The sequence below is a fragment of the Lytechinus variegatus genome, chromosome 2 (genome assembly GCF_018143015.1).
Source record: "Lytechinus variegatus isolate NC3 chromosome 2, Lvar_3.0, whole genome shotgun sequence".
Lineage (NCBI taxonomy): Eukaryota > Metazoa > Echinodermata > Echinoidea > Temnopleuroida > Toxopneustidae > Lytechinus > Lytechinus variegatus.
Genome location: NC_054741.1, coordinates 63,258,888 through 63,676,914, shown reverse-complemented (window position 1 = coordinate 63,676,914; position 418,027 = coordinate 63,258,888). Strand labels below are relative to the sequence as shown.

General features: G+C 36.6%; 16 protein-coding genes, 2 long non-coding RNA genes and 1 other non-coding gene across 29 annotated transcripts; 8 read left to right on the top strand and 11 right to left on the bottom strand.

The window, feature by feature from the left end:
• The first annotated feature begins 41,424 nt into the window (after positions 1-41,424).
• LOC121408611 (melatonin receptor type 1B-B-like) lies at positions 41,425-43,236 on the top strand. Its single transcript, XM_041600139.1, has 2 exons — positions 41,425-42,359; positions 42,787-43,236. Exons 1-2 carry the CDS (start codon positions 41,588-41,590, stop codon positions 43,212-43,214), a joined length of 1,200 nt encoding a protein of 399 aa, XP_041456073.1. The 5' UTR covers positions 41,425-41,587; the 3' UTR covers positions 43,215-43,236.
• A 13,000-nt stretch (positions 43,237-56,236) lies between these two features.
• Positions 56,237-102,296, bottom strand: LOC121408610 (synaptic vesicle 2-related protein-like). The gene is made up of 16 exons (XM_041600138.1): positions 102,154-102,296; positions 83,788-84,020; positions 83,375-83,460; positions 82,759-82,929; positions 81,292-81,416; positions 79,801-79,864; positions 76,738-76,863; positions 75,297-75,428; positions 73,532-73,605; positions 66,947-67,023; positions 66,472-66,579; positions 64,786-64,897; positions 63,274-63,355; positions 62,120-62,209; positions 60,855-60,968; positions 56,237-59,111 (listed from the first exon to the last, which is right to left on the bottom strand). Exons 2-16 carry the CDS (start codon positions 83,996-83,998, stop codon positions 59,097-59,099), a joined length of 1,587 nt encoding a protein of 528 aa, XP_041456072.1. The 5' UTR covers positions 83,999-84,020; positions 102,154-102,296; the 3' UTR covers positions 56,237-59,096.
• A 3,767-nt stretch (positions 102,297-106,063) lies between these two features.
• Positions 106,064-130,140, top strand: LOC121408609 (leucine-rich repeat-containing protein 74B-like). Of its 4 annotated transcripts, none has more exons than XM_041600135.1 (15): positions 106,064-106,343; positions 107,344-107,491; positions 108,940-108,963; positions 112,369-112,541; positions 113,727-113,834; positions 114,624-114,717; positions 115,365-115,414; positions 116,588-116,755; positions 118,099-118,214; positions 119,383-119,461; positions 120,077-120,172; positions 120,826-121,068; positions 122,079-122,164; positions 123,762-123,835; positions 128,788-128,867. In XM_041600135.1, exons 1-14 carry the CDS (start codon positions 106,191-106,193, stop codon positions 123,799-123,801), a joined length of 1,578 nt encoding a protein of 525 aa, XP_041456069.1. In that variant the 5' UTR covers positions 106,064-106,190; the 3' UTR covers positions 123,802-123,835; positions 128,788-128,867. The 4 variants fall into 4 exon arrangements, with proteins under 4 accessions (XP_041456069.1, XP_041456067.1, XP_041456068.1 ...); XM_041600136.1 differs by lacking the exon at positions 123,762-123,835 and adding an exon at positions 126,626-126,665 and having other exon boundaries at positions 106,065-106,343; positions 128,788-130,140; XM_041600133.1 differs by lacking the exon at positions 123,762-123,835 and having other exon boundaries at positions 128,788-130,140.
• Positions 130,141-131,653: 1,513 nt separating this feature from the next.
• On the bottom strand, positions 131,654-138,068 carry LOC121406914 (coagulation factor V-like). Its single transcript, XM_041597788.1, has 3 exons — positions 138,061-138,068; positions 136,646-137,406; positions 131,654-134,590 (listed from the first exon to the last, which is right to left on the bottom strand). Exons 1-3 carry the CDS (start codon positions 138,066-138,068, stop codon positions 134,418-134,420), a joined length of 942 nt encoding a protein of 313 aa, XP_041453722.1. The 3' UTR covers positions 131,654-134,417.
• Positions 137,308-146,835, bottom strand: LOC121408607 (nudix hydrolase 8-like). The gene is made up of 7 exons (XM_041600132.1): positions 146,763-146,835; positions 144,725-144,890; positions 142,689-142,780; positions 141,153-141,258; positions 140,150-140,254; positions 139,420-139,622; positions 137,308-138,550 (listed from the first exon to the last, which is right to left on the bottom strand). Exons 2-7 carry the CDS (start codon positions 144,843-144,845, stop codon positions 138,308-138,310), a joined length of 870 nt encoding a protein of 289 aa, XP_041456066.1. The 5' UTR covers positions 144,846-144,890; positions 146,763-146,835; the 3' UTR covers positions 137,308-138,307.
• Positions 146,836-151,789: 4,954 nt separating this feature from the next.
• LOC121408606 (RPA-interacting protein B-like) lies at positions 151,790-162,436 on the top strand. Its single transcript, XM_041600131.1, has 9 exons — positions 151,790-151,877; positions 151,964-152,154; positions 152,787-152,859; positions 156,006-156,200; positions 157,839-157,896; positions 158,310-158,421; positions 159,532-159,595; positions 160,713-160,850; positions 162,167-162,436. Exons 2-9 carry the CDS (start codon positions 152,138-152,140, stop codon positions 162,194-162,196), a joined length of 687 nt encoding a protein of 228 aa, XP_041456065.1. The 5' UTR covers positions 151,790-151,877; positions 151,964-152,137; the 3' UTR covers positions 162,197-162,436.
• Positions 162,437-175,173: 12,737 nt separating this feature from the next.
• LOC121408605 (TBC1 domain family member 10B-like) lies at positions 175,174-234,121 on the bottom strand. Its single transcript, XM_041600130.1, has 9 exons — positions 234,021-234,121; positions 226,879-227,397; positions 218,985-219,084; positions 215,999-216,106; positions 205,547-205,768; positions 189,201-189,341; positions 185,843-185,957; positions 177,430-177,584; positions 175,174-176,732 (listed from the first exon to the last, which is right to left on the bottom strand). The coding sequence occupies exons 2-9, from the start codon at positions 227,163-227,165 to the stop codon at positions 175,185-175,187; spliced, it is 2,676 nt and encodes an 891-aa protein (XP_041456064.1). The 5' UTR covers positions 227,166-227,397; positions 234,021-234,121; the 3' UTR covers positions 175,174-175,184.
• Positions 234,122-243,142: 9,021 nt separating this feature from the next.
• On the top strand, positions 243,143-275,661 carry LOC121408602 (ataxin-2-like). 4 transcript variants are annotated; one of them, XM_041600128.1, is made up of 21 exons: positions 243,143-243,463; positions 245,856-245,922; positions 253,606-253,662; positions 255,083-255,154; positions 255,924-256,080; positions 257,329-257,468; positions 259,636-259,724; positions 260,975-261,208; positions 261,849-262,175; positions 263,517-263,683; positions 264,502-264,621; positions 265,726-265,769; positions 266,385-266,782; positions 267,630-267,696; positions 268,127-268,304; positions 268,738-268,976; positions 269,332-269,452; positions 270,266-270,585; positions 271,562-271,994; positions 272,396-272,477; positions 272,906-275,661. In XM_041600128.1, exons 1-20 carry the CDS (start codon positions 243,396-243,398, stop codon positions 272,440-272,442), a joined length of 3,345 nt encoding a protein of 1,114 aa, XP_041456062.1. In that variant the 5' UTR covers positions 243,143-243,395; the 3' UTR covers positions 272,443-272,477; positions 272,906-275,661. The 4 variants fall into 4 exon arrangements, with proteins under 4 accessions (XP_041456062.1, XP_041456063.1, XP_041456061.1 ...); XM_041600129.1 differs by having other exon boundaries at positions 261,846-262,175; positions 268,130-268,304; XM_041600127.1 differs by having other exon boundaries at positions 261,846-262,175; positions 271,565-271,994.
• On the top strand, positions 246,115-250,506 carry LOC121408603. The gene is made up of 2 exons (XR_005969063.1): positions 246,115-246,948; positions 248,619-250,506. It is a non-coding gene; the product is annotated as an uncharacterized LOC121408603 (long non-coding RNA).
• On the bottom strand, positions 248,624-250,939 carry LOC121408604. The gene is made up of 2 exons (XR_005969064.1): positions 249,413-250,939; positions 248,624-248,802 (listed from the first exon to the last, which is right to left on the bottom strand). It is a non-coding gene; the product is annotated as an uncharacterized LOC121408604 (long non-coding RNA).
• Positions 275,662-278,842: 3,181 nt separating the features above from the next.
• Positions 278,843-278,914, bottom strand: TRNAE-CUC. The gene has a single exon. It is a non-coding gene; the product is annotated as a tRNA-Glu (tRNA).
• Positions 278,915-279,191: 277 nt separating this feature from the next.
• LOC121408599 (probable E3 ubiquitin-protein ligase HECTD4) lies at positions 279,192-355,054 on the top strand. 4 transcript variants are annotated; one of them, XM_041600121.1, is made up of 64 exons: positions 279,192-280,075; positions 280,765-280,988; positions 281,457-281,565; positions 283,879-284,017; positions 284,491-284,652; positions 285,349-285,535; positions 285,985-286,143; positions 286,689-286,802; positions 288,480-288,629; positions 291,661-291,814; positions 292,062-292,137; positions 293,007-293,074; positions 293,490-293,573; positions 294,518-294,682; positions 295,136-295,253; positions 295,970-296,161; positions 296,768-296,980; positions 297,670-297,779; positions 298,280-298,472; positions 299,844-299,963; positions 313,446-313,550; positions 314,177-314,340; positions 316,349-316,516; positions 317,063-317,258; positions 317,952-318,053; positions 318,964-319,052; positions 319,789-319,976; positions 320,951-321,068; positions 321,319-321,439; positions 322,733-322,899; positions 324,307-324,453; positions 324,922-325,069; positions 325,668-325,861; positions 326,383-326,669; positions 327,403-327,565; positions 327,722-327,800; positions 328,540-328,730; positions 329,857-329,992; positions 330,220-330,408; positions 331,134-331,289; positions 331,767-331,942; positions 332,621-332,736; positions 333,278-333,381; positions 333,917-334,078; positions 334,983-335,137; positions 335,958-336,201; positions 336,586-336,853; positions 337,765-338,034; positions 338,883-339,154; positions 339,288-339,454; positions 339,905-340,352; positions 341,132-341,259; positions 341,808-343,861; positions 344,498-344,600; positions 345,361-345,594; positions 346,251-346,441; positions 347,191-347,457; positions 348,246-348,398; positions 349,149-349,324; positions 349,865-350,017; positions 350,909-351,093; positions 351,336-351,531; positions 352,600-352,822; positions 353,599-355,054. In XM_041600121.1, the coding sequence occupies exons 1-64, from the start codon at positions 279,348-279,350 to the stop codon at positions 353,733-353,735; spliced, it is 13,155 nt and encodes a 4,384-aa protein (XP_041456055.1). In that variant the 5' UTR covers positions 279,192-279,347; the 3' UTR covers positions 353,736-355,054. The 4 variants fall into 4 exon arrangements, with proteins under 4 accessions (XP_041456055.1, XP_041456056.1, XP_041456057.1 ...); XM_041600122.1 differs by lacking the exon at positions 292,062-292,137 and having other exon boundaries at positions 291,661-291,890; positions 319,795-319,976; XM_041600123.1 differs by lacking the exon at positions 292,062-292,137 and having other exon boundaries at positions 291,661-291,890; positions 319,789-319,964.
• On the bottom strand, positions 304,002-308,534 carry LOC121408601 (mu-type opioid receptor-like). Its single transcript, XM_041600124.1, has one exon. The coding sequence runs from the start codon at positions 308,153-308,155 to the stop codon at positions 307,130-307,132; it is 1,026 nt and encodes a 341-aa protein (XP_041456058.1). The 5' UTR covers positions 308,156-308,534; the 3' UTR covers positions 304,002-307,129.
• Positions 355,055-365,027: 9,973 nt separating the features above from the next.
• On the bottom strand, positions 365,028-374,091 carry LOC121408598 (E3 ubiquitin-protein ligase RNF185-like). Its single transcript, XM_041600119.1, has 6 exons — positions 374,005-374,091; positions 370,174-370,613; positions 369,595-369,726; positions 369,242-369,296; positions 368,052-368,172; positions 365,028-366,777 (listed from the first exon to the last, which is right to left on the bottom strand). Exons 2-6 carry the CDS (start codon positions 370,329-370,331, stop codon positions 366,680-366,682), a joined length of 564 nt encoding a protein of 187 aa, XP_041456053.1. The 5' UTR covers positions 370,332-370,613; positions 374,005-374,091; the 3' UTR covers positions 365,028-366,679.
• Positions 374,092-377,878: 3,787 nt separating this feature from the next.
• On the top strand, positions 377,879-382,474 carry LOC121409576 (4-galactosyl-N-acetylglucosaminide 3-alpha-L-fucosyltransferase 9-like). Its single transcript, XM_041601489.1, has 2 exons — positions 377,879-378,101; positions 381,074-382,474. Exon 2 carries the CDS (start codon positions 381,148-381,150, stop codon positions 382,309-382,311), a length of 1,164 nt encoding a protein of 387 aa, XP_041457423.1. The 5' UTR covers positions 377,879-378,101; positions 381,074-381,147; the 3' UTR covers positions 382,312-382,474.
• Positions 382,475-385,665: 3,191 nt separating this feature from the next.
• LOC121408597 lies at positions 385,666-395,277 on the bottom strand. 2 transcript variants are annotated; one of them, XM_041600117.1, is made up of 7 exons: positions 395,182-395,277; positions 392,074-393,947; positions 391,164-391,304; positions 390,638-390,787; positions 390,085-390,234; positions 389,533-389,686; positions 385,666-387,478 (listed from the first exon to the last, which is right to left on the bottom strand). In XM_041600117.1, the coding sequence occupies exons 2-7, from the start codon at positions 393,908-393,910 to the stop codon at positions 387,331-387,333; spliced, it is 2,580 nt and encodes an 859-aa protein (XP_041456051.1). In that variant the 5' UTR covers positions 393,911-393,947; positions 395,182-395,277; the 3' UTR covers positions 385,666-387,330. The 2 variants fall into 2 exon arrangements, with proteins under 2 accessions (XP_041456051.1, XP_041456052.1); XM_041600118.1 differs by lacking the exon at positions 390,085-390,234.
• Positions 395,278-398,582: 3,305 nt separating this feature from the next.
• LOC121409575 lies at positions 398,583-401,844 on the bottom strand. Its single transcript, XM_041601488.1, has 4 exons — positions 401,747-401,844; positions 400,958-401,015; positions 400,380-400,613; positions 398,583-399,212 (listed from the first exon to the last, which is right to left on the bottom strand). Exons 1-4 carry the CDS (start codon positions 401,756-401,758, stop codon positions 399,145-399,147), a joined length of 372 nt encoding a protein of 123 aa, XP_041457422.1. The 5' UTR covers positions 401,759-401,844; the 3' UTR covers positions 398,583-399,144.
• A 2,953-nt stretch (positions 401,845-404,797) lies between these two features.
• LOC121409574 lies at positions 404,798-406,777 on the top strand. Its single transcript, XM_041601487.1, has 3 exons — positions 404,798-404,850; positions 405,425-405,658; positions 406,656-406,777. The coding sequence occupies exons 1-3, from the start codon at positions 404,838-404,840 to the stop codon at positions 406,721-406,723; spliced, it is 315 nt and encodes a 104-aa protein (XP_041457421.1). The 5' UTR covers positions 404,798-404,837; the 3' UTR covers positions 406,724-406,777.
• Positions 406,778-411,181: 4,404 nt separating this feature from the next.
• Positions 411,182-413,008, bottom strand: LOC121409573. Its single transcript, XM_041601486.1, has 4 exons — positions 412,940-413,008; positions 412,426-412,483; positions 411,788-412,021; positions 411,182-411,422 (listed from the first exon to the last, which is right to left on the bottom strand). Exons 1-4 carry the CDS (start codon positions 412,949-412,951, stop codon positions 411,355-411,357), a joined length of 372 nt encoding a protein of 123 aa, XP_041457420.1. The 5' UTR covers positions 412,952-413,008; the 3' UTR covers positions 411,182-411,354.
• Between the last annotated feature and the right edge of the window lie 5,019 nt (positions 413,009-418,027).

Here is a 418,027-nt window from a genome sequence, read left to right as displayed (position 1 = left end):
TGCTTATATACGTTCGCATGAGTGGATTGGTGAGATTTGCCTGCTTTTCATGAATTTCTAAAATCAGTCCTTAAAATTTCCCTTTTTCTAAATAAGTTAAACCTGAATATAATTTTTTAGCTCGCACTTTGCGCTCGCATCATTCGGTTAGTGAAAAACGTATGGTCTTAGTGAATTCCTACAAACAAGCCTTAGAATGCCCCTCTTCAGGTCCGAATTTCCTTAATATTCAGCTTACGCTTCGCGCTCGCAATATTTAATTAGTGAGATGCGTATGATAATCATGATTAGGACTATAAAAAGTGCTTCGAGTGTTTAGATGTAAGTTTAACAAAATCAGCAAGCGCTTGACACTCGCATTAGATGACTATGGAGCTATGTATACTCTTAATGGATTCCTTAAAAAATAGTCAAAATAGTTGGGGTCAAAATATACACAGATTTCAGCTCGCGCTTCGCGCTCGCATTGTTTGTTTAGCGAGAAAGGTACGTATCATGACTAAAAAAAAATGCTTATAATGTCCCTTTTTGGGTCTGAATATCAAAAATTTCAGCTCGCGCTTTGCGCTCGCATTATTTGATCAGTGACATACATATCCGTTTAATGCACTGTATATACTTAAAATGTCTCTATTAGGTTAGTATACCTAGCAACTGAGCGCGCTTCACGCGCTCACTAAGTGACTCAAAATTTTTGCTGGTGCCCCCCAATGCCGTGGCCCATGGTACGCCACTGATTAGCTTGTTGGATTTTTCTCTTTTTATTCAAATCTACCTTTCGTTGGGGAGGACTTGTCCTTTAAGTAGCTTGTCAAAATAATAATCAGGCTTCCCCTTTTCTGAGCTTCGATCAGCGAACAAAACCAATGTTACGTGCAGCGCTTTAAACAACCCTTTAGGGAACATGGATATTTTCATGCTGGCGTACCAATGAGCCAGGTTACATTATAAAAGAATAAAGAGTTACCGAATGCATTTAGATCACGCAAGAGAAAGCCACAGAATTATTTCCCAATCAATCAATAAATTTAATTTTGCGAAGTCGTCACTATTCGATATATTCGCCGTACTGATGAATTCACTTCCTCCTACATAATACTACTAATAATATAGCATTTTTTCATGAGGCGCCAATTATCTAATTCCCTATTCAATGGCGCACGATATATTTCCCCCGGCTTTAGTTTCAGACGTAATCTCATTGTAACTTATCAGTTTACTGGACTGGTAAAATCTGGGTGTTCGCTGAATATTATTCATCTATGTTCCCTTTCTTTTTATTCAACTGAATTAAAAATATAATGAATGTGAATATAAAACATTAACATGGTTAACAAAGAAGGAAGCATTTCAGCAGCATTTTCTTCTGACAAGCTGTCAGATCTGAAAACTTTCATTGATTTTGATTGGCTGAGGAGTACAGATGTCTGACCTTTACTATGGTAACTGTTATATACCAGGCTCTGTCAGACAAAGTCCTTTCATGAAACACACCCAGATCTTGTATGTGTCAATGTAATCAAAGTCCCCTATAAACCATAATATACATTTTTTGCGGTAATAATTGATACTATAGATATACAGTGTGTTTCAGAAAAAAAGTTAATCCAAATCTAGAGGGCCGATATTTGGATCATATATTTAATTTTCTGAAATTATTCTGCATGGATATGAAAGAGAAACTCGTCAGCTTTCCATTGATACCCTATTTGTATCATTTGCGTCACGCATGACCGAATTGATTGACGGATGTCGAAGACAACAGATGCAGGTACCACTTTTTCCAAGTTTTGGTAAAGTGGGTAAAATGTGTGCTTGATAGAATAAAATGTGAGCAAGTAATTTTTGAAACGAAGAGGCAAGGCATTCCTCTGAAATGATGTTTGAAAGGTTAATGTCTTATTCACCCACACCTTCAACATGTCTTCTCCTTTCCACACAAAACCGGCAGCACGGAGGAATTAAGGATATCTTGGACAGCTCGTCTTACCATTGCCGGATCATTGCACAAAAAGCATCCACCTCATGTCGAATTCGCCCCTCCAAATCATCAAGATCTTGAGGAATTATAAATACCTTATCTTAAGTGTCCCCAAAGGAAATAATCACAGGGCGCGAGTTCAGGGGATCTACGTCATGGTTAATTGAGGGCACAACATGATAGCTAAAGAATTCTTTGAGGCTGTCTCGAACGACGTTGTATCTAAGGATAGGAATGATAGTCCTGAATCCACCAAAGATGCAGGTACACTCCTCGAACCTGCCTCTCAAATGTTAGTCCATCGACTGTGGCACGATCTCCTCGTTAATCATTTCCAAGTACATTCACCCACTTACACATATTGGAAGAAAAGGGTCAAATCAAGATTCTTTGCCAACCCAGGCATCAATGAAAGTATTCACATCGTCATCTTTCCTTTCATCAAGAGTTTGAAAACTTTGAATAAGTGGTACCTGCACCTGTTGTCTTCAACATCACTTAATTCGGTCATGCGTGGCACAAAATGGTGGGTATCAATGGAAAGCTGATGAGGTTTTCTTTCACATCCATGCAAAATAATGTCACAAAATGAAATATAATTTGAATACAAACCCTCTAGATTTCGGTTACCCTTTTTTCTGAAACGCACTGTGTAATTGGGGGTGTTTTGTTGTTAATAATAATAATAACATAGGGTATTTATATTGCTCACATATCCACCTTGTTAGGTGCTCAAGGCGCTCCTATATTACCCGGCTAAGCTAGGCGTTCATAGCGCACACAGCTTTTTAAGGAATTACTTCCTACCGGTACCCATTTACCTCACCTGGGTTGAGTGCAGCACAGTGTGGATCAGTTTCTTGCTGGAGAAAATAATGTTCAGTACATGATAATTTCCCAAAATAGTTATACTATATTGGGCTCCTGACCAGACCATCTCCGTTTACTCATTTTGTGTGTAATCTACCGTATCTTATGATCACAATCCAAATGGGAACAAATTATTGCGATATGCAGTTACCATTGGCAGCATCACCCATCAACAACTGCCCTCGAGAAGACGTAGAAGTCAAACTGATTATCGTCAAACATAAACGACCTATCGACAATCATACTTTCATTTTCTTCCCCGCACTCTCGATTCAAGCTCGAATCAGTGTTCGCGAAGAGTAATTTTGATAGATCGCTATTAATGATAATCAGAACAGTGCGCGCGATTTTTCGTCTTCCGTACGCCATCCGGGAAATGTTGAAGAAGTGATCATTCATTCATTCAATGATGCAACGCGCTACAAAGGAACTTAAACCACTTACCAACGGACGGAGACCGTGATTCTGATTATAAGTGGTAAGTTTTTTGTTTGTGGATTCCCTCCATTCTTTTATTAAGTAAAACTATCATCGGAATTCGGTCTTGGCTGTTCTAATTTTCCCCTTTCCATCATGATATGTCTATTTGAACGAGATCGTTGTACATCACTTTCATTTTCTTGTAGTATACTTTTTTTTAAATACACATATTTTTTTTTTAAGAAATCAAGTATAAATTCTTTTGATATTATCCTGGTTTACAGGTTATTTACAAAACGCAAAAAGAAAAGATAGTTTACCAACTGTGTCTCATTTGACTTTCATCACCAAAATTGCTAGCAGATTCAAAGCGAGCGTCTCATAAAATATTTTGTTGCGTTGGCGAAATGATTGATCGAACATTGTTTGCTTAAGAACTACTAAAATCTGCACACATTCACAAATTTCCTTTTGTTATCACTAACCCAGGTTTATCTAATAATTGATTTTAATGAAGAAGTGTTTTTTTAAAGAACGGAAGGGGTCGTTCATAATCATTGCTTTGTTTCCAGAAAACATATCCAGTGGCTAATCAAGGGGGAGGGGCACATCCGACCCGTGCCACCCCCCCCCCTTGAGAGGCACCAGACTATTTTTTATTGGAATATGTAATTCATAAGCAACCCTTTTTTATTTTTATTTTTTTGCTTATCAAATTGTTCACAGAACAAAATATCATCGATTTGGTAGTGTGGACCTTGGGGGGGGGGGGGGGGGCTTGTCAAATTGTTCATGGAAGAAAATTTCATCTTTTGGTTTTGGTAGTGAGGAGCTTTTTCTCTTTTTCTTTTGCTTGTCAAATTGTTCATGGAACAAAAAAATAATGACATCGACTAGCTAGTAAAAACTGTTTTGTTGTTGTCTACTTCCTATACTAAACGTGCACCCCCCTCCCCCCTTGGAAAATCCTGGATTCACCCCTGAACATATCTGTAATAATTTGAGTTGATGTGACTGTGAGTACATGGTTATTGAGAGGCTCATTGGCGACGGAAGCCAAAAAATTTAGGGGAGCCCACCTGAAATTTTGGGATGGAAACAGGTAAAAAGATTGACAAGCTAAAAAAAAAAAAAAAAAAAAAACGTCATAAAGGCCCCCCCCCTTCCGCCGCCTATGGGCATGATATACCAACAAGGTGAATCTAAATAAACCTAAAATATAACAGAAAAGGACGTTATATACTTGAAAAGGAAAGTCACGTTGTACAGAAATACAAGGTGGAGTGTGCCCCTGTTCCTTCAAGGTCCGCTCATGTCTTCCGTAACATTATATTCGAGGTTAAGATTTTTTCTTCGGTATGCCTGTATTTATATTTTTTCTAAATGCAAACGTATGATCCTTACATAAAACCCTTAAACAGTCAATAAATTGAACTGCTTATAATCGAGCTTCACTCGTGGCATTTGTTTTAAACATTCGCTAAAAGCTGGTCTAAATAGTGCTAAAGTTGTTAGAAATAAATATTTTGGTAACTTTAAAAAAAGAAAAGGCTAAGAATCCACTGAGAAGGGTTTTCAGTGCGAGGTATATACCTTCTCTGTTATATGATCATATCAAAAAGAACTTTTTTACTACCGTTGCGTATCCTTTAAAAAAAACTATTACCATGACAGGAGCGACTTCAACTTCTGACATAAGGATCAATTTTTTGTACCCGCAATTTTACGACAGCACGTATTGTATTTCTTATTTCGAACATAAATCATATGACGTATTGCGAGTAACTACTCACTATAATGTGTCTATTTTTGTTGGTCTTTGAATAAGATGTTTTCTAACTTTGTAATTTTCAGTTGCAATTGTTGATAGATGAAGACTCTCGAAATTGAATTGAAATTAAATTAATCAATCTAGGAGACGTTTCTTGGTTCGAAATTGGAATTGTAGTACCAGAATACGGATCCCGGATACGGATTCCATGGAATTTTCAAGTTACGAATGGATGATGAAATTCACCTTATAATCTGATATTTCTATGCTACTGGAAGCAGAACGATTAGATAAATATCACTGTCGTCTACTCATTTTTTCCGTGTTTCATTCGTCTCTTTTGGAAATGATTGGTTATTCACATCACAGAGGAAACGAATTTGGTTATTTCCGGATAGAAGTTAAAAACGATTTCGCATCAGAATTGTTCTTGCAACTGTTTAACGATCACTATACAAGCTTGAAACACCCTTGAACTTTAAGGGGTAATCAAGTTGTGCAGGAAATGAACCTTTGATTTTGGTAGAGTATAATAGCAGCACTTTTTAATGGGTGCTATGATGCTACACCTGTAATGGTGCAGTTTGTTATATCAAGCACCCTATATAAAATGCAAATATGAACCATGTATAAAATAAAGTGTCAAATTTGAAACTTTTTTTCATTTTCGAGTATTATGCACCTTAAAAGATGAAAAGTCGCATCTTTTATGGTGCAAACGAGCATTTCTTGGTGCAAATAATAATAAAAGGTGCATATTTGCACCTTTTTCCACTTAGTGTGTAAGATTACACCCAAAAGGTTGATACAAGTGTTTCATTTAGCATGTTTAGGATGGATTGGTCTTCTGACTTTGAAACAGAGGGTCGTGGGTTCGAATCCCAGCCATGGCGTAATTTCCTTCAGCAAGAAATTTATCCACATTGTGTTGCACTAAACCCAGGTGAGGTGAAAGGGTACCCGACAGGATTAATTCCTTGAATGCATGAGCGCTGAAAGGCAGCTTGAGCAAAAGCTGGGGTAATAATAATGATAATAACATCGCGCCTCGGAATAGAATATTTCTAGATAGATGGCGCTATATAAATGCCTATTATTACCATTAAACCATTAGGGTTAACATTTTCTAGTGTCTTGTAGTGCTCCATGTGCCTGTTTAGGTGCATATACTGCTATCATTTAGTGGCTGCTATTCTCTCAAGCATTTTGCTTCCGATAGCTGCAATAGCTGGCCACAGCATTTTGTTTATTTGTTACTGCTGATAAACTATGTAAATTATTATTCTACTATTGTAATTGTCACAATTTGTAATTCTATCATTTATCTTTGTATTTGTTTATATGCATTATGATTACTGTGATTCATTCAAAAATCAAAGTATCAATAAATGCAGAAACACCTCTTAAAAAGATAATGGTTTTTAGCGGCGACATTAGGTGTGTTTTTTTAGTAAGGGTTAAAATATCCTACTGCATGGAAGCTTTCTCCCCTATGCCAGACTTCGAAATGATAAAACCTATTTTTCGTATCGTTTATGCGTAGGTGCTTAGCGACCAAGCAAACACATTTACTATCTTACTGTTAACAAACACTCCAAGTAAAAAAAATCAAAATGATCTATACACCCAATCTTAAAGATTTCGAATGGAAATGATCATGTATTGTCAAAAAAATAGGAAACCCTCTGTGCTAATTTGTATTCCTTTCATTCTAAAAAATCAAGCATATAAAATTATGGAAAAGTTCCTCACCATAAGGAAAGTCGTACATGACACCTTTATTTGTCAGACGATAGATGATTCCAACTGCTCTCGTATTAAAAGACAATTGTAGCAAAACCTTGAAAGGAATGGCATGAATGAAGTGCCACAGTTATGTTAGCCTACCACTTTTTATTTATGTACTATACCTTAATCAATCATCTGGTGTTGAAATTACCTCAAGATTTGGAGTAGTTTCCTCCTCATTATAGCAACCCTTTATATCAGGGAAATCATTTAAATAAGGACAGATGGGCAATACGTGAACTGTCATTACATTTTAAATGACAGGAAAGAGGAAAATAGAGGGGGAAACCGGAAGTTAGGAACTGTACATTATATGAATCTGGAAGTGATTTTTCAACAGAGCAAGGTGTTCATTACGACTGTTTATTTCATCTAAAACCGTGCTACAGCCGGAAAATATATAGACACAGCATAGTGTTAGTGCTATACAGTATAACGACTGCATTGGCATTTTAATATTATATTTAACTAAATATAAAATATTCAGTCGACCCATTCTTGGATAGAACCCCGTTCACTGCTTCATGAAACAATGCAACATTTTAGAATGCTGTAACTTTTTGTGTGGTCCGATGTAGATTCCAGGTTCATTTATTTCCGATTTAACTCATCATTAATTTTTATTCCAAGCAATGCAACCTCATATAGTCGAAAAATAAAGGCTTATCCAGTCCTTGAAACCTTTACGCCGCTAATGGACCTCATTCGAGGCGCGATAGCTCAGTCGGTAGAGCGGGGGATTCGTATTCCGGTGACCCGGGTTCGATGCCCACTTGGTGCGCTAGTGCCCTTTGGTAAGGCATTAATCCTCAGTACCAGGTCCTTCGGAGGGGACCTTAAGCCGTCGGTCCTCTGGTTGCTTGTTTACAAGCATTCATGCTTTCTCAGCAATCAGGTAAAAATATCACCAAATTTATTTAAGGGTCATTACTAGGAATCTCTTTACTCGAAGCTTACAGCATTCATCCAATTATAATCAATGGTGATAATTATTTATTTATACTGAATCGAGTTGAAATAAGAAAGTACTTGACACTCAACATTTGGAGCAATGCTTGTATTACAATTAGATCCATTATGATTCTTCAATCTCAATGAGTCTTCCTCATTGAGGTGAAATTGAAAGTTTACAAAGACAGCCTATAGTAACAGGATAATTATTTACTTTTTATTGTCGTAGTACCATCTGAGATTTAAATAATCTTTCCATCTTAATTCACCTCATTATCTGCATTAAAAAGTGCATTCTCAGGGGCGGATCCAGTATTTTTCCCAAAGGAGGGGCACATTTCCCAAAGAAAACTCGACAAGCCAAAAACAAAAAAAATGGGTTTCACCCCAAAAGGGGTGGTACGCTAATGTACATTAGAAATTTTGACCATGGCTCTCAAAAGGTGCACTAGCCGGATGTGCCCCCCTGGATCCGCCACTATACATTCTTGTGATTTTGAGCTACCTTATTTTGTCAATGTCGCATGAATTAACACTTCATTTCCTTACTATTTTCAATGATGAAAATATATGTATCCAGGGACGGCAATCCTTGGACCGGGGGCACAGTACCCCCCCCCCCCTACTTTTTGAAGCACTGAAAAAGTGTCCTTTTTTACCCAAGAAAATATCTCCCCTCTCGAATGTGTTATGTGCCCCTTTCACCCGAGAAGGACCCATTTTACGTGTTAAAGAGTGCCTCTTTAAAACAAGTAGACAATATTCTCATTTTTATATGTTTCTACAAAACAAGGATAATCCTACGTGCCTTAAGCTTCTGGAGCCATGTGAGTGTGGTAGATAAGCAGAGGCGTACAGATGGGGGCTCTTGTCTCTCCCCAATTTTTCACGACCAACAAAAAAGACAAAAAGGGAAAGAGAACAGGGTAAAATATGATACTATTGTTTTTAATATTAGTTGTCAAAATCTATCACGAAATTGAATTTTCGCTCTAAAAATGTTAGAATTTTTGCTTGCTCGCTTCGCTCGCAGCTTCTTATAAATTTACGTAATACGACATATCTATCCCCCTCAAAATTTTTGCCCCATAACGCCATTGTGGATAAGTAATTTTTTCTTTGTTTTAAGATAGTGCCCTTTTCAAAAGAAAATGTGCCCCTTTTCCCTGCGCCCACTTTCAACTTCGATCCGCCGCCCCTGTATGGATCTAGTCAAGCAATAACAGACCAGTGCTCAAAAAAGGAATGGGTCTATATATATATGTACTTATACATCTAAGATAATCGCTCTAAGGATTTGGTAGGGTTCAACGATGAACATTAAGTTGAATTATTATCTGAACACTAAACTTACAAAATGGTAGTGACTGTTTTATCAATTATATCGACTTATTCTCAACATGTTCAATGAAAATAAAAGAGAACTCATCTTATGAACTTATTGATAAGATATCAATATGCTAGAGGTAAAGATAATAACCTGAAATTGCCGTCCGATTCGATGAATGGGAATTGATTGTTTAACCCAAAAACAGAATTGCTTTATTTTAATCATTATTTATTTTTGTTAGTCGGGGACCTGAACGTAATGGAATTCGACAAAGCAGTTTTCGGCGGCATAAACGCCATGAACGGTACAATTTACATAGGAAACTTTTTACTTCTAAGTTAATCAGTCAGAGTGGCAGACGTACTTTGAAAATGACAGAGATTGGGCTACTCTCGGGCATTTTTGGTTAAAGTGGAGATGATGTCCCCCCAAGTTGGGATTCAAACTTACGACCTTTAAATCACGAGTCCAATGCTCTAACCTCTAGACCTCTCGAACCTTCGACAACACGTTGTCTTCAGCTTCTCATCCATATAACACTCTTGTTGAATGAAATTATAACTGCAAAATTAATATTATTTCAAGCTGATTACATTCACAAGTAATAAAATAAGCATACAATCGAAGGTCAGTCTGCTCAGTTGAATGAACCAACTTTTTTGTTGTTAAGCTAGAAAGATATTCCTACCTTAATGTTGATTATTCACGAATTGGGTTTAATTAATGTAGTTTTGATGTTTTCCGATGGGTGGCGAGTAGACTTATTCATTTTGCACATTTTCAAACAGGATCTCTGTAATGAAATTTTCATTATCTCGACGCCTATCGGGAATTAATATTTTACAATTCGCTTATTTGCAGAGGTGAAGTAATGGGGTTTCTATTATTCGGATTAATAGTGACGTATTGAATCACCTGATTATAGCAAGTTTACATATGAGAATTCGAGTCAACAACTTTCGAATTACATGACTGTATTGGACAAATCATTTTTTTATTATCATGGAGATAATTATATCCGATAGTATTGTGGATATAGGACATACCTTGTGTTATATCAGGATATATTATTTGCGTATATATTTTAGCGTTCCGTTCTGTTTTACTTGATTTTCTTATTTTTAACAGGACTACCTTAAAAAGCTGCAATTATAAATGGATGATCAAAAATATGATAATCGAGCACACAAAACGAGCAGCATCATAAATTTTTCAACTTTTCTACAAAATCTGAATCGATGGTCAAATAAAAACTTACACTCGCACATGAAATATAATGTTCAAAATAATCTTCAGTTGAAAAACTTGAAATACATTATTCCACACACCAGATAAAGATAGATTATATAATTTCAAAGAAGTTGCTGAAAAGATCAAGGAATACTATGGCACGTTCAGTTTTATTCAACCGGGTAAAACAAGAAACCAATCGAATCATCAAAGCTGTTTTTCATCATTGTCCTGTCAACTCATATACATATATGAAAAAACAATTTCCAATTATCATATGTCAGGTAAATTTTAGTATAGTTAATAGATTTTGGCGTGTATGCACCAGAATCCGTGATGAAATTGAAAAATAAAGTATTGTGGTTTACAAAAATGATTTTATTGTTATAAGCAGTAAATTCAATATTGCTTTTTGTTGTATTAGCACGAACCTTTTAATTTCATTCCTTATTATTTTGGGGTATAATCCGCATTTGATAGATAAATATGATGTGAATAGGACTTAGAATAAAAGCTATAATTAGAATTTAATTCTCATAATGGAAACAATATAAAAGCGACCTCATGAGTTGATTCATTGTAACTTGTTCACGTGGTATATGTATCTAATTATTGCTGTTTATTATTGATTAATAAATACACTTTTGAAATGCTCACACATTTCACAAACCATATAAAGTGCATGTTGCATGGACGCATTGCCATGGGAACATGTTAACGTCAGGTCATTTCGTCTAAATTGCGACCTGTTTTTAATTTCACAAATTGGAAGGGCGCCTTATCCAAAGCATTATGCCTTCATCCTAACACAAACAACATTTTTCTCAATGCCTAAATGGTATACGTCATTTTTTATCATGTCTATACCTGCTTTAAGCGATCAATCACCGTTTTCCTGCTTCATTGGTAGTTTTCATCTTCTTGTTTGTTTATATAAATTGATAATTCCTACTTTTGTACTTATTGCATTGTGCTTCCGACTTTCAACGAATAGATGTTGATGATTTTAGAGTTGTTCTGCCATCTCAAACGACAATCTACCCTTCACAATGGACTATCATCTTTACTTTGATCTACACACTTCAAAAATTACTCTCTTTAGCAGGGGTAGTGTATAAAGACATTCTGCAAAAGAAAATTATAAGGTAATCAATGAAGAAGCGATTGTCCCCTCCCCCAAATAAATGAATGAATGAATGAATGAATAAATAAATGAATAATAAAAAAAATACATATAGATAAATGGATAAATGAATAAATAAATAAATAAATGACAAGTTCAAATGGATCGGTGAGGATCTGGATCGGCCCTTATCTTTACCTCTCTCATGCTTTTGACACTACTAAATTTGATTACTTTGAACATCAAGCCGTTGTAACCATGCACTGTGAAAGTCGTGACCCCCTTTTCGAACTCTTCTTACCAACATGCAGACTCCAATCCCTCCCCACACAGTTCTTTGATATCAACGACGTCAATACACGAACATTGTTTTATAATATTCTTCTTGTGTAAATACGAAATCGGTGCATTTGCCCCACTTAAGTCGGGGTAATAATAGTCGCGCGTTGTTTCCTCTGAAAACGGAAGCTAAATGTTTTTCATCATTATTATTAGTTCAGTTTTATTTTGCTGGATCTCATATTCAACTTTTAGCGGAGGTCCCCTAATTTTCTTTGAAAACGCTGAGCCTCCCCCCCCCCCCGCACACACACACCCTCACACATACAATTCATGATTAACGTACCTCAAAATCGATGAAATACCTCGACACCATAGAGCGATGCTATTTTTAGTCAAAACTTCTTATTAATCGTTTTCATGTTACAGACGCTGAGTCCCCTATATCAGAGACAGAAAAGCACACGTAGATAATGAGAAGGGGTGAGTCTCAAGTCATAAAGAAGAGGAATACGACGCTAACATCAAATCGTGATACACTCCTGTATACACGGTAAATTCATGGCATCATCCATAAAATAAATATTAGGCTGCATCTTGTGAGAATGTTTAGTTTCGTGCCACATTCCAGATGAGGTAAAAATAGTATTATTTGATATTATCCTAAATTACTTCCAGACACGTCTCATCGATTGATCTTAACATGATACAAATACTGTCTGGTGGCCTACAGTCTTACGATAACAAAATTGACACTTAAAGTGGGAATATCGGGTACACTCTTAAGATGTTGGGCAACATAGTATTACTGTTCACAAGTTAAAACATTAATCCAACTCTGGGTAGTTTTCAACCAATACTGTGTAGTTTTCACCTAAAGCACACATTAAAACTACCCAGAACTGGTTAAAAGTTTTAACCATTTGTTGTGTTGACAGTTCGTTGCCCAACATTTTTAAGAGTGTTATAGATATTACACAGCGGGCGAAATTAATTCGGTTTTGACCTTTAGGAGGTAGGAAAGGAATTTTAAAATGTGCCTCAAACATCAACAGAGAACGATATAGCATCAACACCCACTAAGCGATGTAGCCGGATTCAACAGAGAGATATTGGCTCAGTCGAACCAAAGTTCGTGGGTTCGAGTCCATGCCGGGCGGATGACTGAAGCCTGTGATATGTGTAAACGCCTCTCCCCTGTTCCATAGATGCAAGCTATATTACAGTGGAAAATTAACACTCCGTCCCTCGGATATGACGTTAAATATAGGCCCCGTGTGGAGGTGAGTCACCATCTTTGCACCCACCTGCACTCTCCCCCCCCCCATCAGTTATATCGGGAGGAGAGACCTGCGGGTCACAGTGATTCAGTTCGCTTTTCGCCTCCCCAGGCACAGGTGACGCCAAACAAATTATAACAATAACAACACAATAATTGATTTTTTGTTGATCAACTTAAGTTTGCTTGCACTTTGTAGTAGCGAATAAAAAAGGATTCCTAAAAATCGCAATTGTCACATGAAACTAAAAATTACATTTAAAGAATGATAAGGGGTGAAGGAAATCTGAAATGATATAAAATGAATGATGTATAATGGATATGTTAACATCTAACGTAGATGATGGCTTTATGTACACGAAATGTTGAAGGGCTCTGACTTTCATAAAGCTACCGTTGTAAAGTTACGTGGAATCTATAATGGAAAGTGTGGGGCTTAATAGCATTACCCATAATTGACACAATATAGATTCTGATCAACATATTATTTTACCGTTAAAACACATTTAAAGGATAAAAGAATAGGACCTACCTTTCCGTACAAATTCAAGGGCCGCAAAACCGTGTACAAAAACGTACAAAATCCATCTGATTTAGTTTGTGGGGGGCATGGTCAGCACCCCCCCCCCCCCTCTTTCAAAACCGTTCCATGGCCCCTGAAATAAATAACTGTTATTCAAAAAAAGTTTTTAATGTATACGAATGAGTTTGGTACTTAATAGTCAAGTCGTACCCCCCCTTCAGAAATTTACAGAATTACGAAAATAAAAATGGACATGATGGATGGAGAGAGAGAAAGAGCAACATTGAAGGATAATTACTAATAGGCTATGACTTGGCGAACCGAGGACCCAGCGTCACATTCATTAGGATAATTGATTATGTTGCTTGTGTTTTTAACGGTATAATTAAAGTTATGAAGGTCTAATGAAAATAACATTGGGCATGTTGGGGGGGAAATCGAGGCTAATATAAAACGATAACATCTCCAAACCTCCCTTAAGAAGCCACAACAACAAAGGTGCTCATTTACTGACAGTAACTCCTATTGCTAAATTCTAATTGCAGCTGCGTCATCGTCAGCAACTACCACACTGTAAAAACTGCGGTGTTAAAACTGACACCAATTGGTGTTAATAGAGGACCACACCCTGGGGTGTCGAAATTACACCCTAGAGATTAAACATAACACCAAAGAGTGTAAATTTAACAACAAAATGTGTTGTAATAACACCTATAGGTGTAAAACTAGCACCACCAATTTAACACCGGTGTAAAATAACTGGTGTGGTCCTCTATGTACACTGGTTAACACCACAGTTTTTGCTGTGTGGCGTATATACAGTGCGTATCAAAAAAAAGTTTACACTTTGAAAAAGCTCTGGAAATTAAAAAATATACAACTCATGGGTATTTTTTTCACAAATAATCTTAGGTTTTGTTCTCATCTATCCAACGAAAGTAAAAGTTTTGACAGAATGTTACACTTGAGTGAGCACTGTCCATTTTTGTAAAGCTCGCAGAAATCTGTTTGCGCAGAAATGCATGTTTTCATGCAGTGTCAAGGGGAAAGGGCGAAATCAAACTTACCCTGCGATACATTCTTCCTACATTTCCCTTGCACTTTTAGTCAATTTAGATAAAACAGATATATTCAAGCATTTTAAAACAAATTTGCCGCCCAAATTGAAATTTCAACACTTAGTAAGCACAACTTTTACCCTTTTTGTGCCAGCTGGATCTGAGGATATAACTGAATCTGAACAATACTTTACATCAGACATCTCCAGCACTTTCATCACTTCACCTGCGAAGCAGAGTGAGACTATAGGCGCCGCTTTTCCGACGGCGGCGGCGGCGGCGACGGCGGCGGCGGCGGCGGCGGCGGCGTCAACATCAAATCTTAACCTGAGGTTAAGTTTTTGAAATGACATCATAACTTAGAAAGTATATGGACCTAGTTCATGAAACTTGGCCATAAGGTTAATCAAGTATTACTGAACATCCTATTAAAGTTTCATGTCACATGACCAAGGTCAAAGGTCATTTAGGGTCAATGAACTTAGACCATGTTGGAGGAATCAGCATCGAAATCTTAACCTGAGGTTAAGTTTTTGAAATGTCATCATAACTTAGAAAATATATGGACCTAGTTCATGAAACTTGGACATAAGGTTAATCAAGTATCACTGAACATCCTGCATGAGTTTCACGTCACATGACCAAGGTCAAAGGTCATTTAGGGTCAATGAACTTTGGCCGAATTGGGGATATCTGTTGAATTCCCATCATAACTTTGAAAGTTTATGGATCTGATTCATGAAACTTGGACATAATAGTAATCAAGCATCACTAAATATTTTGTGCGAGTTTCAGGCCTAATGATTAAGGTCAAAGGTCATTTAGGGTCAATGAACTTTGGCCGAATCGGGGGTATCTGTTGAATTACCATCATAACTTTGAAAGTTTATTAGTTTAGTTCATTAAACTTGGACATATGAGTAATCAGATATCACTGAACATCCTGTGCGCGTTTCAGGTCACATGACCAAGGTCAAAGGTCAATGAACTTTGGCTGAATTGGGTGTATCAGTTGAATTACCATCAAAACTTTGGAAGTTTATGGATCTGATTCATGAAACTTGGACATAAGAGTAATCAAGTATCACTGAACATCCTGTGCGAGTTTCAGGTCACATGATCAAGGTCAAAGGTCATGTAAGGTCAATGAACTTTGGCCATGTTGGGGTTTTTTGTTGAATAACCATCATATCTCTGTAAGTTTATTGGTCTAGTTCATAAAAAGTGGACATAAGAGTAACCATGTATCACTGAACATCTTGTGCGAGTTAGAGTAGTATTCAAAGTCAGCACTGCTGCTATATTGAACCGCGTGATGCAGGTGAGACGGCCAGAGGCATTCCACTTGTTATTATTTAAAGTGGGTTGACATTTAATTTTTCATTTAATACTTGTTTCTCCACACTTTTCCCAAGCTTGACAATGATTAACAAAATGAAAATCAGGCCTAATTCATTTTATGTAAATCACAGCTCAGTGTAAATCAAATATCGTCTTGATGGCCTTGGTGTGTGGGGGAGTGGGGCGGGGCGCAATGCACTCTTCGAAGTGTATTGGGCAAGGAAACAAGTTAAAAGAGGTCAAAGGTATCTTCAAATCAACTTTACTAGCTAAAATCTACGTGTTCTTCATGATAAAGGTTTACTTTTATTCGCATAGCTATTTCAAAATTCTGCGCAAATCATTTTTTACTAACTTTACAAAAGTAATTGGTGCTAACTCAAGCGGAAATATTTTTTGATAGTTATATCGTCATTTGCTTAAATGGATCTGTACCAATGTTAAAATGAAGAAAAATCTTCAGGATATTATACAAATGTATAATTTCACAGGATTTGTTCAAAGTGTAAACTTTTTTTTGATACGCACTGTATAGATGAGAGGACAAATGAAACCAAAGTATTAAGAAACCATTATCTTTATCGCTTTTATTATATACTGATTTACAACCACAAAAAACCTATGTCTATAATAGTTCTAAGAATTAAGTAACCATTGTGATCATCAAGTAACGATCTAGGAAATTCGAAGCTTCCGGGAATTATGTATAGACGAATTTGATGTTTCGGCTCAATAAATCATTTTCAAAGTGTCTGATGGTGAAATGCAATACACTTCAAAATGAAGGAATATGAAATTAAACATCAGAACAAAAAGGTCATGAATGTGAGCAGTATGCCCTACTATTTTTATGAAATAATCAAATAATAGTATGACGTTTCTGTACCCATGTGCCTTCGTACGTGCATCCATGCATCGTGTCCATTAGCACTTAAAATGTGCTGGTATGATGCAGATCAATTCAACCACACAGCCAGAAACATTTCAAAATTTTCCTTATTTTAAAGGTCAAGTCCACCCCAAAAAAGCTTGATTTAAGTAAATAGAAAAAAAAACAGACAAGCATAATGCTGCAAATTTCATTCGAATCGGATTTGAAATAAGAAAGTTATGATATTATTATTTTTCACAAAACAAATATAATTATGCACAACTCAGTGAGAGGGTCAATGATGTAACCCTTTCTTCTGTTTTTTATTCTTTGAATTAATTTAATATGTCAATTTTTACAGATTTGACAATAAGGACCAGCTTGACTGAATCATAAAATGTTGAAAATTATGTATGTATATATATATATCTATCTATCTATATATATATATATATATACACAGTGCGTCCCACAAAAAACGAAACTGAGATTTATCGATGACTTATCATAACTTAACCTCAGAAAAATAGACAAATGACCTACCATTGCAAAGCTTTGCTCTTTCATCTGAAATTATTTAGATTATTTCTCATTCACGCATGAGTGAAAAAAAAATTGAAGAGGGGATACAAAAAAGTCACTTGGCGTGCTGTATTTGAGTTTCAAAGAGAAAACCACATTTAAAAAAATCAATATCTGCTCTTTAATATGATACCTCAATTACAGAAAATGGTCCATAAATAACAAAGTTCTGGTTATTTGAAATAAGGCTCGATTTCCAATAATTTCATAAAATGGAGAGGTTTTACAGGCTAGCGTTCAGCCTCACTCGACACTCCGTTTTGTTGTCTTTCATTAACCGTGCGATAGCTCCTGTGGGAAACCGGTGAAAACACGTTTATTTAATGAAATTATGGAAATACAAGCATTGTTTCGAGGGAACATTTTTTTTACTTCTTGATCATTTTCTGTGATTAAGGTATCAAATAAAAGAGCAGATACTGAACTTTTCAGGCATGTGGTTTTCTTTTTGAAATAATTCAGATACCCCCTGCCAAATGAGTGTTTGGTATCCTTTCTTCAAATTTTTTTGCTCACTCATGCGCGACTGTCTATTTTATTTGTGATTAAGTTATTTAGTTTTTTCTGCATGGGACGCACTGCATATATCACGCAAGGTACAAATGATGGTTAGATGACAAAAACAAACTCATTAAAATGTAATCTTATCATTTTTCGCAGCAATAAGATATTCAGATCTATACTTCACCTTAATGAAAGAAAGAAGGGAATGAAGATTGGGCTTTTCTTTTCTTAACTTACATCGATAAATATAAAAACGAGTAAAGAGAGGGGGAAAATATACACAAATAATTGTGTTGGTCCTTGCTACATCCAAACATTATTTGAAAAGTCTACAATTGCACTACCATTCATTATAAAATACTTTTGTTTCTTCGAGCTCATGCATTTCAAATAGGGGCAACGATTGCACACTCAACCATAAAATGTTCGATAGATTCAGACGACTGATTGCAAAAGCTACATAAATCATTGTCTAATTTCTTAATCCTGTACAAAAAAAAATCATTGGTGGCTATAGCCTTGTGAAATGTCTTGAAATAAACGGCGTCAACGTTGTGTCTCAATTGTACTCTTGAAATTATTCTTGTGGATATTCTTCAATACTTACATCTATATTAGAAATGTCGTTCCATTTCTGCATCTCTCATAAGGTAAAATGATACAATAAACACAGAATAAGCAAGTTTTGAAAAGTTGCTAGTACTTACTGATTTTTCCTTCTATAAATCATATTTCTTCTATATATCATCGTTTGACCACATTCTATAATAATGATATGGAGCTTTTATATAGCGCTTATTACAAAACAGTTTCTAAGCTCTTTCAATTTAAACAGAACGTGAATAAAACAAATACAATATAATCAATTTAAATAGAAACAAAGTATGAATATAAGTATACAGTTTTAAGAGGTAATTAATGTCAATCATATTAACAACAAATCAATAAATGAAACAGAAAGAAAATTACAGATAACTGGTAATCAATCAATAAGTGTAAAACATAAAGAGGTAATACAAGGGGATTGCCCTTATCAAATACTTCCTCTTATCTCGAATTTTAATGTCGAACTCTAGAACCAATTCAAAAAATTCTTTGAAATGGCTACCATCATCATAAATCATATCCTTAACCGTTTTGATACCCTTTTCATACCAAACTGAGTAGAAGAAAAAAGTTTTTTTTAACATATGTTCCTGTTATACCACAAAGAGTCCTGTTTGTGCATTTCCACAAGGTTCATATTCTTTAACATTCTTGACTTAAACCAAGTTCTCAAAGTTTCTGTAAGTTGAATTCTAAGAATGTTGTCAGGAGCATGTGCTCGAAATAAAAATGTGAAATCTTCATGAAAATCACTTAGATCAAAACCATCATCTAAAATATATTTCACTAATTTTTTTGAGCATGGTCAAATTCCCTGACATCAACCATTTTCAGACCACACTGGATTTTATCGTTACGCATTAATTGACGCTTTTCTCTATCACCCCCCTGACCAAATAAATTTATAAAACAAATTTATCCAACCTTTTGAAAAAGTTCTCAGGTATAGTTATACAGAATGTCGTAAAAAGAAACAACAGTTTTGGCGGTATCAAAGTTTGAACTACAGTAATGTTGCCGAAAGGGACAGGCACCTCGAATGCCAGCAGATTCCCATCAGTCTTTTATCAAAATAGTAAACTTAAATCCAGGGATAAATCAATACCCAAACGTGAAAACTTTGAATCCTTCCAAGTTAATTCCTTTTCATTTATTGGATTTTCTGTAGATTTTTTTAAAGGATCATAGTCAAAAACCTCCACTTTTACTTGAATTTACCTTACAACCAGAATATGCACCAAACTTGTCCAAAGTAACAAATAAATTCGTAATAGATATCATAATATTCTCCATTTAAAAAGCAAGATGTTTCATCTGCATACATACTTAGCTTCTGCTCCATGTCCCCAATTTGAATTCCTTTGACAAGTGAATTACTTCTTACAGATATACCCCAAATTGCTATCGCTAAAAGGAACAAATAAGGCGATATTGGACAACCCTGCATATTCCTCTATTCATATTGTCAATGGGTGGCATATATCCATTACTCAAAACATAGCCATTTATTTCATTATGTAAACAACTTTCATTCAAAAAAATATTCACAAAAAAAACAGGTTGTAAAGTCATGACCCACATCAAAACTTTCCATTACTCAGTACATATTTTCATGTTCCACCCTGCAGAAAGCTTTCTCTTTATCGAGAAGTATAGCCCACCTGCATGGACATCGTGTGTGTTAGTATAATCAATCAAATCAATAATCGATCTTATATTGTGAGCAATATTTCTACCTTTCATCAATCCGGATTGATTGTTAGGAATTACATCCACCTAAAGTACTTTCAATCTTTGTGCAAAACACCTAGCAATGAATTTGTAATCCACAGTCAACAGTGAAATTGGTCTAAAATTTTTAACACACATTTGATCCTAAACCATCAAGACCTGGGCATTTATTTGATGGCGTTGAAACCACGAAAATAAATGTTATCCACGTGATGCCATTTTCTATAATAATTATTCGAATAAATCCTACTCAGTGACGAAATGAGGCAATAATTTTGAGGGGGCGAAATATTGCGTTATCGGGGCAAAATTCATCAAAAGTTGCGGCGGGCAAAGCGAGCGAGCAAAATTTTCAACACTTTCGTACAAAAATTAAAATTTTGACATAATATGCAGAAAATAATATAATATTTTACCCTTCTCTTTTTCCTTTTCTCTTTTTTTTCTTGATTGTGATTTTCTGACACAATATGTCCTCCGAATACATCTTGATGAGTTCTCAGTGTACTCAGCGAATTTTGAAAAAAAAAAACATTTCGCTTTAATTTTAATTAATCTATGGTTGATTTACGGTCACATTACAATTTTGCAGCACTGAAAAGGAGAAAAAGTCAGCGTTTATCAACGATTTTTCATCATTCATTTACCAAATTAACTGCCTTGCCAGATGGCCGCTTAAAACTAAAATCATGTTCAGATGACCTTTTGGAAAAAAAAAGAACGTCGAAAGATGTCAATAGCACAGTCTGCATAGATATACAGTGCATGCGTCCCCCCAAAAATATACACTTTTGAAATGGCTGCCAAATGGAAAATATATCACTTTTTGGGAAAACACTTACATAAGGGAAGCCAATGAAGTCAACTTTCAATTGACACCAAAAAAATGGGAAAACTATTCATACTTGAGTGAGCACTGTCCACTGAAACAAGGGCATGAAAATTAGGCTGGGCCGGAATTAGCCTTCCAATTTCTGTCAGTTTTTGAAAGGCAAATCCTATGGAACTTGCAAAGTTGAGGGTGTTGTGATAAAGTAATGATCAACCGTGACCAGTTTTGGTTGTTTAAAAAAAAAGATGAATTATCAAATTTAATTTTAATGCATGAGTGAACACAAATTACACTTTTTTGGTCAGCATTTCAACTTTATCATGAGGATCTCAGCAATGTGCTCATGGGAGTTGGGAGAATAGGGGATGAGACTTTAAGTGGGAGAAGTTGGTTGATGGAATAAGGGTCAACAGAACATTTAGCCCCCCCCCCCCCTTCCTTTCTCCCGACCTCCCCTCCTGTTGAGAGACTGATTGCTATTGTCATGTACGCGTAAAGTCCAGAGCAGAATGTTGATTTAATGATAAATTCTGAATTGGGGCATCAACTTATTTCCTATCAATCATTTTAATCAGCAATGCATCAATAAATCAACTCATTCAATGGTCAATGTGATCAATCAAGTATTCATTCTTTTCAATAAATTATTGCATAAATCAACATAATCAGTCAATTCCTTGGTAATCATTCAATGAAAGAAAACAGACCATCAGCCACCGGTTACTTTGCAGTTTAGTTTTGAATAGGCTACAATCCAGGAAGTGAGACAGAGAAAGAGAGAGAGGAGCCGAGGGAATAGAGGTGGAGGGGGGGGGGATACATATGACTTTTAACTTGTAAAAGGACACAAAGAAGATGAATGCCCTTTTAACCATGTCTTGCCATACCTCTTGCTTGTAACGGAACATCACATTACTCTGACTCTCAAGAACACGCTGCCGAGGTCCACAAGATGAATATGCTACACTAAAATTATATTTCCTGTTTACTCATGCATTAAGTTTTAATTTAGTAACTCATGAAAATTGCCTAAGAAGCCAAAACTTATTTCACTCATTAATTTAGCATAACACCATTAGCTTTGCAAGTTCCAAAGGACTAAACTGTATGCCCAACCTAGCCAGGCTGAGTCTCTCAGGAGGAGAGAAGTGGGGGAGGGGTAGAGATGGAGGGAGGGGTTGCTTATTGTTCTGTTGACCATTATCCCATCAAAGTACTTCACCTACTTAAGTCCTATCTTACCCCCTATTCTCCTGATTCTCATGAACACATTATGAGATCCACATGATAAAGTCAAAATGCTGCACTAAAAAAAAATGAAATTCATGATCACTCATGCATTAAATTTCAATTCAATAACTAAAGAAAAAATTCTCGAACAACAAACTGATCACAATTGATTATTAATTCATCACAAATCCCTCAACTTTACAAGTTCCAAACAAAAAACCCTGGAAAGAATTGAAAGGCTAATTCTAGCCCACCCTAATTCACATACCTTTTGTTTCAGTGGGCAGTGCTCGCTCAAGCATGAATATATAGTTTTGCAACTTTTTGGTGTCATTTGAAAGTTGACTTTATTTGCTTTCCATATATATAAATCTGTCTCCCAAAAGGGATATATTTTTTTTATTTGGCAGCCATTTCAAAAGTATATTGTTTTTTGGGGGACGCACTGTAGAATTAATTCAGTGAAAGTGTCTCATTTAAGCTTGGTCATCTTAAATTAATTAGTCTATTTCATTGAAGCGAATATCAGTTGATGGGTCTATACTATTCTAATTATCGTGATCAAACAAAATTCAACCGCCCATCATTGGTCCATATTTTATTATTGGACATAGATGGCCTAGTTCGTGTAGATTTTGCAAATTGCTGGTACATGTAGCTGTCAAAATGATGTATCACAGTGCGTGATAAAATAGAGATTTAAAGAGAGAGAGGTGAAGAGGGGAGACGGTTGGTGGGATGAAAGAGAGATTCGATAAAACTTGTGTGATGGAACGTTAAAGGCCAAGTACTCCAAAACAACATGTTAATTTGAATTAATAGCGAAAAGCCAAAGAAGCATCAATTTCCATCAAAATTTTGATGTAAAATGATAAAGTTATGACATTCCAAATAAGGATTGCCCTTCAAGGAGGTGCAGTGCAAATCAGTCTCGAAACAAATACCTCTTTTGACAAAAGATTTGAGAATAAAATCTGACTTTAAATTATGTTTTTAGAGGATAACAAGAATTTAACGAGATATTTAATGACCCCGTTGTTGAATTGCACCATTGATGTATTATTGCTCTTGTACTGGGAGCTACATCTCACAAGTTTGTACAAACCTTTTAGTAGTTTCCGTTTTTCTCTTATACATGTCATTTTCATTCTTGTATTTTATATTGTTATTTTATCTTGGTGAGAAAATATATAAAATGAACTGAACTTAATGTTGCAAAGAGTTAAAGTTGCTATAGATTTATCGTCATTGTATGTGATAAGGCTACCATATATACATTATAAGACTATATTGTGATACTGATAAAGCAAACAAACATCCTCGGGTTACCGAATAGTCAGGCACCAGGGTGCTTTCCAGCTAATCAAAACCGATGATGTCGGATCTAACAAACAAGTTCCTTGAATTAACTTCCTTTTTATTAAAGGTTTTTATTACTCTAATTGGGGAAAGGGTGAAACCTTGCATTTCAGGGGTAGATAATCACACATCATTTTGTAAAAATCAACGTAGTAATAATACTTCGAGACATTTTACCAAACAAACATGGGTAATTTCCTTTTGGAGAGTTTTCATAATTCATTCAAATCACTTACATTATAACGTGCGTATCTGGTAAATTGTCATGCAGGAGCAAGTTTACTTATTCATTCTTTATTTTGATCAGTAAACGGACACCTTGTATAATAATTCTACCAGTATATCACTGGGTGTCGCTTTATAGAGGGCATAAATAGAGATCCGGGTGTGTTATGACCCTACGTGATAAATCACCCGTGTCAGGGGGGGGGGCACTTCGAGAACTTAAGATAATGCATCTTGTAAAGAAACAAAAATGCGGATAATACTTAGAAGATATGTCAGGTACATCTTAACACTTCTTTCATTCTTTATTTCGTTCATTGAAAAAAGGAGTTGCATTACTGTCTTCATGTCATGTTATCAAGCATTGAATTCAGAATCGGTTTTGCATACGTGACAAATCACACATTCTTATTATATTTGTATTCTTATTATGTTATTATTGTTATTATTCCTATTATTATTCTTATTATTTTATGATGTTAGAAAGTAAAATTCGAGGTGTATAGGGGTTGCATTTACTCTTATTCCTATCTCATTCTGTTTCTTACTGAAAATCTTCACGACTCCCTCTGGATCTCTGTCGGAGAAGTATTTCCCATAACCAACAAAATTTTAGAACATATAGTATACATTTTTAAGTGCAAAAAAACCCCTCAAAAGCCATACATTATGAACTGTGAAATGCTGAAATTAACACCTTTGTGCTAAGTTCGGTTGCTATTCCACATACTCCTGCTTACTGGAAAAGAATCAATGCAAACAAGAATATTTTCCTGCATATTTTCCTTTAATATTATTTTAATCGGTTGTAGATGATTTGATTTCAATACAACACGCATATTTCATAGACGCAAACACCAGTTACCACGTTCTTAATCTTAATACCTAGTACCCATCACTGTCACGATTCGCATCATGATTCAAGCGTCGTGGGGGTAATCGTAGTGATCATATCAGATCGTAACAGATCATATCATATCAGTCTTGACAATCGTATTGATAGTAGACAATTTTTGAATTGTTCACACATTTCCGCGATCTGTTGCGAGTCGTGGCTTTCGTAAAGGATCGTAGGACAGTGCGAACGTAACAGATTAAAGTGAAAGTATCACGATTGCAATCAACATCAATATCATTCGATCTTTGTATATTAAGATACCTGCACGATTGACCAATCGAGAAACATCCTGCTTCCGTTTCCTTATATCGATTCACCAAAACAAATTAAAAGATCTGGGGGGTGTAGGCATATTTTGACTCCCTATATCAGTGTCTGTGCATGGCCAAAGGTGTTACTATCTTTGAAAATCGTTTCGTTCGTAGTAAGATTATTTTTTTATGAGCATGATGAGGGGGGTGATGCTTTTTCAATACACAAAAGCATTCAGTTTTTGGACTTAGAACTCCCCCCCCCCCCTCTTTTTTTTGCTTCCATGGTGCGGACCGACAGATGGGGGGATGTGGGCGCACCTTAAAAAAATTGAAAATGTCTTCTTTTTATTTCACTTTTCTTAATTTCTATTATTTTTGCTTGTCAAATCCGCAACCGTTAACTGTCCAAATCGGGATCAGCGCCTGCCCCACCCCCGATCAAAACAAAACCTTACTAAGCCTCCACAATTATTTTAAAAAAATGATCCATCCCTGATTTGATCATGCTATTGTGCACTTTCATGTTATAAAGATTGCATTATGATATCAATGGCATTTCTCTTTTATCAATCTTTGATCCAATGATAAAAAGGGAGAAAATAAAGAAAGAGAGAAAGAGAGAGAGAGAGAAAGAGTAATAAGTGAGAAATGAGTAGAAGACTATCCTGTCAAAAAGAGGGGTATGGGTCACACAGGTCCCCTGTTATTTCTTTAGAGTATTATGACGTCATCTTTGGATCGGCTTTAATTGCCTCTGATCTACCTCTGGATACAAACCTTTTGAAAAAAAAGTACTTAGGGCCTATAATTATAAACATGAAATTATATTCTCACGACCTACATGCCTTGTGAAAACAATTATGAAGCTTTAGTAATACTGCATCCCTGGATCATCAAGTGCTCTGGCTCTTGACCAAAATCTCTAGATGTCTTGTTTTAAATTATGTATACGATAGAATTTCATACTTCCTGAATAAGCCTGTTCACGGTTGTAAACTGCGCTCGAGCAGAAAAAGGTCATTTGAGATAAACCATGAAGGTGGCTTTCAAATTCACTGACATAGGCATTTGCGATTTGATGATTATTCATGACTGACTGACTGTATTCCTTTCAAAATATTCATTTTATCACATCCAAGCTGAAGAGTAATAAGTAGAGCCTTTATAGTCACTGGTAATTGACAGAAGCTTAAATAATAGTCAAATGTGCCAAAGGCAGACAATAAAACAGAATAGTACATCCCTGACGTACTATTCTAGTCACCTGGTCTGTACAATGCATATTGTTCTTAAAATTTGAATACTCTACCGGTAAAGCTTACGCAACATCTACATTTGAAAATGATAGTGCTTATCCTAATGAAAAATCACAAAGGTCATTTGAGAAAAGTTTATCATGAGCTAACCGTGAACTGGCTTATAGAATCGATATAATGCTGAATATTATCAGACCATAATTGCGACATTACGAACATAATATGATACACCATGTTCTGAGGTTTAAGTTCTCTTTGAATTAGCGAATGCTCGCAAGGGCTGTACTCCCTCATTTTTTACCCAAGAAAATAATCGACTAACAACCGTTTCTTCTGACGGATAGTCGCTGCTAGTGGCTTCCTGATTATTTTCATTGAAGAGTAGAAAGTTTTAAAATGCATTTTTCAGTTATTCTATTTCTACAAATAATAATACTTGACAGTGCAACCTACAGTTTTCAATGGGGGGAACAGACGGGCATCAAAACAGATATATCATCATTTGGATAATCAAAATCATTACTTTAATTATTTCAGCAAGATTGATGATAAATCCACAAAGCAGCAGGGATGTCCTTCTTATTCACTCCTGAGATCTCATTATAATTCGATCTGATCATTTTCATTGAGAAATATAAATGTCAACATCGGGCAACGGCAAAATTGTGTGAACTACAATTTTTTTACAGCAATTTATGTACTGCATGGCGCCATGATCAGTATTGTCAATGTAATTTCCCTCTTTCTCATCCCTGCACCGTTGATTTTAGAAGGAGAAGAGGAGAGACCTAAAACACACACGTACCGTGTCGGAAAGAAGAATTAGATGTGAGAATGACTTTAAGTTTAAATAGGCCTCAGTGATTAAGTCGTGCTTCGACTTCCATCCGCTTCCATCCCGACAACGTCCCATCACCGTGTTTTCGTTGTCCACAAGAGAGTCTCTAAACCAAATTGACACCCCTTCGACATAGAGTAAGAAGCTGAGTAAACGCCACGGCGGCTATACTCCCGCCTAAACCGCCCCTGTAGTCACGTATCGCTCTGTTTGCTTGACCAACACTGCTGGAGTTTGGGGAGGGAGAAATGACAAGAGGAGGTGGTAAATGGAATAGAATTATCATGAATGAAAATCGTTACGAATTGTTATCTAAATTGATTAGGACATGCGTACCTTGGTACAGATTTTAATTTACAAGAGTGTAGTGGCTAATGAGGAAATGCCATGCTCGGGGGGGGGGGGGGTACTACCAGTATGTTGATAAAAAAATGGGCGGGGTATCGTTTTTAAGATTGAGAACATGTAATATTAGGCCTATAGAACCAATAGACAAGACCCATAAACCAATGGGAAAATTTAAGTTCCAGAAACATTTGAGGGGTAAAAGTTGGAAACCGGTCTATTTCACACCCTTTCAATGTGCTGAATCTGATAAGACAGGTTCCTATTTCTCATATTATTTGCAACAACAACCAAAAAAAGCTGCCAATTTCACCATTCAGAATCTTATTTCTACAATATTCTTTTATAATATCCGCTTTCACAGACATGGATACTGCAAAATGCTGTATACATAACGTGAACCGTTCGGGAAAATTGGTTAGTTCTGTTTGCAGTTAATAATTAACTATGCAAATTTAGCCATATTTTGTAGTATTAGAGAGCGAAGTTGGCTCAGTCGCTAAAGCGTCTGCCCGTCGAACCAAAGACCGGGACCAAAGATCGTGGGGAAACCCCGGTGTAGTGGTCCCCGAGCGGTCCGCCTGCATTCCCCAACCAGTTATCGGGAGGAGAGACCTGCGGGTTACAGTTCTGTGTGCGCGCCCTTCTTTTCGACCCAGATTGGCTGGCTCCTCCAATGCGCCTTTGAATTTCTTTGACAGATATATGGCGCTATATAAATGCTGTGCATCATTATATCCTATTTCAACTCAAACGTTCATTATTTTTTAAACAAATAGCATGTGCATCATTACGAATAATTTCAAGGCCCTTAAATATTACAAAACAGTCAATTCTAAATTATTTTATTGAACTTTGATTTTTTTTCTTCATAAACATACCATGTTTTGTACATGTTTGTTACGAAATCTTTCAAAAGCTACAATGGCAGACAAATACCAAGCTTCATTGATTAAATTATTTGATAAAACTTTTTTTTAACCACAACTGTTGATTGTACTTTGGAACAAACACACAAATTCACCCACAACCACACCCACATCTGTATATGCTTATACAAGGAACATTAGACATGCCCAATATAAAAGCACATTGAACCCGTAATTAAAGAGTTTGTGAATTGATAACGTGTAATCATGTCGAAATTAGATTTTTTGAATTTGAAATACTAGCAGCAATTACCTGTGGCAGCACATGGGGTAGGAGACATTTTTCTTTATCAAGGTGTGTGTGTTGAGGGAGGGGGTGACATTCTTGTATGTACAGCTATAGACTGCCTATTTACACTGAAAGCCAAGCAGTTCACTGATGAAATATATTTAAACAACTGATTCATAGCAGACTTCTCTTTTAATATAAATAGGAGGTTCAATTAAGTTAAGCATCTTGGGTTGAACTGAAGGATGAACTTCAATAATCATTACAGAGTGAAATCCAAATCTTAACTATAAAATGAAAAAAATGTATTAGAACACGGTGTATTCAGTAAGCAGTCAAGAGGCAATTATTGTGATATATAAATGTCATCATTACACGTATTGGGTCAGAAAGTTTATGTAAGTACATTGCACATGTACCTTACAATGTACATTAGACTGCGGTTGTTTGTACTTTTTAAACTAAAGGTTGCTCAATCATAATTTATATAAGTACAGCGGGATGTCGAAAAGAAGTGAGAGTGAGAGAAAGGGGTGATAAAATAAGTGAGACAGAAATAGCGGTGGGAAAAATGAGTCAGACAGACTGCATTGAGGAAAATGAGAGACAAAGGGAAAAATGAAAGAGACCCACACGGGGAAATGAAGAATAGAGAGAGGCAGACAGTGGGAAAAATGAATGTGAGAGAGAGTGGGAAAAATGAGAGAGACATTGGGAAATGAATGTGAGAGACGGTGAGAAAATCAGAGAGATGGAGAGAGAAATTATAAAGAATACAAAAGAGCGAGAGAGAGAAAGAGGGGGGATAGAGAGAGAGGTTTTAGATGTTAATTGTGAAAAAAACATAAGATTTGTATGTCTTCCAGGGGCTTTTAAATTATCTTTCTAAGGTTTAAGAGATCTTCTTCTCTTTTGGGTGGGTCAAATAGTTATGCATTGAAATAGTTGATAAAAATCTTAGAAAGTACACTGTATATGTATATCTTATGGAATTCTTGTGTCTTTCAAAGTTAATGTATATGGGCATCTTCACTGATTAGAATACAATATTTCATTTCATTCACATAAATAACAATATTGATACGTGTATGTTAGAATAAAGTCTTTTTTAATAGAAATGTGAAACACAATGTATAAAATATAATCATGTTATTTAAAGGAAAGATATGCTACAACAGTATACACATGAAAAGATCATAATATTTCAGATGGCATGTTATAATGCATAAAAAAGGGTCCCTGTATGTCTGTTATAGATATACGGTATTGGCTTACGGTATTGGCTGTTAAAGCGATAAAACATTTTTTTCTCTGTTATATTCTTTAATAAACATTTACATGTAAAACAGAGTTTGTAAAATAAATGTCAACCAAAATATAAACATGTAAATTGAAGGTAAAATACCGTTACAGATAGGATCAGATTATTATGAGATAGCATGTTATGTCAAAATAAAGGACTGAATGATAAACCATTTTTTACTCAGTATGTTCACATCTGCTTTGACATCGCAAAAACTATCTACATGTAATTATTATGTACAACAGAATGTTAGACTAAATTGTCTTAAAACGGTAAAACTTGTTTTGTACAAAAACTATCGAAACTTTGGTAGATACATTGCAATGGTTGTTTGAGCGATAAAGCATTTTACTCTGTCATATTCATGTCTACATCTACAATGTGTTCCAGGTAGCCGAATCTGTTACGACATAGGATTAAGTATAAACGATGTGTTAATGAAACTGGGCATGTAGAATATTGGATTGACCTAATTATCAAGAAAAGGTAACATTCTCAAAGATTCATCATGAAGGTTTTATCTCCTGATGTCACTGATGTTGACATAGATTCTAGGCCTACAATAATATTCTCATTTGATCGGCAAGCAGGTGACAGTGAAGTGAGAATGTTGTTTGTATGTCAGCGGGGTCTAGATACCACACGCGTGTGGCTGTACACTGCCTATATAACATACTGCAAAAACTTTCTTACCACTTATGACCAGCATTTGATTGTTACAGTAGGGCTAGGCTATAGATTTCTAGATCTAGAGTCTTTTAATTAACGTTAAGTTCTTTCGGCCTAGAGTCTACTCGATCTAGGCTAGATCTATAATCTAAGTTAGATCTAGACTAATTATTGTTAACTGTTAACTGAGAGGACATCGGCCTATTATATACGGAATTCATAACCCCCCTAAAATGTTTTTTTTTTGCTTCTCATTTTTTGGGGTAGCGAAACGCGTGAAGTTTGTGGTGAAGACCTTTTATTTTTTTGGGGGGGTTGTCAACATTTCATTCAGCTTGAACCCCCCCCCCTTAAAAAATAATGCCCCCTAAAAATAATAAAACTGGCAGATATTAGTAATATAATCAATATTACTAATAATCAATCATTATAATTTATCAATCAGATTTATCAATTCCTCTATCTATTCCTTAAAAGATACTTTGTCAAACGATTCTGAATATAGAATAGGAAATGTTAGAAACATGGAGTTAAAACAAAAACAGATTAGCACCATATTATAAAAACATCGGCAAGGGCAAACAGGTTTCCAGCGCGGTAAACGCGGGAGCACACTGCCTGATTGAAAAGTACAAGGGATATATGCAATGGACTGACTGTTGTTAGCGATACGTTTAATAAACAGTCACTGCTCATTACAGGGGCCGCAGAACGGTTTTCAAAGTGGCGGAGGGGGGGGGGGCTGACCATGCAAAAATCACAAGCATCATTATGGTAATTTTTACGCTTTTGTACACGGTTTTGGAAAAAAAAGTGGGGGGCTGAAGCCCTCCACCTTCGCTTCCGCGGCCCCTGCTGAACATGCTCACATCCTACGGGCCCCACTAGCGTACCTATGGGGGGCAGACTGCCCCCCCCCCTCCCTAACGAGTCACAACCCATGCAAGGGACGTATCCCTGCCCCCCCCCCCCCCCGCGACGAGTCACATCCCTGACGGCCACCAGTGGCCCCCTCCTGTGAAGGTGAAGACCTTTTTTTTGCTTGTCAAAATTTTTGACGGACGATTTTGCCCCCCCCCCTTGGAAAATCCTAGGTACGCCACTGACGGTCCCCCGTAAACTATGCTCACTATACCATCAGTACAATCTTTGACAGTCCCTGGTGTTTTGTAATAACGGAGGACTGGTTTTGGTGACTGGTTTGAGATACTAACAGAAGTGCGTCAAGGTTGCATTCTTTCACCAATTTGTTTTGTCATGAGCAATCAATTTGGTTATGAAGACGGTAATTGTAAAGAAAGGGATCTCCTGACTGTACAATCGAATAAATTTCCGACCTAGACTTTGGTGATGATATTTCAGACTCGCATGCAGCCTATATTAGAGCTAGGGGTGTTGTTGGGATGAATGCATGACAAAAGAAGTGGGTTGATACTCACCCATAGGGACACCAAACATGAAGTCACTGCAGTATTGGAAAGTACACTCCGAGCATTTTAACACCTAAACAAAATCTGTTCAGACAGCAGATTTTGGGGCAGATTCTCTGTCAAGACTAAAACTAATAGGTTTTCTCTACGGATCTGTGACATGAGAATCATACTCTCAATAACACAGACACGATGAATTCGATGCGAACTGCCGCAGAATACTTTGTTCTAAATTGAATCTTTAAAAAAAAACAAGTAAAGATGACTTTTATCTACCTGCCCTACATGTATAGTTGAACCCCCGATCGAGGAAAACTGACAGTGATCATTCAAGACCCAGAAGATAATAATGAGATAATATAATATGATGCTGACTGGCTTCCATGAGGCAGTCCTCGTGCAGTACTGCATTGGTAAAGATACTATGTAGAGATTCACATGCAATCCGTTAAGGAAATCCAATTATCAAAATTTGTTATTAGAAGTACATGAAGTATTGTCCGTTGTGTAACTTTAGAACATCACAGTCTGGCCTTTAAATGAAAAATTAGATGGTTTTGACTATTTGGGTCAATTTGACCAGCATAATGGAGAAACACACAGAAAATATCATTTTCAGCAGATTGTTTTCACTTCATATCGCAAGAGAAAAACACAATAAATGTGTGTATATCAGATTGTGTTGGACCGGGAGCATAACTATACACCTAAGGATATTAAATGTAACTGATTAGGTAAAACAATTAATAAAAGCAATAAAGGAATTGAGAATTAGACAGAGGGGACTTAAGTTCACCCTGAAGAAAAGTTTGTTGTAAAAATTACAAAATAATAATACTAAATATTGGCGAAGGTTTGAGTAAAGTCCGTAAAAGATTAAGAAAGTTAGTAGAATTTTAATTTTTTGATTTGTGATGTCATAAACGAGCAGCTGTCCCACATGTTGTGTAATATAGAATGCATACATTTTCACATTTTTAATGATTCGTAATATCTTATGTTTGTTTTCTTTTAAGGAACAGTTGTGTCATGATTTGTCTATTGATGTATTGAAGGTATAGTAAAAACTTATATTTTGAATTTTCTGAGAAAATTACATTTCATTGATATTGTTTTTACCATAGTTACGATATGTAGGAAAGTTGCTCATATATGACGTCACAGGTCAATTAAAGTTCTAATATTTTTTTTATTCTTTGATGGAATTTTCTCAAAGGGAGAACTTTCCTTTTAATCATCTAAAATTCTTAATATGAATGAACACTCATTAATCTCATAATTCAAGAAATCATTTTATAAACTGAAATTGAAGCAATCAATAAACACCTTCGCTTTGAATACAAACATGCTTATGAAATTCCTTGGATCACCAATGAAAATATGCAACAAAGAGTACGTCTTGAAAATTTCGGGCGTTGTGTAGAGCATTGTAATCAACAATGTTAGTATAGGCCTAACTGAATATTTTTTCCATTAACTAGGCTGTGATACCTAATCCGACTCATATCCGAGCAATCCTTGTGATTGAGTTGTATGCTCTGAAATAAATGATTTTGAAGAATATATATGTGATAATGACTCTTTTGATATCTCTTGACCAGTACTTCTTCAGGAAAGAAAGTAACGTTCTACTAATTATTGCACTCCTTCCAGACATCAATTACATCTAATGAAGCAATTTTCTGTCTTGTGCTATACCCCATATATCACATCAATCATCATCAGCTTTTATTCACCGTATACTTGTTTTAAAATCTCCAGTGTTTAACAAAATTCACCGATTATAGGTGACCTCTGGATAATTGGTTCTGATGCATTTATGTCCCGTTCCCCAGGGTCGTTGTATCTTACCATTATTATTCAGAATTACTTTATTTGTAATGGGATACGTATCAATATTATTTGATCGCAGGTGGTAATACTACATTTTGCTCGCTAAATCATCACCATAATGAATCTATTCAGCAGTCCCAATGGAGAATACTGATACTGGAAATCGCCAATTAAATGTATCTCTAAACTAACACCCCTTTCACACCAAGGTACGGTTGCCGAGACCGTACCCAGCGACCAATCGGATGTGCTGTCTCACCGCCATCAAAATTTGGTCAGGCCCAGAGCACTGATCTCTCCACTAATTAGTGGCCCAGAGCGGTCGGTCGTTGTAGTCACTGATCTCTCCCTTTACTGGATATGCTGGGAGGGTCCTTTGTTTGAAGCCCGCGAGTTCTATTGTCCGCCATACCAGTTCCCCCAAAAGGGAACGCGATCGCTCCATTAGCATGTGCATTGTGAGCGATACGCTATAGCTGTCTGCACACTGAAGCACTCATTGCTTTTTATACAAACTTCATATATTTAAGGTGCCAGAATTCGCAATTTTCTTGAAACCATGGTACTTTCCCAGTATACAATTCGGAAACATAATTTTGAAGGGGTTGGTGTTTTTCTCACCTACGGAAGAATGGATGAAATCCTTGACTTGTATATAGGGGTATTTTGGAGGTTTTCCAAATAACCATCTTAGGATCGATATGGCGAGGACTTTCTAGGTTATGAAGGCTTATAACACTGGGCTTGAACCCCCCCTTTAATTTAAGTCTACCCCACCCCCCCAAAAAAAAAAAAATCAAACAAGTGTAACACCGAAAAATTCATCGTTTTCAAACGTTGAAAATGTAACTTTCATATTTTATTTCTGATTTTGATTAAATTTTGAGCATTATTGTGTGTTTTTCTCTCTATTCAAATAATCATTTTCATGAGGTGGACTCGCCCTTTAAAGAACAAGTCCACACCCAACAAAAACTTGATTTGAATAAAAAGAAAAAAAATTCAACAAGCATAACCCTGAAAATTTCATCAAAATCGGATGTAATATGAAAGTTATGGCAGTTTAAAGTTTCGCTTCATTTCACAAAACAGTTATATGCACATCTCGGTTGGTATTCCATTATTTTAACATTTTGTGCTTCCGGCAAGGAGGTCCTAAACGTCAAATTCGTAAAAATTGAAATATTGTATAATTCAAACTATAAAACACAAAAGAAATAGTGAGTAAAATCATCGACTCTCTCATTTGGATGTAACTGGCTCGTTCATATCACTATTTTTTTTTAATAAGCGAAACTTTGAAATGTCATAACTTTTTATTTTACATCAGATTTTAATGAAATTTTCAGCATTGTGCTTGTCTGATTTTTCTCTTTTGATTCAAATCAACATTTTTCTGAGGTGGACTTGACCTTCTCTCTCTCTCTTTCCTTCTGTCACATCGATCGACCCTCTTCAATTATCCTCTACCCAGTTTGTTCATATACACTGTAGGCAGCGGAAGCGGGGGGGGGGGGTCCTGTACCCCTAAATTTTAGGTGGGGGACAGACCCCCCAAAATTTATGTTGACAACTTTTTTTTTGTTCTTTTTGCTTGTCAATTTTTTTCCTGCATCCCCTTTAAATTCAGGTGGACCCCCTAAAATCGTTGTGGTCCGCCCTGAAATTCTGGTTGATAACCCTTTTTTGATGCTTGTCAGATTATTTCTTTTGTTTTGCATCCCTTCCTAAATTTTGGGTCGATAACCTTTTTTTGCTTGTCAGATTATTTTTATTGCGTCACCCCCTAAATTTCTGGTTGATAACCCCCCCCCCTTTTTTTTGCTCCACCGAGACATTGAACATTCGGCATCTCAAAATAAGTTCTGTGAAATTTCTGAAGTCTGTTAATCCGTCTCTGTAGCTTAATGTCTTTTTTACGTACTTAAAAAAAGAGTTCTTGGAAAAAATAATTCTATCTATTGTTGACAGAGAAATATCACAAATTCACACGCCACAAGTTACGTAAGCCCCCTAAAGTCCTAGTCATATACCGTACATGTACCTATAGCTTGTAATTTTCACAAATAAAAGATAAATAATTTTCAGAATACCTTGTAGATCCAGTCCTTGTCCCAAAAATCAGTCTATTTCGGTCAGGATCTATGCTTGCAAAAAATATTTTTTTAACTCCTCCGAAACGGCAGATTTTCAGTCTTAACTTAAGTTTCACAATACATGCTATACACGGTCAGTATTTTCGTGTCTCAGTCGTGATATTCTTCTGTCCAAACATGGTTGATAAACTCATAAAACTTGGTGACATTTGTGAATATTAATAAACTGAATATTCATTTGAATCATGGTTTGAATTCATCACGCTTCCAGAAAAATCACAACAATCGATAACCCCCCCCCCCCCGGAGTTTTAAAGTTTTGGAAACTTGCTCTGGTAATTTAGAATTACCACACATGTATTTGAGCACATGGGACTACATAAAGTCTACAACTATGCAGTTCACCAGCTTGTCTTATCTGTGAAAAGTAATCCCATTTTCTCTGTTTCCACGGTCGTCACAATAAGTGCAATTATACGTGGCACAGGACGACATCTTAAACTTTGTATCAGGTATAAATTCACATTGAAAAGTGCTGTTATAAGAGTTGATTTGGTAAGTATAATTAAGAATTGACACTATTGCCGTGTACCAGACTCTACTCCGATTTTGGCTTTTTGGGGGAACTCGGCATGCGGAGGTACCAACCACTGATCTCTCCCCTACCTGGATGGGAACAATAACGCTGATTGGCCTATTCCGTGTTGAAGCACCGGAAGTTGGTACCTCCGCACGCCGAGTTCCCCCAAAAAAGCCAAAATCGGAGTAGAGTCTGGTACACGGCAATAGTGTCAATTCTTAATTATACTTACCAAATCAACTCTTATAACAGCACTTTTCAATGTGAATTTATACCTGATACAAAGTTTAAGATGTCGTCCTGTGCCACGTATAATTGCACTTATTGTGACGACCGTGGAAACAGAGAAAATGGGATTACTTTTCACAGATAAGACAAGCTGGTGAACTGCATAGTTGTAGACTTTATGTAGTCCCATGTGCTCAAATACATGTGTGGTAATTCTATATTACCAGAGCAAGTTTCCAAAACTTTAAAACTCCGGGGGGGGGGGGGTTATCGATTGTTGTGATTTCTCTGGAAGCGTGATGAATTCAAACCATGATTCAAATGAATATTCAGTTTATTAATATTCACAAATGTCACCAAGTTTTGAGTTTATCAATCATGTTTGGACAGAAGAATATCACGACTGAGACACGAAAATACTGACCGTGTATATCATGTATTGTGAAACTTAAGTTAAGACTGAAAATCTGCCGTTTCGGAGGAGTTAAAAAAAAATTTTGCAAGCATAGATCCTGACCGAAATAGACTGATTTTTGGGACAAGGACTGGATCTACAAGGTATTCTGAAAATTATTTATCTTTTATTTGTGAAAGGACAATAAAATTTACAAGCTATAGGTACATGTACGGTATAGGACTAGGACTTTAGGGGGCTTAGGTAACTTGTGGCATGTGAATTTGTGATATTTCTCTGTCAACAATAGATCGAATTATTTTTTCCAAGAACTCTTTTTTTTAAGTACGTAAAAAAGACATTAAGCTACAGAGACGGATTAACAGCAGAAATTTCACAGAACTTATTTTGAGATGCCGAATGTCTTCAAAGAAAAAATGTCTCGGTGGAGCAAAAAAAAAGGGGGGGGGGGGTTATCAACCAGAAATTTAGGGGGTGACGCAATAAAAATAATCTGACAAGCAAAAAAAGGTTATCAACCCAAAATTTAGGAAGGGATGCAAAACAAAAGAAATAATCTGACAAGCATCAAAAAAGGGTTATCAACCAGAATTTCAGGGCGGACCACAACGATTTTAGGGGGGTCCACCTGAATTTAGGGGGGATGCAGGAAAAAAATTGACAAGCAAAAAGAACAAAAAAAAAGTTGTCAACATAAATTTTGGGGGGTCTGTCCCGGCCGGCGCCCCACCTAAAATTTAGGGGTACAGGACCCCCCCCCCCCCGCTTCCGCTGCCTACAGTGTATATGAACAAACTGGGTTGAGGATAATTGAAGAGGGTCGATCGATGTGACAGAAGGAAAGAGAGAGAGAAGGTCAAGTCCACCTCAGAAAAATGTTGATTTGAATCAATAGAGAAAAATCAGACAAGCACAATGCTGAAAATTTCATTAAAATCTGATGTAAAATAAAAAGTTATGACATTTCAAAGTTTCGCTTATTAAAAAAAAATAGTGATATGAACGAGCCAGTTACATCCAAATGAGAGAGTCAATGATTTTACTCACTATTTCTTTTGTGTTTTATAGTTTGAATTATACAATATTTCAATTTTTATGAATTTGACGTTTAGGACCTCCTTGCCGGAAGCACAAAATGTTAGAATAATTGAATACCAACCGAGATGTGCATATAACTGTTTTGTGAAATGAAGCGAAACTTTAAACTGCCATAACTTTCATATTACATCCGATTTTGATGAAATTTTCAGGGTTATGCTTGTTGAATTTTTTCTTTTTATTCAAATCAAGTTTTTGTTGGGTGGACTTGTTCTTTAAAGGGCGAGTCCACCTCATGAAAATGATTATTTGAATAGAGAGAAAAACACACAATAATGCTCAAAATTTAATCAAAATCAGAAATAAAATATGAAAGTTATATTTTCAACGTTTGAAAGCGATGAATTTTTGGGTGTTCCACTTGTTTGATTTTTTTGGGGGGGTGGGGTATACTTAAATTAAAGGGGGGGGGTTCAAGCCCAGTGTTATAAGCCTTCATAACCTAGAAAGTCCTCGCCATATCGATCCTAAGATGGTTATTTGGAAAACCTCCAAAATACCCCTAGACAAGTCAAGGATTTCATCCATTCTTCCGTAGGTGAGAAAAACACCAACCCCTTCAAAATTATGTTTCCGAATTGTATACTGGGAAAGTACCATGGTTTCAAGAAAATTGCAAATTCTGGCGCCTTAATTAAATATATGAAGTTTTGTATAAAAAGCAATGAGTGCTTCAGTGTGCAGACAGCTAGCGTATCGCTCACAATGCCTGCTAATGGAGCGAACGCGTTCCTTTTGGGGGAACTGGTATGGCGGACAATAGAACTCGCGGGCTTCAAACAAAGGACCCTCCCCGCATATCCAGTTAGGGGAGAGATCAGTGGTACCAACTTCCGGTGCTTCAACACGGAATAGGCCAATCAGCGTTATTGTTCCCATCCAGGTAGGGGAGAGATCAGTGGTTGTAGTACCCGGAAGCCGGGCGTAGAGATATAGGCGTAGGGGGCGTATGTAGCATTCCGATCGGTCGCTGAGTACGATGTGCTTTCACATCACGACAGAATCGGTCGCGATCGGTCTGAAGTACCTCTCAAGTCGGACTCAGTGACCGATTGTTTTTTCTTTATCAAAACGATCGGTCGCTGAGTAAGGCAAAATGTGTTAATACCATGGTATCATCGGTCGACCGTACCTTGGTGTGAACGCATTTAAGATTCAATCGTCATAATTTATAATAGGTTATAGAGTAAAATGTTCTTATATAGGGGTGTATAGGGAGAGAGTAAAGTGATTGCGAAGATAACCAAACACGATGACATCGATCATTTTTAACAGCATTTTGAATCTCGATTGGCTCTCTTATTTTTTCCCAAAAAGCTGTACATAATAAAATTATGAATATCATAAATTTATTGCGATATTTTAGATCAGCAGCTGTCAAATTTCGCTTTAGACATGCTGTGAAAATAGATATCACCAACAAGTAGAATTAATACTTGCATATTATTGGTCATGCCAATAATGAGAATATCAGGGCACAATGTTAGTGATCATAGCATTGAAAATGAAAGTCCATTAGTTTGTGGTTTCATCTGCGGTTTCTTAAGTGTTCTTGGCATTGACGTACCTTGAAAACCATATCAGAGATTAACCCTAAAAGGACTGGGTTATTACAGATGTATTGAGGACCCCAACACAACCCGAGGGGGGAGGCATGATGCCCCTCTTCTGCTCTCGGCCACCGTTTACTCGTTTATTTGCACATTTAACACCCAATTTCAGTTCAAATTTGATTTATTTTCCAGATGTCATCTTTGTAATCTTATTTAAAGGTTTCCACAAAGAAAAATTGTGAAAGCCCAATTTTCCTTGTTTTTATCGTTTGTTTTTCATTGTATTTTTCAATGGAAATTAATACAGACCATTTAAAAAGTGAATTAAACCCGAAATTAAATAAGCAGACCAATTAGAATTTTGTGAAGTATAGAAATGAGCCATTTCCGGCATGACAAAGGTCAGTGGCGTCGCGATTCTATACCAGTACACCACAAATTTGGTCTCAAAAGTTGTGCGAGACTTTAAGGAAAATTTTAATAAGATTTTGCGGCGCTTTCTTATTGCGTTTTGGAAATATCGCGCGACTCTGAGCGTTGAGGGGGCACGGCCCCCAGTCCTTTAAGGGTTAATGGGAGGGGCAGCGACCCCCTCTCTACTATTTGCCCTCCCTTCTATCTTGATCTGTATGAAGGAGTTTGTCTTTTTAATCTCGGGTTCACTTCACTCCCTTTTCTCTCTCTCTCTTTATATCTAGGCTCCCACAGGCCTCATTATCTTTATCACCTTCTATTCATTATACGGCTCATCAGGAGTTCTTATTATTTTTTATGGGGATGTCTGCATTTTTCACTTTTTTGATATTTTTATAACTGTCATATTTTCGAAGATTATTTCATCAACCATGTATGCATCATTATCATGCATTCATTCCTTTTCTCACGGCCTTCGTTTTTATGAGAAACATAGCTTTCAACGAATAATGAAAAGTACACGGAGCGGTTTATGGACGACAACTGTACTGTGTATATCCTTTAAGTACAGTATAATCTTTTCAATGAGTGCTGCATTATTTCCTCATATTACGATTTTCTAGTGAATAGGTCATCGTATTTCATTTTAAAATGACAATGCTTTGTCGCATGGTGGATTGGAGAGAAGTTACATGTTGGTCAGGTTCATCTATTAACGCTAGAATGCTCAATCATGAAATGGATCTAAATAACCGTCTAACATGTCTAAAGAAGCGTATGTCCGCATGGGTATTAGAATAGACCTTGTAGGTCCACGTCAGTGAAACTTTGAAGTGATTGAGAAATACACTTACATTTCAGGTTTTATTGCTAACAAGACTCAACTAATATCCTTCTCTATTTTTTTCCTCAAACTTGTCACATTATAGGTGTATATCCGCCGAGGCCAAGACTTGGAAGATGCCAATGATTATGTTCTTCTCAAATCTCAATATATGACACCATCAACTAAAAACTGCACCTTATACCACAGGAGTTAGATCATGACCTTAAAACGATGTCACCAGCTCTCAAAAGAAAATTAATCTAAGGTGGTATGAGGTATTCCTCGATGATTTTTTTATTCTCTCCTTCAAAAAGGGGATTTTGATTATTTCGTTCTTTAATCAATGAAATGACCCATTTAAACACCGCGTTATAAAGCGAATATACCAAAGTCCATAAAAAGGGGGTGAAGGTGAAGTAAAGAACAAAAAACATCAAGTCCATCGTAAAACTGTTATTGACGCCATTCAGAATTTTGTTTTGATGACATAATAATTGTTTAACGGAAAGATGGAGAATAATTATACAGAGGAAGTGAGTACGGATATTATGATAAACCTCGTCACGATGACAGGTATACCGATGTCGACAATGAACTCGACTGCGACACCGGAAGGTGGGGGTCAAGGATGGGGCGTGGGCAGGATCGAAAACAACATCGCAGTGCGCACCGTCTACGGAATCATCGCGATGACTGGAATCCTAGGAAACTTCCTCGTCTGCTTCGCGCTCTTCAGGAACGCAACACTGCGCACGCGTACCAGTTACTTCATCATCCATCTCGCCTTCACTGACCTTTTGACCTCTACCTGGACCATTCCATTTCACTTGTTTCCCGATCCTCCGGGAGTGGCTGACAACACGAACGGCGAGATCGTTTGTAGGCTATACATCTCCAAATTCCCGCTGTGGTGCACCATTTTCGCCTCCGTATACAGCCTCGTGAACGTCACCCTCGAGCGATACTTCGCGGTCGTTCACCCAGTCAAGTACAAGATCCTATTCTCTAGGAAGTGGAGTGCTTTGATGATGTCTGCGACGTGGGTCATCGGTTTTCTCTCCAACATCTACTTCTTCTGGTTGTACGATGCTAAAGAAGGGTCTTGTGACTTCGTTGGTTATCCATCGGTGCCGGCTCAACGCATCGTGGGAGTCTATACCTTTGCCGTTGTGTATGTCATACCAATTGTGGCTACCTTGTTCTGCCATCATAAAATGATCGCATCGCTCAAGAAACAACTGGAAACTCTGAGACAAGAAAGACGAGAGAAAAGAGCAACAGGTATCGTACGCAGCAATATATTTGGTTTGAAATTTTAGGCTTTTACTTATTACACCCTCCCCCTCCCCTTCCAAAAAAAAGTCTTACCCCAAAGCTCTTATGAACTATAGATCAGTTTGTCGGCTATTCTAATTGGATTCATTATCATTCGTAACTACATATATCTGACCAATAATGAATAAATTTCCAAAATAAACCAAAGAAATATTATGTTTCTTATAATCGTGATGTACGCCACTGCGCCGCCTTCAAATCAATTTGGAAGAAACAGCTAGTATCATATTAACGCAGGAAGGTCTTTGCAAATGTGCATGTTCTAATAACGTCGAACATAACTTTCTAAAGCTTGAAACTTATAAAATCACAGGTGTATATGTCGAAGACACTATAATGTTCCAGCTTTATGTTTCTTTCTTATCATTGATAGGTCAAAAGCCAAAGAAGGATGCTAACGCTTGGCAACTCAAAGCTGCACACGAGATCCAGAAGACACTCTTGGTCGTCATCATCACCTACATGATCTGCTGGGCTCCCAATCAATTCATCTTCTTCGCCTTCAATATGGGTGCTCCGGTGGACTTCACCCAACCGTACTATCACGTTTCAGTTGTCTTTGCGCTCTTCAATTCCTGCCTCAATCCATTCATCTACGTCTACAAAAACAAATATTTCAGAAGAGGGTTGTTGGAGTCGTTAGGTTGTCCCGAAGGAATGCTAACCTTCCTAAACCGGATTGGACCAGCCAGTACCGGCACAGCAGAAGGGGAGACGCCTACCAATACCCTGGAAAACACCGCTGGTGCTGGCGTAAGTGGTAGAGCCTCGGGACACAGTACCAACGATTCCTTGGTTTGAACCGAATGACAATAATTAGGCCTAGGAGGCCTAGGAGTATGGTCGACGCGCGTGTGCCGGCCAATTAGGGGCGGCGCTTCTATTTTCTTAAATGAGAAGATGAACATAATCCGTTGTTCATGACATTGATGTTGATGGTAGGCGCTGCAAGAAAAGGCAATTCAGTTTCGTTTTGGCAAAAACCCCGACTTGCCCAATCGAATGGCCATTCGGTGAAGGAAGTCATGCTACTGCACTCCTCATGAATGATTTTTTATGACATTATATTCTGAAAAAATATTGTTGAACTGCTGAATCTGCGGTATTATTGATGTTGTTGATACGGTATTTTTGGCTTCTTGGATGCTCTATTCATTCCAATATTCTCAGATCCGTTGCCTAAAGATCTATATCCTATTTTCAAGTATTTTTTTTTTTACTAATCCTTCATTTTGCTTCGTTCTTTTCATGCGCACAATGAACGTGACGTTTGAAATTAAATTATGATATGGTTTCACACTTTTCTGTAGAAATATATGGTAATAATACTATCACAGGGATCCGATCAGCCAAATCTTATTGGTGACATTCATTGTTAATTTCTGTTATCTGAGAGATTAACCCAAATATGAAAATTATTTTTTAGCTTAGGGATTTGACCATCGCCACTTTTATAGTAACGTACATCAGCAGGTGTTTGCCGTTGTTAATTTGTACTCATTAATTTGGGGGCGTCGTGGTCTAGTGGTTAAGTGGTCTTTTCATTGGAGGGACGTTGGTTCGATTACCAGCCATGGCATGTTTTCCTTCAGCAAGAAATTCACCCACATTGTGATGCACTCAGCCCAGGTGAGGTGAATGGGTATCCTGCAGGATTAATTCCTTGAATGCACCAAGCGCCTTTAGTATAGCTAAAGCCGGGGTAATATATAGCGCGCCATTGAATAGTCAACTAATAGATAATCAGTGCCTCAAAAATGCCGTATAATTATTATTACTACAGACAAATATATTATCAAGAATTTCTTGAAAAAGCTGTTACCGAGAAATAAAGTACCAATGGAAGAAGCGCAAATTGTTAGGAAGGCATGTCACTTTGGTATGTTCATAAATGTCACTTTGAACTTGAATAATCCGATTGTCAGTTTCGAAATTCCACATCTCGGGCTTAAATTTTGAACACCTCTATGAACCTTGAATTTAAATCGGCTTTTTAGAAGGGATGTCCCAAGATATCTCTGATTACAGTAACTGCAAAATAGTTTACTGGATATCCATTTATCAAAGTTGTTATCTGACGGATATATCATATTTTAATCACGTGGGGCGGAAGAATGACAAAAAAGCAGACATGCAGGTACGTGCGTCTCAGCAAACCTCGAAAACAAAATAAAGAAGAAAATTGTCTATCTTGGTCCCGGATTGTTTGTGTTTATGAAGGACGTTCTTGAAAGTATGATTCAACCAACATAGTCTCATGATGTACGAACATTTCTGTAATTAAACAGTGGTAATTTGGGTAAAATGTACAGCTGTTTACCGGTACGTTTCTTCAGATGTATAGAAAGATTAATTAGAGTTTAAAACTCTTTTTTTTTAATGTAATGAGGATAAATGCAAAGACATACACGCATACTTTCATTGTTATATTTTCTCTTGTTTTCGTTCTGTTCCTTTTCTTCATATTTTTCATCTTCGTTTATCCTTCTTTTTCTTATTCCTTACACTCTAAAAACACTGAGTAAAATTTTACCCACCATTGAGTAGAAAGGAAACATTGCATGTTTGCTGGGTATTTTATTTTACCCCATATTGGGCAAAATGCGTGGTTAAGGGTAAATTTTAACGCAACATTGCGTAAAAATTACAAAATATTTGGTATCTTTTTACCTAAAGGCGCTGTCACACCTTGGCGTTTTAGACAGCGTATGCCCGACGTATCAAAATTTCTCTAAAACGTCGGCATACGCTGAACTTTGTTGTTGTTTTTTTCAACTCTGGGCGTATACTTAGCGTATTCATAACGAGTTGGACGTACACATAACGTATTAGTAACTTATATCGAACGCTTCGTTAACTTATAAGTAACGTATTCCAACGAATGCTTAGCGTATCGCTGACGAACACGTGTCGTAGCATATAAAAAGGCTGCCGCTCGACCATTCAAATCATAACCGCACGATACATCACCGTATCAACACCACCGCCATGCCGAAGAAAACTCCTGTGAACCCCACCTTTATATACCAATTCCTATAAACGTTGTCAATACGCCATTATACGGTAGCTGTAAGTTATAAACACGTTCAGTAAGTTTTGTGGTCGTCCGGAGCACGTCTTCATACGTCAATATACGTTGGAGTTAAGTTACACATACGTTCAAAGCACGTTACTCATAGGTAAGAAGTAAGTTTTAGGGTACGCTGGACATTATCTCGACGTACATCGACTTATGAGTAACTTACGAGTAACGTGTGTCAACGATCGCGTAACTTGCCTACAACTTATGGCCCGCGTATGCGGGACGTATGAGCCATACGCTGGCATACGTCGAAAAATTTTGTGCTTGCACAAAATTTTTCGACGACCTCGCCGTATGACGACGTATACCAGCGTGTTTTAGCGTACTCTTAACGTATGCAAAACTTACCCGTAACGTATTCGACGTACGCCAGCGTATTCGCCAAATTCCTCATACGTCGGGCATACGCTGTCTAAAACGCCAAGGTGTGACAGCGCCTTAAGTTAGGCTATCGTAGGGCATAAGTTGTGTACGCCAGCAATACGCTAAGCATTCGTTGGAATACGTTACTTATAAGTTAACGAAGCGTTCGATATAAGTTACTAATACGTTATGTATACGTCCAACTCGTTATGAATACGCTAAGTATACGCCCAGAGTTGAAAAAAAATCAAAGTTCAGCGTATGCCGACGTTTTAGAGAAATTTTGATACGTCGGGCATACGCTGTCTAAAACGCCAAGGTGTGACACCACCTTAACCAACATGCATGTTCCAATTTTACCCAATATTGGGTAAACATTTTTTTTAGAGTGTATCTTTCATTTTATTTTTACTGTTACAATTCAAAAATACTGGTGTAGTCGCTTGGTGACAGTTGTTGCATAGCTTGGTGACAGTTGTTTCATGATGAGCCTCGGCAATGTATCGCTATGCACTGTTAATTAACAACCATCGTTATGTCACCCCCGGTTGATATACAATACGTTTTCTGCGAAATGAATATTGCAAAGATGTTCACTCATGTAGGTCACTGTTCTACAAAATGAATTGACAACAGTTTTTGTGCAATGCCATGTGTACAGTACCTCAACGTTATGGTTATATGTATTTTGAATGTTTCTTGTACTGTTAAATAACATAATCATATATTAAGGGTCGTCAGGGATTTGTTTTTAATAAGTCAGCTGTATGTACCTTCGTCGGAAAAAAATCGCTTGTATTTTGATGTTATTAACATCTACAGGAGAAAATGTTTTCCTCATTAACGAAAGGGAGTGCGGTCCATTATCTGTTTTGGAACAATAATTATGAAAGAATTATAATTAGTTTGGGGCGTAATTGTTGTCAATAAATGTTATTACTGATTTTAAGATGCACATTGTTATTGGTTGAATAAATATTTTTATTTTAAAAACAAGATCGAATGTTTTATCGTTTTCTTTTTTTCAGTCAATAAAGAGTAGAATCACAAGACATTAACAATCAAAAACCTAATTCATACTGGTTGGATATGTAGGAACCAAGCTTGGTAGGAACAATGGTGTCGGGTGCCTTATCAATTGCTAAAAGTATGAGGGTTCCACATTGAACTCTTAAAACTAAAAACATGGCTGAGCTTCTTGTTTTACCTTTATTTCTCTCGTTAAATACAATTCATTTCTTGGAGGGATATCCTTTCAAAACCTTACAGAAGGCCTATAATGCAGGGCATGTTTTCTGTAATTACTAATGTAATGTAAACCTGAACAATTTTAGTAACCATATTTTCTTAATAGATCAATGATGATAGATGCAGGGAAGTGGGGGGGGGGTCTCTCTGCTGGAAGATACAACCCCAGTGGTTAGAGCATTGGACTCATAATCGTAAGGTTATGAGTTCGAATCCCCACTCTACCATTGTCTACCCTTTGATAAAAAGGCCCAGGCATATCTGTCTTCTATACATAGGATCAACCACTCTGACTGATTAACCCAGACTGGAAACGCTCCTCGTTGAGTGCACATAATATAGGCACTGTGAACATGGTGAAATGTAATATTGTCACAAATCGCCAGGGACGTGGACTCGGCCCAAGAGCCTCATGACTCGAAACTACCTGCCTCAAATTACATAATTGTTACTTCACAAAATGAGTTCAATAATTCCGTGATAAAAAAGGGTGTTTTACACTTCATTATTTTTTTATGGTCGATTTCTTAAGGTGTTTGGTCAATGACTTCCGAAATTGGCGGAATGAATTCACTCTTTATTTGTCCGAAATAATTTAGATATGATATCAACTGAAGTAAATAATCTCGGATACAGGATATCTGAGATGATGATGCGTAAAACATCCAGAACAACACGGAACGGCAGTTTTTCACACGGAATTTAACAACAGAGCGGAAAACACAGCCAAGTTGAAGCAATTCGACAAGCCTAACCTTTCAGCTGTATCAGAAAGTGGCTTTGGGAAATCCAAATGACCTTAAAAGATTTTTTTTTTTTATACAGGGGGAATATGGATGACTTTAACCTTGCATCCCCAGTTACAAAAATGAAAAGAAGACGATGCCTCACAGGGGCGGATCCAGGATTTTCCAAAGGGAAGGGTGGCAAATTTGAAAAAAAATAAACGGTTAACCACAAATAAAGCATATTTCGTACACAAAAAAAAGTTTTTTGATTTCAAGAGGGGGAACACCTCATGGCATTTTTACATTATTTTTTTTTTATTTTTCTTCTCAAAAGGGGGGCACGTGCCCCCTGTGCCCCCTGTGCCCCCCCCCCTGGATCCGCGCCTGCCTAAATACATAGTGCAGTTTTTGTTTTTACAAACGCTGTGTATCAATCATGTTTATTAAAAAGGAGTTTTCGTTATAAAAATTGGGGCGGTGGATGCCTCTAATTTATACAGTGCATATATCAGTAAAAAGTTTACACTTTGAAAAGGCCATGGGAATTGAAAAATAGAAAGCATAATTTTTCACATATATTCTTGGATTTTAGTATCATCTATCAATTTAAAGTAAAAATTTCGAAGGAATATTACACTTGAGTGAGCACTGTCCATTTTTGTAAAGCACGCAGAAATGCTCATTTTCACGCTGTGTTAAGGAAAAAAGGCGAAAATAAACTGACTGTACGGTACATTTCTCATACAACTTTGCATGACATAAAACAGATACATTTAAACATTTTGTAACAACTTCGCCACCCAAATTAACCTAGGTAAGCACACCCTATGCCTTTTTTGTGCCAGCTGGACCTTTGAACATATACTGAATGTAAACAAAAGTTTATTTTATTCATCTCTTGCATTTTTCGCCAATTTTTAACATTCAAAGTGGGTTCAAATTTCATATTTCATTTAAGACTTGTTTGTTTACACTTTTCCAAAACTTGACAATGATTAACAGAAGGAAAATCAAACCTAAGTCATTTCATGTGAATCACAGCTCCATGTAAAGCAGATACGGTGTTTGTGTGGGGGGGCGCAGTGGTACTCTATGAAGTGTTTTGGGCAAGAAAACACATTAAAAAGATAAATATATCTTAAAATCAATCTTCCTAGCTAAAGTCCATGCTTCTTCATGATTAACGTCTACTTTTATTAATTTAAATATTTCTTCGCAAATCATTTTTTACTAATTTTTCAAAAGTAAGTGGTGCTCACTCAAGCGGAAATATTTTTTGACAGTTATATCGTCATTTGCTTAAAGAGATCATGTTGAAATGTGGAAAAAGATTCAGGATATTACAAATATATGACTTTACAGGATTATTTCTAAGCATAAACTTTTTTTGATACGCACTGTATATACCAGTCACACGATCGGGAACGATAGTATACCGCCGATTGTTTAAAGTCTGTTAAGTGAATTATAGTTTGAATTTTAGAACGGCAATGGCCTACTAAAAGTATAGCCGTATCATGTGACCAATTTGACCACCGAGGGCCAATGCCAACGAAACCTCAGATTTGAAGCATGCGTAGTTAATTAATTAATAGTTAATTAAAAGTTAATTAACAAATAGTTGATTTCAGTAGCATGGTAAATCCATCAAGCATAATTCCAACAAAATCAAATGTAAAATAAGAAAGTTTTGTGATTTCAAAGTTTCGCTTAAAGGGGAAGTTCACCCTGAAGAAAAGTAAGTTGTGAAAAAAGCCAGAAAAAAAGAAATGTTGGTGAAGGTTTGAGGAAAATTCAAAATCACTTTCACAATATCATCTTAAGCTGGCGCTAATCAACTACGGTAAACTGAACAGTTAATTCTGACTCAGACCCAATTCAGAACGTTTTTGTTCCGCCGCCAAAATGTTGATGTGAAAGAATTTGGGCCGGGCATTTTGTTCGTGGTTTATGGGGTGAGTTAACTCTGGTGAGAAAGGGTTCTTTAGCTGGCCCAAATTTAAGGTAAAAATAACCCTCGATATTATTGACTGATTTTTGTATAAAAAAAAAAATCAGCGCAGAGTTTCTCCATTTTTGCCCAGTCCACCACAACATCAAGAAAGTGCTTTGAGAAAGAAGAGAAAAAAAATAACTGAACCACGTACATCAAAATCAGATTTGGAATAAGTTACAGCACTTCAAAGTTTTGTTCATTAACGTACAAAACCACAGTGATATACATATCCACCCTGGTAATTATGTGGGAGCCAACGATATCACCCACTCAACTTTTTTTTATTTTTAATATATTTGAAATCTATTCACATTTTCGAAGTTTTGATAATAGAGGAGCTCCTCACTAAATCACAATAAATTGTATTAACGATGACTTTATATCTCCCATAGGGAATCAAACCATTTTTACATTACTGGTCAGATTAAATTAAGTATTTAACAATTCAAATGACAAAATACAAAAGATAATAATGAGTGACAACGGTGTCGTTGTATGCCGACCAGGATGTTTGTAAAAGAGAGATTAAATGTAAATGTAATAATTTTGGGAATTTTACATTAGATTTTTTGTAATTTTCAGTTGTATGCTTGTTTCAATGTTATAAATTCGGTCAAGCGAACTTTTCAGTTTGGGTAGACTTGACATTAGACCATTATGAAAAGGATGGGTAATTGGGTATCTTCCTACATTAATAATGCGAGCGCGTAGCGAACAGATTTTTTTAATATTCTGATCTGAAACTTAATAATTTAAGCATATCTTAAATAAAGAACTAGCTGCATATCGCAATCAACACTCGTACGCGTGTTTATTAGATTTATATCTAAAAATCTAAAAAAAATCTTGGCATTTTTTATCATGAAAATGAAGCGTAGGCTGAAAATATTTGTATTCCAATCTGAAATCTGAATCAATTTAAGCATCATTTCAAGCCCTATTTATGAAAAATCTGATTATGTACCGCCCTAAATAAACGATGGGAGCGCGAAGCGTGAGCTTATGTTTTTATAATTTTCATTTTGACCTAGAAACGGGACAATTTAAGGATTTGTCATTCTATGAAAATGATGACTAAATATCTTCCTATTTTACTTTCTAAGCGCGAAATAAACCTTGTCGATATTCTTTTGTGAAAAAAGGGACATTTTGATTATTAAGAATTCATGAAAATGTTATTATCTTAATCTAATAACCATAAATGAGAGTGCGAAACTGGACATTTTAAGCACTTTTGTAATTATGAATATAGGGTGCATGGGTAGATATATTTTTAAACAATTAATGCGAGCGCAAATCGCGAGCCGAAAATTTTTCATAAAACGTCAGTAAAATGGAATTTTAAGTAGTTATAGAAATACATTAGAGGTATAGGCCTACATTACTAACCAATCAAAATGCGAGCGCGCAGCGCTAGCTGATTGGTGTTGACAATCATACCTGAACTTTATGGATCACACGAAGAGAATAGGTACTTGACAAATCAAATAATGCGAGCGCACAGCGCGGGCTGAAAATTCTGTTACTCAGATTTAAAAAAGGACATTTTACAGAGCAATTTTTGAAAATCAATTTGTAAATCAAACAAAATGCTGAAAGCTCGATGTCTGAACTGAAATATGTTTTGTATATTGACTTCAATACTTGATATTTTTAGCTCCATATCAGCCTATTGAGCAAGATATGTATCTCATTGGACATGCAATGCGAACGCGAAGCGCGAGTGAATTTTTTTGTAGTGACTTTTGTAAATGTAGTAACATGAAAGATTTTCCCCCCCCAAGTCTTCCCTTCATTTTATTTTATTCACTCGTCTTCCTCCACTTTTTCCCCCTCTTCTTTTTTTTTCCTCCTCTCATTTCCCTTTTTTTTATTGGGGGTGGGGGAATCCTCAGGGGAGCGCTCACACCCATAGCCCCCCCTTGATCCGCGCCTGCTTTCGGTAAGAAAGCAATAATAATACACGTTCTTGGAGAAAAAAAATGAATATGATTTACAAGGGTTTCTTGCTAAATAAACAATAACAATGTTTTGCACTTTCACTTATTGCAATATGTGTCAGAGTGAAGACTTATCAAAGTGACCGAAGCTGAAGTTGTATGAATACACCCTCTTAAATTTCAACATTGCTCTAACTGATCTAGCTGAATCTTAAAGAGGAATGAAATCTTTGGAACTAGTAGGCTTCTGTCGAAAAAAAAAAAAAAAAAAAAGAACAAAGAAAGTTTGAGAAAAATCGGAGAAATAATGAGAAAGTGCATGAGCATTAGAATATTGCAATCACTAATGCCACGGAGATTCTCCCATTGGCAATGCCACAAGGATGTGTGATGTCACATGTGAACAACTTTCCCTTTGATGGACTATGAAATACCCCCCAAATGTCTCTTTTTGCTTTTTCTTATGGTGATACAAACCCTTTATCCATGGTGTATTCTTTAAACATCTGTATTAAATGCCCTCCTCTAGAAAGAATACATGATCTACTGATAGATGTAGCAAAAGAGGCAGTTGAAGAGAAAAATATACCAAATGGGGAGAGTTGTTCACAAGCGACATTACACATGTTTGTCGCATTGCCAATGTGAAGATCTCTATAGCATTAGTGATCGCAATATTCAAATGCTCATAACTTTCTCATTATTTGTCCGACTTTTCTCAAACTTTCATTGATCTGTTTCTTTGATTTTTCTGTTTTCACACAAATAGACGGCGGAAACGGGGGGGGGGGGGGGGACGGGGGGACCTATCCCCCCCAAAAAAAATCGAGGTGGGGGGTGGTCCCACCCCCCTAAAATTTAGGTTGATGACCTTTTTTTTTTACCTGTGTCCATCCCAAAATTTCTGGTGGACCCCTCTAAATTTTTTGGCTTCCGCCGCCAATGTTCACACAAGCTATCTTGCTCCAAAGGCTTCATTCTCCATTAACACTCACTGACTCTCAAAAATCATTCAGTCACACACCGAACATTTAAATTAAACCAGCAAACTTCTAGACATATTTTACATTTCTATAATAAGTACTTTATTACAAATATAATAAATATACCACCAAAGTGTATATGAACGCATTTCCATAGACATACCTGATCAGTCTACACATTAACACCAAAATATTGTCATACACAGTGGAACTCAGCAAGAGACATGGGATGTTGAAAATTTGAGTACATTATATAATGCAATCTTTAATATGTGTTGTGTATAATTATGATGATGCAACACTTTGGTGCTCCATGCTTACTGCCTGTCATGCAGTGTGACACCACGATACTTCTAATTCAGTTTGATTTCACAAAGTGAATTATGATACTAAATTTAATATCATTTACAACATATTTCTCGCAAACCAAAAATACAAAGTACAACATCTAAATTAGACTTGATCTAAGTATTGCATCGAATACCAGCCCTGTACACACACAAATATTTTCCTTTATAAAAATACCTACAATTAACCAAATACCATCCTAAGTTTTACTTTACTTCAGTATGTAATTTAGGCTATAAGAAAAACACAGATAATTTATGATATTAATACGTTTCAAACAATTTTGAAGCCATTCTGTAGATATACTTCTTCAGGGGTTTACATAAATCATGCTTCATATCCCTTTGAATAATATTCTCATATTAAATCCTCTGTTTGGAGCTAATTAGTCACACTTTTCCCCTTGACACATAAATCCTCCAGGCTTTAAATACACAAACACTTTTCACTTCCAATAAAATACAACAATTATCCTATTAATAAATACTACTTTTTAAGCTGCTTAACTATTATAAAGGGTTTTAGTTTAAATAATGGTTTATGCTCAGCTGAAAATCTGTTTATTTTATGTTAACATCCCAGAACCTTATCTACATTACAAAATAAATCAACCAAATATTTACTTTCTCTCTACGAATTAGACAACTTCAAAATAGACCATTAATCATAATATTGCACGAGCCATACACCAAACTATACCCTGTAAATACATTTTCCCATGGACATACTTATTAAAAATTCATTATACATTTGATAGAAAAGAATAAAAGCAATGTTAAAGATTTCTGTACGTGCTTCTAAATATGAGAACCTAAAAAATTGTAAATTAGTTACTTCAGCTTTGATTATAATCAGCTTGACTCATTGATTTAGAATCTTGGGAATTAACATTGATAAACAAAATAATGCACATCAAGTAAAGATTTACAGGTACTTTTGCCTTTATAGTCAAACCTTTTGGATTCACAGAAATCTGGTTGCCTGGGAAGAGATTTGACTCAAAACCGAATTCTCCCTAATTGGAGTGATTCTGCCCGAATATAGCCTGATTCGGATGGATTCAGAACCTATTCGTCTCTGATTTGGGGAGTTAGAATAGGTCCCAAATCAGTGCAGAATCGCCAAGAATTGACCGCCCAGAACACCCGAACGCCCCCCAGAATCCAACCGAATTCCATCAGAATACATCCCGAATGAAATTTGTTGTGGCCACAATTTGGGAGTATATGGGAGGGCATTCAGCTGGTTTTGAACATTTCAAAACGAGATGAATCCCTCCCGATTACGTGTTTTTGGATACATTCGCAGCTGATTGGGTTCCAGTGTAATCCAATCTAATGTTAGCAGTATAAACCCTTGTTATTTTATAAATCTCCATCATTACACACTGACCATTTTATATAATACTCATATTTCATAATAATATATCAGTACTGTTAACTTACAGGTTGGCAAAATAAAAACATGTTAATGTGTGCAATTTACCCATCACAACATTTGATTAGGATTTATATTGTAATATCATAATGCAATACACAAACAATCTTTTGTTATATTCTGTATTATGCTATAACCTTCATAAAATCTACACTTATCATGAAACGTAATTGGTCGAATCCAAGACCAACATTTCAATAACCCTCAAAATCAATGTAATATGATCAGTTTCGATAGTTCCACGTGTACGATAAGGTTGGATAATATCTTAGACCACCTCAATTGATTTGGATAGATTTGAAGTACATCCAATATTTCCCTCACATTGTGAAAAGTCAAGATAAACATGCTCTGATAAGTAGGTGAAGACAAATAAAAACTTTCAATATGTGAAATGCTGATGGGCTGCTGTCACGAGTGTCCTCGGGCCTACTGCTACATGTACCAAAGATACCACAAGGTGAAGATCGGACAATACATAGAGCACACAATGAAATGCTTGGGAAGAGCGCCCCACAACTTTGGGTACTAAAGTAACAACCTTATTTTTACCTCTGCATATCGCGATATGAATGTGTACAAAACATATGAGAGAAATGGTGAAGGGGTGAAGGAATAGACAGTTTATACATTTAAACATCTTTTTATTCCAATTTTTATTTTCTTGAATTCAAGATGAATATATTTCAGAGGTTTCTGGGTAATAGAAGGTGGAATTATTCCCATGCACTGCCCTGGCCCTTGAGTCCTCTCCAAAATCCCTCTCTCATTTTCCCCATATGTTTTATACACTTCGCATGCCGATGTGTTATGGTTTACTTACTCATCGCTAGTGGGTGCCCTTACCCATGAGCATTTATCGAGCGTTTAAAAAATTACCGATCTTCCCTTTGTAGCATCTTTGCGTGTACTTAATTGGCAGGTTCTTTGGAAGAGTATTATTCACCTTTCAAAACTATTTTTGCATAGTGTGTAACTTTCTTCCTTTAAAAAAAATGTATTCACATAAGTTCCAATTCATCCTAATGGATGATACATGCATTAAAGTGAGTACAAAGCAGGGATTCAATAGGTAAGTGAGATAAAAAGAAGTTCTTGAGACTGTAATATAAAATACAGGATGATAAGCCACATGATAGAATATTTCTCATTAGCAAGACTTGGTCTTGCCATTCTGCAGTTTTTATATGGTGATGAATTTTTGTTTTAAAGATACAATGACAATTTATACATGCTATTCTGTATAAAAAGCCCTACAGGTCAAGGCAACTATTAAGTACATGTAAGTTCCCATGCATAGGAAAGTCAAAAGTGTGTATGAACAGGATGCCTGCACAGCATGTAATTTTTGTGACATAAAAAATGAATAATCTTTCACATAAACTCTGACAGATACCCTCTAAAACGATTTGCAAAGCTTCCACAGGCAGTTCATAATCTCCTATAACAAACAGCATATGGGCAATTCCACAGGTTGGTCCAAATCATGTAACATGAGTAACCGACACATTCCAAAGATTTGCCAGGAGCATAATAGAATTTCCCAAGTTTTGTTTTTATTCAAAGGATAGTCAGACTGTGTACTTTGTTGTGATAAGGAGATGTTTAGTTCCTATCAATAATAATGGAGTTACAGCTCCAAGTATGAGTCAAGGTGTCTCCAAATGTAACGTGAGTAACCGTGGAATAGCCCATATGATGAAGTAAAAGGTACCATAAAATGGTCATTCATTGAAATTATCTTGTGAATGATACCAGAGGCCTTATCCAGTTTCAGGTCATGCCTCTCTGATGCCAGGAGCAAGCATCAGATCAATGCACATCTCAACATCTGAAGCTGGAGGATAGCTCTCAAAACTGCTCCTTCAAATTTTGACTCCAGTAGCCTATTTGGCTCCTACTTATCCCCATATTTTTATTCTTTTACCCATAAAAGTAGAATGCGTCTACTTGGCCTGCAAGCTATGACACTGCTATTAAAGCGGCCTGTCATTGACAAATCATGGGGAAATCGAATCAATATGAAATTTGCAAAGGGCCAATTGATTTGCATAACATGATCCGTCCGTCATGAACCTGTCGGACTGATGCGATAAAAGTTCGGACAGCACAAATTTGTTCCGAACTCGTGATCGTTATTTACTTTGGGTCGTCGCAGTTCTAGTTTCCAACAATCCCAATTCCTAGACTCTTAGCAGGTCTCTTGATTGCTAAACAAAAATAAATAACTTCTGTGAAGTTACATGTTTCATAGTGCAAACACGCAGTTTATTTCTGGTTGGTTATTCTACTAACTATTGCTCTCCTATATTAGACCTCCCAGATATGCCGGCGTCTATTACATAACACCCCCAGGCATGCAGCCGACTGAGAGGCTTAAATCCCTTCTCTGTTCTGAGAGTAGCCTTGGCCTTGATTTCCCAATGATTTGTCAATGGAAGGTCGCTTTAAAGCTCAATAGTTGTCAATACACAGTAGCATATCTTGGCTACCCATGACAAAGAATAACAGCCCAGTTTGTCATATAAACAACTTTTGATTACATTCATATATTTTTGGTAATACATATAAGCAAAACATAGATCTCATAATTCTCATTTATTGTATAAACATAGACCATTTGGTGCTAAAATATACATACTAGATCCACATACTATCAAAACACACACCGAACATTAGTACTACTAGAAACACCATTCTACTGAAAGCTCACCATTCACTAACATACATTTACATATTATTGCCTTTTCTTGCTTTGGATAAATACATTCAAGTGTGTGAAATGTGTCAAATGAATCATGCTTAATTAACATACTCTTTATATCAATTTGAAATCGTATATGTTGATCTGTAATAATTCATTTTTCATTTCTATGAGACAAAATATATTTTTTCATGAGTATTTCAATAATATTTGAATTGATCTAAAGTACATTTACAGCTAACATTCAGTACCTATTTTCTTTTCTTTTTCACTTGATAAGTGAAAATAAAATTCAGATATGGAGACATACAAATAACCCTCTGTTCAACTTCAGCATTCTTTTTCAAGAGGAAGATCTTTTAATTTGGTTATAATACTAGCGCTACCCTGGACTTATTGACAAATCCATTTTCATTATCTGAATTCCCCAAATATATCAAATCTTGCAGCCTCTCATTACATGCAGTCAATGTGTATTTCAGTATTTTCCTTACTGATGTAAAGTTGCCAAACTTAATTCATGAATACCATTACAATTCAAAGAATACAAGATATTCATTTTCATTTCACCCTATGGCAGTTACACATAAAATTGAAAAAGTTAAATTGCATATGGTACATGTGTGACCTATAGTACAGAGCATCACATCCCCTTTTCAATTTGCAAACATGAAATAAAAACACATACAAGTATCTAACTGAGAATAGCTTTGGAAAAATACAAATAATGGTAGTGAGAAGGAAAATTGCCATACAAAAATCTTTTGTTTTCATCCTTCCCTCCATCACCATTTCTCTCCCTTCTCTTTCCCTCTCTCTCTCTGTCACTCGTTCTCTTGCAAATGACATTAAAAGAAAGATTATGATTAAATTCATAATCTACCAAAACTGGCAATACTCAATGAAATTTGACAGGGGCAAGTGGCTTTTTGCAGTTAATAAAGGAAATCACTGTTAGACAGCTACATTGTTGCCTTCCCACACAAAGGCTTCGCCTTCCTGCACAAAGGCCGTTAGCACGCACTGCACGTCGCCTTCCTGCGAAAGGACCTTTATCGTGCAGTTAACAGTATGCGCAAATGGCTTTTGTGCGGGAAGGCGATGTGCACATTTTTCTAGGACCTTCCACAACAACATTTGGAATTAAATATCATGTTTTTGAACACACAGCTTTAAGCACTTGACCATAGGCTGATTTGAACACTTGATTGTACTGATTTCCATGCACATTCAAGCATACAAATCAATTTTACAATCAATCTCTAACCTTTGTGTACTGTTACAGGCCCCTGGAATGTCGGGTGCTGAGCAGTACTGAAAACATATTTTTGTGATATCAGAAGTGGAATGTTTTAATAGCTCTCTATGATAAAAATGGCTGTTTGATTTGTTTTTTTTTTATCAAAGCAAGCATGACATTGTTGCATACTGCCTAATTCAGTTGTACTTATAGAGTAGACTCTGGACAGTCAAGTCACAACTTGTAGTCTGATTTCTTTAGTTTCTATTTAAGATCACTGGCGAAGGCTTTACCTTTAGTACAGTGGGGATGTGATTAACTGTCTTATCCACCAACCTAAACAGCATGATGTCAAATGTCTACACCAATGTTATATCATTTGAAGTTGCTTTCTCTTTATTCTTGCGGTTGACTCAGATAATAGCATCAAGAACAGATTCAATTTGTTTATTTTCTATGCTATTGTGATGTATTTTACCTTCTCAGATCCAGTTTGCCTCTGATTATGTTAGGAGGTGCTTTAACAGAGAGGTTTGTGATGGTGAATTTCTTTCTAACATAGAATCCATGAAGATCGTCTTCCAAGAGTGATGCTTCATCAGGATTCTGACTGGTTATTGGTTGGATGACTGAAACAAGATAAACAAATAAAACCATAAGAACATACAAACTCCAGACATCTTTCAAATAGGGTGAATAGCCGATTGGTCTACACCCACCTCATCTACTTACCATTTGGTCTCATCTCACACGGTCTATTCTTATTTTGTCTTCAACCGTTTCATCTCCTAACCATATCATTTTGAAAATGAGCCCCTTTACCACTTACCATTTAGGTTAGGGTATACACATTTCGTCTGATATCCATCTGGTCTACCTTAGGGGGTGTTGCAAGAAAACACTTGAAATCAATTGCGATTTTCAAATTAAGAGATCAATTCTAGCTGAAAAAATCAGACTGCACTCCATGTTGCAAGGAGCAGAAAGGCAATCAATCACAACTTTACAATTGATTGCAAGAAAAAAGAATGATTTAGGGACCAAAAATAGACTTCCAATTAATCGCAAGTTTCTTGCTGTAGACAAAGTGGAAATTTGAACTGGATATTAGACTAAAATGAGAATTAGACTAAATGGATATAAGACTGAGTGTAGTGCAGACCAAATGGCAATAAGAATAAATTGACAATAGAACAGAGTAAAGCTTTCATGGTATTAGAATATCTGATAAGTAGTACTGCTTTTGAATTGAAAATAAACCATCAAAATGGTCCTCCATCTCCCACCAACACTCCCAAGAATTTTAACATGTACACTTTCTCGTATTTTTTCTTCAAATTGTAATAGATTTTTATTCTAGTCCATTTAAACATCATGTTCAATTTCAAGGGATGTTTCACTGAGTACGGCAGATCTTCCCGCCTCACACCATCCGCAAATACAATCACTTCCATGCAAAATGTCAGGAAATATTGTAGGCATTTATTTGACCATGAATCCTTTAAAAACATCTTTTGAAATCACCACATGATAATTCCACCATACATACATGCAAACCCTGTTGTTACGTTTGCTCATTATAATTTGGAATGCTCTCAAATGATCATGACTTCTGATGCTTCATGAAGAGAAGAATGGTGAATTATTTTATGGAATAAGCCTGTTCACGATTGTAAACTGCGCACGAGCAGAAAAGGGTCATTTGAGATGAAGGTGGCTTTCAAATTCACTGACATAGGCATTTGTGATTTGATGATTATTCAAGTATTCCTTTCAAAATATTCATTTTATCACATCCAAGCTGAAGAGTAATAAATAGAGCCTTCGTAATCACTGGTATTTGACAGAAGCCTAAACAATAGTCAAATGTGCAAAAGGCAGACATTAAAACAGATTTCCAAACTTTATCCCTGATGTACTATTCTAGTCACCTGGTCTATACAATACCTTTTGTTCTTAGAATTTGAATAAGTACTTGGTGTCCTACCGGTAAAGCTTACCATGGTCACATTTGTTCTACGGCGGCCGTACGGCGAGTCGAAAACAGCCGTTTTATCAATTTTGATTCAAACCACCTATATGTAGTTGGACAACAAATTTTAAAACGGCTGTTTTCGACTCGCCGTACGGCCGCCGTAGAACAAATGTGACCATGGCATTAGGCTTACACAACATCTACATTTGAAAATGATAGTGCTTATCCTAATGAAAAATCACAAAGGTCATTTGAGAAAAGTTGATCATGAGCTAACCGTGAACTGGCTTATTGGTGTGTATTTAGCTCCTACACATAGGACCACCAGTCCTTTATTTACGGATAGCTTTAAGAAACACCCTTGGAAATTCTGAATATTTCTTTTTTCTTTGCTTACCTGCATAGCTCTGCCTTTAGTCTCTATGGGAAGAAAAAGACATGCTATTCCACCAAAGACACACACGGTCCCATACACACCTACAGTCAAGTTCTTTGAGACTGGAAGAAGTACCTATCAAAATATGAAGATAAAAAGATAAATTAGCAACCGCCATAAGGGATTTTATTATTTTTCTTAATAAAGTAACTTCAGACACTTAATCTTATCAAATTCTGTGATAGTATGTCAGAGAGTTTACATCATTTGTATTAATTTATGTTAACAAAAAAAATGTAGAAATTTGTGAAATGGAAGAAAATAATTGTTTATTTGAATTGAATATGAAGAATGTATTCCAAAATTTTAGTGAAAATCCATAGTTAAGAAGAGGTTTCATAACAAAAAGAAACAAAAAAATCTGCATATTTTGCTGATCCAACATTCTTGATTTACAATAACATTTTGAATAACCAAAAAATTAATGTAGGCTTTACAGAGGAAAACAAGTGTGAAAAGAAAAAAAGGATTTGAGAAGTAAAACTCAGATACGGCACATAAAGCTGCAGTTAAAACAGTGCCATCTCAATACCTTACATGTAACTACCTCATGGCATCAATGCACCTTTAACCTGTGTGCAAAATGATGATTTTTTTTCTAATATCTACAACATTCATACAACACTTTTTTGCTATTAAAGAAATAATAGATTTTTAATAAGGTTCTAGACACTCCTTTTTTTAATAGAGTTAAATGAACATTGTGTTTTCAAAGCAAAATTCACAATATATTTCTGCTAGTTTGATGAAAGGGTATATTGAACTTATCCTAATGTACATAGCCCTAAGGCAAGAGATTCCCCATGTTCGGAGTTAAGTGCAGTTTGGAGACCTTTTAAACAGGGTTCCCAACTTTACAAGAGAACAAAATTCCCTGATTTTTCCCTGATGAAGTTTAAAAAGATGCTACTCTAAAGGCATGGGGCGCTACTCCCTTTTGGCTTTTTAGTGTACATAATCATGTTTAAAGTTAGAGGCCTTATTTAGGTCATGTGCTACAGCTACCAGTACTTGTATTGTAGTCAAACTATCATAACCAGTCATTCAATGGAGGTTGTTTTGATATTCAACAAAATATAACAGAGTCTGACTGACTACCATGCTTTCGACTTTTGGGCCTTCCCTAATTTTTTCTGACTGGAAAAAAGTAAAATAATTTTCCCTGATTTCCCTGATGGGCTGGGAGCCCTGTTAAAGTGCTCATCAAGTATGAGGTCACAACCTACCTGTGCCACAAATGGGGTAATGATAGCACCTATTCTTGCAGCAGCACTGCAACTACCAAGACCTACTGCTCTAGTGGTGGTTGGATAGACCTGTAGTACAGGAATACAAATCATTAATACTACAAATACACTCTTAATTTATAAATAGAACTATTATTGGGATACATTTGAGACCCTTTTGAAGGGCATTTTCCACTACAGAAGAGCTGTTCTAATATTATGGAAAGTTCAAATCCTTTCTAAATATTAAGTAAACAAAACAAAAACAAATACGAAAAAATCAATACTGTATGAAAATATTGGGTGTTCTAAGCTGAATGGTCATCTTATCTATTTTTTTTCTTCTTATACCAAATGCCTGAAAGTTTTAATATACATAACGTTATATCAATCAAAATGGCTTTATCTATTAAAAACAGGTATGATGTAAAACAAGATGGTCTGCGAACCACAAGTCTCATCTGATTTTGTTATCAATGAAATATGCAATATGATCTTTTGACCCCTAAATGACCTTTGACCTTATCATCCTCATAAACATACACATGGTTCTACTGAATGATAATTTTTACTAAGTTTAAACTCAATCAATGCAGAAATAAAGAAATGAGAGCAAGTTGAATAAAAACTTGACCTTCTGACCTTTAGATGACCTACGACGCCATCATCCTCAACAACACACCTGTGGTATTACCCGAGAATCATTTCAACTAAGTGTGATCAACATTGATGCAGAAATAAAGAAATCAGTGCAAGTTGAACAAAGACTTTTAAAAGAATGGACATTAACTCATATTATTTGACATTTTCTATGTAGGCACCAGTCAATGTGAAGAACCTCTTAACAGAATTTTCATTTTTTTTAGGTGATCTCCAGGCATTGGCTGGTGCTCAAGTTATATTTCTCTTGTAATGAATCTATTGTATCTGTCATGGTTGTTAAAATCTTGCCTGGAATGAATGAATGAGTAAATAAAAAAATAAAAAAAATATAAATAAATAAATAAATGATGGAAAAAATACATGTGTACATAAATAAATAAATAAATATACAAAAAAAAATAAATACATAAATAAATAAAAGAAATTGTGGAATATATGATGCATGGGAGGATAAGGGTAAAGCATGGTTATACATATGTTCACATTCTCACCTCTGGGGTATATACATAGGCTGCCTGGAAACACCCTGAGATAAATGCTCTTGCAGCAAAGAGAAAAATAGTCAACACCGTTCTGAAAAAAATAGGAGAATATATACTTTGTTTGCAAGCTTATAAAGCACCCTATGAATGTACTATTAGATTGGATATATACAAGTAAATTAATATTATATACAGTAAACATAATTCAATGCTAATTGAAATTTATAAATCATCTTTAAAAAAATACAGTAGTTATCTTTTTCATAATCAAGTACACAATTGACACAAATAATTCAAGATTTCATCGCCTATTCAGAGGAAAGCTGGCCATGAAAGAGGGTCTTTAATTATACCATGTGAGTAAAAAAAAACTTGACACCTCACAAATTCATAATTTAAGGGAAAAGTATGTCATGAACACATAATTATAATATATGGCCTAAAAGAGAACGTTCTCCCAAATAATTTGATACCATATTTATGTGGTATGTGTTAACGCTTGGATGATTTAGAGGTATTCTTTTGCAGCAATGTAAATTTTGATTTGTGCCAAAGTAAGGCACAACTACAATTAATGAATTCTGGGCCCCATCATACAAAGAGTTACATTTGATCCAATCAACCACAACTACGGAAAGCCAGCAACGTCAACATCTGAAATACATGGTCATTCAAAATATTTTCTACACATGATGAATATTCATACATTCATTGTTTCTTGACAATTCAGTATGCTTCTTTTTGTTTTCAAAGGACATTGTGCAAATTTCCTTAGGAAAAAATCGATTGCTTTGATGGATTTGATTGATTGAACATTGATGGATTTCCATATACTTAAGGTTGATTGGATCAATCATAACTCTTTGTAAGACGGGGCCCAGATGGGGCCAAGGGTTGCATTAAAATCCATTTCAAAAGAACCTTTTCAGTAATTATACATTACTTTATATTATACATTACATTATAATTGTTTAAAAAACACTTTTTTGGTATCAATTCTTAAGTTAATTTCATTGAAAAAGAATTTGCGGATATGTTTAACACCTCATGTAGGATTATGATATCATTGGCATCGGGGTTCATTCACTGCAGTCATGCCTTTACTTTGGCCCAAATCAAAATTTACATCACTGCAAGGAATACCTACTGACCATCCAAGCGTGAAGACATACAACATAAATATTGTATCAAATATTTGGGAGAAGATGCTCTTTCCAGCCAAAAATTATGTGTTCATGACATATTTTTCTTAGATTGGGGATTGTGTGGTGTCAAGATTTTTTTTTCTCCCATGGTATAATACAAAGAATCTGTAAAGTAGTAAATAGAAAGACTCTGGGGTAGCCGGTTACTTGCATTTAACAGAAATTTTGTTTTATTGCTTTAAGAGCTATAGAAATACATATCATTACATAATCCTTATTGTCATTATAATCATTGTTATGATCATTTAGTACTCTATATATACGAATGCTAAAAACATAGAATTTTCCCATAAGTTTGACAAATGAGCAATCTTACCTTGATGTACACATGAATATGAGGAATGTGAAGAGAGAAAAACAGAGGAATTCCACAGCCATGGTCTTCTTACGTCCAAGTAACTCAATGATCAGGAATGTTATCACAAGTCCTGCAAATCAAAGATATGAGAGATACAAAGGAATGTTGGTAGAGAGAAGAACCAAGGGGCTAATAAAGACAGATTCATATGAAACATGAAACCTATATATCATATATAAGACTAGAAATTTAATGTGTCCATAGGACAACATTCTTTACTTCATCATTCTGAAATGAAGATAAATCCATCCAATATCATAAAGATAGCAATTTGAATATATGATGACCTGTGACTTTAAACCTGACTCTGAATTCCATCTTACTTACAAGTATCTTATTCTTACAAAAAAGAAGGTTAAGATTGTGATCTCATTTCACACTGCATGCAAGCCAAAAATATCTTTACATCCATTATTTGATATTGCTTCATCAAACAGAGACTGAGCATCATAGCTAGACATAGGCTTGCAATTACTGTGCACTTTAGAAAACAAAAAGTAACAAGTGGAATGCCTCTGGCCGTCTCACCTGCATCACGCGATTCAATATAGCAGCAGTGCTGACTTTGAAAACTACTCTAACTCGCACAAGATGTTCAGTGATACATGGTTACTCTTATGTCCACTTTTTATGAACTAGACCAATAAAATTACAGAGATATGATGGTTATTCAACAAAAAACCCCAACATGGCCAAAGTTCATTGACCTTACATGACCTTTGACCTTGATCATGTGACCTGAAACTCGCACAGGATGTTCAGTGATACTTGATTACTCTTATGTACAAGTTTCATGAATTAGATCCATAAACTTTCAAAGTTATAATAGTAATTCAACAGATACACCCAATTCGGCCAAAGTTCATTGACCTTTGACCTTGGTCATGTGACCTGAAATGCGCACAGGATGTTCAGTGATACTTGATTACTCTAATGTCCAAGTTTAACGAACTAGACCAATAAACTTTCAAAGTTATGATGGTAATTCAACAGATACCCCCGATTTGGCCAAAGTTCATTGACCCTAAATGACCTTTGACCTTAATGAGACCTGAAACTTGCACAAAATGTTCAGTGATGCTTGATTACTATTATGTCCAAGTTTCAGGAATCAGATCCATAAACTTTCAAAGTTATGATGGGAATTCAACAGATACCCCCAATTCGGCCAAAGTTCATTGACCCTAAATGACCTTTGACCTTGGTCATGTGACGTGAAACTCATGCAAGATGTTCAGTGATACTTGATTAACCTTATGTCCAAGTTTCACGAACTAGGTCCATATATTTTCTAAGTTATGATGACATTTCAAAAACTTAACCTCAGGTTAAGATTTTGATGTCGATTCCTCCAACATGGTCTAAGTTCATTGACCCTAAATGACCTTTGACCTTGGTCATGTGACATGAAACTCTAATAGGATGTTCAGTAATACTTGATTAACCTTATGGCCAAGTTTCATGAACTAGGTCCATATACTTTCTAAGTTATGATGTCATTTCAAAAACTTAACCTCAGGTTAAGATTTGATGTTGACGCCGCCGCCGTCGTCGGAAAAGCGGCGCCTATAGTCTCACTCTGCTATGCAGGTGAGACAAAAATCATTGCACAAGAATAATGAACTGTTGTAGTTTGCAGCTTACCGGGTAATTCAGCCAGCGTAGTCCAGAGGAGAGAAACGTAATCGGCCGTAGTGAGTGTTTTACATTCATCAAAGCATCCCATGTCATCAGTCGCTGTCTTTCCTGCACCTGAAAAAGGAAGTTTGGGTTCATTTCATTCTCACGCATCATTCTCACATGAAGATGTACAAAAGTGAACAAATTGAATATCATACATCCAAACAAAAGCAAATGGTAAAGATAGAGACAAGATGAATTAAAAAAATTGAAAAGTCTTCATGCAAGATTTCAACCCTAACATTTTTATGTTTATATCATATTGTTAAAATGAAAACATAATTATAATCTAATGAAAAAGAAAGTCAGATTTAAAACCCCCCTCACATTCATTAAGAAGAAATATAACCAATATAGAAATATCCTAACTATTCCATCATCTTAACCCATTTCCTAATTCAGAAGTATTTTTCATCCCCAGTAGATATTAGACCCTTACCTGAGCAAGAATCTCCATAAGCAAACAGTTCTGTACTGAGCAGAACCAGACCATAGTATGAGAATGCATTGGCAAACCTAGAAAGAAAAAGAAAAGTAGAAAAATCTGATTATATGGTATTCTTATAGAATGGCTGCAACCATATACCTACATTTTGGGTAATTTGTTATCACTAGCTTGAATATAACACGGCCGTGATCTGGCAGAACTACGTAAGTCATTTTTTGGCGTTTTTTAGTTTTTTAGTCTTATAATATTGAATACGCTCTTTCATCTGTCAAAATTTCAAATTCTAACTCCAATTATTTTGGGAGATTCGAAACCCAGTTTTTGTAAAATTCTCTAAAAAATCACTAAATTTAAAAGGCAGAACTATGTAAGTCGACTTACAAAAGTAGTTTTTCAAGCTTTGACGAGAATTAAAAGGCAAAACTATGTAAGTCTACTTACGTAGTTTTGCCAGAACAATAGCCGCAAAAGAAGAAGGTGATTTATCAGGCAAAACTACGTATCTCCCATGCATTTTACCGGTCGCTTTTTTAAAACATACGCACTTTTGCCTGATAAAATCGATGACACACTCCGAGCTTTTTATCAGGCAAAACTACGTATGTTCTAACTTATCAGGCAAAACTACGTATGTCACAAGGTACGCGGCCGCGTGGCAAATGTTTATCAGGCCTACGTATGTCCTCCGCATGGCAAAGTTTTATCAGGCAAAACTACGTATCTCTAACTTTGCCATGCGGAGGACATATGTAGGCCTGATAAACATTTGCCACGCGGCCGCGTACCTTGTGACATACGTAGTTTTGCCTGATAAACATTTGCCACGCGGCCGCGTACCTTGTGACATACGTAGTTTTGCCTGATAAGTTAGAACATACGTAGTTTTGCCTGATAAAAAGCTTGGAGTGTGTCATCGATTTTATCAGGCAAAAGTGCGTATGTTTTAAAAAAAGTGGAAAATTAGAAGATTAAATGAGTAAATCAACTAGTTTTTGGTGCCAATAGCTTTTATAAGTTCCGCAGATCAAAGGAAAACAAAAAAAATCGATATACCATTTTCCACTTTTCCAAGAAAAGCAAAAGAAGCAATGTAAAATATTCAAGCTCGAATATCTCGGAATGGCAAAAAAGGAGATACGTAGTTTTGCCAGATCACGGCCAAACAGCATGGTGATACATTTCACTCACCCCTTCATATAATTACTTCAATCCATACACTATTTCATAAAATGGGCAGGTATGTTTTCATTGTTGAAGAATTTGCCATTCATTATATCTGTCTGGCAATGATTAAAGATGTGCACAGGCCTCGAATATCGCCAGTTTTAGGGAAGGCAATTTTGGGGTTTGGGAGGCACTTTCTCTCGATATCTTTTCAAGGGCAAGTTAGAAGGACATCAAGGAAAAATCCAAAGAATTATGAAAGGGCATTAAAACTTTTATTTTTCGGTATTGGATTTATAATACCAGTATTAATATTACATTAAATCAACTAAAAATTACTTTTATTTTTTACGAAGGCTATTTTTAGATTTTCCCCCTGAAAATAGTCACCCTTAATGTACTTTGTGGTGGCTATTTTGAAGGTCATAAGGGCTCTTTTTTAAAGGTTGTATTTCTGTTCCATGATTTGAACTTACTTAAATTTTAAGCAAAGTCAAACATAATATAGTCTACATGTAGAATATTGCAGACATTCTGCATTTCAGACACACATGATTCATTCACTATCACTTATTTATGTAACTAATACTAAAAAAATGCAGGCATGAAAAGAGTTTAAAAAAAAACACATTTTTTTGTACATTTTTTTGTACATTTTTTTGTATAGTCTCAGCGAAAAAGCGGAGCGACATGACCAAGCGGGGTAGAGAGTGTAGGAAATATGAAAGGAAGAAAACTTGAAGGAATACGAAAGGAGAGAAAGAAAGAAATTATGACAGAAAAAGGAGGAATGAAAGAAAGAAAGGAGAAAAGAAAAAAGAAAGAAAAAAAAGGAATAAACAAATGAAGGTAAGAAAGAAAAATTAAAACAAAAGAAAAAAAGAAAGGAAAAAACTAAAGAAAGAGGAAGGAATGTATGGGACAAAAAAGAAAAGAATAGAAAAAAGGAAGGAAAGAAATGAAGAAAGAAGAAAAGAAAAAGGAAAGAAATAAAATAAAGAATGAAGGAATGAAGGAAAGAAAAAAGGAATGAAAAGAAAGTAGGGGAGAAAATATAGGGGGGGGAGGAAAGAAGAAAAAGAAAGAAGATAAAGAAGAAAGAAAATAAAGAAAGAATGAAGGAAAGAAAGAAGGAAAATAATCAAGAATGTAGAAAAGAAAAGAAAAAGGAAGAAATGAAAGAGTGAATGAGGGAAGAAAAATGAAAGATTGAAAGAAAGAAAGAACAAGGCAAACGCCAAGCGTTGTCTCGCCTGCATATTGCAGTCATGAAGAGAATGTATGTCAAAACTATGCTATATGACTTCCGAGGCTGTCAGCAGTTTAGGGGGTGAATTGTGGTTCTGACAGTTTACATATGCAATAATGCTATAGGCCTACTTTATCCCTAGGAAATGAGATAACACTAAGAATGCTGTTAATACTATGAAGCTATAATGATTTCCATGGAAGTAAGGAAATGAATGTTAGTGAAAAAGAATGTAATTCATAATAATGTGAGTGAAATAGTAAAATTGAATTAATTATTAAGGTGTTATGGCAAACTTATTGTCATGGAAAGTTCATTGACCTTTGACCTTAATCAAATTCAACTCACATTCGAACTTGACCTGCACCTTCAAAAGATGGACCTCTTGTATGAATTTGGCAATCCTACCTCGAAGCTGTAGAAAGTTATTGGGTGTACAACACAGCACAGTGCCAGTCATGGAAAGTTCATTGACCTTTGACCTTTAACCTTATTCAAATTCGACTCATATTCGAACTTGACCTGTGCCTTCAGGAGATGGACCTCTGGTATGAATTTGGCGATCCCATCTCGAAGCTATAGAAAGTTATAGGGTGTACAACACAGCACAGTGCCAGTCATGGAAAGTTCATTGACCTTTGACCTTATTCAAATTCGACTCATATTCGAACTTGACCTGTGCCTTCAGGAGATGGACCTCTGGTATGAATTTGGTGATCCCACCTCGAAGCTATAGAAAGTTATTGGGTGTACAACACAGCACAGTGCCAGTCATGAAAAGTTCATTGACCTTTGACCTTATTCAAATTCGACTCATATTCAAACTTGACCAGTGCCTTCAGGAGATGGACCTCTGGTATGAATTTGGTGATCCTACCTCGAAGCTGTAGAAAGTTATTGGATGTACAGCACAGCACAGTGCCAGTCATGGAAAGTTCATTGACCTTTGACCTTATTCAAATTCAACTCATATTCGAACTTGACCTGTGCTTTCAGGAGATGGACCTCTGGTATGAATTTGGTGATCCCACCTCAAAGCTGTAGAAAGTTATTGGGTGTACAACACAATTGTTGACGACGCCGCCGATGACGACGCTGCCGACACTGGAAATAGTGATACCCATGTCTTGCCCCGCTACGCATGCGAGACAAAAACAAAGAAATTGTCGGATACATTTTCGCTCAAAAAGATAGGCCTATAGTTCCTATAGTTTAGAACAACCAAGTTTATCAAAACACACAAATGCATATGTGGGACTGTAATGTACTTTGGACTCTACTTTTACAACAAGATCCAGAATATTATCTCGAGTCTTCAAGAGGTCTCCTGTCATTCCTCCGATATTGATGGAGAAACAACGTCCAGTAGACTTTCCATCTTCGAACCTGTTACGGTTTCTGAAGTTCAGAAGGAGATTCACAAAAGCCCTTCGAAATCATGTCTACTAGATCCTATCCCAACGTATCTTGTGAAGGACTGCATCAAAGAGCTTGCTCCATTCATAACCAGACTTATAAATCACTCTTTGTCTTCCGGAGAAGTACCGGCAGCATTCAAACAATCGCATGTCTTTCCTCTCCTGAAAAAAACATCACTGGATCGCAATGACTTCAATCATTACCGTCCCATTGCGAACTTGCCTTTTATCGGTAAGGTCCTTGAGAGGATTGTTGCTGCCCGAATGAGGTCACATCTTGACGATAATAGCCTATTTCCTGCAATGCAGTCCGCTTACCGCCCATGCCACTCCACTGAAACAGCCCTCCTAAAAGTCACTAATGATCTGCTGCTAGCTATAGATAAAGGACATGAGGCTGTTCTGATTCTGTTGGACTTCTCTGCAGCATTCGACACGATCGACCACACCACAATGCTACAGCGCTTCCATTGCAGATACGGTTTTGACGGAATGGTCCTGCAGTGGCTCAGTTCTTACCTAGAAGATCGAACGCAGGTTGTAGCTATCAACAATGTGCAGTCGAACCCATTTCCCCTTCCATGTGGAGTACCGCAAGGGTCCGTCATGGGACCACTCGACTTCATATTGTACACCGGACCTCTGACTGATGTCATCAATGCTCACCAAGACATTCAGCACATCATGTACGCTGATGATACACAGTTATATGTCATCTTAAAGTCTAGTGAGGTTGCAAGTGGGATGTTAAAACTAGAAGAGTGTATATCTTCTGTGAAATCCTGGGCTACTAGAAATCATCTGAAGTTCAATGGTACCAAGACTGAACTTATCCATGTCACATCTTCATTCCGCAGGTCATCAGAGCTCCCAAAGTTTGAAGTTGATGGGGCTGTAGTCAAGCCATCTGAATGCTCTAAGGACCTTGGGGTTATAGTGGACGGTAAACTCTGCATGAAGCAACATATCCAGAAGATCTGCAGAGCTGCTTCATTCGGCATCCATAGAATAGGGAAACTCCGAAAGTACCTTGACAAGAATTCCACTGAGAGACTGGTCAATGCATTTGTTACTTCGCAGATTGACTATTGTAATAGTCTCTTGATCAACTTGCCTGCATCTCACTTGTCTAAACTCCAGCACATCCAGAACACAGCCGCACGTCTAATCACACGCACAAGAAAGCACGAGCACATTACTCCTATTCTTCGTTCACTTCACTGGCTTCCTATTCCACAACGTATTCAGTTCAAGGTTCTTCTTCTAACATACAAGGCTTTCAATGGACTCGCACCATCATACATCAAAGAACTCATCCAGCCCAAGACTCAGACCACTTCCATCCGGCTCCGTTCATCAACATCAATTCACCTGCAGCTAGCACCAGGTCCACGCACTAAGACACGCTACGGTGACCGTGCTTTCTGTGTGTGTGCCCCCAAGCTTTGGAACGATCTCCCAGTGATAATCCGTGATTCTCCTTCTGTAGACACCTTCAAGATCAGACTCAAAACATATCTATTCAATGGACTGTAGTTCGATTCACTAATTCCATGTCACCCATCTGTTTTCTTTGTTTATTATAATTTCTTGCAATGTAATCTAACGTAATGTAATTTAATGTAATATTATGCAACGTAATGTGATATAATTCATTTATAATCCTTATACTTGTATTGCTTTAAGATATAAATGTTAAGCGCTTAGAAACTATTGTAATATGCGCTATATAAATGTACATTATTATTATTATTTTATTTATTTAATGTGTGTGGATACAGACGATATCACACCAATCATGATCCTTTTGAGCTATAACAGAAACGTGATACTATTTCCTTTCAATGCTAGCAAATGACAGAGTTACACCAATTTTTAGGCAATATGGACATCAGAAGATCATTTTATATGTGTGAAATGTGAATTTTGACTGTTTTGTGGAAGATCCACAGGGCCAAACTTTTGAGAAGCGCACTCAGTTTTGAGGTTCTGCGTATATACCGTGTGTTAATGATACACAAAGGCATGCCATATACTGATTGTACAATGATGAGTTAGGGGGAGGCCATGGGTACTTGAATTATAATATGATACCTGTCAAAAATAGGGGGCCTCTGGAACTAAATCTTGGACTCAAAACAAGGGTCTCCAGAACAGCTCTTGGATCAACGATTGCTAAAAATGCAATGCTCTGGAATTGACCACATAAAAAATAGGGGTCTCCTGAACTCAAAAGATCGTAGGTATAATTTGTAGCGGCTACCTAAAAAAACATGTGCGTGTCTTGCTAGCTAGATTCATATCGGGCTAGCACAAACTAGTTGCTGGTGCACGGGGATCTTCGGGGGCTCGCCGCTATGGCTCTGCGCCAATCGAGCTCGCCACAGACAGGCTCAGTAGTTCACGATGGGCATGCATTGGAACGAAAAATCACAAATTTGTGGGTCTCCAGAAGGGGAAAAAAATAGGAATATCTATGGCTTTCTGAATTGGTGATGCTTTCAGATGAAATTGAGTCTCAACTGCAGCACATCATGGCAAACTGAAAAGGGATGGCAACAAGCTGCCGTAAGCATCGTAATTTTGATATTGACATCGTGGCAAGTTGGGTGGGCATTGCAGCAAATTGCCTTTTGCCGGCCGGTAAATTCGAGCCCTAAGTGTATAAAACTTGGTAGAAACCATGGAAACCAAGAAAATTAAATCTGATAAAGTAAATATCTAACTTAAAAATGAGAATCTTACCATATGAAGAGTAAAAGTCCTGTTGTTATTCCTAACTCTCTAGTTCTGAACAGATCTCTGTATGATCCACGTTTCTATTAAAATTAAACAAGAAATTAAGTCATTGTATTACCTTTCTATATCAAAGATTTTTTATTTCACTCATGCATCTTTTTTGAATATCCATTCATAGTGTGAATGGATACATGAATGAATAATATTCAATTACAGGAGAGTTATACACTGGGCTCACTTTATTCATCGGCCAGTACAGCTTCCTGTATGAGCTGCCAAATGGATCAGCATATCAAGTATCAAGTCTCTCCCAACCTTTCCAACAAGAACAAGTGGAGTGCCTCTGGCAGTCTCTTCTGCATTATGCGATTCAATAAAGCAGTGGCAATGACTTTGAAAACGACTATAGAATAATCATTCACAAAAAATGTTCATTGACCCTAAATGATATTTGATCAGGTGACCAAAGACTTGTGCAAGGTTACCCTCATGTCCACATTTCATGAACTAGATCCATAAACTACCCCCAACACGGCCAAAGTTCCTTGACCTTGGTCATGTGACCTGAAACTCATGCAGGATGTTCAATAATGCTTGACTACTCTTATGTCCAGTTTTCATTAACTAGATCCATATACTTTAAGAGTTATTATATTTAAAAAAAATGAACCTCGGGTTATGATTTCATTTTGATTCCACAAAAAAAATATACATTCATTGACCCTAAATGACATTTGACCTTGGTCATGTGACCTGAAACTCACACAGGATGTTCAGTAATACTTGATTACTCTTATGTCTGAGTATCATGAACCAGATCCATAAACTTTCAAAGTTATGATTAAAATCAACAAATACCACCAACATGGCCAAAGTTCATTGACCCTAAATGACCTTTGGCCTTGGTCATGTGACGTGAAAGTCAGGCAGGATGTTCAGTAATACTTGATTACCCTTATGTTAAAAAATTTTATGAACTAGGTCCATAAACTTTCAAGGTTATGATGACATTTCAAAACTTGACCTTTGGTTAAGATTTTTATTTTGATTCCCCATACATGGTCTAAGTCATTGACCCAAAATGACCTTTGACCTTGGTCATGTGACCTCAAACTCTGGTGGGATTATACAAAATGATGACATTGCAAAAACTTAAGCTTTCGTTAAGATTTGATGTTGATCATGATACTGTCACCGCCGCTACCGTCGGAAAAGCGGCGCCTATAGTCTCGCTCTGCTAAGCAGGCGAGACAAAAATAATATTGTTCTAAAATAGGAATGAAACCAGATTTCTCACAGTAGTGTATTTATATCTATCAAGGAAAACAAAATGAAGACAAATTTTATCAAAAACAAGAGAGAAGGAAAATTGCAACATAAAGAAGCTAAAAACAAATCAAATTCGGGTATTTTAACCCCTCTAAATTCAGACTGGTAGGAGGTATTGTAGAAAGACTTGCGATCAATTGTAACATGATATCCAACCAATCAGAAACAAGCACGTACTTGGGACTTGAATTGCATTCAAGTACAATTCTCTCTCTAATGGACAACAGGTGGGTGTTTCATAAAGCTGTTCATAAGATACGAGCAACTTTATGGGCGACTTATGACCCTTTCTTAGGAACTACATGTAAATAAAGCACAAGAAAGGATCACTAGTCACTCGCAAAGTCATTCATAACTAACGTACAGCTTTATGAAACACCCAACTGGATATGTTGATCTTGTGTTTTCTCCCAATAGATGAAATACAAAATATACCACTGACCTCCGCATCTCCGCATCGTAGTCTTCCCAGAGGCATGGGTTTGTTGTTTGCCAAAGCAACATTCTTGAGGATTTCATGTGCTTTTTGCTGATTACCACATGCAACCTGGTATCTTGCACTCTCTGGTAACCACTGAAAATAAATAATGATAAATAATAATAATGATACTGTTATATTCACCCGTGGTAGCCACTTTAATTAGGAAACTACTCTACTAGTGGGCCCTGTATAACATAATATGTTATGGGTATATGAAAGGGTACAATAAATTACATTAAGATATTATTCATACAATTAAGCTCTGCTTGTGAATCTAAATAACAGAGGAAAATATCTCAAGGTGATAGTGAAAGGCTATTTACAGTGCACGTAAGTACTTGTGTCTGCAGTAAAAAAAAAGGATTTAAATCACCAAAATGAGAGCAAATTAAATCAATTTTTCTGAAGGTCTTCTGAAGGTCACATAGACTGCACACAGATAAGCATGTACAGGACTACATACAGGTAATTGGTCTCACCGGTTCAGCTGTTATTTGTTTTATCTTAAACGTGAGGGAATTCAGGAGAAATTCTTTGTAGTGGACTATTTTACTCTGATATTCTTTGTTAACCACAGAAAGAATTTAAGAGTTCACAATTATTATTTTCACTACTATGTCCCACAAATTTTATTAGTCTTTAAATTCTAAGTAAACTTACCAAAGAGATTACAGTCAGGGAATGTTCCACAAAGACTGGCATCAAAGTGATGACAGCTCAATATCTTTCATTTTAGCACTTCATCATTTTTTTAAACATATATATCACATCTTGGAATAACATGTCGAAAAACATCTACGAGGAATACATTCAACTGGGCCCAAAATATGACCACACGAATATGCAATTAGCCCCATTAGAGTCAATGTAGTATGGTTCTATATATCTAAAATCAGGTCAATAATGAATTGACTTCAATATTTGTCATGAGAACATATAATTATCTCATACATTCGTAATTCCGAAGCTTCGTTATTCCGAAGGTTCGTAAGTCCAAAAACGATTTGAGGTTCGTAATTCCGAAGGTTCATTAGTCAGAAAACAAAGTGAGGTTCATAATTCCGAAGGTTGGTTAATCCGAAAAACGAAATGAGGTTCGTAATTCCGAAGGTTCGTTAGTCCCAAAACGTAACAATTAACGAACCTTATTTCGTTTTCGGACTAACGAACCTTCGGAACAACGAACCTTTTTTCGTTTTCGGATTAACGAACCTTCAGAACAACAAACCTTATTTTGTTTTGGGACTAACGAACCTTCGGAATAATGCCAAAAATATTCAGATTAACGAACCCTTTTACGTTTTCGGATTAATGAACATCGAGGTGTAAGCAATTTACGTGTTTCGGAATTACGAACCTACATTGTTTCGGAATTACGAAGTGTAACCATAATTATACTAACCTTGCATAATAAGATGAAGATGAGCATAGGGATTGATGAGAATAAGAGAAGATATTTCCATCCAAGAGAGGGCATGACTATAAGAGCCAAGCACACCTCAAAGATTGTACCAATAGCCCAAAACAACTGTGTAACAAATGTGAAACAAAATAGGTGAATAAAAATATCCTTTCAGCAAATTAAATAAACAAAGCAAAAACAAATCTAATTCTAAATACTGTAAAATGTACTATGGAGTACGTGTGGAAGAGCCGTGGTGTAGTGGTTCTGACTCTCGCCTTGTAAACAGAGGGTCGAGTGTTCGAATCCCAGCGCGGTCTAGCGTCCTTTGGCAAGGCGTTAATCCACACTTTGCCACTCTTGACCCAGGTGCTAAATGGGTACCCGGTAGGATGCCAAAGATATTGTATGTTTGATTTTGCCAGCGCCATAATGAGGCTGCGAATGCTCCCCAGGGAGTGGAAATTGTAAACTTTTCGTGCGGGATTGAAATTAATCCAATGACTGGGGTAATAATATGCTGTAACGCGCTTTGAGCCATTCTGGGAAAAGTGATTTTATAAAAATTGGTTATTACTTTATTATTACTATATGAAAGCCTACATTTACTTTTTTAATTGTAAAAGAGTACACACCATGTAATTTGATGAAATAATAATTGATTTAACGTCAGAGGCTCATCAAGATTCATAGGGAATTCAACACCGATATGATTATTACCTGTAACTGTAAACTACAATGCAGGAGCAGGAGTTGTCAATTACCCATAATGTAATCAATAATAATAAGTACTCAAACTGCCCTGATGTGTAACAAGCTACAAATACCATATGAAAATGTATAAAGTATAAATTGATTTTGCTACCTGCAATAAAAATAATTCATCTCAAATGAGACAAAGTGCATGAAGTAACATACCCTGGTATGCATATAGTACAAATGAGTATATTACATATCGTTTCATTGATGTAAGGTCAGAAACTACAATTATCTCTATATTGCAATTTGCAATTTTCAAGAGATCTGTTTGTATTGGTTTTCAGCTGTTCTGTAATCATTATTGTTTGGTTGATATCGCTAAAACCTGAATGGTGTTTTATAAAGATGTTTGTCTGTTAACACAGATGACTTCCCACACAAGTGGCATCTCTTTCTTGGGTGCTAGCTAAATCAGATTTTCAATCATTATTAGTCCCATCTGTTTTGCAGATAATTTTTTATGTGTGTTCATTTTTTAACAATAATCTGAATGGGTCGTGTGGTCCAGTGGTTAGAGCATTGGACTCATAATCGCAAGGTTTTGAGTTCGAATCCCAACTCTGCCATTGTCTCCACTTTGATAAAAAGGCCCGAGAGTGGTATCTGTCGTCTATAACGTCAGACAGTATGACTGATTAACCTAGACGTAAAACGTTTCATAGGTAATTGGTTATATGCCAGCTTGGCGTTTACCAGCAAAAAATGCTGTCCTGCCGAGTTCCTACGGGAGTTACCACAAACAGAAACAGAATGAAAATGTCAATATCCTTTCAAAATTTGACCAGGGTTATAGAAACGCACTCCAATTATGTTACCACTTGACACATACAGTTTGGGTATCAAACTTACAGAAAAAAGGGTAACCAGTCAGGCATGACTTTACAAAAAGGATCATGAAACAGCCCCCTGAAAGAGTGCTCAGCAAGAAACATCCATTAATTCAATTCAATATTACTGTCCAGTTGAAAGTTTTCTCTACTCATACTAATAACAATACACCCGGTGAAAATAAATCTTTGAGCACAAGTTGCATCCAATATGTGATTGTGGCATTGTGATATTCAACCAACAAGCTCTGTCCCCATGTCGTTTTGTCTCAGTCATTATTTCCTTGTCTCGGGGCAGAAACGCCCTAATGTGTGCTGCTATGGGCATTTTTGCACGCATGCGATGCGCGAGAGTGTGGTGTTAACAGCATTCTTCCATCACACTAAGATTTTGAAGACACTACAAGATATCATTATTAGTACTTTCTGTACATTTCATGTTTTATACAGGTACTTTGTTTGCACTTTACATGTCTATGGAAATCTAAGTTCTTTTTATTAAGTGATTGCTTGTAAATTCAGTTGTCAATGTATAAAAACGTGAACTTTAGATACATGTATAAATGAAACCTTAAACATTCACGTCAATCTACAGAATTGATTATGAGAGATTGATCAACAACACTGTACTAAACACCTTGTACTAATCAGTGCTTCTCTCCTATTCTCAGTTAAACATTAGAGGAGGATTTCATCAACAATTTTTGTCCAACAAGTTAAGTCAGATCTGGCAACTTTGCTTGCTTGTGATTGGTTGAGAAGAGTCATTACCATGGTAACTGTTAACTTGTTGGATATCATGTCTGACAAGTCCTAAAGTGAAACACTCCCTATGTTTTCTAGAATCTTAATGAAATTCCATAATTTATTGTTCCAAATAGACATGAAATGAAATACTTCGAAAATTTGCTTTGCCCAATTGATCGTGGGCCCGGCAGCCGCTGTGCAGCGCCAGATTGATGAGGCTCTTTCCAGTTCATCGTTGAATGCCAAAAAGGGTAGCAGCAACTCCCATCTTTTAACGTCTTTTGGTCTGACACGGTAGGGGTTTGAACCCCCGACCTCCCGGTTGTGAGACGGATGCTCTACCAACTGAGCCAACACATCGGTTCTACTGATGAATCCTTACTGTTCCCTGTGTTTGTGATTCATGGTTCGGTTTAAAAACATTTCTTTCTTTAAATCCTTGCTTGTAGCAAAAAAATTTGACTCTCATAATAATGAATATTAATGGTTAGTACTATTAATGGTGCATGTATTGTGAAATGTTCAAATTGCATATACAATGTATGTACATATCATACAATTAAATAAAAAAATATTTTAGAATGATGATCATGATGGGATTTGATATGATAGCAAAGACTCACGTAAAGTGAAATTTGAATGTTCGAGGGAAAATGGAGGTTCATGGACATTTTAAGAAATACATTACTGGAGATAAAGATGAAATATACCTGAAAAACACATAACGTACCTCAATAAATGTAACACACAATCCTCTGACTTTGGATGGTAGAAATTCAGAATATAGAGTGACCCTAATAAAAAAAAAATAAACAAACAAAATACAATCAATACTAATAATTGATTAACATCCATAATCAAAGTTCAGTGATTTATTATCATGACCATATCATTAACAAGAATAGTTCAGAAATAAAAAGTAACCCCTTATGGAATAAAATCCTGAACACATCAGTTAATACTTGTATTATCATTAAAAAATCATCAGTAAGAGTTGAAAAGCGGTGCCTATAGTCTCACTCTGCTATGCAGGTGACACAATAAAATCAGTAGGGTCTATGACCTCAAACTAAAGAATTAAAAATTGACATTTTTCCCCCTTTTTGTTATAAATCCACATGTCTGATGGAATAGGACAGAAATTGCACTATTGCAGGATATTATTTTTGTAGGTTTTGATAAACAGTCAAGTGATATGTATAATAAAATTTAAAGGGTCTGTATTCATTAAAAAAAAAACAAGTGGAATGCCTCTGGCGGTCTCACCTTCATCACGCGATTCAACATACATGTAGCAGCACTGCTGACTTTGAAAACTACTATAACGTGCACAAGATGTTCAGTGATACTTGGTTACTCTTATTTGCACGTTTTATGAACTAGACCAATGCACTTACAGAGATGTGATGGTAATTCAACAAATACCCCCAATGTGGCCAAAGTTCATTGACCTTACATGACCTTTAACCTTGATCATGTGACCTGAAACTCGAACAGGATGTTCAGTGATACTTGATTACTCTTATGTACAAGTTTCATGAATCAGATCCATAAACTTTCAAAGTTATGATGGTAATTCAACAGATACACCCAATTCGGCCAAAGTTCATTGACCTTTGACCTTGGTCATGTGACCTGAAACGCGCACAGGATGTTCAGTGATACTTGATTACTCTAATGTCCAAGTTTAATGAACTAGACCAATAAACTTTCAAAGTTATGATGGTAATTCAACAGATACCCCCAATTCGGCCAAAGTTCATTGACCCTAAATGACCTTTGACCTTGGTCATGTGACGTGAAACTCATGCAGGATGTTCAGTGATACTTGATTAACCTTATGTCCAAGTTTCATGAACTAGGTCCATATATTTTCTAAGTTATGATGTCATTTCAAAAACTTAACCTCAGGTTAAGATTTCATGTTGACGCCGCCGTCGTCCGAAAAGCGGCGCCTATAGTCTCACTCTGCTATGCAGGTGATACAAAAATGAGGCAAGGGTGCTACATGTGATTGATGTAAACATTCAAATTTTCTCAAAGAAATAGTCAATGAAAGTGATGTAACAGTCACTAATCTATTCATGAAGAAAGAATTGGTAGAATACTATGTCAATATATAGTTGACATCACCAAACCTTAATCGAATATTACACAGGCTCTGAATTAAACTGAACTTCAGACTTGCCAGCAATTGGCTATAGTATTGAAATAAACTTACGATTGGGGGACTCCTCCAACACCGACTCCAACTAAGCCTCGCATAACAAGAATCCAACCGAACGTAGGGGCAAAACTGCTCACTACTCCAAAATAGAAGATCCAGGCGCTGGCAATGATGAGACCCTAAATATACAATATCAACATCATCATTTTAGTATTCATTTTTCATATTAAAACACAACGTACAATACAACAGATATAAATTAAGTGAATAATCAATGAGCATGCATCTCAGGAAAGAGACAGAATAATGATGGAAATAATATTTGACTTTCAATAGCGCTAACAAAATGGGGACGTCATCACTTTGCTTTACCGATAGCACTATCCCGACCATCGGATACTCCCTTGCTTCCACAAAATGCATTTATTCTTTTTTCTCCCTCGGGTAACAAATGATAAGCATCTGTGCAGGAAGCTTAGAATGGGAAATCATTTTAACAGTTATTACTGCAATTTAACACTTTCCATAGACGATGCATAGGAACCACCTGGTTCCAGTAGGCAATGAATGGCAAACTATTAAATAACATCTTGCAAAAGGATTTGTGTGTGTACATTGTAAGCTTCAGATCAACAACAACTTTATCCTTTTTGCTTCCTATATCATCCATATCCATTTTGGGGGATCATTATAAGCAAACAAATAATTATGAGCTGCAATTTGAACACGGAAGTCAAATGTGCAATGAGAAACCTTTCAACTTTTATCATTTTGTATACCATTATACTCAAAGATTATCAAATATGTTTATATATTGAAGTATCTTTTAGGGCATCAATTCTTTTTAATGATTTGCATGAATGTAAAATCTTGGTTTTTGCTAACATTCAAAATACTTTGGCATATAGTAGTAAACTTAAAGAACATTTTTTCCAAGCTCACCAGCATGGTGGCTGGGCTAATTCATCATCATCACTTCAATCATCATTGCTAAAATCATCATCACTGTCATCATCATCTTTAGCACTATCATCATCACACGATCATCCAATATGGAAAAGTCACTTCTAAAAATCTTTTAGCCGTCTAAAAAATTTCCAATATATAAATTCAACTATATCCAATCTGATTTGAAAAAAAAAATTGGAACCCTCTACAGGGGCAGATTCAGGATTTCCCAAAAGAGGGGGGGCACATTTTGCTGATAAAAATTTGACAAGCAAAAAAAAAAAGGAAAAAGAAAAAAAAAGTTTTCACCTAAAATTGAAAGCCATTTCATCCGCAAAAAAACTGACAAGCAAGAAAAAAAAAGGTTCTCACATTCAAAAGGGGTTACAAATTTTGATTATACATGTAGCTCTCAAAAGGGGGGGCACTGGCCAGCTGTGCCCCCCCCCCCTCCTGGATCTGCCACTGATCTTCTATATTTGGGCAATCTGCAAAACAGAGAAAGTGAAGCGTGTAATAGTACTAGGGAGAAAGGGGGAGAGAGAGGGGGGGAAGTACAGACAGTCTACTCACCGATCTTCTCCCAAATTTGTCACAGATCATACCCCAGATGGTGGAGCTGATGAACATACCAATGAATACAACGGTTGTGATAAGGGCTTCCTGCCATGAACTTAATCTCCATTCACATCTCAAAATAGGTGACAGGATAGATAATATCATCATCTCCATCGCATCAGCCATCTAGTATAAGGAACAAAATAACCAGGATGGAGTTTCATCAGGTATGATTGTCGACTGGTCTACACCCATGCCATCTAATTTCTATTTGGTCTCATCCTTACAGTATAATTCTACTGCTAAACCAGTTTGCAGGCTAATCATTTGTTCTAAATTGCCAATTAGCCCATTTACCATTTTTCCAATATACAATTCAATAGGCAATACTTTTTTCCTTATATCTACTTGGTGTAATACCACTGAGTCTATGTGTGGAACTGCTTATTACCCAAATTTTCATTAAAAAAAAATGAGTAGATAGAAGTGGAAGTTTAACCGACTGGGAATTACACTAAGATACTAAGAAATTTACGGCATGAAAGAAAAAAATACATCACAACAGAGACAAACAAAAAAGGGGGTAACAGAAAAAGACTGATCTGAAATATTTTATTATCAAAGGACTTACCCAACAGAATCCTGTCAGAGCTGATATCCTAATTTGATACCATCCAAATCCTATAGCTTCAACAGCTTGCTCTACTGTGAATTCATCTGTAATGGTATTAAACATACAGAATAAAATCAAAAGTACAAATTATAAAAAAAAGTATGCATGTCCAAACTACAAAGAAAAAATCTGTACATGAACAGATTACAAAAAATGAAGTACAAAGTCAACAGATAATGGAGAGTTTAAAGAAAGGAAAAGGACCCTCGAAAAGGGTGAACCACTGTTATCTTGCACAATAGCTTGTCCCTCAAGTGCTTTATAAGAGCAAAAATTCTGGTACAAATGATGACATTCATCATCTGTAGGCTTTTGTATTGTCTTTTTATCATCCAAAATTATGAACATTGAATGATACTTTTAAACCTCACCTTCACATTCTCCTCTAGCCGAAGCTTCAGCTTGCCCGTCAAAGGACCCAAAGCCTTTCCCAAGCGGACCATCACGGGAAAGGGATCCTAGACCTCCACCCCAGCCCAAGTCTACTTCATCCATACTGTTTCCTCCAATGCTGCCCCTGGAGGGGGAGTCATTCTCGGTGGTTCCTGCGTCTGTTGCGCCGCCTTTGCGAAATTTTACCATTGTCCACTAAATCTTCAGAGATCTATAGCGAGTTGTAAGAATAAATGAAAATAACATTCTTGTTAATATAAAAATGGTTTAGATCACACATGAACATCACAAGTAAAGTTTATGATAATAATAACTCAATATAATTCAATGCATTCTCTTATTTTCATCCACACTTCGTACATGTAGCATAAAAATGTTCAATTTAATTTAACAAAAATGTTTTTTAACTCTGCTCTCTTTATGCGCCTTGAGCACTCTACAGAGGAGATTTGGCGCTTTATTAGTCACATTATTATTATCACATGTAATTTCACACAGAATACAAATTTCACATTTAATGGATACTAAATATTTCCAAGATATAAATACATCATTCACATTTACATGTATAGGTCTACATATAAGTGCACATTGAACATATTGAAATTATCAAAAATCATGGCAGGAGCTCTAATATGATACAAGCAAGATGTCCATGTATTAAGAGCAAAAGAGAAGACGATGACAATAAAAATTTCGAGTATGATTTCATAAAGGAGACTGCTTCGTGAATATTGAAGTAGGATAAAATATCCAAACCTTGAAATCATCAGATGACAAAGTGGACAAAGAAGATGCCCCACACATAGAGGTCTAGCAGTCTAAACAAAGGATTCAGGGACAACTACGACCACGGGCCAAGTTGTCCCACCTGTTTTGTGATTTTTTGTTCACCAATATGTGTCTAATTTTTTGTCATTTCGACATTTCTTTTTAACAATTTTCTTGGGATATGGTCTGATGGTAATATTCTTTACTTTCTATAACTTTGTTTTCATTGAAATATTAAAAAAGTGTTATTTTATGCATTTTTCCTACAGCTCACAATCTTGATGAAAAGTATGATTCATGATAATTACCGGCCGAAGCAAGTATTTTTTTAAATCTAAGTTGTCACTGCTCATATTGTCTTCCTCTATACATGTCTTGCAGCTACATGTAGGCTACGGTAATAAAGACGGCAAGATGGCGACAATAACAGACTGTGAGTAAACGCTCCTCTACTTTCAATATTTTCCATTTTTTTATAATGTCATCATCATCAACATCATCATCTGGTACAGGATGAAGGCACGAGCCTGTAACTCCTGGTCACTTCTTGTAGGATTAATATTGCTGAAAACTACTACTTCATCAGCTTGACTGTGAGTGCAACTAAAATAGTTAGTGGGTCTCGCGTGCTGCGACGCCACTATTTCTGGCGTCCACAACCAGGGTGACCAGACGTCCTGTATTTCCTGGGATCGTCCCATACTTTGCCCCTTTGTCCTGGCGTCCCATTAAACCCTTCTCAGGACGCCTATTTGTCCTGTATTTCAGAATATTAACAAATTATAATTAATGTATAGATAAGTGAAGAATTTTTATCAAATAACCAACAGATGATGAAACAGAGATAACTATAAAATCAATAACTGTTAACTTTTGCAACTTCTGCTGTGATTTTTTTTATATTTGTATGTTTTATCATATCATAAATTCATAATCAAGGTAAAATTACAATATTTACAACTTATCAAAACAGATTATTGTAACAAAAGGCAATAAGAACAAAAAATAAAGTTTAACGAACAAAACAATAACAAAATACAAGGGAAACACACTAACAACATAGCATTACACAGTTGCTACTTGCTGTACATGCTGTATGTATAGGTTAAAAAGACTAGAAATATCGAGCTGTATAAGCATATTCATAAATAACAGGGTTACATCTCAAATTTCCATTTTTTGAAGTGGATGGAAAGCTTATTTCTTTTTGGCTAAGGAGTATTCCAAATATTTCTGATTTTAACAAACAACTTAAAGGCCTCAATGTTTGGTAAAACATCTTTGAATTTACAGATAATATTTAGCCAGTAAAAAATAAATACATGTAGGACAAAAACTTATCACTAGATACTCAAATAGTTTTTCAAAATTGGTCATGGTAACATAGTCATTCATTCATGGAAGAACAGTGGTATCTTATTGATACTGCTGAAATGGGCCATCCTCCATCTGTATGTTATTTTAAATTGATCATGTATATATTTTATCTTTTATATGGAAATGAATACAAACAAACAAACATCATGCTTATGTAATATATTTGTATGTACAGTATTGCTCGGAATAAAGTTGACACCCTCCCGAGGGGTCACGCACCTACCCCGAGACAGGCATGAACCAAAAAATTACCGCCAGCCGATTTCACGTGTGAAATTCCCGTGGTAATTCCCGCAGGCCGCTGGCTGAAGAGAGGCCAAATTATCACGTCAAACACGAGATTTTAGTCAGATCTGGGGGCGTTTCATCAATATTTTCGTCCGACAAGTTGTCAGATCTGACAACTTTCCTGGATTCTGATTGGTTGAGAAGCAATGTTACTATAGCAACTGTCGGATAAAACAGGACTTGTCGGAAAAAACGTCTGACAAGTCCTTTCATGAAACGCTCCCCTGATCACCGTTTGTCCATGTACTTTTCGCCTCAACACTAGACACTTTTTGGTAAAAACACGACGCAATCTCAAGCAATCCCGTCAGTTTACTGACGGATGTTCTATTGTCACTTGGTCTATTTATCAGATGGGCTAACAACATTATGGCTAAACCCACTTCGTTCAATTCTCTTTTAATCTACTATCCAGTCATTTGCACTTCAAGATATCAACCCGATAGACAGTGGGTTGAAAAACTGCCTCGAGCGCGCGCATCAGAAAAATTCCCGCTAAAAATCCATGTGCCCAGTTCCTGACCGAGTGACCCAGTTATAGTGACATCTTTGGCTTAAAGGACGAGTAGATTCTCTTTCCACTGTTTATTTATGAAGCCAGCTAAAGGTTTATTTTTCAGTTTATATGTTATCAATGACGTCTTCCGTTTAAAAGGAGAAGTATTATTATTATTATTTATATACTGCGCTTTTCCCAGAATGGCCCAAAGCGCTTACAAGAAGAAAAGGAGATTATTACAACTATACAAATGAAAACGTACAATCCTAAAAATCTGGATTGGAAAAAAGAAAGGTTTTAAGTCCCTTTTTAAATGAAGGAACAGATGGTGATTGTCTAAGAGTAAAAGGTAAGCGATTCCAATATTTTGAAGCGGTTATGGTAAAAGTCCTATCTCCAGCCAGTTTCTTAGTGATTTTATATGTGAGACGGAATGGGTCACTGGAGGCTCGTACATTCCTGCGAGGGGTGTATAGGGTCAAACAATCACGCAGATATAAAGGTGCCTGCTTATTGAGAGACTTAAAAACTAACAAAAGTAACTTAAAAACTATACGATGTCGTATGGGAAGCCAGTGTAACGATTCAAGGAGTGGTTTAGAGAAGTGAAATCTTGTTACTTGATAAATTATTCGAGCTGCCCAATTTTGAAGCCTTTGAATGCGATCTACTTGAGTAACAGGAATGTTAGAGAGAAGACCATTGCAGTAATCTAAACGGGACAGAACTAGAGAACGAATTGCATTGTTACAGGCAGATTGAGTAATATATCTTCTAATTCGAGAAATATTCCTTAAATGAAAAGTTACAGTAGTGCATATTTGAGAAACACGGTCAACCATTGACATTTCTCTATCAAAAATTACACCAAGATTTTTAACAGTAACTGAAGGGCTTATGGATATATCGCCGACTGTTAACTTCAGATCTGGCAGATTGCGTAGACTGTGTGGAGAGGCCGCTATGAAGAATTCTGTTTTTGAGTCATTCAACTTCAATTTATTAACTGTCATCCAGTTTCTAATATCTGAGATACAGTTCTGAAGTCGAAACAGAGCGACAACTAAATCTCCTGGGATTTTCGGATTAAATGAAATATACAATTGGGTGTCATCGGCATAAAGATGGTAGTTGATACAATGATGTGTAATAATATTACCAACTGGTAGGGTGTATATAGAATACCCGATAGGGCCTGCTACCGAACCTTGCGGAAGACCAAAATCAAGGTTAGTGGGTTTGGATAGTTTACCAGTAATGTTAACTCTGGAGGACCATCCTGTGAGGTACGACTCAAACCATGACAGAGCTGTAGATCTCACACCTATTCTGCTGTAAAGACGAGGATAATCATTTTTGTCTTTTATTTTTATCTCCTGTTCTTCAATTCTGTAATTTTAATCAGGTACGTATTTCATTCAAAGAACGAATATTTTCATCATTTTTCTATTCATCATTCAAAGAAGAAGATTCGCTTCCCATCATATAGGCGGCGGATTAAGCCAACAAAAATAGGAGGGGTCCACCTGAAATTTTGTGATGGACACAGGTAAAAAATTTGACAAGAAAAACAAAAGGTTATCAACTAAAATTTTAGAGGGAAACCATCCCCCACCTCAAATTAAGGGGGATCTGTCCCCCCCCCCGCTTCCGCCGCCTATGCTTCTCATCATTTTCTGTTCATTGTTTTTTTTTATATTTTTAATCAGTAATACGTCGTTAATGTAAAGGACGAGTAGATTTGCTAACCATCATTTTCTGTTTATCAATTCTGTGTTTTTTTGTTTTTAATTTCATCACTTATTCAAAGAAGATTCGCTTTCCATCATTTTTCTGTTCATGAATTCTGTATTTTTATTTTTCTGTTACGTCGTTCATTTAAAGGACGAGTAGATTTTATTACCATCATTTTTCTGTTCATTGATTGACCTTTTTTCATTTAATCGTTACGAAGTCAATTCAAAGGACGAGTTTAATTCAGATCTGAGTTTTATTATGAAGTTATGAAATAGAGATTTAGAATTAAGTTAGAATAATCATACATTTAAATAAACAAAACACAACCTATGAGATATGAGATCCACTCAGAATGGAACAGAGATTACTAGATTTGCTAACCATCATTTTCTGTTCATCAATTCTGTGTTTTTTGTTTTTAATTTCATCACTTATTCAAAGAAGATTCGCTTTCCATCATTTTTCTGTTCATGAATTCTGTATTTTTATTTTTCTGTTACGTCGTTCATTTAAAGGACGAGTAGATTTTATTACCATCATTTTTCTGTTCATTGATTGACTTTTTTTTCATTTAATCGTTACGAAGTCAATTCAAAGGACGAGTTTAATTCAGATTTGAGTTTTATTATGAAGTTATGAAATAGAGATTTAGAATTAAGTTAGAATAATCATACATTTAAATAAAAAAACACAACCTATGAGATCCACTCAGAATGGAACAGAGATTACTAGATTTGCTAACCATCATTTTCTGTTCATCAATATTTTTGTGTTTTTCCATCACTGACGACTTTTATTCAAAGAAGATTCGATTTCAATCATTTTTCTGTTCATGAATTCTGTATTTTTATTTTTCTGTTACGTCGTTCATTTAAAGGACGAGTAGATTTTATTACCATCATTTTTCTGTTCATTGATTGACCTTTTTTCATTTAATCGTTACGAAGTCAATTCAAAGGACGAGTTTAATTCAGATTTGAGTTTTATTATGAAGTTATGAAATAGAGATTTAGAATTAAGTTAGAATAATCATACATTTAAATAAACAAAACACAACCTATGAGATATGAGATCCACTCAGAATGGAACAGAGATTACTAGATTTGCTAACCATCATTTTCTGTTCATCAATTCTGTGTTTTTTGTTTTTAATTTCATCACTTATTCAAAGAAGATTCGCTTTCCATCATTTTTCTGTTCATGAATTCTGTATTTTTATTTTTCTGTTACGTCGTTCATTTAAAGGACGAGTAGATTTTATTACCATCATTTTTCTGTTCATTGATTGACTTTTTTTTCATTTAATCGTTACGAAGTCAATTCAAAGGACGAGTTTAATTCAGATTTGAGTTTTATTATGAAGTTGAAATAGAGATTTAGAATTAAGTTAGAATAATCATACATTTAAATAAAAAAAAACACAACCTATGAGATATGAGATCCACTCAGAATGGAACAGAGATTACTAGATTTGCTAACCATCATTTTCTGTTCATCAATATTTTTGTGTTTTTCCATCACTGACGACTTTTATTCAAAGAAGATTCGATTTCAATCATTTTTCTGTTCATGAATTCTGTATTTTTATTTTTCTGTTTCGTCGTTCATTTAAAGGACGAGTAAATTTTATTACCATCATTTTTCTGTTCATTGATTGATTTTTTTTCCATTTAATCGTTACGAAGTCAATTCAAAGGACGAGTTTAATTCAGATTTGAGTTTTATTATGAAGTTATGAAATAGAGATTTAGAATTAAGTTAGAATAATCATACATTTAAATAAACAAAACACAACCTATGAGATATGAGATCCACTCAGAATGGAACAGAGATTACTAGATTTGCTAACCATCATTTTCTGTTCATCAATATTTTTGTGTTTTTCCATCACTGACGACTTTTATTCAAAGAAGATTCGATTTCAATCATTTTTCTGTTCATGAATTCTGTATTTTTATTTTTCTGTTTCGTCGTTCATTTAAAGGACGAGTAAATTTTATTACCATCATTTTTCTGTTCATTGATTGACTTTTTTTTCATTTAATCGTTACGAAGTCAATTCAAAGGACGAGTTTAATTCAGATTTGAGTTTTATTATGAAGTTATGAAATAGAGATTTAGAATTAAGTTAGAATAATCATACATTTAAATAAAAAAAAATAATACATGTTCTATTCAAACAGTTACACAAAAGATTAGATGTGCGACACCTCGGAACATGTTCCGTTTATCAAAATGTTATGTTCTATTCTTTATTTTTGTCTTCAATTTGGTATCGTGCCGTTCTTTTGGAAGTATCATAATTGATAGTGAATAAAATAGGGGATAGACATAGACAAGATATTCAACAAAAATTAAGAGCGATAGAAGAGGACAGGAACTATTGATATTGAGCAATAAAATAAAGGGATTGACTTAATTGGCTTAATACTTAATACATGTTCTATTCAAACAGTTACACAAAAGATCATTGTGTAACTTACAGCCTTCTCATTGTTAGCTGTTCTATAATCTTCACACCTCTATTCATTGTCCACAAAATGCGCGAGACGGTGTAATTAATTGACCCCAGTTAAGTTCACATACAGCTAGGGTTGTTCAATTCAACCACGTTTCAAGACACGTACGAGGACATCATTCCTGATCTTATCTATATAAATAATGTACACGTTAGATAGGGAAGATTGATACTGAAGAAATAAAACAATGTATGAGTCTTGTACCGTCATATTATAAACCCCTCAAAAAAGTTCCGCAACTCAAGTTTGAGTGCTAATAAATTTCTTAAACCATGGTCACATTTGTTCTACGGCGGCCGTACGGCGAGTCGAAAACAGCCGTTTTATCAATTTTGATTCAAACCACCTATATGTAGTTGGACAATTTTTTTTTTAAAACGGCTGTTTTCAACTCGCCGTACGGCCGCCGTAGAACAAATGTGACCATGGCATAAGTGTGCCATCATCATATGTAAAAGTGGTATCATTGGAAAGTATGATTATACCTCTTTACGATCATGTGTCATTTGTAATGCTAGTGATATCATGAAATACACAGACATGATAAATATGCAGCAATGTAAAAAATGAAATATTGCAAAATTCGTTGCCATGTCATGTTTGAGTTCTGCAACTCATACTGCAAGTTTTAGTGCTAATAAATTTCTTAATGTGCCATCATCATGTGTAAAAGTGATATCTTTAGAAAGCATGATTATTCTTCTTTACAATCATGTGTCATCTGTCATGCTAGTGTTATCATGAAATACACAGACATGATAATACGCAGCAATGTTAGACATGAAATGTTGCAAAATGCGTCGTTTGCAATAGCGAATTTCCAATTGTTTCGAGGATGGACCGAGTGCATTCACTGTCACCTGCATGGTGGAAATTCTATAGAAATGGAGACTCTTGTTGGAAATCAATGCATTTTGCAACATTTCACTTCTGACTTTTCTCGATGTTCAGGGTGACTTCATATTCCAGGATTACATAATCACAGCAAATGGCATGTCATTGTAAATAAGAATAATTCAGCTTTCCAAAGATACCAGTTTCATCTTTTATACTTCATTAACCAAAAAGATATCATCCCCCAAAACTGAGTTGCAAAACTTTTTTGAGGGGTTTATATGTGTGACTGATGGAAACATTGAAGTTAAACAGAAGAAAAGGCGAGATCAGAAAGGAAAGAATGATCTGAATAAATAAAATACTTAAAGGTACAGGCCTATAGACTTGAAAGAGATTGAACAAGAGCGGTAGACGAATACAAGATAAGACAATAACATTTGATAGTGAATAAAATAAAGGGAGAGACATAGACGTACAAAATATTCAACAAAAATTAAGAGCGATAGAAGAGGACAGGAACTATTGATATTGAGGAATAAAATAAAGGGATTGACTTAATAGAGATTAAGAGAAATTAAGATATAGATATAGCAGGCGTATGTGTACGTGTAGTTACAAGAGAGGTTGATACTGACTAATGAAATCAAATGATGGATAAATTGGAACAACTGATAATGATTGAAGAAATAGAAATAACCCACCCCTCACCCATGCTGATGCCAGGCCGTCCTCGACTATACCCGATGTTCAAACTATAACTATGTTGTGCATTAGATTAATAAGGTAAGTTTATCTTTCCACATTTCTAGCTGATTGTTTTATTTTAATTATTTTTTTCATTCTTACACATTCATGAAAAACGTACTGCGAAATTTAATGTCACTTCATTGGATATATTTCTTTATTTAATTTATGTATACTGTTCATACTGCCACTTCCTGACTTATTGTTTCCATTATTGTTTTATTGCTTGGTTTTCCGTCAATCATTTTAATCACAGCATCACTATTGAAGTTTAGGGGTGGATCCAACTTTTTCAACGGGGGGGGGGGGGGGTATGCTTATTCAGTAAAATCTTACAAGTTGAAAAAAATGTGTTTCACTCCCAAATGAAGGTAATATATGCCACGAAAAATCTGAACAGAAAAGCAAAAAGACACCCAAACGAAAAAAAGGTCAGTTCATGGCCGTATGCGGCGGGGGGGGGGGGGGGAGATGTTGAAAATGCTTTTACATACTTCTTTTTACACAAAATTCACCAAAGGCATGCAAGAAATGCTTCAATTTCCCTTAACAGAATGGAAACACGCAATGACAAGCTCGGTCGCTTTTCTCACTTATCAATTTTTTTTATTTTATGCATATATCTTGCCCCCCACCCCGAAAAAAATTCTGCATATGACCAAGGGTCAGTTCACTTACGTATGTCCGATATTTTGCCACAATAAATGTTTTAATGGTTCTCGATGGAGAGGGTGCTAACCCCCCCCCCCCCCCCCGTTCCTCTACAGCTCAAATTCACATTTTTTTTTAATCTCGAAGTTTGTTTCGATTTCAAATGGGATTTTCAATTTCAGAAACATTTTCCTTAGTAATTGTTCCCATCCTTTATATTAAAAGTTCCCGTTATGCCTCTTAGAACTTTTTTTTGTAGTATTTCTCAGTGATATTAGGCATAATCTATTCATCATACCATAATTAAAAGAAAAAAACCCATCTCGTGCGAGTACACGTTAGCGCTTTTGCAGATACCGTACCATACCAGCAATGCACGAGCTCGAAAGAAAATCAGACTGCTCGAACTAAGTTACAACAAAATCACCAATAGAAAGTATTTCGTGCTTTTGTGCTATCCCAGTGATTGTTACTGAACCTAAACTCATTTTCTTCAGTAAAATGATACAGGTAGGGGAAGGCGGGGTAAGTTGTGACAGTTTTTGCTTTTTGCATGTTAGAATTGATATGATTAATAATCTTGTCGAAATAAGTACCTTGCCTTGAAATTTAATTCTGAAATATTTTCCACCTATATATAACTTTCTATCCCCACACTGAAAGTCATTGTGACCTTTGAAAAAAATGATGTCAAATGGCTCAACTTGCCCCATATATGGGGTAAGTTTGAGCCACCTTCTGGGGTAAGTTGAGCCACAAAAACTATGTACAAAATGTATGAGGGGAGAACAAGCATGTCAATTTTTTGTTTAAAGTCTTTTCACTTGCTAATTTTCTATAAATACTAACATCCTTTAAAAGGAAAAGAGCAGTCATGTAAATTTGCTCCTTTCAGCCAGCATTTCAATCGATTTTTATGGTTTGTTTGTTTTTTAAGATACATTACCATAGGAATTACCATGGCTCAACTTGCCCCATGCTGTTTGGCTCAACTTACCCCAGTCCGAACTTAGTGCAATAATTTTGTATCCACACATTTATTATGCATCCATCATATAAAAGACTATGACAAGAATGAAGATCCATACCTGGACTAATAATGTTGTTATCATGTCTTTATTATATTTAAAGACATGTGTGTTTATAAAGCACTTATCTATTTCACACTCTTTTTTACTTTTTTGGCTGAAATTCATATTTTTCCCTCTAAAAAACTACTTTTTGTTTCAAAGTTGAAAACAATGTGGTGGGGTTAGGGGTTATGTTATGGGTCATCAATACATGACACCACCACAATGTCTGACTCATTCATTATTGGCCTGGGGCTGGTGGCTCAACTTGCCCCTATGCTCAACTTACCCCGCCTTCCCCTACTGTATTTTTTAATGATGGACGTCCATTTTAGAGACAAAATCGGAATATGCACCGTCACTGTCTTCTCGGCCTCTGCTCACAATGTACGGTAACCGGTAGTAGCTAGCTAACTAAACTCGTACTAGTGGTTTGACGTAGTGACAGTGATTGTAGCTAGCTACATGTAGTTACTTAGTACCGGTACTAGCCTTGTACAGTTCTTCAAAAGACTTCACTAAATTAGGCCTAACGTTGATCGTGTACCCATATACAGTCGTCCTCAAAATTATTCATACCCTTGTTGATATTTGTGATTTTTCATGTTTGTGATGAAATAGATGCATTTGATCAAGTTTCTCTATGATTTATGTGTGACCAACTAGTGAAAGAATAACAACAATGCACAATTCAAGAAATTTCTCTTTTCAGGGGTATTTTATTCATAGATATTCAAACAATGTCATGTTCAAAATTATTCATACCCTAGGTTTTCTGAGTCCAATGTCTTTCATTAATAGTCAATAGCATAGCCTTTGTTCTTTACGACTGCTTCTAGACGATTCCTGTAAGTGTCCACAAGCTTCCTGCACGTCTCCTGCGGGATGTTGGCCCATTCTTCCTTGGCGTAGGCCTCAAGCTGTGTCAGGTTGGTCGGGTTCCTAGCCATCACTCTGACTTTCAGGTCTCGTCACAAGTTCTCGATCGGATTCAGGTCAGGACTCTGACTTGGCCATTCTAGGACGTTGACATCATGGTCCTTGAACCATTTCTTCACCAGCTTGGCGGTATGCTTTGGGTCATTGTCTTGTTGGTACTTCCAGTTGGGGCCAAGCTGGAGTTTTTCGGCAGATTCCTTCAAGTTCTCATCAAGGATCTGGATGTAATCCTCCTTTTTCATGATTCCTTTGACTCTTATGAGGTTCCCTTTGCCACTGGAAGAGAAACATCCCCATAGCATTATGTGCCCACCACCATGCTTGACAGTTGGCACAGTGTTCTTTGGATTGTATGCTTCCCCTTTCTTCCTCCAGACGTATTCAACATCCATATGGCCAAATAACTCCAACTTCGTCTCATCAGACCACAGGATGGTTGACCAAAAGCTTGGATTTTGCTTCAGATGACCTCTAGCAAAGGCCAGTCGAGCCTTCAGGTGTTTCTTCCTGAGCAACGGTGTCTTCCGAGGCCTGCGTCCATGGAGACCTCCTTTGTGCAAGACTCGCTCGATGGTGGACCGGGACACCTTCGTCCCTGACCGGTCAAGCGTTTCAAGTAGGGCCTTGGTTGTGGTCCGGGGGTTGTTGTTGACCTCTCTGCAGATTTTCCTGGCAAGTTTAGGGGACACCTTGCACTTCCTACCACGCCCACTATGGTTCTTCACAGTGCTGTACCTCTTGTGCTTCTTGATTACGCTCTGGACTGTTGCCACAGGGACGTCATACTGCTTTGAAATGGCCTTGTAACCTTTTCCCTCAATGTGGGCATTCACAAGACGTTGCCGTAGGTCCTCACTGAGCTCCTTCTACTTGGCCATGATTATCAGAGACTGAGAATAACCAGAATGCTTTCCTCTATTTATACCCTTTTAGAAAGATGCTATTTTCCATCATTGTTCAATGGCTTGTTTAACAAAGAGGGTATTTAATTCATTGGAACATCTTGAAATAACTATAGAACAAAGAATAGCACATTCCCAGACAGTGAAAATAATGCGCATTGTCATAAAAGGACATTTTTGTTGAGGTATTGGCAAGGGTATGAATAATTCTGAACAAGTGCAAAAAATAACTTTCGACCCTATCTATTATTATGCTAATGAAGACTTGCCAGCTCATATGTCAAATCATGCATAGCAACAAGCAGACAAAAGATACAAAGAAAGTTATATCATAATAGCTTTTACAAGTAAAGAATCTACCGAATAATGTTTTTCCACAAGGGGTATGAATAATTTTGAGGACAACTGTATGCTTACTTTGTCTTTGTCGCAATGCAGATATCGACGAGTGAGGGATAAGCACAAACAAGCCTTCACAAGGCACAAGCAAATTTTGATTCCACTATATAACTGAAGACATTTATACTTACAGTTAATTGTCATGATGTTAATCAGGACAATTTAATCCATTGTCTGACTTCAGTGGTTCATCTTTGTGCCTTCAGGCTCATATGATCCACCGTTGGGTCTTAGTTAAGACCAAATCTTTACTTATTGACAAATATACATCTTTATTCGTTTATTAGAACATATTCATTCAGGTACAAAAGATCAGCATAAAATTGTTTTTCATCAATGACCTAAGGAAAACATAAAGAACAACTATAAATCATATAATACATGAAAATATAGTCAAAATCTAAGTCAAAGATCGCAATACTTGGTAACAGACGGTAAATAAATAGTATGATTATACGAATCAAGCTAAAATATCTATATATCAAATTAAATACATGTATCTATACAATAAGGTAAGGGAAAAAGTGAGTGGAGCAAGCATTAGTCTACAAATGTAGACCCACATCTGCAGTGTGTGTACCTCAGCTGATTCAACGAGTCTGCATAGCAGACTATGTCTACTGAGGCTGCAGAAGCTTCGCTCGCCCTTTCAGGCTGGTTTGCTTTGCAAACCAGCACCTCACGAGCCATTCAGAGTCTGCATAGCAGACTAAGCAAGCATTGGCGTACCTACGGCGGGGGGGGGAGGAGGTCAGATGGGAGAGAGTGCCCCCCCCCCGACGAGCGACACACGGATGCAGCCATCCGTGTGTCGCTCGTCGGGGGGGGGGCACTCTCTCCCATCTGACCTCCTCCCCCCCCCGCCGTAGGTACGCCAATGCTTGCTTAGTCTGCTATGCAGACTCTGAATGGCTCGTGAGGTGCTGGTTTGCAAAGCAAACCAGCCTGAAAGGGCGAGCGAAGCTTCTGCAGCCTCAGTAGACATAGTCTGCTATGCAGACTCGTTGAATCAGCTGAGGTACACACACTGCAGATGTACTTTGGTCTTGAATATTATTTTTTTTGCTTGTAAATTTTTTTCTGATACGAAATCCTTTATTTGTATTTGAAGACTTTTTTTTTGGCTGGCCAAAATTTTTCCTGGCCAAAATTTTTCCTGGTACGAAATCCTTTATTTGTTCTTGTAGACTTTTTTTTTTGCTTGCTTGTCAATTTTTTTGGCGGACGAATTTGCCCCCCTCCCTGCTGGAAAATCTGAGGTACGCCCCTGCGAGCAAGAGAGATGACAGCAGACAATGGCAGAGGTGACGTGATTCAGTGAGAGGAGAGAATACAAAAACAATTCTGAAAACTATCATTCAAACAATGAAAGATTAATTAAACTTGAAAAAGATATGCATATTATGACGATCCGGTGACAATAAATTGACACTTAAAAATATTTTATCTTTGTTCATCCATTAACACCAGCTTGAACGTCGGATAATATTGAATATAGTGCTTTGCAATATTACACACAAAAAAGTCAAAAGGATTAAAGAGTGGAGGAGAAAAAAAGATAGGGATCGAGGGAGAAGTGAGCTGAGATATTGATTCAGTAAAAATTTAATGAGTGAGACATGGGTCAAATGGAAATACATGTATATCAACATCAAAAACGATAAAAAATAGAATATGAGGAAACAAGGGAAAAACAACACTGATTGTAATTAAGTATGAGTAATCAATTCGTGGTGCAATCATGCCTTGTACGTGCTGTGTTTTTGTGACTTGATCGAGTGGTGGGAGAAACAAAGTAGTTTATCATTCCTTATATCATAATAACGGCAGGAGGAATGTTGGGCAATAATGCACTGAAAATATTAAAATTAAATAATTCTAGTTGCGAACAAGTGAGAGAATGACGATAAAGGAATGTAAGAAATTAAAGGAAATAGACGATAGGTCTGTTTTTTCCAGCCTCGGTGTCTCTTGCTCAATCTAGCCACCCCGCCCCCACGCCCTCTCTATCCATTATCTAATGCTCTCTCTCCCTCTCTCTTGATCATTCCCCCGTCTCTCGTATCTGTCGCTCTCTCCTCTTGCTCGACTCTGTCCCTCCGTTATTGGGTGCTCCCTTTTTCTTGTAACTATTTACTACTTATCCCAGAAAGTACATGATCTCATCTCGACCCGACTTTCGTCGAAAGATGACAATTTGAGGGCGATGACACGAGCGTGCATTAAAATTGTGCACTGGCGCAAAGCTAAACATCAAGCCATGACATTTTTGTTTGGGTTTCGAGGAGATCGAGACGGCATCTTACGGCAATAAGTTGCTGTATCGTAATTTCGAGAGAGACATCGCGGCAAGTCAGGAGGGCTAATTCTAACCATGTGAGTTGTCTAAATGGCGACATTTTATTATCAACATAAGATCGTCCCTCCTTCTGCGGTATTACCGCGGTAATACACGAGATTTTCATAAAAAAATCTCGTGGTAATTACCGCGGTAATTTCTCTAGGCAAGCGACTCCCGCCGATTGGAATTTGCTGGTGGGAATCGCGCGGTACCCGATCTCTCATCGACTTACGCGGTACAGCGCGGTAATGTGTCAACTTTATTCCAAGCAATACTGTAGTACTATGTTGCTAAATGGAGAGAACTACTTCTGCGGTGATTTTGTTGCTATCCAATTCATAGCAAACGGACTGGCCTCCTGCCTGTGTGTGGCAGGCGGCTAGATAGGCATGTAGGATCGTAGCTGATTCTCAGTGGTGCAAACAATCTTACATAATAAACATTTTTCACCAAAATAATCCCCAAATCAGCAGAAATTTTTTGTGCTTATATTATGGATTCTCATAGGACTGATTTGGTGATGCAATCGGAGGAGACAGTTATTGAGTTTCCATAACTAGATCTAGTTGTTTCAGCTTTCGTTTTGAGTCTTGTTCTGATCGGTGCGAACTTGTAATGGGATGAGAGATGCCCGTGTGTGATGCTGTGAAATTTGACAATGTTTCATTTTATTCATTTCTAAAACATTTCAGTTTTTTTCTATTTTTTAAACATATAAAAAAACCAAATATCATTATAAATTTTTGTTAAAATGATTGGATTTTTTGGTTTGCTTGAAGTTCAAATTCTTTCTTTTTTCATTTTTCTTTATATCTTTCTTCATCTTTCTATCCTTCCTGCTTGCCTTTTTTTGTTCCATGATTAATTCCTATCTTTCTTTTTTTTATCCTTTCATTCTCACTGTTAATTTTTCTTTCTTTCCTTCTTTCTGCTACTTTCCTTTTTAATATTTCCTCTTTTATTTCCTTCATTCTTTCTGTCCTTACACTTTTCTTTGCTTCCTTCTTCGCCTTCCTCTCCTTTTTCTTTTCGTTTGTTCTTTCTGTCCTTCAACTATTTTCTTTTTTTTGCATTCACTCACCCCTCATTCTTTCCTCCCTTTAATTCATCCTTACTTTCTTTCATTCTTTATTTTACTTTTTTGCTTCCAATTCTTCTCCCTTTTTCTTTCTTTCCTTCCTCCCATCCTATTTTCTTCTTTCTTTTATTAATCTTTCTTTCAAAGAATGAAGGAATTGAAATTGAAATGGTGTATTAAGAAAACTTCATCGCAGCCGAAGGCTGAATTGCAAAATTCTGTACAAAGTAAAATACAAAATATATACAAAAACAATGACTATATGACATGTAAAAGTAATAAAAACATTTTTCTTTCCTTCACTCTTTTATTCTTCCTTCCTCCTTTTTTTCTTTCTTTCTTTTTCTTTCTTCATTCATTTTAAAGAATGACGAAAACTGTTTTCCTTTATTCTTTCTTTCATCCTGAAGAATGGAAGGAAGAGGAGAATAAATGAAAGGAAAATAATAAAAATGAAGAAATGGAAAGGAAAAAGAATATGTATATGCATGTGTGTTTATATATATATGTAGGTTATTTACTAATTCCACGTCCACCTAACTTACAACCTTGATTTAACAATGCACCATTTCATTTATTAAAGCCCTCATTTTGGATGCCCCCATAAATTTCGAATCATCTGAACCTCCCCATATCAAATTTTATCACTTTTTATACAAAACAAAACAGACATACATGTATTTGATTGGTATATGCGAGATCATTTCAGGGGAAAAGACTATATAACAGTTTATATTTCTATTTCTTTTTCGAGTTTCAAGAGTATGGAGTATCCCAAAGGGAGCCCCCAGTCTACACCGGAGAGACGGTGTCTGGACGGTGTCATTAGCTTAGAAAGGACGGGATCATGCGGTAACCTGTAAGATACGATAGTCTTTATGATAATAATTTTTAAAAAAAAAGGAAAGGAACGATTTTTTCCCGGTGGGGTCACTCAATATGACTTGGGGACCGCATGACCGTTACCAAAATCGCGGGAAAAGGGGTCAATTTCACGGAACGTCCGCGGACAGAACACTCCTCGAAGTAGTGAAAATAGGGGTGCTCACCGTCCTCGATCTGATGGAAATAGGGGTCAGGAAAAAGGGGAGAACGATTACGGGAAGTAAAATCCGTCGCCGAGTCACCAGCCGCAGAGGGCACGCGCATCATGCTCTGTATCTTTATATGGACAACTCTACATTTATTTTTACAAAGAATTCTACTTTTCTTATTTTTCAAGAAAAGTAAAGTTCTTTTGGATTATTGTATCAGTATGACATGGCTCTTGGTCATCTTTAAGGACTGAGCACTCTGACGCCTGTGTTGCAATTTCCTCTAATGAGGAAAGGGTGTAAATGCCCTGTCCTTGAAATACGGTAAATAGGGGTAAATTTGCGAAATGGGCAAAAGTGTCCTTACAATCTTATAATTAGGGGTGTTTCAAGGTACCATTTTACCGCAATTTTGTCCTTGTTTTGTGTGAAAATAGGGGGGTAAATTTCACAAAATGTCCTTGAAATTGACTGCAAAAGGGGGTCACTTGCATTTGTGGTAACGGTCATACGTGTCCCCTCTGCGGCTGAGTGACCCCACCGGGGATTTTTTAAAGACACGTCGAAGAAAAAAGAAAAAAATAGTTGGCCTAACGAGTTGGCAGTAATATAGTCAAATATGACTGGTCGCCATCAATTTTCAACAAACAACAACAAACTTCTCTTATTCTAACTTTCTTTCTTTTAATTTTTTCTTGGTTCCTTCATCTTCTTACTTCATTTCCCCTTCATTTTTCTTTCTTTCCTCTCAATTAATATCTTTTCTTTCTCTCCTTCATTCTTTCCTTCACCCACCCTTTGTTTTCGTTATATTTTTTGGCAGGTCTAACACTGTGTAACCTTATTTTGTTGATTTTTTTTTATTAAGACCTGGCTCTGTTGATTGTCCGGTATTTCATTTTGTGAAATCTGGTCACCCTGTCCACAACACACGACTTCTAACGTTTAAATGGCTTGATTTTTCTGTGCGCGGTGGCATGTAATGAACCCTTGCTGAGTGAGTGAGGGTTTTCGCCCAGAGCGCCAGGCTTCGCCGTGCGCTCATCTGGGTCACAGCCGGGCAAGCTCACGGCGCGGTTCGGAGCTATCACCGTGACTAGAGTAGTGAACAAGATCAAACTTACCGACAATTCAATAACTTACGGTAGATTTACTTACGAGTGATAATAGATTTTGATTTTTCCAAAGATATTCTGCTCCACTCCTCCAGCTCCAGGACATATAAACACCCTTCTTCTGAAGCCGACGTCGTTGTGGGTGTTTACTTAAATCGACGTCGAAAAGCGGTACCGGTACGTACTGAAAATGATTTAACGTTGCCAAATTGCGGTTGCTTAATTTAATGATTGTATCTTTTTGTTCATGGAATTAAAGTAGCGATCTCGTCATCTCGATCTACGAAGCCGGGGGCGCGTTTCCGTAGCCGGGGGGGGGGGATATTAAAAAAGGAATCTATTATATAGCTGATGAATGAATGCGCTGAATGAATGAATGAATGAATGAATGAACGAATGAATGAATGAAAAAATAAGTAAATGAACAATTATATTTTTCAATTGATTACACCCTCATAGCAAAAAACAAACAAACCAATAAACGTCAACCCCATATGCACGACCCCCTCCCCCCCAAAAAAAAGGGGTAAACATGAGCGAGAAAATTAAACTGGCAGAGGATATCGACGTATAAGGAACAATTCATAGGAACGTACGTCGGATCTTCCGCACTTCTGGGGGGGCCGGGGTAGTCCACTCAGACCTGCACTCCCCCCCCCCCCAAAAAAAAAAAAACGTGCTTCTCGTGCTCACTACAGCCCCCTAAACTGAAATCCTAGTTATGCTACTAATTCTAGACGGAATTACTGGGAAATATATTGCTCTGCCCCCTCCCCGGCCCCTCTAGCTGACGCACGCCGCAACGATCATGCGCCTTAAACCACCCGACCCCTGCACCCGATCACGGGGGGGGGGGCAGTCTGCCCCCTCGGACGAGTCACAACCCATGCAAAGGACGTATCCCTGCCCCCCCCCCCCTGACGAGTTTGAAACACCTTTTTGCCCCCCTGACGAACTCGAATGCCTATATCCCCCCCCCCCCGACGAGCTTGAAGACCTTTTTTTTGCTTGTCACTTTTTTTCTGCTTCTGTTTCTTTTTGTGGTAACTCCCGTAGGAACTCGGCAGGACAGCATTTTTTGCTGGTAAACGCCAAGCTGGTATATAACCAATTACCTTGGAAACTTTTTTTGTTAATCAGTCACAGTGGCTGACGTAATAGACGACAGATATCACTCTTGGGCCTTTTTATCAAAGTGGAGACAATGGCAGAGTTGGGATTCGAACTCACAACCTTGCGATTATGAGTCCAATGCTCGAACCACTGGACCACACGACCACAAGGTACCATTCTGGTACAATATCCTTTAATTCTGATTAAAAACCCTTTTTTTGCTTGTCAAATTTTTTGGCGGACGGTTTTGCCCCCTGTGGAAAATCCTAGGTATGCCACTGCACCCGATGAAGGGGAAAAAGTCGGTCCGTGGGCCTCGCGGGCTGTCACCTTAAATCATTTCATATCCCATCAACGCATGCATATTTATAGATTCCAAGTATTGGGTAAACAATAAGTTGAAGACCTTAAAGGGATGGTCCGGGCTAAAAATATTTATATCTTAATACAAAGAAAAGAATTCACTGAGCAAAATGCAGAAAATTTCATCAAAATCGGATAACAGATAATAAAGTTATTGAAGTTTAAAGTTTAGCAATATTTTGTGAAACAGTCGTCGTGAATATTTATTAGGTGGGCTGATGATGCCACATCTCCACTTTCCGTTTCCTTATGATTACATAAAATCATAATCTTTTTCATTATTTCATACTTGTGTAAATTATGTCTCCCTTATAATGAAATAAGTTGCAGCAATAAATACCTCATGCAATAAATTAGTTGTCAATCCAATTTGTCTAGTTCTTGGAGGAAAAACATTGAATAAACCTAATTTCAAAATAAAATACAAAAAACAAGTGGAGATGTGACATCATCAGCCAACCTAATGAATATTCATGACGACTGTTTTCACAAAATATTGCTTAAAAAAATATTTGCCCCTCCACCCCTGGTTCCGCGCCTGATATTATATAGATCTTGTGTCACCTATCAATTTTTTTTTATTCTGTTCATGAGTTTTATGTCAAAATCAGAAAATGGGTTTGGATAGGGGCAATACACCGGTGTGTTGGCTCAGTTGGTATAGAGCGTCCGTCTCACAACCGGGAGGTCGGGGGTTCAAACACCGGCCGCGACAGACCAAAAGACGTTAATAGATGGGAGTTGCTTCTACCCTGTGGCGTTCAACAATAAGGGATAGAGCCTTGTCGATCTGGAGCTGCACGGTGGCTGCCTGGCCCACGATCAATTGGGCAAAGCAAATTTTCGGAGTATTTCATTTCATGTCTATTTCGAACAATAAATTATGGATTTTCATTTTCATTTTCAATGGGAACAGCAGTAATATTGCAGATCGAGTACAGAGCATTAATTTAAACTGAACGAACGGGGGTATGGTCCTCAGAGTTGATTCGTTGGTATGGTCTCTTTATCCAGGGGCGGTATTCTGAAAACGTTCTTATCTTAATTTTGTTCTTATCTACGTCACGTTCTCAAATTGGTATTCTGAAAACGTTCTTATCTTTTTCTTATCTTTTGTTCTTATCTTTGTTCTTATCTTGCTTTCCATCCAATGCTGAGCGCGTAAATTTATAATTCGCGCAGATGATACAAAAGCCTCCTTCCAGTAAAGTGGCGTACCTAGGATTTTCCACGGGGGGGGGGGCAAAACCGTCCGCCAAAAAAATTTGACAAGCAAATAAAAAAAAGTATTCAAGCTCGTACGTCGGGTGGGGGGGGGGGGGCGCGCAATAAAGGTGGTCGGGGGGGGGGGCAAAAAGGGTCTTAAGCTCGTCAGGTGGGGGGAGGGATACGTCCTTTGCATGGGTTGTGACTCGTCAGGGGGGCCGGGGGGCCCGGGGCAGACTGCCCCCCCTCCCCCCATAGGTACGCTTGTGCCTCCTTCTGTTTCTTTCCCCGTCTCTCGATCCATATTCCCTATCCTATCCCCACGAAATGCTGTTGAAAGCACGCCATTCCCTCATTTTTATTTTGTTTTAATATTTTGTCTTTGATTTCACATCCGTGTATTTAATTTAGAGGAATGCCTGATTTATACCGCTTTAAGTCTTCTGATTTCAAATAGCATTTAGTATTATGTATACTTTTGAAATATATGAAATAAATTCAAATCAACTATATATATATATATATATAAACTTAAAAATGTCCATCAAGTATACCCAGTTGTTGTGTGTCCGGACAGGTTGCATGTTGCAAAAACCAATAAATGAAAATGAAATGAAATGTCCGGACGATCAATTACCAATTTTAGAAAGTAATTCGGAAAAATTTACAAGCGAAGTTTCATCAATTTTTAGTACAAAATGTTCTGAAATATTATAGAGAACAAAATATAAGATGATTACTTCCATTGAATGCACATTTTTAGTGTAATCAAAAGACAAAAAAGAAGGCTTCAAAAATATAAAGTGTCTGGACACCCGACCCCCCATCCTATATTGTATTTAAATGCAATTCGCCCGATAATTTTATTGGCTTAGAGAATCGCTTTAAAATCGTTCCGGCCCCTGATAACATTCCCCCTTGTTTATTAACTTTAAACAAGAATTTAGACTGTGTGTTTTGTCTGTGGAATATAAATGTTATGGGTTACTAATTAATTTTCTTAAGTAAATGAAATTGAGGAAAAATAAAAGACCCCAGGCAGCAATCCAGTCCCAAGGCCGTCCATAAGCCCTTAAGAAAATCAAATCTTGTGGGATACTCCTTCCATCTTAACACTATCTCCCATTAAATTAAAATTATAACTCAGACTTAGGCCTATTTTATTACATCATGAGAAAAAAGTTTTGATACAGCGTTTCTTCGTCTTGCTTGCTTGGTCATCATCTTTTTCCTGCCTTTTCTTGTTTCAAGATAAGACTAGAGATGGCGCCACATCAATAATATTTTGTTTCTGCATTGCATCGAATTTCGGCGTGCGTAGCAACCGGCCAAGTCTCGAAAAAGACTCCTAAAAGTGTACTAACGTTACTTTTTATTCACTTGCAATAATAAATTAGTATGTCTATGGAGGTAGACATTACTGTAGAAGATGAAGGTAACAATGAGGAGACAGAAATGGACAAGGAAAACAACGAGAAAAACTTGCTTCGTACCGGGAGCAGAGCACCGAGTCGAGCGAAGAGCCGCGGCAGCATCGGGGACCAGAGAAAGGTGCGTTACGATGGCCGAGGCGCTTACAAATACAAACTACAAAAATGTTGCATGCCACTCATTCAATGAACAATGACAATATTATGAATATGATACACGTATAACCTTGTTCTTTGTTTGTTACTGCTCTCTGTTTGGGAAATGAGATTGGCCATGTTTGGCATATTTTCTCTTGTTCTTGGGGAAAAATGCATGATTTTTTACACAGCGAGTCGGGTTTCTAAAATTAGAGGCGCTGGTGAGAAAATCAATTGAGATCGTCAGCCAAAGGCTACAGGGACTGTCTCAAAGTTTTTTTTTCCACACAAGAAAAATAGGAAAGTTCATTTCCCTGTTACATGTACGTGCTGACACCAATCAAGTGCGCTAGTAGATGTAAACAAATATATCGGGTTTCATAACATTAACATTTTTTATTAGATTTAGAAGACAGCAAGTCGTGAAATATAGACGATGAAGTGGGGCAAGGGGGGAATTGAGGTCACTGTCACTGATTGACTGAATCTGTATTTAGCATAGCCTGGAGGCTCCTGGAGAGTAAAAATCAGTCTATTGTACGTAGGCTTACTGTCCATGGAGCTAGCTGGTTCAGGTAGCCATTGTTCTACACACACCGTAGGTTTTCCCACGGTGAAACTAGACCTAAATCACACATTTTGCATAGGGTTTTGAGTCCAAAACAATATTAACCCCCCAAATTTTATATGGTTCTATATATTAATTCAATAAATAGTAAATTTGAAAAATAATTAAAGAGCATAAGCGTTTACTTACCCAGTCTGTTTTGGTCGCCATCTTGATGTCTTTGTTATCGATACCTAGAATCTAGATACTACACACGTGTATAGCTGCCAATTTAGATGTAAAAAATACTTACATCGGCCGATAAATATCATGAATCGTAAAATACATATATACTTACATCGGTCGATAAATGTCATCAAGATCGCTTTATAATATTTATCTTGATTTATTTTGTGCTTTATACAAAACTTTTCAGACGATAAGTCGGACAGGAAGCCGATCAGCATCTCGACCCGATAGTCATCTTTCTGTCAATGATGAGGAGGATGAAAGCAGGGCAGCATCTCAACGTTCCCTCTCTAGTGAGACCACTTGTGGTTTTGATACAGACCTAGAAATTGAAGGTATAACAAACCATTTCCTGTCCTAAAAAATTGTTTCATATTACAAGAGGTAAAACTTGAAAGAGATGTTGTTGTCAGCTGTCATGTTAATGTTATAATTTGCTGAGTTCGAAAATGTAAGAATAACTGGGAGAAATATAGGAAGTAGTAGGAAATAGGAAGTACAATAAAAACTAATAATATAAAATTAGAGAGCCGGCAACTGAATGTCCAAGGAAAAAGACATATTATTCTTCATTTCTGCCTCCGGAACTTTCTGCAAAATAGACTGAGACGATGGCTGTACTATTAGGCAAAGGGTGGATCAAACGGTGAATTACATGATGATACTGGGTAGGTAACTATTCAAATGATAGCAAATTTCCCATGGAAAAGTTATAACAATCTTGCTTTGAATAGTGTAGTAGGTTTCATGGTACACCATGTATCTTTCTTGGGCAAATGTTTGTCCTGAAAAGGACCACCCATCTCTCCTGAAAAGGACCACCCAATCTCAGAGATTGGGTGGTCCTTTTCAGGACCAAAATTTGCCCAAGAAAGATACATGGTGTACCGTGAAACCTATTACACTATACTTATTTTTCGCCATGGAAACCTTCAGAAGTTATTGCTTTGATTCTTTTTTTTTTTGATGTGTGAATGAAAATTGCTGTTTCTTTATAGTCTTACTGTATTAAAATTGATATCAAATTGCTAACTTTAGATGCAGTGCTAAAATATATATTTATTGGTTTGGCATGATAGTAGTGATTTTTAAAGGAGTAATTAAGGTGAGTTAATTTTTTTTTAATTGTGGTCACATATTATGCTTGTGCAATTGTGTAGATCTTTTTAGAGATGAAATCATAGCTGAATAAGTACTACAAGGATGTTACATGTAAATTTGAAAAGAGTAAGTGTAAAAAGATTGGTAATTGTACTTTCCCCATCATCTAAAAATGGAGTCACGCACTGTCGGTGACATCTACAACTCTTGTGACTATAACTACTAAATTAGCTTAGTTAAAACGTGGACAGAATCACACACAAAAAAGAGGTAGGGTCCCAGGTATTTTGAATAATAATATTAATGATAATAACAAATATGTTTGCTTGTTATATATTCATTTCTTTCTTCATAATTGTTAATCTAATCACATTTGTCTTCAATTTTAGTTTCATAATATTGGAAAGGGAGATTCTTGGGCTATGGTGATTTGATAATCTTTTTCTTTTTGTTGCATCCATTTGACTCTCCTTTATCTTATTGCTTGTGTGTGTTTTTTTTTACATTTTTATGTTTGTTGATTACATATCAAATAGATAAATAAAAGTATGTTTGTATTCAAAGTTCCTCATGTGATGAGGTGACTGCTTTTTTTTTTTAACTTGGATGTGTTTTTGAGCATATAAGTTAGGAAATTACCAATACCCCTTACTTGCATTGATGTTTTATCATGTTTTTGCAGCTACAATAATGGATATGAGAAGGAGTAAGGAAATTGAAATGATTTACTTTCTTTTAACATTTTTACTCATCCTAACAAAGAGAACTAAATATTGTGTATATTTTACGCATACTAACAGCCAAACATAGCATGGTGTGTAATTTTTAAAGAAATATTAATTAAACAGCATATTTTATACCCATCAATTAAGTAATATGGCTATGATATTTTACCGATAACATTCTAACTGTTTTAACAAAGTTCATACACAATGAAACACCTATCTGTAATGTATGTTGTGAATTATTATTTAGGAGAGAACACTTGAATATTATATTTATTGATACCGCTAAGAAAAACTAAATACTGAGCATCTTGTTTATTGTATGGATGATATATGCATCAGCAGCAATGTCAGATCCAGGACTGACCAGTACATGTCGGGGTTCTCCATGGTTTATTTAAAATGAATTCTGACATTAGGTCAAAGGTAACCCACATTTTCAATTTTCCCGTCAGTATTTTTTTTTTTTACTTTGTAAGTAAAAAAAAGTCACACTTCTCCAATCGCACACTCCTTGATAAACAGAAAATGAGGGTGGGGATAAAAAAGTTCTAAATACTTTTCTTTTGTTTACCCTCCCCCCATCTTCCTCAATCCACCTCTGTACAACAGTAATTTTATGATTTGGTTCATATATAGTTTGAATGTCAACAAGTAAATTTCAGTTCAATTAGAAAATTTAAATCTGTATTTCCCATCACTGAATAAAAAAATAATCTTCTAAATCTTAAAATGGAGACAAAAGATATTTGAAGGGTAAAGAAAAGTAAAATAAAGGGGGGGGGGCAAATGAATGTTGCTTACGTTTTAGAGTTTTAATTCAATTAATGATAATTTCTTTTTTCCAGCATTAAATAGGTACAGGTACTGGGTATAAATGTAGCATTCTGACCATTTGAAATGAAGATCGACTTTAAAAAAATATATTTTTATCCCATTCTCCTAATTCATCATTGTGCATTATTTACTAACAAACTGAATGATAATTTAACTTGACTTTGTGTATGTGTGGCTGTATCGTCCGCTGCTGATCATCTTTTATTTTGGTATTAAGTGAAAACTAATTGCCTAATTGGACTACAGTAGTTTTGATGTGAACTCTAAATGCATGATATCATTCTTTGTTTGAATAAAAGCTAAATGACAATGTGTGGCATAGATGCAGATATTTAATTTTCTACACTTTTGCTCTTGGGAGGCTTTAAGTGTCGTAGACAATGAAACCTAAACCAGAAATGTAGGTTAAAAGGAGAAAATATTACTTTTTACAATGTCTACACATTATTGCAAGAAATGAAATAAACTATTCCAATGAAAATTGCTTCCTATGTAGTATGCACTAGTTTGGTAAACCAAATAAACATTGAAACAAAGAAAATGAGAGTAGAAATGGAATGTTTGAATGTCAAACTTGTTGTTCTAAGGTTCAGAAAGTTCTTTACAAAAAATAAGTTTTATTAGTGCCAGTAGTTAAATCCAGATGTTGTCATTAATCCTCCCAGGAAACTTTAATGAGATGCTAGGAAGATTAACTTCTTATTTTATCTTTCTAGTTTTTTTTTACAAGTACAGTATATTCCCTCTGTAATCTCAGATTTTCCCAGCTGATCTTGTTTTTATATATACTTTTTCAGTCTTAGCCTATGGAATACCTATTTTATTAATTCTTTGAAATAATAATGTCAATCCAATCGGTACTTACAATAAATAGAAAATATAATAAATTCATTTACAGAACATATTATAACTGACTGAAATTAAAAAGAATTACATATTCATGTTATTTTACTCTAGAGAATATCAAGACTATTTAACACTCGTTTTTGCTATTATCTGAGATATGGTAGCAAACATAGATCCTAAATGCTTCCATGTATTCGTAGTTTTAACAACTTCATAATTGATCTCCTGATTGTGATCGTCATGGTGCATCAAATATCATCAAAAGTAACTCGTATGGATAGTATTTTTCCATGAAATACATGTATTTTGTTATTGGCTGTTGGACAATGGTTTTTACCATAGCAGTTTGATTATTAATCGCCAAGTTGCCACTGATGGGAAGTACAGGTTGCCTGATATCTAAATTTAGAAATACAGTAGTTTCTTGGAACTTCTGGTAAATATTTAAATAGAAATTATAAGTTTGTCAGATAAGTGAAAGATCACATACCATGATAAAGAACAGGTGGGTGTTTCATAAATCTAAATTTTCATTATTTTTATATTAAGACTGTTAATTAACCTGCTTACAGAGAGATTTTAAATTGCATCTTTCACACCAGGGGGCGTTTCATAAAGCTGATCGTAAGTTAAGAGCGACTTTTAACGACCGGTGGACCTTTCTGACGCTCTAAATAATCACCAATGAACATTTAATGGTCAATATCATTTACCTCAAGAAAGGTCACCAGTCGTTCTTAAAGGTAAATGCTAGTTTTGGTAACAATATCAAAATGAGTTCATACAGAATCCAATGAAATGACCACCAAAGTGTCTGTTTGTATAAATAAAATGCATGTGCCAAAGGATTCTGGAAGAAATTGTGTAATTGCTGAGAAATCAGCAAATAAGCACAGGATTCGGGTAGAGCATCGGGCCCGACGCTCTAAGCAATAATTATACATTGTCCCACGTGCGCTTATCTGTGTTGGGGATCTTCGGTGTAAACATTTTTCAGTGTAGAATTCAAGATTTCACAAAGTTCAGTTAATGTAACTGTACCAGATCTAGATCCTCGATGATATACTGACAATTAGGCCTTGTTTTACAGACTTTCTCATGAAATCAGTGTTTACTGCAACTACTGGAATTTCTTTTTAAAAGTCGCTCTTAACTTACGATCAGCTTTATGAAACGCCCCCAGGTGTAATAGATGCAATTTAAAATCTCTATGTAAGCAGGTGAATTAACAGTTTGAATATAAAAAGTAATTAAGATTTATTTTTAGATATCTTGAATATTTTATATTTTAAATCAGTGTAAAGGGAATGAGATGAAAATTTCAGGATACAATATTCTGCTCTAAGATTTGTATTCTGAGTTCCCCTAATGGTGTAGGCCTATATATAAACTTAACTGTAGATGGGGCACTGAATTTTATTCATAGGCTAAATTCAAATATGTTCACAAAGAATCTTTTGAATAATAAAAAAATCTCATAGCACATTTTAAAGATATATTTTATTCATAGGCTAAATTCAAATATGTTCACAAAGAATCTTTTGAATAATAAAAAAAATCTCATAGCACATTTTAAAGATATAAACATTAGGAGTCCTATACACTTCACATCATTGAATCTATTTTTGAGCTTTTGGCTACGTTTTGATGATTTATCCTTGCCTTTTACATTAAAAGCTTTCCCTATTCTTTGATCTATTTAGAGGCTCGTGAGGATTACGATCCCTCTGGGCGCACCACGTACAAGGAGGCGTGTCGTATCAATGGAGTGATTCCCGTCTCATACTTCCTTCGTCACATTGGAGATACAGAGCTTGTTATGAAGCACCATGGGTTAGGTCCAGGGGGCGCAAAGGCCATTGCTATTGCCCTGGTCGTAAGTAGCTCTCTTGTCATTTTTCCTGCATATATCATTTTAATGTCGCGGGTGTACTGAAGCACCAAGAGTTGTATGTCCAGGGAGCAAAAAAAAGTCATTGATATACCCCTGGCCACAATTTCATGTGGCTATGTTGTCATTTTCATGCATGGAAGTGGAAAGTGGAGGATCCAGGGGAGGGGTCATTTCTCATTCTAACCTGTACAATGGATATCAATTTCTTCCAAGGTTAAAGGTAATTTAGGGTCAATGAACTTTGGCCATGTTGGGGGTATTTGTTGAATTCCATCTAATAACTTTGAATGTTTATGGATCTGATTTATGGAACTTGGACATACATGTAAGAGTACCGGGTAATCAAATATCACTGAGCATCTTTTGTGAGCTTCGGGTCACATGACCAAGGTTAAAGGTCATTAGCGTTAACCAAGGTTAAGCGTTTGAAATGTCATAACTTTGATAGTATATGAATCTAGTTCATGAAACTTGTAGTAATCAAGCATCAGTGAACACCCTGCATGAGTTGCCGGTCACATGACCAAGGTCAATGAACTTTGGCTGTGTTGGGGGTATTTGTTGAATTGAGATCAAAACTTTGAAAGTTTTTGGATCTAGTTCATGAAATGTGGACATAAGGGTAATCTTGTATCAATGATCGTCTTGCAATAGTCTTCGGTCACATGATCAAGTTCAACTGTCATTTAGGGTCAATGAACATACATGTAGTAGTTTACTATCATATGAATGATGTCTTTGTGAACAATTATTCTGTAGTTGTTTTCAAAGTCTATTCTGCTGCTTTATTGAATCGCGTAAAGCTGGCAAGACTGCCAGAATGCGCTCCACTAGTTACTAATTACAATAAAATGAACAAAAAAGATAATGTCATATTGATGAAAACACTGTATTATTTTCCTCGCTTTGTTCCTACTCTGTATCTTTAACAAGGTAACACTATATTCTGTCAATTTATTTTTGTTATGCATGGTGAAAAGTAAAACAAACAAACTTTATGAACAAAAGATTAGAGAGAGTTGCATTACTTAGTTAACTTTGCTTGAGTTTTAGAGAGAAGTGACCCTATAATTATATTGTTCTGGTATAATGCTTTATTGAGATTGTATTTTGAATACTTTTAATAATTGATTTGATTTCTGTATGTGATCAATTGATTTATTTTAGACCAACACAACAATTGTAAAGCTGAATATAAGTGATAATTGGTTGGATCCAGAAGGTGGAATTGCAATATCAGATATGCTGAAAGAAAACTGCTATATTGCTGAATTAGTAAGTATCCAAATCAGATATGTTTGTTTTGTTTGTATTTGTCTCATTGTTTTTCAGCTATTGGATGTGCCACATTCCTCAGAACACACCGAAATTTGACATGCATTAAATATTGAATATTATAGAAATAAATAAGGGTTTTTATTGATATATCAAAAACAATCCTTCCAGCCAAAAGCTGAATTACAAATGCTCGTACAAAGTAAAAGATTATAGAAAATTGACAAAATTGTAAACAAACAAAGTACATGTGGATTTAAAAAAAAACCAGGCAGTCAAAGTCAATACACAGTAAAGAATGAACTTCATTTGACCTTTCAAAGGTTACCAGAAAAACAAAATGAAATGTGAGTGGCGGTATAAAGGCATTAGTCTGATTAACCAGCTTGAGACGACAATATGTTTGTAACACATGTGGGAACAGACAAAGTAAAGACAAATGAGATAAAACTAACCGTAGGGGATTGTGGAATTATAAGGAGTGCAATATAATGGTATAAAGAAAAAAATGTTTGCAAAGTCAAATTTTTCTCATTTAAATTGAAAAGATTTTGTGTTTATCAAAGGGGCATCCAGGTTTCAGAGATCATTGGGTTAAAATGTCATTGCAAAGTAGCATGCTGATTAATGACAAATTATACAATATATTTTATATGAAAATTTGAGGTTTTCTAAGAATAATTATTCAACATTTATATAGCAATTAATGTAATGCTGTTTCTTTAGAGTGCAATAGATCATTAAAATCTTAGATTTTTCTAACCCTTCTACTTGAAACTTGTTTTCTAGGATCTATCAGAAAACCGACTAGGAAGTGTTGGTGCTTCTGCTGTCTCAGAAATGCTTCTACAGAATAGTACATTAACCCATGTTACGCTATCAGGTATGTGTTTTGTCGCTTCCCAACAAACTCGAGATGATTTCAGAATTTTTAAAAAAGTTTTCAGGACATTCAGACTACCTTGTTAATTTTTTTCATAACTTTAAGATGTTTTCTAGACAGTTTTTAATTTTCTTAAAATATTGTGTGCTTGCTGTGTTGGGCGTTGTGTGCTATCATTTTTTTCTTCAAATTACAAGATGTAAGCAACTGCAATAAGCTATTTATGAAATCCTATAATTCGATTTGCTAAGAACAAATGTATCATAGATTTCTAGTATTTAAAATTTACACTATATCATGATCTATGAAAATAATGTCACTGGATACACAAATTTTCTTTAAGAAAGTTTTTCTCTCATTTTTGCAGGTTTGTTACTTATGAAATGCTTAAAGAAAACTACTACATTATGTTTTTGGGGGATTTGGCCCTCATCAACCTGTTATGCAGTTTTCCTCTCACTTCTATGGATAACACTGTGTATGGCAAATTTACCACTTAATTGTAATTGTGCAGTTAGGCCATGGCTTTAATAAATGAAGTTGATAATAATGAAGATTACCTACTTTATATTTTGTATTGGAATAGAATATTTATATGCAGCTGGTGCTTTATATTAACGCCTATTATCACCATTTCTCCTTTCTAGGAAATGGCTTTGAGGATAAGACAGCCGATGCCTTTGCCGATGTCATACTTGTAAGTATTCTGTTCGTCAATATGTTGATAACTCACTGAGCTGAAAGTTCGGGTGAAATAAGTTTTCCCTTTATGTCCAGTTGGTTTTGGATGGAAGCAGAACAATAAGATACACATAAATTGCTGTTTGGTAAAATCCACCACAGGCATTTTTTTTTGGGGGGGGGATGCAAAATAGATGCCCCCCCCCATGAAGAAAGCATAATCCTTTGTGCTGACACCCATGAAATCCACAAAAGAATAGTTATGAGCAACTCCTCTACTAATTACATGTCTTTTAATACAAATACCATGAGGTGCTCCACTTGTTTTTATTCCCTGTTCCTCTCTCTATTACTAAATGATTTTATTTGAGTTGTAAAACAATATATGAGAATAAAATGATTGACTACTGAAATTGTCCCATTGATTTTATATTCATATCCATATTGAAGAAAAAAGGGAAAATGTTTATGTGTATGGATAGATTTCTTTAACTTATTGTATCATCAAATTTTTCAGTTCAGTTGGTTTGAGAGAGAAGTAGGTCAAACTACTTGGGTGTTGTAGTTTGATGAACAGGTAGTTTATTTCACAGGAAATGCTTGTGTGAAATTAACACAAGCTTGTATGAAATTCACTTTGAGCAGGTGTGTAATATACCTTCACTGGTATGTTGAAAAACAAGTAGCTTGTAGATTACAGGAGATAAGAAATCTACTAGAAACAACCAGCAAGTTGATTTCAGAGTAATTTAATTTGTAAACAGGTAATAATGTAAGTTTCGTCAATGATGGTGTGATACAGGAAATTAAGATTTAAAGGTCAGCTCACTATGAAGTTGTTTTTTTTTTGTTTTTTTTTAGATAGTGTATGGTCTTGTGAAAATTATGGCTTGCCAATTGCAATCTGATATAATTTGGGTTTATTGCTTCAGGGGATGTAAATTGCTTGAAGCTTTTATTAGTAAACATTCAGGATATTGCTTTGAATAAAAAAGTATTGATTATTGAAAATAATTCTCTATAGGAAAACAATTTATTTTAAAAAAGAAATATAGTAAAGTTGACAATTATTGTATTCAATTCTACATTATATTAGTTTTACATCATTGCTCTGCTAGCATGAGGGCATGATATTTCAATTAACTATGCTGATGCTTGATTTTCTCTTCTCCGTATTTTGATTCTTTAGAATAACAAGAAGTTAGAATATTTGAATCTAAGCCATAATGATTTTGGTGAGATGGCAGGAGCCATTCTTGGACCAGCAATAGAAGAAAATATCACCCTTAGACATCTAGATCTTAGCTGGAATCATATCAGAAGGAGAGGGGCATTAGCTATCACCAAGGGTATTATGGTAAGTATGAGGCCCCAGTCATATTTTCTGCCTGCAATTCGTTGGATTCACAATATGGTGCGCTATCTATCGGTTGCAGCGTACATGTCAATTTCTAAATTTGGAGTCGACATCCCGCACGCAGGCACAGGCAGCGCACAGTGCAGTGTACTGCAAAGTGACTGTGATGCTTCAAAAATGAAAAACATATATATGGCAAAATCCGAGGAAGAATTTACTGAAGACGGTCTAAATTTTGCAAAGAAATACGCGGCAAATTTCTCTCCCACCTTCCGGACCATGGTAAACGGCATAATATTATGCAAGCTTGCCGAGTCACTTTGGCCAGCACAGCATAATGGCATGCATACACTATAGCACGTTCAACAGTCACTTTGACTTTTTCCCATGAGGCAATGGGAATTAAGGCCGGTCTGCTGCAGCCGATGGATGGCGCATGGTAACGTGAATCCACCAATTTGTCTGACAGAGATCATTCAACTAGTGAATGTAATTAGAGTGCCATCTCAGGGAGAGGAGTGAATAATCATAATAGCTAATGATATACTTCTAGAATGAATAATTTGAAGAAATACTGTCAAATTAAGAATGCAAATAAAAGTAAATACATAAACAAATGAAGAAAAAGTGAAGAAAATATTGAAAATGAATGAGTTAAAACTAAATATATGCTTTGTTAATTTTTAAAATAAGTTAATATATATCATTTATTGAATAGATAGACATATAAACTCCTCAAAAAAAGTTTGGAAATCTGACTTTGATCGATTATCCCTCCTCGGTTTTATTGGATATTAATGTGCTATTGATACCAATAAATAGATCATTTAATTCTCTTTAAAATGATACCCTACATGATATGACTATGGTTCACATGGAGGTGCAGTGCCTTCAAATGTGGGGCAAGGTCAAAATTCAAAAGTTGTAGAATGACACAATATCAAGCATGGTATCGTTTCAAAGAGAATTAAATGATCTTTTGAATGTTGTCAAATAGGCATTGTATAAAATTGGGAGTTGGGAGAAATTAATGGCCAAACTCAGATTTCCAAATTTTTTTGAGGGGTTTAGATTAGTATTAATTAATCAAGATATTGATTATAATAAATGATTACTAAATTAATGACAACATAAAACAGTAAAATCAGTAAAATATAGGGAATAAATGAATTGATATAAAAACAGGAAATCAATAGAGGGATGTGGATTATACCACACAAAAACCTTGGTCAAATATCTCAAGTAAATTAATGAATAAAATATATATATATCAGTTTTTACAAGATCGATGCTTGATCAAGTCTGTAATATTGCATTTAATTTATATTCCCTTTCTTCATCAGAATAACATAGGACTGAGGAAAATCAACTTATCTTGGAATGGTTTCAGTATAGATGGTGCCCAAGCATTAGGAGAAGCCCTTAAATCTAATACCAATTTGGAAGAATTAGATATCACGTAAGTATTACAATCCATCCAGGTTATCAACTATAGGGGAAGGCAGGGTAAGTTGAGCATAGGGGCAAGTTGAGCCACCAGCCCCAGGCCAATAATGAATGAGTCAGACATTGTGGTGGTGTCATGTATTGATGACCCATAGCATAACCCCTAACCCCACCATATTGTTTTCAACTTTGAAACAAAAAGTAGTTTTTTAGAGGGAAAAATATGAATTTCAGCCAAAAAAGTAAAAAAGAGTGTGAAATAGATAAGTGCTTCATAAACACATACGTCTTTAAATATAATAAAGACATGATAACAACATTATTAGTCCAGGTATGGATCTTCATTCTTGTCATAGTCTTTTATATGATGGATGCATAATAAATGTATGGATACAAAATTATCGCACTAAGTTCGGACTGGGGTAAGTTGAGCCAAACAGCATGGGGCAAGTTGAGCCATGGTAATTCCTATGGTAATGTATCTTAAAAACAAACACACCATAAAAATCGATTGAAATGCTGGCTGAAAGGAGCAAATTTACATGACTGCTCTTTTCCTTTTAAAGGATGTTATTATTCATAGAGAATTAGCAAGTGAAAAGACTTTAAACAAAAAATTGACATGCTGGTTCTCCCCTCATACATTTTGTACATAGTTTTTGTGGCTCAGCTTACCCCAGAAGGTGGCTCAAACTTACCCCATATATGGGGCAAGTTGAGCCATTTGACATCGTTTTTTTCAAACGACTTTCAGTGTGGGGATAGAAAGTTATATATAGGTGGAAAATATTTCAGAAGAATTAAATTTCAAGGCAAGGTACTTATTTCGACAAGATTATTAATCATATCAATTCTAACATGCAAAAAGCAAAAACTGTCACAACTTACCCCGCCTTCCCCTACTTGCAAAATAGACATTTTTTTCAAATAATGAATGCATTCAAGGAATTACCTCCTGTGATATGTCAAGTGTATTAAATAAAAAGAGGAGGAAGGGTAAAAAGAGAAATGGGTCATTAATACAATATCTGCACTTATCATTTACAATGCAAAATTCCCCTATACCATCCTTATATTGAAACCCCTGGTACCACTTATGTGTATATGACTTAATCTTAAACTTACAAGATTTAGGTTGATATTGTATTTTTTCTTTCTGTTGTTTTTTTGCACGGCTTCAGGAATAATCGTATTTCAGCAGAGGGTGCTGTTCTTCTTGGTAAAGGCCTGACAGTCAATGAAAGTCTGAAGGTGCTAAGAGTAAGTCGGCTCCAACTGTTTGAATACTTCTGTTAGACCTAACCCATCTTCATCATTGTTAAGCATCTATTTGTCCCACTATTCAGTAGTGTTATGTCTTTTTTCTGGCCTCATGTTCAAACCATCGAAGTCCTTCTGTCCTCCTAACCAAACTTTGAAAACTTGCAATTTTTTCACTTTATTTGTATGATCATGATCAATGACGGATTCAGCGAGGTTAGTTACAATCACAGGCAATATTTTTTACATACACTGGGAGGCCCATCCTAAATACTGTTCCTGATCTAGTTAGATCCAGCATTGGTCATAATAATTTACTCTTATAGTGACAAAGGACCAAAGAAGAAGATAAGATAGTCATAGGAGAAGGAGAAGAAGATAAAGAAGATTGAGAAAGAAAATATATATGACAGGAAGGTCAAGAAAAATATACTATTAATTCAGCTTGATATTGATGACGTTTCTAATACTATAGCTGGTGTATTTTTGTTACTCGTTTATGATTATACTTGCTTATATATCGGTTCTTTATCGGAAGTCTCTAAGTGCTCTGAATAATTGCAGCATTATTACTTCACATAACTAATTCTTTGAAAATTCATTTTTTCTCTCCAGATGGGCAAGAACCCGATGCAGTCTGCTGGTTGTTATGGTATCGTTAAGGCAATCAAAGAAAATGCAAACTCACCGATGGAAGAACTAGATTTCTCAGTAAGCTAATTTACCAGGATGTTGTTTCATAATACTATTAATACATTACCATACACACCACTTTATGCAAAATGGTGACATTTTTTTGGTTGCAATGGTAGCACTCTCATTTTGAGTACTACATATAGCTAAAGTAACACTCCAAACTTTGTAGATTAAAATTCCTCTTGTGCTTCTGAATGCAGATTTTCACAAATTTTATTGGGGTTATATAGAAAAGCCACTACCACTACATTCAAAGCTATAGGACTAATCAAGGGTAGCTCCGTTTGCACAAGAACAGTTCACCACTTGTGCACAAAGATATGTTATGTATTCATTGAGCAAGTGAGATATGAATGGAAATGATGCAATGCATTTTCTGCTATTTAGTACAAACACAATATTTGCATCTAGTGTACAATGGAAATATTTTATTATTTTTTGGGGGGTGTTTAGAGCTTAGAATGTTTTGAGTTTTTTCCAAGTTGATCATAGATTGTCTGATATTTCTGTAATGTGATGGCAACTTAGGAATAAAAAGTGTGAAAAACCCTATTCAAAATCTAACCATAATGATGTGTTAATAGCAGACTCTGAGAAGCAATGCAGGAGCAGGAGCATATGCCAGGTCCCATAAAAACCATCTCTCTCTGAACTTTGACCTTTCTCAGAGTATCCAAGTCAATAAGGACTTTGAGGCGCTCCAGAACGAGATGAAGGAGCTCAAACCGAACCTAAAGATTAAGCACGGCGGTATGCAGGTCGAGGTCAAGCCAAAACGGAGGGTCAACCCAATGGTCAAGCTTCAACGTTTCATCCAGAAGAATAACCTCCGACTTGTGGACTTCTTCAATAAGTTTGACAAGGATGGAAGCATGAGTGTAACCTATGACGAGTTTGAAGAAGGATTGAAGGTATGATTCATCCAGGGGACTGTTTCATAAAGTCATTCATTAAGTTACTTATGATTTTATGAACTACTATATTTATGAAGTGGCAGGAAGTCAGGGGGGGGGAAGCGCCATAGTGTTGTGGTTCTGAATCTCGGCTTCAATCACAAAGTTATGGGTTCAAATCCTATTTAGTATTACCATTATTTACTTATTCATTTCGTTATTGCAAGAAGCATTTATTATTTGTCTTGTTTTATGGTACATGGTGAAATATGAGCAATTATGTAAAACAAAATATGTGCATCGGTTTTATACCCTTCCTAGGTTAAAGAGAAATTCCAGTAGTTGCAGTAAACACTGATTTCATGAGAAAGTCTGTAAAACCAGGCTTAATTGTCAGTATATCATCGAGGATGAAGATCTGGTACAGTTACATAAACTGAACTTTGTGAAATCTTGAAATCTACGCTGAAAAACGTTCACACTGAAGATCACCAACACAGATAGGCACACGTGGGACAGTGTATTATTATTGCTGGAATAAAGATCCGACGGACGTGACCGAATCCGCGCTTATTTCTCAGCAATTACACAGTTTCTCCCAGAATCCTTTAGCACATATTTTTTATTCATACAAACAGACACTTGGGTGGTCATTATATTAGATTCTGTAAAAAGTCATTTTGAGATCGTTACCAAAACTGGAATTTATCTTTAAACCTGTTTTTGTATATTTAAGCCAAAAGGTTCATCTTGTCATGCAGACTTAGTTTTTTGCTTTTGGTTTTTGTTTGTTTTCATGTGGGTTATCTTACTTACCTCACTTTGCATCATTAGGGTCGAAGATCAAAGTTTTAGTCTACACACAAAGAGTCAGTCTGACCGTTTCAGTGGTTCTGTATGACACTATGAATGTAAAGGCATTTGAAGATAGCTTACAATGATTTCAAATTCGATCTTTCCCATGATTGGAATATCACTCTAAGCAAATTCTCATCTTATTTCTATTTCTCTTTTCTTCTTTATTTTAGGAGAGTGGCATAGATCTCACTGATGAAGACATTGCCTATCTGATTGCAGAATTAGACAAAGACGGAGACGGTGAAATTAACTACAGGTATGGTGCTTAAACTGTCAGAACGTTCTTGAAAGTATATATATGTTTGCATTCATTTGTCAACACAAGCATATACATATGTATATTTTCATATGAAGAGCTTGGTGCCTGGGGAGCATTGCATGAAAATTTTTATCAGTCTTTTTTCACTAACAGATGTTATAAGCTACTGAAGATCCTTGCTTCTGATTGGCAATGAGAAAATTAGTCAGTGAATATTACTTCCAAAACATTCAATGAAAATGCTTCACAGAAGGTTTCACATCTATCTCTGAGAGGTATAGATATGCCATTCACATATGCCCGCTCTTTGAAAAAAAAATATCCACAGATGTGACAGCTCTTTCATGGATGTCCTGTTAATCCTGTGATTGAATGGGGTTAGATGATTTATTAGTTTATTTTGCTTCCTTTTGAACATTTTTAATGATATGTTACAGGTAAGGCCCAAGAAAAAAAACACTGCAATATTACCTAGGATAATATTACTGCAGTATAACCAAATATATACTCCTACCCTCTTCATATTTGTCATACTGCAATTGTTGCGACAGCTTTCTTGTTGATAAGCAGTAGGCACTTATTTTCATGTGCGATCATTTCATGGTTACAGGATCATTAAATTTGTGACGTAGATCAATGATTTTTAAGATGAAAAGCATTTTGACCGAGACCTATTCCTCAGTCGAAATACAGCGATATTGCAGTATTCTAAGGTGTTATAATGAACAGGGTTTAGGGAAAGTGCTTTAATACCAATGTGCAGTATTGACATATGTGAACGTGGTAAGAGAAAAATGCACTTGTTAATTATATTTGTACAGGAATCTCTGGGATTTTAGAAAGTGTGCTTACTGGTAGCTGTAAAAAAAATTGTATGACAGATACCTATGTAAACAATAGCATGATTATCCATAACTAAACTGAATGTTCTTGGTGATGTAAAACCCTTTTGGAACCAAGCTCTTCATATGTGATGCATTGCCCCATTCCTATGTGCATAAAATATAACACAGTTCTCTACCTCGCATCATTCCTTTACCATGCTGCTTCTGCTCATTGTGGTTGTTGTCCAGAGGCATGTATTCTTTTGGTGCTGGTCTTGGCTATATCCAATGCAACATTTTCGTTATGAACAGAAATGCATAAAAAAGAGGATAATCTTGTGTATAAAACGTTCCCACCTAGGTTCTTAAATATTGCTTTATTGTCCATGTATGCCATGCCCAAATGCAAAATAATGAGATAATATTTTTAATGATTAATCCACCAATTATTGTTAAATAGTACATGTGTATATTTTTTTCAAAAAGAAAGAAAGCAAGCCGTGCATTTTCATCACATTAAAACATACTTAGATCTATGTACACATAAATGTATCTCAATGTTTTGATTTGATAAGAGAATTAATGAACCTGTGATAGCATGTTTGTAACATTTCGGTTGAATATTGAGTAAAGTGATTGCAAGAATGTAGTTTAATCCCGTGAAACACATTTAAGAGACAAAGCATTCACTAAATTTGTAGTAATCATATGTGTATGTGCATGAATGTTGTTTACGTCCACGCAATGTCCTTCCATGTAACCCCATACAGCAACCTCCTTGTTTATATGCAATTCCTCCGAGCTACGTGATTACCCCACCCTTGTTTTTTGTTTGTTACCTGTGGTAAGTCATTTGTTTTATGTGCATGCCCTTCCCCTCCCCTTCCCCACCCCAGGGGACTAGAAGTAGTGGCATGGCAGAGTTATTAATTCCTGTCTTGTAGATGCAGATGCCATTTAGCATTCTTTCTCTGTTTCTAAGAAAACTTTAATGATACTCATATCTAGATTGCATGCTGAATAGGAGAATCCCCATGAGTGACATCATCATCATCCTAATATATTGATAACACATTGCATGTTTAGTCAAATGTTTTTGCAAAGGAACAAAGGTTATGCCAAACTATAGCAAAAGTTATTCGTAACGCCAGTGGCACTGGTATTTTCTGAGTAGACAAAGCTTTGTGGGTGAAGCATTTTATTAACATACACCATCCATAACCTTTGTTGTGCCACAAGTTCCCAGGCCACTGGAAAAGGCAAAAATTGAACTTAATTATTCAGGTGCATTTATTTGCAGATTTTGTCAGAGAAACTTGAAAACTACAGCAGTCAGCATACCTGCTGCGGAGACACCAACTCTCCCAGCGGATTTTTGCGAAATTTCCCGTTCTCCCGCTTGAGATTTAATATTTCCTGCCCAGGCCGCGTGTCTCCTGCTTAAAACAATCTTTCTCCCGCCCAAACACCTTTTTAAAAACTGGAATTAAGTTTCATATCCAAGTTAATATAGAGTGTCAACGTTGCACGCGATTTTGTAAATTTAGTGTGCGCGAGCTAGCCATCCCTCCTTGGCCCTCCTACGTTGCATACCTAACGTGACTGTTTTGCCTCGGCAATTTTGACTAATATTTATTAATAGAATTGGTCCTGGTAAAATATTTTTGAACCATTACTTGTTTTCAGTTAATTTATAGGGTTTATACGGTTTTTATTGCATGTTTACATGTAGGATAAAAGCAGATTTATCTATAGATGAATTGAAATCATGTGTTGTATTATGTAAAACGAAAGTTACTTTGATTTTTTTTTGTAGTTGTATCTCATTGCATTTCAACAACACTATAAAAGAAACTAATTTCATAACATTTTGATTGCATGGATTTACAGATGCTTAATCAATATAACAATAGAATGCTCTCTGGGTCTGGGAGGATAAAACACAATGTCAAATAAGGCATGAAGGGTAGACATACAAGTATATTCTTGCTGGACAAATTCTAATGCATAATTTAGGTGATGCATATATAAAGATGATGTTTAGTTCCTAAAGTATCAATATTGACATGTTTAAGAGAGTATATGCCTAGTCAAATGAATCACTAAATCTGCTATTGAAACTCATTTTATTTGTAACATTGAAGCTTAATATCCTTTTATATTGAACATTTAGAATTAACAGTTTCCTTTGCATTTTGATTTTTAAACTGGTTCATCACTAAGTCATTTGGTAAGAAGCTGTTCTGTAATTGCTCTTATGCAAGAATTAGCAAATTTGTTTTTCTTTAATCGCCTAGATTACTATGTATTTCCTTTTTACTCTTTTTAATGTTATTCTGATTCTGAAATAGTCTTGGCATGTAAAAAAAAGTCTGCTAGAAACTTACAATTAAATCAGTTTTAGCATCTAAATCATTTTTAAGTCTTGCTAATAAATTGTTTTGATTGCAACTAAATTTTGATTATTTGCCAATGTAAGTTGCAATTGATTCTTTGTCTGCTTCATGCAAAGGACTACTTGTCCGCTTCTTGCAACAAAATTTGCTGTAGTTGAAATTGATCGAACTTAAGAAAATTTGCAATTGATACTTTGATTTACAATCAATTAGACATGTATCTCTTCAAATGTTAGTCTAAAGTAGCATTGTAGAAGTACAGGGAGACTTACATTTGTTTGTTCCTCCATTCCTACTCTACCCAGAGACTTCCAGCACCATTGCTGACCGAAAATCCCAACATGACACTTGACATTATCACAGCATTCAAGATCTACTTTACAGATTGGTTGAGTTTATCAAAATAATATTTTATTGACATAGAGTGTTGGAACATGCATGGAATCAGGGGCATAAAAGTGACTTAACAATGGCAGAGATGTTTTCGAGTTCTACAAATAATTTACTTTCCTTGATTTTCATTTTGCCAACTCTTTTTAAAAATGAGATCCCTGTATTGTTCGTAGTGAATGGCAGCTTTCTATTGGAGATAACCACTTTATTGGGTTTTTTTTTCTTGATATTATTATTTTATTACATGATGTTTGTGCTCGTTTGAACTCTTGATGTTCCCTTTATTGTGCCTCACAATGCACATAAATCTGATAAAGATTCAATTTCTGTCACATAAGTTTAAGTCAAAGTGATCTGACACCTGAGGCACTTTGATTTTAATTTCTAATCCTATCTAATCCTACCTATTTAATTTTTTCTTGAGGGATGAATTGTGAAAAGGGTCATTTTGAATCTTGATACAACCTCCCACCTCCTTCCCCCTCCATTGATCTTGGTTGTGACACTGTTTCCTGTAAAGCTAAAAAAGGTTTATTTTCCCCCATTTAAATGAAATTATTGTGAAACATGTATAGTTCTATCATGACGAGGAAAGTGTGTATCTTCTCAGTCAGAACAGTATGTTTTCACAATTATTTTCATAAAAAGGAGAATACAAAATTCTTAATTTTCGTGCAGCATGGTATTTAACAGTGTGCACTACCACCAGACCTGCCTTGCTCTAGTCATTCCAAATATATCTATTTATCACATATTTGCTGTTTTCTCATGCTTTAATTTCCCAAATTCATTTATTTTTGCATGCTTTTCCCTGGCACTGTCTTACTTCGTTTGCATTCATTTAGCGAGCTTTATCTTGGTTATGCCAAGATGTAGGTTGCTGAGGTATGTATATAACCATATTCAATGCTAATTCTCTGTAAAGTACAGAGTATAAGTTTTTATATCCAATCTTACATGGTATGGAATAGCAGATATTATAAACCTATAAGTGTATGGCGAATTTGCGGTGCTCTAATAATGAAATCTCTCTTAACTTCTAATTCTATTTCATAAAATCATAATTCTCTTACTGTCAAAAGTTAATACTTCTACTGTGACATTTTCTTAATTTTAATTCTTTATTTATCAATCTTTCTTTATATTCATTCTGAAAAAAACTATCCTTTCAGTTTTCTGTGAAGGTGCTTCCTACATAGTCTATGGTATTAATGAAGAATTTTTTTTTTTTAAGTTGTTTTTAATATGAGGGATAAATGGATAAAGAGCTGGTGATTTTCAATTTTGAAAATATCAGTAACTTCTCAGCAGATTCCTTTTAATATCTTATTTGTTTGAAGATGATCACTTTAATAGAAGTTGAATCATACCCCATATATATATATATATATATATATACATATATTTTTTTTTTTTTCTTCTTCTTTTTTTTATTCAAAAAAGAAAAGAAAAAGTATTCTTGCCCATTTCAGAAGCTTTACAATCTGCCACCTTTTAAAAGTGAAAATAAAAGTGTGTTAAACAAAAGACCTTTGAATATAAAGCAAACTTCAGCTTATGATCATTAGATTTTTTGGGGTCAACTCTGAAAAAGCATTAATTAACATCAACTCGTGTGTGTTAAAAAGCACTGCGATTGCTTATGGGATTAAGGTGTGGTAGCTATGTATTTATTTTGCACCAAGTATTTTATGTGTTATCACTTTGCACCAGATGTGTCACATTCTGTGTTTTTCTAATATTCACTTCATATTCATATATCATTGCAATTAATGCGGGTCAATCTCAAATTTAGGTGGTATTATTCTGATAATTAAACCCAGATTTTAACCCAAGAAAAAGGCAAGAATATTGATTCCTACTTCCATGGAATGCCAGTGTTACTCTTTAAATACATGTTTATCCTTGACAAATATAATGTACCAATTACCAAATAAATTATTAGAATGTTTTGTGTCCTTTTTATCCAGTTACATATCATAAATAATTTTGGGCAATTTTTCACGCAAGGATTAACGAAGTAGCTTTTGCTCAGGGAATAAGGTGGCAACTGCATGCAGCACTCCACAAAATTATGGTTAATGTTAACTCTGGATGTAAACAAAACCATATTTTTTAGAATAACACCCGATGTCTGTTAAAAAGAGTTGTGATTTAATCAGATCAATTTCACCTGAAGATAAATCTTCATTCATTCAATCACAACTCTTTATTAGATGAGGCTGGCTACTAGATTCGTTGATAATCTTTTTATAATCTAAATAATTTAGTCATCAACTTTTTATATTATGATACCAATTGGTTTATTCATGATATTTCTTTCTTTGTTTTTTTAAATCCTATCTTTCACAAGAGATTATCTTTTCATTTTCAGAATCTTTTATATTTCTACAATCTATTTACAATGCTTGATATACTTTACCAGTTCCAAACATTTTTAGAAACCTATTAGAAGCATGTTTATTCTAACTTTAAACTTTGTATTGTTTCCGATTGAGATAGATGGTAGAAGAGAAAAGTGGTAAGCTGACTTTTGATTAGTCAAAAAGAAATGTGAACAAATATTGGTTTCGGGGTATACTCCTTTGTTGGAAAGAATAAAACTTCTTTCAAGAAAACATATATGAAACGGTGAGAAAAAAGTAGTATGAAAGTATATGATCAAATGTTGTACTTGCACGAGTATCAATTCCATTCTTGGATGGTTTGTGGTGTATTCCATTATTTTTTTTAATAATACAAACAATATTACTGATTGTAAAAAAAAAAAGAAGATATGATGCAGCTCAAAATTTGATATCTATGGATTTCTGTGTCAGCATTGTTTTATAGACAATATAGCCAGTTGATGAAAGCTTTTTTTGCATGTTTACCAGTCCTATATCGGGTATGTGAGAGTTATTTTCCACAAAATATTGATTTTTGTTAATTATCTTGATTTCAGTAAGGCCTAGTTTTGTTCTTGATCTCTCCCTTATCATCTCATTTCTTCTCAATTTGGTTTCAGTGAGCTTTACTTCGGAACCAAAGAGAAGGAGGATAAAGGAAAGAAGATGGCCGAGGCAATTATGCACTTCAAAGAGGAGGGTGGAGTCTAATAAGGTCACACATTGGGGTCACATCTTATAACAATGCCAAGGTCATGCAAGAGGTCTTAAAAGGATAAACAAATATTAAATTCTCTAAGGCCACAATGAGTATTAAGGTTTTTCACATTTTTTTTGTTTAATGGTTGTTCAGTTCAATCTAGTGTTTTACCCTTTAAGAAGCATAATATCCATACATTATCTACATGTATCTGTGTTGTGTGAAAACGCAGCATTGTTTTTTTTTCTCCTTCACATAGTTTCATAAAACAAGAAATCAAGATACATTCCTACATTTTTGGTTGATGTGAACATGATTTTTGCAATTGACCTAATTACTGAGTTATTCATATTTATCCATATTTTTCTTCGTGGAAGCTAGTGATGAGGTTCTTTTCACCCTCTAGTACTGAATGAATTACAATACTTGAATCCTGTTCAATGATCATTTGTTGCTATGTCTGGCCAGCCTCTGGCAACCTTTCAGGTATCACAAGCACTCTTTGAAAAATGTGCATGTATAACTTGAATGTACAATAATGTAGGTTCTACATTAGGTGACCTTTCATAAATCAAATAATCGTCTTAACTTGAAGCATTGTTAATAATAACATCTAAGTCAATTTTCATCTAAGTCAAACAGATTTCTGTCAACCCAAGTGATTTGACTGAGGCAGAGTCATATTTGTTAGCATTTGGGTCATATTGTTGAAGTGCATGTACCTTGTATTTAGGGGTGGTCAAACTATTATTTTTGTGCCTTTATCATGATTATGCAAAAGCTATACCTTGAGTGATATGTATTCCTTTTATTTTTGTTCTCTGTTGAGCTCATCTGTTTTGCCAAAATTTGGAGGGCCATCTCTTCTGTTGCTCTCCTTTCATTTTCTTGCATGTCATTATTGTTCTATGTCAATATGCAGCTTTGCTTGTAAATATTAAGAACTTTGTAATATCTTAAGTTTTCTTATGATGTTGCATTTTTCATTCAAATTCTTGCACTGAAAGTTGTAAATATATAATGTATATACATGTATATACATATATGATTTTTTCAACTTGTATACATGTAAATATTTGATGTCTTTTACTCTGGTAAGATGAAATATTTTCGTAGATGGGAAATTGACAAAAGGCTGACCATTGAAGCAATTTTTATACAGGTAATTTTTATGCACTGGCTTCAGTTTAAAGTATATATTTTCCTTCAGATTTAGGATGTAAAAACTGGAATATAATGTCTTTCATATTCCAGGAATATATTACAACAGTAACGATATAGTTACAATATTATACAATTACTACGACAGAGTTCTTCATGTTGAAGCTTTCCTGCGGAATGTTTTAAGATCAGCTTCTAGCACGAATAATTTCTTACTAGTTTTCTTAATCACTTCTTTCCCTTGCATGGGACTTTAAATCAATGACATATTTACTTAATTATGTATTTATGATCATGGTACATACATGTAAATGTTATAGAGTAAAGAAACTAATTCCTGAAGTTTTAAAACCAAATATATGAAAAAGCTATGGCGAAACATGGTGCAGCCTATAGAGAATGCCAAAGAATACATCCAAGGAATGTTTCTATTTTTGTATAATGTGTTGCCAGCATTAAATTGACAGATGAAAAAAAAAGAAACGTGTGTGTATTTTATCCAGTATAATGATGGCTGATGTCAACTAGTGTGTGTCCTTTGTATTCATAAACTATCAACCTGTAAATATTCAATAAGATAAAGTTCTTTGATACTGGCTATAGCTATATAAAAAAGAAAAATCAGATTTTTAATCCAAGATCTAAATTTTCGGAGTGCGAAGTCATTGATTAAATCATAGTTTTAATCTATTTTCTCATGATTTAACAGGGTTATTTTGTAAAACATATAGTTGAAGGCTTCCTTCAAATGTCATAATGTCAAATATCAAAGAATAACTTGTATTTTTTTGTCTTCTCGGGCACCAGGCTTTTTGATTCAACACTAGTTGAAATAAATATCTTTTGTATTTGGTGCTTTCAAGTTTGGTGTTGATGTTGGTGTTGCGAGCACAATTAAGATTGCCATTCCTTTCTCCAACACGTAACCCGAGTGTTAAAAAATGGTCCATTGAATCATAAAATTGATCGTTTTAACACCTGGTAATGTTTAATCCCAGGACCAACTTCATTGTGAGTTTGATGCTGTGCCAACAAATCAACCCAACACTAAAACCAAAAAGTCAACACCATACTTGGAATCACGAACTATATCTGATATATTTCAAATGATATTAAGTAACCCGATTCAGGCAGTGCTTAAATACAGGACAGGTGTCACACTGGTTTATATGTGCATGTGGTACTTATTTTCAGTTCAATTTGTGCACGAAATATTAAGTCTGCTGAATGAACACCTTGCAAATGTTTCAAATTATATTGATCATAGTTATGATGCCTTTAAATTTCTTGATTTGATATGTTCTTTGTACTTGTAATTATTTTATCAATTTACCAAATTATTTATTCTCTCATTCTCTAAGATCTTTCTTTCCCAGTCTCTCTACCTTGTATTCTCCAATGTTCGTTCAACTTCTCAATATCTCACAAAATATGTTTTATTTACTAAAATTATCTTTCAATGTATCTCTCGTCTCAGTCTTCATTCTCTCTCTCTATCTCTCTTTCTCTCTTGGCAATAATCTCATCTATGGTAATTTGAAATATACTCAATATCATTCTATATTTTGATGGAAGTCCTAAAAATCAAATGCACAGAACTGTACACCATTACATCGGAATTAAACTTCTTGTAAAAAGAAATCTATTGTTTTATCACACTGTATATCATATTATCATAAATAACTTGTATATTAATACATTTATATTTGAAATACACATAATACACAAATACAAAGTTTCTTATATTTTCTATTAATAACAATGGAGTATGATATAATATACTGTATTTTAGATTCACAAAACACACTGCGAAGATAAGCCATGCTTGTAATACCTCACCTATAAAACTATGACAATCTTTGGGTGTAATAATACATACTTGTATCTCATTTTCCTTTTATTTTGCATTTGTCATCCACAATGTAAAAATTCACACAAGAATTAAATTCTACTGCATTTAACTTTATTTTGGATTAACTGTCTGTATCATGAAGTGAACATGGTGTCATATGCATAAAAAGTAGCAATTGCTTTTGCTAGGCTTGGTTCAAGCTCAAGCAATTGCTAATTGCCTGGTAGCATTTACTTGATGATTAAGTTGTTGCTAAAAAGTGTTTGCATAAAGCGAACATTTAGCATGTTCTTTTAAGCATGCTTCAGTTTTTTCAAGCTCCGTCAGAGCAGCTTCAGCGTTTGATTGATCGTTCGCATTTTAAAATCATGTTCATGTACCTGAGAGAGAACTCCAAGGTGTACAGTAGCCTACATGAACATGTTTTCTTCCTAGAAAGTGCAAAACCAAATGCAAACTATATGAATTTATTAATTGGAAACAAGTTAAAGGAACAGTTTTACACCACGTCTAAGGAAAAGATGTTACAGGAGAGAAGCGGTATTTTGTACTGCACACCTCTGCATTCGAGTGCAGTCTTTGTTCTGTGGGTCATGTTTGCACCAGCATGACGTCGCTATTGATCAAACCTCTAGCAATTGCTTTCTGAGTACAAGAAAAGTGTTCAAGCACAAGCAAAGGGTTATGCATATAAAATAAAGCAATTGCTCAGACCTGATCTTTTGCTTGGCTAGCAATTTCTTGTGCTTGAAGCAATTGCTATCCAGCAATTGAACTTTTTATGCATCTGACCCAATGTTGTGGTTGTACAATATTTAAAAAATACATTAAGCCTTCACAGTATGTGAAATTAATGCAGAACCCTGAATAGTAAGTACAATACAAATTCTATGAAACCTTTTTAATCAACAGAGCGCTAATGCCATGGCTCGTTTTCAAGAAATAGAAAAGTCCCTGAAGATGTGAGGCTAAATCTATAAAATCCATCAAAAATAGTGCATTCATATGGCTCTGATATTAAGGTCATCATATGACCTTGAGAGGGAACATTATTTAGTAGCAACATCCATTTAATTTGTCCCAGTGGGTGTTTCATAATGCTGTGCAAGTTACAAGTTGCAATTTCATAATTTTCACATCATAGACAATCGAGTGTCGCTATTCAGGCGAGCACATAATGCACCCGCCTGTCACATGGAAAATGGTGTTATTGGTCAAGCAAGAAAAGTGGAAGGTGGCGACTTCACCTTTGACATTCTGACCTCAAAATCAATTATATGAGCCTAGGTTAAGTTAAACTGAAGTTATTGTGTTTACAAAGACTTCAGAAGAGCAAGATGAAAACATGTCAGTGCGACCTTGACATTTTGACCTCAAAATCAATAGGCTTTCTGGGATCCATATGAGTATCATACACACCAAATTAAATGAGCCTAGGATAAGATACAATAAAGTTATCGCGTTTACAAGGACTTCAGAAGGGTAAGATGAAAACACATCTATGACCTTGACCTTTCGACTTCAAAATCAATAGGCTTCCTTGATCCACACTAGTATCAAACACACCAAATTATTTGAGCCTAGCTTAAATTAAACTGAAGTTATCACGTTTACAAGGAAAAGTTAATGGACAGACAGACAGATGGACACTGAGCGTGATACCATAATACGTTCCGTCGCCGGGCGGGCGTACAAGAAGCCCGTCTGTTGTTTCATAAAGCTGTTTCTAAAAAGGTACAGTAGGATTACTTACAAACAAACGGTCCTTCTTTCAAGAAATGAGATTTTTTGGATCAACTTTCCTATAACCCAAATCAGATCCTTTCATAATACTATGCAAATTTGCATTGAAATGTTTAACAAGAAACCTTGTTTACGTAAAATGATCATATTTCAACTTTGCAGATAAAAATGACTGAGAATATGTACCGATCATTCATATTAAACTCATGCATGTCTTATGAACAACTTTATAAAGCACACTACTGACTGAATGAATGAATTGGGAAATTAATCTTTCAAAGTTTTTGTTTGAACCTGCTTTGAATTTAATCTAGTACCACTAGTACTGGTATGTCAATTATTCTATTGACATTACTTACACCCTCTTACCATGTATTAGCTTCTTTGGTGTAAAGGTCAAGAGTAACAAACCGATTTCAAAAGATAACTTCAATTTAAATGTGCAATTTGTGATTTTCGAGAACAAAGCTTTCATGTGATTTTGCTCGTACTCATATTTCCCAAGTTTACCTTGCATAACAAACCCCATTACTCTAACGTTTGGATCTAAAATACAATTGTAGTTACACCAACTTCATTTTCTTTTAATTGTCTCGACTTTATGAATTAAATATCATGAAAACCTTAATATGTACATAAATTAACAAGAAAAGACTGTATTCAGGAGCATTTACTATTAAAGGCAGTTAGTAACTCTGTCCGGGAATAATCACTGATTCAGCTGCTAGTTTAATCATAATTACCATCCTTAAAGATGTCCCAAGCTTAGTAAGCCAAGACAAGAGATCAATTCTTCACCAAGACACCTGGGATTTCGTGATAAAGGTACCGCAATACAGTGAAGGTGATAGGGTACCACCAGACTGTGTAGGTGATAGGGTACCACCATACAGTGAAGGTGATAGGGTACCACCACACAGTGAAGGTGATAGGGTACCACCATACAGTGAAGGTGATAGGGTACCACCATACAGAGAAGGTGATAGGGTACCACCATACAGTGAAGAATTCTTCTGACAGGCATATTCTATATGTGTATTGTATACAGCTGCACTGGGTCACCCACATTGTCTATCTGCTGATTGCACTTTGACATGTGCATAGTGAACTTTCATGATCTTTTCTTAGGAAATAAATCACAAAATATGTTGTATGTACTGGAATTATCTTTCAATGTAACTCTGTATAGGTCTCCATTCTCTCTCTCTTCCTTGGCAAGAATCATTAAAAATTATAATTTGAAATATACTCAATATCATCCTTATTTTTGATAGAAGTCCTAGAAATCAGATGCACAGAACTGTACACCATTACATCCAGATTTGATTAAGGAATTAAAATTCTTGTAAAAATCTTTTGTTTGATCATACTGTACAACATATTACCGGGTATTATAAATATATTATATATTTGAAATATACATAAAACACAAACAAACAGTTTCTAATATTTTCTATTAATACTAACATCAATGGAGTATGATATAATCTACTGTATATTAGATTCACAAAACACACTAGGAAGATAAGCCATGCTTCTACATGTAATACCTCATTTTCAATTTGACCCTCACCTATAATACTATGACAATCTTTGGGTGTAATAATACATGCATGTATCTCATTTTCCTTCTTTTATTTTGCATTTGTAATCCACAATGTAAAAATTCACACAAGAATTAAATTTTATTGCATTTAACTTTACTTTGGAATGATAAACGGTATCAGGAAGTGAAAATTGTTATGGTTGTACAATATTAAAACAAATACATTCAGCATTCACAGTACAGTCCAAACTCTTATCCGGACAAGTTGGGACCAGCACCAATATGGGTAAGCGATTTATAAGGATCTGGCAGACCCAATATGAAATACACGCAGCTGCCTCCCGAATACACGTAATCTATTGTAGTGGGCGTACCGGTACACAGACAGTATTCACTGCAGTGTCGGTACAATTTTTTTTTTACAGAAATTATATCGACTGGTTACCAAAACTCTTGGATAATTTACCTGCCGAAATGATTGAGGAATACATCGAGCATATCTTGAGAGAAAAAGAATTACTTAAAACTAAGTTAGAAAATTGGATCATCGCAGCGGGCATTGCAGCTTCGCAAAGTCAGCCATTGTTATACTGACTGTGGTTCAAACATGATAGATGGCGCTGTCCATAATGCAAGATGAGCCTAGCTAGCAAGACGTGTTGTTTTTTTCTCTGAAAAACAAGAGAACGTGACAAATGATTGCGCTGTGCCCTGATTTACTGGAAAATTATTCTGTCCAAGTTTTTTTTGTAATTTGCACAAGATATTTTCATAAAAAATAATGTAGTTGTAGGAAGACTTTATTGGAAAATGTATGCAATAAAAGTGAGTTAGCATAGGAATTTTGATTTTTAGATTGAAATCTCATTTCCCCACATGTATACTAGATTGAAAAAAAAAATCTCTTTAAGTGTGCATCTGGATAATAGATCCGGTTAAGGGGAGGCTGAATAAGAGAGGTCGGACTGTACGTGAAATTCATGCAGAACCCTGAATAGTACCCGGCAAATTCTATGAAACCTTTTTACTCAACAGAGCAGTAATGCCTTTGCTCGTTTTCAAGAAATAGAAAAGTCCCTGAAGAAGTGAGGCTAAATCTGTAAAATCCATCAAAAATACTGCATTCATATGGCTCTGATATTGAAGTCATCCTATGACCTTGGGAGGGAATATCATTTAGTAGCAACATCCAATTAATTTGTCCCAGTGGGTGATTACCATAAGATGTACCAACCTTAGTAAGCCAAGGAAAGAAATTTAATTATTTACCAAGACATCTGAGATTTTGTGACACAGTGAAGGTGATAGGGTACCACGATACAGTGAGGTGATAAGGTACCACCATACAGTGAAGGTGATAGGGTACCACGATACAGTGAGGTGATAAGGTACCACCATACAGTGAAGGTGATAGGGTACCACCATACAGTGAAGGTGATAGGGTACCACCATACAGTGAAGGTGATAGGGTACCACCACACAGTGAAGGTGATAGGGTACCACCATACAGTGAAGGTGATAGGGTACCACCATACAGTGAAGGTGATAGGGTACCACCATACAGTGAAGGTGATAGGGTACCACCATACAGTGAAGGTGATAGGGTACCACCATACAGTGAAGGTGATAATGTACCACCATGCAGTGAAGGTGATAGGGTACCACCACATGGTGAAGGTGATAGGGTACCACCATACAGTGAAGGTGATAGGGTACCACCACACAGTGAAGGTGATAGGGTACCACCATGCAGTGAAGGTGATAGGGTACCACCATACAGTGAAGGTGATAGGGTACCACCATACAGTGAAGGTGATAATGTACCACCATGCAGTGAAGGTGATAGGGTACCACCACATGGTGAAGGTGATAGGGTACCACCATACAGTGAAGGTGATAGGGTACCACCACACAGTGAAGGTGATAGGGTACCACCACATGGTGAAGGTGATAGGGTTCCACCATACAGTGAAGGTGATAGGGTACCACCACACAGTGAAGGTGATAGGGTACCACCATACAGTGAAGGTGATAGGGTACCACCACACAGTGAAGGTGATAGGGTACCACCACACAGTGAAGGTGATAATGTACCACCATACAGTGAAGGTGATAGGGTACCACCATACAGTGAAGGTGATAGGGTTCCACCATACTGTGAAGGTGATAAGGCACCACCATACTGTAAAGAATTCTTCTGACAGGCACATTCTATGTGTGTATTGCCTACAGTTGCACTGGGCTATTATGATCTGCCGCTGATTTCATGATTTGCTGCTTTGTTAGAAACTTAAAGGCTTTCATTACGTCAAGAAAGATAGGTATTGTTAATTACACAAATAAGAGTTATAGTAGATCTCGCATTTGATCACAATCAAATTTCCTACCTTTGTTGATGTTCACAATCCCTCTAAATTCCAAATTTGGTTTGCCAAAGACCTTGAATACAAGTTTTTATTTTTGAACTAGTCAATATAAAGGCAAAGGGAAATCTTCCATAAGCATGACAGATAAACGAGGCAAAGTAAGTAGTCCTTTGGTCAAACATTTGAATCCCGGTTATGTGTTCATTCTTTCCCCAAAACTACATATCCCTGAGATTATATGATTAAAAGTTAGGGCCAATTAGGGATAAAAAAAATGTATTGCACTATCTTGGTTGGGTTTAAAAAAAACTGACTGTTATTTGGGAAAAAATTCCTTGCACTAATTGCAGAAACAAAATGAGAAAATATGGGAGTAATATCAGATCTCAGACTGCAAATGTACCTTTGTATGCAAAGCAAACATTTTCATTATATAGCTTTTATCAGAGATAAATATTCATATTGGTATTTGGGCTTAGATGGGCTTAAAGGCCCACGTGTTGAAGGTTGCTATTTTCACATTACCTGAGCATTCTTTACAAACCAGATTAGAAAGTACTTGATAGACAAAATGCCAAAGTGCACTTTTATTTGCCCTGGTCAGTTGTTCAGTTGGAAAGACAATGAAATATGAAATTAAAAAAAAAAAGGATTTTTGATTGGTAATATGAATCAAATGTCTCATAGGAATGGGTATATTTTTACATACATGTAGATAAATACAGAAAACTATAATGATCATTTTTACATATCCTTTGAATTGTGGCAATCATCAACTCTTTCCCAGCGACAATTTCTCCATGCTGTCACTCACGCTTTCTCTGTGTTCATCCTCGGTGGAAGAGGTTTCTGGTGTACTAGCCACAGATTTGGGAAGGATGGAGTATACAAGCACCTTGTTGTTTTTCTCTGGACGAAAATTCACCTTACAGTCTTTAGATAGAACAGCTAGACATTGCCTGGCAAAGTACCTGTTGGCTTCACTGACATCAGGATGCTCCAGGTATTCCTTGATCTGGTGAAAAAGAGGGACAATGAAAGACTTCAGTAAAGGGATGGTCACACCTGGGCCCGGTTGCATGAAAATTGCTATCATGCTAACTTTGCCATCCAATGGTAACTAAGATAGAAATAGGGCCCAACAGCCAATCAAAATCCAGGATTCCATGAAAGACCCAATGGGATGATAAAATTACACTAAAAGTAACTTCAATGCAACAGGGCCGGGGACTGTTCCGGCAGAGTATGCTTAGTCAATGCGTGCTAAAGCATTTTATCATTAAATCCTATTTCCTTACATCACAAATTCCATTCTTTGTATCACAGATTGCTTAATTCAAAAATTATAGTATCATATAAAAACTAACAAATTACTTTCAAATGACTCTTGATATCAAGAATTGAATTCCTGGTCTAAAAAATAGTATAATTTAAACTTACTGAACTGAAAGATACATGGCACATTCCAATTTGGTAGTGTACCAAAGTGGATTGTAAAGGGGAAGGGGGGGGGGGCTTTGCCCTTAGTAACCCAAATTATGGTATAACTGCTTGCCCTACATATATCAGCATATCCCTATATGTAAAGATAAATTTAAGTAGTGATAGTAACAGGATACTTTGGCATGAAGCTGATTTTAATCGGTCTCCTATCGCCCTAAATATATGAAAAATCCATGAATTGCAAGAGGCTATCTGATATTCCCCTCAATAGTCCAATGATCACACAATGAACAGTACTCCTCCACCCGTTGGGATCTGCCAAAGTGTTGTGTAATTTATGAACAGTTTTATGAAACACCATCCTTTTGGCTTGCGTACTTGAGAAGTTTTAATTTCGTTATCTCTGATAAAACTGGTTAATTGAGAGATGAGACAACTTACGGGCATCCATGTGCATGCTGCTATTTCTTTGGGGTCCATCTTGATCTCGGAGGTCAGAGGTTGCAGATGGCACACAAAGTAGATGTCAGATCTGCCAAAGCGAAATTGATGCAAGTGCCGAAAACAGCAGATGGACTTGAACTCTGCAGATACCCCCGTCTCTTCAAGGACTTCACGCCTAACAGCATCTGGTATATCTTCCCCTAGAAGAATATAAAGTGAGAAGATATGTTTTTCATATCTATATCAATAGAAACCAATTTTAGCTTTGTTGTAACTGGATGAAGGACATTGGATTAGCTCGCATAATGGTTGGATATGTTTACGATCACATCACTTCATCCAAAGGCAAAGTTATATAGCTTTTAAAGATTGAATGACATGGTTTGATGTATAATCATTCGATTCCACCTGAGATCAATCCACTAGCTAGTGCCGATTGGTGTTTCTATTGAAACCATGTACTAAGATAATAATAATAAGTTTGGAATATTGATTAGTTGTTATCCCACAATTAAAATGTAAGAAATAACAATTGGTATGTTGTCATAAAGTATTATACATGTATGCAATAGAAAGAGAAATAATGATTCTTCCACAATGGCTTGAATGACTTATATTACCAAGTGTTTTTTTTAGCCATTTAGTTATTAATTATCAAAGAGTTAGTATTAGAAAACCACTTGTAGCTGTAAAAAAAAATACATTTTTAATCAAGATATATACTTACTTGGGTCTGCGGCTCCTCCTGGTAGTTTCCATTGCCGTTTGTTTGCATACAACTCTTGAATAACTAACAGCTCATTCTTTTCATTCAAAACAAAGCCACCGACACCTGTAACAGATGAATGAAATATTTTAATTAAAATCATTGTCTCGCAGTTACAAACTGAAATGAACATGAATTACAAATAACAAGAATCACAAGACATCAATCAATATGACATTGAATGTAAAGAAATCAGTTTCATAATGCTCCCAAAATTCAATCTAAAAATTATATCCACCTGTCCAGCTATACACCACCCACGAAAAATAAAGAACGTGAACTGAACCCATGAGCCGCTGCTATGCTGGGTATGCTTATTAATATGCAGCCTGCGATTTTCCTACCATGGCACAAAGATCTCCAAAATATGAATGCAATACAAACACTATATCCAGACACTCCATAAGCACCGACTTTGATACATTTATCCAAATTGCACTACAAAAATGACCAATTTTACATTATGCACATGAAACACTAAGCAAATATTGAGAGATAAAATGGTCTTCATTCACAGTATTTGGCAGAAAAGTACCAACCACTGTCATAAATGAACAGTTGGAATCTAAAGCAGGATATAAACCCACTTCCACCTGGGGGTGTTTCACAAAGATTTCAGTATGACTCAGTATGTCTGTTTGCGTGCGGTATAAAAGACATCACCGCATTGGCTAGGTCTTACCACGAGGATGCGCACTACTGCGTATTGATCAATAAGATTGCGCGTTGCATATCATGTACATGTCGGCATTTAAGTGCGACTCTACTGATCTCTTTGTGAAACACTCACCTGATTATAAAAGCTCTATTGCGTGGGCAAAATGAAGGATGCTACAGTCACATCAACAATAGCGAGTCCAAACTGACCAATCGTATTTCATTGACAGTACTAACATTACAGTTTCTTTCAGTCTGCGGTTTGTTTCGTAGGTGTAACTGTAGCATTAGAATAGAGTGCATTTACCAATGTAATGTGTAGCAAAGCCTGGCAGCATATTGGGTTCATCTTCAGGAAGCCATCTTGTCATCATCACATAATTTGGTTGAGCATGGTGGAACACAAAACCAAGCTGGGGTACGTGAAAGAAAGGGCAAAGCAAGCGAGGAAATAAACGTGTCAGTGCAGGTCAAAATGGATGATCAAATTTTGATAGCAGGCAACAGGAAGTTACGTGTGGAACATAACTTGATGTTCCCGATCATATTTCAACTAATAATATTATATTATTAGGGTGGCTACTTATATAGAGCACAGGCCCACATTTAGGTGCTCATGGCACTACAAGAAAAATACATATACACATAAACAACAATTGAAATTAAATATTAAAAGAAAAGGGATAGAAATGTGCTAGAATGTGATGTAATAGAAATATTACAGCAGTAAGCTATAAATACAACCCAAATAAATAAATAACAGATATATGACTAAACACATTCCATGTACATGAATGAACATTTGGATAAATAAATGAATAACTGAAATTTGAACAACCTCAAAGTAAGATTTTCATTGTATCTAGCAAAAGTGTTAAATTGAAATTTGACATTTGAAATACTGCAAGTGCATGACAGGTATTATAAGCATAGTAAAAAATATGGTGTAAGAAGATACAGAGACATTGACAGCAAAGGCAGATACCCTCATACATGTAAAGAACAATGCAACATTACACAGAACAATACTCTCATCATAAGAATGCCACATACATAAACCAGAATCTGCGATCAATTTAAAAATGAGAAGTTGGCAGAAGGAAATGTGTACTAAAACCCCCATTTTTATACTTCTTTGAGTGCATCTTCAGCATAGTTTCTCTGCTGTTCTAGAAGATATGACCAATGGATTTTGAATACTTAGGAGAGTGATTTTTCATTCATCTGTACCAAGATCACCAGGCTTTTGTTTTGGGGTTTTCTTTTTAGGGATAGAAGAGATAAATGCTTAAAATGTGAGGTTATTGAATTATTGAATTATATTATGAAACAATGCCACACAAAATTAGAAGGGAATACAACATTCCCCCACCCCCACTATATCTCATGTCTTTCTCTGAAAATTTCGGGTTTTGACTTTGATTTGATTTGCTGTTGTTCAGAATGATACGAGCTATGGGACTGAAATTGGGATTAGAGTAACCTTTGAGGTCTTGGGTTTTCATATTTGTGAAAAGTTACGTTTCATAAAATTACTGTTGCGGTAACTTTACAATCCAGTGATAAATTCTAAGAAATCTTGTATTTTGATTGGTTGTTGACCACTGTCACCATGGCAGTTAAGTTTTATGCAACAGGGTCCCGTTGCATGAAAGTTACTTTGACATCCGATGGTAACGACCATGGTAACGCTGATCAACAGCCAATCAAAGTCAAGGATTTCAGAAAAGCTACCCTTGACGGTCAGAGTTACCATAATGGTAACTTTTATGCAACGGGACCCAGGGCCCTGATCTACCGTGGGAGCAGTTGCTGAAGGAACAAAGAGGTGTCAAGGCATCACCTTAGCAACAATGCCAACAAGGTCAGCCTGGTGTATGGGTATTTTGATCCAGATACCTCTCTTGCCAGTCGCCTTCCAGTGATCAAGTGAATCTAAGAAACAAAATAGCAACAACAACAAAAAATCAGGACATATCTGTACTCGACAATCATTTCATGTAGTTTTGCAATCAAGAATGCACTAAATGTGTAATAAGAAAATTTCAAGTCTTGCAGCATTTGCAGAGTGCATTCTGAAACAGATTGATGTCAATGGTAATTCCAGTACATCACCATTTCTTTTGTGTGTATACTGTACTTTTCTGTCTGACCCAAAAGTTTCAAAGTTAGTTATTAAAGTAGATTGTGACAAGAATGGCCAGGAAACACAAAAATTTGTGAAGGATGGTAAAATTTGATGGTCAGTGATTTGAACAAAGTGCACATCCAAAATTGATCTTATTTGGCCCTTGCAAATGTAGTGATCGATATAAAAACTAGGAAGATCATATTATTCAAATTAGGAACATCTAGAATTTGGGCATTTGCTGGAAAACTGACATCCCTGCATGATGTATCATACTTCGCCAAGAACAATTTGCATTGTTTTTACCCAATGCTTCATTTTATGGAACAGTCAATTTTTATACCTCGGTTAGCCTACAGCTAAATTGAAAATCTTTCAATATTTTTTTTTCTAAGAGAGAATTTGCAGGTAACATTTCTAAATTTCCATCAATAGTGTACCTCACACAATTATGCTCAAAATTAGTTTGTTAGCTCTTTGGTAAATAAAAAAATCCCCAAGATTATAACAAAAACAGATCATACATACCATATTAAAATGGAATGAAGTATTTTTTGGTCGTGATATTTTTTAATGAGTTAGTTTTTTTGAGCATATTACCTGTTGCATAGACTCAACACAGACAGGACGGTTGTAGACTGCAAGTGACAATCACAAATGATTTTCAGCAATATCCATCACGAGTGATGGCATTGGGTCAGACGCGTAAAAAGTAGCAATTGCTTTTGCTAGGCTTTTGCTTAGTTCCGTATGCACAAATATGACCTAGCAAATGCTTTTGCTTGTAAGCTCAAGCAATTATGCATTTAAGCATTTGCTTGGGTTTTTTCAAGCTCCGTCAGAGCAGCTGAGTGTTTGCTTGATCATGGTGTTCGCATTTTATAATTGGCTTTATGCACCTGAGAGAGAACTCCAACGTGTACAGTAGCCTACATGAACACATTTTTTTTCCTACTAAATTCAAGGAATAATTTGACACCACCGTCACGTCTTAGGATAAGATGTTACATGAGAGTAGCGGAAGCTTGCACGGCCACATCTCTGCGTTCGAGTCCAGCCTTTGTTCTGTGAGTCGTGTTTACACCAGCATGATGTCGCTATTGTTCAAACTGCTAGCAATTGATTTCTGATGGCAAGAAAAGGGTTTACGCACGGGCAAAGGGTTATGCATACAAAATTTAGCAAAATAAGGAATGATCATTCATTTTGCAAACAATTGCTTGTGCTTGAAGCAAATGCTACTTTTTATGCATCTGGCCCAATGTCCAAAACCACCCATTGTAAGCCTAACCTAATAAAAAAATTAATGGCTTCACATGCAATTTATAAATTCTAAGACGTGATGGCTTATTTGGGGCAAGTGTGAATTACTGAAATTGAACAATGCAGCCTAGCTCAGTCGGTTAGAGCGCATGTTTCAGGTAAGATCGTAGATCTCAACGTGAGGGGTTTGAGTCCCGCTCATGCAGAAACGTGTCTGACAAAAAATCTGATGCTATAGCGTTGTGTGTTAGTGTGCCTCACCACTGTATACAGTGCAGGTGTGAATGCAGTTGGAAAAGACTCCATCCATCGGAAAGGACGCAAATGTTGGTCCCGTGTATAGGAGAGTCACAACCTATGCACATTAAAACCAATACACTATTCGTCAAAGAGTAGGGTGTTCACCCGGTGTATTGCACCTGCCGGTCTCGGCAAAATTCAGGTCATGTCAATCTTGATGTTCATATGCAATCTGCATTTTACATTACCTGTCAGTATTGTTTTAAATTCATCCAATGTGTTCCAGTTCTGTGACTCTGTTTCTACTGTGATTCCACAAAATACATCAGACGAGCCAGTAAAGACCTTTGGACCATTTTCTTCTTCCATTTCCGATGGTGCCTGGGTTGCTCAGAAAATCATGACAATGTCAAACTGAAAAGTAGAGACAAGTAATCAAAGTAAAAATACATGTATCTGGGGCGATTCCAAGCAAAAGCGGACATTTTCGACAAAAATATATTAGCTACATTTAAAACAAGTGGAATGCCTCTGGCCGTCTCACCTGCATCATGCGATTCAACATAGCAGCAGTGCTGACTTAGAAAACTACTATAACTAGCACAAGATGTTCAGTGATACTTGGTTACTCTTATTTCCACGTTTTATGAACTAGACTAATAAACTTTAGAGAGATAGGATGGTAATTCAACAAATACAACCAATGTGGCCAAAGTTCATTGACCTCACATGACCTTTGACCTTGATCATGTGACCTGAATCTTGCACAGGATATTCAGTGATACTTGATTACTCTTATGTCCAAGTTTCAAAAGTCAGATCAATAAACTTGCAAAGTTATGATGGTAATTCAACAAATACCCCCAATTCGGCCAAAGTTCATTGACCCTAAATGACCTTTGACCTTGATCATGTGACCTGAAACTTGCACAAGATGTTCAGTGATACTTGATTACTATTATGTCCAAGTTTCATGAATCAGATCCAAAAACTTTTAAAGTTTTGATTGTAATTCAACAGATACCCCCAAATCGGCCAAAGTTCATTGACCCTAAATGACCTTTGACCTTGGTCATGTGACATGAAACTCATGCAGGATGTTTGGTGATACTTGATTAACCTTATGTCCAAATTTAATGAACTAGGTCCATATATTTTCTAAGTTATGATGACATTTCTCAGGTTAAGATTTTGATGTTGATTCCCCCAACATGGTCTAAGTTCATTGACCCTAAATGACCTTTGACCTTGGTCATGTGACATGAAACTCTACTAGGATGTTCAGTAATACTTGATTAACCTTATGGCCAAGTTTCATGAACTAGGTCCATATACTTTCTAAGTTATGATGTCATTTCAAAAACTTAACCTTAGGTTAAGATTTGATGTTGACGCCGCCACCGTCGGAAAAGCGGCGCCTATAGTCTCATTCTGCTATGCAGGTGAGACAAAAAACGCGTACCGTTGGCGAAGAACAATAGGAAACAAGATGGCGGCGTAAACATAGGCAAGTCTCTTCCGTCTTTTCATAAAACTTTTAATCAGGGATTTTTAATAAATCTTTTTTGATGAATTCTTGTTAAAAAATAAAATCGATAGCATTGAAATGTCGGAAATGAAGTTGTATCCCATGTACATGATTTAGGGCTAGATTTAATAGAAGGAAAGTAGAAATCTTGGGGACGAATGTTTCCGGTTTTGGGGCCCTTCGTGCAGATGAATGGGAATGAATGAATACCTGGCTTCATTGGAGTAAGCGTACGTTAGTAATACTAATAGTAAATCAATTTTACTCTCTAAAAGCCTCCTGGTTAAGTCCACCTTGGATTTAAGTTGGAATTGGAAGGAGTCAAGGACAAGGACCCTTTCGATGTTTCGTGCATTCGGCCCCTGGCCTGGGAGTTGTTGTTGTTGTTTGTTGAGTGGGGAGCTACTACGAGACTGAGGTTAGGCTCTGCCCCAATATGCATTGCGCCAAGTTGATTAGCCAAGCTCCCAGTCCATGCAGTCCCAGCCATGGTTAGCCACAAGCACCGACCAGTGCGGCAGGCGGAGCAACAACCAGCGGCCAGTGCCAAGGGGCTGGGGGCGCGGGCCACACTGCAGCTGCACCGCACTGCAATCCAATCACCAGTGCAGTCGCAGTGCGAATGAGCAGGAATTGCCATGATCTGCTCAGTAGTTAGGAAAGGACCTGACGAAGTTATGTTAATACAATATCAATCGCAACTAATCTAGATCAGCGTAGTTGGACAATGATAGAAAAAAATAAAACATCTGACTTACTACGAAAATAAGAGAAAATCAGTAACGTTGATCAACAATCCAATCTGTTGCAAAATAAAAAGAGCCTCCGTCTATAGTCTCATTCAAGCTCTGACTAGACTTAACTTGGAAGGATAAGGTCGGATCGTCAATTTACTGGTCTAAAGGCTAAAACAGTAGGTCTAATATAGTAATGATTTTAAATTCTACGTACAATTTTATATCGATTTAAAGTATAAATTGTTCAATTTTACAATCAGAATATTTTTAATTGATTAAAGCAAGTTGATTATTTCAGACACATTCCACAACACCTTGAAAGTAGACTGTGAAATATTTCAGAAACTGTTTCAAGATCTTCCGTAGATAGATACTAGTAGTAGATAAAGACCACAATACCCCGGACAATTATCCCGGACAATTATACCCCAGAGGCCCAGACATTATAATGCTTGAACATGATCCATGCCCATGAGGGCATGAAAATATACAAAATCATATACTATTAATGCATTTCAAGAAATTTGGTAATGAACAAATGTAGAAAGGTGTAAGCCTATAGACAAAGGTACAGGCCTGCAAAAAAATATATACCTCCAAATCTTTCTTCAAATCCATAAAAAGAAAATTCATAATGATTATCATAAGCAATTATAGTGCTACAGGGGCGGATCCAGGTCCCGCCAATAACGGGGGGGGGAGGGTCATATATTCCCCGATCGGCCGCTCATAGTTGATTTTGTTTGTTTCTTTTGAGTTGCGAAAAGCGCTAAAAAATTTTTTTGGGGGGCGGGCCACAGCCTATTGTGCAAAATTAATAAGAAGTTGCAAGAGAGCGAAGCAAGCGAGTAAAAATTTTGACATTTTTATCACAAAAATCAAAGTTTGTGATAGATTTTTACAAAGCACTTGGAAACAAATAGGCCCATATTTCCTTCTTATCCATTTCCTTTTCTCTTTTTTTTTCTTGTTCGTGAAAAATGGGGGGGGGGCAAAACGCCCATGTCCTAACAGTCATTTCTTAGCTTTATTCTTATAAAGCAACATAAAAGTGTAATAATCTCATAAGCCCTATTTAGATATTGCAAGCGCACAACGCGAGCTAAACATTTTTGGAATTTCATATATAAGGTCCTGAAAATTGAACACTGGGCAAACATTGTAAACCTGAACACGATGTATACTTTAACTATTAAATAATGCGAGCGCGAGCGGAAAAAGGGAGATTTCAGACCTAAAAATGGGACACCCTCTTCGTGTTTTGTAAATTATAAAAAAGGATGAGTAATTTTTTAATTTGGTATCTTATTAATACATTAATGATGCGAGCGCAAAGCACGAGCATAAAATTTTTGATGTTCTAATCTGAAACTGGATATTTTTAGCACGTTTTGAAGAAACATGTGTGCGCGTGTCTTATAGAGTTAAAAACAATCTGGGTATTCTGAATACATTTATTTTTTTATCATGAAAATAAACAATGCGAGCGCGATATGAAAAGGATGAATTTAAGCACTATCTTAAGCACTCACATGTGTATATGAAGCCGGGATATGAAGTGGATGTGGACAGCACTCAATAAATGATGCGAGTGCAAAGCGTGAGCTAATATTCTTATTATCATTTTGACCTATAGGCATAAGGACATATGAAGATGATGACTATCTTCCTATTCCTTTTCCTAAGAGCGATTGAACTCGTCGATATTCCTTTCTGAAAAAGGTACAATTTAGTTATTAGGAATTCATGAAAATTTGTTATCATACTTTTAAGCCTAATGAGTGAGTGAAATTTGTTGACATTGAGGCCCGAAAACTGAATATTTTAAGCACATTATTTTGTAAATATGAATAGGAGTTGATATTTTTGTCAAAATTAATGCGAGCGCGAATGGCGAGACGAATTTTTTGATTAAACTGTCATAAAAAGGGGGATTTTAACTAGTTTGTTATATAATGTATACATAAAGAATCTTATGGAATAAACAAAGACAATATGTAGGCGTAGGCCTATACTTAATTGGCAAATCAAATAATGCAAGCGCACAGCGCAAAAAAACTGCAAATGATATTCACAACATAAAAACGGACATTTTACAGAGCACTTAAAAAAAAACAATTTGTAAATCAAACAAAATATGAAAGCTCGATGTCCGAGCTGAAATATGATTGCATATTAACTTCTAAATTGATATTTTAAGCTACTTATCAGCCTATTGAGCAAGATGTGTATCTCATCGAACATAATGCGGGACCGAAAATTTAATATAGTGACATTAGACATTTTTAAAAGTCATTTTCGAAGACTTCCCCTGACCTTATTTTGTTCACTCGTCTCCCTCCTCTTATTTGTTCCTCTTCGTTTTCCCTCCTTTCTTTCCCCTTCTTTTTCTTTTTTTTTATTTCTTTCCCTTTTTTCTCATTTTTTTTGCTCCGCCAATAGGGCGCGGGGGGGGGGGGCGCCCCCCTATTTCAAAACATTGTTTGATAATCGGTTGCATCATTCCCACATATAACATACATCTAACTTCAAACTTCTAATTTGGATTCCGTAAAAACCAGAGTACTTCCCATGCAATTTGTCATTTATTAATAAAGTCACCACTTCAATCGATAATATAGTTGTCATACTGTCGGCATTTTCTTGGACTTCTCCAAGGCCTTCGACACTAAATTCTCCTTCATTAACTACGTCATTATATGGAGTGAGAGGGAAAGCCTTGGAGTGCATTGATCTGGAGCTACATCACTGATAGGACCCGATTTGTATCAGTAAATAATAGCGCTTCGACTATTTCAATTACTTGTGGTGTTCCCCAGGGTATCCTATAAGGCCCGCTTCTTTTCATCACTTATATCAATGATATGAAAAATACATCAAATCTACTTTCATTAATTTAAAAGTATAACGGAGGGTCTTGCCTAAAAAAAAGCAAAGCTTGTACAAAAGGCAAGCTCCTAACTTAGTTTCTTACAAAATTACAACAAAGAAATATTGGGTAGTAATTATAGAACCTTTGTTTAAAAATGAATACGTGTGAGAAAATATTATGTTGTAGTATTAGAGAGGGGGGAGAGACAAAGAAAAATAGTGTACACTACGTAGAAAGAAGGCGAGCAGCAGGAGCAGGACCTTTGGCTACCGGTAATTGCAATTTTAAGAAGAAAATGATAATAATAATAATAAGAAAAGATATACATGTACATGTATATGAATATGTATATAAGATGAGTGCATATACACATGATACACAAAAGCCTAAGTATAATTAATTCGATTCGATATGAAGCTTTCACATTATTGTCAACCCAGGACCAAAATCCAGTTGAAAATGATTAGAGCAAAACCAATTGAAACCAGTTGGCCAACTGGTTTCAAAAGGGAAATTGGAACAACTGGTTCCATTTGAAAACCAGTTGCCAACTGGTTCCAGTTAAAACCAATTGGGCAACTGGAACCAGTTGGCTATTGGTTTCAATTGGTTTTCAATTGGTTCCAGTTGTTCCAATTTCCCTATTAAAACCAGTTGAATCCAAGTGGAGGCAACTGGTTTCAATCGGTTCCAGTTGAAACCAATTGGAGGCAACTGGTTTTCAACTGGAACCAGTTGAAACCAATTGGTTTCCAACTGGATCCAATTGGAACTTCCAGTTGGAATGAACTTAATTAGTTACAAATTAATTAGCATTTGCACTAAATATTGCTCATGCCAACACAGAAGCAGTGTTATTTGTCTATTAATACCAATGTATAGGGCATTGATAAAATACAGACTTTCATAGGTATATATTCATATTGGAGTTCTTCAAATATATGTATTATTATTTGATGTAATTTGGTAACAGTTAGTGGTGTACTAATTATCTTTGAATCTGTTTTAATTATATTATGAACATGGTTTTCACTGCTAAGTATTGGAAACACTTATCTGAAAAAAGTGTGGAACTTCAAATTGAAAAAAATTAAATAGATACATTGTAAATTGTGATGAATCTCATAAAACATTAATCTGTGCACACTGGCAGAAAATATGCAAATTAACTGGTTTCAATTGGATCCAGTTGGGTAACTGGAAAATTTCCAATTGGAAACCAATTGGAAATCATTTCCAGTTACCCAACTGGATCCAGTTAGGATTTCCAGTTACCCAACTGGTTCCAATTAGAATTCAGTTACCCATCTTTCCAGTTAGAAGTCATCTCCAGTTACCCAACTGGTTCCAGTTAGAAATCATTTCCAGTTGGAAGTCATTTCCAGTTACCCAACTGGTTCCAGTTAGGATTTCCAGTTACCCAACTGGTTCCAGTTAGAAATCATTTCCAGTTGGAAGTCATTTCCAGTTACCCAACTGGTTCCTGATTTCCAGTTACCCAACTGGTTCCAGTTACTAAGGATTTCCAGTTACCCAACTGGTTCCAGTTAGAAATCATTTCCAGTTGGAAGTCATTTCCAGTTACCCAACTGGTTCCAGTTAGAAATCATTTCCAGTTGGAAGTCATTTCCAGTTACCCAACTGGTTCCAGTTAGGATTTCCAGTTGCCCAACTGGTTCCAGTTAGGATTTCCAGTTACCCAACTGGTTCCAGTTAGAAATCATTTCCAGTTGGAAGTCATATCCATTTACCCAACTGGTTCCAGTTAGGATTTCCAGTTGCCCAACTGGTTTCAATTGGTTTCAACTGGAAATTGTTAAATTCCAGTTAAAACCAATTGAAACCAATTGAAACCAGTTGGAAATCCAACTGGTTTCAATTGGATTTTGGTCCTGGGAATAAGGACACACAAGAATCTGGTAGTGTAAACATTATTAATAACGAAATTATCAAAGAAAATAATGCCTGGTAGAGTATTGATTTTATTACTCAAAAGCATGTAGTTTGTCTTCTGGTGATTAGGAGAAAGTTTGTTGGACTTGATCCAATCTGTAACGTTTGTTTGTTCAAAATTTACGTTTATTTGAACTGCAGGATTAAAGAGCACTGTCGATAGTTTTTTAGTTTTTTTTTAAATGATAGTCTACTCTGGACATCATGAAGAGCGCCATCTCTTGTCCGGAAAAGGAAAGCACATTGACGTCGATCTTGTTCAAAATAGAAATCCGCGTCTGCGATGTTTTTGTCAAGTGGGATTCTTTCCGGTGAGATTCTTATTGGTAGAGTGATTTGTTAGTGTTTGAACTGATGAAGTTTTAGTTTCATTTATGTTGTGCTTTACATTTGTTAGCTTATTTCCGTATACAGTGCGATGCAGGACGGAGGTACCACATTCACGAAGTCAAACTCAAAGTCAGTCAAAGACAAAGACGTTTCGTCAGCTTCAATTTGAAGTCTTAACTTAGTTAACCACACAAGTGAAACTTGAACTTGAAGAACAGGGCTGAGCTCAGTCAAACAAATAATGGCAGATCTTTCCTGTATGGTGAGACTACCACATATCGACCACCTCTTTTGAAACCGACCACCTTGCGCGCGTTAAAATTATTGCGTATTGCAAACGATACGCGCGGGAGAGTAGGCGCAGTGTCCATAGAAACGGTAAGAATCGAATTTACGAGAGAAAAAAGAAGCAACAAAAAGTTAAAATTTAGTAGAATTAATCAAAATTGTATTGACCAGACGAAACCCCGCTGAAAAACCAAGAAATCAGATAGGAAACGGCTTTAGAACAAATATCCGTCGTCAATCGTCGAATCATGCGCCGGAGCTCGCAATGGAAGTAGTGAGACGATCATTTAGCATGTTGACATCATAGAACTGATTTGGAAGAGTCAAAATATTTCGCCACCGCGACAAGAATCGGCCGTAAACTTAGTGTATCGCGGGTGGTCGGTTTCAAAAGATAGGTGCAAATGAGCAAATGTAAAATCGTCGTATTCGTTGTTCGTCGATATATACGCGGATTGAATCGGAGTCGCCGTGCGAAACATGGGAATCTGATCTGCTTAATTTTCTGCACAAATGAGACGAAAACTGGGTAAAATTGATGAATATTTTCGCAGATACGATGCTTAGAAGATTAGGTGGTCGATAAGGGGTAGTTCCAACCATACACCATGTGCTAAGCGTCGTCGAGATATGTACAAGAAGACAACTCCATCATGGAAAGATGCTTACAGAAAGGTAGATCTATCATTTTTTTTTCAGGAAGAGTTCCTGTTCCTTGCGACAGCCACATGATTACAGATTAGGAAATTAGGGTGGCCAAATCATGGTTTCGGGAACCACTTGTTGATTTATATGGTAGTGGATCGTATTACCGAACACTTTTCATGAATTTGATCATATCAAACACATTATTCCAATAAAATTCACCAAACTTTCACCATAAATACACAAATACCTACAAAATATAAACATGCAGAAATTTTGCCGAAATTGTTTTTCATTTTTACGACATCAGCTTCCAATCGGACCCCTCTTTGCAAGTGAAATATTTTGGTCACTTGAAAAGGTATCGTATTACCGAACGTGTGTTTTCTATGGGAAAAGTTGGGAAAACAACAAAGTCACTGATGAGCTATTTTGACCATATTTTATTGTTTTGAGGATATAAAGACTTTGAAATTGTGTTTTTGATAATTTTTCATCATTTTTCTATTTAAGTTCCCTTTGGAAGGAAGTTGCAAAGGTTTGAGCGTATTTGATTATTTTCTGACGCATATGATGCGCGCGTTCGGTAATACACATGATACAAGGCCGGTCGGTAATACAATCACTCACTATACACGCAAACTTGTCTATGAATTGAATGGAGGTGGAAATGGGGAATCAGTAAAGCGCTGCTGTGAGTGAACAGTGGTTCCCAATTCCCTGAATAATGCCTTAACTGATTCTAATTATTGTACATGTTGTACCAGTCACAATTCTTTGACTAGGCCTACCTGTTTTACCTGTTTCACCGGAGTCAGAGAACAATAGATTTCAGTGGAACAAATCTATTCTCTGGTGAAACAGGTAAACAAGTAGGCCCTACTGGAAGTCAAACAATATTGTGACTGGTATAGTGAGTGATTGTATTACCGACCGGCCTTGTATTACCGAACGCGCGCATCAGATGCGTCAGAAAATAATCAAATATGCTCAAACCTTTGCAACTTCCTTCCAAAGGGAACTTAAATAGAAAAATGATGAAAAATTATCAAAAACACAATTTCGAAGTCTTTATATCCTCAAAACAATTAAATGTGGTCAAAATAGCTCATCAGTGACTTTGATGTTTTCCCAACTTTTCCCATAGAAAACACGTTTGGTAATACGATACCTTTTCAAGTGACCAAAATACTTCACTTGCGAAGAGGGGTCCGATTGGAAGCTGATGTCCTAAAAATGAAAAACAATTTCGGCAGAATTTCTGCATGTTTATATTTTGTAGGTATTTGTGTGTTTATGGTGAAAGTTTGGTGAATTTTATTGGAATAATGTGTTTGATATGATCAAATATATGAAAAGTGTTCGGTAATACGATCCACTACCATACTAATGTAGGCTTTAGGTTTTATGGTTTGTGTCGGGATTTTGGGTGGGTATTGCAAATGGAACTCTTTCTTTCTTTTTTCCTTGCTTTAAGTCTTAGGCCTATAGTTATACGATACAAGAATTAACAAAAACCACTGATTAGTATAAGTAGGATCTCTCTGCTGATCTCCGAAGGTAACGGAGGAGGAAGAAGAATATAATTAGCTAAGTTACCACCTAAGTTGCGAGATATATGCTGGAATTTGGAAAACCAAAATTTGATGCCTAACACACAGCCACAGGGACAGGGCTAGATAGGAATAATCATCGTTTCTGGGGATTTATTTAAAAATTTCTGATATTTTAGAGAGACCAACGTAGTTCAGCATAACTATGAAATAAGCTTTTGGTGTACATGTATAACATTAGGTCAGGCCAGTTTCTTTGATCGTTGTCATGTTTCTTGCAGCTTGAGCATACAAAAACACTAGCCAATCACGTTTTTGTTACCATTTTCAGAATCTGTATCGAAACAAAGCCTGGCCTGGGGCAAAATCTGTTAAGATTTTTAAATACTTTTATTACAAACTCAAGAAAATCAAATGGGATTGGGTACCAGCCATGATGATTTGACATGGATTAACCAATAGTGGTATGGATTTAAAGTGCATACACACTGCCCAAGGAGGCCCATGGCCCACTGAAAAGCTTGTCAATAGGGGGGGGGGGGTAGTATTACATGTAAGCTTTGTTTAAAAACAATCATTAAATAGATCTAGATCTATATGACATTTTCAATATTTTGACAAATTGTAAACGTATTTGGACAGGTCCAAATCTTTCCTATTGATATGGATTCTTTGACAGACTATGTAGGTGCTACTACAGGCTGAAAATTACTTGATTTGAACAGATAACGAAAAATCAGACAAACAAAACACTGAAGATATCATCAGTATCAGACAAGGAATAACAAAATTATCACATTTTAAACTTTATATTATCTTGGTGAATCAGCAATGTAGGTCTTCATGAATATTCAGTGAGCAAGCTATGATGTCGTAACCTCTTATTCTTTTGTATTTTATTATGTGAAATCATATTAATTCACATTTTGTCCACCGAAGAATGAAAAACAAAATGGAATGGACTCTTGATTTTTAATGGGTAGGATAATCATTGCTACTTGTTATATTGTTACAAGCCAAACCTAATCATGCACCCAATCCCTTGCATGAATCGGTGATTTATTTATGATTTCATGTATATAAGAAAAAGGAAAGTGGGGAGGTGAAATCATGAACCTAATCATGACTGCATATAGCCTGTTGTCACAAAGTAATGCTTAACTTTAAAATTCAATTAAGTTGTTATTTGTTATCAAATTTTGATGAAATTTTCAGTGTTGAGCTTGATGAATTTAATCTTTTCATTCAGATATTATATTTTCAACCCGAAGAACCCCTTCACGATCAACAGGGAAATGTTCTTCAGAACAGTCAAACTTGTGAAATCTGTTGAAAACCATTTTAACCTTAAGGGCGATTCCATAAAATATGTATGTTGGACCCGCCATACATGTACATGTATGTGGACCTTCATGAAATTTTGTCTCTGATTTCTTTTTCTTTTGACAGTCTGTAATGTTATCAAAGGACCATCAGTTTATAAAGCAAAGTAAGACTTGAGAAAAATGGGGTTCAGACATACAAAAAGGTTGCTCATTTTATGGAATTTCCCTCAAGCATTTGTAGAACATGTTTGATTTATTTAAAAGGGATAACCAGTTCCCGTCTCTTTTCCTTCTCCAGAGGTGCTTTGACAGGCTACGTGGGAGCCGGGAGACGCTCCTTCAGAGGTTCCGAGGAACTTCACCATGTTCTTCACCGTCTTCCTTGAGCCCATGCTCCAGGATCAGTAGCAGCCCGGGAAGTCCCAGTCTCATGGTTGCAAGGGTCATGGAGGAGGAATGGCGGCAACTGAGAATGGACGATCCTTCTTTTGGGGTAGGTGCTTTAAAATGGCTACCAGGTAGTTTTGAGCATGCGCCTGAAGGGAAAGAGGACAGTATGCTCTGGATGAAACTGAACGTACATGATCAGACATTAGGAGAATTAGGATGGAGTATGTAGTGTGTGTGTGTATTTCAGTTTTGTCAGAAGTGTATCAATCAGGTATGATTATTAAGTCTGGGGCTGACCTTTAACGTCATCATCCGAAAGACGTGATCAGGGCTTGAACCTCTGCATCAATTTTTAACTTCCCCACAGCTTGGATTACAGGCGCACGCCACAACGCCCAGTTCAGCATGTAGTCCCTACAATATTGAGTGATTTCAAGTTCAGTGTTCACCTATGTGTGTTGGTGTTAGGTCAATATTTACACGAGTATAACACTAAACATTAAATGAAGATGGTCCTGAAAAGTCACTCACTAGTTTTTGAGATGTCATGTCAATAACATGATCTGGATCAGTTTTACAAACTCAGAATAGATTTTGGAGCTAGGGGAATCAGTCCAAATTTCAACACCAATGCCAACACCGGACTTGAAATCACCCCTTGATTTATAAGGATCTCCCATCCCTTTTATCAAGTCAGTTATTAAACTTCCTGCAAATTATTGTGAATTGCAAAACACTGTGAGACAGACACTTTTACATTGTATTTGAAAATTAATTGTAAAACAAGTAAAGTAGGGATAATGCTGAGAATCTAATATTCAGAATAATCTTTAGGAAGATCCAAGTTACTGAATGAAGTAACATTAGCAACTCTTTCAGGTGTTTCTGGTTATTATGTTTTGGTTAGTTTGTAAATTTGCACTCTAATTATGGTATTTTAGACTGTGATATCTTCAAAAGGAAAGAAAGACTGAGGGTGAATCTAAATCTGGGTTACCTTATACCATTGGCATCACAATCACTTTACAATGTCTCAAGCCATGATTTATACTTAAGTCATGACGTATATTTCAAATGATTTTGCATCATGTTCTTGTAAATGAAAAATATGAAGTAGATCTACAATAAATGATAAAAAGGTAATTAATGAAATCATATTTATTCAGGCTTTCTGGTGCAACACTAGAAATATTAACATCTGAAACTGTTCAAAGCTAACATCTCAGTCACATTTGCTCTACGGCAACCATATGGCGAGTCAAAAACAGCAGTTTTATTAATGTTTATTCAAACCACCTATAGTTAGCTGGTATAAACAAATGTTAAAACGGCTGTTTTTGACTCGCCGTACGGCCACCGTAGAGCAAATGTGACTGGGGTATTAGCTATCACCTAGCTGGCAGGAAGGTGACAGGATGCATGTATGCAGCAATTTTCATTTCTTTTGTGGCTAATGGCAATGGCTCAAGCGCATGTTTTATGAAATGTGCATTGGTCACTTGTCACAAATATTAATGCCCTTCTGACTGACTGACATGCATGGAAATTGATGTATACATCCTATCCTTAGCAAACTCCCCTCTGTCATCAAGGCAACAAAGTGGTCAAGTGTTTTTGCAGTCCTGGGCAAGCACATCATTGCTCAGAGAAAAATGATACCACTTGGAAGCAATTGAAATTTGTAATCTACATTGAAACTGATATTGCAATATAACTTTGTATTCTATTCTAAATTGTGCAGCTCATAGAGGAAGAACTAGACTTGAGAGAGGAGCTTGAGGAAGAACTCATAAAAGAAGGTAAGAATTGTCAAATCTTAATGAATTGAATTTAGAGAGAGAGAGAGAGCAATAGAAAGAAAGAAAAGTGTGTGTGGGGGAGGGGGAACTGCTGCATTGTCTGGAGGTGCTGTTGTGGAATGGTTTTAAGCAACTGATTGGTCACATAAAAGTCTTTTCTCCGGCCACAGCACCTACCTGTATATCCTTGAGCAAGGCATTCAATCAACTGCGCTATGCCTATGTTATAAACAGAAATAAATGGAAATGCTATACATGTATAAGCTTTGTCGGTAACATTGTGTGCCTGTTTTGATAAAAAAAGTTGTTATCTTATTACATAGTAATTTTCCGCTGTATCTCATTTTCCAATGAATTGCTGGTAATGAATGTTTTCTATTGAGGTGAGGTGACCATTATATTCATTCTTTCAGAGATGAGCATGATAGCCGAGTATGAAGCAAGTCTGAGACTGGAGGAAGAGCAGTTACAAGCTACTGTAAATCATTTTACCGAAGGATCTGTTGTCTGCCCCCTCTGCCAAAGGTTTGTGATGTCTTGAAAGTTTTGAAAATATAGAAAACTTAACAACTTCACTTAAATATGATACATGTAGATACAGTCAGAGGTGCAGAGATTTCTTGTCATGCCAAGAGTCGAGGGTGGGGTGCCTAGATGTATATGATGATGCATTCACATCAGTTGCTATATAAATGAAGTTGTGCCACCCCCCCCCTCCCCCTTATACGGCTCACTGCCCTGTGGTTTGGTTGAAGTAAACCCAGCCAATTGTAAGATTACCGGTAATTAGTTGGCCCTTTGAAATTGTGCAAGTTATTTGGAATGAGAATGTGACTAACGTATACATCACTGTTGGGTCCAAAACATATGAGACAGAGATCAGGACAATGATCCCCAAGAAAAAGACAGAAAAGAGACATGACGAGTCACACTATTATTGTGTAGAGACATTTCTGAGTCTCGAGAACAAGGCATGTTTCAGTACATCTAACACTGCCAGATTGAAAAACAATGGCCCGAATTCACAAAGGTGGTTTTGAAAACCCACAGTTTAATCCATGGTTTATGTAGATTTCCTGTATAAAAAATGCTTAATTTAGCTCGTATCGGGCGTGTGTATAATAATTCCAGTGCTGATGTGGGCTTTTGTCACAGTGGACCAATATGATGCCTGTTGCCATGGTTATCTAAGCTATTTTATTTGTGAGTCCACTGTTTTTGAATTGATGAGTCCACTCTTCAAACAGTGGATTCATGAATACTACAGCATATCTAACCATGGTAACAGGCGTCAAATTGGCGCACTGTGACAAAAGCGCGCATCAGCATTGGACATTTTTTATACATGCACCCGACACGCGCTAAATTAAGTGTAATTTTTAAACCATGGATTAAACCGTGGTTTTCTTGGCTTCAGAGTCACAAGACATTGCAGACACGACCAAGATCTGACATGAGACACACAATAGACCGCTCATATCTTAAGACACCCTTCGCTACTTAAATTACCATCGATGAACATCACTTACCATATTACTACATGTTTACTGACCTGTCCCTATTGCTGGCTTTTCTTAATCAATGTTTGATTTATAATTATTAATCTTGACATTGTTTTTCTCTTGTTCCTTACAGAAACTGGTTGTTGATGAACCAAGGCATCGTATTTTGTTCCTGTGGGTTAAGAATTGACACGGCTGTAAGTTGCTTTCCATAAATTATTTAAAGGTCAAGTCCACCTCAGAAAAATGTTGATTTGAATCAATAGAGAAAAATCAGACAAGCACAATGCTGAAAATTTCATCAAAATCGGATGTAAAATAGGAAAGTTATGACATTTCAAAGTTTCTCTTATTTTTAACAAAATAGTTATATGAACGAGCCAGTTACATCCAAATGAGAGAGTCGATGACGTCACTTACTATTTCTTTTGTTTTTTATTGTTTGAATTATACAATATTTCAGTTTTTACGAATTTGACAATTAGGACCTCCTTGCCTGAAGCACAAAATGTTAAAATAATGGAATTCCACGTGTTTAGGGAGGAATGAAACTTCATTTACATGACAATGATGAGAAAATCAAAATATTTCATATTTCATATAATAAAATACAAAAGAAATAGTGAGTGAGTGATGTCATCAACTCTCTCATTCGGATGTAACTGGCTCGTTCATATAACTATTTTGTTGAAAATAAGCGAAACTTTAAAATGCCATAACTTTCTTATTTACATCCGATTTTGATGAAATTTTCAGTGTTGTGCTTGTTGAATTTTTCTCTTTGTATTCAAATCAAGTTTTTGTTGGGGTGGACTTGACCTTTAAACATTCAAACGATCTAATGGTTTCCTACTAGTTATTCTTTTACTATACATGTGTTGAAATACACATACGTGTGTTAAATGCATATGAAGATCAATGCGAGTGTTGAACTATGTGTATGGTGGGCACCGGGTCATTAGATTTCCACACTGTTAGGAAGAATCCTTTGAAGTGATTGTTCTTGAGCAGTGTTGCTACAGTTGTTCATTTTCATGGCAAAGGTAAAGTTGATACCAAGTTTCATATGACAGAACCATAACTTCAACTGACTTCCTCAATAATTTGAAAATTATGCCCAAGATTATGTGTTACAAATATGAAAATGAAGTAGAATACATTTGGTAAAAATGAAAAGAGGAACATCACTTATAATAAATAATCACTTATAAATAAAGCTGTGCATAATGGTAGGTGTGTTGTCTTTTAATCATAAGTCTGACCTTCTTTCCTTATGTTAAGCTTCTTTTCCTGTTTTTACATTTATTTTGATAGCAAGACAGTCTCAATCTAGAGAACGTAGGTCAGAGTCTGGAGCAAGGGGTCAGTCAACACAGCGCCCTCTGTCCAGTAACACCGGTCTTTGCTCTGATGGACCTTGAAGGATTACACAACCTTGTAATGTCTTGTGAGGTGAGCTTGTTAGAAAAAAAATAGTGCAATGAAAGATCCTTGGGGACCACACAGACCAGCTTCATTTGACTAATCAGTGTAAAATTTAATAATTTTGAGAGACTTTACAACCTTGTGATGTAATATGAAGAGGAATTGTGTTTTTAGAAAAAAACAATGTGTGCTTCTCTTAGAGATCCTTTTGGACTGCATAGACCAGTTTGAATTGACTTATCAGTGTAAAATTTGAAGAATTTTGAGGGACAATATAAGCTTGTCATGTCATGTAAAGAGAGACTGTAATCTGAAAAATTTGTATACTGCTATTAGAGATACTTGATGGACTGCACAGACCAGCTTGACTTGACATACCTGACCTATCAGTGAAAAATTTATCACCTGTGACAGACTGCACATCCTAAACCCTATCTAGGCAGGGGAGGGGGCTTGAAGGCAATATTATCGCCAAGCAAAATTTTTGACCGTGCCACTCTTAAGTCTTGCGCGGTTCCGATATTAGGCAACATTTTGTTTAAAGTGCATGTCATACCAAATATTGCTCGAAAATGTGATTTTGTGTACAAAGTCAATGCAAATTTTGTTTTCCACCAAAAATCATAAATGTATGATCATTTTTAGTATTGCTGGTCTAACTGGATTTATTTTATGCTTGTTTATGATCTCAAAAGAGCCCCTGACAAAGTTCAGAAAACGAAACCAATGAAAACCAAAAGGTCCAAAAACAAAGAAATTTAAAAAAACAATATAATACACAAGAAATTGATTTGATATCGCAATTTTTTTCAGGATCATTTACGAAGAACACAAGAAAGAGTTTCTAGACCAAAACTTAGAACATTTGGAACTTAGGGAGTTAGAGGAAAATGTATGATTTGCATACTAATTATGCATGGATTAGCATAATCAATTATTAGTGATTTGGGTGAAATAAATTAATACAGTATTTTTTAGATTATGTCCCAGGCAACCTGTTAGTCAATTTTGGGTGCGATCCCGCAATTGATGGCCGAAATCTCCCAAAATACCCTGGCGTAGATAGGGTTAATCCTTATCGTAATGTATGTTCAAAAGAATAGGCGCTATGGATGATCCTTGGGAGACAATACAGTCCAGCTTGATTTAATGTGCCTGATTGATCAGTCTGGGATTGAGAGTTTAGATTTGTATAATAAAAACTTTTAAATAGTGGATTAAATTATGGAAAGACAGATCTGATATGGTGAGGAAGTAGTAATTGTCCCTTCTTCAACATGAAGATATGTCAGGAGAACTTACTTTGGTAATCTAACCACATATTTTCCCCCTTTTTTCTCCAGACCTGCGGATTTCTTCACATTGTTATTTAGCTTCTTGATGGGAATGGAGAAGTGACCTGCAGCTGAGGATGCAATTCACCGAGAATCAGAAGGGCTGTTGACTGTTGCTATTAAGCTAACATTATTCATATACAATTTGCAATATTTGAGGGATGCATTATGAGATAAGTGAGAAATTATCAGCTGTCTTTACAGTGACGCGGCATATGATCCTGCAAAATTTGCTCCGGTCTTAATATCCGAGAGGGCAAAGGGTTGGAGTTAGGATTGTGATTGGTTCAGAATAATGTAAAGAAAAGGATTAGGGTTTATATAGTTTTGGAGGTTAGGTTTTAGGTTTGGCTTAACGTGCAGATTTTATATCTGAGCAATTGTCGCTAGAGCAAATGTCATGGAACTGTCTTCATATAGGCATAACGGGCATGTTCACAGATGGCCCAAGAAACTGATGTATGTATACAAATTCAATGGGATGTTAGGCAATAAAAAAAGTGCTGTCGATCACGAACACACCTCAGGCTAATTGTCACCTGGGTGACGAGAGCTGTGAACTAAATATTAGCAATTAGAATCCATTTGTCCTACTTTTGTGGGGTATGACAAGTTTATTTCCCTAATTGCAAATTTAATTTACTGAGGTACAGTGTCACACTTTGACTATTTGCCCTTTCAATCTGACAATCCATAATTCTTTAGATTACATGTCATTCATATATGAGCAGAAATAGTAATAATAATCCTTATTTTCCATATTTTTTCACTGCAGTATACGTTTCTTAAAATTCCCTCATAAGAGTGATTTCATTGAAGGTAATCACTCTGTGTGTATGTTGGTGATGCATTAAACTTTTATTAATCTGTTTCTTGATGCAAATTTATCATATGTTCTCTCAAGTTTGAAGAATTTGTTGTCATGATCATGTTAAGTGTATTATTTTCTTTATAGCATGTCAGATTAGAAAATGAAATTAGTAAATGTGATTTAGTAATGGCATGCTGATTAATGCTATTGCGAGGAAATCCTTCTGCTGTGGTAATATGACAAAGTTTGTTGCAGATTATTGATTTGAGTATCAAATATTTTTTATTACAAAGTCAAACTCAAGGAACTGCAGTGAGCAATGATTTCAAGAAAAACCTTAAAATAATATGAATTTCAACATCAACCTAGATCTACATGTGTAGATTTAGCCTGCCCTGACATGGATTGAGCAAATAAAAAATTGTGGAAAAAAAGAAACGCTGGCTGAGATTTAAATATGGTTCCTGTGGTTAACATTCAACAATCAGATAGTTTATTAGCCAACGTGTTTACTCCCTTCTGGCTTTCATGATGTATCTTGTGTATAGTGTGAGTACTCATTGGACAGGTTTTGTCACATGTATTTATACCTAGCAGCAATGCACATTTTAGAAACAGTACTACATGTAAATAACAAAGCATTGCAACCTTTTTTGTTAAGTGGTAGGGAGAATAGGGTTTTAGAATGATTATGGTATTGCTCCCAAATGTTGGAATTTTAAATGCATACAACATTTATGCCAATAGGCAAATGATACTTTACAAGTCAATCAATTTACTGTATATACCCTCTGACTGCATGTTTGTGAAATCCATCAGTCCATGATGAAAGAACACAAATATTTTAGGCTTTTTGAAGTTAAGGACTGCATAGTATATATATATATATTTCAGATTGTGTATTAGAATGATTTCAGAATAAAGTTGTCCCCCATGATAATATTGCCCCACTCCCCATATGAATAGCTGACAATGTTCACATACTATTCATTCTTCAGCTTAGGCTAAAAAACTTTGCTTGCGGTATTAAAGAGGGGAAAAATATTTCATGTTCAGTGACTAGGTAGGAAGATTTTGATCTGGCATGACACTTTTCTTTGGACCCTAGCGAGTTTGGATTAAGTTGTGACATAAATGGGGTGGATTTTTAAAAAATCTTCATTTATGTCTGAAATGCTTAAACCTTCAAGTCTTCCATATTACTTTTCACGAAATCATGAAAGTCAATGGGGTTGTCCAGTACCGTTTTCAGTGTCAAAATGTTTGAATGCAAAAAAAAAGCCAAACATATTTAAACTGACTTGCGATCTGCAGGTAAACAAAAGCTTGAAAATGTGGATATTAAGCTATTTATTTCTTCTGTAAAATTCCTATTACTGAAGGAAAATACACAATGTCTGGGATTCAAACCCACAATCCACTAGACCACAACGCAGTCTACTCAGGTTGAAATCAAATGTAAATCCTTGAAATTCTTATTGACAATCATCTCTTTGAATGTGAAGTTTATTTTTTATTACAAGGCTCAGCATCATTCTTAGTGCTCAAACACTACAAGAGAAATCACCAATCAGAATAGCCCAGTTGCATGGACAGAATCACATGATTTCACCAAGATGTCATGAGCTAGTCTGTACATGTAACTTGACTCAAAACTCTTTTAAAAAAGAATAATTTGACATTTTTTGTGCTTGCCTTTTATAAAACCAAGTTGTTCAAGTTCATTGTAATCAGGCAATGAGAAAAATCTCTTACGCCCGTCTTAGATGGGAGGTATTATAGTATCACGCTCAGTGTCCGTCCGTCTGTTGTCTGTCCTTCCGTAAAATTTTCCTTATAAACATGATAACTTCAGTTTGACTTAACCTAGACTCACATAAATTGGTGTGTATGATACCAGCATGGATCCCAGAAAGCCTAACTATTTTGAGGTCAAAAGGTAAAGCTCACACTGATATGTGTTCATCTTGCCCTTCTGCAGACCTTGTAATCACGATAACTTCAGTTTAACTTCACCTAGGCTCAAATAATTTGGTGTGTATGATACCAGCATAGATCCCAGCAAAAAAGAGCGAGTTTGGTACAAGCAGTTAGAAGTTGCTTGAAAAGCTAGCACCACAAAAATTCACGACTTGTTTCTTCTAATGAAGTCTTGCCCAACATTTGAGACCAAATTTGTGATTCCCATGTATGGTTTCCTGAAGCATGTGATGGACGTCTTTTGAATGGATTGATAGCCGGGAACCTGTGTCCGGGGAACGTCCTGAAGTGTGTGATGGATGTGGAGTCTGAATACTAACCTTGTTAGATTTTCTTGCTTCTGGCATCATGGATGGTATAGTGCAGGGGTAGGTGGAATTAAATCGTCGCTCACATTGTCCATTTCCTCATCCTCACTAAATGAGGGGGAAATTACTTTGCTGCCCTTTTTCTACGGCCACTCCTTTTGATGCCCAAGAACCTGTGTCTGGGGAAGTTCCTGAAGCGTGTGATGGTTGGGCAGCCTCTGAATGGATTGATGCCCGAGAATCTGTGTCTGGGGAGGTTCCTGAATCGTGAGATGGACGAGCAGATTTTGAATGAATCGATGCCTGGGGACCAGTGTCTGGGGAAGTTCCTGAAGCGTGTGATTGACGAGCAGTCTTTGAATGGATCCATGCCCAGGAAGTTCAGTTTAACTTACAGTAACCTAGTTACCTAAGCTCATATAATTTGGTGTGTATGATGATAGCATAGATCCCAGCATTTCTATTGATTTTGAGGTCAAAGTTAAAGGTCATTGACATATTTTCATCTTACCCTTCTGCAGTCCTTGTAAATGTGAAAACTTCAGTTTAACTTAACCTAAGCTCATAATTTGGTGTGTATGATACTAGCATAGATTTCAGCAATTCTTTTGATTTTGAGATCAAAAGGTCAAAGGTGAACTGCTAGCTTCCACTTTTCTTGCTCGACCAATAACTCAATTTTCACGTTACAGGTGGGCATATTGTGTGCTTGCTTTAGTGACATTCTTGTACAATATGTACACAGAATGTTGCTTGAGCTTCTTTATGCTAATTGTTGTGGAGCTATGTCTGAACGAGTTATTAGTTTGTTTTAACCTAAGAGCACACAAACCCAAGAGTGTATGTCTATCATCTTGTGTACTCAAAATAGTTATATTGTTAGAAAAATTATGATTTTATGTATATCCAGAGTATTATTTGATATGCCTTATTATGTTTGTTTCAATTAAAAGAGTATTTTTGTAAGCGGAAGAAGAAATATTTTGGTTTTGATATGTGCTTTTATAAAGAAAATTCTTTAAAAAGTGAGTAAATTAATTTAAAAATTTTGGGAAAAAGAACATGCGAAAGAAATAGATGAGAAAAGATTGATGTGAAACAGCAAGGAAAAATCAAAATGCAATCTCTTTATATCTCTTACATGTATCTAGAGTTTGAATATAACATTACATTTCCATGGCGGAGTTATGTTTTTCCCAATGAATTATACCGTAAGGGCACTAGTATTCAACCTGTTTGGAGTTTTTCCTCAAATATACAGAATTATAGTATTTAAATGAATCTCAGACCCGTCTTATTTCCAAGAGCAAATGCTGGTTATGCTTTTTCCGTTATTTTTTTTTCAACCAGTCGACTGTGTGGGCGGGCGATCAAATTATACGGCGACGGTTTGGCACTAGTATTCAACCTAGCGATGAAAGATGGCCCTTTTTCTCAATCTGCCCTTGTCCCATCCGACTATGGACTTGATCATTTGAGATGAGACCAAACAGGGAATTAATCAAAGCCAGAGACTTACGTAGATCTAGATCTAATTCAGCAATCTAAAGCATTTTTGAGATTTGCTATCTATCCTCACTAGGTTGAATACTAGTGCCATTCAGTGCAAAAAGGCCATCGCCGCATACTTCGATCCTCCGCGCATACAGTCGACAGATTGATAAAGAAAATACCGACAGCAGATTACCCTGGAAATAACAAAGGTATGAAATTCAGATATATTCCTTATTTCTAAATATTTTGGGGAATATGTCAAATTCTTTGAATTATGCCGGGTTGAATACTAGTGCCCTTACGGTACTGATGGAAAAATATAGCTTCGGAGGGGAGTTGAAAATCTTGAAATGTTATTCATTAAACAGACCAAGCAATATCTGTTTATATCATACAGTCTGTAAAGATTTGCCATCAGAGTCTGCATAGCTTTATGATAAAATTACAATGCTTGCACTGCAGCGCTTTGCCCCATCTTACAAAGAGTTATGATTGATCCGATCAATCGTAACTATGGAAATTCATCAGTGTCATAATTTTTTATACAGGAAATTTGCAAAATGTCCTTTGTAATCAAAGGAGACCAAATTGTGAAAAACATCAATGAATTTGTGGATATACATTCATATTTCTAGAATTGAAAAAAAAAATAAACATGCATTTTCAGTTGACTTTGCTGGCTTTCCAGAATTGATTTGATTGGATCAATTGCAACTCATTGTAAGACTGGGTCCTGATCTGTCGAAATAGAAATACATAAAGTGTGTGCTTAATGAAATTGAAGCGTACCCACTAGCATGTTCATCAAGCAAGCATTTAACGATCTTATAAGCAACGAGTGAGATCTGTGAACATACTGCCGCCACGTGTTCCTTGCAGCTATGATGGCGTATTGCCTTATCACCGATTCAAATTTACATAACCTTATGTAATATAAAGTAATATCTCAAGCTACTAAACAACACAATACATAAATGACAACATAATTCAGGCTGATCTATTCATCATAATATCCTTTATATCTTTAATGTACATTTTTTTTCCTTCATCTCATATGAATATTAAATCAAATTTATGCAAATCACAATTAAAAATTTTATTTGTACAAATGTCCAAGAAATCACTCCGAGATGTATTGCTGCATTGACTTCTTTCTTTATACACAAAATTACACTATGAAGCCATTCAAATGATAAAATGCACATAACAATCATTCAACATGAATTTCATGGCAACATACAAAAACACAAAATTGGTCAATAAGACCAATAACAGACATTCTTAGTGCCAGATATTGTTTACGTACCTGAATACAGGCCATTCAATTCAAGTCTTTTAATTGTAATTCAAAATATGAAATACTACTCATAAAATATCTTTGCAAGTGCTTACAGATTACTGTTGCATGCCAAAAGTGTATGCACATTCTCCACTCCCTTGGAGTTGACATGTACATACACCTGTCAGTGATTTTCATTGACGGATGTTTTATGCTACTAAAACAAGTGCAATTTATAACCAAGATCAATTTAGTCCACCACTGACAATACTCATGAAATGTTCCTCTGCACAAGTGAGAGAGCAAGTTCCAAGATTAGTCCACACTTGTATGGAATGCTAGGTTTCAACTTATTCAATGTTCATTTAAAAAAAATCATTGAATACTGTACACATCATTATAAGATATAAAGAATGAACCCCCCCCCCCCAAAAAAAATGTGTATTCATTCTCTATATCTTCCTTTATTTCAAAATTTCTTTTATTCTCTTTTTTTGGGAAGAGGGAAATTTTTAATGCAGGAATGAAATATTTTTGGTGAAAAATTGGCAAATGGCTTTCCATAAAAGTGTGATCTAAGTTGAGCTTGTGTGAACTTCATCAATGTTAGAATATAAACAAATGGCCTTTCTTGTACACTTGATAATAGTATTCCACAAACCAATTATTTACTGTGGGTTATACAAAAAAGACCCCCAAAATGCTGCTTTCATACCTTAATAATACTAAAATGACAGTGTATTTATTCCATTCTTTGGTTTCAATTTCTTGTGTGTGTGTTTTTATTTTTGAGGGCCCCCCAGGTTGTTGATTGAAAATGTTGTCTTTCTGCATACAAGCAGATATTATTTTCAATCAAGCCCAGTGGAAATTTATAATTGGTAGTTTCAAATTGAGAATGATTAATTAGAAATGGCCATGTAGTATGCAATGTTTATTGGTTTAATTCACCTTGTGATTTTCATGTAGGCAACTATGTATATACATTAACGCTTTTTTAAGGATTCCCGCCGATCTTGGATCCATTTCATAAAAATAGTAACTTTGCCAATATGGCAGCCACTATGGTCACAGTGCTTATGCAGCCAGCTGAAATCTATATGAAGTTTATCAATGGTTGAAACGATGGAAACGACCCAAACGTATAAAGACTTGTGATCGTTTCAAAATAAACACAAACTGATAATGATCCAAGTTCTTTTCTTTATTTGAAAGATTTTATTTTGTCCTGTGAGTCAATTTATGCCACATATTTCCTATTAACCCAAGTGCGAATTTACACACTTATCTCACAGAGATATCAAATGATTCCTTCACATCATATTCATAAATTTGCTATGGATGGATAAGCTTTGAAGTGATTCTGCAATTTATAAGGATGTAACCCGTTTTTGGTCAACTGGTATATTGTTTAAAGATAATCCAAGAATACAATTAAAAAGACTGTGTTCTCAATTGAAATGAATGAAACATAAAAATACATGACTGTCTGTAAACAGCCTCTGTATGTGATAATGATCAGAGTTCTCTGAAACCCGACGTATTGTTTATTCTTACGAAACAGTTTCATATTCATAGTAATGCAGTTAGCTGTACATGGAATCTTACAAACAGTATATTAAATATCTGTGCAGATTATATTGCAAATGAAATACATAATGCTTGCATTCCTGTACAAGAATAACAATATAATGCATCCAACATAAAATACACACACACTCACAGATGGCATTCATTTTTCGTAATGAAACTGATATTTTTCAGAAGGAATGTTACATACAATCTGGTTAACAAAAACGGTTCTTTTTTCATACCCATCCAATATGCTTACACATCACATACAGTAGTACATTACATGTACAAAATTATAATCATCCTATTTCACCTGAACAAATAGCATTCTATGACCTCTAAGAGCAATGAAACCCCTGCAATAAGTTAAATGTAAGAAACCATACAAATAAAGACACATATACATTGAGTTGTGAATGTACGAAAGTCCACTCGACTATACCGATTAACACATAAACAAGCAGCACAACCACAAGCTTTTTAAAAGACCTTTAAATGAAACAACTTAAATTTTTCCAATATTATATTCATGTATTCCCATGATCTGTGTGTACAATTTACCCCTTGTAGGTCAAGTCCACTTCAAAAAAATGTTGATTTGAATCATTAGAGAAAAGCTTAATGCTGAAAATTTCATCAAAATCGGATGCAAAATAAGAAAGTTATGACATTTTGAAGTTTCGCATGCTTTTCACAAAATAGTTATATGCACAATTTAGTCACATGCAAATGAGAAAATCGATGATGTCCCTCACTCACTATTTCTTGTTTTTTATTGTTTGAATTAAACAATATTTCAGTTTTTAAAGATTTGAAAAATGAGGACCAACTTGACTGAGCCATACAATGTTAAACAATGGTAATCCCACATGTTCAGGGAAGAATAAAACTTTGTTTCAATTAGGACAATTAGAAGAAAATTAAAACAATTCATATTTCATGTAATAAAATACAACAGAAATAGTGAGTGAGTGATGTCATCAATTCCCTCATTTCCACTGACCATGATGTGCATATAACTGTTTTTTTTAAATTAAGCAAAACTTAAAAATGTCATAACTTTCTCATTTTACATCCGATTTTGATGAAATTTTCAGTGTTAGATTGTTGGATTTTTTCTTTTTATTCCAATCAATTTTTTGTTGGGGTGGATTTGTCTTTTAACAAGCGTAAACCCTATAAAAACATGACCCTAATCAAGTTATCTTCAATTGCATTAACATCAAATTGTGCGGAAACAACAGTCTGCAAACCCTAGAAATGTACCCTTTTCCGTAGATTTGTTCTCTTTTCTGACCCCTAGAAATCCAGATGATGATGGCTGAGTAGGGTTGTAAGCAAAAAATGATATTTACTATGTAAGACAAAAGAAAAAAAAACATTTTGAATGGTAGATTGTCATTTAAGTTTTTCTCTGTTTCACTCACACATGCTGACAGAGATCTTGAGACTACAGTAACTTTTGAGAAAAGCACCTTCCATTCACAAAACCTTGAGGTTTTGTTTTTAAACCTAACCATGCTGGCAAGAATGTGCAGTCAAGGGGGATACCATTAATAGTCCAAAGGCAAAGACCCTAACACCCCTTCCATAGTGAGAGCCAAAGTGGAGTTTATTTATTAGTCCGGAGTCCAGGAGGAGTAACTCCACTTTGGAGGGCAATATGAAAATTCTGAGATTAGTTCGATCCGGATTCAAAGCGGAGTACTCCACCCACTTCGAGAAGAGGGTTACAGACGGAGTTACTCCGCACCGGAAATGCGGTATGCGCTTATCGCTGTGATCTCGCCATACGTAAGGCGCGAACTCGCTTGGAAACCATGGCAACGACTGCGGATACACCGCTGCGGTGCTTGCCAATATGAAAGGGGGTTTAAAGTCGGTCCGCAGTACAAGCGTATAAACTCAATCCGGAGTTATTCCGTAGTAACTCCACTTCGCCTTCAGTATGAAAACGGTATAAGTGAGGCTTCATGTAAATCAACAAGTAGGCACAGGTTCCAACTTGCCCTTTCAACATGGATTGAGCAAGGTACACTACACAGTCCAATGCAGCCCCAGTAGTCTGAAAATTCGCAGCACTTGAGGGCATTTCCATGCTAGAAAAATCAGCAATTTTCACAACATTTTTCAACCTGCTGTCCAAACGAACAAAGAACTTTAATTTGTTTTGTGGTATTATTAAATTACAACTGGGTAGACATGCAAAAGACTGACAACCAACAAAAATATGTCATACAGCTTAAAATGTTGCATGTCGTATGGGACATTTCTGCGTCCCATACGACACACAACATTTTCACCTAACATTTACCCATAATCATTTTTTTTTGTTGGTTATTAGTTTTTCACATGACCACCCACTATAGCTTTTAATATTTTCATTTCATTTATTTATTTTCCACAAATCAATCAAAATACAAAGAAAAACATACAACTCATTCCGAAATAGTATGCATAATTACAATATAAAAGAAGATTCTAAGTGGATGGACCTAAAGTAAAGCAAAAGCTTGTTGTGGATAGGCCCTTAACAAATAATTCATGTATAATCATTGATAGCTACAAATTATTATAGAAAAAATAGAGCTGAGCTCGGAGAAAGTTACAGAAACTGGACAAGGACGAAAACAGAGAACGTTACAAAGAACAGGGGCACACAGGTTACTAGACAAGACAAGGAGGACAAAACAAGACATAACAGAAAGAAAGAAGGAAAGAAGACCCGTCTATTACATTGCTGTTCACGATTGTGACGTTTAAGTATGATGTAAAATATTTTGACAGAATTGATCGTATGCCAGTGAAATAGTAGACGGGTCCTTCGTAAGGGTATCTGCAGCTGTAAATATGAATACATGTAATTCATTACAATGGTAAACATATACGGACATAGTGAGTGGATGGAGCACCTGGCAGACGAGGAAAAGAAAAAAAAAACTTGATAGTTGCTAGGTGAGAAAAAGTATCAAAGAACCGAAGCAAAACTTAGAAGAGGTATGTATATCATTGACAAAAAAGAATATTTCATTGCTCAAGCATTCAGCTAGGAAACTAGTTGTCAAAATGTCCTGTTTGACATGTATGGAATTACCCTTGAGAGAGTTTGATAAACAAAGGGTCTACCCACCTGCTACCAAGACATGTGCACTATCTCAAGTCATATCACCCCCCCCCCTTCTGTGTACGATCATCTTTTCCAATAGTAGGATTATGTTCCTGAACAGTAAATACACGCAAAGTTGGATTTTTTTTCTGATTCAAGTGGCTTTTGATTAAACAATTGCACATTTTCCACATTTCCCACATAAAAGTTTCTGAGATATGCATGTGTAGAAAAAAAAATCACCAAAAGAGATGACCAGAATCTACAAACTTTATCATACATGAATCATACACCAATGGGGACCACTTTTTATTTGTAGCAATAACAATAATCAAAATCATGTGTGACGTGTAATGACCAGCTTGTTGGATCCACAGATAATTGTAATGCAAATACATCACCTAAATGAGATACCTCTATGAGTAAAGAAGCATCAATTTGCCCAAGAGAGTATATTTAGCACTTTGGTTTAAAAAACTAATTTGTGTACTTTTCTTCAAGTTTGAGAAGACCTATGCTGCCCATGACACCAATAAGGCATTGCAAGAAACTTACTTTCAATTCCAAGTCAAGAAGACTTGCGCTTGATTTGCAAATGAAGGCAAGTTTCTTGTAACACCCAATAAGTCATCTCAATTGGAAAATATCATCATTAAGCTACACTACAGGTATATGTAACAAGACAGCACCATTTTAAGATAATGATTAACTTTACACTACATACGCACCATACACAGACATGGAAAAAAAATCAAATTGTAACAAAATGAAATGTATATAAATTCTTTAAATAATATAAATATGACGCATAGGCTTTATAAAGAAATATTTCAACAAAATGAATTAATGAGAAGATTCTTGGACAACACATGTAAACATGAGTATGACTCTAGAAGTAACACATAAATCAATCATTTCAGAATGGAAATCAAAATTAAACAATATAATTCATATATAATTATTTAACCCAATTACATGAAAACATGAAAGGGAGAAGTTTACAAATCAACAAATAATTCAAAGATAGGTTGATATTTTTTGACATGTTATCAAAACATCTAAGAAGACAAGACAAACCAGGGAATAATTTTCCTGGTATCGCATCACAATTTGCTCCACATTTTTTGTAAGACTGCTACGCATACAAGTCTTTTGTATAGCATCTTTTTACATAGAACTGTACATTACTGAGTTGAGAGTTTTTCTCTTATGACCAAAAATGCCAATTCAAATTTGTAGAGCAAAATTATTCCCTGCAATCATGCCTAAAGACAAGTTCCTGTATTTATTTCAATTGGGAAAGTTATCAAAGGGAACCCAAACTAGTGGTATTCAACTCTTTACTGACAGGTAACCCTTTTATACAGGTAATCATTAGAGCCAGGTTGACCTTATTATCCTTGCTAATAATTCAACAAGAACTGATGACCTTTACCTACTAAACTTTGCCCTTGCATGTATGTCTCTAAATAGGTGCAGCAATAGGGATTTTTCAAAGGGAGTAAGAGAAGTTTGGGCTCATATAATCAGCATCAATATGAATCCATATTGCTTTGATTCATTAACATTGGTCTCTCCTTTTTATACCCAAAAAATGTGAGGTCATCAAAATATTGAGTGTCATTTTTATGAGCTAATGCATGACTATAGAACTCCAAAGGTTAAGTTTCAAAACAATGAGAAGGCCTGGGCTATTTTATATGAAACTCAATATCAATCACAAACATTAGAAATCCAATACAAACTTGTCCAAAGCCAATCAAATTGCACCATTTCAGTAACTCGTAACAGAAGCTTGTAATCTGCTATTGACATAGTTTATAGAGTTTTATCAACTTTGGCTGAAAATGGCTCCATAATGGTTGTTTAATTACGGAAGATGATCAAGGAATATTACAAGCTTCTAAACATGTATGCCACCACCAATCACTAAAATTACTCCATATTAGAAATAAGGTCTCCAGTGTTCTGTGATACAGCAAAGAACTCGATTGGAGACCTAGAACACGAGTGTCTACAGACCTCAATGGTACTGTCTTATCCATAATTTTTCAGGAGAGGAGCACAGTAAGCAGGTCATTTTCTCTCACTTTTTCTGACAAAAAAAAAAGAATAATAAAATAATATTTCACTTCCCCAAAGAGAGTGGCACTCCAACAATGGGGGAGGGACAATGCACACTATTCTGTGAAAAGGGGGACATGTTCAATGCCCCTTTCCCCCATTACTGGATTTGCAGATTATTGCACATGCAACTGGTTGTTCACTGTCTATATTACATTACATTATTATAGTGGAACTGACTTGACGATCCATTCATCCAGGACCCAGCTAACAAATGGCAAGCAGACATTCTGATCAAATCCATGTAACACAAGAAATGTCCAATGACACATGCAAGTCTAGTCGCGTCTCAACTTTTGAATAGCACACATTCTTCACCAAGTGTTGTCCTATGTCTTTTCTTTGTATCAGTATCATACGGTAGTGCCATAATCAAAGCTGTGATAGTCTCTTGTCGGACCTTTGGCTTTAGCTTTATCACTCCTCCCAATATCTCTACTGTTGCCGACTTGGGACAAACCGCTTTCAGGTTCCATGCCATTAGAGTACGAGTGGGGCATCCTAGTCCCACTTGAAGGATTCCATGTAGTGTTATCGCTAATCGGTGACGTGGGTTCAGACAATCTTGGACTCCTCCTCTCCTCCTGTTCTCGACTCCTCCTCTTCCGCTCTACGATTTCATCGAAGGTCGGTATCTCAGACAAAGGGCCTAAGCTGGCCATCCCAGCCCACTGACTTTGGATATCATCATCACTGTATATCAAACCCATTCTTTTTTCCGACCCACGCTTGGAGCTGTCAGAAGGTGGTTTCCATCTCTCCACAACTTCATAGTCACTAAGGTTAGCAGGAGAGGAAGTATTGCCATCGCTCGCATGCTCATTGCGTATCACACCATTACCTTTCATTCGCTGGGCATCTTTTTCCAAATCTTTTGCCCTCTTTTTCTTTTCCTTTTTCTCCTTTTTCTTGTCTTTCTTGGATAACGATTTAATAGATTCTGTATCTGCTTGAGATAGCTTGTCTACACTCTCATCGTCGCGTCCTCGGACCATCCCGGGAAGGTCCATCTCCATCTCTGAATCTTTATTTTTTGTCCTCTTCTTTTCCTTCTTTTTATCTTTCTTTTTGTCCTTCCCAACTCCATACATCATATTATCAGGTACGGTCATAATACTTATCACATCGTCAGCCCTTTCTTCACCCGACGATCCCTTCTCTTTACTTTTACCTCTTTTCTTTTTCTTATCCTTTTTCTTTTTCCTATCGATCGTGTCTGTAAGTCCTTCTGTAGAAATCACCATGCTAGCCGTGTCATCCCCTATTGATATCACATCGGTTTCTTTCCCTTTGCTTTTCTTTTTCTTATCTTTTTTCTTTTTCTTGCTGCCCTGTCCATCACCTCCATCCTCGCTGGTATAGTCTTTTTCCGAGAAGCCCGTTGTACTCCTACTTTTCACACTTTTAGTTGGGCTTGCTGAGGAAGAACTCAACCTATCAATAATCTCATATTCTTTTTCAATGTCCGGACTGTGCAACTCGCCGCTCCAATTTCTGCTCATTGCTTCCTTTGTATTGATCGACAACTTCTCCTTGCTCTTTTGTTTCTTTTCCTTCTTTTTCTTCTTCTTGTCGTCTTTACGTAACGTCCCATCCCCATCAACACCGTTCCTAACACTTTCAGCGTCTTCCTCTTCCAACATGTCCAGTGAATTAGGCACACTTGTCACAGAATCTGTGTCTGCGTGCTTCAAGCGTTCCTTCTCTTTCTTCTTCTTCTCTTTCTCCCATTCCTTGGCAGGATTCTTGGTCTTGGATGTCTTCTTCTTGACCTCTATGTCACGAGCCATGGCAGCAGCCTTCTCGGAGGAGAGCTGTCGTTCCCTTATGGCTTTACGTCTGGCGAGGGACAGCGAATGTTCTGCCTCAAGGTCCTTCTCAAAGACGCGTATCTTCAGCATCTGGAAGGAACGAAAAAGGAAAATAGGTGGTCAGTTCAGCCTCGGAATTTGCCACTAATTGCACAAATGTTAATAGGTACATTTATATAGAGCAGCTACTACTCTACTGCACTTAACATTCGGTATCATACTATTACCCTGGCTGTAGCTGATCAGCCAAAGGCTTAAAAGCATTCAAGGAATATATCCTATTCACCTCAACTGGGTCGAGTGCAGCTCATGTGGAAACTTCTCATGCTGGAGAAAACTAATCCTGAAGAACGATTCAAACTTTTGACCCTCTGGTTTATTTAATTATATTAGAATTGTGAAGTATGAAATTTTCCCCTCTTAAAAACATTTTAGCCCCACTTTATACATTAGGAATCAGTATTATGCTTGGATCAAGAGCTTCTTTGCTATCAAATCGACAAAATTGAACTATTCCATAGATTACACTTAGTGATATATAAAGGTATAACAGTGTGTGATACTAGCAGTTCTCTCAATCTACATATCACCAATGTGGTGTATCAACTACCACTATTTTGCAAACTCAAGCAAAATTCTAATATGTCTCAATTTTATAATTCTACCATCAATTTTAGATGAAATTTTCAGTGTTAATTCTTGTTTTATTTTCCTCTTTATTTTCAGATCAACTTCATGCTTGGGGTGGACTACAAAAGACCTAGAATTGTACGCTGAACTTGATTACCTCTGAGGCTAGAAAATCTTCCTGCACGACTGTATCAGGAATGTTCTTGAGTCTCTCCATGGTTTCATAGAGTCCAGGACTATCTGCTAGCTGCTGTGAGGTCCCTAACGTATGCTTGAGTAGGACCAGGGCTACCCGGAACAGGATCTTTACACCTGTCGGTATAGAACAAGGAATATTTTTTAATTCGTCGTTACAGGGGTGTTAAAACATCAAAATTTATCAATTTAGAGGGCAGCTATGAAAAGGCTTTAGAAGCAAGGAAATGGTGACAACATCATATTGGTTGAAAAACAGTCTCTTATTTCCGGTAGAGAACTCCTAAATGTAGGTGAAAAAACATGTTTCTGTGAAAATGGCGGACTCTAATATTAAGCTTTTCGAACCTGTCCTCATTTTTTGTTGTTGAGAAAACAAAGATTAAAGTCATTTAGTTCATCTTTTTCCTTTCCCAACATTCATGTGAATCTCCTTTTCCTACTGCCTGTATTTGTATGTTTGTTGATTATGCTGAATTTAATAATGATGATAATGATCATGATAATGATAACAATCTTGATCGAAACAAGGCAACATCAGAGACACAACCAATGAAGGCTGGGAATATATATGCATGACAGGAGTTATTAAGTATATCTTAAAATGATTATAAGATTTGTTGATCTTAAGAATGCAACAATTGAAATGGAAGTAAATTAGGTTGAAGAGGGATTTGTTTTTTTTCCTTTTTTTTTTAAAATGATGAATAATTTTCTGACATCAACGTCTACAAATATCTTAATGCTATTGTTGCTTATTTATATCACTTTCGACTGGTCTAAAAGTTAATCATATATTTTTCAAATGCAATGACGATGAAATCACTCTTGTTGCTAAGACTCTCAACTCACTGAATTATTTTTCTTTCTCTTTCTAATTCATTCTTGAGTGTTCCTGAAAGTAGCTTTGGGGCATCATGAATTAAATCTGATACTCTTATTGTTCATTCAATTTTCTATACATGCTTTTTTTTTTACTTTTCATTTTGCCATCTTTTCACCTTATACTATCTGTTTCACGTCCTGTCCATTTGAAATATGAGTAATCAAACTGTAAGTGTTGCAAACATGTATAAGAGAGCTAATATGGAAAACTTAATCATGATATGGAAGTGATATGCTATGGAAGTGATATGCTTTAATAAGTTTTTTTTTCCTTTTCCTTGCGATAAAATACCAAATCAGAATGCAACCCAACAAATTGGGGGCGTTTCATGAAACAAACATCCTGACTTAATTGTGCTGGCTTGCCTAAGCCAATCAGATTCTAGGATTTCAGTAGCTTATAACAGTTGTCAGTGAAAATCACTATTTGTTTCATAAAAATGCTCCCCAGAAAGATGATCTCATCCAAGATTTTATCTCTATCAGCCATGGGTGAATGAGTCTAAATGTGACCTGAAACATTCTACATGAATAGGATCAGCTACAATGATCTAGTCACTAATGATTTCCACTGGAAAATTTGCTATGACATGCAAAGACTTCAGTAAACTCATGAGAAGTTCTAGAATGATTTAGGAAACTTATGACCTCTTAATTAAAGTGTATGTTTGGCATAAAATGTGAATGCTGGACTGCCATTTTTTTTTTAAATTTCCATCCATGCAAACCTTTGCAAAATGTTTTTTAGCCCCTGTGAAACCAGGCCTATGGAGTGCTTGAGCAGCATGCAACACTGGCACTGGTCTGACGGTCCCAGACCAGTAAAAACTACTGTTGGGCCAGTAACAATTTAGAAAAAGCCAGCTATACTGGTCTGACATGACCAGTAAAAAAATATATCAAACTAAATATAAATGACATTTTCTCATCTTTAGTAAATAATAAAAATGGCTTTGGCACCTTAAAACATGGTTTTCCAAAATTGAGAAATGGTTCTCATGAATAATGTTGTGTGTTAATGTGTTAACGGTTTTTTTGTTTTTTTTGGGGGGGGGCAATAAAAGACAGCAAAAAAAAAAGTGGAATGCCTCTGGCGGTCTCACCTGCATCAAGCGATTCAATATAGCAGCAGTGCTGACTACTATAACTCGCACAAGATGTTCAGTGATAGTTGTTTACTCTTATATTCATGTTTTATGAACTAGACCAATACAGATGTTGTTTGAAGGTTTGCATGGTGGCATGTACAATTGCTGATGTGGTTTACGGTACACCATGTGGAGTGTTATAGAAGCAGTGGATAGAAGAAGAGAGGAAGTGGATAGGCGAGAAAGTGGAGATTTTTAGAATAGAGTATTCTTTCTTGAGAATAGTCCTGAAAAGGACTGTAAACCAGAAGGAATGTTGAGTGAGAACAGCTTGAGTAGTAGAGCTGATGAGGAGATGCTGGCTTGCGTCGGCGAGTAGAGATGATGAGTAGTAGAGAGACTCGACGTTTCGGACAGGTTGACTGTCCGTCTTCAGGAGTGAGTGTTCGCTCGGCGTGCGGCGGTACTTGTGGCGTGCGTGCGGACGTGGGGGAAAGCTCTAGGCCGGCGGTCACGGCGGGTTGACGTCGTAGGTGGCGCTCTGTGTGTGGGTCGGCGGTTTTGGCGGGAAACGAGTGGGCGTCGTATGCGGACGTGGTGAGTAGACGGCGGCGTGAGTTACGGCGGCGTGTGTGTGTGTCGGCGGTGTGTACATCAATGGTGGCGTTCTGTGCGTGTTGGTCGGCGGACTCGTCGGGTGAGCTTCGGCGGGAGTGAGTGGGTGGCCTGGTGTACGGATGAGGTGTTGGGTCGTCGGCGGAGGTTGTAGCGAGGTGTCGGTGGCGGTGGTGTGTGTGTCGGCGGAGTCCCTGGTTGAGTTGGTGATGCAATCAGACTGCTGTGTTGGGTAGGAGGGCTCGGTGGAGTGACGGTGGACGGCTGGTTGTTTGTGGATTGGTTAGAAGTTTGATGGTGACGTAGGATTGGGTGCCAGATGCTGTTGATGTGGAGGCCAGGGTCTTGAGGCACAGTGTTGTGTTGATGTATCTCAATGGCTTCCCTGACCCTTCTGGTATTCCAGTGCCGGATGTTGGTGATTAGGTGGCTCCTTTCCCATTCTATGCGGTGATTCTCTTGTTGTGCGTGCTTGACGATGGCGGATCGGTCCCAGTCGCTGCGTCGGTGGTGGGTCTTGTGTTCCTTGAGTCTGGTGTCGAAGTCTCGGCCGGTTTCCCCAATGTAGACTTTACCGCAGTCGCAGGGGATCTTGTAGACGCCTGGTTGTTTGTTGGATGGGTGCTTGTCCTTATGAGAGTGAAGGATGGAGTGTAGTTTTCGAGAGGATTGGTGTCTGACGAGGATGTTGGCAGAGACCCAACGCGACAACTCAATTCCATTTCTAGACGTTCTCATCACTAAGACACCGTCTGGATTCCCATCTCACCAGGTGTACCGGAAACCTACCCACACAGACCGCTACCTCAACTTCCGCTCACACCACCACCCGTCCATCCACCAATCAGTCGCCAACACACTCATCAGACGAGCCCACCAACTCAGCGACAAGGCACACTTACATCAAGAACTCAAGCACGTGACCAATGCACTCACCACCATCAACCACTACCCCAGAAGAAGGATCAAGACTCAACCACCCAACCATCAACCCAGCACCGACAGCACCGAAAACCCATCCGAAACCAAGCCCGTCGCCACCATAGTACTACCCTACATCGGCAAGACTTCACACCGACTACAACGCATCCTTCACTCTGCCAACATCCTCGTCAGACACCAATCCTCTCGAAAACTACACTCCATCCTTCACTCTCATAAGGACAAGCACCCATCCAACAAACAACCAGGCGTCTACAAGATCCCCTGCGACTGCGGTAAAGTCTACATTGGGGAAACCGGCCGAGACTTCGACACCAGACTCAAGGAACACAAGACCCACCACCGACGCAGCGACTGGGACCGATCCGCCATCGTCAAGCACGCACAACAAGAGAATCACCGCATAGAATGGGAAAGGAGCCACCTAATCACCAACATCCGGCACTGGAATACCAGAAGGGTCAGGGAAGCCATTGAGATACATCAACACAACACTGTGCCTCAAGACCCTGGCCTCCACATCAACAGCATCTGGCACCCAATCCTACGTCACCATCAAACTTCTAACCAATCCACAAACAACCAGCCGTCCACCGTCACTCCACCGAGCCCTCCTACCCAACACAGCAGTCTGATTGCATCACCAACTCAACCAGGGACTCCGCCGACACACACACCACCGCCACCGACACCTCGCTACAACCTCCGCCGACGACCCAACACCTCATCCGTACACCAGGCCACCCACTCACTCCCGCCGAAGCTCACCCGACGAGTCCGCCGACCAACACGCACAGAACGCCACCATTGATGTACACACCGCCGACACACACACACGCCGCCGTAACTCACGCCGCCGTCTACTCACCACGTCCGCATACGACGCCCACTCGTTTCCCGCCAAAACCGCCGACCCACACACAGAGCGCCACCTACGACGTCAGCCCGCCGTGACCGCCGGCCTAGAGCTTTCCCCCACGTCCGCACGCACGCCATAAGTACCGCCGCACGCCGAGCGAACACTCACTCTTGAAGACGGACAGTCAACCTGTCCGAAACGTCGAGTCTCTCTACTACTCATCATCTCTACTCGCCGACGCAAGCCAGCATCTCCTCATCAGCTCTACTACTCAAGCTGTTCTCACTCAACATTCCTTCTGGTTTACAGTCCTTTTCAGGACTATTCTCAAGAAAGAATACTCTATTCTCAAAATCTCCACTTTCTCGCCTATCCACTTCCTCTCTTCTTCTATCCACTGCTTCTATAACACTCCACATGGTGTACCGTAAACCACATCAGCAATTGTACATGCCACCATGCAAACCTTCAAACAACATCTGACTCAGCTCTACGGGGAGCCTACTCAACGCACCGCCAGGCAACTTCAGCGCGACTTAGTCAAATCAGCCAAGCTTACCAACCACCTCACCTTCCTCAAACGCTGCCGCGACTCCGACATCATACCGCCAGGACTCCAACTCAAATCTTCCGTCGACACCCCGAAAGCCAAACGCATCCTGCACCAAGCCAGCTTAGACCTCACTCGCGAACGCATCGCACGCACCCGACACCAACTCCACGATCTAAACTCAAGCATCTCTTCTACTCAAACTCAACTTAGCCGACGACTCAAACCAGACGATCTAGATAAAGTTCAGGCATTCAACGACTACACATCTCGCAAAACCTTCCAGTCCACCAAGCTCAAGCAAATCAACAAGTTCGACCGACTCTACTCCCGCAAGCCTACGCAAGCCAACCAACAACCTCCGACCGAAGCAACCAAGGATACCGTAATCAACCTTAGCCGACACCAACTTACCCAAGCCGAACATAAAGTACTCTCTCTCGGACTCAACTTCGCCGTAGCTCCTAAGAAGATCCCTTTCTCCGACATTGTACAGCAAGTCGAACCCAAGCTCCGCTTTCTCTCCAAAGAGGCCGCCAACGCAATCAGACTCAAGGTAACCAATGCCCTCTCCGACGCCAAGCCACCTAAACAGAACCTATCCAAAGACGAACGCTCTGCTATCCAGGACCTCCGACGTAACCAAGCCATTCACATCCTTCAGGCTGACAAGGGCAACGCCACCGTTATCATGGACCAAGACGCATACGATGACAAGATCGAAGAGATTCTCCAAGACAAGGACACCTACTCCAAACTCAACAGAGACCCAACTCAGGCCAACGAAAGGAAAATCAACCAACAACTGCTGACCCTACACCGATCCGATGCACTACCCAAGGCACTCTACTTCCAACTCAGATCGTCTTCAGCCAAGTCACCTATCTTATTCGGACAACCCAAGATACACAAGCCTAACACTCCTCTCCGCCCTATCATCTCCACTCGTGGGTCACCCTGCTACAACACAGCACGCCATCTGGCCAACATCCTCCAACCACTCGTAGGCCAGACCCAGCACCATGTCACCAACTCCAAGCACTTCATAGACGTCATCTCCAAAACCAAGATCCGGCCCTCCGACACACTCGTCAGCTTTGATGTCGTCTCCCTCTTCACCAGCGTACCTGTAGACCAAGCATGTGACATCATCAAGCAACGCCTGATCACCGACTCAGACCTAGCATCCAGAACCAATCTCACACCAGACCAGATCCACGACCTCCTCCTCACCTGTCTCAACTCCAACTCCTTCAAATGGCGCAACAACTACTACAAACAACTACAAGGAGCAGCCATGGGGTCACCTCTCTCACCAATCATCGCTAACATCTTCATGGAACACTTTGAGCACCAAGCACTCAAGACTGCGGACAAACCTCCTTCACTCTGGCTCCGCTACGTCGACGACACCTTTGTCATCTGGCCGCACAGCACACCCGACCTTCACCAGTTTCTCAACCACCTCAACAACCAGCACCCCAGCATCAAGTTCACCATGGAGACCCAACGCGACAACTCAATTCCATTTCTAGACATTCTCATCACTAAGACACCGTCTGGATTCCCATCTCACCAGGTGTACCGGAAACCTACCCACACAGACCGCTACCTCAACTTCCGCTCACACCACCACCCGTCCATCCACCAATCAGTCGCCAACACACTCATCAGACGAGCCCACCAACTCAGCGACAAGGCACACTTACATCAAGAACTCAAGCACGTGACCAATGCACTCACCACCATCAACCACTACCCCAGAAGAAGGATCAAGACTCAACCACCCAACCATCAACCCAGCACCGACAGCACCGAAAACCCATCCGAAACCAAGCCCGTCGCCACCATAGTACTACCCTACATCGGCAAGACTTCACACCGACTACAACGCATCCTTCACTCTGCCAACATCCTCGTCAGACACCAATCCTCTCGAAAACTACACTCCATCCTTCACTCTCATAAGGACAAGCACCCATCCAACAAACAACCAGGCGTCTACAAGATCCCCTGCGACTGCGGTAAAGTCTACATTGGGGAAACCGGCCGAGACTTCGACACCAGACTCAAGGAACACAAGACCCACCACCGACGCAGCGACTGGGACCGATCCGCCATCGTCAAGCACGCACAACAAGAGAATCACCGCATAGAATGGGAAAGGAGCCACCTAATCACCAACATCCGGCACTGGAATACCAGAAGGGTCAGGGAAGCCATTGAGATACATCAACACAACACTGTGCCTCAAGACCCTGGCCTCCACATCAACAGCATCTGGCACCCAATCCTACGTCACCATCAAACTTCTAACCAATCCACAAACAACCAGCCGTCCACCGTCACTCCACCGAGCCCTCCTACCCAACACAGCAGTCTGATTGCATCACCAACTCAACCAGGGACTCCGCCGACACACACACCACCGCCACCGACACCTCGCTACAACCTCCGCCGACGACCCAACACCTCATCCGTACACCAGGCCACCCACTCACTCCCGCCGAAGCTCACCCGACGAGTCCGCCGACCAACACGCACAGAACGCCACCATTGATGTACACACCGCCGACACACACACACGCCGCCGTAACTCACGCCGCCGTCTACTCACCACGTCCGCATACGACGCCCACTCGTTTCCCGCCAAAACCGCCGACCCACACACAGAGCGCCACCTACGACGTCAACCCGCCGTGACCGCCGGCCTAGAGCTTTCCCCCACGTCCGCACGCACGCCACAAGTACCGCCGCACGCCGAGCGAACACTCACTCCTGAAGACGGACAGTCAACCTGTCCGAAACGTCGAGTCTCTCTACTACTCATCATCTCTACTCGCCGACGCAAGCCAGCATCTCCTCATCAGCTCTACTACTCAAGCTGTTCTCACTCAACATTCCTTCTGGTTTACAGTCCTTTTCAGGACTATTCTCAAGAAAGAATACTCTATTCTAAAAATCTCCACTTTCTTGCCTATCCACTTCCTCTCTTCTTCTATCCACTGCTTCTATAACACTCCACATGGTGTACCGTAAACCACATCAGCAATAGACCAATACACTTTCAAAGTTATGATTGTAATTCAACAGATACCCCCAATTCGGCCAAAGTTCATCGAACCTAAATGACCTTTGACCTTGGTCATGTGACATGAAACTCAGGCAAGTTTCATGAATAAGGTTCATATACTTTCTAAGTTATGCTGTCATTTCAAAACCTTAACCTTCGGTTAAGATTTGTTGTTGACGCTGCTGTCGGAAAAGCGGCACCTATAGTCTCACTCTGCTATGCAGGTGAGACAAAAACCCCATGTCTTTATGATTTCCTTTATTTTTGGGGGGACCATTAAATTTCAGGTTTGGACCGGTAGAAAAAAAGGGTTAGTGTGGAGCCCTGGCTTGAGGAATACAAATGCATGTGAGGGGTGTTTACCTTCACAGAAGAACATATCCCAGACTCTTAGAACAGATGTCCATGGTAAGGTCCTAGCGAAGATACACATGAACCACTCTGTCATGTAGAGGATGGGCTCGATGCGATGCTTCTTCTGTATACAGTTATAAGAGAGATAGATCAAAAGATCGAGAGACAGAGATTGATAAAGAGAAAAGGATAGAAAAAAGAGAGTTCGGAAAGTAGGGGGAGGAAAGACAGAAGAAAAGAAAGGAAAAAAGCAGAATGATTTGCAAATAATGAAAGGGAAGACAGAGGAGTAGAGATGGAGAAAGAGGACGGAGTGAGCAGGAAGTTGACGGAAGGGAGGGGTGAGCGAGAGAGACATAATTATTTAAAAGAATCAGAACAATAATAGATAATCATATTATGTATTTAATCATATACACTATTGTGGTATCAAAAGGTTCCAATGTTCATGGCAGACGGCACTCTACATAAACATTACTAAACATAGTCTAAATGAAGTACATGCATTTGATAGCATATGTAAGGCTTCTTTTTTGGCTAAAAAAAAACTGAACGATTTATTTGAATGCATTTTATACACTATTAATTTCTTGAATAATTATTCTACAAAGTCTCATCTAACATTTGCATTAGTAGTATCATGATCACACAAAGGGGGGGGGGGGGATGCAATAATGAATGGTAGTTGACTAAAGATATATCTTATTTATCAAACTCTATTCAAAAGGAAAAGAAACACCCAATGGTGATTCATTCTGAATCAGCCATCATTTGGATCAGGTTTCTTATAATTCAAAACTTAGCATTCGGGGCTATAGTATGTCATTTAGGAAAGCCCACTGATTATCAAGCATAGTACTATCATTTCCATTTTCTCTTCACATAGTAAAGGAAATTTAAAGCAACATGAGGAAGTGTTGAACAGAGAATTTTGGAAATTCTATATGTGCAAATAACATGACACATGCTAAATTTCTTGAGTTTCTTCCAATTCGCAATACCTGCTATATTTAATTAGACCAACGTTTACAATGTCATCAGAGAGTTGGATCATGAGTTAAAGGTCAAAGCCTTTTAATAGCCAGGTCATTTCCACAGCATGCATTGCAAGTGAAGACACAAGGTAGAACATTTCATTAAACAGGTAGCTGATATTAGGTGGTTTCAAACCACCTCGATCACAAGAATCCCCGTTAGATTACAGGAACTATTTTCGGCTAATAAATACCCATTAATTATTCCTGCGTTCACACCGCCCCGAAACATACCCTTCGGGATAAGTTCCTGAAGTTACGAGCATGCGCATCGTATGGTCTGATAAGCAGGCAAGGCGCGAGATTCAAAATCACTAGCCCAGTAGCCACCCACGGCGCCGCGCCCAACGACACGCTGGGCTAAAATTTCCCGTAATTTGCTTTCACATCGCCAAAATACCTGCAACCTTGGAAAAATCCCCGCGAAAGTTCTCGTAATTTCGCCAAGTACCGGTACCTACTATTTAGCGAGTATTTTCTCTCGGGGAAATTACGCGTAGTTTGCTTTCACATTACCAAAATACCTGGTATTTTCTGATCGGGGTAAATTTCCCGATCAGAGAATATCTGGAACTGACGAACTTCGAGGCGGTCTGAAACCACCTAGTGTGTGCATATGTAAGTCACATGCTTTCATTCTACACGACCTTCCAGCTGTGCATTCTTTTTTAGTGCAGCACTGTGCATTTGCATTTTCAGTGCATTATTTTTTCCCAAATTAAAGATTCCTTTGGAAAAAAAAGGTAAATGAGAGAATAACAATGAACGATTTACATAAATCCAATTGATGATGATTCCACGGTATCAACAGAATTCTGATTTTTTTAAGGTTTTACTCCAATGATACGTTCACATGTATCGATGTATGAAACCATAAATTCCAAGAACTCCACCTATTTCTACAGAATTCACACAAGTACATTTACATGTACCTGTGCATTTAACACAGTTCCAGATACAGTATATGGTAGTGGATCGTATTACCGAACACTTTTCATGAATTTGATCATATCAAACACATTATTCCAATAAAATTCACCAAACTTTCACCATAAATACACAAATACCTACAAATTATAAACATGCAGAAATTTTGCCGAAATTGTTTTTCATTTTTACGACATCAGCTTCCAATCGGACCCCTCTTCGCAAGTGAAATATTTTGGTCACTTGAAAAGGTATCGTATTACCGAACGTGTGTTTTCTATGGGAAAAGTTGGGAAAACAACAAAGTCACTGATGAGCTATTTTGACCATATTTTATTGTTTTGAGGATATAAAGACTTCGAAATTGTGTTTTTGATAATTTTTCATCATTTTTCTATTTAAGTTCCCTTTGGAAGGAAGTTGCAAAGGTTTGAGCGTATTTGATTATTTTCTGACGCATATGATGCGCGCGTTCGGTAATACAAGGCCGGTCGGTAATACAATCACTCACTATACTGTACACTTTGGTGAGTCAAATCTAAATTCATTTCGAGCCTTGAATTAATGGTAATTTATGATACACAGCATAGGGGAAGGGAGTAGGTGGAACTGGTATGTAATGTCACTTACAACCTGTATTCGGCTGTTGTTTGATGGATCTTTATACTCAAATTTGCACTGATGTGTTTCTCTCAATTTTTTTCTTCAATTTTTGAGGCAAACATGGCTTCTGGGCTTCCCTTTATAAAAGGGAACAAGAGGCAGCTCTCTGTACAATGCCATGCAAATGGAATGTTAGCTAAATTACATGTCAGACGGGGAAAGCAGGGATATGAGAATACGAAGGAAAGATTAGTCTGAAACTGACAAGTTGATCTGATATTTCCTGGGTATCTTGATCAGAATCTGATGGAAGTGGAATTACTCCAAGCCAAAATGTCCTCCAGCAAGGCAGTACTTCATCACAAATATACAAACCTTGATTGAAACATGAACTTTGGGACACTTCCTTTTATCAACAAGATGGATACTTGGTTGAAGATTTAAGACCATCTCTGGATACTGCATGTAGGATTTTAATGCAGAAGTTGTAAAAACAGCACAATATGAAATGATTCAAAGCTTTAGACTACAATATTCTGGGCCCCGTCTTACAAGAGATTTAACATTGCCCCGATTAACTATATGGAAATCCATCAATGTCATAATTTTTTCTCCAGAAAATTCAATAGCACAATGTCCTTTGAGAAAAGCACACTGAATTTTCAGGAAATAAAAAAAAATATATGACTACAGATCATATCAAAACATTTTAAACACGAATTTTAGATGTTGATGGCTTTCCATAGTTGTGGCTGATAAGATCAATCAAAACTCTTTGTAAATTGACTGGGCTCTGAACTCACCATGTGTTTATGTGTTGCAGGCAAGACCTTCTTAATAAGACCAAACAAGACCTCACCATCCACCTGCACAGCCTCTAGCCCGGGGCTGTAGTAACCCGTCAAGTAACGCTCAACGATCTGTACCATGCACCAAAACGCCTCCTATAAGAACGAACAATAAGGAAAATATGGATGATTTCATAATTTAAGTATTAAAGTTAAAATATGCAGAATAGTGACTTAGTCAATTCCTTGTTTAACATAATAGGTACATGTGTTAACATACTATAAAATAAATGTTGTGTATTGTCACATATTGTATCACCACACATTATGATTCCAGACGTGCATATTGCATAGTGTAGGACTACCGTACCGGTTCAATTCCACAGAGCAATACATGCAACAAGAATGCAGAAATGAGGCAAAAAAATACCTTATTTATCTCTAAAATGACACAAAATGCTTAAAATACCACATTACATAGCTTTGCATTAACAATTGATATATTTCCTGACAGAAACAGGCCCGCATGATATTTCAATCTCATCCGCTCCTACGACATGCGATGTATTGTGACAATGTGGGTACGTTATGTACATTGTATGTAGACTCATCACCGTGTATTACAGCCGTCGACAATCAACGACGTGCGATATAGCGAACTTGATGATCACCACTAGCATACAAATATTGGAAAGATTCATGGAACTAATATGAAGAAAATTATTATCAAGCCTTATTAGCAAACAAATTCATTTCTAACATCTGCTAAGATTCAATATGAATAAAAAAAGTATACAAAATCTTAAAATCAGCGCATGATATAATATATGAAGAAAAACTCACACCATTCCTTTTTTACACTATTATTTATCAAGAATATCATCATCTGTTCAACGCGCACGTACAGAAACATGATGCAATTTGTCACATGCAAAAATAATTGTTTTTCTTGGATGGGTATGCAGCAAGTGTGACGCAAAGAAAACATTGGTAAATATCAAATAATTTAACTATATTTATAATTTTCATATCTGGAAGAGCAAGTGCGAATTTTTCTTGAATCTATTTCCTCTACTGGGTGATTGTCCTTTTTTTTAAGCACTGAAATAAAGGTGTCCAACAATAGGATATATACCACCATACAAAGAATGAAGTCTGCCACAATTCAAATAAAATCATTTGAAATATCAATATCAAAACCATCATAAAAGACATCATACTTTTGTAATGTATGTTCCATTAATTTGTAAAGTAGTTCATAGCTTGATAGCTTTATTAACGCCCTCAATTAATAATAATAACTGCATGCACTGCTACACTTTTACGAGACATTCAAAGTGAAGTTTCATTTAGGATGTCTCATCTCAAGTAAATGACCAGTAAATGACCATTTAATGGAAGATAAATACTACATGTACATGAAATGGGGAGTTCGCGCTGTATGTATGCAGAGATAAACCACAAAATAAGAGTGTGCTACAATGTGCATGTATGTCTAGTTCATATTTGACCAGAAATTCCAATGTGTAGGTCAATATTTGAACCAACAGAGGCAAGGCTTTCTTTGAATTTCTTTGCAGTTAGACTAGTGAACTTTATAAAATGTTTTTAAATGCTCAATAAAATTGTATGATTTGTGTTTTAAAACAATACATAATACAAGTATTCTGTACAAATGATAACTTCTTGTAATTTAAAGAATGGTTTCCTTTACAGGTCACATCCATTTGAATTGTAATTATTAATATATTTAGCAATAAATTGAGGGCAGTATTGCATAAATTTTACAGGCGTTAAAGAAAATTACAATGTTTTAACTTACCCTGCGTTCCAACTAACCACAATCTCCCCTACCTTTGGTTGCCATACATCTTTTTCTCAATAAACCATGTTTTAATTGAATTGAATGGAATTGTATAATAGCAAACAATTCTTGTACCGTGCATATCACATGAAACAGAACACGCAAAAATTGCAGGGGAGATGATTGAAATTTTGAAATGCACATTCATTTACCAACCATAGACTTCAAGTTGTGATTGATTTTAGAACTGAATATATCCAGGGCCTCTGAGCATCTATATGATATCAATTTTTTAAAGTTTATTCTTAGTATAATATAGAGTGATGTTGACAAAACACATTGCTCCAGCCAAGGGGATAGTGCTTTTTATAGGCCTACATGGCTACATGTACAAGTTGAACTAAATAACCCATCATATTTCAAGCAAGTGTATTAATCACTTGAACGTCTTTCTCTTCTTTTTCAGGTAACAGTACAGGCCACCATCTTGTGTATTTGTTTACCTGGTGATATGCAGCAGGTTTTTTCCTTTCTTTTTTTTTGGGTGGGATGGGGGTAGGATCTTCATTAAAGGTCAACATCAACACACAAAACAAGCAGCTTTGCTGCTGCAATCGTTACATACAGTCTGTTTTAAACAACCAGAATAAACAAATACATGAATGGGAATACAACTCCTTCAGATATGATATCTTTCTATTAATCTTGCTACTGTCAAGACACTCCCCCACATTTGAAACAGTAGAGGCCTGTTGCAGAGAGGGCTGTAATCAATCGCAACTCCAAAAGTAACTAATTTTTCATCCAATCAGAAATGCGCTTTGGGAACTTGCATTTGATATTTCTTCAGAATATGGGATATTGCACAAACATAATGTAGAAAACTATGTATATAGTGTTTCAAGTATTTTTCAAAATCTTTCTATGAAGAGTAGGCCTATATATCAAATATTGTAAATATTACATAGTGAGTGTAAAAATTTGATTGAAAAAATGGCCAGCAACAGCATTTGCTAAAAAAGTGATTTGGATACAAAGAAATTCATTTTCACATGGCTAGCTGAAAAGACAGCTGCATGGGTAACCATTAGTGGGCAGTCGCCATGATAAGCTCCTCCAAGTTATTCATGTTTTTTTAATACAGGGCTGGCAATTTCAATTTCAATTTATTAAAAATAAGTGTACATAAAAATCTGACATGAATTCAAATAAATACATGTAGGCCTGTATTCTGAATACAGGTTTAACTTAAAGTCAGGTTTAAAGTTGTGGTTTAACTATGGAAAGCCAATTGTTCCATAAATCACTAACAGTAGAAATATAATATTTCAGCTCATTTGGCTCCCAAATCATAATTGTCTAGGAAGTAGAAATAGATGATTGCCTTCACCATCGATGATACAGGAAAGAGCACAGTAAACATAAGAAACATACAACTTAATAAAAAAAATTGTGACACTTTTGGCTTCCCATAATTTTAGCACAGAGTTAAACCTGACTTCAGAATACGGGCCATATTGTTTAAAAATGGAGGGATACCCTTAATAAGCACAATGCTTGTAAGCAGGGTCCCAACAATCTTTATCAAGTTTCTGGAGTTCCACTCCAATACAAAACTTGACATTTCTGGGATGACAGATGACACTATTAATGAATTATAGTGCAACACACATGTAATCTTCAAAGACAACAAAAAATATATCAAAATTTCACACCAATTAGTCCAATGACAGTAAATAACACTGAAATTTTCTATCAGCTTTTGGTAGAGTTAGTGGAGCAAATGAAGTTGTTACTTTAAGTAGGTATCTCTCTACATGGCTGTATGCAGGGGTGAGATGCATAAACTATTTGAAGAAAGCAAGGGAGTGAAGTGACCGAGCTTGTCAGGGGGGGTGCTTTTGCATTTCTAAAGTCAAATTTAAAGATATCTTGCACACTTTTGGAGATTTTTGTGAAAATTTTCAATATCAAAATGAAAGTGTTGAAAATTTCAGTAGAGCCATGAGTCTCTCATCCAACCAAATCAAGTAAATTTCTTTATGTAAATTAAAATGTTGGTGGTGTGAACAAATTAGATCCCACGTTCGAAAGTGTACATTGGTATTGTATCATGGATGAATTATCCAACCATGTGAAGTCACTTGATCTCCACTACTGATTTATCTGGATAATTTGTCAAATAGCTTGCTATATATTGTAAATAATCCTAAATTAACTACCTCAAGATTAAGCCATTGAAATAGCCTGACAATAACAATCTCAAGATTGTTCTAATTGGGAAAATTTGCAGAATCAGACAACTTGTAGTACTATACTACATAAAGTGGGATAATATGCATAAATAAATAGGAGAGTGCAAAAAAGTTCCTAATGCAGGGAACAGAATGTTGAGCGGTTTCCTATCAAACCAGGTCTCTCTCTTTAGGTGGTTTCAGACCGCCTCGAAGTTCGCCAGTTCCAGGTATTCTCTGATCGGGAAATTTACCCCGATCAGAAAATACCAGGTATTTTGGTAATGTGAAAGCAAACTACGCGTAATATCCCCGAAAGAAAATACCCGCTAAATAGTAGGTACTTGGCGAAATTACGAGAACTTTCGTGGGGATTTTTCCAAGGTCGCAGGTATTTTGGCGATGTGAAAGCAAATTACGGGAACTTTTATCCCAGCGTGTCGTTGGGCGCGGCGGCGTGGGTGGCTGCTGGGCTAGTGATTTTGAATCTCCCGCCTTGCCTGCTTATCAGACCACACTGCGCATGCTCGTAACTTCGGGAACTTATCCCGAAGGATGTGTTTCGGGGCGGTGTGAATGCAGGAATAATTAACGGGTATTTTTTAGCCTTAAAAAGTTCTCGTAATTTAACGGGGATTCTTGTGATCGAGGCGGTTTGAAACCGCCTTTTGAGTCAGCAGGAATGAATGATTTCCTTGTTCAATTTCCATCCTAAATTTAACATCCACTGCAAGTGTCTGAGGACAGTGGGAGTAGGATTAGGGGTCATTTTAAGGTTGTCTTAAGCCCCCTGTTATACCTAGAAAATCGGTGGCCCAGGGCCGGGTCCGGGGCCTGCCTCGGGTGGAAAAGAAATCAGATGTAAACAACCCAAACCAACCTCTGGCCACGTTTTATAGCAAACCTACCCGAGACCACCTCAAGAGGTAGGCTCAGGCAGGCACCGGGCTGGCGAACGGACTGAGACGGGTTCGAGGTAGGTTTGCGTTTACATCTACAAATCGGTGGACCGGGGCCGGCCTGGGGCCTGCCAGATCTCTCGAGTTGGTCTCGGGTTGGTTCACTAAAAGGTGGCCCGAGGATGGTTTAGGATGTTTACACTTGATTTCCGTCCTCCCCGAGCCAGGCTCCAGGCAAGCCCGAGGCCATCGATGTGTAACGGGAGTCTTAGTTCCCTTGAAGAGGCAACTTCAGTGGAAACAAATCTACTGATAGGGAAAAGGTAATATCTTCTGTGTAGGGGGGTATTTTCAAACTACTGGTCATTCTCGATAGGTCTTTTACTCTTTTCAGACCCACTTGATCACCAAGATACCAGTAAATTTGCAAGAATTTGTTCAGGCCCAACAAATACACAATGGGCCCCCTAGTATGCAGGCACAGAACCTTGATTTTCCTCAATTCACATAATACAGAGTCTGAAGCAGTTAGACTACATTTAATATGCACAGTGGCCGAGTGAAACAGAGCTTGGAGTCAAGAATTCACTCTGTACGGGTTTGTTTGAAGATAAATGCCAGTTGTGGTGACGATTTCAAAATGAGTTCATACAGAATCCAATGAAATGACCACCAAAGTGTCTGTTTGTACAAATAAAAAAACATGTGCCAAAGGATTCTGGAAGAAATTGTGTAATTGTTGAGAAATTAGCAAATAAGCACGACATTTAAAGCAATAATAATACACTGTGTTGGTGATCTTCAGTGTGAACATTTTTCAGCGTAGATTTCTAGATTTCACAAAGTTCAGTTTATGTAACTGTACCAGATCTAGATCCCCGATGATATAGTGACAATTAAGCCTGGATTTATTGACTCTCTCGGGAAATCAGTGTTTACTACAACTACTTGCATTTATCTTTAAAGTGTCAAATTTGGGTCTGTGCTTGCAGACTAGGACCCCCTCCCCACACACATTCATCCAAGTAAACCCTTTTGAGAAAGGTAAGACCAGGGACGTGAGAGGGAGCAGTCCCTGGTATTAGGACTAATAATACTGGGGGACATACAAATTGGCTAGCTCAGCTACTATGCATGTAAGTATTCACCCAAGCGCTCCTGGCCTGACACTTCATTGAAGGTTTTAATAAGTTCTGCAGTCACAATATCAATATGAAGGGGAAACAAGTTGTACCTGAATTCTAATTAAAACAAAATATATATATCATTGATTCATATTAAAGAAAAAATATATTGTCCAGCATACAATAAGTTGAATTCCTGAAATACTTTAAAAATATTCAGCACAATGAGGATTGATATCAAATCCATTCAGGCATTGCTAAATGGCATCTGACCATAAAGAACCAAAATAGAGAAGAAATAAATGCAAGGACCAAAGCATGTTGGCCATTTTATACTCTGAATACAGTTCAACTGTCTACAAAAAAAAAAGCAAGTGGAACAGCTCTGGCAGTGTTGCCTGCATTATGCGATTTGTTAAAAATTACAACTAATCTAATAATTCATGATGTAAACATAGGCCCCTCTACTCTTTCTGAATATATCAATGCTTTTGCATCTGTCTGATCACAAAATATGGCAAAAGCAAAGCACTCATTGATATCCCAGTCAGAAGAAAATACCCACAAGTTAGAACATAGAGGGAATTTCTCCAAGGTTGCATTGATATTTGCAGTGTGAAAGTAAACCAATAGAACTTCTGATGTGAGGTAACACGCATTCCTGGTTAAGAATGGTGTACATGAAGGAATACAATGCAAGTCTCATTCCTGGCCTATAATTTACATGTATGAGAAATACAGGAAGGTGAAAAAAATGTGTGTAAAATTAATTTGAAACCTGTACAAGTTCTCATAAATAATGTATGAATATTTTTGCAAAACAGACAGGTGTGAAAACATCAACAGGATAGTAGGACTGTAGGCCTAAACTGAGTGGATCTCTGCTCTTTTAAAAACAAAGCAGTAATCAATAACTTGGTCACATTTATACAGTAGCCTATATTTCCTCCAACCTAAGTACCGTGCAAGTATGTTTTTGTCCCAATTATACAACTCTAAACCATTTGTAAAGTTTTCCTAAAGGGCACCTGATCAAAATAGCATTCACAATCACAAAATTTATCCAAAAGAACAATTTCATCCTCCACATCATAGCTGTTGGAGGGCATACACATTCATGTTCTAGTTATGATTTGGAATAGCGACATTCACTATAACCAAAACTTGATATCGGCTCTGTGACTGTTATGCATTTGTGATATGAGCTTTGACTGATATATGCCTTTAAAAAAATACCGGTAGTGACATGTAACACTCTGAAATCAGACGACTTTCAATAAATTGGAGCTGCTGTCTCATTAAACACATGTAGTTATATTACTATTCTACATGTAGAAGGCAGTCCAATGGAAACTGCAATCTTCATGAAAGCAGTGAAGTGGGAGGTCCTATAAACTCCTACCTCCCTGATGACATATTCACTAATATCAATACCCTTTTTACACAGGATTTTCTTAACCCCGGACTATCGCTAACCCCGTACTATCCTTAACCCCATACTATTTTTTTTCCTTTTCACACATGCCAAATTGTTATTGTTAACCCCGGATAAGGAATGCTTGCTTTTTACACACGAAACTCGCTAACCCCAGACTAGTGGTTTTGTCGATCATTCGTAGTACAAGTACTTCACTCGTACACTTTTTACGCACGCTAAAATTTCCTTAACCCCGTGCTATAGGTGGGGCTAAATTGCTATTTAGCCCCACCTATAGTACGGGGTTAAGCTTAGCCCACTTTCGTTTTACACTAGCGATCTTAACCCCGCACTATCGTTCTTAGCACCGCAATTGCTGGGATAACCCTGCTTTTTTGCAGGGCCAAATAATCCCGTACTAAAGGTGGGGTTAGCCCACTTTGCAAAAATGCTGTGTAAAAAGAAAGTGGGCTAAGCTTAACCCCGTACTATAGGTGGGGCTAAATGGCAATTTAGCCCCACCTATATTACGGGGTTAAGGAAATTTTAGCCTGTGTAAAAAGGGTACAATTGTACTTCAAAACACTTACTTACAGAATGCATGCAGCATGAATGATTTATTTGCAAAATGTGAACTTGAAAGATGCATTCCTGTTTAATTGAGGTTACCATGATCAAGGCTATGATTTGGTGGGGGTTATATTCAGCATGATCATGTTTGCTCTCTCTCTGGGGAAAGCATACACAGGCCAGATGGGAATACAATCAGGTGATCCTAACCCCATTCAGACAGATACTACTAAATACCATAACAGCTTTACATGTCACACGTACCTACTGTACCATGCATGGAAGGTTGTATTTTGGGAACACCTGTAATTATGAACTGGGTACATTCACAAGCACTTGCATGTATACATTAGCCTACAGTATAATTGGTGAAAGCAATCACTCCAAATTTTGTCTGAAAACTGGTATGCTTGTTGCCATCCGGTGTGCATCTGTTACTTGTTGCTATGTCTGAAAAGCTTATGACTGGCAGACAGGTACTAAGTGTCCATAGTATTCTTAGCAGAAAGTTTTTCTCAAGATTCCTGACATACCAACAATTGATGTGGGCAAACTGAATCGGGGGGGGGGGGACTACTTAGTATAAATGTAAATGTATGATGTGTATGTGCCTCTGGGTTGAGACCCGCATTTTCAGCCTAAATTTCCATTCCAGGGCATCATCAATTTCAAATTTTTCACATTTTTGAAAGACTGCCATGCATAGTCTTTTGTATAGCATATTTTTACATAGGACTGTACATTACTCAGTTGAGAGCTTTTCTCTTATGACCCAAAATGCTATTCAAATTTGTAAAGCAAAATTATTCCCTGGGTATCATGTTATAATTTGAGTAGCCCCCCCCCTCCCCAGGACTGGATATCAAGTGCCAATGTCCAATCATGGAGTATTAAAACTGGTCACTTGTCTTGTCAGTGGGGAAAAAGTTCTAAACAAATACCTAGCAATCACCAAAACTATTCAGGTACATTTGATCTCTGATACAATGTGTATAACTTGTATAAAATTTAGCCTGGTGTGAAAGTCCCTTTTAATCACGCCTCTCTACATGATGATGAGACCAATGAATGAGTGATGTGGCTGTCAGGTCACGTTTATCTTCCCTTGCTCTCTCTTACGTATCACTGGCTGAGCAGCATGAACTTAGCCAGGTCATGGGATGCGTTGCCGTGGACAACATCAATCGGCGTGTTTCTATAGAGAATCGTTGATAACGGTTAATCTTTTCCGAAATAAAAAAAGACCATATCGCCCCTAATAAACCAACCTGTGTCTACAGAGATAATAATTCGATTTACTCATATTTCGCGTCGCGGAACACGGCAATAACCATCTCTCAGGTGGTTATGCGCGATGCGGTTTATCAATAAACCGCATCGCGTCTGTTTCAACAGGGAAGTTTTCCGGATATCTGGATACTGGATAATACTGTTTCACAAGTCTCTGTAGGAGAAACATCCCAAATCTGAACAGCCCTCCAGCTTCTTGCCTACGTGGGCAATGAGCATTTCACAATTCAAATGTTTGCAGTAGAAAGGGCACCAGTAATGGTGGTGGTGGTGGTGAAGGAAATGCTGGATAAAAAGCAGTGGTATTTTTATAGCAGATGGCATGATGGTTGTACATGCACATATGCAATTTGAGTTTGCTGTCATCATGATAAAACTAATAGTCATAAAGATATCAAATTACTTGTAAATGTAGTAGTAGTAGTAGTAGTAGCAGCAGCAGTACTACTTTTACTTGGTAGAAGTGGTTGTACGGGCAGTAGTAGTAGTGGAAGTACATGAAGTAACAGCAGCAGTGAGAGCATAGACAGTTAAAGGTAAATGCCAGTTGTGGTAACGATATCAAAATGAGTTCGTACAGAATCCAATGAAATGACCACCAAAGTGTCTGTTTGTATAAATAAAAAATATGTGCCAAAGGATTTTGGAAGAAATTGTGTAATTGCTGACAAATTAGCGAATAAGCAGAGGATTCGGGTCAAGCGTCAGGCCGACGTTCATAGCAATAATAATACACTATCCCACGTGCGCTTATCTGTGTTGGTGATCTTCAGTGTGAACATTTTTCAGCGTAGATTTCAAGATTTCACAAAGTTCAGTTTATGTAACTGTACCAGATCTAGATCCTCGATGATATACTGACAAGTAAGCCTGGTTTTACAGATTTCTCATGAAATCAGTGTTGCAACTACCGGTACTGGTATTTCTCTTTAAAGCTGTATTTGTAATCTATACATATATGTAATAAATCTTGCTCTCAACATTTATCCTATCATTGACCCACTGCAGAGATATTCCTTCCACCTCCTGACAACCTGACCTTTGAAGTGACTGATTTTCTTGATTTTTCAGTCTCGTGCTCCACCACTGCCAATTTGGGACCTATTGCCTTTTGATGGGGTTTACCGATTATGACAGGAAATCATGGGTGTCAGTCAGCACATGTGTCTAGATATAATCGGATACGTAGTCCGATATGTGTACGTGACATTTGAAGACAACTACCGTAGGCTACATGTTTGCTAATAATGGCCTAGTATTGACCTGGGCCCCACAACACACAAAGCTTTATAATTGCTGTATACATGTAGGACTCATTTTGGGATTAAAGGGGTACTCTGGGCTGAAATCATTTACATCTATATAAATAGAGAAAATTCAGAGTAAAATGCTGAAAATTTCATCAAAATCTGATGACAAATAAGAAAGTTATTGATATCTTTATTTTTACACAAAAGGATCCGAGAAAATATGGCAAAAGAGCTACATGCTTGTAATTTCGGTTTGAGCGACTTAGATTTTCCCTGTACAAAAAATCGCCATAGAGAAAAAGCTATACAATGTTTTGACTAACCGCTATGTCAATGCGCGCGATCAGTCAAAACGTCATATCGCTTTTCACATGCAAAGTCAATGCAGTGCCAAGTGCCGATACGATTTGGTTGTCCGCACGCAGTCAGTCAAAACGTCATATCGCTCTGTTACAGTACACGTTTCCAATGGGATTTGCGCATTTTATAAAAAAAATTGTGTGGCCATGCCATGAAAATCCTCTCATATCGCAGAAAATAAAATAAATTGCTGCCTATCAATTTAGTTATGAATTGAGTAGGACTTATACTTCCATTTTCTGCGAAAAATCTCAAAATCTATTTTTTTTTACCAAAAGTGGCTGATACGAAAGTTCGGATGACTGCCGACGGAATGAGAAGAAAAGAATGAAAAGAAAATGTGCAAGTTAATATTGAGTTATGATACATTCTTGGCATGGACATGCATTACCTGAAGTTTCAATGAGAGAAGACAACGGTTTGAAGAATCCTGGGGAGTGTTTCATGAAAAAAATTTGTTAGTGATTTTAACAGACAGATATTCTAAGCTACTGCAAATCCTTGCATCTGATTGGCTAAGAGCAAATTAGTCGGTTAAAATCACTGACAAAACTCGTCATGAAATGCTCCTTGAATCTTAAGACGATATTGTTTGGCAAGGGCCACCTTGGCTCATGATACATACTGACTCATCATACAGTGTAACACTGTACTTTAGGCTTCAAGCCATTACACAGGCAACATTAAAAAATAAATTAAGTCCTGCTTTTATCATAATCATATGTATATAACCGCGAAACTAGGTCTGAATGGTAAAGGATCAATAATGTGAATTATACCAGAGTATCATCTAACATCCACACCTTAAAAAGTGTACTGGCCACTATAGAATCTTTTTGCAGCCATACATGTAGATTCTTTGTGAAATTGAATTTTTAATTTTTATCAAATATCTATTACTCTCCTTTGGTCATTTTTTTTTGTAGTGAAAGGACATTGTGAGCATAAGTAATAGGAATAGTGATTGGTTACCAGGAGCTATCTGAAATATAGGGGCTACATGTACTATATTATTGTTGAGTTCATTTATTGATTGTGTTATAATGTTTGCTCTTGTATTATATTTTGATATTATTTTAATCAATAAAATGCCTTTAAAGGGCTAAAAAGTTGGAAAAAAATCTGTTTAGGTGCTGACTTTTTTATGGTAATTTCTAACTGGAGGACATATGTATGCCTCACATGAGTAAATTTAGGCACTGACATAGCAACACATCTGGTTTATTGCATTACCCATTGAAAGTGCTTAAGTTTTTCTTTGGAAGCCCCCTCCCCCCCCCCCCCATTATGGCTGGCTGCTATAAGTTACAGTGTTCTGAGGTGGGACTCATCTTTAAAGCTAAAAAGCAATTTGAATTTTAAGGCAAAATCAGAGCTCTCCTGGGGCAAAATTTTAATGAATGATTCACTATTCCTTCAGAAACACATTAAGATGCCAATATCAGGTGATTGTTGTCATTCCTTTTCATTTCAAAGTAGATCAGTGAATTAAGGTGAGAGAACTTGGAAATTATGGCATCCTGTTTTTGTAGCGAGCATCTCTCCCTACTGTTCCAGGATGGTTTTACACCTCCGCTGACCAAGACATACCCCTATTTTAACAAGTGCTTGTATTAGGTCCCAACACAGATACATGTACTTGTAAAAATCAAAATTATACAACTATTTACAAGATCTCAGTTTAATTCTAATGCAAGTGCTTCTGGTTTATGAGTTTACGACAAAGTGTTCCCATTTGTATATAAAGCAAAGATGTGTATTCTTAATACCGTGGGAGTTTTGCATTTTCACCCTGCATATACATGTATATCCAATTACTTGCAATTTTAAGAGGTAAAACTACAAGTATTTTTCACTGAGGACCGGCTTCATATCAGTAAAATGAATGCACCTGGTATGAAAATACCCACTGTTTTCTGATCTACATGTAATACTTTGTATTTTGTAACCGATATAAAACCAGACTTTTTAGTTTTCCTATTCGGAGAGGTGTGAAATATCCTCCTGCGAAAGTTCAGACTGATGACAGATATTGTCAAATGTTTGTGCAGCAACAGGGTCCCAAGATATGAAAGACATGAAAGAATAGTAACTGGGAAGGGAGTGGGTGAATCCATGCACATTTACCCCCTTTTACTTAGACAACTGAGGCAGCTCTGCTTTGCTAAATGCCCTTTTTACACAGGATTTTCTTAACCCCGGACTATCGCTAACCCCGTACTATCCTTAACCCCGTACTATTTTTTTTCCTTTTCACACATGCCAAATTGTTATTGCTAACCCCGGATAAGGAATGCTTGCTTTTCACACACGAAACTCGCTAACCCCGGACTATGTGGTTTTTGTCGATCATTCGTAGTACAAGTACTTCACTCGTACACTTTTTACACACGCTACAATTTCCTTAACCCCGTACTATAGGTGGGGCCAAATTGCCATTTAGCGCCACCTATAGTACGGGGTTAAGCTTAGCCCACTTTCGTTTTACACATGCGATCTTAACCCCGTACTATTGCTCTTAGCACCGCAATTGGTGGGATAACCCTGCTTTTTTGCAGGGCCAAATAATCCCGTACTATAGGTGGGGTTAGCCCACTTTACAAAAACGCTGTGTAAAACGAAAGTGGGCTAAGCTTAACCCCGTACTATAGGTGGGGCTAAATTGCCATTTAGCCCCACCAATAGTACGGGGTTAAGGAAATTTTAGCCTGTCTAAAAAGGGTATAAATGACCTACAATACATGTACTATGCAGTAGTAGAAAGGACTTTTCCAGTTTAAAGGTGAACATGTACATTCTAAAGAATCAGTGTACTCTGCTCGAATTAACTAAAAGTCTGCCAAGAGTCCCATACACTGCCCAAATAAATGGGTGTTGAGGACTTTTCACAAAACACTTTCTTTGGCTATTTGGTTTTTGTCCCTTTCCCATGATTCCATCATATTGGCAATGTCTACAAATAGCAGGATTCATTTCCAGTCTTAACAAGGTCCAATTAGGGATTGTAATTAGGCAAGTCGCATCATGTGAATACATCTTGGCCAAGAAATATAACAAGAGAGGAAAACACATCAATGTCGCAAGGGATGATGAACTTTAACATTTGCCTGACAGATAGAATGAAGACAATCATCAGTATTCCGCAGCTATCCTGGGAGAAGATTTTGTGACTTTCTACTCTTCTTAAAGTTCATCTTAGCTCTGCAACAGAAGCTAGCAATTGACTGTAGGACTGATTTTCATTACTGATTTCATTGCCTGCAAAGTCATTGTTGTACAATCTATTACTTCTGTAAAAAGCTCTGCATTATAATGCCCTGGGACCACATAACACAAAGATTTATGATCAATTGCAAAATTCAAACAATGATTCTGATTGGTTGAAATTGGGTATGCTGAAAAGTATACAAATACAACACAGATTTTGATGTCATTTTACATTTTGATGGCAAACCTTTGTGCTACTGGGCCCGGGAGGCCTGGCAACAGATTCCAATTCTAATTTCAAGATACATGATGTTGATGTTGTTTAAATATGAATGAGATGCAGCAAAAATGGGGAAGCTGACCAATTCATAAAAGCTCAGTATTGATTTGTTTGATTACTACAACATAACATTTTAATCAATAGTTTTGTCAAAATTTTGCACCGTGCAGTGCAGTTCAGTTGTTTGGGATTTGAGCCGATATTATTGGCTGTTGCATGTCGCCTTTAAAATTGCTTATGAACCGCACACACTGCATCACCATATTGAAAAGTATGGGGGAGGGGGGTTGACACAAGTTCGTATTATGCTACATAATATCTAATATGTCATAAATCATTAACATTGTAAGGGGCACAGACTTGCTTTATTCTGAGTCAGCAGAAGGAACTAAAAATAACACAAGATTTACTGGAATTATCCCTTGGTAATGGTTCTTGCAGTCGTTCCAGAATTTAATTGGCTATTTCCATAAACTTGGCAGGCAGTGCAAGTGCATGAATTCATTGGCTTAATAATTGAACTCTATGAAGATACATGTAGGATACTAATCTGCACTATACTAAAGCCTATACCTGTAGATGTTAACTTAATTGACATGGTTTATAATGACATCTACTGGAGGTGACACAATATTTGCTCCTCCGACAATTGCTCCGGGTTTTAATTCGTCTATGATATAGGGTTAGGTTTGCAACAGGGTTTTATTTTAGGTTTAGGGTTAGGTTTAGGCATGGAGCTATTACAGAAGGAGATGCACCGCTAATCCATTCACAGTAGGGTGGTCCATCACAGCACTTTCACACTTATAGGTGTAGGCCGCTCGTAATCAGCCCTAAATCAGATAGGGAAAGTTGATCGAATGCAATTTGAAATGCTGACATATTCGGACCCAATGGGTAATATTAATACAAATAAAATTTACAGATCATAATCAACGAAAGTTAGGTCTAGATCCATCTCTTCAAATGCATCAACTCTAATATTTTTCCGAAACGGTCCGGAGCTGAGGCCTGTACTGTGTGAATGAGCTGAGCGCATGTGCTCGGAGCTCCGGCATCACACTCACCTTCAACTTACACAAATAGGAGTACGTGGGGCACCGGAGGATACTTGACGACGTAACAATCGCCGTTTAATATTCTTTGATAAATTTTCATCACGCCTCCATTTACGTTTCCCTTGAAGATATCAGCTTTTATGGAAACCAGCTCATCTCAGTGTGCACTTTCCCTTTAATTTACTGTTGCTCACCATACCCAGTCTAGCAAAATTCATAGAAATGGCTATGATGAGTTCATGGAAGGAAATATCAAATAGAACTCCTGCTGTGACTTCATTGTACTTAATAGCTGGGGTCAAAAGCTGACAACATATGCTTCTGAAGATCTTGCTTTTGAAAACACAGTTGAAGCAAAACAATGGAGGGGCAATTAAACTGTTCATAGTGTATCACTTATGTTTGGCCTATTAAACAGCATCAAAAACCAAAGAATATAGCTTCAGCCTCTGCTGGCTATATCCAGGGAAGTACAAGGACCTTCAAAACACCCAGTTCCTCAATGATATCCCAATTAGGCTGTGCAGTCTTTGTGCATCTTGTGGATAGCAGAAAACTTTGCTTCTGATGTAATGAGAAAAATATCTGGTCTTTTTCTTCTGTATTTTTGAAATAGAAATATCTGAAAGCTTTGGACAAAATAAAAGAGATCCCGTCTCAAAAAAGCAACAAACACTTCAGGTTCACCACACATTGGGCCTTAGAGCACCCAGATAGTACAGCCGCTGCCGAGCACTGGCGCAGTCAGTCAGCCACAGAACATTGAGTCGTGCCTACAAAAATAATTAATGGTATGGAGGTATGCTAAATCATGACACGAATTGTATATTGCGGATTTCTTGAATTTTTCATGAAAGAAAAGACCTACCTCGGCTGGCATATGCATAAGCAGCACAGCGGCAACCGGAGCCTGGCCCTGGCAGTAGCCATCTCTAGGGTTGTAGATGCTGTATGCCTTGAGAATACGGTACAGGTCCTGTTGTCCATTGCCTCCTTTCTTAGCAAACATTTCATGGAATGGAAACTGTCTATCAAGATCCTTCTCTATCACATCCAGCCATTTAGGATCACCTTCTTGCGCATCAAGCTCCTAAAGAACATCATAGAAAGAAAACAGAAAGACTTGAAGTATGGATCTAATGTTTGAATTCATACTTTGCAAACGGAAATGCCAACATACCATTTCAGTATTTCAAGGACCAAAATTATTCACAAGTATTCTGTAAAGCACAAGTTCTTTGTAATCTTACAGTTTTATTCCCAAGGAGGGGGTGGGGGAGCATAATTGGAGAAAAAAAGGTTTCTGAAGCAGCTTGTTAAAGCTCCTGTTGTAATTAATCAATTTTCAGTTGATCAGTTGTAAAAATAATTTTCTTGCAAAATGTAACCATGAAATGATAAAAAAATGTCCAATATCAAAAGGTGATCTGTAGAAACATAATTTAAAACTTGATTAAAAGCAACATAAAATTTTAGTTGCTCCTGCAATTGCCGACTCAACTTTGTGGGTCTGATCCTACTATTTTGGCGGAGCAAAAAAGTAGAGTCAGCTCCGTCTCACAGGGTAAGGTAATCTAGTTTACACGCAGAAAAAAAGGCGAGTCAGACTCGCTTGCAGGTTAGACCTTGTGGGTCAGACCTGGAAGCAGGGGGAGCATGTAAACGCAATAATACTCATAAGGTCTGATACATGGTGGGTGGACTTAAATGCTCAAACGCCTCAAAAACTAAAAAAAAAGGTGAAATTTGAAAACAGAACAAATTCTGGTATCTATGCAAACTCTGGCACTACAGTATACTTCAGTACCACCCCCCCCCCAAAAAAAAAAATGTATATTTAGACCTGCTATCAACTTTTAAATTATAGTGCTAGAGAATATGAATCATATCAACAATAATGTACATGTAGTAAATTTTAACATGAATTTCACTTGTATGGCCTCTGCACTGAGAATACATGCAGTGTACACATACATGTATAGTCATGCTGGGCTTACATGTATGATGTACTACAGATCGAGTCAGTCAACCATTGATACAATAAAAGTTACAAAGACAAGTACATGTAGGCCTTCCATCAAAGTGCATTTATAATTATAGGCCTATTTGGAGGTATTATTATGACATGTACATGCATATGAAGATATACATTTACATGTACATGCAGCATTGTCTGGAAACTGTGCATGCAGGTCAATCATACAATGTACATATCAAAGATCAATATTGGTTGCCATGGAATTGACAGTCTGATGATGATTAAAGATAACAGGTGGATGGGTAGGTGGCAGGGAGATGTTGCAAGGTGCATTCAAGGCCCTGGATCAAATACAGGCTATACATGTATTATGATATCCATTGTCAGAATTGCCCTTTTTCCAGGGATTTATCTAAAATGGAGGCATTCTACCCCCCCCCCTCCCTCCCCTTGCTCAAATACCCCTTTCCCCATTCCTGCATTAACTATTATCCGGTTTAACAACCAGTTCACTGTTAACTCATGGCTGCAAGTGCAACAGAACCAGTTGATTGAAAAGACTTTGCAAATGATCTGTGTAATAATTTAGTATTTGGCAGATAATCCTACTAAAGAGATGCATGTAGGCCTGTATGTAAATGTGTATATTGCATGGAATCGAAGACATCCAAACGTTTAGGCCGACAATATGTATGAAAAAATAGCACCAAAAGCTAATACCATATTCACATACATGTTCAATGTAACTCAGGAGGAATGTTTATTACAGATCTCGCTAGACGGCATAGATAATGCCATGTAAATGAGTCATCTCACCATGGCATGCCTGTTGCTACGACATGGTTCATCATCATCTTCTTTAATATCCCATAGGGGAATAAAGACATTTACAGGACTTACTTCTACTTACTACTGTTACAATTTATGCTGTCTTTAGTGTCTTGCAAGAAACACCACTGAGTTGAAGTGCCTTGGTAAAATATTTTAATAGGGTACCAAGGTAAAGGTTGAGAAAAGGTCTTGTTCATTACAGCAGGTTAAAGGGGAACTGAACAGCAATGAATGAAAGGCAATTTGGAAACTAGGAAAAAAAAAACATGGTGAAATTTGAATGTTGCATATTCTGGTATAAACGGATGTCCCACTACTGAAAAATTTATGAAAAATTTGTGAAAATATTCAATAGGGGCTTTGTACAAGATGCAGTAGACGTGTTCTTTCTGGCCAAAACTAAATCAGCAGAAATACAATATCAATTCGTTTATGTACAATGTAATACCTGGAAAGTAGCGTCCAGGAGACTTTCAGAAGCGATTTTCTAGCTCTATCTTTCAAATATTATGAGTTTTGTGCAAGATAAACTAGTTACATCAATACAGAACTGAGATGATAAGTGGGGATAAAGCCTAGACTGATTGGAACTGCTTCTCTTTGCACATGCCTAACCACACAGGGGGCCTTCAAGTTCACCTCCAAATCACATCCAAAGGAACACCACATCAGACAACAGATTATTTATAAGCAGAATGACTGCTCACAATCCTCAAACACCAACTTATTTTCTTACTAGAACTACAATTGAGAAGTGTATAGATAATAACTAATGTTTACTATGCAATGTGACAGTCATAGTTGATTTAACCCTTAAAGGACTGGAGGGCCATCATGGCATTTAACCGAAACACAAAAAGATACATGTATCGCCGCAAAATTTTATGACTTTTTTCTTTGAAGTCTCGCGCAAATTTTTTGAGACCAAATTTGCAAGATACAGGTATAGCATCGCGACGTCACATCACTTTTTACAAGACAATGTCATGCCGAAAATGGCTCATTTTTATACTTAATGTACAAAGTCTATGGGAGATGAAATTCATAAAATAAAAGGGTGATTATTTTTCATTCTAATTGGTCTGCTGAATTAATTTAGTTGTTAAATGGTCTGTAATAATGTCCAATGAAAAAATAATGAAAGACAAAGAAATAACAAATACATAAGAAATTCGAAAAAAAAAAGAAAATACATTTGAGGAAAAAATTGGCTTTTGCAATTTTTCTTTGTGGAAACCTTTAAATTAGATTATAAAGATGACACTTGAAAAAAAAAGAAGACTATTGAAGTAAAATTGGGTGTTAAATATGCAAATCTTCATAAATTTGCATATTTTATTCATAATAAATAAATCATAATTCGGCTTCAAAATCCTGGAATGACCTGCCACTAATAATTAGACAGTCTCCATCATTAGCAATCTTCAAAAAGTCATTAAAAACTCATCTCTTTCATACTATGTAATTTTTTTATATATTACATCTTATCAATTCATTGTAAGCGCTTTGGGCCTAATGGGAAAAGCGCAATACAAATAATAATAATAATAATTATTTTCAGAATTTTTTTATACCAGCTTGTAGTTTACGTGGTAAAAAAAGTGCGTGCCAAATTTCAGGGCAATTGCGTGAACGGCAGCCGAAATCAATGCATCTCAAATAACCCAGTTCTTTTAGGGCACTGCGGCTGTTCTTTTTTAACTTCAGGACATATATTTTTTTAATACACATGGGGCTTTCATTCCATATCCCATTTTGCAAGGTATTTTATACTTGCAATTTCCTATAATTAGAAATGAAAATGTTGCCAAAGATGTATTTTCACAGAAAAAAAAGTAAAAGCAGATTTTCACTCTGTACTTTTTTTAATTGATTTAATTGAGGGAAATGCAAAGCAAAATTATTACCACAGAGAATGGTTTTGAAGATGTTACAAAGATGATTTTATACCAGAACTAAAAATGAAAGTGTAAATTATCAACTTGTAAACTTGTATCAAATGTATGGAGTCTCTTATATGCTTTCACATTGCATTTCCCTAACCCCATAATATCCTTAAAGAGAAATACCAGTAGTTGCAGTAAACACTGATTTCATGAGAAAGTCTGTAAAACCAGGTTTAATAGTCAGTATATCATCGAGGATCTAGATCTGGTACAGTTACATAAACTGAACTTCGTGAAATCTTGAAATCTATGCTGAAAAATGTTCACACAGAAGATCACCAACACAGATAAGCGCAAATGGGACAGTGTACTATCATTGCTCTGAATGTCGGCCCAATGCTTGACCCGAATCCTGTGCTTATTTGCTAATTTCTCAGCTATTACACAATTTCTTCCAGAATCCTTTGGCACATATTTTTTATTTATACAAACATACACTTTGGTAGTCATTTTATTGGATTCTGTATGAACTCATTTTGATGTCGTTACCACAACTGGCATTTACCTTTAACCCCGGACTATCCTTAACCCCATACTATCTTTTTTTGGATTCACACTGTCTTTCTTAACCCCATACTATCTGCTTAGCCGGGGTTAACGCCTTAATGCCAGACTATCCAACAGCTCATGAATATTGATGATTTTATCATAGAGAGCGTGATTAACATGCAATTTCAACATTTGTGATTGGCTATTGCTTAGCCCCACTTTTCCTTAGCCCAGTTTCATTTCACACTGCATCTCTTAGCACTGCAATTGTGGTGCTAATCTTGCTTTTTTGCAGGGCCAGATAGTACCATACTATTTACCATGCTAGCCCACTTTGCTAGAACAAGTGGAATGCCTCTGGCCGTCTCACCTGCATCACGCGGTTCAATATAGCAGCAGTGCTGACTTTGAATACTACTCTAACTCGCACAAGATGTTCAGTGATACATGGTTACTCTTATGTCCACTTTTTATGAACTACACCAATAAACTTACAGAGATATGATGGTTATTCAACAAAAACCCCCAACATGGCCAAAGTTCATTGACCTTACATGACCTTTGACCTTGATCATGTGACCTGAAACTCGAACAGGATGTTCATTGATACTTGATTACTCTTATGTACAAGTTTCATGAATCAGATCCATAAACTTTCAAAGTTATGATGGTAATTCAACAGATACACCCAATTCGGCCAAAGTTCATTGACCTTTGACCTTGGTCATGTGACCTGAAACGCGCACAGGATGTTCAGTGATACTTGATTACTCTAATGTCCAAGTTTAATGAACTAGACCAATAAACTTTCAAAGTTATGATGGTAATTCAACAGATACCCCCGATTCGGCAAAAGTTCATTGACCCTAAATGACCTTTGACCTTAATCATGAGACCTGAAACTTGCACAAAATTTTCAGTGATGCTTGATTACTATTGTGTCCAAGTTTCATGAATCAGATCCATAAACATTCAAAGTTATGATGGGAATTCAACAGATATCCCCAATTCGGCCAAAGTTCATTGACCCTAAATGACCTTTGACCTTGGTCATGTGACGTGAAACTCATGTAGGATGTTCAGTGATACTTGATTAACCTAATGTCCAAGTTTCATGAACTAGGTCCATATATTTTCTAAGTTATGATGACATTTCAAAAACTTAACCTCAGGTTAAGATTTCGATGTTGATTCCTCCAACATGGTCTAAGTTCATTGACCCTAAATGACTTTGACCTTGGTCATGTGACATGAAACTCTAAAAGGATGTTCAGTAATACTTGATTAACCTTATGGCCAAGTTTTATTAACTAGGTCCATATACTTTCTAAGTTATGACGTCATTTCAAAAACTTAACCTCAGGTTAAGATTTGATGTTGACGCCGCCGCCGTCGGAAAAGCGGCGCCTATAGTCTCACTTTGCTTCGCAGGTGAGACAAAAACGTATTGTGAAAACAAAGTTGGTTAATCTTAACCCTGGGAAATTGGTGGGGCTAAGGCCCCCCCCCCTTAGCCCAACAATTTCCCTGGGTTATGGAAAAAAAAAGTACAGAGTGAAAAGCATATATAGCCTACTTGCAGAAGAAAAGGGAAGTAAAGAGATTGTCTGATCAGTACTCTGCATGTACAGGTATGTAAAATCTGTGTAATGCCTTTAAATACCCGTAGACCTGGGGAAAACTCAGATTATTCAGAGAACATAAAACAGGAAAAGAACCGATCATATAACAATAGGAAATGAGTTACTTCCCTCGACCATGTTCAGAGTCAAAATACAGATTTCTATTAACAAACTGTTCATGGACGTACACAATGTAAATTGCATACAGCAATTTATATTGTAGAGGTCTGAAGTGTATGTGTAATGCTACATATTTGAGAGGCATGGTTGTTTTTAGAGGCCCAAAGGGACTGTAATATGACTATGCCTGAGGATACATGTATGGATCAGGCCTGTGTGTTGCATACACTTGAAGGCTTTAAAGAAACAACCATGTCTTGAATCCAAGCAATCCATATATATTTACGAAATTAAACCAATTCAATCACACCACAAAAGTCATCAAAATAAATGTTTATCATCAAAATCAATATTGACAACAATGACAAAATAATTTGATAAAAAAATATCAATGCAGATTGAAGCCATGATAGATGATTAAAGTGATTTTAAGATAAACTGACATAATATTAAAAGGTAATATGTCATGTACATACATCCCTTCATGGGACAACCTTGGCTAAAACACACTAGTCTGCTGTGCAAACCCTTCACTCGAGTTTAATACCCCTTTCATAAACCCCATTAAAATGAATTAGGCGGCTAATAGCAGCATAATTTGGTCTTAAAATTGGAGGAGGACAAGAGTTATCCGCATTACTCTGATGCTGCTATTATCCGCATAATAGCAGCATCGGGACAAGATTTTGAGTTTATGAACGCATTTCCAAATAATGCGGATAATTGCCATGGTGCGGTCACAAGGTCACGCTTTTCCAACACAACCGCATCGGAGGGGGCGTGTCCAGTTGTCATGGCGATTATCCGCCTTTTTCAGGACGGGCGCTCGTAAAAATAATGCGGCTTATTTTCGGAGTTTATGAACGCAATTTTTATTGAATTATCCGCATTACTCTTAGGCGGCTAATTGGAGGATAGGTTTATGAAAAGGGTATAAGGGTCTGAATTGCAGCCTACTCATGCCTTGCATACTTTTATGCATCTAAATTGGAAAGTGATCTGTGATGGCAGTCTGTTGTGATTCTTCCAAAATTGCGCAAATAATGCAGTGCTGTACCTTTTTTTTACTGAATTGATTTAAGTACAGAAAAAGTTATATAAAAATTACCGCAAATTATGCTGGTGCAAATATTCACTACTGAATAATATGCGCTGTATATAAAGCTACATGTAACAACAACAACAACTGAAGGCCCTAAACAGCAAGTTTTGTATGTGTTGTCTTTGCGTGGAGACACACTTGCTGATCAAAGTTTCAATCAGGGTCTGTGCCTGCACACTAAGTCAAGTAGAGCGCCTCTGGCAGTCTCACCTGCATTACGCGATTCAATATAACAGCAGTGCTGACTTTGAAAACTACTATGAAATAATTATTCAAAAACACACCATTCATACATGATACAATACAAAATTAATTGACCCTAAAATGACATTTGACCTTGATCATAAGACCTTAGACTTATGGTAATAGTGATACTGATTACCCCTATGTCCACATTTCATAAACTACATTTATATCCACAAACTTTGAAAGTTACATGTATGACAGCAATTTAAAATTACCTCTAGTATGGCTAAAGTTCATTGACCTTAAATGACCTTCAAATTTGGTCATGTGACCTGAAACTCGAACGAGATGTTCAGTTATACTTGATTACTCTTACATGTACGTCTTATGAACTGAATCCATACACTTCTGAGTTATGATGGTTATTCAACAAATAACCCCAACATGGCGAAAGTTCATTGACCTTAAATGACCTTTGACCTTGATCATGTGACCTAAAACTCAAGTAAGATGTACAGTAATACTTGATTAACCTTATGTCCAAATTTCATGAACTAGGTCCATATATCCTTTCTAAGTTATGCTGTCATTTCAAAAACTTAACCTTCGGTTATTAAAGATTTGATGTTGATGCCACGGCCGGCATCAGAAAAGCGGCTCTATAACAGAGACAAAAACACCACTTTATATTAGATGACCACCAGCTGTTTTCACACGAGAGTAAAGATTTGTATAGAAGCCAATTTTAAATAATGATGGTGTTGCTATTAATAGGTCTCAGTAATATGCAAATAAGAATCATTAAGGCAAATTACTACTTCCACTTTCCCCTATTAAAATGCTATGCATTCAAGGGCTCAATCAACTATGCCAGACATACCAAGTCCCAAGCTTAACAGGCATGAGACTCCCGCCTTTGGGATTCTTGATCTTCCCCCCCAAATCTCCTCCTCATGTCATGCCATGCCTGTGATCTCATGCCGAGTCACCGAAAATCTCATACATGTACATGTAGCTGTATGGTGAGACTACACCATCTTGTCTCGCTCGACTCCTTGTTTACTTTTTATCGACTAAGACATCGTTCTCACTACCGTCCTAAAACTAGTTTAGTGGAAATTAGTTTAATGTGTATTAAAGAGAATAGTCAAAGCAGTCTTGGAAGGGATCTTCCAAACAGGTTCAGAAACCACCTTGCGATATTCGCACATTTCGAGTGCGCTACTCCACACACTGTATGTGGAATGCCGACACTGCGGTTTAAAATTTCGTGTGAAACATGTCACCCCACTGAGAGTGTTCCCATAGCAACAAGACCGCTTTACGTGAAGTGGTTTAAAAAAAAACATTTTGGGGTAAAAATGGGAACGCTAGCAAAGCGATCTTCCAAACTGGTTTCCTGAACCTGCTTCCAGTAAAACCAGTTTTAGAAAGTATGAGAACGGTGTCTATGATTCAGTAGTAAGAATTAAATATCGGCCTTTAATTCAGCAAGACAAGTGGGTATAGGCTGTGACCAATGAGGCATATCACATACTTTCATACGTCTGCCTCGAAGGCTGCAGTAATACTTCACATACATACATGTTGCACATGTACTGTAGGATTTCAGGTCTATTTGTGATCATAACAAAATAGTATTTCCTTCATTTGACATCCAGGATATAGGTCCACAAACCAACAGGTGTAGGAAGTAAAAACTATAAGACTCATGTATGGCACTTGGCCTAAATACAAGGAAATACACATACCTGGTCTAACTCATGTGCCTAAAACCTGGGTTATTTTAAACTTGAAATACACTGAATGTTACTTACATGTATTCCCACGCCACATGACAGCCTTACATTGCCATAAATGCACTTAAATGTCTTCACTCCAAGAACAATGCATGCGCCTTCAAGTCTAATTAATGAGTATTGGGCAAAACTGAGGCAGCAGTTTGCTCAGCAATTGTTATCACTTCAATCTCATTATTTTGCCTTTACTTTTCTGAATATGAACAATTTTCTTTGAAATATCCCATTTAAAGTCCATCCCAACAAAAAGTTTATTTGAATAAAAAGAGAAAAATCCAACAAGCATTACAATGAAAATTTCATCAAATCTGATGTAAAATGAGAAAGTTATGTCATTTTAAAGTTTTGCTTAATTTCACAAAACAGTTTTATGCACATCCTGGGCCCCATCTTACAAAGAGTCATGCTTGTTGGATTTTCTCTTTTTTATTTTGTTGGGGTGGACTTGTCCTTTAACTTGACCACTTATTTATATAAAGGAACTAGAAAAACGCACTACGTAAAGTCCATATAATACAGGAAGGAAGAATTGGGATTTCAAGCAACAGGACTATTTTAGTGACATCCTGAAATAAATCACTCAGTTGTGAGGCTAAAAGATTCAATAAACTCAACAGGTCTACCCAAATGGCAAAGGGATATTGGCATCTCACAATTTATTAGACTGTTCAGCTGAAAAACCCACAATGAGTTGACCAAGATGAAAACAAGGTTTTATTTCAGAGTTTGAAAATGCAGATCTGAATTTACTTTCAAAATGTATAAAAATTACACAAAAAGACAAAAATGAATGTAGAATAGTTTAATGGAAAACTTAGAACAACAAAACAAAGTTAAGACTACGTGTGAGGTACGCTCAAGAAAGTACAATTCTCTGCAGACATAAAGAAAGTTTTGTATGATTTGGTTGCAATTTATGACTTCATGTTTCTACAGTAGATGGAAAAGAGGCTAACTCTTTAATACAAATTAGCCAATATTCTAAAATTTCATTTGAAGCTCATGGCCATTTTGGCTACACGAATCTAAAAATTTAATACCTCACAACATAGGATGGGATTTGAGCTAGGTCACCTAGGTGGTCAAAACCTGAAGGGCAAAAAAAAAACATGATCACTTGAACGCAAAGAGAAAGAAGATTCCATCAAAAGTACATGTTAAATAAAATCAAACGTATATCCAATAGGGGATATACTTTACCAACAAAATGGAGAGAATGTCTGAAGCATCAAGTAGTTGTAACTTACCAAGAATTTGTCCTTGTTTTGCTCTACTACTCTCTTGCTTCCACACAAGAATTGCCACGCTCTTCCTCTGAGGGAAGATGGAATGCCTTTTCGACATCTTTCTCTAACCTAGAAATGGCAGGATAATCAATATAAAAAAAGAAAGATTCAAGTTAATTTTTAAGAGAAATGCCAGTAGTTGCAGTAAACACTTATTTCATGAGAAAGTCTGTAAAACCAGGCTTAAAGGTCAAGTCCACCTCAGAAAAAATGTTGATATGAATCGATAGAGAAAAATCAGACAAGCACAATGCTGAAAAATTCATCAAAATCGGATGTAAAATAAGAAAGTTATGACATTTCAAAGTTTCGCTCATTTTTAACAAAATAGTTATATGAAAAAATGAAAGAGCCAGTTACATCCAAATGAGAGAGTCGATGATGTCACTCACAATTTCTTTTTGTTTTTTATTGTTTGAATTATACAATATTTCATTTTTTTTACGAATTTGATGATTAGGACCTCCTTGCCTGAAGCACAAAATGTTAAAATTATGGAATTCCACGTGTTCAGGGAGGAATGAAACTTAATTTTCACATGACAATGATGAGAAAATAAAAATATTTCATATTTCATATGATAAAATACAAAAGAAATAGTGAGTTGATGACGTCATCAGTCTCCTCATTTGCATACCCACAAGGATGTGCATATAACTGTTTTGTGAAATAAAGCGAGACTTTAAAATATCGTAACTTTCTTATTTTACATCGGATTTTGATGAAATTTTAAGTGTTATGCTTGTTGAATTTTTCTCTTTTTATTCAAATCATGTTTCTGTTGGGGTGGATTTGTCCTTTAATTGTCAGTATATCATCGAGTATCTAGATCTGGAACAGTTACATAAACTGAACTTTATGAAATCTTGAAATCTATGCTGAAAAATGTTCACACTAAAGATTACCAACACAGATAAGTGCACGTGGGACAGTGTATTATTATTGCTTTGAATGTCGGCCCGACGCTTGACCCGAATCCTGTGCTTATTTGCTAATTTCTCAGCAATTACACAATTTCTTTCACAATCATTTGGCACATATTTTTTATTTATACAGACAGACACTTTGGTGGTCATTTCATTGGATTCTGTACGAACTCATTTTGGTATCGTTACCACAACTGGCATTTACCTTTAAGACAATGAGATCATTCTTTTGGCCTCAGAACCAAATCATCTAGGGAAGGGTAAAATGCAGATCTGGGCTCTGTAACACAATGATTAGCGATCAATCACTAAATGAACTGACCGATCAATATCCATGTTACACACTCATCTGGTTTAAAATACCGGTACTGTCCAGGGACCAATCAGTGCGGTTCTTTCATATTTGCAATCCATCGCAATCCTTTGCGTTACGGAGCCCAGATGTAATTATTCAGCTACTGCAAAAGCATACAGCATTCACTACACTGAATAATGAACTTCACTATTCTATTCTATAGGAATCAAACAAAATATTTAAATTTAGCTCCTTATTTTACATACAAGTAAGCCAAAGCATGCACGAGAGATGGTATAACTTGCTTTAACTTTAGTGAGTACCACTGAAGAAGCCAAACCTAGCCCATCACTGAGATTTAATTTAATCCTTTTGGTGGAAAAGGGTGCCCATTTTCCCGGGGGGGGGGGCACTTACATTGACTAGTGGATACCATGCATGACCAAAAAAACACGTAAAAAGGATGTCTTTTTCCTGACAGGGCACGTTACGTACGTAACATGATAAGGGTGTCAAAAACACAAAAATAATGAAAAAAGGGTATCTATTTCACTAAGAAAATGTGTTTAGGGTCAAATTTGCAGGGATGATAAAACAAAATTAAAATGTTTTTATAAGGACTTCCTTTTTGCCCCAACACTTCGTGTTTAGAGTCCGATTTGCGAGAGGTGTAGAAGGTTGTGTCGTACTAAACCAAATAAGGTAAAGCCGAGGACCGAAGGACCCGTAGCAATAAAAATTCCTGTACTTGTTTAGAGACTGTTCATTTCAAGGAATATTTGCCAAGAACGGTTTTGTTTCCAATACTTGTTAAGGGTAGGGTTTCACATGCCAATACTTGTTAAGGGGTGCATTTTCAGAATATGGAAATTACGTGATCGCGCATGGTATCCACTCGTGAATGGATCGCGCATGGTATCCACTCGTGAATGGAATATGCCCCCCTCCCCCCGGGCCATTTTCTTTCTTAAGAAATAAGGTGTAAGAATACCCAGTAAATTGCCAATTCGTCCACTGCCAACTCATATAATCACCGCATGGTCTACCTTTATTTTATAGTCTAATGCCATTTCGTCCATCAACATGTTGTCTTAACAACCATTTGGTCCAATAACCACTTGGTGCAATCACCACTTCGTCTAACCACTTCGTCTTTTACCAGTTCGTCTAATAACCAGTTGGTTTAATACCCATTTTCTTTTCATTCATTTTGCACAAGCAGCACTTTAAAATCAGACCAAATGGTATGACTAAATGGCCATTGGACCAACTGGTTATTATAAATTATTAGACAAAATTGCATTAGACTAAATGAAAGTAGACCATGTGGTGAATAGACAAACTGATGATAGACCAAATGGTAGTAGATGAGTTGGCAATTGGACGAATTGGCATTAGACAAATTGGAGATAAACCAAATATCCCATGTTAAAAAGAGACTTTAATTATTGGTAAGCTGTCACAATCAGTGTATGCCGATGTACCGTACGTGTGACCAGCTACTTTCTTCTTCTTCCAGTTTTAGCCCATTTCTTTATATCAGGATGCGAATTTGGTTAACAACCCAAAATACTAAGAATACCCAGCCTGGAATACCGGTAATAAAAAATTAGAAGGCTTGCCATAGATACTTAGCATACGCTGGCTAAAGTATTCAGGTGCAATAGCCCCTATTAAAGATGGAACATCCCACTTATATCACATGAATTAATTCTATTCTTCATACCTTCTTTGGTTTCTTGGTCATCCATTTCTCCCAATCATCAATCATATCCAGCCACTTCAGCTCTCGTTTCCGTAAGATCTCTATAGGTAGTCCAAGCTCACTGCAAAGAAATCATTAACAAGTTTGGCTACTTCCTCCTCGTCACATATGTACATTTGTATACTATAGATCAGGCATCAAGGAGATTTAAACAGAGATCTTGTTGCATCTAGCCATTATTATATAGGGCCTACAGTATATTATGTAGTACTGGTGGAATTGCAATATAATTTTTTAATATATGATATGCAAATAGCAATCAACTTTGTTGAAGTTTATAGGCAATCAATAAAGCAGGAGCGCGATATTTTGTAAACTTAATGACCCAGGGCTAGTTTCACCACAGATTCATAGCTACACAGCTATTGCATAATTTACAATTTTAAGAAAAAATCTACAATTAAGCATACATGTATTGTAATAAACTGATTTGAGCTCCTGAAGGATAGTGATTCTTAGCTCAATTGAGCTCCTCATAAAATAAGGAGAGCCATTTATTGAGCTCCACGAAATTTAATATAAACTTGAACGACTTATTATTACAGTAACCCTTTGAAAGGGCCATGTACTGGATGCCACATTGGCTTGCCTCCTCCCTGGTAACATTTGGTGCCCTATTTAATTTTTCCAATTGTGATCAAAGTTCATTGGCTCTGATTTTCTAAATGACGTATGACCTTGATCATGTGATCTGAAACTCGTAGAAAATGATTTATAGTGATGCTTAATTCACATTAGATTACCCATTATGTCAGAATCTCATGACATTGGTCCTCATACTTTCAAAGTTATTACATAGTACATGTATTGTAGGTGAACTTCAACAAAGCCAAGTGTTGCTGCCAACATTAGAAATGCGATGTGCGTACATGTACATGTATGTACCTAGTCTCACTCTGCTATTGAGATTTCTGAAAATGACAGCCATTCTGTTTTTAAATACACTTTTGACAAATTTTCTCAAATCATTGACATATCATCAAACAGGGAATTCGCTGAACTTTATAGGGCTCTTTTTGTGTTCGGAATATTAAGTTTTCACAACAATTTGGTTCTAACCTTATTATCACCATCACTGATGTTTAAAGGGGAATGAAACCTTTGGAACAAATAGGCTTGTGTAGAAACAGAAAAATCAAAGAATATGAATAAAGAAAGTTTGAGAAAAATCGGACAAATAATGAGAAAGTTACAAGCATTTGAATATTGCAATCACTAATGCTATGGAGATCCTCCTATTGGCAATGCGACAAGGATGTGTGATGTCACTGATGAACAACTTTCCCTTTGGTGGACTATAAAATACCCTCAAAATGTCTCTTTTTGCTTTTTCTTGTGATGATACAAACTCTTTATCCATGATGTATTCTTAAAAAATATGTATTACACATGATTTATGGATAGATGTGATAAAAGAGGCAATTCAAGTGAAATATATACTAAAGTAATGGGGAGAGTTGTTCACAAGTGACATCACACATCTTTGTCACATTGCCAATTTGCTATCTCCATAGCATTAGTGATTGCAATATTCAAATGCTCATAACTTTCTCAGTATTTGTCCGATTTTTCTCAAACTTTCGTTGATCTGTTTCTTTGATTTTTCTGTTTTCACACAAGCTATCTTGTTCCAATGGTTTCATTCTCCTTTAAGTTTCTCATTTGTACATGGACCCCCTGTTCATACATACTATGTGTAATTTTGCATGCACTTGTGTACCTGACAAATGTGTAGGCTACAACCTACATGTACAATTATTTTACATGACCATGTGGTTGTATGGTTACATGATCCACAATACACATTATGTATACACAGGCCTACATTACGTACATTATCAGAGACATGCGCAATACAAGGTTGACACCACAAATCTAGACAGTTCAGGCCTACTGTATAATTCATAAATTCATGGAGATCATCGTCCATATATATTGAGGTTGTTGAAAACTATATTAAGTGCACCTTTTCCCCTATTTAGGAAATTTTGATACCCTTTTCACTGTACAGGTTACTATTAATGAAAAATTATCCTTTATGTGAGCTTTTGTTTTCTACATGTACAAGAATGGTGTACATGTAGTCATGACAGTGCCCCTACCCCCCCCCCCCATCTTATCAGCTGGAGCAGAAAGGGTTTGTCTGCAGCATCACCCATCCCCTTCCAAAGTATTTATCCCCATGATGACCTTAAACTTCTATTGCAACAGGGAGACAGCCCTGGAGAATGGGCCCATGATGATAGCAGGCAACACCCATTCTGTGCAGAGAGCATGTGATGCCTTCCACACACAAGATAGGAAATGTATCAGGCACACAAGTCAATGAATCACCTCCTCCACTCATCAGTCCCATGTATAGAGAATTTTGATGTTAATGTCACTGTGACCCTAAAATAGAACAATGTTCTCCCTCGATTGATCACGTAGTGTGCATACAAGTGTTCATGAAGTACATTCATGTGCAAAGCACTGTAGTACATGTATGCACACAAATATGCAGGGTATTAAATGGTACATGTACACAAGCATGAGAGTCAGAGACATATTTCCTATTCTGACACTTCAGAAGAAAAAAAAACTCATCATAAAAAATAATTCTGAGGTACATAGATGACATTCAGTATGTGATGTACTCTCATTTTTGTAAGTTATGACTTAATGTATTACCAAACGAAAAAGCATGAAAATTTGATACAAAATATGTGTCTGCCCCCTAAAGTTTCCTCAAACACAGTTCAAACGAAACATACTGTGATATGTGATATGCATACATGTACATTGCTGGATAGTAATTTCTGAAAAAAAAACATGGTTTAAAATTAAATGAATACAGGTACATGTACATTTTGTCCAGCACTAGATAATGTACATACTGTATAGCTACTCTGCAACTCATGTTTGAAAACTTTCCGCTACATGTAATTAGGTGACATACATGTACATGCAATAGCTGGCCTTCAGAAATTAAAACAAAAGATTAGTTTTCCTGCCTAAGCTTAAAAAAAAGTGTGGAGTCCCATACCTGTACAAGGGTATACCGTAAGTAACGGTGTATTAACCGCACCTTTTTCTCGGCGGGATAGAAGCAAAAGTCGGGGGTGCGGTTTATACACGGTGACGGGTCTGAGCCAGTCCGCCGTAACCCCTCCCGTACATGTACGATGTCTGCCAGATCACAACACATCGAGTGGCCGGGCGTAGCCGCCCAGGCAATGTCGTTTAGAGGGGTATGAGCCGAGGGTAATGGGAAGCAATTACTATGATCTTAATCAAATATTGTCCATAACAAACGCACCCACCTTCATGACACTAATTTTGACTTTATTCTTGATTCAAAGTAGTGAAGTTCCCTGGCTAATTTAAAAGAGACGCCAAGCATACTCGGTAATATTTTGTCACTGCTGAGCGAGAGTTGAGTGAGCTTAATTGCGTTGTAATGTGGTTGTAGTGCGACTTAAGCTGGCGCTATTCAAAGTCCCTTTTCGCGCCAGCTTGTTTTTTTTCCTTCCTGTTTGCTTTTCATAAGATACCATGTAAACCACGCACGAGAGAGACGGCACGAAGCCGTAAAAAACAACTGGAAAAAATGTCAATTTCTTTGTTTCTTGAACCTTCCTGTAATCCCGTATCCAAAATTCATGCTAAGACATCAAATTTCTGAAAGTGATTGTGAGATTGTGATGCAAGAAATGTGAATGTTTCTTCCTCCTACGCTGGGAAAGACACAGATCATAATTTGATAAGATGTACTGGCATGACTGGTACTGTATCGTAGTTTGCAATGTAATGGCAGTGCTGTGTGTGTACACTGACTGTGAGGTGAGTGAGTGTATAAGTTGCCAATATTGTCGGGACCGTTCTTTCTTTCTAACATTTGTAGATGAATTGATCAAGAACAGCATATTTCCGCATACCGGTAATCTCTTTGGATACTTTGAAATCTTAAAAACTTAGATTTTGTTTCTTCGTACATGTACCTCAAATATGCATGTAAATGTGAGAATTTTTTTTTTTTTTTTTTTTTAGTCCAAAGTTGGGGGTGCGGTTAATACACCGTTACTTACGGTAATAGTTTTGCATGATTTGAATTCGCCTGTACAAAGATACTCCCAAAATTGTCTGGTGTGTAGGAAACCCCTAACTTTTGTAAAATTTACCAGAATCTGAAATGCCCTACATATGGACATGTACATTTTCATGGAATTGCCCACAGCAATTAATTTTGAAATACTGGAAACATCCCTCCCCCAACTCCCAAGAAAAAGAGAGAACATCTACATGAGAGCATGCATGTACAGTACTGTATTAACTAAAGCCAACTGAATGGTCGAAATTAAATGCTGGACTGCATAGGGCAGAAGAAAAAACATCACATATTAGCATGTATTGTACATGTACATGTAGGTTTGATTACTTTGACATGGAGGCCTGTATGATGTTGGCCATCATACATTAAATGAACTCTTGACATCTGATATGTTACACATGTACATGTATATGTACAAAGTTGAATGCAATAAGTACAGTGGATCGTTTGTTGACATTTTAGTGACTCAGTTCCTAAGCCAAGGGTCAAGAATTCATTTCCTTGCTAGAACTGCAGATTTCCCTACAGGAAAAAAATCCCATAGCAAATACAGAGGGAGATGTATACATATACAAATTGATAGTGTTCATATACATAATATGTACGGAACAGCTCCCTAAATGTTGTTTTCATGTCCAGCTACATGTAAACTGACATGGAGACACTGGAGTGGACTACTAGTACTACTTCAATGCACCAAGTAGTCACATTGTAGGCCTATTTGCTCGAGTCCAGGTATACATGTACATGTAGGTGATGTAGCACACTGTGCCTAACTGGTAGAGCATTCCTGCTTATATTTTTGTACACTTGGCATATATAGAATAAAAAAAATGTGGATTTTAATTCATAAACTTTGAATCAGTAATCTTTTTTTTATTTACATGGAACACACTTTCAGTTATGAAATCCTTAGTCCACCCTAGCCTCTTGTCGAGGCCCTGTCGGCTGCTTTCCGAGCGAACATGGCGAAGCGAGGGATATACGGTGAAAATCATCCAATGAGAGTGGGGGATGCTATGACGTCACATTGAATATTCATGAGCTTATCTTGAATGGCGACCCGTGGATTCTTGGCGAAGAGTGATGACGTAAATCTACCCACAAGATATGGAAAAATGTAATATTTCATGCGATTCCACTATGCGTCGATTCGGGGCGTCGATTGTCTGCTGTGCAGTGAGGGAATGCTGGAGTGGAGTTGCTTCCACTTGCCTTGAGTCTGACCAGCGGCTGACCAGTATCTCCCGAACAGTTTCGGGGCGATGATAGGTCTGTTACAGCCAGTACTAGTAGTAATAGTAGTACCACTACTGGTAGCATTTTGCGATTATATCCCATTTAGTGTCCCACAATTAGAAGAATCCCCTGCAGAATAGTGGACTACAATAGTATTCCGAACCCCTGACGAAACAGCTTTGACATTTCATTGGTTTAATAGGAGACTGGTAATATCATGACTCATGTATATTCATTAGGAAGACGTTCCTCATGAATCAGCTCAGATGTCAAGAGGCACTGGCTCGAGCCAGGCCTAATTCGCTTCGCGAATTAGTAAATCGCTCGCTTCGCTCGGGAAGCAGCCCCAGGGCCTTGACAAGAGGCTAAGACTAAGTCCACCCCTGCTCTGGAGTGTGTACACATACACACACATACCCCGGAGGGGCCACTTACATTGACGAGTGGATACCATGCGCGACCAAAAAAAAAACATGTAAAAAGCATGTCTTTTTCACAATAGGGCACGTTACGTACGTAACGTGATAAGGGTGCCAAAAACACAAAAATAATGAAAAAGGGTATCTATTTCGCTAGGAAAATTACGTGTTTAGGGTCGAATTTGCGGGGATGATAAAACAAAATTAAAATGTTTTATAAAGGATGTCCTTTTTGCCCCAACACTTCGTGTTTAGAGTCCAATTTGCGCAAGTTGTAGAAGTCAAGACATTGTCAAGAAGTGGGGTCGTACTAAACCAAATAAGGTAAAGCCGACGACCGAAGGAACCGTAACAATAAAACATTCCTGTACTTGTTTAGGGGTTCATTTCAGGGAATATTTGCCAAGAGTATCGTTTTTGTTTCCAATACTTGTTAAGGGTAGGGTTTCACACGCCAATACTTGTTAAGGGGTTCATTTTCAGAATATGGAAATTACGTGTTTAGGGTGCTTTTCGAGACCCCTTGGTCGCGCATGGTATCCACTCGTGAATGGAAGTGGCCCCCCCCCCCCCCCCGGACACATACACCTGCTCTGGACTATGGAAAAAATGAACATTTCAGTCTTATCCACTTGCAACCTGAAACCATCCTGTCAAGTTGAGTCTACAATATGTACATTGTCTATAGCCTTCCCCCCTCCCCAGGAAGGGGGGCACATATTTTGATGGGGGTGTCCCTCACAAAACTGTGAAATGGTGGTCTAAGGAACTGACTACAAGGGTAAAATGCGGGGTCTTGGGAACTAAAAATATACCTGACAATGTGAATAACAGGGCCTACGGAACAGGATCGGGTTACTACTGTAGGTACATGTATGGTGCGCTCTGTGCATGTGGGCACTAGTGGCACGGTATAGAGGGAATATGAAGCCATTCAGATGAAACAGATCAATGAAAGTTTGAGTAAAATCGGACAAATAATGAGAAAGTTATGAGCATTTAAATATTGCGATCACTAATGCTAGATAGATCCTCACATTGGCAATGTGACAAAGATGTGTGATGTGAACAACTCTCCCTATTATCTTTCACTTAAAATGCCTCTGTTATCGCATCTATCAGTAGATCATGTTTTCTTTCTATAGGAGGGCATGTAATACAGATTTTTAAAGAATACATCATGGATAAAGAGTTTGTATCACCATAAGAATAAGCAAAAAGAGACATTTTGGGGGTATTCCATAGTCCATTAAAGGGAAAATTGTTCACATGTGACATCACACATCCTTGTTGCATTGCCAATTGGAGGTTCTCCATGGCATTAGTGATTGCAGTACTTAAATGCTCATAACTTTCTTTTTATTTGTCCAAATTTTCTAAAACTTTCTTTGTTCTTATTCTGTGATTTTTCTGTTTTGACACAAGCCTACTTGTTCTAAAGGTTTCATTCCCCTTTAAGTACACATCCGATTTCATTGTAGCCAAAAATGTGTGGGATAGCCATACCAGGCGTTTGTACAAACCATCCAGATCCAGACTGTTCTTTTTTTAGATTCAGCAGAGCCTCAAAATCTTTTTTAAAGCATATTCTTGTGAGGCCCTCTATTTGTGATAACTGAGAAATAAATCACTCACTTGGTGTTTAAAAAAAATATAATAAACAAAAGTTTACAGAAGTAAAATAGACCATACCAATAATCATGATGTATTGGTAAAATTCCATTTTTTTTATCTGTTGATTTGTTGTGAAATTAAAGTTTACCTGTAGTTATTGGAACCTTCTTTCAGTGATGTTTGTTTTTTTATGAATTTGTACAAGCGCTCTCACTCAATCCAATGCTTGTGATCGCAAAGAGGAAGCTACAAATATTAGGCCAACATCCTTCAATTTTCTTGCCATTCCATACAGTTTGAGAAAAGAAGAAAGTAATGTATTAATCCTGAGAAAGATTTTCAAGTAAAATGGCAAAAATAAATATACATCCACTAAAGAAATTCTTCTTCAGCATCATCCATACCACATGAGTTCAGGCCAAGTTCTGAACATAGAACAGTGACATACATTTTTTGGAAACTTTAATGAGGGGGGCTTTACATAAATACTCACCCTCCAGTAAACTGCTTCCCTCCTAAAAATCCATATCGATCAGTCTGTGGGCCTTCTTCATCATCACTCAAATCACTGTCCACTAAATCCATGCCTCCTGTTGCAGACCCGTTACCGATGGACGATGCCCCGCCCGTCAGAGATTCATTACCAATTGACGATGCCCCGCCTGTTGCAGAATCATTCCCTAAAGACGAAGCCCCGCCCTGCTGTGGATCGATACCATTTTCCTCATCGCTACATGGACCCGGTCCAATGGATGAGCCTTCATCATTTTCAACTGACATGATCGCTATTACAACTCGCACTGTTCAAGGTTGTTCTACTGCTAGTTTACACAGTCATAGAAATGGCAGCTCATAAAAACGGTGCAGTAAGCCAATGTGTACCATGTTCCTCTGCTCAGCTCTCAAGAAGATATTGATTTGAAGAAGTCTGATTGATTGGCGACAAGTCTTCAATTTAATATGCATGTAAATTTGAAGATCTTCGTTATTCCACGCCAGCTAGTGCAGAAGTCTGGAAGGAAAAATCGAAGTTAATATCAAATATCAATCTTACTTCTATTACTTAGATTTAACCAATCTCATGTTTAATGGTAATGATTATTCATGCCTGAGGTCTAGTCTGGGACTGATCTTTAATGTCATTAAAGGTCAAGTCCACCTCAGAAAAATGTTGATTTGAATCAATAGAGAAAAATCAGACAAGCACAATGCTGAAAATTTCATCAAAATCGGATGTAAAATAAGAAAGTTATGACATTTCAAAGTTTCACTTATTTCCAACAAAATAGTTATATGAACGAGCCAGTTACATGTACATCCAAATGAGAGAGTCGATGATGTCACTCACTCACTATTTCTTTGGTTTTTTTTATTGTTTGAATTATACAATATTTCAATTTTTACGAATTTGACGATTAGGACCTCCTAGCCTGAAGCACAAAATTTTATAATAATGGAATTTCAAGTGTTCAGGGAAGAATGAAACTTCATTTCACATGACAATGACGAGAAAATAACAATATTTCATATTTCATATAATAAAATGCAAAAGAAATAGTGAGTGAGTGATGTCATCAACTCTCTCATTTGGATGTACATGTAACTGGCTCGTTCATATAACTATTTTGTTGAAAATAAGCAAAACTTTTAAATGCCATAACTTTCTTATTTTACATCCGATTTCGATGAAATTTTCAGTGTTATGCTTGTTGAATTTTTCTCTTTTTATTCAAATCAAGTTTTTGTTGAGGTGGACTTGTCCTTTAAACAGCACCATGCCAACGATGTGAGAGAACACCTTGGTCAGGTGTAGTGCCATTGCCTGGTTGGGTTTTAATCAAACATAAGGATCCCATGTGTTAGGTGTTTTAAGACTGTCCATGAAATTAAAGTAATTTTCACTTATTTTCGCAGGACACTTTAAATAAAAAAAAACATGTACGGTATCAATAATTTCATGTTCTTTTTTTTCAAACTATTATCATCTTCTTTGTAGCAAAACATTAAATGAAAAAGAACAAAATTTAAATCTAAAAAAAGGATAAATGCAAAATCAATCTCAATTCTCACATACTGTACATTATATCAAAATCAGTGTCATATTCATTATTTCTTGAATAGCAGGGAGAAGATTCAGAAGCATTTAAAAATAAAAAGGGGGTTTCATGTCCTATTTTCAACTGAGCAGCTTCACTTTCTAACATACACTGTATCAGATTAGCAGAACAAGAAACACCAAGAAATATGTCATCAATACAAAGTGTTAATACATAGTGTATAGATCAGGATGCAGACATAAACTGCGGAATGTCCCAACAAATCGCACTTGGCCGCATCATGTTCTTGTTGTTGTACATTGGATTTTATGGCTATAACATTAAAGGGTGAATATTTATGCACAGGTATTCATCAGCCTATTCAGTCAGGCTTGACTAATGATGCATTTGGTCTAGACCATCTACAGTAATTCTTATTTTTTCAAACCATCATTTATTAAGGTGTGCAGACATGTAAATAAAACAAAAACTTTGTTACCAGTACTTCAAAGTTGAAATTACCAGAAATTATTTCATCCAATTACCTCGTCTTACTCTAACTCTAAGGTTTAATTTTGAAATAAGACACATAAAGAGATGATTTTTCCATAAAATTTCTCCATAAAATACATCAAGTTTATTCACCAGTCAAGTGCTTACATTTGGCCAGCACCAATAGAGTAAGCTGTATTCTTTGTTCATATATTATCCAGACACCGATTCAGTGTCTGCCATTTACAGGGTGCGAATTTGTCCTAAACTATGACAATCCCACCCCCAATAAATAAAAATAAACAGTCATTATTTACAAATGAAGGGCCAAAAACATTTTTTCAATTCACATTCTGTCATTTGATTTTGAATGAAGTTAACATAAATCCTGTTTTAAACCAATCTTGGTAAATCAATTATCATTTTGAAGCTGTACACACATATGCCATCATGATAACCCCCATCTGATCAGACCCATAATTCAATAGCTAACCTGGCATTTTCTTAGTCAAATTATGGATGGACTTTATTTTAAAATTATGCACAAAGTTCGGCCTCAGGACTCCAAATATTATTTAACAAATACTTGAACCTTGAATAGCAATTCCTTTCTAAAATTAAATGTGATTTATGAATAAGTATTATCATTATAATAAGTTATAATCACTTATTAAATTTTAGTATAATTTGTATATATAAATTGTTCTTCACAACGGCACTTTCTACATAACATCGCTAATCGAATGTACGTCATAACTAAGTGGTTCAAGGGTCAGACCTACATGTATTGAATTTGCTTTGTTGACAAACTGATCGAGGGATCTACACGAGATTGGTCTAGTAAGAAACCTTGAATTTTCACCTTTTAAATTTTTTATTAAGCTCAAATATGACATGAAATTCACACTTATAAACCGATTTCACCCTGTAAATATGGATTTCCTAGGGAAATCCATCCGGGTGTGGAGGTCGCGCTTATGCATGTGTGGCAGGCAGGTCAAGGCTCCATGATGAAGAAGTCTATGTAAAAAATTTTTTTTAAAACATCATCATGGAGTCCTCAAGGCTAGGCTAACGCAGGGAGCTCCCTGGGGCCGATTGCACGAAAGGGTCTTTCCAAGGACCGTCTTTCATGTTGCCCACCTTTTATGATGCCCTGTCATGTTGTACATGTATGCAGGATTTTTCTGACTTAAATGTATGATAAACAAATAAAATTTGTTAGCTAGTATTTACATGTAAATCAATTTGTATACAATAGACCAGTTCGTAGTTACTTAATGGACAATTTTGGTCAAATGACCTTTCATTTCTTTCATCCTGATAGGCAGATTTCAATGCATGATATTACGTAAGCTTGCCTTACATAGCAGGATGAAGAAATTGAATAGACCAGGTGACTAGAATAGCACACAAATGAACACCTAATTAAGGCATTTGTTGCATTCCTACTTTGAATGCATATCTTAGCATGTTGCACAATGTACTTTGCAAACTGTGAAATACCAGTCGTTCGTGGAAGCATTGTTGTTTTTGTGAATGTAAATGAAAACGACAATTGAAAAGAATATATGAATAATCAAGACATCAAAGTTGGTGCTTATCTCAATAGATTTTAAAGCACCATGTCACTTTAGTACAAATGACCTTCTTCTGATCATGCGTAGAATCTTTTGATCATGCGCAGAAAGGACTACGATATGGCTTATTTCATGATATAGACCTCGAGATCAACATCATTTTTTTTTTAATTTAACAGATGAATAAAATATGAATTGCAGGTAAGTTATTCAATTTGCGTTTCACATGGCACATCATAATAAATTGGTGACACGAAAGATGGTTCTTGCAAAGACCCTTTCGTGCAATCGGCCCCAGGTTATGACCTGGGCACTCATTCAATGAACAAGGTTATGATATAACCTTGTTCTCACTTACTGTATATCTCCATGTGTGGCAAAATAAGGGTGGCAATGTTTGGCTTATTTTCTCTTTTTCTTTGGGGCAAATGCTTGATTTTTTTACACTGACAGTTTCCATTACACCTATTATTTATACAACTTGACTCTTATTTAAATCTGATTCTTTAAATTATTTTTTTCTCAATTAAAAAAAAGAATGTAGAAGAATCAATGAAGAAGATTGGCTCAAGGATAGCTCTTCTCAGTAGGCTTAGAAAATACCTCACGACTGACAGTTCAAAGGTCTTAGCTAATTCACTTATATTACCGTACTTTGATTACTGTAGTAATTCTTGGAGCATGTGTGCACAGTATCTTAAGGATGGCTTAATCAGACAGCATAAGAAAATGGCCCGTCTAATCCTAAAAGTTAATTTTTCTACACCCATTGAACAGGTGCTCAATAGACTCAAATGGGTTTCGATTGAAAAAAGATGGAAATACCATAGATGCAAAACAATTTACACTATCCTTAATGGGGAAGCGCCAATATATCTCTCTGAACTCGTAGTAAGATCTAGTAATGTCCATTCGTACAGAACGAGAAACTCAGTTCAGAATGGTGTAGTGGTACCGCTTGTACGCACACAGGCTGGAAAAAGGGCATTTTCTCATAGTGCTGCCATTCTCTGGAATCAGCTAGATAGTGGTACCGGATAGTGGTACCCGTAGTGCAGTCTCGAGGCAATCCTTCGCTACATCTTATTGGAGAGCGAGAAACTGCCGAATTAAAATAACTACCCCTATCTGGCTGGATCCAGGGACAAGCAATCAAATATTTAAACACAAAATTAATCAATCATAGGGAATATATACTTGTCTAGATTTGCTTATGCACAATGTATTTATGTTGAATTTTGTTCAACATACACACATTATTTTAGTATGTATGTGTGTGTGTCCATGCAGGTAGCTTGTCTCTTTGATAATATTTTCTTTCTTGTTTTATATCTTTTCATTGTTTGTACTTGTTAATATATGTATGTATTTGATACTTGTATGCAGGGCCCCCAAGGAAAACAGTGCTTAGTCCACTGATGGGGTTACCCTGGGTAAACAAAACGAAATAAATAAATAAATAACAAATATAAAATAAAAAAATGAAAATTTTCTTGCCATATTACTTTCCACCAATAGAGGGCGTACACAAAATTATGCCCAAAATTCAAGTTTTTGAGCGCTCTGGTGAATACAAAAATTATTCCCAAGTTACTAATGAAAAATAAATTGCAACTGTAAATTAGTAATTTTTGTCACAAAAGTGAGTTTAATGATTTTTTAAAGTGTGTGCTCTGTACAACATTGGCATACCATAGTCCTACCTGTAGTGTAGATTCCCCACAGGCAGGGTGGTAGCAGTGAACAAGTGGACCTGGGGTGGTATTCTGAAAATTGTCTTAACTTTTCTTGTAAGTCAGCAAGATTAACAGCATTCTAATTCTCTTAAATTGGTATTCTGAAAATTGTCTTATCTCTGTAAAGACGTCCCCTATTTTATCTCTGACACGCCCAATATTCTGTCATCAACCAATCATTAAGCTCGTTATATGCTTAGGTCAACCAATAATAGCGTCTCTTCTGAATAAAAAATGAAGCGCATTGTTGATATGAGGCGTAATTTCCTTGCGCCCCTGACGCTTATGCTTGTGTGCTTCTGTGCTAAAAATACACGTGGTGAAAAGATCCATCGTCTCAAACACCAATTTTTAATTGCTGGAAAGTCTACCAATTCGTTGTTATAATTGTCTATTGTAATTTTATAATGTTATTTATTTTTTGTATGTATGATGGGGGGACCTAAAGCTACGCACTTTGTTTTCAAACAATAAAAACTGTCCCAATTTTAATATTTCAACAAATTATATTTCACTAATTTGTGGCAAACATTCTAAAGATCATTAACAAAGTAGAAAATATCACAAAACTCACTAATACGAAAATCCCGTCGTGTTTTTCGAACACCTCTTGATTTCGCCGCCCAATGTAGAAGGGGTCCTAAAGCTACGCACTCGATTTATCATGCAAAAAAATAGTATTTCCTGTGCCTCAATTTCTAAAATATATTCAAATTATTATAGGATAAAATGAAATTAAAGCGAATATAACTCCAAACTTCCTAACAGTTGTTGGTTTTCTCTGCATTTAGAGATTTACTGCAGCCTCTGTAGAAAAAATTTAATAGGAATTGTTCATCACTCTGCAGTCACAGTTCCACACACAGAGTGCGCATTTGCCATTGAAAACTGCATGCGCGATGAGTGGTGCGTAGCTTTAGGACCCGCGCAGCTTTAGGACCCCCTACCATACATGTACTTCAAATCAAATGTGATTATAATTACTATGTCAATTGTATCATAATTGTATATGAAATTGAAAGTGGAAATATACCCGTGGCCGTAGCGTAATGTCTTTGGAATGTCTCCTTTAGTACTTAAAACTACATGTACGGTATGTTCTAGACAGGAATAACCGTCGTTTCTGGGGATTTATTCAACAATTTCTGACATTTTACTGTAATCCCCATTGGAGCGTAGTTCAGCGGAACAACCAAAATACAGAGACTGAAGCTTTTGGTCTAGGTATGTTCTTGCGGGATGCAGCAAGAAATGATTATTGCAGATGGACAAATATCGCATGCAACAATAAGTTACAATAGCACCCCACCTCATGTAAATTTTATTGTATTTTCCAAGGAAGTTAAACTTAAGAGAACGCAGAGAATTTTAAGAATACCAGTTGTAGATCTAGCGGCTCTAGCCTAGGCCTAATTCAATATTTTATCTTGCGCACAGACTATGCGCGTATATGCGCCGATTACGGTACCGTAGGCCTATATATTTACGCATCATTATATCTCAGACATCATACGCGCTCAGTGAAAGTTACAAGAAAAGTTACTTACAAGAGAAGTTAAGACAATTTTCGGAATACGGATTCTATTGTAACTATTTTCAGAATACGGTACGGCCTCTGCCTCTGGCTGACCCGGGCCGGGGCCGATGACATTGCCATCGCCGCCGCGTTGCACTTGCAGCAGCGGCGTAGCGCTCTTGCCGCGGAGATGTTAATAATTTACAAAGGCAAAGCCAATCTAAAAAGTTAGGGCTACAGAGTAGGCCTAACAGTAACACCCATTTTAAACTTACCTTAGACAGTTGGTATGTAGCCTACCGTTTACTAATATCACTAAAAGTTAGTCTTCTAGTCTAATAACTGCGCACCGTGACCTCCGTTATGTCCACGACCACGACCACGGCCAAGCAAGCGGCTCAAACACACAAGATCCATAAAATATTCGCATTTAATTTATTGTGAATTGCATATTGTACGCGCGATCCTCGATGATCGACACGCGCGCGCGTACGTACGTTTTCCGACAATTTTTTTTTTTTTATGTATAACACCGTACCGTATGTATGAATACACACAAAAAAGTTCATATGCCTACACGTGTAAAATTCGGCGAACCACGTTTTCCATGCGCATTCGTGTGAACTGCAAGACATACCGGTACACACGCAGGAAATAGAGAAGCATTCACTTGTGCATAAGTCAAGACAGACGAGCTGTGGGTTGAGCTGCATGACAAATGTGCACCGGGGGTTACGCACCTATGTCTCGCAACGTACCCTATAAAAGGCGATTCTAATTGGAGTACATGTATATGAAAATTTATTCAACTCTACGCCCTGACTCAATGCTAACAATTTTTTTCTCTAACGTTAGTTCCACTCGTCCTGACAGCGTCCTATACCCATAACATAATTAAACAAAAAAATCAAGGACGGACCCATTTTTCGCCAATAAGGAGGGGGGGGGGGGGTTCATCCGCATTTGGCATTTTCCCCTAATCGACCGCTGAAAGCTTATTTTTGTTTGTATTTGACGACCAGGTGAAGACCTCAAATTCTAAAATGTCTAAAAAATACCCTCATAGGTCAAAACTGATGGGATAAGTTACATGAGGTCAAAATACTTTTGATGTGTTCAATTTAAAGTATTATATTTAGTGTCACAGCACACCCTTGTAAAGATTCTGGTAGCATTCGAAGTATTTTGGCCCGGGTTTTTTGGATAAATTGAACTGATGTTATTGGTCATTTTGAGGGCCATTAGTGGCCAAAATGCATCAGCTATTAAATAGGGTCATTCACAGTGATACATTTGGAATCAGCATAAAATTCTACACAAAATGCACCTTTGAATTATGATCAAGCGCACATTTTAAAAATAAAATATTGATTTCTTAAGACATCCAATCTTTGTTTTGACCACCGGCGTAAATCCGTGTTGATGGGTGGGGGATGACTGAAATATTTTGGCATTTTTTTTGCAATCATGTTTTCAGATATGTAAGGAATTGTAATTGATATGTCCACAGTGGCGTATCGTGGGTCACGGCATTGTGGGGGCACTAGCAAAATGTTTGAATCACTGAGTGAGCGCGCAAAGCGCGAGCTGATTTTTTTTATATTCACACCTAAAAAGGGACATTATTATCAAATTTGTGTAATCATGATAGGTACCTGGCTTGCTAGACAATGCGAGCGCGAAGCGCGAGCTGAAATTTTCGTATATTTTGACCCCAAACAGCGAGATTTTATGGAATATATTTTAGGAATCCATTAATTATGCATATCTCACCATAGTCATCTAATGCGAGTGCCAAGCGCTTGCTGATTTGTATTAGAATTACATCTGAACATACGAAACACTTTTTGTAGTCATTGCAATCATGATACGCATCTAACTAATCAAATATTGCAAGCGCGAAGCGCGAGCTGAAAATTTAGATAATTCAGACCTGAAGTGGGGCATTTTAAGGTTTCTTTTTAGGAATTAACTAGGACCATATACGTTTTTCATTTACCAAATGGTGCGAGCGCGAAGCGCGAGCTGAAATCTTTTAATATTACGATCAGAAGAAGGGACATTTTAAGGACTGATTTTAGAAATTCATGAAGAGCAGACATATCTCACCAATCCACTAATGCGAATGTAATCACGGACAGGGAATGTTTACATATGGGGCAATCACTTTTTGAGTCATGTAAAAGAAGCATACGTCACTACATAAAAAATATAACTCAAGTGCTGGGAAATATATTTGGTTTATATTGACTTGAAAACGGGATGTTTTAGTACAACAGGATCATATATCTCGTTAAACAGATAATGCGAGCACCAGGAACAATGTAGACGTAGGCCCTGGGCAAATTATGTTTCATAAAGTTATGATAAAAATGTTTTTTTATGTAATGTAACATAACATAATTATAATGAATAATAGTTTCTTCTTTCCCACTACGTTTCTCTTCCTTTCTCCCTCATTTCTCCTCTTCCCCTTTTCCCATTTCCCCGTTTTTGGGGGGGTCAGCCGAGGGGGGGGGGGGAGATGTGCCCCCATGCCCCCCTGTAGTTACGCCACTGTACGGTCCATATGGCAAATACCCCTCCAATATTATTATCTTTTTTACCCCTGGAAGAAACGGGGGTTTCTCTTCAATGTTATAATAAGGACATAAGTATTTCGTTTGGAAATGGAAATAGTGAACTGGCTCTTTATTTGCATTTTATGATTCAATAATATTGTTTTATTTGTTAAGCGGTATTTTAGGAAGAATTTTCACCAATAAAACAATTTTCTCTTGTGATTTTTTTCCCATTTCTAAAAAGTGGGGGGTGTTTTACAGGCCACCCCCCTTCCTCGAAAAGTTGGGGGGTATAACCCCCACCCCCGGGATTAATGCCAGTGGTTCTGACCAATATTTGTAACACATTTCGGACAAAAACAATCACGAAAATGGTAATTTTAGGTCAAAATATGGCCAAAATGACCAGTTCTATTGTGATTTGGCAAATTAAACCACTTTATCTGAAATCTAGGTGCATTTTTACTTAAGATAGACCCTTTAAATTGGATGTGGTTACAAAAGCATTCTGTTAAGGGACCATTTTCCAAAGAGTGGTCAAAATTGTCATTTTTTGGTCAAAAATTGGCCAAAATGGCTAAAATGTCGTGAGTACGGTCAATAAGATTGACATTTTTGAAATTAGCTCACAATTTTACCACGGATAACCCTGTCGAACCTTCCCCACCAAAAAATCTGAATAAAGCCCCCTATCTCATCGTGGATCTACAGGTTGTAAGAGAAGAGCTAGGAACTTAAATTGGAATCACAGTATATTGTCAACGTCACAACATGATGTTTTTGAACACCCTCTACCAGTTTTGGTACAACAAAGAAAATATACCCGATCGACATTTTAAGACGAGAAATTGAGACATAGACAATCTTAAACAGATTACAGTACTGATTGACAAACATCATTTTGACTTACCACGCTTTTTTTCTGTCAAGTACGATCGATCAATAATAAACTTGATAAAATTGACATTGCTGCTAATATAAACAAAGTTGATATTCTTGCTTTGACGGAAACATGGATTGATGAATCAACCTCTATGGATTGTTTGAGTTTACATGGTTATATTTTATTTTCAAAGCCAAGGAGTGAAAGAAAAAGGAGGAGGAGTATTTCTTATCCTAGTATTATTCCTGTTTTGATGGTACCTGATAATGTAGAGGCTTTGTGGGTCTGTGTAAGACCACGATTATTACCTCGTGAAATATCCCGTATTGTCGTATGTGTATTGTACTTTCCACCACGTAGTCCATAATTATGGGCAAGAATATATTGATCATATTATTTCTACATGTTCTTACAAAACATCATGATGCTGGCATTTTTGTGATGGGATACATGAATGACCTTGATACTGAACCAATTTTGAATAATGATAACTTCCATCAGGTGGTAAATATTCCAACAAGAGATAATAATATACTTGACAAAATTGTAATGAATTGTGATAATTTTTACTTACCTGTTATAGTGTCACATCACTGGCGTAACTACGGGGGGGCATGGGGGGCACGTGCCCCCCCAATCGGCTGGCCAAAAAAAAAAAAAACGGGGAAAAGGAGAAAAAGAGGGAAAAAGGAAGAGAAACGTAGTGGGGGGAAGAAGAAATTGTTGTTTATTATAGTCTTATATTATTTATTTTATGTTATAACATGAGAAGCATTTTTTTCATAACTTTATGAAAAATTATTTGCTTAATTGTGTCTTCATTGTTCCTGGTGCTCGCATAGATTGTTTAACGAGATATATAAACCTGCTGTACTAAAGCCTCCCGTTTTCAAATCAATATACAACAAAATAATATATTTCCTCGCAATTAGAGTTATTATTGTTTTAAGTAGTGATATATTCTTCTTTTTCATGACTACTGAAAGTTGTTGCCCTATTTAAAGGTCTTAAAATAAAACATTTCCTGTCCGTGCTAACGTTCGCATTAGTGGATTGGTGAGATTTCTGCTCTTCATGAACTCCTAAAATCAGTCCTCAAAATGTCAATTTTTCTGATCTGAATATCAAAAAAATTTAGCTCGCGCTTCGCGCTCGCATCATTTGGTTAGTGAAATACGTGGGGTCTTAGTGAATTCCTACAAACAACCCTTAGAATGCCCCTCTTCATGTCTGAATTTCCTACATTTTCAGCTCGCGCTTCGCGCTCGCAGTATTTCATTAGTGAGATGCGTATGATAATCATGATTACAATGACTTCAAAAAGTGCTCCATGTGTTTAGATGTAATTCTAACAAAATCAGCAAGCGCTTGGCACTCGCATTAGATGACTATGGTGAGATATGTATACTCTGACTTAATGAATTCCTAACTATAGTCCTTAAAATATCCATGTTTAGGGTCAATATTAACAAAAATTTCAGCTCGCGCTTCGCACTCACATCATTTGGTTAGTCAAATACGTAGGGTCTTAGAGAATTCCTACAAATTAACAACCCGTAGAATGCCCCTCTTCAGGTCTATATTTCCTAAATTTTCAGCTCGCGCTTTTGCGCTTGCAGTATTTGATTAGTAAGATGCGTAAGATAATCATGATTACATGACTACAAAAGGTGCTTCATGACTGTGTTTAGATGTAATTCTAACAAAATCAGCAAAGGATGGCACTAGCATTAGATGACTATGGTGGATATTTATACTCTTAATGGATTCTAAAATATAATCCTTAATATTTCCTTGTTTAGGGTCAGTATATACAAAAATTTTAGCTCGCGCTTCGCGCTCGCATTGTTTGTTTAGCGAGACAGTTAAGTATCATGATTACAAAACAATTTGCTTATAATGACCATTTTTAGCCCTCAATATAAAAAAATTTCAGCTCGCGCTTCGCGCTCGCATTATTTAATCAGTGAGATACATAGCCGTTTAATGGCACTGCATGCCTTAAAATATTTCTATTAGGTCAGAATACCTGACAACTGAGCGCGCTTCGCGCGCTCCCTATGTCACCCGAATTTTTTGCTGGTGCCCCCCCAATGCCGTGACCCACGGTACGCCACTGGTGTCACATCACCTCTTGGAAAAAGTGACCATAACTGTGTACTACTATAAGACCAATTTATAGTTTGGCACGCTCAAGAAAGAAAATAAAAATAAAACTTACCCGCCCTCTATACCAGACAGTGGTTTGCGTTTATACGGTCAATTGATCACTCAATATTCTTGGGATGATATGTTACAGCTACAAAGTACAAGATCCTTCCAAAAATATCCTCTTCTTATTCTAACTACTCTATCAAAGCTGGATGAATTATTACCGACCAAGAAAATTGAGATAAAGGATAATGACAAACCTTGGATGACACCACAGATAAATTAAAGCAATCATAATTTAAAGAGAAAAAGCTTTTAAAAAGAAAAACAAACCTCTGTGGCGTAGTCTCAGAAATAAAGTAAATAGAATGATAAAAATTGCAAAAAAAAAACGTTATCATAACACACGTGTATCTCATCTTAAATCAACAAATCCAGGAAACTGGTATAAACAAATCAAGATTATTACAAAAAAAAAAGAACAACAGATCTAACGTTATTGCTGTACCTGGTGTTGAACCTGATGATGAAGATCGTCAAGCATCATATAGCATCAGATTTGGCGCCGTTGGATAGAAGTTGCTTACCAGCTTTCTTACCTTCTCTTTGTTTTTGCCCAGAAGTACAACCTTATCAGGTTTATTCTATGCTAAAGAACATAAAATGCAGTAAAGCAGGTGTAACAGACGACTTACCCCCTCGTGTAATTCGTGAATTCGCATGTGAACTAAGCCATCCTCTTGCCAATATCCTTCCCAGAAGGAAAAACCAGTTAGACCAGTAATTTTTTTTACTGGTTTCCAGTATAATTATACTGGTTTCCAGTATATTTTTACTGGGCCAGCTGATTTTTAACTGGACCAGTAAAAATTAACTGGAGACCAGTTCAAACAATTGCATTCCAGTTGAAGCAATTAGTAATACCAGTTAAATTGTTTTTCATTAAACTGATGTTACTGGTCCAATAAATGGTTTCCAGTAGATTTTTACATGGTTTCCAGTATATGTTTACTGGACCAGTTGATTTTTAACTGGACCAGTAAAAATGAACTGGAGACCAATTCAAACAATTGCAATACCAGTAATTCTGATGATGCTGATCACGTGGTTCACCTCATTTGCATATTTCCTGTTTTTTAAAGAAAAATCAGGATTTTGAATGGAATATCTTTGCAATAGCACTCATTGTTGTTTGAAAACCTTCAAAATAATTGTGTGAACTAATTCACAATGAAAATGTGTAATTTTATACATCAAATTCAAAATAACAGCAGAAAGATTAATTTACTAACCATCTTTTCCATCACATTTATCTGGACATGGTATATAACAAACCAAATGCATGTAATAAACTAATCTAGTAAGACCAGTATGAGGACCAGTTCGACCAGTTTGAGGACCAGTTAGACCAGTATGAAGACCAATGAAAACAGTATGAAGACCATTGAGACCAGTAACAACCACCAGAAACAAGACCAGTATAAAATTCCAGTACTTCAAGACCAGTTTATTTCTAACTGGACCAGTATGACCAGTTAGACCAGTAAACCGATGTTCCAATTTCCAGAGTTACCAGTTAAAATTATACTGGTCTAACTGGTTTTTCCTTCTGGGTTATTACATCATTTCAACAAGGGTTAGTACCTTGGCAGTGGAAGAGAAGTTAGGTTGTTCCCATTCCCAAATCACAACCACCGAATATTAAAGAACTTCGACCTATATCTCTTACATGTCAATTCGCTAGAATTGCAGAATAATTCATTACAAAATGGCTATTGGAAGATATTTCTAAATATATTGACATTCATCAATACGGAAACAGACACTATCAACTACCCATTATTTGATAAAATTATTGCATTGTGTATTGGACAACTGTGAAAAATCTAAATCAATATCCACTATAGTTTGCACAGACTTTCCAAAGCCTTCGATAGACTTGACCATAATATTCTGATTCGAAAATAAATTGAATTTAACGTAAGATAGTTAGTTTTTTTTAGAAAATCGTTCATAATCCGTAATATCAGGGCGTAGTGTCTTCGTATATTACAAATCATGCTGGAGTACCTCAAGGCACGAAATAAGGCCCGATATTATTTTTGATCATGTTTAATGATGCATGTCAGAATGAATCTTTACGGCATTTTAAATATGTTGACGATCTTACTATATAGTTGAGAATCGTTCAATACAAACTCCTTCTGTATTACAATGTCATTTAAATGCACTCGTTACCTGGTCATCGTATGAAACTAAATCCGAATAAATGCAATGTACTCAGAGTTACTTTGTCTAAAAATCAACCATTACCTAATCTATTGCATATTGGTGACACTTTTCTGCAATATTCAGAAACTGTTAAAATACTTGGGCCGGTATTCTGAAGTCGGGTTTAACTTAAACTCAGGTTTAAAGTTGTGGTTTAATGGATAACCAATTGTTACATAAATCGCTAACAGTAGAGATATTATATTTCAGCTCATTTGGCTCTCAAATCATTCATAATTGTCTAGGAAGTATATATAGATTATTGTCTTCACCATCGATGAATCAAGAAAGAGCACAGTAAACATAAGAAACGTACGACTTAATAAAAAAAAAGATACTTTTGGCTTCCCATACTTAAAACACAACTTTAAACCTGACTTCAGAATACAGGCCTTGATGTTTATATTCAGTCAAACATAAAATGGGATTAACAAATTTCAGATATTATAAAAAGGTGTAACAAAAAATGTAGTTGTTCAGACTTGTCAAACAATATAAACTCCCTATGTCAGACCTTATTCAAATTTACATTGGATATATTCGTCCAAAAGAGTATTGTGTACCGGTTTTCAATGGAGCACTTAACTGCTAAACAGGTAAAGGAAAAATACAAAAAAGAGTTTGCAAAATAATTCTTGGCTCAGATTTTATAGACTATGAAAATGCACTAACAAAATGTGGATTAGAATGTCTTGAAAGAAATAAGAAATGTGTATGGAGTTTACTAAATCTGGTTAAAAAAAGCCTCACTGTAATAACTGGCTACCTAAAAGGAAAAATGTCTCAATCTCATTAAGAGGTGTTCCAAACTTTGCTCAGATAAAATGCAAAATAGATCGTTTTAGAAAAAGTGCAATACCATATTTCCTTGATTTACTAAATTCTAAATAATTTTTTACTCTTATACAACATTTTTGCCAGGCACACCATGATGTGCCTCCTCTTTTTTGTATTTATCACGCATTGAGCTTCGCCCTAATGCTCGGGCACATTCATCAAAATCCTTTTCATGACCGGGAATTTTTTGTCTCTTCCCCCCCTGGCCACCGACCCCTGTTACGCCCCTGCCTTGGCCCTTACACTGTAATAGAACTTTTACTGTGTCAGCTTCATGGAATGATTTGCCACTTATAACAATACAGTTTTGGATCAATTACAATTTTGGGGAAAGCATTAAAACCCATCTCGTTCATATGGCTGTCAAGATAAAGGGCATACATGTAATTATGGGAAAAGCAGTGTAAAATAATAATTTTTAAAATTAAAAGATCCAGTTCCAAAATAGGTCATGGTAACCCCGTTCGATATGTCTGACTGCGCGCCGAGGCGTATCGCACTACAATGATAGTAAAAAGTGCGCTATGAAATATAGTTCTTATTCATATCGATCGTTCTGTATTTTATGAATCTCATTTCAAACGAAATCAATTCTAAGTGATGATCAATGGCTATCAAATATATATGCAAGGCATTCAATTCCTTAAAAAGGATTTTTAACGTTTCCTTTTACACTTGTTTCCACTCAATCAACTTTACAAAATTAGTGCGCCAGCTGCCGTAGTAACTTTCTCACGCAGTGGAACCTGAAAATCAGGACATTTTTCGATATTGTACCTCGAATTTGTATCCTATTGGAAATATTATTGTTTGATTGTAAACAGTATCACCTGACCAATCGGAAAATTATCGATATGAGGGACTGATTTTGTTGATTTCTTCGGAATTCTACCTTCTTTCGAAAGATTTTAGCCGCGTACGTGCGCTAGATTCACACCGGTATCATAATGAATAACAGGCGATCTATCCGTGACCGCGACCGAGTCGTGAAAACGAACAGTAGTAACACCGGCAGGTCAGTAAAATGTTGAAAATCGTGATTATGTTGTGATTTGATGATGAAATAGTATAACAGTAGTGATCTTTGTGAATTATGCAAGGAGATGAATACTAGTAATTTGTATGTTTTTATCTGGAACTCATGTTTTATCATGGCCGATTGTTTGTAAACAGACGTTTGGTTGTGGCATCTCAGACTCATTTTTTGCTATTGAAAAGTGTGCATGCTACATCTTGTATGTATCGATGGCGGCGGTATTACTGACAGACAAGACATCGTCGGCGGTCATCCGTACGGTACCGTCGAATCATCACACTGCACATCATACGACGGTGCTAACCCATTTCAGAGTAAATCGACTGCGAAGTTTACAATAATTTTGACACTGAGTTCCCCAGACTTGCATTTTCATTGCTAGAAATCAAGAAAAATACATGATTTGAAAGACGTCACCAAGAGAATTGCTTGACAATTGGTAATGGTATCGACGATCGTTATTTTTACACAAATTTAAACCAAGGATTAGAAAATAACGTAAAAGAACTCTGTGCTTGTCTTTTACTTAAGTGCTTGTCATGTCTTTAAGTTGTAATTTCGGTTTGAGCGCCATAAGCATGATAAGGAATACAACAACCTTGACCGCGATTTCAATGCGCGTGGACAGTCAAAACGTATCGCTTTTCACATGCAAAGTCAATGCAGTGCTCAGCGATACGACAGTTTGGTTGACTGCGCACATTGCAATCGCGGTCAGTCAAAACATCGCTTAGCCTTGAGGACTCCATGAAAGACCATGATGATATTTTTAAATATTTTGACATACCGGGTATATACTTCTTCATCATAAAGCCTTGAACCGCGTCCTATACATGTATTTTAATGATTTTATAAGTGTGTGCTCTATACAACATTGGCATACCATAGTCCTACCTGTAGATTCTCCACAGGCCAGATGGTAGCAGTGAACAAGTGCATCTAAACAAAGATAGATTTCACGTAAATGTTTGTGATTTTATTTATTATTATATTACACCTTCATACACCTAATGCGTGTGAAGGTTAAAAAAAAATGTGAATGAAAAGGTGAAAAATTGAAGGTTTCTTACCAGACTGATCTTGTGTAGATCCCTCGATCCGTTTGTCAACAAAGCAAATACAATAGGTCTAATCCTTGAACCGCTTAGTTATGACTTACCTTCGATTAGCGATGTTACAAAATACCGTTTTGAAGAACGATTTATAGATTAAAATTATTATTTAACAAAAACTAAAATTTAATAAGTGATTATGAATAATTGTAATAATTATTCATAATCATGTACTTTGCTTAAGTATTTGTCAAATGATAATATTTATCTATATTGATTATTCATAATCATGTATTAAATTTTAGTATTTGTTAAATAATAATCTATAAATTGTTCTTCAATACGGCATTTTGTAACATCGCTAATTGAAGGTACGTCATAACACTGCAGTTCAAGGGTCAGACCTACATGTATTGTATTTGCTTTGTTGACAAACGGATCGAGGGATCTACATGAGATCAGTCTGGTAAGAGACCTTCAATTTTTCACCTTTTTATTAACCAATTTGTTAGAATTTCATAAGCATTAAGCGTATGTAGGTGTAGAAATAAATAAAATCACAAGCATTTACGTGATTTCTATTTACAAAGATGGTTTTCCTAAGAAAAATGAAAAGGAAATTCTGTTCCCCCATAGATTTTGTGTACATAAAAAGTGACAATTGCGTTTATATTGAAAATCAAGATGCATTACTCAGCGATGTCACAATACTCGTGCTGGTCAAAATTTGTATCTGCCACTGTACTAAATGCTTTAGTCTTAGAATCCACTTTCATTGGATCTATACGAGCACACAAAATATTTTAAGAAACACAGTTAACATGAATATGTCCTCACCTTTCACATTATTAGTGATATTTTAGGGTTGAATGAAATTTTATTGATAATTTTAGGACATTTGGACATCATTTTGAACAGTCGATGACTTTTCCCTAACCGCCATTTTGGATTTGAGTAGTACGGGGATCGTGCTGTAAGTGTAACATCAGTGAACTGAGAGGGCAGCAATTTACGGCCATGTTGCATGCCTTCTGTGTTCTTTCGTTCGCTGAGCTGCGCTTATTTTTTTCGATATGATCAAGTGATGGAGTTAAGTGCTATCGGAATCTGTGGATTGCCATGATTGTAGCTAAATGTGATTGTGTTTTGTGGCCAGTTACATGTAGTATTCGTATTTCGTTGAGAGTTTGGAGTAATTTCTATAGTATGTTTATTCAGGTTTCTTGTTCTCATTGTCAAAATTCACTATTGTCGGGTCCAGCTGATGGAATACACATGTTTTATGATAACATTTTTTCCCCTACTGTTTGCATACTTAGGGCAAATCGGGGGTCTGCCAGGAATTCTGTTCCACAGAATGCTTCCCCTCCTACCACATCTCTAAAGGTAAGATGAAACTTCAATTTTATGACATACCTGTGTGGCGTACTGGCATTGTATTAAGCAATACATCAATCTGCCCTAGAAAATTAATAATCTTTGGATGTGTGCAGTTCAATTTTATTTTGAACATGTTCTACATTTGTAAGGTGTGCCATAAAGACTGTTAACAAAATCATGACATGGAAGTATTTACTGTATATGGGTCATTCCACGGGGTTGGGGCAACAGCACTTTTTTGTGTTCCTTATGAATTGTTAGCTTTATCCTGAAAATGTGTTTGGTGTTTTGATGTTGCAATGTGGTTTTGTTGGAAGGCAGTTATGTAAGCAATTACTTGATGCAGAAATAAAAATGTTGAACTGCAAGTATTATTGATGGTGAGACTTTAAATGATGATGTCCAGACTCTTTTTTGGGGTACCAAGTGTGACATCCAAAATGGTCATTTTCAGTTGAAGATATCTAATCAAAAGATAGACTTAGTCAAATTCAAATGGCCATAATTGATAAAGCAACATTTGTTTAATAACAAAATAGTAATGGGATAGCAAATGAAAAGAGACTTCATATCATAAATCATTCCTACAAATCGGCATACCACCGTTACATGCGATGTCCTCGTTTATTTTTTCTGTAACGGCGGTAATGTGGTTTATATCTAAAAATCAGAAATCATTTTTTCCAAAATTATGTGTCAGAAATAAAGGGCAGGAAGTAAGCAACTGTTAATCAAAAGATTAGCTTTGAAAACCTATGGTAATGTCATCTAAATTAATCGAGAGTCGCCGATGTTTTGGGCGATGTCCGGGCCAAATTTGTAACGGTGGATCACATTTCATCGCGTATGTAAGAAGGAGACACCGGAGAAGAGACCGTCGTTGTATCAGACGGACGGGTTGTTAGCCGAAATCACCATGCACATGAACAGCTATGATAGCGGGTGTTTTGAAGCATTGCAATTGGGAATATTCCTGCAATGTCTGTGTAACGGTGGATTGGATATCCACGATGTTTTCCCTTTCAAAGCGACGTAAGTACGGAGATTTATCCCGATACTCGTATTTTGAAACTAGTTAAACCATATCTTTAAAATATGGAACTGTATTACCATGCAGAAAGTGTTTTTAAGTTTGAAAAATCTCGCTAATTTTCCATCATCTTTCACTTCGGTCCCACATGTAGCTTCTCGTGTAAGTGAAATATGTGATTGAGACATTGCCGTGTTTGTTCCAGATTTGCTGAATGGTTCCAAAGAAAATAATGCTTTTATTACTGTGATTCCGTGCAAACATGTTTTGAATGGTAGCTGACATGATTCAATCGTAATTTAGTTGATTTTTTTACACAAAAATATGTTGATTCAATAGGCCAATGGATACTCAGAAACAGCTCTTTCACTGATGATCATGACGGTGACATCTCAAATTTGGTACAAATTTTCTCCTTGTTTAAATTGGCTCCTACTGATTCTAGGTAATATGGGTATTAAAGACCTGATGATCAAATTTGAATTTGCAAAAAAAATGAGAATTTAGAACCAGTGGCGGCGCCACGGGGGAGGCAGACCCCCCCCCCCCAAAAAAAAAAAAATTTTTTTTTTTTTTTTTTTTGCTCGTCAGCTGATCCCAGCCCGAAAGGAGGGGGGAGGGGCAAAATAATTTTTCTGTTACTACCCCCCCTACACATAGTAGATGGCCTTTGTGTATGATGAAGCATGGGAATAATTCAATTACTAGTAATTCTTAGCTATAGGCTTAACCTTCCCAAAACTTTTCATCTTGTTGAATGTTGGTATACTTTTCAGCACTCATTCTTTTTCCCTCAGTTCTTTCTCCATTTTTTCAATTGTATATTTTTATTTCTATATATTCAGTTGTTAAGGATTTTTTTTCAACCGTATTTTAATTTATATTTATTCAATTGTTAGGAGAGGGGGTGGGTATTTGTTTTATCAGAAAGCAAAAGCCTTTGTGATTGTTTTCAATGTGACTTTTTTATTGCAATATAACGACATTTTAAAAACATGTACAAGCGAAGAAAAGAAAAAGTGACACAATCGAGTTTGTTTCACAAGAGTTTATTTGCTGTATCAGAAGGTAAATTGCAGATTTGAATTCCATTAATTCATTTAATTCCAATAAAACATAAATATATTATGTAATTGCTTGAACAATTTAACTTCATAGTTGAAAATTAAATAGGATGGTCATACAAAACTAAATGGAATTGTCGAGATAACCACCCTTGATTATAATGCAGAATAAAATTAGATTAAATTCATCCATTGAGAAACAAAATTAAAGTAAAGATAATTTATGAAAAGGTACCGGTAATGGGCAAGTAATTGTATTGTGAAAACAAAGTAGAACACAAGAAAGCAAATACAAAAACCTTGTATAAAACAACTTTATATTTAATTTATGAACTAGGAAATGATGAATTCTAATTGCTATGAAAAAAATACAAAGTGAGGGTGTATTTTGCAAGAACAGATCAGATTCCTTGTCATTGCCCTAGTAATCCACCCCCCTTACTTTAATGAGAAAATGTCAAGACATGTACATGAGTAAATGATTTCATATAATAATATAAAATATCGTGGAAACAATCCAGCAAGTTTTGTTGATTAAAATGTAATAATTTGAATTGTGTAAAAAAATAGTCAAACTTCCAAATACTATTTTTCTCAAATAACTACAGGTAGCCTCTGTTGAAGGTAAAAATGTATATCTTCAGTACATGAAGTGTCAATCTGGTGACCTGTACTCCTGGCCTGATGGCGAGGCACAATTCTACCTCTATCTATTTTGTGACATTGACAGAGTCCTCTTCCACACAGTTGTCATTGGGTCACCGATCATCTTGAAGTTCATAAACTTGTAACCTGAATGCAGAGAGAAATATTGCATGTTATTTCTTATTGTCAGGTTTAGTGTACAGTGTAATACTTTTTTTTGCATTTGCCAGTAAGAAGTTTACCATAGAGTTTTTAACCAAAGGAAAAGATTGTAGTTTGCAGTGTTATTCTTGAACATTTATTAGAATAGCTTAGTAGAAATAATACATTTTACTTTCTTGTTCACAACTCTATGTTCAAACAACAGGTGTAAGTTTTTTTATTCAATTTGTCCACTAAGTACTTTACAATTGTCCTTTTGGCATGCTGGAACTTACTGTTTTATCCAATGCATTTATTCCAGTGATGACATGATTATATTTTAATTAATGTCACTTAGAACTACATTACCATGTAACTGAGGTAAAATAAGTTACATGTAGAGTAAACAAATTGAACAAGTTATATGTGTAAGGTATTAATGCATTGTCCATGAATTGCATGCCAACTTTGTGTTGTTTTGTCTTGAAAAACCATACATGTAGCTTAGAAGAACTAAACTAGTACCTTTTCCCTACATCTTTTTCACCCGAGTATTGTATCAAAGGTATCAAAATTATAATCGTGTACATGTATGAATAAAAAAAAAACATTTTACCTGTTCATTGATGCATTTTAGAAGCTTGCCTGTAGATGTTGTATTTCTACACTTGAGTAAGATGAGTTAACTCGCATTAGTGTGTTGATACTAAAAGAATGGCAAGTACATGTAATACTATTCAATATGATCATTACAAGGACATGATGTCCATGTAACGGAGGTATGTACATTTGAAAGTAATACCGTGAAGGAGATATTTTAAAGTAATAAAGATTTGGAGATCATAAGCTAGCACTCTTTTGTTTTTTTCCGCTTTAGACAGAAACATTTGTTTCCAGAGATAGACGGAAGTGGAACCTTGAGGATTACCTTAGTATTATTTTAAATATAAATTTATCAATAATTTTGTACATTTTTCCTTGTTTAAACTCTAATTTAAATTGCTTTTATTTGCAAAGAATTTGACATGAAAAATGTTTTTTAGTATAATCAATTGATCTTGTGCAAATATTCTAAGGCATGAAGTGGAATTTGGTGTTTAATGGCCATTAATGGACCTTAACTTAGCAATGCTTCAAAGTATACCTCTGTTACTGAGACATGATGTCCATGTAACGGTGGTATGTACATTTGAAAGTAATATCTTGAAGGAGTTATTTTAAAGTAAAAAGAATTGGAGATCATAAGATAGCACTGTTTTGTTTTTTCCATTTAGGCAGAAACGTAAATGTTTCCAGAGGTAGACGGAAGTGGAAACTTGAGGATTATCGTAGTATGATTTTAAATATAATTTGTTAATAATTTTGTACATTTTTCCTTGTTTAAACTCTAATTTAATTTGCTTTTATTTGCAAAGAATTTGACATGCAAAATGTTTTTCTTTAGTGTAATCAATTGATCTTGTGCAAATATTCTAAGGCATGAAGTGGAATTTGGTGTGTAATGGCCATTAATGGACATTAACTTAACATTGCTTCTAAGTATACCTCTGTTACTGAGACATGATGTCCATGTAACGGTGGTAACACCAAAAATAGAAGGTTATGCCAGAAAGAGTAGTTTATTTTTTCCAAAGAGAATATTCCATTCTGTTGAGGCATGACTTCTCTCAACTATTTAGTTCTACATGCCATCATAAATTCAATTTTCTAGACTGGTGAGAAAAAAGAACGACACAGAACATGGCACTGGTATACACACAGAGCATCAAGTTCCATATATTGATGCTAAATCTTTCAAAATATATATGCCATGTTGAAAAGTGTGGAATAAAATGACTAACAATGTTGTTAGCAAAATATTTATCAAGAGTAATGGAGATCAACCCCTTTATTTTGACAGTGGGAGAGCATAGTCTTAGTAAGGATGATAAATGATGTCCATGTAACGGTGGTATTTTGTCAAATCTTATTTCTCAGTTTACTCCAATATGCAGGGTGGTATGAAATGCCTGTAAGTGGATTTAGTTGAAGGATTGTCCCATGAAACATATAAGAAATAAAACATTTCATTTATTACATTTCTATTTTTTGACCCTGATGTCACAATTTTTGCCCCAACCCCATGGAATGACCCATATATAATGTCAGATATAATAAAAATTGCACATGCATCTGAAGATTATCAAGTGTACATGTAAGTGATATTTGTTGGCATGAAATTCAGGTTATAAAATGATTTTATGAATCAAACCAAGATTGTTTGACTTTTTAAAGAAAAGTTTATTGATGAGAACACCACTTTTTTTACAGCTGGTAGCGCCGTGGTGTAGTGGTTCTGACTCTCGCCTTGTAATCAGAGGGTCGTGTGTTCCAATCCCACCATGGCCTAGCGCCCTTTGGCAAGGCGTCAATCCACACATTGCCACTCTCACCCAGGTGCTAAATGGGTACCGGTAGGAAATAACTATCATTGTGGTTGGTTTAGCAAGTAAGCGCCTAACAGGCTGCATGAAATGCTATGAATCCAGTGACCGGGTAATAATAATTGTGAAGCGCTTTGAACAGTCGTAGATTGATAAAGTGCTATATAAATGCCAATTATTATTAATTATTATTGAATAGCCAGTGTTGTGCAACATTAGTTGTCTGTGCCTTCAGTGTGTTGCAGCTCCTAGATACAAACTCCATACAGTCAGAGCAGTAACCAAATGTTTAGGGCATATCTACACTTGGCCAGCTGAATTATGAGTTAGGCTTTCGTTGGCTAAGTGATTATAAAATGACAATATGTGGGACTTGGATGACCATTATGATAGAGTTTTTATGGGACTTCAGCTGAATTATGAGTTAGGCTTTGGTTGGCTAAGTGATTATAAAATTACAATATGTGGGACTTGGATGGCCAATATAATAAGAGTTTTCATGGGACTTCTTTGAGTCTCAATACTCAAACACAGAAGCAATGCCCCTGAAAATAGAGGAAAATACCCTCTCAGCAAAATTTAAAGGGGTTCCAAAATTTTCAAGGCTGATGTAAGGGCTATTCAGGCCATTTAACCAGGAATCAAAGGCAAAGGCAGTGGTATGGTTTTGAAAAATTGAAAGGGGCACCAAAACTTTAAATGCTGATATGTGTATATGGCCCATTCAGGCCAGTCAACAAAAAAATCTGTGACTTATAGATTGGTCTTCAAATTGTATGTTCACTGCTATATATGAAACAAAAACAGAGTACCGGTACGTTTGATATTACAATGTCACATAGTCAACTATGCTGCTTACTGTATTTAGCATTGTTTAATGCTAATGACTGCTGGGGGCGTTCCTTTTTTTTTAGCGTTGCCCCTGTCCGTCTGTGGATTTTTATGATTTTTTGTGTGTAGGTAGATGACACCAACATACAGGCTAAGTTTGAATTCGGAGTCTGCAGATCAAAGGTCAAATGTCACAGCTCATTAAATATGCAAGTTGGGTTTTGCATGTTTACTTAACCCTATCTAGGCCGGGGTATTTTGGGAGTTCCTATGGCCGGGGGGGGGCCTCCCAGGCCCCCCCTTAATTCTCGGCCGTCGACCGCGCGATCGCGCCGAAAATTGGCACACGGGTTGCCTGGGGCATAATCTACAAGATTGTATAGTAATTTATTTCATGCGAATCGCTATTAAGTGATTATGCTAATTTATGCGTAATTAGTATGCGAAATCATACTTTTCCCTCTTACTCCCTAAATAAAGCTCCATCTAATTCTTGGTATAGAAACTCTTTGTGGTGTCCTTAGCAAGTGTACATAAAAAAATTGTGATATCAAATCATTTTCTTATGTATTATATTTTTTGCAATTTCTTATGTATTTCTTTGTTTTTTTGACCTTTTGTTTTTCATTGTTTTTTCAATGAAATTTGTTTGGGACTCTTCTGTGATCATAAAAAGCATAAAATGAATACATTTAGACTAGAAAAACTAAAAATAATCATACATTTATGAATTTTGGTTGAAAACACAATTTGCATTGGCTTTGTACACGAAATCACGTTTTTGAGCAATTTTCGGTCTGACATGCACTTACATAATGTTGCGTAATTTCAAAACCACTTACCCGGGTGACGCAAAATTGGTCTCAAAAGTTGCGCAAGATTCGTTGAGGGGGGCCTCCGAGGCCCCCCCCCCAGCCTTGATAGGGTTAAGAAATATTCAGCAGATTTAAAATTATTTGGGTGTGTAGGTAGATAGTACCAAAATACAGGCTTAGTTCGAATTCAGAGTCCAAAGGTCAAAGGTGACAGCTTTTTTGAATATGCCAGTTGGTTTCCGCATGATCACTTATGAAATATTCAACAGATTTTAAAAATTTTGGTATGTATATACATGTAGATGACACCAAAATACAGGCTAAGTTCAAATTTGGAATCCGCAGGTCAAAGTTTAAAGGTTACAGCTTATATGCGAGTTGGTTTCCGCATGATAACTTTGGAAATATTCACCAGATATTAAAAATGTTTGGTGTCTGGGTAGATGACACCAAAATACAGTTAGGTCACATCAAATGACCTGACTGTCATATCTTCTGTCAGAGATTATTATGGAAAGGGTGAGCCTTTAGGTCAAAAGTCTAAATTTGTTTATATATATATATATATATATATATATATATATATATATATATGCATGTTGATTTCTGCACTATAGTAAGTTAAAATCATATTGAATGAATGTCTAATCGCGTTAAGCGGGGCCATCTGTATCCTTTGTACACATCAAATTTGTAGTTTGAATATTACTTCTTATTTTTTTTTATTTGTTTTCTCTCAGAGTCTGCAAGGTTTATATGCCAACCAACACTTTGTCCATGTGGCCAGTGTGGCAAAAGTAAGTACATAGTAGTTTTTTTAGTACAAGGGTTTTAAACAGGTATGCATTTTGGTGCAATGTATTCCAAAAAATGTCCTATTCCAAACTTGACAAAGAGATTTTATAACGTGAATGGCCCGGGGAGCGTTTCATCAACAATTATGTCCGACAAGATGTCAGATCTGACATCTTTCCTTCATTCTGATTGGCTTAGAGGCACTGTTACTATGGTAACTGTTGGATAAAACAGGATTTGTCTGATAAAACGTCCGACAAGTCCTTTCATGAAACGCTCCCCAGGGGAACGTTTCATCAACATTTTTGTCTGACAAGTTGTCAGATCTGACATCTTTCCTTGATTCTGATTGGCTAAGAGGCACTGTTACTATAGTAACTGTCGGATAAAATGGGACTTGTCGGATAAAACGTCCGACAAGTCCTTTCATGAAATGCTCCCAAGAATCATTTATCTGTAGACACATTTGTTTACATGGTTTTAGTGTTATGTAGGTTTGTATGTAATTTTTTTAGTGATAGGCCAACTAGAAGCAATGTACACACTCTTCAAAGCCTGTATTATATTATTTATCAATTGACACTTTTGTTAACAAGGCAAAGAGATATGCTGCATGTAGGTTTGTATCTGTGTGATTTTTATAAAGATAATAGGTTAGTGAGAAGCAATGTTCATGTTCTTTTAAAGCCTGTATCGTTTTTCAGTAGAGAAATTTGTTTACAAGGTTAAAATTTATGTTACAGTAGGTTTGTATTTCTTTTCCTTTTTTGGAGATGATAGGATAGCTAAGGACAATGAACATGTTTTTCAAAATCTTCCCCACTCCCTCTTCTTTGTCAACAAAGTGCACCTACATGTACATGAATTGTGTGGACCTCTTTGCCAGAGAAATCTAGCATGCCACACACCCTTTATATGCAGTGTCAGAGCTGCCAAGTAGTACTGATTTTCCGTATTTAGTACTGAAAATAGAGAAGAATACTGATTGTTTCTTGCAAAATACTGATTTCTTAAGTTTCAGTTTGTGTGTTGTCCTATGGTATTCCTGTGAAAATACTAATTTCCTCACTAAAATACTGATTTCCAGCCTTGAAAATACTGAAATGTTCATGTTCAGGTTGGCAGCTCTGCAGTGTATATTCCTAATTATGAAAAAGGTATGTTAAGATATTTAAACATTGGAAATTATACTTTGTAATTTTGGTCCTGTTAATTTTTCAACTGTCAATTACATGTAGGGTTGCATTACTTGTCATATTCAATACCAAAATGAATTGTCCAATTAATTTCAAAGTTTCTTCTGATTCTTGGTCTGCTGCTGTCAATAGAAAGTATTAATTTTCATTGCCTTTACACAGTTTTCTTTTTTTTCTCTTTTCCTTTTTCTCTTTTCCTTTTGTGCTTTTTCTTTTCCTGTTTCAGGGCTGTACAGCAGAGCTTCAGGTCAAGAGTGGTAAAAAGTTTGAGGGAATCCTGACTACAGTCTCCCCGATGGTGAGTTTAAGATCTTGGTCCAAGCATTTCATTAAACAGTTCATGAATTTCACTGCATGTTTGTTCTAAGCGAGCAAAATCCTTGCATCTGATTAGCTATGAGCAAAATATTCGGTGATTATCACTGAACATATGAAATGCTCCCCTAATCTTGAATATCCACTGTTATCAAGTAAAGGGATGCTCCGGGTTGAAGATATATTTATCCCAATAAGTAAAATTCACCGAGTGAAATGCTGAAAATTTGATCAAAATGAGATAACAAAGTTATAGAATTTTAGAGATTTTGTACTATTCTGGTGAAACAGTTCTAGGCATGTCTTCATGAATATTCATTAGATGGACTGATGTCATATCCCAACTTGTTCTTTTGTATTTTATAATATGAATTAGGTTTATTCAATTTTTTCTACCAAGAACTAAAAAAATTGAGTTACAAGTGATAAAGTGCATTAATCATTACTTGCTGCAACATATTTCATCATAATGGAGACACTTCATTGACACATTTATGAACGAATGAAACGATGATTTCGTGTAATAACGTAAGAAAAAGAAAGTGGGGAAAGTTTGTGAAAATTTGAAATCATAAATCTTGACAATAAGAGTAAACAGACATGTATACAAATGCATGATGATCACAATATGATGATGATGAGGTCAGTTCATGAAGAATAGTGAGGAGTAGACCTACATTATAAAATTTTTTCTTAATTCAGCAAGTTTCTTCAGCATTTTCTTCTGACCACCATACATGTATTTCTTTCAGGGTGAAGTTGAGCTGCGCCTAGCCCATCCTATTGATTCTAGCGATAACTCAGTGGTACCAACTCCCGATTTAGTTACCGATAAAATGCTGTTCAAGTCCGCAAGCATTGTGTGCATCAACATTAAAGATGTCGACATGGAATATGCAAGTAAAGGAGGTGGGTTCTTTTGTTCTGACTCACATTTTCCACCTATTATTTTTATGGTTTCAACGATCACATAATCCACTTGTAACTAGCAAGAATGTGAAGTTGATATCTGTTGGTAGACTGGTCTTTTCTGCAACGGTATTTGTGGAGGCGTAGTGGTCTTAGGTTTACGAATCTCATCTTTCAATCAGAGGGATGTTGATTCAAATCCAAGCCAAGGCGTGTTTTCCTTCAGCAAGAAATTGCCCACATTTTGCTGCACTCAACCCAGGTGAGGTGAATGGCTACCTAGCAGGATTAATTCCCTGTTGAATGCACCAAGTGCCTGTAGCAGCTGGAGCTAAAGCCCGGGGTAATATATAGTGCGGCATTGAATAGGCAACTAGATAATCAGCGCCTCATAAATGCTATATATTATTAGTTAATACTACTTTTTACTTTCAAGTCTCATGCAACTTTTGAGACCAAAATTTGGACCTGCTGATATGCAGTCCCAAAATAACGCAACATTTTGTAAGTGCATGCAGACCCCAAATTGCTCAAAAACGTGAATTTGTCTACAAAACCATTGCAAATGGTGCTTTAGCCAAAATTTGTGTATATGTATCATTATTTTTCCTTTTACTGATTAAAAATCAATTAATATGATCTGTTTTATTGTCAAAATTATGTCCCTGACAATTTCCTTTTGGGAAAAAATCAAGTTGAAAAACAAAGAAATTCATAAAACAACAAAATACATAAAAAAGAAAATAATTGTGAACTTGAAATTTTTAATAGTAAATTTGATCAGATGCAAATAAGAATCTGAAAGTTAAATTAGCATTTCAGGGGCACTATTTAGTTAATAAATGCAAACTTTTGATTTTACGCATAAATCCTTAGTCGTCTTAGGCATCGAAATAGCCCAGTCTATTTAGGGTTAACCCTTACTAGGCTATGGTATTTTGATAGGTGATACAGCAAGGACATAGCTTATAGAGGCCACCCCTCAGAACCTCGAATTATTCAACACCCCGCCCTCAAATTCTTTAAGTATCTACATTTACAAAGTCAAATTTGAGATCATAATTGTTATTCTGAAGTTCTGCAATATTTTGTAAGGGTAGTCAGACCTAAATTCGAAGAGGGTGACACTGTGTCATTCCTACAATTACATGCCCAGGAGTCAATTAGCAAATGAACTTGTATTCAGAGTCCATTATAAAGTATCGCTTGACTTTCCCTTTCACCCTCAAATAATTTGTTCTCATCCAGCTGATGCTTTCCAGACTGATGGGGAGATATCATCAAGGAAGCAGAATGGACAGGTTTCAGAACGGGAGCTTGAGGCATTTGAATCTGATGCTAATCTAGGAGATCTAAGTCTGGGAGAGGACCCCCTTTCATCAGGAAGTGTGAGTTTGGCATCCAATAACCTTTTGAGACTTAAACATCAATATTATCATTATTGTCTTATTGAACATGACCCTACTACCCCCATCCCTATACTAATAGGTACCTTATTCTTCATATAGTTCATGTCTGGATATCCCTCCTACGCTGCCCTTAGAAAATCGATGCAGGCTTGAGGATTAAAAAAAAATGGCTGTACTTCTTCTGAAAGCAACATTACTTTCTTCAACTTAATGCCTTTATGAAATGTCATCAATAGGATTTATTGTCTCGCCCACCAGAGGTGAAGGCGAGACTTAGGGATCCAAATGTAGTCCGTCGTCCGTCTGTCACAAATTTAATAACACATAATTTCACCACCGTAAGTCGCTTTTCAACCAAACGTGGATGGTAGATGGACTTGGGGGACCTGCATCTTATGCTGCAGTCAGAGGTCACATGGTAAGGTCAAAGGTCATTTTCAGGTCAACGTTAAAGTTTACATTCAAGACTCTCTTATGACACCTAACTTCGCAACCGTAAGTCGCTTTTCAACCAAACTTGGATTGTAGATGTATTTAGGCGACCTGCATGTTTTGGTGCAGTGGAAGGTCACATGGTAAGGACAAAGTTCATTTTCAGGTCAACATTAAAGTTTATGTGCAAGGCTCTTGTGACAATTCTGTTGCGTGCCCTCGCAAATCACGATGTTTCTGGTTATTTTCATAAGTGGGCGAGACACAAAATCGCTTTTGCCTTGTATTTATAATAGTGCAATAACATAGTGGCCTCCTTTTGCAGTAGAAGTACACAGTACTGAATTTAGACAGGAGAGAACGGGGGGGGGGGGGGGGGGGGAGGTGGAACTTGCTTATCATGCTCCCAAATTTCCATTATTTTGAATTTATATAAAAGGACTTATGAGTGTTGAGAACATGCAAAGAACCCCATATCTTTTTATTGTTTTCATGTCTTCAAGTAAAGTTATTATGGATTCTGACAAGTAAAACATTGTCAAAATATTGGAAGAAAAATTTCCTGACATGACTAGGCCCTATATAAATACACAATAGATGATTTCTAACTTGAGTGTTTTCTAATGATCATGATTACCGTAAGTAACGGTGTATTAACCGCACCTTTTTCTCGGCGGGATAGAAGCAAAAGTCGGGGGTGCGGTTTATACACGGTGACGGGTCTGAGCCAGCCCGCCGTAACCCCTCCCGTACATGTTCGATGTCTGCCAGTTCACAACACATCGGGTGGCCGGGCGTAGCCGTCCAGGCAATGTCGTTTAGAGGGGTATGAGCCGCGGGTAATGGAAAGCGATTATTACATTATTAAATGTTGTCCATAACAAACGCACCCACCTTCATGACACTAATTTTAACTTTATTCTCGATTCAAAGTAGTGAAGTTCCCTGGCTAGTTTAAAAGAGACGCCAAGCATACTCGGTAATATTTTGTCACTGCTGAGCAAGAGTTGAGTGAGCTTAGAGATTGCGTTGTAATGTGGTTATAGTGCGACTTAAGCTGGCGCTATTCAAAGTCGTCCCGTTTCGCGCCAGCTTGTTTTTTTTCCTTCCTGTTTGCTTTTCATAAGATACCATGTAAACCACGCACGAGAGAGACGGCACAAAGCCGTAAAAAACAAAAGGAAAAAATGTCAATTTCTTTGTTTCTCGAACCTTCCTGTAATCCTGTATCCAAAATTAATGCTAAGACATCAAATTTCTGAGAAGTGATTGTGAGGTTGTGATGCAAGAAATGTGAATGTTTCTTCCTCCTACGCTGGGCCGGGAAAGACACAGATTATAATTTGATAAGATGTACTGGCATGACTGGTACATGTACTATATCGTAGTTTGCAATGTAATAGCAGTGCTGTGTGTGTACACTGTGACTGTGAGGTGAGTGAGTGTGTAAGTTGCCAATATTGTCGGGACCGTTCTTTCTAACATTCGTAGATTGAATTGATCAAGAACAGCAGATTTACGCATATCGGTAATCTCTTGGATACTTTGAAATCTTAAAAACTGAGATTTTGTTTCTTCGTACCTCAAATATGCATGTAAATGTGAGAGGAATTTTTTATTTTTTATTTTTTTAGTCCAAAGTTGGGGGTGCGGTTAATACACGGGTGCGGTTAATACACCGTTACTTACGGTATGTGTATACTTTTGATCTCAGGCTAATGGCTGGAGTGCAGAAGACATGTTTAGAAGGAATGAACAAATGGGTGTCAAATCATCCTATGATAGCAACCTTGGCGAGTACACGTAAGTTCAACTTCCATTCCTTTTGTTTTTTTCAAGTACAGTCTGACTTACCCTGAAAATTACCCATTTGGGGCTGTTTCATAATGCTTTTCTTGAAGCTGCACATTAATTTATTAACAACTTGAATATATTTTTAGGTTGTCTGTCATTTCAATTTCCATCAGTTTATTATCATTATTGAAATGCTTCTTCCTTTCATTACAAATTTCGTTGTTTTTCAAATTTTGATTAAGGTTATGGTAAGGTCAGTCTCATTTCCAGGACAATTTTGGATGTCTCCTAACAATTTCCAGTGATTTGTTTAATCACTTGTAACTTAACCAGCAGTATCCCCTCTTCCTTCACCTTCTTGCATCCCGCTTTTATTCTTCATACGATTTGGATAAATGACTCAGTAATAACTGTTTTTATCTCATCCCACAAAAGATATTTCTAATTTAATGTCATCCACAAGTTACAACACCAAGAAATAAGACTAGGCCCGTTTTGAAAGTCCATTTTTGATGCACGTGTACATGGCCTGTTTTTCGGTTGTGTACACGTAAACACTGTGAGAGCGAGTTATGTTTTCATGTCAGCACTGACCCGCATCAACATATCGAAAAGGGGTCTTATAGCCCAAGTCACGGTTTGAAAGCTTACCTGAGAAGTTTGAAGTATCAATCCACAAAAATTGGTGCAAATTAAAAGTTTACTCAGCTTAGCAGCACATTAAATTGATAAAGAATGCAAAAGAAAATCAGTGCAGGGCCCTAGCTAGCGCCGACGCTCGTTGGATGCGCATTTTGTATACTGTACCGTACATGCACGCACAGATCGCTGCAGAATTAAGTGCAACTGAAGTTATCGATTGATTTTCATTATTTTGTTGCCAATTTGAGGAGCGTTCGTTTGTTCAGAAAAGTTTTGAAGATCGCTTTGCTTCATTAAACTGGTTTTATGAGAAATGTGTCTATGAAATGACATCCCACTAAACAAGGACAATATCACTTCTGCACACCAGGATGAGTGAATAGGGACTTTGTTGAAAGCATGATTAACGATATTAATTTTATATTGCATTTTAAGTAGAAGCCATGAAAAACATTCAAAGGCAACGTGGTAATTAGGATCGGTTGTTTTAGAACACATTTCAATTAGAGACAAGTGTGAAGGGAAAAGAATTAGAGTGATCTGTACAATATAGATAGTTGCTTAAGCCTATTTGCTCTTTATGTTTTTTGTTTGGTCATATGAATTTTATTGTGTAGAACTCCATTAGAAATGAAAGACACGGACGATTATCAGAGGAAGGTTATAAGGGCTAATCAACTGGCCAAGAAGATTGAGGGTTCTAGTGATTACATGGTTCGAATCGGTAAGGAATTGGAGACTACAGAAGAAGACAGGTTCAGTGCAGTAGTACGTCCAATGAACCCTCCACAGTCTGGTCATAGTTCTTCCTCTTCTCCTGTTAGTGCTTCCAGTAATGAGGGCCATAATAGGTTAGTATTATGAGAACTATGACAAAATCAACCTTCAGGAATATATATGTGCATGCAAGAATGATACCGTAATCCATGCTCTTGATTTTCATGACAAAATTCATACAAAATAAACTTGGTTCTGTGAACAGACATTGTCACAGCAACCCAGTGTTATGTTTGGATTATTTATTGTGAGTGCATTTTATATTTTGTTACTATTGGTTTGGGTGTGCATGCTTGATTGATTTTTACAGTGCAGAAGAAAAAAAATTGTTGTAGGGTAAGCCCCTGTTTGGCTTTGTAAAGTCCCTAGTGTAGCTATGTTGTCAGTAATGCATCAGGGTTGACCAAGGAAGTTTAAGTATGGTTCGATTTTATCCTTTCCTCGTGATTCTTTCATATATGCTAGGATCAATTCTGTAATTTGGCAACATTCATGGCTAGGATTATATTTTTAAGGACAAATTAAAGAAAATACTCATTTTGGAGAGGTGGACAATGTCTGTTTTGCAGTATTTCAGTTTAAATACAGTTTTGAAACATCAGCTCAGCCAAACAAAATAGATTATTACCCTTAAGACTCTGAAAGACAAAGTAAATATTTAGATGGTAGTGTGTATGAAGTAACATTATTCTCGATCTTATTTCCTTTCAGCAGGTATGTGCCTCCAGCTTTGAGGAACAAGCAAGATGGCCCATCGTCAAACAGCAGCGGGGGACCCCCTGGTCACCATCATCGGAATCACCAACGGGCCACCCCACCTCCTGTACTGCCCCTGCACAGTGCGGCTGGCCGCAACAGGGCGCAGTCCCCCCACATGCATCCCCCACACCAGCAATCGTACCAGACGTCTCCCCACAACCTCCCCTCCCCACAGCAGAGGGTGCAAACACCTCCTCATGGACACCCAGCTGCTAGGAACCAGCAGATGCCCATGCAGATGCAGCAATCACCTCAACAATCTCATATGGCTGCTAATCCAAGGTACGTGCAGAATAAGACCCAGTAACACAGAGCTTTGAGATTGATAGTATACAAATGATGCATGGGTTAGAATGGGTCAGTAAGAACTGTGTGCATGAGGTAACTTTGGTATGGTTTAAGAGGTGCAGCCGAATCGGTTGAGACCGTGATGCCAAAGTTACTACGTGCACACAGGTCCACTGACCCACGAAAGAAACCCATGCATCATCTGTTTTGTCGAATGGAGAATTTTGATTGGAATAAACCACAAAAATTAATGATTTACCGGATGCATGATAATTTCATGCGTCTGGTAAATTCAATTTACCAGATGCATGATAAAATTTACTGGAAGCATAATTTTTTTTTACCGGGTGCATGAAATTTTTACTAGAGCATGAAAATTCTGAAATGTAATGCAGATCCTTTGTAATCCTGGACTACATGAGTATATATGCCTAACTTGATAATATGTTAGCATATACCATATTTGGATAGGCTAATGTAGCCAGCGTATTAGACCCTAGGTCCCTAGTACGAGCAAGCCTCAGGCCACCAGTAGCTTTGTGTATGTATGCCTGGCCCACGCCGGGGCCAGGGCCTACTGCTGCCGGCTGCTTGAGCCTGCAGTGCAGTGTATAGCTTGTTTAAGCCTGTGCACTGATTCCCAGGGCAGCAATAGATAGGATAAAGCTGGCATTTCACCAGCATAAAATCAAAAAATTATTTGTACAAATTACAGATCCTTTTACATCTTATCCTTTTATTTGATCAGGCCCAATTTGCGAAATCAAAATTTTGACGTAGATAAGCCTGTCAGTTTACATCACAATTACCTTGTTGCACGATAGCTTGTTTGCAATGGATATCATTATCGATAATATCGATTATCGGTATCGTTCATGCAGCCCAGTAATAATTCATACATAGCTCTCAACCAGTCAGATTGCAGGGATTTTCTTACCCATTCTATACTATATTTGAATTAATGCTTGATTGAACGAAGTGATCAATGCAATGATAAGACACAGCATATGGTCATTGACCAAACTTTGTATTACTGGTACTGGGTTTAGTTGCTTGTAGCAGCTTGAAGCATCAACTTACCAGGCCATGTTAACAACCGGTAGTATTTATTTTAGTAAGAGGTATATTTAGTTACCTTGCTCATCTATGGGTGACCTTTCCATCTCTTAGGTTTCAAAATAAAGAAGAAATATGAGCAATCATATTGATGTAAATAAGATGTCATTAATCATTTACCTATGCTGGAAAAAATCCTAGTTTTCCCTTTACTGGGACACGCTGTATAAGCAATCATTTTGATAATTCTTTTTTCTATCTTTATTTCGACGAGTTCAGGTCACCTGTGTCGCAGCCACCCCTCCCTCAAAGGTTACCCTCCAGTGGGAGACGGACTGCCCCTGACATGGGCAATCCTATCATTCGCTCACCAGTGCAATCTAATGTTCCAGCCCCAGCATCGTCGTCATCGATACCGGCCGCTGCGGCTGATAAACCATCTAATAGTAAGTGACTTCTTGAATGAAAGACTTACTCAGACCTGCCAACCAGTACGTTTTTGGCATATATAGTACATTTTTGCTACCAAAATACGGCAGTACGTTTTAATTTTTTTATTTTTCTATTTGGCGCTTTTTAGCTTGCTTGCAGCTTGAGCGACGCGATGAGGGAGTGAGCCACACATTTTATTATGAAATACATTTTTTTTTGGGAAAAATACACTTTTTTTAATCACAGAATACAATCTTTCATTCCTAGAGGTTGGCAGGTCTGCTTACTTGCTAATTCAGATTTAGATTGTGTGTTGATTAACCTAATGCCTACTGGAAGTGGTTTTCTCTGTTTAAAGCTCATGGGAATTACAGCATAAAGCATTCAATGGGTTCAGAGCCACCAGAAAGTCATCCCTTTTTAATGGTCTATAGCGTAACTGACTACTGTCTATTGTTTGGGATATAAATTCTTATTTTGGAGAAAAGGATGAGACTATTTCATAATTTTCAAACATTTTGTTAAATCTTAAAAATCTGATTGTCTACTTGCCATTTGGTTTGATTGCTATTTACCCAAGCTATACAATTTTGTCTAATTATCCACATGGTCTGTATATTGTGAGATTAAATGTAAATTTTCATGTGACAGGGTAAACAAGACAAAGTGAAAATGAGACCAACATGGCACTGGACTATATGAGAATAAGACTAAATCGGAATAAGAGTAAGTGCAGTGTAGACCAAACAGCGATTAGACCAATTGATCATAAACTAAGAACATTAACCAGTATATACATATATATATACCCATTCTTCTCTTGTGATTTCAGTTGAAAAATCAGGGGCTGGTCCTCAAGATGTAGATAAGAAGGCATCAGATGTAACTCAGGCTCCCAGGATTATTCCAACCATGGACAGGAGTCCAAGGGCCGCTAATGATTCAAGTAAAAGTGAGTGCCTCTCTCAAAGTCACCAGACTTTTTTTGTGATACAGAGTAAGAAGAAAAAAATCTCAGAATCTGGGAAGAACATAGAATTTACTGCATGTCATGGAAACACAATCCCCTCCCGTCATGTACAAAATTTTTCTGAAATGTTTATAAATAAAGCAAAATCCGCAAAAAAAACAACACCTTGGTGCATCAGCAGAAAATCATAGTAAGACCTGTTTGCAGTGTTTAATGTGTGTTTGTTAACAGGAGTTGTGTATGCAGTAGTGCTAAGTTATGTCTTTAGAAAATATATTCGAATACCGATATATAATGCAATAAACCTACCGGCCCGAATTCACAAAGGTGGTCTTTAGAACCATCGGTTGAACCCATGGTTTTTGCAGATTTCCGGTATAAATTACGCTTATTTAACATGTATGTTAAAAATTCCAAAGCTGATGCATGCTTTTGTCAGAGTGCTCCAACTTGACGCCTATTTAGTGTTGCCATGGTCAAGTATGTTATATTGTTCATGAGTCCTTTGTTTGAAGAGTAGAGTCATTAATTCAAAGCAGTGGGCTCATGAAAAATAGTTAGGATAACCACTGCAACAGGCAACAATTTGCCCACTGTGACAAAAGCACGCATCAGCACTGGACATTTTTTAAAAAATATACTCAGTAAATAAGTGTAATTTATACAGCAAGACAGCATAAACCATGGGTCTAAACGATGGTTTAAAAAACAAGCTTTTTGAATTTGGGCCATAATGTTCTCTTTGTCCCCCTCTACAATATTTTGTGTATAAACTTAGCATCATGTAAAATACATGTTTCAGTCACAGTCCATCTAGCGTCAAGATGCGCCTAAAATTTTACTCTGGTCACTAGCAGTAATGCAATAGATCCAATAAACAAATCACACTCAAATTTAACTCCTTAAATCCATATGGGAGTTTTGTTCTGATAAGGAATTAAGAAAGGATAAGACAATGTTAGGGTCGGAATCATTTATGACTTCTTATGTAATTGCAAATAATCTCCCTGGTTAACAGCCTAATGGGAGTAGAATTGTTTTTAATGTCTTTTTATGTTCTCCTGTTACTCTTTTCTTCTGTTGCAGAGCAAACTATAGAAAATTTAAAAGAGTTTGGAGATAATTTCATGGTGAGTAATCAATCAATAATGGTATTACCGATTGCTGATCATGAGACAATCACTAGTCAATCATTCTGATATGCAAGATTGCAACAGATCACGTGTGACCTTGGTATAGCACCATCCATTTTCGTATTGCAATGAAACAATTGCTTTTGTGTAGAACACTTATACTATTTTAGCTTTCTCACATTATGTAATCTCAAACATCGGTATGTTAAATGGAGCTCAAAGATAGATATATGAAAGCCATTTTCATCCACATTTCTTAACTTTAAACTTTTTTTTATATGGAAGGTTTTGCTGCACTAGCAGTGATATACCTAACTAAGTTTTAAGGTGATTAATTTCTTATGCAGCAAGCCTAGAAATGGTTTAGTAGCATGTTCTGAGACAACTGCTTAATAACTAATTGGTGAATTTGATAAATAAAGGCACGAGGTGGGTCCCGTTTCATATAGGACTTGCAACTGTTGTAACTTTGCCATTATGGCAAGTACAATGGAAACATTGATTCTGATTGGCTCCTGAGCCTTGTTGCCATGGTAGTTGCCATTATGGCAAATTTACAACAGTTGCAAGTCCTTTATGAAACGGGCCCCTGACTCTACTTTTCCCCAACAGTTACAAGATAAGGACAAGGCGGGAGCAGCCACAGCACAAGCTTTCTCTCAACCGGCATCACCACATGCAGCAACTGCTACTCAGGGGGCCGCCACACCGAGCACACCAACCCAGCCACCTCAAGAACAACAGCAACAACAACAACAACAAGGCAAGCCTGCTGTTCCTGCTGCTGCAGCACAACCCTTGCAACCATCAATACCATCACCAGGAGGACCAGTTAGTGAGCCGGCAACGTCTGCTCCTTCCAGTTCCTCAGTTCCTCCTGTTGTAGCAACAACACAAACACCTATCACGTCGTCAACAGTGGCTGCTACTGCAACGTCTACCATGCAGACGCCTGAAAAAGTCACAACTCCAACCTTGACGGGAGATGAGAAAAAAGATGCAGGAGATGTGTAAGTGTAGTTGCTTCCTTTATGTGTGGTCCTTGATGAAGTCTGATCCTTGATGAAGTCTGATCGTAAATGTTGCTTTTGGTCATCTACCTCTTTTGAGTCTTCCAACTAAGATCTCTGATGTTTACCTATATTAAAAAATAGATAAGTGAGGGTTTTTGGTGAAGCGGGGGGGGGGGGGGGTTCTGATTCACATGCGCATATTAGACTCATTATTATACAAATAATGCACGTAAGCGCGTGCATGCAGAGCCAAATAATGTGCGAGAAGAGCCAATGGATATACCGCACCGAGGTCCGCAGGACCGAGTGCAGTATATCCTTGAGCACGGAGTTGAGCACGGAGTTCGTTATTTAGGTCCTCTCTGCACAATAATGCATGCATTGTTCGTTTTATGCAACCACCCCCCTCCCCCATGTTACCGAGTTGCCTTGAATGCTATGTTTGATCTTAATTCTAGATGATTCCTGACCTTGCACTATTCTGCACTCTGATGTCAGATTGCAGGATAGTGCATTTTGGATGCCATAGTGCAATTTGCTGAATATCATGTGATCCCATTTGGACCAATCAGATTACAGAACATTCTTGGGAGTTGTATAATATTCTATCAGGTTCATGTTTGGAGCATCAATCTGCACCTTGGGCTGGTACAGGTCTATTTCATTTAATTCAAAAGAAATCTTCAGTACAAGATCTACCTAAATATTGTTTTCCTCTAAATTATTAAATTCTATATAGAATATGAAAGACATGTATGATAGAGATTAGTGATGTTATCATAAAGTCATTGTTATTGCGCAAAGGTAATGCATTGTATCATTCTTGTCTTAATGTAAACTACAGGGTCAAGAAGTCAACGCTAAATCCAAATGCAAAGGAATTCAACCCACTTGCCAAACCATTTGTTCCAGTAAGTAATTTAGATAAAACAATATCAACTTTTATGGGGAATTTTGGTAGAATTTTAGATGTTGTCCACCCAGGTTTATGACAGACTAATGTAAATGTAATCAATGCACTTTGTTTCAATCATGTTACATGATCCGTCTCCTCACTCTGTGGTTGAAAATGTGTGAGGATTTGGTGACAGATGTTTCTTGCTGGGACAGTAGGTATATACTAAAGCAGTGTCTTATTTTCTCTAATAATTTTGTGAACATTTTTGGATTGGTTCTAAAGCAATGCCTTAATTTTTGTATTCATGTTACAGTGAATAGGAATAATTTGGGTCCACTTTAACTCTTGTGTCACATATTTAAGGTTAATTTTTTTTCATTGAAGTCTTATTATATCGTGAGAAGCATGCATATACAATAAAAAAAAAAAAAAATTCTTTACAGCAGAGGATGCAACCTCAAAAGACACCTACCCCTCCACGACCACCATCTCAACCTAGTCCAGCCCCCCAGGTTATACCTGGTCAGGCCTATAGTCAGCAGCTCAATCAGCCCATCCTTGGAATACCACTTCCTCAGCCTGTACACTACACCCCGATCAGGGGAGTGGGACCAAGAAAAGGTAAGCCTTCATGATTCATTTCCTCCAAGGTCACTCACTTGACTACAATTTAGTTCTCATGCATAAATGCTACATGTACCAGATGTCCTTAAAGTATATCCCTGAAAGAATTGACATTGGTGAAATTTATACCCTTTTCATGTTTTGTATTAAACGCCTTTACAAATGCAACCCTCACTCTCGAAGGAAAGAGGGCGGGAATGGGGCAAAATATTGCACAGACCTAAAGATGATGCAACAGATTGACTTTTGGTTGAAATATTCCAAGCCTTTTTGTGACACATGTTATGGAAACATTTGGTTCAAATTTTTGAAAAAAAAATCAAAAGTGTTGGGGTCAGTGATATGTCTGAAAATTTTGGTTGCTTTGATGGCAATTGACCCATTGAAAACATAAAGTGATGACCTTCATTTTTTTTTGGTATCTTTCTAGGTGCCACAAACCTGCCCCAGATCAGATCGCATGGCGGTCAACACGACATTCACATGTTGCCGGTATCAATAGCTGCGGGTCAGCCCTTGGTCGCACCGGTTCCTACCATGCTACCCTTTACTCCTCACCAGGCTGGTCCTGGTGGTGGCCCCGTCTCTAGTGCTCAACCCATCAACCATACCCAGGTGTTAGGTCATAATCCCAATGTGCCCTACGTCTACAACGTCCACCAACAGAAGGTAGTATGTTTTGTGATTTGATAGCAATTGTGGATTCTTGGATATCTGACATATTAATGATTATTTTTGTGTGCTTCAAAATGGAAAATGAATTGATAAATATGAATAAAAAGATTGGCAAGAAACAACAAATTTTGCACAACAAAATGCATGCAATCTAATCGCCTCAATATACAATAATACTAATGTCTAATGAATATTAGCAGGATGTGAATTAATCATGAATATTGAAGGCATAAAGGGGGATGGCCAAAGGAATATCAAATCAAAGACGAAGAATCAAAACGATCTGATTTGAGCTTCACTGTGAGTCTTCTCAGAGCTTGAAATCCATTTCTAATTGAATTTTGTTCAGGCGATGGGTCCAAGGTTAGCAACCCAACAGAACATGGTAGCAGCAGGCCAAGCAGGTGGCCATAGTCAACATCAGATATCACAGGATCCACAACAGGTCATGGTCTTTCCACAGATGATTCGTAAGTACCATTCCTATAAATATTTACAATTGATACTTACAATTTATTGTAATTTTATTGTACATAGTTTGCCATAGACTTAAAGTTGGGCTCAAAGTCATCGTAGTTAAAATGGTGCATGTGTATCTTATGACGGCCACATGTTGCATTATTTGTCCTTAATCTCATATTAGATGCGATTGATGCTATGAAGGGCACATGAACATGGTATGGCTGTGAACATGGAAAACTATACAATAATTCATTGAAATACTAAATTTATGGCCATACCTTTATGTACAACTGTATATCACTTTCTAATTGTTTTGATGTCTTTGCAATGGTGTTATGAACTAAAGATTTGTTTAAAAAAAATTCTTTCCAGTATTTCTATGTTTTTTACAAGGTATATGCTTTCATTCCTACAATAAAATAGAAGTATTTATATAGCGCTGTTCGCAAGGATTGTATCACAGCGCTTAACTCATGAGCAAAATCAAAATTGTGAAAGAAAAAAATACATACATAAATAAGAAGTAAATACATAAAAAACAAGAAAATTAACTATTAAAAAGAAATATCTTTAATGACTGCTGAAATGCTCCCAGAGATGATGATTCACGTATGCAGCACGGGAGCTGGTTTCAGAGGCGTGGTGCTGCAGCAGCGAACGATTGGTTCCCTGAGGAGGTAGCAATTCTTGGTCTTGCCAACAGAGTGTTATCGTTGCCCAATCGTAGTCCATGCCTTCATTCTGATATGGAGAAATTAGAAATTCCTGACTCAGTTATGACTCAAATGACTTGGGAATCATCATTTTTTTTCTCTCCACAGCTGCCGGTATAAGTAATTTCCAGCACCCGGGTAACATCCCCATCTCGCAGCAGACGCCCAGTCAGATGCCTACCCCATACCATCAATTCAGCCAGCCCCAGCCCCATCAGAACCCGACGGTCCAATATCAGCACCAACAACCCCACCAGCAGTCTCATCAGCAGCACCCTCACAATCACCAGCATACCACCCCACCCCTCTCCCATACCCCTCAGGGTCAGAGTCAGGGGAGCGTGATGCAGCAGGCCCAGGCTGCCCATGGGGGTAGGCCGTCACCAAGCCCCGTCAATCAGGCTGCCATGCACCAGGCCAACCAACAGGTTTGTTCACACACAATACTTTCAATAGTCATGAAGCATTACTAAATGTATTTCATATCACCTGATGTAGTGCAGCTGCCCACATGTGACATTGTGAAAATCGACATTTTAAACATATCTTGCCATTTGTTGTAAAGTTTAGAATCATCCTTATGCAGATTAAAGGGGGTACTCCAGGCTGCGTGCAGTGAAATTTAAATGAAAACAGTAAAATTCAATGAGCAAAATGCAACAGTGGTACAGTTAAATATCAAATTTTTGAGATTTGTCATTAATGATGTGGGTGCCAGTTCTTGTTGTGATCATGAGATCAATGGCCAAGATCCGATGAAGGCACCAAATAAGCCTACAAATTTTGTGAAGAAACAATTTCTCAAAATTACAATATATACTGTTGCATATCTTATATAGCAGCCTTCAAAAACCAACTGTTTCTAGCACATATTTGCATTATTAAGAGATTTAGCAAGAAATGTATTCACAATCTATTGTAAATAGTGATTGCCAATTTGTAAGTGATAAGTCAATTTATAATCCACATCACATGAAGTAAGTGGCAATACCAAAAATTTTCCTAGGTTTTTTTTTAAATAACATGAAATCATTTGCTTTTAGTCAATGAAAGTGAATATACATTTATGAATTTGTCTTTATACAGATTTTTTTTATATGATTTGTACATGAAATTGTGTTTTTGATTAATTTTGAATCTGGTATGCACATGTGAAATATTGCTTCGGATCTGCAGACCCGGGGGTAGTGAATTTGGTCTTAAAAGTTGCTCAAGACATGAAAAAAAAGTCATAAAATATTGCATCACGATCTATTCTCATAACAGATTTATAACCAAAAATGTCAAGGTGGGGGGAGGGGGATGGATTTTTTTAGCCCCCGGGCTAGATGGGGTCAAGTAACAAGTGAATGTTGAATGTGCTATGATTTGAAATTCATGTGAATTTTCTCCCCATACCTCCAGCAGCAACAGCAGCCACACCAACAGCAACATCAGCAATTCCATCCACAGAACATGCAAGCCATGGGTCAACAACAGCAACAGAACCACCAGATGATGGCTGCCATGGTTGCCGCCAACCAGCAGAGTGGTGGCAACGCCAGCGCCCCTCACGCTACCAACAACCACAACCAGCAACAGAACATCATCCAACCAATGCACCCCCACCCTCAACCGGTCATCCACCAGTACCCCCACACGCCCCATGCGGTGGCGAATATCACCAATGTTACCCCTGTGCACTCATCGCCCCACCCCCACCCCAAGCCAGTCTTCCTTTCTAGCAATCAGGGGCAGCACGGAGGAGGGGCTCAACCTATCAACATCCACGGTCAACATGGCCAACAATCTATACTAACATCACCAGTCCAAGGTCCTTACATGCAGACGCAGCCAGGTTAGTGCAGTATCATCCTAAACAGTTTATACCATGACCCATGTCAACCTCTCATCTGACAACGATACACAACAATAAACATCCATGTAAAAAAGAATTAATAGAGCAATAAAAGTCCTAAACCCTAATAATTCATTATATAAACATAATATAATATGTTTTTATTTTGTTTTATCCCTAATTCCATTGCTCAATTTAAATGGGTGTATAGACTGAAACGTGTATGACATGTAAAGTTTTCAATATCATAATATTTTCAATTGTGAATTTACGTTACTGGCACCACAGGTTGCATTTTTGGTGTTATTTGTAAACTATTTTTTACATGATTATGAATTAATATTTTTATCTCTTGCATTTCATTTAATTAAATATCCATCTCTACTCTTGTGTCTCTCCAGGTCAATTACAGCAGGCCCAAGTGCAACAATTTCAGCCTAATAATTGAAGAGATTTTCAGCATTATTTTGGAAAAAAGTCACAGTAAGTTTAAAACATGATTGACAAATTCAGTATTCTCTACATTATTCCAAGTTAGACTGCAGAGTATTCAATTTAACCTAATCTCCCTTTACAATTAGGTTATCTAATAGAAGTTAGGTAGGAATAGAAATTATTTGATGGATTTGAAAGTAAAGACAGAATTATATGTCATTCTTGATAATAGAGTAGATTTGTAGAGCGTACACACTGTCCAAAGACACTCATAGTATGTAAACAAGCTACAGATATAAAAAGCTACAAATTAATCTAAGATTCTAATAATCCTAAAATCATTCAAATAGCAATCAAAAGACAAATGTAATTTCATCTTGTAAATTTCTTATGCTTCACAATTTGGTATTTTGTTCTATATGTGGTTTCTTTAGAAACCCATTTAATTTTTCCCATCTGTTTATTCTGTTTGCTAGAATATGCAGTTTAAAACTTGAGAATGGACTTCAAGTTGTGACAAGTAACAGAGAATGCTGCATTAGAAACTTGAGTATGACAGCTGACATTGCTGCTACTGTGTGATTCAAGACTGCCGATCGAGCAACGAAAATGTTTGCTTGCCTGTGGATTTTATCTGCGCTTCGGTTGTGAGTGTCTTTTTAACCATGGCTGTAGCATTCCAGGACCATTCACAGAGTGAACTGAATGACAATTGTGAGAGTGTAGTGATTAGAACAGGATTCCAATCAGCTGATGCTGCCACTGGACATTGAATTGCAATCAGTTTGCTGACTGGCCGGACTGCTTAGTTATGACGCTGCGAGTGCATGGATACCAAGAAGTACTGGATGGACAGTGTAGTTGGACTGGTGTAGTGGAACTTAATGGAAAACCTCTTCGGAACCATATGTTTTCATACCATGGAAGGAGATTGCTTTTAACCAGCTTGTTGTTTTGCCTTTTAAGGAAGGACATACTTTGGAGTAGACTTTAATAAAAGCTATACAATGAATAAAGATGCAGATGACTGCATGATGATGCTGATGATAATAAGGTGACGGTAGTCATCCAGACTCTGCTTCGAGGCTGCATTATCGGGTGGAAGAAGAGCAGAGAGAAAAACTATGATAAAAGAAAAAAAAATAAACACCTGTTTTCAGAGATTATAATGATATATATGATACCTTTTAGCCAAACAATGCATTTCTGAGGAATGCTTTTAAATTGGCCTTCCTCCAGAAAGTGATTATAATGATGACCAGAGGAAATCTTTTAAGAGGATGTTGCAAAGTGATAGATTTTAATCTCCGCCAGGGTACGGTTCAATTTTATCTCGGTAAAGCTGAAATTCTATTTATTAACAAAGGGTCATTCTCTTGAGAATTGGTATGATATTGGGGAATACAAATTTCTTAAAGCTTTGATATTGGTCTTGGTTTTCAGAATACCAAAAACATTGGGGGAAATTTGGTTTGAATCTTATCAATATAGTAGTATGCTATTCCCAGGCAAAATAGACATAAATGGAGATTATAAATAATCACTTAAAAAAAAAATCACAAAAATTATATAATGTTCTTGTATTAAGAGTTTCAAACTGCAATTGTAGCTCTTCAGGTGGATCAAGTAAAACAGTTGAATAATTGCAACTGAAGTTAATGGGCCATGATATATATCTGAAACTAATCCACTGGACTCTATAAAGGTGGGAATAAAACAGATACATTACTCGATATATCATATTTGGGAAGGGGTCTGCAGATTAGTGACTATAAGTATTTTGCCTGATTATTTGATGTCACTAAATATACAAAGCTATGTAAACCTTTGCACAAGCGAGGAGGTTTCACTGCGAAGTACTGCCTTGCACTAGGTGTGCAATATAACACCCCCACAAAGGGATAAAATGGCAGTGCTGTAAACACTCCTATGTCCCCAACTGCCCCCCGGGATAAGGAGAAGAGGTTGTGGAGTTGGAAGATAGATGTATTCTTCCAAACAAATAAGAAAAATTAAAGGGTTTGTATGTTTTGGGTAAGGGTTGGCCGGTACAGTCTCAGCTTGGGCTCAATTTATTTCATTATTTTGGAGTTTTTTTTGCCATAAGATAAAACAGTGCTTTCTCCAACATTTGATCATAATCATATTTATCTTGTGCTTGACAAACATCTATTTGACTACAGTTAATATATATTTTTTGTTGTTTATTAATTTAAATAATGAATTGCCTAATGCTGCCATTCTTTGATTTTGCTTTACAATTGTTTTATGTGGAGTGGACCTTTTCATGGAATAATTTGCTTCCCACCTCAGTGGAATAACTACTGTTTATTCAAGTTTGTTGACATTCTGTCACATGACATTTTTACTTGATGTTTCACTCAAAATCTTAATGAAATTCACCCGATACAGTGTGCATCAGCAGTAAAAGCAAATTTTTCTGGACCCCAATTATCCCAATATGTTCAGGTTTGGTATTACCACTGTGGGTGTGATGTCAGAAACTAAAAAAGAAACTAAAAAAGAAACTAAAAAAGAAACTTCAAAATGGCAATGTTTTGATGCAACAAATCTCGGGTTCTAATTCCATACAATTTTCTTTACTTTCATCATAGTATTGCATATAGGTAATGTCCCTATAACACTGATGGTTTGTGCAACAACAGATTTGGGATGAAAAGTTCAGTTTAGGTACAGTCCTACAGAAAGCACAGCAGAAGAGACTACAGATTGTCTTGAATTCACAGCTCTAGTTGTTTCTCATTTGTAACCTTCAACTCAAAACCATAAGTTATTCACTTTAGAATAGACCTATATATATCATACTGTAATGAGATATTTTGCATAAATGCCTACAAAATAGCCAATTAGTCGGTTCATCATGAATTGTTCCCCAATTAATGACAACGAAGATCTTTACAATATCTTTTTAATGTGAAGATTTTAGATGAAAAAAAATATACGTCCCATGATATGAGTGTATAAGCTGCAAATCTTTGAGTGTGAGTCTTGTGTCCTATTATTGTTCTAGCCTTTGTCCCACCTTGTTTCACTAGCGTGAATGAAAAAAAAAAGAACAAAGCAAAATTGAGAGGTGAAGATTTTAAAACATTTTTTAATACAAAAATCCATAAACTGTTTAGTAAGATTGTAAGCATGGGGATCAGCTTATCCAAGCTGTTTATTTGCACTCTTGAGATAAAATTCCTTTAATAAAACAAGCTGAGACTTACTTTGTTTTGTTTGACTGTTCTTTATTGTATTTCATGATTTTGTGTGTGTATTTGTGTGTTTAAAATGTGAATGGGGGTACCCATTGCTGAAACATTTCCTCACTTAGAGAGCATTTTAGAAAAAAATTGATCTAATCTGAAGTTCCAAAACTAGTTATTGTCAAGCAATACCAGCCTCATTTGGCACTTCTTTTCCCAGTCTTAACTATGGTGTCATTGTGGTGACCATGTCATATCCCTTAAGTAAAATGTGCTCTTGGTATTATTTATAATGTGCATGAACTTGACTCGACACACACAGCGTTGTGATGTACATCATACTCGTGACCTTTTAGGAAGGTTCCTAGACATGGTGGGTGTTTCATAAAGCTGTTTGTAAATTGTGAATGACTTGATGCCCAATTGCGATCCTTGTGCTAAATGGTCCCTATGTATCTGACTTGGCACCTATGAACATGTTCCAGTCGTGCGTAAATGTATGAACTGCTTTATGAAACACCTACCAGCTCCATGGCATTTGGTACAGCAACGACTGTTTCGCTGTAGATTTCACATACAAACTGAATTACCAACTTCAATACTTGATTTGAACACTATACCCTATCCTAAACCTAACCCAAACCTAACTTAAACCCTACTGCAACCCTAACCCTATATCTTGGATGAAATAAAGCCCAGAGCAACTGTTGCCGAAAAATGTGTCATCCCGAAGCCAAGGCTGTAACATTTTGATATGCAATCTATAAATAAGGGCCCATAGTGACAGCTGTACGTCAACTCAAGAAGCTACCCTTTGTAATAAAACTGGAAAAGAATGGATGAATTTGATTTTTCTACTAAAAAAGATAACAGATTTTTGCTATTCTTTATCGACATCCATATCACAATATTTGGCAAGAAATTAAATATTCACAATATGCTTCCAAGCCACTGGCGGATCCTTTTGAAAGTCATAATAAAAAAAATAATGTAAATATGTCATTTCCTTTTTTTTTTGGGGGGGGGGGCTTGCCAAATTTTCATTGGGAAAATGTGCCCCCCTATGGAAAATCCTGGATCTGCCCCTGATACAAGCAATCCTAAGTTATCAATACAGATTGAATTTAATTGATTCTTCAACTTCACAAAATATGTCTGGGAAGCGTTTCATGAAAGGACGTGGATGTTTCATCCGACAAGTCCCATTTTATCAGACGGTTACCATAACAGTACTTCTTGGCCAAATCAAGAAAAGATGTCGGATCCGACAAAAATGTTGATGAAAACACTCTCCAGATTGTTTGGGTAAATGGTATTGGCATTAGGACTTTTGTAATGCACATGGCTCTATGGCAAGAGATTCACTGTATTGATTCTAGTTCCTTAAAGGTGTTTATTGGTTTACCCACGAGGGGATGTTTCACAAAGATTTAAAGGAAACCCAAGGAAAGAATCGATCTCATTTGAAAAGGTAACTTGAGACAAGTCTCAGCAAATTGGTTATAAAATTAGAATTTATGGAAGTTTGAAGTCTTGTAGCACTTTCTATAGGGATCTTAAAATTGGCAAACATTTTAAAGTGACTGATTTTGTGGACAACTCTCCATTTTGGTCTCACCTGCATAGCAGAGTGAGACTAGGTGCCGCTTTTCCGACGGCGGGTCCGACGGCGGCGGCGTCAACATCAAATCCTAACCTAAGGTTAAGTTTTTGAAATGACATCAAAACTTAGAAAGTATATAGATCTAGTTCATGAAACTTGGCCGCAAGGTTAATCAAGTATTACTGAACATCCTATAAGAGTTTCATGTCACATGACCAAGGTCAAAGGTCATTTAGGGTCAATGAACTTAGACCATGTTGGAGGAATCAACATCAAATTCTTAACCTGAGGTTAAGTTTTTGAAATGTCATCATAACTTAGAAAATATATGGACCTAGTTCATGAAACTTGGACATAAGTTTAATCAAGTATCACTGAACATCCTGCATGAGTTTTATGTCACATGACCAAGGTCAAAGGTCATTTAGGGTCATTGAACTTTGGCCGAATTGGGTGTATCTGTTGAATTACCATCATAACTTAGAAAATATATGGACCTAGTTCATGAAACTTGGACATAAGGTTAATCAAGTATCACTGAACATCCTGTGCGAGTTTCAGGTCACATGATCAAGGTCAAAGGTCATGTAAGGTCAATGAACTTTGGCCATGTTGGTTTTTTTTTGTTGAATAACCATCATATCTCTATAAGTTTATTGGTCTAGTTCATAAAAAGTGGACATAAGAGTAACCATGTATCACTGAACATCTTGTGCAAGTTAGAGTAATTTTCAAAGTCAGCACTGCTGCTATATTGAACCGCGTGATGCAGGTGAGACGGCCAGAGGCATTCCACTTGTTGTTTCAAACTTACCCCTTTACTTTATTATTATCTCCTGACCTGGACATATGAAGTGTGAATTAAACCTGTTTTGCTCAGGAGGCAAGATGTGATTTAATTTTGGAATATCTGAAAATTTGTGAACAAAACAAAGGAGAGACTTGTCCACAATATCAATAATTTTGATCTAATTTGAGGATCCTCATAGAAATAAGAAAAACAAGACTTTTCAAACTTCCATAACTCTTGTTTCATAACCGGCATTCTTGGTAAAACTTGAAAAGGAAAAGAAAAAGAAAAAAGGAAGGAGAGCTAAGAAGAAAAAAAAACAAGGGAGGGAAATAAAAAATTGAAAACTTGCAGGTCATGTAAAATTAAATATTTGCATTGTCCATTCAGTGGTTTAAGAATTTGCTCAGGAGGATAACATGGCCGGGGCTTATAACATCTTGTTTTCAAGTTAATATGCTTCTCTGGATTTCAGTTTTCATTATTATGTTTTAGCAAGATGCGCACCCTGTCATGATTACAAGTAAGTGCTGAATATAAAAAAATTCAGATCACACTTTACACTTAAATTATTTGATGAGTAAGGGGGTAGCCCCCCCTGTGGTTCTGTGTGACCCCTGATAAAGCATTGTTTTTTTGTTTTTTTTTTAACATTTTAATGCACCGGTTTTCCATTGTTCCATCTTCTATGTGTTCATCTGAAAATGCTCCAGTAGAAATAAAATCAAAGTTTTAATTTAACATTCTCGTATTTTACTCTTGTAAGAAATAACACAAAATGAACAGGAAAAAATAAAAAAGTAGAATGTTCCCACACCGGGAATCGAACCCGGGCCACGGCGGTGAGAGCGCCGGATCCTAACCACTAGACCATATGGGATTTCCATACATATTGGAGAATCATAGCATTTTATCAATTAATATTAAAGACGATTATTCCATTTTAGCGAGAATTAATTACTTCGAAATACTAACAGATTAAGAATTTAAGAGAAATATGATAAAAAATTAATACCCATTCAACATGACAAAATTATTCATGATATTTTTTAATAACAATTTTCCCGTATCAATCTAAATTAATTCATAACATATTCCCTCCCTCCAAAGACTAAAAAAATCCCTCAATACGAAAATGGAATAGCTCAATCATTTTCACAACATCGAAATGGCCGCCTCCACTGCACTGCTGAGTTATCGCAACGTAAACTCTGCACAAATATTTGGCAGGTTCTTTCCAATAAATCTTGTTCTTGACTTATATTATTTATAACAGGAAAATTACCGATGTTGGATGTGTATCTAAGGTCAATATGGCTTCAAACTGTGTAACAGATACAACGCAGTGGCTATCAGTGAACGAAGAGTCGTTGTTTTTACACGACGGATTATTGCGGGTAAGCGATCTTGTGAACTTGCCGAAACATCTCAACAACGCAAACCCTCAAAACAGTTCGGATGAGGTGGTTTCATTTGACACTAAAAATCCAACAGAATTGAGTCAAAGACTGGTATCTGTCTGCGAGAGACATAATAATATCTATGCTTACTCAAGACTTTTAGAATATCGACTAAATGCTTTGAAAGGCCTGTGGAATGCCCATCTCCAAATAAATAGCAATGTGGAACAGCTGGAAAGAGAGACGTTTGGCGAAGAGGAAGTGACAAATGCTGCCGGCATCGGCGGCCTAAGTTTGCTGAAGAAAGTCGCGTGGCATGGAGCTGAACCAGCAGCCTTTTCAAGTCGTCTTGGACTACTTCTCCTTTTTCCACTCCTTCGGTCACAACAGAGAATAAATCCAGAGTTAAGCAGCGAAACAGCGGTTCTGCTTCTTAATTGCCTTCGAGATTGTCTTCCCCTGAGCCTTTCAAAAGAACCCACAGATTGTTTGGATGGACTGGAAAACTTGTTGAGTTCCTGGCTTGGTGAAAGTGATGAGATTGATGTGATTGCTCGTGTCAAACCACATGAAGAACAACATGCCCTCCAACAACAACGCCAACAACTTGCCTCTGCCTTGGTTGCATTTGCCTGTGCAAGGTTTGTATTTTAAGTAGGGTTTGATCTAAATGAATTTTGTAGGAATACATTAATTTTGAGGGCTCAACTTCAAAATTTTCAAGCCAGGTTTCTATTCATTTTATAAAATCTGTTTATTGATTTATTCATTGATTATCTATTTATTTGTTTAGCTATTTTGTTATTATATTACTGTTGACTCAACTAGATTGTTATCATTTCTTCCCTTTTTGGTATATAGCCTTAGGGGGGACACAGTTTAGCTAAGTAAGGTTGTGCTTAGTAAGTGAAATATGCGTGGTGGACATGTTTGGTACTCTCATTGTTGGCTAATGATTTTTTTATAGATATTGTACATGACTCCCTTTTATCATGCTAATATATTTGACAAATAGACAAAATGGTCTCACAACTGCCAAATTTCTACATATAGGTAAGATCTGGTCAAGATCCTAACATGAATTTTGGAAAGCGTTACCTCTTGGATTGGTGTTGGAACATGGAAAGTTGGTTTGGTCACTGTTATTCAATGTTGGACCCAATTGTGTCTAGCAGTTTTCAATTGAATCAAATCAATCTAGGAAAGTACAGTATAACAGCATACAGAATATCTTGTTCTTGAAACTGCCAGAAAATAGTATTTATTTTTTTTGTCTCTGAAGTCTGAACAACAATTACCTTCATTACCTGCTTCTCTTTTTCTATTCCAGGGGCTCAACAGGAACATTCATCCACACTACACACCTCCTGCAGCAGCTTGCCCCAAGTATAGGTCCACTCCCCATAGCGGACATCCTTCAGAGACTACTCCGGCTTGAAGGAGGGCCAGGATCACCATCCTATCTCCATGGTAGCCGCCATGTCGTGTGCTGGGGATTTGAGGACATGCTGGGTGAGAAGGAGGAGAAGACAGAGGATAAAGAGAAAGAAAAAGGTAAATTGTACAAACCCTGGGTACATGTAGTTTGTAGGGATAACAATTTTGAAAAACATCATTTCAGTATTCTGAATTCTAAAGTAGTTTTGAGACAGTACAATATTTTAATCTTGACAGTTCATTGCATGTTTGATTCTGGAAAAAAAAAATAGTATTTCCCATAAATATATTTACAGCTGATATTTATTTGGTACAATATAGACCAAAATAGGCCCAAATTTGCCATCTTTAGAGGTTAAGTTTGTTGAATATTCCTTTTGAGTACACTTGAATTTATGTATTTACGGGATGTCATAACGCTTGTAGAGAAAAAAAAAAGAAAATACATCATATACTTGTATTTTTTATTTCCCCCCTAAAGTGGTTGACCAGAATTTTGCACAATGCTTACCAAGATGTTTCGTGAAGAAGTAGATATAATATAGATATAATAATATGTAATACATGTATTTTTTTACTTTGTAGAATCAATTACTGGTAGAAGCCTGGCCTGTGATGGTGTGTCTTTGTATTGCACCAATTCAAGGGGTAAAGGTCTTGCAAAGATTGGATCTGGATTACATGGAACCTTAAGGTGCGTCTGTGTAATTTGATTTTGTTATCTCTCTGTAAAGGGATCACCCATTCATTATTTTGGCTCATTGAATTCAAATCTGCATGCGAAACTGTAAGAAACATTCTTGGTTAAAACTCAAACGAATGAAATTTTATGCATACCCTGCATTTTTTTTCTTTCTTCAATTGGCAACTATCATAATTTGCTATTTAGTTATGGTGATTCGTAATAGAGTACCGAAGTGATGATAATTGATGTCACACAACATTTCAGCATTTTTGATACCATACATTGTATTTTGGTAGAGCATGATGTAAAACCCCCACTACCAAAATTTTGTGGGAATTGGTCCATGGGGGCCTTAGATATGACATCATGAATACATAATTGGCCCCATAGAAATCAGTGTATTAATTTTTATTATTGGCCTGGTTCTAAATCATAGGAATAATACATTGACTTCAATGGGGGGCTTATTATGTATTCATGTGGTCATATCTTTGGGCTCCATGTACTGATTTCCACCAAATTTGGCTTGTGGTGGTCTTTCATCATGCTCTACCAAAATATGGTATCAAAAACAGTGATATGCAAGCGGTAAATATTGATGACGTCACACTTCAGTATTCTATTCAAATTCTGTCTTAACCTTACACAGCCTCTTTATTACATTGTATTGTTTTCCTCTGGGATGACTATTTTGTTGGATAGATCAAAGTTAGCTAGTTTTATACTTCTCATTTTAAAGGTATAGCTTTGACTGTTACAGCTGTTGTTGTGTTTGGTTTATCATTATAAAATCTTGGGGGGGGGGGCTGCCATTATAAGGTAGAAATATTTGTACACCAAATGAAAGCAAATTATTTTTTTTCCTTGTACATGTACGTATGATCAGTGATAAAGGTGAATAAAATAGTTTGGTAATAAGTTCCATTGCAACAGATTGTTCTACATGCCTCCATTCAAAATATGACAGCTGGGATTCTCAAGTCAAACAGTTTTTATGCAAAGTCCAATATGTATTTCTCTGTGCAGTGCAGTGAAATATAAAGAAAATTTCTAATTAAGGGCAAGTCCAAGAATTCGCACGCGTTACGTATGGGACATTTCAGAGTCTTTAATGACCTGAAAAATAGTGTTAAATGACTTTGATTAGATTGAATACCCTCATGATGGTAGACATCTAGGAGAAGAATAATCATGCAAAAAATGGTGACATATGACCTTGACATGTTAGAGAGAAAAGATGTGCCGTTACGTATTTTCCCCATAATTCAAAAAATTGAAATAATTTCAAATATGGAAATAACAAAAGAGAGTTTCTTTCTTTCAAATGTTCTATTTAGATATATTTGATATGACTGAAAGGAAAATTAGCCATTTCAACATTTTTCCCTTGTTTTTCACCATTTCATGAATTTCTTATGTATTTCAATTGTTTTTTATTTTTTCCATATTTTTCCATTTTCACAATTTTTTCGCTTCGATTGTTTTCATTTATCAATATTCATAACAAATCAGTCTTTAAAAACTAAAGAAAGGGTAAATAATCACTTTTTAGAGCACTCTTGAAATTTATTTTTCTCCATTCACTTTGTACACAAATCTCCCCATTGACATTGTGTGTAAATGTCCCATACGTAACAATTTTTTAATTACCTAAATTAAAAAGTAAACTCTATTTTTAAACTTTTTGTGGTATAACATTTTCATACTTAATAAATTAGAACTTCCCAGAGATGCAACAATACAAGTATTGTATTAAGAGAAATAACTTACAAAAAACATCATCAAAATGTTACGTATTGGACATTCCATCCTTGGACAAGACCTAATTGCATAATTAATTAGATGATACCATTTTTTCCCCCCAAAAGTAATAAGATGTTAGGGGGTCAACATCCCACCTATGACTAAATTTCAGAAGTTTTGTTTTCATTTTCTGTGAGTTTTTATAATTGTCCCATATGTAACGCACATTTTACCAATTATGCAAATTAGGTGCCCCAAATTAGCATAAATATTTATATTATCAAATTTTTCATAATTAAATTTTAAAATCCAACATTTGGGCTTTCTTATCTGACCAAAAATAACTTCTTAAATTAAAGATGAAATTTTGCTGTGTAGGGTGACCTTTTCTTGGACTTGCCCTTAATCAGGTGATTCCAAAATCTCATATTGTGTTATAACCATTCTCCCAGTTGTGTGATAAATTAAGAAATATATATTTTTGAGAGTGTGCGTATGTTTTAAAACGTATATTTTCATTTTTAAGCAAAATTATTACATTTGCTCTTCAGTAATGACTATTTTCCCGTATATTTTCAGAGGCTTTGTCTACGCCCGTAATCCTGACCTTCCAGTAGGCTTGATTGCCTGCACAGACAAGATACTGCTGCATCGCCCTCTGGAGGCAGACTCTAAAACAGACTTATTGGGGTCCGTCATCAATAGAGATACTCTTAAGGTAATTTAGTATCTGTAGTTTACTTGCTCAACCAAATGTACATTTATCAATTTGATATTTACCCTTGTTTGCAGTAACAGATGGAAACATATCTAATGCTTTATTTCTTCATCCATCATCTTATTCCAAATATTGCAAGTATTGATACAGGAGCTTTCTAACTTTTGTACTTTTTAATAACAAAAGGTTAATAAATCATTGATGGGTAGTTCAAGTTATATATTCTAGTAGCAGCTCAGAACAGGCTCTATTTTGGAGTTTTGACATAAGTGGCAACCTACTGCAATTCTGTTTTCAAACAATATTAGGTTTGACAGCATTATCATACACGTAATTTTAAAATAGAGCTGTCCTCTAAATTTGTTTAATTTTGAGATAAATGAATTGAACAGCCCACCGACAAAGTGTTAGTAAAGATGATGTTGGGTAGACGGACCATGTTTGACATCCTATTGTTTAATCCCCTCATACAGGTTGAAGGTAATGTGAAGATGCCCGAGACCCTGGTCAATGCTTCTCAAGTCACTGTCTCACTCTGCAGTGATGGTACCTACTTCTATAGAGTCTGGTGCCCTCCTGGACCAGACAAGAGTGGCAAAGGTCAACCTGTAACCGTCGATTTTCTAATCTTGAAGGTTTGTTTTTGTTTGATCATTTATTTTCCATTATCACATAAAAAACAGTTCATTGCAATACAAATTAAATTCATGCAATCATATGCATTCATAAAAGTAAAATACATATAAACAGTTTACAGAATGCCTTTCAATGAAAACAAGAAAGGGTAAATACATGCTAAATTATTTGAAAATGGAAAAAAAGGGAAAACTAAAATAAGGCCATGTGGCCCTGTAAAATAAGTTCCCTTATATCTATATTTGATATTTAGGGTAACTTCATTTCTTTTTTTTTTTTTACATGAAACACTGATTTAATGAAATCAATCTGACAATTGATTTCAATCCTATTAAAGTCTATTGCAAATCATGTAGCAAATTTGCTGTTATTGATTGTAAGATTGGTCATTACTCATTACTCCTGCAATTTCATCAAAACAAGAAACCCTCTTATGATTTCAGATGCAGTGGTGATACATTAACCATATTATAACTTGGCTATTTCAGACCAGGATATACTGATCTCGGCCACTCTATAGTAGAATTTACAAAAGATTAGTTGTTTATATTTTTCATTAATTATTTATGCAAATAAGCATATGAATTTTTTTTTGGTATGTTTTGTCTCATATTTTGTCCTTTTTGCGAAGGTTAAATAAAGATTTTTATCTATTTGCCTTCATGATCATTATTGAATTCTCAATACCACTACAGGAGCAAGATGGTGAGACCATTGCTGATCGTCTTAGACCATCAATTGTACTAGTTCGGAATGAGGATATAGTAAGAGGTGTGGCAGACCCACTGCTCTTAAGACTGAGAGCGTTCCGCCCGGGCAATGCTGCTGCACTAGCGCAACTCACCAACTCCAATGGTAATTCAGGTGGCAGAGAAGAAATATGTAAGTTTTTCCACAGAAGTAAATCTGTTTTTTTTTAATGAAATGAACCTTTGCTGTTAGCTGTAATTAAAATAAACTTGTTTCCACTGTATCAATTAGTTTTGCTGAACTACTATTGTATCATTGGGTTTTACCTGAACTACTACATGGTGTCTTTCCCCAGGGTTGGAAAACTATTAAACATCCTTGATATATGCTGGTCCTCTTTCAGGTGATCAGGCAATGATAAAAGCATTTCTTCATTTTAAGAGCAGATTTGATTCATCTGTTGTGTCCATCATTGATTAGGCTATTCCTCAAAACTTGGGCAGCAAAGGAACATTCACCTCAATTTTTGTTAAGATTGAAGGAAAACTGAACAATTTTTTATGATATGAACAAAGATTTTGTGTGGGCTTGTGCATGGTATGTGTCTGAATTAATTTTCTTCATGTGTGTTCTCTGTACAGCTACCACAAGCTGTGGCCTGACCCTGAAGCTCCTTCGCAGGTCACCTATATATTGCTGCGGCAGTAGTATTGTGATAGTGACATCGCCCCCTGGAGGAAGTAGCAGCTCAGCTTCTCGATCCCTATTCAGTACTACTGCTGGGCTTAGTGGACTTAGAAGTAAGTTACATCGCCAGAATGTTTCCATGTATGTTATGCCATCAAGGCAATTATTTTTAATAGTCATTGTAATAGTAATTGTATTTGCTCATATATCTCTTATCACTTAGCATTTATGACAATTCAGCATCATTACCCTGGCTTCAACAGCACAGGAGTTAGGTGCTTCTGCGTTTGAAGGAATAGGTTCCTGCCAGTTCTTCATTTACACCACCTGGATTGAGAGTCGCGTGTTATAATAGATTGTTTGCTGAAGGAAATAAACGCCTGCAGTAGAATTTGAACCAAAGGCTCTCTGAGAGACATTAGTCAGAATTCTACAGCTGTTTACTCCTTAAATGAAATGAATTGAATGGGTGCCTGGCAGGATGTGAAAGTCAATGTGATTAGAATGACGTTGATGGACTTGAATAAAAGCATTTGGGTGAAATGGGTTGTACAGGAATCCAATCCCATGACAGTAGAATGATATTTAGAAATCATAAGTACACAAAAACACAGTTTTAATTATAACTATTGGTATCATTTCATATCATCTGATGCAGCATTGGCAACAAGCATCTGTTTCAATCTTTCAAATGGTCTCCTAACCAGCAAGCTAGAGCTTATGGATGCCCCAGCATGTGCTATTGCTAGAGGATCAAACGTCCAGGGTCTAGGTAAGTCTACTTACATAGTAGGACATCTGCTAAAAGGTTTGATATTAGAAACACTGAGAACGCTCCATCAGATACCCCAATCAATGTTGTCCATCTTACTTCTTCCTAGCTATGCATGTACATGTTTCTCACTCTCATCCCCTCTTATTGTTTTTGCTTGTAGGAGTAATCAAAAGGGGGAGGGGCATGTTTTTCAGCTTAGCTTATGTTGCAAAATCCTTTCAATTACATTTTTCTAGTACATATTCTATTCAAATTTGAAAAATTTTGGTTTTGGTTTCTTGAATAAGAAGCTACTGACCATGGAAATTTTTGTTGACTGATTGATTTTAACTTTTCTTGAGAGTAAAATTTTAGGAATGGTGAAAAGTGGCCACTGTTATTGAACACCTGCCATAGTCATGAAACTTTTTTATCAATCTTAGAATTTGTATGATCCACTGTACATGACCTGGTTTCATGAGGCCTGGCATTGAATGCAAGGATTCTGCTCCAAGTTCATTCTTGTCCAATGAAATGGGTCCTTTTAGGAGCTTATAACTGGCACTTGTAACTTGCCATTGATGATACGTTTTCATGATAATAGTGGATTTTTTTATAGCACTTTACACATGCATTTTAGCCCTGTGCTTCATTTAATGAATTGTACATTTGACCTAGATGATCAATTTCGCATGATCAAATCAGTCCATCATAAAGAACGACTCTGTGACCAATCCCTAAGCCATTTTTAACAGGATCCAGAGGCAATTAATGTGAGCTTAAAGATTGATAGTATAATGCATAAATTTACTGCATAAATTATGATAGTAACTGAACTTTCTTAGATCATAACAATGAAAGAGGACTGTCTATGCACTTTACATATTACAGTCAAAACTGTCTGTTATGGCCATCCAAGGGAAACAGAAAGAGGGACAGTGGAGACAAGTTGTCTTTTAAAGGGATGGTCCAGGCTTGAGATATCTTTATCTCAATAAATAGAGTAAAATTCACAGAGCAAAATGCTAAAAATCTGATCAAAAAATGGATAACAAATAACAAAGTTATTGATTTTTAAAGATTTGCATTATTCCAGTGAAACAGTTCTAGGCATGCTGTCATGAATATTCATTAGGTGGGCTGATGATGTCATATCCCCACTTTTTCTTTTGTATTTTATTATTTGAAATAAGGTTTATTCAGAATGTTCTACCGAGAACTAAAACAATTTGATTGACAACCGATTAAGTGCAATAGTTATTTATTGCTGCAACTTATTTCATCATAACAAAGACACATCATTTACACATGTATGAAAAAATGAAACATTTATGATTTCATGTAATAACATAAGAAAACAGAAAGTGGAGATGTGACATCATCAGCCCACCTAATGAATATTCATGATGATGTGCATATAACTGTTTTCACAAAATATTTAGAAACTTAGAAATTCAATAACTTCGTTATTTGTTATCCGATTTTGATGAAATTTTCAGCACTTTGCTCTCTTAATTTTACACTATTTATTCAGATATAAATATTTTCAGCCTGGGCCATCCCTTTAAGACAGGTCCTATAACATATATCCTTTTTAAATAGGACCAAATTTTGGAGAGTGGCCACTAAAGACAGGTTTTTTTTTTTTTTTTACTATCGACTGGTTTAAGTGAATTATGTTTATATTATCTCCAGGTATTTGCTATGACGAGCTGAACAACACCATCTGGACCTGTTCTCCCGACTGGGTTGACCAATGGCAGAATCCTGGGCTGAGGGCTACTCACCATGTCTGTAAGCAGCTGGGAGTACCACAACCTCCACTTATTGAAAAAACACCACAAGGTACGTAACACCACCTGCAATTCAAGCGCTTCATACAGTTCCCTTTGAATATTGGTCAGCAGGTGACATTTGCAACAGTAGTTGATCAGACACAAAGGCCCGAATTCACAAAGGTGGCTTTGAAAACCCACGGTTGAGTCCATGGGTTATGCAGATTTCCTGTATAAATTATGCTTGTTTTACCACGTATGTTAAAAAATGTCAAATGCTGATGAGCACTTTTGCAGAGATGCCAACCCTCCCGATTTCATCGGGAGGCTCCCGAAAATTCATCCCAACTCCCGCCCTTACGATTACCATCCTTATCCTCCCGAAATTACGATTTTTTTGCATTGATCAAATTGGATTGGAAGTACATGTATCGTCTGCTAGCTTTAGCATGTATTAACTCCATTACGTTCGCTGCTACTAAATTCTGTGTGAAAGGTAGACAAATAAGGAGCAGCGAAAAGCTGGTGCATGTGATATGCCCAACGGGAATCCACTGTGCACCAGGCCGGTAGGCCCGGCTAGCTTCGCGAGGCGTGTGCGCTCGCGGCCACTGGATTTGTCGAGTCGTGCGGTGGAATACCGGTGTGTGATTTCGGCATATTAATGGGTTGATATTGACACGAAATGGCGGAAAATCAACAAAAGAAGACCAAGAAATGGTCTCAGAAGTATAAGACTGAATACAGTCTCCAGTACCTGTGTGTTCGGAAGTCGGAAAGAGGAATTTACCATGCATTTTGCGCAATTTGCAGCGTGGACATTTCAGTTGAGCAGGGAGGTCGTGATGATAATTCGGAAGCACTTAACGTTAGGGAACAAACGGCATAGGCCTACGGACATTGCAAAGACAAGATCTTCGAGCTCCACTAGTACCCTGTTGTCTTTATTTCACCAAGCAAGGGACCAGCGCTGAGCTTTTCTTTACTGGATTTATAGTGGAACATAACCTGCCTATAGCCGATAGTGATAATTCCTCCTTATTAGTTGAACAGGTACTTCTTTTTTTACTTTGTCCCCTCATTTTTTTTACATGTAAAAATGCATATAATTTTGATATTTTTTATGTTAAAAAAGTGGGAACAATGTTTATTTCAAAACATGTGAAATGCCCCAAAATAAGGGTCAGATTGCACCAGAGAGCATCTAGAAACCCAGAGCTGGACCCCGGCCGCAAGGGTCGAGCGCTCTGCGCTCGAGATGTGCGCTATGCGCACATAATTTGGTGGCAGTTGCAAATCCTCCCTAATTCTGATTTCCAAAAGTTGGCATCTCTGCTTTTGTCACAGTGCGCCAAATTGACGCCTGTTGCCGTGGCTATCCGCGCTACTTTATTCATGAGTCCACTGTTTTGAATAATGAGTCCACTCTTCAAATGGTGGACTCATGAATAAAATAGCGCATCTAACCATGGTAACAGGTCAAATTGGTGCACTGTGACAAAAGTGGGCATCAGCATTGGATATGTTTTCTACACGCGCTAAATCAAGCATAATTTATACAGGAAATCTGCATAAATCTTGGATTCAACCGTGGATTTTCAAAATCACCTTTGTGAATTCATGCCCAGATGTCTGAGCAAGTCAATTTTTATTCATTTATTTTTTTGCATATATTTGTTGAGTGAGAATTCTTGTGTTTCATTCATTCGCCATTAAAGTTCATTATCATGGGAGGTCTGTTTTCATTCCAGAAAAACATTTTTTGTTTCCCTGATTTTTACATGCCGCAATTGGAAAATCAAGAAGTCAAAGAAACAACTTAACAATGAATTCCCAGTGCAGGGAGAAATTAGGGTTGATCAGTAGAACTAGCTTTGAGTTCCCTCTTCCAGGAAAACTGTTGTCTGACTGAGGTTTGAAATCACTTAGAACAAGAGAAACACAGTGATGAATGCTGGATGTTGGGTGAGTTGTAGGCCAATCTCTCTGGATTAAAGCGGGAGAGTGATGTCCCAATAAGGTGCAAGGATTGTAAAATGCACAAGTTTAAAGAAGGAACTCAATAAGGTGGACATCAACTTTACATACTCATTTTGGGGAAAAAATAGGACGAAAATGACTCATTTGAAGTAGGCATACTATCAAAGTTGAATCAAGATGATGAAAAATGAACAATAATTCTGTATAATAATAATAATAATAATAGCCAATATTTATAAAGCTCTTTTCCCAGAATGGCTCAAAGCGCTTTACAGCATATTATTACCCCGGTCATTGGATTCATTTCAATCCCGCACAAATAGTGCACAATTTCCACTCCCTGGGGAGCATTCCTTGCATTCAACGCAGCCTTATTATAGCATGGCAAAATCAAACATACAATATCTTTCACATCCTACCGGGTACCCATTTAGCACCTGGATCGAGAGTGGCAAAGTGTGGATTAACGCCTTGCCAAAGGACGCTAGACCGCGGTGGGATTCGAACACACGACCCTCTGTTTACAAGGCGAGAGTCAGAACCACTACACCACGACTCTTCCACTTCCACTATATTACAATTTGTGAGTCCTAGCATTGATGATTCAATCCCTAGCACATGTATGCTATCTGGAGACAGGTTAGTTATCATCTGAAAGTCTGGGCTAAACTCAAGGACTTTTGAATCAGTTTGCAACTGCCACGTGTAGCATTCAACAAGGCCAAATCAGCATGAATTAACAACACAAAAACATGGTTAAATGGCCCTAGAGAGACTTTAATCATTAAATTGATTTGTTAAATGGGCTGTCATACCCTATCGTTATATAGTCAGTGTATTCTGACGTACATTTGTCCAACCATTGTTGCCATTTAATCCTATTCCAAGAATATCAAGAATTGCCATTTGTTAACATTACAAAATTATTTTGATTACTTTATTTTTAACTCAGGAAGTTCATTCTTATAAAAATATAGAATTAAATAATTGTTATAGAGAAATAGGATTATATGTTAAAATGGCTTGCAGTGCGTACATTGCTGTATATCGTCTAGCTTTGACAGCCCCTTTTGTTTTTCATGTGGTGATCACTTTCACTTCGTTCACAATCTTTATTATAGACAATATGCTGGAGGTATCTGAGGTTGTGGGTCTTCTTCTACACCATGTGGGGAGCTCCAGCTGTCACAAGGTACACAGTGAAGTATACCAGAGCCCCGCCCTAGGGAGACTCATGGCTGCCCCTACCCCACCCCCAATCACCCATCTCAGACGGTTGTGTGCTATAATAGAGAAGGCCGTAGAAGAACAGAATCTTGCCATCATTCAGTGCATGCTGGTCGTTCTGCAGGTATGTATGTTACAGTCATGGGGCCCGCAACACAAAGCCTAACGATTGATCAGGATCTCGTAACACAAAGTATAGCGATTAATCGTAGGCTTGATTTTCATGATTGATTGTAAATTGTAGTCAAAGCAATAAAAAGAAAACTACCCCGCCCCCAATCACCCATCTCAGATGGTTGTGTGCTATAATAGAGAAGGCCGTAGAAGAACAGAATCTTGCCATCATTCAGTGCATGCTGGTTGTTCTGCAGGTATGTATGTTACAGTCATGGGGCCCGCAACACAAAGCCTAACGATTGATCAGGATCTCGTAACACAAAGTATAGCGATTAATTGTAGGCTTGATTTTCACGATTGATTGTACATTGTAGTCAAAGCAACAAAAGGAAAATGTTCTACAAGCTACAGAGATTGCTAAGCTTAGTTTTAAGGACCCCAAATGGCTATTTTCATGTGGGGGACAAGGTAGATAAAGACATGAGATGAAAGAACATGACATGCATTGCACTACAGCTGCCATTGCAAGTCATTAAACGTACTACCTAGGTATTTATTCATGAATGGATTAGATTAGAGGTTTTGCATGTGACTCTTAATTGAAAGTGTCACGGTGACACGGTTCTTGCTTTTCAGAGAGTCGTGTGTTCAAATCTCAATGAGGCACTAGCGTTTTGGCAAGGTGCAGATTCACATAGGTACCCTTTAGGATACGAATGTCAGTGTTGTTAGCTTAGCAATTAGAGCATCATTAAAAGCTGATTACTAGAATACTGCCAGGGAGTTGAGGTTGTGTTTACACTGTATGTGGGCATGTCAGAATCCATGGAATTATTTGCTTCATTATTGGAATTATTTATTTTTAGTAATTTATCTGTAAATTGCTTATATATTTGTAATTATATAATTTTATCATATTCATCATTCACTTGGAAAAAGCCCAGAAAAAACAAAAATTGAAACTCTTCATTAGACATTGCTGATGTATTATTTTTTAATAAAAATAAAAGCAGCATCTTATCAAATAAAACATCACCCAAACCACACAGTTCAGAATTACAATGAATTATATTGTCAATGACCTATATACTTATTCATTCTTTGACTGATTACTATTTCCTAGGTTGTCTTCAAGTCACATGCCTTCAATCCAGACAATGTTGATGAGAGAAACATCTTAGAAAGGACTAGGTAAGATTTGGAGAGTTATAAAGAGAGAGGAAAGCCTGGTACACATTACTTGATCCATTTGTGATCTAATTTTTGAAAAAAAAAAATTGTAAGCATTTGATAAGAATATTCCAAACTGCAAAATCTTAATGATTGAAGTTCTACATTGTGATATGAATAATAAAATCAGATACCGAGTGGGGGGGGGGGGACACCCCATCCAACACCCTCCTCTTCGCACTCTTGTTTCTATTACAGATTTCTAGTTTTTATTTTCAAAAGTTGTCAGGTATGCATAGGTGACTGTTTGCCATAGCTTTAGCCATGTTTTATTAATGGAGTAACATGAGGTATAGAGGCAGTTCAAAGTTCGGGAGATTTTTTGTTTATCTAACTGTAGTTGTATATCAACTTTGTCTCAACTTTTCACTCAAAGGAAACTGGTCTGGGGTCTGTTGACATCAAGTGATGGGAAGTTTGGAGCAGAGAGACTCATAACTGAAGCCTGTAATGTTATCAAGTGAGTTATTGTTGTTTTTGTTATTGTTATTATGATGATGATGATTAGTATCATCTTTATAGGACCCCTGTTGTGTTATACTGCACATTCATTGGAACTTCGTGCTGTGGGTAAACAGAGCTGCCAATTAATACTGATTATCAGGAATTAGTACCCAAAAAACAGAAGAGTAGTGATGGTTTAATGCAAAATACTGACTTCTAAATTTTAATTTTTATATGTTGTCCTATGGTATTTTTTTTAAAAATACCGATTTCCTCTTCAAAATACTGATTTTCAGTTTTCAAATACTGAAATGTTCGTGTTCCAATTGGCAGCTCAGGGTAAACTGTTGCATGATGTAAAGCGATGGCTTGCTATTAAACTATCCCAACATATTCAGCTCGAAAACGACCCTACATTTTTGGATATAACACCTGGGAAGTATTTCACAGAGAGTTAAAACTCTAATGATAATAATAATAATTGTAAATTTATATTGCGCAATTTCTATTTTGATATACTCAACTGTGCATTACAATACATAACAGATCAGCAGAAAAAACAAATATTAACAGGATATGCAGAAATTTGAGAAGAAAATTTAAGTTCGCTAAATTAATCAAAGAAAAATAAGTAAAGGTTAATTATTTCTACAAAATACATATAAAAAAAGTGACTTATTTATTAAAAACTCTCTTGAAAGAGGTGGGATTTCAGTTTAGTTTTAAATAAGTTGACAGAGGATGCATTTCTTATTGAGGAAGGGAGACTATTCCAGAGTTTGGGTGCAGCACTGATAAAGGCACGATCACCTAGTGTAATCTAAAAAAGCCCCAAAGCATTGAGTTCTAAATACATGTATGCACTGCAAGTACTGTATATAGGAAGGTAGGATGACAAATACAGTTTTTGGTAGTAAGCAGGTTCAAACAGGTAGCTCTGCATGTTTTTTCTTCATATAGGACTGGTCTTTCTGTGCTATTCAGTGGTTGTGATCAAATCAACGGTCTGCTTCGTCAACTTCTGACCGATGGAGACTCTACATCCTCCTTGGGTAAACTAAGAGATATGATCCTAACAGAGCTGGCTCATCAACTCAGGCAGACTTCCAGAAAAGAGAATCACAAGTAAGCAAATATTCTTACTTTTATTCCAAAAGTTTGAACAACTTGGAAGGGGAGTTTTGTTCAATATCCAGTTGCACTATACCCACATCATGGACATTTTTGTGTATATAGTTTGATAAAGTGTTTATTAATCCAATTTTCATGTTGACAAAGTGCAAAATTATTAGTAGGCTAAATGGAAATTTGGACTGTCTGGGAATTGGATTATGAGAAAAGGGCTAAGTGAGTATTTGACCGATAGTGTAGAGGAAATTTGATAGTTAGCACCAACACAAACACTCAAATAGCAGCACTAACACTAGCTCCTGTGGTGACCTCTCCTTGTTGGGCTTGGTCTCTCATAGTTGAAAGCCTATGTATGGTGTTTGTGCAGCCGAAAAATGCACCAAACACCAACACTTACTTTAGGCATCAGCGCCAACACTTACACCTGTGGTGGTCTTTCGTTAACAGGTTTGATGAGGGCTTGGTCCAGATGATCATGAATATATCAGAAAGGGAATCACGTCAGCTCCTTACACAGTGCCTCACCAGTGATAGACCAGCTGAATCGATATCAGCTAATGTACCAGTAAGTATACCTAAATCATGGTTCTGTAATTTCAGTTGGGAAGATAGAGTGTACATTCGGTATAGACTCTATGCATGTGACATAATCTCATAGCGCCCTCCCTCAGAGGATATAGGAATGTGTGTAATTAGAGTTGTCAGAGATGAGCCAGCTGCCGACAATTATTGTGACCTGTAATTCCCAGAGGTACTTTTTTGTTACTATTGTTTTAATATTCATGTATTCTGTGTGTTCTTAATTGCTAAATGATAATAAAACCAACAATAACATTTATGAATTTGGTTGATTCGCTTGAAGCTCTTTCTTGCAGAAAGAGTTGCGTTTAAACGCAAGTAAAAAATCAATCGCAAACCTAAAATGCGTGCTGTTGATTGGTTGAAAATCAAGTTGTGCATGATTTTTTGAGTTGCGATTGATAGCATCTCTTTTTGCAACAGGGCCCTGATCAGTTATGAGATGTTGTAAGCCAAGCCAATCTCACTTAATGGCGCTCTTTAATATTCATGAACAAAAATCAGAGAGTCAACATCAAGTTTGATGTCTGGTGCGAAAACAAATCACAGGGCGGAAAGCTTGTTGCGATGTACTTTTCAAGTTCTTAAAAAAACAGAACCACAGAGCTGAATTCTGATTTTCCTTTTCATGACTGAAACAGAAAAACAACTTATCAATATGTACCTTAATTGATTTTGACACTGTACTATATATCCACACAGCTTGCCAGCCCTTGCCAACAGTTCCTAACATCCCTTGAGCTACACATCTTACAAGGTATCATCATGAATGACGAGAAGATGGAGGAGGGAACTTCTGCTACCACTCCACCGACCGGGCCCAAGCCATGCACAAAGGAGGTAGAGGACACTGTTCTCAAACTGGCCACTAAGATATTCAATGGATGCGAACAGGTAAGGATCAGCAAGACCATGTTAATGGCGTTGGTAATGTAATGTTCTCAGTTATTGAGGGAAACCCTGGTGTAGTGGTCCACATGCACTCCCCCCATTAGTTATATCAGGAGGAGGAGAGACTTGCAGGTCATAGTGATTCAGTTCGCTTTTCACCTCCCAGGCACAGGTGACGCTGAACAAATGATGATGATGATAATGATGACTGTGATATTTGATATGCAGCAAATCATCACTGTTGGAGAAGGTGGAAGGCAAACCATCACTTTCGTGGTGAGCTGGATGTAGCTATCCAGCTAGCAGATCATGTGATAGTTTGTCTTGTCACCTGACATCAAGAAGTGATTGATGACTTAATATTCCACATCTGAAATTATTTGGCTTTATCGGAAGAAAACATTATGACAACAAGAAAAATTTTGGTATAAGAATCAGGGCTTCCTTTTGCAGTGATGCCTGTTTTACTGACGGTGGTGATGGTGATGATCTTGATGATAAGTAATGTTTAGTAATATTTGGTAGTGTTCAGTGACAATAAGTGATGACATTGCTGATGTCAACGATAAAATATAACATTTTGAGCATAAAATTCCTCTCAAATCCCAGATTCTGGAAACTCTACTGGGCATGTGCAATGACCTGATGAACTCTGGTCAGGCCAGTCAGATGCAGGTCCTGGACCGGGTAGTGAAAGGAACTATACTAGGCTATCTGCTACCAGGTCTAGTCACAGCCTTACGTCATCCTAACCTGCGCAGTCTGGATCTAGCTGAAGCCTTGGTCCCTCAGGTTGTCAGACTGACTGTCCTCATCAGTCAGGTATTTTTCAGTTTCAGTTCTCCATATTTATTTAGTTTCAAATATAAATACAAATATTCAAAATGGTCTTAATAAAGAAATTCTAATAAATTTCTAAGCAAACAATAACATGATATATAATTCCTTGAAAGTCTGCCTATAAAGTGGCAGCTCCAAGCTACAGCTGGACTAATAGTAGTTGCACCTTGTATCCTCTTGAAAAATTTCCATATTAATGATAATCATTATTTTCACTACTATTATTATTATTATTATTGATGATATTATTATTATTATATTGTTATTATTGTCATTATTATTACTATTTTTATTATTATTATCATTGTTATTATCACTACTATTATTGTGTGTGTGTTTGAGATTTGTCAGACATGTATCAATCAGAATTGATTATTTACATCTGGGACCGACCTTTAACGTCACCATCCAAAAGACGTGACCAGGGCTCGAACCTCTGCATCAGTTGTAACTTCCCAAAAGCTTGGATTATTATTGTTGTTGTTGTTATTATTATTATTATCATTATTATTTCATTATCATTATTAATTGTAAGGATTATGAATGGTCTAAAATAAAGCAGAACTTGTAAGTTACAGACCCCTATATCAGCCCTATGTTCTTTCACAAAGCTTTATGATACAGTTCCATGATTTGCACATTATGTTATACATACATGTCTTGTTTGGTAGGTTGCCATGGCAATAGGAAACACTGCTCATCAGGAGAAGAAGATGGATAAGAACAGCTCTCAGCCTCATGATGTTGTCACAGACCTTCTTGCCAGTCACATCAAAGACAAGTGAGTGCAGACTCTTGCATTATATTCTCTTTGAAGGGGCACCAAATTCAGAATACAGGCAGATGGGGGGGGGGGAAGGGGAGGTGGAGGGAAGGAGGAGGAGGAGGGAAGGAGGAGGAGGACTAGAGAGGGAGTGGGGAAGAAGGAAGGGAGGAGAGAGGAAGTGAGTACAGACTCACGGTGTCATCTTGTATTATGCTCTCTTTAGAGGAGTAACATACTCAGAATACAGGGGAAGGAAGGAAAGGGAGGAGAGGGGAGGGAGCAGTAGGAAGAGGAAAGGGGGAGAGAGGATGAGGGGAGGAGAGATGGGGAAGGAGAGGGGGGAGTGGGAGAGGAGGGGAAGAGAAGAAAGAAAATGAAAAGGAGGTTAAAGAGGAGGGAGAGGAGGAGGAGATTTATATAACAGTGATATCATTGAATATACATTGACATTGCTGCCTGACAAACATTTTTACCTCTAAGTATTTGTTTTGTTTTGATTTTTTGTTAATGTTCAGGAGTGAGAAGAGCTGCGAGAACTATCTGACAAAGCTTCGAATCCCGGCGCCCTGGGCCGCTGGTAAGACAGTCGAGACCATCCACCCTGTCAGAGATAACTACAAGTTCAGAGAAACTGTTCACATCCCGGGTGCAAGGTGTCTCTATCTCAGATTTGAACCCCGTTGTGCATCCCAGTATGATTATGACAAGGTAAGAATATATTGTTTCTATTCACTTGGTCTACTCCTTAGATAGTCTCATCCCATGTGGGCTAAAGCCGAAAGCCCATTTGGCCTGCTAACAATTTGTTCCAATTGCCATTTGTTCTACACTACACTTGTTCTAGTACTCACTTAGTCTATTTCTCATCTCGTCTAATGGCCAGTTTGTTATAAAGTCTACACTCATTATTTTTTACACTGTTAGAAATGAAGTGTATGAACAGTTCATCTCACTATATAGACCTAGTTGTGTTAGACCAAGTGAAAATTATTCAAAATGGGTATAGCCTCACTGGATATTAGACAAAATGGAAAGTGGGTTAAATGGCAATAGTAAGTAGACAAACAAGGATGAGACCAAGAAAGTAGATGAAGTGGGTGTAGACCAATCAGCAATTTACCAATGAATCAGATGATAAAGGCCTGTTTTATGTGTTGTTGAAGCCCAGAGAACATGGTCAGGGCTTCGTAGCACAAAGGTTTGCGATGAATTGCAAATATGAAAGAACCACACTGATTGGTTCCTGGTCAGAATTTCAAACTAAAGTCGCGTGTAACATTGATCTTTATTAGCCAGTCCGTTTAGCGATTGATGGCTAATCTTTGTGTTACGGAACTCAGGTGAGTGTTTCGTGGAACAAAAAGATGGTGCTACTGATAATCTCTTACAAATAAGCCAGTTCGTAATTCCACTCTGCGCTTGATCAGAAGATTCTGCGCATGATCAGAGGAAGGTCATTGGTACTAAAGTGACATGGTGGTTGATAATTGAATGAGATAAGCACCAACTTTGATGTCTTGATTATTTATATATTCTTTTGAATTGTGTGTTTCATTTACATCCACAAAAAACAACAATGTGTCCATGAAGGACTGGTATTTCACAGTTTGCCAAGTACATTGTACAACATGCTATTGTATGCATTTGAGGTTCATATAGAAATGCATCTTCATCTTCATTTTTTGTTTAGTGTTATATTTGTGTAAAAATTGACCTAACACCAACACCAAAAGGTCAACACTGAACTTGAAATCACCCATTATATATTAAAAGAATAATTCAGAGGTAACAAAGTTGTTTCTAAGTAAAACATCTGTAAAAGTTTTTTATTATCAGTTTTTTGGAATAAGATAAGAACCTTTAAGTAGCACATGAATATAAGCCATATCATATTTCTTATTTTAGGTTGCCATTTGTATTGATTAAATTTCATATAAATTTCTGGCACACTAGAATCCAGTATTTTCTTAGAAATCACGCTATTCCTGCATTATTTCTCTACAAAGATTCAATTTATGCAGTAATTTAGAGATCAGTTAATGTGTAATATATTGTTTTATTTTGTTGTTTCCTGCTTAGGTTGTGATATATGCTGGACCCAATACAAATTCAAGGAAAGTTGTGGAGTATGGTGGCAATACGTATGGATACGGTAGTCGGAGTGTATTGGGATCGGGCTGGCCCAAAGACTTGGTCAAGGTAAGAAAATTTTACCTCTTTGCTGGGAACGTGCTAATGTCACTGCAGACTAACCTTAGACATTCAACATTTCCATCAAAAAAATTATTCCATTAACATTGAACTCAACCTTGAAACCCAATCACATGGTTGATACTCAAGCAGCTCCACTGATGAATTATTGTTCCAGGACCCCCTTTTGCAAAATAAAAGTCACTCTTTTATTAACCATTGCTGCTCTGATACTTTTGAATAGCCTGCCAATTGATATTAGAAAGAAGCTATCTTTTTCTCAATGTCTTCTAATACAAATTAAAAACATACCTCTTTAGTTAATGAGCTTTATTTGCCTTGCAGAGAGACCTCGCAGCCTATTTCATTTAAAAGTTGTGCTTTACAAACTTATGCTTCATTATTATAGTTATAGGGTTAACTTGAATAATTATGTATCTAGCTCATTGCGATAAAGTTGGGCTAGAGGTGTGTGCCGTGCACATGCAAGCCAAGTCTGCGGTTTTCCAAACCTTTGTATTATGACAAGAGCTACAAGTTACCCGTCTCTGCCCTTCCCTGCTCTGGGCATACCCACAGATGAGATGTGATGCAAGGTTCTTTAAGGAGACCGCACACCTTACGATTGGTCTGCGACCCGATTTCAGAATAAAATGGAGTAGAACTTGATGCTGATATTGAGACTTGGAATATCTTACTGTGTAATGTTCTAAATCATCGTACGAATACCTGTGTTAAATTCTGTGACTATGCTATCATCCGTCTCAGAATAAATGCGAATTTAATATCTAGTCGTAATGATGTCATAGCAGTCGTACGATTGGCTACGATTTGAAAGTAATTTGGCCTTTACTCCAAAATAAAGGCTTGCAATCTTTCAAAATGGTTATATTAATATTCTTTCATTTAATATTAACCTCAAATAAAATGATATGTTCCATACAAATCTTCAGAAAATGAGCAAAATGCGATTTGTTCCAAAATCGCATCGCGAACAGTCGTATGGTGAGCGATGGCCTGAAGTTGCTAAATAATCATATTTAATACATGCTTACCCAAAATCCAATTTGGAAGCATACATCATTCCAGGTTTTCTCCTTAGGAATCCGGATGACCGAGGAATTGCTTCCTTTGTTCCACTCTCAGCTATATCAAACTGCCAATGCACAATGAGGACACTATGCGTGCATGTGTGGATTCTTGTGACAATTTTAGGTGGTCATAATGTTGACTCAGTGATTTTTTTGGGGGGCAATATATCAAATGTTCCCTTCAAGGCCAGAGAATATTTAAATAATATTTATTGGCCTCGAGGGAAACATCAAATATGTCGCTTGCAACAGAATCGTATTGGCCTGAATGGTTCTTTTAAGGGTAACATATTTGATGTTTCCTGAAAGAAGAGCCAGTCAACATTACCTAAGGCTGTACAAGATGTATTTCAAGCTTTTATTTAGAACGATTTATATGCCTGCTTGCTTATCACTCGTGATTTCAGGTCAATCACAAACTTAGCAAAGTAAGCCTTGCTAAGCAATTGTGACATTAATTGTTACTTTGCAGTCGCGCATCATGCATGGTGCGCATTATCTATAATGTGTTGGTTCCAGTCAGATTTGTATTGTTCAATGGGATAATAGTTTGTGTGTCTCGTATGGGTGTGTATGTGTAGAAAGATGTGTTTTTTTTTTAAATCTTTTGTCTTCATAAGCTGATCCTCATTGATGAACATACATGAATGGTGACTATTTTTTTACACACTTTACAAAAAATATGCATGAAAACATAAAAAAATCATCTTTTGTAGAATTTAGAGCTGCATAGATCTCTCAACAATGAGAAAGTCTCTCATATTTTGAAGAAAAAAAAACATAATACCAGATGTTCTAAAAATGTATAATTTGTATGTTATATGCTTTGTGCAATTAAAATTGTATACAATGTCTCATTGTGCTTAGCGATTTGTAAAATCAGTTGGTAGAGCACCCAGCTCACAACCGGGAGTTCAAGCCCCGGCCACGTCAGGCCATCAGACGTTAAAAGATGCAGATTGCTGCTACCCTGTTTGGCGTTAAATTATTTAAAGGTCAAGTCCACCTCAGAAAAATGTTGATTTGAATCAATAGAGAAAAATCAGACAAGCACAATGCTGAAAGTTTCATCAAAATCGGATGTAAAATTAGAAAGTTATGAAATTTCAAAGTTTCGCTTATTTTCAACAAAATAGTTATATGAACGAGCCAGTTACATCCAAATGAGAGAGTCGATGATGTCACTCACTATTTCTTTTGTTTTTTATTGTTTGAATTATACAATATTTCAATTTTTACGAATTTGACGATTAGGACCTCCTTTGCCTGAAGCACAAAATGTTAAAATAATAGAATTCCACGTGCTCAGGGAGGAATGAAACTTCATTTCACATGACAACGACGAGAAAATAAAAATATTTAATATTTCATATAATAAAATACAAAAGAAATAGTGAGTGAGTGATGTCATCAACTCTCTCATTTGGATGTAACTGGCTCGTTCATATAACTATTTTGTTGAAAATAAGCAAAACTTTAAAATGCCATAACTTTCTCATTTTACATCCGATTTTGATGAAAGTTTCAGTGTTATGCTTGTTGAATTTTTCTCTTTTTATTCAAATCAAGTTTTTGTTGGGGTGGACTTGTCCTTTAAGGAAGGGGTAGAGCAATGTTGATCTGGTGCTGGACAGTGATTGCCAGGCCCACAATCAATTTGGCAAATTTAATTTTCAGAGTATTTCTATTTCCAATACCTATTTTGAACAGTAAAATATGGATTTGGATTATTATTTTTGCCCTGATATTTTTGCATTTTTCTATATCAGTGGAATGTCATAGCCATTGATGGGCAGTCCTATGCAGTGGTCTTTCTCTTATAATATTCTTCCTAAATAGCATTCAAGTGTTTATCAGTTAAAGACAAGTGTAAAACTAGAAATTCCCCTAAAAGGAATGAACAATTGAGCTTCTTGTTTCCTTAATATGTTGTCCTTCACCTAATCCCTTTGGCCCATTATATACTATCACATTATCAGCCATCCATCTCTTAAAAATATTTATACAAGATTCGATCAAGGAAGTATTTCGTTGGCCAGCTGTTCCTTCATATTGTAATATGAGGGTGATCTATGAGTTCTCTGTCATGTATGTACATGTACGTGGTGATAAATCTAATGAACATTGTATCATACCTACAGTACAAGTATGATCAAAGTTTGCAAAGAGGTATTGCATGTTTTGCATATGTGTGCTTCAGGGTGTAAAACTCTGGTTATATAAACATATTTAGCTGTGGAAAAAATTGAAACTGGATTTAGGTTTCTGTTAATAATAAATCACAAAGGCCCACAAAATTTGAATGATTGAAACTGAATAGCGGAGGAGCGTTTATCTAGGGAATGTAAACCCTTCTTTTCTTCACCATCCTATCACACTTCTCACTCCTGTTACTGTTTGAATCCACTACCTTCTTGGTATCCCCTTTTCTCCTTGAAATTCTCTTCTGCTTAATCTTTTATCTACGTACTGTCTTTATCTCCTCTATATTCTTCTTCAGCACTCTTTTCCTATTCATCACACCATTAAACCACTATCTCCTCATTTCTCCTCTTCCCCTCCTCTTTCCATCCTCTTCCTCCTCCTCCTCTTCCTCCACCACTTGTAACACTTTTCATATCTTCCTCCTCTCCTCTTCTTCCTCTTACTCCTTTTCTCCTGCACCTTCTCCTTTATCACTCTCATCTATTTGTCGCACCATATGCACCATTTTCTCTCCTCTTCTTCTTCTCCGTCTTCCCTCCTTCTTTCTCATCCTTCATCTCTTCTCATCCATTTCTCCTCTTGTCTTTTTTCCTTCATTGTTTCTTTCTTCTACCCCTGCTCTCTCTTCTCCCCGTTCCCTTTGTCATTTACCCTTACCACTTATATCGTAATTTGCACACCATTCATGACCACATATCGTCATAAAACTCGCCCTTTGATAAATCCATGAATCACATAGACTGAAACTATCTGCGTATAGTATTGATTTATTCAATATCTTGCATCGTGAAAACCAGGGATAAAATAAAGAGATTTAGGTTTCATTTCCTTTGCATGAGGGTTATGGAGGATTGATTGCAAACATTCAATCCTACTAATCAGCTTCTATATATACTACATGTATGAGGAACCATTGGAATTATATTTCATAAAATATAGTACAATATCATTTTTCAAATAAATAACAATATTAATTGCATTTCTCGGAAAGTTCAAGTGTTTCAAAATAGCAACACATACAGATGAATTATATTATTTTACAGGTAGCACCTCGGATTAGTGACAGAATGTATACATTTAAGGAAAAGACAAAGGTGAAACATTCAAGAACAGATTAACAACTAGGAGAAAGGAAATTACACATATTTCAGGCCTGCATATTTCCATGTTTCACACAAAGAAAACTAACAACCTGTCAACATCACTAGGAACAGGGCCTTGTTTTAAATTAGAACTTAGTCTTTATGTTGATAAACATATTGCCAGATGTTCTAAACATGTGCAGTATAATATTTGTATTTTATTTTCACTTTACAGTGAAAGTTGTGGAAATATTTCAATATCAACTCCCAGAATAAGCCATTTGTTTTTGAATAAGCTGATAGTGTCCTATTGACCTAAAATGCAATCAAGTATCATCTTTTAACAAGATCACTCATATGAGTGACATATTTTGAGCCCTTGTCTTCTCTTCCTTTAGTGATCTTATTACCACTTTGTTGGTACTGATATTACCAGCATATATATTTCAATTCCAGCCCTTCATTTTAAAGGAAATTCCACCCTGAACTTGTCTTCTGCTGAATCGAAAAGTGCGTAGTCTGCAAAAACAAAATTTGGGGAAATCCCAAAGTTCTTTTGATATGTCACAGTTTGTCAAAATGACTCTATTTTTTTCTTGTTTATTTTTTTTCCTTTTTCCTTTTACTTTTTTTTAACCTAAGGGGTGTTTCATCAAGAATTACTGTTGACAATCATTTATATTTCTTAGGTTACCACAAGTTGTTTTTTTATTCAAGATGTTAATGATGTCTAATCTTAGCATGCTATTGGGATATTATTTTTAGTTGTTGTTTCAATTAAGTTTTTTTTATGAATGCTTATTTCAAGCCACGTTTTAGTTCAAACAAATTATTTACCTATGATGTTATTTTAGAGACTCTGCGCTTCAAACATATCTTGCTTGGTTTAGTTCAGTACTATGTATCATTATCCATGTAACACTATATTCTGTCAATTTATTTTTGTTATGCATGGTGAAAAATAAAATAAAACAAACAAGCAACTGGATCATGTTCTTATGTAACTTTATATATTGGAAATCTCATCCTTCTTATCTGCTATCAATCACCTTTTAAAAGAAAATATAAGTCAATCACCTTGTGTGTAGTAGCTATATCACATATTTCAGTGATAGGCATAAATATTAAGCATGGTATCCACAAGAACTATAGAAATCTGTTTAATATAAATAAACAAAATACAAGTATTAATACAACCATTTACAATCCTAAAATTTATTGGGTGTTTGGGTTGTCTCTGTGTTGGTCAGCTTCATACAAAGAAACTTTCAGGCTTTAAAAAGAACTTTTTTTTGAATGAATATGTTCATGATTAAATATATTTTCCTTTATTTTCAGTATTGTGTATTCTATTGTCTCGCATCAACTGTAAATGTAAATTTGTTATGGATACCCACATTTGCAATACACTGCAATACACTGCCAGTTCATGGTTTTCACACAAATATTTACATTGTAGGCCTACCATGACCAAGCCATGTATAATTTTGGGGTGAAAAAGCCATGATTTCGTTATTTTAATGCTTGTGTTCTAAGAATTCTGTTCCCAGTGTCGGGATAGAAAAAAAAATCATCTCTGTGCAGTCAGGCACATCAGTTTCTGACTCAGCTTTATGATATTCCTTTCAATTCTTTGATAGTTTTTTTTTTAAATCATGCTTCATCAACCAAACATGATTATATACAATTCATGTTTATGTTTGTTGTCATACAATACAGTTCACATTTCTTTCAATCATGGACAATATAGCTCTATATCTTTAACAAAATATTTGCTTTCAAGTATTTTTCTGTTGCTTAGTTATCCAATCCAATCACTTCCTTTGAAAATAATATAATTCATCATGCTAAACCTAGTTCTCTTGCTTTTGAAAGAATATAACTGTAAATAGTTATAATAATGTGTATCATGATTGATAACCAAAGTTATTGGTATCACACAACCTTTCATAAACTTTCCAAAGATATTGAATTATATTACTTTACAGATGTTGTATTGTGTATTATCATATTTATGCCCTTTTAGAAATTGGCACCATAAGTATTGTGTGTATATGAACATTTTCACAGTTTTTTTCCAAGTCTGCCCTAACAAAATAAGATCAAGTTTACCTATTAGATTTTGATGAAATTTCAATGCATTGCATCATATATTCAAAAGCAATGTACAAATATAAGAAAAGATTTCTCCTGCAAAAGACCTTGATAATTGGACATATTTACATTTAATTTTGTTGAATGCTAGTGAGATGCTTAACATGCTATACATGAATATGCTCTTGGGTGCTCTAAAAATATCTATGTCTAGTCATTGAACATAACTAAGTGTTGTATATGAATATGCTCATGGGTGCCCTTAAAAGATCTGTGAACATATTTTAAGTGCTATACATGATGCTCATGGGTACCCTAAAAATATCTATAATAGTCATTGAACATATTCTAAGTGCTATACATGAATATGCCCATGGGTGCCCTAAAAAGATCTAGGTGATCGATAAATTCATTGAACATATTCCAGTATTCTAAAACATTGTAATACCAGTTGATGAGTCAAAAAAAATAATGAGTACATACATGTAGACATGATCTATTCATGTAGTTTATAAATTGAAAGTCACATGGATTGAATTCATGAAACACCGTTCTTTCAAGAGTTTATGTGAGTGAGAACTACATGTATTTGAACTTTATTAATCCATAGTTGTTGTTTTTAAAGTGATTTTCATATAGCCATCTCCATTCAAATGACACAGTGATAAGATGAGATAAGAAGGAACATTGAAAGGTGAAGAAATTACACATAAGCTGATGTAAGCTCTGTTTTGACACTGCTTGATATGCTCTTGTCCAGGGAATGTCCATCTCTCTGGTCCGTCCCGAATGACTTGGCAAGTCGCGATGGTTCCGGTATGTTATACCACTGGCGCTTGATCATATACACAAAGATGGGCTTGAAGATTGGATGCCTTGCAGCATAGATGATTGGGTTCACCACGCTGTTCATATAGAGGATGACCGTGAAGAAGGTCTCGACGGTGACAAGAGCCGCGGGTGGGATGAAGAATCTGCCCGTCGATACCACAATGGTGAAAGGGAGGACGCAGGCATAGAATGCGCAGACCACGTAAAGGAGATTCTTGGTGATGGAAATGTCAAGGCGCTTGGATGTTGCCATGGAGCGTGCCACGTGGCGTTTGATGAAGAGAAAGATGAGTATGTAGCAGACCAGGATGATGACCAGGGTTGCAATAAGTAAGATGGGAACCAACCAGCTAAGGTAGCCAGCACCATGCTTCACCAGGTAGACTCCACAGACCCTGGAAGATGCCAGGATCATGCAGAGAGGACCTATCACCCAGGCGATCACAATCATGATCCCCAGGTTCATAGGAGTGTACATTTTCTGATAGACGTTCTTAGTCTTGGTGATGAGGATGAAGCGATTGATTGCGATCAGCGTGATGGTGATGAGGCTGCATCCAAGGGAGGTGATGTCCATGAGTGCTGTAATTACACACAACCAAACAGGGTAGCCCACCAGCAAACTTGCAGCCTGAGTAGGGAACGTGACACAGGCCAGGAGATCGGCCACCGCAAGATTCACCACAAAGGCGTTCATCGGTGTCTGGAGCCTCCGAGACAGTATCACCGCACCAATCACAAAGACATTGCCCACTATGCCAACCACGGTCATGATCAGGAACGCAATAGCAAGTACCACTCTCGTTGGATAATTGACCCCTGCTGTTCCGTTGTAATTTGTCATGTTTGAAAACATATCCTCGTCGAAACCTTCTTCAAAAGCACTTTCGAGATCCATCTTGAATTCCAATATTTGTCCACTTTTGATCTTACAGAGACAAATACTTCACCCCTGTTTATTACCAGTACAGAAATCTAGTGAAACTCTTTGTCAATTGCCTTTTGATGGTTGTTGACAAGCAGACTAAACATGTATCAATCCACAGAGTATTCTGTTGATGGTATTTGTAATGCTTGATGGAGCGCCAAAGGGTTGGTGTGATGGTGACTTTTATACCAAACCTCATTAAATTAGAGACTCCAGTTTACTCCCACTTATATACCAAATTTGGTTTTTAGTTTTGGGAAGGATGTTGCTCAGGGAAGTGGGAATGGTTCATTCAAAGCTGCGGGTAATTGAGAATAGTCTCCATATACAAACCTGTTTTGAGTACTCTCACTCAAAAATCATCAACTTAAAAACTACCCTGACATTAAAAAAAAGAAAAAGAAAACATTTTCAAATTCATTTTCAAAATCTCTTTAAAAAAGACTGAGAAGATCTCTCTTTTTTAAAATTTAACTCCATGGAATGCATTATACTTCTAAGTTGGGTTTAGTAATTGCAGACTACTTAATTGTATATCCTGTTGAGTGGGAGATTCTACTGGCATGAATCTTTTTAGGGAGAAAAAGTGTAGTTTTAAAGGGTTCATGTACATCCAAATATCAAATAAGTTTGTTATGTGGGAAAATACCGTAATTACATAATAGATATGTCAATTGGTTGGATCGATTACCAGTAGGCATCTTATAAAAGTCTGCTTTTTCCAGATCTGCAAACTTGTACTGATTTTCAGTAAACAGTACTGAAAAAGATAATAATATTGATGGTTCCATGCAAAATACTGATAAAGTTTAGGTCTGTGTGTCATCCTATGGTATTGCTTTGAAAATTATGATTTTCTCATTAAAAATTTTTTCAGCTGTTTCACCTGTTTGAAATACTGACATTTCTTGATCAGGGACCTGTCTTTCAAAGAGATGTGATTGATGCGATCAATCGCAACTATGGACGGCCAGTGATGTCACAATGTAAAAATGCATGTTTGTTCATAAAATTTTCTAAATATGAATGTATATCCATAAATTCATTGATTTCTTGACAATTTGATGTGTTCTCCTTTGTTTTCAAAGGACATTTTACAAATTTCCTGTAGAAAAAATCATGACACTGGTGGATTTCCATAGAGTGACGTTGATTGGATCAATCGTAACTCTTTGTTAGACGGGGCCCAGGGTGGCAGCTCTGCTTATCTGATTGTAGGAATCCAGGTGGGTGTTTCAAAGCTGTTTGTAAGTTACAAGCGACTTTACAAACGACTGGTGATCCTTTTTGTGGAAAATGATACACACCAGATTTTCAATGATGCTGATTTAGTTCCTAAGAAAGGGTCACTAGTCATTTGTAAAGTCGTCAGTAAATTTGTTCGTAACTTGAGAAAAGCTTTATGAAACACCCACCTGCTACAAAATGCTCTGTGCATTTTTCACATTGGCTTCTCTGCATTTCCCTTTGTCTCGTTTATTACTGATCAATGTAAGTATAAATGAAGAAAAGGATTCCTGTGTGTGACTGCTTTAATGACAAGATTTGTTTTAGATTTTTAATTGTAATTTGTTGACAGTTAGATTTTTAATTGTAATTTGTTGACAGTTTGACTGTCTCGTTTCGTGATCTATCCAACCGAACAGGCTGTACTGCTGGGAGGTCGGAAATCCTATAGGTATAATTTCTGCTTATCTTTTTGGCTCAAATTTCACTTCAGGAAATTACATAAAAGGAGGAAAGACACATCCTGACCCTGTAGTTAAAATGTCTTCACATTTTCTGGCTGGATTGAATACTCTGCATAATTTGTGGTTTGCCCCACCTACAAACTAAGTATTTCTACAAATCTTCATTTATCAGAAGTTACTAGAAAAAAATGAATTCCATTGCCATTTTAAAAAAATGTCATGGATGTAAGATTTCATAATTTAAATCTGACTTCAGACTTTGCATAAGGTTACTTCAGATCAAGGTATTGGCCCTGTCATAGGCAACTGTATACTGTTCAAATCACTGGACACAACAGTCTCCTCAGAGATTAAACTTCATTTCAAGTCATTAAAGTCATGAGAAGTAGAAGAAAAGAGCAGGGTGCTATATATTAAGAACTTGCCCAATTGGCTGGGGCAAGTAATAGTTAGGCAAGTGTTTTGAAATAAAGACCAAAACTACTTGCCCAAATTGGGTAAGCAAAATTATCACAGTGGAATGACCAAAATTAGGGTCAATATTTTTAACATGATGTCGACCCTAATTTTGGTCATAGTGGGCAAGATAAAATCACTTTGGAAAAAGCCATGCAAAATAACAAGGTTCATCAGTTCATGTCAAAAGAGAGAAAAGATTTTCAATGGTTTATAAAACCACAATACTTTCTTTTGAAGAGGTAAGACTCTATTTCAAGGATTTTTTTCTGGCGAGTGAAACAGATTTTTGGGCAAGTATATTCCAACTATTTAAAAATTTACTTGTCCAACCGGGAAAGTGCTTCTAAAAAGTTCTGTAGCACCCTGAAAAGAGTCAAAGAAAAATAATAACGAGACAAGGAAAAGGGAGGATAAGGAGTAGGAGAAGTAGGAGGATCAAGAAGAGGAGGAGAAAAAAGAGGAGGAGAAGAAGGAGGAGGAGGAGAAGGGGAGAATGGGTAAAATAATACACTATACCAATACAAAGAAAAATCTAATGAAAAACGATAATACAAGGAAATAGAGTTGGAGACTAATAATTTGCACATGTGAGATACTGTCGAAGTGGGCGACCTGCGGGCTTGCACAGGATGCTGTGACAGGGCCTTCAACGAATCATTGAATTTTGGTAAATTAGTTTTATTTTTCTCTGTGACATTTTGTTCTGCATCATTCAAGTGTGATACATGTACATGTAGGTACATGTAATATTGGTTTGAGCAAAATTGTTATAAAAAGATCTCAGATTATGTACCTTGAAGTCAATAAAACTCACTCAATCAATCAATAATTAGATGATGTTAAGACTTGGCTGGGTAATGACCCTCAACATTCTGATTGAAATTCAGTAACTAAAATATTACACAAAATATTTCATAATGAATTTTTGTGATATTGATATGTTTGCAATATTTGCTTCATCGACACATGCAAAATATGACCCTTTCATATGAAATAAAATACATACTTGTCCATGCATGCATTTAAGTCATTTTGTAATCATCTTTTGAATATAAAATGGTTCTCCTACTTAATTCCTTGTTTGTGCAAGTTTTGGCAAATTGTCACATATTTTCCTTTAACTTTTATATGGAAGGTATTTACACTTTACATCTATGACACATTGTAAAGTGTTTTCCTTGTTTTTCTTCTTAAGTGAAGCATGCATTACTAAAAAGATGTTGACCTTTTGTTCTGTTGCAGTTTCCTTCCTTTTGTGTACTTTTCTGTAGATTGTGTACTTGAAAAAATTTCTATTTGCTTCCTTCCGATATGCTGATGAAACATATTCACTAGAGTGCAATACAAATAATTTATTCATCTACACTATTAAGTACTCTTGTTTTTTCTGCCTGAAAATGGGAGTGGGAGCGGCTATTTGATTACAGAACCTTTCTGTGCAAAGTAACTTAAAGATAATGATGAATCTGAATTTGTCATATCATGATTATACAATACACTATTCCCTGGTTATATTGTGATGGACAAATCATTATTGGATAATTTTTTTATTCTGATTTCATTTCACAAAGCAATATGATTGGTTCTCCTTTGCTGTATGGGAACATATTTTTTTGTATGCTCAGGATTTTATTTCAGATCAGATATAATTCTTTCAGTATTCATTGGCAATATAGATTGTAGTGAAATTTCATTTGATTTTTATTATATTGAAAGCTAAGAAAGAATGGGATATCTGAAATATTCCACAAACTAAAAAGGGTCAATATTGCACTCATCTACAATGAATGGAACTCATCCAATACGATTATTTTCATCTTTAATGATAGTTAGTATTAGACTATGCAGTAAGGCACAATATTGCAAAAGAGGTTTTGTAAGTTAGCCTGCATGGGGGCTTTATCAGATTTCTGTGTATCATACAATACTGCACAGGCAAATCTTGCAGACTAAAATATGCACAATGCACAGCTAAAACGCCCTGAAGATAATTATATTGGGACATTTTATTTAAATTCATACTTCAAGGAAATTGCCCTTGCATTAGAGAAACTGTACATCAAACTCAAATGCACCATTTTTCTTCTACAATCAGCTTTTAAGTTAAGCATTTATACAAAAATATTAAGGGGGCAACTTTTTTAACCAAAATGCATGTAAAAAAACTTGTTTTGGCCTGAAGGAGATTGATATGATTACTTCCTAATCAATGATTTGATCCTACTGTAGATTCATACCTACTGTTGATAAGGGGTTTTTAATTGACTTTTGATTTCCTGTAATTACTTTTAATTTTCCTATGATTACTTTTCATTTTCCCATGATTGCTTTTGATTTGTCGTATGATTACTGCTCCAAGAAAAAAGTTGTTAATGCATATTCATGTATTAACAAGTTTTCTTGGCATGCTTTAGCAATGCTTAGAATACTAACATTTCAGCGTTTTCAAATGATATTTCATGATTTCATAATTGCCTAGTTCAGGACTGTTCGGAGCCAGGCCAATTTGAATGATTTTAATGATGTTTATGCAACCACATACTGAGCCTCCATGATTCATTCAATCATCTCCCACACAAATTTGGCTGTGGATGCTTTTCATCATGCAGATTTGCCAGTTAGTAGGATTTATCCTATTAGACAGATTTTTAAGGGGAAAGTGACTTTAAATAGCATTCCCCCCCTAGATTTAGGATTTTTGAATCTCGTAAGAATGATAATTTTGGGAATGTGTTTCAAAATTATAACATTTTGAATAAAAATGGGATTGAAAATAAGATCAGAAGAAAAAGAAAATATGATTTTTAACAATTATGATTGGCAGCTCTTATCATCCAAAACACCTACCCAAAACTCATGACATCATGACTTCGGTACCTTATTAATTTGAGTAGCTTCTTGTCATATACATGTAGTCGTACTATGGGTGGAACTTTATAAGTCTGAGGCTCTGTAACACAAAAGTTTGTGATCAATAGGGCTAAGAATGAAATAAATGTTATTGTTTAATTATGATTTATATGTACATGTACATTACCAGAATTATCACATGTTAGTATGCTCCTATTATTTATAGTAATATTTATTTTCTGGTTTTGAATGTTTTTTAGGTTGAAGGTGACACTGTTACATTTAACTTTGAGATGAGAAGTGGTCGCGAGCACAACACTCCTGACAAGGCCCTGTGGGGGTTTAGTTGCACAGTCAGAGCGCAGGTGAGCTTCATCCAGATGGGTTTACTTGTTCATGTATGTAGAACCTTCAAAAGAGAAGGAAAACCCTTGATTCCAGCTGAATTTTATGAAACAGATGCATCAAAGAAACAATCAATGGGAGCTTGAGAAAAGTTGAAGAAATTATAAAATCATGAGTGTTTGAATGTTGTTGATCACTAATGCTATGGAGATCCTACCATTGGCAATTGACCAACGTGTATGATATCAACAATTTCTGTGTTACTCTAGTACTAAAAAAAAAATTGTCTTTTTATCAATTCTATTGGGTATCTCAACATTCAAATTCCCGTAGCTTTCTTATTTTCCAATTTCTCTCAAACTTAAATTGATCTTGTTCTTTGATTTTTCTGTTTTCACACGAGTTGACTTGTAGGAGTGGTTATGTCTCTACTTGGTATAGTAGGGTCAAGACGGGAATGACTAGAGCTTTATAAGCAAAGTGGTCAGTGATACAACAAAACTTTATGATTGCTTGGTAAGGGTACCACCATACTGTCAAGAATTCATCTGGCATTCATGGTCTTCATGTTGCCACAGGCCCATCTCCTTGGTCTGCCTACTTTTTGTTGTACTACGATCTAATGAATGCACATTTCCTCACCCAGGAATCATCCGAGGACTGCACCAGTGGCCTCCCATTTGTTGCTGACTTGGCTCTCGGCCTGACAGTTCTAGGTTCAAGCCTCCTCAAAGTGCTCTACGAAGGACCAGAGGTGACGGGTGCTGAGGAACGATGCCATGCCCTCCTGTCTTCCAAGATGATTCAGAGGTGAGTCCCTTTATTGTGTAATGCTTCAGCTGGAACTGCCAAGCACCGTGATTACTTTCTTAACCTTGACCCTGTAGTCACATTGCATAAACTTTAAGTGCGGTTGCATTTTGACTTTCCTGTCTATCTGTACCGTAGTCCTAACCTTGAACAGTTTTTATTCGATCATATAAAAAGCATTGGTGAAAACACAGTGAGCTTAAAGAATACAATAATATACAATACAATATAATGTATAATGCGGCAGCCCGAACACAATTTTATTTTTCACTGAATATGTAGAATTACCATTTTAGTAATTAATGGTTCAGTTAAGTTTGTCCTTATTGTCATATTTGTAAAAATTGAAATATTATGTACTGGGTAATTCAAACAATAAAAAACAAAAGAATGTCACTTATGCATGTATTCATTTTGTGAAAAATAAGCAAAACTTTGAAATGTCAGAACTTTCTTATTTTACATCCGATTTTGATGAAATTTTCAAAATATTGTTTGTTGGATTTTCTCTAATGTTTCAAGTCATCATTTTTCTGGGGTGGACTTGACCTTTAAAGGACTATCATTGATTTTATGGCTATTTTAATAGTCTTGTTTTGAAAATACTAAATTAGAGGTATGTATAACAATAGTATGAGATCAAGCTTAGCGTCTCCAATTATGACAGAGACTGAAATCTGAAACTTACTTCAGTTGTTTCAATAAAATGAATCAACTAGAAAATAAGGGTAATTGTCTATACTGAAATGAAACTCCAGAAGAAAATAAAAATGAATAAGTCATTATATCATAGCAAGCATTTGAGGATTAAACAGTCGAGATTTGTTTAATGAAATTTTCTTTATTCCTTCATTTAACTGTGGGGGTACAATGTTCCGTCCCACATTCAACCGAGTGAATAAAGGAAACAGCTTCAAACAGCCAGGCCTTGATACATATCCCCCCCCCCACCTTCCTGGGATTTACGCCAGCACAGCGCACTCATGCATCATCTTCGTTTTACACCCTTTTTTACTTTTCTGTACATATTTCTTTAATAATTTATAATTACAAAGGGAATACATGTAGAAATACAAAATAAAATCTTCTACGTGTTCTCAAAGTTTCTATGAATATAACCATAAAACACAAACATACTATAATGTATTGATAAATCTAAAGCTGAGAGTGATTTTGTTCCTTTTTAGTACCATTTAATCAAAATGATTTGAGGAAGTTATTAAAAAATACACAAACACCAAGAAAACACACACTCAGCCATGCTTCATCCCCTGACAAACAATGCATAAGAATAATGAAAAGAAGGAGAGAGATATAGAGAGAATAAACACATGTCAACATTTTTAAAAAAGCAAAGCAAAAAAATATATAAAACAAAATAAACATATAGTTGAAATACATATTTTTTTTCATGAATATATACATTTTCCTAAATCAAAATTTATAAATAGTATTGAATTACTATATACCTAAATCACGATTTAATTGAATGATATCGAGGCAAGTTGTGATTTGCAAAAAAGTTTCCATATCTATTCTTGCTGTGCATATTCATTAAACTGTGTTGTAAAAGCAGTGACGACATCTTAGAGATATTCGAATGCGCTGAACCTTCTTTCGCATTACCTTAAACATGGCGATAGTGCAATTGGGACAAAATCTGGGGAAAAAAATTGATGCTCTTTTGAACGATTCCATTGAATTCTCTCCGTGTTAAGGATAACCTGGTTTGGGGTCAGTTTGTTTAGGTAAGATCAATCCTATTTGTCAGATATTTAATTGATTATGATCATTGGTTTAAATGTAATATAATGCGAAACATCGTGAATTTGTGTACTTCGTTGATAATGATAGGTTGAGTTCAGGACCTCGCCACTGAAGTGGCGAGGTCCCCAGAGCTAGGCATCCCATTATTTCAGTACAGAGTTAGACCGTGGCCCAACTTACACCATACTTCAGGCCTAAGAGTGTACTGTTCCATTAACCAGATTGTTGCATTTTATTCCAGGTGTGCTTGGCATGAGATGGTACAGCAGCCCATTACAGGTCCATCATCAGGAAGTAAAGAGAAGGGTTCAGGCACCAGTCTCCCAAGGCTCAAGCTTTCTAAGGATACCCTACAGAGACTGAGGGTGATGTCTGGCAGAGCTGCTCCCTTCATGAGGTCTAGTATCAAGTAAGAACCTTTTGCCTTGCTCTACAAAAAAGGTCAGAGGTCAAAATCATTACAATGTTAGTAATTGCATATTTGGAGCTGTGTCGTTTGTTCATTAACTTAAAAAATGAGATGATGGTTCAAGGTCAAATTTGATTTTTACAGGGTAGAGGCATTAAGAGTTAGGAAACTCATAAAGATGAAAGGTAAAATAATATAATGTATCTATTTTTAGATATATCCTGTAAACTTGAGGGGAATTGAAATCTATAAGAAAAAAGTAAGTCTATTATAGGGAGGAAAACAAATCTAGAAACTGATAAATGCCAGTTTTATTAAACATTTTGAAGGATTAATTATAAAGTAATGAATGTAATATACATTCTAAGGTGGATTGTCAGTAGTAGAGTGATATCTCATATCTTTGGTTCCTTAGCAAATAATCTCCTATTCCCTATAAAGAATGATACTATATGCATCATTTACACAGCACTAAATACAAATGTTTCTAAACAAGTGCTGCATATCATTGCCACTGTTGGATCTTTTCCATCCATATCTTGACAGAGATGTGATAAATCCTGTTGTCTTAGAAGAGGCCCTTGTATCCGCTGCTATCAAACTACTTGATCTTGAACCAATGCTGAACTCTCTGAGCAGCAGTGAGTCTGGTCTGACTGCTGGCAGCCCTGGTCAAAATGGCTTTATAAAGATGATAGCAGAGGTCTTCAATAGAGTGAACACACTTGAAAGACAACTCATGGTAAGTTATCTATTTTATCTATTTTGAAACCATTAAACAACTGTTGTGTAATGATAAAGGGAACTCTGTCAGCAGCCATAGTCTAGGTAGTTTTGTTAAGGTGATTGCAGAGGCTTCAATAGAGTGAACACCCTTGAAAGACAACTCATACAAGTTTAATATGTATTTTGAAATGTCTAAACAACTGGTGTGTAAACCTGAAGAGTACTCTTTCAGCAGCAATATAATCTAGGTAGTTTCGTCAGGATTGTAGCAGAGGCCTTCATTAGAATGAATTCCCTTGAAAGACAATTCATGGCAAGTTTTGCCTTGTAAAAGCTTTAAACAACAGACAGTTAAATGTACTTAGTGATGCATGCAAGTCTCTCCATACAGTGGCTTTGTAGGAGGGGGTGATGTTCAGATATTAGGCAACATTGGGCAATCGAAGGAGTAAATTCCTTAAATGCTTGTGTGTACATGTACATTCTGCTTTCAGCTCATGTACTAAATATGAATGTACAACTATCAGAAATAATAAGTTGATTAAGCTGCTTTATTGAAAAGATGATATGAAGTAAAGTGATATTTTACTCATGTTATGATATGATTGTATGGTATTTTGTATGCTTTATCGGAATTGAATAGATATTGAATTCAATTGAATGGAATGAAACAAATTTCATGTTCTTAACTTTAAAAAATCTCTTTTAGTTCATTGGCGAGTTAGAGCAACGTTGGGAAAGAGAGCAGGAGGAAATGAAGGCTGAAGTAGATGATTCTCAACCGTTCTTTATTGATTACCATCTTCAAGAGGTGAGACAATCTGACATTCTATTAAAAACCTGAGTACATAATAGTTTCTGTTTCTGTTTATGGTAACTCTTGTAGGAACTCGGCAGGACAGCGTTTTGCTGGTAAACGCCAAGCTGGTATATAACCAATTACCTAGGAAACATTTTACCTCTAGGTAAATCAGTCATATTGGCTGACCTTATAGATGACAGATATTACTCTCGGGCCTTTTTATCAAAGTGGAGACAATGGCAGAGTGGGGATTCAAACTCAAACCTTGCAATTATGAGTCCAATGCTCTAACCACTGGACCACACAACCCATTACTTTGATGTGTATTGTATATAGTATTGATCATATGGATAGAATGGATTTTAAAAAAATCCCAAGAAATACTTTATTAAAAAAAAATGTGCAGACAATTTCAAAATATTTGTGATGGAATAAAAATCTTCATTTTATTTCTCTGCCAGAGATAATAATTGGTTACTTGTGTGATATATAGAATGAAATTGGGACAGTGTTTTCGGTCATTTGTACATTTTTCATTTTTAAAGCACTGAATAATTATTTTCAGGTACAATTGTTTTCAGGGCTTCTTTTTAAAACTCATCACATACACAGATGACAAGTGGAAACTTACAGCTCAAATTTTATTTTTGAAATAGAAATCAAATGTGATTTAAATAAATACTTCAAAGTCCCTGTCCACTAATTAAGTTGATTTAAATAAATAATTAAAAGAAAAAAACAACGAAAGTGTATAACATTGACAGTGCCATCGAAATCAAATAGAGCTCATCCAGAAAATCATCAAGAGCTGTGACATTTCAGACTTTCACTTGATGTCTATAATGAATGTATGTGAAACCTAACTCTAGGCCTAGTGTAAGATCTCTCCATCTGTATGTTTACGTTTCTTTGTTTTCAGGACAAAAAGAAGGATATTGAAACACTCTGCTTCATCCTAGATATAGACTGTGAAACTATTAGTGCTGAAGAAGCAGTCAAACTTCTCAGGTAATCTTCTTTATACTTAAATCAGTTCAATGTATTGGCAATTAATGTTTACATTGTTCATCCATGCTGTGAGCAGCATACCCGCACATGCATGTGGTAAAATGTACGACAAGGTACTTTACAGATGAGATGCCAAGTACTGTTTGTGATGCTTTAAAAGTGATCAAGATGAGTTTAAAGACAACAACAAAAAACATTGATTCCTACAAAACAGTAAGGTTTGTGAATAAGCTTAGAAAGATTGAAGTAAACAAGCGCAATGCAGAAAATTTTGTCATTTGCATCATTTTCATGTTCCACTGTTTCTTCTTTAAATGCAAACTAAAAATAATCAATTTTCAGTACCTATGCCTAATTCGAACTCTGACTCAATTTATATATTTTGTTTGTTAATAATTGTAACTAAGACGATGTATGTTCAGGTGTGCTTTTATGTGTGATGATGATATTTCTAGGTGGCACATGTAGGGTGTGTTTGTGTGTGAGTGTGCATATTTCGTTTTTTTTTCCTTCATCTTATGTGTGCATGTATTAATCACTATATTTTGGAGGCTTCTTATTTTCAAGTGTAATCTTTTTTTACCTTCCTTTTCTTGTAATGATATTTCTATATATGAATGTACAATTTATTGATTTTTTAATGATTATCAAGAATAATTTGAATTTGAATATGAATTTGAATTCAAATGAAATCAAACCAAGCAGTAAAATAATTCATACAAATTTCTTCATGCAGGGACAGAATGAAAGAGAGTCGGCCAGAGGAGGATGAATCTCAGAAGATGACAAAGACAAAGGGATTAGTGGCAGCCATCTTGGAAAGAGCCAACGCTCTATTGGATGTATCCATACCGAGAGAGAATGGATCATCTAGCATCGGTCGGAGTATATCACACGGTGGTGATGAGCTAGGTACATTACCCTGTAAGTCATGTCCTTGGTGAACTGAGACCGGTCTCACAAAGAAATAAGTATGACTTAAGTTGCACTTAAATGCCGACGCGTACATGATATGCATTACGAAATCTTCTTCATGAATACACAGTAGTGCGCGTCCTTTTCGCATTATCTGACCAATGCGGCCATGCATTTTATACCTTGCGCAACTAAACAGTGTGACTCTAAGTCATTCTTAAATCTTTGTGAAACACCCCCCAGGGACCGGTCTCACAAAGAGTTGCCATTGATCAAATCAACTACAACTATGGAAAGCAAGCAAGCAGCTTTTCTTCAAAAGATTTTTTTTAGATTTGCTGTATATTCATACATTACTTGTTTTCTTAGAAAAATCAGTGTGCTTCTCTTTGTATACAAAGGACGTTGTGAAAATTTCCGGTAAAAAAATTATGACATTGATGGATTTCCATACAGTTGAGGTTGATTTGATCAATCGTAACTTTTTGTAAAACGGGGCCCTGGTGACCAACAGTATTGTTACTATGATGGTCTGCACCTTCCACTACTCAAGGTTTCTGTCTGGCAATAATTTTTCCCAATGAGGAAGTAAATGATATAAAAGTGATATTTTTTATTTTTTCACTGTTTTCCCCAATCAGCATCAAATTATGATCTGATTGCTTGCAAACAAGCAGAACATACATGGAGATGAAAACTCATGACATTCATGGCTTCCCACATTTAAGTCTGATTTGATCAATCTCAACTCTTTGTAAGATAGGGCCCAGGGCCCCGTGGCATATGAAGTTACTATTATGGTGTATATGATCAACAGCCAATTAGAGTCAAGGATGCCATGCAAGTTGCCATTGCGTGGCACAGTTACCATAGTGGTAGCTTTTCTGCAATGGCGCCCTGGTGTGAAGATTATCCTTTAGAAATTTTGGAGCACATTTTAATCTTCAATGATTATTTTTTGTCTTGGTTTCTTGTCATAACAGGGAATGGAGGAGTAAGCAGTCAACCTTCTACCAGTACTAATCAGTTCTCAAGAAGTCTGTCAATGCCAGCTGATCTCACCAAAGCTAGGCCAGCATCATCAGATAAGTCATCCAGCAGGTAATGCATTCCTTGAAATGACACGAGTGGTCGTCCATAAAACTGTTTTGAAGTTACGCATGACTTTTATGACGACCGGAAAATGTTCTTAGGTGCTAAGTCAGCGATACATGTACTTCATGTACTTCATGAGCACAAGAACTGAACGTTAGTTTAGAAGTTGCTGATGATGCAGAATTTTAATCTATATTTTTGTTCCAACAAGGTCTTAGATCCTTCATTTACTTTGTTTTCCCTCTTGATATTGTAGACCTTACCAGATGCGTCGGTCCAGGAGCAGTGCTTACAGTGGCACTCCAGAACGCAACCAGAATCTCAACAACCTACTTGATGAAATATTTGCCTTCATTGGAACCAAACTTAATCAAACCGTAAGCAATTTCATGGATTAAAGAACTCTGTTTCAAAAATCAATCTAGAAGGTCTATTCCACCCCAACAACATCATTGAGGTGTTGTAACATCAGTAGAGAAAAGTCAAAGCAGAATAACCCTGGAAATTTCAGCAAAAATAAGTAGATGTAAAATAAGGAATTAAATTATAAATGGTTTCTTATTTTCACAACACATTTACATGTATGTGCAAAGTACAGGTGATATACATATGAGAAATGTGATGATACAACAAAAGTGGATGTAAAATAAGAAATTGATGAAATAATAAAAGCTTACTTAGTTTCACAACACGTTTACAAGGATGTGCGAAAAGCGGATTGTATACAAATGAGATAGCTGATGATACTGTCCACACTCATTTCTCTCGTATTGTGTTATTTGAAATAGAGGAAGCTGTTGAGAGAACACAATAGATAACAAGGAAATTCCCCTGTTCAATGAAAAATCTAGCCATATTTTTCATTATGATGAGAAATTTGTTTATTAATAAATATATATTTCAAGTAAAATTGGAGAGCTTTTTATGAGGCGAGTGACTTTTTCACCAACGAATTTGCACTTAGCCAATCATATGTGAGCATTTCTGTAGCTTATAACAATAACAGTGATGATCACATAGATGCTTCCTAGAAACCCCCATTACATCATGCTCATGACTAACAAATTGATGTGAATTTGGTCATGCATACCTTATGTCTACTGTAGGAATGCTCTCTTGTATTTTTTCCATACAAAATAAACTGTGAATCAGCATAAGTTTGGGGGTCTAGAGCTTTATATGCAAATGTATGCTGTGTGAAATGTTCAAAACTCTTATTGCTATCAGAAGCATTTAGTATAAGATCTGGGGCCGTCTTATAATGAGTTGCAATTGATCCGATCAATCGCAACTATGGAAAGCCAGCAAAGTCATTTAAAATGCATGTTTGTTCAAAAATTTCTAGATATGATGTATATTCATAAATTCATTGATATCTTGACAATTTTGGGTGTTCTCCTTTGTTTAAAAAGGACATTTTGCAAATTTCCTGTAGAAAATATTATGACTCTGATGGATTTCCATAGAGTTACGATTGAGTCAATGGTAACTCTTCGTAAGATGGGGCCTAGTTCACCATGTTCTGTGCCAAACTGTGAACCATTTCTCACCCTTAATGGGAACATCTATGGTAATGGCCATTTCACTGTCTCATACATGTAGCAACAGCTATACAATAATATGATAAAAAGAAGGATTTAACATCTCTTGACATGGTTTCATATGTGTAGGTATCTAGGGACGAGTTCCTCTCGGCGGTCAAGGCAAGACATCAACGTGGATGGTCAAGACAGCAAGCCTTGGTCCATGCCCATCGATTGATGACCACTGCTGGTCGTTCAGAGGGCTATGCTCATCTAGTGACCGCTATAACATCCGTCTTGCAGCAGGGACCTAGGTAAATTATTTTCCATGGAATAAGATATGATGGAACACATTGGCTGTTGATGTTTTACAAATTAATATTGAAATAATATTATTAAATTAATTTTAATTAATATTGAAAGAATTGTAGGGGAAGGCGGTGTAAGTTGAGCATAGGGGCAAGTTGAGCCACCAGCCCCAGGCCAATAATGAATGAGTCAGACATTGTGGTGGTGTCATGTATTGATGACCCATAGCATAACCCCTAACCCCACCACATTGTTTTCCACTTTGAAACAAAAAGTAGTTTTTTAGAGGGAAAAGTATGAATTTCAGCCAAAAAAGTAGTAAAGAGTGTGAAATAGATAAGTACTTTATTCACACACACGTCTTTAAATATAGTAAAGACATGATAACAACATTGTTAGTCCAGGTTTGGATCTTCATTCTTGTCATAGTCTTTTATATGATAGATGCATAATAAATGTGTGGATACAAAATTATCGCACTAAGTTTGGACTGGGGTAAGTTGAGCCAAACAGTATGGGGCAAGTTGAGCCATGGTAATTCTTATGGTAATGTATCTTAAAAAACAAACAAACCATAAAAATCAATTGAAATGCAGGCTGAAAGGAGCAAATTTACATGACTGCTCTTTTCCTTTTAAAGGATGTTAGTATTATAGAGAATTAGCAAGTGAAAAGACTTAAAACAAAAAATTGACATGCTGGTTCTCCCCCATTCATTTTGTACATAGTTTTTGTGGCTCAACTTACCCCCAGATGGTGGCACAACTTACCCCATATATGGGGCAAGTTGAGCCATTTGACATCGGTTTTTTCAAAGGTCACGATGACTTTCAGTGTGGGGGTAGAAAGTTATATGTAGGTGAAAAACATTTCCCAAGAATCAAATTTAAAGGCAAGGTACTTATTTTTACAATAGTACTAGTCATATCAATTCTAACATGCAAAATGCAAAAAGTGTCACAACTTACCCCGCCTTCTCCTATGTGTTATATCACTGTTATTACATTGTGGTCTAGTGGTTACGACTCTTGTCTTTCAATCAGAGGGATAAGGGTTCGAATCCCAGCCATGGTGTGTTTTCCTTCAGCACGAAATTTAACCATATTGTGCTGCTCTCGACCCAGGTGAGGTGAATGGGTACCCGGTAGGATTTATGCCTCGATGCTTTAGCGCCGATATGGCGGCTCAGCTACGGCTGGGGTAATAATATGATACCATTTATCAAAGCACAGTTGAGTGTAATTCATGCACATAGTAACAGTGCTATATAAATGGACATATTATTATAAGTTTGACTATAATTTCTATTTCATGTTATGCAATACACCATGTCAATGTTCTGTTATGTATTTTGTTGGAATGCATCATAAAGCATAGTCAAACAACCTTAACATCTCATCATATCACCACAGGATAGATGACCTGAAGTGCGGTGGTTTTGTTGAGACTGTTAGACAGGCCTTTTCAGACGCTATGACGGCCATTGTTCAACTTGCTACTCATCATCCAACTGATTGTGCTTACAGTATAGGACTCCTATGTACCATCCCATACACAAGGTAGGTCAACCTGTATTGGTGTGAAAACTTGTAGATTATTGGTGTGCAGTATCATTTACAGTTTTGTCATTCTGTAGTTCATACTTTGATCATTCACTTATGCACAGCGTTCTCGCCAGTGTATAATACGCATGGTTCAAACACCATGCCTGCGGAAATGGAGACCAAGTGGAACCATGCGTAAAATTTCAGCGACACGCACCCACCCCCCAGGAGTGGCAGCACAAGTCCCCGACATGGGTGAATTTTTTTCTGGCGAGAACGCTGCTTATGCATGTACGTTATTTATTCTGTTATTTATAGTAATTCGTTCTATTATTATTTGTTCATTCATTATCTTCTATTCTTCTATTCATTCTCTCAATTTTTTTTTTTGGGGGGGGGTCAGATGTATAAATTGGCTGTTAATTTTATGGAATTGCCCTTCAAGTTTCAAGTTTATTTAATGAATTATTTTTGATGGAACAGGAGTGAAGAGAAGTGCCTGGTTGATAGTCAGTTGGTCAGTTTACTGGACAGACTATGTAGCCTTGGTCATTCATCTGGTCAGCCGTCAAGGCCAGAATCTCAGTCAAGTGGTCAGAGGGTCTCGGCATTGGCTTGGGCAGGCTTCCAGGTAAGGCCATCTCACATCTTGGTTGGCCAAACTTTAAGCAACATGAGAAATTAAGAAGACATTTTATAGATGAAAATACCAAAAGTATGATGATACAATTAAAGTAAATAGATTCCAAAGCGCCCTCTATTTGTTGAACTTAAGATTTGTTTTTAACAACAAATGCAAAGAATTATTACCATATTAGTTATAATTTTGTAATTTCAGACCAACTGAAGCTGAGTTGAAACATAATGTAAAGGAAAATTGTACATGGGGGTGGCATTCTAAATATTAAAGCCAGGTTTACCCAGACTTAACAAGAACTTTGTTCCTAATTTCTATGGAATGCTAGGTATCATCTCTTTAGTTAGATATTTCTGACAATGATAGTGGACAAAATAATTCCATTGAAATTTATTGTATCCTTGCATTTTCCTTTTTTTCCTCATTTTCATAACAAAATTGATTTTTTTGAAAAACTTTTCATTACATGATTTAAAAAAAAGAAGTTTTTATTGAAAGAGATGATAAAGGGCACTCCATAAATATTGTGTTCCTAGTGTACTGTGTGTGGAACACACATTTTGACATTCATACCTTCTGTGTTCAATCCAAGGTGCTTGCTAACCGCTGTGTATCGTGGGAAACAGATGAGGTATCCCAGGATGCTTTGGGATATGCGGGTCTTGCTCGTCAGGTGTCTTTGCTTCTGACCAATCACCTTGCTCGAGCGACGGAGAGCTGTGGCAATGAGGCAGCGGGAAGTGAGGCCCTACAGGAGGTTCTTAGTCTACTGAATAACTTATCTAGGTTAGCAATAAAAACAAGATTTCATTTATAACAGTCGCTAACACGTATACAAATTCAGATTTCATATTCAAATTGTTTTATTCTCTCAGTAAGAACTTACAAGTCATAAAAACAAATATGATTCAAGTATGTATATGTACATGTCTTTGATACAAGCTCTCTGGAAGAGGTAGGTGTGGATTCAGCTGGATTTTTTTTTTGAGAGGCCGACTATTGAGCAAAAACAATATTGTCCCTGATTGGATTAAGTTCATGTTTTAGGTTGTACATTTGTAAGTAGAGATTAACCTCACTAATTGCTTTTCTCCATCATATGGGAAAAACAAGTACGATAGAAGTATGTATATGTCTTTGATACAAGCTCTTTGGAAGAGGTAGGTGTGGATTCAGCTGGATTTTTTTTTTGAGAGGCCGACTATTGAGCAAAAACAATATGGCCCCTGATTGGATTAAGCTCTCGTTTAGGTTGTACATTTGTAAGTAGAGATTAACCTCACTAATTGCTTTTCCCCATCATATAGGAGTCGTATGGGTCGTGCCATCCTAAGCCAGCCAGCTTGCGTCTCTAAGCTTCTATCTCTTCTCCTCGACCAGCGCCCGTCTCCCAAACTTGTTCTGATCATCCTCCAGCTGTGCCGAGTAGCGCTCCCTCTGATGAGTGCCCAGGACTGCGCCCATGTTCAGCTGCCAGCGTGGGGGGCGGAGCTGGCTTCTGCTGCCGGTGGAGAAGGGGGCGTGACTACAAGTGACCCGCCTGCTCGTATTGCCAGTCTACTACTAGCCAAGCTTGGGGATTGTGTAGTCCCAGGTAAGGAACCTGGTGGGTGTTTCATAAAGCTGTTCATAAGTTAAGAGCGACTTGAAGAACGACTGGTGATCCTTTCTTGTGGTAAATGATATACACCATTGGCAATGGTTTAGCCCGTAATAAAGGTTTACCAGTCATTCTTAAAGTCGCTCTTAACTTACGAACAGCTTTATGAAATGGACCCCAGTTGATATCAGGATCATGGCATGTGATGTTGTCATGTTTCTGGTATGTTTTCAGCATCTTGGAGTCCTGGAGCAGGGCTATAGCCAGGAAAATAAGTGCAATACTTCCATTTCAATTCAGTCCAAGTCTACTCAACTTCCTCGTCTATTTCATTTTCTTAAAATTCATGCATTGGTTGAAAGAATTCAATATGATTCTTGAATAGATTCAGAAATTGAAAATGGGGAATGGCATACATCAAACCCCATGCCTTGTGCAAGCATAGTTTCCTATCTATGACATCAACAATGCCAAAGCTCTGACTTTGCGAAAAGGGTATTTTGTGGGATTTGTATCATATGACCAACCATAATGGGGGTACTGCTCACATGTGACATGACAAATTAGAATTTTCAGAAATGTGCAATTCTTTCTTGGAAAGACTTATGCCAAAATACGTTTCTTTAATTTCCTGAATTTTTAATAACCAGTTTTATATTGTGGTGAGGTTCCCCCTTAAGATGAGTTCTCAGTATGTCTATTTCCACCCATTGCTTGATTCCCTCAGGATGTCAGACAATCCTAGCTCCGGAGCAGCTTGGTCATCTATCATCAGTGAGCTTTATTCCTGATAGAGAGGATGATCTGGAGGACCAAGATGGCCGCCTCTCCGTCTTCCTTCATAAGAGAGAGGATCAGTCATCTCGGGAAGTCATCCAGGCTCTTCTGAGGTACGTGGTAACCTGTAGCTTTTCATCATCATTTTCTTGAATTGAATTTTTTATATCAAAAGAATGTACAATTGAAACAATTTTTACATGGGAAATGATGTTCATTTTATGAGCTGATGGTCATATATTGAGAGAGATTATAATTTTTTTTTCCAGTTCTGAGGGTCGTCCATTCAGGCTTGGGAGTGGAGCTAACATGGAAAAGGTTCTACGTATGGATCGTAACATGCATACAGTAAGCTGAAATTCAGATCATATTTGTATTTTACAATGATAATAATAATACAAAACATTTATAGGGTGCTTAATACGGGCATTTCTAAGCTCGCTGTGTTCTGAATTTAACTTTACATGGGATAAAAAATTCAATAGGCATAATAACACAATGTGTGACAAAACTCATTAAGAAAGAAAAAAAAATGGTAACAGATTAAAAATGGTGTGCACCTCCAATGACCAACCCACAACTTGGATTAATTGATTGAAATCTTAGAAGACAACTGGCAGTCAACATGTGCCTTTGCTTACAAATTTTCATTTCATTCCCCTCTTAGATGATGATTCACGTCTTCAATGGCTTTTCATATTTTATAGCAATTAAATAGTAATAATTAAATAATGATAATAATTTAAGATAGTTGTATATCGCACTTATTCACCTCGTTAGGTGCTTAAGGCACTACTACATTACCCAGCTAAGCTTGGCTACTGATTCCAGTGCTCACAGTTTTTTGAGGAATTACTGCCTGCCGGTGCCCATTTACCTCACTTGGGTTGAGTGCAGCACACTGTGGATAGATTTCTTGCTGAAGGAAATAACGCCATGGCTGGGATTTGAACCTGTGACCCTCTGTTTCAAAGTACGGGGACTAATCCACTGGGCCACAGCGCTTCACAATGAAATCAATCACAATACTTGTGAGACAAGGTCCTGATTATGTTCTACTGATACCTGTTCATGTTTGTTTATTTAGAATGGCAAGGCTGAGCTCTTCACGGAGGATGCAGCGACGGCGATACAGAAAGCAGGCAAGCTAGCACAGGCCGGTTTCTTGGTGAGTGTAGGCGCTCCGACGGAGACCACTGACAGTGAGAACAATAACAAGGAGAAACTCAAGGTCACTGCCGAAGCTGTTTGCAGAGAAAAGAATGCTGAACTTGCCAGGTACAGTTGCCTCACATTTTCCACCCCCTCCAATTAATGTTACATAGAGGCTCATAGATTTTGGTCAGTATGAGCAGTATTGGTAATATTGTCTCTCTCAGTTTTCATGATTGATTGTCACTTGTATATAAAGATTTATAATTTGGTTTCAAAGATATATCATATATATATAGTATGTATAGTAATATATATCATTAGTTTTCTGACTTTGAAACAGAGGGTCGTGGGTTTGAATCCCAGCCATGGCGTAATTTCCCTCAGCAAGAAATTTATCCACACTATGCTGCACTCAACCCAGGTGAAGTGAATGGGTACCCGGCAGGATAAGTTCCTTGAATGCATGAGCGCTGAAAGGCAGCTCGAGCTAAGGCCGGGAATAATAATAATAGCAACGCACCTCGGAATAGAATATTTCTAGATAGATGGCACTATATAAATGCCTATATCTATTATTATCATCATGGTTTTCCTTAACCATCCAAAGAATGAAAATGGAGACAATATACAGCTATACTGTAAAGTTGGCTCCCCTAAGAAGAAGAAAAAATGCCTTCAACAAGCCACATGTAGGGATTTGGGGAGCTTTAATCAGGTCCCATCTCTCAAAACAAAAGTAACATTAGGTGATTGTGCATCTGCATGTATAGCCCCAAAACTCTGCAATAGTGTAATTACCACTGGAAGTCAGGAAAGCACTGTCATTTAATGTTTACAAATAAAAAAAACATCCATGGAAAAATTTTTGTTTACCAAATTTGATTGGCCTTTTTGGTCATAAGAGAAAAGCGCTCAACTACAACTGTTCATTCCTATGTAAAAAATATAAATGCTACACAAAGATTTTTTGTGTGTTGCAATGGATTGCAAAGTAGCAGAGCTAACTTCTATTGGTTGTTAAATAGTTTCTGTGCTCCTTTAATCCACTATATTATTATTGTTGTTATCATTATTGTTATTGTTGTTATTATTATTATTATTATTATAATTATGATGATTGTTATTATTATTATGATTATTGTTATTATTATTATCATCATTATTGAACCATTTTTGCAATTACTGAGACAAGATGCATCATGAAATAACGCCTACATTCATATAAGCTGTCTCATTTTCTTCTTTGCAGAACGGACCCAGTGCGACCTTTCATCAGTGGCCATGTTGCTCACAGCATGGCGTCTGAGGTCATAGCTCTCATGCATAGCTTGCTAACAGCACCTGAATCTAACACAGCCAAGATATGGGCATCTGCTGTAGAGAGGGTCAGTGAAAATGACTTATTTTTCTTGTTTTTTGAAATTTTTGCTGTCAGATACATTCAGTGTTCATGATCGAGTTCAAAATTTGCATATATTGTGTTCAGACATTTCAGAGTCTAAAGATTGGTTTAATACTGTTAAAATTGGGATATTTGGGAGCGGGGGGACTTTCAAAGATCTTGGCTGTCTATCGTAACGAAAGAAAAATTCATTTCGTTCTTTCCATGTAGGTCCTATCACATGCCTTGTGTCAAGTGCCTCTGCTCGTATCACAACAGTCCAGTCACATGACCCTGCTAGCCTCACAGCCGCAAGGACCAGACATTGAGAAGCTCCTCTCCACCTGTCGTCAAGTGGTGGCAGCATTCTGTGCCCTCGGTGGTTTCCAAGACTGCGTCAAGATGGGATCAACAGCTCAGGTACTTATTGAAGGAATTTATTTGATGCACATCCTGCAGCCCCCTCTCGAGGCAATGCACTAATGCATTATTGGAAGCGTGTGATTCACTTCAGTTTCTTGTATTATTGCATTCTTACCCATTTCAGAAAGTATTGAACTTAAGAACAATGTCAGTATAATTAAAGAAAGTTAGGAAGGAATCTATATGAGTTCATATTATAGCAGATGTTATCCAGCAACAAAGAATGAAAGAAAGAAATAATTAAAATAATATGTACCATTTGACTAAAAAAAGAAGCCTTTTTCTGTTATAAGACACTTAACTTTTAGTAAAGAATATTATGAAAAAAAATAAGATACAAGCAAGGTGTACAGTGCTTATGATGATTTTATAATAAGGGCAATACAAATATTGCATATTATGTACATTATGGATTTTCTTATTTGTTTTTATTTGAGGATCAAACAACTAAGTAAATGAATAGGTAATGAACAAATTAGGTCAGTGATCCAATTATTTGAATTTTTTTAGCTTAACCATGCTATTGTTTAATTGGCCATCATGTTGCTGACATCAAGCATTTTCCCTAATGATTTCTTATGTTTATCTGGACATTGTTCAAATTTCCTGTAGAAAAATTATGACACTGATGGATTTCCATAGAAATTCAATTGATTTGATCAATCGTAACTCTTCGTAAGATGGGGCCCAGGTATTAATGATATTCTCTATTTTCTGTTCAGATTGTTGGAGATGGCTGTGTGCCGTTAGAAGCTCATGTATTGAGTTTAGCTGAGCATCAAGGAATCGCTTCTGTTTCTGTCAAGGCCGATGATATCCCGAAGATTAGCAATCCTATGGATGTATCTATCAGCAGGCTTATACCCCCTAAAAACATTGTAAGTCATTCAGATTTGCAATTTCATGAATGTTATCTGTTATCAGACTTATGCCACCTAGAATAAACCCAAACATTGCAATTAATTAATTGAGGCCTAAAACTGCTATCCTTCTAATTTACAGAGTCTTTGTAGGGTTCTGATAGAATTTATGTCAAAAACTCAGTATCAACATGTTTTCCTATGGATATTTTGTTTAAAAAATTTCTTATGTATTTCTTTGTTTTTCAAATTTTTTCAGCAGCATTGTAAGTCTGATGATGAAGAAAATGAAAAAAATATTCATCCAATAAATGTGAAAGTAAGGATACATTTTATGAATTTTAGCTGAAAACATAATTTGCATTTGCCAAAAATCACATTTTTGAGCAATTTTTGGTCTGATGTACACTTACAAAATGTTGCATGATTTAAAAAAAAATTGTCTCTAAAGTTGAAACTTTTACTGATTTTTTTGTTCATGTTGTATCCACTAAGGTACTCCCTCTCCAGCAGCTGTCAATCACTGAGAAGCTGGTAACAGCCTTACACAGCCTCCTCCTCCCCCAGGATGGCCAGGGCGTGTGCCCCATGCTAGTACCCCTCCCTGCTGAAGATGATGGCAACAGTCAAGCTATGGCAACGTGTCGGGTGCTGGCCGAGATCAGCTCAAGGTATGGTCCCATCCATTGCTAAAATTGTCAGGTTTATCAAATGAGGACAAGCAATGTAGGCTATCTGTTATTTGCAAGGCATCATGCATGGAACTAACATGAATTTCATTTTCATGAATTTCATTTTCATGAGTTGCTTAAGTATGCTGATCCGAAATCAGATTAAAACAAAATTAATAACTTGAACTTAATTTAAGTAGCCATTTACATTTTCTGCCTTCAGTCATCTGATAGATCTGATTTAATTAAATGAGAGCTGCATGTGTGTTAATTATATAACAATTTTTACTGTGTCTTCATAAAATTCATACGAAGCTCTTGCGCATTTCAATGTACATTTACATGTATGTTTGAACATTTTGTAAATTTGTAATATAATATGATTTAGAAGTTGAAATGCCATTAAGCAGGGTCTACAAAATCATTGCTTTTGTTTGATCTCTATATCATTAAACATTACGAAGCATTGTGGCCCAGTGGAGAAGTGTTCTGACTTTGAAACAGAGGGTTGTGGATTCGATTCCCAGCCATGGCGTAATTTCCTTCAGCAAGAAATTTATCCACATTGTGCTGCACTCGACCCAGGCTTAGCTGGGTAATATAGGAGCGCCTTGAGCACCTAACAGGGTGGATAAGTGCGCAATATAAATACCCTTTATTATTATTATTACATTACAGAGCTTGTGCAGTCCTTGCTCATCACATGGGTGATTCTAACTTTGCCTCAGAGTTTGTGATGCAGACCAACCGACCCTTAGAGGTGCTCAAGTCTCTTTCTCAACAATGTGGTACAGGTATGTTCTGGTCTGAAGCTACTTCAAGCCAGTTCACCCTTTGATGTAGTCTTCTATTCATAAAGAAACAGCGGACTTGAGCCAACACCCTCTTCAAACTTTTCCACACAGTTATATATTGCCCATATAAAGTTTGTAAAGATATCCCTTTATGGGCCAATATGCCCCCCACACTGGCCATGTGCCGTGGCCAAGTGGTCTGTGGCGCCAGACTACACCATGAAAGTCTAGGGTTTAATGCCGGCATGGCCCTTCACTAAGGCATTTTTATATACATTGCTCCTTTAGTTGCCATCAAATAAATAAAAGTGCGCACATGTTCAAAAAGAAAAAAAAATATGCCCCCCCCTCCGTAGTATTAGGTTTATAGATTTTATGTGTCATGAATTTGAAAATAATGAGATTGCCTTTTCATGTTCTCCAAAATGCATTTGTAACACTCAAAGACTAAAAAGTAGCTCATGTATCCTGCCTGTGTTAAACTAATTGTTATTCTAGGAAATACTGCAGTGCTGTGTACACATATGTGTTTTTGTTACAGGTGAGAGACAGAAGGTAGTAGTTGCCCAATGTGAGAAACTGAGAATGCTGTATAGAGACTGTGCCAGGCCTCCTACACCACCAGCCAAGCAAAACATCTCTAGTGTAAGTCACGTCACTATGCTGTACTTTTTATAGTGTCAATGGTTCAGGGTCTTATTCTTAAATAAATGATTACAGAAAGAAATATATGTGCTTATATAGTGCCCAACACTATAGTGCCTAACACTTACTGTATTAGCAGTTTTGTAAGTGCTGTACAATGGTAAATTTCGGAATTGACAACTTGTCAGTGCTGAAAAACTTCATGAAAAAGTCAGTTAAGTGCAACATTTTTTTTTCATCAATAATGAAGAGACTGAATTCATGATATATCTTTTATAAATAAAAAATGTTGAGTTATTTTTTATACTATTCATTGATTGATGTAAGGTAATTTTATCAAGATTGTCATATATATTGTTCTGTGTATTTTGGTTGGAAAAAGAAATCCATTTATGTGTAATTTGACATTCTTATTATCATTGATAATTGCACATTATTAACAGTAATAACTTCTTGTTTTGAAAAGGAAGAAGAAAAATGGTTGAACTTCAGGTTTTCTTCTGCTAATACACATCTTCTCAATTGATGTTTCCAGGTTCATGACATGACCCTTGACCCAAGCCGTTCCTACCCACCGATTAAGGCCTGTCTCTTCTCGCGATGCATGACCTCCTTGACCTTTCTAGGCGACCCCGTGACCTCCGGTGGTCTACCAGCCGGTGTGATGTGCTATGCAACTCAGTCAGTACCTCAACAGGTATAACATGATATTTTTACTTGGTCTTCTAGCAGTTGGTCTAGTACTCTATTTCTCATTTGAAATTTGAGGGTTTTGTTTAAATCTATTGCATATTTTTTGTAAGATGGGGTCCAGATCACCCTGCGAAAAACGATAAAGTAAGTCTAGTCATAAATTCATCATGTAAATTATAGGTCATATTATTTCAATTTTTAAACAATTGCTTTTTCTTTTGAAATTATTGTTGTTTTGTTTAAAGTAGGTGTATATGTTTTTATTCATGAAAATGTTGCCATACATGTCTATATCAGGGCAAAAAGCCACAATATTTTTTACTTTTCTTTGGCAAAGTGGACCATCAATGTAAACATCCTGAATTGAGTTTGTCTCTGTGTTTTCTCGTATTCATTTATTTTGGTTAAATGCTGAATGAAATATTAATAATAATCATATTTGTTTTGTATTGTACTTCAAAGAATGCACTTAAAATGTGTATGAAGTACTCTTCTTCTGTTGGATGTAGGACATGTTTTCCTTTCAGCAAGAAATTAATTCAAAGTATTCTGCTCCTAACTAACCCTGGTGGGTGTTTCATAAAGCTGTTCGTAAAGTTACGAACAGCTTTACGCGTGACTGGAACATGTTCTTAGGTCATAACTCAATTACATATGGATAACACATAGCAAAAGAAAGGATCACCGGTCGTGTGTAAAGTAATTCCTAACTTACAAAGAGCTCTATGAAACGGGCCCCAGGTGAGGTGATGGGTACCCTACAGGACTAATACTTTGATTGCACTGACCGTTGGAAGCAGCAGCTTGGGCTAAAGAGAGGTAATATTAGAGAGCCTTGGAAATGATTATAGCTGAATAGATGGAGCTATATGAATGCCTATTATTATTATTATTATTCTCTTATATAGGCAACTTCTTTTTACTGGGAGCTTGAGATCTGTTCTTATGGCGATGCTGCGGAAGATTCTGGTCCTAATGTTTCGATGGGCCTGGCCCCTCCTGCAGAGAAGAAGGATGGTGCTAACAACTGGACCAACCCGATTGGAACTGTGCTGTTCCCTGTGTGAGTATGAGATTTTATTTCAGTATTGAATAACAGGGCATGCCCATGAAATAATCTGCCTTTTAGTACATACGACACCAATTTCCTCCATTCTAACTTTAATCCATGAATTGCTTATTCCATGATAATTTGAGAGCATTGTAACCTTTCATTTGAACTAGAAATCATGAGACCAATCATTTAAAGGACAAATCCACCTTATCAAAAAGTTGTGAGTTGTGCATATCACTGTTTTGTGAAAAATAAGAGAAACTTTAAAATATCGTAACTTTCTTATTTCACATCCGATTTTGATGAAATTTTCAGCATAATGCTTGTTTGATTTTTCTCTATTTATTCAAATTAACATTTTTCTGAGGTGGATTTGACCTTTAAGGAAGGTCTCACAACAGGGGTTTGGACATGTACATGTATGCTTTTCATTTACTTCCATTATGTACATGTCAATTCCAAACTAGACCAACATCAAACACATGTAGTCATCAGACCATTAATATTATGTGTATAGTCTGAATGGCTAAGATTTTTGTCAGTTTTCAAAAATCCATGGAGACTGGAAAACACGAATGTGAGGCTTGTGTTAAGAAATTGCAACAAAATGTTGCAATCTTTTTGCAAATCTATATGCACTCTTTTAATGATAAGATCTAGAAAATCAGAAGCAGATCAGTAATCAATTACAAATTTGCAATTATTGTGAGGCATATGATTGATTTAGGGACCACAAATAAATATTCATTTTTTTTGCAATGCCTCAACTCACCAAATAATATTGAATGTGAATCGATCTGAATATTACCTATTCAATTACTTTTCACAGGAGTGGGCATGCCATTCATTACAGCGGGGCGAGTCTCCTGCGCTGGAAGAGCGTCCGCCTGGACATCACTCTCAAGGTTGGTGATGTCATTGGAATGGGATGGCAACAGAACGATGACCCTTCACCTATGAACGGGTCAGGTGGAGCTGGTCATATCTTCATGACCCTGAACGGTCACAAGTTTGCCCCTACCCTGGAGGAGGTTAGTGGAGGGCTGTGGCCGGTCGTACATGTTCAGAAGAAGGTAGGTTGGTTGATATTAAATGATGATGATGCTGATGATGATTTTGATGATGATGATGTTGATTATGGTGATTATGGCGATGGTGCTGGTGATGATGATGGTGATGATGATGTTCCTGTTGGTAGCCCCTACACTGGGGGAGGCATTAATCCTCATTACCAGGTACCTCGGAGAAGACCTTAAGCTGTCAGTCCTCTGGTTGCTTGCTGACAGGCATTCATGCTTTCTTTAATGGCAATCAGGTAAAATAATCACTGCCATTTACAATGACCAATCCACTGTAGGTGGTTTGCAGAAGAATTTTGTATTCTGGTCATCTGTTTAGAATACAGATTGAGCATTAAGTACCATAAAAAATGCAAGATACTTTTTTCCTTCGAACAGAACACACAGGTCCGAGTCAACTTTGGTAATAGGCCATTCGCCTATGTGGATGGCCACTGTCACCACACGGCAGCGCTCGAATCATCGGACTCCCTGGAGGAGATTACTGCTAATTTTGGGGCTCTTCCATTCGCTATGATGGGGGAGAGCGACAGTGATAAGGAGCCCACCCCTCCATCGACTCCTTCCACTGAACAGGCATCTCCAATGATCAGTACTGCTCCAGGGATATCATTCAAATTGGCAACTCCACAAAAACCAAAGAAAGGTAGGACACCTCGGCTGGGGTGAGAATGCTTTGTATCTAAATAAAATCCAAATGTTCACACTGTGCCAAATCATTGCTCACTACAGAGTATGATTTTCTTTTCTTTGAAATGGCATAATGGTTTTATTGAGATAGGAGCTGGGATTTAGAGGAGAAGGAACATTAATTGATGAAATATGTTTTTGAAATTCAGATACTTTAACTGCAGCAACAATATTCAACTCGGAGTTTCAGGTTGTTAAATCAGTAGTGTGTCTCGATGATAGTTGGTTGAGATATAGAAAGACTTTAAATAACACATTTATAAATGATTTGAGATAAAAAATTGGCGGGTATGTGTGTCCAGATACTTAAAGCTGATGCCATCTCTCTTTCAATTTTTTGCTTATAAAACTATTCATCGAATATTGGTCACTTGTCAGTTTGTTGAACTTTATATGAATATAGTTGTTTTCTCTTTCTTTTCTGTGAAATGCACTCAAGTAATGAAGGTGAATCATTTTCAGTTGGTGTAACCAAATATTTTCGTATTTTTGGTGAAGAATTATTTCATGTTATAATCATTTGTTGTAGAAAATGCTGTAGAAGACTTATGTATGAAAAAACATGATGTACAAGATAATGTTGAAGTCTTTTTATTGTTTTAAAAAAACTTGTGTACTAAAATGTTGAATACTTATGATGTGAAAACCCATGTCAATAAACAATTTGTTACACAAGACATGTGTCATAGTGTGTTGTTGAAAGTATGGGTTGAAAAGACACATTTCATAGGAGACTATATTGTAAAAACTTCTGAAAGCTTTGTTGTAAATGTCTTTCAATAGCTTTTCAACTCAAACTTCATCCTCCATTGTTTTGGCACCTCTTAAAATCTTCAATCATTCTCGTTTAACCCATTAACTGCACAGACTATGACGTTACTGAATCCCAGCTGTACAGCCTACCTGGGGTGTACGCCGATTTCACGACGTCGGGTCTTTCCCCTCACCAGACGGCCCTGTCCTCTGCCCAGGATGACTCCGATGAAGAAGAAAGGGATGGGGACGGACAGCAGGACCATGTATCGTTGTTAGTCCGAGCCTGGGAACTCAAGGTCTTCCCGGTCATCAGGAGGAGGTTCAGGAATGAAGCGGAGAGAAGGTCTGGCCTGGAGCAGATCAAAGGAGCTCTGCAGTTAGGTGAGCACCAAATGATGTGTCATTTCCCTGAGAAGCCTGTAGCCTTTCAATCTTGTACGGTTTCTTAAACTCTTTGTTTAGCATTAACATGGATATTGAATGGCCATTGCACCTCATGTGTGTTTGATGCCCAGTTGTGCTTTAGCTAGAAATGCAAATCATTTTTTGTTTACATCTATAACCTTTACATCTGTTACAAAATCATTTGTAATATGCATGATATTGGCGATGCTGGTGAATGAAAGTGGATGCAGTATGAAATTTTTTTAATTTGTATTAAATTTTGCATGGTTGTGAGCAGTAGATGGTTTAATCATGAATTTCAAGAATTGTGATATTTTCTTGAAAATAAGAATCAGTAAATTATATATTCAGTCAGATTTGAGGCTAAATCCTGAATACAGGCACTGATGTTTTTTCGCTTAGTTGATTTTATGTGCTTTATTTTTTTTTCGCTTAGTTAATATTACATGCTTTATTTTTTTATCCATACATGTGTGATGCTTGTGTACTCAGCACATCTCAAAGAGCATACAGGAAGTTGCTAACTCTTAGTCGTTATTCAAAATAAGATTCTTAAATAATAGTGATGATGATGGTAATAGATTTTTTTCTATTTAGAGAATGGAGGACTGATTTCATTGAATGATTATGTCATGAGTGTAATGTAGTATATCTTAGGAGCATGATTTTGAAGTTTGTGTAGCACTTTGTAATGTGACTCTTTTGGTGCCAGTTGATCATGATTTTCTTCCAATGCATGCCATCGACTGTGCTCTACATCCAAAGAAGGCATCTCTCTCATGTAAAGTGAAAGTAATCATTGAAATATCTGTGTCTTCCCAAAGGCATGACAGACATTGCCCGTCAGACCGTGGAATTCCTGTACGAGGAGAACGGTGGCATCCCTCGGGACCTCCACCTGCCAACCATCGATGACGTCAAGCAGGAGGCCGCTAAGTTCACCATCGACAAGGTCCGGAAGGGAACCACGGTCCTGATCAGACCGCTGGGTGAGGAGAGCACCGGGACTGCTGGAGGGATGTTGGTACCCAAGTACGCCATCAGGAGCATGCTGAAGACACTTGGTCTATCAGGGGTCGTACTGGATGTGGATACGGTAAGAACCAGACATTGATCATTTTATTCACTGTGGAGATGTTCATTGACTTCATCAAAAAGCCTTTTCACTACTCTATAGGATTGGATTTTGCTGTCATGAAATGTGCATTTTCTTTCTCTCTTTGCTACAGCAACATGAGTTAGTCCAGGTGGAGTCATACCTGAGAAGTGAGGGAGTTCTGGTAAGATACTGGTATCCATTAGACATGTTAGAGCGCCCTCTATCAGGCATGCGACGGGTCAGCAGCTCATTGACCGGGACAACCTCCATTGACATCTCTAACATACAGCTGCACAGGTAGGAATCACAAATGAATGAATCACTGACAATTGTTATAAGCTATTGAAATGCTTGCATTTGATTGGCTCAGAGCAAATTTGTCAGTGACAAGGTGCTTCATAAAACACTATCCTCATTTCACTTTTGATTAATATTACAGTCTCAAACTAATTCCAAGCAAACTCAGTCATTGAATATACCAAAAAATGTTCTAAAAACATGTTCAAGTTATAAATCCAAACCCTTAAAATGTCATTTTGGAACCTGAAAGTATCATACATGCACTAGCATTCCCAAATTAATTTTCGTAAATTTTGTTTTATCTGCATTGATTGCAAATACAACTGTATATATATTTTTAGCAGTTTGATGATCGGGTAAAAATGGTTGACCATTTTTTAAGGCTAATGTACTTTAAGTTGATTTGATTCTTTGCTACATGTACATTATATTTCTGTTAACACACAGAGAGCTTCTGCAACTGGAATCATCCTTGGCTCGCCTCTACTGTCGGACAGCTCTAACCAAGTTCCTCTCTCACTGTCAAAGCCCAGAGGTCATTGAAGCAATACCATGTTCCCTTTCACCCCCGCTGACTGAGCAGCACCCCTCTGCCTCTCCGCTCGCTGCCAACGGTGGCGCCAGACAGCACATCTCACACCTACAACTCTTGTCCAACCAGCTACTGACGTCATCTCAGCAGAATGGGCAACTCCATGAACCCTCCTTGCTGACGTCGTGCGGCGTTGGCCACAGCTTGGCACCGATCATCACAAGGAGTCTCACAGCCATTTTCTATGGGGCGGAAGAGCTGCCGTTCCTCAAGAAGGAGCTTGCTATCTCCATAGCAACAGCAGCGCAACAAGGAGAGAGACATCTCTTGGAGCTGACCAATCAGATTTGTGGAATCTTCCAAGTATGTTATTCTTAGTTGTTTTAAATGCCAATTTTTGCTACTTTCTCCTCTGCATTTATTAGCTTTACCGGTTGACAACTGAATTCCTGAATAAAATGCAAATAAATCATTTTGATAAAGATGATTTCCACTGATTTTCTAGTGACAGTAAGGATACTTGTATATGATTGCCCATGACCACAATTTAGCGTTTGAATTATTTATGAATGCAAATATCAATAAAAAAAATGCCATTGCATAGTGAATATAGTACATTGTATCATAGACCTACATGTAATCATTTTTTTTTTCATGCAAAAATATAGGAATGTGGCAAGAAGCTTGCAATCAATGACACGTCACCTTTAATCTTCAAAATCATTATATCTGGGCCCTGTCTTACAAACAGTTATGATTGATCCGATCAACCTCATCTACATGGAAATCCATCACTTGTCATAATTTTTCTCACAGAAAATTTGCGCAATGACCTGTGTAAACAGAGATCACACTGAATTGTCAAGAAACTATGAATTTATGAATACAGGTATACATCATATCTTAAAACTATGTGGTACTAACATGCTTTTTAGAAAATGATGTTGCTGGCTTTCATAGTTGTGGTTTATTTGATCAATCGTAACTCTTTGTAAGATGGGGCCCAGGTATAAGTTTTAACATTCATTTCAAATCTGCAATAGATGGCCGATTTTCATTTTACAACAATCATAATGTAATTAGATTTTCCTCAGAATTGATTGATCGATTGTTAATATCATCTCCTATGGATTTTTTTACAGGACCCCTGTTCAGCCTTTGATGTAGAATCAATTAAGATTGGTGAAAAGATCAACAATAATTATTTCTTCAAGAATGCTGTGGGTTTGGTGGTCAGCTGTAAGAGAGATATCCCGTCATCCCATAGAGAGTAAGTCATCCTTAGATAATCTTAAGATGATCCTTATACTACCTGCATTTGAATATTGTTTCATAATGAGAGCAAAATGATCTTGAATTTGAATAATCAAGAGAATTGATTCTATCTACCAATATTGATCAAACAAAATGTGTATTTGGCTTGTTAAGTCTTTATGATGTAATTTGCTGTAAAACTTGCCTAAATGTCTCTGTACAGGGTATGGGAACTCTTGAACCCTGGACTTTGAAGTTATGTCAAGCTGTGTATGGCTGTCAATATGGAAGAACTTGTAAACCTAATTTAAGACCTGAGTAATTTTAATGAAACTTCATAACTTAATGTTCATATCCTGCACTCTTAGATTTGATTTGTTGGTGTGAATTTCAAGTCAAATATAAATACAGCAAATTGAAGTTACCCAACACAGAATTCATTGAACTGAGCTGATTAGATATGAATACATAATACATAATGTTACAATACACAAATGTATATGCTGACAAAAGATTATGAATGGAGTAAACTCATGTTCCCCATGTTGTTGTTTCAATGACTAGGTCATCTCTTTACCAGGCCCCTTGGGCAAGGGTCAGCTGCTATGGCATGGGACAGAGAGTCAAGAAATCTGGTAGTGTTGCACCGTTAGAGGTGGTGAGCTACCCTGCCGATGTTACTCTTAACAATTCCGGAGGATTGGCAGCTCCCTCTTCCCACATCGTCGATCCTTATCCTTCTGTGGTGCTACCCTGTAACAAGATACATGTCAAAGCAGGTGTGTCTCCAGCTCCAAACTATGTCATGACCATCCATGGACTGCCTGCAGAGTTCCCGCTGGCCATGGCATTTGTGGAGTCACTGATAGGGTGTCGACAGGAGATGGGCGAACAGCGAGTCGATCGGCATGCCAGTGTGACGTTGCGACCTGTGGCAGAGAGTGTTGGTGAGCGGGAAGGGATTCTGAAGAAGCCAAGGAAGATTTCCACCATTGTTTATATCAGAGTACTGGAGTTACTAAGCGGATATGTTGGTTGGGCAGCAGTGCCGGCTGTGATCAAGGAGCACTTGTTTCTTGTTATGGCTCAGGTCTTAAGGCTTATCCGCAAAGTAGACGATGAGGATGGAGCAAGTGCCTCTCCTATCACAATGGTTCCACTGTCAGTGTTGGCAGAGTTGAGAAGGTTCCGCTCTGAGCTTGGAAAGCTGTTTGATGAGGAAGCACTTCTAGCAGTGATTGGCAGTGGCTCAGTGGCACCAGGACAACACACATCTTATTTCCAAGCCCTCATGGAACTTTGCTTGGCTATGTCAGAGATCGATCAGTTTCCTTCAGCACCTCAGACAGGTTCTTCTTCTATCTCGGTAACAGTCACTCTTCCCTCCCCACGACCAGCCTCCATGGTGAGCCCCAAGCAGCTTGTGAGGTCCAGCCCTCAGGTCACATCCCGCAAACGTCGGCCTAAAATGAAGAGAGCTGGACAGCAAAAGAGGACTCCTCACAATAGTGAAAGTGACAGTGGTGAAGCATCATCAAATGGTGCAAACAATCCAGAGGATATGCTGTGGTTTCATCGTGCTTCTACCTTGAATGTTATTCTAAGGTACCTCGATAGTCAAGATCCACAGGGGGAGTCATCCATGAGAACAGCCATCAGGGATGCACACCATAGTGTGACAACTCCGACTGCCTATTCTAGGTTGGTGGTGATCTCAGGATTACCACCGAACATGGAGGAACCAGCAGCAAGGAGGGCAATCCTCAAGGCTTGTAATCAAGCAGGTGGCCTTTTCAAAGATGAAATATGGATCCCCATCCAGGAAGAGGTGAAGCCACCAACCGCAATTGATGCAGACCCTAAATCTGAACAGTCACAGGTCTCAGAGTTGACTGAATCTGATCCACCTGTACAAGGTGCTTCAGATCAAACACAAGAAGAGATATCTGCTGCTGCAGAACAACAGGAGCCTGAAAGGACAACCGAATCTGACACACCGACTAGTCTTCCTGTAGACCAAGATACCAACCAGTGTGAAGCGTCCAGCACAGAAGCTAGCAGTGAACCCAAACCCAGCAGTAAAAAGAACTTTGTTCAGGGATATGCAGTGATTGAAGTACGCAGTAAAGCTAAAGTTGAGGACATAGAGCATGCCCTTTTGAATAGCAGGATCCTGGAAGACTCCCTTCCATTTGACAATGACTCCATGATGAGTGTCACTGGAGAGGATGTACTCACTATTGCAACAGTCACTCCTTCCCTCCTCACGGAACCATCAGAAATGGAAGCTCTAGTAGGGTACCTGAAACACAAGCTCCTGCCCCATGAGACCTCTGAGCAACTATCCTTAGGTGAGCAGTCTTCAGCAGCTCTAGAGGACATCTTCAACAGCTGCGTCAGGTGCTCTCACTTCAAGTCCAAACCCAGCCAGGACTCAGATGCAGCCCAACCTGAGATATGCCTTTCCAAAGAACAGATCCTATCAACCTGTCCAGGGAACCTACTCTTTGAATTCTTTACCACCATGCATCCATCCAAGATGACTGTAGAGGAGTTTGTCTGCGACATCATCCAGAAGTATGGAGTGCTGCTACCTGATATCAAAGAGAAGAAAACAGGTTGGTCTTTGATTAAATACCTATTGTTCTTAGCAATAGACATGATGTAGGTGCTAAAAGATTCATTGTAAATTGATTTTTCTGGGCATGCTGTAGTTTCTTGTTCTCTTCATACCATGTACAAACCTTATTAATATGATGTCTGTGGTTTCCCCAATGCCAGTAGAATTGAATTTTTGAGTCATGCAAGCACACAATTAACAAATTCGCCTTTCAATTCCATTACTTTGCCTTCAATTTCATTTATCATCCTTTTTCTTTTCATTCCACCATCCCAAACAGTCATCTTCAGGACATTTTTCTCTCTCAAATAATGATGGAATGGCAAATGGTAATATTGAAGTAAGAAATGGGACAGTCAGGGGACAGTACTTTGAAACTTTTGTCAAAAGCACTATCAATTATTATTACAATATTCCCTTACTTTTATTTACATCTCTATTTCAGGCATGCATACATGTATGCCTCTACGTTCAAAAGTTTTATTTTCAAATATGCACATCCATCAATTCATATTGGATTGCCATTATTATCAGTAAATGCTAAGAATGAAAATACACAGATGTTTTAAAAATTGAATTGGTGTTTCATTTTGATTTTTTTTTTTACTGAACATTTGTTTTCTCTGTCATCCAGTTACCAAGCCTGGTAAAGATGGCAGTAAGGGCTCTGGGAAGCGACCAAGCAAGACCATGTCTAAGGAGAGATACAGTCCAGAGTTTACATCACCCAAGGGAAAGTAAGTACTCAGGGGCATACAATGATGCAAAAATTGTCTGCAAACTTCACTGAAGACTGTTAAACGCAACTTAAATTCTTGCTTCGAGAGCAAATTTGTTGTGGAGAATCATTCTGAAGCTGCTTCGTGAAATCACCCTCTGGTATTTATTTGCTTGGATGACTGCCCATGTATTCATGTCTCAGCAATGCAAAGAATCAGTGGAGGAAAATTGAAAACAAAAACAAATTGGCAATAAAATTATATTCATGTATTATCAAGAAACTTATTACATGTAACTACATTATATACACCAAATGGATTGAATTGGTGAGATTTGATAAGTAGTTGGAAGGATACATCGTTTTAGGAAGATGATAACAGTCAGTTTTTATGAAATGTCTCTATGAACTTCAGAAAATAAAGGAGAGGAAAAGATGTGTTGGTGAATCCACTTTGTTGAGGTTAGGTACAATTTAAATAAGGAGGTTTTAAGGGCTGTTTTGAATTTGTTCATTGAATCAATTCTTTTCAGGAAATTTGGGAGTTTGTTCCATAAAACAGGGGCTGCATAACAGGCACAGGTCTCAGTCAGATAAAAACTGAAAATGACAGAAACTTTGTTAGCAATATATAAACTTCTAGGGCATATTTAAAGGACAAACAAACCACATCGCATTCCAAGAAGTTAATTAGAATGTTTCATGAGGGATTCATGTAAAGTTAAGTAATGTACAAATCTCATTTATTGTATGTTTTATAACTTTTATTTCCATGGTAGGCCTCCATTTGCAGCAGAAAGGAAGGTGAAAGTAGTTGACAAACGGTCTGGCCTCAAGGACATGAGTAGCAAGGAGAAAGCCTTGATGGAAGAGACTAGCTGTCAGAAGAAAGTATTGAAGAAAGGACTCAACTTACATGGATTGCTATGCATGGGACTTGACAGAGCTACTGAAGATGTGTGCTCACTCTGGCGCAGTCTTCTTGCTACAGGATTTGACATTCACTTTGAAAGGTGAGATATTTTGGTCTAGTAAAAGTTCTGTTAATGATCTTTATTATATTAGAATCTATCCTAGCTAAAATATATTTCATCCCCTAATTTTTCAAGGACACAAAAAGTTGAGACTGTTACTGATTTGAGATCAGGAATGTGGTTTCGGCCTTGTCTCATAGAGAGCTGTGATTGATTGATTGAATCAATATTAAAGATGGAAAGCCAGCAATGCCATCATTCAGAATCATCTAGAATCTGCTCGGATTGTTCTCTACTTATGACTAACATTTGTGTAAGGACCATTGTTGCGGCCAGTCAGTTCACTCCTTTTCTTTTAAAGAGGGATAGTAAGTAATCCTCTTATGGGGCGTTGCAAGAAATCTGCGATCAATTGCAAGTTTATTTTTGGTCCCTAAATCAATCATATGTCTTGCAGTTAATTGCAAATTGGTGATTTATTGCTAATCCGCTCCTTAAAACAAGAAGTTTAATCTGATTTGCTACAGCTAACGTTGATCTATCGGCTGTAAAATTTCAACAGAATATTTGCAATTGATCGCAAATATTTTCTTGCAACACCCCCTTGAATGATTAATAACGTGATTGTATGATAATGATATTTAAGATTGAGTGGTTTAGTGTTATTGATTCATCCCATGCCTTTATCCATTTAGGACCAGATATGAGGACCCAAACAAAGCTCTCGCTTCTCAGCACTCCTGGACCAATCATCAGGACCAGGCCTTAGTCCAGTACACCAATGAGCTATGCCTCAAGCTCGCCATCACGCCGGCTAGACTACATCCCCATGAGTTGATCTTTTCTGAGGCTGACCTAGCCAGACCTGAGTATAGCTGCCTGACAGGTACATGGGGTTGACTCTTGATGTAGTAAAGAAATTACAACTCTCTCTGATTTCTTTGTTTCAGAGCTAGAGTTAATCATATAATGCAGTATAATCATATACACAGAGCATGTAACAGCTGCTCTGCTAGGGTAATTATGCTATTATGTAAAGTGCTATTTGAGCAAGTATAATTATTATTGTTATATATATAGTTCTGCCTTGGAAATAATTTATTCCTAGATAGATGGTGCTATATAGATACCTGTGATTATTTATAATGCAGTCCCTAATGGCAAGTTTGGTTTGTAAATATTTGATATTTCATAGGGGTTTTTTAAGACCATCTAGATTCATATTAGCTCCAATCTGATAGGTAAGGATGGATAACTCATAGTAGCAGTATGTAAGCTATCCAAACAATCTTAATTGGAGGAGATTGAAGATCTTCAGTTATTGCAAAAGGATGGAAAAGTTCAAACCTGCTAGAAATAATAGCAGAAGTTGTAATAGTGGTGGGAGTAGACTTTTAAACAATTTATTCATCACATGATGACTTTATGAGGTTCATATTCATTGGGAAAGTGAGAAATGTCCTGCCTTTAATTTTCCTTCCTTCCTTTAATATTTCTTCACTCTCAGAATCGGCAGTTACTAAATATGTACTTGTAATACGCGGATAATTCAAACTCATCTTATTCCATTACTGCAATCTTGAAAAGTATGATAAGCTCTGGTACGTTTGATCTTTCTTTGTTGACATTATGCAGGTATTCCCATAGCAACCATCAGATTACGTTATGCCTTCCTACAATCCCTCAACACCAACCTGGAGCACCATTTCCTGCCTCTTGTTGACCTTCGACCTTCACAATCTCTTGTGGAGAGCACAGCCGCGCTGCTCTCCCGGACTCGTGAGTGGTTGTTCTACGATACCAAAGTACGCTTCTTCAATCTCCTCCTGGATGCCACAGCCCAGAGGAATGTGGACACGGCAGCCCCTGAGGTGTCCCTAGATCCACTGCAAGTTATAGGAAGTAAGCTGCTTTATCTGCTTCAGCCAAAGCAATTTCCTAATTCTGTCCTGATATAAATGATTTAAAACTGCTTTTATATCGCGTTTTTTAAATACATTCAATCAATGTTTTGTTAAAGTGCTTTAGAGATTAATTTTTGCCGTGGTCGTTTGATTCTGCTTGTCTGCCAACAATGTATGCACTTTCGCATTTTTCTTTGGAGTCTTCCAACCAAGAGACTCCAAGCTCGATTGATGGGCAAACTGCTATGGCTTATGGGATGTTAATGTAAAAAGCACTTTGAATCAATTGCTAGGAAGTTAAGATAGTTCGCTCTTATGGAAACTTGTCTTCGACCTATGTTTGATAAAACCCAGGAAAGACTGCTGGATTATGTTCAAGCACGACGTGGTCCATCAAAAAAATAAGAGGAAAATCATTTGAAAATCAATTGAAAAAATGGGTTGCGAATGCACTTGAACAGATATGTGTATGTTTATAAAGTTTGAGATTGGCCAAAGTTCATTGACCTTAAATGACCTTTGACCTTGATCATGTGACCTGAAACTCACACAGGATGTTCAGTTTGAGATCAGAACTCAAATGCAATCAACTGAATCGAATGGGCACTCTTTCTTTTGTTCATGTAAAGTGCTGACCAGAGTTGACGGAAGCAGCCAGCATGGAGTGCAGTGCTCGCATGGATCAGGGGAGGTGTTGTGGATGGTAATTCTGTTAGCAAAGTTTGTAAACTTGTGAAATCTATCAAACGATTCAAGGTCAATCTTTTATTATTTGTTTGTTTGCAGCATCAACCAAAGATAAGTCACCCACTTTCTGCCAAGCTGCTTCGGCCCTTGCCAATGTCTACTCCTCTCAGCTGTGTGTGAAGATAGCCAGCGGGGGTGACCCTACGTATGCCTTCAATGTCAAACTAGTTGGAGAGGAAGTCCATGGAACAAGTAAGATTATATATGAGTTTATTTCTAAAGGAGTTAAATCCACATTTGTAGTTTCTGAGAGATCCTATACCCCCACCCCAATTCTGTTCATGGGGTTTTGGAGCACATATATATTATAAGGTTAATTTTTTTCACATGTAATTGTCCTCATAATTCAGGTAAACTCTTATGTGAAAATACTGGGTTCTATAGTGAACAATGTTATGATTTCATCTATTTCATTCAAAATTATAATATACATGTATGTACATGTTCTTGGAATTGCCTAATACTAACATGTATATAATAGTTTCTATACATCCACATGTGGAAAGGAAATTTCAGCTGATGAAAGTAAGAATAATATCTTTTTGAATAAGATGAGAAAACTCAATTTATATTGACTTTGTACACAAAATCACGTTTGGAGCAATGTTTGGTCTGACATGCACTTACATAATGTCGCGTAATTTTCATGGCATACCAGGGCATTAAAAATTTTCGAAGTAAAAAGTATGCGAGTGGGGCGGTCGAAAAATTTCACGTAGTGGTATGGTCGCGGAAAATGTTGACGGTTTTAGGGTTAAACCATTGGTCTGTAACACAGATTTAAATCTATCAAAATATGTAAGTGATCAAATTTCTTGGAAAAGATTGTTCTGTAATTTTCATACCATTTTTCTTCACGATTTATTTCCATCGTTTGCTTTAGATGGTCGATGACAAATCAAATCCCTGTTATTCACCCTCTTTCTTTGATTTCTATTCCAGGTGGCTCTTTCCGTCACTTCTTGGGAGAGGTAACGCAGGAGCTTCACAGCGACAGGTTACGTCTCCTCATGCCATGTCTTAGTGGCTGTGCGCAGGACAAATATAGAGGGCGCTATATACTTCGACCGGATCCCATGACCTACCCGGAAGAAAGGATGCTAATCTTCTTTGGACAGGTAAATCACTGACCGGGCATGGTGGCCTCATGAATGGACGTTTCAAATACTGTACCTGATTTTTCTCTAAAGCACCTTTTACACCTTGGAGCAATAATCAAAATATTACATACACTGTAGAATGCATATTTCATACGTCCTCATGAAAAAACAACTATTATTTTGATTAAAAATTTGAAAAATGATTTTATAGCTCCTGAAGAGCAATCCTTTTTAATGGACCTTTTTATTATATTTTTTGTCATAAATTTTTTTGAAAAAGACTTGAAGAATTACAATCGGATGAAGAATAAGATAGTTATGAGTGATTGAGTCAGATCTCTTACTCTCGGATGGCCAGTGTGCTGAATAAATTGTGAAAAGTGGTAGCGGACAACTCTCCTATTTGTCTTCTAGGTATTGGTTATCCGCTATTCTGACTTCCCTCTCTGATGGAGTTCCCTCTCATGCTTTTGAGCAGACCTGTATGCAACATGTACAATTATGTTTTGTAATAGATTTTTACATATACTTTCTTCTCTCCCTCAACAATATGACCAGCTCCTTGGAATAGCCATGAGGGCTGACATACCGTTGGCCCTGGACCTACTACCTAGCTTCTGGAAGTGCCTGGTTCAAGAACCACTAGATCCAGACCAGGACCTTGCTCAGGCTGATAGTGCAACTCACAAATTCCTTCAGAGGATGGACCAGGTTAGTTGATCAAATCAGGGGCCCATTTTATGAAGACCTTGCATTATTGTAACTTTATATTCTTGTGAAACTACAGAGAATCCTTGATTGTGATTAAATGCTGACCCTTTTACCATGGTAGTTGTCAAAATGGCAAATTTAGCATACATGTAGTTGTAACTGTTAATGAAAGGGGGCCCCTTTTTAAATATTTGAATGAATCGTGTGGAAATCTTCTGAAGAATTAAGTCATTCATGTATATTGACAAAAATGTTTTTTAAAGGGGACTTACCTAGTGTTGTTTAAGCAGTTAATAAAATAAAGTCATTTTCATATAAAAAACATGAATTCAAAAATGGTATGCTTGTACATGTACATAGTATTTTACATATTTGGGTGTAACATTCATGTATTAGAGATATGCTTGATAATTACAATTATTGTGACTTTATGTAGATAGTTTTCCATTTCTTGTCCATCTTATATTGATTCATGACTATAAAATATTAGTAAGATTGCATGGGATGAAAGTGAATGTTATTCCTAATCGGCAAGACATTATCTATATAGACAATTATTTCGATCAGTAACCAATCAAAATGGTGGTTTGAAATTGCCAGTTCGCCACCAACCTTTGTCTCATTGGGTCCTTGACACTGTTTCATGAAAACACTTGTGGGAATTTTCATCCGACAAATACTGTTCTATCGGACAGTGACTATGATAGTAACAGACATCTGTGCTATTTAGCTCATTAAAATCCAAAATCAAGACACTACCTTGAAAACAATCAATGAAACTTCCCCCCCCCCTCTCCAAGATTCTACTTAGTGGTGTCCCGGATGCAAATCCTGGGGAGCATTAGGAGTAAGAGCTTGAAAAGCAAAACAATGCCTTTCCTTTTGTTACAGGCACAGAACGAGGAGGAGTTTTCAGCAGTGTGTTCAGACATCGTAGCTGCCTATCTTCATCCTGATCAGGATGCCCTCTCCAGTCCCGGTGCATCGTGTGCCGGAATGAACCTTCATTTTGAGTATCCTAACATGATGGGTGATCTGGTGGAACTCTGCCCCAATGGTCATGAGATTCCCGTCAGGTGAGGGCTCACTTTTTTTTGTACCTTGATTCTTGTACTCTGAAAAAGAGCCATCTCTGCAATGGATATTTGTAAATCATTCATTGATATTTTGGAAAAAAGAAATAGTTTGGAAAAAGAAATAGTTGAAACTATGAAAAAAGAGGATTTTCTTGAGAGCATGGATACCACTAGCTTCCTCTAGTTTATTGCATCTCGTGTTACGTGCATTAAACACAAATTCAACCATCTCTTCTTAACAGGTGGGGCAATCGTCAAGAGTACATAGCAGCAGTTAGAGATCTTCGCCTAAGGGAATTGGCTTGTCCTGAGAGGATGTTGGCTATCCGCTGTGGTCTGGCATCCATCGTTCCTCATCGTTTGCTCACCATCATGAACCCAGTGGACATGGAGCTTAGGATGTGTGGAAGACCGCACGTGGACCTGGCCATGCTGAAGGTGAGTACTGTTCTCTGCATGCATCCTCAAGCAGTTTGTCCTTTGCTTGTGAACCATATGAATTCATAGCAATGATGCCAATAGGCAATCTGGTTAATGCACTGTTATATGTGCAGCTACCCCCCCCCCCTTTAAAAGAATCTTTAACAAAGATTAATACTATTGCGTTTCAGAAAATGATACATTGTAATTACCAAATCCTCCCTAGCTAGTCTTTTTCATGCCGTTGATTATGAAAGAATAGGTGCAGTAAATGATCACGCAATTGTTGGGGCTTTTCTTCCAAGAGAGAATAAGTATTTCAATGGATAAATTCTTCCTACAAATGCTACCTTATGCCATGGATTATGAATCTGTATATACATGTACCTTCAAGACAAGCATGTTTGAATCTGTTACATCATTGGTGATTACGGCATGTCCCCTGATCAGTTCTGACCACTCTGGTGCTTATTTCTCTTTTATTTTATTTTTATTTCTCTGAATCATTATTATTATTATTATTTGTTTGGCGTCACCTGTGCCTGGGAGGCGAAAAGCGAACTGAATCACTATGACCCGCAGGTCTCTCCTCCCGATATAACTGATTGGGGGGAATGCAGGTGGACCACTACACCGGGGTTTCCCCCTACTCTTATACGAATAGTGCAGTGGGTTCTTAACGTGCAAAGGTGGTGACTCTCCTCTACACGGGGCCTCCATTTAACGTCCTATCCGAGGGACGGAGTGTTTTCCATTGTAACATAGCCTGCATCTATGAAACATGGGAGAGACGTTTACACACAATGCACTGGCTTCAGTCATCCGCCCGGGGTGGACTCGAACCCACGATCTTTGGTTCGACGGGCAGACGCGTTACCGACTGAGTCAACAGCCATGGGCTCAGGACCTGTTTCAGAAAGACTATCAATTGTAACTTTGCCATCATGGTAAAAACGATGGAAACCTAGATTTTGATTGGCTGCTGTGCCATGGTAGTCGTCATAATGTCGAAGTTTGATATCCACTATGAAATGGACCCCAGTTCTCCCCATCGATACCTATGTTTGTTTATTGATTGGATCATAGGCACATACAATGTACCAGGTTGGTCTGGTGGAAACAGACACCCACATTGAGTTCTTCTGGCAAGCCTTGGATAGTTTCTCCCAGGAAGAACTCAGTCGCTTCATCAAGTTCGCTTGCAACCAGGAGCGGATCCCCAGCACCTGTCCCTGCAGACAGGGGGGCAACGAGGCCGCCCATGTTCCACCCTACCCCATGAAGATAGCCCCACCCGATGGACCCAGTGGTAAGTCTTTCATTGTAATTTGTCCTGAAATCTACAGCCAAAATAAAGAATTCAAATTCAGAGTTTATGGATATGCAATTGTCATTTTTCCAAGGCTATCATAAAAACAAGGGCAAAAATCTACAATTTGAATGATTGTTTTACTCAACAGAGAGTGTAAGATTTGAATTGTAATCCTATGCTTCTATGGCTAAGCTTTACAGAAGCTTAGATACAGTGTATGTTTATTCCAATAAAAAAGTTATATAATGTATCACCTTGATTTACCAGTTCAAATGTTCTACTCAAATTGCACATGTTCTGTCTACATAATTTTCATTCACATAAAACAAATTTTTGAAGTGCAGGTTTATTTCCCTGTTTGTACAGTGTTATTTTCTTTTGGGAAAACAGTTTTGCTATCTCCTCTTGTCATGTAGCACGTTGCAAAATGGCAAAAAAATGTAATGCGATGTAAAGTAAAAAAAAAAAAAAGCGAGAATAAGCAAGGAAAATAGCTAAGCATCGATTTATGGTCATTGTGATAACTATAGTCCACATTTTTCTAAGTTATTCCACCATTTTTCTCCCCTCTCTTTTTTCAATTTTCTGACCCCCTCCCACATGCCCTCTCTCCCCTTGATCTATCCCTTTATTTTTCTTTCTGTTTTGCTCTTCCTATCTTGTGCTCTCTCTGTCTCTCTTTCCTTATCTTCCCTTCTTACTCCCTCCACATCCATCTCTCCCTTTCTTTCTCCCGCTCTCCTCTCCTCTGCTCTCTTTCTGCACGTTTACAGGCTCACCTGATCAGCGATTCATCCGCGTCGAGACCTGCATGTTCATGATAAAGCTGCCTCAGTACTCCACCTTGGCTGTCATGAAAGAGAAGCTGCTCTATGCAATCAACTGTAGGGAAGATCCTCTCAGTGGATGATAACATTTTACGGTCATTCTGCATTTAGAGATAAAGCTGCTCTATGCAATCAACTGTAGGGAAGATCCTCTTAGTGGATGATACTCTTATTCATCGGTCTTTCTTCATTCAGAGATAAAGCCGCTCGATGCAATCAACTGCAGTGAGGACCCACCCAGTGAAAGATTCCCCACCTCTCATTGGTTGATTAGTATTCAGAGAATGAAGGATTGCCAAGAAAATGCCATCATTAGTTATAAGAATGTAATCATGTTGCAATTTCATGTTTTGTCACCTGTAAGCATTCATAATCTTGACCTTGCAATCAACTGTGGTGAGTTTAAAATCAAGGGATGATTGTTCGGTCGGCATTCAGAGATGATTGATTGCTATCAAAATGCTTTCAGAATTTGTGTACATGTAGCTAGCAAAAAGTCCTCATGATTAGTCTCAAGATGATTTGATGATTAGAGTTCTTTTCTTTGAGATTTTGTCACCATGATCCATTTGTGATATCATCAAAATCATTCAGCATCCAAAGTGTTTAGAAATGTAATCAACTGAGGATTTATAATTGGGTACTAATCTCCATGCATGATATTTACTATATCATCAGGATACACTATTAATCAACATGTTGTTAGTTTTATATGTTGATGGTACGATGGCAAATTATTACAGTCTTGAAGAAAATTCAGAGTTTGTATCTGAGTGCATCCTTGAATGACATTCTTCATCATCTGCTACTAGTATTTAAGATTAAGTTGATCACCATGGTGATAAATCATCATCGGGCAATCTACCATTATCAGAATGCATTCAAGTTTTTCATGTTATCATAAGATGGCCATGAAAACGGTATATATCATGAAAATATGCAATGTCTTTCAGTAACCATTGAGTTATGTCAAGTGTGGTTGTGGTGTTGGTGTTGGTGTTAGGGTGGTGTAGGAAGTGTGAATTGGACTACCTAACCTAGTAAAGCTCCAACGCCAAATGTGAACTTAATTGATATCGTGACACTGAGTGATTTTGCATTCAGCACTGGCTTCATCGCATGATTGGTGCGACTGATGGTGTAATAAACAAACAGCCTAAACCAACACTAGCTGTCTACACCAAATTTATGAAGAGAGTAGCACCATTATGAGTTTAATTTACTACCACACTACTTTCAAGCCCAAACATCTATTGGTTTTTTTTATGTGCTAGTAGTAGTAGTAGAAAATAATACCAAAGGCAATATAATCTTAGTCAACAGCAGTATCCCTCCACCTAAGGTTAGGGTCATAGGCAAGCTATAGTTCATTTGGTTTTTATCGTCTATACATCTGAACTTATATTCATCGCAAGAACCATTTGACGTAATCACTTGGCCCAGGCAATCTATGCATATGGGGATGTCGGTAATCTGATTCGTTTTTGTCTCACCTGCGAAGCAAAGTGAGACTATAGGCGCCGCTTTTCCGACGGCGGCGGCGGCGTCAACATCAAATCTTAACCTGAGGTTAAGTTTTTGAAATGACGTCATAACTTAGAAAGTATATGGACCTAGTTAATAAAACTTGGCCATAAGGTTAATCAAGTATTACTGAACATCCTATTAGAGTTTCATGTCACATGACCAAGGTCAAAGGTCATTTAGGGTCAATGAACTTAGACCATGTTGGAGGAATCAACTTCGAAATCTTAACCTGAGGTTAAGTTTTTGAAATGTCATCATAACTTAGAAAATATATGGACCTAGTTCATGAAACTTGGACATTAGGTTAATCAAGTATCACTGAACATCCTACATGAGTTTCACGTCACATGACCAAGGTCAAAGGTCATTTAGGGTCAATGAACTTTGGCCGAATTGGGGATATCTGTTGAATTCCCATCATAACTTTGAAAGTTTATGGATCTGATTCATGAAACTTGGACACAATAGTAATCAAGCATCACTGAAAATTTTGTGCAAGTTTCAGGTCTCATGATTAAGGTCAAAGGTCATTTAGGGTCAATGAACTTTTGCCGAATCGGGGGTATCTGTTGAATTACCATCATAACTTTGAAAGTTTATTGGTCTAGTTCATTAAACTTGGACATTAGAGTAATCAAGTATCACTGAACATCCTGTGCGCGTTTCAGGTCACATGACCAAGGTCAAAGGTCAATGAACTTTGGCCGAATTGGGTGTATCTGTTGAATTACCATCATAACTTTGAAAGTTTATGGATCTGATTCATGAAACTTGTACATAAGAGTAATCAAGTATCACTGAATATCCTGTTCGAGTTTCAGGTCACATGATCAAGGTCGAAGGTCATGTAAGGTCAATGAACTTTGGCCATGTTGGGGTTTTTTGTTGAATAACCATCATATCTCTGTAAGTTTATTGGTCTAGTTCATAAAAAGTGGACATAAGAGTAACCATGTGTCACTGAACATCTTGTGCGAGTTAGAGTAGTATTCAAAGTCAGCACTGCTGCTGTATTGAACCGCGTGATGCAGGTGAGACGGCCAGAGGCATTCCACTTGTTGAGGTTAGAGTTCATAAGATTTTAGAGGTCATTATTATATCATGACTGGGTTTGGCTAAGAATGGAGGATGCACTCAAATGTGCAAAGTGGAGAGAGGGGTAAGGACGATTGCTGCGAGTGTAAGATGAGTCTGGACGCCCCTATTAAACATGGATACAACAGGAATTCAATTTTGGACCACTCTTTACGTGCATGTGATATTGAGCCTAATGTCATCTGCATTATGAATTGAGAATCCACATACATGTAGTTTAAGGTCATAGTTTCCTTTCATGTTGAATTTCTTTTTTTCAGATTAGTACATATTGCATGTTTGATAAAAGATAAGTATGTAAGGGTTGTTGATTATTTATTTGATTTTTTTTACAAGGATTTTCATGCGAGAAACAGTATTTTGACTGGAGGCTTTTGTACTGCAATTAGTTGACTGACATGTGTATGTAGTAAAGCAGATACATGTATCTGATATTTAAAGGAAGAAAGTGAATGTTTTCTTATTAAACAATCTTCCAATACATGTAGACAAAGATAACTGGAATTGTTCTAGAACCTTGTTAAAAAGTCCAATCTACTGAAATTGAATGGGTGTTTGTTCATTTCATCACTTATACAAGCAAGGGCAAATCTTGCACTCAATATTGATGTAATAATAGACATGTTTGAGCTCTGTCTTAGTATAAATGTAGTTATATTCAATGTACATTGCAGATCTATAAATTCTGAGATATATTTTTGCATAACATAAGTTATAATAACAAAAAAGAGTGTTTGGAGACTGAATATCTTATTTATACCTTGGTCACATTTGCTCTACGGCAAGTCGAAAAACAGCCGTTTTATTCACTTTTTTTCAAACCACCTATGTACAGCTGGTACAAAAAATGTTAAAACGGCTGTTTTTGACTCGCCGTACGGCCGCCGTAGAGTAAATGTGACCGAGGTATTAGTTGACTACTTCTTGTAGTAAAGCCAAGTATGTGGTTGTGTAGAAATAAGAAAGAGAGAGAGAGTGTGTGAGGTGTCATTGGTTTTATATTGCTAGTAGGTCACAGCAGTTGATATTTATTTTGAAGGATATATGATGCAATCAATAGTTGTATTTAGAATTCATATTATTGACAGTAGTTTGAGATGCATGTTTATCTTCCTTGTGTATCTTCTTCTTGTTTGAAATAAAATGTGAGTAGTCAGTACTAAAGGGACTTTGTAAAGGAAAGAAATCTAAAAACGGGTAAGAATGAATCCCAAGTATTAGCAGGCTTATTTCTATATGTTTAAAAAATATTCATTCAATACTGAAATGGTGCAAGACTCTATTGAATTTTCTTTCAACATTTAAGTGGGACAATATTGAAAAGAAGAATATGCAGTTATATATTACTTTTCAATCAAAGGAGTCCTGCCACCTCCAACAAACCCAAGTAGCCAAAGAAAGGAAATTTGAAAAATTCCAGTAAAATATAACATTTTTTGTTTGAAAAGGATGCTTTTGATTTTAAGAGTAAGATTCTATCATTACCTGATACTTTAACAGAAACTTCTGTTACGGTCAAATTGAATGTTACAGTGAGATGTTTAAAGGAGAATCCAACTCAAAGTGGAATTTTTTTTAGTTTAGAAAGATCAAAGAAGTAGGAATTTACAAACAATATTAGGTTGCCACCATTGAAAACATTTTTTCTTCAGATAAGTTTTAACAGGCCAAATATATTTACATGCCATTTATTTTCAAAAGTTTGATATTTTCTGTAATTTGACATTTTATTTTTTACTTTTCATCGTATACATGTAACAACATACTTATGCTTGTATTGTAATGGAGTAAATAGGCACATGATATATGTCTTCATTGTATAATTTGCTAGCTTTGAATTGGAATCTGAGTATACTAATTTTATATCATTTTAAAGTTATTTATTCAAGAATGCTTTCTTAAGCAGAAATAGAACAGAAAGATAATAATTTTCATAAAGATATTTTATTTCTACCATAATAAATCCTTTTTAATTGAGACATGTATTGAATTTTCTAATTATTTGCAATATTTATAGTTCAATAGTTATTTTTTTCTCACTCATAATGATTATTATTAAATTTACCTTGGTATGTGAAATGTAATGTAGCAACTCCAACACATTACATTCATTTTTGTAGCTATGGTGCAAGAATGATTAGATTTATGTTAACATTTTTTTACAACATGAGAAACGCTTATTGTAAGCAGTCTTTTTGAACATGCAAGAAAAGTGCTATGTTTCTTTGTAGATATGAATTGTGAGTTTCAGTTTAATTCAATGAATATTAATCTTTCTTGGGAAGTAGAATACAATTTGATGACACATGGCTCTTTGAAATAGCAATTGAAACACCTGGTGGCGGTCTCATAAAGCTGTTTGTATGTTACGACTTTATGAACGACTGGAGATCCTTTCTCGAGGTAAACTATGCTCACCCAAATTTCATTGGTGTGGATTTAGCCCCTAAGAAAGGATCACCAGTCTTTCTTAAAGTTGCTCGTAACTTCCGAACAGCTTTATGAAACACCCACCAGTAGCATGGCCCAAATAATTTGGGTTTAGCCAGTTTGTCTTTGCTATACCATAAGATTACATCTTGTAATTGTCCACCTTATTCTGGTAATTTCAGAGCCCTGTTTATACACAAATCTTTGCACTACATTGTATAATTTGTTGATTACATTGGTAATTACATGTACGTGCAATCGCTCTAATTCAACTTTACAATTGATGGCTAAGTTTTGTGTTACAGGCACCCAGATGGAGCAATAATGGCCATGCCATGTTGGATAATAGGAGAATATTACAGTTACATTTTTGTGTGTGTGCTGGTAAAACTAGGGAGCGCTGTATTTGATGGCGGAAAGGTCGTTACTGGGCAAGCACCATAGTCATTGGCATCGAAATCCCCATGAAAGATGATTATATTTCTTTAAGTTTTAAATACATGTTTATAGCATCTTTTAGCACATTTGTTTGCATCATGCCATTGGCTACTTACTTAACATTCATCTTATATCTCTTGTAGGACTAGCAAGAGGGTGAAGAAGATTCATTATTCATATAGTTGATTTTATGTTTACTGTTTTGTACTAGATTATTGAAATAACTATTTTAGGAAATATTTTTTATTTATATAACTTTGTTATTTAATCTTATCAATATTGTGTGGGAGCATGAGCATTTTTTTTGTGAGATACCTGGTATGAGATGCAGTTATTGTGTTTAGATTGATTGATAGTACATGGTGCATTAGAAATATAATGTTATTGTTATTTCTATTTTGTGTGGATCAAAGCAATGGTTTATGTCTCGCCTGAATACATGTAGCAGAGTGAGACTACAGTGTATAGGCGGCGCTTTTACGCCGGCGGCAGTGTCGACAATGAAATCTTAACCTAAGGTTAAGTTTTTGAAATGACATCATAACGTATATGGACCTATTTCATGAAACTTATACATAAGGGTAATCCAAGTATTACTGAACATCCTGCCCAAGTTTCAGGTCACATGACCAAGGTCATAGGTCATTCAGGGTCAATGAACTTTGACCATGTTGGGGGTATTTGTTGAATTACCAGCACAACTTTGAAAGTTTATAGATATAGTTCATGAAATGTGGACATAGGGGTACCATAATCAAGTATCATCGCTCATCTTGCACAAGTCTTAGTTCACTTGATCAAGGTCAAATATCATTTAGGGTCAATGAGCATAGAATATGATTTTTTTGTATACTTATTTTATAGTATTCAAAGTCGGCACTGCTGCTATATTGAATCACGTAATGCAGGTGAGACTGCCATAGGTGCTCCATTTTAGTTATCATATTGTTGTTAAGATTTTGAAAGTGATTTAACTGAGAATGATTTCTCTAAGGGATGAATGCCTACATTATCATGGATATTCATACTGCATGTTTGTTTTTAATATTATTATTGAAATAAAAATTATGTTTTATTCTTTTGGGATTGTTTGAATTTCAATTAAAATTACTGTGGTTGTTTTTTTCCTCAGTGATAACCTAGGTATAAGGTGTATTGTGTTTAATGGATTGAAGAAGTATATTGGATGAATAGTTGAGCACTGTATGTATGTATAACATGTATATATTCACAGTATGCTAAATTTAGCCAGAGGTGTATAATAAATGATTTCACATGAAATAAATGGTTTGTATTTTGACTTTCAATTATTGATGTCTGCATGCTTAGCCATTGGATCAATCGAAAGCATATTAACTGATTTAGTTTTGATTCACCTAGACCAAAGTCGAAATTAAAATGCCTCTTTATTTGTTGACAGATTTTGATATTTTTTCTTCCATCTGGTAGAACTTCATGAGGCCCACCAAACTACTACACAGAATTTTGAAATTTTTTTAGTAGAAATTATTTATGCTATATTATGCAAAATTTATTCAGAAATCACAGAAAATTCCTCTTTATTTGTTGACAGATTTTGATTTTTTTTCTTCCATCTGGTAGAGCTGCATGAGGTTCACCAAACTTGTACACAAAATTTTGAATTTTGTCTGGAAAATTATTCTAATTTATGCAAAATTTATTCATAAATCACAATTTTTTTTCTTCATTGATCGATTTCAATTTTGTTTGCTTTATATGATAGCTCGAGGTGGTGATACATAGAACATAGAATTTTGAAACTCATTAAATGTGCTAATTTATTCATATATTTTCAAAACTCACAAAAATTACTTATTTGTTGATTGATTTTGGTTATTTTTGTTCCATCTGAGAGCTATATTAGGTTCACCAAGGTTCTACAGACTTAAGAAACTTTGACTAGATAATTATGAATACTTAATTCATAAGAAATTTCTTCATCAATTTATGTTACCAATATAATTCACTACAGTGTCAACTGGGCTGAAATTAAAATGGTGTTAAATTTTGATGCGAGATGCTGGATGAGCTCCACATCATTGATGTGCTAGTTTTTTTTTGTGGTTGTCAACATGTAATTCAGCTTGAACCCCCCCCCCTTTCCTCTTTAAAAAATCCTGTGTACGCTTCTGGGTTTGATAGCACACTCATCTCATTCAAACAATGAAAATCTAAGCCAGGTGATGGGGCAAGGAAATGAGAGTGCTTCAAATTTTTAAATTCGAATTGGCTTGCACTGCATGTACGCATACCGGTACATGTTTTTTTTAAGAAATAGAACAAAATTCCTTAGATCTTGTATCACGTCATTACATACATCATTTCGAGGACAATATTAGTCAGAGAAAGTCTCTTGAAACATTTCATCATTCTATAGGAATTCTATTGGAGTGTGTTAGTTTCCTTTCATTTCAACATTTGGAGCTACATTTAATTCACTTAGAAATATTACTGAAATTGGTATGGTAAAGAGATAACAGGCATCTGACCCTATTAAAAGTTTCTGTGCGGTCAGTAGTTTATCTGTGTTAAAATGAAAAATATAAAGTAGACGTTGTGGAAATTAGACAAATCTTGCATTAGAATGAATGGGAATCGGACAAGGTATACTGTAGACAAAATTGATAGATCAAATGGATCTAGCCCATGTGGTTCTAAACCAAGTGAACATACCCTACTAGTAATTGGCCTAGCATAAAACTTGAACAATCAATTTCCAAGCAGATTATATGAGATACCTGTTGCACTCTTTCCAGGATGAAATATTATTAAAAAGACAAGGCCAAAACTTGCACCCACCTGATCGCCAATCACCCAACGTTATGCTGATTCCTATATTCCCTTTTTAAACTTTATTTGGCACGAATATAAGTGAGAGAGGGATTCTTAAAGCATCACACAAACAACATCAATACATGTACATGTATTTAATATAGACAAGATAATGTACTTGGTTTATTTTGATCTTTATAATATTCAATTATTACGCATGTGCAGTGAAATACACACCACAGATGAATCTTCCGATATACACATCCTACATATTACAGTTATTTCCTTATAACACATATATATATATTCTTTTATATAACCAATGATTTGATTCACAATACCATAATAATGGTACATAATAAGATGATCTGTAATGCGGATAAGCAAACAGTCACCCATCAATATTCACCTCTCTTATCATCAAATTTCTTTACAATATCTCTCAGATTACAGGAACAAGGGGATTCTTTACAAGGATAAACAGAACTTGTCACATACATGGGCTGTCGTATTTCAGGGGGTTTTCATACAGGGAAAGCATCATCATCTCACAAAGACTGGGCCAATATGGTGCCTGAAAGGAATATAAGGAATCAACATTAAGCACCGACACATGTGATATCTAACACGTGCCGTTGAAGAACACAAGTTCAAGTGTGACTCCTCGGAATTATCTTACCAATCCCGTTTCTTGTGACAAATGTAAATACGAAATTGCACACAGGACATTTTAGATCAAGTCCACCCCAGATAAAGGTTGATTTCAATAAAAAGAGAGAAATAAAGCAACCATAACACTGAAAATTTCATCAAAATCGGATGTAAAGTAAGAAAGTTATGACATTTTAAAGTTTCGCTCATTAAAAAAAAAACAGTTATAGGCACAACTCGGTGATATTCTAATGAGAGTCGATGATGTTCCTCACTATTTCTTTTGTTTTTTATGATTTGACAATAAGGCCCAAAATGATTGAACCAGAAATGTTAAATTAATGGTAATACCACATGTTCAGGGAGCAATAAAACTTTGTTTATCAGGACAATGGGGAGAAAATTTGAATATTTCATACAATAAAATACACAAGAAATAATGAGTGATGTCATCAGTCCCCTCATTTGCATACCAACTCCAACCAGGATGTAAATTTAACTGTTTTGTGAAATTAAGCGAAACTAAAAAATTATTCAAATCAACTTTTTGTTGGGGTGGACGTGTGAAAATTCAAGTCACACTTGACTGTAAAACGACTAGAGGGGGGGGGGGGGGCTTAGTAGGATTTCTGCAAAAAAGAGGGCAAGTCCTGTAAAACTAGCTCTGAATCATACAGGATGTATCTAAGATGGCCCATCCTATTGCAGCATATGAGATTTAATGACTTGAATAATTAAACAGCACCATATTATTAACATACTAGTAGATGTGATAGAGAATCTAAGAAACAATCAATATCCATACATACATGTAACCATATCTATAAAGTAAATACCAGTTTATCAGTGTACAATCAATGGTAAAAGAAACCACAATAATGTTTAGTCAACTATGCATACATTGAGCTTCCATAATCAAATAATCAGCAAAATCTTGGCAATTTATTTCCAAAACATAAAAAACAGGATTATATTATTTACCCTTCCAAGTCTCATTCCTGTGGTCGCAAGAGATTACTCTAAGACAGAGTTCTCAACATTTATATGATTGTTTACATTTACATCAAATAATATCCATTACATAAGCTTTTATCAAATCTTGAATCTTTTTTTTTGTACAATTGAATAGGATGTATCTTATTTTACATGGTATTGGTGTAAATGATGGGGAGCTGGTATTCAAAGGTGCAAGCGTCTGGTAATATCAGGGTAATATCAACAAAACTAATGACTTGAAAACTCACTGCTTCCTTCCTTGAACTAGTAAATGGGAACACATTAAAGCTATTCAAACAAAGTTTATCTGAATACAATCCTCATCAATGTCCAATTATTCTCCAAGAGAAAGACATTTCAAAACTTGTACACTATAAATCAATGACTGAAGGGCTGTTAACTAAAATATCTGAACGCATGACAAACTAGCAGCAAAAATTGCTTTGATTCTGACACCTGAGTGAAACTGGCTACAACTTGATATAGAAACACATCTTCCCTGTATATAAAGACAATAATCGCAATACATAATGAAATAAAATATATTCTGAGTATCTAATGAAGAATATCGTCGACAATTAACATACAAGGAAAGTTAGCTAGCCCTCCAACAGGAGCACTGTAATGCTGGATAGACTGGCTTGGAGGGGATATATCCATGGTAGGGGAGATCGGGGTTAGTTGGAACGTGGGGTAAGTTGAAACATTGTAATTTTCTTTAACGCCTGTAAAATAAATTTATGCAATACTACCCTCAATTTATTACTAATAATAATTTCAACTTACACAGCGTTCCAACTAACCCTGATCTCCCTACCCATGAGAGCATTTGCTCTTCCAGAATATAAGGAAATTGTGTCTGTGCTTTTACATAAAGAACTCCTACGTAGCGAAGTCATCACAAGTCATTGCACATGTGCTACATTCTCTCATCTGCTGCCAAAATGGAGTATTCAAAAACGGAAAATGTCAACTATATTTTACAATTCTTTTATCCCAAATCTAGGACCTGCACTCACATCCACTGGTTTTTGCATGTGCGAGGTCATTGGAAGTCGACTTCCCATGGCTGTACGCGTCACAGTATGATCTAAATAATTTTACTCCCTGTCAAAGAGACCGATCTTCTACATTGACACAAATGAGCAGTAGACGGGGACACCAAACGATAACACCCTACTGCTCTCTTGAACGAACTAGTAGAGCAACCAAGCCATAAAAGATTAAACATGCTTGGGGAATTTTTAAAATAATTTGATATCACCATCTCACTGAAAACTATTGCAACATTATTTACCACGACCATATGCATGTCGACAGTCAAACATACATGGAAATGTATAAACCATATATTTACAGTCAAACTATGGCATGTAAGTTTGATAAATGCAAACAATCTGTCATCATAATAATCAGTTCATCAAGGAACCCTTTTTCTCTCCGAGTCTGCCCTCAATAGAATCGGGTACATGCATCTTCAGGGGACTTTTATCGATTTCAAAATCAAATCTGAGTAATGGTCTGTGTGTGCTGTTGTTCATGCTAATCGCTATGTCACCAAAGGGCAGATGTACTCTCATCATGATGATTGAGGGCGCCCTTCAAATGTCTGACTGGACAGTGGGCGACACGAAATAGCTCTTGCAAGAATTGCTCCAGGTCTTATTGTGTCTAAGATGTGGGGTTGCATAGGGTTTATATTAGGTTTAGGATAGGGAATAGTGCTAATCCAGGGTTGAAGTTAGTCCTCCCATTACGGTGTGGAATTTCCATCGAAGCAATTGTCACTTGAGCCATTGTAACTGAATTGTGCATGGGCAGTGACACCTGTACATATACTTTTGGTGCAGGAGGGTGAGAGTAAACTTGGTAATTAAATACTCTTTTTAATCAATTTTTTTTTTGAGAGAGACTGGAAAAGTGGTTTGAAAAAAAATTCCATTGGTAAAAATAAGGCCAGAGACCTGCATTTTGCTCTCAACCTGCATACAGGAAGTCAGAATGACTTTCTTAATGTATATAATCTACAAAGATCGTAGTGTAAATGGCCTTGTGTGTTTTGTTCTTCCAGGGGTGAAATGCAGGTTACACAAATGACTGGGCACATTGAAAATGCCCTTCAAACGGGAGTTGTTTTTTAGAATAAAGATGATTACAAATTTATAGAGAAGGGCATTTCTGAGAAAAGTGAAGGAAAAATGGGGGAAAGTGAGGTCACTTGCCCTGTGCCAACCTCCTGGTTCCATGTATGGATTCTCCTAAAGGTACACAGGTTTGGATTACAAAGATATTTATACCACTGATGCACAAGAGAATGTGATCTTTACAAAGAATCTCTAAATGCTCATTAAAGCATGTGTGAAGGCCCCGTCATACTGTTCCGTGCAAGCCTTGCGTGTGACTTGTGAGTGACTTTTTTCTATCCGCATAGACAGTACCTCGCACGTATCTTTATCTCACATGCAATTGTCCACAAGCGCACGCAAGTCTGGTTTGCACGCAAAAAAGTTTTGAACATGCTCAAAACATTTTATAGGGTGAGCTGTGGGCAACCATCCACAACTCATCCACAAGGATTGCGCGGAACGGTGTGACAGATCCTAAAGAGCACTGCACACTATTCAGTACTATTAAGCAAGGTTCTTGAAGGGCAACCTCAACATTTGGATGCAATCAGTGAATTAAAGTATGATTTTCAAAGTTGGTGCTCAGACTGATGTCACAAGGTGTTGAAGCTATCTCTACAATAGTGCATTTTTTTGCAGAATAAAGTGCAGAATTAAGCACCAAGTTTAACACTTACACAATTGTCCATCCAATCACTTTTGAAAATATAAACATTTTACTACTGAAGTCCCAATAGATTATCATCAACCATCGCATGAATCCCTGAAGAATGCTTGGCTTGTTTAACGCCAGGGCTCTGTTTCATAGTTCACAAAATGCTAGAATACCATATGACAAATGGCTCTCGGCCAATCAACAGACTACTTTCAGTAGCTTTTAACAGCAGATTGTGGAAGTTGACATTGTTTGGTGAAACAGGGCCCTGGTTGCAAAAAAGCAGTAGTTTGATCTAACTCGGTCTTGACCAGCATCAGGCTACTAGCAACCAGAATACAAAGAGAAATGCTACCCACAGGAACACTTTGGATAAAAACTGCTCTTCGGGATTGCTAGGAACTTGTGGACGAGCTGTAAGAACAAAGCCAACAAGAAAGAAAAAAAAAGAGGGAGGGAAAGAGAGAGACACGAATAGGGGCAAGGGAGAGGAGGGAGAGAGGTGATGGAGTGAATGAAGGAGAGTTAAAAAAAAACTTTAATGATCATCTGTAAAACGTCTTATAATCTTGAGGTAGGGTTGGAATATAATTATATCATGGATCTTTCAAGGTTCAATTAAAGAGAATCAAATAGAAATGAAAACTGTAATGCATCAGGGTAGGTAAGAAGGATTAAAATGACAGGAATAAACATTCACAGATCCCCCTAAATTACTCCTGTGGCTTTTGTAAAGTGATAATGCAAAATATGACAGGTGAAACAAGTTTTCACTCAGAAATGTAAAAAAAAAAACACACAAAAAACCCATATAAAGTAATTTTGTTAAACACAAATTTGTTGAAAGATATACTGTGCTATAAATTTAACAATGTTATTTGTTTGTGAATGATTCATACTTGAAAATTAGGTGTACATATAAAAAACAATATGTTAAGAGAAGAAATATTCAGGACAAACGTTTTGTGATGACTACAATGTTAAATACTTTTGGCCCATCATTCAATAGCCATTCAAAAATATGGCTTAGAAATGTTTTCAGTTACCATCGATGAAAATGTTATAATTGAAGGTCCTTTACAATTGGCCCGGAAACCCGTCTGACAAGAATAAAAATTGATCCTATCAATCAACACTATAAAAATCCATTGAGGTCATAATTTTTCTTTTAATAGTCTATGAACTGTAAAGTAACACAAGAACCATGCTGTTGACTGGTCAAGTCAATGACAAAATCACATAAGTGTTCACAAATTAACATGGAACAGCATTATTAAAGATAAATGCCAGTTGTAGTAATGATCTAAAAATGGCTTTTTACAGAATCCAATATAATGACTACCAAAGTGTCTTTTCATATGAATAAAAAATATGTGCCAAAGGATTCTGGAAGATATTGTGTAATTGCTGAGAAATAAGCGCGGATTCGGGCACTTCCGTCGGGTCTTTCTTCCAACAATATGATATACACTGTCCCATGTGTGCCTATCTGTATTGGCGATCTTCAGTGTGATTGTTTTTCAGCTTAGATTTTATGATTTCACAAAGTGCAGTTTATGTAACTGTACCAGATCTAGATCGACGATGATATAGTAATACTTAACCTTGGTTTTACAGACTTTCTCACGAAATCAATGTTTTACTGCAACTTCTGTAATTTAGGTTTAAAAGACTTTCTTGATACTTACGTGGATGTCCTACTCGGCCATCACCTAGATTGAATGTTGATGCAAAGAAACCAAAAGGAAAGGCACCGATACCAAAGGACATGTGAAAACCACCATCTCCAAAACCAAAACCCTGGAATGGCTGTTAAAGTGAATACAAATGAGGATATATTAGAAATCATTTTAAGATGAAATTTTTACAATTTATTATGTAATGATTTTTATTATTCAAAATTAAGAAAAAAACACACACAAAAATATATCATTTTATATCTTCGAAATCCTAGGTAAAATTATGTATGGATAATTGCATCTCTACTGATGAACTTTAAATGAACAAAAAAGTTGAATGGAATTCCTGAGGTACATCAAGTTTACAAACTTGGTTAATATTCTTGCTATAAGAGAATTCTAAAGCACAGATTGTATAGCGCACCACAGAACTGTTTTAACCAATTGATTACAGAAAATTACTCTAAGTATTTTACTAGAATTTCTACAGGGAATAATCGGTTCCAATTAGATTTAATCAAAGAAATCGTTTAATGAAAGAAATGTATTATGTATATGACACAACTTTAAATGAACAATACTTTGGTCTGACATGCAATAGCAAAATGATGCATGAATTCTTAATTGCATGTGCTGATGTTGCAAATTTGGTCTCAGAAGTTACAAATGACTTATGAAAAAAAAAGACATGAAGTGGTGTAGTGAGTGCATTTTCCACCAACTCCAGCAATTTGGGGTTAAATTACATGCTTGTTACAGAGCTCTCACCTACTCAGACAACCTATAATAATATGGCCGGCGACTTTTAAAAAAGAAGTTGTAAATACACAAGTTACAACGAGTTATCTCACAGGAAAAAGTCCCAAATTGCAACTCACAAGGAGAGATAAAGTATGTCATAAAGCTGTTTATAAAAGCTACACATAACTTTGAGAAGTAAATGGAACATGAAGTGCTAAAGTGACCCAAAACTTTTGAATGACGTCTTTGCATACTATGACTGCATTTCATTTAACGAAAAGTATATCTTGCCCTAAAAATTGTGTTGATAGTCAAATGTACTCAGAAACTCAATTTTCAACTTTAACAACTAATGTACAGAAGACAAACAATTGGCCTGCCTTACTGTAATCATTAATAATATTGTGCATAACTTCACTGCCAAGTTTATGAAATAGCCCCCGGCAGAAATCACTTACCCCTTGTGTCTCTGGTTCATGTCTTTCTCCCTGTGGTCTGGGTGGCATCTTTTCTCTGTGAATGCAATGAAAGAATGTGAAAAAATATGAACTTGGTTCCCCTTCTATGGTTATTTTCATATTGACTCTAAAGTGTGGTGTATAGTCAAAGTGTTTTAATCTCATACGATCAAACCATCTTTACCCTGAACAAGTGCAAGTTACTGACATAGTCATTCCATCAAGCTGTGATGCCCTTGTAAAAGAAGAATACCAAAGATTTGAATCGGACATGTCACTTAATTGGTGCATTACAACTTACAATTATAATTGAATTCTAATTTTTTTCTAAATAAAGAGCAAATGTCACTTACCTGGGATCTTTTTGATTTGTACTTCCCCTGCCGTATAATGGAATAACCTTATCTCTGCTAATACCTGCTTTGCATACTGGACATACCTGTCTGTTTGGTCTGGTTTCAAGCCACTGGTATAAACAAGGCCAACTAAATGTTCATAAATAAGGGAGAAAAGACAAGGAAGCAGTTGTTATTGTTATGCACATACAGCGTATGTATTATTTGTAATGGACTTAATTCTTTTGACATATTTTTAAAATAGATAATAATTTAATTGATAACAATTGGATTTTTAAGAGGGCATGCATACGTGGATGTTTGTTGTCTTTGCTCTATTTGTAATGAAATTACTAAAAGGCACAATTCACGAACAACATTTAGTTTAACATGATGGCCCGTAGTTTGAACAGGTGCTATGTTTGATTTTGACACTGCATACATGTAGGCCTACATGTACGATGCCATATTTGTAATGCTTTCCTGAAGGACCTGAGAAATAACTCCCCCTCTTTGTAAGAAAGTATCAAATCTCTCATCATGTCAAGCTCAAATTGCCCATCATCAAGTATATTTGTGAAAAGACTTTCGACTCACCAGAATAAATGACCACATCTACTGACAACAGCATCTTTGGCAGTATCAAGACATATGTTGCACTCAAACAAGCTCTCTTGGCTACTTGGATCCTCTGCCGATGCTGATTCCCCATTGCTGGGCTTCTGGTTATTGTCCTCTGTACTGTTGCTTGCCATGGTGGAGATAGTATGTATTTCAAGAAATGTATTCTTCAAGGACTTTGAATCTATCTTGTGGAAAGTAAAACCTGCCTCTCAGAAAAGTTGCATCATTTAGAAATAATGGAGACTACGAGGTCATACTGGTCTGCTGGAACTTCTGTGTTTATGCTACTGAATTAGAAGGACCTGACGATACTGTGGGCTACATCCAGGCTGTGAGATGCATTATCAAGAATATCTGAATGTGCTTGTCATCAAGACGTCTTGTTGAATACTCTTAAAACTGCGGTGCATATACTGTTGGAGAAAAAAAGTGAAAAAAATGTCTTAATCTGAAGAAAAAATTTGAGTTGGTGTGATCAGTAAAGCAATGTTCATGCATTTCATGCAAACGTGCAGCTAAACGTATACATGGATGTAGTTGCACGTTTGCAAAATATTGATTGCTATCCATATCAAACGTACATTAAGACGGAGTCTAACCAAGTGAAAGACAAACTCAAATCCAAAATAGAGCTGTTTATGATGCCCGGTGTGGGTGAAATTCATATGATTGATTACATTAGAGAGCAAATCTATGAAAGAAATGAGCTAAAAATAGTGTTTAAAATGGACAAAATGAGCAAGAGTTTAGTATACTCTTAAGATAGGCCAATGGGCAAGCAATAAAAGTCCAGGTATCATAAACAAATGTTGCCAGCTGTCTATTCCTCTAGATGTTATGGAAAGAGTTCCATATGCACCCCCACCAGAAATAACGATTGTTAAGACATCCGGTTCGTTCATCTCAGATTTTTCTATCATTTTTTTTTACTGTTGCTTACCTTAGTTGGGATGCGAACTCACCCCGTTTTATCTGCAGTCAAGACCTCTTCCCGCTATGCTAGCGAGAAGCGCTGAAACCGGAAAGGGTATTTTAACGATTATCAGCCGATAGTTCAACTAGTCTAGACTCACAGACCCTTTACTGACTAAATAAACCGATGTCTATGGACAATTACATGCACTCGATCCTGCTCGAAATTTGACGGAATAAAGCCATATTTTGGTATGTATTTCAACTCTCCCATCATATACGTTCTTTATTATGGCTAGATATATTATTCTAAACCTTCTCCATGTTTTTATTTTTAATTTCAGTGGGGGGCATATGGAACTCTAGACCAAAAGCTTCAGTCTCTGTATTTTGGTTGTTCCACTGAACTACGTTGGCTCCACTCACCGATACATAGACTGAAGAGCTTGGAGGCCCGTACGTACAGCCAACGTATAAGTGAACTAATGTTTTATAGGTCGCAATTCAAAACTGTTTTTTAAGCGAAATTTACAGTTTCATGGTTTCCATTATCAGGGAAATATAAGTAATTGCGTACCTTGGACCGGAGTTATTGATAAAAATCCTCTGGATGGTCGAGAAATCTTTCATCTAAGACATTTTCACCTGAGCTGACGGTTTTTCTTGCAAGTTGCCATCTTGAATGACGTCATTATCGTTAACTTTTTAATGTCTCGATATATCGAATGTCGTCTGCTACCTGTGATCGTAGCGGTTTAGCTCGCATGTGGAGCAGATCGCCCAATTAGTATCGAAAGCAATATCAATATCACATTCGTAAATTGTCGATGCACTCTCCGTTTGTTTGTAATTTTGGCTGCTATTTTGGGAGTGATTCTGGTGTCCAAGTTGCAAGAAAACATTGGTAAAGTACCTTTTTCATACCTTTTGATACATTTCTTTGACATTTATTCTTTGATTATAAATTATAAATTGATATCTTGTAGTTGATAAATCCTTAGAGTGTAAATTCGATGTAAAAAATCACATCGAAGTCTGGACAGTTAATCGACAAAAGGGAGGATGTGATAACACATGCGAGCTCACACTAACACACTACCGTCGGTGAATGGGGATGATAGTAAAATGTCAGAAATTGTTGAATAAATCCCCAGAAACGGTTATTCCTGTCTAATGGAACTCTTGCTATTAAATGTTATTTTTAAAGCATTGAAATAAAGGTGTCCGGCAATACATGTAGGATACACACCGTGGGAAAAAGTATGGTGTGTGTTATCTTTGTGCAGGCTCCACTCCACTTCCGCTACACTACGCTCCACCTACACGAACAATGAGCCTGTGAACGTGCTCTGATATTCAGAGTGACAAAGGTGGGATTTTATGGGGGGGGGGGGAATATAAAATTCATGCAACATCACAAATTTTCAATTTAAAAAAACTAATATTCTTATTTTACAAAAAGTTTCACTTCTTTTCCATCCTAATATTAGTCTCAAAAATTGGTGATTTATACTATAGCCAACATGGAGTTCCTCACGCGTAAATAATTCGCTGACGATTTCAAACATGGCATATGTGAAGCTCCACGCTCAGACCCTCGCACAACGAACAATTGTCCATAGACTGTGTACAACGGATAGATCGTCTCCGCACAGCGATTCGAAGACCGCTGATTGGTCAATCGCGCAGATCACGTCATGACCACGTGGTCCCAAAAATAATTCCTTCGGACTGCGTGCGGAAGTATCGATAGCGATAACGATATCCAGTCACGTTGTGTACGCCGTAAATAGTTTTGGTTCGTGATCGGATCGCTCCGGTATCGATCGAAAATTATCGAAACTCTGCAATTTCATACATATTCACGCGACGCTCCGAAACCCGGAAGCCAATTGACTTTGTGCACGTTGCGATAGACTCTACAAATTCCAACGAACACGATGGCATATAGACGCTAATTCGTAAGATTTTGACGGAAAAGCAAGAAGTAATCGAAATTTGCTTACCTGTGCAGTATCGGTGAGAAAATAGATCCTCCGAGAATACCTTTCATAATTCATATAAAATACGGGAAAGTGAAATTCTAGGTCGATTTTGGTACGAGGTGATAGAGAATTGCACACTTGTTTTGGTGGAATTCTGTGTGGGGAAATAAAAGGCTTGCACTGCGCATGCTTACTATATTTTCATTCATAAATTGGTTCTCGGCAGGGGCTGGATGACGTCATGTAATAAGCAAAAATGTACGTTGTACACAATTGTTCGTTGTGCCTGCCCTTGTGCATGCACATGCCATGTTTTGAAATGGGCAGCGAATAATTTATACATGTGAGGAACTCAGTCCCTGTTGGCTCTAAATCACCAATTTTGAGACTGATCATGATGTTGCATGAATTATAAACCATATTTCCTATTTTCTCCTCCATTCACTTTGTACACAAGTCACAACTGTCGAGCTTGTCGATTTGTATCAGTACGCACACTTGAAGTTGTCATAAAAAAATGCGCGTATACAATTTACAAATCGCAGAGCTCGAGTGGTTCCCAAAACCACGATTTGGCCTGGAACTCTTTAGCTTTCCCACTTTTACTCTCTAGAAGCCTCCAGACTAGATACACTGCCATACAGACTGAAGCTTTTGGTCTTTGGCTGCCCGTCGCTGCACTGCACAGCACCTTCTTCACCGCCGACGCTCTCCCGGCGCCGGCCCAGTAACGTTAGTGTACCGTACCGTACAGTCGACTAAGCATGCTAAGCTATAAAGTCTCTTTAAAGTAGCAGCCCATTCTTTTTCGTGCTTACATAACTATCCTGAGATATAAATTGCTCTATCTCGTTTATGATATCATTTTATAATATATGCAAAAATGAAATGTGAATTGAAAACTGACCTTAATTCTAGCCAAACTACAGGGGAAAAAGAAAAATTTCAGGCATCAATCTCTGACTCTGCTCTGCTCTGGGATGTCCTCCTCAACTACTTGTCAATTACGTGTATAAGAAAACGCCCTCTTTTGTCTAATGTTGGAGAGCAGATCAGATAGGATGTTTTATACTTCTCTCAAATCAAAATACACATTCAAATTTCATGAAAAAGTTGTACAAATTACTTGAAACATAAATCCATATACCATACAAACATACATCGAACTTTAAAGATACCGGAAATTAATACTGACAACATGAGTTTCAAATATACATGATGTATTATGAAATGACAAGAGAGAAAAAAAATGCAATGATAAAAACAGTGATGTTCTCCCTCCCACCCTTAGTGTGTTTTTAATCAATTCTTTCAGTTACATTTACAACCAGCACTGAAATACAAAAATAAACTGACAATTAACCTCATGATACATCAAGGAACCAGTAAAATAAATAATTCATAAACATGTACACAAATCTATAGATTCAACAATAAAATATTAAAGGTGCACTTCTGAATTATATAATTTCTTTTTAGGGTGCTTATCCGTGTTTCATTTGAACTCAAATGCTCTTCCTCATGCTTTTACATCACTATTCCAAAGGAATCAACATTTGCATACTTACCCTACCCGATCGACAGTCTTTATTCTTTCACTTGCATATATTATATAGGTTGAGAACAGTACTAAGGAAATGAACAACAACAACAAAATTATATTCAAACATCACTAGAAAGCAAAGCTTCTTCTTCGATATAATGAAACAAACTGAAATTGCTATTTATTGGCATGCTCTATTGCATTTTTGTCCACAGAGCTAATTATCCAGAAGTTTCTAAAATTCTGTTGGATGGCAGCTGCTTACTTTATTTCTTTTGTTCTTTTATTTCTTTCTTTGTTTTTTGTCACGATTCTGTGTTGTGTTGTGTGTGTCTGTGTATTTGAGTTTTGTCAGACATGTATCAATCAGATATGATTATTTACGTCTGGACCGACCCCCCGGGGGGGGACCACTTACATTGACGAGTGGATACCATGCGCGACCAAAAAAACACGTAAAAAGGATGTCTTTTTCACGATAGGGCACGTTACGTACGTAACGTGATAAGGGTGTCAAAAACACAAAAATAATGAAAAAAGGGTATCTATTTCTCTAGGAAAATTACGTGTTTAGGGTCGAATTTGCGGGGATCATAAAACAAACTTAAAATATTTTATAAAGAATGTCCTGTTTGCCCCAACACTTCGTGTTTAGAGTCCGATTTGCGCGAGGTGTAGACGGTGGGGTCGTACTAAACCAAATAAGGTAAAGCCGACGACCGAAGGACCCGTAACAATAAAACATTCCTGTACTTGTTTAGGGGTTCATTTCTGGGAATATTTGCCAAGAGCATCGTTTTGTTTCCAATACTTGTTAAGGGTATGGTTTCACACGCCAATACTTGTTTAGGGGTGCATTTTCAAAATATGAAAATTACGTGTTTAGGGTGCTTTTCGAGACCCCATGGTCGCGCATGGTATCCACTCGTGAATGGAAGTGGCCCCCCGGGGACCGACCTTTGACGTCACCATCCAAAAGACGTGATCAGGGCTCGAACCTCGAACCTCTGCATCAATTTGTAACTTTCCCACAGCTTGGATTGTAACAGGCGCACGCCACAACGCCCAGTTGTTGTTTTTGTAGGGGTAATTTAATTGATAAAATGTCGTCACGTGTATTTTTATTAAGTAGTTAATGTATATAAAAAAGGAACCTTATCTACAAGCATTCTGCTTCTAAGGTTTCCTCCACTTTTCCGTTTTATGTATATGCATATGCTTGCTATTTTTACTTATATAGTCTACGTGTGTAGTGGTTGCTCAGCTTGTAAGTTATCAAAGTTTTGTAACATAACGGATTTGTGGAAATAAAACCTAAATGAAAATATAAAGATTTAAATCAATTAAACTGGTCCATTCATTTATCCAATTCACTGAAAGAAACTTAACAAATAAAAATAAAGAAAACCAATCCCACACACACATAAAAAATATCCTTGTCCTTTACGTCCCCTCCGATCCCCATCCAATCCTCCCCAGCCCCACCATATAGGCGCCCCCCCAAAAAAAATGACCCAGGCAAGCCCCCGCAAGTATAACTTATACAGAATAAAAAAAAAGAACATTGGAATCTGCACTGCCATATGGCACAACGCAACCATATTCTCTCTCCCTAAGCTTATACAACGTATACATTGATGGAAGAGAGAAGAGAAAAAGAGAGAAGTACTAATGAAGAGGAGGAAGAAGAAGAAAACGGAAAAAGGTAACTCTGTCATTCATTCGAAATCAAAAGCCTCCCATTTTAAAGATGACGTATTAAGAAGAATAAAAAACTTATTAGAATTTTAGAATCATTTGATTTATGACGTAATTGCAATCAGCTTTCTTACATATCGAATGGTAATAAAAAACAATGAAATTTCATTTTCTCAGAAAAATTGATAATAGTTTTTATTGTGGCATTCAGCACATCTCTAGACAAATCATTTCACACCCCTTCCTAAAAAGAAAACAAAATAAGTTATCACGAACCATTAAAAATTTGAAATTCACGCATTTTATAATGCATAGCATGGGACAGATGCTCGTTTATGACGTCACAAATCCAAAACTTAAGATTTTAATAACTTCCTTAATCTTTAATGGATTTTCCTCAAACCTTCAGCAGTATTCACATGCCCATCCATACTAAACGAATGTGAACAGGTTCAAGTTCTACTTCTATCCTATTTTTATTTCTAAACACCCCCTAAACTATGTTTCTCTGTGTGCAAAATAACCCCCTAAACAACCCTTGGGGTCTATTCACACATACTGGCCCCTAAGCAAGTTTTCCCGCCGTTTCCAAGGCCCGTTCCCAGGGCTCGGGTACCAGGGCCGTTGCTTTATGATCGGGAAGAGCCCGAACACTTTTCAGAAACGAGGAGGAAAAAGCTCCGGGAAAAGCTTTTGAAAATAAAACATACCCTATACGTTTGACCCCGCGAATGACTATATCTTTCAAAACTGAAAAAAACCCACCCATTTAAACGCATTTTTTGGTCACGTACACAATATATTTGACTGCCCCCCCCGGAGAAATCCCAGCTAGAAAAAGTTAGTTTATTTTTATCACTCTCTTCTCCTCTTCCCCTTTCCTCCTCTCTCACGTACACCCCTCCTCGGCCCTCTTACCCAATTCTTGTAAAGAATCTTTCATATAGACCACCCTTCAGGCTACATAGTTTTTTTTATTACACTCCCATTATCTTCCGCATTGTGGACTCACTCTCCATTGATCGTCGGTGTATGTCATTCGGTAAGTAAATAAGGCTTAAAATAGCTTAATATGCAATTAAAGGAACAGTCTTTTTTAATTATAATAAATTGAATAGGGAAGGGAAATCTTGATGGAGAGAGTGGAGGGAGTGAGAGGAGAAGTAGAAAGAGATGGAGGGGGAGAGACAGATAGAGAAGGAGACACGATAATAAGAAATTAGTAAAATTAGTAAAAAAAAATGTGAAAAATACATCGGTCTATGTTATGGAGACTGCGGCGTTTAGCTTTTTCGAATAAACAGTATAATGAAACTAAATTGGAACAAGCAAGAAGGTCAATGGAAGGCCAGATCGCCGTCAATGCTAAAGTTTTTAACTCCCAATGCTAAAGTTAAAACCCAAAACAAACAAATATACAAAAAACACGATAAACTTTCTCCATTTCACAATACTTCCTTATGTTACGTAATCGTATAACTAGTTTCAGGTCGTACGTGAAGTGAAATCTTGCAACCAGCTTATCTCACGCAAAGCAAATATTTTGTGGGTACACAACTGATGTATGGTATGTAAACCAATTGGGCAGTATGTATGACTGGCTTTGGTTCGACTATGGATATACTCCTTGGTCTGTAGATGTACATGATGAGCTAAAATAAGGCGATGTCTACCAGCTGATTTGGAGGCAGAATATCGAAATTGGTATGCTCAACAGAACGCACAGACTCTCATCAGCTGGGCCGATTGCAGGCAGTGAGAATGTAAGTAGATCTTACTCAATAATAATTTATATTTCGCCAACATGCACAGAAGTAAATTCCGGCTATACCTAAAAATGGCAGAATGTGGAAAACGCATTCGTCGAAATAACTTGGTTGAAGAATTTTTTTTACTCAATATCCAATTTGGAGGACTGAAAGTTACTTCAGAACTATATCATCGAACCATGCAAGTCGTGATAAAAAAACATGCTAAGTGTCAAGATTTTATTTGCCGGGATTATTTAGATCACCACGCACGTATCCAGTGATGAAAAGATGAAAAGTTATATAGAAAAACCTAGTTCAGTATTTGAACGTTCACAAGAAAGGAAATATCATAAAAATGATGCTCTTGACTTTTGAAATATTTTGTTTCGCTTACAAATGTAACGATTTGATAGCAAAATAGTGAAGGAATATCCACCGGGGACTTTTTTTGCCCAAAACTTATTATTAATATAGGCCCAAATTTCTGCAATTTCGTCTCTTTTAATTAGGGGGGTTTTGTAATTATAATTATGTGAATACTGATAATTTTAATATTTCAGCTGTAACTACATGTAGAATTAAAAATTAGTCACAATTGTTGTGTTGGAAAAGAGAAAAGTAAGAAAAACAAAATGTGGTGAAAGTTTGAAAGAAACCGGACAAACAAGTTTATCCCCAAGACTATTTATTTCAAATTTGCATCTGGGTATAGGCAGGGGCGGAAATCTCTCCCAAGAGCTAGGGGGGAACAAGAGGCTGGAAAATTTGACCAAAAAAGGCCTATCATCCCAAAAGTAAAGTCATCTCGTCCTAAAATAATGTTTTATTTCGATTTTGAATGATGTATTTCTTACCATCATAAAAGACCACAAATAGTAGGGGGACATTTGTTATTGTGTCCCCTCTACTATTTTGAGTAGGGGGGGGGACGTCCCCCCTGTCCCCCAGGGATTTCCGCCCATGTGGGTGTGCTTATTATGATATAGGGGGCAAGGACAACTTTCCCTTAGGCCATGGACTTCTAGGATTTTGTGATTTTCTCCTAAGTATCCTTTGCCCTGGGGCAGTGAATTAATCTAAATATAAACCAGACATGTCGTTTATGTCCTCATAGAAGAAAAATATAGATAGAAGTAAAGCTTTTGAAAAAAAAAAGCTTTGAGATTAGACCTTGCCTTACATCACTATGACATCACAAATGCGGCAAATTTGAAGTCTCCGGCCACGAGTATACAGTGGTTACCTATTTTTACTTTTTTTAATATTCATAAAATTCTTAACTGTTTGTCCGATTTTATTCAACTTTCATCCATCAACTTGTCAGAATTTAATTTTCTTTTTCCTCTAAAAACATCTTTTTATTTGGGTTGGATTCGCTTTTGAACTTTTTTTTTACTTAAAACTTGATTTTCCTCCTAACATGAAGGTTCTGAGGTCAGGGGTAATGAATACAAACTTTATATGCAATGTACGTATGATGTGAATGCAAAAAAAAAGCACAAATACGGACGAGATGAAAATGAAAATTATCCAGCGCTTTATCATTTTTTTCAGAAAATAAGAGGCATTCTAGATTAATGATTCAACCGCAGTCAGATCTGATTGCAAAAAATAGTGGCAAAAAGAAACGATATGTCTCGCAAAAACCGAAGGGCAAGCTTGCAGGGAGAATACATTCCTTCCCACGCATAGCTTTACAGTGATATCAAAGTGGCGGGAATTATAAGTTTCATCAAGTTCTAAACCAAATGCTGTAATGTTCATTCTCTATATAGTACCTTCACCACTTGCATGTCTAAGATTACAAAGCTGTATTAGGAGGAAAATGACGCAAAAATGGAAGAGACGCGAGCCAAAGGGATTTTCCTTCTTAAGCGAGGTGCGGAAACCTCTGATATATCGGTGTTTTTTTGAATGGGGAGATGTATAATTTCTTGGGCTCATATATTAGATGTGCAGGGATATACCATAAGTTTCATCGTAAATGAATAGAAGTATCGTACTTCCTTTCTCTCTAGGCGGTACAAATTTTATAACCTGCTTGCCTCCAAATATTTATTATGCCTATCGTAGTGGTGAGCTCAAAATCGGGAGAAGCAGGGGCCGCGGAAGGGGGGGGGGGGTGGCTTCAGCCCCCAGTTTTTTCCAAAACCGAGTACAAAAACGAGAAAATACCATATGATTGTGATTTTTGCATGCTCAGCCCCCCCCCTTGGAAACCGTTCCGCGGCCTCTGAGAAGTACGCACTTACCCTGGAATCGAGTGGCGTTTTATATATAAGACAGGGTTTACCAGCTCCAAGTTCGACGATCGCGGAAAGAAGATGATCGCTCTCTTATACTTCGGCATATATTTTACAGAAGTTGCTAGCAAGATAATACACTAGTCCTTTGTAGCCCACGCGGGATATATTAAATTTGAAAGAGCTCACGTTTGGGTTATTCTATAAGTTCATTTCAAAATAATAACCGTCTAAATTGCCTTTGTTGCAGAAACGGAATTGATCAACGTTCCCTAAGGATAAAAAATGATGTGCATTACTTTGGTGTGAAAGTGCTTACTTGTCCCCGCCTAGTGACCTAAACATCAAGAATGGAAGAGGCAAGATGATTTTGGAAAGGATTCACTACAGCGAGTAAATTTACTGAAAATATCAATTTCTATTAAATCATATCATATCCATGATGAAATATAACACTGCTTTGATCAGAAAAGGTGTTTATTTTTTTCGATCATGGGGGGGGGGGCATGGGTAAGGTGGAAAATGCAAATGCAAAAAGATTTGGGAAGCAAGCTGAAGCAATTATGATGACATTTCTTGTAAATACACATGCGTATTTTCACGATATAACATTTCTATCACAAGGATATGATATATCTCGTCTGAGAGACTAGGGGGCTATTATTATTGGTGGTTCAACTGCGTATTTCATCAGTCGCTATTTTGACCACAAGGTATTTTCCTTTTCTTCCTTTTCCCTAGATTGAGCTCACAAGGCCTTCCAAGGCAAGGTATAAATTCATCAATTCTGTCCCATTCTGTTGTGGTCGAAAATTATGTGGAAGTTGGTGAGAAAATTCGTTGCAGTGAGTATGATCTGCTTTTCTCTCATTGGCTGTTTGGTCATCTGGATAACCAATGAGCCTAAGCCGGACAAAGGATATCACTCGAAAGACAAAAGATCCAGGTTCTTTGCTCAGAGGCCGTTGCTGACGTCGAAGTGCACGAGGCAACTTCAGTTGTGGACAAATGCAAAGATTCACGGTTATTCAAACGAGCCCTTCCGATTTCAGTGTCCAGGTGTTCCTTGCGAAGCATCCATCGTAGCTAACACCAACCTCTCGACGACCAAACTGAGCGATGGAGTGGTTTTCTTTTCTGATGCGGAATGGGGGTGGGATAAGATGCATTCTGCGCGCCCGCATGGTCAAAAGTGGTTGTTCTACAGCCGAGAAAGTCCCACAAGGACCCGTCCCGGTGTTATGCCACCAATAGAATACAATAATGACTCCTATGATTACACAATGACTTATCGACAAGATTCTGATTTTCCTGCTGGGTTTGGTTATTATAATGACACAAACCCTGAAATAGAAGCAGACGATGATCAAAACTGGGCAGCAGAAAAAACAAATATTCTGATCGCACCCGCGGCAGATTGCCAACCGGCGACTTGGAAGCGTGACAGCTTTATCAAGGAACTGAAAGAATTTGTACCAGTTGACCTGTACGGGGAATGCCCAGACCCCGAGAACAGGCCATGCGAAGAGTCCGAGGGATGTCTAGAGAAATTGAGATTTTACAAGTTTTCACTTGCACTGGAGAACAGTCGATGTCGCGATTTCATCACAGAAAAGTTTTTCATGAGCCTTGCGAGCGGGACGGTGCCTATTGTCGACGGACCACCCCGCGAAGACTACGAACGGGTCGGCCCTCCAAACTCCTTTATCCACGTCAGTGACTTTGGGTCCGTTCAGGAACTGGCGGACTATATCAAGCTTGTAGACAGTAACGATAAACTCTACAATCGCTTCTTCGATTGGAAGAAGCGAGGGAAGGTGGTCACTGTCAGCGTGGCGGATCTTTTTGGTACAAAAAACATATGCCCCATTTTCCAGCGAATGTACGATGACGAAATGAAAGGAGCTAGCATAGATTCAGCTATAAAACCAAAGATGTCAAATTGGGAAGAATGGTGGCTGGGCTCATGCTCGTATTAACTTGAATCATATAAATATTTAAAATGATGAATTTAATCTTAATCGATGAAAAATTGAAATGTACCGTATGCTTATAGTTTATGTGATCTGTAACTATGATTTAAATCTACGGTGCGTCCTTTAACCTGAAAACATGTTAAGTTATTAAAATCTTTAATATATCCCCAACTGTAACGATGAAAATCAGTAATCTGGAAAAAGTGTAAGGTCCTGTAAATGTGTGACTTCAAGTTTGGTGTTGTGGCTGTCGTTGGTGTCGTCACAACACCAACACCAGACTTCAACATCGTACTAATGTTGAAATCACCCAATATCCTCAGATGTTTTATAACAAAGGAGGAAATTCAATTAAAACTGACATCTGTTCCTCAATATGTGTGGATTGTTTTTGTAAACATTGTACGTCATTCAGGATTTAAAGAGAAGTGGGGAATACACGCAAAAATACTTGTGTTAATTTAACACCAGCTCTGTATAGGAAAAGACAAGAGGTGTTGAGACAGCACCATTGGCTTTAGGCCAACACCAGATTTGAACAACAACAGCAATGGCCTTTGAACAACACTAAACAGTGTTAAACCTGCAATATAGGTTTAATTCTTGCCTGGTGTTGTTTACAACACTTCCCTGGTGTTTCTCAATATAGATACCCGGCTGGTGTTAAATCAACATTGTTATTTTTACAGTGTATGGATATGTTTTGGAAGTGTGATCGCGTATTGCTCAGTTATTTTCTGTCATAATCATTTTCGTTATTTTCTTAATCTTTGTCCAATTTCTCTTGGTATTTTATTAATATTCATTTCTTGTTTTCACACATGCAAACTTGTTCAAAAGGGTCCATTGTAATTGAAACCTATCCACATGTAGCCGGGAGGGGTGGGGGATTTCGCCATAAATCTGTAACAGAACTTGTAAGTGCATGTCAAATCCAAAATTATTTTCATAAAAGTGCCCAGACCAACATTTTGAAACTACATTAAAAGACAAGTCCAATTCTGATTTTATACATCAAGAAGCATTACAAAGCAATGGATTAAAAATAAATTTGAATAACTTTGGTATAATTACAGTACCAAACTTTGGAGATTATAACATTTTTCTTTGATGCAACATGCCCCATCATAGCTAAATCCACTCAATCTACTCTCAATTAGGTTCAATTAATGTTTGGTGACTTTGGTCCAACCATCATTTGGCCTAATACTCAACTTTCGGTCAGAGGCGGCGGAACATCAGGTTCGAACAAAGAAAGTGGAGGGGCACCTTTTGTCTGCCAAACAATAAGTGCCCCTCCACTTTCATTGTATGAGTCTTGATGTTCCAGTACCTCTGCTTTCAGTCTAATGTCCAGATAGATGGTTTATTTGCCACTTCATCTTCTTATTTTTTTCACAATTTCTCAAATGAAAATTGGTTCATAAATCGTGCATCTTATTACATAGACTAAGTGGTGTTAGGATATGAGATGAAATTGGAATAGCCTACTTGGAAATGAGACAAAATTGTGAATATAGGCTGAATGGTAATTAGACCAAATAAAAGGTACAGTGGGTGTAGACCAAATGGCACTTTACCTTTGAAGTGTATACAAATGCAAATCGACATTAGTGGTGGGATTTGTCTCTCTCACCATGTATGAACACTGCTTACCAGGGTGACCAGATTTCACAAAATGATATACAGGACAGTCGACAAAAAGGATCAACAAAGATACACATTGTTAGACTTGTGAAAAATATAAAGAATTGAAAGGGAGGGTAAACGAAAGAATGAAGGAGAGAAAGAAAAGACAAAAGAAAAGAGATGAATTGAAAAGAAATAAAGAAAAAACGAACTGAAGGGGAAAAAGAAGAGAAAAAATAAAGAAAGTTAGAATAAAAGAAAGAATAAGAGAGAAAAGGTTTCCCTCATTCTTTGAAATGAATATAGAAAGAAAGAAAGAAAGAAAAAGAAAGGAAGGGAAGATGAATAAATGTGTGAAAGATAAAATAAAGGAGAGAAAGGAAAAAGTAAAAAGGGGTGGAAAGAACGAATGAAGGAAAGAAAAATGTTTCTTTCATTCTTTGGAAGAAAGAAATTAGAAAACAGGAAGGAAGGAAGGAAAACAAGGACGGAATGAAGGAAGGAAGGGAAATAAATGATAAGGGAAAAGAATTAGAAGGAAATATAAAATAAATAATGAAAGAAAGGAGGAAAGAGAGGGAGGAAAGAATGAAGGGAAGAGAGAATGAAAGAAAGAGAAAATAATGGAAGGAGAGAAAGAACGAAAAAAAAGAGAAAGGGAGAAGGAAGCAAAGTAAAGTTTAAGGAAAGAAAGAATGAATTCAGGAAATAAAAAATGGAAATTTAATAAAGGAAAGTAACAGAAAGAAGGAAAGAAAGACAAATGAACAGAGAGAGAGAGAGAGAAAGGTTCAGGAAAAAAAGATCGGAAATAAAGATAGATGGAACAAAAAAAGGGCAAGCAGGAAGGATATAAAGATGAACAAAGAATGTTACAAAAGAAAGAAAGAGGAAAAAAGTTCAAACTTCAAGCAAACAAAAAATCCAGTCATCTAACAAAAATCATATTTGGTGCTTTTTAATACACTTTTAGAATTTTGAAAAACTAAAATGTTTTAGATAATAAAATTTCAAAGTGTAATATTGTCAACTTTAAAAATTAGATGAAACATAGCGGCATCATACAACACGATCTAGTTATGAAAACTCAATAATTTGTTCCACCGATTACATCTCCAAATTACAGTACATGTAGTTTCATTGTTATCTCTGCTTCTTCATCTCTTGGTTATTTGATGAAAATTCATCACTTGTTAATGTATTAACTACATTTTGTTCAATATTCTTAAATACGGGACAAATAGGCATCCCGGGAAGGGTTTGTCGGGACAAAGGAGCAAAATACGGGACAATCCCGGGAAATACGGGGCGTCTGGTCACCCTGCTGCTTACTGTTGCCGAGATTTGTTGCATCATATTTAGTGCACTGATTCATGATACAACACTTGTCAGCGATGACAAATTGTCATTTTAATTCAACTCTCTTGTTCTTCCTGCTCTTGTTCTATGTCCTCTTATTCTTTAAAAAATACGAAGCTATTAAGATAGTGCTTGATTAAAATAACAGAACATTTTATTCATGATTCTTTCTAAATAAATAAATAAATGTACAAAAATGTACATCTTCCATACATGTCAAATATCATTAAAAAGTACAAAACAGTGTAAGATATCTCTCGTAACCATAGATATTCATAAAGAAAAATAAATTCATTTGTAAGGAATTTCAAAAGAAAATCAAATGGAGATCTTACATAAGGATTCTGCTTCAATATGCAGATGACCCAAATTTCTAACAAGAGAGGACAAAAGAAATACAGGGCACCAAATATTAAATGTTTGGAGATAGAAACGATCAGCAAAAGAAAGTTTTAAGCAGTTTGACGTTTTTCCCGAGGCTGTATCCAGGTTTTCTTATACTTTCCAAAGAAATAATGACCATATGGTGCTAATAAAAGGGCCAAACAAGATGACAAAGGTCTGAGGAAATCATTCTCTTTGCCAGTTCTTAGGGGGACTTATAACCAAATTTGGGGGTCATGATAATCCAGCAAAATATAATCAACATGCGGAAAATTTGGTTATGAAAATATATTTACCCAAGGAGTGGATAATAATTGTGGCATATCATGGATAAAAGTTGCATAATAATGTCTTTGTAATTATACAGGGGGGTAAATCCCCCTTGGCAACAACAAATCCTGTGTATCTCCTCAGAGACATGTCATCTTGCTCCTGATAGATTATTGTCAATTCTTTTGGAAAAAATAAACCTATTCAAGGAAGAATATTATAACTTGATTATTTCTTTCTCTAACAGTTTCCAACTCCTAAAACATAATTCAGGTTTTTCTTTAGCCTTCCCCTTTATAAACAAAAAAGACAAGGTCTAGTCATCTTCTGCTTTTACAGATAAATATGAACAAGCTTTCCCTTACATGGGATACAACAAGTGGAGTGCATCTTGCAGTCTCTCCTGCATTATGCAATTCAATATTCCAGCAATGGTGACTGAAAACAACCCAGATTAACAATTTTAAATAGAGGGGAAAATACGATATTCATTTGATAATGAAATTATAAATTCATTGACCTCAAATGACTTTGACCTTTACCCAGTGACATCAAATTATATCCCTTTGCCATTTTCTAATAATCATTAGTGTCTTTATCAAAGTTTTATGGAATAAGGAAAACTCAAAATCATAACCTGGGTTGATTTATTTTTATATTGATACCAAAATATGGTAAAAGTTCATTCACCCTAAATGACCTTTGACCTTGACCATGACACCTGAAACTCATGCAAGAATATCAGTGATACATCAGTGATACACTTGTGTCCAATTTTCTTGAAATAAGCCATATACTTTCAAAGTTATAATGGCATTTAAAAACTTAACCTTGACAATGTTGATACCTAAACATGGACAATGTTCATTACCCCTAAATAACCTTTGGCCTTGATAATAAGACCTGAAACTCATGCAAGAATATGAATGATACTCGATTACCCTTATGTCCAAGAGTCATGAAATAAGTCCATATAGGTTATGATGCCATATAAAAAAACTGAACCTTAATCAAGATTTCAAAATTGGCGCCGATTGTCTCACTCTGCTATACAGACGAGATGAAAATAATCAACACTATTATAGTGAATGATATGCATTATAAAATATACAGAAAGGCTTGTATATAATTTTTTTTATTTAAGTGGCAAATTGATTTTGACTGGTAGTATGATACAAAAATAGCAATTCTTTTTGCCATACATGTATTTCTTCCTTTTAAAGAGATATGACTCAGTTGATGGGGCAGAGGGACTGCCAACAACAACAACTAAAATTGGTGATGGTGGAATTAGAATGCACTTTACAAAGTGTATGAGGATAAAGTCATACCTGTATATCACATGAATCAACCAGAATGCATACACATTCAATCAGGTGCTTAAGAACCGTCCAAAACTTGGATTTCACTTGGAGCTAGGTTACGAATTGTGGGCCTGTCCTTTTTTCTTGTCATGAAGACATCAGGGTATGATAATAGATTGATGAAGCCTCCAAGATTTGGGTCATCTTCTTTCAAATCTGCCGTTCTAAAATAGAAAATATATCAAAATGTATATAAGATCTTCCACTGACATGGTGCAATTAAGATCTGAAACAACGGCTCAAAATATTTTAATGTTCAGACCTGTAATGACAAACTGGCCCACATATGTCATGTTCATTCTGGAACTTGTACAAGAGGCACATTAATTGTGCCTGCAACCTTCTGGGAAATGCCCCCCATCCCCCCAAAAAAAATAAAATAAAATAAAACAAAACAAATAAAAAATAAGATCACTTTTTTGTTATATTTCTTTGAAAAGTAAATGTGTCCTTTTTCATGACAATAACCTTTTTTCTGCTTTTATTAAAAGATTCTGAAGAAATCTAACCACATTTCCATGCCCTATACCTGCCCCCCCCCCTTTATTTCCTGTTCCATCTTCCATTTCCCCTTTGAATTCATTCCTGTCTAGGTATTGAGAACACATTTACTCATGTCCACAAAGTTTTGTTGCAAGCTGTTCGACATCATATATTGCACTATGTTAGAATTTAATTAGTGTTAAGGTTTTGCGTACTATATTTTCCTCTAGACCCCTTGTCTCATATTGTGAATACTGTGCTAACTTATATTTGTTTTTAATTCCTGCCTCATAACTTGAAAAAGAAAGCATTTTCACCAGGGCTCCATAACACAAAGGTTTGCCATCAATCGCTAAATACCAATGACCAATCAAGATCATCGTTGCACAAACACCCTGTTTTCAATACTGACCGGGAACCAATCAGTGCGGTTCTTTCATATTTGCAATTCATCGCAAACCTTTGTGTTACAGAGCCCTGATCTATACAACAAATGGGAGACTATCCAATCAGATACAGTGCCATGACAGCCATGAGTTCCCTTCCTTTTGATATACTGAGTATAGATGCCCAAGCAATGATACATACTACACTACACAATATATCATGATTTTGCTTCATGGTGGGCACTTTGAAGTATAATGAAGTTGCTATTCTATAGCATTCTAATTTGTATCTAGGCATTTACATGACATGGTAGTTCTTTTTTGTTTCAATTTACTGGCACATTTGTGAACATAACGTGACAAATCAAATAGTCATTATGAAGCACTCCGATCTTCATAATAATAATGATATCTATAATATTTTGACTGTATACAGGCAAGTTGATACAAATAGTTTATATTCACTTGGTCTAAATGTTTACTGTAAATTTGGTCTAATTGCCACTTGGTCTAATGCCCAGATGGTCTAGTTTTTGTCTACTCATTATTTTGCACTTTGGGCCTCTTCCCACGAGAATCTTAAATAATCATTGTAATAATGATTGCAATTTGTCTTTAGAATCTAATCAATGCACCATTCACACGTTCACTCAAAAACTGTCATTTGAATTTGAATTCCTTGCGAAGGCGGTATTGTGTTCTTAGTGGTTTGTCAATCAAACCTAATCAAAGCACTGCATCGCAAAAAAGAAACTATGATGAGTGCATGACAATTGTATTATCTAGAAGTGCTTGAAAGGTCATGTAAGCTCCGCCCCTCAAAAGATGATTTGGAGGTCAACCCCTTCAAAAGCAAAATCTGTGCCGTAAATTGAATGAAAATTAACTGGAATTCACCTCCGGAGTAGAATTTGAATTTGTGATTTTGACTAGCATTCCTGATTCTAGTTTGGTTTCCCACATGCTAAAAATTCATCATCAGAATTGTTTTACACTGGAATCATAATCCAAATTACGATTTTGGTACCGTGCGAAAGGGCGGTATACCAAATGGAAAATTAATTCAATAACAGCTCACCTAATCATAAAGATTAAGTGGTATTTGACCAAGTGGATTGCAGTCAAGGTGGGTAGAGACAAATTGGAAATTAAAGAAAATGGTGAATGGGCTCCATGGCAACTGGCTCAACTGGTTGGATTCATTCTATATGAACTAGGATGAAAAATTGACCAGTGAGACCCAAACAGAAAGTTGACAGGGTGCGTAATACTTTCCCCAAGTGGGATTAAACCGAACGGATGGCTCTGAAAACGCAACCAGATAGACGGCACTGCACATATGATATTACCTGTCAAGTTGAGTCTTTCGTTGATGAGGTGTTGCCTTGGCCGCTGCCTTCAAACGCCTGAGCATGCAGAGGCCAGATTCCAAGGATGGTTCTAGAGTGATAGGACTCCACAGGCACTTGGTGAGTTCTCCCAATTCTTCCTTCCATCGCAATTCTGAAAAATATAGAAATAAAAGACTTACACAGTATTTTTTATCCGAAAAGACAGGATTTCAGATGAGCAAAAGAAGAATACACTGAATCAAGATCAAGGCGACCCCGCAGTAGGTCAATATCGATACATAGAGAAAAATCAGAGGACCGCATCACTTATGATTTTTTCAAAATTGTTGTGATATCTCAAAGTTTGCTAAATTCCACAAGATTATACACAACACAGGATGAATAGAGATTAGGGAACCAAGATCATACAAAATATGAAATACTTCAATTCCAGTTTTCCTCAAATAATGTAAAGCATGGTTAGATTCCTTCTTCTATTTCTGTAATCTTCAAATCTTCCTTTCAAACCAACTTTCTGTTGGCGTGGATATAAAGGTATAATTATAGTACCATTTTTCTTTCTTGCACTTCCTTTAATAGGTCCAGCGATGATTTTCATTCTAGTTTGAATTGAGCTATCTCCTTGTATTTCTGGCACTTTCTTCATCTTTTCTTTCTTCTTCGACTTCTTTGGGTTGGTTGTATCATTATCAGCTACACCTGACAAACAAATAATAATTAAAAAAAAAAAAAATAGAAAGAAAGTGAGAGAGAGGGGGGGGGGGAAGGTCACAGGGACAGTGGGGAGAGGAATGGATACAGTACCCCTATATTCTTTCTCAAACAATGACAAATTTCACACATGTATTAAAAAATTAAAATAAATGAAATATGACCAGACACCATCCACTCTGTCAGTTGCACAATACAAGTACCCATGTTGTGAATATAACTGTTATGTGAAATCAAAGGAGATTTTATAATGTTCTTATTTTCTATGATGGTTGTGCCCAGTTTTGATGATATTCTCAGCAACATGGCTCATTCTATTTTCATTCAAACCAACTTGGTGTTGGAGTGTACTTGTCCTTCAAATAAAAGTCCAAAAAGATAATTCCAGTACCATTTTTCTTTCTTGCATCTCCTTTAATTGGTCCAGTGACGATCTCCATATCTTGTGGTGTGTTATCTCTATGTGTTTCTGGCATTTTCTCCTTTTTCTTCTTCTTTTTCAACTTCTTTGGGGTGGTCTTTGTATCATTCTCAGCTACACCTGTACAAAATAAATATAAAAACGAGAGAGAGCGTGAGAGAGAGAATGGAGAGGTAGCAGGGAGAGAAAGGAGAGGAGAAAAGCATGACAAACTTTTTCTTGTGAAAAAGTAGAAATTCTTACATTTATTTCATAAAATAAAATACAAATCAAATGCTGATTCCGAGACATCATTGCCATGCAGATTTCATGTGTGCTTTAATTTTACTGTTGTTTGAAATGAAGGGAAACTAAAAAACACTGTTTATGTAACTTTTTATAGTTTACATGTCAGTCCGATTCTGATTAAACTTTTAACGACATATTTCTTTTGTATTTCTCTTTTTTAATTAAACCAACATGCTATTGATCTGGACTTGTCCTACAGTTGTAGTACCATTTATCTTTCTTGCACCTCCTGTAATAGCTTCAGTAATGATCTTCATTCCCCTCTGTAGCGTGCCATCTCCCTGTGTTTCTGGGACTTTCTTCTTTTTCTTCCTCAACTTCTTTGGGTTGGTCTTTGTACTGTTCTCAGCTATACCCCGCAACAAAATAATGTTAGAATAAAATGGGGAGAGAGAGAGGGAGAAGTGAGATACAGAGCCAAGAATACAAAGATTAGATAGGCAATGAGAAGAGAACGGGAGAGGTGAGATATGGATAAGAGAAGGAATTAAATAAATATGCAACACTTACATAGCATTTAATAACGTTTCTAAGCATAGCAAATAATTACCCTGGCTTTAGCACAACTACTCGTGATTAGGTGCTCATGCATTCAAGGAACTCCTTCCTCCTGGGTACATAAATGTATTTATTACATCTGGGTGGAGAGTGGCAAATGCAGGTAAATGCCTTGCCGTAGGATGCGAGTTAAAGCACAACAAACCTCTTTAGTGGTTTATGATGTGTTCACTTTTTGAAAGTTTTTATTCTGTTTTCCAAGAATACAAAAATGTTTAATTATAACTATCATCATCACCATCATCATCATCATCACCATCATCGTCATTATCATCATCATCGTCGACATCATCATCATCATCATAGTCGCCAAAATCATCACCATCTTTATAATTATAATCATCATAATCATCATCATCATCATCACCATAATCATCATCATCACCATCATCATCTTCATCATCATCGTCATCATCATCCTCATCATCCTTATAATCATCATCTTCATCATTATCATCATTATAATTATTATGATTATTATCAATGACAAACATTGTTCTCCCAGGTGGCCATGCAGCCTGTTTAGTTGGATTGGTAAAGGTATGAATTTAAATCCCTACCTGCTCTCTTTCTTGAATCGCTCCCCAAATCCGTTTCTTTGATTAATTGTTCAACCTCTTCAATATCTGCAGGCTCATGAAAATCATCAGAGTTCTCCTCAAAGAGCACCGGTGATGCATCGGTTAAAGTTCTGTCAGCCGAATCTTCTAATACCTTCCCCCATATTGCCTCAATGCACATAGGCTCATCAACAGCCGCTGATTGCAGACTGCTGCCATCGATGCTTCCACAGGTCTTGAGGACTTTAAAAATTTCTGGGGCTGCAGTTTTGTGACAGTACAACCGGAACATCTGCTTTCCTATTTCGGCCGTTGATGGAGGTGGGGATACTACAGTAGCAGCTTGTTCTCCAGGCAGTTGATGCCTCTCGCTGACATCACTTGACTTCCCAGTAGCACCTTGCAGTATCGATTCCTCAGATGTTGAATCAATTTCAACATCCTGGTTTGTAAATGACTCGCATCTCTGTAAAAAATTCTGCATTTTGTCACTTGAATTCTCGTTTCCACTGAAAATATCTTCACTCAAAGTCTCATCCACTTGGTCTAAATTGATGTCACTAATTGCCACACCGCTGTTTCTGGAACTCGATGAATCAACAGAGAGTCTCTGCCCGTATTCACTATCACCCATGACAGGTTCAGAACTATGCTCATGAGTATCATTATCCCTAACCACATCAGGCTCACGCTGTGAACGCATCTTTTGTCCTGCACAAATGACCTCACTTTCATCTGATACTCCATCAATCAGCCCCTGTTGTACAGGATTCAATGACATTACCGATGGAAGGTCTACCGCTCTGTGATCTCTTGAAGTTGGTTGTTTCTTACTTTCAAAGAAACCCCGAACCTCCTTCTCTAAGAAAGTCTCATTGGCTTCATCATCATCATTGGAACTCTCACTAACTTCCGAATCAACATTCCTGACACCTTCAGAACAGGAGGATCTGTGTTCTAACTTCTGCACTTCCTGTGAACTGAGGAATCTTGATACTGTTCTCTGTATAATGGCTTGAGTGTCCGTTTCATTTCCAGATTCAGTATCAGTGAACAGTCCTTCGCTTGGGTTGTGCAAAGCATCTGAACTTTTGAAATTCTTCCCTGACTGGCATCCATGCATTCCAGACATGCTAAAATTGAGTACCTGTGAGGAATTCTTGTCTTCTTGATTTAATTCTTTATGTATAAAGGAGTCTCCCAAATCTGAGTATAAATGTTGCTTGTTTCTAAACTCATTTAACTTTTCACTCTCCTTATGAACCCCTGCTCTTTGAGCTAACACCTTCTGTTCCATATTTGGGGGAGGTAAGTTATCCAGTCTACATTTTCTCGGTGCTTCAGTGCTATCAATACTTTTCCTTCTTTGCCGAGCCCGATTAGTTACAAACTGAAGCTTCTTTGCATTTTCTTTTGTCATGGAGATTGAATGCTGCGCTGACCCTGATCTCCTTGGTGATATATGAGACAAACTCTGCCTCAGCTTCTGTCTTTTGATGGGTGACTGTAAAGGAATTAATCTTGAAGAGAGGGCTGCCCGTTCGCCAGATGATGATGAATTTTGTCTCCTTCTGACTTTGGGTTTCACAAAAATATCCTGATCACTCCCCCAAACATCATCTTCATCCCTACCCTGCTTCTTGGTGGATCTTTTCTTTCTTGACACTTGTTTAGCTGACAAGATATCAGACTTCTTTCCTGGTAATTTGACTGATGTCAAGCCATCTGGATCAGTCATCATATCAGGAGTCAATGGCTCATATGGTGGGTTATATAACTTGTGATGACCTTTCTTCTCCACTCTTGTTGGGTATCCTTTGTTCCTCTGTTCATCCATTGCATTTCAATACAGAGTGTGACAAGGATCTCCTAACCTATGGATTGTGGAAAAAATGTAAGGATTTTATTAGGAGTTCATGAGAGACTGGATAATCTAGGCTGGGCCTACATTGAATAAAAAATAAGCCTTGTTGCCATCACTTTGCGTTACCCGCGGGTGCTTGCACCAACCTGTTTATTTGCCTGTCTATGAGGTCAACACTATAATGTATTGACCTCATTGGTACTAGGAGTCGTAAATGATACACACCAAATTTCCATTGGTATTGATTTTAGTTTCTAATGACACCAGTCGTACGGAAAATAGCTCGTAACTTACAAACAGCGCCTTTATTAAACACCCAGTGCAAATTTCTGATTATCTTACAATATCATTTACTTTGTATTTAATTCATTGACCGTATTATACTTGTTCAGCGATATCGGTGAAACAAGCGGTACAGACATGGGCATCAGTGCTGAGAATTTTGTGTTTGGCTTTAGGGGGAAGCAACAAAAGATACCCTCCATAAACAAAAGGTAATTCTATTCATTGATGGCAATTGGTACAGAGTCAGAAACTGAGGCTTTTTTTTAATCTGAAAATGCCAGCCAACTGTGTTTGTGTTGCTATTTTCAGTTCAGAACTGCAAGTGCAAATGGTAACACGAACATGATTGGCTGGAGCATTCGAACGCTCAGCTGGTATTACAAATAATAAGATGGCAAACATTCAACAGAAGAGGCGCTGATCAGCAAATTTAGATTGCGATTGTACCAGTTTACAAAGACTGTCTCAGATTTCAAAGATTTATCCACAAGAAATCTAGAACAGTTCATTCACATGCTGACATCAATCGAGAGCGCTAGTCAATGTAAACGTATCAGGTTTCATAACAAGATTATTGGAAGACGGCAAGTCGTGAAAAATAATAGATGGTGTAGATCTACTTAGTACTGTCTGGGGGAATTAATGTATCTGAATCTATTTTTAGCATGTTACATCCCTATAAGTGTAATTGCCATCTGTGTCCCGCAGGGAGAGTGAGAAAGAAAAAAAAGGCCCCATAACAAAGGACAATCAATTTGTTTTGGCTTATCCGATCTCCACTTATTTAGTTATTAACACACGCTGCACCCCAAAATTTCAGTATGTGGGACCGTTACAAACAAAGCCAGGCCAAGTTGGTCATGACTTCATTATTCATGCCATGCTATAAGGCAAGTCTCAAGAAAGTTTATACCAGACAGGTCACTATCCAAGAAAAATAAAGTACTACGACTTCTTACCAGGCCAGTGGCAATCTCTAGATCTGCTCTCCTACTCCTACTAGGACACAGACACAGGTAGTTAAAATTGTTTCGAGCCCGAAAGGTGTCTGCTAGTATTTTAATACAGACCGACGAACGTTAGAGGGCGTCGATACACCCCATTTCAGGATCACGAAAAAAGTACATGAATAAAAAAAAAGCTGAACACCACGGCCACGGGGACGTTGACAGCTGGAGGGGATGGGGTGGGGGTGCTGCTGCATTTCCGAACTTACCAGGTGGGGATGCTATATACAATCATCCCTCCCTAGTTTCAAATACATGTAAAAAAATATTATATTCTATGTGCTATTCCCATGGGTGTCGATTGGTGTTCATGGTTTGTAAGGGATGATAATTTATGCCATGGACATACACATATTGTTTTTTCAAAGAAACTCCAAAGCAAGGGAGCGAAGCAACCGAGCTTGCCATTGGGACACTTTTGCATTATCTGAAGTAATATTGAAAGATTTCGTGCGCACTTTTGGTAAATTTTGTGAAGCTTTTCAGTTGCATATATTTTCAGGGGGCCAGATATGAGGTAAAATGCACCCGTGATATATTTTTTGGGAAAAAAATGCAAGTAACCAAAAATTTTGATTTTTTAACGCAAAAATCTAAAATTGTAATATACTTTTGACAGTTCTTTAAAGAAAATATGTATAAATGCGAGCGAAATTTTTTTTGATTGTTCATTAGTTTGTAATAGACTTTTGTCATAATTTTTTGAAAAGATATGTAGGCCTATTAAAACTTTTTACCCTTTCTCCATGGTTCCCAAACCCAACATCTGTACACCACTGGCAGTAAATAAGGCTAAAATTTTAAGTACAAGCTAGCTTTTATTAGGCTACAAGATTAGGTATTACGTACATGCATGTACTAGATCAATGCGAGCGCAAAGCGCAAGCTGTTTTGTTTTAATGACTTTAAAAAGAACCATTATGAGGAATTATCAGTTTTCGGTGTGATTAACCTTTTATACACTCTTGAACAAACCTATAAATCTCTGTCAACCACAATTCCTTCTTACATTTCTTCATTATTTCAGCAACAAAGGTCTACATACAAGTCTTTGCTGTCATTCCAAAATCCAGAACAACAAGTCGGTTTCAACTCTTTTCAATCTCATACCCCCGTCTTTGGAACAAACTCCATTCATCTCTCCGAAATCTCTCTTCTCTTGACCTCTTCGAAAAACATCTCAAAACACACTTATATAACCATATAAATCCTAACTTCTCTTAAGCCCCTAGCAGCGCTTTGTATCATCTGGAAAAAAGCGCTATATAAAATCAAATTATTATTATTTCTAAATTTCAACTTGTTTTTATCTGTTCTCCACTTATATTACATCATAAACCAGGATAATAAGAATAGACCTACTAACAAAAATAAAGTGACTTCTAGCATGTCTAGCGCTTGCTTGCGGGGAGGGGATGAATTTTAAAAAGATAAAGTCATGTAATCATGATTGTATTTTAAAAAAGAAATCAATTTGTAAATCAAACAAAATAATAAAAGTTCGATTTCCGAGCTGAAATGTTCTGTATATTGACTTTCAGAATTTGATATTTTAAGCTCCGTATTAAGCAAGATATGTAAAACATCTATATATGGCAATACGAGCAGGAAGAGCGAGCAAAAAATTATAGTGACATAAAAAAAAAATTCAAGTCTTCCCTCATCTTATTTTATTCACTCGTCTTCCTCTTTTTGTACTTCCCCTTCTTTTTTCTCCTCTCTTTTCCCTTCTCTTTTTTCTTTCTTTCCCCCCTTTTTTTGCTCCGCCAATGGGGGGGGGGGGGGGCCTCAGGCCCCATGGATCCGCCTATGTTAATCATGGATATTGTGATGTTCTATTATGATATATCCCACACCTGTCCCCCTCCCTTAGTTATACCTTATTAAAGGGAATGAAACATTTGGAACAAGTTGACTCTTGTGGAAACAGAAAAATCAAAGAATAAAATTAAAGAAAATTTGAGAAAAATCGGACAAATAGTGAGAAAGTTATGAGCATTTGAATATTGCGATAACTAATTCTATTGGGATCCTCTCATTGGCAATGTGACAAATATTTGTGATGTCACATGTGAACAACTTTCTCTCTGATGGACTATAAAATACCCTGAAAACGTATATTTTTGCTCTTTCTTAGGGTAATACAAACTTTTCATCCGTAATTTATTTTTTGAAAATCTGTATTACATGCCCTCCTATATTATGATCTACGCATAGATGTAATAAAAGAGGCATTTTAAGTGAAATATATAGAAATGTAATATGAAAGTTGTTCACACGTGACATCACACATCTTTGTCGCATTGCCAATGAAAGGATCTACATTATAATAATGATATAAACTTATAATGCTCATAAATTTCTAATTATTCGTTCAATTTTTCTCAAATTTTCATTTATCTGTTTCTTTGATTTTTCTGTGATTACACTGGCTATCCTGTTTCAAGGGTTTAATTTTCCTTCAATGGAAACACCCATGATAACCATCACTGCCATCATCATGATATTATTATCATAATAATTATGATAATAATGATGATGATGATGATAATAATACTACTACTAACAATAATAAAAATAGGCCCTATTTAGGTTGACATATACGGTACATCCTATAACCCACACACACTTGAACACACGTGCGCACAGAGGATGGAAGTTCGGAGGGCACCCCCAATTGAAAAAAAAGCTCTACAAAAGTAAAAAGAGAAAAGGACAGCCAAAAAATGGTGGCATATATCTTTTCTTTTCTGAATATTATATAAAAACTATCACCCACTCTGGATTTCCATTTGGTCTTGGTCGAATATGTGCTTACTCACTTCACTCGCTTCCAAATTTTACAAAAATTGCCACATTTTGGGGGCATCCCTCACAATTCTTGGCTCATTATCTCACTCATCATATACATTTTGCTTTCCTTACTCATATCTACCCCTTCCTACATACAAATACACCCACAAATGAAGGTCATTTTGGTACGAGAATTTTTTAAAGAAAAAATATATAATAACAAAAAAAAATGGTAATAGAGGTTTGCTCCGAAATATAGGTCATTATTATTATTATTTTACTCCTGTCAGTCAAAGGGGGAGGGATGGGGTTAAGGAAATTATATTTCATTTCCCTCTTTGTGCTAATGTACAACAGGATATCGACAGGAGCACCTTACTCTATTATGAACCCCTCCCCGGAAAACTCCCCTAGTCCCCGTGGAAGTGGTCTCAGAAACCATCTCATTATATCATTCTGAACATTTTGTCGAAATCTATCACAAAATTGGATTTTCTTTTTAAAAATGTCAAAATTTTGCTCTCCTTATGTAGTTTTTTCTCACTTTCTTCCTTTTCCACAACAGTCCAATAAAATATCATCAAACCTAAGAGAACAACTCGGGCTAAATATTAGGTTTGGTTAGGATTTTATTTAAATATGACATTCATCAAGTAAAGATATATTAAAAAAAACATCGTAAAGGTGATCTCCATAAACATTATAAAAAATGCAAAGCGTCACGTATTCACATAGTGAAAATTAGTAACCTGTTTCAATCTATTTCAATTTACATTACTTTGGGATGAATGGATATGTCTTTTTCTTCTACCAATTGCATATAAAATAGAACATAGATTTTAATGTCTCCAATAGCTTAATAAAATGATGGCGTAATTATCATGATATACAGAACGTCTTTTCGAATATTAGCGATAGACTTTAATTAATATATTTAGTGGAAATTTAATCATGGCTGAACGCCTACTTTTGGTTATGTTACCGATACATCATACAGAAAAGTTATTCGGTGAGTTTAGTTTAAATATCTGAAAATTAATTAAATGCTTTGAGACCTCTTTGCTCCAGTTCTCAGGGATAATGGGTGGTCTGAGTTTCGACCTTTGACCTTCGATGACCTCCTCAGTCTGTTTCACTAGATTCAACGGATGACGATTCGGCAGAGACAGACGAAGAACGTCTGAAACGAGCTGCAAGTAATGAAAACAAATATGATTGACGATAAAAATTAAATTACATTCAAGAAATTCCTTAATGTATAATTAATCTGAATGCATATCATGTAAATATCGGTCATTTCTCTGTATCAAAGATAAAAATATTGATTCATTGAAGTATACTTGATGAAGAGAATATTAGATGTGATAATAACATAGAGTAAAAAAATTACCCAACATTGGGTAGGCATGCAGGCGGGCCGGTTTTTTTTTTTTTTTTTTTTTTTTTTTGGGGGGGGCAAAATCCCGAAGGGGGCACAATATTTTTGACAGCGTGAGACACCGAACCGATCGAGCGGGAGAGGGTGTGGGACCCCCGGTAAGGATTTTGTGTAAAAATGGAGTATAAAACTTGCGTTTCTAAGAGCATTCAAAAATAAATTTCTTTTTGCTCCTTTATATGTTTCCTCCCTTCTGACCCAGACTGTTTTTTCTTCATGATCAGGGTCGCGGTTGTGGTAAAACATGCATGTTTGCTGAGTATTTTCCCCCCAATATTGGGCATAGTGCATGTTTGAAGTGTAAATTTCAACGCAACATTGCGTAAAATTTACAAAATAGTTGATATCTTTTTACCCAACAAGCATGTATGTTCCCATAATTTTACCCAATACTGGGTAAACCTATTAGAGTGTAAGTGATGTTAATGATTATACCAAATGAACTAATACTTATCATCATTGTATTTAGAAATATGTATTTTCTTCTAATTTATTACCTTAAGATATTGTATGTCGGTGTGATTGTACGTTTTCTTTGATACATGAATACAGAAGACGAGAAATTGTATAAAGAAAATACTCGTCACGATAAAGAAAAGATAATTCCGATGAGAGGTGACATTAATGATAATGATGACATACAGAGTACTGTATTAGTGGATGGATCTTCTGTATACATATAATGCTTTTGGACGATGTCAGTGTAAAACTAAGCAAGGGGGGGGGGTGTAGTTACAGGTGTCCAACAATTCCCCTAAAAATGAAGACCTTTTTGTCATTCTTTTGTACGACCCAACGACCCAAAATTTGGGGTTAAACATTTTTTTTTTTTTGGGGGGGGTCTTCAAAATTTCATTCAGCCTGACCCCCCCTTCAAAAAAATCCTGCGTACGCAACTATGTAAGAGATCCAAACTCACCTGTAGAAGAACAGTCGACAACTTCAAGGCAAATTTTTTCCAAGATTTCACAGGCATCGGCGCTTTCCTGCTCTCCTTCCTCTACCAAACACACCATATTATTCTCAGCTCCATCAAACAATTCCTGTTCAGTAAGGGTAAGAAGCCCTCTTAGATCTTCTTCACACGTTTCAACCACCTGCCTGTATCTGTCACATAGGGCTTTGAACTGTGCAGTGCGATCGGTAGTTTGGGCTAGAAATCAAGGAAATTATCAAAATCGTGATTTTTAAAATTGACTTTATCAGTAACACATATGCCAAACATCGAATTTGTATTGTTTTTATTAATGATCGGTGAGGAAGTTTGCATTGTCATAATAAAACAAAATAATGGCACCAAAGCGTACAAATGAACTGTTTTAATTTGTAATGTGGAAAATCGTTCAGTCTGAACGTGAAGCCATCAGCAAAAATAGACTTATATGTATATGAACGATATTTAAGTGAACACACATAGATAGAAACATACCCAAGTGAACAAAATTATGCAAATATCTTTTATTGTTAATGAAAAATAAGAATAAAAAGTTTATGTACCTTTGATTCCAATTGCAAAAAATGCACAGAAACACAAGCAGACGCAGAGTGTTCTTACCTGAATAGGGGGAAAATGAATAAAATATTTCATTAATGTTTTGTACACTCTACAATCACAGTTTGAATGATAACATTAATCAAAGTATCAATTGAAGTTAAATAATTAGATGAGACCATCTTTCTTGCAGACAAATTTAAGGATCTGGCTGGATCAATTTCGCTCATTCATTCATTCATTCACCCATTCTTTCAATCAATCAATCAATATTTAGCAGTTTCTTTTTTCATACAAAGATGTCACACAAGGGGATGCGATTACACCCCCAAAAAGGGTAATAAAAAATGAGTAAAATCATGAATCATAAAAAAGAATACAGATTCTTTTTCAATAATAATTGAAAATTAAGGGAAAAAAGAGGAACAAAAAATATTCCTTCACCAATATGATAGATATCCTTTCATTTATAATGTCGAACAGAAAACGGTGACATGATTAATATAAATTGAATTTAATGGCAAACCATTAGCGGATCGGGAGACAAGAAAGTTGAATTCAAATAGCTATAGTTTCCCTGACTAGTGAGATTCTAGATCAATCTCTGGCATACAGATTTCAATTTGTGTTTCTATTTCACTGAAAACAATATCAGAAATAAATATCCATGTTTTCAAATTCGTTCCTTTTTCTTCTCATCATATCCCTAATATTCTTAATAAGCTAAAGCTAAAACTGAATAACAGTTTAAACAGTTTCTGCAGGAATAATTCGAAAAATAATGGTGTACTTACTGATTGAGCCATTTCAGGAGTTTTGCTGAGTCGAGCGTTTTGAACAAATTTAAAAAGAGTTATTTCGAATGCTGTTGAGTGAATGATTAATGACAATATTTACTCCCTTTTATAGTATTTCAAAATAATCGAAATTTAGGTAGGAAATGTTTGTCTTTCACGATCGTGAGATTGAAATATGACATGATTATGACAGTTTAAGAATAGAACAAAAGGGCATTTTACGTAATTTGTTTGTGATAGGTAAAAGTGTCATTACGAATTTCGTTACTAATTATATGCGTAATTAATATCTATACCAATTAACATAAGTTGACAGTTTGAAAGGTCAAAATTAAAAGAATAAACAAACAAAACGAGTGAACGACCAATTAATACGTTTGTGTTGAAATCCAAGGACCCTCTCTCCCTCAGTCTCACCTAAATGTGATTCACACGGTCTATTAATCATGGTAATTATCTTTACCTTTGAAAGTAAACGAAACAATGAGAGTCATTTGGCGACAGATCTCTTGTTTCAATGTTATCATTTCAAAATACAGCGAATTAACTGGTTTTCTAGTTTAGTATGACTCATTGTGAAGAGATGGAAATACACAAAGAGGTCAAATGTCGTTCATCTTTATGCCTTTTTTATAGAATCAATGATGATTTAACGTATGGTGTGTCAGAGCCACTGTCCAGATGACCTTATTCTTTTATTTCTCATATCGACGTCAATTATTCATCATTCACGGAGGTGCCGTGGCCGAGTGGTCTAAGGCGCCTGGCTATACTTGGAAAGTCCGGGGTTCGATCCCAGCCGTGGCACCTATTCCCATGAGCAAGGCATTTAATCTGCAATGCTCTTTCATCCTGCTTTTAAATAAATGGAAATGCTGTATGCATTATTGGTAACTAGGTGTGCACTTGTTTAAAAAAATATATAACTTTTTATATGTATGTCCCTCTTATATACAACAGTGCACCAGTATGATAAATGAATATTAATGCATAGTGTTATGAATAAAACTTATAAAATTTGATATTAATGATAATTTCATACAGGAATGGAAAAGGGACACATTTTAAGGACTGTTTTTACGAATTCATTAAACAAATATTCGAGCACGAAGCGTAAGCTGATTTTTTTTTTGACATTTCGAAAAGACTTGCTTAAAGACTTAATCTTTATAAAAACAAAGGCGGGCACGATGCGCCAGCTGAATTTTTCTTTTTATTCAGTTCTAAAAGGGAAAAAAATTCATGATTTTGGAAATCATGAAAAAGATGCGTATGTCACTAATAATGAGGATAAATATTTGATATTTGATTTGAAAACGGAATGCTTTAAGCGCTATTTAATCGCCTTGGACATGTTGGAAGGGTAATATGTATCAAATTTAGCAGACAATGCGTGCTCCAGGAGGAGTGAACACATATAGGACCCAAGCTAGTTGTGTCTCATTAAATTCTGAAAAACCTTATATTTCCGTTTTCCCAACCATAATTCTCTTTCTTTTCCCTGTCTCTCTCTCCCTTTCCCCTGTTTTTATTTTACTTTATTTGATTTTTTGGGGGGTTTGCCGATTTTTTAAATTTTTTATTCTATTTATTTATTTATCTTTTTTTTTTTTTGGGTGCGAGGGGTGGGCACGTGCCACTCATTACACCACTTATGGTACTAGATGTCACTTTTGACTGGATTATGCACAATGAATCTAGCTCAAAGGATAATGTAATATATAATGCGTTTGGCAGTTTGGATCTGTCAATGCTAGTATACCCACTGGTAAATTTTTATATATTAAAGACAAACCACGATTTTATTGAAAATCATATCAATGGTCAGCTTATTTAATGGGTGAATTCTAATAGACACTAACAAATAAGATTTTTTTAACACACATTACCATATGTATATATGTATTCGTGGATTATTTGTATATCAAATTAAAATATTCCTCAATACTAAACATACAAAGCAGTTGTTAAACACAAGTTGATGGGAAGAATTAGGTCCTATAGATCGACCAACTACTCTAGTATAGCCAACTGTCGGCTAATGTCAATCATGATTGTTTCATTTACTTTAAAAGGTAGATAAAACAAGACAATAGACCATGTCAATCAAATTTGAGAGAGAGAGAGAGAGAAAGAGTGGATGGGGCGTGTGTGTGTGAGAGAGAGAAAGACAGAGGGAGAGGGAGAGTCCTTGGTTCTAAACGCAAACGCATTAGTTAGTTCACTCGTTTTATTAGTTATATTTTCAATTTCTGACCTTTGAAACTGCCAACTTCATCTAAATAATATTAATTGATTATGCATAATTAGAAAACAAAATACATAATTACAGCCTTCACTATCACAAACAAATTACGTAAAATACTCGTTTTGATCAATCAGACCTTAAACTGTCATATCATGCCATATTGCAATTTTCCGATTGTAAAAGCCAAGCGTTTCGAACCTAAATTTTGATTATTTTCAAATACTATAAAAGGGACAAAATATATCCATTAATCACTCATTCATCAGCATTCGAAATAATTTCCTTTTTTTTCAAAACGCTCGGCTCAGCAAAACTCCTGAAATGGCTCATTGGGTAAGTATAACATTGCTTTTGTGCAAAACAGTTATAGTATAAGCTTTTAAAGCATTTAATATATAAAATGAGAAGAAAAAAGGACAAATTTGATGACATGAATTATGATTTATTTGTGAAATCGTTTATATAAAAAGAAATCTCCATTTTACAGCGAATTTTTTATCTTAGATCTCATAAGTATGGGTATACCTCTTTGTTTTAGTTCCCCGATCCGCCAATGGTATTTTCTATTAAAATTCCATTTATATTAAGCTTTAGGATTAGAAACTGTTTTCTTTTCTTTACAATTTTTATATTCTTTTCATGTGACATCCATTTCATTCCATTTAATAATCACTCCTATTCCTTTTTTGCCTTCCAATTTCAACTAATTCTTAAAATGTTCATGTTATCATTAAAACTATTATTTTAGAGTATACAAATGATTTGATTTGTTTTCTTCATTTTTCCCTTTTACAGGTAAAAACATTCTGCGTTTGTCTGTGTCTCGTTGCATTTTTTGCAATGGGAGTAAAAGGTATGGATTTTTTTTTTTCAATCAAAAATTGATAGAGGCTTTTTTCGAAACTGGCAGATATCTTTTCTCACTTTGGTGCTGTTTCTATCATGACTTTCATCAAGTTTGATATGTCTACTTTGTTTGGGGAGGATGACATATAACTTTTCATATTGTTAGGACAGTGAGTTTCTACATTACAGAACAACACTTGTCAATTTGTTTGTTTAGGTGTCTTATTTTCATTTTTTTATTGTGATGATGGAGATCATCAGTAAACAATGTAAATTATATGTTTGTTCCAGTGGCGTACATGGGAGAGGGCTAGCCGGGGCGCTTGCCCCCAAACAAAAGAGGAAAGGAATAAAAAAGGGAAAGATAGAAAGGGTGAAAATGTAATATCATTTTCTGAATATTGTATCAAATTTTTGCTCACTTGCTTCGCTCTCTTCGAAACTTAAAAAAAATATTTTCCCAATGCGCCATATCTTGCCCCCTCAAATTTTTGGCTCAATATGCCACTGGTTTGTTCTATGTGTTTTTGGTAAATGCAATGAAAACAAAATCACGATTTGATAATTTCCTTGATTTCTAGCCCAAACTACCGATCGCACTGCAGAGTTTGAAGCCCTATGTGACAGATACAGGCAGGTGGTTGACACGTGTGAAGAAGATCTAAGAGGACTTCTTACATCTACTGAACAGAACCTGTTTGATGAAGCTGAGAATAATATGGTGTGTCTGGTAGAGGAAGGAGAGCAGAATAGCGCTGATGCCTGTGAAATCTTGGAAAAAATTTGCCTTGAAGTTGTCGACTGTTCCTCTACAGGTAATATCTTCAAATCCCCTAATTCCATTTATAAAGATTTTTTGCTGCTTTTGTTGACACTTTGAGATATCGTTCAAAACCCCGGGGGCCACTTCCATTGACGAGTGGATACCATGCGCGACCATGGGGTCTCGAAAAGCACCCTAAACACGTAATTTCAATATTCTGAAAGTGCAAGTATTGGCGTGTGAAACCATACCCTTAACACGTATTGGAAACAAAACGATACTCTTGGCAAATATTCCCTGAAATGAACCCCTAAACAAGTACAGGAATATTTCATTGTTATGCCACGGGTCTTTCGGTCGTCGGTTTTACCTTTACCATGTTTACTGTTTTACACATCTTAGTTTAGTACAACCAGACCTTCCACACCTCGCGTAAAGCGGACTCTAAATACGTAGTGTTGGGGCAAAAAGGACACACTATATAAAACATTTTAATTTTGTTTTATCATCCCCGCAAATTTTACCCGAAACACGTAAATTTCCGAGCGAAATAGATACCCTTTTTCATTATTTTTGTGTTTTTGACACCCTTATCACGTTACGTAAGTATCGTGCCCTATCTTAAAAAAAACATCCTTTTTACGTGTTTTTTGGTCGCGCATGGTATCCACTCGCCAATGTAAGTGGCTCCCCCGGGTTCAAAACATTATTTATTTATGTAATGCAAAGTATCCCTCTTCTTATATTAGATTGTCCCTCTTCTCACTTTTTCATAGTTAGACTCAATGAAAGTTGTAATGAAAATCTAGTGTTTTAATTCTCTTTATGCAATTTATGGTCTTCATTATCCACATACCAAACATACGAAAGTTATCATAATCTCTCCATTTTCCAAAAGATAAAAACAAACCGATAAATGATATTTCAAATTAATTTTGAAATTATCCTTAAATATCATATCAATGTTTACATGATATGCATTCCAATTAATAATATAGGAGTTTCTTCATATGTTAATAATGATTTTGATTATATTTTATTACTTGCAGCTCGTTTCAGACGTTCTTCGTCTGTCTCTGCCGAATCGTCATCCGTTGAATCTAGTGAAACAGACTGAGGGGGTCATCGCAGGTCAAAGGCCGAAACACAGTACCCATCTTTGCCTTGAGTCGTAGTGTTTACGAAATCACTTTTTCATTCGACTTTAATATATACTTCTAAAGATGCTGCATGACTCTTTTTTATGTCTCTTTCACCCACTAATGAATATTAAAATAAAATTCTAACAAAATATTGAAAAATCTGATAATTTGGCTCAGTCATTCTCATAAGTTTGATTATTTGGAGTGTTGGAGAAAGGTAATTGGAAGTTGAAAAGTGGAAAAAGAATACGTGAGTAAACTTAATTAGTTGACAGAAAAAAATTTAAAAAAAAGAAGAAAAGATTATTTTGTAAATAAGGCTGATTGCGTGACCCCTGCCACGGGAACTAGGGGAGTCATTATTATTCATTATAAAAGTGCTCCTTATGTCATGTTGGAGCATAGTGCAAAAAAGGGAAATGATAATGGGCATTTTTTTTCGCCAGCTAGAGTCAAGATGCTAGTGAGAGAGCCTGGATAAAAAGAAAGTGTGCGTGGGTGGGTGTGCACCTGTGTATAAGGGTGTGTGAGGGAGAGAGAGAAAGAGGGGGAGGGAGAAAGAGGAACATGAGAATTAAAAGAGAGGGGTAAAATATAAATAACTTGAAAGACAACCTATATTATGATAGAGTGAGAGGTAGCAGTGAGTCAGGTGGGTGTGCGCGATGAAAAGCTGAAATAATACAAAATGAAGAGTGAGAAGCTAATGCATGAGTATGCAATAGATGTGTGTGTGTTCTATTTGTGTTAGGGTGTGTGGGTGTGTGTGTGGGTGTATGAGTGTTATAGAGATAGGCAGACAAGAATAAGAGAGAGAGATACGTGGAAAGAGCAAGATGAAAGATGATATACATAGAATGAAGAGAGAGAATGAGAAAAAGTAATAGGGAGGGGGAGAGACAGAGGAACAGGCATACGATTAACACAAGTAAATATAAAAGATGTAATCCGGTCTATATGGTCTCAGGATCCTTATTATTTTTCAATATTTTCCAAAATACATTAAATGGCATTCAGTAATATCTGAGGCAAAAAAAGGATTAGCAAGGAACTAATATTTGTTTTGATATCGCTCTCTTTTGAAATACTTTCTTCAATTAATTTTGCTTTTTTTTCTTCAATAGGCAATTTTATTTTTTTTTCAATTTTCTATACTCAAAATACGATCATGTTATTATATCAATCACCTAACATAGTTGATATATTTCTATTGCTACACTATCTAAAACATTTTCAATTTGTTATAATATGCTTTGCACACTGCACATATTTTCCTTAACCCCGGTGGGACTAATACCCCCTCCCCCTCTTAGCCCCCCCCCCATTTCCCGGGGTTAAGCTTAGCCCACTTCGGTTTCTCATTACGTTTTAGCATGGACCTTCCATGGTTTTAGCAAAGTTTTAGCACACTTCATTTCTTCTTTTTTCTTTTTTCTCCTTTTCTGATGATTTGTGACGTAACATTTTCTTCGAGACCTAGACCTATAAAATAATAGGTTTCCATGTAGCGATTTTCCCCCTTTTTGCTGCTATTGCTCAATCATATTTTTGCTTATATAGTTTGCCACTGCATTTTTTTTTCATTACTTTGTCTTATCCTTTAATTGTATTCATGTCTAAATTTTGTTGACACTATTATAAATTTGTCAAATTACAATGTACTTTCATATCATACTACGGTTATGTTTTATGTATTGTAAATTTATTTTTGACTTTCAATAAATGCAGAAACTCCTGCAAAAAAAAGAAAAAAGTGGGCTAGTACGGTAAATAGTACGGTACTTTCTGGTCCTGCAAAAAAAGCAGTGTTAGTCGGCTTATTTTCGTGCTAAGATATGCAGTATGAACGAAACCAGGCTAAGAAAATGTGGGGCTAAGCATTAGTCAATCACAGAAGTCGAAATTGCACGTCAATCCCGCTCTGTGTGGCAAAATTATCAATTGTATTGTATTATATTTTATTTATGTTTATTTATGTTAAAATGCCTGCTTTCAGCTAGAAGCTGCTTTTCAGCAAGGCCGTGAACAAGTGATAGTAACAAACAATACCAACATAAGCTTACAAAAATAAGAACGAAAAACTTAATATATCAAAGCATGAATAAAATACAATTGGAAAAGGTAAAATTGTAGTAAACAGAAATGTAAAATAAATAGACGAAATAATATACAAACTATGTCAAAATTAAACATTAAATGAACAAAAATGAGGGTATATAATGCAGTATCAACAAGGGTGGTCGGGGTTGGCCAACGTTATGTGGCTATTCAAACATTAAAGTATTTAACATTTCTTTACAATTACGGTTTACTAAACAAATTTGCTTTCCATTTTGTTGATGCAGAACTGGTGTCCATTCAGTAAAAAAAAATAGTACATGTATACTTGCAGAACTCGCTATGGATTTTTTTACGATTGATCCTCGTTATATTGAATACTATTTTTCTTTAAAAAATGAATGAATTTGGTCCCTATTTTATCTTCAAAGCTACAGTTCGACATTTAATTTTTGGTAGGAGTTTCTGATGCCATTAATTATTCTATTGTTCCATTACTGTCAAGATCAAACTTGTGGGATGCAATTTGGCTGGTTCATGAATAATCGGAGAAAGAGAGCACAGTTTGTCTTGCATGGTGGTGTCACTTCTTTCGTGATAAGCTCTTGTCGTGTCCAAAAGCAAGGCTTTTTCGGGGTGAATTTAAAAAAAATGTATACAGTGAGCAACATAATTATACATAACCCCAAATTGCAAAATAAAAAAAAAATCTTCTACAAAATGAAAGCTGAATTAAAGTTACCTGTACCAATTTGTAACTAGAAATTTACAAATTATACGAAGAGTATAATTTCATATTTGGTTTTAATTTATAACTTTGCATCTGAGTAATATTTCACCCTAAAAAATGTCATATTTTCTGTATAATGCATTCATACTGAAGATATTCTGTATTTTTTCAACTTATCATTATCTTTTTATTATAATAATTTATATTAACTTTTATCATCAACTTGTAAGAATTATGATTATTATTTTTATGTGTTATTCATGTATACTAAAGCCAGGCTGACACTTGCACGACTTTTGGCCACGATTTTGTCGTGGCAAGTCGTGCCATTTTGGGGCACGAACTGGGAGGCTCCCGCACTGCTTACGACTTGTTCACGCATAGTTCACGACAACTTCACGACGAGTTCACGAATAGTTCACGAATGCTTGCCCGTCAGTGTCCAAATTGACACGAACTGGCACGACGAGTTCACGCATAGTTTGCGCATAGTTTACGCACTTCCCGCACTTGCACGATGAGTGTGCGCAATTCGGACGGCGTCGTGCTGAACTATTCGTGAACACGACGTGAGCATAGAGATGAATATACATCTCTATGGACGTGAGCTGTTCGTGAACCATTCGTGACAGTCGTGGCATGGCGCGCACTGTCACGCACTGGCACGTATCCTCGCGTATCGTCCCGACGAGTTCACGAAGAGTTCACGAAGAGTTTGCGCATAGTTCACGACTCGGTCGCTAAATTTTGTCGTGACCAAAATTTTGAACATTTCAAAATTCTCGTCAAGACATGGCACGCAGTCACGACGTGTTTACGCACACTTCACGCCAGTTCACGACTAATTTACGCACTGGTACGACTTGAGTCGTGCCAATGCGTGACACAAAATCATGCAAGTGTCAGGCTGGCTTAAGATCAAGGCACGGCCCGAAAGCACATCAGACTCTGTATCTGTTTGGGTTTTTTACCGTGTGGAAATAAAATTTATCTATCTATCTATCTATCTATCAATCAATCAATCCTTTATCTTTAACAAGGGGGGACGAATATATTTTACACACACACACACACCCTCACGCACACTCAAAAACAAATAGCATACACCCATCTATTGCATACTCGTGCATTAGCTTTTCACACTTCCTTTTGCATTATATCAGCTCTTCATCGCGCACACCCACATGGCTTACACCCACCCCTAACTCTATCATAATATAGGTTGTCTCTCAAATTATTTATATTTTACCCCTCTCTTTTAATTCTCATGTTCCTCTTTCTCCCTCCCCTTCTTTCTCTCTCTCACACACCCTTATACACAGGTGCACACACCCACACACACTGTCTTTTTGTCCAGGCCCTCTAGCATCTTGACTCTAGCTGAAGAAAGAAATTCCCATTATCATTTCCTTTCTTTGCACTGTACTCCAACAGTATATAAGGAACATTCTTTATTTGGAACCCCTCCCCGATTAACCCCCCTAGTTCCCGTGGAAGGGGTCTCACAATCAACTTTATTTATACAATATTTTTTCTCTCAATTAATCAAGTTTACTCACGTATCTTTTTTCCAATCATACAAAAAATAATCAAACTTATGACAATAACTGAGGCAAACTATTACATTTTTCAATATTTGATTAGAATTTTATTTGAATATACTAGTGAATGGATGAGACATAAAAAGGAAACAAGCAGCATCTAAAAATGTTACTTAATATAAAAGTCGAATGGAAAAGTGATTTTCATAAGACATTACGTCGGTCTCAAAGCAAATATGGGGTACTGTGTTTCGATTTTTGACCTGCGATGACCTCCTCAGTCTGTTTCACTAGATTCAACTGATGACGATTCGGCAGAGACAGACGAGGAACGTCTGAAACGAGCTGCAAGTAATGAAATATAATTACAATCGTTAACATACGAAGAAACTCCTTTGAATAATCGGAATGCATATCATGTAAACATGGATATTTAAGGATAATTTCCTTGAAATGTTGTATTTCGGTTAGTTTTTAACTTTTGGAAAAGGGAGAGATTATGATAAATTACGTTTGTTTGAAATATGAATTAATTTTGATTGAAAATATCATTGAGATTAACTATGATAAACTGAGAAGAGGAACAATTTAATATAGGAAGAGGGATCTGTTGCAATACATATAAATGTTTTTGGACGATATCGCGATGTCAACAAAAGCAGTAAAAAATCTTTTTAAATGGCATTAGAGGATATGAAGATGTTACTTACCTGTAGAGGAACAGTCGACAACTTCAAGGCAAATTTTTTCCAAGATTTCACAGGCATCAGCGCTATCCTGCTCTCCTTCCTCTACCAAACACACCATATCATTCTCAGCTTCATCAAACAGGTTCTGTTCAGTAGATGTAAGAAGTCCTCTTAGATCTTCTTCACACGTGTCAACCACCTGCCTGTATCTGTCACATAGGGCTTCGAACTCTGCAGTGCGATCGGTAGTTTGGGCTAGAAATCAAGGAAATTATCAAATCATGATTTTTCGTTGAATTTATCAGTAACACACATAACAAATTAGTGACATATCGAGTCAAACGTTTTGAGGGGCAAGAATATGGTGCATCGGGAAAAGAAAGAAAGATCATTTTAAAAGAAGTTTCGAGAGAGCGAAGCAGGCGAGCAAAAATTTCGACATAGAATTCAGAAAATAACATCATATTTCACCTTCTTCTCTTTCCTTATTCCATTTTTTTAAATGAAAAGTTCTATGTCATCCCCTCAAAATAAATGCATCATACATGATGAAAACCATGATAGAAACAGTACCCAAGTGAAAAAGATATCTGCAAATTTAGAAAAATGCCTCTTTTTTAAATCAATTTTTAATTAAAAAAAGTACCAAAAATCCATACCTTTCACTTCCATTGCAAAGAATGTAACGAGACACAGACAAACGCAGAATGTTTTTACCTGTATAAGGGAAATAATGAAAAAAAAACTCATTTATATACTCTTGAATAGTACTTTAAATGATAACATGAACATTTTAAGAATTGACCAAAATTGGAAAATCAAAACAGGATAAAAGTCATAATCAAACGAAATTAAATAGATGTAACATGAAAAGAATATAAAAACTGGTTAAAAAATAAATATAAAGTTTATAATCCCAAGGCTTAATATACATGGAATTTAATAACATATACCATTGGCGGATCGGGGGAATAAAACAAATCGGTATACCCAGGCTTGTGAGATCCAAGATAAACCTTTTGGTGTATAATGCAGATTTCTATTTACATAAACGATTTCACAAATAAATTCGTGTCATCAAATTTTTCATTTTTTTCTTCTCTTTATATCTATAAAATGCTTTGAAAACTAAAACTATAACTGTTTTGCACAAGAGTAATGTTATATACTTACCGATTGAGCCATTTCAGGAGGTTTGATGAGTTGAGCGTTTTGAACCAAATGAAGAGTTGATGCTGATGAATGAGTGATTAATGGCTTTATCTTCTCCCTTTTATAGTATTTGGAAATAATCAAAATTTAGATTGAAAATGTTTGTTTTTTACGATCGGAAGATTGCAATATGACAAGATATGACAGTTAAAGAATTGAACAAAAAGATCATTTTACGTAATTTGTTTATGATAGGTAAAATCTGTCACTAGGAATTTCGTTTCCAATTAAATGCGTAATTAATACATAATACAGGTCAAAAAATTAAAAATAAACAAATAAAACGAGTGAACAACCAACTAATACGTTTCTATAGAGATCCAAGGACTCTCTCTATCTCTCTTATTTAATTTTGATTGACGCGGTCTATTAATTATCTTGTCCCTTTTAGCTTTGAAAGTTAATGAAACAATGAGAGTCATTTGGCGACCGATCGCTTGTTTCAATGTTTTCATTTGGAAATACAACTGGTGTTCTATACAACTGGGCTCCGTAACACAAAGGTTTGCGATGAATAGCAAATATGAAAGAACACTTCTGGTTGGTTCCTAGACAGTAGTTTGCGACAAATGCGCGTGTATCATTGATCTTGATTGGTCAGTTCATTTAGCGATTGATCGCTAATCTTTGTGTTACGGAGCCTGGTGTTCTAGTCTATTCTGAAGAATAGAACAAGAGGTCTTACCTTGTTCACAAAATTTAAAGGATTAAGTATGATTTAACGGATGGTGTGTAAGAGTCACAGTGCAGATTACCATATTCTTATGTTTCACATGTAATCAATTATTTACCTGACAGTAGAATTATCATGTTAAGCAGGGCCCGCTGTGAGATCATTATTATTACTATTATTATTATTATCATTATTATTATTATCATTATCATTATTATTATCAATACATTTATTTCCACTATAATTATCATTATTATAGATATATTTGTTTTCATTTTTATTGTTGTTGTTATTACTGTTATTACTAGTAACTACTACTAGCAGCAGCAAGATAAATGTATATTAATACTTATCATTATGAATAAAATTTTGAATCTAATAGAATTACCAATTGAGTTTATAGTTTAATTCATTCGAAATTTCCAAAAAACAAGAGATGAATAAGTACAGTACAATGTATAATACACTGGCAAAATTATGCAACATGAACAAATTACAAGACATTCAAATAAACAGTTTAATACATTTTAAAAAACCCAACAAACTGAAAAAGATTAAAGATAAAAAATAGGTATATATCATGGGCACATTTTGATAATTTTCTTTAAATGTGCAATTTACCCAAATGTACCCGTGGAATGTGCATATTTTCCTCATCTTAATGTTATTCAATATTTAGTGTTCAAATGTTTATTTGAAATAAGTAATGCTTTCTACTGGCATTCCTATCGAATTCAAAATTAAGTATAATCCACAAATTTGCTATATATATTGCACAAATTGGTAATTTGCAAAGATGTGCCGTAATAGCCCTATTAACTAAAACAGATAGGAAATTTGATTCAGTTCATTAACAATTGGGAATCCAAGTCTAAGCGTAATTCAAATCATCACAAATTATCAATAAAATATCATAAAGGTAACATTCACTTTCTGTATCACGCACAATAACAAACATATCTCTTGGATCAACCATTTCACTTCGTAATTCTGAAGGTTCTTTATTCCGAAGGTTCGTTATTCCGAAACACGTAAATTGCCTACACCTCGATGTTTGTTAATCCGAAAACGTAAGAGGGTTCGTCAATCCGAAAATTTGTGGCGTTATTCCGAAGGTTCGATAATGCAAAAACGAAATAAGGTTCGATGTTCCGAAGGTTCGTTAAAGCCCCTTTCACAATTGACGTACGACCTGTTTACGACCGCCTGCAACAGTTTTTTCTTGTCGTTGCACGATCGATCTCTTGGTGTCTTGCGAGCACTCGCAGTCGTTGTAGACGATCGCACGAACTCGAGGTGGTCGGAGTTGGTCGTGACTGGTCGCATCTGAACTTTGAACATGTTTAAAATCCAAACGCGAATAAATACGACTGATTCACTCGCATCAGGTCGTACCATCGGTCGGGCGATCATCGTGTGAGCGTTGTTCAACGTTGTACGACTTGTTGCGAGAGGTGGCACAACTAAGTATAGTCGCATTTAGTCGACTGGAGGTCGTACAACACTTGAACATGTGCTAGAGACCTACAGAGACCAGTCTTGCGACTGGGTGCGATTATATAAAACTGTTGCAAGACCTATCGAAATTACGGCTTACAACATTCCACTACTGTTGCATTCGCATTTATGCGACCGTTCAGCCCCTTTCACAATTGACGTCCGACCAGTTTACGACCGCCTGCAACAGTTTTTTCTTGTTGTTGCACGATCGATCTCTTGGTGTCTTGCGAGAACTCGTAGTCGTTGTAGACAGTCGCACGAACTCGAGGTGGTCGTGACTGGTCACAACTGAATTTTGAACATGTTCAAAATCCGAACGCGATCAAATGCGATCGATTCACTCGCTTCAGGCCGTACCCGGGGTCGTACCATCGGTCAGGTGATCATCGTGCGAGTGTTGTTCAACGTTGTACGACTTGGTGCGAGAGGTGGCACGACTAAGTAATCGCATTTATTCGACTGGAGTTCGCACAACACTTGCACATGCGCTAGCGACCTACATGTACAGAGACCTGTCTTGCGACTGGGTGCGATAATATATGGGCCATAAGACTGTTGCAAGACCGATCGCAACGGCTTACAACATTGCACTACCGTTTCATTCGCATTTATGCGACCGTTCCACTCGCAATCCCTCGTGCAACACTCGCATGTTATCGCACGAGCACAATAAGAGCACATGCGACTTACTCGTGCAACGGGGTTTACTAGTTGTTTTTGTTGTACGACAGCTGTTGCAACTGTGAAAGCCTCTGTGCGACCTTATGAGATGATTAGCGATTGATGCCTGTTGCAGCCTGTCGCACGATCAAAAGGTCGCAAATGGTCGTACGTCAATTGTGAAAGGGGCTTAATCCGAAAACGAAATAAGGTTCGTTGTTCCGAAGGTTCGTTAGTCCGGAAACGAAATAAGGTTCGTTAATCATTTCGTTTTCGGACTAACGAACCTTCGGATTAACGAAGCTTCGGATTTACGTATGTATGCGCCATTTATCCTACTGTGATTGACCGAAAGACTTTTAGGTGATTATGGGAATTATCAACTATTTCAGAATGTTGGCATGCATGATTAACACTCCATGCTATACAAAATTTGTATTTTTTAAAAGAACATCATAACCAAGTAGCTGATGAACAGGGAATGCCTGAAAATATGAGCAAATTCACCTGTCATGCAACACATGTACAAGAGTCCGCTTGTGATGCACCTGTGTGTGTGAGGAAACTCATTATAGTCTAGGATATAGGCTCCATAGAAAATTGACTAAACCCTATTTTTGTTCTACACAATCATGTATACAATATTTTTGGTGGTTTCTTGTCACATTCAATTCAAGGGTGCTGGTTACGAATCTGAATGGTGCCACTCATACAACCTTGAGCATTTTCCTCAAATTTTCAAAATACAATATGCCCCCCAAAATATGCAAATTACCCATGAAAATCATGAAAATTGTCCGCGCACCGGCTATAAAATGTATGTAATTATGTTGGCAGAAGTCAAATACTCTCTGAAAAACCGATTTGTGACAAAATATTTTTTTCTCGATATTCGAAATGGCCGCCATAGATCCCTGTATACTTTATTATGTACAATAAGAATGGGGAAAACTAATTTTCACAAAAGTGAGCGCGAAAATGCATGGAATTGTGATCTTTGAGTGAAGTAATGAATGAAAACATGAATGCTAACGAAAATAATGTATCATTTGTTATGATATGTATGTGATAAATGATGTATTTTGATATTCAAAATGCCACCAACTCCCCTATCAAAATTATGTACAATGTCAACGGGGACAACAAAAAATCACAAGAGTGAGTACCAAAATGCATATAATTAAGGTAAACGAGTGGAATACTGACTAAATAAAAAAAAAATATATATAATATTCAATATGCAATGTATGTGATAAATGCTGTATTTCGGCCGCCATATAGGCCTTATGGACAATGCGAATGGAGAAACTAAATTTCACAATGTAATTGTGATCTATGAGTAAAATATGTTTTGAAAACATGTTTTCTAGCGAAACATATCATTTCTTTTGTCATGCATGAGAAAAGTACGGTATTTTTAAATTCAAAATTGCCCCTATATAGGCCCTAACAGTATCATCTACAATGTTAATGGGGATATATAATTTTGAAAGAATTTTGATTTACTTGACTATGAAATCCCTATAATCCTGTTGGATGAGTAAAATATTATTTGTATTTTGTAAACATGATTTTTATGAAATATAGCACTTATTCTGCCATGTAGGTGTTAAATATTGTATTTTGACATTCAAAATAGCCGCTACAAGCCCTAAATAAATTATGTAACATGCGTACAGGGAAACTAATTTTCAAAAAGTGAGAATCATAAAATGCATGTAACTGTGGCGTTTGGGTAAAATATTGCCTTAAACATGATTTCTAACTAAATAATCACATATTGGTCATGGAGGTATTAAATGCTGTACTTTGAAATTAAAAATGGCTGCCATTGGCCCTAAAAGTATTATGTACATTGTAACCGGGGACATAATGATATTGACACAATTTGGCTTAGCTTGACTATTGCATGTAAATGTGATATAAGAGTTAGATATTGTCTAAGACCATGGTTTCTAACGAGTTATATCATATGTGTAATCAACATGACTAAGGTGATAAATGCTATATTTTTAAATTGAAAATGTCCGCCACAGGCCCTTATCGTATAATGTACAATTTGAATTGGGGCAGATAATTTTCACAAAAAGGCATAGTGGTGGCCATTTCGAATTTTGAAATATAGCATTAATCACCTAAGGTACATGAGATATGATATATTTTGTTAGAAATCATGTTTCATACAACATTTCACTCATACGATACCATACCAAAGA

Coding starts and splice junctions, on each gene's coding strand:
- LOC121408611 (XM_041600139.1), top strand. CDS start 41,588: ATGGAGAATAATTATACAGAGGAAGTGAGTACGGATATTATGATAAAC. Junction 42,360..42,786: donor ACGAGAGAAAAGAGCAACAG/GTATCGTACGCA, acceptor TATCATTGATAG/GTCAAAAGCCAAAGAAGGAT.
- LOC121408610 (XM_041600138.1), bottom strand. CDS start 83,998: ATGGTAAAATTTCGCAAAGGCGGCGCAACAGACGCAGGAACCACCGAG. Junction 79,865..81,291: donor GTTGGAGGAGTCCCCCAATC/GTAAGTTTATTT, acceptor TTTTTTTATTAG/GGTCACTCTATATTCTGAAT. Junction 63,356..64,785: donor ATATTCATGTGTACATCAAG/GTAAGATTGCTC, acceptor TATTTTTTTCAG/AACGGTGTTGACTATTTTTC.
- LOC121408609 (XM_041600133.1), top strand. CDS start 106,191: ATGTCTATGGAGGTAGACATTACTGTAGAAGATGAAGGTAACAATGAG. Junction 107,492..108,939: donor TACAGACCTAGAAATTGAAG/GTATAACAAACC, acceptor ATGTTTTTGCAG/CTACAATAATGGATATGAGA. Junction 120,173..120,825: donor TGGAAGAACTAGATTTCTCA/GTAAGCTAATTT, acceptor GACCTTTCTCAG/AGTATCCAAGTCAATAAGGA.
- LOC121406914 (XM_041597788.1), bottom strand. Junction 134,591..136,645: donor CCTATCACCTTCACTGTGTG/GTGGTACCCTAT, acceptor CTTCTCTGTATG/GTGGTACCCTATCACCTTCA.
- LOC121408607 (XM_041600132.1), bottom strand. CDS start 144,845: ATGGAAGAAGAAAATGGTCCAAAGGTCTTTACTGGCTCGTCTGATGTA. Junction 142,781..144,724: donor ATTTAAAACAATACTGACAG/GTAATGTAAAAT, acceptor TTTGTTTCTTAG/ATTCACTTGATCACTGGAAG. Junction 139,623..140,149: donor AGGAGGAGCCGCAGACCCAA/GTAAGTATATAT, acceptor ATATTCTTCTAG/GGGAAGATATACCAGATGCT.
- LOC121408606 (XM_041600131.1), top strand. Junction 156,201..157,838: donor TGGACGATCCTTCTTTTGGG/GTAGGTGCTTTA, acceptor TAAATTGTGCAG/CTCATAGAGGAAGAACTAGA. Junction 159,596..160,712: donor GGTTAAGAATTGACACGGCT/GTAAGTTGCTTT, acceptor TTATTTTGATAG/CAAGACAGTCTCAATCTAGA.
- LOC121408605 (XM_041600130.1), bottom strand. CDS start 227,165: ATGTCAGTTGAAAATGATGAAGGCTCATCCATTGGACCGGGTCCATGT. Junction 177,585..185,842: donor GGATATGTTCTTCTGTGAAG/GTAAACACCCCT, acceptor CTATACCGACAG/GTGTAAAGATCCTGTTCCGG. Junction 176,733..177,429: donor AAGATTTTCTAGCCTCAGAG/GTAATCAAGTTC, acceptor CGTTCCTTCCAG/ATGCTGAAGATACGCGTCTT.
- LOC121408602 (XM_041600125.1), top strand. CDS start 243,396: ATGAATAACAGGCGATCTATCCGTGACCGCGACCGAGTCGTGAAAACG. Junction 268,977..269,331: donor ACAACGTCCACCAACAGAAG/GTAGTATGTTTT, acceptor AATTTTGTTCAG/GCGATGGGTCCAAGGTTAGC. Junction 270,586..271,561: donor TGCACCAGGCCAACCAACAG/GTTTGTTCACAC, acceptor CCATACCTCCAG/CAGCAACAGCAGCCACACCA.
- LOC121408599 (XM_041600121.1), top strand. CDS start 279,348: ATGGCTTCAAACTGTGTAACAGATACAACGCAGTGGCTATCAGTGAAC. Junction 296,981..297,669: donor TGACTGTCCTCATCAGTCAG/GTATTTTTCAGT, acceptor CTTGTTTGGTAG/GTTGCCATGGCAATAGGAAA. Junction 351,532..352,599: donor TGGACCTGGCCATGCTGAAG/GTGAGTACTGTT, acceptor ATTGGATCATAG/GCACATACAATGTACCAGGT.
- LOC121408601 (XM_041600124.1), bottom strand. CDS start 308,155: ATGGATCTCGAAAGTGCTTTTGAAGAAGGTTTCGACGAGGATATGTTT.
- LOC121408598 (XM_041600119.1), bottom strand. CDS start 370,331: ATGGCAAGCAACAGTACAGAGGACAATAACCAGAAGCCCAGCAATGGG. Junction 369,727..370,173: donor AGATGTGGTCATTTATTCTG/GTGAGTCGAAAG, acceptor ATGAACATTTAG/TTGGCCTTGTTTATACCAGT. Junction 366,778..368,051: donor TGGCCGAGTAGGACATCCAC/GTAAGTATCAAG, acceptor TTGTTCTTACAG/CTCGTCCACAAGTTCCTAGC.
- LOC121409576 (XM_041601489.1), top strand. CDS start 381,148: ATGTGGAAGTTGGTGAGAAAATTCGTTGCAGTGAGTATGATCTGCTTT.
- LOC121408597 (XM_041600117.1), bottom strand. CDS start 393,910: ATGGATGAACAGAGGAACAAAGGATACCCAACAAGAGTGGAGAAGAAA. Junction 391,305..392,073: donor CGATTCAAGAAAGAGAGCAG/GTAGGGATTTAA, acceptor TGCGGGGTATAG/CTGAGAACAGTACAAAGACC. Junction 390,235..390,637: donor AGATGCAAGAAAGAAAAATG/GTACTGGAATTA, acceptor TTTGTTTGTCAG/GTGTAGCTGATAATGATACA.
- LOC121409575 (XM_041601488.1), bottom strand. Junction 400,614..400,957: donor TTTTGCAATTGGAATCAAAG/GTACATAAACTT, acceptor CTTGATTTCTAG/CCCAAACTACCGATCGCACT. Junction 399,213..400,379: donor TGTCGACTGTTCTTCTACAG/GTGAGTTTGGAT, acceptor CATTACTTGCAG/CTCGTTTCAGACGTTCTTCG.
- LOC121409574 (XM_041601487.1), top strand. Junction 405,659..406,655: donor TGTCGACTGTTCCTCTACAG/GTAATATCTTCA, acceptor TATTACTTGCAG/CTCGTTTCAGACGTTCTTCG.
- LOC121409573 (XM_041601486.1), bottom strand. Junction 412,022..412,425: donor CTTTGCAATGGAAGTGAAAG/GTATGGATTTTT, acceptor CTTGATTTCTAG/CCCAAACTACCGATCGCACT. Junction 411,423..411,787: donor TGTCGACTGTTCCTCTACAG/GTAAGTAACATC, acceptor CATTACTTGCAG/CTCGTTTCAGACGTTCCTCG.